This window comes from Anthonomus grandis, chromosome 1 (assembly GCF_022605725.1).
Source record: "Anthonomus grandis grandis chromosome 1, icAntGran1.3, whole genome shotgun sequence".
Taxonomy (NCBI): Eukaryota; Metazoa; Arthropoda; class Insecta; order Coleoptera; family Curculionidae; genus Anthonomus; species Anthonomus grandis.
This window is the reverse complement of record NC_065546.1, coordinates 8,142,816-8,678,390: the sequence shown is the minus strand read 5'-3', so window position 1 is coordinate 8,678,390 and position 535,575 is coordinate 8,142,816. Positions and strand designations below refer to the sequence as shown.

The 535,575-nt window shown below is 32.2% G+C and overlaps 13 protein-coding genes, 2 long non-coding RNA genes and 1 other non-coding gene across 32 annotated transcripts in view; 6 read left to right on the top strand and 10 right to left on the bottom strand.

Moving 5' to 3' along the window:
• Positions 1-13,676: 13,676 nt before the first annotated feature.
• Positions 13,677-201,766, top strand: LOC126750358 (uncharacterized). Of its 7 annotated transcripts, XM_050459986.1 has the most exons (17): positions 13,677-13,911; positions 62,599-62,716; positions 91,500-91,519; positions 125,286-125,322; positions 132,494-132,583; positions 195,559-195,668; positions 195,755-196,265; positions 196,325-196,617; positions 196,671-196,896; positions 196,958-197,167; positions 197,221-198,733; positions 198,794-198,996; positions 199,049-199,573; positions 199,627-199,926; positions 199,980-200,191; positions 200,248-200,481; positions 201,267-201,766. In XM_050459986.1, exons 6-17 carry the CDS (start codon positions 195,588-195,590, stop codon positions 201,396-201,398), a joined length of 4,440 nt encoding a protein of 1,479 aa, XP_050315943.1. In that variant the 5' UTR covers positions 13,677-13,911; positions 62,599-62,716; positions 91,500-91,519; positions 125,286-125,322; positions 132,494-132,583; positions 195,559-195,587; the 3' UTR covers positions 201,399-201,766. The 7 variants fall into 7 exon arrangements, with proteins under 7 accessions (XP_050315943.1, XP_050315926.1, XP_050315908.1 ...); XM_050459969.1 differs by lacking the exon at positions 62,599-62,716; XM_050459951.1 differs by lacking the exon at positions 132,494-132,583.
• On the bottom strand, positions 30,474-31,990 carry LOC126750391 (uncharacterized). The gene is made up of 2 exons (XM_050460012.1): positions 31,453-31,990; positions 30,474-31,393 (listed from the first exon to the last, which is right to left on the bottom strand). The coding sequence occupies exons 1-2, from the start codon at positions 31,627-31,629 to the stop codon at positions 31,163-31,165; spliced, it is 408 nt and encodes a 135-aa protein (XP_050315969.1). The 5' UTR covers positions 31,630-31,990; the 3' UTR covers positions 30,474-31,162.
• On the bottom strand, positions 81,235-81,308 carry Trnat-agu (transfer RNA threonine (anticodon AGU)). The gene has a single exon. It is a non-coding gene; the product is annotated as a tRNA-Thr (tRNA).
• Positions 88,017-107,624, top strand: LOC126742284 (uncharacterized). Its single transcript, XM_050448915.1, has 4 exons — positions 88,017-88,063; positions 91,500-91,519; positions 102,271-106,524; positions 106,642-107,624. Exons 1-4 carry the CDS (start codon positions 88,017-88,019, stop codon positions 107,622-107,624), a joined length of 5,304 nt encoding a protein of 1,767 aa, XP_050304872.1.
• On the bottom strand, positions 124,048-129,943 carry LOC126750400 (uncharacterized). Of its 2 annotated transcripts, none has more exons than XR_007665717.1 (4): positions 129,450-129,943; positions 124,650-124,966; positions 124,470-124,588; positions 124,048-124,394 (listed from the first exon to the last, which is right to left on the bottom strand). It is a non-coding gene; the product is annotated as an uncharacterized LOC126750400 (long non-coding RNA). The 2 variants fall into 2 exon arrangements; XR_007665715.1 differs by having other exon boundaries at positions 124,650-124,782.
• LOC126742264 (tigger transposable element-derived protein 4-like) lies at positions 143,227-151,592 on the bottom strand. The gene is made up of 2 exons (XM_050448894.1): positions 151,502-151,592; positions 143,227-144,521 (listed from the first exon to the last, which is right to left on the bottom strand). Exons 1-2 carry the CDS (start codon positions 151,590-151,592, stop codon positions 143,227-143,229), a joined length of 1,386 nt encoding a protein of 461 aa, XP_050304851.1.
• LOC126750386 (odorant receptor 67c-like) lies at positions 188,627-191,152 on the bottom strand. The gene is made up of 7 exons (XM_050460006.1): positions 190,966-191,152; positions 190,688-190,906; positions 190,281-190,632; positions 190,125-190,224; positions 189,067-189,156; positions 188,852-189,010; positions 188,627-188,801 (listed from the first exon to the last, which is right to left on the bottom strand). Exons 1-7 carry the CDS (start codon positions 191,150-191,152, stop codon positions 188,751-188,753), a joined length of 1,158 nt encoding a protein of 385 aa, XP_050315963.1. The 3' UTR covers positions 188,627-188,750.
• A 10,835-nt stretch (positions 201,767-212,601) lies between the features above and the next one.
• On the top strand, positions 212,602-316,286 carry LOC126745866 (uncharacterized). The gene is made up of 11 exons (XM_050453930.1): positions 212,602-213,846; positions 253,580-253,806; positions 273,781-273,982; positions 285,797-285,986; positions 286,040-286,352; positions 288,620-288,910; positions 290,633-290,864; positions 294,615-294,778; positions 303,456-303,653; positions 311,966-312,138; positions 312,199-316,286. Exons 1-11 carry the CDS (start codon positions 212,863-212,865, stop codon positions 312,300-312,302), a joined length of 3,078 nt encoding a protein of 1,025 aa, XP_050309887.1. The 5' UTR covers positions 212,602-212,862; the 3' UTR covers positions 312,303-316,286.
• On the bottom strand, positions 263,663-266,963 carry LOC126745937 (uncharacterized). Its single transcript, XR_007663758.1, has 2 exons — positions 266,239-266,963; positions 263,663-264,467 (listed from the first exon to the last, which is right to left on the bottom strand). It is a non-coding gene; the product is annotated as an uncharacterized LOC126745937 (long non-coding RNA).
• A 13,145-nt stretch (positions 316,287-329,431) lies between the features above and the next one.
• LOC126742320 (uncharacterized) lies at positions 329,432-378,468 on the bottom strand. The gene is made up of 10 exons (XM_050448968.1): positions 378,301-378,468; positions 374,213-374,418; positions 371,649-371,918; positions 360,500-360,717; positions 359,983-360,410; positions 359,688-359,926; positions 344,271-344,449; positions 340,812-341,065; positions 330,316-330,374; positions 329,432-329,690 (listed from the first exon to the last, which is right to left on the bottom strand). Coding segments are annotated over exons 1-10 (1,866 nt in total). The 5' UTR covers positions 378,303-378,468; the 3' UTR covers positions 329,432-329,679.
• On the bottom strand, positions 348,459-415,816 carry LOC126742333 (ATP-dependent RNA helicase p62-like). Of its 3 annotated transcripts, XM_050448977.1 has the most exons (7): positions 415,610-415,810; positions 409,123-409,607; positions 403,027-403,582; positions 402,591-402,829; positions 396,220-396,398; positions 390,416-390,581; positions 389,846-390,228 (listed from the first exon to the last, which is right to left on the bottom strand). In XM_050448977.1, exons 1-7 carry the CDS (start codon positions 415,714-415,716, stop codon positions 390,221-390,223), a joined length of 1,740 nt encoding a protein of 579 aa, XP_050304934.1. In that variant the 5' UTR covers positions 415,717-415,810; the 3' UTR covers positions 389,846-390,220. The 3 variants fall into 3 exon arrangements, 2 of the variants coding, with proteins under 2 accessions (XP_050304943.1, XP_050304934.1); XR_007662538.1 differs by lacking the exons at positions 389,846-390,228; positions 390,416-390,581 and adding an exon at positions 396,924-397,419 and having other exon boundaries at positions 396,251-396,398; positions 415,610-415,815; XM_050448986.1 differs by lacking the exons at positions 389,846-390,228; positions 390,416-390,581; positions 396,220-396,398 and adding an exon at positions 348,459-348,538 and having other exon boundaries at positions 415,610-415,816.
• Positions 415,817-416,337: 521 nt separating this feature from the next.
• Positions 416,338-450,541, top strand: LOC126742769 (uncharacterized). Of its 5 annotated transcripts, none has more exons than XM_050449746.1 (10): positions 416,338-416,402; positions 416,576-416,672; positions 425,100-425,337; positions 427,167-427,419; positions 427,532-427,655; positions 428,206-428,572; positions 433,499-433,889; positions 436,553-436,782; positions 437,343-437,649; positions 447,259-450,541. In XM_050449746.1, exons 2-10 carry the CDS (start codon positions 416,638-416,640, stop codon positions 447,591-447,593), a joined length of 2,280 nt encoding a protein of 759 aa, XP_050305703.1. In that variant the 5' UTR covers positions 416,338-416,402; positions 416,576-416,637; the 3' UTR covers positions 447,594-450,541. The 5 variants fall into 5 exon arrangements, with proteins under 5 accessions (XP_050305703.1, XP_050305616.1, XP_050305861.1 ...); XM_050449659.1 differs by having other exon boundaries at positions 416,349-416,402; positions 425,094-425,337; XM_050449904.1 differs by lacking the exon at positions 416,338-416,402 and having other exon boundaries at positions 416,430-416,672; positions 425,094-425,337; positions 436,553-436,743.
• Positions 450,542-461,336: 10,795 nt separating this feature from the next.
• Positions 461,337-463,500, bottom strand: LOC126740294 (HIV Tat-specific factor 1 homolog). The gene is made up of 2 exons (XM_050446256.1): positions 463,058-463,500; positions 461,337-463,000 (listed from the first exon to the last, which is right to left on the bottom strand). The coding sequence occupies exon 2, from the start codon at positions 462,996-462,998 to the stop codon at positions 461,667-461,669; it is 1,332 nt and encodes a 443-aa protein (XP_050302213.1). The 5' UTR covers positions 462,999-463,000; positions 463,058-463,500; the 3' UTR covers positions 461,337-461,666.
• A 10,101-nt stretch (positions 463,501-473,601) lies between these two features.
• On the top strand, positions 473,602-486,300 carry LOC126741356 (zinc finger protein OZF-like). The gene is made up of 6 exons (XM_050447751.1): positions 473,602-473,869; positions 484,189-484,638; positions 484,742-484,956; positions 485,008-485,227; positions 485,302-485,493; positions 485,714-486,300. The coding sequence occupies exons 1-6, from the start codon at positions 473,747-473,749 to the stop codon at positions 485,921-485,923; spliced, it is 1,410 nt and encodes a 469-aa protein (XP_050303708.1). The 5' UTR covers positions 473,602-473,746; the 3' UTR covers positions 485,924-486,300.
• A 7,998-nt stretch (positions 486,301-494,298) lies between these two features.
• LOC126741722 (zinc finger protein 260-like) lies at positions 494,299-505,580 on the bottom strand. The gene is made up of 8 exons (XM_050448268.1): positions 505,362-505,580; positions 504,727-505,308; positions 502,295-502,402; positions 495,226-495,401; positions 495,040-495,170; positions 494,872-494,960; positions 494,634-494,820; positions 494,299-494,519 (listed from the first exon to the last, which is right to left on the bottom strand). The coding sequence occupies exons 1-8, from the start codon at positions 505,488-505,490 to the stop codon at positions 494,473-494,475; spliced, it is 1,449 nt and encodes a 482-aa protein (XP_050304225.1). The 5' UTR covers positions 505,491-505,580; the 3' UTR covers positions 494,299-494,472.
• Positions 505,581-513,903: 8,323 nt separating this feature from the next.
• LOC126734492 (transmembrane protein 184B) overlaps positions 513,904-535,575 on the top strand; it is a 43,033-nt gene continuing 21,361 nt past the window's right edge. The window contains exons 1-4 of one of the 4 annotated variants that reach the window (XM_050438149.1): positions 513,904-514,140; positions 518,064-518,274; positions 525,303-525,468; positions 532,916-533,174. In XM_050438149.1, coding sequence (XP_050294106.1) covers positions 518,068-518,274; positions 525,303-525,468; positions 532,916-533,174 — 632 coding nt within the window. In that variant the 5' untranslated portion in view covers positions 513,904-514,140; positions 518,064-518,067. The remainder of the gene's footprint in view (positions 514,141-518,063; positions 518,275-525,302; positions 525,469-532,915; positions 533,175-535,575) is intronic. The other 3 variants (XM_050438161.1, XM_050438154.1, XM_050438169.1) reach the window with 3 other exon arrangements.

Below are 535,575 nucleotides of genomic sequence, written 5' to 3'. Positions count from 1 at the left end.
TCGGGAAGAATTGAAAGAACTGATATCATTGTCAGGCACCGGCTTAAGGCCGGACCAAGGAAAGAAGCTGAGGAATTTCTTACACAACTCGAAGACTACTAGTGGTCCGTAGAGAAGAGGTTGATAAGATTGTTGAAAGTATGATCAAGGAAGGCGTGATAGAGAGCCCTATAAATCTAACAGTTGGTACACATGGGCTTTACCCCGACCAGATTCTGCGTAAATTACCGGCAGCCTAATAACGTGACTAAAAAAGGACAGCTATCCTCTTCCTCGCAATGATAACACTATGGGTTTTTACCTATGAGGTCATCTCAAAACCTTGGTGTATTCAACTCCTGTCGGTATTCCGGAGGAAATTTCACAGAGAATCGGGATTCATAGTGATGTGATAAGGAACAACAGGGTTGTTGTGGCGAGTACATTAGTCCACAATTCGTCGAACCCGCAAGTGTATCAGACGTCACGAAGCTTACGTTGAACATACTTAATTAATTGTTTCGAATTATTAGCTTCTCTATTGATTACATTCTTTTTTCAGGTTGTTTTTGCGTTTCAAGAAAAATATGTGTTTAGATATGCCTTTTCATCAGTTTAAGGTTCAAGCTATCCATATTTATTAATTCAGAGTCTTTATCATACAGGGTGTTTGTTATGTAAATTTAAGCATTATAATGTACAAGTCCGCCCCTAGTAAAATAAACAAGATAAATGTGTTTTAAGGGCTGCGTTTTAAGAGTTCCTTAGTAATTATACCAAGTACTTCAAAAGTTATGTAAGAAAAATCGATTTCTAGCGGCGTCTTTAAATGGCCGTATCTTCGTAGGAAGGGCCTAAAGGACATTTTTTTATAAAAAAGTTCCACATTATTTTTATATTTTTTATATGAATCCGAGAAATTTCCCACATTTTCCGGGACAACCTGTATATAACAATAATCAACGGTCTGAGAATAGGACCTTGCGGACCCTTAAGATTACATCAGGTAAACTGTTATCAAGTCTAACAATCTTTCGGATAAATAACTTGCAAAAAATTTCAGGGACTCTAAAATCTGAGAAACCGTAAAATTTTAGTTGCTTATTATAAGCCTATGATCAACGGTGTCGAAAGCCTTACTGTAATCAAGTAGTACAAGTTCTGTAATTTCACCGTTATCTGCGCATCCTACAATATCATCCAGTATACTCTTAATAAAACGGAAGCTGTACTAAAACCTTTTCGAAAACCTGATTGAGGTGGGCTAAGTAACTATTTTTCATTAAAGTATTTTACCAACTTTTGTGAATTATTTTTTCCAGCATCTTAGAGAGAACATAAAGAAGACTAATAGATCTCAAATCAGATAGACTCTGTACATGAGGAAAAAAGTCCCTGATCAATACCAGCATTAAAGATATGCTGTATAAAAAAAATAACTGTAGGCCAACATAGCTTAATCATGACAATGGAAAGCCCATCCGAAGCGAAGTCATTAGATTTCATTTCAGATAACCCATTCACATTCCCTATAACCTCTGCCTCAGAAATGTTATCAAAAACAAAGGTTCATCGGTCATTTATACTGGAACAAATTTGATTAACTGAATCAATAAAAAAATTATTTATTAGGTGGGCGTTTTTTAGCTGTTGGGGAAGATTGATTTGGTTTTTTGAATTATTATAAATATTAGTTTACTAAGCAGAGAGCACACCATATGTATCTTTTGAATTTCTATTACTTGCAACATCATTAGAAAAGAAGTTTCGCTTGGTATTGTAAGCCTGCTTATTGTTATAAGTCTTGGTTTTTTTATATTTAGATTATAGTTTTTTCGTTGTCTTTTCATTATTTTGAGGTCTTATAAACAAGCGCCTAACAAGCAACAAACTAATTAAACATTTAAATTCATTGAAAATGATTCGGCGGCAGGAAAGGACAAAATTACGACAGTTTTGATAAAAAAAATTATAAACGCATTTAGAAACATTTATATTATATTTAATTAATCTATCCTTTAACAGCTCTATTGTTCCATTGGAGTGGAAAACACGAATTGTTACACCTGTATATAAATTTGGTAATAAAAAAGATATAAATAATTATAGGCCAAAATCTGAATTTTGTGAAAATCTTTGAAAATGCTTAGAAGAAGAAATTATCAAATTTTTCGCTTTCAAGAATTTACTTAACTCTAAGCATTTTGGGTTTATTGAAAGCAAAAATACTGAGGTTGCCATTTTCGAATTTGTAAATAATATGAATTTAAATTTACAAAACAAAATGAAAAATTTGGCTGTGTTTATGGACTTAACAAAGGCTTTCGATACAGTTTCCTATATAAAATACTTTTTAAGAAATTTGAAGATATGGGCATTAGAGAAAGCCCCTTACATCCTTGGAGTCATCTGTCCAAAATGAGTTCAACGCGTCAAAATAAATGATACTTTTAGTGGAGCACAATATACGGGTATGTCCAAGGTTCTGTCACAGATTTACAGAATATAAATATATTCTGTAAATCTGTGGTACTGTGCTGGGACCAAATCTCTTCCTAATATATAATATCAATAATTTTGAAAATAGTTTTCAGGAGGGCAGTGAAATACCATATGCCGATAATATTGCTGTTTTGTTTTCTGGAGATTCCTGGGATGAGGTATGTCAATGGGCGAAGATTGGTCTCAGTGGAGTGTTGGTAACAGTTCTAAATCCTAGTAAAACTATATTTATGACTTTTAGTCCATCATTTTGCATATTGACTTTTAGTGACCAAGTCAAAATTATTTTAAAATTTATAATTTTAACTGCCACACTTTAAAGTGTAAATAATACTCAAAGTAATTATTCAAAAAATTAACAAAAATAAATATCTGGTAGCTTTTTTAGAACAAAATCTTAAGTGGGATAATCATATAACCTTCTTAAATAAAAAAAAAAATATATTTTACAAATTTTATCAACTAAGATGAAGCGAAATTTTATTTAGCAACTAAGAAAAAGCATATTAAGAATGTTCTTAATATGCCAACTTCAATGTGTCAAAGATATATAACTTTTATAGACCTACACTAAACTTTCAGTAAATATTAAAGCGTTATCAGCGAAGAGTAAAATTAAATTCTATTGCTTCTATTTGGTCTGGTGATTATAGTGACACACAAGGTCCGATTTATCAGATCTTAGGTTTATTGCACGCTTAGGATAATTATGATTTGGGTTTGTCAATTAGTATTAATAATTCCTTACTAACAGGTATTATTTTGTCGTAGGCTAACTATAATTACAGAAATGACTTTGTATACAACATTTTTGAAATAAAAGTAATGAGTAATGAAAGTAATCAGCCTGCAAACCAAGGCGATTTTGTCTGCTTACAAGAGCCTTGCGCAAAGGAGCATGCCTGTCAAACAAAAATAATATGTTGTTCGTAAGAAAATCAAATTGATCCTTAATACAATGACAGTTAAAGATTTCATTCCCCAATTGACATTAAGTAAATCTGAATTCTTAAAATTTCTAAAATAACCAAACTCTACCTTCGTTTAGGTAGTTTCGACGAAAGTTTAAGACTTCTTTGTTTTTTTTTTCATATAAATAAGAATATCTCCGTTATTCTTACCACCACATAAAATTTAGATATACCATATGAAAGAGAATTAAATTTTCTATAAGATGGGTATATTTAAGTTTTTGAGTAATTTTTTTATACCGGGTGTTATGAGAAGTTAAATGTAACGTTTGGGAAATGTGCAAAATTAGTGGTATCTTCTTCGTTGTCGTGTTTCTGAAATTTGGTAAAAATAAAAATGTTTTTTTTTCAGCAAAAACTACTGCATTTAATATGATTTCCAATGATATATACTTACTTTTGTAAATATTATAGCTATTTGTTTTCACAGCAATATCATGGGCAAAAGAAAGAAAACCACAAAAATTGAAAATTTTCAAATTTTATGTTTCTTGATTGACCAAAATTAAAAAATCAAAATTTCATTAAACAAACCTAAAATTATAACAATTGTTCAAAATGTCTTCCCTCTTGTTCAATACATTTGATGCATCTTCTTCTGACACTATCAACGTTTGTTCTTTTTCTGACCGTTCAAGTTTAACGCGTTTTTGTCGCATTTCATTGCAACACACTCATTCGATAATGTTACTACTATAAACATTAAATTTAAATGTGCCTCAGACATAAAAGTCAACGGGCGTAAGGTCAGGGCTTCTGGGCGGCCATCTTACTGGACCGTATCTTTTAAACCATTTCTCCCCAAAGCATTGATTCATGGAATTTTGCACAATTCTGCCATTATGGAATGGGCATCCGTCCATTCCTGGAAACCAAAGTTCCTGTCTAGCGGCTAAGGGGATTTCTTCCAGAAAGTCAACAAGGTCATTATTTAATAAATTTGAAAACTCATTGGAATTGAGCCGATCAGGAAGTATTACAGGCCCGAAAAGGCGACCTCTCATTAATCCTATCTATACGTTGACCCTTATCTCATGCTGAAAATGTGAAACAACAGTCGCATGAGGGTTTTCTGTATGCCATATATGGTTATTTCTTAAATTCATTATGTAAATGTTGCTTCATCTGTCCAAAATATTTGATCTGTTCCCCACTCTTAAAACTTATTCAAGTACCACCTACAGAATTGAAGCCTGACCTCACCATCCACTGGCAATAAATCCTGGACTTTTTTCAAATGAAACGGATGCAAATTATTTTTTTTTAAGAACTCTATGTACAGTGGAATGGTGAATCCTTAATGCAGCACCAATGCGGCGAGTATTTCTAGATCTATCTTCTGTAACAGCTCTCATAATCGCAGGTTCTTGTCTCCAGCGTTGACCATTTTGACCACCTTCTCTAATCCGTAAACCTCGAAAGGAACCAGTTTCCCTACAACGTCTGAACACTTCTGCAAATATACTTCTGTGGGGTTGCCGTCTATTAGGAAAACGAAGCGCATACTTCCTTGCTGCTTCCCGCGAGTTTCCATTTGCGACACCGTAAATAAATAAGATGTCCCGATATTCAATGTTTGTGAAACTAGGCATTACTTTTTTAAGCACGTTTAAATCAAATTACTTATTTAACTACTTTAAGTCGAAGTGAAAACTTAATGACAGTTCTTGTCAAATTGTAAATATCTATGCTTTTGTTTTAAAATCAAGTAATACATGGTTTGTGAATTTCCTTCTTTTGCGGATTTATTGCCATTTACAAAAGAAAGAAAACCTGCCTTTTTTCTTAAAGAATGAATATCTAGATATGTTGTTTGTTTACGGCTTCTCTAATGGAAATTTGTGGAGTTGTTGTGTTAGGGAAGATAGATCTACAAGTACTCACCGCATTGGTGCTCAAAAGATCAAGAAATATAAAATTTGAAAATTTTCAAGGTTTTCTTTCTTTTGCCCATGATATTGCTGTGAGAACAAATAGCTATTACAAAAGTAAGTATATCATTGGAAAGCATATAAGCATAAATGCAGTAGTTTTTGCTGAAAAAAAACATGTCCCTATTTACCAAATTTTAGAAAAACGACAACAAAGAAGATACCACTAATTTTGCACATTTCCCAAATGTTACGTTTACCTCCTGATAACACCCGGTATAAAAATTACTCAAAAACTTAAATATACCCATCTTATAGCAAATTTAATTTTCTTTCAGACGGTATATCTAAATTTTATGTGCTGCTAAGAATAACGGAGATATTCTTGTTTATATGAAAAAAAAAACAAAGAAATTTGATAAAATCAAAAAATGTTAAATACCAGAACTAACAATTTTTCGAAAAAATGTTATACGACTTTTTTGTTGCCAATGACTTGTGTAATCACCTCTTAGTGCCGCCAGGTTTGGCGGTTTTTATAGTAGACACGCTGTATAGTCTTAATTATAAATAAATATAGTCTTAAGTGATCAAGTTTAGTGAATGCGTAAAAAATAAATTGACTATTTTTGTGCATCAAAACCTCGATGTATTTGATGAATTCATGTCTACATTACGAACGAGTATGCTACATAATGAACTAAAGTAGTTTCACTAAAATCTCATTTGTTATGACCCAAAAACTCGAAAACTTACGAGTGCCGATAGTCACGGGACCCGACCCGAAACAATGAAAAATTGCATTGCATCGGCCCTCTTAAACGTAGTACATCGACAGAGGATGTCCGGTCGACGGACTCGCATATATTCGTGTCTTCTTCTTGCGGGCGCTTCTTCGCCGGCTCGTCTTCTTGCAGAAGAGGATCACGAATCACGATTGAAGAGGGGCCTCGCGGTGGGGTCACGTGACCCGCGAGGTGGTCGGCGCGTTGCCAAACCCAAAAGTTTTTATTCTCTTTCTTCGTCCGGCGGGTCGAGCGCTCTCTAGAGATGGGCGCTGTGACTTGTATAATTGTCGATAATGCCTATTTTATCATTAACCTAATATCTATAGAATGGCAATTTCTGTTTCTACAGAAAGAATATACAAACGCACAATACAGGAAAAGAAATAGGAAGAAATATAAAGACAGCAAGATAAGATTCGGTTAGGTTTGTTGGGAGTTGGGTCCCTTCACTGCGACCCTAGGTTTATCGTGGCTCACTCCTAGTTATTTATACTTCCCTACTCAGATCTGCCTTCTTTAGGAGTTCAATAATTTAGGATCCGATTTCATTAGGAAAAGTATTTTTAACGTTTTCTATCTGAAGTAAGGCATTTCCAAAGATGGCCTGCCTGGTTCTCTCTAGAGCCGGACATCTGCATAGAATGTGTTCTACAGTCTCGTTTTCCTCCCTGCATAGTCTGCATTCGGCGATTTCCGCTAAACCAATCCTATTCATGTAGTGACGTAGTCTGCAGTAGCCGATATCGCTACCTTCCAACAAGACCGTCACAACTCGAAAATTGCTACTTTTCAGTAGAGGCGTTTAAAAATATCCAATATTTATTTCATAGCGCTACCCTGCTTTTTGAAAAATATGTTTAAATTTTTTTTTTGGTATTATTAAAGACCCTTGTGGAGAATATTTTTTGATGATAATTTTTTTAGTCTGTGTCAACAAACAAAAAATAGAGTTAAATGTGACAGTCTTTGCTGAAAAAAAAATTAGGTTTTTTTATTTCAATTTGAGTTAATGAAAGTACTAAGTTGAATTCATGTAAACGAAACTTGTTTATTATCTACTATAGTGTATTCCAACGCGTTCAAAACCGTCACCGAACAATTACTGTCATTACCGTCGAATTTTAATTACTGCGCATGAGCGTAATCGTTTGATGACGGTTTTCTAACGCGTTGGATTGGAACAAACCTTATGAAAAATAAACCTAAATTAAATTTTTGGTAACATATTTTAAAAAATTATAATATTGAAGTTTTATAATACTAGGTTACACTTACATCAGTACAAACGTATTAAAGAAAAAGAAACGTATTTTTAAAACGTATTAAAAGAAAACTTAACTCATATACCTAGTTATTTTCTTCTTAACTCTTAAGTAAAAACATCTAACAAAACAGTCAAAATCTATAATCTACTTAAATAAATTTTGGTAAAAACCATGATAAAAGTCGGGTATTATGTTTTTCTCTAGTAACTGCATAATTCCCTTTTTTTTTGGTTTCAGGAATTTCATTTTTATCTTCCTCCTTTAGCTGCTTCTACACATAATTCTGCTACCACGACCTGTTCTTCTGGGTTGGGTTGGGATTTTTCGATTTTGGGGCAAGATTTTTCGACTAAAAAAAATAGGAAACATAAAAAGTAAAAGGTAAGGTAAAATAAAAAGTAAAAGGTAACCAAACAAAATACCTACGTGTGGTATGTTTTCTTGAATTAAAACTAGCAGAAGGACTTAAACTTCTGGAGGAACTAGGCTTGGTATTTTCTTTCTCTGCAAAAGAAAAAAAAGTAAAGAAACTGATTTAAATAATAAAAATTTAAAATACAAACCTTCAGTCTCCAAACTCGATATCGGACTGAAAGTGTGAAAAAAATGTCAAAAAAAGTAATAAGCAACAGACAACTTTTGGCAAATTTTATTTAACTTGTTTTATAAATAAAACTGTTATACTTACGCCTTAACATTTAATACAAACAAAAACGAATTTTTATTCAAGAAAGAACGTCATAACTCAAGATGAGACATGTTCAGGTCTTTAAAAGTACAGAAATTTTCATAAAAAAACGTCTCAAATGAACAAATTTCAACACAAAGTAAAAAAATTATTTATTTTTACAAGGAAGAGCGCACTAATTCTAAATATGACGTTTTTTTTCCGAAAAAAACTATATTTTATTTACCACATTTTCCATAAAAAATGCACCAACATACAATATGACGATATTTATCGAAAAATATACAAAAAAAGAACTGACCTTTTCACAGAAAATCGACCTAAACTTATATAGGATGGTCTTTCCCACAAATATTTAAAAAAACACTTGTCACTTTTATGTTGTGACGCTCTTAACTGAATAAACACAGGTCACGACTGCAACTGACCAGGCATAACTGAATTGATACGCTCTTGCTTGTTAAAACAGGAAAGGTTCTCACTTAGTACACTGACCACATGCGCCGCCAAGCGGCTATTCGCCGAAATTAGCTTGATGCGATATTTTTTGTAATAGAAGCAACTTCTGCTGAATCAATTTTCGTGGAAAACCGAAAAATGGATTTTTCGGACTTGTGACGGTCTTTCTGGAAGGTAGCGATATATGGATGAAGCTTGTATAGTTCAGTTCAGAGATCTATTAGAATCTTTGATGTGCCGCAAATAGTCCGTGTGCCGGTGTTGCTTGTATTGTCACATGACATGCATGTTTAAATCGCAAAATTTTATGTGGAAAGAGTCATAAAGTAATATTCTAAGCGATATTTAATCATTTCATTAAATAAATAAATGTTTTAAGAATTTTTTTAAGAATTTATACATATGATTCGTAAAATTTTACTATAGGCGCCCACGTACTATTTTGTTAGACGCCTGACCTCAGTCACAGCCACTCAAGCGTGATAAGTTGCACAAGTCCGGCCTTATTTATTTGTATTTAAAACTTTATTATTCGGGATTTTTGGGTTTGGTTTTATTAAATTAGAAATTTAGGATAGTTGATAGCAAGATAATATTTAATTTAAATATAAGATTTAAGTACGTAAAATGAGTTTAACCATAATTTTTTATTTAAGTTTAGTTTTTAGCGCCATTAGTGGGGTGTTTATAACAAGTGATGAGAGAATAGGTGGTACGAATTACTCAGGCCCATTTATTCTGTGGATTAAGGCATTAAATATTTACTTTTTGACACAAAAGTGTAAAATGTTTTGGTTTGTCTTCAAATTTTATATATTTCCTTTTTTTGGGTATTGAGATTTATTTTTACTTGGTGGTGATTATTAATGGGGATTTTGGCTGCCATATTCAATGTCCTTTATTATTGTTTTTTTTTTTAAATTAATACATGTTATGATCTATTATTATAATAATATACTCATGCAAACCCCCCATCTCTATATTTAGTACCAACTTCTTTTGATAAAAGTAGTCAGTATTTATGTAGTCAGAAAAGTGGAAGTATATTTTTTTAAATAAACTTTTACATTAAAAATCATCTAACTGTCTATTTTTTATGCGTTTAAAAGACACAAGTTTTACTTATAAAAAAACACACTTTACATCCTGAATGTAATATTTATTAATTTGTTTGCCTCATATTTAGTTATTATGCATTTTAGGAAAGATTAGATAAAAATTAACAAAAATAAATGCTTATACTAAAAACTAAAAATCTTATACAAAACACTACATTTTAAGTATACTGCATCCTAAAACTACAGTGAGGATACTAAATACTTTTATAAATTTAACCACTCTTTTGAATCTGGCCCAAAAAGTTAATACAATTTTCTAAATTCTGTTTTTTTCCCATTGTTCTTTAGCAGTTTCTTCCATTAAGGAAGGAAACAGTTTCTCTGTTGCCGCCATGGATTCCAACTTCAGCATATGGATACTTTATTGTGTCGCTGAAAGACAAACAGGGGCAGTACGCTGAAAAAAACAAAACTTTAAACTTGCTTAATTAATAAAAATATGGTTTTCTTACTATGGCAAAAAAGGGACTTTTTCCCAGAGAATGGTGGAAAAAGCAGTCTTTATTGTGTCACTGAAGGACAAACAGGGACAGTAAGCTGTAAAAAACAAAATTTTAAACTTGTTTAATTAATAAAAATATGGTTTTCTTACTATGGCAAAAAAGGGACTCTTTCCCAGAGAATGGAAATCATACATCAATCATAAATGTATCATACCATGTTTCGGCTAAATAATATATGGATCTTTCCTCCTCCCAACATTTTTTAATTTTCCTGAAATATTCTATACACCACCTGACAATTCCATTACAGCAGCTCTTTTGTTAACCATCTTAAGCTTAAATCCAAGTTTTATCAGGTATCTCCGCAAGGTTGAGACTGAGAAATGTTTGTCCCTTGCCGATAAGGTGTCTCTATGGTCAGAACATCATTGTTTTTATTTTTAGAATAGACACCTTTCCTTAGCAATTTGGCAATATCCGTGTTAAGTCCCTTTGATTGTCTTGCATCTTTCCTTTTTATTCTGCCTTTAATCCTTTTTTTTACAGGCATATTGTACTATAGGGAACCCCTGTTAAAAACGCTGTTTTTTGCAAAGCACTACAATCATTTGTGAACTGAGGATCATTCCTTAGATGGTTTTAAAACTGCTTGAGTTTCTTCTGTAGCTTCTACTTCCCTTGCTTCTTTTTGCTTCCTCAACACTAGATAATGAACTATCAGAACTATGTAAGTCTAAATCACTGTTTCGATCACTCTTATTGTTTTCATCATAAATGTTATATTGTTTTTCTTGTACACCCACGGCCTCCATAAGCCCGCACAAACACTTTCCTCTTCATTTGCTAAATTTTCCTGCCTATTTTCTCAGGGTTGAAACATTTTAAGGTCTTTAGGTATAACTCCAAAACAAATCCACAAACACAAATAAAAAAACTTACTTCCTCATAGTAAAAACTGCAAAAAATTTAGACGAATACAGGCCAAATTCTAAATTCTTTACTTTCATAAACGTGTAAAAAGGATAAACGGTAAAAAAAAAAAATAATCTCACATGACCCCCCTCCCAACTATTAAAGGTGATAAACCCATCCAACAACTATTTTAAAGGCGATAGACCCATCCTTAAAGATCTCTTTAAAAACACGTCGAAAGTAATACCAAAGTTTACAGAATAGAATACTTGTATTCTGGACATATCAATTTGAATTTTGCTCCTTTTTTACAAGTAATTTTTTCCCTCTCCCCAAGCAGTATGAACACGTTTTTGGAGCTCTAAATGTACAGGACTCTAGTGCTTTTAGAGCTGCTTGCCCAGATTCCCTGAAATTTTAGAGAATAGGAGGCTGAAATGAGGGCATGATGGTACAACTGTCCTTGATATTCTTACTGTAGTCTTATGATATGCTATTGCTAATGTTCTTATAAATTTGATTAACTTGTCCTTTGAAACGGGAGTGCTTTCAGCTGAGTTAGAAACTGATAAAGTATGTCCGATGCATAAATCTAGATCTAAAGTACGAAAGAATAATTACCGACAATTTGGATTCGGGAACTAAACACGGACATCGTTAGTAAAACAAGTATCGAGAATAACATGAAAAATATTTTTTTAGTGATTAAACCGTTTAAGGATCTGAGTGTCACATCAAATGTTCAGAATTTCTTATAGGTATTCATTAAACACTAATATAAACTGCCTACGTCTGGAGTAACCGATATGTAAATGATTTCAGACCTGTTTAACTGATTATGATTACTAGAATTACTGGTATTCCGAAAATTATTGAGAAAATTCTTAAAAATAGAATTGTAAACTTTCATATCTTAAAGATTATAAAGATTTTCGTTATAGAAAGATATAATATCTTATCACCAAATCAATTTCGCATTCGCTAAAAAAGTCGACTAAAGGAGCCATTATTCAACTTACATCCGATCTATATGAAGAAAGAGATCAAAATAGGCTAGTATAGTTGTGGACCTGACAAAAGCGTTCGATACAGTAAACCATTCAATTCTTTAAAAAAAAATAAACCAATGCAGTGCAAGGAGGTAGAGTGAATAAACTTTTAAAAAGTTATCTTACTGATAGGAAATAAATGGTTAGAATATCGAAGAAACATGGTGAACGAAGAGAAATAACATGCGGTATTCCATAAGCCAGGACCTCTTCTATTTATTATTTCCATAAATATTCCTCTTAACATAGAAAAAAAGGAAAAATAGTAAATTTTGTCGATGATAGTGTGGTCATGTATACTTGGCAAACATGGCAGGGCCTAAAACAAATTGTTGAAATGATTTTAATACAATCGCTAATGGTCTATTCCTGCCTCTTCATCAGCAAAATATTTGGCTATTTCTGTTGACCAACACCTTAAATGGGATTTGCATCTCAGGGAATATAAAAAATAAAATAAGGCCTTTAATTTCAACATTTAAAAAATATCTTAACTTCAAGGACCTATATCATTATAATTCTCATGGTTCAATCTCATTTAAATTATGGATTTGTGGGATAAAGAGGAGCTCGCGATTGCTATTTTGACAATGAATATGGTACAAAAACGGTCAATTCAAATAGTTGTCGAAAAATGTAGTCTTTTTATGAGGAATCCAAAATAGATATGAGGAAGGCTTGTGGCTTGAATTGAGATTTCAAATATTTAGCACCAAAATTATATAATATTATACCAGGATCCATATAAGATAAATTATATTTTAAATCTTTTAAACGCTATATTAAACAGTGGATTCAGCAGAGAGATGCGTTGGCGTTGCATGATTTATAAATAACATTTAACGCAGGAGCAAAGGAAATAATTTTACATTTTTATTTTGTTTTTCTATGTCTTGATCTAAGTCTTTTTTAAGCCTTAAACCATAATTACTTTATGTATTTCGTTACGTTATTGAGTGTTTTGTTACTGTGAAACGTATTATTGTTAAGGAAATGTAAATTTAAACTATAGTTATGTTATCTATCCCGGACTGAACAAAAATACTGGATGAAACTAAAACAAGAAAAAAAGAATTTTTGTAGCTAGAAATAAAAGAGAATTATTAAACACTTCTTAAGTTTGAACGCAAAATAAAAAATATTTAACAATTATGTTTTATCAATTCTCATCTCCTAGTGTGGGGTTTCTGTGCCACTACAAATTTTGTGAAGATGTAAAGAAAAATCAGAGAAAAATACTAAAAAGTTTATTTAATTTAGAATGTCAAACATTAAATGTAGCAATGATTTTCAAATATTAAAAATTGAACAGTGTAAATTACTCTATAAAATCATAAACCTTCTACCAAAAACTAGCAGCAATTTAATGTTTTGAAACGAAATATACTAGGACAGTCTTAGAAACTGTGACGATACCTTTATATCTTGAAAATGTAAGAATAGAGCTTTAAGCTAAGTTTAAGTAAGACACATTTTATTGGATAATTTTAACAGTTTATAAATAAATTAAAAACATCATATAATTCTTTTACTAAAATATCGATTAAGTCAACCACCTCCCTACCACGCAAGTGAGAGAGTACCATTCGCTGGTTTTCGCCGTTTTCGCGACCATAGTAGTACCTTCGGTCGACTATCTTCTGTACGTACCAGAGGTACTGTTACTCGTATGTGAATTATACGCTCGTATACTGAGCGTTTAACGTTGGCGCGGCCGATCGGCGGTGACGTTTTGCGTTTAAAGGACTGTGACCTAAAATCGACTGCGGTTGTTTTATTTTTGTGGATTTTTGGTGACTTTTGTGGCATGTAGGGGTACCTAGAGGATTTCTGGATAATTCATTTTGGATATTGATTTATAAAAAGGTTAGTTTTTGTAGAGTATATATACGGTTGGGAGAAAAATGTAAACCTGGGTCAGACAAGCCTTGTGGGTCAATTTATTCAGATTTTTGGATAAATTCTAATTTTTTAGTATGTATTAAAACTCTCGAAATTAACAATTAAATGACAAATTTTGGAAAACTCTTTTCTTTATAGGCTAGAATTTGCTCTTAAGAATACCTGGTACATATAACAACTATAATATTAGCGAAATTCGATAATGCTATAAAACATGACTATTAATTAAATGGGTTTTTAAAAGACCCACCTTCATAAAGGGAAAAAAGTTTACATTTTATCTCTTTTATCCATAAATATGAATTTTATATCTTTCTTCTCTTTTTCTCTTTTAGGCAGTTTTATGAGCAAATACGCGTAATACACTCCTTTTGAAATTAAGTGTTCTTTGTTATATAATAACTCATTTGCAATATTGAGAAACAATTTGTAAGATAAACCAGTATAAAAGACTATAGTAAAGTAATCTATATAATTGCTCTAAAAGATAAGGTAAATATAAATTTTAAAAAATGGTATTTTGAGGACATATAAAGAGTTATTTAAATATTCTATGTATTTATGTTTAACTTATTGAAATGTTGGAAATTTTTTGTTAAAAAAGATAAAAGAGCTAATATAACGCTATTACAATTATAATTTAATTTTAAATGTGTCAAGAAAATTAGTCCTAAAAATAAAATCATCTATTGTTTAGAGTATATTTCTAAAACCTATTCTTTGGCCAAAAATACTCAAATTTATTTTCTCAGGACGTAAATAGATAAAATACGTACATATATGGAAAATTCTAGAAACATTTGATTATTATCTGCTTTAATAATATGATTTTATTAAACTAGACGGTTTTTTTAATTTATGTTAAAAAAATAAACTGCCTGGTTTTTGGTTATTTCTTTTTTTTGGCATGCGGGTTCAATGGTATAAACTGACTTAATAGATCAGATAGATCAAGAATGAAATGGAACTGCCTGGAGAAAAAAAAACTATTTGCTTTAAATGATTTCAAGTAATTGACTAAAAAAAAATTCTTTTACTTAAGCCTGGTATGTTTTTAAATTTCTCTCACTTAGTTGAATTCTACTTGAATAAATAAAAATAATTTCAGCTGCCTAGAAGTTCCAATGATAAAGATACAACATATCAGTTTAATCTTAGGATGATTATCAATTTGATCATATTGACGTTCTTCTATAACCACTTGATTGATACCTTAACTATCGGGGGTTATTCTGGAAATGATATAAGTTAATAGACATTAGGAATGTTTATATTAATAACACATGCTATTTGATATCACGCTCTAAGTTATCATAACTCTGGCGTTCTTTAACTTGCGGCTCCACTTATGTAGGTGAAGAGTGGCTATGACTTTGCGTCAAGCAGGGTGAGTTGTTATTGCTAAATTAGCAATATATTTGTAAATAGAACCATCTCCATTACCTTCCCGGGAAGAAGTTAGAATACTAAATTTCGTCCTATTCCATTCCAGATTTCTTAAGTTATAACGAAATAAACAAACAGATTTTCACATTTATATATGAGATACGTGTTATAAATGATAAGGTTGTAACGTCATTATGACTCTCATTGGTTATAACGTCCAAGAAATACCAAAAAGCCTTTTCTTACAGCAGTCATTTTGACTAAAAATATTACCTAAATATGGATCGATCCATTTAAAATGAAATTACGTGAGCAAAATTAAAATGTCTACAGTTCAAATGTAAATTTATATTGTTGCATAATGTATAAATATTGTTATTTATGTTTTTTTTTAACTATAAAAAGGTCAGCGCTGTGAAGTAATATGTAATGAGCATTCATTATTCGCAACCGTTATAAATGAATAAATTTAATGCAATTGATGTACATATAAATTTATTATTATTTAAGTTAATGACATTTTTTCTTTTTTGCGTGTTTATGATATATTTAATAAACATTATATAAATTCTGTAAACTGGAATAGGTATCGATGCCTATATAAAATAACATAAAATGGCAAAAGTGCACCACCTTATTCAGAGAGAGATGCCTTGACATTTCAAAGAATTAGAAAAGTTGCGACTCCTGAGGAATGCGAGCCAATCGTGGCTAAAAACGAAGAAACTAATTACTGTATTTAATAGTGTTTGTATTTGGTACGAGACACGAACACCGTTAGGAGGTGATTATTACCAAGTCACTCCGAATGGTGATGAGCAGATGATATTCTGATATCCTAATTAAATTTTATACGGTAATTAATTATTTTTTAAAGGTATTGATAACAACTAAATTATAACTAAACTATAGAAAGTCACATAAAGGAGATGAAATTCTGATAACATATGATCTAGTAATAACCATGAAAAGCTTGCGAATAGGGAGATAAGTCCAATTGAGCAAATCCTTATATAAGAGAGTTCAGTTATTTCAGAAATCATGATTTTATGTACTTGGTAACGAACATTCAAATCAAATCAAAAAATGCTTTATTGTCAGCAAATTTACATTTTATCGACAAAGCTAAAGGAAAAAAAATATAAATATAAACAAATAAACATAAAAAAAATACTCAGACAAAATACACACACAGTAAATAGGTACATTAAGGTACAGGAAAACAAAAATACTGTACAAATTATCAAATTGTACAGTTTGGTCGAAATACAAAATAAAATAATTTTTATATACAAATATACACACAATTATATGTATAAAATTGTCAAAAACCTTAGTCTCAAAAAAAACATACAAAAAAATAAAACATACAATAAAAAGCAGGCAAACATTTTGCAAATAATAGGTAGCTAATAACGCCAGTGTGTGTGCTTTAAAAGGAAATATTAAAAAAGTCTTCTACTGTATATAGGGCTTTTTGCAGTAGTAAAGATTTTAGGGCATTGCGAAAACAACTAAAAGTAGTCATCGATTTTATTACGGAAGGCAGATGGTTGTGCATTTTTATTGCTGCATAAAGTATAGAGTTCTTTACTAATTCCGACCGTAGAATTGACAGATGAAGATGATGATCAACGTTCCTTAGTGAATAGCTGTGGGATGGTCTTTCTGGAAAATGCGGTACATGTTTGCGGATAAAGCAGATAGATTCAAATATAAATAACGAGGAAAGAGTAAGGATCTTATATTTTATAAAATTTACTTGGCAGTGAGCTCTACTATCAAGTCTTAATAAGTAGCGAAGCGCTCTCTTTTGAAGTTTAAATATACGCTCAAATTGGGTCTTGCAGCATGTACCCCAGAATGGAAGGGCGTTACGAAGATGTGACTCAAAAAGAGCATAATAAACTGTTTTGGCCGTGAAAAAGCCTAATTCTCTTGAGATTGATCTTATGGCAAAACATGCCGAGCTTAGTTTTTTAGATAACGTATCTATGTGCAAATCCCATTTCAAAGAGCCGTCCACAACAAGACCCAAGAACTTGACAGACTCAACAACTTCCAAATTGGTATTGTTTAGAATAAATGGAGGAATGGTCGTTTTATATGATAAGACTTTAGTTTTTGAGAGATTTAGGCATAAAACATTGAGATCGCACCACGATTTAATGAAGACCAAGTCGTTGGAAATTGTTGTATGTAGTGCCATTGCATTCGGATTGCTCCAAGTGAAGCTAGTATCATCAACAAAAAGACAGATTTTTCCGCTTATGTTCAGGCTGGCCAGCTCATTTATAAACAGCAGAAAGAGCATAGGACCCAAAACGGAACCTTGAGGTACCCCACATTCAATTGATTTACAAGAAGATCTTGACGTATCGACCTTTACAAGTTGACTTCTGTTGCACAAATATGACTTAAACCATTGAAGGGATATATTCGATAATTCAAACGAAAAAATATGGATTTCTAGATTACAATTAACAAGTAAGTGGTGGTATTTCCTTCTTGAAATTAGTTTATTTGCTGTTTAAGGACTATATACTATATATATCTTTGATCATAGATAAATATTCTGTTATTCAGCAAATCCTTAAAAGTTAATACTTTGGTTAAAAAAATGTAATACTCTACCCACCAAACAAATGAACATTATCAATTTTGTAATGTTTATTAATAAAGTAATAAGTTATAAACAATGATTAAAATCAATAAATAGAATTAAAAGAAAAAAGAAAAGAAATTGGCTGTGTTTTGGCCATGATATTTTACTGAAAGAAACATTTCTTGCTAGACTAAAATATTTTGGCTTTAAAATATGGCTTCAACTGTGCAGACACTTTAGAAATATTGAGATTTACAATTTGATATGAACTTCAACAGCTGCTCCAAGTTTGTCTATCCTTTTCTAGTTAATAATAGTAATAATATTTATGTGTTAACTTTATGTTTTCCTTGTTTTCTTCCAGGAAGTAATACTCAATTCCTTTTTTTTCTGAAATAGCCTAGAAAATATTTAATAAAAATTTAAATGCTTGGAAATAATTATTTTTCTATAATATATAGTAATATACAGTGTGAGTCTGTAACTTGGAATTAATTCAGTAGTTCATATTGTTTGTTTCTCAAAAAAACCTTTAGACCTGTCGATTAGTATTTTTAGTTGCGCTCTTTTTTATTGAATACAAAGTTATAAAGTGTAAGATAAGACGATTCAAACCAGCGATTTTTTTAAGAAGTAACCATAATTTTATATTGTGTATTTTTAAAGAGCCTATCGAATTAATATAACTGCAAGTTTATATATATTTAATTTCAAGTTTATGTGGTTAACCGATTTAAAGATACTTAAAATAATTTGTTTTTAATTAATACAAATTATAAAATGTGTTTTACTAAAAGATGTCTTAACAAATGTTTAAAATTAAGTTCATTTACCATTTAATATTATCCTAAACGTACCTGAAAATCGTTCTGAGCATTTTTAACGATTTATGTAGAAATTAATATACAGTGTGTCAAAAAATTGAAATACATATTATAATGTCATAGATGTTTTTTTTCAAAAATAGCGTTTATTATGCTTATTTCTAAAGAGCATATCGAAGATATAAAAATTATTATTTAAAAATTCCAAATCACTTCGTTTTCACTGAATAATACTGTGAAATATATTATTGTGAATAGGTTTTAGAACAACATATGGTTTTTTTGTGAATATTTTTTTTTGCTAAGCATTTTAATAACTTTGGAAAAAAGTTGGTATTCCATATTGGTTAAAACAGTAAAAGTACTAAATTTTGTCTAAAGCCTTGTCTTTAGTGTAAAGTCTTTTATCAATATTTTTGATTAAATATTCAGATTTAAGTACTTTTTTTTTAAAATTTAAACGTACTGCCCTATTTAATTGAAAAGCACAAGATTGAAATCTTAATGATGATTGGATCCGGAGATAGAACAAGAATCCAAAAGGCGATTATGGGTGACTTGTTCAGAAGCATGTATCCTGATTTACCACCGATATCGCAAGGTAGTGTATGGAAAATTGAAAATCAGTTTCGGGGAAAATGGCCTCGTTAGAAGAACACCTATTTCTCTTAAATCTGCGCTTAATGAAAATCCAAAATTGTTGTGTTATTAACCGTTCAAGAAAATTCTATTAACATTTCCACTAGACAAGTAGCGCCCGAATGGGAAGTGAGTCAGTCAGTTTTCAGTAGTAAGGGTTCTGAACGCAAAGAAATTTCATCCCTTTAAACTAGCAATTCTCCAGGAACTCCATGAAGAGGATGCAGATAGAAGAGTCGAATTTTACGAATAATTTATGGAACTACTACAGAATAATACTGTTTAAACATTAAAAAATTTTTTTCTGACGAGTCAACGTTTATTTATGATGAACGGAGAAGTAAACCACCTAATAAAAGAAATAAAAGGCCCAATTTTCTTTGAAGAAAATCTAAATGAAGCAAAATTACAAGAAGAACTAATTCGAAATTCTGTTCGAAACTATCTGGATATTATATTTCCAGGCAGATATTATATTCCAGGAAGAGAATTGGTAGAAGAGGATCTTTTGAATGGTCTCCAAAATTTCCCGATCTCGCTCCTTTAGATTCTTTTTCTATAAGGATATTTGAAATGCAAAGTCTATATGTCGAAACCCGCAAACATTGAGGAGTTGAAAACTAGAATACGGCATAAATGTAGATCAATTTCTCCAGAAGTTATAAGGAACGTTCAAAACGAATTTCAAGTATGTTTAGGGTATTGCCGAATAGTAATTGGGCTGCAATTTGAACACTTATAAAAGGAAAAAATGAGGAAATTTTTGTTTTTCTAAAAAACAGCGTGTTTTACTTAAATCATAAAAAACCTGAAATTTAGTATGCTCTTTAGAAATAAGCAAAAAAACCCATTTTTCAAAAAAACCATCGATGAAGTCATATGTTATTTTTGGGACACACTGTATATTAATTTTTATTATAATAGTAAATTGACTACATTTTAAACATTTGTAAAAGAACTTTTTAAGTAAAACAGATTTTATAATTTATATTAAATTAAAAAAATATTTTAATTATCTTGAAAACGGTTATTCGTTGCTATTTAAAAAAATCATTGATGACGTTATATCTTATATCTTATATCTTATTTATTCACACTGCATAACTTTATTTTCAACAAAAAAAAGCGTCACTAAAAATACTAATCGATGTATCTAAGGATTTTGTTTGAGAAAAAAAAAGTATATGGACTACGGAATGTATTTAAAGCTACAGGCTCACACTGTATGATATAAATAATATCACTTTTTTTCTAGTTAAAAAATGAATAAGAAACATCTAGAAATAAAACAAAAATTGTCTTTATTTCTGTGAGACAAAAAAAGACAAAATATAAATTCTGAATTTCTATTATAAATTTATTTAAAATTCTAAATTAATATTTGGTATTTATAAAATTGTGGATTAATACATTTTCTTTGACTGCACGAAAATGAAGATCTTGCTTCTGAAGATTCTAAAAATGGTTTTACGTTTTGATCAAAGTAACAGAGAGAGGGAAAATTAATAACCTTTTTAAAAAAATACTTAGGAAATATTAAATTTTTGAAAGAATTATTGTTCTTCTTTGAAAATAAAATGAAATACCCAGACTTTCCTTAATTATAATCTAGTGCTAGCAACTAGTCATCCGAAGTCTATTAGTTTAATTTTAAACACCGACTAAGTGTTTGCTATATATCAGTGTAATCTCAATGCTATACCATCCGCATCGACTCTTCGATCAATCGATTGACCTCGACAAATGAAAATCGAAAGTAATTGTTACACATTGCACCTTAACTTGGGCGATAAAATTTTCGTGGTGCTTATGTCCATTTTTTGCAATCCCTAAAATGGCGATATCTATACCGCACCTTGACGGTTAAATTGCCTGACCAGGTACACTTTCACTGAATTAAATGCTCGTTTTTTTGTGCCTCGGATTGTTATAATTTATATAGGATACCTACCCACCTAGACCATTGATTATCTGAACGATATCTTTACTTGGCAGAATTTCATATAAATCATTGTTATTAGTGGACAGGAAAATCTTTTCTCCTAGTGAGTATCTCAAGACCATTTATGTTTAATAACTATTTTTGTATCAAGAATTTTCCCACCGTCTCATCCAGTTGACAAGTGATTTCTCATTAGTTTCAACAATTTAAACACAAAACATCTTCTAATGATACCTCATAAGAAAAACAATAACATGTTTGTCAATTTAATGCTTTCTGATTCACTAACTTTCTTCGTGATTATGGATGTCGTCGTTTACCAAAAATTATACGCGCGGCACGATAATTGTCGACAAATCACCGTTAACTAAACAAAAAAAAAAGATTTTAACAAATAGCGGAACCAACCGGGCCCATGAACTTTAAAATGGGGTTTAAGAGAAATTCTTTTGTTTATTTAGAGGTGAACTGTCGATATGTCGATATAGTTATTTTTATATTTTAAATACTTATATTTTAAATAGTTATCACCACTATTGTCAAAAAATACAATTTCTACTGCTTCGCTCTTGTTGAGCCAGAAGCTAGAAGTCTAAGAAAAACATTATCAATCCCATAAAAAGAATTTTACACAAAATTAATTGAAATACCTGGAAGACATAAAAATGAGGCTCTGGAATTAAATGAAAAATCACATCATCGTCATATCAGCGGGTACAAGTATTACAACCTGAAGATCATACTGGAATAGTTGTATTTTGCCAGTGGTTTATAGAGAAGTTCGGCAGAAATGAAGAATAACGAAATTAGTTTTGTGTAGAGATGAGGGCACATAAAACGTTGAAAGAGCTGTATATCATGATGGAGCAGTAAAAAAAATTAACAATAAAATGTAATACATTATATAGATAAATTGTGCTTCCATTGCAATTCCAAAGAACAATCGGTGGTTTTAATTGTGTTTCATAACAAGGTCGGCACGTGTTGGTGGTTCAAGCAAACCAACACGTGCCGATCGGGTTTTTATGATGACTTGAACAAACAGGATATCTCGGTTACTTTTCCTGGGAGACAGGTCCGTCCCGGTAGTTCCAATGGACAAACACCGCCTCCCGGTGGTCTAGAAATACCCCGTTAAGGAGTCGGCCCACGACCTAACTATGGAAGCAAGTCTAATAATTGAATAAAATACAAAATTTACAATTAAAAAAAAATACAATAAAGAGAAGAAAAAAGAAAAACAATAAGTTAATAATAGACCCTAAAATTTAATTAATATATGCGCTCTCAAGAGCCTGTACATCATTTGGTTATTTATTGAATTACCTTGCGCTAGTTCAGTTCTAAATGTCACCGATAATATCATGCGAGCTCTTGACAAAAAGATTTTAGCCATTATGATAGCTCTTGATTTCTCGAAAGCATTTGATGTCATCGATCATCATTTGCTTGTAGAGAAACTGAAATATTATAGCTGTAATGATGTTGTTTTGTCCATTTTTAAAACTTACTTGTGGCGTAGAACCCAAAAAATGAGGGTGAATAATCAATATTCTACTTCGAAAAATATTATTTCTGGTGTCCCACAAGGGTCGATTCTATTATTATTTCTTATATATACTTCAGATTTACCCGGTCTTGTTGAAGATTCTGAAAGACATCAGTATGCTGATGATACTCAATACATACATTATTTTGACTCTGCTAATTTTGATAACGTGGTTGATACTATTAACGCTGATTTGAACGTAATAAATCAATTTTCAAAAGAACATAACCTTGTCATTAATCCTAATAAAACAAAAATGGTTTTGTTTTCAAATCGAGGATCACATAAAAATATAATGGAAACTGTTCACATTCAATTGCATAACGAAACTATTTTGTTATTTGATACAGTGAAGGTTCTGTAACTTAAAATAGACAATTCTTTAAAGTTTAAGGAACATGCTAATACTCTTCTGCAGAGGTGTTATTTATACATGCGTATGCTTTATGCCAATAAACACATTTTAAATTTTAAAACTAGGAAAATGCTCGTAGTCGCTCTTGTTTTTTTCTATTTTAAATTACTGCCTTATAGTTTATTATCCTTGCTTAGACCAAATAAATCGTTACCGTCTGCAACGCGTACATAATACTTGCTGTAGATTTATTTTTAGCCTCGGAAAGTTTCATCATGTTGTATCAGACTCTATATTTTAGTTGAGGTGGTTAACGCTACCTTATCTATTCAACTTCTTCACTTCTACTTTTCTTTATCGATTATATGTTAGTCAAAGTCCTAAATATCTTTTTGAAAAGTTAATACCAAGAAACCAGGTTCACGCTCGAAATATTAGATACAATATCTTGACCATGCCTCATCATTCCACGGCTCTGTGCGAGGGATCTTTTACTTATAATGCCGTTAAGTTCTTTAATACCCAATATTTAATACTTCGTTAAATGTGTATAGAAAATATATCAGACTGTTTTTAAATTAATCCAAAGTATAGTATTATTATTATTATTATTATTATTATTATTATTATTATTATTATTATTATTATTATTATTATTATTATTATTATTATTATTATTTTTAATATTATTATAACTTAGTCCTCTATATAAAACATGATTATGCGTTTGACTGGTACTACATCTATTAACCAAAATAAAATTGTTAATTTAGCACAGATATATTTATGTAAAATGCCTCTTTTTCATTCGAATATAAATAAGTTAACATTAAAAAGAATTATTTGCTGGACGGAGAACAAACTTAAAACATCTAACATAGTCTTGATAGGTGTGTAGCCGTTACACTTTAGGATCGTTCTCATTGCTCTATTTTGAATTTTCTTGAGTTGCTGAATTTTATACTGTGATAAGTTAAAGTAGTGTCGAACAAAACTGCATACAGGAAGTGCACGGGCACTGTATAGTGAAAGCTTGGTATGCATTGATAGCTTTGACCTATTCTGTTAATAAACCCGACTTTTTTAGAAAACTTTCTCATAATTTAATCAGCGTGTGCATGAAAATTTCAATTAGAGTCCAAAATTGTACTCAAGTACTTAATATTCTCGTCATACATCAATTTTTCTCCATTTATTGTGATACCTATATTATTTATATCTACTGAACTCATTTTAGATTTTTTGGTAAATTTTGCAAAATTTAGTTTTTTTGTATTTAGGCTAAGTTTATTGCTGCAGAGCCCCCAAAATAAGCTATTAATCATAAAAAAATGTAATTAAATAAACTATTTTCAATCTATTTTTCTATTTTAAGTCATGGACACCAGGGTTTATTTTCGAAGATTAAAAAAAGAAGTTAAGAGTTTGTAAAGAGTCGTGGATTCGAGAAAGATTGTATGTTAATCGAACAAATGAGGGCAATTTTCAACAATTATCTATAAAATGATTCCCCCTTATCTTAATAAAGATTTTTTTGGAAATTTTCAATAACGTGAAGTAACTCTCTTACTATGCAACTTTAATATAGGTGGTTTTTGGTACATTAACTTCTTTTGATGAGTTCTACGAGGTCTTAAAATAAACGGTTTAACTTTAAAAATATATATTGGAAGTATACAGTTAAACTCCATAACTTTTTTACACTTTGTATAATGTAATGTTTTATTATAAATTTCTATTCTGCAAGTGTTTTTCCTTAAAAAAGCTATACCTTAAAAATGTGGCTAGGATTTACTGTTCTCGAGATATTTGGACTTAAAACTTGCAATGCGCTCAAGAAAAAATTGATATTTTTCTACTTTAAGTTGAAAAAAAAATTAAGTAGGTTGTGTCTAACAAAAAAATGAAAACAAACAAAGTCACTGTCACTGTCACGATTTATGTTTTTTTAGTTACTGTGGCGCGTTATAGCTCACACGATTAGTTACTTTATTATACCTTTTATTGCGTTATTTTTGTTAGTTATTAATTGTTACTTTTTGCCTTAGTGTTAGTGCCAGTAGTCTCTATTTATCACTTTAAGTTAAGATGCCTAGACATCAATATTTTTCTAATTCGGAAATGCGAGATATGGCTTGTGTTTATGCCCAAGCAAATTACAGCGGTCTAAGAGCTTGTCGACGTTATGCGCAATTGCATCCAAATAGGAGGCAGCCAGATTTTAAACTCTTTAAAAACGTTTACCAGAAACTTGGGGAAACGGGTTGATTTAGGCTAAAGAGAGATGTTCGGCGTCCAAATAGACATAATGTGGACCAAGAAGAAGTTTTAGTCTAGGTTGCTGAAGATCCAAAAATAAGCGTAAGGCGTATGACGGCAAGAACTGGAATTAGTAAGTCCTCAGCTTTAACAATTTTTCATAGTGAGCGTCTTTATCCATACCATTTTACGCCAGTACAAAATCTTTTGAAGACAGATCTTTCAGCGACATTAGATTTCGCCCGCTATATCCAGGAACAACAAAATCAAGATCCTCTATTTATTAATAAAATTATGTTTACGGATGAAGCGACTTTTACCCGACGGGGAATTTTTCATTTTAGAAACAAACATTCATGGGATATTGCAAATCCAAACCTCATTACTGAAAGACACATTCAACACGAATTTAAAGGTACTATTTGGTGTGGTGTTATAGACAATTTTTTTAGGACCTTACGAGTTACCTCCAAATCTAAACGGAGAATTATATTTAAACTTTTTAGAAACAAAACTCATTGTTTATTCAGAAGAGTTGCCTTTAAATCTGCGCCAAGATATGATTTTTATGCAAGATGGCGCTCTTGCGCATTTTGCTAGACCCATGAAAGAATATCTTAATGCTAATTTCAACTGGAAAGTCAAAGACCTTGGCCAGTACGAAGTCCTGATATTAATCCATTGGATTTTTGCGTATGGGGATACATGAAATCAATTGTTTACGAAAATCAAATAAACACAAGGGAACAATTATTAGAACAAATTCAAGCCGCTGCTGAGTCATTTCGAAATGAGCAATTATTCTTTAAGATTCGGCGGTCTTTTAATAAAAGAATTTTGAAATGTCTTGAGACAAATAGGGGCCATGTGGAACATTTGCTGGCAAATATTGATAATTTTTATTTTAAAATAATTATTTAGGTTTTATATTTTTATTTATCAATCATTTAAAGTTTAATATAGCAATTTAAATAGTTTAAAATATGGTTTTCATGGATGTCTTTAAAATCTTTAAATGTAAATATCTAGAAAAAGAGTAATCCTAGAGACATTTTTAAGGTATACCTTTTGTAAGCAAAAATGCTTGCAAAATGCATATTTAAAATAAAAAATAAAATTATACAGGGCGTAAAAAAGCTATGGAGTTTAAAAAACCACTAAAATGTGGCTGAGGGCGCCCTTTATGAAATATTTAAAAAGCTAACAAAATTAGATTTGGCATATAAAAAAACCTCTAAATGTCAAATTTAGTTACAAACAAAAAACAACTGCTAAAGTTATAGACAAAATTCAAAAAAAATTACTTAATGTTTATCACCCTGTATCTTGGTTGCATTTCATTTTCGGACTAGGAAAATTTAACCTAACCTCATTATTTTTATTAGAGGAATCTGCTGTTAAAATATTTACTATTATTAATGGGACACCCTGTATAAAGGATTAAAAGTAAACAACTGATAGAGTAGAAAACATAATAACAATTTGCTTTGTTATTCTAAACCAAACTATTAATTACCAACTTTTTTCTATCGATTAGTGAAATATTTTAATTAAAACCGAATAAATTATCAGCAACGCAATACCGATTGATCATTTTCACTTAAACCGCATGATTTCTATTTGTCCTGCGTTACAAGTCATTCGATCTGATTGATACCTCTTTAACACGTTTCTATTTGTCACTTTCTTCAAAGAACAAATAGCGACCTGATAAGGTTTATGAGTAAATAAGTGCGATTAGATATTTATAGTAGTTAATTATGGTAAAATAATTTCTATTGGGGATATTATTTTTACAAATTGTATGGTGAATATATGAAGCGGTAAGAAAAATAACTCTTTGACAATCAAATTTTTATTGCTAATGGCGTTAAATACCTGGACTAAAACTTGTCTGAAATAATATTTAAAATATTCTAAATATGTAAAACATTATTTTCAATCTCTGGAGACATATTAATGAAAATCAAATCCGTGGAATAAAATTATTTTTTGTTTTTCGAAATTGCTAAGGCAGTAATTAACTAAATTCATAACTTAATGTTTCCGTTTTTTATTATAATTTGTTTTCTTTAGCCATCAAAAACTTAATCCTCCAAGAGTTCTTTTATTAAGAATAACTAAGAAATCTACAATCACTTGTAAGGTCACCAATAACTTGATAAATGAAAATATCTATTATAAATTTATTTAAATGGCAAATTAGCATAAACGTATGGAATATAACCGTTCATTTTGACTAATGACGAATTCAATATAGGAATGAAAAATAAATGAAGAATCGAGTTTTTAAATAATGCAGTAGCTTTCGCTCAAGGGTCTACGTTTCTTTAACTCGTTCTGTTGCATCATGCATATTTTTAGCGATAATTAGTTTACAGCAGACAGACGAAATTTTGTTTTTTTTTAAATATTTTTCTTTGAGATTGGCATCTCGTTTCTGAGAATGATTTACAGATATTACTTTTAAAATTGTTGTTCTGGCTTTGTATAGAATATAGAAGAATCGAGAAAATAATAATACTTCATTAGTGGGAAAATCCATCTTCGTTTGCAGTCTGCAAAAATCAAGGTAAGATAGAAATTGATGAATTGAAATATCTTGGTTTATAATTTATCATTTGGCAACAAAAGATGATATATTTTCTAAAGGAAATCAAGATTATTAAAAAGATTTGTAAATTGGATAAAAAGAGTAGAGCTATATCAATATTTCGACACGATCCAACTTACGATAAATAAAAATCTAGTGGAAGGTGAAAAAGATGTAATATGTGTTTTATATTTTAATTAAATTTTATTCCTAAAATCAAAAAAAAAGTATTTTCTTCTTTTAAGTCTTCAACGTTCATAACTTGAAAGCTACTTTTATTGAAACTGTTACTTTTTTAATATTGATTAAATTCCAAAGAATTACCTTCATTTTACAAGATTTTTAAATTATTATATATTTTTAGCATTTAAATTGACCTAATTTCATAGCATAGTACAATGTAATCTACAGTGCTTTCATTTTAAGCAAAGGTTATTGGGTTAAATTATTATTAAAAATATTGGTAAGTGTAGGTATAAATTCTAATAGTAGGTGGTACCGCCTTAGTAGATGAAAACGTTTTATTACCCAAGCGACCGTTTTTGGTAATTTTCTAAAAAGCTACTATAGTTAATTAAAAACTTTTTTATTTAGTTTATTCGCATTCCTGTCTGTATTACACAAATAAAACTGTTTTTGCGAGGTTATTTACACTGGAATTAATTGGTATGGTAATTATTTGTGCTATTAAGTATCATGGTTGTAAAGAGTTTCAATTTTTTAATCTGTGCATGTGTTGCTTTTAATGATGGTATTTTGTAATAAAAGTTTGATTATTGTGTATAATTATATAATATAATTATTTATTTATTTTGTGCAATTGCTAAAAAAAGTCCTTTAATAATCTTAGAGGCATCTAGTTCATTTATAATATTTTGCTTTATTAGAGATCATTTGACTATTCTTAGAGATATTGTTAATCTACATATATCTGTTTGATTTCAATAGCATATTATGGTATTGATGGTACACTAGTAACAAGGATATGAAACTATTCATACACAGAATGATCATGCAATCAACACGGTTTATAATAATCTTGATGATTGCTTTAGTTTCTGCTGGAATTGTAGATCAGACAAATTGTTAAACTCAATAGTGATTTTGGATGATGATAATTAAAGTACAGAGCCGGCTCTACACTACGTAACTTTGTATGAGCTTTATTTTTAGAAAAGGATTCAAATTTCAATTGCCGCCAGTCACTCTGCGCACCCTTTGTGCACCTGCGCCCTCCAACACACAGGTTCTGCTATAGTAAAACCAAGTTCCGTATTAAAAACGCATCAAGATGAGACGTATCGTACAACTTGGAACCATACGTGTCATAATGTCCACTTCACAAAAGTTACAACACATTTACGGTTTTACGAACAGCTTATATAAAGTTACAATCTTCGTTTCATGTGGAAGATAAGGAAAAATCTAATTTCTAATATTAAGAGGACCGATATAAATTTATCAAATTCATCATCACCAACTCAAGAACAATCAAAGAATGGCAACCAGATGACTTCAAAATTTCAGACCTTTTTTTTCAATATGAAACAGTTCATCTTAATGCAAAGTTGGAACATCCAGGTTTGCAAACAAATTATATCAGCAAAAGACAGAAAATTTTCTTCTATTCATTACAAGAGCGAACAAAATGATTCGTTTATTTCGTTCGCATTCATCTCGCCAGTTTTCAAAACTAGGAGGAGCTCAAAATAAGATTAAAAAATCTTTTATTATTAATCAGAAAAGTCTCAATTTGATACAAAAATAGGAAGAATATTGGAAATCAATTTTACAGAAACTTGTTTGCTTTAATAAGAGTATTAGGAGCTCAAATGTTTGCTTTAAGTGGAACAAATAGATACTTTTTACATGCCACTGTACTGGCATTTTTCTCGAATTGGAAATTAATTTTTATCTTGCTTTCTTAAGTTCAAATGAAAATGAAGACCTTAAAAAAATTAAGAGTAAAGGACTTCATGTCCATTATTTAAGAAAAAGATTGAAAATTAAATATTTAACGTTTTTGGTTTTGCGATAAAGAATAAGAATATTACCTTTGCTAAAGCTGCAAAATATTTTTTATCATTCTTGAGTAGATTTCTTTAGCCAGATATTAGTCATGAAGAACAGATAACACTTGCAATCATATTTGTGATATTACATTCGAAATAATATTTATGTTTTACCTATCTATTATTGATTTATACCTTAGAAACGGAATATGTTATGGTAGAAATAATACCTGTTATCACACCTAGGGCATTATAAGCGGGTATTATGATAATGCCCGGAAATTGTATTGCTTATCCAATTTTATTTCTCTCATAATAAAGAATAAACATCCATTTTATACAAAAAATAATGTTTCTTTAAATACTAAAAATTAAACTTTATTTCCAAAATAAAAATTAAATTTTGAAATGTCCCGGAAAATATAGCTGATCCCACTATAGAATGGTCGGTGTTTTTTGTGATGGGAGAGGTGGCAGCACTAACGCTATTTTGTATAATTTGTAAATTGTCCATTAAAGAATTTTCAATAGTCGATACGGTATTAACCTCGGAATTAACTGAATTGGCAATCATTTTGGCTACTTTATTTTTGGATGAAATACTTTCTTCTATATATCCTTCAGCTACTGAAGAACTTTTCCATTTCCCATGTTGTTTTAGCATTTCAAACGAAGCACCTGCCTCAACAAGTAAAGTTGACGATGTGCGACGCAAACAGTGGCCAGTATAAGCTTCTGCATTATCCAGTTTTAAAAATTTTGCGATCAATGTTGGGACGCTTCCTATAGTATTTTTTCCAACAGGTTGTACTGTACAGCAACTCTTTCTATAGGTAAGAAAGAATCTTTGCTCCTTTATTCCAGCTGGTCTTAATGCTGCGTACTTTTTTATTAAATTTAAAGCGCCTAAATCTTCTTCAATGATAGTAAAACTTTTTGAAGTTGAAGTTTTAGTTTCTGGTACCTTTATAACCAAGACCGTTCCTCTATCTTCAATATCATCAATGGTCATTTTGACCAACTCATCTCGTCTTAAACCTCCAAGAACACCCTATATGACTTTGTGTACCAAGTAGATATCATCAGGAGCCTTCTTAATAAATTTTATTATTTGTTCTCCTTCCAAAACTTTAGACTTCTTCGGGACATATCCTTTCGACTTAACTTTTAAAAAAGATATGAGACGATGGTATTGCGAGATGTCTATATTTTTATAGACCATTAACGTAGACCTTAGAGTCGAATACTTGGTCCAGAGAGAGTTCGGACTGTATTTTTCCGACTAAAAATATTAAAATTTGTTAAACATATGTACCTATTAAAATAAAATCAATAACTTACCAGTTCCTGAAAATATGCCATTCGAACGGTTTCGGTTATTTGAACAATTGCGTTAGCATCTTTCCAAATACTAAATATGCCATACTCCCGATCATACTGTTGCCTTGATTTAACTGGCAAAAGATTTTCGGTCGCTTTTATGGCCTTTTCTCTTATATTTTGTGGAATTTCTTCCATTTTAAGCAAATATTTAAACAAAAAATGCCAACTGACTAACTGACAGAAACATCAAAGTCAAACTTAAATAATCACTGCAAGTTACTTGATACATTTCTGTAGGTAGGTATGTACGTATACCTACCTGTACAGGTAGACCCTATTTTTTAATTAATATTAAAATTATTTTTGTTCATAAAAATCAATTTTTAGGTAAAACCTAGAGCATTGTATGCACCACGGGTATTGTTAGACTCTAATGCCCATCAGGCGGAAACCTAAACCCTACTATTGCCACCTTCCGGGCATTATCGTCCTTACAATGCCCTTGATACATAAATAGCTATAAAGGCAAAAATAAACGTATGCAACGCAAAATATTAGATGTCAACCCGAGAGCTTTTTTTGTGCCATGTAGTTCGCATTTAATCTTGCATTCACGATGCGTCTGATTGCTGTTTGGAGCTAAATCATTTTTTATGGATATACAAGCTCCATATAATTTTTTTTCTGCATCGTTGGTCAATTGTCACGCCACGTACGACGTATGACTTTGAATTCTCTTAGCTCTATACAGTGGAAAAGGCGTATAGATAGTTTAATTGAAGCGGCTGACGATATACTAATCTAAAAGGTTTAACTGGTAATGAATAGAAAGTGAAGTACTCATGACAAAAATTATTAGCAGTAAACTTCTTCTGTCGAAAGATCTAAACTTAAAGTGAGTCAGTACCCACTTGCAGTTTAACTGCTCAATAGCAGCTTTCTGTCAGTAACACTTTTTTAGAAAAATGCGATCTGATATCGGTTTTGAACAAATCATAATTGATGCCAAAACTGTTGCTTAATATCTCGTTAATTTTCAGTCGTAAAACATAAATTGATAGATTTTATGCCTAATTTAAATGTTGAGATGCAAATTTTACTAATAATATCAATTTCGATTGCTAGTGCCGACCATTGGTTTTTCTTTTTAGAGAGAATAAACGGATACGGATCTGTATTTTCAGTAGCAGTATTCTGTGATAGAGGTAATCAAATGCTTTTGGGAAATCATAAGAAACATATCTTAAATTATTTATACAATTTTCCATATAATCTTATACAATCTTAATAAATTATTAGCATAATGTGATTATGCTAATCATTTGATCAGAAATTATATTTCTCATTGCTCTAATTGCTTTTAAGAATGTAAATCTGAAAAATTGTTAGCTCATTTGTGTATTAAGTGAGGACCATTAGTAGTACCTACTGTATTTTTTTAGTTTTTGCATTATTAGAGATCAATTAAACATTTTTAAGTCATAAGAAAACGTTTTCTCAATCCACAGAATCACACAGACAGATTACAGAAAACTACTGCTGAAGATAACGCAGATTTACGCGAATGAAACAGGAGTTTTGAAGTGAAAGACAGTTCAAATTCTTAAAAGGTTAATTCTTTGATTTATGTGATCAAGTGCGTCTGATAAATCTCTAATATCTAAGAACAATGATAGACAAGTAGGTTTATTACAAACTTACAGTGATGCTAAAAGTTTAATTAAGGTTTACTCAAAAGTTCGTATAATTACTAAAATTTCATATAATGCGTAATCTTTAATAAGGCGTTCCATTGCATTAAGAAGGACTGAAAAGCCTCAAATCCGTCAATAGCTTACAGTAGAGAGAATTCTCAAGAATAGTTGAATAGAAGTCCATATTTTGTAGGAGAATGCGTATATAAAGACAACAAATAGGGGAAGTCTTCATCTCCAAGAAAAATGCATGTGGGACACTTAGGTAAATGTATTATGCATTTCGGCTGTGTAAACAGCCATCATCAGATACAGAACACCAAAAAAAATATTTTTTTTTGGTGAACGTATATGTTTTTTGTAATGTTCTGTATCTGATGATGGCTGTTTACACAGCCGAAATGCATAATACATTTACCTAAGTGTCCCACATGCATTTTTCTTGGAGATAAAGACTTCCCCTATTTGTTATCTTTAATTCTCAAGAAGTTTCATTACAATTATTTTTTAAGTCATCATTTCTAATTTTAACAAATTTATCTAGGAGTGTTGGGATTTTAGGATAAAGCCGAAAGCTTGGAATTGAATGGATTTTCAGGCAGTTTTTGCGAAAGAAAAGTCATAACGGTCAGTTATATTTGAGTCTCTCATCTTAATAAATTTAACTGGAATTGTTGGTATGGAAGAAATCAGATATGACATTTGCATTTTTATGAACTATGGAGCAGGTGGAATTATTGAGATTATTGGAATCTAATACGATTTCTTGTCGACTCAGCTTAGTTCAGCATAATAATACATTATTCATAATAAAATCTTGCATTGCTGTAACTAAAAAAACCACAGTTGATTATTTCAGCTTATGTCATTCAATTAGATAAAATAAATTTAACTTCGGTTCAAAATATTCTATAATGACTGTCAGAGTGAGGATTTTAAGTCTACGATTTACGGGAAACCCAATAATTATTTCTAGGCGATCTAGTGATAGAAATTCTTACAAATCAACATAAATCTCTTAGTTTATCAGGCATTTTTATCGTTTTCTGCCTGCCTAAGCAAAAATTGAACGTCTTTAACGTCAGATTTGTCCCTATATTTTCCAGTTTATTTCCTCTGATTTAGTTAAAAATGTTCGTAATTATTAAACTTCGCTTACAAGTATTTTTAACATGATATTTGTTGCAAATGAATCAAATAAGCTTTGATATTGTAGATTTACTTAGATATATGTTGTGGATTTCATTTAATAGCCAAAAACAGATGAAATTAAATATCTTGTAGTTGATAGAATTAGGTTACAATAGTATTAAAACACCGAAATCATATTCTTTAAAGAAAATCATCGTCAGGAAATTCAGGAGCCATGCATAGCAAAAAACATTAATTTAGGCGTTTTAAATTATCGGTAGCATCTAAATTATTAAAACTTAATTTAAAAACATTAAAAACTGATTGTGCCTTAAGAAATTTTTTCTATATTCATAATATTATTCTGATTCAATTAAGATCTCAACAAATTGTTTTAATATCTACTTTACGACAGTTATTTGAAGAAAAAATCAGGTCTCAAATACATACTGAATGCCAAAACTGTTAACGTTTCAGGCCAGTGTTACCAAAAGATTAAAAATTTTCAATATCACCAATAAAGCTTGAACCCACATTCGCCTACATAAGCAAAGGTTAAAAGTATCTTTCTTGCAAGAACCGCAGGTTTGTTTCACACTGGTTTGCTGTAAATTTTTCTTATTTAGTGAACGATCCCAAAAGTCAAGGTTCTTAACGAAAGGTTCAGCGAAATATCGATATAGCATAATGCTTTGTGTGGAATTTTAAAGTGATTTTGAAATTATTATTTCAATGATGGGATGGAATATTTTTAAATGTAATTGTAATTATTTCAAAAGTGGTAAAAAATTGTTTTATGTAACATAAAAAATTTTTGTTAGTGATTTACAATATTACTTCGAATAAACTGAAACCGTTATATTAACAAAAAAGAACATTTTTAAAAAGAATGTAGCAATTTCCAATCTAACAAAAACTTTGTTGACCTGAAAAGTTGACCTGATTAAAGAACCAAATAATATAGAACTGAAAATAAAAAACTAGTAAAAAACAACATTTATGGTCTTAAATAAAACAAGAACTGAAATATATAATTTATGGACAACGGAAATGTTAAACAATAAATTTGTTATTACAAATGAAATTAATAACTTTTATAACGAAGTAGATAAAAATTAAACAAAAACCAGACTATTAGAAATATGAATGCTCCGTTTAGAAAACTCGGTGGTTCTAACCCTCGTTTCAATTTTAGAAATTACTAGAACCATAATAAATTTAAAAATAATTAGTCTCCGCGTTGGGATAATATCAGAGATTTACCATTAAAACAAATATGGACAGAAATTTCTTTCTCGTTAATAAAATTTTTTAATACAGGTTGTTTTATAGATTGCCTTAATATCGGTATTATAAAACTGTTACATAACAGTGGTAATAGGAGGATAGTATCAAATTATAAGCTTTTTGATCTTTTGTTAAAAGAATGGTAAGCCAGTTTTTTGCCAAAAACAATATTTTGTCGAATTTTCAATTAGGGACTTAGAGAAGGAAGATCTACGCAGGATGCAATTGGAAAATATTTTTAGATTTCCAAGATGGTCGCCAGGGGGCGTAACCGCCATCTTAAACTTTTTAAATGATTTTTCACTGAAATCTACCCAGTAAATGTTACGAAAAAATATATGCAATGTAAAGATCAGCTCTACTCGAGTAATTTTTGTTTAACACTTTGTGACGTATCTATTAAAATAAAGTGGTGGGGAGTAATTCAATGTTTTTTTTAAATAAACAGCTGTAACTCCGAAACGACTAACGACTAACGGCGGTTACGCCCCGTGGCGACCATCTCAGAAATCTGAAAATATTTTTCACGGTATTCTTTCATCCACTTTAGTCATAAAATTTTTTACCGCAAGTCTCTACGACGAATAGTTTCCAAAATACAGCACTTTACATTCTTATCTGGCCACCCTGTACATACAGTGCGGCTCTTAATTGTCCTCCCCTCTTATCTTTTGAATGCGTTTATATAAAAATTTGAAATTTGGCACACATCATTAGTAACCTAAATACTACTTTTTGGTTCCTAGCTCATTTTGCAAAAATTCAAACAATAAAATTAAACAGAAAGGGAAGTCATGCAATACATGGACTAGGACAAAATGGTCCTAGAATATTAGGTCATTACTTCTACCCATAGCAAAATGGAAGCCTTTCAAAATGCAATTTTTCGTATTTTTATTTCCATTTAAAATAATTAAACTTTAGGTAACACAAAAATTTAACTATTTCGCTACAAAATATGTTGAAAATGTGCAGCAATAACTTCAAGTCAGTAAAATAATTTATTGGAGAACTCTTCACGAACATTTTGGAAAGTGGCAACATCAATATTGCGACATGCATTAATTATTCTTTGACGTAGTTCGAAGATAGATGCTGGCTGGGTGACGTGTAGACTTTTTGTTTAAAGTAGCCTCATAAAAAAAGTCCAGAGGTGTAAGATCGGGTGACCTGGCTGGCCACTGGGTAGGTCCCTTGCCAAATTTTGGTATAAATAGAGAGGCCCCACAATGTGATTTCCTAATATGCTAGCCCACACATTTATTTTTTCTGGGTATTGTGTGTGTGTTTCACGAAATATGTGGGGATTTACATCGCTTCAATAACGGACATTTTGTCTAAGAACATTACCATTCAAAAAAAATACATTCATCACTGTCATCACTGAAACAAATGTTCTTCACATAAGAAGACAGGGCATCCTATTTTCTGGGTCATTACTTTGCAGAATCACATACGTCGTCATGTTCTGTCAATTGATGAACCATTTGAATTTTATACGGATGAAATTTGTTGAAAAAATGTTTTTTAAGTACCCTTTTCACAGTAGCAGAAGATACAGCACACATGTCACTAACTGTGGAAGTAGACTGTTGTGGATCTTTTATTATAGCTGCTATAGTATTCACCTGTTTTTCCTCTGGACAGTTGGGACGCCCTGGATTCTTCCTACTGGCAACACCTGTTACCATTTACCCGTCTCGGTAAATTTCTGAATTAGCTCGCGAATATACTTTAAATATTCTCTCCTTTCGGTATTATTCGTTTTTAAAGGTATTGGTAAACCAAATAAGTTTTTGCGTGAAACCGTAACTCTTATGATAATAATGTGACATTGACAAAAAATACAAACTCTACAAACAACAGTACACCTACAAACAAATTACACTTGAACAGGTGTAGTAAAGGTATAGGTGTAGTAAGTATGTAAAATGATCGTTTTTTCATCGCATAAGTCGCATGACAATTCCCATGAATAAAAAAAAAAGGGGATTTTACACAAGTGTAACATACAACATTATTTCTACAACCGAAGAAATCATAGAAAAAAATCAAAAATATCAAATTACTTTACGCACTTGCGAAAAAAAATGTCAGAGATTTTTTTGACAAATTATAAATTAAATGTCAAATAAACGTCAAATTACTTTTTATACACTAGTGCGTCAAAAGACTTTTTTAGGCAGTAGAGCGTAAAAACTGAAACTCTATACACCCTGGAGAGTGTGCAAAGCGAGTATTTTCTTTTTCTGAATTTCATTGGTCTGAAATATAACAGAGAGTTAATACTTTGTATCTTTGTTAAGTGTTATTAATTAAAATTATTAAACTACTCGGCTTTATTTATATCTACCCGCTTTAATATTAGCACCTGACACAACCATTATGAAACCAAAATCACAAACAAGGGCTAATTATTAATAATATTATTATGATAAGATGTACAAGTTATAATATTCGATAAGCAATTATAGAATGAAAAATAAATATAGTTGATATAGATAAAGCAAATAATAAATTGAGTAAGTTCTCTAATCAATTGAACTTAGCTTAAAAGTCGCTAGCATGATCAAAACGAAAACAGATACATTTAGCTAAGGAGAGGCTAGTAATGTATATAAAATTAAATAGGAATATTTAAAGCCAAACGTCATAAGCCGCCAGGAAACATAACAAAAATTTGACTGAAAAAGCCAGAACTAAAACAGGAAGTAGAAATTTAGCAATTAACGTACTTTAAGCTATTTGCTACTTCAAATAATCCACAAAAGCTATATACAAATTTTAACATATCATATGTATTCTTAAAATATTAGCAGTATCCCAGAAGCTCTCTAACATTTCAAATTTTTTCAACAGATTTTCCAAACAAATATACGATATCTGAATCTAACAAAAAAGCAAATATTTCAAAAGTGTTTACAAAATCAAACCTATTTATGCTACCATATTACATAACGGTCCTATCTTTGGATCAAATTAATGTGTAAGAAACCTTAAACCACTTTACAAAACATACAAGGAAGTTACGGCTATACGTACTTTTACCATTGTTGAGCTAATTCTAAGAAAGCTAAATAATAGTCTATAAATTTTCAGCGATGTTTCGTTCTTGTTAAACATCACTATTTGAGGAAGCAACGTGCTATTACCATGGAACATCGGTTTTTGTTCGGGTTATTCTGAATTGCATGGAAGATGGTATTTTTGTTTAAAATAAGTATAGCGTTTAAAAAGAAGAGATCTTTATTTATTAGTATTTCTAAATTATATATAATTTGTTATAAATATAACTCTCTAAGTTCTTCTTTGATTCTGGATTATATATTTAAAATATATATTCTTTTTGCTTTAATTTTTTTATAATCATCGTATATAGAAATATCAAAAAGAAAACATTTTGTTGGGTCGGATAAGCTAAAACATACAACACATATATAATTTTTTTTTGGTTAAGTTTTCTTATTATTTTTCTTAAAAAACAAAAAATGTTAAGAATGAAGATTTGACTCTGATTACTTGCTTACTCTATTTTAGTCTTTTGAACTCTGGATTCGTTTTCTATATTTAGTCTTTTATCAGTAGTCTTAGATCTATTTTCCTGAGAACTGACTAACAATAAAGCAGTTATTAAATAGATTTTTGAAGTAATGTTCTATTTACTTATTTACTCATTTCAACTGATTTGTTTACAAAAATACAGCTGAGATAAGACAGAAATTACAAACTATGTAACGGAGTATTTAATGCTACCGACCTAAAAAAAACTCTCCGCCTCATTGAAACAATAGCATTAACATCTACCGGGTGAAGCAAATCAAGTTTTCAAACGCCTTTCAAAGGTCTTACATCATAACCCACTAACTGTTTCCCAAGTGATTTATCAATTAATTGTCTTCGATTGTTTTTCTATTTACTGTTATATAAAACAATTAAACGTGCGATAAAACATAAGACTCATCCGCATATAGATGTAGAGTAAGATATGGATGACAGAGAATTAGTTATGATGTGTTTATGAGCAGAATCATTATGGCAAGTATATAATAAGTAATTTAGGAAATTAGTTTATTGTTGTAATTGGGTATTCAGTTATACAATCTATGTTATTGGTGTATAAAGTCTAAAAGTAGGTTTTTATTATAGTTTGTAAATAAAGAGCCGTATAAATATAATATATACAGTGTGGTGACTTTAACTGGAATAAATTCAGTTAAACCTAATCAAAATTTATCTTGCAAAATTCCTAAGACCCGTCGATTTTTGTTTATTTTTTTTCACATTTCAAGTTCAACAAGGATAGTTTTTGTATTTTTTCACCTGCAGGGGGGTCCAAATTAACCCCAACTTTTTTTTTCAAATAGAAAGCCACTTTTTTTAAACTCTCATTGAAAAGAGCCCTTTTTCTTGATTAAATTGCCCTATTTACTTTTGTGATTATCTAAAGGAAAAATACGAAAAAAAAATTATTTTTTTTTAGGCTTTCCATTTGAAAAAAAAAGTTTGGGTTGGGTTGGGTTGGGCCCTCCCTGTAGGTGAAAAAATACAAAAACTATCTTGAAATGTGAAAAAAAATAAACAAAAATCGACGGGTCTCAGGAATTTTGCGAGATAAAATTTGATTAGTTTTAACTGAATTTATTCCATTTAAAGTCACCACACTGTATGTATAAGTTGTACGGCTCCAACCAAAACAAAGCAAAAACGGTATTAGTGCATTTATAGGATGTAAGGTAATGTTTTTCACTACCTTAAAACGTAGTAAAAGACGTTGTGGAACCAATAATTAACAGAATTCTCCGCATTCAGCGGTGAAGGCGGCGTAATCGTGAGAACGAGAAGATTTACAGTCATTTACTGTTACATTTTGCTATAGCAGCATCCTTTAGGTCACAGTATAGATTCTTTACTTTGAACGCTATGAATTTTTTTCTTTATTGCACATTTATTTGTATAATTACATATAGGTATATTTTGACTTCAAGGCAGCAATAATATCTTCAAATCATTGTTCTCTGCAATTTGGATTAGGGATTTTCCATATTTCCCCACTGTACAGAGTGTCTCATTTTGGGTACTTTTGCGAGATACCTCCGTTATTTTTAGAGATAGAGAGTTGCGGTTTTCGCGACACTGTGCTACTTATTCATAAAACTAAAGATGCCGTCAACAACATTTTCATAGCCCTTTTGGTTTTTAGGATACAGGACATTATGTATTTAGAGATCTCCATCATATCTCCGTTATCTAAAGTTTTTGTAAAAGTAAAAACTCATTCTTATAGATCTTTTTCCATAGAATCTAGTGGTGCAGATATATATATTTTTTCGTCAATAGTTTTTGAGTTATAACCCAAACTTATGTTTTTTTAAGCAGAACACCCTGTATATTTATAGTTCATAATATTGGCCTTTTTTTACCTTTTCGAAAATATATAACAGTGTGGACTTATTTTTAAAAATACGCAAATAAATAACAATTTTTTAAATTTAAATAAATAAATGTCAACTATCTTCGGGTTTTGATTGACATTTCTCTGTTTTTGATTGTGTTTATGCTCCAAAACCCATTTATTTTCGTTATTTATGAATTTTGTTAAAAAAATGGCAGCATTTGAAAATTATGAAAAATTTGATATGCTTGTATGTTTTATACAAAGCAATGAAAACGCTGAAGAAGTTTCGAAACTATATTTCCATAGGTAAGTTAAAAGCCAAAATCATTATATTTTCTTAATTTTGGTTGTGTTCAAACCGTAAAAAACATCATTTGGCTATCTTGAATATGGGAAATAGTAAATTTAAATTCTATTCGAATAATAGATAACAGTAATAGAGTGAGATATAATTATATGCTTGGTAGATATCCAGCGAGAAGGCAACCGTTTTTTGGTATATTTGCTTGTTTAAAGGATAATTTACTTGAGCACGGATCTTTTGTTTAGCAGCGTCCTAAAGTATTCGATAAAGAAAATAGGAAAAAAAAAGAAATAAATGTTTTAGGTTATATAGAAGCGACACCCTCGAGCTCACGCAGAAAATCGAAAAAAAAATTGGAGTGCCATAAACTGACGCACAACTAGATGGCACCTAGACATACTTGAGGAAGCTATTACAGAACTTCTGGAAAATATCCCTCTAGCCCAATATAACACTATCTACCTACAAAAAAATGGTGCCCCAAGTCATACTCTGGGCTAGTAAGGGCATTTCTTGAAAATAACTGTGCTCAAAGATGAATAGGTACCAACGGACCTGTTAGATGGTCTCCACGGTCCCCCGATCTCTGGATTTTAGATTTTTTTTATGGGGGTATATACAAGATCAAGTGTATAAAAGACAATGCAATAATCTAATAGAACTTCAAGACGCAATTCATCGAGAAGGAGACAAATTATTATTTTGAATGCTATTCAAAGGGTTACAAAGATATGCCAATTTTGCATCAGAGAGGATGGTGGTCATTTTGAAAATGCTGTTTTGTTACATTGTTATTTTGCTATATGGTTATTTTCTTATAGTGTTTACTAAATTTATATACTTGTTTAATATGTTCTTTTATTACAAAAAAAATAAGAATGATGCAATTCGTCGTTATTAACTTGTAACTTTTTATTTGTCTATTATTGTTATTTATGGCCTACTATTAAATTATGCATGCAATTTAGAAAATTGTTAGTTATTTGCGTATATTTAAAAATAAGTTCATACTATTATATATTTTTGATAAGGTAAAAAAAAGGCCAATATTATGAACTATAAATATTCAGGGTGTTCTATTTAAAAAAACATAAGTTTGGGTTATAACTCACAAAAAAAATATATCTCCAATGAATTCTACGGAAAAAAATCTATAAGAATGAGTTTTAACTTTTACAAAAACTTTAAAAATAACGGAGATACGAGGGGGTCCCAAAATGCAAAAATTTCAAAAATGCCCTGTATCTTAAAAAATAAAAGGGCTATGAAAATTTTGTTAACAGCATCTTTAGTCTTCCGAAAAAGTAGCACAGTGTCGCGAAAACCGCAACACTCTATCTCTAAAAATAACGGAGATATCCCGCAAAAGTACCCAAAATGGGACACTATAAATAATATCAAAATTTCTGTTTCCAGGTATAGGTCTCAGTTTTCTAAAATCACTTTCATCAACCATATTTCTCTCTTTTAGTTCTAGTTTTAATCATATCAAATGCCTTTGAGGAATCCCTCTAATGGTTCTCGAAGACCCTCAATAGATATTTCAGATATACAACCAAGTTGGAAGTTGTTAATTTTCTGTCATAAAAGTTGTTAGTCCTGAAAGATTCCAATGTCCGGAGTGTAATGATAGGATATTTTCAGATAAATACTCTCTTCAGTGTTAAGGGAATACCATATAGACCAATCATAAGTGATATTCAAACTAACAGTGAAGACATTATCAATGTTTTCACCAATACTTATCTTGAGTAAGTTTATTTCAATACTAACTTCTTTTAATATTCACATAAAAGTCATCAATATAGTTTATCTTTACTTATGTTTAGGAAACATATTTTTTAAATATCTCATATTTCTCTTAAGATGTGTGTGTATATGCCAAGTAAATACTGCTTCACCGCATCCTCTATAGTTTTATTATTTAAAAAACTCAAGAATAATAAACTAAAGACTCCTAAGAAATTATATTCTCTATAGATGAAATAATTATTTAATTTACGAATGTTCTTCCCTTTTTATAATTAATACCATTTACATAATTGCAAATATATACAAATTCCAAATCACTGCGGAAATCGGTGTAAACTGTATAAATTTAAAATGTAAATTGAAAAGGTTAATAGCGTATACCGAGTAGTATTTTAATTGCCAGCTACATTTCCATGAATTACCATTGTTTGTTAAATTAATTACATATTTAGATAAATCTTAGGGCTTTAGAGAAAGCCTTGCATGAAGAAAAAAACCGAATCACTTCTCGTTATTAATTAAGCGTTATTTAAGCACAAAAATTCTTGCAAAATCAAAATGGATATTGCAAATATTTACAGATGATGGCACTGTTTTTTTTTTTGGTTCAAATGGTTAGCACTGAATAACTATAATAAGACTAAATGTAGTAAAACGGTAAATTATTATTACTTTAATAAATAGCTATGTAAATCCACTTAAGATGATTGATAATGATGAGAATAAATAGTGAAGATTAATTATAGATGTGACCTGAGATACTAGTTTAATCATTTTAAAAAATACCATAAGCACTTTATGGCTTATAAGAAAATAAAAGGTTAAGTGCCTTTACACCCACCATAAAAAGTCGTAACATGTACTAAATTTTGATAAAAGTCTGGTTTCTTAAGCCATATAACACAGATAAGGAGTGTAGTTCTGAAAACAGGGACAATTTGTCTAGATAAGGGTTATGTTAAGAGTATATAATTATGCTTTTATTAGTGGTAGAATGGTTAAAATCATTTGTCAAGTTTAAATACCTTAGCTTTACTCGGAATACCTTAAACTTTTTTATTTGTATGAAATTTATGGATTCACAGGAAATCGTTACAATGAATGGGTAACCAAAAATACTTCGGTCATCCTCCACTAAATTTATTTAAAAAATTATTAATCCGATATCTTTCGGACATATTACATGTCCAGGGATAACAAATTAAGGAGTTTCGTCAATACATCTTATAGATATAGTGCCTCCGACAAGGTCAAAAGGTTAAAACGACTAAAAATGAACAGAAATGGCATATTAAGATACATGAGAATGGGTCTCAATCCTACGACAGAAAATAAGTCGTTTTTAATTTTAATTCTTTTATTTATTGTTGTTTTTATTCCCAATAACGGGTAGTTTTTTTGAGTTTTATTTGTTGAACGTATATGTTTTTTGTGATGTTCTGAATCTGATTATGGCAGTTTACACAGCCGAAATGCATAATACATTTAACTAAATGACCTACCTGCATTTTTCTTGGAGATAAATACTTCCCCATTTTGTAATCTTTATATGTATACACAATCCCCTACAAAATATGGACTTCTCTTCGACTAGAAAATAAGTGTTTTTTCTTATATAATACAAGAAACCAAAACTATGGACTTGCAGTCATTATCTACCTACCAGACTACTTATTTATTATTTTACAACATTTTTATGACCAACTTTCCTTGAAATGTCTTATATCCAAGAATTGAATGTGCAGAAAAAAAATAATATTAATGAAATATTCATGGCCCTAGAAACAAATAAAGTACAAACTGTTTTAAGCGCGAACGTTAACAACTGGTGATTTACTGTTATGTTAGCCCATAGCGTTAGGTAAGAATTCCGAAACAAAAAAATAATGTTCCACGCTTCAGGAAGTTCACGAGTAGAGACCCTCATTGCTTATTACGGTTTTTAAATGAGAAAAAAGCCGAAAGTTTTTATTATAGCTGTTTTTATTATCGCTAAGTTTATTACATGGTTTTTTGGATGTATATTATATCTTGACAAATAAGTGCAAGTTGCTGACTTAGTTGCCTGTTAATTTCGTTTCAAATTTAGTTAAGTTGGTATGGGTACGAAATTGGTAGGAATAATAAAATAATGCACCAAAATAAGAATTATAATAATATATAGATTAATTTTTTTGCAGCTCTATTATTGGGATTTTTGAACCTCCAAAGTTTTTGCAAGAAAACTGAGAATCAAAGATTATGTTTTTTTTAAACTCTGAAAATTATATTTTTGTAAAAGTTTTATTATTATGGAATTAAAGTTATATATTATTAGAAGTGGTATTTTGTGAAAGTATTGGTCAATTGTTCAAGAAAACTATTTGTTTCTAGCCAACGTTTCGAGTTATATTTACTTCATTTTCAGGGCTCTAAAATAGATAGAAAGAAATGGTGTTTAAAATTTTTTCCTTCTATAATCCTCTATAAATATTTGTTCAAAAACTATATAAAATAAAAGTTAACATACAATGACAGTATCTATTTCATAGAGTTTCAAGAAGGGAGGGAAAAGAAAAACTTAGAAAAACACTTACCGAAGTTGTAGTTCTGTCTCGTCAAATTAAAAAAAAAACATCGATCAATTCATGAATTTATTCATTCAATAGCCGTCGAGGACCTGTGGAATGGCCAGCTCGCTTGCCAGATTTGACACCTATAGACTTTTTTTTATGTGGCTATTTGAAGTAAAAGGTGTACGAATTTGAACCTGCTTCAGTACTGGATTTACGACAGACAATAAAGAATATTTGTAGAAATATCGATGATAGTGTATTTGAAAATGTTCGGTGTAAAATTTCGGACCGACTGTTCTTATGTCAAGATGTTCAAGGCAACCATTTCCAGCATCTTCTCAATTGAACTCAATATTTATGAATATATCATTTTCAATATGTACCACCATTTTGTAGTAGGTCAAGATATTGAATTTATATTTTAGGGTTATAAAGTACTCGCCAGGAGCTTCAAAATGATGTACGACAAAACCATCCTTTCTATTTAATTTTTTTCCCAAGATGGCGCTCAGCAGCCATCTTGAAATTTTCATTTGTCAATTGTGTTTTAAAACATAGTATTCATTCATCATTTGCATTACCTCAAGTTTCAATATTTTGAATTGATCTTTTTAAAAAATAAAGAGGGGGGGCATTAAAGAAAAGCACTGTATATATGTTAAAAAAAATATAATAGATATGGTTTAATATTTTAGGAATAGAGTGTTGTTGCTTGATTCCGGTACTTAAGTAGGTAATTTATAAATTAAATTTGAGTACGCAGATCTTAGGTTTCCAGTGTCGTGTCTAAAGTTGACAGTATTATGTTTTTTAATATGTAGCATTTCACTTATGTTGCGTTTAATTAAGAATTTTTGTTCGTCCAGAATATGTATGATACTAAAATAGAAAGAATGATCCAGTTCCCTAACATGTTCAACTAGTTGTTACGTTTTTCGTCAAGACAGTTGTTACATATTTAGGAGGAATTTTGTATTTATATATACTGACAAATTTATAGGAGTTTCACTTTTTTTGCGCTAAATAATCTGCATCCTATAGTGTTGATATTACTGAAAGTGATTTTAATTTATTCGCATGAGCTAACGGTTTCGATAAAGCTTTGATATACGGAATCTTAAAGTACGCTTGGTTTGTGGCTTTGGTGATGGTTGATGGATGTGTAGTAGGGTCACTATATAGTATCTTTCTAATAAATGAAACTGGGTAATTATTTTGAAATAAAAATTGCTGAATGAGATTTATACTTTTGTCATGAAATTGTTGACTTGAGAGAGATATTCGAGGTTGTTAATGGTTGTGAAAATAGTTTATGAATCTCTCTGAAAATGTGGGTTTGTGATACAAACCTACGAGGAGTCTATTGCTGTTACTTATGACATTAGTGTCCAAGAATGATATAGAGTGAGTGTCTTCAAGTTCTATAGTAAACTGTAGTCTTGGGTGAAACGAATTAAAAACTTAAATAATCCCGCCCTCACACCCTGTAGGTACGAAGGTCAGAATATCATCGACATATCTCTTAAAAAACGCCACAGAAAAAGATAGTTTACTGAGGCAATTTAAATGAGTATTTTGTAATTCTGACATCACTATATCTGAGCAAATCGGTGTCATATAATTACCCATACCAAGTCCAAAAGTTTGTTCATAGAAATTTCCATTGAATTTGAAATAGCTACTCTCGATCTAAAAATCAAACAAGCTCAAAAGTCACTCAAGGATAGTGTGGTATTTTTTTGAAATTACTGACCATCGTTGGACTGGATGAAATTGGAAAATTCAAAAGAGTTGCACGCAAATTATTAGTCTCTTTAAAAAGCATATCAACATATCATAATTATAGATATATAATTTGTTGGTTCCACTTATGTTCAAGAACCAGAAAGACCAATTTTTCTAATTAAAAAAATATTCGGTTTACTACATTTTTGTATGTCTGTACACTTAATGGTTATGGACAATAAGTTTTAATTTTTTATCGCCCTAAGAATTTCCTAAAACTTAAGCTTTATTTCTATATTTGACCTCACATTTAATTGACTTAGTAATTTAAGCGTGGATATTAATACTTTTTCCATCAGAATGATTTAACATGTGTTGAAGTGCACTTATATCGAAATAAAGTCAAATAAAATTTCAATTTCCACTCGGTTTCTTCGGCTAATTTTGTGTGTTAAGTCTAGATTTGCATCTGTATTTCATTCTATTCTTTTCAATTTCGCAAAAGATGAAATACCGTAACTTTTAACACTAGTGTTTAAAAGTACAAAATGAAAAACTCGCGATAAGGATAAGAAACTGGATGATTTAGGCAAATTAAATGCAAGAAAATTTAAGAAACTATATAAGAAGAAAAAAAAAAGTCTTTTGTTATATTTTGCCACTAAATTACGTATAAATATAAAAACCATTTAAATTACGAAAGTAAATGTTATTAAACCAATTGCTTTCTTTGTCAAATCATAAATCACATAGTACTCTTTATGTAGCTAACACGTAACCCTCTGTAAATAACAACTTTACTCATACAGAATCCCTTTCAGCATCGCGTAGACCAATAAATAATCCACTCATAAGTAAAAGTAAAATCCTAGTACAAGTTGGAGAATTTTTTCGTTAAGAAGATGCAACATAATCGTGCATCGTACTATTGCATTCCCTCGATAGTATTGAGTGGTTTATGGAGTAGCCTGTCGTGCAGAACCGGCTCTAAATTATTTCTGTTTATTTCGCTTAGGATATTTACGAGCGTCGTATATCATATTTATTAGGTATATCGCATCGAAATCCAAGATTTTCTTCTTCGTCTTCGCCTTGCGCTATTGGAATCCACGTCACATTTTCTATCTTATGGCAATTAAAAGCATTTATTTTTTTATTTAGTTATAGAATATTGCTTATAGCAAAATTTTTAGAGGGAAGAATGAAACTGAAAGAATGCTAGTAAAGTTACCTAAATCTCCTTAAGTTTTCTCTGTTTTATAATTTTTGCATATCACTTAATGAGTCTAATATTTTTTGCTTAAAAATAGTTTAACCAATGATCATGATTGAAATTCAAGAAAAAAAAAACCAAGCAAACCAATAGTACTACTAGAAATATCAAATTTAAAGAAACGTTTGAATGAAGTAAATTTAACACAAGGTAATGTGGTAATATAACGTGAAATACAACTATATTATATCTAAAATACATTTGCAATTGCTATTTCCTTTAAAATATCCATTATATTTGCAATTTGCAGATTCTATTTTTCAAAAAAATATTTTGATATATAAGGTTTATTTAATTTTTTTAGTCTATCCAAGCAAAAACTAAACTATAATTAATCATAAAATAACTATAAACCAATCCTTTTTAAAAAAAAATAAAATAGGCATGCCACACCTACATATTTATGTAATAAACAAAAAATAATTTACATGGTCCGGTAAATAAAACCATACCAGGTTTTAACCGGAATACAATTCGGTATACCATACAAGGCAAGACCCCGGGTCGTGCCTTGGTTTTACTTACCAAATTTATTTACTTTGATAACGAAATGTCAGATTATAGTATTACCAAACAATCGTTGTTTGTGTAAGACAAGACTGAAACAAACCAAGAAATATCGTTTTAGTTAATATAACTATATACAGTATTCAGCGTTTTATTTAAAATTCAGGTATTTTTTTCTTCTTTTATCTTTTAGACACATCGATTAGTAGAGTCACTTGCGCGTTTTTTGAAATAAAGAAACTATGTCGTCAACAGTCATTTTTTAAAATAGACCCTGAATATGATGGTATTTTACAATTATATGATATATTCTAAATACTTTTTCTATAGCAAAGCATATGCCTAAAGTCAATGGCTGATCAAATATGACGTAAGAGACTAACAAAACGGAGTAAATTAAGACAAAAACTTATTCCAGATTTAGAGCAACTCATGTTTAATTTCTTGTCCATTTGATTCAATGCGCCCTTTACAATGAAAATTTTGGTTACAGGATGTCTGAAGTAGAAACTATGACTGATTTCTTAGAAAGTAAGTAGAAATTATTTTCGCACAGTTTTTAAATTTCAGAACCTACTTGATAATGGTTTCTCATGTATCTGTCTGAAGATGCTACGCTGAATGTGAGAATAATCCCCGCTTTACGATTAGTACGATATCTAGGAATTGGAATTTATCAGTAGCAAAAATACTTCATGTAAATAAATATAATCCTTATAAAGTACAACTGATACATGAATTGTTAGGTTACAATTTTGACCGCCGGGTGCAGATTCTTGAGCCTAATAATTATAATGGAAATTTAATTCGAAATATTATTTTTTCTAATGTGACCACCCTTACAGCAAATGGACATGTTATCAGGCAAAATTGCAGATATTGGGGTCAAAAAATTAATATGTAAGGGCAGGTATTGTGAAAAATTGAATGCTTGGACCCTTTTTTTAAAAAACAATTAACGGAGAGCGCTACTTGGAATTTCTACGGTTTGAACTTAATCCACAAGAGGCGTGATAACAAGATATGGTTTCAATAAGATGAGGCATCTTTGAACTTTGCCATCACCATACGATAATTTCTTAACGCAACTTTTTCGAACAGATGGATTGGACGAAGAGGACCGATTGAGTGGCTACCAATGTATCATCCATCCACAAGTGATGTGGAGTATAGAAATAATAAAAATACCCTGTATAGAAAATTTTAATTGCAAAAAACGCGCAAGGACAAAAAAGTGACAAGCACACTCTGACAATTATGCTGATCTAGTTTGTGTATTGTAAAAAATTAAACCTTTGTGCTAGTTCAGGTTCCTTATTGCGTGTTTGTTTTTGGTGATTTAATTTTAAGTGATCGAGTCTTTACTTTAATAGATTTAGTTTGGGTTTCTTTAGCCTTATGATTTGTCAATAGCCTTATAGTTGCTTAATTAGTGATTTCTTCACTGTTTTCTGAGACTCAACTTTTTAGGTCTGGATTTCATCTCGACTTCTTTACTGCCTTGTTTGGTATGCTCGAATCCACTGTTAGGGATTCATATTAAAACAATATTGTTTGAGTCATCTGCTCCCATCACTGCTGCAAAGCCGTAGATGATAATTTATATACTAGACATGCTTTTTAAACTTAAGTTTATCATTAATAGTTATTCTCAAAAATCCAAGGTTTCTCCAAAATTTCTAAGGTTTTTAGGAATTATACTCCCAATGCATAAAACGCAAATGAATCTACAATAGTTGTAAGCTTTAAAGAACTGAGACCATTATATAAAATAAGAACAGAATCTTTGACGAACTTGACTCTTTAAGACCTTACTGACTGATAGGTACACAAATAAAGATTTTAGTTTTTGATAAAGATCAAAATACCAGAACAGTCTATGTAGGATTTTAAGAAATATACACACTCATTATTAATTATTAATGAAATATTCTGGTTTTAATTGATGTGTGGTGGACGATAGTGGTTCATAATACATGATTATTAATAAAACAAAAGGTCTCTGCTGATAAGACGAGTATCTAATTAAGTGACATTAATATGACATTAAGTCTTATATACAGGGTGTCACAAAATTCGGTGCAAATATTTTAAAAGTGTATTGTTGGAGTTGATATATACCTATACCCCTATTTAGGATTATAATACGAGAGTTGGACATAGCATCGATTCTAGATATGGTCCTATTTTCTCTCTCATATTCCATTAAATGTATTTTATCTAAATCTCATTGACAATATGTATTTTAGTTCTAATAATATTTCCTTATTTTGTAAAAAAAATATAGTAGTCATATTTACAATGCATAGACTTTTTCAAGTTTATCAAACTTTTGAAATTTATTTTTATTATATGTCTGTATCTTTTTATACTCGATTCACAATATTTTTTTAGAAAATATTTTAAAGTAATTTTAGATATAATTTTAAACTTAAGAATAACAAAGATCGGGTTATTTAGTCAAATAATGTAAAATATTTACCATCATAGGTAGTTACATAGAGATTTTTTAATTAGACATTCTTAATCAGAAGCTGACTTTATTTCCATTATATTAAATTTGTAGTATAAACAAGTTTTTTAATATACATTTTTAAAGAATACAGGTAAAATTTTTAAAAATTGCATTTTTAAATAGGAATGTATTTAGTAATTAAAAAAATATTGAATATCGAAATAGACCTAAGAAATCAATATGTGCCTAAATATATTGTATTATTTTATTTATCTACCATTCTCTATGGTTAATTTAAGTAAAAGCAGTTTCTTCTTCGTTTCATCTTATTTAAAATCATCGTCTCAGCTCGAGTTGATTTTGATGTAAACCGATATAAAGGGAAAACGTTTAGTGGGACCCTTCTAACTTCACGTTCCAAATGGAAATTTCCACATAATATGAATTTAAACTTTCTTTATATTTTTTTTACAATTAAATAATAGTTTACAAACTATTTACTAAAAGCGTTAAGATCATAGCAGATGCATATCGAACACGTTAAAATTTATTTTAATAAAAATACTAAATTGATGTGATGAGAGAAAATAGGTTTATAAAATGAAACAAAATAGATGTAATGTGATTGCTTCAGAAATATGTTTTAGTGTTTCAGAATTAATTAAATTATACGTTTTTTTCTATGAGCGTGTGTCCTAAAAGGCACGTCCTTAAAGTTACAGTCCGCGCGATTTGCTTGAAGAAGATCGAATATTTAGTACAGTGACTACAGTTATGCGTCCAAAATTTGCAAGTCCGCATGCTTTCTAGTTCTCTTGAAATTTTCCATCCCAAAAATGCTCTAAAGCCAATTTTAGGGAAGGATTGATGGGAGCTTACTCTTTTGATCGCCCATATCTTTCAAGCGATTTTCTCGAAAACACTTAATTATGCCGAAAAAATGCAACAGACAAATTTTTTTTATTTTTTCATGGTTAACTAGACTGTGTTGCTAGATTTTTAAATTTCTTATAGGAAATCGAAGATACGCGCCATCAGAAGGGTAAGCTCTGCTGAATCTTCCCCTAAAATCAGATTTACAGCATTTTTGGGATGGAAAATAAAAAATCACCCAAAAAACCAAGACATTAAATTTTCGGAAGAATTGATGCATAATTGTAGTTACGGTTCCAAATAATCGATTTTCTTTAAGCAATTCGCGGGCTGTAGCTCTGAGGGGGCGCATTTTAGGACAGATGTTAATACGAAAAAAAATTCTTATTTTCCTAAAATATTTGCACCGAATTTAGGAGCACCATGTATTAAGTCCATTACTTCGACTGATTATAAAAACATAACCAAGTTTGGCCATACCTTTTAAATTTTGTCTCTACTTAAAATGTTTTTCAATAAATATTGAAACTAGGAGTGTTTGTCAAAGAAACCCTTCCGTTTTCATGCACTTAATGCGAGTGAAAGAATAATAAAAGTACTAACGGTAACTGTTGTTCCGCCTAATTTATAATTCACATCAATACCATTTTCTTAGTCGATATTGACATTATATTAACACGTTCTTCAAACACAGACGTTTAAAATTCTATAGGCGAAGCTTTAAAATGAACATCAGGCTAGAATTATTAATGAGACCCACACGGCGTGCGATGTGTTGCATTGTTTTGTTGCTTGTCAGAACTGTCACTTTTAGTATTTTATTTTTGTCTTTTATGGTGTGACATATATTTTTAAAAGGACCATTAATTATTCACTCAGTCAGTTGCTTAATTGATTTGATTCGAAAAGTTCATCAGAATTTAACATTTAACAAAATTACTTAATAGAGTATTAAATCTAAACAAACTTAATGCATGTTAATCTTCAATTTAACTTTTTTTGGAAGAATAAAGTTTTCAATGCGGTTTTTTATTATTTTAGGAATTAAGCCGTTTAAATTCATCAAAATAGCTCGTTTTATTATAATCGAGAAAATAATGAGACCGTGTCTCATCCTTTGACACAAAGAGGTTTGACCACAAATCAACCATGGTTCAGTAACCTTTGTGCCATCAGTAACATCAGTTTATCGTGGTATATAAGCAGGTGGTACACCGCACATTTTGCCGTTAAAAAACACCAGCTGAAGAGTTTAAATTTATCATTTATCTACATACATAGGCGGCTAAGTAACTCTACCAGTTTATTTATACTTAATATGGGTTTGAAATATATAAATTGCATTTTCAACAATAGTATTCTAAGACCAAATTAATACTAACTTCCTTAAAAATGTGTTTAAGGCAAAATCCATACTACCATTGGTACTCCAGTTTTTTCCGTTTACCAGTAAATTTTAGAAAAAAGTGACAAATGGCATTTATCTAGATTTGTTAATAGCATATGGTACTAACAATCATAGTTTGCTGATTAAAAAATTAAATCTTTATCTAAAAGAAGTAAATAGTTTGAACTGGCTTGAGTCTCATAACTCTAAGGTTTACAAGAAAATAATTAAAAAAACAGGACTTAGTATTATCTTTATCTAGGCAATTTAATTATTGATGAAAACTTTTGCACTTTAAGTCTATGATTACATTCGTTAAAGTCAATTGTTAAGCATATTTTACAGGTCATTACAAACTAATTTCTCGCCTTAATGGTTTTAATGGTTTAGGCTTTTAATGTTAATTAACGGAAGCAATTATTTATTTTTTACGATCTGCAATTTCTTTTATATTTCTCTGTTAATTTTCTTTGGGTGCCTATACAAAAACCGCAATTGTATAAAAACACTGAGACACTTTTCCCATAAAAGGTTCTAATTTAAAAAAATGTTAATTCGTAGGAAAATCTTACAATTAGCCGTGAATAATCAGTTACAGTACAGTAAGCATAACCATCGAGCATCACTGCCCAATTTGAATAGAAGTATCAAAAAAAGAAAAATCAACTAACTTTCATTTTATTGGAAATTTTTATCATGCATAATATTTCTAAAAATAACTACATTCTCAGAGTAGTTATGCACTCAGAGTTTTTTTGCACCAGTTTTCTTTAGGAATTTCCCAATATGGCCCATAAAACGTTATATACTTTCTGGAAGTATTTTTCAGTTTCACAAGGGGTATTTGAATGTGACTAGGAGATACATGCTATTTTTATTTAAAATTACTCTTCCATCAACCAGCACCTTAGTCTTAAAATCCTTAATATTGCTAATTTAATTGCAGTTTTTATATTTACATTCATAATTCTATCTAGGCATCAGTTTATATTTAAAAGCACTGAGTGGCATTTGGAAATCCTTTTCAGAATAGCTTTATTAACTCTATAATAAATAATAATAATATAATAATAATAATAATAATAATGTATATTCCTGCTGATCCTTTACAACTTATCCATCTGTATATACAGATTTAGATTACATAATATATTTACTGATATTTATTAAATTAAATTAAGGTTATTGAGTTTGGTCATCCATTTAAGTCCATAGTTAAAGCAAGGAAATACTTGATTTGCTTCGGAGGGTGTCGTGTTTAGGTTGAGGTTTTTCATTGCCGGAGGTATATAATTTCTTTGGACCTGAGGTTAGTAGATTATTCTCCCCATCTCAATGTTAGACATTGATATTGTGATCTGTCCGCTTTCTTCAAATCCTCTGATCATAGGCCTAACAATATTGAGCCTTAATACAAAATGGGATGTAAAAATTGTCTTATGTGTTTCCTTCGGCTGCTCACCAGGCCATCTGTACACCTACCAAATCGATACAATTTCTCATTCAAAAGTTCTTTAACTTTTGTAATGACCCTCTTGGCTCTAGCTCAATTATTTGAGAAGATATAAGTGATTTACCATAAGTCCTTCTTGAGAAAATCGTTTTTTTTCCTTAGTTGGAAAGATTTAGGGATGATTTGTTCTAAAGTGGTCATTTTTGATCTAATAAGGCTCATAGTTCACAACATACCTTAGGAATTTATAATAGAATAATTAGGAGCCTGTGAGCATTATCCTAATATAATTAATAACGGCAAAAATAAATAGGAATTCATGGAAAAATGGAATGGAAAGAGGTTCGTAGTCTATTGACTGCAAGGAGTTTTTTCTTAATAAGGAATTTTTTAGTACTCAAGCAATTATTTCTTTATATCAAACACTTGACATCATTTTCAATAATTTTTTGCTTTATTCCAGGCACTTCATAAATTATTGTAAAATGAATTCATTTTTCAGGCATTTGAAATTGAATGCAATTTTTTTAGCATATGAGGCAATTTTTGAAATTATTCCAGGCACTTGAAATATAATGATGAAATTTTTTAATAATCTCCAGGCATTAAGGATACTTTCTTACGTCATTTGGGCGTTTAATGATTTTTTAAGAATCTTTAATATATTTTAAATTATTTTTATTTTTGTTTCAGGTATATAATTTTTTTCTGTCTTTTAGGCATCTGTAGTAATTTTCCATGTTTTTTGGGTAATTTATTATTTTACTTTAGGCATTTCACGTCACGTGGTATCCAGGTATTGCAATTAATTTTTCACACCCTTTAGGCATTTTAAATATGCAAAATTTTATATGAATTTACAATAATTTATGAAGTGCCTGGAATAATGTAAACAAACAATTATTTCAAATAAATAAATAAAAATGAATGATGGAATGAATGAAAAATGAAAATAAATAAATTCAAATGCCTGGAATTAAATAAATAAATATTTATTATTAAATAAATATTTAAAATTGCCTAAAAGAGATTAAAATTAATAAAGGCAAGTTCTTGAAATTAAAAAAAAAATACAGAAAAGAAAGAGAGAAAATATACGGTCTTGTTTTATAGTCCAGGCACTAGTGATATAATTTTGCATGGATTTTTATTAATTTATTAAAAGCAATTAATTTACAAAAAACGCCTGGACTATTAAATTCTGGCTTTAAAAAATATTAAATGTATTGGAGCGAGAAAGCAACATTGCGCAAGGATGACACAGACAAAGACAACACTGTTAAGTGACAGTACGTTAGAGCAAAAGGTCTTGTTTTATAGTCCAGGCACCAACGATATAATTTTGCATTTATATTATTGCATATATTATCAAAATTACATGAAAGATATAGAGAATAATATCAAGTGCCTGGAATATAAAAGTTATTAAAAAAAACGAATAACAAAATAAAAACACCAGTTTCTGGTTAATTTAACTCTAGATCAACTCCCAGGGAAGATATGAGTTATTTACTTGCAATCTTGTCTAAAAAAGAGTTATTTATAGTAGAAATCAAAAAATCTCTAGTTGTTTATTCAATACTTTATTACCAATTTAATGAAGTTTACTTTATGATTCTAGCTTTAGTAGATCAGAAGTTATCCATCGAAAACTTGAAGCTTGAAGGGCAGCAAGGTTCTGCTAATGTACATCAAAATTCAAATGGATACATCTCATGTATTCTTCATATAATAAAAATGAGAGTAACAGTTATTTTCTATTTTCTTTTATTTTTTCGCAAAAGTGTATTTAAAAAAAAACTGTACCACGCAAGATTTAATGCGACTTTTATTATATGGAAAGTCGGCCTGCAAATCTAGGAAATAGTTGTTTGTTTGACCTACAGTCATTGCAGACGATAACAGTATGTTTTTCTATCACACTAACAACGTCCTACGACAATGGGCGTTTCTAATAAACCATTAACTATTATTATATTTGTCCATGGCGCCATATATTTTCTCAACTAATAACTGACCTGGTTAAGAGTTCTTTCTGCTCAAGTACTACCCACTACTAAATTCTTTTTTTTCCAAGTTATTTTAATCAATTCTATTGTAAATAGTGAATTAAGTACGTAAGCAAGCATTATTATTCATAAAATATATTTACATCATCAGCCTCTTTAGGTATTCATATTGTCAAATGGTCATTTCCTTCTTCCTGCAAGGTAATTCCATAGCATAACATTAGCAACTATTGTCTAACAAAAGTAATATTATTTCAAATGATGGATAGAAGTATTGTAGAAGGCACATTTTGGAAGCCTACCTAAAAGCATTATATATTTTATTTCATTCTTGTTTTAAAGTCATAAACAATAAAGCCCGTAGGTAAAAGGTGCATATTCCTGTTCACCGGGTCGTAACTGATTTGTGTGTCATCGCAAGTCTGCGAATACAGTAGGTAACGACGCGACATGATAATAATGCAGTGGACGCGAACAAGAGTCGTAGGTTTTGGTTTTAAAGAATTAACTATGTATGCATTTCAAATTAATGAGAGGTAAATAAATACTAATAGATTATTAAATATTTTTAAAAGAAATTTGATCTCTTTCTGTTTGACCAAGAAAAATCTGACCAATCTTTTGTGGAATTTGTTTATTATATTCCAGACGTGTTTGATAGAGTTTGATAGTTCGAGTTAATAGCGAAAGTGTGACTATAGAAAAATATATTGAGACTGTCATCTTGAAGGAATTGTAAGATGAATCCAGCAGTATATGTAACATTTGCCTTTGAAATATATACATATCTATGTTTTAAATTAATATAACTGGCAATATCCGTTTACTCATCATTTATTTTTATTTTTAACTACTTCTTTGACTGCCAGAGGATTAGTACTTGAGAATTTTTTGTCATACTTTAATAATATTTATTTCTAGATATAAAGCTATATTATTATAGGCAGGGTTAAACGTGTAATATTTGTATTTTGCTTTTTTTTTAATACTTACCATTATTTTCTATTTTAAGGATATCTGTCGTAGTTAAGTAGGTATAAGTTATGTTATAATTATTATGGGCGCGTTTCAAGAGCATTTGAGCATCAAGAGCAATGGATTCTTTGGTTTTTGTTTGTATAGTTTTGTTTCCAGATAGTATGGGTTCTGAGCATTGGCTAAGGGGCGACTGAGTTTAGGGCGTGTGGATTCCTATTCTACTTAACTATGGCTAACTTTGAGCCCTAAATTCAGGATTTGACAGATGAATGAAATTTGTTTACGATTTTAACATTTATGTTTTAGCGTTATCGGAAAGATGGCTCTCTTCTAAGTATTGTTCGAGTACGTATAGAATTAATGGCTATACATTTCTTAGAAGGAGAACGTAGGGGAGGCAAGGCGATGTTCGATTTTTTGTAAAATCTAACCTACAAGTCCAGATTGTGGACACTGAATTCATTTGTGGTAGAATAAGAATTCATAAGCAGAACATTTTATTATTATGTCTGTATCGATTTATTTTAAAATTTTTTTGAAATTTTTTTAACTATGACTCTTTCAATGATTATTCTTGTTGGGGATTTCAACATTGATTTTTGAAGTAGCTCTACACATCTAACATAATTTTTAAGGCTTCTTCATACATTTAGTTTGTCTCAACGGATGAATAAACCGACTCGGTGTCTTATATAATAATACTTAATTACTTCCTTCTAGATTTAATTATTACATGGTGTCAAAAAAATTGCTTCTCTACCTATTTCAGATACAATCTCAGATTATTGTTTAATTTATTCCATTTTCAATATGATATTACCTAAAGAAAAATGAAATATGAAAAGTATTATAATATTATCAGCAATACTCTTTATAAACAAGAAGCTTCTCAATTACCATGGGAAATGTTCCATCACACAAATAATATTAATGTTAAAATAGATATTTTTATTTAATAAATATGCACCATTGCAGTTTAAAAGATTACCGGATAGGCTTTATACTACATTGGTCACCAGCAACAATAAATTAAGGGATAAAGCTGATAAAAGATTTTTAAAGGATAAAACGGAAAATTTTATGAATTGCTAATTTAAGAAATTTTACTGAACATTATCCGTGAAAAAATGCTTACTATAAAAGTTTGCTAGAAACATGGAATAAATGATTTTGGAATAAAAATGTAAAAAAAATTAAATAATAAATATAGTACATAGCACTGATTCTATAATTCCTCCTAATTTAAATAATGCTAATATACTTATTTTGCTCATTATAGTAATTTAAGGCTAAATTGCGTGAAGAATCAAGCCACAACCAAAAAAAATGGCTTAAACCACTAAAAGGAACAACCAACCAACAAGATTATCCCTTAAAAATAATTCATAAGATCTTTTATTACTGGGGTAGCTCCAGAAATGAGAAAAATATTATAAATTTCCATAAGTTGTCTTATCTGGAATATGGTTGTAAATGTGACAAAATAGAAACCAATAGGGAGAAATACTTTGCTTCAATTAAATTGACTGTACCTTTTGAAGATCATGCCAAACATTTGTGTGCTGATACATGGCCTGATGCATTTTCTGAACCTACAGATCCAAGGGAAGGTGCCATTGAATTCCAGTTGAGATGAATTAGATCTCTCAGAAACAAGGTTCCTATATTTAAAGCATTTTTTAGTTAATAAGGATTGTGAAATACTGTATCCGAGTTAAGACTGGCTGGTCACTGATGACCAGCTCACTCTCCTATAGTTTTCATCTAGACAACAATTTACTGGCGATAGTACAGTTATTTTCCTGAAAAACTGCTATTGTTCAGTTTAAAAAAAAGTCGCAAGTAGTAAATGTCACAAATTTAGAAAAATGTTTGAACGTTATATTTATCCTAATGATTTATTTTTATATATTCCAGCATTCTAGAGATCATCCTCGTGAAATTCTGTAATATTTTCAAGGGAATTTAGAGGATTTAAAAAAAATCAGTTATATTATAGGGGATTACTTTAATTTGTACTTGGATAATATTTTTGTTGATATTCCTGAAAGCACATTTCCATCCTTTTTTAAAAGAGCTATAGTTATCCCAATTCATCAAAAGGGAGAAGTGTCATCAGTTCATCATATTTTTTGAAATTGAAAATCCCCTTTCTGAGTGCCTATTTGGCTTTAGAAGGGAGAGAAACTCTCCGGTATCATGGATGGTTATACCAGCCTTGAATGAAGCTCAGCCGTGTTATGTGACTTAAGCAAGGCATTTGATTGCATGTATTACGCCATACTGCTAAATAAACTAAGATAATATATATGAAAGAGCCTTGTATTGAACTTCTGGCATCTTATTTGAGGGACCGAGTCCAGTGCATCAGAGTAGGTGGTGCGCTATCAGCAAGCAGTGCCCGCAAGCATCGGTGCTCAGTCCATTGTTGTTTTTAGTTTATATCAACGATCTACCTCTGATACGTCCAGGGAGTAAATACACTCTACTACACAAAAAAAGTTTGCTGATAACATAACAATCATGGTCTGTGAGAGCTCATTGGATTTGTCTTTGATGTGATCCCAGTTGGCTGGCGAGATGACTGGGGAGTGGTTTTCAGGTAACAGGCTACTGTTGAATACAGGGAAGATAAATAAATACTGGCAGGCTCAAATACAGGCACTTCACTAAAATTTCTGGGTATCCAGCTGGAACCAGTAGTCCTGTGAAATCAGCATATAAATAGTCTGGCCGGTTGACTCGCAAGAAATTTCCTTATTGCTCAACTTGAGAATTTACATTTCACAAAGTGCACTTCGCACAGTCTATTTTTCAGTATTCCGTTCTCCTATGTGTTTATGCTATCCTGGTATGGAGACAAGCTCCTCAAGTATTTCGCATTTGTGATTAACAAAGAAAAACAAAGCCTTGCACTCAGTGGTAGGGCTGAGCTGTAGGCAAGACTACCGGGAAGCATTTGGTATACTGAAAACTTTGAGGTTGTCATCATTATTTATCTACATGAAAAGGAATTATCTAGGCATTGACACACGTCAAGATATACATTTTTATCCTACAAGGCACAGGTTGGATGCTGCACTTCCTTAGAACAGACTAAAGAGAAAACATAATTTTGCTTAATAAATTCAGTCCTAAAAAGAGATATTAAAGATCATTACTAAAGATATATTAAACATCAGAAATTAAATAGAAATATTAATTAAGGAGCATAAAAAATTAAAAAAAACTATCTTTTTGTTAAAAATTTATGATTTCCGCATGCATTTGACTCATAAAAGCGAATTTTCCATTTTCTTGATATTTTCAGATCTTAACTAATTATTACTCGTCACAAAAGAGCAATTAGTAAAACTTATTACGCTTTCTCTTCGAAACCCCCCAAGTTCGTTTGTGAACGCTAATACGTTACCGCTTGAATAATTTATTATTATAAAATTTCGATGGTAATTTTTTTGTATTCTCTTTCGTTCATTTAATAATACTTGTTTTTTATTGTTATGATGGCGAGCTTTATAATTATTACCGAAAGTAAGAGTGGTAAAAGTAAAAAGATGACTTTACAAAAACATCGTGTAATTTAAATTTATCGATTACGACACTTTAACAGGCAGAGGCAACTTAATAGAATAAGTTTTAACGTCATATTTATTATTAGGATCGCATTTATGAAAAATTATACTTTTTTATAAAAAACTTTAATAAGATTCAATAGTTGTCTCCAATTCTAATATTGCAGAAACGTTTCAGCTCATTTTATTTCTTGGAAATTTAATTCTAAAAATATCTGAATTGGCTCGGAGGCTAATACCTATACGTCTTTTAATGAAATGATAATTCAATTCCTAAATCTGAATTCCAAATTGGCATTGAAAACATTTTTAATAGGTTTCTGCACTTCAAAGAACTTAGGTAAATTCATTTTTCGTTTCGAGCAAGTACTTGAATTCTACATTGGTCATTATTTTTTCATTAACTTCTTCAAGCAGGTGAATCAAGGAATCAAAAATACTTCTACTTTAACTGCTGCTGTATAAATACTATTAAATTTAATTAGAATATTTAAAAAATTTTCAATTGTCTGGATGATGTAGTTTTTTTCCTGGCAGTTTAACATAAGTATCAAGGCGGCTAAGAAGAAATTAAAAGTGACTTGTTTTGAATCAAACAAATATATATATATTTTTTTTTTGAAGAAACAACAAAGTTTATTTGCCAGTTGAAGAAGAAACTAAAAATAAGCTCTTCAATATTCATCCAAATAAGGAGTAACATTTTTTGCCCTTATTTTTGCCATCCAGACAAAATACATGAAAAAATAGTAATACATAATAATATGGAAATATTATTGACATGATTATTATTAATTTTCTGTTTTTATTTCAGGTACTGCAACTTTAGTATAAGGAACGAACATGTAACCTGATGCTAAATTATTTCGGAGCAAATCATATATACTTCTTTAGTATGCAAATACAAGAACTGGTTCGGCCTCAAACTTCTCGTAAGTGGCTAATTAATCCATTATAATAAATATATCATCATACTTCTATTTTATCAGTTTTTTACTTCTTACTTTTTGCAGCTTTTTTTAATAGAAAGTGGATTTTTATTTCGGTTCTCATCATCAGATTGTCACTATTTAAAATGAGTTAAGGGTTATAACGATTTTATTCTGCTACCCTCTAACTAATTTACAAGACTAAAAATTAAAAATCCAAACAATTATTAGCGGCAGATTAAGAAATCTTAATTTTATCTTTGTATATGATCTAAAAAATGATGAAAATAAATTCAGGAAAAATCAATGATAACCAATAGTGCTAGTTTCTCACGGTTTTTAAATGAAACTTTCCTAAAGAAGCAATCTGCATTCTAAGATCTACTAGATCAAAGCAAGTTAGTACATAATAGACTCAGGTGTCATCACATCAGAGCTTACCTTAGATCAAATTAAAAAATAAAATCAATTCAAAAGAAATTTGTGAGTGAAAAGTCCAAAAATAAATTTTACTGTATTATAACCAATTTAGTTGACTTCTTTTTTAAAACGGAAAAATCTGTTTTTAGAAAACGATGAATATTTTGTATAAGTTTTTTGCTTTTGATAATATCAGTTTCGGTGACTTTGAAATCTGACCTTTTTTTCATAATATACGCTTAAGATTTAAATGATTTACGTATACTTCGTTAATAATTTTAGCATTTTCAGCAGAATATTATAGGAAGAGCTTTAATGTAGATTGAATTCAAGAATAGCTTGAAGATATGAAGAAGTAACGTAATAATTATTGAAGCACTTATAAAGGAAAATAGATAATTTTGGTGTAGAGCTTTTTTAATGTGTAAAGTTTTTCACTAAAGGTTTAAGTTTAATAATTGAAAGAAACTATGCAGGGTGTTCATAATTAAAAAAATCAAATTAAACAATGCACTGCCTAATTTGTAAAATTTATTTCTCTTTCACAGTGTTCTTAAATACGTATTAGCAAGTTTGAAATAAGGCTAGTTCATAGCGCCAATATGTTGGAGTATTTTTCAAGATTAGCCTTTATTGATTACTTAAAGATAAATTAAGTAAAAGTACTACTTGTAATAGGCTATGACATTCATATTATTAACCAGGTTTATTTTCTCTTGTGTTCCTTCTGGTGTTATTTTCGGACTCATTAACATTTCAGCGGCCACAAAAAAATATGATAATTAACCTTGCCTGAAAGCGGAGGCGCCAAGATCTTAAATCCGATCTTGCTTTTTGTCTCTGTATATTTCCAAGGTTACTAAGATCAATAGTAGCCGTTATGAAGTCCATTTTTTAAAAGAGCACTGGTTTTCGATGGGAAATGTAAGGTCAGCTAGATTTAGTATTAAGAGTTTTAAACGAAAGGTTGATATTTTTGTTTACCTGCTTTCAAAGGTCAGTATTCTTGTAAAATGTATAAATATTATAATAATAAGCAACATTTTATTTGATCTGTGTAGATACTACCAAGTTCAGTTAGTTAGTTACTTATTTGTTTACTGATACTCTTACAAATATAATACAACATTATAACTAAAAGAACAACATAAAAAAAAACATAAGTACTTCATATTTGAGAATGAAAAAAACAAATCCAGCTTTGGAAATATTTTCGTCAAATAACTTTATGTTGCATGCGTCAACTAATTTCTAAATATCTAAATGGATACAAATCAGTTATTTTAATATAAAAAAAACTATTTTAGATTCCCTACGGAAATTAATCTTAGGGACTTAAAATAGTATATTGCTTATTATAGTGAAATCATTTTAAAATCCTTGATCTTGCTTATAATCTAAAAAATATCCTAAGTAACCCAAGCATATAGAGAAAGCTAAAAAAATTTTTTTTCAACTTTTCTATTATTTGTACCTATTCTACTTATGGTGACAACGCAACATAAGCGTACTCTAGAATGGGTCACACAAGTGCATTTAACAGGTTAATAATATAGAGTATAGACAGTATGTTAAAATATTTGGTATTTCTCATGAGGTAAATCCTTTATACAGTGCGGCTCTTAATTGTTCCCTCCTCCCTTAACTTTTGAATGCGTTCATATAAAAATTTGGCACACATCATTAGCAACCAAATACTACTTTTGGTCATTTTGTAAAAAATAAATACAAATGCGAAAAATAAGATTTTGAATGCCTGCCAATTTGGTATGGATAGAAGTAATGACTTAATATTCTAGGACCATGAAGCATTCAGTGGGAACTTTCAAACGATGTATCGCATGGCCTCTTTTTCTATTTTATTTTATTTTTCAAAATGGCGTCCTACCGCCATTTTGAAGTTTTGGTTGCTAATGCTGTGTGCCAAATTTTTAATTTTTATATAAAACGCATTCAAAATACAAGAGGTGGGGCACAATTAAGAGCCGTACTGTATAATCGTTATCCACAATAAATTCATAATAAGTATGATAAGTTGAATCCAAAGCCACAAAAACAAAAACAAAGTGAAGTACTGTGCAAAAGTATCAGCTTAACTTTTAGGATCAGATTCGGTAGGATCGTTATAGATAAACATAGTTTGGGGAATACCACTCTGTTTACTTTTGCAGCAATGAAAAACCAAAAACAGTTTCGGTTAATGCGATGTTGATTCTGACTGGCGACCTTAATGTAAATTTTTTAGACAAATCTAATGGATCAAATCGAATGCTTTTTAATCTGTTAAACTCATTTAATTTTAAGATGCACGTGGATCAGCCAACCCGGATTTCAGCATTTTCTTCCTCACTGATAGATTACTTCTGTACGAATTTTAACCAACACGAAAATCAGTGTACAACAATCAATGCCGGTTTGTCTGACCATGAGCCAATAGTGGGATTAGTAAAGCTTAATAGTGCAGCTAATGAGAATAAGTTTGGACGCTATAGACTTTATACTAGAGCTAATTTCCGCTAATTCTCTTTGTTTTGCAATATGTCAAGTTGGATAATGTATTGACTACTGTTAACCCACTGCATAGCTTTCATCAAATAGTATTAAACAATTTTAACACTGCTTTTCCTGTTGTCAATATTAAAAAACGAAATAGAAAACCTTGGTATACTAAGGGTTTACGAGTATCTGGGAAAAATATGAAAAATAGCCGTTCTCCCTATAGTGGAACGGCTCGTTAAGGTGAGGATGGTTTCATTTTTAAATAGGTTTGGCCTATTGAGTCTTTAGCAGTTTGGCTTTCGTGAGTCTGTGAGTACAAATGATGCTTTCTAGAACACTTTAGCTTTCTAGAGCACCTGTACAACCGACTGAATGTTGGTAAAGTTGCAGCTGCGGTATTCTGTGACTTGTCCAAGGCATTTGACTGCGTGAGTCACCGAGTGCTGCTGATGAAACTGGAGCTCTATGGTTTCAGAGGAACTGCCCTTGAGTGGTTTCGTTCCTACTTATCAAATCGTGTCCAGGCTGTCAAATTTAATGGTGGTATCTCTAAGGAACTTAATATAAATGTGGGTGTTCCGCAAGGATCAGTACTTGGTCCTTTACTTTTTCTCATTTATGTGAACGATCTGCCACAACTGCAGGTAACTGGCAAATTTACATTGTTTGCCGATGATACCACCATTCTCTGGCACGACTCTGAGGTTTCTCAAATGGAGGCCAATATACGTGCAGATTTGTTAAAAATAAAAGACTGGTGTGATGCAAATTTTTTGACATTTATAGATTTGTAGACGAAAATATTTCTTGCTAGTAAGGCGTACTATACTTTAGGTGAAATTTTTCATGATTAGCATTTAAGTATTTTTCAAAATTTTATATAACTTTATTTTATTTTAAATTAGTTTCTCGTTTTTATTCCCTTAATGTACAATCTATTGGCTATATCTACAACTCTATGTTTATATTGACAATAAAGCATTTTTGAGTTTGAGTTTGAGTTTTGATCCTCATTTGCATTTTGCTCCACAGCCCTTTGAAAACTCAGATATTTGATTTTAGTTTGCCTTTTAATATCCTGTTGAATAAGTGGCATTATTTAAATTAATTATTGGTCTCTTAGTTTGCAGATATATATTATAGTAATTTTTTTTAATTTAATTTTTAAACACTGATCAGAAATACTCAAATTTCCATAAAATTTAAGAGAAAAAACGATCGCAAAAATAAATTATATTCCAATTATATTCTGAGCATATTCCATTTAAACCAATCGTTACAAAATAGTCTAGTTCAAAGTACATTCTGTTTTTGTATTGCGCTATTATGTTTGTCACTGGCTCAAATTGATGACTTGAATTATTTAAAATATTTACAGATATTTCGGAACATTAATAGAATTTGTTAAATACATTTTCAGTTGGAATTTGTCGTTTATAAAGACCAAATTATGTGTAGGACTACGAAAGGGTGGGTATTCATTCATTAAGTGGGACAAACTGGTTAAATTCTATAACTAAACAAAACAAAAAACATTCCTATAGGTGTTTACTTTCAATTATCAAGCCTTTTATACGACAACGGTACCATTAATTTACTTTTCCTATAGCCAGTACTAACAAAGTCTTTTTAAGGAACGAGTTTTTTTTGAACACGTCATTATGCAATTTATGCTGTCTAGGAAATACCGCTCAAATTACACCGCCGTGGTTCACATACCTTTCGCTCTTCGAGTAAAATACTTTAATTGGGTACTACCCAAAAAACACACGCTGGGCGTTTTACTAAATGCGATCGAAAGCTGTTATTATTTAATTTTAGAAAATCTGAACGTATAGTACGGTATAATTATTCATTTGAACATGTGGCATTCAATAATCAGAAGTTTTAAATACACTCATTCTGAAAACAGTTTATCTGCAATTTCTGTATAAAAGTAATAGGAATCGATTTAGTGATGTTAAAGATTTTGTCCTTTTTATTTCTCCCTTGAATTATTTTAATTATTTGCTGAGATCTAATTTGTACATTTAAGTCGTAATAAAATTGTACAATTCTCGGTAAACCAGTCTACAAAATTAATTAACTATTTTGTAACGAGGCAGGTTATATAGTCAGTAATTAGCCAAGTCGGATTAATTTACCTCATCAGAAAAATCAGGTTCATTACAATACTCAAGGACAGAAACATAACGTGGAAAAAAAATCAGTTAATTGGTATAGTTTTAATTTTAATTAGACTTTAAGCTAAAGAGTTTAGTGACAAATTGTGATATATTTTAATCAAATATAATTTTTGTTTGAACCACATTACTTGAATTCTTTTAGTCACTTTATTCCTTCTACGGTTGTCTCTATTTTTTTTGCGTAATCAGCTCTTAACTCCAAACAGTATAATTCTCCACTTGCTTCTATAGAGATGTCTTAAAATTTTTTGTATTCGTTTATTTCTTAAAAAAGTCTAAACTGAAATCTGTCGATTATATGTAAATTGTAATATATAAACATAATACATATTGAAATATATAAATATAAATAAATTATTTTGGGTGAAGTAAGGTGAGACATGAAGTGAGTAGAAAGCAAGGCACTCAGAATATCTTATTATTTCATTTAGAACCAAAACATTAAAAGCATTATACTCCCTTCTCATTCCAAAAAGTAGCCAATTTTTCTGAAAGACACCTCTTACTAATATTTGAGAGGGTGAAGGGACACGAAGTTAAGTTAGCCTGAGTTAGTCAGTTACACTAAGACCGTTGACTTCACCCTCTAAAATAATCCCTTTTACTTTTTAAGGGATTTAGCGATAGATACGACATGGTCTAATCAGTAGAGAGAGAAATATACCTGATCTCAAATAGATAAATTTCATAAACTTGACAAACTTGTGCTGAACATTTTCAATCCTATTGAGTTTTATCTGATAGTTCAAGATTTGATCTGATCAGAAATATATATAAAGATTTAAATTCAGGAATATTACTGAAACCTCGAAAAAGACAAAGAGAAGAATCTGTGGAAGTTATCCAAAGAAGAAATATCATATTTCCTGAAAACTGTAATTGGTTTTATTTTATTTTATAGATGTTATTTTTGTAGCAAGGATTCTAAGAAGATGATCTACATTTTAGTATTAGTCTGATAAGATTGTAATATAGCAAACGTAATAAAGTGTGCAATAGACAGAAATCTATCATCTGTCGAGGAGGTATAAACAAAGCGTTGGATAGTACTAAAACAATATAGTTGGGGGAGTGAGAAAGATATATTTATGATGCCAATATTGCCTATTTTTGCAAATAAAGCAAGAAAATCTATAATAAATTCAATAACTTTTACGATCATCCTTCGCTTTGTGACTCCGCTCTGCTACTGTCTCAATGCAATGGTGCACAATTATTTTAAAATGAAAAAACAAAGTACATCTTCAAATCGTCTGTAAAAACTATAAACATTTTTTTTAATGAAGAATCTCATCACGTCCTGGAACTCCCAAGCTTTGTAATGAGGGAAAAATATGGCTTCAAATACAATTTTTGGTAGAGAGCCTCTAAGCTGTTTTTAATTTTCTTGGATTCAAATAATTTGATTCTCATAATCTGAATTTTCAGATGAGAGAAAAACCTGAAAAAATAAAGCAAACTGCTGAACTCATTTTAAGTTGTAATAAGAAGCAGATGTGACTCCAAATTTGATCTATAGGAAGGCCCTTAGAGCTTCCTGATGCAAAACCTAATCATCAGAGTCTAAGTTCTTTCAGGAGAAAAACTAGAAAATAATAAAAATCTCCTGAAGCCTCCCGTCATTCCAAGTTTTACATAAGTCCAAGATTTTCTTGCAAATGAGATCTTTGGACAAAACAACAAATTTAGATATGCAACTGAGCGCCTTATCAGTTATATTAGTCAACAGAGCTGTCAGATGGGCAATAATTATAATATAAAAAAGTTTGTACATAAGATTGGTAGAGGCAATGATTGTTTTTGTACTGGGCAATACTCCTGTAGACAAAAAGAAGGCATTCTTAAATATGGAAACCAAGACGGCACCATCAGCACCCCAAACTCAGCAAAATCCCTCCTAGCATCCTTTATTCTATAATTGCAATAATACGAAGACCACGTCTTTGGATAGTGAAAACATAAGCCAATTGGCTGCAAAATCCACATGCAAGAATGCCATATATGCTAACTGATGGGTAGATGTCATGAAAGGCCTGGAACAAGGCAGTAAAAAGAAGAACCTTAACAGGCTACGTAAAAAAAATATATATGTCGTAAGCCTAGCTGACATGTAGTTATCATGTTTTTCAAACCGCAGCGCAGGTTCCAGGCACACCCCAAGAATTTTGTCGCGTCTTGTTTACCCTCTGAAATAGGTGTTAGTCCAAGAGCCATAGTATTCTATTTTGATTTACGGGCAACCTATTTGACTAGCCGAGCAAACAGCCAAAGATCAAATGCAAAAGAGGTCTATTTAACGTTGTTAATGTAAGTTAAAAACAAGTCCTCAGTATCAATTTACACCAACAATATCTGATGTTCTTGTTGTGTACTGTCTGCTGTCTGCGGCTCGTGACGTAGCTCTGTTTCAAATTAAAGCTAACTAAAGAGTTAGTCCACCAGGATCCAATGGAATACATAGTAAAATGCCACCGTATAATATTCTTCCTCAAAGGCACCAACCAGGTGCTCCAACACATCCACCAAGGCAAGATCAAACGGCCCGAGATCAAACCTTAATTTCTTCGTAAAAATATGCGCAATTTTGGAAACCTTTAGACAAGATGAAAGTGTACTGTGGATATACTTAATTTTTATATATTTTTTTTATAGGATAAATAAGTTGATTTTTAAGCTTTTTCATAATTTATATAAGTTTTTAATAGCTTACTTTAATAACTTAATTTAACACAATCTGGAATATTCTGCGTCAGAAACTGCCACCGCAAGCAAATCTGCCAGAATCTGGTCGGCCACTTAGGCAAAGAAGGTATATGCACTTGACTGGTATTAACAGCTTAATTATGAGTCGAGTTCGAATTACGAAAAGAATCGGTCTCTCATATGTATACACTTCATAAAACTAATTGGCACAACTCTAATATCCATCTGCATGTTTCTTAACAGCTGGAAAAGTGGGTGCCATCTCTTCAATATTCTTTGGTTAGATGTGACCATTCAACAGAGTCCGATTACGACCTTAGCGTATTAAAAATAGTCTTATTTTTAATAATCTAATATCTTGCGTGTTCATAATGTTGAGTATGAACGTATGCATAAGTACCATAAGGACGTATAACATGGTGTCTCCAATTATGTAGGAATAACGTCAAACTTTTCAATAAGTAGTAATCAGTATAAAAATACATTAAATACAATGGTGTAATCTAAAATGGCAAATATCAAAGACAATTTGACAAAAAAAAACGGAATTTTTTAAGCAAAAAAAAAAATTGTCAGTATTACGTAAAGGTATAAGTAATAATATCTCTGAAAAATAATATGCAAAGTTAATTGAATTATTATGATAAAATGGAAAAAATCTCTCGTTCTCTGGTCAGGCCAAAGAAATTCTAATATTAGGATCAATTATTAACATCAATCCAGACGGTGAAAAGACAATAGATACATTAAAGCAAGATCTTTATGACATTGAATTTGATCGTAAGTCAGTTATCGTATATCTAGTTTATTACTCATAAACCAGGAAGTACTTCAGGACACTAATAGCATTAAGCAATTTTTCTTCTCAAGTTATCAAACTAAAAAGATGTGACGGGAAGACTGCACATCACATCGTACTGAAAGCAAGCCAAGCATATTATCCTTTACTGTTCGCTTATTTGCCTGTGTGTATAATACCCTAATGAAATTAATAAAAGCTATTACCATGAAAACGGCATCGCCAAGATGACTGCCTTCATCCAATTATTAATCTATGGCGGCTTATTAATCACTTTCCGCATGGTTTGCTATACATTAGAGTACATTAGACACGATCTCGGGAAGATTTACTAACATTAAAGTATACTTTATTAAATTACATATCGAATAAACAAAGACAAAAAGAGTTGCGAGAGGCGTGATTTTGTCTTCGGGCCAGCATTAGAGGCAACTTAGCGTTGTAATAATGCTTATGCTCGGATTAATGAAAGTTGTATTTGTACACAGATATTTTTGGTAGCAGTAACTTTTTTAAATATATGTTATTATTGCACTACCTATATATTTAATCATCCGTATCACTGTTTTAAATTGTCAACAGAAATCGATTTTACAATAAGTTTTGGCATAATTCGGCTATAATTTCAATTATTATGATCGATTATAAATTGAAAGGCGAATTACCGAAATAAAAACACAATACTGTCAGGTACCACATTGTAAACTGTCGCAATGTGGTTTCAAACAGTTTTAAGCGGTGTGAAATGATAAGGTATTTAGGCCAAATTTACCGAAAGATTTCGTTAAAAAAGCGGTTTTTGTATAATTGTTGTTTTGATAATTTGCAAAGTAGTTTATCACTTAATCTCAGCAGATCAGATCTTTCTAAAAGTTTGAACTGCCTATGGCTGCTAGAAATGCTACGTTAATATTTTCCACTCAAAGTGGGGCCATTTCAACAATTATCTTTCAGCCTTAAGAATCTCATAAGAATTTCATCTTCAAACGTAAAAGAGAGTCTATGAAAAATGAGCCACACATGTCTTGAGAGTTTATGAAGTAAAAGGAATGAAAATGTCTCTATGAGCAGAAAACCAAAAAACTCATGAATTAAAGAAGAATAGACCTACCAAAGAATAGAATAGAAGATAAAGTTAAAAGATACCAAGATCATTTTTTCTAAAAATAACTGTTATCGAAATTAAAGCATCTGTTTCCACTTCATTCTTCAGAATATTCAAATATGAAAAAATCTAACCATATAAGAACTGAACTTTGGTTCTGAACCATATAAGAAAGAAGATAGAGATAGAAACTTCCATGAAGAAGAAAAGCACTTTGTTTCAAAAATTGTAATGCAATGGTAAAACATTTGATTTTACTTAATTCCTTAGAATATAGTTCATGTTATGTTCATGCAAAAAAATCTGTTCCAAAAACTGTAATTATTACTCTTGGGCTTCTTTACTTTGAGCATTGGCAGTTCCCGTTTACCTTTTTCCTTCTGGTAAATGATGAATGGCCAGTAGATCTTCTACCACCAGTAATGATAGGTGGCAAATTTGCTTGCTTGGTGAGAAAACTAGATAGAAAAGGTCGTATGCAAAAGACGTGTGACGTGAAAAAAAGTGTAGAGACATACCTAAAAGATATACTTGTCGGTTGAGTTTACAATGACCTGTTCGGACTCCACTTAAGTCCGCTATCGTTCTCCTGTTCGAGAAAGCAGTGAGACTGTCTTCGCTTTCGTTGAGGTTAATAACAGTTCCGCTTCCCTACATTGCACTGTATCCTGGAACTCAACTTAGTCGAATTGACTTCCTTTTACTTAACTTGTTCAGCCCATCCTTGTACTTTTGCATCAGCTTGGAATTGTACTGTGTGCTTGGATAGCCTTCAAGGCAACCTGACGGTCCAAGTAAATAATGCCCTTTTCAGATTCTCTTTTAACTTCCTCTCTTATAGCTACCTCTATTATCGCAAACACTTCGCACACGCCGCTTGGAAGACCATTGTGTTACTTCCCAGTAAAAAGACCTCTCCTAGATGGGTGTTATATCAGTACAGTTCGGCTCCTGTGTCGCCGTGTGAGCCATTCCGGAGCATGTGTGCCAATATATTTGCCAAATCCTTACGAGGTTTACCAAATATGCTTGGCTAATCTTCTTTTTTTATGATAAGAACTACTATGTTGTTTGGCATTGTAGTCCGAGTGGCAAAATAGGCTATATCCTTTCCACTAATTTAGTATTAAACGTATTCCCTGCTTCTCATGTCCAAAATTCCCATGGAACGCTGTCTCTCATTTTTACATAGGATACCAAAGCCTCTCTTTAAATCCACAGTAAGGTTTGACAGTCCTATGATAACGTTAACCGAGTTTCTTGGAGAAGTCCTTATTGAACATGTTATGCCAAGACGGGGCACCAATCTTTTGCGGTTTCACTAGTTTTTGCTTATCATGCATCTTTTTAATCGCCGTTCATCAGACCATCCATTTATACTGTAGATCTATTTATAGCGGTGTAAAGCTTAGAGTGTAGGACGTTAGGCCTTATACCTCACTTCCTGTCGACTATCCTTGAGAGTTAATATAAGGGGACAAATACCTTGTTTACTACCTCATTAATGTATGTAGTTGTTCCACAATTGCTTGTCGATTTAGACCTTTAAGTATTTGCTTTATTTCCAAGAATATCTGGTACATCAATAGAGGTCTCCGCAGAATTCCTTATTTTAGTAAAACGTATGAACTTTTGTGTATGAATGAATGTTTTATTAGGTTTTACAGAGCCCTGTTTACACGGACCACTTGGACCATTTGGATGATCCTACATACGATTTACATACGTTTAAATATTATTCTAAAAAAATATTGCTTACATTTGTCGTTTTTTCTTAAATCCTCATGCAATGTAATCAAAAAATAATGATTTAGAGACCCGCTTTAAAATAATTCATTTAAAGTAACGCAATCGCATAAGTAACCAAATTTCCAAAAAGACAAGAATTACCCATTTTGTCGAGAATAGATGCAGCGAATTAGAATCGAGGTCGAATTCACAAGAGCCATAACAAGCAAAAGTTTTTATTTGACTGTGCAAAGGTGACTCGATTTACTTACTTTTGCATTTCGACGAAAGCGTCGAGAGTTTTACTACCAATTTCGGGTTCATTCGATAATGAAGTTGCGAAATTAGGAGCGGACTTTAACTGCAAACAAAGTTGTGAATCAAAGTGTGACGTGTGTATGACTTCGAGAATGTTTGCCTTATTGTCCTAAATCATTTGACTTTGGTCCATCTATCGTTAAAGTTATTAACCTTCTCTTTTAAAATAAGCCTTAACTCAATAAGAATCATTAACCGCCACGAATATTATAATGTCACAGAATGAATTAAGAGAAGGGCAACAGCACAAGTTCCATTACGAAGAAAAATATGATTCTCAACTCATCTTATAAAACCAATCGACATAATTTACTACTAACTAACCGTCTGGTTGGTCTCTTAAAAATGTGTGATAATAGCCGGCCTCAAAGCGCAGAACAGCGGCGAAGTTTATCTTCGCGGCTCCCTTGCAGCTTTATTGACAGCCGCGCATCCGTTACACACTACGGTTTATTGCGCCATTTGCAGTTTTACTTAAGAACCGAATTCCTTCGGGTTTCATTGTGACTTAAGAGATAAGTATCCCTTATAATTATTTTGATGGATATTATTATACATTAAGCGAGTGAGCTAGCCATCGTTTCTTTACCGCCATATCATGGTGTAAATAAGTAATTATGGTCTGTAAAGCAAACTTTAGCCCGCAATTTAGGAGACAAAGTGCACAATGTAGAGTCATTTGATAAATTATTCTAGTAATTAGACTATCAGCAAGTGATGGAACAGGTTTTCGTAAAGAGTCTTGGATGGGGTATTTTTTACCCATTTGACCCTGAAACTATATTTTTCCGAATTTGTATTTTTTTTTTCTTAAAAACAGTCAATAGAAAGTCCCATGAGTCGAGAAAAAATCATGATTTTTTTTTTCAATTTCCAGTTTTGGAAAAAAGGACGTTAGGATAAAGGGCTACTATTAGAAAAATAAGTAAAGACTTAAAAATATGTTTATATATCTTACAAAATGCTTAGGAAAATACTTAAAACTTAAACTTAAAAACTAATTTGTATGATAGTCCACAAAACAGTTTTTTGGGTGAAGACCAACTTCACATTTTTGGCACACAAAATTTGCTTTTTTGTGGCACACAGCACATTTCCGCTGACTCTCGTGATATGTAACTAAATGATCTAGTCTATCGTAACGTGTGAATTGGAATGCAGTTTTCGGCAATTTCGAAGGGCCTCTCTTAGTTGTTTTCATGTACGTTTCGAGCAGCTGTGTCCCTAGGTCCCTTCTAAACTGAAGTTGGTCAAGAGTACCACCATTATTCCTATGGAGTTGCCACGAGTTTTGTGAGGCTATGTCTACACAGTGGGAAAATAACGGAAAATACCACTTTTTACCCCGTATTGAAACTCTATATTGGCTTATGTTTTGGTCACTACGGTCTACACCTCCCATATTTTCGTTGTATGCCTTGATCAATTGAGGCTGATCTATATAAACATGCTTTTTTTCAGCCTGTGAAAATTGTTTGACCTTATTTACTGGAAAAACTGAACATGCATTGGTGGCTAAAGTAACAATGCTGTTGTCATTTCATTTGCATAATGCGATTTCATTATCGGCAACACTCCATTCAAATGTACCTCGTGTCTTTTTCTTCAAAACTGCCGCATTGCTAAATGGAGATTGTGGGATCCGGTTTTCACGTATAGTACCGGTTGCCTTGATGTTCCTCAATTTTAGCTCCTTTAGAAGTGACAAAGATGTGAAAAAATTGTCAAAAAATATGTGAAAGGGCTGGTAAGGCATTTTCTGTAAAACATCTGCATATTGGAGAACAACTGACGCTCCCAAACCCAGGTGTTTATATTTGTCCGGAATTATGAATTGAAATCTATCTCTGGAAATAGCGGCTAATATAAGTTTATTCTGGGTATCGTTGCAATTTTGCCAATACATATGTCGCCTTGGAACAGTTGTATATCCACTGACACAAAGTAACACCCCTGTGAAGCAGTACATCTCGTCTGCAGTAACGTTAGCGGGGCGGTTTTTTTGCTGTGCATAAATATGGGTAAAATTGACAATTTCTCCTACCAAGTTCTCATCAAAGAACAGCTTGAAAATATTTCCAGGGGAACGATTGCTTTATGCAGTTTGAACTGATTGCCATTGTATAAACGTAGACTCTAAATCTTTATTGAGAGTATAGTCAAACGTCTTTATGTGTTTAGGTCGCCTTTCAACAAAAGTGGACAGTGGTAGATCGTCATCACTGTCCCAGTCGTCTTCACGTTCTACGTCAAATTCAATGTCCGCCGGGGCCCTTAGTTGCATTCCGGGTAAATTATTTGGTACTACATCGTCTTCAGCCCCAGAATTTTCATCGGTATCGCAGTTTTCGTTGGCATTTTCGGGTGGAAAAATTGCAATGCCTGTAGGAATATCCGACGTAGAGTCATTATCCAATTCCTCTAAGAGTTCTGCCATGGTTAGTGGCTTTTTCCAATACCTGTAAAAAACCACATAGTATATAATCCTACCGTCCTTTTAAAAGAACTCGTTTAATTGAACGCTCCTGGATTGATCAAGAAGTGTGAAACATAACCACAAATATATAAAAAGGTCAGTATGTTATTTGTTAAAAACAATCAAAACAAGAACGAAAAAATAAACGAGTTTTAACATACCTTACCTTGAGTCGCTCATTGCAAAATCACTGGAAACACAGCGTGTTTTATTCGTCACTATCGATCCAAAAATTAACAAAATCCTAACGATCGCGATTGACCATGTTTAAGATGTTAACTAAATATAATGTGACACTGGCGACATCTTCAAACCGTCAGCTGAATCAGAAAAATACAGGTTTCTTTTTGAAATCCTTTTAAAAGGACGGTAGGCGTAAATGGGTTAATAGAGGTTCAAATAGGTTTATGGAATATATCCATTTGAATATGTATATTCAAAAATTTGAAGAAACCTTAATTTTACCTTAGAAATCTCTATCCTATTCCAGAAAATTGTAAATTAAATATATTTAAGAACAGTCTCAACTTTAGCCCAATCCAGATAACTAAGAAAGAGAATATCATCACGTATTTCAAAAAACCCCAACTATACAAATTGCAGTCAAGAACTTCTTCATTTCACTTATATCAGGCAATTGAGAAACAAAATATCAACTGCTTGGAAAAACCCTAATAATACAAATTACAGGATAGAAATCCCTAATTTCACTTTATATACCCCAGGTAGCCTTAAGAAATCTTATTTAAATATTCTAGGTCCCCAAAATCTGATTTTTTTATTCTAGAAGAACAAAATACTTAATTTTTAAAGTTAAAAGCCAATCTCACTTTACTTATTTTAGGCGGTTAAAGAATATAATATCATCAACAGCCTTATAATATTTTTACAAATTCTGAAAATCATCCATTTGACTTATTTCAGGAAGTTGAGTAACCAAAGACAGACACCTGGAAAAACATCTTATTTTACATAATTCTAGCGGCAAAAACTGAATTTTCCTATTCTAATATATAATTAAGAACCAAATATATCTCCAATAACCTCAATTGTAGTCAGATTCTAGAAAATTGAGTAAGACAATATCGTCACCGGCTTCAAAACACCCTTATTTTACAAATTGCAGGCAAGAAATCCTTCATTTCATTCCCCCCATAGCAGGCAGTTGAGGAACAAAATATTTCACTTATTCCAGGCTGTCAGGTGGTTAAATATCTTTAAAAGCCTGGGAAAATCTAATTTTATATATTCCAGATAAAAAAAAACTGATGTATTTATTCAAGAACAATAAAATATCGAATTTTAAAAATTCCAGGCGGGAAAAATCTGATTTTATTTATTTCAGTTAAAAAAACCAAATATCTTTAGTATTAACAAATTATCAACAATTTATCTTGGCCAAGATAAATTGTTGATAAATTGTGTCATAAGCTTGTGGTAATTAGTGATAATATGAAGTGAATGCTACTAATGTAGCATTTTTAAAATCAAATTGGGATAAGATTGCTAGGATACTACAAAATTCTACAGTGTCTAGACAGAAAGACTAGGTTAGGTTTGTTGTGAGTAAGGCAGCTTGTATTCCTCCACTGCGATCCTAGGTTTATTGAGGCTCAGACATACAAGACTAACGCAGAAAGACTAAGATGAATAAAAAAAGTGACATTTAATCTACAAAAAAAGGTTTAAGGGTGAAAAGCGTAAAAAATTGGATAAAATGTCGTCTTTAAATCACATCACTTCTTAGACATTCAATAAATAACTTTAGGGGAAATTATCTCTGATTGCTTCAGTTCCATCTTCCAGCTAAGTAAAACTCACCTATTATACATAACATGGACTACAGCAGACTCATTCAAACTCTTCTAGAAAAAAGATAAAAATAAGAACCATTCTTAGATAATCACAGTTCTTCTATTTATAAAAATGAACGAACTTTATTTTCCAATAAGCGGGTTAGAGACGAAATCTTTTACAAATACTAAATAAACTCTCGTTTAGAATCTCAATCAGACCTTTTCATTTCATATAACCAAAATTACCTTCAGAGCCATCGAAGAATGTTTTGGATCCACCCTGATCCATCTGCAATAAAATATTATTTGATCAGTAAAAGAAACAATGTTTTTAAATATCTATCTTCTTAAAAAATGCCAAAACTTTCACGAAAGTATTACTACAGAAGAAAATTTATCACTTACAAATAGACATAAGTATTCAAACAATCCTCGCGATGATCGCTTAAATGTTTTTGTGAGAAAATTTAAAAGAGACATGTTATTGTAAAATAATTGTTGTGGTAACGAGAAGAAGAAAGGAAAAGTTTTTAATTGCATTGGGGTATTAAGGCGTGCTTAATGATACGATGGTGTGCGATCTTAGTTTTGATGATGGTTATTTCCTATTTGGATTATAATGCTATATTTTCACATGAACCATTAATTTTCTATCTAAATCTCATCATTTTTTTAGATGGTTAAACAGTGTGAGTAGAGATAGTTGTCATTCTCAGATAAAAATACTGAGGTTTCAGTAAAACTAAATTTGCAATATCTAACTGTATATCTGATCTGGAGGTAATAAATTACTGAAAGGTCTCTCTTTTCTGTGGACTATGGATATATGATATAAATAAAATAAATCAATAAATAATAATAATTAGTGATTTATTTCTAACATACAAGACCGCACATCTTTATATAACCTATTGAAAATTAGGTTAATTGCGGTCATTAACAATACGGCAACTGTCACAGCATTGGATTTATAAGATACCTAATTGAAGAACAAAAAGTTACTGACATGACAGCTTTATACTGAGGAAATATTTATGTATTAGGTTTAAATGAAAAATAGGAATTATTTTATTCTTTATTCATTATCAAAATATAGCTATGTTTTAATATTGCTTAACACTTGTTAATCGATCAAAACGGTCTATTTTCATTAATTAATGCGCAACAGTCTACTCTAATACTATAATAATTAAATTGTTGTTACTGTAATGGAATAAAACTTATTTTGTTTTTATATAATCGGAAATACTCGTATTTCTATGAAATAAAACAATCGACCTGTTCTAGTTTCTGTATAGTGCAGCTTGGCCCCAGGTGAATGAGCCATTATCATAGAAAATGCAAATGTTGCACTACTTGCACAAAATAAGTGAATGGGGCTTATAAAGTGTGAAATAAATGTTTTATAACTGTTATTTAAATCTTAGAAGGTGCTCAGCTATAAATTATCTTATATGATTTCTAAATGGTACCCATGGATGGATTTTTCTGTAATTCCTAATCTCTCTTGAGTTAAAATATTTTGGAATCTACTGAAATAATTTACTGAAAAGCTCGAAAAATGTAGTATTAACAGTGGTCTGTCTCGTCCTAGTTGTGATTAGTCGCAAACTCCTACTCTACTGTTCTATACTACTGCCATATTTATTATTATTTTTACTATCACGATCATCCGCTTGCTTTCCGTATAATTGATTTTGTAAATATAGGTGTAGAGTGCTTTGGTAATAGGATTTCCTTTACAGACTCCTATAAATGCTTGATCTAAATTCATGAAGTAGGTTTTTAGATGCTGTCTAGGTTAGGTTTGCCAGTTTTCGCTTATTGTTAAGTAACTATTGCTTATAAAGATACATACTTAAGCAGTACTATATAATATATTATAACAAACACATTTTACATGGTATGTGATAGTACATTCAATTTTTGTTCTTCAACCAGTAGCCAGCCATTCACTTCGCTTTGAGCTCTGAAAGTGTACCCGCCCACTTTGACATTATAATATAATATAAATTTATTACGATAAGCTGCTAGTGTTATCTTAGTATAAGCTGTAATTATACCGCATGCGTGCCACCCAGGCATACAGTAATTATTTATATTGTAATGTCTTTATTTTTAATATTTTTACTTACCCAAGCGATTTTAAATACTTATATTGTAATAATATTATAAATTCTTTTATTTTCCTTGAGACAAGCTTTATACCGGAAGATCCTAAATTTATGTACTCGTTCAAGTGAATAATTAGCTAATGCAATTAATTATCAATCCATGTGCTTAAAGACTTTTTTGTGATCATTGATGCGAAGAAATGGTGAAGGGAATTTCGCTATTGATGTCATAAAAGACATAAATAGCGAAATTTCCTGTCATCAGCCAATCAAATCATACAAAATAGGTTATAATAATATACTTTAAATAATAGGTTAACTTTACAACTTTAATAATAAAATATTTATTTCAAATAAATTATGAAAAAAAGTAAATTAGGCCCCGGCGAGATTCGAACTCACGATCTCCTGTTTACTAGACAGGCGCTTTAACCAACTAAGCCACGGCGCCGATGTTCCAGTAAAATTCGATGTTATTTTTACATTCTTGTATAATTAATATGAGTTTAATATTTGCATTAGAAAATTAAACAATAAAAAATAGTATTTCTGGATTGTTTCCAGTAATTAAATTAAATTTTAGTAAAATATTAATTCCTGGATGTGGCGAAAAGGTGTACAAAATATTTATGCGACGATTTAAAAGAAATCGTTGCCTAAATTTTCATAAAATAAAAGTTCTTATACAGGGTCCTGCAACAGTGCGTCGGTCTTCCATAAAGCCTAAAAAAATTAGGTTAAAATTTCCTAACCTCTTAAAAAATTTTTGGGACCTGATAGCACATATCTGGAAAATATTTTGAAGTATACAGGGTGCTTCAAAAAAGTAGGGCGATATAAGCAGCATTTTTTTTAAATGGAATGCTATTCTTTTTATTTTATTTTTAGGACCGCCTTAGGCTACCTAGTATACGCGCTAAATATGGCTGCTTTGTCATGCGCAGTTTGACTGCAATAATTTTTTTAAATTTGTTCGTAGTGGCGTAGTGACGCATTTCTGGACTTGGGTTCCTATACTCAAATGGATTCTTCTGTTGCACTGAACAACTCCCAGAAGTTTGATCCCATAGTTCTGAAACACCCTGTATATGAAGAAATCTATAGAAGAAAAATTAAATGATGTTTTATCAATGTTTTTAAGATGTAAAGAAATTAAAAGGTGGCATAGAAAAACTGGAAAAGTTTAATTTTTAGGAAAATAAAAAAGACAACACAGGAGATGATTTAGTTGATGTAATAATAAGCTGCTTAAAGTTATCTGATTTATTAAATTTTCATTTCGAATGATAAAAAATAATGATGGTTACATAATTCTTCCTTAATTTCAAGGTCATTACACAGGGCACATATAGAATACCCTAAAACTTTTCTTTAATCTGTAAATAAGATAACTTAACCCTTGTCTTATACAAATAATCGATTAAAAGAGTATAATCTTTTTATTATAGAAGTTTAATTATAATTTTAAAAAAACCTGAAAATATTTTATAAAACTTTTTTGTTTCTATTTTTTTTAAAGCTGAAAAAATCATCTTATAAGTAAATCCGCAATTTTTAAAAGAAAAAAGTTTATCGTATAATCTTTGACCTAGAAGGCAGAAGGAAGTCAAGTCGCCTAAATTAGGAATCCCGGTTCGAATCGAGTAAAGTAACTCGAAACTCGATATCCTTTTTGCGACGACCGATTCCGGGAAATCGCATCTATTGAGGCTAACACTAGCGGTATTCCTGATGGGTGCCCAAGGTATTCGTTACATGCGCATCGTTAATATACGTACCAGAATACCAGGCGTCTTTTATTTCCTCCTTTCTTGTTCATTGGTTTGGATACGTATGTGGGATGTCACGGTTTACTGCCTATTTGTAGCGCGATACTGATAAATCAGACTTAAAAATCCATGGGGAAAAATACCAACGGTGTCGTTAGTTATAAATATTCCAAACAACTGAAAACGAGGTCGAACTGAGGTAATAATTTTAAAGAAGTAATTGCTATGCAGTAATCTAAATAAAATATGTTGACAACTGAAGAGTTATTGATTTAAGTATGGGTTAGTTCAAATTTATTGAACATTATCCTCTTCATCTTGTAAATCTATGGTAATTGCTTATAGAAAAATCAAACTGTAATGGAGAAACGAAAAAAAATTTACTAGATTTCTCTTAGTGATTTAATAGGTCTTAAATATTAATATAATTTTTGTCTCAAAAATTCGGGCCTTTTTATGGTTTAAATATGCAAATAATATAAATTAACATTTTAAATTTATAAAAAATAGGATCATTTTACACAATTGTTATATAAATATTATGTCGAATATAAAAAGTACTTATTTTGGCTTTTTAAATATAAGAATTAAAAGTTACATTACACAATCATTTTCGTCAAGTGAAAGGAATGTGAATTTTAAGGCACCGACCAGCCAAAAGGTAGTCCTTTAGTCCTTTAGTACCTTTATGCAGTCCAGTACAAGCTTGAAGCCTCATCTTTTCGGTCGTTATAGTCTTAATGGTAGCTCTGCTATTCGATCAGATTGATACGACTGTATTGCGGTATCCGTAATTTAGGATTTCCAATCCGTATTTCAATTCAGCAAACACTTCAACCTGGTAGATAGTAGCATGTTCCCCAGTATGCCCTGCTGGTATATGGACCTTCATCACAGGAGGCAAATGGTTCTCCTGTTTAGCAATGGATGTCCAGTTAAATCCTGCCTCTACCTCCGATGCCTTGGTCATATATATATCTCCCGTATCCTATCAGAAAATTATTCAAGCCACTGAGTACAACATACTTGTAAAAACTGATTTTTTGTATATTGGAAAATATACAACTAAGAATGATATTATTTTTTTACCTACATTCAAGCGAAGTTTTTAAAATGTATATTTTCTTTACAAATGATATTTTAGAAACTTAATAGATTGAAAAAATATTCACAGTTGTTTAAGACCAACATGTACATTCTAAAATGTCTTATGATAATATTTTAAAGAAAGAATACAGTTCTTGGTACTTACGTAACCTGATTTGATGTTATACCAAATCTCTCTGGCATAATTTTGGGAAATAAAAATTTTAATTTACTAAGTTTGGTAATAAGTAATTCATGATAAAAAAATATATTTAAAATAGAAAAACTTAATTCTGATAAAAAAGTTTGAACTGGAAATTTTAAACAATATCTAAAACCTTAAGGAGATTTTCTTTGCACTTTTTAAATAAAGCCACAAACAGTTTTATTTTCTTATAAAAAACTTAGAAATAAATTTAAAAAAATGTTTAAGTCACAAATTTGGAAAAAATTTTAAAAAAATACCTTCATAAAAAAACTTTAAATTAAAGCAGAAAAAACTTAAATTCTTACAAGTTAATTAAATTAAATTTTCAGACATTTCTAAGGCAATAATAAAAGTTAAAATTAAAAATACGTGATGAAATGTTAAGAGCGAATGAAATTAAAATTCTTTAGCTAAACATTTATATAAAAATTTGTTTTAAATGAAATTTATTAAAGCATAAAAACCAATAAAGGAATACCCCAAATGTATAGATTTTATTTCGTAAAGTCAATAAGTATATATACATTTTTTAAGTATAAATAATTCCTTTCACTAAATATTGAAATTAATCTTCTACATTGAAATGAAAATGCATAGATTAAAGTTTAAATTCAATTAATTGTAGCTGGCCATCTAGGAATGTTATTATTCCTCTTAATCAAATATTGGATTTAATGACATTTTGGTTATAGGAGTTTTTTTTCTATAATATATCAGCCTCTTAAACATTTTATATTTCAAAAACTAAAACTACCGTAAAAACTAAGAAATGAATCTAATTATCTGAAAGTCCCATTTAATTAACTGACCTTAATATTCTCTATATTAAGAAACTAATAAGGCCAAGAACCAAGTATTAATTACAAAAAGACACTTAATAAGTGATTACCTCACAAGAATCCCAATATAACTTAGTTATAATTAAATTAAAGCATATTTGTTATCGATTTTATGCTTTTTATGCTTTGCGCATACTATCGATAAACAATTTGTAAGTTTATTTTAAGGTTGTGAATAAAAGTTCGGAGTTATATAGAAACCAGATATAATATGTTACTTTTTAATGTTTAAGTGATATTTTGTATTGAATTATTGCTGAATGTGTTTAATCTAGGTAAGATAAGAAGGGACTTTCTGTCCGTTTGTATATCAGTGATAGGTTATAAGCTTCTATAGAATAAATTATGTGCAATTTTATTAAATTCACAAAGTAACAGTCTCATAATTTAATAGTATGGTTAGCCATTTTCACTTAGTTTAAGATATCAGGTACACTTTTCCCTTCACCTGTCCGTTATCATTTTATTTCATGTTGAATATCAACAAATACTATAATAGCAGACATAGCATTATTTTTTCATTTTTCGTTCATAGCGTCAATAATTTTTTTTTTGATTTATAGTTCTTATTATAATAGTCTTTGACCAACTTTTTTAATGTAATACCTGGCATGTGATTACTAATTGCATATTTGAATTCTCTTAGAAAAAACTGTGATTTCTTTTGTATTTTTTTATTTGTGTTTATTAAACAACCTAACAAACAATGTAACTAGCGAATGGCAGCATAGTTGTCACAGCTAACAGCAGGAGTTAAGACAGGTATCCAAAATAACTTATATCTGGAGGCGACTATATTCATAAATAATTTTTTTATTTAATTTTATGTCCTTTTGTGTATATTTGTAACTATTATGTACGATCCACCATCTATAAACTGCTGGGCCTCTGCCATTTTCATACTGTCTTCATTCAAAATAAAGAGAGAGAAGAGGGCATATATAATGTTTAAATGGTAAAATAATTTTTTGAGCTAGGCTCGGCATCTGATTCGACTTTCCTTACGCGTGTTGTATCGCGCCCTAGTAAGCTACCCGCTTAAACGGCCACGTCGGTTCGTTCTCAAATAAGTTGATTTGCAAGAAGGGAAAATAAAACAGTTATTTTTTCTGACTAGAAGAAAACCGTTTAATGAATTGAAATAAAACTTAGAAAATTTCGACACTTAAATCTATACCGTACTCAAATTACAAATTACAAAAATCACGTTCACGTTAAAGATTAAAAATCTGACCCAATACAGTGGTTATCCCGGCGAACTCTTATTTTACTCTAATATTAATTATTCCTGGCGGCGGTCGACGATCAACCGTAACCCAAAGCTAAACAAAAAATATAAACATAAACGCCGGTATATCAGGGCGACGATTGTATTACTGATAGGCACTAAAGATACAACAATATCAAATATCAAAAGGAGATAAACTTAATAGTTGATATATATAATGCTGCGTTGTCCCATATTTTAAGCAATAATACATACATAATTACGGGAATTCCTAACAACGCGATTTAAGTTATTTATAATACGCACAGATTAAACAACTATAAAATTGTTTGAAAAAAGAAAACAATTAATATAAGGCATGGTAGATACTTCTGACATCAATAAGATATTTCACTTATAAAAATTAAAACCTGTGAGCGTCATTTAAATAATTTTATAATTTTTAATACGTTAAATAAATTCAAAATAGTCCAAAATAATCAAAATAAATCATAAAAATAGAATTAACACCTTGTAAAACAACTGGGCGCTTGGGCGACTCCAAAGTAGAGATGGTGACGTGTAGACCTGAAATAATAAAAGTAACCTGAGCACACTTATTCCCGTAAAATTAATTAATTAAAAAGATGTTAAGCAAAACTCATTAATATGAAAAATATGAATTAATATGTTTTAAACTTGCTCAGAGATTTTACTTTTACGATAGCCATTTAATTCATGTTCACCAACATTTAACCACTTTACTTTAATATCCCAAAATTCATTATTCACCAATTTGTTACTTTTATCCAATTGAATGTCCCAGTAACGACAACGTACTGATATTGAATGGTATACAATCGTTCAATATGCCAAAACGTGAGCACTACATTACTCACAAGCCGTAGCCAAAATGCTACCAAAAACATTATCATAAAACATGAGATTGAGACAGCAATCTCCAATCTAGACCACCTGACGATAACACACTTTGTACTAAGGGGTGCAATGGACACCAAAACGCGAGGATCGTCTCCAGATACAAAGCCTTGTTAAATACAACGTGCTGTGCAATGGTCCCAGACCAGCTCAGTATCTTAACAAGAAACAATAAACAATCGTCACAACAACACAAGCAAGACAAGCAACAATCGGTCATTAAAATATTTCATTAATCACATTTTTAATTAAAAAGGCAAAATAGCGGTCTAATCAATAAAATAGAAATAAGCATACTCTGTGATAACTTAACTCATCCTTTCTTGTAGTAAAACACTACACCAAACCAACACAGCTTATTTCACGTCGCAGCACCCTTTATTGTTTTTATTAAATAACTTACATTTTTCAGTAACCAAAACTCAAATTAATTTTATAAACCAAATATTTATCAATAAACCAAATATATATTTAGACTCTTTTATCGAAACCCATAAAAATAATTCCCGAGGGGAAACGCTAAGTGTAAACCGTATTCGGTTACTTACGGTACCGCTGAGCTAGCTTTAGTTTTGTAAATATCCTGGACCTCTTTTCGGTCAGACCGATAAATTTCATCTTAATGACTAAGAAAAATATTTCAATTTTTTAGAAAATAAACAGGGTCTATAAATAGTGTGTATATTAGATATTTCTATTTTCCGAGATTACTTGTTTCTATTTTCCCTATTTTCCGTATTACAAAACTTAGCAAGGAAAAATTAGCAATGGCATTTTTTATTATATATTTACCAATTACAAAATTGATTCACCGATGATTGACATTATCAGACCGATGTAACCATCAACTTAAAAAAAGCGGATAATATTTCTTCATCTTTTACTACTTTTTTGACTTTTTGAAATCCGCGTAATTAAAATTAACTTATCGAGCCCTCTTCCGTGTTAATATTGTATATCTTCAACTAGATGTAAGGCTCTGCTTTGGTATATACTAAAATTTAATTGCCAGGTAAAGTCTCGGGTTCTTTACGTGTACGTGGAAAGCCATTACGACTAGTTTATCGCGTCATCTAAATTAAGCTGGTTTATGACGAAAAAAAGGCAAATAATGACGCAATACGGGAATGCGCATCGTCCCGGCTGGAATGCGGTTCGGTCAGTTTTTTTTGTAATTATCGTTGTGAGTGATGGGCAAAAAGGAGCCCTGCTAAGTTTCCTTATGGGCATTTTAAATTAGGGTCGTTATTGTACAAAAATTCTTGTAAAGTAATTTAACTAAAAATACGCATATAATTTAAAATTTTTTAAAGAGTATCAGAGAAAAAAGGAAATTCACTATAGGAGAAATTTAGAATAGGAAAATATTATTTAAGAAGGCTAAGGAGTATTAAATCTTCCATTGATGGCCAGAAACTTAAGAGAAAAAGTGCTGAGCACGCATATATTATGAGATGGACCTTGGGTCATACTTATACTTAGACTATCACACTTTTATTATCAAATAAGAGTAAGGCCATGATTCCGAAAATTGATACAACCAATTGCGAACCGGTTTTTTTAAACTCGAAAGCTACAAAATGAAAAATTTTCAGGGAAGCATTTTTTGAATTTAAGATCTACAATAATGCTTTATTTTATTGAAGGATAATTGAATGTGAAATTAGTGCTAAATGGGAGTAGATAAGTAAGGACAATTTTTATGATATAAACTTTATTATAAGGTTATAAAAATAAGTCCTAAGCTGAAAATAATCATACTTTAGACATCGACTTCAGAATCATTAAGCAGATTCATTTCCTCAGCATTATCATTGGAACTAAGAGCAGATTCAGCAAAAACTTTATTATAGAAAGAAGAAACTTCATCGGTAACATCAACCAAGGTCAAGAGCTTTTTGATGTCGATTTTTTAAAGGTCGCTAACGCGGTTAACTGCTAGAAGCTGTTTTGCTGTCGATATTTGACTGGCATTTTTGACTCCTTTTTTGAAAATTACTACTTCTATGTCAGGTTCTGTATTAAGTGGTACGAACTTTACAGATGATTACGTAATTTGTATATTTTCTAGTACGTTAGAATAGGAACTTTTTGATTACGTAATTTGTATATTTTCTAGTACGTTGAATAGGAACTTTTTTCTTTAATATATTGTGCGATATCGACTTATAATCAAATGTATTCCAGTATTTTCCCCAAACATTCACAATTCAATATTTCATAATATTCCCTTTATACTATAATCTCTTCTTGTTTCCGATATTGTTTTTCAACTCTCCCAAAAACCCTATCGGTGGCTAAAAAACTATGACCCCTTATAGAGACAAAATTACGAATTTCATTAAACACCTTAGACCTGTCCAAAAAGGTAATAAGAACTGCTGTCCTTGTTCTGGGAGTTGCAAGAGTCTGAAAATAACTTCAGGGTTATCTGACTTTTTCCTTTATCAAATAATCTACTTTCTATGTTGCTAATATAATGTAACAGCCAAGCTATTTGGTTACATCCATGACCTGCCTGCATCTCCAATCAAACGTAGAAGCCGATATTCTCTTTTCTTTACTTTTCACCCTGATGATGCACAAGGCCCAACTTATAAAGCCAAACTGGTCATGAATAAAAAACAACTTTGCCTTCAGACATTTTTGTCAAAAACTGGTTTTGTTGGAAATACAAACAACGTTTAAAGGTGCTTTCCTTAAAAGAATTCAATTGTTTAAACAATGCTTTTGCTCTCATCTTATGAAGTCTGCCTATGTCCTTCTTTACAAGTTTGATAATACCTTGATCGATTTGTTTTGTATACGACACCTTTCTCAACCAATCTTTACTTGCACCTAAAACATAAGTCAACTTCTAGAATAAATAATAAATGAATAAAGGACGAAGAATAACTTTTTGACCTACCAGTTATTTACACGTAAAAACAAAAGCACGTGGCCACGATAAACGCCGATCTGTAATTTATTTCAAACTGTACCAAAATAACAAACTGATTTTTACTATACTACCGATACATTATTACTATATTTATTGATTACTATATTACTGATTATTTTCTATACTATAACTTTTGCATATATCTAGTTATCGTGTATCTGATGCCAGCAGTTAATCGGGCATTGAATTTCCATCCGGAATCGATATATAACTCATTTTCGGTCCTCAATTATACAAGCAACTCAGTCATCAAGAATAAAAACGAATAGTGCATTACGCACAGGATCTTATGGACTAACGCTCAGGTTCATTTCTTTTCATTTAAGATAGACCTAATCAAAAATTGAGAAGAGGCTACTCAAATAGAGAGTTCACTAATTTCCTCGCATTAAGTAATCACAAGTGCCCTTAAGTAACCACGACAAATGTATCTAAAAGAGCAGAGCAAAAAAATATCATACCTACAAGAATCAAATACCAGACAAAAGCATGTTGGACTCCTCTGAATATCAAGCATTTAAAAATTTTAAAACTCTTAATTAAAAAAAAACATATAATAATAGTGGCACAATATTATCATCAAGTTATAAGGGCAAAAATTTATCATCTTTAACACATAGCCTGCAAGTAACTAGGTGCGATATAGTCAGCCTATCTATATTATCTTGAAAGAGCTTTTTGGAAAAAGACAACTCAGAGGAAGCTAATCCATGTCAAAATCTAATATGGGAAATCAATAAAGCAGTGGAAGTAAGCTATTAGTTGAAGCATCAGGGAGAGCAAAGACTTTTTCCTGTAATAGTATTTAACCTGAGGACGAATGGGTGTGACCGTGCTAGTCGTAGGTAATGAAAGCGTAGTCAGACTACTGTATTCGATTAAACTATTTTAATTTTTATTGGCAAAGCCCTGCAGATCCTCAATGCTTCTTCTATCAAGATCCCAAAGACATAGAGACATGAACAAGCTGATTTAAATTAAATATTAAAACTTTTACTAAGACAAGACTACACATTCAAAAATCTAAGCGAGATATTGAAGCTTATGTCTCTTTTGATATTTATTTCTGATATTCATGCATTAACAAGCTTTTCCAGGATTGAAAAAAAAAGATGTTAGTAGAGATTTGTGTGAACTATCTGCCTCTTATAGATAATCTTTTGAAACTCGAATAATCTTAAACCTCGCTATCAATATAGAGAGTGCTGTAAACTCTATTTGTACCATTGCCAATACCTCACTCTTCTGTTTCTCTTTTTCCTAAATTGAACTTCTTCATTAGAGAGTTAGGAAAATGAGGTTAATGGTATTGATTTAAAAAAAAAAATTGTTGGTAAAGGCATATTACAATATTACTTTGCTTACCCTACTATATCCTCTCATGTTTATCATAGAATTCTAATTTTATTTAAAACACTAAAAAACCTTTAAAATTGCTAATAGTTTCATAATGTTTGTTAAAAAATACAATTACTACTCCTTTTAAAATTTACATTCTTAATTTTCTCTTTAAAAAATTTTAAATAAATGCATAGAAATAATTAAATATAATCTAAATGTTGTTAGTGGTAGAAGTATACATCATGAGGCAACTTATTTTTAAAAATAATAACCAATATACCTTATATTAATTGCTTTTTTTTTAAATTTTAGATACGCGGGCCAGTGTTTAGGTAAGTGTATGCAGCACCACTAGAAACTTGTATGCTAATCTGTACTCATTAAATCATTTAATTTAAAATGAGAAAAAAATTATTTAAAATCAAATTATTATAATATAAATTTTTATTAAAAAGAGGTGATGGCAAAATTAAATTATAATATGTTTAATAATTCTTGATAATTCTTATGCAACTAATATAATAACAAACCTTCACTGCTTTCACACACCGGAAATATTTTAACTTACCAAAAAAAAATGATTATTTATAGTTTCAATTATTTCTTCCCACTATACTATCGGGTATGTTGGAGTAAGTTATTTTACGACCGGTGTGTAAACGGTAATACATGATCTTGTTTACTTTAGTTACCCGATAAATATTTGTCAGCGTCACGGAATAGCTAGTGCGATTGCTGCCACTAAATTAACCAGACAAGATAGCTCGATGGTTACCTGTTTTGGTATTTCTTCGGGTTATGTAAGAAGTCGTTGGGACACCCACGCTTAGGAGAAAAAGTAAAATAACTCCATCAGGTTTATTCACTATTCAACTATTATTTCAGAAATCAAACTAAAGATGAACTCCAGTTACATTGTAATCAATTCTTCTTAACATGTTTGACATTATGATCTGATCGTTTTCATTATAATTTTTTTCTAGTTTATTTATCTCCTTGAGTTAATCGTTTGTGGGTGTCTAAGTCAAGGGCAATGATTTGCCGTTTCTATTCCGAATAATATTCAGCTGACATAATTCTGTTCACGTCCTAGAATTAATTAGAAAAAAAAATCGTTTATATCGTCGAAGTGATAGAGGAGCGGCTTACGACTTGTATTTATATCATGATACCTCTGGAATTCCGGATTTAATTTTCTTTACTATACAGGGTGTTTCAGAACTATGGGATCAAACTTCTGGGGGTTGTTCAGTGCAACAGAAGAATCCATTTAAGTATAGGAACCCATGTCTGGAAATGCGTCACTACGCCACTATGGCCCTAAGACGCGTTAAAATTTATAAAAAACAATAATTACCTAAATAGGATCTGCTGCATTTATTTTTACCTTTTGTACATGATACTATAACAACAATTGTTTAAAATCAACGTTTATCAATGTCAATTCTCAAAGTCATGTTTAAAAATTTCATAGTTTACAATTTTTAAACATTTATTGCTAAAGGAAAACTTTACCAATCAAGAATTGGCGGATAGAATTAGTAAACAACAACTTTCTTTGAGTTCAAAATATGCACAGGGGCAAGAGGGGTATTTTGTTTACAAACATATTTATCGATTCTCTGTTGCCAAGTTTACACGCATTTTCAAAAGAGGAAATTTTCAGCTATATATCAACACATATAATACGAGTAATATTAATTTTACTTATAGGTGTAAGATTTTGGATTAAAAATATTTAGTAGAAATAGATATATGTTCAAAGCAAAAAAAAATTAACATTCTTATTCCTAAAACCGCTTCTAAAAGATTTCAAATGGCAACACCGCAGGCAAAAGCTAATATCATCTTGCGATATGTCATCTTGACAAACGGCTTTGTGTTTACATTCGTCATTTGTTCTGTGTTAAAGTTCTTGTTTAGTTTTTGGTTAAAAAAGGGTGAATCATTTCAGTGTTTTTATGAACTGTTACGATAGTAAAAACTTGTTCCGTTTGTACCGCACAATGGGATAAAAAGGCGATTTAAGCCGATCTTTTTAAAAGTAAATACCGATATTGTCATAACATCATATCAAGGCACAACCGTTGTCATAAACGTAGAATAATAAAAACTTAGAAATTAAAAAATCTCTAATAATTATAAAATATTTAATTTCCATAAAAATACTTTTTATTAGAGACCTTTACTCTATTGTTGATAATTTAAAGCGTAATCTATTAATAATAAATATTTAACATGTAAATATTTTTTGACGGCGTCACTGCTAAAGATTGCCTATGTCTGTGGAATCAACAATGTGATGGAGCGGCGTTGCGATATTGTTGCCTTTTTATTTAATATACGTGATGATCATTCATTTAACTTTGAATGTTGACTTCTTTGTAGAGTATTATATCATATTTTATGAAAAAAAAATGCTTCATATTTTATTAAAAAGGAATAGTATTTTATAAAGAGTAATAATAAAGAGAAATAGTACAAACTACCCATAGTTGCACGGCAATGCCAATTCTAGCCTTTCAATGTTCTAAGGTCTCAATGTCTCAACTCAGAATTTAAAATTACATTTAATTTCTTAAGGTTTTTTAAGGTTAAGGTCAATCGTCTATTAAGGTTTATTCGAATTTTAAAAAATCCTAAATTACGGCAAGTAAAGAAAATATAGGTAGACTGACAAGAAAACTAGTGTTCTGCGCACTGCCTAATCCTTGATAACAATGAAAGAGATCCTGATAACTTTAAAAAGAAAATGGTTAAAGTATGATAATCTCATCATTAAGTCTCAGCAAGTAGGTCTCAAAATGAAAATAAAAGTTCTGTGAAAAGAAATGAAAAAAATGATCTGTAAAAAATGGTCACTGGTAGTTTTGGTGATTTTGACGCTCTTTAACTTTGTTCTCTCGGAGCTTTTGCAGCTAGTTCTAGTCTTGTTACACAAGACCAATTTTAGTCTTGCTACACAAAACCAAAATTGTGGAAAATTTAATTTTCTTCATTTTTTGCTCTATAAAGTTTTCTGTTATACTCCACCCCTTTAGCCAGAGAATTAAATAAAAAAACTTTTTGGCGTTTCTCAATAGGAGGGGGACTATTATACATCCGTAAAATTAAGTAACTTTTAAAGTTTGAGACCGGGGGAACAATTTCTTTCCCATAAATTAAGACACTTTTTTATGCTATACTATACTAAGATACTATACGTGATGACTAGCGATGACTATACTAAGATATGAAAAGTCAAAAAAGTAGAGTGACGCAAAATATGGTTATGTGGCAGTATAACAATAAGTTAGACAGTCAATGATATACTCAGTAAGTGAGGGCAACATTTTCGAACATTTAATAAATTAGAATTTGTTTCAATTCTTTTGGTTTAGGAAAAATTCTTATAAAGCAGCATCTATTCATTAAATTATGCTTATTTGTATTATACCAATCCGATAAGTAATTTAAATAACCCTAAAGAGGTTCTTGATTAGAGAGACAAGAGCAAATTTTAAACAATGGCATATCAAAACCCAATTAATAATAACATTAACAAGTATGCTACATAGAACCATGTTTACTAGGAACGTTGTTTGTACACTTATAACCTATTTTTTGAAAGTTTGATTCGATCTCTCCAAAAGTTTTTACCATGAGACAAATCCAGGGTTAAAGCTAATTAAAAGCAATTTATTAACCAAAATCAAAGGCTTTTGGAAGCTTCCTTTATTCCATAATATGAAGAATATCTACTTAATCAGATGTTCAATCTGAGACAGCTGATTTGTTGCTGCTTATAAATAATTTATTTAAATAGTAGATTTTGTTTATTCACAATACAATTAAATAGTTTTGATACAGTATATTATATGCAGAACCTCACATAGATTTAAGTATAGGCATAATATTGCTTGCCATTCCAGATATAAGGCTAAATTATTAAAATAAATAAATCGGAAGCACAATTATACAAATGTAATTTTTTAACAAATAGTTTGGAATACACTCTGCACCAGATGTGAGTTTCTTAGAAAGAAAATCAATTTTCTGTGTATGTATAACTAAATGATATTTCATTATCAATAACGGAACATATAAAAACTAAATATAATCTGTTGTACTGTGAAATAATTATGATAATAAAATTTGCAAATCAATTTTCAAAATTTGAAACTTAAATCCAGTTTTATTTAGGAAGATCCCGTTAAATGATGAAGCAATAATTTATTTACATGGTATAGTAAAAAGATGAAATTTTTATATAGTATAATTTTTATATAAGTATGAGAATACAAATAGAATCTCTGTTGATCGTAAAGTTCTTTTTTTCCCTTTCTAAGTGTTGGTAAATTATTATTTGAAATTCCTCTATTTAAATTGGTAAACTGTAACCAATTTGTTTTAAATACATATAATAATAATCAAACGAAAATGCAATATTACCAAAAAATCTCAGTAAGAAAAATCTTTTTACAGCAATCTGAGTCAATTGCAGTCTGCATCTGAAAGGTTTAATATCTTTTATGACTCCAAAAACACTATGAAGAAGTAACTATAACGCACCTTCGCTATTTCAATAAACAAAACACCATAACATGTATATTTCTAAATAATACCAGCAAATACAGCAGTGCGTAACAGTAAGCATAATTTTTCACTTTCGTAAGGGGTTACTTACTAGAGCATGAAACTCGTCAATTTGCATTTATATTTCCTTATTTTTTCAAAATTTATTATTCAGGAAACTAAGCAACTTACGCAAAACCGAAGAGGTTTGGTAACGAGGAAACCTGATTCATAAAACCCGAGTGTATCTCCGAAGAAAACTAAAAAGTGAAATTCATTTTTCAGTGCTTTTAATTCGCGTGAATGTGGCAAGTTTTGTATCAACTTAGATTTAGAGATTAATAAGGAAAATTGAAAGTAGGTTGATCTAAGTCATCGATAAAATTGGTAATTGCAATGGCAAAAAGCATTCATTAGAGAAATCCTTTTATAGTTATTTGTAAGTATTTTTATAGTAACAATGTTAATTGATCTCAATTATGTTTGGCAAATATATCTTGTTTACGTATGAGTTGTCAGTGAACTTCAAAATAATTTTGAAAAAATTCAAGTTCCTTGTTTAATACATTTCTTATACACATGAAATTGTAATCACGTGAGCAAAAGCTCAACTATTCATTCAAAATTTACAAAAGAAATTCTAGTTAAAATAGTTCAAATTTTCTTGGAAATTAATAATGTTATGTTGGCTGGTAGTGAATTTTAAGCTTTTACTTATATCGGAGCCAAACTTGGGGCATTTTCTGTAAGTTTTATACTCTGCTGCTCCTTTACTAAGTTTTCTTTAAAGCTCGTATTAAAAACATGATTATTATAGCTTCTTAAATTGTCTACCCTGTTTACAAGTTTTTTCATATGGATTAAATGTCATTCTTATCAATATTTTATATATATATATATAAGATAATAGGAAAGGGCAATTGAGGTTTCTTTGAAGATTGCTAAGAAGAAGAAGAAGCTCTATCTATTTTTTGATCTTGTTGGATCGAAGACAAGTAGGTGAGAGATTGATATAAGTCCCCACAAGATTCGGTCCTAGTGAAATGGCATTATTAGATTCACTTTCTTTGCTAATGTCACAACCATATCCCTGTAGACCTCATACTTTAAAAGCCACTCTATCTTATAGCATTTTGGTGTGGGCAAGTGCAGACAGATGAGTTATAGTAGGCTTAAGATATAGGCAGGCTTGTAGACATGTTCTTAAAACGCAGTTGTTGTATGTTAAATATGCCGGCATCCATAATTATGACACCAAGCAGAGATAATTTTGTAGTTCCATTTCATAAATTGCATTGATATACATGTGGCTTAAAATGTATGGGTATTGAAGAAAAATAAAGTAGCTCAGTGTGTAATAATTATAACCCTCAAAGCAAGCTTTCAATTTCCATTGGAATGCGATGTTCTAATTCTCCACGCCATTACACAGACTATTATTCAAAATGAGCAAACGACATCGCACAAGAATTTGCATTCTTCGGGTTCATCTTGGCGGCGGGTATGCATTCCGCCGTTTGATACGCGTATTTTGCATAGACAAGCTTATAAAATGTGGCATTTGTCATTTGAAATGCCTCGGTCGGTATCGAATCAGAGTGAATAAATTGTGAACTTTAAATCACCGATCACGGTGATTGCTTGTAACTGATTTTATTAGACTTGAAATTGATTGATGAAAAGAAAAATGTTTAAACCAAGCTGTGCTAAAAAAGCTTTTTTTAAAGAAAGGTAAAGGGGCAAATAATATTATTAGAGTGATATAATAAATTTTATAAGTTGTATGTCTTTGCCAAATAAATACTTAGCTGGAATGGATGAAATTCGCTTTTTTTTTATTATAGCATATTGCACGCTATATTTGTATCACACTAGAATCAATAATAAATAATTGCTTTTCAGTTAGAATTTTTCCAGATCTTTCTCAATTGCTAACCTTATATCAGTTTTTAAAAAAGAGGAACTCTCGACTATATCTTTAGCAACATCTTGATATAAAATCAATTTGAATATGTACCAGACACATCTACACCAGTTAGTAAGACCAGTTTATCAAGTATAATATAAACTTTTCTTTAAATTTAATAAAAATGAAAAGATGTCTTGAATTTATTTGGATTTCTCATAGGCCCGTGAAACTATTAATCATAATTTGCTAGTTCTGAAACTTAAGAAATGACTTCTGAAAGATGGATCCCACACTAACCATAAATAAGGTTTAAGAGTCGGTTTGACAGTATGCTGATGATACATCAGTCATATTGGTAGATTCTTCTATTTCAGGGTTGTTCAGAGTGGTGTAAAACAAAAAATTATAATACTAATTGGATAGTAAAACGAATCATCCATCTTTTCTGAACATTATCAAATAACATAAATATAATTATAACATACCATAACTATAATTTTTTCATGTATAAATTTAAAATAAATGTATTAGAAACCAAAGAAAAAATTAACAGGTTTAACATTTTCTTCAAAATTCAACCTTTTTTTGTGAATGTGGTCTTATATTCCAAAAATGTACTAAAAAACGATTAAAATGATATCATCACATACATTTAATATTCCGATCATATAGTTATAAAGATCTTGAATAACAGGCAGTACGTGAGAGGCATTACACAGAATTATGAAAGAAATTCTCACATATAAAAGAGATAAGATTAGACACTATGATACATATCAAAATAGACAAATTTAAACGTTAAAACATATACCACTGTATAGATTTTTAAGTTACAACCCGATGACGTTAATACTTACATAAAATCACCATAAATTAGAATTTTCTTATTAAAACGTGTATATTTCATAAAACATTTTAGTCACAAGCGCGATTATTTCATGTTTATGTGTCATTTTGCAAGAACTGACCTTGTTTTAAATTCTCTTTATTTAGAAGTTTTCGTAATTTTATACTTTGCACACGCCTTTATATAAATAGTTAGACACAAATAGTAATTTATTTCAATTAAACCATTGTTTATAGTATTTTTTGCTAACAATGAAATTACTTGACCTAAAACGGACTTCCAAAAAGTAAAAAATTAATGGCTCTTATTATGACATAACTTTTTTGAATGTTCCCAAAATAAAAATCAACTTATTTGGCACAATTATTCTCTAAAAAGACGTTTCAATCTTACCCACATTATAATATAACGACCGAAAAGTAATCAACCCGATCTCCACTTTCTCTATATAACATCCGGTTAACCTCTTTCCTCGTAAATCAACAAAGAATTTTTTTTTAAAGTTCACAAAAATACTCGAATTTCACGTTTATCATCCCACTCAAACTCCGAAGGAGCTGCTCACATATTATTTGGTTTATTCTTGGTGTTCACCTCCCACTGTGTAAATAATTCATATACATGCCAAGAATGCAACCAGATAGATTAAAATAATTAGAGGTAGCTTCTACCTTTGAGACTAATGTCTTCTTTGGAAGTGGTATTATTTGTCTTGGGCGTGCGATAATTGACAGCAAAATGATGTGAATATGCGACAATATTTGCATATTACTATTTTTTTATTAAGATGTTAGTGACGTAATGTAAAAAATTTTACCACTAACCAGATTTTTTTATTTTTAATCATCTTCTTCTGAATATGGTAAAATCGATAGCGAAACACGTGTCAAGAATAAAATAAAGATGTTTGGTTAGTGGTAAAACTGTTTTGGGATTTGAGTGTCACACCAAAGGTTCCAACTAAAAAAATATTTGACGTACCTACTTATATTATTCAATATATTTTTGGCTTGAAAAAGTAATACATATAAACTAATTATAAGTTCAGTCTTTAACATTCTTTAATGAGAGCATTGCTCTATAACTCTGGTAAAGCGGCTAGAGTAGTACTGTGCGATATCCTAAAAGACTTTAAAGAAAGTTGAAAAGATTTGGCTTAAGGTGCTGCTTTATTTGATAATTATAACAGGTATCAATTCAGGTCTAATTAAAATTTACGTGCGATGCAAACTTTTAATGACCTAAATAACATCGAACGGAAAATCACCTGATATGTTACAGTTATATGTTATTTTTAACAATTATGACAAGTGACAAAGATTTATTTTGTATAAAATAACTTGCATTTGACTTGAATTGTTATAAAATATAGTAAAAAATATTGTGTAATAGCCTTCTTTCATTTTAATTTGTGCGATTTCCTTTATGGACTGTGTTTAAGTGTAAGTATGACTTACACTTAAAGCACCACCATTTAAATTTTATTCAAAAGCAGTAATCTTCATGCCTTTCAAATCTTAACCTCCCACAGCGTTGTTATGCGTTGTCTTAAGTCCTTTGAATTTTCAGGTTTAGTAAGAAATACTCTATTTTTCAACGGGCCCCAAAAAAGTAATCTAAAGGGGAAATGTCTAGGGATCTAACTGATCATTCTATGATACTATCCTGCCTATCCGTCTATTTGGAAAAGTAAAATTTAAATAATCACGCATGACTAGAATGCGGAGGAGCTCCATCCAACTTGTCTGTACTTTGAATCGGTCAAACGTCTAAACTTCAGGGACTATGCGGTTTTGAAGCATTTCTAAATATTTTACGGAAGTGAGGTTTCCCTCAATAAAGTACGGGCCAATTATGTGGATTCTAAATATCGCAGCCCACACGTTAACTTTTTGGGGACTGTATACATACCCGGTACGTACACAACGTGGATTTTCAGTATCTGCAATTTTGGCGGTTTAAAATGCCTTGTGTAGTACCTTCATCCGAAAATGCAATATTATTTAATAGGTTCTGATTTTGGTCTAGTTTTGCTATGATTGTTTCACAAATCAAACCCTCCTGTCAAAATCCTCTTTCAAAAGTTCTTGCACCAAGTGAATTTTATTAGGATGGAATTTATTTTATTTTAAAATTATTTCAACCATGCCAATTTCTTGAGCAGTTTTTCGCAACGAACTGTGGGGATTTTCAATGATACATTGTAAAACTTCCAAACTTCTTTCATCATTTGTTGAGGATTTTGGCCGACTATAATATAGATCTATATAGATCTAGTCCTTTCTTTAATGCTGCCAGTGTCCCCTTAACCTTATTAAGGTAATTTTTTCTCTTTCATTTATGTTAAAAGTTAATTTTAACAATTTATTTTATTTTATGATTTTTTGGAATCGAAGTTTATGGTTGTCAAACGAATAATACCTTTTTTCTCAAGTAAATAATTTTTGCCTGAACTTTCTCCCAAATCCCAACATGTGTTTTTACCTACTTTTTAAGAAATGCCTTTGTTACCAGTTTAGCTTAAGTGCACTTAAAAATCCATTTTTCTCCTCAAGTTCACTTAAGTGTTGGCCCCATGACACACGTGCATCCCACATTTTTACCCAACATTTCACCCCGAGTCCCACGAGAAAAAATCAGTATTCACTCCGTCGCCGCAAAAAGAAGTACCTACTCTCGCGCCCTCGCAACACAAGGTTTCTTTCACCAGTGAAGTAATTCACAAAGCTTAAAGTACCGAGAAAATAAGTTAGTCAAGAGCAAGTTGGCGCAAGCAATTTCTCTCTCTCTCACTCTCTTCCGTTTAAGTATTTGTCTAAAGTTCATATATGTATACCTAATTGTTACGATAAAGTAGTTTAAGTTATGTAAAAAGGTCTATAGTGAATAAGTGTGCGTAAAGGTGGAAAATTGAACTGAAAGTGAGTGCAACGTTGTGAGTGCAACAGTGGTTGTCAATAGCTGCACAAACCAAGGTGACGTTAGTGCTAATGCCGTTCCTGGTTCCTGCTAAGTTCCTGCTATTGGTCTTGTGATTCTGGAAGGCTGGTAACGTCAACTAATATTGTAAACCCTGTTAAATAACTAACTTCAACATTGTAAATCGTTCATTAGTCTATACCTGTAAATTATTACTAACCAAAAGGTACAATAAACCCTTATGTAATCGTAAATCACAACTGTGTAATTTATTGAACTGGACCTATGTCATCGAAGGGCTCGTCAATGCAGTAGCCGTTGCTCGAGCAGGTATAGGTAGGTTTTTAAGAAACCCTAATCTATATTCATGGTCCTTCGAGCCGGATCTTCCCAAGTTGTGATTTTACGATTCATCTAAGCAAAAACAAAACATACTTCTTGTGTAAAAAGTATATAATTGGTTCCGACATATGTGTCGGTGGTCCTTCGAGTAAACAGTATTTTAGTTAATTACTTACTAACAAACCTTTTAGTTATTTGTCCCTTGTTATTTTGTTATTTTTACTTGTTATAATTGTTATTTGGAAATAAGTAGCAACTCACTTTTTACTTTTTCTTTTAAATTGTTTCTTGGTAATTAGTTTATTTTCTCTTAACAATTATTGTTTAAATTTAAAGAAAATCTATTCCCAAAAAATAAGCATCTGGTTGTCTCGTCATTTTTTGTGTTTATTCTGTAAGCCTAAAACAAAAAAATTAAATGGCTGAAGGAATAGAAATATCAGTAGAAGCGTTGGTTAAAAATCGCGGATATTTAAAGGCTAAAGTAACACGAATTGTTAATTGGTTTTTAGAAAATAATGATAGTATACATGACTTTTTAGAAATTCAGGTACGTGAAAGTATGTTAACCCACGCTTTTAAAGATTTTGAAGAGGTAGAAAAACAAATTGTAGTTTTAGATATAAGTAAAGTAGACAAGGATGATGTAGAAGACAAATACTTAACGTGTGTTGCTAAAATGCAACGTAAAATTTTAGAACTTTCCCCGCAAGCGCCAACTCAAGTAAGACATATAGTTCCCCAATACTCTCATTCCCCAAATGTTAGTTTGCCCCAAATTAGCATACCTCCATTTAACGGAGACATCACTAAATGGAATGCCTTTTTTCAACTTTTCTCTACCCTTATTCTAGATAATCAATCTCTCTCTGATATTCAAAGATTAATTTATTTAAAATCTTATTTAAGAGATGAACCCCTAAATTTGGTCGATAATTTACAATTGACCACTGACAACCTCCAAATTGCCCTAAATACCCTTAGACAAAGATATGATAATCAATTATCAATTATTTTTGCCCATATTAAAAATTTAGTTGACATTCCTATCCTAAATAAGGTATCCTCACACACACTTAGGGAATTTATAGTTTGCATAAAACAGAACTTTGATTCACTGAAAAATCAAAACATTCCAGTAGACCACTGGGATTTAATTTTAATTTATATTTTTTCTCAAAAATTAGACTTTGGCACAAGAAAGGCATATATATCCGAGAGAGGTTCTCAAATGCGCTCTTCCTCACATGTGGTCCCTAAGCTTGAAGAATTTCTAAGCTTTTTAGAAAAGCGTTGTTCGGTGTTAGAAGATCTCTCTGAAAGCCCTTCAACTAGAAATTATTCCCATGGACGTTCTTCTCAACACAACACTCCCTTTGTTAAAAAAATTTCACACTATGCTCATGGTGGGCAACGCCAAGGCAACCAAGTCATACCTCAAAACTCTCCTCAAAACTCTCGCTCACATTTTGTTGCAGGACAAAAGTGTCCTTTTTGTGAGCACCCTGAACACAAAATTTATACTTGTCTTAAATTTAAAGATCTTAGTTTAAAACAGAAACAGGATTTTGTTAATCATAATAATCTATGTTTTAATTGTCTCGGTTCAAGGCATCAAGTAAAAAACTGTACATCTCAGAGGTGCCAGATTTGTCATATGAAACACCATTCTCTTTTGCATCCAATGGATGATGCAGCACAGCCCTTGCAAAGCAGAAATTCACATTGGAGGCCAAATCCTCAAACCCAAAATGAACGATCTCAAAATTTTAACAGAAATTCGCTTCTCATAAATAGCTCCCATTCTCGGAATCAAGGTTCAAGCCAAAGCTCCTCTCAGACTCAAGAACCACAAATCCCAAGCACAAGCAATGAAATGAACTCGAATCGCCCTCACGCTAATAAACCTGTGACTTTGTCAGTTTTCGCCACTGAAGATAATGAAGTTTTATTAGGTACTTCATTGATTCAAATACCCGACAAGAATGGTCATTTTATTATTGCAAAGGCAATATTAGATCCCGGGAGTACTATATCAATAGTAACCCAATCGCTGGTTCAAAGACTTGATCTCTCTCCTAAGACGCAGCCAATACAAATCTCTGGGATTGGCGGCAAAATTAAGCACTCTAATCACGCAATTTCCCTGAGAATTCATTCCTGTCACAATCACGATTACTTCCTGAATGTTAACTGCTGTGTATTAGACAAAATCACAGAAAAATCCCCTCACTTTAAAGTCAACAAATTTATGTTGAACCTTCCCAATAATACACCGCTTGCAGACCCCTACTTTGATACGCCTTCTACAATAGATTTATTGTTGGGAGCAGATGTATACTACCACATTCTTTCAGGCGAATACACCAAGGTTAACAAAGACTCTTTAACGTTGGTAGGTACCTACTTTGGCCACATTCTTTCAGGATTAATCCCCTCCCAAGCTCTCGTTCACAAAACCCCTTTGGCAAATTCTAAGAATTGCTTTTTAGTGCAATCATTAAATTCAGATTGCTCACTGGACTCATTAATTGAGAAATTTTGGTTACTAGAAAATGTTTCGCCCACTCACGAAAAACCCCTATCCCCTGAAGATTCTATGGTTGAACAGAATTTTCAAAATACCACGGTATTTAAAGATGGTCATTTTCAAGTCGACTTACCCCTTAAAAGGCCCCAAGAGTCACATCCGCTAGGAGAGTCATATTCATTAGCCAAGAAAAGGTTTCACCACTTAGAACAGCGTTTTCAAAAATCTCCTGACCTTTTTCTTGAATACAAAAAATTTATCGGTGAATATATCTCACTCAATCATGCACGAATTATTCCCCTTTCCCTTAAAACTGAAAATAACAAAAATCGATACTTTCTGCCTCACCACTGTGTAATTCGTGAGGACAGTACAAGCACTAAACTTCGTGTAGTGTTTGACGGATCTATGAAAACGTCTTCTGGGCTATCACTCAATGACGTAATGCATAAAGGATATACAGTTCAACCTGAACTGTTTGATATTTTACTTAGGTTTCGAAGTTTTAAATTCGCTCTCACTTCTGATATCGAAAAAATGTATAGACAGGTGCGCGTTAACCCAAATCAAACTTACCTGCAAAATATTTTATGGCGCGACCATCCCTCTCAGCCAATGCAATGCATTGAATTACTCACCGTCACTTATGGCACGAACTGTGCCCCCTATTTGGCTACACGCACCCTGAATGAACTTGCCATTATTCATAAAGACGATTATCCTCTTGCGTCTCAAGCTATTTTATCTCAATGTTACGTGGACGATGTTCTCTGTGGGCAAGATACCTATGAAAATTTGGTAGAATTACATAGGCAGCTATTGGAACTTTGCAAGATTGGAAATTTTCACTTACATAAATGGTGTTCAAATAGCAATTTATTTTTGTCTAAAACTTGTGATAATGGGTCCCAAGAAAGTTTCACCATAGAAACCGAGGGAATTTCAAATAAAGTCCTTGGTGTAGGCTGGAATCCCGACTCAGATGAGTTTTTTATCTCTTTACCTGACACTAGGTCCGAAAGCATAATTACTAAACGTATAGTTTTATCTAAAATTGCGCAAATGTACGACCCCTTAGGATTCATAGCTCCCATTGTTGTAAATGCTAAATTAATTATGCAAAACATTTGGAAAGAAAAAATTAATTGGGATGAACCCCTGAAAGAACCCATTTTAACCCAATGGACCACCTTTATTAAAGATCTTCCCCAACTAATGTGTTTAAAAATTCCACGTTTTTTCCTAGCTAATAATAATCCCAGTTCACTTCAAATTCATGGATTTTCAGATGCCAGCAGGAAGGCATATGGTGCGTGTGTGTATATAAGAGCCCTTTATCCTAACAAAAATGTCTCTTGTCAACTTATTACTGCCAAAAGTAGAGTAGCCCCGATAAGAGAAATTACAATTCCCCGCATGGAACTCTGTGGAGCACTTTTACTTTCCAATTTAGTCACTCGTGTGTGTTCCATATTAAAAGAAAGATTTTCAGTTGACAACATTAATCTTTGGACTGACTCTGAGATTGTACTTGCTTGGTTAAATGCCCACCCTTCTCGTTTCAATGTGTTTGTAGCAAACCGCATTTCTCAAATTCAGGTTTTATCCCAAGACTGCAAATGGCGTCATATTCCAACTGCGGATAATCCAGCTGATCATCTTTCTCGCGGATTTACCGCAGACCAGATTCTCACCTCTACGCTTTGGTGGAACGGCCCAAAGTTCTTACTGGACCCGAATTTAAATTTAAAAATGTATGAAAAGGGACCTTGCTCCACTGAAGAAGAAGCAAGAAAAGCAAAAACGGTCTTGCTTGTTAACTCCGAAGATTTCTGGATAACACTTTTTAATCGGTTTTCTAACTTCTCGCGATTGCAACGAACTATTGCATTTATACATAGATTTGTAAATAATTGTAAAGGTAATGGTAAAAAATTTTATGGTGCTTTAGCTGTAACTGAATTAAAGGCTGCAGAAATTTTTATAGTAAAGCAAGTTCAACACCAAACGTTTTCAAAGGAAATCAGTGAACTAAAGTCAGAAGAAAGAAAAATTTCAAACAAGCAAGTCCTTAGGTTAAACCCCTTTATCGATACCTCCAATCTCATAAGGGTTGGAGGCAGATTATCCCAAGCACCCATATCATTTGATCAAAAATTTCCAATTTTATTGCCCTCAAAAAACCATGTTGTTGGACTCTTGCTAAAAAAAGAACACATTAGGTTAGGACATGCTGGTCCTCAAACGATATTGTCAAATATTCGTCTTAAATACTGGCCGCTAAATGGATTAAGAGAAATAAAAAAGATCTCTATAAACTGTTTACAATGCTATAAATTTAAGCTTAAAACAGGAGAACAAATTATGGCAGATCTCCCTAAATCCAGAGTTGTCCCTTCTAGACCGTTTTTAACAACAGGTGTCGATTTTGGAGGACCATTTATTATTAAATCGTCATCTCTTCGACGCGCCAAAATTGAAAAGGCGTATATCGCTTTATTTGTATGCATGGTCACTAAAGCTGTTCATTTGGAGCTAGTATCAAGTCTCTCTTCACAAGCATTTTTAGCATGCTTTAAACGTTTTATTTCAAGACGTGGATGCCCGGCAACAATTTTTAGTGACAATGGTACAAATTTCTCTGGTGCCAGCAATCAAATTAAAGAAGTTTATGACACGCTTAAGTCACAACAGACACAAGAGCAATTGACTGCATTTTTCTCATGCCATGAAATACAGTGGCAATTTATACCTCCTTTCTCTCCTCACTGGGGTGGTCTTTGGGAGGCAGCTATAAAAAGTACTAAACATCACTTACGAAGATTAATTGGAAACCAGAATTTAACCTTTGAAGATTTTTCCACTATTTTAGCACAAATTGAGGCTATTTTAAACTCCAGGCCACTTCTTCCCCTATCAGCTGATCCACTGGACTTAACTTGTCTTACCCCTGGACATTTTTTAGTTGGAAGTCCTCTCGTTTCGTACCCTGAGCCCAATGTCTCGTCAATTCCTGAAAACCGCTTAGATCGTTGGCAAAGGTTAAGTCAGATTCAACAATTCTTTTGGACTAGATGGACCAAAGAGTATCTCAACAATCTTCAGAATAGGCCTAAATGGATGTCCCCAGTCCCCAATATTGAAACAAATGACCTTGTTCTTCTTAAAGATGAGAACACCAAACCTCTTGATTGGCCGTTGGCCAGAGTAGTAGACACTTTACCTAATAAAGATGGTAAAATACGCTTGGTAAAAATTAGGACTAAAAATGGAATATTTACTAGAAATATAACCAAATTATGCCCGTTGCCCAAATCTGATAGTAACTTAGTTTAACCATAGTATTTCTTGATAAGTTTTGTCTATAAGTTATAATGTATAATGTTTGTTGAAGGCAAAGCCTTCAAAAGGGGGGAGTATGTTAAAAGTTAATTTTAACAATTTATTTTATTTTATGATTTTATGGAATCGAAGTTTATGGTTGTCAAACGAATAATACCTTTTTTCTCAAGTAAATAATTTTTGCCTGAACTTTCTCCCAAATCCCAACATGTGTTTTTACCTACTTTTTAAGAAATGCCTTTGTTACCAGTTTAGCTTAAGTGCACTTAAAAATCCATTTTTCTCCTCAAGTTCACTTAAGTGTTGGCCCCATGACACACGTGCATCCCACATTTTTACCCAACATTTCACCCCGAGTCCCACGAGAAAAAATCAGTATTCACTCCGTCGCCGCAAAAAGAAGTACCTACTCTCGCGCCCTCGCAACACAAGGTTTCTTTCACCAGTGAAGTAATTCACAAAGCTTAAAGTACCGAGAAAATAAGTTAGTCAAGAGCAAGTTGGCGCAAGCAATTTCTCTCTCTCTCACTCTCTTCCGTTTAAGTATTTGTCTAAAGTTCATATATGTATACCTAATTGTTACGATAAAGTAGTTTAAGTTATGTAAAAAGGTCTATAGTGAATAAGTGTGCGTAAAGGTGGAAAATTGAACTGAAAGTGAGTGCAACGTTGTGAGTGCAACAGTGGTTGTCAATAGCTGCACAAACCAAGGTGACGTTAGTGCTAATGCCGTTCCTGGTTTCTGCTAAGTTCCTGCTATTGGTCTTGTGATTCTGGAAAGCTGGTAACGTCAACTAATATTGTAAACCCTGTTAAATAACTAACTTCAACATTGTAAATCGTTCATTAGTCTATACCTGTAAATTATTACTAACCAAAAGGTACAATAAACCCTTATGTAATCGTAAATCACAACTGTGTAATTTATTGAACTGGACCTATGTCATCGAAGGGCTCGTCAATGCAGTAGCCGTTGCTCGAGCAGGTATAGGTAGGTTTTTAAGAAACCCTAATCTATATTCAATTTAATTAACCCATTTCGGACAATATCCAACTTAGCAAAGATGTCAAATACCACTTGTGATACAAAAAAGTACCGAGAGTTAAATAATTTAGATTTTAAAGCCTGGTAAATATTTAAAAGTTTTAATTTTCAATGGTTGATATTTCAAAAACAGTTCAAGATTGATATAGGGTATTATACTTAAAGTGTACTTAGAATTTATTAAAGAATCCAAAACTCCATTCATTAATGGAGTGTTCTATTTAATAAAGTTAACAGTTGCCCAATATTCATGACACCCTGTGTATAATTTTTTAGAAATCTGAAAATATACAAAAAAATAAAAGAGAATTGATCCATCCGAGCTTTTTTCAATCAGGTAATTCGTTTACCTATGAAAGGTATTTTCCAGACTTTTTGGATACACTGTGTACAATTCGATCAACATATCGAACCCTTTACCAAACAATTTAAAAGGAGTAAAATTATTATCATTATCATTATTATATTTATTTAAAAACGTACCAAAAGTCCAAGATAAGAAGGGAATATTTTTCGAACATTTGCGATACATCTGATAGTCCTGACACTCATGACAGTATTTATGAGAAGAGGTTTTTTATTTATTATATTTTAGTGTTTTCTGTTAATTAACAATATTATATTTGGATATGTTAATAAGTCTTGAAATTCGAATTCTAAAGGAAATGGAGTTATATCCTCTCCATTCCCAAAAAAATGTGATAAGAATTAAAATCTCAAGGATATTTTATTATCTCAGATCTTTAAAATAAATTAAAAGAAAATTCACATTGCAATTTATTCTAAAAATAATAATCTCCAATATAATATTGTAGATTATTAGATAATTTTTATAATTTAATTAAATGTATTCGAAATGCCTGTTTTAATAAGATCAACTACAACAAATTGAATTCTGTGGCACAGATTAAAGAAAGAACATCGATTGACTATATAATACAATACAATACAATAAAAACTAGATAATTTCCTAATCGATAGGGTTAAATAACAATATTTCAACAATAACATGCCGAAGCATAATATCCAGGAATTAGATACGTTCAAGAAAGGAACAACATAATTTTTATTTTGATTAAAGGTAATGTAAACATTCATACAAATTTATGTTTTTTAAAAACATTCTATACAGGGTGTTCATTTGAAAACTTCCCACCACAGATTTATCGAAAACCACTGTTTAAAAAAAAAAACGCCGAAATACGTCAAAAGGTTTGTCAAGGGGGGCAACTTTCTAACCTAAAATTACTTCACCCCCTTTTACCCTCTGCCCCCCAGGGTCATCCCCTTAAAAATTTTAAATGACAAGGGGTATCGAGTAATAGCTTTTTTAAAAGGCCTTTCGAAGTCTTTTATTTTGACGTTTGAATTTTTTTAAATCGGTCGATTCGTTTGTGAGAAAATTAGAAACATCTTTGTTTATCTTAATTTGTTCAGATGGAAAACAAAAACATGATAATATCATTTTTTATTTCAATAAGTGTTCAAAATATTGCCCGTTTTTGGCCAAACAATGATATAGGCGATGTTCAAATTCCTGATGGACATTTTCAAAAACATGTTGTGGGATATCATGGCAGCTGTCGATGATGCGTTAACGAAGTTCATCCAAACTTTCTGGTTGGGGAGTAAACACAATAGATTTCAAATGACACCATAGAAAAAAGTCTAACGGCGTTATATCATGAGATCTAGCAGGCCATTTTATAGTCCCTCTTCGCCCTATCCAATTTATCTGGAAACTCGTCGTTTAGCCATTGCCGAACGGGAAGAACATAGTGAGGAGGAGCGCCGTCTTGCTTGAAATATATTTCAGCCTCATCAAGTATAGGGTTTCCATCATCATCGATTTGGTTTTCAATGGATTCAGTGATAAGCGGATTGATGGTATTTTCCAACATATCCAAATAAATGTCTCCATTTAAATTTCCGTTAATAAATAATGGCCCAATCACTTTATTTCCTAAAATGCCTGCCCATACATTAATTTTTTGAGGGTACTGGGTATGCCCTTCTACAAATGCATGAGGATTTTCATTGCTCCAATATCTACAGTTATGCTTATTAACAAATCCATTTAGATAAAATATGCATTCATCGCTGAAGCAGATATTCTTTACATAAATAGTATTATCATTAATCGCTTCAGTTATTTTTTTACAAAACTCAACTCGCCTATCGAAATCGTCTTCGGTTAACTCTTGCAATATTTTCATTTTGAATGGATGAAATTTATGAAGTTTGGTGTGAACAGAGCGTAATGAAATACCAGTGGCAGCAATAATTTTGCGTAATGAAGTATTAGGATTTATTCCAAAATGACCCAAAACTTCAACTTGAGCGGCTTTATCCAAAATTCGCCGATGATCACGTTTTTTATTTGCAACAGATCCAGTTTCAGTAAACTTAGTAACAAGGTCCAAAACATACCTATGCGAAGTTATCTTCTCCGGATGTCTGGCGTTAAACGTGACGGCAGTTTGCCGAGCACATTGATTTTGGGCACCATAAATTAGAATAATTTCCACTCTTTCGGCTAGTGTGTAAACCATTTTGGAAGTAAAATCTTCAATTCAACAAATAAATTTTCACTATTCCAAGACTGTCACAAATGTAACTGACGGCAAAATAAATTCTTTATTTTCCTTAGCAACTATAAATAACTAAGCAGGTATAACAATAAATACAGTTCGCCCAGGATATTGCCAGTTGATGAAAAGAATGCGGAAAAAAATGCCGGTTGTTCGTTTTAAATTATAAATGAATTGTAGATTTGGCAAACCCTAACGGGTAACATTTTGAACACTTATTGAAATAAAAACTGATATTTTCATGATTTTGTTTTCTATCTGAACAAATTAAGATAAACAAAGATTTTTCTAATTTTCTCGAAAACGAATCGACCGATTTAAAAAAAATCAAACGTCAAAATAAAAGACTTCGAAAGACCTTTTAAATAAGCTATCACTCGATACCCCTTGCCTTGTAAAATTTTTAATGACCCTGGGGGGTAATGGGTGAAAGAAGGTGAAGTAATTTTAGATTAGAAAGTTGTCCCCCTTGATAAACCTTTTGCATATTTCGGAGTTTTTTTTTTAAACAGTGGTTTTCGATAAATCCGTGGTGCGAACTTTTCAAATGAACACCCTGTATAAAACATGTTAAATTAGAACTAACCTACTTAAGCACAATTTGCGATCTGTCCTACCAAAAACAAACAACAATCAAGGATATATATCTGTCGACCGCAGAACTAGGAAGTCTGCGACCAGTCCAATGCCCAAGATATTGTTATCTTACAATAAATCAGTGGCAATGACAATATCACTCTTGTACCACATTTAGACAAAGGTGATTATTTTCAGTTGTTTGGTACTTATATGGGCGTGGGTGGAACCGGTCAGTTATGGGGTTATTGTGTGCACTTAATTTGGAGGTTCTTGAACATTAGACATGGCCTAAGTAGGAATATTGACTTTTTAAAAAGAATAAAATTCCAATTTGGAGTTTAAAATATAGGGTTTAAGAAATTTTGATTGTCTATTTAGAGTTTAGAAGAGAATTCATAACGATCTCAGCAATTGAGATTTCTATTAGCTTTGACAATTAGTAATGTGTTTTTCATTAACTATTAATAAATCAATTAAAAAAAATATAAATTTATTTTAAATTTTTTTTTAATTATATTCATTTTCTTTTTCTTTTCTAACTGGACCTTATCGTTGTGTGGAATAATTTTTATCAAGTAGTTTAGATTGTGTGATATCTCATAAGAAAATCTAAAATGTGTATTTAATTGGTTGATGTTAAACATAACATATAACTAGGTTATTATGGGTATAACATCCCGAAAAAGATATTTTTGTAGAAAAAAAATTCTCTAAAATTCTGTGAAAAAACCTTTAAAGAACGTTAAGCAATATATTTAGGGCAAACTAGGCTTTAAACTGAAAACTATTCGTTCAGAGACTTGTTTCTATGAATAATTAGACTTGACAGTTTTTCCATCCCTGTGGAAACTCAGTTTTATTACGCTTATATTTAAATTGGTGCTGCTAATGAATTGATCAATTACAGAAGTGTTTCCGTATAGTCTGCCATTCCAAACCATCTGGACAGTGTTATTTATGACCAGATTAATTTTTATTGTAAAGAACTTCTGTTAAGTGAACAGCATGGCTTCAGTCGTGGCAAGTACGCTATTACAAACTTGTTGTTGTAACAGGGTGCTCTGTTAAATGCTTTGGAGAGGGGTGAACAAGTGGATGTAATATATACAGACTTTTCCAAGGCATTTGACAGTGTCAACCATAGCTTATTACTAGAAAAATTTAGCTTTTCAGAAATTTTTGGTGGCCTGGTTTGCGAGTTTTCTTTCTGATAGATTTCAGCAGGTACAAATTGGTGATGCTAGGTCACACCTTATCAGTGTGACCTCTGGGGTTACACAGAATGGTCATTGTTCTCCCCTGTTGTTCAATATTTTCATTAATGATATTTTGGTTTGCTTTGAAAATAGTTTATTTGCCGATGATTTAAAACTTTATAGGGTGATCAGTTCATAACAAGACACGGTTCTCTTGCAAGATGATCTAAATAGATTGTGTGAATGGTGTGTTGGTAATAGTTTGGCTTTGAATGTGGATAAATGTAGTTATATATATTTGGTCTCCTCTTTACATGAATAATTGTATGGCACTGGAGAGAGTTCAAAATAAATTTCTACGATTCTGCCTTTATAAACTTCACATTTCAGTTTCTAATAACCATTGTTATAATGAAGCAATGAACTTGCTGAATATGCGAAGTTTACTTAAGAGACGCACAGACGCACTGAGAATGATTTAATGTTTATTTATAAACTTTCGAATAGCCTTGTGATTTGTCCCGAACTACTTAATAAAATTTTATTTAATATTCCACACTGTAATCTGAGGGTAAATCGATTGTTTTCTTTGCCTCATCATCGTACCAACTATGCTATGCACTCGTCTGTCAAAAGAACCTTGAGGCTAGTAAGCTCTACTGGAATTGAAGTTTTAGGAATTTCCTTATTGCATTTTTAGGAGTCTTATTAAGAGTTTGTAGGATTTTGTTTTTTGAAATAATTTTACTCCATGATTCATAATTTGAAGTACATTTGCCATTGATGATAATTATTTTGTTTTTTCTTAGCTAATTTTGCATTGTCAGTTGTTCAGATTCTGAGAGATTATTATTCCTACTTGTAAAACAGTTTAACTATCCTTGGTATTAAGATTAAGTCTGATAATTATTGTTAATTAATAATTAGTAGTTATGTAGTCTAGCTTTTATTTCTTTTTCAGAAGTATATATATTTTTTGTAATGGAGTTGATCCCGTTTATTGATTGATAATAAAAAAATTTGTTTGATCATTTGGGAATTGCTTTTATCATAAAAAGTAATAATATGATAGAAAATAAAAAGAAATGTAACTTGGACACTATTATCAAAGGCGTGTAGATATTGAGAAATGTTTACTAGATTATTGTTGATAAACAATGAATAAATCTTATTAAATAATTACTTGGCAAATTGACGTTAAATCTATTTCTATGAAAATCAAAATTTTCATTTTCATCAATATAGGCTTCCTACGATTTTTCATGACTTAAGTTATATATTTTTGCTTGTACATAATAATTTATAATATAGTTTCTAATAATTTATTTTTTATTTTAAATTGTTTTATTATTTTTTCTTTACACAATTCCTTTTCTAAGAGCTAATTTAAAGAAAATGGTATACTATTTGAATTACGCTCACGCTCTCTTTTAAATAAATGAAAATTTATAAATACTTTATTTAAGAATGTTTATGTATCCTTTTTCTCAATCCAATTTTTATATTTTCTAATGAGGAATTTAATGTTTTTTTTTTGGATTAACGGCTACTCTTCACATGAAAAATAAAAACACAATTAATATTCAGGTAAAACCATATGGACCATGACTTTGGATGAGATACTCTGTATATATACATATAATTCTATTTACAGGAAAAAAATCAAAACATTACTATTAATTACAAAAACTCTACCTAAAACGTACATGCCGCGAACAATAATTTTTCTGTTAATTAATTAGGCAGACAAGCGGTCACTTAGTTGGTAATCTAGACATACAGAGAATAGCGGTTTTCTTTGACATCGAGGTTAATAAGTACTGATGTTTGGGCTGTATTTAAAGTGTGTGTTGTGCGATGAGTCTGACATTTGCTAACACGTGAGGCTATTTGATTTACTACGCTATGTAGGTTAATATTTTACTTTTGCCTTTATTTAGCATGCATCGTGAATATTAAATGCCCAAAAGTGGGCATGAAGTTAAATATATAATTAAATTTTTCTTAGCAATTAACACATATTTAATTTAAATGAAGATACTTAATGTTTTTATACAGACTCAAAATTAGGGGCGATCCATAAAAAAATGCATAATAATAATCACAAATTAATATAACTTTAGTGTTCAAGGAAATCACTTTACTACTTTTAAGTCATTATTATGCATGACTTAAGTATAATTGAAGGTAACCCTCTACAGAGGATGGCCGCTAATTTGTACAAAAATAATTATTTCTTAATTTACTAAATAAATGGGCTTTTCCTCTATTGCAATTGCAATTTGTTCAGTAGGTACTCATTATAGAAAATTATTTATATAGCCTCTTATTTAAATCGCAATTACACCCGGGTAAGAACTATAATATAATAAAAACTCGCTTTAAAGGGTCTAGGTCATCTGTCAATAGTTGCTGTCGACAGATGCTGAAAAGTTTTTAACCTAAATTGAAAAATACATATATATAGGGAGATCGAGGTCTTTTTGTGAGCCTTTTTAGTCTTTTTGTGATGTATAAGGTAATTTCATTGCACTAGTGTAAAGTAGTACTAGGGGAATAGTTACCTGGAAGTACTTCTGAATCCAACAAAACCATTATAAGTTAGTACTTTGTTAATATATAGGGATTTAGCCCCTGGTGGTAAGATAAAAGAAATTTAAAGATATTTATTTTAAAATCATTGTGAATAGTAGATTTATACTTAGATCTTATTATAACTCGGTGCTTTTCTGAACTATAGTAAAGTAGAGGCCAATTTTTTGGTATGATCAAAAAACTTTTGAAGATCTTGAAACCAGATCTGACGAGATCTGATCCTTAATAATTCAATTTTTTTAAACTAATTTTGACCTTTTGAATCCAATGAGACATCAAAAAGATCGTACGTTATATAGTTAGCTTTAACGGTTTTAATCTTATCCCGAAGATGCTAACTTCGTGGGCGGAACATGTGTCGAAAGTAAAAATAAAGAGTTTTGATTAGTGGTAGTTTTAGAAAATTTAAAAATACTTATATCCCTGAGTTATCACAAAACTTACTTTTAGAATTATTTTCCGTAAACATGATTTATCACTTCGTTCATAATATACATGTAAATATTTAACTTGTCTGCATTGTATTGGAAGTACTAAATAAATAGTGTGTGTTAACATAATTGGAAAAAGTGTGGGCCAAAGTATATTACAATATAAAAAAAACTAAATTTTCATTTCCTAAGTTCACAGAATTTCCATCTTTTACGTGGGAATCGTCTAATGTTGTCTTAATAATAACTAGTATTTGGTTTAACATGTGCAAATGTTTGAATGGTGTCATTTTTAAAAGGTTTGAATATTGTATTGAGTAGTTACTGAAAGTTTCTTGGCTAAAATTTTATGGCTACTAAGTACAGTCCTAGTGAAAAATATATAGAAATGTATAGAAGCATATCAGTTAAAAGAGAATGTCGTTCTTCCTAAGCGTAGAATCTTTCACTTAAAAACAGTAATTATAGCGACAGACATTAAACATGCAATATGAACAGCTCTATTAAGTGTTAAACCAAAGCCTACCGATATTTGTTATTATCTCTACTTTTCTTAAATGTCCTAGTCAGGAACATCTGTTAACGCATCTTGATAACGCCTGTTTAGAGAAACCGATATATTGTGAGTAATACTCCTCCTGGGACAAAAGTACACCATTAAGACTGTAGCCATCATTCGTCATAACGAGGAAGACCTAAGGATTAAAATAAAGTTTTTAAGAAGAAAAATGGTTACCCATAAGAAAGAGGATATAAAAATCAAGATGAACCAACCAAGTAGAATAGCCGACAAGGTTACCTCATTACGATTCGATATATAAAGGGTACTTTAGAAAAATAAAGCTTTAATCCATCTTACAAAATACAGCAGACTCCCAAATCTATTATTTAGTGATCCTCAGGATTATCTATAGCAATAGTGAGAAATCGATAAATTAGGGCAATTTTCTAGAAAAACATTTTGAGTTGTCCAAAAGATACTGAGGAATTCAATAATAATAATAATAATAATAATAATAATAATAATAATAATAATAATAATAATAATAATAATAATAATAATAATAATAATAATAATAATAATAATAATAATAATAATAATAATAATAATAATAATAATAATAATAATAATAATAATAATAATAATAATAATAATAATAATAATAATAATAATAATAATAATAATGAAACGTCGAACTACTGGTTGACTCGTGGAGATCTATTTCCTGAAACTGAAGGCTATACAAGACCAAGTGATTGCTACAAGAAATTACCTTAAGTACATTACTAAAGATGAGAAAGTAACCGACGATCGATGTAGAAAATGCCTGCGCGTACCGGAGACAATTCAACATATAACATCAGGATGCACATCTCTATCAGCTGCCGAGTATCTGCACCGATATAACTGTGTGGCAAAAATTATTCATCAAGAACTGGCAAAACTTTATCATCTAATTGGCGAAACTTGCCCCTATTACCAGTATAAGCCAGAAACTGTACTTGAAAATGACGACTTTCGCGTCTACTGGGACAGAACTGTTTTGACCGATAGGATGCTGACTTCAAACAGACCAGATATAATCTTAATAAATAAAGCCCAAAAGAAAACCTTTCTAATTGGCATACCAGTGCCAAATACCAATAATGTCCTAGAAATGACACACACTAAACTTGCTAAATACGCAGATCTAGCTCACGAGATAAAACAACAATCGAGGCAAGATAATGTATATATACTCCCTCTAGTTATTTCATCCACTGGAATTGTCCCTTTAACACTTTCCAAAAACCTTAACGCATTGGGTCTTTCCTCCTGGACGATTGTCACTATACAGAAATCTGTTATACTAAATACATGCAACATTGTAGAAAAAAAATAAAACATGCAATATCAACGCAAGCTGAGTTACTGAAGAGAAACAAAACAGTAATAAATATAGCCAGATGGAACATTGACCATTCACTATCGAGGAAGTCAACCAGATTATCCAAAAACTCCATAATTGGAAATCACCTGGCCCAGATGGAGTTCATAACTTTTGGCTAAAGAAACTACGGAGTATCCATCCTAAACTCTCAGAATTAATTAACCACGTTATTCTTAACCCACAGGAAATGCCAGCGTTCCTAACGCAAGGAGTAACCTATCTACTGCCTAAAGACCATAACAACACACAAGATCCGTCTAAGTACCGACCGGTAACGTGCCTACCTACTTTGTATAAAATTATCACTTCATGTATAACACAGTGCATTTATCAACACTGTAAGGAAAACAACATAATAGCCGCACAACAAAAAGGATGCGCTAAAGGTTCTATGGGCTGTAAAGAACAACTTATTATCGACTCTGTCATCAACAACCAGGCATATCACAACAAGAGAAATATTTTTACTGCCTACGTCGACTATAAGAAAGCCTTCGACTCAGTACCACACGAATGGCTTATAAACATTTTAAAAGTATATAAAGTTGATGGTAATACTTTGTCTTTTCTGGAGAGCGCTATGACAAGTTGGAGAACAACGATCCAGCTCGAAGTACAAGGTAAAAGCGCAGTAAGTACAAACAACATTCCAATTCGAACAGGAATCTTCCAAGGGGACTCACTGAGCCCATTATGGTTCTGCCTTGCTATGAACCCTCTTTTGAACCGTCTTAACTCTACCAACTATGGGTTTAGCATCCGAGATAATAACACCGAGATTGCAAAGTTAAATCACTTACTGTATATGGATGATTTAAAAATAATGGCTGCAACTAGGAACCAGCTAAACCAAATGCTGCATATAGTAGAAGAGTTCTCCAACGACATCGGCATGCAATTTGGACTAGATAAATGCCGTACTCTCAATATAAACGGAGGAAAAATTCAGCCAGGAGAATATCAGATGCAGAATTTCCAGACGAAATGGGCGAACACGAAATTTACAAATACTTGGGGATGAAACAATCACAAACGATTGAACAACAAACAATGAAATGCGAACTGACTAACGAGTTTGTGAAAAGGGTAAGACAAGTTTTGAGTACCAATCTCAACAGCAAAAATATGTTTAAGGCACTTAACTCTTACGCATGTTCAGCTCTTAGTTATTCTTTTGGGGTAATTAATTAGAGTAGGACAGACATAGAAAGGCTACAAAGAAAAGTGAGGACCCTACTTACTAAAACGCACAACCATCACCCTCGAAGTGCCACTGAAAGAACAATGCTTCCCCGCCACCTTGAAGGAAAAGGATTAACAGATCTGGGTAAACAACTTGAAAAACAAATCACTAACTTAAGATCCTATTTTTACAGGCAAGGAGAAAATTCCACGCTGCATCGCGTAATAAATCAAATAGACGATTCCACTCCTCTACAACTTAAGAGCGAGGAAGCGCGCAGCTACCATCATACGGACCAGGAAAAACTCCGCATCTGGATGGAGAACCCTTTCATGGGCGGCATCCTAATGAGATCAGCCAAAATCACTGCTTCGTCGAACTATTGGTTGGTATCAGCCAAGATGTTTCCAGAAACCGAGGGCTTTCTACTCGCCATCTAAGATCAGGTTATACCAACAAGAAATTATCTCAAGCACATCGTCAGAGATCCGTCCGTACAAAACGACAAATGCCGGTATGGATGCCAAACATCAGAGACAATCTAACATATAACAGGAGGATGTCAGGCCTTTGCAGCGACAGAATACAAAGAACGGCACGACTCAGCTGGGAAAATTTTACATCAAGAGCTGGCAATGAAGTTAGAACTTATTACAACAGAGAAGGGTCCGTATTATTAATATACTCCAGAACCCGTAGTGGAAAATGACCGATATAAGTTATATTGGGACCGCAGTGTACTTACCGATCAACATGTAAGGCATAATAGACCAGATCTTATTTTAATAGATAAAATTTCCAGGAAAACAACTCTAATTAATGTAGGCATACCGAACAACAATAATCTGCAAGAGAAACACACTGAGAAAATCGCCAAATACAGAGATCTAGAAATTCAAATCGGAAGGCAATGGAGAATGGATAATGTTCAGACCATCGCAATTGTTATATCGACAACGGGTGTAATACCAAAGAGTCTACTGGAACACCTTGAACCACTAGGAACTGGCGAACATCTATATAAGCACATGCAAAAGGTAGTACTACTGGCAACTGCTTGCAGCACCAGAAAATTCCTAGGAGATAGCTCTACATTTCAGGTCACTTAAGGGCACCGAAAAGGCCCCCACAGACCACAGAGCTTAATCCTTTTGATATCGGAGGTATCTGGGATAAGTAAATGATCCCACCCCCCTTTAGAGGGAGTGCGAGCCTTAACTGGCTGTAAAAAATAATAATAATAACCAGCACGTAACAGGAGGTTGCCAAATATTTGCGTCGAAGGAATACAAACCGAGACACGATGCGGTAGCAAAATATGTACATCAAGAACTCGCTCTAAAACTGAAACTTCTGCAGAATGAAAAGCATCCTTATTATAACTGTGAGTAGTAACAGACCTTACTTAGTTTTACTAGATAAGCAACATAAGATAACATCTCTTATCGAAGTGGCTATTGCCAATACTAACAATTTAGTTCAAAAGCACGCAGAAAAAAGTTCAAAGTACCGATACCTAAAAGTACGGCTACAGAGACAATGGCAAATAAATATTGTTGGAACAATACGAATTATAATGTCGATTACGGGAGTCATACCAAAGAACCTGGACAGAAGCATTGAAGAACAAGGTCTCAATCAACATATATACAGAGAACTACAGAAAGTAGTGCTAATAAATACAGCCCGAATTTTAAGGAAATTTCTGGAAACCAACACCATTGATCGTCACCACGGGCCCGATAATCTGAGTATCTGGGATAAGTGAATGTTCCCCTCTGAGGGAGTGCGAGCCATTTTAGCTGAAAAAAAAAATTGACAGTTTATATTTTTTATATTTTCTAAGATATTACATTACTCATACATATAAACAACTTTACAATATAAATATAAATAAAATAAAGTTCATGGTTCAGCTACCCTCAGAAGAAGAAGCTGCGAGGACCTTGGGCATTTAATTTATAATTTAGAATATATCATTTGCTTTATCTTTTTGGTGAATTACTAATGGTTCTCCTGATTTAGACATAGAAATATGGTAAACTTTCTGATAAGAAAATTAATTTGTGCGATCATTGGATTCTTTCTTCATCCGTTACCAACTTTAATTAATTATTCCAACTTAAGTCATCACTTGATTTTCTAGAATTACATCTTCAATCTTACATCTCGGCCGCCATCCATGATTACAGTGTTTTCCGCATACTTCACCAACGCTAGTTTATAATAATTGAATCTCAATGGGAAATTGTAAGTACCTAAATGTCAGGCGTAGGTGAAGGCACCACACCTTTGGCGGAAATCTATGAGGTGGCCAAATGCCCTACTGACATGCGGATTATATAACTGGACTTAATGGCATCTATAGAGCCAGTGATTTAGGGTACGGTAAATCATTATTACCAGAAGATTTTTCTGCAATAAAGTGATTTAGTGGGGAAGTTAAAAATGTATTTATAAATTTGAAATTTCCAACAAGAATGTTCCAATAAAAAAATCTCTTTTTTAATAACATAGTCAATTAATAATCCGATAAACCAATTGCTGTAATTATAGCCTGCAAACTGTTTTAGCAGACTGCAATAAAGCAAAGTACATTTAAGTATATATAAAGTGTAATGATCTAATACGCTATATTTAGCAATCGTTGAATACTAATTAGATACGTAATTGCTTTGCGAAAATCAATTTGTTATTGTAGTTTAGCGGTTTATTAAATAATAAACCGCGGAATAAAAGTTATTTTTGTTTCTTATACAATATTTAAAAAGCTTCAATAGGTATCATTTAAGTAAAAATCAAGCACTTAAAGATAGAAACTGCCTGGTTCATAAAAAAAAACCATTAACCTAATCAACACAAAATGCCCCATTCATCAACAAAAGCAATTTTGTAACCGGATAGATGGTATCAAAAGCACGTATCCATTTCAGAATTGCATAAAAAACGTTTAAAAATGTACTAAATGAGAAATCTTTTATTAGGTTAGGCCTCGTTCTTGCTAAGTGAACGTATTTTTGCAGGAAATCGCAAGGTTCAAGTTTTAATAAAAGGTGTCTAAACGAATATCTGCCAAGGATATTAATGTTATTAACTTTTTTTCTGAATAAGGTTATTTTAAAAGATATTATTATTATTATTAGATGAACTTCTTGAGAAAAGATAATAAAATAATAAATTGAGAGAAAAAATATCTACACTTTGCATATAATTTATTACAATTTGCAATACATGTATTCATGCTATAAGTTTTGCTTTCAAGTTGGTTAAAACATGTTAAAATTACATAGTAATAATATCCAGGCAACATATTTTGCGGAGAAATGTATATATATATTCTATTGAGCAATATGATGTTAAGATCATTAATATGCTTGGTTCCAAGGCTTATTTTTTAAATGTTGTAGAACCCTGGATGTTTTCAATTTTTTTATATTTACCAAAATAGTTTAAAAAAGAGATAATTATAAGATCCTAATAAATGTTAATTTAATTGGACCCTTATTAGGTAAAATGCTTTTTGGCAAAAAATTGTATAGAAAAGTAATTCTAAGAAAGAGTTGAAGTTAAAATAATTAGAATTTTCTAAAAATAGGAAACCCGATAATGATTTACCAAAGAAGTACAACTTTTCTTTTCACATTCTATCCGGCTATCTGTTTTATTATCATTTTTCTTATCTATTCAAATTACTGGTCGTTGGTGATCACATGGTAACGATTCATAAAGTTATATCTGGTATAATCATCTCTCAGAAGAGTTTCTTTCGTTCTTCGTTTTTTCACCATTAGCCCACTGAGCCTAGCTTTCAATCAAGATTTAGAAACAAATATAAGCTTACAAATTAATCAAACCAGATGTATTCAGAGAAATTTTATTTTAAAATCTTAACAGAGCGCTTTCGGCGTATGAGCCATCATCAGTGCTAACTGAAATGAGTTTGGTGTTATATGCGTAAAAAACATCATAGTTAAAGGTGAACGAACGGAATGTGCTTACTTGTCAGTTAAGCCCAGAAGTTTACCATAGTGGGAACACATTTGATATTATTAAAATTATACATAAATTTAGACACACTTAAGACTATACAGAACACTAAACAGGACGAACAGTATTTAAAAAGGGGAGAACGTTGGTCTTCTTTGTGTTTTGTTTACATTTTATTGTGGTTAGATGGCGGGAAATACTATGTCAAATTAGGTTAGCCTACAGTTAACTTAACTTTAAAATTAATATTTATATTATGCGAACCTATCAGAGTGGTAGAAGCAAGAGATTTTTTTTTTTTTTTTTTTTTTTGTGGACTTTCCTAACATAAGGTCTGTTAAGGTTCACTTTTATATTTAAGCAAGAGGGATTTTTTATGAGCTCGTTGGTGATATAAATGTCCTCAAGAAAATCTAGTTGGTTATAGTTTTTAGAGGTAGACTTTGGTCTGAAATTATGGTTATTACATTTTATATATTCACCAAATGCAGAAGAGGGTCTACTTAAGTGCTCGGCTATGCTGTTTTTCAGGGTCTACAAGTTCGTCCCACATATGAACAATCACAAGAATCACACTGCAATCTATAAATACCACTCTTTGATAATGTGTCAAGTTTATCCTTGGTATTGATCAAAATCGAACCCAAGTTGTTTTTAGTTTTATAAGAAATTTGTAATTCTGATTGGTGTTTAATGAAGCTATTGTTGATTTTCTTATTTAGATGAGAATTAATGATCTGTTTTTAAATTTCAATAATAAATATGACTTCAAATTAATTAATATTTTAATCAGAAAAATAAAATTAGCTAAAATTACAGACGTAGAGACAAATATTTGACAATACAATTCAAATTCAGAAGTGCTTTATTAGGCGAAAAATTTTAAAAATGTTTGCTTTACAAAGCAAGATTGGTATTTAGGTGAACAGAAATTATTAAATATAATACCACAAAAATTAAATAAAACAATTCAAATATCTTACATATTCTTAAATTAACAGACAAATATCACAATAAAAGTAAAATGCAAATTTTAATATAGATGTCGAAAGGTCCTTAACGAGTTTAATTTTATTCGTTCTATTTATAATAGAATTAGATTTGTTGCTAAATAGTTGAATACGTTCCTGCTTTCATTTACAAGTGATATTTTAACAAGTGCAGATCTTGGAATAAGTCATAAGTCTGATCCATTTGATGTTCCTAGAACCTTGAAATCTGACTGCCTAAAGTAGTGAAAGATGCATTATAACCACTAAAAATATACAAATAATACGACAGCAAAATAATGCTAAACTCACCATCAGAATAGTGACAAAACCAAGTTGATTGCTGCAGACTAAAGTAATACTGTGTATGTGATAACGACAAGTCAGGCTTACAGATGATTTTTTAATACTTTTTATAGGGTTAATCCTTCCTGAAAAAGAAAATATATTAGAAGTTGATAATTTTGCCCATATTGCGAAAAAGTGGCAAACCGATGATGTTCCGATTCCAGGTAGCTAATATTGGTTCCATCGTTGACATTGGCCGCTTTATGTTAGTTTATTTATGCAAAAAATTATCTTCCTATATGCTTCTGAGTAAAGAGTAGTTTCTACTACTTTGTTTCTATAACATGAAAATTTTATGTAGTAGCTCTCGAAGTAGGACAGCCATTTGTCTTATACTTCTTATCCTTTTCCATCCATATTAAAATTTTTATTTTAAAAAGTGAAAATTTAAGTTAATACATATTAAGTTACATAGTAAAATTGTCATTCAGAAAATAATTTTCTTTCACTTTCAAGAGCATCTAAAATATAAGAAAAGAAAAACTAATAAATAAAACGTTGTAAAATAACACAATCCTCGCTTGTGTACGCCGTTAAAAGGAAATTTCACTTCTAACGGTAGCCAATCATAGAATTATGATAAGGCAAGTCATTTGTTCATTGTTAAGCAAAAAACATTTAGGTTATTGACGACGACAAGGTATTTGGATTGGAAAATTATATCCTTTAAGATTAATGTGCCAAAACCAAAATGTGAATTAAATGATGTGTTTAATTCACATTGCTTGACTTATTGCTTGACATAATTCTAAATTCTAAATAACTTTTACTTTTTTTCAGAAACTTACTGGACAAGAAAAAGCAGTATTTATTACAGGTAAGAAGTTATTTCAGTTACACCCTAAAACAAATTTTTCCTTTAATATATCATCTGCATAAAATTCTATGCAAAATCAGCAAAATAACCTGATTTAAATTTTAAATATCCACAGGAGTGCTTCGCTCAAGATTCGACACGTATCTTATTCTATTATTCTTCCATCTGAAATGCAACAAAGAATGAGGTCATATTATGCATCTTTTACGCTTTTAAATTGCCAGTTGTACCATATGGGTTGGCGAATGTATTTCCTCCGTTATTATTAAAAAGGATAAAAACCGAGATTAAAAAAAGGATCGGGGGCTTGGGCAGGATGGTATGAAATAGCGACGACCTTAGACATTTCTTGATCAAGGCTAAAATGAATAAGTGGGTTCGTTACAGTTACATTCACTGCTCCACCCATGGATCTCTGATGATGGTTGGCAAATAAATTGCACAGATGGTGGTAAAAATATGTTGGATGCATATTATAGGTGACAAAAGATTTTGTGTCATGGTTTTTTTACTCATTTTAAACTGATTGGATGACATAAATGCAAAAAGCAATCAACACAATGCTGGAATGATTTATATTTTTTTTAAGGAAAACCTTTTTTTACTTTATGTTATTATTCACGTTAAATATTTCCTTTTTAGAAATTCCTGTTGAAATGGCAATAAAAATTTGAAGTCGCCATAGAAAGCTTAAATTTAAAATATGTTTTTGTGATAAATATTTATCTACAGTATCATATGCTGAACCAATTAACATCCAATCTATGGGATGCCTTTGCTGTCTTTACGTATTACGTACTATATTAACCTTATTTTCACTGACTTTTGTCTCTTGGCAGATAACTTTACTCACTTTTTAATAACTAGTAACAATGAGTTAAGTACTTTAACTTATTGCATCAGTACACGACAACCGAACTCATAACTTATTATAGAGACACTTATATTTATAAAGGTGGGTTTAACTGCGTTCAGAATATAAGAGCATTTACGGACCGTCATTAGGTCACTAAGAGTGGGAAGATAGAGACCCGTTTTTGGGTTATTAGGGATTGCGGACGTAAGCTGGTCTAGTCTAGAAAGAGACCTATTTTTGGGTTTAATGCGAATTAAGTTGTAAACAACTGCAACCGCGACCACGACTCACGACTTGGCTCTTCTGCAACTTTTGGACCTGTAATTGGTCACCAAGAGTCTAGAAAGACCCATATTAGGGTATAAGGAGTAATGAAGACTAGGGGTAGTTATCCCTATTTACTAGTTTGTTTCTATTTACTAGTTCGTGAGCAACTTCGACCGCGATAACGACTCGCAATGACGACTCATCTCAGAGACAGAGCCTAAGATCGATTGTGTGAACTAATCTTTGATTCTGTGACTTTTTACCAGTTTATTTATTGAGTGGCTTTAGAAGTACTCATTAAGTGCATATTTGATAAAAAATCTATTTCGCCCAAGAACTAAGAGACTGACAATTTTTTTAGGAACCTATAAATTATACTAATTTTATTAGTGTTTAACAGTTACTAATTGAAATTAATTGCCTTATTATCTCTGAAAATTTTTAGAAATGGAACATAAATCTTTTGTTTTTTTTTATTGCTTGCTTAATCTTAATTTTTTAAAATAAATACTAGTACTCTGTGTACTTTCAGGCTGGGCTAAATCAGTTTTGGCTTGGAACGTCTCAGTCTTAGTAAGTATGGAATGTTATGAACTAATAAATGCTATGTACTAGAATTTGAAATAAGGAAAACCAGCTAATGGATTCAAGTGGTTACTTGTGCCCCAGGGGCAAAAAAAAGTTAATATTGGAATGTCGATACCTTGATTTCTTTAAAAAATCATACAATTGAATGAGTGCGAGTCAAAAGATAAGATCTGCACTTAGAGATCACTTTATGTTGCTTCTTATATTAATATACTATCTGATACATAAGGCCCCATACATACATGTTTCCATTATATAATTTTACTTCTTATATATTCCGCCAACCATATATTTTCTATTAAAAAAATCTGCTCTCTAAGTGGTACGCCATATGCTTCTGTAAACACAGCTATTATGGTAATAACACTCACTATATAGATATCGCGTTTTAAATATTTTTCTGTATAATAATTGTGATATAGCAGACTTAAAAACTGCCGCAAACATATGGTTTCTAGAAACGTTTGCATTATAACCATTTGATTATGAGAGAGAATAGTTTCATTGATAACCATAAATTTTCTTAGATTTTTTTTATATATTAAAATAGAAAATTTTAAAAAGAATTCGTTTGCAGAATTTGAAGAAAATTAAAAAAGAGAAGCTTTTTGGTCATCATCTACGAGTGAAGAAATGAGGATTAAAAAATATGTATAGAGTTTCAACAACGATAACCGTAATATATATATATTTATAATAAGTATTTTCCAAGCAATGATTTAGTGTTTCTAATAAAAAATCAGCATTCATAATTTTCTGACTACACAACCTATAAATAAATAATAAAATAACTTTAATTAATACTACTTTTCCATAAGTAAATGAAATACAATATCTTGTATGTGGTGTATATGTCGTAGCCAGATTATAAAAGCTGTCGTTTTATAAAACGATCATGACAACTCTGTCAGAATGTCAAACGGTAATGTTTTCACCGTTTAACATTCTTGCGAGTATTTCAGTCGGTTTGTAAAATACGAATTTTATATAAAAGTATTTAATAAAATATAAATTATTAATATCAACATACATATTTGGCAGCACTAAGCAGATAAAAAATTGTCCTTGTAGCTATAAGACAGTTAGATGAATATGTTAATACGCTTTATTTTATGAACAAAACAAATGAATAAAAATTTATTATTTATTAATAAAAAACACTAAAAATACAAAACTAAATAAACATTTAATATTCTTATTATGTATTATGTATACATAAGTATACTTAAATAAAATAAGCGGTCATGAAAAAATGTTCATTTATTGGAACATGGACCACTAAAATGGCACCTACTCGTACATTTTCCGCGAACCTTAAAACAAAGGCATCTCTTAGTGCAGCATTGCAGTTTACTAGGTTTGCACTGACATTTCTTAAAACCTTGTCCTCAAATCAAATTTTGGAACTTCCACAGATATATGCTACCCCCACTTGCAAATCCTTGAATTTTATTTTAGTTATTTGGGCCATTTGGTCAGCTGCACGTTTTTGGCCAATTGTACATTGTGTTCTTTGTGTTTTTATTAATTCTTCCTTTTCACAAAGATTGCATATCGCTTCGCTTTCATCACAGGATAAGCACAGTTTTCGTTTTGCCCCATTTTCTTTATTAAAAACATTTTAATTTTCGGTTATACAGTTAATAGTCGACCCAAAAGTTAACCTATTGCCCAAAAAACTTTATTCAACCTGATTTATTTCATGCGTTGTCTGTAAAATAATATTACCATCCATAAAATTATTCTCTTCGCCATTGTCCTGATCCATTACTACCACTTCGGAAATACTTTGATGCCCATTACAAGGACCTTCTTCTCTCACAACAATATCCTGCAAGACAACTAGTATATCATTAATGTTAAAGATCTCTGAATTTGGTTCTGTCTCATTTGGAATATTTTTTACGATATTGTCGCTTTCCTCGAAGCTGTTTACATACACCTTCAACCAACAGCATCAACTTTTAGTCGCCTCTTTTATGTAGTGAAAAATAAATATTGTTTCAAATATTATTGTTACATAAAAAATTGAATTATTAAGATACACATAACAGATAAATCTCAAATCCAAATTACTTTGATCGTGGTTCAAAAAACAGCAAATATACGTCCAAAAATGTATCCATCCGTGCAGCAACGAAAATATTCCTACACCGACGTCCGTGCAACTAGAAAATATTGGTACACGGACGTCTGTGCAGCACTGCCAACATAAAAACACTACAACTTTGAGGTTAAGGTCTCATTACTTATTACTTGCAACTTACAAGGACGCGTTACGTTAAATGCAGGATGATGAACAGATGAACATCGATTGGACGAAATAATAATTATTTATGAAATTTTCATAAATAATTATTAATTAAACTATACTATTATAATTATTATTAATGTGTTATTGTATCATGTTACATACCCTTATAAAAACTACGTTAGAAGTTTTTATCTACTCCCGCCGCTGCTACTTTAACAGGATCCATATTTTTAGAGTACTAAACAAACCAAGAAGAGTTGTAACTAAACGAACTAAGCAAAATTGAAATTATGGATCAAATTTGCATCAAAATGCATCACTCGTCAAAATGTCATAATATCAAACGATTAAATGTCTTTTTAGCGTTTAATAATCTGGCCAAGCAGTCACCGTACTTTTATAAAACGACTAGGTGTTTTATAAAACTACGCTAGCCAGATAGCAAAATAATGAGTTGACAATTAATATTTGACAATCTGGCTGCTGTTTATAAAACGACTAGGCGTTTTATAAAACAACGGGTTTTATATTTCGACTATGACATATATAATAAAAAAAGTCTGGAAATTTTAAAATCTGTCACTGTCAAGAAACTATCGATAATTTATTCGATTGTTGCTGAATAATGGCTCAATATTTTATGGTATTAACTACTAACTACTAAACTATTTGTAAGGTTGAACTACTAGTATCTACTACTGGTTCTGTATAGAAAATACAGAGCTCTGAGGTTTTAGTCACAAATGTTTACGCCTTACGCCGATTCAAGCAGCACTTGTAGAGACTAATCGTCCAGCCTTAGATATAAGACGGAAAATTTTAACAGAAAAACTTTTAAATAAGAACGGATATTATTGGAATAATCCTCTAATAGATAAAATTCGTCAACAGTTCTCCATTGCCTAAAGCTTAGACCAACAGATAAAATCTTCATCTAATAATTCATGAATCAATTATACTGGCGATGTATTCATTGCCTTATGAGGTCGCACCTGTCGATTTTTATTTCGAAGAGGAAAATTGTGTGCATTAGTTTTGCAATTTTAACCTCCTCGAGGAGGCAAGTAATGTTTTACTTTGTTAAATAATTAAATTCTCCTTTCAATTAATTTTTTTTTCAATTCTGTGCAGCCATTCTTGAGCAAATAGGATACAAATATTAATTAAAAAACGATTTTTTTTATAACACGATTTATTGCTCCTTGAAAAATGTCAAAACGTCAAGAAGTCTTTTGTGTTAAATTTTCGACTTCGTCACTAAACTCACGCAGGGGTGAACTTCATCTCTTAAATGAAAATAGGGTTAAACTTCATGTGATACCTCAACTAAATGGTCATCAATTCTCTTTTCAACGTACAAGTATTTAACATCAGCTAATGTTTTCTGGATTTATCACGTTAAACATATATTCTAATTTTATAATTTACATAAAAAAGTAATAGGTACTAATTTTTTTGCTGTGAAATCGTGTTTGTGTTTATAAACGTGTTTATAAACATGTATTGAAATAACGTAATATGCGCTAATGTTGCAGCTCAGATATTAAATTAAATGAATCCAGATTAACACCAAAAATACATAATTGAGTTGGGGGTAAACTTGCCGAAAATCTAATTGCAAGACCTTATAGGTAAGTACTTTAAGAATGGCTGTAAATTTAATGTTCATGAACATATTGTAAATAAAGCTTATCAGTTCCTTGGTTTTGTTGTTAGAATCACAAAATTCTTTAGGGAAATTATAGTATTATAAAATTGTATAATGTTCTCGTAAGTCGAGTATGCTTCCGTTGTATGGTTGTATGGTTTCGTTGTAAGAAGCAGAAACCACCATAATATAAAAGATACAAAAAAGATATCTTAGATGAATATACATCAAAAAGCTTAAAATTTATCCATATATGATTTCATATTTTAATGTTGTGTCTTTGAAAAGCAGAGTATCATTACCAAGTGTTTTTATATGCTTTATTATCAATAACTGAAAATACAAGGATCTAGTAATAAATTTTTTTAAAATATTAGTTCCTAAAATACGTTTACGAATGCTGGAGAGCAAGGTATTTTTCTTTGATTTTATTGACCGCTCTCCATTTAAAAAAATGATGTAGCAATGTATTTCTGAATGTGGTGGTGGTGTTAGTATTTAGTCTTAATATTACGTTTGTTATGCATACAAACTTGTCTTAATTTTTTGTTTTTTTATTAATTTGAATTTTTGTTTTTGTTAGTGCCTCTTACGTATTATTACAATTTATAATTGTATTTATTTGAGAAATTAATAATCAAAATAAAATAAAATACTAGAAAAGGCAATAAAAGCTAGAAGAAGAGGATCAGTGGCAAACCGAAAACTAATCGCTTCAAATAGATGGATACTTGGAAATTGCTGTTTTGGGTCATGTCAATATGAACCCTACATTAAGCACGAAGCAATTACTTTTAGTATGTGGCATATCACGTACGAGCATTCGCAGAATTTTAAAGAGACATTAATTTCACTCTATCAGAATTTATGTTGTACAGCAATTGAACGAAAATGATTTTGACAGGCGTTTAGTTTTTTTCGCGATTATGACCAAATAAATAATGCAAATTGTTTGTTTCAATGCAAGTTCTTTTTTTTACACGGAACTGTAAACCTGTAGATTGTTTTTTATGCATGAAAATCTCAATGGAAGACTGCATCTACAACTATAAGAAGACATCACAAACTACAAATATAAGATCGGTCCTGCATTGACAGAAACATTAAAAAATAAAAATAATTAGGACATATTTACCGAAGAGTTAAGATTTCAGCAAGACGGTGACTTCCCCACTATACTCTTGCAGTTCGAAAATCATTAAATCGGGCATATCCTGGTAGATGGATCGGCCGAGGAGAACCAATAAACTGGCCCGCAAGATCACCTGACTTGACCCATTTACATTTTTTTTATAGGGTCACTGAAATAGCAAAATTTATAAAACAGCAAGAGTCAATAAATAAATTGCGCCAGCGCATCATTCATGAATGTCGCGCACTTACAGCAGAAATGCTTCATAATGTACAAGGCCGTTTTGAACAAAATCTTTATTATTGTAAGGATGGCCAACACTTTGAGCCCTTATTACCATAAACAAAATTTACGTTTTTTAACTTTTTTTCCATCTTCGGTGATAAATGTAATGAGGTAGAAAATATTTCTTTATTTTGATTTTAGGTCTACCGAAAGGAGAATTTGATGACTTGAGGTATCACATAAGGTTTAACGCCATTTTCACTTAAGGGATGGAGCTCAACCCTGCGTGAGGTTAGTGACCAATTTATTGTAAAAACTAAGCACAAAAGACTTACTCCATAAAAAAATTTACAGGTTTTAACACTTTGCCAAAAAGCAATAAGTCGTTTAATAAAGAGAAATCGTTTTTTATTTTTTTTTCCTAAGAAAAGATAACATAATTACCTTTAAAATAGGATATCACTTGACCCCTAATCAAATTTAAGATTTTGGGGTTGGAGCTCACATACGCGAGGGGTTGGAATTGCAAAACTATATGCACAAAAAATTCTCTATATCCCAAATTTTATTTGAATATAATCATAATTTTGGCAGTAATGCTTTTGCATAATGAATTAAAACAGCTTAGCTTGCTTCCGATGTGTCATATCTTATGGCACATCACTATTTAGTTATGTAAAGTGATAAAATGGAGTCTATTTTTTTAAGAATTTTGAAATATGACTTGTAATTCAAATAATTTCAGGTACTTGGTGATTCTTTCGTTATTTCCTTATTTTTTACCTAACTAGAACCCCTGTGGATTATGTTTAACAAATTATGCTCCATTGGCTCCAGGATAAAAAGCGCGTAATGTAAGTTCTCTCGTATTAATTAGTCTTCTGCAATGTTTCCCTTTTATTATCTTTTTTGAAAGTTAGATAGGGTACTCAATACATTGTTATTGTTGTGCACAATATTATAATTGATTCAATGATCTATTATAATTGATTTTATATAATTAATTCAATTCAATAATATTAGTGATTAGGTTACATAGTAGTTTTTTTCTTGTAAAAATTTTAGCTTTTGAAATTTTTTACATTACGGTACTAATCGGATTTTTTTTTGAAAATTACTATAATATGGTTATGAAAATATAAATACGGTAAATATTTGCATAGTTCTTATATTGGATTAGTTAAATTTATTTAGGATTCTACTTTTTATTTAGTTTATTTTTTTTCCTATAGTGTATAATTTTTAAAAGTTCATCTTGTTTAATATAAGTATATATAAAGTAGTATTTTATTGTAAATCCTAGTATATAATTTTAGTAAACATTTTCTAGAATTTGTGTACTTGTTTGCTCTCTCTTGAAATAATCTCTATCGGTTCTACAACTTCTACGCGGTTCTATGGCGTTTTTAAAGGGACAGCCTTCCCTGACATCTTAATCATTTTGTTATGCACTGTAGAAACAATTAAACTATAGTAAATACGAGTCAGATGGAAGTTTTAACGTTGTCAATAAAAACAATGTGTTTCAGATATAATCTATCTAATTAGCTCAAACAGATCAGAAAATAGTCAAAACATAAAATTTCTCCTAAAATTAATGGAGATTTTAAAAACAATTTTCCCTTATAATGTGTTTAATATATTATTAATGATGAGTTTATTATACAGTTTAAATACTTGTAATATATGCATAAAACTACTAATTAACCTCGCAATAATACCACATTATTTTCATCCTTATACGGGTAAAAAGGCCTCAAGTCTTTAGATCCCCCAAGACAGAAAAATAATTATAATGACAAAATTATAATTACAAACCGCGACGAATTTGCACGTCACAGGCGTTTCATTTTTTCATGTTTAGCGCACGTTTGGTCCGCTATATGTAATCTATATAATGAATTTAATGACGTATTTGCTGTATAACATTAAAATCGAGTCATAAATTCATTAGATGGCCATATATTGTTTTATGGAGTATTAGAAACCTGCTATCGGGAAGATGCGGGTATAATAATATAGTGTTTGGATTAGGTATACACTCAAGGTAATAAATAGTTCAGTATGGAAAAAGCTTATTGCAAAACATTAGTTTATTATATAAATCCCCATTTGGATATTGGCACTTATTTAGAAGAAATAGGAAATAACATAAGTATGGTATAAGATAAAAAAATCATAAAAACCCAAACTCATGGACCAAGTTGAGATATAGAGAGAAAAAAGCATGGAGTCTGGAAAACATCCGGAATCAAACGAAAGGCAAAACAGATAATGTAGGGAACACACAGAATTTACCATTATTACATATTATTACAAGTAAAACATTATTATTATTATATAATAATGATAATAATTTTTAAATACTGCAAGAATGTGAATCAAATTGTAATTGTTGTGTCTTTACTTGCATATTTAATATTTATGAATCAATCGTAATAGCATAACAATATAAAACGGTATTTTATATACATAAAATTACTATTATGTTTGGTTTATGGGCTGAGTACCGTACAAGAAAATTGTAAATTTCAGTCAAGGTAAAACTAGTGCAAAATTGTTAATTTCAAAAAATGATTACATAAAGCTATTAGTAGTTATTGTTATTATTATATCAGAGAAATAAAATATCTTTTTCGCTTAGATTTTTTTTATTAAAGATCTACAAATAACCCATTATCTGATCTGTGGAGGTAATATGTCAATAGGTAACTAAAAATAATTCGGTCAGCGTCCACTAAATTTATTTAAAAATTATTAACCCTACATGTTTCGGACATATAACATGTCCATCATCAGAGATACAAATTGAGGGTTTTCGTTAATACATATTAAAGCTATAGTGCCTTCGGCAAGGTCAAAAGGTTAAAACAACTAACAATGAATAAAAATGGAATATTAAGATGCATAAGAAAGGGACTAAAACTGGATCTATACAAACATTAAAATCACGTGATTACAACACTACGATAATTGTTATGACATAAACAAATATTGCCAAATAAAAATTGTTACCCATAAACAAATATTGCTATTCTTCCAGATCACCAAGATATACAAAACATATTTTTCACAAATGAAACACGGAATGGTCTTTTCTCACAATTCTTATATTACACTGAAAAAAAAAATCCTTGGTCTAAAAAAATTTGGAGTTATTTTAAAGAAATATTTGTTCCATAATCGCCAAACAAACATTTATTTGATTTTTTTTTAAATGTATTTGAATCGTTTTTACTTAAATTGTTTGTATCAAATAAATATGTATTTGATTTGAACAAATGTCTTTAAATACTAAAATACTACAGGTGTTGTTTAAGTGAAATGTACATTTATTCGGTTTAAATATTAATTTTTTTACTAAAAATGTATAATTTATTTGATTCAATAAAATAATGTATTTTATATTACCTTAAAAATAGTTAGTTTGAGAGACGAAATATTTGCAATAAGTAATGGATGATTTAATTTAAATAACTTTTGTTATTTGGATGAAACATTTAAGTGCACATTTTTTTAAAATTTATTTGAACCCAGATTTTCATTATTTAATATAAGTAAATGAGTTATTTGGTTGCATATCTAAAATTTAATTCCTGTAGGGTTCTACTAAAAGTTACCGTACCTATATTTTTTAAATCCGGTATCCGGTGTGGATAACAATTTTGATGCTAAAACATACATATGTATAATTACCATAAAATATGGGTTATAAAAAGAATAAATAGTACTAAATGAAAGTACCCAAAAATAATAATTTACAAACCTTGAACTATAAGGAAAGGTAATTATATAGGAAAAATACTAATAAATAATGTTAATAATACTTCTTTATTATTAAACTGAAATATTTTTAAACTGCAAAATAGTCTACTTAACATTAAATTTGCAAGATTCAAAAACCATAAGAAAATAAAACATAAAAATTTTTAATCCTTATAATATAGAAAAATATAATAACAAGGAGTCGACACTTTTATCAACTCCTATAACTAATTACTCTATGTTACAAATCTAACAAAAAATTAGGATTCAAAATACCACACTATGAGGTAAAATAAATACACTTTTGTACCAACGATGGTAACACGGTTAGCTGCATCGTTTGTACATAAAAACTTAAAAAATACAGACAATACAACAAAACAAAAAACATTAAATAGTTTTTAGCGACCTCATCACATCTTAATTTTTTTATGGTTGGTTGTTGGATTAAGGTCAATAAAATACAAACTTAAACAATTCTTACATATATTTTGTCGACGATACGACCTCTATGAGGTCATCCTCAGGACTCTAAACATAAGATTTAAAGAAATAAAATAATAAGTACTGGTTTACCTTTTTTACTATGATTTGTGTTTTAAACTTTATATATGTTATATAAAATTCACAATCCACAAGTTATGCACACATCCACACGTTATATACAAACAAACATTAAATGAATCGTAAAGAGCGAATAAATAATGGTGAATTTGGTGAAAAACTGCGATTTGACAAAAATCTATGGGTGACTTTTTTCCCAGTATCAAGCAAACAACGAACTGCCCAGGCCGGTCCGCACCCGCAATTGCGCTTCGGGTGGGGGATTCCTGTTGTAGTTCTAATGATTGAGTGTTGAAAAAGTACCTATTGAGTTATTTGTATTTAAACTTATTTGTTTGTGTTAATAAATATATTTAAATTAAAAAAACGATTATTTGATAAAATGAACTGAGTAACTCCTCTTATTTTTTAATTTATTTTAAATAAATAATTATTTGTCATAAATAAAAACATTAAGAATATATTTAAACAAATGACTAAAAATATTCAAATACATACATTTATTTGACACAAGCAAGAATTAGTTTATTGAAACAAATTGTATTCAGTGGAAATAAAAAACATTTAAATAAATATTTATTAAGGTAATTTTTTCGTTTTTTTTTCAGTGTAGGTTTATGTATTTCATTTGTGAAAAAACTTTATAATTATTTTATATATCATTTTGAAAAGTATACATTTCTTTAAGATGTTTTGACGGCATCTGCATAATTTGTTGTTTAATTACTATGTAATTGAAAATTGACTTAAGATATCCTGCATCCTGCGAAGTATACTTGTATTCCATTCAAGGACTTTTAATTATATTCTTGGCATATATTAATTAGTTCTTATTTTAATTTTCAACCAACAAATAATCAATTTGTTATAATTTCAATAGTCAACCATTTTGTTGTTACATCTTTACTTTTTAAGTCGCCTTGTCATACAGTTTGGTTTTTAATTTGACAGTATTTCATTATCATCATAACAATGCTATTGTTAACATATGTTGACGGATGCAAATTTCATCGGTCAAAATTCAAACAAATATATTCAAGTATAAAATGTGAAAATAAATAAAAATTGTAATTGTGTCCTGATAACACAAATTTCTTCATAACACTTCCTTGTAAAATAATGCGGCGTTGCCAGAGAATAAAACTTTGATCATTTGCAGAAGATGTTAAGTGAGAAAAATGCTAGGTGATCGATTGTGTAAAAGAGATAGAAACTCACTTGCCTTGAAGAGGAAATCTATACTGGTTCTTGCTCTTGCAGAAGAAGGAAAGAGAGAAAGAGAATCAATTACATGAATCTTGTAATAGAGACAAAAGATAAAGACAGAAGAAGACAAAATTACTTTCTTTATGTATTCCATAGACTTGTTACTATTTCTTTGTAATGTTTGTAAGCAGGGATAGCTAGCCAATTACTATAATTCTTAACGAAAAAAACCAATTAAATAAATCACCTTCCTTAAGCATTTATCAATAAAATCAGTGTTTCAACCAAAAAGTATATTTTTCTTTAAAAAAATAATTTAGGAGAAATCTACAATAATTCAGTAAATATAGTCATGAGGTCTGGGTCAAAAAACCATCAAAAAGTTTACAATATCCCTAAATCCTCCTCAAAAAAATTAAATAGTCAAGGTTCTGTAATGAAAGTGGATGCATAATAGAACTTATTTATTTAGCGTAATTTATAAAAATATTTACATTTATATATTTATTTATTATAATATTGACAATAGTAAAGTAAACAAATAAAATAAAATATTTTACTATTGTCCACACTGAAATAATATAAAAATAGGGTTCTACTATAAATATATAGGTTAGTAGAACCCTATTTATATATAAAAAGTTTGACCTGGTCGATTAAATATTAATTTTTAATTATTAATTTTAATTTAGTTTTTTGTTATTAAAGATTTCAAAAATATACATTTTTATAACATCGGGAATTCATGGGCGGATTATATTGGATACATATATTGGATATATAGTAATACCACCATTTAAAATCATATTTAAGAAGGTACGAGCTTTACCTTCTTTAGTAAAATTACGATTTTATTATAATAATTGAGGTACATAGTATTCCTAGATATATAATTTTAGCTTCAACAAGTATAGAACTTCTAGTAGATCTTTGGATTTAGTGCTCGAAAGTGTAAAATCAATAAAAAAATACAAAAATGTTTGCTTTACCAGAAAACAAAGTAGTGCCAACCATTGCGGATATTTACAGTAGGATAAAAACTAACCAATCATGCTGGTGGAGAAAATATTGGTAAAAAATTAGGGTAGTGAAACTTTAAGAAAAAATGGGTGTCAATATTGTGCACAAAAAAAATCAAAAAGTAAAGGAAAACTCTGGAAGGATCTGTCTAATGAAGATATCTGTGCCGAATCAACGAAAGAAGGAAGGATCACCTTTAATTAAGTTTCAAGATGCCAAATTAGTTCGGATCCATAAAAAAATCGGTTTTCCATTCGAGAAATGTTTTATTTAGTTTACAGATTATATACAGTACCAGTGTTTAGATTATTTGTTTCCTGCAAATCCCGATATTTGCATCTAAGTATTTACTCGTATTAAAAATACTTATTACTATATTTTTTGGATTTTTTCTTTTTTATGGACTTAAAAAAAATATAATATCTCTAATCTAATTGATATGATGGCTTAAAAAAATTAGGAAAAAGTATTTCCTATCCCTAAATAGGTATATCAATACTTGATATCGCAAAAACCATATTACCAAGTCATATTAATTTTCTATTCTAACCCATTCCTAAGTAAAAAGAAACCTGATATCTTCGACAATGATCATTATTTCTGCTACGTTTCTTTTACATAAAGACATCAAAAGCTAAACATAATACCTCTGAGACCCAGTATATGTAATACAGTAGCAAACGTGATATTTATTACATAATAATAATGGTTTAATAATGCAAGAATGCGAGCAAAATTGTAATTTTTGTATCTTTACTTGCATACTTAATAATATTTATGAATCATGCCAGTATATTTATAACTGGTTCTTTAACCATATATTTTTAAGTTGATTTCCGTAAAAGAACAACGTAAATTGTAGTCAAGGTAAGGCTAATGGAAAATTGACTATGTTTTTCAGAATTTTAGTACAGTGATTTCTAGATTTTATTATTATAATAACAACTATTAGTTACAGATAATATTAAAAACCTGATAGGTCTTACCCATTCCCTGTTGTTACAATGATAATAAGTATATTAGAGAAATTGGTAGAAGAATATCCACAAGTACCACAAAGGTGTCCCATTTGGGTCCCCTATTATTTAATGTCTTTATTAATGACACTCCTTTTTGTGTTTCCTTTACTTAAGATTTCTTTGTTTTGCTGATAACCTCAACTGCTTTATGTCTGTGTCATCCATTGATGACTGCCGCCGACTGCAGGCTGATTTGGAAAGGCTGGAGTTGTGGTGTTAATGCAGTGGCTTGAAATTGAATACACAAGTGCCATTTTCTCTGTTTCTCAAAGAAGAAAAACAATTTGATTTTTGAGTATAAAATCAACAACTCCTCATTGAGTAAAGTGCCCTTTATTGTGGACTTGGGAGTTACTATTGCTCGCTCGCTATCTTTTGTAAAACACATTGATAAAATGATATCCAAGGCTCTAAAAATGTTAGGATTTGTGAAGAGTGTACTATTGATTTTGAGACAAATATATTGTTTCTTAATTAGATCTATTATCACAAAATTAAATAGGTACAAAGAGAGTTTTTACGTTTTATGGCTTTTATGTTCGATATCATGCCTCTGGAGGGTTTTTATTATGACTATGGCACTCTTCATGAGCGCTTTTCTCTGCCCACTCTGAAGGCTAGAAGGAATGAAGCAGTTTTAAAAATGTTTTTTAAACTTACAAACTCTCTAGTAAATAGTCCCCTACTGTTGGCTTCCATAAGACTTACTGATTCAAAAAAATAAACGAATATATGTTCAAATGATTAATCAACTCAATAAACTCATTCATTTCAAGATCCTCTAAATTAACGATTTCTCTTCCTACAGCTATTGACCTCTTCCAGATGCCTTAAAGTCATTTGTGAATTTGATTAGTAGTGTTCCTTAAAAATATTAATTTAGTTGATATTCAGTTTTGGTAAATATAATGTATTGTGAGTATACTGGTAGGCATATGATAAAGATTATTTTTGTCTTTTATAGATTATGTTTTAATATTCTGTAATATTATTAGTGTAGGAAGTTACTTTCTCTGGTGCTTACTCCAAATTTGTAATTTGCTTTGTTTTAGTAATTTAATGGGCAAGTCCCGTGAGTAAATAAATAAATAACTTTAATACAATGATGGAAATTGTCAGATGTAAAGCTTCATAAAAAGATCATTGAAATAGCCCAATTTGGTTTTTGTAACAAGTTCTATTTAAAAAAAAAAAGACATTTTTTTCACATTATCATGTTTGATTTAAAAATTGACTTATTAAATTTGTATAATACGGCTTTAACTTAAAAAAATCAATAAATGACAACTATACGAGGCAGCAGCTCTACAGTTTTACTTGTGTGATCAAGATTATATCATTTTTAATATCACCTTCAATTATCTAGTCAAGTTATAATATTTACAATAATCGTTAGAATTTTAAAAAACGAAAAACTTAACGAGACCATTTTAATTAAATTAAACTTAATCCTCGTTATAGGTGGCCGCGCCCATCCTCTTGAAAGACACTTCCTAGTTGACATAGCATTCCTTTGGTCGTATCAACACAAAGGCTTTATAGAAAAGGCTGGTTGTGATTCTTGCATTTCATTGCAGGCAATAGTTATAGGCGTAGATCGCGAGGTCACGAGGTAGTAAAAATGAAAGTACCTCGTTAAATTTTTTTGTCGCGTGATGACAATGAACCAGAAGATGATAAAGCAATTAAAAACATATTTTATAACTTTTTTTTATGAAAATAATGTTCGATTTATGGATTAATAAATGCTTTCAAATTTAAGCAATATTTTTAAAAAGACCACTGTTGTTCATCAAAAGAGAATTAACACAGTCTTACAAAACTTATTTTCTTATTCATTATTTATTTAGCAGAAACAAACTTACTTTCTCAATTCACTTTCTTTCTTTTAGCGATGAGCCCGAGATACGTCAAGGGTAAAGAGTATATTTGCATTTTTTATTACATTATAATTACGCTGTTGTCGATGATGGAAGTAATAAAGTGCTAAAATTTTAATTTTTAATTAATCTTGCATCGGACAGGTTGAACCATCTGCAAGATCTTCAGCCGCGGTTTTTTAAGGTCAACAGCATAACTTTTAGATGTGATGTAATGATTAGTTATTAAGTTAAAATTCTCTCTTTTTTATTTCAAGGTTTTTCAAGAATTGGTAAGATCTTGTTTGATCTTCAAAATAATAATTTGATGTTTCAGAACATCGTGACTATCTTTTATTTATTTAATTAGTAGTCACAATGTGGTTAACATTTTATAACAAGTTAACAGGTAATCAGTGTATATGGTATCTAAAGTCAATTTGTATTTTTGTTTTGTTTTTACTTTATAATTCAAGATGTCAATGATTTTATTTTTGCGCTTTTTTACTCACAAATTTCAATATTATTATATAGTTAAAAAAACTATATAATAATATTAAAATAACAATAATAACAATAATAATACTTATATTCATACAATAATACAAAAGATAGCTGATTTTTGAAATTAAGTTTTAATTTAAGGTATTTTGGCTTTGACTATGGATTGTTACATGTCTTTGGTACAAAACTTAAAACCTCTTTGCGGATCTTAAGGTAAATTTTAAAAAAGACTGAAAAAGAATATTTAAAAGTAGAAACTTTAAGCATTCTGAATTAAAAACATGTTGACATTTAAAAAATATAAATCATTCACAAAATAACGATAATAAGAAATTAATTTAATATTCAAAGAACTTAAAGTTGAATATTTAATTAAAATATGTATAACATAAAATATGGATGTTGAGATTTGTAATTTTTAGTCATAAATATTTTAATTTTTTTTACAATTTTAGTGATTTTAATAATAATTTTAAAAATATTTTTAAAAAAACATATACTAACTGGTTATATTTTGGTATGGAATGAATATTTAAGATGTTAGTTAAAATTCCAAGAAGGTCTAGTTTGATGTGAAACGTTGATATTTTTAATTTTTTGGCCATATTTTTAAATGTGCCTGTAAAATCTCTTTTGGTCATATTAGAGATAGATATTAAAACAAACATAATTTAATATTTTTATTCTGGTTTTAAAACTTACACTTTTTTTGTTCTTAAAGTATTTTTTGAGTATCTTTGATTATGCCTTGTTTTTTGAGGCTATATTTAAAAAAAGATTTAATATACTTTAAGTATAATCCGTTAGATGTTTTGAATACAGTGAACTCCGGTTATAACGTACCCTCTAGGGTGAATAAAATTAGTACTTTATAACCGGAGGTATGCTATAAAAGAAACCCATAAAAATAAATATGTAAAGATTTATTTGTTTTAATTAAAGGACTAAATTAACAAAAAATACATTCTAAATATTAAATACAAAAAAAGATATAATATTAATATGTAACATATAACATTGAAATCGGATACATATACATATTCTCGATGTGCTTCTCAACTTTTAACGAGGCTTCTAAAATTGTATCATCAGATCCGTAATCAGTATATTGTAAAAAATTCGTAACAGTTTTAATTGCACAAAGTGCTTCACAATAACTTGGAATGGGTTCGTTCACTGGTCCATCATCATCGCCGCTTTCGTTATCGGAACTTAAATCATTCGTTGAACAGTTTGATTCTATAACTTTGGCAATAATGTCGCAATCCGTTAAGGTCTCCGTTGCTACCAGATTATCGTCGATGGTCGTAAAATTATCTAGTTCAGGAAGATATTTTTCTACAGTAGTTACGTCTTGGCAGTGATTTTGCAACCAATAACTTAGCGGAATATTCCAGTCATCATCATCATCAACACTTTTATATTTCTCGTACCACTGATTCAGAGGCAAGTCATCATCTGAATCAAACTCCTCGATCGATTTCACTAGACCAGCATGTCGAAAGCAGTTTTGAATCGTTTCTTGTGAAACCTCATTCCAAGATTTCGCAATTATTTTTATCGAGTCTAGAATTGTTAGATTGAACGTTTCCTCACTATCCAATGCTTGAATTAGGCGATACATAAAATATCTACGGTAATAGGTTTTTAGGCATTTTATTATGCCTTGATCCATTGGTTGTGTGACAGAAGTGCAATTGGGAGGCAAAAATTCTAATCTAATATTTGTCAGATCTACATTCTTTGGATGAGCTGCACAGTTGTCCACTAGAAGCAATATTTTTCTTTTTTGACGTCTTAGTTTTTCATCCCACTCTTTCAAATAATTAATAAAAATGTCTGAAGTCATCCATGCGCATCTATTCGATTTATAAATAACAGGCAGGTTTTTAATATTTTTCATGCACCTCGGTCGTTCGTATTTACCAATTACAAAAAGTTTACATTTTTCACTACCTGTCATATTTGCACAAACCCAAACGGTGTATCTTAGCTTTGATTGTTTGCCTCCCACACACTTTTCTCCTCTAAATTTCAGTGTACAGTCTGGAGTCATCTTGTAAAATAGTCCGGTCTCATCCCCATTAAAAATATCTTCACAGCTGTAATTTTGTGCAATATCTGGCCATTTCTCGGTTAACCAGTTCACCACAGCTTCCCTGCTAACATCTCCTGCTTCACCGGACACTTTGCCGACATTGATATTGTGACGAACTTTAAAACGCTCAAGCCAATTCGTAGAGCACTTAAAATCTCCACCGTCTAATCCCTTAGATAAATTTTCCGCTTTTGCTTTTAAAAGTGGTCCACTTATAGGAATATTTTCGGTTCTTCTCACCTCAAACCATCGAATAAGAGCTTAATCCACATCTGGGCGTACGGGATTCCTAATTTTCTTAATTCTTTGCGATTTATTTTCACTTGCTTGCTTGATTTTTTCATGATTGCTCCAAATTGTAGAAACTGTTGTTTTTGCCATATTTTTCCTTTTCGCAATTTCCGATTTGTTAATGCCACTTTCAATACTTTTAATGATGTCTATTTTGAAAACCATTATGTATTTGCTACTATTAAATTATCTTATTTGTTTAGTGATTTTGAGGAAAATTTGCTATTTTCAACATTTTCTTTTGAAAATGTTTTATATACTATGTTTTCATGAAATATTCAAGTAAATTTAAAGAATATTATTAAATCATTTTAACTTGTTATGGTGGTTGATGATTGTGATCACATGTCTATGATAAAAGTTATTCAATCTTATCAAGACTTGTAAGAAATTCTACTCCAGATTCAATCTGTATATTCTGTAAAAATTTAAAGAAAATAATATATTATAGTATTACTCTGACGTATCAACAAAAATATTTTGTTATTATTATTCTTTATGATACCTCCGATTGAAATGACGATATACGAATGAATATTGATATGCACTTGAGTGCAAGAGATTCACATAGTTCTTTTATTAACTTAACCTTTAATATATGCCTATTATTGTTAATGGTCTTAAGCGCCAAAAAAATTTGTGTAAAATCTTCTTTAAATCTTAATTGATCATCTAAAATGATTCCCAAACTTTTAACAGACTCTATATACAGATCGTGTTTTCGTTCGTTACTTATAGGAAACCCCATAGAGGCGAAATTTAGCAACATCGCGCGTGTACGAGTGCCTGCGACAGAGCACCGCCCTGGCCGGCCCGAGGACGGGATTAGTCAACATCTGACTTTCTTGTGAGCTCCGTCGTTTGGCGACAAAGTGTCCCAAAATATTACGCGAAAATCCAGGCATTTTTAAAATATTTATTCTAATGCGGGTTTTACAGACATGACAATGTGTAAAACCCGCATAGAATTGTAATCTTAAAATGTTTAATATGCTGTCTTTGCATAATGAAAATTAAAGCGTTATTCTAGTAAAAAATAAAATATTAACTCTGATAAAAATATAATTAAAAAAACTGAAATAAAACTCTAATAAACAAACTTAACAACATATCATTTTTTAAATAAAAGGCTCAAATAAACCACCTTCTTTCGCTAAACAAAAACTTAACCTATCGTAAAAGCTATTTCGCACCTCCAAAAGAGTTTCAGGTAAAATGGAATTGGCACCTTCGACAATTTTATTTCGTAACTCCTCTAAATTTGTTGGCCTACTAAATTCATGCTTGTAAATGGTCTGCTTAAGGTAACCCCACAGATAAAAGCCATTTGGAGACAAATCTGGAGATCTAGGAGGCCATTTAATATTGCCAGTCCCACTAATAAGGCGGTTAGGAAAAGTATTTGTTAAAAATTCTTTTACCCTAGCCGCGTTAGGAGCAGGACAGCCATCTTGCTGAAAATAAACCGATCCCTGATCTACATCAGGTAGAATTTAAATGGCAGGAAGAACTTGGTTTTGCAGCAACTCAAGGTACTTTTGGGCGATTAAAGTGCCATCAATAAAAAATGGCCCTATAACTTTGTCGCCCAAAATACCTGCCCAAACATTCAATTTCTGAGAATACTGAGTACGAAACTGAAAACTTCTGTGCTCGTTTTCCTGAGACCAATAACGAACAATGGAAGGATTGTGTTTGCCATCTAATGGAAAAGAAGATTCATCAGAAAAAATATTTTTTAAAAAATATTCGTTTTCATTTCCCTTTTCTATCATGGTTTCACAAAATTCCATTCTTCGCCACTGGTCTTCAGGAAATATTTCCTGAGTTTTTGAATACTTGACACATTTGTACCCATATTTTTTCCAGATACGAGCAACAGTTTTATTGGTCATTCCCAGTTCCTCTCCAACACTTCTAGTGGACCGTGTCGAATCAAGTTCTAGGGTACTGCAAACCATTTCTTCCCGCCGTTCTATATCCTGGACCACTTCAACAGGTGGTTCTTGACGTTTTGTGTGGTATTTTTTACAATCTTGAAGACAAAAAGATGTCTCAAAATTTGTAACCACATTTAAAACCGTTTTTGCACAAGGAATCGGTCTATTCTCAAATGTCACTGAAAACAAATCTCTACATTGTACTGCCGAATTACCTCCATAAAACCATTTAATTAGTTGAACTCTTTCGGAAGGGGTATAAACAGCCATAGTGAAAAAAACACGAAAATAACGCTCAAAAATTATTAATGTAACGTGCAGTAACACAGCAAAGTGAGGTCTGCTGACTCCCGGTTAAAAAAATAAAAACGAAAAAGTCCACCGCCTTCAAGCCGCAACCAAGCGGTGTTGCCATTATTTTGGGTAATACGTAGCTCACGATAACACGATCTGTATATGCCAATATATGCTAATTTTATACCTATATATGCCAATTTTATACCATCAATATTAGATTTTAGAAATTCTTTTTGATTTTTATTTCCAAAGATGTTTGTTGTTGGGTTGGCATTTAATTTTAAATTATGGTATTTTGATAAAATAGTTAGCGTTTTTAAATCTTGATTGATGTTGATCCTTCCTGTAACTATTTGCCTCAAAGCTAAATCTTAATATATCAGATATATAAATCATAAAAATCAAAGGGAATATTGTACCTAAAGTAAGTAATATTTATTTAATCTAAATAATTATTATCTGAGAATATATAACGCTGACTTCTGTTGGTTAAATATGAATGCACAAGAACAAAAGAATCATTATTAAATCAGTAATATTTAAGTTTAGCCAGTAACAAATTATGATTTGTGGTATCAAACACCTTAGAAAAATCTAATAATACCAGTATATATTTCTATCCCAAACTCTAATTATGTCATATATAACATTAGGCAATGCGATTGAAGCATTAAAATTTTTCGCTCTTTTTCATAGGAATTAAATCGTGCAACGTCCAAAATTTACATAAATGTGATTGTAAAGTATTCGGTTAAAAATCTTAGAAATTGCAGGTAAAATACTTATTATACGCAGATCGTTAAATGTGAATAGAGTGTTGGTTTTAAAAAGAGGCTTACCAATTGATATTTTCCATTGGTAAGCATCTATTCTCCTCCTTCCTTTTGCCATTTATAAATTCTTTTTATATAATACTGATTATATGTATGAAGGGAGTTTAAAACCATGTAATAAATAAACATCAGATTAAAGTAAATTTTAGTGCAAATGCCTGCATTTTACAATATATCAATGATCTTAATATATTAGATATATAAATCATAAAAATGGACGGGAATATTGAACCTAAAGTAAGTAATATTTGTTTGATCCGAATAACTAGTATCTAAGAATATACGCTGACTTCTGTTGGTTAAATATGAATGCACAAGAACAAAAGAATGATTGTTAAATCAGTAATATTTAAGTTTAGCCAGTAACAAATTATGATTTGTGGTATCGAACACTTTAGAAAAATCTAATAATCAAGAATACTACTTATATTTCTATCCCAAACTCTAATTATGTTATATGTAACATTAGGCAATGCGATTGAAGCATTAAAATTTTTCCTAAAGCCGCTCTATTTGATAGGAATTAAATCATGCAACCTCCAAAATTTACATATATTTGATTGTAAATTATTCGGTTAGAAACCTTAAAAATTGTAGGTAAAATGCTTATTATACACAGATGGTTAAATGTGGATGGAGTGTTGGTTTTATAAGAGGCTTACCAAATGATATTTTCCATTGGTAAGCCTCTATTCTCCTCCTACCTTTTGCCATTTATAAATTCTTTTTATATAATACTGATTATATATATGAAGGGAGTTTAAAACCATGTAATAAATAAACATCAGATAACGTTGAAATATATTAGATTTTTCAATTTTTACCTATACGTAAAAATACTTATTTCCTTGTAATAAACCATTGTCTATCACTCGGCAAGTTCTTGATTAACAGTAGTAAAATTTATTATTTATAGATGGTAATAAAATGTTCACTTTGATCAATGACCATTTCTTCCAAGTAAAGTTCTTCACTTAACCTACAACTTTTAAATGAATGAAACGTGTTTTCTGATATTTCCTGCTGGGCTACAATACCATTGATTCGACTCTGCGAGTCTTAAGACTTAAGAAGACAAGAAGCCCATTTACGGTGCCATCGCCCCACGTGACTTGGGTCAAAAGATTCGCTGCCGTAACCACTTCCGAATGCAAATATATGGTGCACCGTTAGCGTGGTAGACGGTTAAGGAGATACACGGATCTCTTTTTAACCGGTAATAAGGAGATCTATGCGAGTATGGAGATGCCTGAAATAGGTGTGACATCATTAGGACCGATTTGCCCCGTAGTTATGGGAGTAAAGAAACTATTAAGCTATTTTCGTTTACATGGTGGGAAGGGAAAAAAGACTGCTACTTATTTAGCAATGCTAATACCTAGACTTGTGAGATGTATACATAAAAACTGTGTTCTAGTCATGACCGATATAGCATGTATATAGAAGGTGTTCATGTGTACCTTTAAGTACTGTATATTTAATATGTTCCTATTGATATTTTTTATAAAACATAATACAATAAACAGCTATATTAAATAATAATGTTCATTCAATTTTATGCTTCTACAATATGACAAAAGATTTATCTCCTTTACACCAAGACGATTATTTCTTAATTTATTTATTTATTTACTTATTTATTTATAAACGGGCAAAGCCCAATCACAGTAAATTTATGTTACACTTTTAAATTCACAATCGTAATTCAAATTTAAATAGCATACATCATATACAAAATCGCAGAAAAAGAATAATAAAGGTAATAATAATTAATAAGGTCTAACTAATGTTTACTAAAACTTGACTAAGGAATTTGCTATAAGATTCAAAGAGGTCAATCTTAGTTTGCTAGTCTTGTTCTAGTAAGGAAATTATTAAAACCATAGTACGGTGAATTGCATGGTGACTATTAGTAGCTCTTGTTGTTCTTGGTGAAGCATGAGCATTGATTTTTTTGATTTATTTTAAAAATGTATGTTCAGTTAGTTGAAGATATGTACCTCATAGAAAGGAGACTATACAGAGGAAGAATGTGAAGTCTTGAGTATACCTCCCAACAAAATCATCAATCCCAATGCTATTTACTTATTCGATACTCTTACTTGTACACTTACTCCCAATATTATTTAATTGTTGAAAAATCATCTCTTCTCCAAAGCATCCAACCAGAAATCCACCTGAGTAAGGAGTTCACTTCGCGGATTTGGATAATCCAAAGCCAAACTACTGATTAATTAGCAAAGGTTTAAGAAATTATTGCAGTTTATTGATGTCACATACAAAGCATTTAAGTATTTTGAGAATTGCACTGAGTATACTGATTGAGGTTTTAGGAAACTTTCTTTCCAATCGTCCAGGAAAACTACAGTTTAAAAAAAGAGATTGAATATATGGTACAAGGGTCTGGAGAGACTAAAGCTACATTTTTTTAGAAATAGACCCTTCTTAATATCGAAGGATGAGAGTTTAGTAAATATACTGAATATTTTAATGTTAAGGTGAGGGATGTCGGTATCGGATGCGCACAATTCATGAGCGGCGATGTTAACATTATGGTGTATGTATACAGTAGAAAATCAGCAAACATGTTACTAATCTCCTCTGCAGCATAAGTCTAAATATCTTAGTTTATTTGGAAAGAGCTATTTTAATTTTTATGGTTAACAAATTATCAAAATTTCCAGGTTAAAGCCAATAGCTGCTTCATTGAAGTGATCATATTGTGTTTAGCATTCCTATCGGATCCTTGCATAACTGTCTCAAGTTAGAAAACTCCTGATAGTCGCTAACTGATCATCTTAGTTTATATTTTTTGTGCATTTTTTTCCTTTTTGATATTAGAATTTTCAAGCTAAATTGAAAACCATACTGGGATTATAATAAAATAATTGTATTTAGATGTTTTGATCGGCATTTTTAAAATTAACTAGAAATAAGCTGTACTTGGCAAAAAATTACGCGCCACAAGACAATTTCTTTTCGTCACACTTCATGTTTGAAAATTGACCTTCTTTGAAAAAAATTAATGGCAAATTAAAAAGGAATTCACAAAATGCTTTTTCACCACGCATATACAGGTTGGGGAATTGAAGATTATGCATTGTTGAAAATAATTGCACGCTGCACTGTAGATTTATTACAGTACTATAATTTTTTTCTTCCTTATTATGGTTGTTTATACTCCTTCCGAACAAATTTAAATTATTAAACGGTTTTATGCAGGGATTTTATGAGTAGTACAATGGTGCAATTTAGCAGTACAATGAAAAAATAATTTTAAACGTGGTATCGACTTTTGAGACATCCTTTTGTGTTCAAGATTGTTATAAATGCCACACCAAAGTGCAAGAACCTCATATCGAGAAGGTCCAGAAGTCAGAACAACTGGAAGAAATGCTTTGTAGTGCTCTAAAACTTAATTCAACACGTTTAAGTAGAAGTGTTTGATAGGAACTGGGTATGGGCCATTTTTTAGTCAGAGTGCTTTAAACGCCCATAAATATATTGAGTTTCCGCAAAACCAAGTTCTTACTGCCATTCAAATTCTCGCTGATTTAGACTTGGTATCAGCTTATTTTCAACTGACGAAAAAACAAAGAAAAACACAAAGTCACGGTCTCACAACATGTTGTGTTTTTCTTTGTTTTTTTGTCAATTTTGTATGTTGGTCTCTTAGAGAATAATGGATGAGATTTTTGTATTATTTTCAACTGGTTGTCCTGCTTATAATGCGGTTAACTTATTGTTTAGCCAAAGAAGGATTTGGAATGGAAAGTGTTTAGTCGTTGCATAAATAATAATCCTTAAGCGTACGATCTCCTTTAATATAAGCGCTCAGCGCGCCCTTTTTACTAATGTAGAACCCCTCTCTGTCACATTCATTCAGTATTAAGATTTCAGCCATCATCAATGGCAAACACATCACTTCCATTCAATAATTCGGCTAGAATTATTTATATATTAAACATAATTTCATGTAAACCAGTAGTTACTCTCTTTAAGTGTACCTTAATTGCAAAATAGTGTTTTTTATTGAAAACCGAACCAAAATATGTGTGTGAACCCACATACACAACAGGAAGGGAAACCTGTTTTAGCCTTTTATTTAAATAATTAATTTTTGTGAAGTTTATTTTTAAGTTTTTATCACAATAATATTTTATTTTTATTAGAATTTTAGTTTAATTTTCAATATGCAATACACAGCATAATAAACATTTTGAGATTACGATTCTCTATACAGTGACCGCCTAAAGTTCTGCATAAATTCGATAAAAATTAGAGACCTGATTTTTTGAGAAAACTCTCGGACTCGTCGATTTTTATTTACGTCATCGGTCATTTTTTTAAATGAAATGTTAAATTTTTTATTGCATTTATTAAATATAGGCGAAATTCCAAGCAAGTTTCGTATAACACACCTTATCTCAAAACTCAACTGTTTCAGAAATATTTACATTTAATTAACAAGAAAGCAAGTAAGTACAAATTAAGATAAAATGGAGGATAAAATGTTATAAACTGTGAACACTCTTATTAATGTATCAAGTGTTCCAACTGATCCCCATTTACTTCTTGGCAGAAAGCAGGACGGTTTACGAACTCATGTAAAACACTATCAATTATTTCGGGTGATATACGTCTAATATTCATATCTAATTCTATTTTTCAAATCTTCTACGTTGTTTGGCTTCTCAATATAAACTTTACTTTTCAGGTACCCTCATAGAAAATAGTTGCACGGATTTAGGTCTGGTGACCTGGCTGGCCACTCTATTGGCCCTCTTCTTCCTATCCATCTTCCTGGGAACGGCGGTGCACCGTCTTGCTGAAACCACAAATTATCTGTCGGGACAGCAGGGCCTTTGTCTGGGTACAGGACAGCCAAAGCAGGGATAAGATCTTTTTGAAGAAAATTCAAATAGCGTTGTTCTGTAAAGTTTTCTTCGAAAAAGTAAGGCCCTATTACTTTATGTTCCACGATACCAGCCCAAACATTAATAGATTTACGGTACTGTGTATGAAACTCAGTTGCCCAGTGTGGGATTTGACACTGACCAGTACCGACAATTTTGCCGATTTACGATACTGTTTAAAAAAAATTGCTTCATCCGAAAACAAAACTCGTAACACAAACTGACGGTTATTATTGCAAATGTTTATCATTTACTCGCAAAATTGGTTTCTTCGATCAGGATCGTCCTCATTAATTTCGTGTATTAGTCTAATTTTACAAGGGTGATATTCTTATGTCTTACTTACGTTCCGGCTATATTATTACCAACTGAAATTTGTGAAGTTGCATTGTTTGGATTTTCTTTGACGGAGAGCAAAACGTTTAATTTTGTTTCTTCAGAAATTTTTTGGACGACCTTATCTTGGCAAATCCCTAATATGACCTGAAGTTATGAATTTGTGCTCTATTCAACTGTTGACTGAGAAATAGGATGGTTTGGGTATTTGGCATTAAACAGTTCACTTACTTCTTTTTGCGTGCGCACTCGATCCCCGTACTCTAGCATCATCAAAATTTCAATTCGATGGGTTTCCTTTAAATTAGCCATAATTTATTCTGATAAAAACTATTAATTTTCGAACTGACAGTGACATTCGAAAATGCAGATTCTTTACAAGTGCAACCATGGAAATAGAAACAATTGGTAGTGTTTGTAACATTATTTTTATCCTCGATTTTAACTTAATTTGTAAATAGACGTACTTATTTGTTTTCGTGTTATTTTAATGTAAATATTTCGGAAACAGTTGAGTTTTGAGATAAGGTGTGTTACAAGAAACTTGCTTGGAATTTCGCCTATATTTCGTAAATGCAATAAAAAATATAACATTCCATTTAAAAAAATGACCGATGACATCATATCTTTTTTTTTGTTCCACCCTGTATACAAAGATTTATGTGAAATAGTCCGCAACTTAAAATAAAAATCGACGGGTCCGAGCGTTTTCTCAAAAAATCAGGTCTCTAATTTTTATCGAATTTATGCGGAACTTTAGGCGGTCACTGTATACTAATGTATGTAAAGCCTGCATCAATAAACTATTTTAGAAATGCCTAAATTTGCGTAATATTTTGCAAAATTTTAGTGCAAGTAATACACTTACACCCATCAAACTCTTAGCTTAATAATGTTAGTATAACTTATAACTCTTAGCTTTATGCAACTCTCTGCGGTTAATGATCAATTTTCCAAGGAACAAATATGTCGCGTTTATGTTTACTGAAAGAAATCATCCAGAAAAGATGTTGTGCGCCAATATACCACTTCTAAAGAGATTTTAAAGTGCAGTGAATGTAAATTTTGATTATTTTTTAGGATAAGAATATTTACCCAACCATTATAAAAAATTCAACAATATTTTAATTACAAAAATATTAAGCTCATGAAAGGCAACATAGGGAAAAACTGGCCCCATTTGAAAAAACACATCAAATATGAATAAGGAATAACATAATAATCAGAATGTAAACTCTTTCGATAGAAAAGAAGGGATTCATCAAGTAACATGTACACGGAACTACAACATAAAATAACACAAGTCGAACAATATATTCTAGTACAGCGTTACTCAAAGTGTGCTCCGCGGAGCTCCGGTGCTCCGCCAGCAGTCATAATAAATGAATGCATGTATTAAAGTAGACCCTATAAGAATAAAGTTACCTAAGATAAAAATAAGCAACCAAAACGAAACGCCTACTTATAGGTGTTACTGGTACATATACGAAAATTTAATATATGTATTATTAAGTAAATGCCCGACCTATTACATCAAAATGTTACAGCGTTACTCATAAGCCACCATTCGCCCCCGGACTATAAGCAATCGAATGACCTCGGTTCGTCGCGCTGTGTCTCGTGCTCGTGCGTCCACGCGTACTTCGGAGAAAATCGTCTGGCTCTCCGAAGTTTCTGAGGAATTCGAGATGATTCGATGGTTGTGGTATAATATAAAGGAGGATTGTTTGGCGTGGAGAATTTATTAATCAAGCAACGTACGTAGTTGTAAAATCTTGTATTTCGTGCGTCAAGAGATACTATTTGTCATAAAATTGACCAAATCAAATTAATGTTAAAGAAGAATGGAACGCTGTCTTAAAAGTGTTGCAAAAAATGTGGTTTGCTTGGATGATGCGTCAAATTCAAATCAAGGTGATATGACGACGTCAAGTTCTAGTTTTATGGTTTCAAGTTCAAATAGTAAAACATCTAATGACACACCGAAGGTGAAAAAACGAAAGTATGACGAATCATACATTAATCTGGGATTTGTTAATTCCAACGGCTCACCTCTTTGTATGTTGTGCAGCAAACTCCTTCCTAATAGTTCGATGGTAGCTGCTAAGATGCGCTGACATTTAGAAACTGTACATTCCGACTTCAAAAACAAAAGTAAAGAATTTTTTCTACGTAAAAAAGAACAATTATTAAGAAGCCAAAAAACTATGACGCATGCGACTCAGATTGCCCAAGCCGGAGAAGCGCACACTATCGCTGAAAAGCTAATAATCAGCCATGTGTGGTAGACATAACAAAATGTATGCTCGACGAAAAATCTGTAAAGCATCTTTCTACAATGCCGCTTTCCAACGATACAGTTACGCGCCGAATTAACATGTTTTTTGAAGAAAACCAACTCGATTGGAATGATTGCATTGATATTTGTACCGATGGAGCCAAGACAATGACAGGTAGAACAGCAGGAGCAACATCACGAATAAAAATGAAAGCGCCAAATTGTAGTTCCAGCCACTGCATTCTGCATAGACAATCACTCGCGGTTAAGAAAATGCCACCAAATCTAAATTTGGTTCTTGATGAGTCAGTAAAAATAATTAATTTTATCAAGTCACGTCCACTACAATCCCGATTGTTCTCAATATTATGTGAATATTATGGTAGCGATCATAAAATACTATTGCTCCATACTGAAGTGAGATGGTTGCCTCGGGGTAAAAGTTTGACAAGGCTTTTTAAACTAAGAACAGAATTAGAAGCTTGTCTTATAGATGCTTCTTTTAATTTAAAAGACCGTTTGTCCGATAAAAGCTGGTTATTTAGACTAGCATTTTTAGCAGACATGTTTGGAAAACTTAACGAATTAAACCTGTCACTACAAGGAAAACAGACAACAGACTGCCTGCCAACAAAATAACTGCCTTTAAAAGAAAATTAGATTTTTGGATTACTTGTTTTGGTAAGAGAGAAATCGAATGCTTTTCATTGCTAAGTAAGTTCCTTAGTCACCATAGTTTTAGTGATACAGAAATATTTGAAAATGAAATATTTGTTGAATTGGTGCAATATCTCAATGATCTCCAAGGGACTTTTGAATCTTACTTTCCTGAAGAACAGAATACAAAACTGAAAATAAACTCATGGAATCAAAACCCTTTTTCATCTAAATTGCAGAAGCCTGAAAATATATGTCAAATCAGATCTATGAATTATTTCTGGAAATGACATCGGATTCAAGCATGGAATCATTGTTCAAAACAATTTCACTAAATGATTTTTGGTGCAGGGTTCGTGATGAATATCCACAACTTGGCACCGAAGCTTTGAATGTTCTTCTGCCGTTCCCAATAACGTATTTGTGTGAAACGGGATTTTCAGCATATACAGCTACAAAAACAAAATACCGCAATAGACTGGATGCCGAACCAGACATGAGAATTCAACTTTCTTCTATCACGCCTGACATTACCCAGTTGATGAGGAATAAAAAACAATTACATGCCTCGCATTAAATAAGCTTAGTGTTATCATTTGCTTACTAACTCACTACTTACTGTATCTATCTTTTTTTGTATGATTATTAATAAACAATTCACATATAACTGCTTTTGCTTTTAGTTTAGAGTGTAGGGTGTCGTTAAAAATTTAGTTTTTTAAATTTTAAAAGTGTTCCGTCACGAAAAAAGTTTGAGTAATACTGTTCTAGTAGAATATTTCTATCTATTAACACGAGACCATAAAACAGATATGATTATGTCGGTAATGTGCTATACCCAACTAGCGACTATTTGGAAGACAATAACACCTACGAGGACGAAGCCATAATATCATATAGACATACGTGTTTTTAAAGATTTTCCTCTTAAGAGTTTCCTCTCAAATATAAGAAAATAAAACTTCTAAGGACGTCTACGCAAATTCCTTGACCAAAATGTCAGTGAACGTTCATTCTTCTAGGTAAAAGACGGATACCTACTTGCATCTCTTTATGTGTGTTCGGAATGCATATTTTTATTGTTGCATTTATTAATATTTATATGTACTATTTGCATGGGAATGGGCTGCTAGATTGATAAGGAAGTTATTCAAATATCAGGGATTTCATAAAGTCAAGGAATAACTAAAATCATATAATAATATTTTATGTGCATAAGTTATTTACTTGCTAATCTTTGATCTTAGGTTTAAACCCGTAATTGCCGAAAGAAACGATATACCCAATATATCATGATTGTTTTATAAAATTGTTCAGATTTGCTGCTGGCTGGTTCTCAGATTTATGGATCATTAGCTTGTAAAATGTATAGTCTAGATTTGTGACCAACGTCTTGCTCTAGTTGCCTGCATTGGCAATTAAACTAATTTTTTTTTCTTAAGCCGCTCGATGAAGTGAATTGTATCTGTGATAATGATAATTATGGTATTATGACTCTTGTTTTTGCGGAGAACCGTTTGGTCTGCTTTGGTTCTTGTGAGAATTATTATAGTAACATGTGTGGCAATAGATATGACATCAGGCATTTCATTACCATTTATAATTAATGAAATGATGTAAAATAATTTTTAAATATGAATTATAATTTTAAACTAAAAAGTAAAATAAAAAGTTGAAAGTACAAAAAAGACTTTTTTAGAACATGAAAACTTTTTTTTCCAAATATATCATTAATATGTCCATCAATTAAAAATAAAACAAATTGATATTTTGAAAATGTATATACCAGGAGCTCAAATAAAATAATGAGAAGAGAATGTGGGTGTTTTTTAAAATTGTATAAAAAGTTGAAAAAGGAAACTTAGTTACAATTTTGTTTTCAAAAATCGTAGCACGCAGGACATAAAATAATATAATTTTTTTTTCAAAATCTTACGAAATTGAAAAAACTTTATTATTGTTAGCATGTTATAGGTTTATCTTTAGACTTATTTATGTATTTTATAGACTGCTTTTGTCAAATACTCCATGTATTAGTTGTTCAACTTAAAAAGCTCAAAAAACATATTTATGCTATTTGCAATGTAAGTACAAAAAAAACTTAAAGCCAGATATTTTAAATGCCGAGAATACAATAATATTTCTAATAATCGAGCCGTCTTTAATGATGCTGCGAGCTTCCTTACCATGGGATGAAATTTATTCCCGTAATATTGACGATCAGTTAAGCGTTTTTAATCCAAATATTAAATATTTAATTGCCACATTTGCGCCTATAAAACTTAAAAGTAATCTTGCATAAATACGATATAACAATAAATTACTAATAAAAGTAAAAGACACAGAGCACATAAAAACTATTTGAAAACTAAAAGTGGTAGTGAATTCCAGCATTATCAAAATTAAAATAATTTTACTAAACAAACGTAACGTAAAAATGATTATTTTCACAACTTATCCAAAAAAATCTGAAAAACCCTTTTAGGAGCGGGTCAAAAAGGTAAATATTGTACAGACAAATATAAAGCTGTTGTACTCAATGACCTCTTTGATAGCCCTAATAATTTTAATGACACTACATTTAAAGAAAAAATATATTTTTATGAAAATAACAAAATGATATCTGAATGTCAATTAGTTAAGTTACTATTAGTTTAATTTTATACCAGATCACTTGCTTGCCTTACTGAGATCCTACGTCGCTAGTTTTCTTTTATTTTTAGAATCCATTGAAAATTAGAAAAAACTTTTTTATTAATTAAATTAGAAAGAACATTTTGTGTTTAAGACAGATAATACAATAGTACCTGTGATTAAAGGAAAGAACTTCAAATCTGAAGCAAAGAACTCAAAAAGTGCAAAATTCCTGTATGCCATTTTATTTTATTGTTTGCTACATTTCATCATCCCTTAATAATCATTTTACTTTCAATGACAAATAGACGAAAAAACACATGTACTCTTTCATATACAAAATTTTCAAAGTGGGAACCCACCATATTTAATAAAACTCTATATCATGTGCATGTAATACTATACATACAATACTAGACATTTCAATAATTTTCTCAACATACAGCATCAGCTTTTAAAAAATCATTTAGTTAGGTTGCAGTTCATTTGACAAATGCATTTCTATTTGCTAATTTCACTTACATCATACCTTTTACAATGGTAAATAAAGTTTTTAATTTGAAATATAAGCCACAACGTAAATGGGATTCCATTGATATAAAATCTTCTTGGAGCAATATAATTTTATGTTGTTCGTTTGGCATGACTTGATGAAAGTATATTCCTTTTCAAAGGAAACGTTGTCAAAGATTCGTTTTCGAAGGTCAATGATAACTCAGTCGTAAGTCGTCGAAAATATTATCTCAATGAAGTTTATTCTTTTTTCTTTAATTTACCTAGGATCTCCTTCAAACTTATCAGTCGAAAAAAAGCATCCTGACCAATACAATTTTTTTATGAAATTTAAGTGTAAAAGTTATTCAGAATGTCAGCCTTTAAATTAATATAAGCCCATTCCTTTTTGCAACCACTCAGCTAATATATTCATAAGACAAAAACTAATAAAGTTAGAATTTTTTAAATATTTCAATTAATCAATCAATCATATGCTTTATTGTCAAAAAATTATAAAGACTCACACAGTTTTTCCTTACCTTAAAATTAATATAAGGCATCAATATGCAAGTACCAAGAACTTCACAGATTGAACGACGTCCAAACTGGTGTTAATAAGTTCAAAGGGTTAAATAGTAGTTTTATATGATAAGACTTTAGTTTTTGAGACATTTAGGCACAGAAGATTAGAATCGCACCACGATTTAATGGTAATTAAGTCATTAGAAATAGTAGCATGTAGTGCCCTAGCATCCGGATTGCTCCATGTAAAGCTAGTATCGTCAGCAAAAAGACAGATTTTGCCACATTTGTCAATTAAGATGTTATGGTTTACACAATCAAAAGCCTTGGAGAAATCACAAAAAATTGTTGATGTTGATTGATTATTATTTATACTGGTGTAAACACTATTAAAGAGAGAAAACATAGCATCATTTGTGCACTTGTTACTCAAGAATCCAAATTGGTGAGGAGTAAGAATTTTATATTTAAACAGAAACGATAAGAGCCTTTTTTTAACCAATCGTTCAATGATCTTTGATAAAGTGGGAAGGCGTGCGATTGGGCGATAGTTTGAAGCTTGTTGTTTATCTCCTCCCTTACACAAAGGAATAATTATTGCAGTCTTAAGGCAGGTAGGAAAGACTCCATTTTGGAATGACTTGTTAATTCCATCTGTACCAGATGATTTGTTTTTTATTTCATTTATTATAGTTTGAAGCTCTGTTGATACAATGGGGGTAAAAAAGAAGCTGTGTAAATTTTCATTTGGGAGATATGAACGAGGATCATGAGAAGGTGTTATGGTAGCCATTAGATTTTTAGCTACATTAACAAAATAGTGATTAAGGTCCTCAGGTGAAGTAGGGATAGTGCTAGATGAAGAAGTCTTATTTCTTAATTCATTTACAATAGACCATGTTTCTTTGGCAACATTACTTGATTCGATCATACTTTTATTATAATAAATATCTTTTGCAGCTTTTATAGTCTTATGGTACATTTTTCTATAAAGCTTGACATAGTTATGAAAAAATACGCTTTCTGTAAATTTTTTGCAGAAACACGTAAGCCTTTAGTGGTCTATGGCTTATGATGTTTAATTTTGATAGGTCTAAGAAGAAACGACTTATCTGCAATACTTGATAAAGACTTTATAAAACTAGAAAATTATCTGTATCGTCAAAAAGAAAATCCCAATCAGCCGTCTGGCACAAGTTCTTGAATTGTAAGAAATTATTTTTGCCAAAAACACGGCCTAATTTACGTAACGTGTTTTTGCCTTTAGAATTTATGGAAAATTTAGTTAATACAGCTTCATGATCAGAAAATCCGGAATTAAAAACCGTACAATCGACGAATTCAGGAACAAAAGATGACACAACATAGTCGATGGTACCAGAACTATTTCTAGTTATCCGGGTAGGAAAGTTAATATGCATTACTATACCCATTGAGATGAAAATAGAGTGAAGAGATTCTTGAGCAGCACACACACTGGAAAATTAAATTATTAAAAATCAATATTAAGGTCGCCACACGAAATTAATTTAACTTTTAAAGGCAAGGATTCTAGCAAGCTTAGTAGTTTTTGAAGGAAAGTCTGTAAGTCAGCGTCAGGTGTTCTATATACACAAATAATATAGAGGTCGTATGTATTATGGTTAACTATGAAAAATTCAAATACTTTTTCTGATAAAAAGTTATCAAACTTAGTTACCGGTGAAAAATCGCTGTTTATAGACATAATAGTGCCCCCATGAAATAAAATTAGTTCTATTAAATCTTGCTATTGTAGTGTAATTTTGAACAAAAACAGGTTCATCAATATTTAGCCAGTGTTCGGTTATAGCAACTATTTCTGGAAAATTTAGCTCTTCTAATAAAAGAAATAATTCATTAGTTTTATGTCTTAAGGACTGAATGAATGACATATTTCCAAGTCAAACAAACAACAAGAAATAAGTAGATATTAAAAAATTGCCTTTTAAAAAGTTAGAACACAAGATCTGGATTTCACGTCACCTTTCACCCAGTAGCCAACATCTGGTTAATCTTTGTCTTTTTTTTTCTTTCCAAATTCGTTTCCAGACCTTTTCCCACCCCTAGCCGGTTGTTAGCTGATTCTATTCAGTCGTAAAATTGTGCGTAAAAACTGAGAACCGTAGCTCATTACAAAGTGGGAAAGAGGTAACAAAAATTGAAATATAATCCTTTGCTCAGAATATATGTGCTAAAGACGAGGACGTAAAAAGTAGGTTAAGTATAGCAGCTTAGATCATAATTATGTCCTCAGGGAACTCGAGGGAAAGAGATGAATAAAACACATTTTTAAAAATCTCAACAATATGTTCATAAATTCAAAAGAAGAGCCAAAAAAGGATGATTTTTGAAAAATTATATGCTTGTAAATGTATATAGTATAATAAGATGATTTTTTAAATAATTTACATAGTTGAGAAAACAAATTTCAAAAAGGGAAATAAGGTAAATACTTTCGAAAATCTGACCAAATGTCGTTTAATCATCGTACGTTGGTTCAACTACTTTTATGGTTTTTTTAAAAATTGACAAGAACTTATTTTAGAATTTTACAAGAAATATTTTAGAATCATATTTTTTTTCTAAAAATTCTAAACAATATATTTACTAGTCAAAAAAAAAGAAAAGTAAAATTAAAAATCTAAGAAAAATAGCTTTTTGAATATTTGTATGCCAGATGCTCAAGAAAAGATGCTCAGATAGAAAAATTGTTTGTCATTAATCATATTAAATTATAAGAAGATGACCAATTCTTAAATTCTAATACCTATTCCAACTATGACATCAATACAAAAACCGTATACCTTTAAAAAAAAACAGTTTTTGTCATGCAAATGTCAAAGAATATTTTATTTTTGAACAAGCAAAAAAAAGTCATAGAGAAAAGTAAACCCAATTGCAATTTTGTAATTTTCGGTTCTACAATAAATATGAATACCACATTGTATATGTTAAATTTATAGTATTTACGGTATTTAGATAAAATATATGTAAAAAATATATTGCTAGTAATAATGTTTTAATGTTACGTAAAAACTAACGTAATATATGCGAAAATAGAAACATAAACTAGTGGCACTTGCTTATTAACTAAAATTTATGTATTTTATATTTTACTTTCGAATAGTTCACCTATTTACCAACAGGTTACTTTAATTCAGTAGATTTAAATATCTATTTCGTATATATTTTCAACAACGTTAACAAATTTATTCAATTTAATAAAATTTCAGGTGAGATTGAGATCAACGTTTATTACTAGTTTCGTAAACAAATTTCTTATATAACTGAATTTCATAATTAATATTATAGTAAAATTTATTAGAATGATCTTTTTTAGTGGTAAGTCTTAGTAAACTGTGTTGTAAATATCTAGTTCTAGAACAAATAAAATTAAGGTTATTTAGGAAAACATTCCAATATACAAGCTTTACTTGGTTACTATAACTGTTGTTTCATTACGAGTTCTTGAAGATATAGTGGAAGTCAAAAGGATAGGATCAGAAGCTAAAATTTGAAAAAAAACTTCACTACAAAAAAAGATCTATCTAGATAGGAAAAAAATATATTGAATCAATTTCATATTACAAAACGGAAATTATTAATGCAGTTCCTAAGGCTGAGTGGAAGTGAAATGGTGGCCGCTCCTTTACGGCAGACGCTATTAAAATTAAAAGTATAAACATTCACGTGAAGGCAAACTTGACCTAGAGAAAGTGATCTATAGGCAACGATATATAACTTTTTTATTGAAAAAAAATGAGTTTAAATCTAGATTGATTGAATTATTTATATTTTAGTGGTGTCATTAGTCACTTTTTACATAAAATGTTTATAGTAATAGGTGCATTAATGCAATTTATATGCCGTACATAGCATAAAAGCGGCTAGTTGAATCCGAGAAAATTAGGTTTTATTATTTAATTTTGTAATAATTCTCTCATGCATACTAAAGTTTGCATCGGTTATCAACATTAACAAATAATACTTGTTTTTTTAACAGAAAAACAATAGTGATATATAGGAGTCCTTAACGAATCTATTGATGTAAAAAACTCAATTTTGACAATAATGTCAGTTAACCACTTTTATGCTTTGGACGGTTATTTGCTACATTTTACGAAATTATTAGGAATTTCGTAAAGAATATTAAATACTAAAACGTAAATGACATTTGACAACATAAAACTCAAGTAGTTTCAATTTTTACTACTTTTATAACTATTATATTTGGAAAAAAAATTTAATTATTTTATTTTGGTATTTTTAATTGGAGAAAAGTGCACAAAACCATTTTGTATCTGCAGCTCTATTAAAGCTGTTTTTTACTACAGCTAGTTTGACGAACGTTTAAAATTATTACCAAGAAAAATATTTGCTCGTTTTAAATCAAAAAGAGAACAAAACAACTTTTTTTTAATTACCACATCGATAAACCTTTAAAGTCATTGATTGTTATTATTTTAAAATTCAAATAATTTAAATTTATTTATATATATACATATATACTTGGCTGATAGGGAATGGTTTTTTTTATTTTAGTTTACTTTATAATTTTTTTTTACTATTAATATTATTTCCTATCTTCGCATCAAAAAATCTTTTAACATGTTCCATCATTGTCGCCTATATATGACCACCATGAGCAGTTGGTGGAATCTGTGCAAAGAAGATTTTTTAAATATTTAATCATTAAAGTCTATTTATTTCAACTAAAACTAAAACTCAGTTGAAATATATAGACTTTAATTTAATCTTTAGGTGGAAGGTGTTTAATTTGAGCATAGTACTAACTATAAGATTATGCTTACCCGATTTAATAAAGTTCCTTTAACTCTACGTCGGCTTCGGAACTTTCAGTTTGTAATGTTTCTATACAAACTTCTACAGGTTAAAATTAATTTTCCTTGTTTATTATTCTTATGGTTGAAACCTTTCGAGTGACATCCAAAAATCTCATCCATTCTTCTCTAAGAGACCAACATACAAAATTGACGAAAAACAAATAAAAACACAAAGTCACGGTCTTACAACATGTAATTCAACGGGCTACACGTGTTTCGCTCTAGTTAGAGCATCATCAGGCCTAAAATAAAAATACTACTTAAAAAAAAAAAAACCTTTAGAAGCCATCTACACACTTCACAGTACATAAATAAATGTACAATAATAAATATATATATATATATATATATATAACCTTACAATTATTGTTTATTTATGTACTGTGAAGTGTGTTCTAAAGGTGTTTTATTGTTTTATGTAAGTTTTTAGTTTTGTTTAAGTAGTATTTTTATTTTAGGCCTGATGATGCTCTAACTAGAGCGAAACACGTGTAGCCCGTTGAATTACATGTTGTGAGACCGTGACTTTGTGTTTTTATTTGTTTTTCGTCAACTTTAGAGTGACACTCAAATCATGAGTTCTGCCACTTACCAAAACTGTTTATTTTACTCTCGACGCGTGTTTCGCTAACGATGTTAACATCTTCCGGAGATGAAATAAAGAGATTTGGTTAATGGTAAAACTGTCTCGTGATTTCCTATATGCAACAGAGATCAACGTACCGCTTCTCTTACTCGTGGGAGATCAAATGTGCCTAGCCAAAATCCCATTCACAAAAATGCTAGAATTTCAATAAAATTTCCTCACTTCGCGATATCAATTGTGATCCCCTCCCATAATTTTTTGAAAACTCCAAAGTTTTGGTATTTTCTAAAAATAAATATATTTTTTTTGGCTTGATAAACCTTAAGTAAAACCTATATTGTGACGAATTCGAAATTAGTTACTACTACTTATTTTCTAGCGTATTTCATCACTATTTCAGTAAATATCAACTTAAAAAATACCCATACGCTCAATTTTTCAATTTTGTGGCTGATTTCAGGGTAATAAGCCATTAAAATAGCTCCAAGGTGATTGAGTCATATTTTTTAATTGCAAGGGTGTAAAGGAAAAACGTTTTTTATTACGCCATTATCATTCATGAGATAATTCATTTATAGTTTTGTTCACTTACTGACTATTTATCTAAGAGATGAGAAAAAGATCCAGTGTACTATGAATTATACAGTGACCGCCTAAAGTTTCGCATAAATTCGATAAAAATTAGAGACATGATTTTTTGAGAAAACGCTCGGATCCGTCGATTTTTATTTTAAGTTGCGCATTATTTCACATAAATTTTTGTATAAAGGGTGGAACAAAAAAAAAAGATATGACATCATCGGTCATTTTTTTAAAATGGAATGCTATATTTTTTATTGCATTTATGAAATATGGGCGAAATTCCAAGCAAGTTTCGTATAACACACCTTATCTCAAAACTCAACTGTTTCCGAAATATTTACATTTAAATAACAAAAAAAACAAATAGGTACGTCTATTTACAAATTAAGGTAAAATCGAGGATAAAAATAATGTTATAAACACTGCCAATTGTTTCTATTTCCATGGTTGCACTAGTAAAGAATCTCCATTTTCGAATGTCACTGTCAGTTCGAAAATTAATGGTTTTTATCAGAATAAATTATGGCTAATTTAACCGAAACCCAACGAATTGAAATTTTGATGATGCTAGAGTACGGAGATCGAATGCGCACGCAAAAAAAAGTAAGTGAACTGTTTAATGCCAAATACCCGAACCATCCTATTTCTCAGTCAACATTTAGTAGAATAGAGCACAAATTCATAACTTCAGGTCATGTTAGGGATTTGCCAAGAATCAGGTAGTCCAAACATTTCTGAAGAAACAAAATTATACGTTCTGCTCTTCGTCGAAGAAAATCCAAATAATGCAACTTCACAAATTTCAGTTAATAATAATAAAGCCGGAACGTAAGTAAGACGCATCTTAAAAGCAAATGAATACCACTTATAAAATTAGACACGAATTAAATGAGGACGATACTGATCGAAGAAACCAATTTTGCGAGCAAATGATGAACATTTGCAATCATAACCATCATTTTGTGTTATGAGTTTTGTTTCCAGATGAAGCAACTTTTTGTTTAAACGGTGTCGTAAATCGGCAAAATTGTCGGTACTGGTCAGTGTCAAATCCACACTGGGCCACTGAGGCTCATACACAGTACCGTAAATCTATTAATGTTTGGGCTGGTATCGTGGAAAATAAAGTAATAGGGCCATACTTTTTCGAAGAAAACTTAACAGGACAACGCTATTTGAATTTTTTTCAAGAAGATCTTATCCCTGCTTTGGTTGCCCTATAGCCAGACGAACAAGACCAGACAGTGTTCCCAGGAAGATGGATAGGACGAAGAGGGCCAATAGAGTGGCCGGCCATGTCACCAGACCTAAATCCCTGCGATTTTTTTCTATGGGGGTACCTGAAAACAATAAAATTTATATTGAGAAGCCAAACAACGCTGAAGATTTGAAAAATAGAATTAGATATGAATTTACACGTATATCACCCGAAATAATTGATAGTGTTTTACACGAGTTTGTAAACCGTCTTGCTTTCTGCCAAGAAGTAAATAGGGATCAGTTTGAACACTTGATACATTAATAAGAGTTTTCACAGTTTATAACATTTTATCCTCCATTTTATCTTAATTTGTAAATAGACGTACTTACTTGCTTTTCTGAAACAGTTGAGTTTTAAGATAAGGTGTGTTATACCGTTGATTGAATAATAGTTATTATTCAATCAACGGTTATACGAAAGTTGCTTGGAATTTCGCCTATATTTCATAAATGCAATAAAAACTATAGCATTCCATTCAAAAAAATGACCGATGACGTCATATCTTTTTTTTTGTTCCACCCTGTATACAAAAATTTATGTGAAATAATGCGCAACTTAAAATAAAAATCAACGGGTCCGAGCGTTTTCTCAAAAAATCATGTCTCTAATTTTTATCACATTTATGCGGAAATTTAGGCGGTCACTGTATAAATTATTGCCAAGGTAAATATTTTCTTATTTCTTAATTTACCCCTGAGACAAATTGATTTTTTTTAAGTTTGTTTAAATTTTCTATTAACAAACCTATAAAATAACAGCTGAGATAAATGCTTTGTTGTTTTTGTAGTCTTTGCACGGTGGTAAACGATGACATTTTTTAGAGAGATTTTTACTGAGATTTTGCTTTATTTCTAAACTGATAAGGATAAACCTGTATTTTTTTCTGATTTTCAGTTCATCGAACAATATAACCAGTATAAGTATTTTATTAGTTACGAGCTGATAGAGACCATAAGATCGTCCAAAGTCAAAACACCAGTCAAATCATTGTCGATATAAATATTTTACCAACCAATAAAGGAAGAAGCTATATGATGACACAATAATGTGATATTAAATTTATCATTACCAATGTCTTTTCATACTTATTGTCTTTCTACGTTGATTTGAATTTTATAAATCTCTAGCGAGCTAAATGTTTTCCAAACTCTTAAAATCCCTTCTGAAATAAATATTTTGTCAAGTCCACTCTGATAAGAACTGCAAGAAATCTATTCACCTCATATAACAACTATTATTACTACAGTATGTAAATACTATTAAATGTCTATACTAATGCTAAAATAATATTTTTTTCAATAAATATTCATTGATTAAAACTCCTCTACAAAGTTCAATTTGACAATAAAACTACATTTTAAATAATTATTAAATTTATCTAAAACTATTTAACGTTAAAAAATTCCTTTTGTTTCATACATTAATACAAAGTTTCTTAGCAAAAGCACTGTAAAATGGTACAAAATTCTTAAAGCGTTTTGAAATTAATTCCTAAATTCAAAACTTTGCTTACATCAAAGCAACCTATTGTCTTTTAAAGGCTATTCATTAAATGTCTGCCATTGTAGTATAAACTACTACAAGTATGATTTGAGATACACATCATATAATACATTATTTCATTAGACAATGGGATGCCATCGCAAACCGTTTTTCTTAACTCAAAATACACGGGTATTGTATTCACAGAAGAACAGAAAGTAAAGAGTAAGGTTCTTATAGTATCGCAGGCCGATCTCCGAATTTCTAGGACGACTTGTATAATAAACCTTTAATGAAAGTGAAATGCTTAATTACGCGAGCCATAAAATATTATAACTGTGTAATCGCATTATTTTTTTTATTCACTATACAATAGCAGTGGTGAATTGGAAGTGATAATATGTCATAAACGTGAAGATTTGATATTTATTTAACAATCTTTATTCATAATTTTAAGGCTGTTTTATATTTTATTATTTTTTTTTTATTTTGAAACTCACATTTTATTATATTGGATTAGAATTGGTCTAATCTTGTATAGCTGTTTTTAATCATATGTTACTTTATACAGGGTGTTTCATAACTACGGGATCAAACTTCTGGGGGTTGTTCAGTGCAACAGAAGAATGCATTTGAGTATAGGAACCCATGTACGGAAATGCGTCACTACGCCACTACGGCCCTAAGACGCGTTAAAATTTATAAAAAACATTAATTACCTAAATAGGATCTGCTGCATTTATTTTCACCTTTTGTACATGATACCATAACAACAATTGTTTAAAATCAACGCTTATCAATGTCAATTCTCAATGTCATGTTTAAAAATTTTATAGCTTACAATTTTTAAACATTTATTGCTAATGGAAAACTTTACCAATCAAGAATTGGCGGATATGCATTTGACATACGGAGCAACAAACTGCAATGCACGAGCAGCATCGCGGTTGTATCATGAACGTTATCCCGAACGACAGCATCCTGGATACAAAAAGTTTATTGCGGTTCATCGGCGGCTCGCTGAGACAGGCATGTTTAAGACCAAGATGCATGATACTGGTGTTGCTCGAACCGTAAGAACGGTCGAATTTGAAGAAGAGGTGCTTCAGCGAGTTGCCGATGAACCATCAAATAGCACACGTGACGTCGCTAAGAATATGAATACTAGTAACGCTTCTGTCTGGCGGGCACTACACGAGCAACAACTCCATCCTTACCACTTACAGAAAGTTCAAGGTATGACTGCAGCCGATTATCATCCTAGAGTTCAATTTTGTCGATGGCTTCTGGATCACATCATTGCAGAACCAAATTTTTTACGACATGTTTTGTGGACCGATGAAGCCTCTTTCACAAGAGACGGTATTTTTAATAGTGGGAATAGCCATGTTTGGGACGAAGAAAATCCTTATGCAATTTTTCCAAGAAAACATCAGAATCGTTGTTCTGTCAACGTATGGGCAGGCATTGTTGATGATTATTTAATTGGGCCATACCTTTTACCGGAACGGTTAACAGGACCTATTTATCTGCATTTCTTGGAGTAAGGTCTCCCAGAACTCCTTGAAAATGTTCCACTAAACTTTAGACAGCAAATGTGGTTTCAGCATGATGAAGCGCCGGCTCACTTTGCTGTACAAGTACGCGACTATTTGGCTCAGCGGTTTGGGCACCGTTGGATTGCCAGAGGTGGAGCAGTTTCTTGGCCTCCTAGGTCACCCGATTTAACGTCGCTCGATTTTTTCTTGTGGGGACATGTAAAGTCTTTAGTCTACGAAACTCCAGTAGAATCAGAGCTAGACTTAATTGGACGAATAACAGCAGCATTTAAAATCATTCAAAATGAGGATCAAATTTTTAGTGTAGTCCGCCGAAATCATGTGCGGCGTTTAAATCGGTGTATTGAAGTTGGAGGAAGACATTTTGAACAATTGTTGTGATGGTATCATATACAAAAGGTAAAAATAAATGCATCAGATCCTATTTAGGTAATTAATATTTTTTCTAAATTTAAACGCTTCTTAGGGCCGTAGTGGCGTAGTGACACATTTCCGGACATGGGTTCCTATATTAAAATGGATTCTACTGTTGCACTGAACAACCCCTAGAAGTTTGATCCCATAGTTCTGAAACACCCTGTATAACTGTCCAAGTTCTACAAGTTTTACAAGTTGCTGAGTTGTACAAGTTTAGAAGTTGATTTCGTAATCACCAAAACTTTTATTACTATCACTAAAATATTTGAAGTCTTGGAGGGCTTAAATGCAACTGTAAGCTGTAAGCCATGAGCTATTTCTCACAGAGCACACGTAATTAAAATAAAATATAGGTATTTAATTCCTTTACAATTTTTTAGGACAATATCATTATTTCTTTTAGTGCTATAATATCTAACTTGGAAGCAAAGCCATTGTAAATAAATCCATGTTGATATGAGCTTTTTATCTTAATAAGAATCTCACACGATTAAAAATCAAAATTCTATTCAGACAACAGATTAATTAATTCCAGGACATAATGGAATTGAGAATAACTAGTACTCAGATGAACTGGTAAGATTCTAGTAACAGGTAAGACTCTATAAGTACTCTCGTTCTCAGGTTTAGAACTATGTCTTGGTCTCAGCAAAAAGCAAATATTCAGATCTGATGCAAAATTAAAAAATTGAAAGATCTCATATAGAGAAGCCAAGGAAATATTAGACCGCGATGGCTCTAAAGCAACGATTATATATTATACAAATAATTAAGAAGAAATCACCGAAATAAGAATGGACGTCTACCTTGCGAACGCAAGGAGTCTACTATTTTGTCTAAATTGCAGAACATAGGAGAAGGAATTGCGTGTCTCATTCTATATATACATAGCCTATATGGAATGCCTAATTTTATATTAACTTAAATTGACTTAATGTTTCATATTTCTTAAGCATTCACAAGTAATATGTATAACCATAACTAATATAGTCTCTTAGGACCTTTTAATGGTTCGTAAGTTTAAACTCAAACAAAAAAGGATGGAACTTCAGACCTTGGCTCTCGAAGAGCTGGTATAAATATTAAATTGACAGCTCTTCCAAGGTCCAAGTGATCAAACCATTCAAAGTGATTAATTTTTTAGTGTTAAAAAATGCATAACTTAAATGGCCATGCTATGCCTTTTTTTAAATAAAAATTTATAAAAATAGCAAAATGGTCTGTAAAAGTATAGAATCCTAAAAAAATGCCCCTAGAATCTAAAAAATATTCAATTAAAAAGATGAAGCACGATAAAACTGCAGTTTTATAAAAGGATCGTATATTCCTATGTTTTCTAAGACGGTTCCGGTGTTTTATTTCGTCTCTTATATCGTCTAGAATGATTTTTATTGAAATTCTTTCAAGATTTTCTGGGTCAGCGTGTTTATAGCCTCGTCCAGGGCTGAAGGTCATTTATTGAAAGGAATGGGGAGGCAAGATTGTATATTCCTGTATGCCGCCCAGTTTATATAAGCTCTTGGACGGGAAGGAGTGCGGTTATTTATGTGGTAACCAAATTCCATTTAAATGAAAAAGTGGTCTGAGGAAAGTTTATGCAGTACACGGAATTATTGTCCGCATAGGGGTATTTTTGAAGAAAAACAAGAATCACGCGTTGCAATATGAGTTAGTTCTTGAAAGGGTTATAATTTAAATGAATGGCTTCTGCCATTTCTTGTAGGAGGAGACCTCTTGGGTAATGGACCAAGATGGTGTATCAGGGGAAAATAAATCTGTTTTTTATCTGGACTACTTAGGTTTACTTCTTTAGAGAACGTAGCAGAATAGAGCTACTGCTAATTTGAACTATGACGAAGGTGGATTCAAGAGTAATATAAGAGGCTTAGGAAATAAAAGTAAGCGACCGAATTTTTGAATTCTAATTAAGTCCCACAACCTCTTCCTCAGAGCCTCAGCCTTCCTCAGCCTGTCAGATTTATTAATATTATACTTGACCAGCGAGAAGTGGTGTTGAGGCTTCCAGAACGTTTCTTGAATTAGGAGAACATTGAGATTGTAGCCTTCCAAGAATCTTTGAAATTGACATCATACCATTATTGGAGATAAGCGCGGATTTTGGCGAGAGAATATTTACAGCTACGTTAGTATTATTCTACTCTCTTTGAGGTAGGTGAGGCTGCTTTTGCTACTCGTGCTTTGATGATTTACTTAGTATTTTTAGGACATCTCTGATAGCGTTAAAATAAAGTAAATTATATCTTTTGATGGTGAAATATATAAGCGAAAATAATAGTTTCACAAGCTACTTCTTTCATAAAAAGCTTTCACAGCACACCATTTGTCGCACAGAGACGCTACTTGTTAACATTACAGGTTTTTGTAAATCTTCAATTCTAGGGGTTTGCCACAACAAAGTAATGCACCACTTCAATTTTAAATGTCTGTAAACACCTAACGTATATATTCCAACTTTAAAGATGCTAGATGGTAACATGGGTCAAAAATCACTGCAAATACTATTTAAGAGTAAAGCATTTTGACAGAAATCTCACTATTATGATTACATAAATATTAATTGATATTATGATATACATATAAAAGGTGTTCATTTAATATCGCGGTGTTCGATAGCTGGATGTTGAAATGGAAAAAATCTTTAATAGGGGGAATGTTAATTGAGTTATAGGCGCTACTTTTTAAAATTAGTTTAGTTGATTCAGGGTGTCCCAAAAAAAATATCGCGTAATTTAATTTTTTTTTAATTTTTTTAATGGAACCACTATTTAACTGTAAAACTGTTTTGCCCTAAAATGCGACGTTACCTAGCTATTAACAATTTAAAGACACCTTCACGAAAATCAATGTACCACTTAAATTTTAATATTTACCACCGACGCTTTTTATCTTTTTGAAAAATATTTATAGAATTCTTGGCTTTAAAGTTCATTTTTTCTTTCGAAATTCTAACATTTTTTTATCCGGGGTGATCAAAATTGTTACTCAAGTAATGGTATTTTCAATTCAATTCTGAGCTATTTCTTGTAAATAGAACAACCTCTATCAGGTAACGTGTTTTGATAGAGCATTCTTTTATCTTTAATTTGATACCAACAAGTTTGCCTTTATCTAACTGTTTTCTCAAAATTTGTTATTAACGGAAGAATGACACATTTTTTCATAGGCATTACAACGTTTATTTTTAGTTGGGAATGATAAGAGTATACTGGAAGCATAAAGTACAAAAAGCAAACTAGAACAAAAACAGTTTTAGATGAAGAAATCAAATTGGCATCCACCAAGTCGGTTATAGCAAATCCGAAAATTAGAGTAAGACAAATAAGTAAGACTTAAACAATACTGAAATCATCCATAGGAAAAAGGTACTAAAAGAAAAATCAATATCATTTTCATCAAGTTCAGTTACATTTCAGTCACAAATTCATCAAGAACATTATAGCAATATTAGTTAAAAACATTATAAAAAAAGATCTGTCACAAAAATTGCTCAAAATGTCTACCTTTTTGCTTCAAACACAAATCAACCCTAAATAACTTTTAACGGCACGAAGCGTAGCAGGCGTAATACGTCTATAAAAGACTCTTGTATGAGCTCCACCATATCTTTTATCTATCTGGTTGCGGGTCCAATACTACATCTTCGCATTTAACTCTCCCCACAAGAAGAAATCCAGAGGCGGTAAATCCGGTGATCTAGGAGGCGATTCAGTGGGACCTATCCAATATAAAGTTTAATAAGTATGTATATAAAAGTTAATTTTAATAACTAACCTAGCCTTCTAATCTGTTGCCAATTTTTAATGTGTTTGCTTCATTTAAAACTGTTTGCTTTTGGTACTCTACGCTTCGACTATGCTCAAATCGTTCTTTTAATTTCTTTAACATTCTATCATCAGGATGTCGGTTATTAAGAAAATTTTCCGCATAAACTCTTAAAGCCAAAAAACAGTTACCAAGGCATTCACCGATAACGTAAATCATATTTACTAATTTTCTCTGAGAGTAAATTTTGACACAAATTTTAACACAACATGAATGATACGTAAACATTATAATTGAGGGGGTCAGAAGCCAAGGAGTCAAAGTAACAAATTAAGAGTTTTGAGAATGTTTGATTTAAAGTTTTAGGTCATTAAAAAATATTCGGTGATATGTTATATTTCTGTTTTTATTAAATATTGTAATTTTAATGTTTCAAAATGCATATCATAAATTCTAGACATAATTTTTTATGATTTATGTAAGGCTTTTTTGCGAGTTAAAACTCATAGGCCAGTCACTTAAACCTCTTTCCCTTAAAAATAAAATATATAACAATTTCCCAAAATAAAGAAATTTTTATTCTAATAGAGAAATTAACATGAACTCAATATAAAGAAAAACATATTAATCATCATCGGATTCAAAATTTCTGTGTCCAAATTTCGGATTCAAAGTGTCTGTATCCTCTTCTTGGGTGAGATTAATTTGTTGTTGTTGAAGCCTTGAGGTTTTTCCTTCATATAACAGATCCTTGAAAAATTTTTGATGGACAGGCGGAACAAAAGGTAGTAGCTGCAAGAGATTCTGATACTTGGCCAGTTTGATTTTTGGTGGGGTAACATGCAAATTTGGCAATGCTACAGTGGTTGGCTGATTCCTTGGGCGTCCGGTAATATTTTTTTGTTTTAGGTTCATTATATTAAATGCGATTTCTTGGTTGTAGACTTTTTTATAAAACATCTTGTAAGGTTCGGCTTTTTCAAAATGCAACCATTGCAAGGCCTACAATGTTTGGTTTCATGTAGCCATCCATTGAAGATATTGACTTAAAGTGTTTGTAAACTTCCTTTTTGATTTTTCTATAAGGGCAAAATCCTGGTCGCACTCCATGAACGAATGGCCCGAGACAAGAAATTGATGATCTACGCTTTTAATGTGGATATGTTGCACAATATAGGTCCAGAATTTCACTATATTTTTATTTTTATTTTGTCCGCCGCAGTTGTCACTGAAAGCGTCTATATGGGTAATAGTTGGTGGCAGACATTCAATATATTTGATTAGACATGATAAAATCTCCTGAGACCCTTTCGCTGCCATTCCCTCATGCCACATACACATGTTGTTAGTACCAGTAGCTAGATCATGTATTCCAAGGTTGTATGTGCAAAGTTGACGTAAATAGTACACCTTGCTGCATGTAACAAATGGAGTGGGTAGAGTTTTTTGCATATGGCACTACGAGTTTGGGGGGATTCTTTAGCTAAGGTAGTGGCCTGATTCTTCAAGGATTTAACAGAAGACACTTTCCTTAAATGAATCTCGTGGTGGCGGAGTAAGGCTCTCTTTTCTTTAGAAACTGGATCTAGGGCATCCATTTTGATTTTTAAAATATCGCAGGTTGAGCAAGTGTCGGTGTAAGGCCGGTGAAAACTAAGGTTGAACTGAGTTGGTTGAGTTGTGATCAAAAGTCTTTATACAAACTGTACATTTTTGAAATATTTAATTCTGGAGATCGATATTTACGGTTTGGGTTATCCTTTCTTGTATAATGGCTAATAAACTTAGGAAAGAAATTTATATGCTCTTTCACTAAATTGATAGTGTCCTCGCTTAGTTTATTTCCAGGAGTATGACGACCTTTTTGATCTGTATGGGCGATTCCTGTTTCTTTATGTTTACTGACAGCGTTATAGAACCTCTTCTGAGAAATATCCAACGTACACAAAAAAAACTGCTTACAAACGCAATAATTTTTCAACGTTATGATTGTGCTGACGTTTTTTTTTGAGAAACTGCAAGTCGATTGGGTCGTTTAGGAATATGCTTAGAAACACATAAAACAATGAATGAAGTTTGCAAGTCCCAACCATTTTGTTTCTTTCCGAGATCCCAGAATTCTAAAAATATAGACATGCGCACTTCTTCGGTGAAATGTTCATTACATTTGTATCTACAAATGTGATTGTACGGTTTAACTGATTTTGCTTCATGAACTTCACCCCACCGTCCAACGTACCTTTGGCCAAAGTTACGCTTTAGTTTTGATTTGGGACGTCCATATCAACATCGGAATTATCACTAAACGGATCTAAATTTTTTTTTAAAATAACGTCAAGGAAAACATATTTCAACAAATTATATAGCACTTTGAGAACTTACCATTTTGGTCTTCATCAGAAGTAACCATTTTGATTAAAAAAAAACTTCAAAACAACTTAAAAAATGTAAAAACTTGCAAAACTTAACCTCTTCCACTTCGCGCGTAATCTACTAAATGACTGATGCTTGAGTGGCAAAGGGGTTCAAGCGCACTTAGTTCCCTATGCCAATTAACAATACGGGCAAATCTGCTGATTTTTTCAACAGTTCATAGAGAGCAGCACTAGTATTGAAACGCACTTAGTTCTCTTTGCCATGATATAAAATAATGTTTCACCATTCAGTTTTTACACTTAGATCGATTTTTGAAAAAATGTCACTTGGACCCCTTGGCTTCTGACCCCCTCAATTGACATACATTACACAACAAAGAATAAATGAATCATGGACAACTTTTTACTTGTAAGAAAAATATTCTTATTTTTAAATGAGATAAGCATCAGGGATTAATATTACTTGTCTTTACTACTATTATTTTATTAAGGTTGTAATACCTATTGATTTTTTTCTTACTAAAAAGTATTCGAAATAGAATTGAACAAAGTGAAAAAATGCTCGTCACTCTGATTCCATAAAATAGGTATAAATTGTTTTTCGTCTGTGTGTCTTAATCTCTATGGAAAAATGTGTTCGTCCTTTAACCCTTATGTGACTGGAAAGGTACCCGGGTACCTTTTCAGTTTTCAGATATGAATATCTTTTTAACTCACCTTCGATGAAGCTTGTCCTTTTGTGACATTTCTTAATTTGGTTTTTTTAAGTTATTGTTAAAATTTGAAATTATTTTTTTTATTTTCAAAGTAAATAAGGTGTAAAAAATTTTTACCCATAGTTGACTGGATGGTTACCCGGGTACCTATACTATGTTTATAATACTAATAAAATTTTTAAGAGTTAAATTAATATGTTTTATTATATATACAGTAATAAGAAGTCATAGAAAATTACAGTGAGGTACAAATTAACGCAACATAGCAAACAAATACTTAAAAACACTAAAAAACATTACTTATGAATTACAGTTTCGACAAATAGTTTGAGCCACTGAATTCTCATTGCAAACTGGTTTGGAGCACGATTTACAGGCTTTACGAGTTTTTCTCCGTTTATGGGTTCGCTCTCAGCATATTTGGCAACTACCAATCACCTTTACACGTCCAGATGCATCTCGTTCACAAACTGCTTGTTTTCTAACTGGATTATCTAAAGGAACAGGCATTCGTCGGTGAAGTACCATTTCTATAGCCTGACGAGTAAAATGATTACCAGCAACTTTTGGAATTTGGGATCTTATTTGGATATACTTGACAAACACAGCTCATTACCAAGATCTTTTAAAAATCGCCGACGTTGATCAGTAGCTTTGAAAGAAGGATTAGGTTCCTTGCATATACAATAATAAGCTAAACTAGCAACGTCAATTATGCTGAAAAAAAATGCTAATGGCCAGCGATTTCTACGTTTGACAGTATATTCACATAGCATTTGGTCAATAGTGTCAACACCGCCTTTAGTTTTGTTTTAATATCTGTTAATTTCAGGCTTTGCAACAGAAGTATTGTCTACTTCGCCTGTTGTGTGCATAGTTGAGAAAAAAATCACTGCCTTGTTTTTTTTTGGAACATAAGAGCACAATGTAGCATCTTTGTTGAATGCAAAAATGGTTGAATTTATGGCTCTATCTTTTTGTGCTTGCATATTGGAAGGTAAAAACGTTTAATTTTTCTAACTGTTCCTACTAAAGTCATATTCCATGAATTTAAAGTACGAGCAAGTTGCAAACTTAGTAAAAAAATTGTCTGTTGTGATATTTCTTCCTGATCCCTTATAATGTGCAACTAAGTCCAATACTATCCTCTCACCAATATTTGCCTGACGTTCACCACCTGGTGGTTTTCCGGTATATAGCTGACCCTTTAGAGGATATTTATCGCATCACAAGCCCAAAAAACCTTTATTCCATATTTCGCTGGTTTCGAGGGAATGTACTGGGTAAACTTAGTGTGTCCTCTATATGGAAATAATTGTTCATCTACTGTAATACACTCTGTTGGCCGATAATTTTTTGCCAAATTTGAATTCAGCATAATCCAGATATCTCGAATTGGAGCTGCTTTATCTGTCTTTGCACGTTCTATACGCGCATTCTAATCATCAAACCGAATAAATCTTAGAAACATTTTGAAGCGATCACGAGGCATAGCTGCGCGAAACAAAGGGAGCGAATCCATCTTCCACATTTCAGAAATATGTTCTTTATTGAACCTATGTAAACCAGCAGTAATTAGAATTCCGAAAAATGCATCTAGTTCTACATCAGTAAACGGAATAAATACTTTTGGAGAAAATGTTTTCGGCGGCTTAGTTATTGCCAATAACCTTTGGTTATATTCCTCCGTAACTCTATTCCCTTTTTTATTGCTATATTTTAAAATCAGGGTACACATTTCTGGGGATATAATAGTTTTGAAAATGTCTTTGGGCGTATATAAACGACTTAAGGCTGGTGCACCACTTTTTTCACGCAAAATATTTCGACCTACCGTTTGTCGTTGTGGTGTAGGTGAGTCATTCCACTGAGTGCCATCTTTACTAGTCCAATGGAATTGTGAAGCTAAATCTGGATGAACGTCATCATCATCATTATCAGACTCCGAATCTTCTAGCTCTACAACAGGATCGTTTTCAACATCAGAATCCTCGCCCTCTCCATCTGACAGTTGTGGAATATACTCCTCTTCATCAGAAGCAATAAATGGCTCTTCTTCTTCATCACTTAGGTGTTCTAAGGCTTCTTCTAATTCCGAATAGGTCAACCTATTATAATATTCCTATTATTATTTAATTTACCTCCGTTTGTACTCTGTATTAACTTACTAACCCATACAGATGTGCATGTTTATAGTTAAGGGTAGAAATTCAGAGAAAAAGCCACGGCTCTATATAAAAATATAAAATACATAGTAGGTACCCGGGTACCCACGCCGTCCTGAGAAGGTGTTTTTTTTCCCAGTCACATAAGGGTTAAGAACAAATTTTGCAAAAAAGGGCAACTTGTTAGTATCAAATTGAAGATAAAAGAATGCTCTATCAAAACCAGTTACTAGATACAGGATGTTCCGTTAAAAAAAAAACGTATAATTTAATTGAAAATATCATTGTTTGAGTAACGATTGATTTTGATCACCCCGTATAAACAAAAATTAATTTTGGAATTATAGATAAAATGAACTTAGTCAAAGACTCTACACAGATTTTTCAAAAAAATAAAAAACGTCGGTGGTAAATATTAAAATGTAAGTGATACGTTGATTTTCGTATAATAACTAGGCAATGTCGCATTTAAGGATAAAGTAGTTTTAGGGTTAAAGAGAATCAAATAAGAGTCCATTTCGAAGAAAAAATATAGGTGGTTCCATTTTAAAAAAAATCAAATTGATACACAATCATGATCAATCAATCAAATTGATACACATTAATTAATACACACACCCTGCATCAACCAAACTAACTTTAAAAAGTAGCTCCTCCAAATAACACGGCAATTAACATTCGCCATATTAAATATTTTTCCCTTTTTAGAAGATTTAGCCGCAATTGAGCACCGAGATATTAAGTAGACAGTATAAAATCAAATCTATAAGATTATTTATGTAAATTTCAAATGAAATATAATTAATTTGTATTGCATAATAACAATTACATATTACCTCCTCTCTAAGCGTTATCAAATTTATAAACTTATAGGAAAGTATGTCAAGAGAAATAAAGAGAGATTGCACGGCATCTTCAAGTGTTGATTATAAACAGCTGTATGGATACATTGCACCTGCTCAAAATCAGATTGCACTTGCATTTTCTTTCGTTATTTAAAACTAATTTAAAATAAATATTTTAAGTTATGTTATCAAAAGTCATGTTAGAGTATATTTGTTTAATGTTTCCTTCCTAACAAAATCACCTTTTTCTTGGAAAAAGACAATAACATTTAGTACCGAGCAGTAAAGTACCATAAAACTAAATACAACACTTTCAGGGTTGTATGATGCGGTTTTATTTATTAGGCTGTTATGAGCTGCCTCTCCAACATGTTTTAAGTGAAATGTCTTAATGTCAAGGCGAAGGCGTCCAAGAGCTGCAAATTACTGACGTGAGTCACCATCTTAATGGCAGACCGGTATATATGTATATTAACATATGTTTTTTAGGTAAATATTTTAAGACCTTAACTTATGTTACTTAGAAGTGAATTGAGCTAAAATGTTGCACTCTCATCTCAAAATTGATTGACTAGAGCTTTTGTATCATAAGAATGTTGTTTTAAATATAGAAAAAAAAATTGCTACAAAGAACTGTTTAAGGTAGTTTAGAAAAAAAAAAGATATTATAATGCGGATTTTGGCTTGCTGCCCTAAGTAGCAAGCAATTGGAAAAGAGAATAAGATGAAAAGCAAGAAGAGAAAAGGTGAATAAAAGATGACTTATGACCAAAGCGCGGATTTATAGAAATAATGCTATACGTAATTTCTGATGGCTAAGCTAATTTGAACATACATACATATGAATTACAAGAAATAAAGCCCTTTGGTAATTTTCGTGCCATTTTGCCTTTTTTTAGTTTTTATGCATATTTTTTATTTGTGCTTATTTTCATGCATATTTTGCACTTTATGCGCCAATATATTTTTTTTTTTTGATAAATAATCTGATATCTTATTTTATTAACAGGGAAATATTAAGCAACAAATCCCCATCACAAAGCTTATTTTCCTTCCTTAATAAATGCCCAACGCACGCAAATATCTAGTAGAGCTTGCTATCCTTCTGCGGCCATTACGTCGCATCGTATCGCGCGTTCTGTTTTGGATCAGTTCGGGATCAGTTCGGGAATCCCTGAAGGAGAGAAAAGGAGAGAAATTCGTAGTTTATATTTTGTTAGTCAGGTCAGTGCGTGTAAATATTGTTTATCGTGTAGGAGTTTCGTTCGTATTGCGAATTTACTTGTCGACGTAAGATATTAAATTGCAGAATTAGCTTTTAAAGTGAGTTATTACTTAACATTTAACAAAAATAATGCCAAAAGTAAAACCAACTGTGAAGGAATGGATAAGAGGCCATTCAGAATTAAAGTATGAAAACAATAAATTGTTTCGCAGGGCTTGTATAAAACGGTAAGTTTTTTATTTATTTTGTGTAAGATAAATCAACTCAACAACAAACTTTATTGGAATCAATGTCCAGCTCATCTACACAGGATGAGCCAAAACAATTTTATTTTGATTTGTGTAAAGTTCTAGTTTCCTGCAATATTCCACTTTCTGCAGAAATACACTGGTAGACATATTCCAGCCGAATCAACTTTGCGCAAAAACTATATTGATCTAGTTTACAATAATATAATACAAGAAATTAAAACAAAAATAGGATGCAACTACATAGTTTAGGTTTTGCGTAGATGAAACGACGGATTCATGTGGTCGATACATGGCTCATTTAATGATTGGAATATTGAGCGAAGATAGCTCAAGTCGTGCTTTTTTAATTAGCTCAAAGCAGCTGGACAAAACAAATAATAATACCATTACTAGATTTGTTCATGATGAGCTAACAACATTCTTTTTGCCAGACCCTGTTCCTAGTGAAAAAAATATTACTAATGCTCTCTGATGCAGCTGCATACATGGTAAAGGCATATTCTAATTTAACAGTTTTGTATCAACATCTAGTCCATTGTACATGTCTAGCACATGGATTGAATCGGGTAGCTGAAACTATTCGTGCCTAGTTCCCATTGGTAAATAGTTTGGTAAATATAGGAAAAAAGATTTTTGTAAAAGCACCATTAAGAGCTCAATTATTTCGAGAAAGGATGCCAGGTGTACCACTACCCCCTGAACCCATTATTACAAGGTGGGGTACTTGGCTGGACGCTGCTTACTATTATGCTAACCATTTTGAATCTTTCAAGCAAATCAATACAATACAATACAATACAAAATCGTTTATTTGTCAAAATAAGAAAAAAAAAGAATACATTTTATGAAAAAAAAGTATGACAAAAAGGACAGTTCATCGATTATAAAAAAACCGCTTCACATGCTCCTTATAAAGGAAAACATATGTGAACTATCCTATGTGCAATGTGAACTAAATCATATTAGATCTTTCTGAATCCTCCTCCGAATCAATTTTAAAGTGCCAAAGGATAGTCAAAAATGAAGAACTTAAGCAGAATTTGGCGTTTATTAACACAAACTATAACTTTGTAAGCAAGGCCATCACGCAACTTGAAGAAAAGGGTCTTGCTCTAGTCGAATCATATTTTATCGAAAAGTTTATCATATCGCTAACACCCTTTATCGGTGGAATTTCAAAAAATTCGTTCATATCCGGAGCCTACATTATAAAAAAACATTGTTGCAGTTCATTTTTTTTTCTTAAGTTGATGCCTGCGACTCGTTGGCGCGGGCAGTCTCCGTTCAAACTCCGAAGCCACGCCCCCTTAGTTTTTGAGGTCACGCGTAACAATTTTCCCATTTTTCACCCCTTATCAGTGGAATTTCGAAAAATGCGTTCGTATCCAGTGCCTACATTATAAAAGGAACCCGTTGGCAAAATTTCACGTTTCTAGCTATTGTAGTTTGGGCTCTGCGATGATGAGTTGGTCAGTCAGGACAAACTATTTATATATATAGATTAAAAATTTTAAAAATGATTGCCTAAAAGTACATGGTAGACCTGGAAAAATAATTTATAATAAGCTTAATGAAGTTTTAAACAAAAATACAGGGTATGAAATTTTAAAACAAATTTCAAATGTAATTAAAGGATATTTTGTTTAAGACCTTGCCATAACTGATGCTGCTTTAATTCCGAAATTTAAGTATGCTCCAATTACCAGCGTAGATGTTGAAAGAAGTTTCTCCCATTTAAAACTTGTTTTGAGTAATAGAAGAATGGGATTTTCAGTGGATAATTTAGAAAAACATTTAATTATTGCATCATTCAAGCATGAATAATATGAGCTGATATTTCTTTTGTAAAAAAGATGATTATTAATGATCCGTTAGTTTATATTATCAAAGTTAAATAAGAACTACCGAAAATTTTTATTGTCTTATTTTTTGCCTAGTACATATTTCAGTTTTAGAAAAAATTCATATTGTATTCCTATAATCCATTTTTTAGTTTTTATGCAATTTTTTATGCTTATAAGTCCGCGCTTTACTTATGACTACTTGCTTACTTCGTTTCTAAATACGTCTGTAACGAAGTGTCAAGAAAATAAAACGAAGAAATGTATTATTACTAAAACAATGATTAAAAACCTGTGAAGGTATGTAAAAGGAGAAAACGAAGAAGAATAGAAACATACAGTGTGTCCCAGAATGAGCGAATTTATACGTAAAAATGACAAAAAATTTCGTAGTTGAAATTTGACCGTTTGGCATCCAGCCCTGCTTGGTTAAAAAATAAAATTTAGCATATTTTTATTTTTTTTAGCATTTTTTAAATTTTATGAGTAGGTAAAGTAGTATTTCTAGGCAAGATATAAAAATAGTTTTTAAAAAAAAGTTGCTAGACTGCAAAATTATCCCCGAATACCAAATTTCATAACCATATGATTTTTACGTTTAAATTATTTATTAATTAACAAAAACCAAATAAATAAAAATATTTTACTTTTTACGATCGAACTTTTTATTTTACTTTTTTGTCGAACTTTTTAAAATGTAAACATTCTCAATAAAATGTGGCAGCTACTATAAAACATTGTCACTGTCAAAGTTATGCACCAAAAACGTACATACAGTATTGTGCATAAATATAGCAACAAGCGATGTTTTCAAAAATATTATTTGCTCCTTTATTTATTCCATATTATTTCTTTACTTTTAAGTACACGCCTCTGTATTATTTATAAATATACCGAGATATCATAAAAACGCCAATGCAGAATAAGGAACTTCATGTTTGTTTATTTAGACAATGTTCATAAATATAGCAACATTCTTGTTTCGCGTTTATTTTATCAGTTAAATATCGATTTACCTGCTGTAAAGTTGTTATTTTTGAATCTCAGAATTAACTTTAAATGGGTCGCTCAAAAACCGTTTGTGGAGCATTACGAAAATGGTGTTAGGCAGAGTGACATTGCAAGAAGCTTACGGCTTCACAGGTCAATCGTATCCAGAGTTTGCAAAAAATGCGCCTTACTGGAACAGCTGCTTCTGGTATTATTCTGGTATTTATTCTTCGGCCTTAGATATTCCTGGTAGACCCAGAAAAACAAATTTGAGGATGGATAGGCAGCTGCTACGAATTTTCCAAAGAAAATCCTTTTTTGTCTTCTTCCCAAATTTTGGCAAAATTAAAAGAGCTGGAGTAAACCTCAGTTCCAGTACCGTAAGAAGAAGATTACTTGATGCCAACTTACCTGCTCGTCGACCCGCCAAAAAACCGTTACTCTCAAAGAAAAACGTCAAGGCTCGTTTTCACTTTGCCCAATCTCATGTCCACTGGTCTGTAGTTGATTGGAAGAAAGTTGTATTTAGTGATGAATCTGAATATAATTTATTCAGGACTGATGGAGTGATGTACGTCAGATGCCCCAGTGAACAAAGATTAAACAAAAAGTACATTTGCCCCACAGTTAAATATGGAGGGGGAAATATTCTTGTATGGGGATGTTTCTCGGCTCGTAGCATGGGACCCATAGTAAGAATAGTGGGCAAAATGGATCGTTTCATGTACAAAGACATTCTGCAAACACATTTAGTGCCATATATGGATGAAGTCATGCCAGTAACAGCCATATTTCAGCATGACAACGATCCAAAACATGCTTCTCAATTTGTTAAGAGGTGGCTATTCGATGAAAAAATAAATGTAATGGTCTGGCCATCTCAATCGCCAGACCTAAACCCTATAGAGAATTTATGGCATTACATTGACACCAAAATCAGGCACCTAACATGCTCTAATACAAATATTCTCTTTGAAAGGCTTGGAAAGAAGTGAACAATGACTAACTAACTATATTATGAAATTAATTGAGTCCATGCCAAGACGATGTGCAGATGTTATAGAGGAGAAGGGGTACTACACGAAATATTGAATTGATTTTAATTTAGTTGGGTTATATTTTTTTTTAGAATCAAAACTATTTTTTGCAAATTTAAAGCATAAAACAAATTGGTGTTTTATTTATTATGATACAAAAAATATGATAATATGAAAATATAAACAAGCTCTAACTATTCTTGTAAATAACCTTACTTATGAAATAGATACTAAAAGATATATAACAGGAAAGTTTAATGTTGTTATCTTTTTGCACAATACTGTATGTCATTATCTTATTGTAAAGTTTATAAAAGTTATTAATAATATTATCAGAATTTAGAGAAAAATGTTAAATTTGGAGCAGAAAATTTTCATTGTGCAATCGTATGGTAGTGGAAATAGTATATCGTTAAAGTGCGTTTTGAATCTTTTTCGTGAAAAATATCCGCAAGTCGAAGTAACAATATCTTCTGCGAGACGACTAATTAAACTTTTTGAGGCCACGGGTAGTTTTAAGATTAAAAAAAAGCAGAAAAAGAGATACGATGACAACGATGCTGCTACAATCCTTGCTTTGGAGTCAATTTATTATTTTCTGCTTGGTTAGGCGATAAAGTTTTAGAGAACAGGGATTTTCATAAAGAAATAATATTCTCGGACGAATCTTCTTTCACGACAAATGGTGTAATTTCATCTCAAAATTATCGGTTTTGGTCCAATGAAACGCCAAACTTTGTAATCCATGGCAAGAGGCAACATTTTCAAAAAGTCAACGTATGGTGCGCCATATCATACCATTTAGGTATTATTGGACCATACTTTATTGAAGGATCTCTTAATCAGGAAACGTATCTTCAAATTTTGGAAATATTTTTTCAAGAATACTTAGAACCTTTAGCAGTTGATCAAAGAATAAATCTTTATTTTCAACACGACGGCTGTTCAGCGCACTCCAGTATTCCAGTAGCAGAATGGTTGAATAGAACTTTTCCGAATCAATGGATTGGAAGACGCGGCCCAATTGAGTGGCCGCCAAGGTCACCTGATTTAACAATTTTTGATTTCTATTTATGGGGCCGGCTCAAGCAAATTGTTTATTCCGAGCCATTAGCAAATGACAGGGAATTACTAAAACAAAAAATTAGAGATGCTTGTAATTTAATTTGCATTGAAAAAATTAGAAATTCTTTTAAAATGTTTAGGAAAGATATTGAAAAATGTTTCGATAATGAAGGTAGCTACATTGAATAAATTTAAAATAAGTAAATAAAATAAATTTTCTTGTTAAATTTGACGTACTATGTACATTCTATTACAAACATATTTTTAAGGATGGTTTGTAACTCTTAGATCAGTAATTTATCTATTAGATAAATAAATTAGTTAGTTTTTCTCTAATAATTAAATATGAATAAAAAAAATTAATAAAAATATGCTAAATTTTATTTTTTAATCAAGCTGGTCAAACGGTCAAATTTCAACTAGAAAATTTTTTGTCATTTCTACGTATAAATGCGCTCATCCTGGGACACACTGTATAATAGTGAAACCCTAATAACTACTAAACAATATTAAATCTAATAATGAAAAAGTTCAAACAAATAGTCCACAAATGATAAATATATATTTTACTTTCATCGAAGAGATCTTCAGCGAAAGTGAAACCGTGCTGCATTACCAAGATCATCTCCTCGACCACCAAACCTTAATTTATTTTTAGTTGAATTAGCCTCTGGGAAAATAAAGATTAGGTAAATTTCTCGTTCGTATGGCTCACTTTTATTCTTTCTGCGAGGGTCAATGGCAATATCGTGTGATGTCGTTGGTTAAGTGATGACAAAGATTTATTGTATAAAAAATTACCAAAAATTAACAAATATTAATATGATTATACCGATTTGTTAGGTAAAAGCTTACGTGTAGTAGCTCGAGGTATACCAACTATAATTGTCCGCCTTTCCCTAAACGTTAATCGAATTATCTGTAATCCGACAGCTCAGCAGCATTAAATCAACCTACGATATCATTAAACCATTTATCTAACTGTCCGGCACAATTGGTATAAAAGATTTACTAGAATAAGAAGGAAAGTGTGTTTTTTCAAGAGAAGGCGGTGTTTCATTTTAATTGAGTGTTATAAATACACCAATATCTATGGTATCTTTAATACAAAATAAAAAGTTTTAGTTTTAAAAAAAGTTTTAATGATAAATAAAGCAGGAAAAAGTAGACAGTGGATTTTTAAAGCTTTAACCGTATGTGATCTTTCTATTTCCAACTTCGCGATGTTCAGAAAATTGTAATTGATGTGTCAATTTGTTAACAATTAAGAAATTTAGGAAAAAAATCTTAGTAAAAAGCATTTTATCCAACACCAAGTAGATCAATTATGTGGCGAATCTCTCAATTTAAGACAGGTTCAACACTTTTGGCGACGATAACATTACACTTCTAAATGTTATCTTCGAGTATTAGTAAGTGTTCGATAAGAAAAAGCTCCTTATCGTCCAAATTACAGAGGCGTACTCTTAGAAAAACATTAGTTTATGAGTTTAAATAACATCAAGAATCCTCACCTATTCACTAAAAAACGCGCTTCAGTGGAAAAAACATCTTACTAGTAGATACAATGAAAACAATTATTGCATATGCAGCAAATAAGCAAATTGTTCATATTTTCGTTCCATTCATCATAATTTATTTACATCCACTATACATTAACTTCACTGATATCTTCCTTCCTTCCTTTTTTTATTTTTTAATTAAATTCGTGGCAATATTCTGATGTTAAAAACCAACGACAAAAACGATGACTTTCTCGGGCCATATCAAGATAGGACGTTGACATTACGTGAAAGCCTTTCTCGATTCATTGCCAATGCCATTCAACGCTAACCGTATATTATTTCGGAAGAGTGTTTGGCTTAAGTCTCAATGATGAATGTATTGAATAAGGTTTTTAAAGAAACGAATTGAAATAGTGGAGGTGGTCATACTTCTTTATATTCCTGATAGCCGTTCAAATATCTTTAATACATCTTTTCTAATTGATATTGATGAAGTGCTCATGGTTGAAAATCTAAAGAGGTCTAACCCCTTAGATCCAGTATTCCCTGCAATGCCGTATTTATTTGTTGTGTCTGGTAAACTATTTCCTATTCTTGATATGAAATAAATATAGAAAATCCAATGTCAGTTACAAATTTGTTAGATTTCTGATCAAAGCCGCCATTTTAATATATTATACCATTTGATTCAGTAATGTTAAGTATGAATATGACGTTTTTATCATCTAAAAATCCAAAATAACTATTATAAAAAATACTAAATAAAAGTACTTACAATGCAAAACAGAACGTATCCAGCGCTTCCCATATAAGCTGATGCTGCTAAGCACATCGCTTTTTGGCATCTGGTTAAAACAAAAACTAACTCTTTTCTTAACTTTGGAGACACCTCATACCACCTTGAGTCATACACAAAATTGGCCAAGTTTAAGCTCTATATAAATTGAAATAATTATAGTTAAAGCCAGTAGTATTGAAATTGGAAATTACCTCATCAATTAGTCTTTGACCAGCATGGCAGACGAAAAAGGTTGCACTTATATAGCCCATGACAAAACTGATTGCCTTTGGTGTTGATTCCTAAGATATATCACAATAAGTTTGGGTTTTGATGACTAACTCCTAGATGAAACTTTTGATGAAATTAAATTGGAATGTTGGTGCACTTGCCATGGGATCAGAAAATCAATTTCTGAAATCAGCATTATGATGTTTTTTATTGAAATAGGTTAGAGGTTGAGCTAATGATTAAAACCAATAAAATCACTGTCAAAATAAATACGTTTTACGGAAAGAAAGTAGTTTTCAACCAGCTGATTAAAACAAAAAAGTGTCACTTATTGTCTCGCGAAAAAGGAGAATAGTATTACAATCACTGAAGGAATAAAAAAATATATATATCACGTCGTACAAAAGAATGAACAAGAAACTGTTCACAACATCTTATAAAAGAAGAATAGTGCTTAACTAACCTTGGGTTGTTCTAAGTATGTTCAAGTGACGTTTTCTTCCACTTTTTATCTATCAATTTTTCAAAATAAAAATTACTTCTACAATAACTGCAGTTAGGAAAACAGGCTTTCAATAGTAATCACTGATATAGCTCTTTCGAAATTGTAAAATCCAGGAAAAATTACTTTCTTAATTTCATATTCTGATGGTAACTCATACAATAACCCAACTTCCTTCTAGAATGTTTTAAATTAAAAAAACTCAAATGCTTTTTAAATAATGAATTCTTAAAACAATAATTTCAGCAGCTTTTCAGCAATCATGCGAATAGCAAATATCGATTAAGATATTGATGATACAGATTAGCCCTTCAATTATGAAGCCAGAGTAAAAGAGTCGGTGCACAAAAATTATGCACAAAATAGTTATTCTGATGATAGAATTAAGGTTGAAAATTATTCTTAAAACAACAAAAAAAATTAAATTCGCTTCTGGGATTAATTCAATCTTGAGTAAATAATAAAAATTCATACAGTTGCAGATAAATGACGTGAGGTTATATGGATATGGTGCATTTGGGCGTAAATAACACTTACTCTCAACAACTGACTGCCTAAAGAACCAATCACAATAGCCGCAGTTAAAAAAGTGCTTCCAATAGTAATCCTTACTAGCTCACTTAACTCTTTAGACATTCTAAAACCCATTTATAAATAACGTTTTTACACATCTATAAAATATTTATATCCTACGTTAAAATATCCTGATGATAACTGATACAATAACCCAGCTTCTTCCTAGAATATTCTATATCATCAGATTCAAAAGCTTCTTTAAAAATGCCCTTTAAATGATTAATCCTTGCTACAATAACCTCAACAGCTTCCCATGGGATGATGCAAATAGCAAATGCGGAAGGAAGATACACGAAAATCCCGATTACTTGAAAGAGATAGCAGACTATGAAAGAGGTGCCACTCACATCCTTTATGGGGAGCCAAGTTGGATTTACCATGCCACATGGCTCATTTAGATGTTTTTGGACATTTAGCTCCTTACATTCCGGTACTTGCATATAGGATACAAAGCAATACCATAGCATTCCTATAACAATAAATATGTTTTGACCAAAAACTTACGATTTATTCGATATGCTAACCGGGTATTGTGTAAAGCAAACATATCAAAGAAATAAAATTTCCCCTTTTGACAATCTTTCCATAGTCTGGAGGAGTTCCAAAGTGCTTAAAGTCCAGTATATTATTAAAAAGATGAGACCATCTTGAATGATGAAAAAGAAATGTTAAACAGACAACCATGCATCCAACAAAGCCTGTAAGGTCACCTATATCTTCACTTATTTCAATATCGATATTATCTACAAAGTCGGTAATATTTATTGAACCACTAAATCATATAAGAATAAGCTGTTACTACTTTTTATAATCATAACAAGATGCATAAGCGTTCCTAATCCAGATAATATAGATATACATCGTAATAGCCCAGACAAAGTAAAAAAGACTGTGATGTACTGAGAAGATTCATTTAAAGGATACCAAAGGAATATATTTAGTAAAGTTAAGGTACAATAAAACGGTTTATCTTTCCGGAGCTCGTACATATTGAAATGTGGATGTTATGTCAAATTTACATTTTTATAGCAGAGATTAATCGTGTAGCGAATGTATTATTCAAGGACTTATGGGGAAATTATAAGCTTACATGCATAACGTTTATGTGCAAAAAGCTCTTTTATGACTGGAAAAAAAATTCGTCTGCTCTTGTAATCTACAAAGTGTAGGTAGGTACTTTGTGATTCAAAAAGTGATTAAAGGTAATAAAATAAATACGTGCTATAGCGGCTTTTAATAACAAAAAATCGCTTTTGCATATAGCTGTCCGCCAGCTGCAAGGTAATCATTTTCCCATCGTACGAAAGTAGAATATTATGTTACTAGACTAACTGAAGAAATAATTTTTGGTTTTTTTGAATAAATCCGTTTAGATATAAATTATTGACTAAACTAATATTAGCACATAGTTAGAATGTATGTAGTAAAATAGTTTTATGATTTTTAAATGAATAATTTTAAAGTGACAATCTCTTTAATGCTACTAAATATGCCCTACCGTGACGCTACCAACATACAGTGAGGACGTCCAAGTTGGAACAAATTCATTTAAAATTTAGGGGTTTGTTCGAAAAAAAACGCTCCGACACGTCGATTTTTATTTTTTGTCGCGATTTTTTTTAAGATGAATTCATGTATACATGGTGAACCAAAAATAAGCAACGACCATCAACTTCAATTTTTTAAATGCAAACACCTATTTTTTAATCTATTTTTGAATTCTGCATAGAATTTTAAGTGTATTTTATATACCAAATATTGAAACGTGTTTTTTAACAGTTATATTTGATTGTTGAGACCTTGTCACCATTTAATCGAATGGAAACAGTATGTATTACGTTACGTAAATGTCAGTAAGTGTCAAGTGCAGTTGCAAAGTTTTTAAAAGTATGGCTCGTTTATTTGAAAATCAAAGCATTGAAATTTTGATGATGAAAAGATATGGCGACAAGACTCGACGAGGCCGCAGTTTGCGATCTGTTTAACAATAAGTACCCGGAGAGGCCTATTACACGTTTGGTAGTAAGCAAAATTGAAAAAGATTTTGGTCATGTTAGAGACAAATGTGACCTGGACCGTCCTACGAAACAGACAATTTTGCTCGATTTACAAGAAAATCCACATAAATCAACTCGACAAGTTGCTGCAGATCAGTCGGTTAGTAAATCTTGTCTAAAATATTTGCATAGGAATAAATGGCGTCCATATAAAATTCATTTAATTCAGGAGCTTATTAAAAATGATCACATCCGCAGAATAGAGTTTTGCGAAATAATGATGAATAAATGTAAAGTGAATAAATATAAAATTTTTGAGATTGTTTTTGTCGACGAAGCAAGTTTTTTTTTAACGGTTTTGTAAATAGGCAAAATTTTCGTTATCGGGCACCAGAAAATCCACACTGGAGTATGGAAAGTCACACACAATTTCGCAAGAAGTTAAATGTATGGGCAGGAATTGTAGGCACGTCAATTGTTGGTCCCTATTTTATTGAGGATGAAAAATATTTAGAGTTGCTTTAAAATCAGATAGTACGTTTAATAGCATGGTTTAATAGCACTTTATCCAAATGGTGAAAACCCATTTATATCGGCAGATTTGATATGGTTCCAACAGGATAGCGCCCTCCCACACTATTCGCGATCAGTACGAGATTACCTTAACAAAATTTTCCCCAAATAGATGGATTGGAAGGTGGAGCTTTATTGAATGGCTAGCAAGGTCACCAGATTTAACCCCATTGGATTTTTATGTATGGGGTTATCTAAAATCTAACGTTTATTTTGATAAACCTGAAAGCTTAGAAAAATTAAAAAATAGAATTAGAGCCGAAATACAACAAATTCGGCCTTAAACAATAAGTAATTACAAGAATTTGAATATCGACTTGGTTACTGTCAGGAAGTTAATGGTCAACAATTTGAACATTTATTTTATTTTTTTTTATAAACTGTTTTAAAAGTGCATGGTTGTTTATAAAAAAATTAATCGCAAATTTCTTAATAAATATTGGGGTTAGGTATAAAATAAAAATCAACGGATCCGAGCGTTTTCTCAAAAAATCATGTCTCTAATTTTTATCGATTTTATGCGGAACTTTAGGCGGTCACTGTATATGATATTTATCGCATTATAAAAAGTCCTATTTTATTAAAGGAAAGTTAATTTTTATTTTTTGAAATTGGTTTCATAGATAATAATTTTTAAATACTGATTCATATCATTAAGGATATGGCATATAAACACTTTCGCATTTATATTGTTAGGTTTTCTAGGCATTGCTAGTATGTTGATTAGGGTTGTAATTGTAAAATTGGCTTTACAATGTAGAAACTTTATTTTTCGTTAAAATTATTTTTAGATATAGATTACGCATATAGATAATTATACCTTTTTTATTAGTTCTAGATTATACAGAACGTTTTTAAAGTTGAATCATTTATTTTAACACGGTAAAGAAGAAATGGTTAAAGAAATTAATAGACCAAAAATTACCTATATAATATATTCCCGAATTATTCGATTAACACACAATCTTGCCCAGCGAATACACGACTCTTTGCAAGCTTCGAAAATTAAATCAACGAATGAAATAACAAGAATTTGAATGCGCTCTTAAAGTTTTTCCGGAGTATTTACTGCTCCACAGGCAAACATCGCAAGACGTTAACTCTTAGTAGGTCAAGAAATGGGTCAATTGTGCCCTATCCATCTATTTGAAAACTCGTTATTTAGATGTGGTAGTAACATGTGGTAGGAACCACATATTTAGTCTTACATTTAGAAAAACATCATCTAATAATTGTGACAGATTGCGTCGAAAGAAAATCTAAATAAATTTCACCGGTGAGTCGAGGAGGAGAAAAGAGTAGGGTCCAATAAGAATGACATTTACCACGCCAACCCAAACATCTACAGGGGTCGGCATAAGTCAGTTAACGCTGTCCTGCGCTTATTCAAAAATAGTGCGAACGCGGCAACGGTGCTTGCCTTACCGAATTTGTGCGATTAGAGGTGGGGAGTATGGTACTTGTCACTACTTGTTGTTAGTTTACGATTGTGGGTCACCGTATTTCGCTATTTTCAATAAGACGGCGGTCCGCCGCACTTCGGACTTAAAGTTCGCGAATACCTGAATGCCGAGATTGGTATGTGGATAGGAAGAAGAGGAAGAATTGAGTGGCCAGCACGGTCACCCGACCTAACGCCATGTGATTTTTCTCTGTGGGGAGTACTCAAAAACAAAGTGTTCGCCACCCCATTACGTGACATTGAACACTTGAAAATGAGAATTCAAGAGGAATTTGATGCGCTTCGCAACAACCCAGAATTCTTTGATAAAACCTGCAAAAGCGTAAATAAGCGGTGTCATATCTGCATTGAGGAAGGCGGTCTGCAATTTGAATACAAAATGTAATTTTTAAATCATAATTACTTTTGTATAAAAATACTCAAAGCAATAAACTATTTTTCTGTATAGTTTTTTTTCTTTTTGTTTGGTATGCAAATTGGTTAACTGACTTATGCCGACCTCTGTATATAAAAATTAGATCTTTTTTTCAGCGTGCGAATATCCTACTGTCCTAGCATGATTGTTGTGAAAATTGTGCGCTCGTGTAAATGTGACCTCCTCTGTACACAAAATTAGTTTCCTAAAATCCTTATTTCTACCAAACTGTTCTAAAAGCCACTGTGGAAGTATAATACTTGTAGGATGATCTTTAGGTTATCACGCTTGTACTCGTTGACAATGATAAGGATAATACTATTCTTGTCGTATTGTCTTCCATACTATGAGAAACTTTACCTTGAGAAGCTATAGCACTAATTGTTGGGTCGTCTTCGACCATTTCTAAAAGTCTTCCTCAATTTGTAACATTTTAAGTTGGGCAGCTCTTTCAGCAGAGCCTCTCCATTGTTATTTTAAATGATGTCACGAAGTCTAATAACTAAATATACGAGAATATCAAAAACTTGTTATTTATTTACATTTTTATGTTTTCAAATTTGGAATGTTCTACTATCTCTTTTATAATGCCACTCTTATATGGGTGATTTTTGGTTTATCAACCTCTTTTGACGAGTCCTACAACCAGTTAAAATAATTGACTGTGCAGCATACTTTTATATATTTTTTTATTAGAATAAAACCGATGTATCGTACTATTTTCTTGAAGAATGAGGAATTTTCTCTATGCCCCTGTAAATCCTCAACTCTATTATGAACATCCATGGACAGAAAATGGTATTTGACATCCTAATTTTTCAATAAAACAATGCAATTATTATTCCAAATTTAAGATAATAATAAATAGTATTTTTCTTGTGATGTAGTTTTTGTCTTTAATATTTTAAATCTATAATGTATAAGCTAACTATAAATTTATTGTTTCAGTGAGATGCTAACATCGAACTCCCACCCTTATGGCTGCTTTGGTTAGCCATGCGATGCATCGGTTTCCAACGTCACCTCCGGACGCCGTATACTCCTCTTACGGCTTAAGGGTAAGATATACAAAACTCCAATTTCATAACTTAAATCTCTCCACTTTTTAACTCTCAATTTTTTTAATGACAATATTTTATTCTAGAGTGAAAGCACTAACCGGCACCCTGGTGACGTCTCCAATACCTCAAGTCCCTCAGGTACCACCGGTGCTCTATCACGTTCCATGAGGTACGCAGATCCGTGGCTTTACGGTAGCGTCAGAGCTTCAGGCGGACTGCTACTCGCCCCTGCTCTAGTTCTCTGCCAGTGTCCCGAATACTTGACCGGAAGTCGCAGGTCAAGCTCAAAAAAATCCCCACACGCGTGCAAAAAGTGCAAAGGAACTAGATTCCCCATATCCCCTGTCGATTCCAAGTTCGGAACGGTACGATGTTATCCCACGTCTCAGCAGATCAGTCCGAGTACTCCCTTGCGGGCAGGTACAGTACGGGTAACATCCTCCTCGAGACCATCGATCCTCCCGACCGCTGATCCTTATGATCTTATGAGAAGATCGCGTCTATCAGTTCCTGAGACCAGTTTGAATACCTCTCCGTTTAGAGACTTGCCTGCACCAGTCAATAAAGATTGTCAAAAGAATAGTTCTGGCAAAAGTAAGCTTTTTGCCTTCATAAGTCATCAGTTTCAGTTTATTATTAAATGTTCTATTTAGGTACCAAGCAAGAATCTTCATATAATTCAACCTATGGCCGTCGTTCTATTTTAGAATGCAATGTCAATCCATACGATTTAATGACAGGTGAAAAATTAGCTGAATCCAAACATTCTAAAGAAGTGAAGCCCAAAAATGTTACTTCAGTTAACGGACAACGAATCCGGGTTCGGCCTGTTTTAGATACTCACCAAAATCGTGAAGAAGTTCCTAAACACTCTAATGCTAAAGTTCTTCAGTCGCAAGTTACACAAGGAAAATTAATACAAAAAAAACAAACATCAGTAAAATTGGTAAGGTTTAATTTTTGACTAAAAGCACTTATATATTTAAAAAAAATGTTTAGATCCCACCTGTGCAGTCACCAGTCTCTCCAGTAGATAAAGATCCCGAACATCAAAATCGTTTTAAATCGATATTAAAGAAGCCGAATTATAACGGAGATTCTTCTGCTTACTCAGATCTTGAAGATGCTGTAAGTCCAACTTCTCCAAGGAAATCAGGTTCCAAATTTTACCTCCCTGTACCTCTACCGGTAACTCCCAGAAAAAAGGTGCAATTCCTGGATGCAGGTAAGTGGCAATATATTTTATCTCATATTTTATTAAACGAATGGTTCATTTCCTTCTGAAGCTAAATCCGATACTAGTGAAGATGAAGATAGATTTATCTCAGATAAAAGCAATAATGAGAATCTTCTGGGGTATTATGAAGATCCAATAAGTATTAAAGAAGACCGTAAAATGAAAACAATCGAAATTCAAAACGAAGACGAAGATGAGGAAGTATTTGAAGATGCACTAGAAAATCCCGAACCTGAAAATGAACCAAATAAGACAGAAGGTAACCAAGAAATATTATTATTATACTTTTTATATCACATTTCTTATTTTTAGCTTCGTTAATAAAACGCCCATGTAAAGTAAACCGCAGTAATAGCGATCGAAGAAACAAAAAAGAAAGTTATGTCAATTTCTTTGATACTACAGCTTTAAGAACTCGTAAACGAAACGATTGCAGAATTGTATTTACTGAGCAGGATTTGGAGAAATTAGATGGTTTAACTGCGAGGATCAGGAAGATTAGCCCTAGACCTACAAGTCCACCTCCACCTCCACCAACTGTGGATCCTCCTAAGGAAAAGGAGATAGACTTTTTGACAGATAAAAAAGAAGATAAGCCTTTGCATGCAACTCATGTAAATGATGGACATATTACGAATGAAACAAGTGCAAAACATACTTCTGAAGGTAAAAAGGAAGAGCACAAGCACAAAATATCAATATCAAGTACTTCTTCCGATGAAGCAACTAATTTATTAAGTACTCCACCATCGGCACCACCAAGGAAACGAAGCAATAATAAGCAACCAATAGTCAACATAGTTACTCATAGTATTTCAACTTCTACAGTCAAAATTGAGTCTCCTATTGTAGAAAGTCCTAGCAATAAAACAGTGGTTCAAATAAGCTCGCCTCTAAGTGATATACATAAAATCCAAATTAAAAATGAGCCTTCTGAATATTCGCCAATCATTATTGGCCAATCGAGCGTGTCAATATTCGAAAATGCTCAAAGAAAAACATCAATTTTGATCAACGGAGATGACTGTTATTCCACAGTAAACGTAAATGATGACGTCCCATTATACCACTCCTCAGTAGTCGTCAATGACGAAGTCACCCCACTTATAAAGAATGCAAGAAATAACAGCAGCAAAATTTATATAACAGGAGAAATTAGTACAAATACCGATACAGAGAAAGTGCTGAAACAAGTGTCTGAACAACTCAGCACTCTAACTACAGATAAAGACACTGAACCACCACCTATACCAGAACCAAAAGCAGAATTACTAGCTTCTCAATCTGAGCTTCTTAAAGAACTTCTCCGAGACCCAGTAGAAGCTGTTCGCCATAATCTAGTCCCCCATGTCTGTGGAAAGTCAGATATGGTCAGGAGACAACGAGATACCAAGTTCCCAAGGCACCGATCGCCACTGAGCAAACCGCAAACTCTTTTAGAGTCTCCTTTAGAAGAGAAGAATCTGTCTTCCTCTGTAGAAGACTCCATCTTGAGACTTCGGGATTATGAGCAAATTCCCGATGATGCCTGCTCTAATTCCAGCCAATATGAGCTTATGGACCAGGGTTCGGAATGCTATACAGATCATAGTAACAGAAGCTCTGTTACTGAAGAGGAACTGGAAAACAGAAATAAGTTTTATGAACTTTTAGCTGAACGGGTTAACATTGAAGTGTCTGAAACGGATGATCATCACTATGAAAGCATTAAGGCCAATAATGACCCAATTTATGAAGAAATCGATGTTCCGCCACCGTTACCTTCAAATCCTCCTCCTACCACTATTTTGGATGATCTTCATTTAGATAAAGAATATACCACCAGGTTAGTTAAAATTTAAATACTTAAGTTGCTGATGATTATTTATACTTTTGAATATTTTAGATCAATCTTTGAAGGAGCATCTAAATACGATATTCTAAGCTACTTAGTAGACGCAAAGGAACGGGGTGTAGTACAAGAAGATGGGTATACTTACGCTTATCCTCCAAACACCAGTCACGACGATGATACCAAAGAATTCAATAGAGCATCTCACCTGAGCACCGTGAGTGATTCCAGTGAAGACAACTCGTTGATAATATCAGGTAATTCTTACTTACGTACTTTTTTTCTTAATATTTTCTACTAAATTTTCAGGAGCATTGATAGATGAGAAAGCAACCTTTCAAAAACCTGCAGAAGTTGAACGGCATGACTCTGGAGTTGGATCGGAAACAAGCAAATCTAGCCTAAGCAAATACCGTACTAAGCCGGAAATATTTATTACTTGTGAAGACTGTGATACTGTGTTGGACAGCAAAACAGAAAACGAACCATTGCTTTGTCGAAAATGTGTTAAGAAGCGATCGGAACGAAAAGAAATAATAACAGAGATTGTGGAGACTGAAGAGAAATACAGTAGAGACCTGCAGATAATTTTGGAGGAGTTTTATCAGCCGATGTTAGTAGCAGGTCTTCTTACGCCGGATCAGCTTTCAGCGATATTCCTTAATGTGGAGGAACTGCTGGAAAATAGCCAAGCTCTAGCCGAAAGGCTAAGAGATGCGGTAGAAATTGCTTTGGAGCAAGGAGACGATGATCTTTTAACTGTAAATATCGGTAAACTGTTCCTAGAAGCTGCTCCTATGCTTCATGCTTTTGAAACTTATTGTATTCGCCAAGGTAAATTCGTTTTCTCGTAATTATATTGCATTTATACTTCTCATTATTTCCAGGCACTGCCAGCCTATTATTAGCCAGCCTAGAAAAAGAAAAAGAATTATTGCGAATATTCTTAAGAGTATCTCAAATGGAGAACACGATGCTTAGAAGAATGAACCTAAATTCTTTTCTAATGGTACCCGTGCAAAGGGTTACAAAGTATCCATTACTTTTGGCGAGGTTGTTTAAGGTGACCCCTACCCACCATGATACGAAGGAGCTATTAAAAGAAGCTCAACATAAAATTGAGCTACACTTAAATCATATGAATTCGGAGACCAAGGATGTTCCTAGCAAATTATGGCGAAGAATAGGTATATGTTAAGCAGTCAATCTCTGCTTCAAATATATTTTTTTTTATTCGTAGGGAGTTCAGGAAGGCGACCAAGTACAGAAATGGATCTGGTCAATATAAAACTAAGGAAAATTGCTGTGGATGTTCTGGAATGGAACCACGAAGAAGCAAGATTTATTTTAGAAGGTAAACTGCTATTCACACAACCAACGGACAACAATTGGAGAAAAGGCCGAACTATCAAGTTAATTCCTGTTAATGCTATGTTGGTTATAAATGGAAAGGTAAGGTTATAATAGCTCTTAAAATCACTATACTAAACCAATCATGATTTTTCTAGACTCCCTCAGTAAAAGCACCAACAGATAAGCTTGATGAAAGTGGCCTAGTATTTTCTATGAAAAACGTGGGTGTAAGAGAGGCGGCATTATTATTAGTAAGAGACAAAAACGGACGTTATTCACTACTAAGGGAACCGCTGTACTTGGATCGATGCGTTATTGCTGCAGATCCAGCCTGGCAAAGCTACTTTGAAGTTCAAGAACTACTTAGCAAGGATACGTTTATTTTTAAGGTACTTAATATTTGTTTTTATATTCTAAACATACTTTATGTATGAATTTCCTATAACGGTGACGCGGTAAAGAGACGAATATTAATAGTTCACTTGGAGTTTTTCAGTTGGTTCAGATATACTCAAGAAATGGAAAAATTTCATCTAACTGAACTGAATTATTTCAGACGGCACTAGTTTTTTAACTACTTAATTTTACAGGTTACAAGTTAAGTTTTTTTCCAATCTTTTACAGTTAATTCATACTTATTCCAAACAAGTAAAATTATTCTTTTTTTATTCCACTGAGTTACACAGGCGGTTTAAACCAGGAAAACTTCACTACAAAACCTTCAAATGCTTTTGACCTATCATTAAAGGCTTTAAAACAAAAGGTTCTTTTGAATATTGTTGTTTTATCTATTTCAAACGTAGATTAACAACTATCTAGAATCTTTTAGAAGATTACAAAAGAAACATACTTGTAATTCAGGAATAAAATTTAGGCCAATGTTTCCATACTTCCAAAAACGACGCCTTTTCAAAGAATGGGCAGCATGATTCTTTACTTTTTTCGCCTAGTGTGGCCTAGTGGATTTGGTTTTCACTAAGGGATTGATTTTTTTCTATTTTTCTTCCTCTTGGCTTCCGGTCGAAAGAAGCACTGTCATCAGTAATTCAGATTCATAGTGGTATAATTTGCATTGTAATATTAGTTAAATGTATGACTTTTACATTATGCTTTAATAGTTAGGAAGAAATCACTTTTATACATATAATTAAGATTTTCTTATGATATTCTTTAGGCCGAGGATGAAGATCAAACCCATGTATGGTACCGGAAGCTGCAATACCACGCCCAAGGAATGGGCGCTTGGAGGAAAAGAAGAAATGCGTTAGCAAACATTATGATTAACGGGATGGGACTTCGTTCGTAGCGAGAGAAGTTTCTTTATGATAAAAAATTAAATAATTATCGAAATAGCTACGGGAAAAACTCCGCAAATTCCTCAGTAATTTTACACGTCCTGTAAACTGTATTTATTAAGTGCAGCTTTAACTTTTATTTGTAAGAATGTGTCCTTATTGTTTTGTTTTTTTGAACAACGAGTTAAGTTAATTAATTATTAGTAATTATATTGTAACTAATATATCTGCAGCTAGATTAATGCTTATTAGGACCTAATTGCTGTTTAGAGTTTAGTTGTATATTTATTGTAAAATATGTTAATGTTTTAAAAGTATTTTACATTATTCTATTATAAAATATAATAACTCCCTATATAGAAATAAATTCTTAAAACAACTTTTAATTTATTATAGAAGCGCCTATCGAAAATTAGAGATGATAATAATGTTCTAAAATAATAAATAAATAATTATTACCTGTGATATTTTGGTTTCTGGTTACGGATTTTATGAACTTAATCTATAATCTAACAAGTAAATATGAAAGGCACTGCAAGCAATTCTAGAACTGGTAGTTTTATTTTAACTCTGGTTCTCTCAGTATAAAAATTTGTTAAGTTAAACTTATAAAAACTATAACATATGTGTATATTTAACGCAATAAAATTTAATCAAAAAATATTGTTTTTTTTTATTCATTTAATGTCTGTATTATACATTGTACAGCTTTGAGTCTGTGCAGCTATTAATCTTATACAGTAATTCTTATTTGTATTGAATTTATAAGGATATCGTCCAGGAATATACACAGGGTATTTTAGTTATTACAAACATCCTAAAAGGGTCCATGGGTATTGGGAAAAGTTTTTTATCTAACTTATAAGAATTTTGTAAATATTTTTAGAAGATCCCAATATTTTTTATGGTGATTTCCGATCTATCACTGGCCATTACACACATAAGTCTGCGATCTATTTTTATTATGAAACATTTTGTTCAGCGTTTGATCTTATACAGCCAATCCTTGGTATTCCAGCGAAGGACTTTAGAATGTTTTTTAAGTGATTATATTGCATTAAAATTATTGACCAAAAAATACTGTCAAATCGCAAAAAACTATTGTTCAATGATGATTTTTATTTCCATTATAGAATATCTCAGGATATAGAATGCTTTAAGACATCTCAGGATTATGTACACAGGAAATGTCAGATATATTAAAACTTATAAGACTCCGTGGGTTCTGTGACAAGTTTTTTTTTGAGCGCAGGTATAATTTCACTTTCGTGTGTAAATATGCTTACAGTAACGAAAACCAATTTATGATAAGTAGAATAACGAAATAACTGAATAAAACAGTTCCTAAACCACTCAGAGGTATGCTCTGGGTGCTGTCTTATTTAACATGTATTTGCGATATTCGTATTGCCAAACTCATTTTGAGCCGGTAGTGTCAACATAAATATATATTGCTGATACCGCCATTACGACGCCACTGGTTCAGACCTACTGGAGCAAAGTTATCAGCTTACTTTCAAATAATTAATAAATTACGGAGAATCAGGTGTTATTCAATTATTATGTTAGTTAATGTAATTGGTGCAAGTTTTAACACTGCTTTCTAGAAAGTACTTATTAATTGCTGACAATAAAAAACCATTTTTTTTTAAAGAAGATCGGTTTAGATTAGTATAGGGGAACATGGGGAAAGACGGGGACGCTAAGTATTTATATCAATAAAAATGTTACATGACAATAAAAAAATAACGTTTAGTCTAAAATCTCTTTCAATAACATCCATAACTGTCTTGGCATAAAAACAATTAACTTATCTTACGCCAAAAAAACAAATAAAATACAATTTTCTTCACAAAGGAAAAATCCCATCTTACCCCGGGCACGGGGCAAGATGGGACAGCCCTCGGGGTGAGATGGGGGTAACGAGTTTATTTACAAACATCACATATATGGCAGATATCTAAACAGTCATCTTCTTCTACTCCGGCGCAAGAATTGTGGGACCACTTTTGACATATTTGACAAGCTATCCATCCTTCAGTGGACCCCACATACCTATCACCACAGTATAAACATTCGGTGTCGTCTTCGGCTGTATTCTCTGAGCCACCATTTGTTCCTTTAGTTTTCTTTTTAACCACTTTTTGCTTTGTTTTTCCTTCGGAACTAGAAGTTTTTAGATCTTCAAGTTCTCTTTTATACGGCGTTGACGTAAGGATGGCCGTCTTGCCTCGACGGCAATTATTTTTTCTGGCTTTTATTTCTACAGTAGGAACAGGCATTATCTGAGCTGGAGTACAGGTTCAAAGGTGTAAGTCACGGCAAACATTTTCTGTAAAATTCGAGCAAACTCTTTTAGGTGGTGACCCACTTGCCTCTGGGGTTTTATGTAATGGACTATGAGATGATGTGGCAAGCTTACTGAAAGAGCAATTATCTTCATCATCTGAGCTTTGGTAGTCGGGAGATGTGAGATGATGATCTGTATGAGCCTGATAGCTGGTAGATGGCTGAACATCATCACTAGAACCTATGTTTGAGTGATTACTAGGAATAGCAACCGGAATTACATTCTTAGTTAAGTTGGGCTGATTTTTTTCAGGGATTATAGAGGGAAGACCATCTTTATTTGCATTTGCTTGTGATTGAGGAACTTGCTCATCCTCCGTTAGGCTTAAGTTTGTTGTTTCTGCAGCAAGAAAATCGGCATCTGTAAAGTTCTCAGAGTTGAATGGATATGCCGCATTTCCGAAATCCGTTAATCGCTGTAGACATAGTGGCAGCTTGTATGAAAGCTTTACCAAAAATTTCGCTAATTTGGAATATACTAATAACTCTACCTGGATTAGATAGAAACAGCCAATAACAGATGAGTGCAGTGAGGTGGGAAGCAGATTATAATCACACCGTTTTCTCTAGCAACGTCTATAAGTTCGATGTTCTTTATGTGGGAAGAGTGGGCGTCGAGTAAAAGTAGCACCGGGTTGTCTTTAGTTGCTCCACTGAATTGGACGAAAGCTTTGAACCATGAGACAAATATGTCTGTTGTCATCCATCCACTGGCATTGCAATGAAAAGTTGTTCCTGGTACCGAGTTATTTCATTAATTCATTCCGAGGAAAGATTAGCATCGGGGGCATGCTGCTGCGCTAACAAAAATCTTGACCGTAACTGTTTATCCTCGTTCAGCTGAGGATAGCGAAATAACTTGCTTCCTACCCTTGCGTGAAATTATCTTTGACTTTGTTTTTGAAACTGAAGAGACTCCCGTTTCATCACAGTTATAAATCCTATCTTGTCCTAGTTTATAGTTATCTTAAACATCACCCAAAAGCTTATAAAATATTGCGACGGAAATTTTATTAAAGCCCATAGCCCTAGCAGCTGAGGCTGCCTCAGGCTTTCTTATAGATAAATCACTGTGACGCTTTAAAAATCCTTGAACCCAGTCAACACCAGGACTCAGTTCCATTATGCTAAGTCCAAATAATCTTGCTTCCATTTCTTTCAAATATCCGACCAATTCATTTTCTTCCTTTTCAGTGAAAACAGTTGTAATTGGCCCTAAAGGTAGATCCAATTAAGTAGTAGCGTTGACATGTCTCTCCAACCTTGTTTGTGGCACAGAGTATTGCGACGCAGCTTTACGATAACCCATTTCTTTGGTCAAAACTTTTTCAATCGCTTGTTTCATGCTTTCCTTGGACCACTCTCCTCTCGTTGTTTTCTTTTTATAATTGCGAACCATTCTGCTGCAAATAAAATAATATTTTTTTATTGACCAATATTTAACTAATCAATTTTTCCGTTGAATTTTTCATGAAAAAATATATTGGGGCAAGATGAGGTACTTGGTACATCTTGCCTCAAATAGGGTATCCCATCTTGCCCCAAAGCACGTGTTTTTCAAAAGGTATTTTCTTACCTTTTATAGGCGAATATAACCAACAAATTTTTTTGTGAAAAGATGCTTCTATACAGGTACACTGCAGTAGGAATAATAAGTTTCACTTTAACTTATCGCAAGCGATATAATATGGCATAAAATAAGATCAACGAAGGTCAAATTGGTAAATTGGCTGTAACTCGAGCAGGCGCGCACCGAACGAATGTCTCGGATGCACTGAGCGCGGGTATCACAGAACACAAATATAGGCGGGTATTGTCCGGACATGTGACTTTAGGCAATAAAGGTGGTCACACACTTTTAGGTTTTGATGTAATCGGGGTACCCCATCTTACCTCATGATCCCGTCTTGTCCCTAGTTCCCAATTTAAATCACTTTATAGTAGAATGGTTTAATGAAACAAATGATATGGCACAATAAAAGCTGCAATATCTGCTCCACAACGCAGCGATTTTATTATACTACGGCGTACTAATAAGGCCTTCGATTGTGTTTCACATAAAATCTTTCTGGATAAGTTGCAGCCCTACCAATATGGATAGTCTTAAAAATTGTTTGCATCTTGCTTTAAATATACTTGTAACTTACTTTAATATATTTGTGTCGACAATAATGTATCTAGTTAATTAAACACGCAGTGCCTCAGTATTCAGTACTTAGTCCTTTGTTAAAAATATGTTAGGTTTTTGGGAAGTTATTTGGAATTCAAAATTAAGATCAAGTACATAAGAAGAAAAAGAAACAAATCACAAAATTGTTTTAAGATATCGACTTACCTCGCTCGGAATCTTTCCCACTCTATTGACAGTATATCATGGCCTTTTCGTGTCTCTCTAAGGACTTTAAGTTCTTTATTCGTGATACTTTAGACTTGCAGTGGAAAGAGAACTGTTAACCAACATTTCTAATGATTTTTAAATTGACTGATTAGTGGAAAGATTTTTAGGTGGAACTCTTTTTAGATTCGTTTGTCATAATAACAAATATTAGTCTTTTTATTGCCAAAACTCTGACATGAAAATTTGCCAAGTAGTTAAATTAAACTCAAAAAGCGTGTTACACCTAGAGCTTCCTCTAAACAGTAAATTATTGAAAAGAACACAATAGACATTATCAGTTCGAGAGTAGCAACTCCAAGTATTTTCTTGCATTTGATCTTTTTTGTCAACTGCTTATCTATGCTTATCTATCATCGTAATGATGCTTCTATCAAACTTTGCGTAGCGTGCTAGTGATCTGATAAAGAATCAGATCATCAGCTTAAATGTAGAATTTAAAAGAGAAGAACTTTTAGAACATGCAATTAAGACTGGAGGTATTAGACCTAACTCAAAAAAGATTCATGCTCCTTTCCCTAAAACTCATTAAAAAGCCAAGCTTTATAGGGATTTAGGTTTTTATGGAAGGTTGATTAATAATCTAGCAAAATTGAAAAATCTCCTAACTGTTTATCTAAGAAAAGAAAGGAAAGCAGAACATACTCAAGAATTTATTTACTGACGCAAGCAAATATGCAATAGGAAGTGTGCTTAGACAAAATGGGAACCTGTATCTTATGCCAGTAGAACACTAAATCCTAATGAAATGAATTATTCGGTAGCCGAGAAAGTACTATTTGCTAATATTAATATGGTCAGTAAAATATGTTCAGATGCATGCTAAGTTAAATCCTTCTTTTCCATCCGATGTCATTTCTAGAAATGATTCATAGATCTGATTTGACATATTTTCAGGCTTCTGCAATTTAGATGAAAATGGGTTTTGAATCCATGAGTTTATTTTCAGTTTTGTAGTCTGTGCTTCAGGAAAGTAAGATTCAAAAGTCCCATGCATCATTGTGATATTGCACCAATTCAACAAATATTTTGAAATATTTCATTTTTATTCTTCAGATGAGAAACTAAGCTCTCCAATGATTTAATCTTCTTCAACAGCCTTCTATGTTTTTGTTGGAGATCTCGAATTTGTTCTTTTTGTTTAAAGATTTTTCTTTTGGCTAATTTAAAGCATTTTTGCATTTGCCTGTCTTGGAGAAGCAAAATTTGGAGTTCCAACCTCACTAACATATCTTGGCTCAGCATATCTGGGTCTTTTTGGAGTTGACACAGTTTTTGGCACTAAAATTGACAAAAAAAAAACAAAATGAACTATAGTCAAATAGGTAGGTTAAAGAAGTTGAAATAAAGTTACCTTTTTTTAATATTATAAAAATAGAAAATTTAAACTTTAAAGATTTAAAATAAAACGGCCATAATCCAACATAAACTGCTGCATGTTCAGGTTACCATAATCCTGTTTTGGTGTATGCTCACCAAAATATGCCTATTGTTATATTAAATTAAACATCAGTATAATATATAGGATTAAAGTATGCACTTACATGTTGCAAGTTCTGTCTCGATCTCAAATATAATTGGCATTTCGTGAGAATCACTGGTATAAAAGGGTAATTATACTTGCGGATGTGGTGACAGATTGTACTGAGGATTGTGGTTTGAAAATTGATGGGACACTTCCTCTTTTTAAAATCATCTTCTGTCCTGGCACTTTTTTTTCATCTCCTATATAATCATTTACAGTAAAATGTTCTGAACATATAGGCAGAGTTGAAACATTATCCACAGTTTCGTCTAGCTTACAAAAGGAAATCCAAGCTGTCCTGGTAATAGGATCTTTGGGAAATCTAGAAATAAATAATAGAATCTGTCAAATCTATTTTATGCCTTTAATCATATATTTATAAACTTGGATGTTATAGGTATATTCCTCTAATCATTAAGATTGTAATGAAAATTACAGAAATTCAAAGCTATGAAAGCCCACTCCGGTCCTTTTATTTTGTTGCACAAAAAACAACGCTGACGGCTGGACATATCGGGATATATTCTTTTAAAACGGTTCAAAAATAGTTCATAAACAATAACAACGCTACACAGATAACTGGAAGTTTCCAAAGAAGTCAAAACAATAAATTGAATAGTTACTCTAAAGAAAAACCAAACAGCACAAACAAAAAAAACAATAATGGCTAAATCTCCAGAGCTAGACTGGTTTGCGTTTGTCAACAAGACAAGCAAGAACGAAGAACCGCATCGATCGATAAACGTGATGAGCTGCCCAATAAGATTTAAGCCATATTTTAGCGACTAAGCGTCTTACTGGGTCGCCTTACAATGTCTTAAGCGTTACGTCATTATATGGTTGCGCTCGAATGACGTCATGTCTAATAGCTGTCAGTCTAAATATTAGTAAATATTAGCTATACCTTTCATCGGTATTGCATTCGCTTTGGAGACTGACCTAAACCATGAAAACACCCATTTTACTAAGTTTTCAGAACGTTTTTAGTCTAAATACTACACTAACTAAATCCGATCTCATACATTTTAAGGATCAGATCAAGAGGAAATACAATAAACAAAAAAGTTACTGGCTTAAACATAACCTCACTCATATTTTTTTTCACACAGAAATAAACCCAAACTAATCAAAAATCAATTTAAAAAAAATACCCGCAACCTCACCTTTACGTTCTTCACTGTATTTTTTTGCAAATCCATTCGCTCTTTTGATTATTTATTATTTTCTGCATTTTTATTTGGTTTGGATGTCTTAACTGTTAATATATATGAGACATTAATATAAAATATATAAAACTAATACTAAGAAATATAATGCTTCTACTCTAAAAAAATATCAAAAAATTGATATAAATATTTATTGTTTATTATTGTTTGTATAGCTTCCCTTTGACTTTGACATATCGAGTTTATTAGCGGTCTTGGGAGACCGTCATATGTTGAATTGGATAATAGCATGCTGGTAGAGGTCCTCGATGAAGTTTGTCCCCTCGACGCAGCTTTGAAAGAGGATGTGATAATTTTGGAAAACACCAATGAAATTATAAATAGTTTGGGACCAAGCCCAAAAGTTATTGTGGAAAAAAATGCCAGTGCGGAAACTAGTTATCAAATTCCTTCTGAAATGATATTTCATAACGAGTTAGATATCTTGGACTTTCCATTAGACTTTCTTACTGTTGATAAAAGTTTAAGTGGCACTATACCTAGTATAAACAGTTTAAGCAATATTAATGCCACAACCAGTGCCAGAATTGAGACTGATTTTACTACAGATTCTGATGAAGACTATGAAATTGAGGAAAATACGAGCAGTTCCGAAAATGAAGAAGAAGACTTTGAAAAACCTAATAAGAAAAGAAGAGTCCAATATTTTCCAGACGAAAATGATAAAGAAAATAGCAGTGACTTTCAGAAAGAAATAAATGAAAGAAATAAATAAAAATAGCTGCAAAAATGATTGTAATTTATTTTCTGAAGAAGAAAGAAAATCTATATTTGATTTTTTTGGGGCTTGGAAAGTAGTGACAAGCAGAAACGATTTATTAGTGATTGTACTTCGGTTTGTTCAATTAAGAGGCGGCGTAAATCAAAAAATTTAAAAAATAGAAAAATGACTGTGGAATATAGTATACTAAAAAATGGTATAGCAACACGCGTTCGCAGTTTTTACTTGCAATATTATCTGTGACCGTGCGATTATTGAGAACTGTTTTAAATAATAAGGAGTATGAAAAATGTCCACAGCCTGATTAGCGAGGAATCCATGTACCGTCTAACAAGACTAAAACCGAACTTGTTCAACACTTTAAGGAATTTGTTAATTCTTTGCCAGCGATGCCCTCGCATTATTGCCGAAGTTCATCTTCAAAAACATATCTTCCTGCTGATATAAAAAGCTATAATAACCTTTACAAAATGTATGTTTTTACTGAACAAAAAAATAATCACCAGTTTTTAAAAAAGTCCCAAAAAAAGATAAATGCCTAAAATGCGAGAGATTTAAGAATCTAAGCGAGTAGTTAAAGACTGAAGCAGAGACCAAAAATTATAAGGAGCATATCGAGGAAAAGGATACAATTAATCAAACTTTCCTAGAGGAACAAAAAATGTCAGGAGAAGAAAACTCATATTTAGTAGTAAGTTTTGATCTCCAGAAGGTATTAGCTACTCCTCATGGGGATAATATGCTATTAGGTTTTTCCCGAAAATTTGCAGTTTATAACTTGTCTGTTTATGAATCGACTACAAAAAAAGGCTATTGTTACTTATAGGAAGAAAAAGATGCAAAAAGGGGTAGTAACGAACTTTGCTCAAACATGTTACACTATTTAAAATACGTAGATAGCACTGCTAAATATAAAAAAATATCAATGTACTGCAACAATTGCTATATTGATTAGATATTTTTTAAATCATTCTATTACCGTCGAAGAAGTGTCTGTTACTTATTTAATTGCAGGCCACACCTACATGCCTGTAGATTCAATACATGCAGTCATTGAAAAGAATATAAAAAATAAAATAGTACAAGCGCCATCTGAATGGCCCACTATTATTCGTAATGCCAGAAATAATCCAGAACCTTATATAATTATCAAGCAAAAATTCTCAGATTTTCCGGACTTTAAAAGCATTAATTTTGAAAAAGCAAGTAAACTAAAAATATCGGAAATTAAAAAAGCAGTTTTTTCTAAAAATGATTATAATGCTAGGGTTTTTCACTCTTTTAAAGAAAACAAAGAAGAACTAGTCGTTTTGAAAGTATTCTTAAGGCAGCCTATAAGGAGGAAATACCAATTAATTTAAAAAAATGTAATGATTTAAAAAAACTCTGCACTGAGTTAGTTATAAGGCCTGAGTATCACTCAGAGTATTTAACCTTAAAATGTTCTGGATCAGTACCTGATGTACTTAATGAGACTAACATTGATGATGAATAAGATTAAATATTCATCGTATTCATCATCAATGTCATCTATTTATTTATTATTAACGTACATAATATCTAATAGCTATCTAATTAATTTTTCTACTTAATGTATAGGAAAAAAAAATTGTTTTTATATTTTAAGAATCTGTTTATTTTTTTTAACTAGTCAATTAGATTTTACGTGCATTACAAAATACGAGTATTATTATTATTAAACTATGTATGTATATAAACCAAATTATTTTCTAAAAAACTGTTTTTTTTTAATTTTTTTAAGAAATACTTGTAATTATGTTACAATTTTTTAAAATAAATATGTATTTTATGATACAACAATGTTCTTTTATAAATTATATTCAAAAGTAATTTGTATTTTTAATTGGCATAAAAACCAAAAAAAAAATATTTGTGCTAAAAAAGTGATTTGGCACATCTCCAGATAAGCGCTAATTTACATACCCATTAACCCATTAAAATTTATAAAAAAAATTATGAACAAAAAAAACCTTTTTTTAGTAACAACCATAATGCTTTAAAAAAATAAATACGAATGTTACACGGTTTTTTGTGTCTCCTGAAAAATTTGTAATTTGGCATTTGTGTCGTTCTGCCTTAAACACGTCGATATATGGAGCATATGCATTAGCCATATATGTATAAATACCATAGTCCATATCAGTAGAGTAGCTGTCTTAGCTAGACTGCGCCCTGCTTCTCGGGTACTTAATTATAGAATATTATTATTGTACTACATCTGTAAATTTTGAATAAAAGACATTTATTATTATTATTATATTATTATATATATGTAATTTATACATATATGGCATTAGCAGTCTAGGTATATTTAATAAGAATATTCTAGCAAAGTTAAAAGTTAACTTTTTACAATCACTTGCGCCACCTGCAATCAATTTAGCAGAGCTACGAGAGAAATGTACTTACTTACTGTCTTCATGCGTCTTGTCTCTTATTAATCACAGTAGATGGCTCTAGCAGTATAATAATTATAATAAATTTAAAAAAATATATATAATTCTAGTTTCACAGAAAATATTATTTTATAATATTAGTGGGCATTGACTGAATTACATATTTAAACAAAATAAATGAGAGTTAGTATATTAGCCGTCATAAAACATTCAGTTTATTTTAAAAATAGAAAGGTTTGGCATGTAAATAGAGCGTTTTTATGGAAACTTGCGACTAAAAACAGATAAGTAAGTTAAATTATGATTTATCTTTATCCTACTAAATGAAAAGTTTTAGCTTCAACCATGCCACTGAGAAATATAAACTGCAAAATGCATACATGTAAAATCAATAAACAGTTAACCATTTTAAAAAATCGGAAAAAATTTTAAACAACTTAGCAACATCGCGTCATCATTTATACCACTCTGCGCAATGTCTATTTCACTCCTTCTCTGTCACGAGCACGTGGAGTCCTATTCCCCTCTCTTAATTATTTTAGCGCAAATGTGTGCACGGCTCGCACTTGCTGCCAGTTCATTCATTTTTTGACACTGACAGAAAGCGAGTTGTTTAGTGTGAAAATTTAAAATCAATTTGTTTTGCTCGATCTCCGTAGGTGTATAAGGATAATTCAATGAAATTTAACAATGTAGCCTGAATACAATATAAAAAATGTTGTGGTATACCGGTACGCGGTATCTTGTTTCGTGTTAATAATGTAATTAAACTCCTGCTGTGGTCATGTAATTTTTTTCAAAATATAGTGCAAGTGGCTTAATATCAGAATAACTATTGCAAAATGAATAGAAAATACGTGAATAGTGACATGGACTCCGGTTTGGGAAGTGACGAGGACCGTAGAGGCTCACGAACCAAAGAAGAGAAACAACTGCATAATCAACAACTCCTCAGTGGATGCTTCATTGATGCTGCATCCCTTTCAGACGAAGCAGAAATGGTAGACCAGCGGAGAAACGATGAAAGGCGTCAAGGTGCTTTGGTATTCCAGTCCTCTATACCTCAGTTTTCAATGCTCCAAATGTCTGACTCAACAGAAAGAACAGTTGAGTTTCCTTCTAGTAGTTGTGCGGGAATCTTTCCAGACACTTCAACCCCTTTTAATTCAATAGTGCAGCTAAACAACACAGAGGAACAAGAACAAGCAAGAAATAAGTCCCCTTTAGGGTTTTATGTGGATTTAAGTCAAGTGCTGGATACTCCTAAAACACCACCTTCAGCCACCACCAAAAAAAACATTTTTTCAATGGTGATTGATTTTGAAGGACCCAAGAAAGATAAACCAGTTAAACTAAGCTCTTCATTTGTCTCTCACAAGAAATCAAAGCCAAAACCGAACCTTTTAAGCAAGTGTAATGGTAGTGGTAGTCTCTCTTCAAGTGTCAGCTCAGTAAATTCAATGTGTATGGCCAGCACAAGTAGGCAAAGTGAGGAGCAAGACCCAAGACCTAATATCTCAAGCATAACAGTCCTCAGTGCCTCTCTAGTTAAAAATCTCTCTATATCCTCTAAATCATCAAGTGATGAATCAAGTGATAGAAATGTTATTGAAAAAAGTGAAGATGAACCTCTTGGAGAGTCACTTTTATTACAAGACTGTGAGGATGAAGGATGTGTGTCTACAAATGAATTAAATATTAAAACTGCAGATGAAAATAATTTTAAGGACAATGTTAGATATGAAACCACGGAAAAGAGTCATAGTCAAGAAGGTGACAGAGGCCAAGTGCATGTAGATGATTCAAAGTGCGAGGAGCAAATTCAGGTAAGTCGCTATGAAAACTGAATATTAAAATAAAGAAATTAATATTGAAAAAGTTCTCTTATAAAAAGGAATATATATTTTCCTAACAGGTGTATCGGGATATTATTGCATCTTTGATGGAAAAAAAATTGCTTCAACAGATAATTTCACTATACTGTAGAAAATTTCTCAAAATCTGGCTTAAAGGAATGTGGGCGCATTAGTCCAGTTGAATCTTTATTATTACAAAATTTTCTTTTAGAGGTTGGTGAATTGCATGATACAGTTAAAATAAAATTTAATAAAAATATGCAGAATTCGGGTTTCTTATGGAAACATTGATGTTTGGAAATGGACACCAAGGTCTGTCTTACCTTGCCAAATCTTGTCTTACCTTGAGACTTTCATTGCTGTATGTTGCATGTTCAGGGTTGCATTAGACATTTAAAATAAAGTTGAATAAAAATATAAAGTATTCTGGTTTGTTGTGGAAATTCAATATATATTACTCCCAAGCCTCTCTTACCTTGCCAAATTTTGTCATACCTACTTTTCCTAGGTATATAATTTTGCATGGGTTTTGTGAGAGCTAATTTAGAATAAAATATATATACATTCTCAAATTTTAATAGCAAACATGTTTTTAATAGAGTAGGCTTAAATTAACCTAATTCTTCTTTTGATAAAACTTCATTGCTTAATACTCAAAAAATAATGAATACTTAAATAAGTACTCCCCTAATTCTTTTTTAAGTATTTGTTAATATTTGCCTGTAAATATGTATACCTATATCAATTATTCAGAATATATAATTATTACCAGATTACTCCAAGATTATATATAATTTATTTCTATGTTAAAATATATATACATGGAAATATTAATTTATAATCATCATGGTAGGTGGTAAAAAAGGTATAAATGCTTTATTAGTTTAACAAATTTGAAAGGTGAGTATTTAAGTTGGTAAATAAATAATAATAAACAATAAACATATTGTTAGTTACAAAAAATAAACATTATCTTATTATTATATGTCCTTTAAAAATGTATAAATACTAAAAAAATTTTTAAATTAGGTGCATTCTTTATTATTTCTGGAAGGGCATTAAAGATGTGAACTCCCTTACAAAATAAAGATTTTTGTAAGGCTGTCGTTTTAACTGACTGTATGTTATAGTTTTGCCTCAAATGAATATTATTAGTCATGAAGACCTGATCTTTTTTTTAGAAAATTGTTAAAATATCTTGGTGATTGTTCATGCTCTATTTTATATCTTAAAACCAAGTTCGTCTTTTTAATGCCCTGCCCGACAGACAACCAGTTTAATGCCTGTAACATGCGTACTATTGGGGTATATTTATTACAATTAAGGATAATGCGCATTATCTTATTTGGCTGCATTTGCAGTCTATTGTGTTTTTGTCCATTGTGACAAATATTTTGAAATGCGACGAAAAAACCCAATTTTTTTACTGAGTTTCTTACATAGATAATCTACCTGATTAGAAAAACTAAGCTGGGGATCCAAGAAAATACCTAAATATTTTATTTCAGAAACAAAATCAATTTTAGAGCCATTTATATTGAGGACTAATCCCAACTCGGCATATTTTTTACAATTTGTCTTTGAACTTATTACCATGCATTTTGTTTTTGATGTGGTCAGTTTTAATTTATTTTAGCAAAGCCAGTCATACATGATTTTCAACTCATTGTTTTTTTTTTTTTTTGATTTGATGATTTTGTTTTTTATTTGATATTTCCCTAAAATTATTGCCTGCTTCACAAATAAGGGTATCATCTGCAAATAAATTTTTTAATGCTACATAAATGTCATTAAGATAAGCAATAAAGAGTAGAGGACCCAGCACACACCCTCCCTTGCGGGACACCCCATTCGTTTTCCCTTTTACTTGAAAGCTTTTCGCCCACTTTGGTCATTTGATACCTGTCACTTAGGTAATCCTTTATCCAATCCAATGCACTGCTACTTACATAACTTACACCATACAATTCTAATTTTCTTATATGGATACCACAATCAATTGTTTCAAAGGCACCCTGCAAGTCGACAAACACGCTAAGTACCACTTTATCCTCATTTTTCTCCTTATGTTACATTGCACACACATATTGTAGAGCCAATTCACAAGAATGTTTACTCCTAAATCCAGACTGTCCCACAAATAATAGTTGATTACTCTCAAAATAATCTCTTAGTTGTTGGCATACAATAGTTTAAATAATTTTATCAACAACAGGTAGTAAATTAATTGGCCTAAATTCGGCTTAAGTCTTAGGGGTTTGGAAACCTTAGGTATGAGAACTATAACACTGGTTTTTAATTCAAACGTTAACTTTCCTGTTTTTAAAGAAGTATTTACAATATAAAGAACAGGACAGCCTAAAAGTGGTTCTTTACTAATTTGATATTTAGCAATTCATCACTAGTATTTTTATTCTTAAAACCATACACAGTCTTTTTAATTTCCAAGAAACTAATAGGTTTAAAGTTACCAAAGCTTTAAGCACAATTTTTTTCTATATTCCAGTCAATTTTGTCTATACTATTTAAAATTTCACTTACACTATCAACATAAAAATTATTAAAATTTTCTTCCATTGGTCCATCATATTTTTCGCAGGCTATATCAGTGAAATCTATTTATCCACTGTTATTTCCCACTATGTCTTTTAGTGTTCTCCACATCTTTTTTCCATCTCCTTTACACTTGTCAATGTTTTGATCATAATATTTTGTTGTTTCAGTGTGTAATCATGAAGTAACTCCATTACGTTGAGTTTGGTATTCTCTCCAATCTTCATTATTTCTTTTCAATATAAATTTTGTATATGCTCTGTATCTATTACTTGGTGCCTCTGTGACTGCTCTTGTAATCCACAGATATTTTGTTGAGGTTGAGATGTCTGTACGGGAGCTATTTTATTTACTGCCTTTTAAATGATATTTATAAAATCCAAGTATATGGTGTTTATATTAGTAGAGGTGTAATTCCAGTTTGCTCCTATTAATACGCTAGAGATGGCATCACCAACTTCTCTTGTAAATAAATTCATTTTTAACAGGGGTGTTCACTAATTCTAATTTAATACCAATTATTTCTTGGTCACTTAATAATGGAAAATCTCTTGGAACTTCGCTGGCATTAAAATCATAAGTATATTATAAATTGTGTGGACGACTTATTAGTAATTCTTGTTTCTTTTTTTACAATTTGTGTAAGTCCAGCTGCTTCTATAATTTTTATTAATTTTTTTGTGTCACTGTCGTTTTTTATGAGGTCTATATTCAAATCTCCCAAAATCACAGTCTTTATGTTATGAAAAATGTCATCATTAAGTTTTATGTCTTAAGTAAGTTCCCTTTTTATATGCAACCTTGTAAACAGTGCCCAATAGCTGTAATCAACTGCCTCATTGCAAGCTATTCTAAAGTTTAGGCCATTTTTTATGTAAATAAGGGTACCACCAGTGTGTCTGCTGTTTGAGTAGCAAATCACTATACATGATAACCAGGTACAGATACTTCTATACTATCTATATACTTCTGTATCAGCAATTTCTGGGGTAATATGGGTTTCACTTACACAATCAATGGGTTTCGACTCTGCAACAATTGTTTCACCTCTAAAATGTGAGCCCTTGGATGTTTATCTGTAGAATCAGATTCAGTATATATTACGGTAATTAACCAATTTACAAAATAAATATAGTATATAAAATATTGAACAAAATAAGATTTTATATTGCAATAAAGCACTTGAAGTATTAGTACTATCATTAAATATCTAGCATAAATAACAGGTAACAGGTAACATCAATAAAATTAAATAAAATATAAGGACAACAATGGTTTAAAACAGAGTAACTGCATTAGAAAAGAAGACACACTTTAAGCAAAGTCAAGATATAAAATTATATTGCACTTAAGCAGATTCTAAAACTCGTTAAAGTGAACTCAGAGAACAATGAAACAAATCTATACTGACACTATTTGAGTTAATCATCACTATCATTCTACCTATTGCACAGTTTTCACCATACAGTGTACGATGTTGTTCAAGGTAGAATAATCTAGTCTGTCTGAACACTGTAAGGAGGAACATTTAAATTAAGCTGACACAACAACTCAGGAGACTGTATTACATTGTTAAGAATCTTGTATGTTGTGACAATATCGCAGTTTTTACGTCGAGTCTCCAACTTTTCAATGTTCAGCAATCTATACATTTCACTGTAATTAATATCAATACAAGGAATATTAAGCTTGTAAGCAATGTATCTTATGAATTTACGTTGAACTTTTTCTAGACACATTATATATTTAGCATAATAAGGTGACCATATACATGAATTCAACTCAAGTTGACTGCGAACCAATGAAAAATACAGAAGTTTGATGGAATCAATACTGCTGAAATCATGAGTGTGCCTCTTAATAAAACCCAACATTTTGTAAGCCTTATTACGCATCAACACACTATCTATTGACAAAGAAGCTTTGGGCGTGTTCTTTAGTGGCTATATGTACTGAGTTTTAGATTTAGCTTTTTCCTGTGCCCGTTGATAACACACGCAGTCCCTATCAAAAACAGTGTGCCCAAACTCTATGTTTGGGATCTTCAAAATCTGATCTGCCGTTCTAAGTTTGCCATTCTTTTTTCAATGTTTAGTCTAGGATCAACCAATATAACACATTCATTACAATACCAAAATGAATTGGCACACTCATTAATTGTTTTATACAAATGGTCTTTCAACTGCACGCATTGAAAATGGTAATTCTGACTACAAAATTTGCAAGTAACTAACTTTGAATTCACGATAAAATTATCGGCGCAACGAGCACTGTGCACTCGCTGACATCGCGAAAACGACGTACACATTTTAATTGAAAAATTTATCACGAAAAAACTAATTAAAAAATCATTCTAAAAATAATTTTATTTGAAAAGGTACATTTTTCTATTGAAATTACTTTCCTAAACATTGGACATGATATTCCATGTATCCTTCAACCCATTTTTACTTATTTAATAAAAGAAATAAAAATAATTGGAAAAAATAAAACCAATATACTAATAATAGAGAAAATAATTTTCTAAAAATAATATAAATCAATTGCATATTACTTCTTCTAAAAAGATTGCTTGAAACCAGACTTAAAGGAATCTGGTTACAAGCCTAGAAGAATCTTTTTAATTATTTTAAATTAAAATAAAATCAAATGCAAAGCATGCAGTAATCTGCACATTATGAAAAAGTCTGAAAGAAAGCACACTCAAAGGATTTGCTCTTATTCTTGCATAAAAGTTGATATTATTGTGTTGGATTCATGGTATACTATATCTTTTTAAGTAAAGTTATTATATATGTTGAAATTAAACCTGCGTTCCTTTCTCTTATAACCTAAAAATTCTATTTTTCTTTAAAAACCCAAAAAACAAACTTAGTGACACCCCTCTAGGATGCCAAGAAATAAAAAGAGGTAAATTTAAAGAAAAAAACGTAAGGCACTTAATTAATAGACATAAATTACACGCTTCAAAGGCCAAACAAGGTCGGTTGTATTTTAAGATAAATGTTGCATTGTTATTTTTTCATCGATTTTTTGAAACTAAAACTGATTGAAAAAACAATTAAATTGGCGAGGTTACGCAATTAACTTTACAAGGAAACACACAAGTTAAGCTCTAGACGTGTACAAATTAGCCCTGTAATTCCACTATGACATCACATTACCCTATTTGGTAACTGTACAAAACTAGACGGCGGCTCTTGTTGCCGGCTGTTTTACATTACATGGATATTTTTTTAATCTATAAGGTTTCGGTTTTTTTGTAACAGCCGTGACCCTCATGATATATCGACTACAACAATAAGGTTTTACGGATTAATTAACTTAATGCAAAATATCAAGTGTGGGATGAGGTATGGTAATTTGTTCTCGAGGTTAATAGTACGCTATAACCTATCCTTTTTTTAAATATTTTAGTTAACTTGTTAAAGTAAACATAATCTAATCTTAAAAATCAATTTTGTCAAACAACATTGACTATGCAAGGTTGATTTTTAATTATTTTTAAATCATATAGTTAAATAATTATAATCAAATAATTAAGTGCATGTTTAAGCGTTAACCCTATTGCAGTTTTGAAAATAAGTTACGACGGTAATAAGTTGAGATAATTTCTGTCATAAAAAATTTTTTATTGGCAATTTATTGTATGGTTTAACCAAGACTTCACCCTATGCAAAGTATTATTTTTCATGAAAATAATATTTTTTAAGAACCATATTTCTTAAATTCTCCAAATTTCTCAGAATTTATTTTATATTTAAATCATGCCGTGTAGTATTTTTAAGCTCAAATCTATTTGTGATCTTTTAGCTTGTAGGTATTTATAATGTTCTGGTTTTTTAAGAAATTTCCTTCACACTCTCAATTGATTACTTTTTTTTTAATTTTGGAGATTATATAACACTATTGAAAGCGCTAATGGGTAATGGATCATAATCTATAACATCAGTATTAAATCTGATTGTAAGAGAAAAAAATTTCTGTTCTCTGCCAAGCGTAAGCTTGAATGAAAGCATAATCAATCCTTACTGAGTCAAACAGTGCTATTTTCGAGTTTCATTGCTCCTTACTTAAGATTCACTAAACAATGAATTATGTCTGTATTAATTCAGGTATTGTAATAAGTCTAAGAAATTCAACAGTGTTGATCCATGAAATGTATATTTAAAATGTAGTTGTGTAAAGTTGATTGTTTATGTCTTAGGTAACAGGTAACACATTATCCTAAGAAATCTAAACTACTCTAGATTCTGAATTGAAGTATATAGGTACTGTCAAATTAATAATTAATAGATGGGGCAACTTTTTCATGCATAGAAAGAAACATTGTAGCTATGCGTAAATACCCACGTATTTTTAAAATAATCACAAAAACTAAAATGAATGCACTTTCTTTAAAGCAGTTGTGACTAAATGTTTGTCTTTAAAATTCAAAAATGTCATGATTCCCTAACAAGACTTATGGTTTGTCAACCACTAACTTAATTGCCTGTGTGAATGATTGTCTAGTAGACTGGATTTACACTGATCTTTTCCAAAGCATTTGACAAAGTCAACCATAATTTTTAACTGAGATTACAGGCTTATGGTGCTTGATCTCCTGGGCCCTGTAGCACAACCACTACAAGTTATACAATTGTAAAAATATTTTCTACACTTGTAATTTTTCCGTAACAGGACAATCTTGTAATCACCTGTGCGGTTCTAGTAATCACGGAAGATTTTTTACATATGTAGACGTATTCTGTAACACAACTTCAGCACTTGTATATTTGTATTAAATTATTTCCCACAATTGTAAATAATGTTCTACCGATTTATATCAGTGGGTAAATTCGGTAAACGCAGTATTTTAATATCAACTTTCTCACTGTGAACATTAGTTTTCGTTCTCGGTAGGTGGTCAAGTGACTCGGAAAGTGACAATGAAGGTGCCCCCCACAGGGAATACCGATTCAACATAAGAACAGACTTTAATTTTCTTAGCGATGGCGAGTTCAAGGAAAGGTTCCGTCTTAGACAGCAATGTTAAAGGCTTGTTCGGGATATTGAAACCGCGCTAAATAATAACACAATTCGGTGGTATGGATTGACTCCACAGCAGAAGATATTAATTGCTCTACATTGGCTAGGAAATGGAGGTCAGTAGCATGGCGTTTGCGATATGCATGGAGTTTCAAAAATGACTGTGTGCCAATGCGTACATGACACTGTTAATGCGGTAAATGATATAAAATTTGACGAAATCGTGTCATGGCCACATAATACATTGGATATTATTCAAATACTTCATGGCATAGCCGGTTTTCCCGAAGTATGTGGTGCTGTCGATGGAACACTGATAAATATAGATGCCCCGACTATAGACGAGCCAGCCTTTGTAGATCGCCATGGTAAACATTCAATTAATTGCATGGCTGTTTGTGGTCCTGACCTAAACTTTTATTATGTTAGTGCTAACTGGCCCGGTAGCGTTCATGACGCAAGAGTACTTCGTAACAGTCATTTATTTCGAAGAATGGAAAATGGTTGGAGACCCCATCCTAATTCGGTGGTTCTGGGACACTCAGCTTATCCGCTAAAACAATGGTTGATTCTACCAACATATGAAAATCCACTAAATCAAGCCCAACAGGATTTCAACAGAGCTCACAAACGAAGAAGAAGAGTAATAGAAAATGCGTTTGGGATTTTAAAAGAAAAATTTGTTTGAACTACCTACGCGTGAGCCCTGTTTTTGCTGCAAATGTTTTCAAATGCTGTGCCACTTTATGCAACATCTCAAAAGGTGATGGAGACGCGGATGATTTCATGGTAGACGATGGTGAAGAGTTATCAGACAATGAAGAAAATTATGAACATCTCGATGACAATCACCTGTTGGAGCGCAAGCTAGATTAGGCGAACTGATTAATTATTTTAACAGAAACAACAGACTAGTAGTAAAATATGTATATAGGGTGCTCTAAAATTTATTAAAAACGTGTTTCATTTCTGTACTAAAGTTCAAAAATATACATCTACAAAATAAAGATGAAAATATTTATTTCATTTATTAACAACTTTTATTAACGAAGGATGTTCAATTTGTAGTTTCAGCATTTCATTTTTATCGTCACTTTCACCCGTGCTTTCGACAACTTTTCTCTTTCCTACAATTGAAAAGTGGAAATTAGAAATGGATAGATGGATGGATTGGAAATGGATTTGTTATAAAATTTTGCATTTTGCTGTACTTTTTATTTCAAAAGACACATAAAACCCATATACTAGTCTATACGAGTTGATAATAACGAATGACTTACTGGCTTTCCTTGAAGTAGATGGTCCACATTCATGTCCGCTTGGGTGGACAGTCCCATTTGGTACAGGCGTTTCTGTTGACTGAGTCTTTTTGATGATTGACTTGGAGATTCCTTTCCAACAATATCCAAAATCATCTTATCTATTTCCGTTAACATGCCTTTCCCACCAGTCCCTGTTTTTTTCGAGTTGTCTATTTTAAGCTAAAATGTGAAATAGTATATTATGTCATGGTGTATATTTTATCTATAATGGGTTTAGTACCTAATGTCAAAATTACTTGTAAATAAATTATGTTGATTGCTCAATAACGAAAGACTCACCATTGCAGATTTTTTCAAATTCTGCCAGACAGTATCTCTTACGTAGGTCCAATCCTTCTCTACTGAAACTAAGCATATACTTTGGGCTACTTGGGCTATTTCCTACCATATCTCGACTTTGTCTTGCTTTTTAAGTCTATCTGAGAAAGCACCAAATAGAATTTCCTTGTTTTCTTTAATTTTTGTCAAAAACTGCATTTTTCTTTCGAAAATAATTTGTTTAGACGACATTTTTACTAACCGAAATCAGCCTTCTCACTGTATCGCTTATACGAACGAACAAACTAACAAACAACCCATAACTTTTAATTCTAAACAGCTTAAACTCGTTTTAACAAGTCTGTTATACATATGTACGCGTAGTCCTACAATTGTAAAAAAATTACAATAGTAGTTGTTTCTGATGTGTTACTGAATTCATCACGACTTGTAGGTACGGTAAATTAATTGTAACTTGTAAACTTGTAACAATTGTAGTGTTTGTGTTATAGGGCCCTGGTACCATTACATAACTGATTAGCTTATCCATACGTCAGTTGGATAAGCTAATCAGTTTATTGATGTTGATGTCAGCTCTGGGTAATTACCTTGCATCTCTTCTTTTCACTGTTTTTTATCCATCATATAATAACCAAGTTGTCAATTTCTCCTGTATACCAATAATTTGAAAGTTTATAAATCCATTATTACAGCTAATTCTAACAGTGAGGAGCAATACACTGTATTTAAATAATATATGTCGATTACATCACTTATTGACAACTAAACCAAGAACCCTGATAAATTATGTAAATATTTATAGATATTAGTAAGAAATTACAATAACAAATGGCAACTTTTAGGTTTTAAATCAAAATAAAACACACCATTGTTTTAGCTGTTAGTATATTAAATGAATTCTCTCAGATAGTGTCTCGGTACATTAAAACCGTTGAATAAAATATTTCGCGTTTGTTTAAACAATAGGAATGCAATAAGAAGTAATAATTCTTCATATATAGTGCGTATAAATGCGTCGAGAATATTAATTAATTATTTAATGGTTCGTACCACTTTTTTGCGCCTTGTTGCAGTCTGAAAGTGGATATTATGTGTTGATGATTTACTGCTTCATTTTATTTGTTTAATAAAATGGAATTTTAGTGAGTTATTAGTTTAAGTTCTTTTTTTTTTGGTTTTCGTGTCTGCATGGTAAGCCGCTGTATTTTTAACGAAGTATAATTTGATAACCAGAGTGGACTTAATTTAATTAGGGTTGAGTAGAAGGCGTGTCTTTATGAGCTTCATAATAGGTGGTAATTGATACAATTCGTAGTAGGAAATATGTGCTTAGGGCTTTATAGAACTGATTGGTATGAGATTTTGACAGCTTGACCTTATTTTATTAGATTATGTTTACTCTTTTTAAATTGCTTCAATCAGAATGACACCAAGAAAAATATTAAAAGTTTTACATCAGTGATTAGTCATTCATTCGTATTTATTTATGTTTTTATCGTTTAAAAAATATTAAACTGTGTTAAAAATCATTATATTATATTTATTGATTTTTGTTGGTTCAAGTTAATGCATTTACTTAATTTAATACTTCGAACTTCAAATTAATGCACAATATAGGTTAAAAAGTGTTAAGATGCAGGGTATTTAAATTAATTGTTTATTTTGAACCTGTCAAATATTCCTCATTTCATATTTGAATGTATTTCACTGTATATCTCTGTATTTATAGGCCATATATATATTATGTATTGTTTTATTGTTGGACATTATTCATTTCTATAATTCAATATACCTTACTCAGATATGCAGAAATTTACATACATGAAGAATTGAATTTTGAAGCTATATTTTGAGAGTGGTTGGTTCTGTTCAGTGTGTTCTGGTTTTCATATTTAGGTATAAAACATTTATTGTTTCCTGATATCCTGTTTTGAATATGGAGGATCTAAAAGCATTTATTCAAAAAAAAAAAACAAAGAATTATAATCAATTGGAATTAAAATATTAAATGAGACGAAAACTGTTCAAAAGTGTCAGAGAAATGTCAGAAAATGTCAGTTTTGCATATGTTTTATTATGAATATTTTAAATATCTTTTTCTACCACTGTGCTGCTCTTATATAAAATACTTGCTTTGCACACTTCCCAGGGTTTGTAAAATTTCAGTTACGCAGTAGTGCATAAAAAGACTTTTTCAGACACTAGTGCGTAAAAAGTGTATTGACGTTTGACATTCAATATATAATTTGTCAATTTTTTTTTACGTTTTTTTTATGCATTAGTGCGTGAAGTAATTTGATATTTTAGATTTTTTAAAAAATATTTTCATGGATTATAGAAAAAACGTCTTTTTTTATTCATGGGAATGAAAATTTCCCATTCACAAAAAAGAACCATTTTACACACTTTACATAAATAACTATTTTCTAATTAAGTATTTTTTAATTTTGTATTTTTGGCCACAGTCTACCCGTAACTAACATATTCCAAAATAACTTCTACCCCACCTTTTGCAAGGTAAAAAGCCCTACTGCCTGAACTATAAAGGCGTACATAGACAATTGGCTTTTATAATACACGTCGTTAGTGGCAATTTTAGGAATTGAAATATGTTTTGCAAAATCAATGCAGATGGCTTCCTTTTTGTTGCTTTTTTTGCAGCTTTTTTGGCTTGCCTTTTCCTTGAATAAAATGCCTCAGCCTTTCTTTTATGCAACTCGTTCATAACGGTTAATTCTCTAATTTCATCAGTATCAAACTTTTAAGCTTAATTTGAAATTCATCACACGTTGCGCATGTGTCACTTCTAGGGTATCCAAAAGCATTATTGAATTTTTTATTAAAGATTGTTCTGTGCGTTTCATACGAGACTTTAGCATTTAGATACTTTTCCTTAAAGAGGTTAAACATCTTTTTGATTGTAAGTTCTTCTGGTAAAGAGGTCTTTTTTGTATCTTTTAGACTATAGTGGCTCTGACGACCCTTAAAACTTTTGATGTGGTCACATACCAAACCTTTTGTTAAGTCGTCCAGCTTCCTATGAGTTGCACTATGCTTTCCACGTCTGTCCTTAGGAGCTGCACCACTTCGTTTAAGGCTTTCCTTTATATAATTTATTTTATTTTTTGTAATCCCATGAATGGAACAAAAAGCTTTGGCACACACCGGAATATCACCATCGCGAACTCGAACTCGATACGCATAACTTGCATCATGGAAACTGGTAGTATTCTCGTTTTGATGAGGTCTTCTTTGCTGGACAGGTAAGACTGTAATTAAACCAGCTAAATAATAATTTTGCTCAACGTGAGAGCTCAGAGCATTAAAATATCTCAATATTTCTGCTCTTTGCGCCTCATTAAGTACCTCAAAGCACTTTAATCTTGAGCAATTACAAGGCTTTCCAGCTTCATGAGTGGATAACTTCAACATTTTCAAGACCTTTGACATCCGACCGGTTCTCTTTCTTTTTTTTTGAAGGCATAATTTTGTTCTCAACGGATCCCTCCGAATTACTATTAGCCATAATGGTTTATTATTAATCGTACAGACAAACAAGAAGTCACACTTTTGCGGTTACAATAATACTGGCACGTTTTCTAAAAATGAATCAGCCGGTTTGTTTACATGACATCGCTGGTTTTTTCCCTGGACGTTTGGACTAAGCTGGTTTTTATTCGGTACGCTATATTTTAGATACTAATTTACGCAAGACTACGGTGGTTGTTTCCCGATTTTAGTACTCTAAAATAAGCGTCTTCATTCGAAGAATTCAATGGCGCCTCTACCGAGATTTTCAATAAAAAGTGACATATCTGGTTTTTTCCCTGTACCCTTCATTTAGCTTCTTGATACATTAAAATTATATATAAAAAAATTATGTTCTGTTATACATTTTTGAAAAAATACATTTTTTTACATTACAACAGGCTTGCTAGTGAAATATTTAGGTACTTTTTATGTTGTGCAAGGGATAGGATAATAGTTTTTACTCGAAAATAAAACATAATATAAGAAGAAATGAAAAAAAGTCCTATTTTTAGTTGCTTTATGCACAGATGAATATAAAAGTTTAGAAAAGTCTTGCGTACATTTAATAAGATCTCTTCCCAGTGTGCCCCTGTACTTTTCTTAATAATTTATATTTAATCGATGTTTTCATTTCTACAAGATCATCCTCAGGATTCTACAATTTACGTAATTAACAAATTAAAATATAGAAATTTTGTTAAAAATACTATTTAATATTCTTCTTCTAGTTCAAAATCGATCAAATGTAAACTGTGATGAAGACCCATCAACAAACGGAACCAAATTGCAAATTAAATTGCAGAAATATTAAACTTAAACATTCCCAGTATATTTAAGAAAAACTACCTGCGCAATATAAAATTGATTAAAAAAGCCTTTTTGCTATTTGCTTTATAAGACAATTCGTCGTCAATATCACGAAGTTGCGTAACTCGAAAAAACGCGAAATTGAGTTAAGCCCGTTTTTACATACCACATTACATGGCGCACAATATCACGAAGTCGCGTAACTCGATCCTTTCTACGTTCTGACTTACAGCATATTAACTGACAGGCGTATCTAGATTTATTATAAGGTACAATTTTACAAACAGACTTAACTTAAGTTACGCCTCTTTGTAAAATTTAGAATTCTCCATATCACTAGTCATTCTAAGGCGTATCTCAGTTAAGCGCCACTTTGTGAAATTGATTAAATGTCGGTGTCGACTTACACTATTCGGCTTATCTCAGAATTTTCTTGCCAATACTTGCATATTTTTGTTTTCCTAGGAGTGATCGAAATTTGGAATGGAATTTGGCAAACGTGAATTTATTGTTCGCCATATTGAAGTTCTGGAAACGGCTACCAAAACTACCAAGAAAGAGCAGTCTCGAAGACAAAAAAGTCACAAATATTTTTTGACATTGAATCACAAAAAATACTTGGTGTGTAAAACATTCTTTTTGCATACGTTGGGGATATCCGAAAAAACAATGAGAACTTTGCTGACAAAGGTAACTTCAGGTGGGGTACTAGAAGGGGAAAGAAGAGGTGGTAGACAGGCAGTCAGGGTAATTGAACGTGATAATATCCTTCGAACTGCAATTTTAAATCACATCCAAAGATTTCCCAAGGTAGAAGCTCACTATGTTCGTGCTAGTTCTAGCAGGGAATATCTCCACCCCGAATTAACGGTATCAAAGATGTACAATATGCTTCTTAAAGAATTAAGTCCAAATGAAGAAAAACCTTCAATTGATTTGTATCGTAAGGTGTTTAGATCTTTAAATTTGTCTTTCCACCGGCCAAAAAAGGACCACTGCTCGTTATGTTTGTCCTACAGAAAAGGACATCCAGCTTTAAAAGAGAAGATAATGGATAAGTTCAATAGACATGTTGCAGAAAAGACTAAAGTAAGGGAACTTAAAAAGATTATTAAAGAGAAGGTGTTAGCTGGAGATAGCACTATTATATACTTCAGCAGGTAATTTAATTTCCACAGTCAAAAGAAAGTGCTCTATTTTATAAACGACGTTTAGCAAACTATAACTTTACTTTTTACGATATCGCTTCAAAGGAATGTCATTGTTTCATTTGGAGTGAGCTAAGTCAACACCACCGAAATAAAGAATCTTTATTTCGGTGGTGTTGGCTAAGTAGCCAAAGAGGTGCGTCGGAAATCAGTTCATGTGTGTTCTACAAAATACGACTCTAAAAAAACTATTAAGTCAGTAGCCTTGTTTTCAGATGAATGCAGTGGGCAAAATAAAAATTCTGTCGTTGCTGCAATGCTTTTGTATGCAGTTGCTAATATATAATTTCTTAACATAAAAAAACATTATAAACCTGAGTTTATAATGTTTTTTTATGTTATGTTTGTATTTAGATCTAAAAATTACTTTTTCTCATTTATTTTTATAATAATACCTTTATTAAACATTTTGGTTTAGTTTCTTTAAGCACAATGTTTACTTATTTTGTCGCTTTTTATGTTTTCATATAAATTGATTAATAAAATAAAGTATATTTGTCATTTTAATTATGCGGTGTCTCTTTTATCTATGGTAACGTACCTAGATGTTCAGAGGCGTAACTCAAGTTTTGTCTTATCAAATTATATTTATCAATTTCACAAACTGGCGTATCTATTTTTTTGCTAAATAACTTAAAGTATAAAATCTAATATGCGTTTTGGTTATCATGAATAAATGAAAAGTACTTATACATATATAACTACTGTCCAAAACGAAACACCGTGGCTGTAATGAATTTTCGTTAGCATTGAAGCAAAGATCGTGAAAAACTTTAAAAGCATCTCCTGAAAAATGACAAAAAATTAGTTACGCCACTTCGTGATATTGACGACGAATTGCTTTAAAATACAAAAAAAAAGAGAACAAACTCTATTTTCTCGATGTACTAAATCGATTTTTAAAAATTTCAGTCATCCTTTCAAATCAAGTCGATGAGAGATCCTCGCCGAATAGCCTGTTGAGTTTCGCTAATTTTATCGCATGTTTACCTTCATCTCACGTTTTAACATTGCACCTTTCATGTCTAGGCCCTGTCTTTCGTCGTTCAACCGTTTCGTATTTTTTCCAGCAGACTTACCGATCTTGAACAGTTTAAATTTAGAATCTTGTTTTTGATTAAAATTGCGTAATTACGTTGAATTTTAATTTTTTTTAAATATATAAAGAGAATAAGAAATTGTACGGATTGCAAGAAATTGTAGTCGGATTTCTGTCAAGCTATTTCAGTGATATTTATTATTTTCATTTATCGAAGTCCCTGCTCGTTAGGTCCGAGTGTGCCAAAATAATAATAATACGCCTTTATTTCCAACAGGCAACTTGCCCAATAACATCAGGAAACAGTTCCAAAATAATTAAAAATATATAGTTTAAAGAAACATGAACCTACGCCAGGGCAGTTAGCAAAAATAGGAGAAGTTTTTGCAATCAAGCTGAATTTTTTACAGATGCTAGTACTCATCAAGAGTACTTTGTAAAAAAAAGTTACACCGTCTCGGAGGCTTGCTTTTTCCGCCATGTTAAATTAAAGATGGCGGCTAGTGCTATTCTTAAAAAATCGTAACTTTCTTATTTATTACCAGATTTTCGTCAAGTAAAAAACATTATCTTTATTTTTAACTAGAGAATAAGACAAAAATATAAAACTACTTTGACAGGTCATATTTCTGCTAAAATAAGGAAATAAAAAAATCGAAAAGCTTTTCTTCAACTTTTAGCCAACCGTACTCTTTAAACCAAAAAAAGTTAAAATATGTGGAGTCTTTTATGCGTTTTTGTTTTAATTTTAAAACAGTCGCCAAATTTATGATAGGTACTTTAGGAGATAGAGTTTAAAAGCGCTTACAAAATACCAAAAATAAAATAATAAAACTTATGCAGGATGTAACTTTACTTTTTGTTTGATTTATGTACCAAAATATTTTGTAACAAATACACTAAAAACAAAAATATGTTTATAACAAAAACAGTTTGGTTTTAACATATAAAAGAAATATAAACATTAAAAAAAAAATTAAAAAAAAACATTGTTATTCTTATAATAAGGAATAATAAGGAACATTATATATTGGTAGATATTCTTTTTTGTGTCAAGAAATTACAAACGAAGCTTTTAATAGCTTTCACGATAATATATAACTATTTATCGTTAAAAGTTATAACGACTTATTTGGTTACATTTTACTTAAACTTCATCATCTCTTTCCACTTCATCCAAATCAATTCTGGGTGCATTCATGCAAGCTAAATTGAATTTTTTTCATAAAATGCCGCATTTTCGATTATACGAAGCACAAATACAGTTTGCTGTGCATAGATCTTTGCATTTGCAAAAAAAAGTAGTCATTAGGTGTTCGGGCCCCGGGGGTTTTGTGTATGTTACTGGGAAAAGCTCATTGCCATTGGAAAACCACCCCCACTCAAGTGAGTCCAACTCGTTTCCTCTCCAGCTTTGTAACTGTAAATACACTCTAAATACATGTTGCTTACAGAAGTCTTCTGTGGGAGGAAGATTTGCCAAATCAAAATTAGATCCTAAACCTTGTGTAGAGGTGATTTGTTTATAGCAATGAAGTCTTGACTGATTAAGATTTTCACAGTTTTGGACGGGAAAAAATTTTAATATAAGTTTTTGTCCAACTTCACTTAGGACAGCCTTATTCCTATAAGGGGCATTAAAACTTTTGGTAAAATCATACATTTCAGGATTATTTTTTAATACGTCAAATATTCTTTTTTTGCCCATTTTATATGGATACGAGGTAGTATCACATCCTGTAAATGCATGAATGAATAAAAGATTTTCACGGATCTGTTCTGAGAGCAAAGTTTGAATTTTACAAATATTTAGAAATTTATCAAGAGCTTTACTCGTGCTGGTTGTCCAAACATATAGCTGGGGGTTAGACTTATTTGCTAAGGAAATTAAAATTACTATTAGATCTGTATCATTACCAAAGACTACTACATCTTGCGATTGAAATTCTGTTATTGCGGTTAAGGCAACAACTCTGTCACAATCAGATTTCGTATGTGTGACTTTTATACCCTTCTCTTTCAACTTCTCGGCTAGGCAAGAAATAAACCTTTCTTTGTTCGAAGAATTTGATAGGAAGTCTGCTTGCGAGAAGACCAGCGATGTGTTTTCCTGAAACTCAACCCTAGGTGTAATTTTTGATTGACGTCTACGATGTTCCTCGTCCTTGGTGGACTTTTCACTATAACCATCAAAAACTACCCAAGAGTTGAAACCAAAATTTTCAATAACATAATGGCAATAGATTTTAAATATATCGCCAAATGTTACTAATTTGGGCCAGACAATTTTATGTAGTAAGCAACCACCATCAATGACTGAAAGTGGATTTTTTAGTGTGTCGGGTTTCTCAAATTCAAAATTATCTTTACAAAGATGGGAAATCAGAACAGACTTATTCCCTTTGCGGAGTTTTCCTTGGCTAAAGAAATACGGAGGATAGGTACTTAGTTCATGTTCGAAAAACGTCTTCAAATCATTTTCGTTTCTCATAGTGAGCAAAACTCTATTAAAGAACTGTTGGGGATTTACGTCAACTGGATTTTTTTACTTTGTATTTTGCTGTAGTTTTTTGCCACCTAAATTTTTGGAGAAAAATTTAGAGCCTGTAAAATAAGATGATAAAAGAAAAGTGTAATTTTTTTAAAACTTTTTTTGACAGAAATATAACCTGTCAAAATAGTTTTATATTTCTATTTCATTCTTTAGTGAGAAGCAAATATAATGTTTTTTACTTGACAAAAATCCGTTAATAAATAAGAAAGTTACAATATTTTAAAAAATAGTACCATCCGCCATCTTTAATTCAACATGGCGGAAAAAGCAAGCCTTCTAGAAGGTGTAACTTTTTTTTACAAAGTACTAGTGATGGGTACTACCATCTGTGAAAAATTCAGCTTGATTGCAAAAAGTTCTCCTAAAGGCCATTTTTTGAGCTAACTGCCCTGGCATAACCGGGGAGAAATTTATATCACACATGTGACAGATCCGATTAAATATAGCGCATATTGCATATAGTAGCGATTTCAATAGGATATTAGTATGAGGCCTTGACAGAACGAAAGTTAGGGGATGTCTAGCTAGCATTAAGCCTAGGCACCATGAAACGTACACCAGAAAGAAATACAGGACTATCAATTAATCCATTCAGTAACCCATGCAGGAATTTTACAGAGAAGATCATTCTTCTGAGATGTAATGAATGTAGATTGAACAATCCAAAAGTTGCCGATGACCAAACCCTCTAACTGGATATATTCCATCCTTTGCAAATACTTTATTTGCAAATTCTTAGCAAATCTACAATGAATTCAAGGAAAAGAAGAAATCTACAATGAATTCAAGGAAACCAAAGTGGTTCTGTAGATTCCAAAGTAAAACTCTAAGAATTTATAATTATGACCCCAAGCCTTCTCAGAGCTGACTTGACTATGTTGTTGAAGTGTGGCACGAATGTAAATTCAGAAAATGTGAAAGGTGATACCAAAATCAGTAGTTTGCTCTAATCTACTCAAAATAGTATCATTAATGAAGTAATTAAAATTTAAGGGTGTTTTTGATCTAGAGTAACTGTCCACACTATATTTAGCCGCATTCAAGCCTAACCAATGTATTTAGGTAGCTTTGAAGAAGAAGACAATCCTCCAAACCATATACATTCAAATATAGCTCAAATCATCGGCAAAAGCCAGCCTATGACAAGTGAGTGACCCAATCAAGTCATTTATAAAAAAACTAAACAGGAGCAGACCCAGGTTCGAGCCCTGTGGCATACCCGACATTGCGTTAAAAAGTTTCGATTTAAACTCTATTCGACATATTGAGATCTACCAATCAAGGTATGAAATAAATTAAATAATCTCCCTGAAAAACCATACAGACCTAATTTATGCAGCAAAATATAGTCTATCCGATCAAAGGCTTTTTAGAAATCGATATAAATAACATCGACTTGAGTATTAACATCAAGTGATTCACAGATTGCTAGGCAGACAGGACAAGTTAGTAACACAAGATCGCCCGCTAAAAAATCCATGCTGATCTACAGAGATGGCCTCTTTTGCGTGACTAAATAGCGACCGATTTAGGATAATTTTAAAAATTTTTGAGAAGTTACAAAGTAATGAGATTGTCCTGTTGTTCACGATTTGACAGTTTAAGTTGAAAATGTAGGTCAGCGGATCAGCCAGGACACCAAACACATACCGTCTACACCAGATGTTCACTTATTTTCAGTTCTTTACTAGCCAAAATAATCTGGGAGCATCAACATTGGAAATGTCAAAGTGGGGTACATTACCAGGCATCGACGAATGTTTAATGAAATTTGTATAAATGTCTCACCAAAGAACAATGCATCATGCATGTCTTGTGGGTCTTTAGTTACTACGTCATTGGGCAGCTTCATACCAGAAATCGTGGTCCCACCCTTCTTAGAACCAATAAAATTCTAAAAGATGGATCCGCAGAAATATTTTTTTCAGTGTTTGATATATATAATTTATATTCATTGCGTATTTGTAGTTTAATAAGGCGTCTAAAAGAATGAAATTTATTTCGAAAGAATGAAGAATTGTACATTTTAAATTCCTTGAGGGCCTTTTCCTTCCTATAAATATTACTTATCAATTCTCGAGAATAATAATTTGGAAATCTTCTTTTACGTTGCTGCTTAAGAGGAATGTATGCGCCAAGTATGCCATTTAATATATCATATAGGGCTTCACATGCATCAATAACGTTAGAGGACAAATACGCAGTAGACCAGTCAGCTTCAAAGATCGAGTCGTAATGGAGATGGAAGTTAGCCTTTCTAAAGTTAAAAGAATGAGATAAGTTCTTATTAAGCTGAAAATGATCGACACGTTGGCATGAGACAGTAAAATCAATTTCCAGTGTAGGGTGATGCAAATCCTCCCGGACAAAAGGCACGTCACTACGAGAAACAGTACAGGTGAAGTTAAATAAAACTATTTTATCTTTCCAATAGTATGTTATTATAGTTTGAGATGTTGTTGTTTGATTACATTGAACATTAGACTTTTGACTGCAATGATTACTTGTAGGTCAGTTAATAAAGAAATCAGTTAAAATCGCCCACTATTATTACATTATGGTTAAGCTTTCATATTAAAAGTGTAAACTGATCCAGAAATTGCTCCAAAATTTCATATGTGATAGATGGTGGGATATACAAAACAATCATTTAAAATATCTGTAACTTATTAGTAAAATTACGGCCAACAACATCAATAGAGGGCGCAATAATGTTGCAAAAATCAAACAAACTAATAAAACAAATAACAATTATATATTCTTTGAAGTATAAAAGAAAGTGTTTTGCTGCTGCACCTTGCTTCTATAGAATTAATCATAACATATCCCTAATCCGTATTATTACACATGTTGGCAATAGTTCAATCAAAAGTGTTGATTCCAGAGAATCTCAGAAATAAATCCAAATTAAAAATTTTATTTGTAAGTAGTTGATCGAGTTGCTTAAATGTGATAATGAGCAAACCAGCTTTCACCGAAAACTTTACCGCTTTTTTTAACAAAGTTTCTTGAGAAAGTTTTTTTTAGTTTACATTAGTAAATGATTACCGTTCTACGTGAACCATCCTATATATTATTATATCTAAATTCACTTTTATTTAATACAGTTCTACATGTTCTTGTTGATTGCCCATATATCTTAGTTTCATTAAACTCCCTTATTTAATTCCCTTTCTTTTCAATCTATTACTTACCCTTAGTCGGATATTACTTAGCCTAGACATAAATTGGTTTAAAACTTATATGGGTTGTAAATTTTTAAATGGGTCGAGTATATTGAAAGTACAAATGTAAATTATGGATTTTCTACGTGCATTGCTAGGGCATGAATTGTTTGCTAAAATATTTTCAGCTTTATGAGAATATACTATTTATTTATAGTCTCCTGTTCTAAATACCCTTAACACAGTAGAAACAAATTAGGAGAAATAATGTTATTTTTATCCAGGTAAAGAAATTCTTCAGTTTAAATGAACAATAAGAACTTAAAATCCTAAAATCTTCAATCCGATATAAACTCACTTTCATAGGAAAAATCGAAAGTTTATTTATTTTGCACGTACTATGGCGACTTACATATATTTTCCATTTGATGCAAAAAAAAATTAAGCGGCCATATTTGCAGAAGTGTGCCCGCGTTTATGGCTATAAATGGTAACGTTTACTTTTTGCCACATATATTCCATTAAAATGTCGATTAATTCGTTTAATTTCACTTCACCGTTTTTGGTTTTATAATTGCTCACTTTATTGGATGGCAACACTGAAATGTCTGCTCGATCAATTAAAAGTATTTTTATTATTAAGTCAATATTAGTTTGAAGTAATTGCGGTTCACACTCTGAAAGCGTAATTTGTTCAAGATCGTTGGTTTTTTTATAACTTGTTGATAATTAATGTAATAATAAAGACGTTTTCGCACCAGGAAATTTGAGCTTTCGAGGTTTATATAAAGTAATTTGATCTTGGGAAGAAGAAATTATCTACTATTAATCTGTATATAAGTAGTATCTCATAATAGAAAAATGGGTAGGTAATTCTTAAACCTTACTTTATTAATTCATGGTTTAAAAATTAAACATAGTATGCACGAGAAAATAATCGTTGCCTTACGTTCAGCTACTCTTAATCCAGTTATTAAAAAAAAGCAATAATTTTTTTTCTTTTTTATTTACCCAATCTATATACTATTTTTTTTTACGGATGCGTTTTTTTTCGTTTCGAATATCGGCGCAAAGAATTTATTCGAGTTTTATTAATTTCACTTCCCTCAAATATTATTAATTAATTAAGCAAAACTTGAGCCACTACTGATTTGTTTATTTATTCTTCCTGTCATGTCAATACATAAAATGTTTACTTACTATTATTATAGTATTTAAACTGTGCTGCGATCCTCCAAGGACTCAGTAATGTGTAATATGCAAATAGGTCGCGTACTATACTTTTAAAATTCTAAAAATCAAGAGCCCCGACCAACCTGGGTAACTTATGAAAAAACTTCAAAAAGAAACCCCGACCATTCTCTCACTTATTCAGTATACAATGAAACCTGAGGATTTCCAGGGCGCGGAATCCGTAGTCATCGTCCTCTATAGTCAGCCCTGTAACAAACAATACCAGCAAGATTTCTTAATGCATATACGGGTTGGCGAATCGATCATTCACAAGCATAAATAAGCATAATGCATTTCGTCGATCTGCGACGGTGTTGATTTTGAGTACGACCTTAGTAAGGGCCTGAGTTTGATGGGGGTAAATACAGGGTGTAACGTAAGTGATGATTTTAAGGGGGGATTCCTTGTAATTTTTTAAGTAAAAGTTCATATAAACGTATGTCCGGAGACGCATTATTCTCGCGATAGAGGATGTTAAATTTTTTTTTATCGACTTTTGTATTAATATGTGAAAAACGTTTTTTAATGTTTAATTGCTTAGTTTAATACAAATATCAAACGCAGAAAAAATGGTGGCGTACTCACAAAACAAATACATTTGAATCAGATAACCATTTGCGACGCTATTGCAATTATTATTTAAAATTGAAACACCAAAAGTAGCATCTTATTAATTAGTTTATGAAAAGTTTTTTCGGTTTTTAAAAGGTTATTTTTCAGGTAGTTTTGAGGCATTTTATTTTTTTATGGAGGTGAGATACGTGCTGAGATATTAATGAAATGATATGACAACAAAGAACAAGACACGTATAAAAATCAAGCGAGAAAAAGTGGATTTTTAGTTGTTTTATTTGAAGAAATAACATTCATTAACAAAAAGATTTTCGGCTTAATTTAGGCAGTGAGAATTTACAAAAATCCACGAGATACCTTAAAAAAATAATTAATAAACTGTAAAAATTTCAACGAATTCGGTAAACGCGTTTTTTAGAAATAAATCAAAAATCGATTTTAAAAAAGTTTAACAACCCTGTATTTTGAAAACGAAGCGTGTCCGGATATCCGTTTATATGAACTTTTTTACTTAAAAAATTGCAAGGAATCTCACTTATGATACACCCTGTATCCTACTTGAAATAAAATTTTGCAAAATATTACTCGAATTCAGGCATTTCTCAAATATTTTTTTTGATGCAGGCTTTACATGCAGCAGTGTACAACCTACATAGAATCCTAATCTCAACATGTTTATGATTATGCCGTATATTGCATAAAGAAAATTAAGGCGTTTTTCTAATATAAATAAAATATAGACTGTGATAAAACTGGAAAAAATGTAAAAGCTATTCAAAAATAAAAATAAACGTAAAATAAAATTCTTTAAATAAAAGCTCAAACGCACCTCGTATTTCGTACTTCCAAAAGAGTTTCTGTTAAAAGGAAATTGCCTTATTCAATTTTCTCTAGAAACTCCTCTACATTTTTTGACCTATTAAATTCGTGTTTCTAAATGGTCTCTTTAAGATAACAAAAAAAAAGCAATTTGGGGCGATCCAGGAGGCCATTTACTATCGGCTGTCCCACTAATAAGACGGTTAGGAAAAGTATTTATTAAAAATTATTTTATTTATTAAAAATTAATTTACCATTTAGCGCATTCTGAACAGGACAGCCGTCTTCTTGAAGATAGACCCATCCCAAGTCTAAATTAGGGAGGATGTGAATGGCAGGAAGAACTTGGTTTTGCAACACCTTAAAGTATTTTTTGGGCGTTTAAAGTGTTATTAATAAAAAATGGCCCTGGTGGCCAAATTAAATTTTTCGGAGACCAATACCGAACAACAGAAGGAATGTGTTTCCCATGTAATGGAAGATGCATCTGAATTATTTCATAAAAAATTTTCATATTCACTTGCTTTTGAACTCTTCGCAACTGGTTTTCGGGAAATACCTCCCGAGTTTTGAAATTTCTAAAACATTTTTACCGATGTTGTTTCCATATACGGGTAAAAGTTGTGTTGCCTTGATTAGTTGTGAAGTTGATCGTATTCAATCCACCTCTAGCACACTATAAACTACTTCTTCCAGTCATTCCTTCTTTCGATAGAAGTTTCTTGCACTTTTTTAAGGCATTTATGATAACCTCAAAATTTGAAACCACATTTAAATTTTTTTTCGCAAGGAATCGGTTATTTTCAAATATAATTGAAAACAAATCCCTACATTTTATTGCCTCCATAAAACCATTTGACAATTTGAACTCTTTCGGAAAAAGAATAAACAGCCATAATAAGACTCCGCACAACAGGTCCATAGTCTCTCCAAAAGTGTTGCCGCTCTTGGACACAGAGATGTTATCAGCAAGTAATATACAGGGTGGCGCATCGAAAACGAAACAGAGGTATTGACAGGTATTTTTACCTGCTTTCGAGAGGGGCACAAGTTTGGTGAAAAATCACGTTAACACGTGCAACTTCCTGGGCGGGGGTGACACCACCCCTAGAATCTTAAATGAAAACGGGGGTGGAGAGATACCTTATTTTAAAAATGTTTCAATTCCCTTTATTTATGTATTTCCCTTTAATTATGTAAAATTCATTGATTTAAAGCTTAAATAAAAGTAATATATCATCATTAGCGGAGATCAATACATTTGGCTGGAAAGTAATTTAAGATGAAGCATGAAATAACCCGTCAGGCAAGTAAATGTTTGAGAATGACCACCATGACTCTTCATGCAGTAATAAAGATTTCGATCAAAACATTGCCGCACATTTTGCAATATTTGAGAAGTAATTTAAAGACTTATTAAGATTTGAATTATTTTATTAGATTTTGCTTTTTAAGTGACCCTTCAAAAAGAAATCCAAAGCTGATAAATGTGGCGGTCTTGGGGGTCATTCAATGGCGCCTCTTTTACCAGTGTTGTTTGTCGAACACTTAATGCATAATGTGGAGAGGCACCATCCTGTTGGAACATCAACGTATTCGCAAGGTACCCTCGGTCATTTTGGTTTTCAATTATGGCAGTTAATGCAGGATCTATGACGTCTTCCAGTAATTCTAAATACATTTCACCGGTCAAATTTCAAGGTAAGAGAAAGAGACCACCTAAATGATCGCCAAAAATACCAGCCCAAACATTTAATTATTGTAGCTGTTGTCCGTGTACCACATATAAATATTGGGATTAGAATCAAACCAATATCGGCAGCTTTGACGATTTACTGCGCCATTTAAGAAAAGGAATATTCGTCGAAAAAGCAAGTGTTAAATAGAAAATGTTCATCGTTTATAATTTGTTTATTCATATCTATTGTAATCGTCGATGAAAATCGTCCGCATTAAGTTATTGTACAAGGTGAATTTATATGGATAAAAACTATGGGCCTCTGGAATCCGTCGGATACTACGTCGACTAACACCACACACAGTATCTAATTCGAGGATACTTAAAACCTTCACTTCTATTGCTTCGTTGCTTATAGGATTTTATAGGAGAATGTTGCGTTTTTTATTGGCGACTGATCCAGCTTCCTGAATTTTAGCTACAAATTCTAGAATATGTTTTCGGTGCACGTTACTGTTTTCATGTCGTTCAATAAATATTTGTGCTGTTCTATTAGCGCACTGATCATTTCCGCAAAATATTTGGATTATTTCAGCCCTTTCTCTCATGGTAAGCGTGTAAAGCGTTGAAGGGTATTTTAGCAACAAAGTTTGGTCGAATCAATCAACTACGTACTAAATTCCCATTCTTCAATAAACCACTTTTTTTTGCCACAAAAAACGTTCCAATCGCTATTTTCAACAACAAAATTATAAACAAATCATGGGCGTAGTGAAGAAAAGCACTTAAGTAAATGCTTTTATTAACAATTTTTCCGATTTTTTTTACTAGCACAAAGCAATCTGATTTACCTATCATAAAGTCTACTTTAAGCTTTAAACCAATAAATCTCCAAAACTTTTCAAAATTGAATTTTACATCATTATCATCATATAATTGAAAGACCTTTAAAATAAGGTATCCCTCCACCCTCCTTTTCATTTAAGATTTTAGGGGTGATGTCATTGCCGCCCAGAGTGTTGCACGTGTTACCGTGATTTTTCACCAAACTTGTGCCCCCCTCGAACACAAAATCGATGAAGTCTGAGCATTTTTCTTCAAACAAACCTGAACTATCAGTAAATGCCTCTGTTTTTTTTTTCGATGCGCCACTCTGTATATTTAGCTACTCTATTAATATATGGCAGAACATTCACATGAATAAGAAATAGCAGTCACCTTGGGATGGAGCTCTGGCGCACACCATATGTGACAGGTTTTTCAGAGGGCAACCGACTCTTGAAAGCCACTGCGAGCTACCTTTCAAGGAAAACCGTATGATTTCAATAGCATTGGCACTAAATTAATAGTATTTAAGTTTATGAGTTAGCAGATCATGCGACACACAGTCAAAGCCATTAGTCAAATCACAAAAGGTGGTGATAACATGCCACTTCCGCTCACAGGTATTAGAAATATAAGATAGATCCATTACATCTGTCGAAGTCCTGCCTTGAAACCAAATTGCTGATAATTCTTATTCAAATTTATTAGTATACAATACATCTTGTTTACAAATTGAAGGTTAAATCACTACCTAAAACTCGTTTATACAATATACTAACAGTATTTACCAACACAATGGATTTTAAAAATCTGTGCGTGGTGGTTATCTACCTATTCTAGTTAATTTCTTCTTATATTTAAAGTTACATCTTATCTTATAAATAATATTTGTACTTTTGTTTTGAACATGTAAATATTATAAATTAGGAATCAAAACATACCCAGAAGAAAACAGTCGTAAATGAATTTTCTAATCTTTTTTGTGACATGTGTTTTCCAGTTAAAATTTTCAACTTTGTCAGAACAGGCACAATGCATTACATCTAAACAGCTAGAGGGCTGTAAATCCTAAGAGTCTGCACACTAGGAAGAGTTCTTGCAGCTAACCCAAATGTGATGAACTTTGTCTTTTCGATGTTAAGTGACAATAGGCTGTGATCTAACCAAGACTTAATTTTTATAATAGCAGCTTCTGTATTCCTCACTACAGCTTTCCAGGACTCACCCTGCACTATTATTGTAGTATCGTCAACAAAACAAAACACTATACCCTCATTGTTGCTAAGAATAGACAAATTATCATTTATGCAGATATTGAATAAGAGTGGACCCAGCACTGTCCTCTGTGGAACGCCACAAACCACCGCTAGAGACTCACTTACAGTATCTCTAATCTTAACGCGTTGTTTGTCTATCATTTAAGTAGCTTTCTATTAATTTATATGCAATACCTCTAATACCTATTTTATACAGTCTCTGCAGTAGTATGTGATGCGCCACAGTGTCGAATGGTTTCTTTAGATCCAGGAAAATAGCCAAAACTCTTTTTCCATCATCCAAGCCCCTTAGGATCAACTCTGTGACTAATACTTTAGATACTAAATATTCCAGAGATTCCTAAAAATGCACCTTTCAAAATCTTTGAGAAACCTGGTAACAGTGAAATAGCCCGATAATTTATTCAACATATTGTTCTCGTCTCTTTTATTAAATATGGGAATGTCCAGGGCCTTTTTCTAGATATGTGGAAAAGTGCATTCCTGAAGGCATTTATTTATTCATTTTGTGAGGCATGAGAAGCACTTTCATAACCACTTTTAAAAGATTCACAGAGTCCAAAACAATATTTACTATTTTTATTTCCCGAAATATATCCCTTATTTATAAGAAAAATCTTCAATTTCGAAAGGCACATTTGAAGCATTATCCAAGGGAACAGGTATAAAAGATATAGTGCTGCGATTATTTGATAATAGATTTGGAACATTTACAAAAAAAACCATTAAACCTATCAGCTGTACAGTTAGGTGCTTCTGGTTACTCGTTTATTCATTGGCAAACTGTCTTACTTCATTTTTTCGTAATTTAAAAGTAAAGTAATTTTCCAATTCCAACTTTTATTCCTTCTTCAAATTTAATATCTTCAAAATAAATTTAATTATTTCTAATAAACTAGCAAAAATTGAATATGGCCTTGTTAATACATAATCCGATGGAACGTTGGTTCAAATTAGATTTTTATTTCGTATTTAATAAATAGGCTTGTCATTTTCTTCAATTCCCATGAAAAATAAAAGAAGATAATCGTGACAGGTTTTTTGAGATTATGGCATGTATTGAACAAAAATCATGCTACTCATAATTGCTCATATTTGCTTTAGCGACGAAAGTATCTTGACCCTCGCAAGTCTTTTCAAAGATGCCCATCTATTTTGTAAATAATCTACTCAATTGTTAATAAATTAAATGTTTCGAAGGACATTTTGAATGCCCAGGTAGCTCAACTAACTTGACAACTTATAATTTCTTCTGCGGGTTCTCAAGTCTAAAATTATTTCAAAGATTCTGTAAGTGAATTCTTCAATGATCTTTTTTCAAGAGGTCGCTTGTCGTTAATGGCAAGCCAGACATCAAAGGGTATTAATACTAAAAAGTGAAGGCCTTTGCAAAAAAAAACAGACAATATTGTTTACCCCGAAAAAAAATTGGATTACCATTACCCACCATCAATCAACTGAATACAGATAATAAACCTACTGTACCGAAGATAATGTTGGGAAAGTCATACGTAAATCGCCATAAATTACCTACACTTACATTGTTTATTTTTAGCCATTGTTCTGTATATGGGTATATAATAATAATCAAATAATGATATATTGTAGCCTTCGGGTTGTCTGTTAAAAATAACAAAATCAATGGCTAAGACTTTCTTTGAGAAGAATCACGTTCGCCCAAATTAAATTCATTGAATGAAATTTCAAAAGAATTTTGATTGCATGCCTTCGAAATTCTATACCACAAATCGAATATCCACACTTTAAAAATAAGCGGAGAAGACCTTGCAGTGTTCTATTTTAAATTCGGTAAGTTTTCTGGAAATTTCAAGTATGTAATGCACGTATAGAGGTATTACCACGGAAATTATTGGCGTTTCTTCCTTTTTCCTCGCTATAATTTTGCCAATAAAGTGCGAAAATGTTTATAATTCCTTAAACCTTTCGGCTTGCGGTTTAATGAAATTTATTGCCACTTAGTCGCTTACTTTATGGATGCTTGAAATAGAAGATGATACATTATAGAAGCATTTATTTAAACACATCTTTGAATTAAGAAAAAATGTTTTTTTTTGCTGATCTGTACTATATTCAATTATCGTAAACTGTAGAAATAGTAGCTCATTAATGTGACTTTTCCATGTTAATTTAAAATTCAACAGTACACCTAAGAATCAATTTCTGTCTCTCTCAGTGAAAATGTAACCGATAATTACATTTATAAACTCCGATGATCAAAATATACCCATACTATAAGATATATTGTAAATAGCAATTGAATTTAAAGTAGTATACAGCTATTCTGTAAATATTTACATTAGGTAAAAAATATAATTTTCTTAAAAATCTATTTTTAGTCATAAAAATCCCATGGGATTAAAAATATTTAATGAAAAAAATATATAATTATATAAATAATTTTTATCTGGCTGCCCAATTATATATAGTGCTTCATAACTGTTTAAAAAGCAATTAAAGGATTTAGATAGGGAATAACTTATTTGCAATAAAATTATTTGCAATCATTCAATCTAAATTCTTAAATTCAACCTAAGTACAAACATTTTTGGCTTGATGCTAATTAACATTATGGTCATGGATAAAAATTAGGAATTTACATATAGAAGCTATTTAAGACGAGACAATATGTTAATAAGAATAAATATGCACGGGGTCTTATATATAAATATTTAAAACGGCTTCTATATAATTGACATTTGTATGCAAAATGAGTGAACACTAGGCGTAAAGTACATCGTATACGCACGTCAATCAACAAAATAAACTAAGAAAAGGAGGGTTCAAGCATCTGTCGAAAATAATATATCGATTTTGATGTATTTTTAAGTTGTTACGGGATGATAAAATAAATTATAAATTCCATTTTGAAATTTGAAAAAAAAAATTATTCCGAAATTGAATTAAAAAAATTCACTATGTAGATTATAATAAGTAACAATTTATTTTATTTTAAATACGGCTTCTTTGAAAATTGAATTTTCTTTTTTTTTACCTCCAAATATGTACCTCCATAATACGTAGCATGGGGCAGTCGTTAAAACAATTTGGGGATTTATGGAAACCACAATTAAAATAATTTTATGCTCATCTTCGTCTGGCCCATTATATTGGCTATAGGTTTGTTGTTAATTTATTAGATAGTATAAATAATAAATTAATTATTCAAAAAAATATTTTTTTTTAAGTTTAATTGAGGAACAATTTGTATCACGTTTTCTTCCTCATCATGAGTTTAACTCACTCAGCTCGGAAAATAGATTTAGGAGACTTAAAGACAGCATATTATTATTTCGATTAAAATTTCGACCACAGAATAAAAATCAAGAACCGTATTTCAAAAGGTTGATGCAGGACCGCCAAGAGAAAAACCGGGCCCAATTCTAAAAATTCACGGACCTTCTCAAGTGAATGAAACTAACGATGAAATATATGTGATAATGCAACAGCATATTCTTCGCTCAAAAATATTACGATTTGACCAAATTCTTCTAGTCCGGAAAAGGATAATAACCAAGATACAGGGTGTTGAAGTTTGAATTTTATTTTCATTATTTGGTAATAAGTCCTTCAAAAAGTATATCACCACAAAATTTAGCGGTTGGGGGTTTTTAGGGGTGAGAAATTCGAATTCAATGGTAATTTTTTGGACATCCTAGAGAACGCTGTCAGCGACATTCCGCGAGATGACAAAAACGTGTACAACTTTTTTATGCCTCAGTGTATAAGAGTTTCTTATAAAAATCTCAGCTTTTCAGTAAATATTACTCTAAAAAGTTATACCTTAGAGCGACCGTTTTCGAGATAATTGAGTCTTTACGATTTGTATTTTTTTGTAGGAAAATACAGCTTTTCGTTCAGCGAGGGATAAATTATTCAAAACTACATACAGAGCTAAGCAGTACTTATCGGAACTAACCCATATAAAAAAATTAAGGAAGCGCCACATTACACCCTGCATTATTGAAACCGTGACTTTTGGATACATTTAAATTTTTCAATATTTTTGTAGCAGTCTTTGATAAAAACAAATTAATGTAGGGACCTCGATATGGTTAGATCAGATATTATTTCTGTCAAAAGTTTGGTGCTTGATTAGAACCATTACAGCTCTTAAAAAATGTTCTAAGCAAAAATTTCTTTTGAAAGTCAATAAGGCCACGATACGACGTTTTTTTCTAACTTCCAAATGCAGAACATGATATACGTATATGCCCAAGAAAATTTGAAGGCACAAAGAGCGCGCCGGCGATGTGTGGATATGTTTCCAAATAGAAGGCATCCTAATATCAAAACTTTCAAAAACTTTTACGACAGACTTGGAGAAAGCGGTTCTATTTGTCCTTCAGCAATTTCTCGAATATTAAATAAATAAATAAATAAATAAATAATGTCTTTATTAAGAATAATAACACTGTTACATTATGAAATTTTAAAGGGCGAATTCTAGCTTGTTTAGTCACTAAACCGCTACTCTTAAATTAATCCTTAAATTATACAAGCATTTATTAAATGTCTATAAAAAAAATATATATAAATACTAATACGTCCTCCTATACATATAATTATTACTACAATCCACTAAAAGTTGAACAATGAATTTTGTAATATGCAATGTAAAACTGTAATCTTAGTCCAACTGGAAAAAAGCTAACTACACATTTTGATGAAACAACAACACATTCCTTATATTTTTTCGGAAAATTAAGATAGAATTAAAAGTATGAGAAAAAATTATAAAAATTATTATATAATAACACAGCTATGAACGAAAAACTTCTCTGAAATAATGCAGTAGTATGTTGTGGCATAATTAACTTGTTTCTAACTCTCAAAGAGCGCTGATGGGTCTCAGCCCTAAATATTAATTTAGATCTTAAATATAAAGGCAAGTTTGTATCTAAAATTTTATAAATAAACATTAAAAGAAGATACTTAAACAAATTCTCGACATTCAGCAAATTCAACTATTGTATCTTTAATGAAATGTGGTCAAATTTCTTGAGTCCATAAATAAATCGACAGCAGTTATTTTGCATCCTTTGTAGCCTCATTTTTTCAACCTGAGTTAAACCGTAAGTCAATTTTGATAAAGCATATGTTTCATATAATTTTTTACGCACTTTAAAGTTCATATAATATTTGCTTACGTATAAAACTTTTAAATTTACATGTGTCCTTTTACTCAGTGTTGAAATATGATCCTCAAACCTAAGCCTTGTCTCATATACAATTCCCAAGTTTTTAGCTGTGTTCGAGTAGACAAGCTGCTGATCCTCCATCTCAAGATGAATGTGTCCCCTGAGAAACTCTGAGTTGTGGCTTGATGTAAAGAGCAAGACCTTGGTTTTATCAGTATTTAACCTCAGTCCATGCTTTCTACTATACTAGACAAATGTTGAATAAGTCACTGTTTATTTCGGTTTCTGCATCATTATAATGTTTAGGATTAAAGGTGTATAACCCTTGTGTGTCATCGGCATAAGACTGTATTTGGGAGTATCTAGTTGTTTTATTCATATCAAAGGTGTATAATAGAAATAACAAAGGTCCCAAAATGGACCCCTGTGGGACTCCAGATCTTACAGTGCCCATCGCCGATATTCCCACCTGTGTACGTATAACCTGCTGCCTACCACATAAATACGATTTAAAAAAGCAAACCACTCTATCCGAAAATCCAAAATACTTTAGCACACATAAGATTATGATCAACACAATCGAGCCGTCTTTTGAATAATCGAGTAAGACTAGTATAGTAGCAAGCTTTTTATACATGGCTGAAATTATTGAATCATTTAAATTCATTAAAGTGCTTGTCGTACTAAAACCGGGACGAAAACCTGACTGAGAGGAAGGCAGCAAACCGGCACTATCAACAAAAGAAAACATTTGTCTGTACACCACTTTCTCAAGAAGCTTACTCAAAACAGGCAAGAGACTCACAGGTCTTAAATCGGTAATTCGAGGTGGTAAAGTTATTTTAGATAAAGGAAAGATAATAGCAGTCTTCCAAGTTGAGGCAAAACATCCCTCCTCAAGGCATACATTATATGTATGCCTACATTATATGAGTAAAATGATCCAATAGAATAGGGATGCTAACCTTTACCATAAAAAGTATCATGTCATCAATACCCGGCGCAGTTGACTTTAACTCGTCAATGTCTTTGCGTATCTCTGCCTGAGTAGGTAACGAAAAGTCAAAAGCAGAGGAATCACGTCTATTTGGATCAAAAAAATCTATGAGATCCGGATCAGCTCTATTTTGTTTAAATATTGATAGAAAATGGTCATTTATCTTGTCAGGATCTTGCAGCTCTATATATAGGCAATTCCGGCTTTGAGCCTGTCATGACTCCAGCTATCTTGAAAGGTTTCCATATAGTTCTGGTATCCCGATTAGAGGCGTATTTCAGGTGAGCAGCTTTTTCTCACCTTACGGATGCTAGGGCAAAGTTCCGAAGCTCTTTAGAGCTATTGCAATTAGTCGTGGTTTTGTTTCGTTTCAATTTATTAAAAGCAATATCAGGCTGTTTTAAAATTTTCAAAGTTTCAAAATACCCGTAAGCCAAGGAGCTGGCGGTCTGCTGAGTCTTTCAGTTCGTACAGGCGCGTGAAAATTAAAAATATTGATTAAGTTTTCAGTTAAAAAGGTAATTTTATTATTAATGTCCTGATTCTGATATATGTTGTTTCAATCTACGTTTGCATATCTGTACAAAAAATATGTGTTAGATTGTTTAAAACATCTAAAAGTGTAAAGAGTTTGTACCCACCCAACAGCCACCCCAAGTTAAAATTATGTCTGTATTATATTCTTTAAAGAAAAACTGCAGCTTTACCATTTCCGTCCTGTTCAAAATGTACCCCCTCCCCTCCACTCCAACTTACAGAAGAGACTTGAATTCGCTCGTTTTTGTCACAACCAGCAAACTTCCGACTCAGTTTTCTTCAATAAGATTTTGTTCAGTGACGAAGCCACTTTTCCTAGAAGAGGAATTTTTAATTTTAAAAATAAACGCTTGGGATATTGAAAACCCTTATTTGAAAATAGAACGTCGCTTAGAGCATAAATTTAAAATACATTTTTGATGGTATGCTATTAATGGTAATTACTTTCCGAGACCAACAGAGTTACCACCGAATTTAAACGACGAACTCTATTTAGATTTTTTAACGAAATAAGCTTTTCCTGCTTTTAGAACATCTCCGAATGCAATTACGGAGACGAATGATTTTCATGTCAGGGAATATCTCGATCAAGTTTATCATAATCGCTGGATCGGTCATGAGACCCAATTACAAAGCTTACTTAGCCGCCCCGAAGCCCTGATTTTAACCCCCTCGACTTTCCTATATATTGGCATACATGAAATCAGTTATTTATCAAGATAGAATCAAAACTTGGGAAGAGATATGGGGAAAAAACCAGAATGCAGCAGAATTATTTCGATAACGGGTAGCTAAGTGTGCCAGACTTAACGGAGACCACTTTTAGCATTTGTTTTAAGATAAAAAAAATTCCATTGCTGTTGATATTACTGTTTTGTTCTTATATATATTTTTCTATATAATCATATTATAATTTTAACATATTTAACAATTAAATAAAGTATCATGCCTTTACAAAACGTATGACTAAAACTATGACACCTTATTTCCATACTATTCATTAATTGAACAAAATAAAAAATTGAAACATTCATAATTCAATAATCTCAAACAGTTGCTTTTAGCAACTCGACAAAGGGATACCTTTCTTAAGTAATATCGATTGAAATTTTAAGATTTCTATGAAAAATCCATATACACTGAGGCACAAAAAAGTTGCAGACGTTTTTATCTAATCGGAATGAGGGCGCTCTCCCCTCTCAAAAAACTCTCTATTACCAAATTTTGTGCTGATGTTTCTTTTTGTCAGGTCAAATCGTAATATTTTCAACCAGACTATGCTGTTACTTTATGCCTACTAAGGTACTAGGTAAGTTATGGGACATCCTGAATTTAATGATGTGGAATATTATATTTCAATAAATTCTTATAGTCGATAATTATTAGTCCGGGAACAATGAAAACTGAATGAATCAAACCGAGTAAGTTTTTAAGTGTATAAACTAGGAAATCCAAAAGTCATTTATATGTATCTTGCAGATACAGGGTCTCTCCCTATATATTGACCCTCGCCCCAACAGGGGTAATGCGAAAAGTTAACCCGTACCGTGCTACCGTACAGTGATGAAGAAAAATTTGACATCGTCCATATATTTTAGCAGAACTGGGCCAATTCGTTGGCCACCAAACAGTCTAGACCTGACACCTCTTGATTCATTTCTGTGGGGTTACCTGCAAAATAAAGTTTACGAACAGAGAACTGAAAATGTCGAGGAGTTCCGCAGAAAAATTATTACCGCAATAGATGATATCAATCAAAATCATAGACAATTTATAAGGAATACACTACACAAAATTGAGCAGGATTATATAAGCTGTATTTATAATGGTAATGGTCATATAGAGCAGTTATAGTTATAATTACGTGTAAATTAAAGTTTAACAATTGTTAAAATAATGTATCCTTGTCAACAAAAAGATGCTAAATATCACCTTAGTAATAATAAATCTTCTGTTTTTATTATTTCTACTCAATTCATTTATCTTAAAAAAAACGCCAAACAATAACAATGCAGCGCTTACCAAGATCTTCAATATATTATTTTTTAAAGTTTGGAGCCCGATATTTCCGAAACGGTTTAGTAAAACATAGTTAAACTCTCGGTTAAACTATATATATTTGAAATCAGAAAATTCGGCTCTTTTTAACTATGAAGTCATATATATATAGGGTGTTCCATAAGAAAAAACTGATCATCTGTCAAAATTTGACGTTTCTAAACGAAAAAAAAATTTTGACATCGGATTCAAAAATTTTAAGTAAAATTCAAAAGTTTTGTATGAATTTTTTTTTTCTTTTTGCATTACCCCTGTAGGGGGGGTCAATATATGGGGAATGAACCTTAGGTTATACATTTAAGGGTGAAACAGATGCGGACTACCAGGCAAAAAGTGTAAAAGGTAACTCACAAATTGGTATATCCACAACCTCTTTAAACGTAGTTTTTCTTTTTCTCAATTTTTACTTTCCATCGTCTACATTGACCAATTTTCGTATGAGCTTCAAGGCCTGTACTAGTGTTCTTCTTTTCAATTACAATTTTCTCGCCAAATTAACTATAAATGCAATACATGGGGCATAATGATTATGACATTCTTGGTAAATAGTATCCCAAGCATTTAAAGCGGAAGTTTCAGTTTATAAAAAAAAATATATAAAAAACTTTTGTCACTTCTTGTTTATTCTGTTAAGAAAATATTATTGTACAAACAAAAATTATTGTTCAATAATGATCTATCTCCACTTCCTTCCTCTTTTCTTTATTGTCCTTTAAGCGGATCAATCGAGTGTACTGGCAAAAGTCCAATGGAAATGCGGCTGTATATCCAGTACCATCCCTTCAGACTTAATTCATAGCATAATACAAAGTTTAATTTATTAACTTGTTTTAGAATTATGAGTGTCCTGCCCACAGCTCTGATTTTACAATAGTGAGTTATCAACGAAATTTCTTGATTCATTAAAAGTTTTCCTCACTATGTACGAGTATTACCAGAAGTATAACTTCTTCCATATGTTTATTTTGACAGGTATTCTAGTGCCTTGTTCGATATTCCTAATTTTAAAGAATTGACTTATCCACGCAGGTTTTTAAATAAACGTTTCTACCATTAAAAGGAGTTGCCTTATTTCATTTATATATAATAACATATATTTTAAAAAGGCCGAAATATATGAAAATGATTTATGTTTAGAAATGCTGAAAAATAAAACTGAAAAGGAAAATGAAAGAACCTTCTCTGAATAACATTTTGGAGGTTTGTAAATGCCTCGAAATTATCAATTGTGATCATCAGAAATTATCCTACTAATTTTCAGTAAATTCGCCGCCAAAAATGCTAGTTATCTTGTATGTACTTAACATCATTACTGGGAACTGATTCCTGGTTGCTGTTTATTTAAAAATATTTACACATTTAATTTACTTAAATAATTATCAGAAAAGTTGCAAGGAGAATTTTCAGACATCACGTCTCACCGGATTGGTTTTTTTTTATTTCGTAATCATACTGTTAAATTACTGTAAATATTGATTTTCGAAAACAGATAACCAGAATCGTTGCTTAATAGAAACGAACGATGGATAAATTGTTTTATGTGGTAATTAAATTACTTTCTACACAAGACGAAAACGAAAGTGTGCTTCTTTTTATTTGGCTAGCCCGGGGAAATTATGAATAATAACCATTAGATTAAATAATATCTTTGTCAAAATATTACAGAAATACTCTCCAAAAGAACAACAAAATATTGACTGGTTAATTAAGATAACATAACACAGATCTCATTAAGATTTGTTACTTACAAAAAAAATATTTATAAAATTTGTGGTTAAGCTAATTAGCGCTAAATTAGTTTGTTTAATTTAAAAAACAACTTGTTTGACATACTATAGATAATTAAATCACTAGTCATACAACTGCATTAAGCTAAGCTAATGGTCAGAATAGCCTAAATGGACAGGACATTAAGTTTGAAACATTGGACGTTAAATTCGAGATTGCCGTATAGTTTCTATTTATTACTAATTAAATTTCATGAATCAATATTAATACTAATAGTATTAATTTATTTTATTTAAATATTAGAGATGTTTTGCAATGAGTATATAAAACCAAAAAACCCCTCTCTGAAAACTGTTTTTTCTTCATCTGTTTCTTGTTAACGTCCTTATATTTCTTTCATTATTTTTGTTCTCGCCGTATTTTTCTATTATTTTTTTATCGGTTTTATTTTTCTTCACTGTAGTACTCCCTTCCTATGGTTGTAGACGCCTTTCTTTGTCACTGTTTTTAGGAAATTTTTCCCTTAATAATTTTCGTTGATTTTTTTGATCCAACTATGGATTACCAATCCCTTTACAATGGCTTTTAATCTTTACTGATATGAGTGCACATATTTACTTACATTTATTTTATTAGCATTTTCTGATAAGGTTAGTTTTTATTAGCTTTAAATATTTCAAAACAATAGATCAAGAATATTGATCTGATGTATTGAATTTTCACAAATCACAGGTTACAATTTTGGTTGTCACTTTTGGAGCCCCTGATAAGCATTAAAACAGAAAGCAGTTTTTTTTAGTGAAATTAATCATTATTTAAGTAATTCTTGCGAAGCACAAAAATAGAAATAAGCTTTTTTTGCGGTCAAACTAAATTCACAGGTGGCACCTCACCAAGATGACTCATAACCCAACTATATATAGGTTTCTATAGATCACATAGATTTACTATACCTGGACACTCATTATAAGAGATAAATTGGCAAGATACCAGTTCACGAAAAAAAAATCATGACTTTCATCACAACTCGCCTACGTGCTATTTTTTTTCCGAACAAACGTTTATAATTAATAAGTTGAACCTTTCAATAGCCAAAATAACGATTTCGCAGAAGTTCGGGTCATGGACCTACACAGTAGTTATTATAGTTAGATATGGATAGGTACGGGTGATTGACATACAAAAGTAGAACAATGTGCTTTCGATTTTTAATTTTTTTATTTTAGTTTCGCTGTTTGACTTTTTCTAACAGTGTTATTATATTGACATTAAGAGCTTCTGTATCTTCTTCTCAGGGATAAATTTACTATAACATGAAACTAATTTTCTTACAGGCTGGTCCCCATTTCGTGAAACTCTCGGACCTAGAATGCCAGAAACCAAAAGTGGACATCAATTTCACCCCCCGGATGAGCCGCTCTATTCCGGAGAGCCACTGGGTGGAAAGTCCGTTTCTTATGTCAAGATCTGCCTGCTACAGAAGCGCTCCACATCCTATAGAACCAGAACCATCTATTCCAGAGATTAATTCGGATAGCGACAGTGTTGTTACTAACTCGTGGTAAGTCTTGTAGTCGTTTTGGAAACATCACTTGGTTGGTGAAAACAATGGCAGTTCCCGCTATGTGATGGTCTCTTTTCTCTGTGTATGCTCTAGACAAATATGTAAATCGAGTAGAGCAATTTAAAAAAAGTTAAAATGACCATAACCAAGAAATAATCGGTACAATACAACGTTGAAGCCAGCAAAATAGAAAATAATAACTAAAACTGAAAAGCCATAACCATATACTTAATTGAATTTAAAATAATTATTCTGCTAGTTTTTGAACCATTTTAGGAATGATAACGTCAGAACCAGCTGAAGTGCAGATCTGAGTAAGTCTCCAGCCTTAGTTTTATCCCCATACCATTCCGCAATCTTTATGACTCTTTTTAAAAGCTGGGGACTCTGATCAAATCGTGAACTACAGGCCAATCTCTTACTCTGTAACTTCTCAAAAATTTTCGAAATTATCCTGAATAGGTCGCTATTTAGTCACGCAAAAGAACTCATCTCTGTAGACCAGCATGGATTTTTTAGCGGGCGATCTTGTGTTACTATCCTGTCTGTCTAGCCACATCTGTGAATCACTTGATGTTAATACTCAAGTCGATGTTATTCATGCCGACTTCCAAAAAGCCTTTGATCGGATAGATCACTATATTTTGCTGCATTAATTAACTAGTATGGTTTTTCAGGGAGATTATTTAATTTATTTCATCCCTACTTGATTGGTAGATATCAATATGTCGAATATGAGGGCTTTAAATCGAAACTTTTTAACGAACCTGGGTCCGCTCCTGTTTAGTTTTTTCATAAATGACTTGATTGAGTCACTCACTTGTCATAGGCTGGCTTTTGCCGATGATTTAAAGATATATTTAAATATATATGGTTTGGAGGATTGTGTTTTTCTTCAGAACTGCCTGAATACATTAGAGGTATGGAGCGCTGTTAACAGGTTAGGCTTGAATGCGGCTAAATGTAGGGTGGTCAGTTACTCCAGATCAAAAACACCCTTAAGTTTTGATTACTTTATTAACGATACTATTTTCAGTAGATTAGAGCAAATTACTGATCTTGGTATCACCTTTGACTCTGAATATACATTCGTTCTACACTTCAACAACATAGTCAAGTCAGCCCTGAGAAGGCTTGGGTTCATAATTAGAAGTTCTCAGGGTGTTACTTGGAATCTACATTAAGACTGCTTTTCTGTTGCTTTGTGAGATCAAAACTGGAGTTCGGCTGCATTATATGGAACCCGCTCTATCGGAATCGTGTTGGTCTCCTTGAATCTGTTCAGCGTAGATTTGCTAAGTTTTTGGCCTTCAGGCAGGATGGCATATATCCAGTTAGAGGGTTTGATCATCGGCAACTATTGGAACGCTTCAATCTACATCCATTACATCTCAGAAGAAAGATCTTCTCTGTAAAATTCCTGCATGGATTCATTGATAGTCCTGTACTTCTTTCTGGTGTACGTTTCATGGTGCCTAGGCTTAATGCTAGACATCCCCTAACATTCTTTCTGCCAAGGCCTCATACTAACATCCTGTTGAAATCGCCACTATATACAATATGCCCTATATTTAATCGGATCTGTCACATGTGTGATATAAATTTCTCTCCGGTTCATGTGATTGTCGATATGTTGGTGGATCATTACTCTTAGGATTAAGACCCATGTGTTTAAGTTATAGTTAGTAGGTACAGGGTGCGGCATAATTGTCTCCCTGTTTTTAAGGCTTAATAAAAGAAATGTTATTTGAAATACAAATATTTTATTTTTTTATTTTAAAAGTACAACTAAAACATTTTTGTCCTATGTGGTTTTGAAGAGAATATCTGGCAAGTGCCGTCCACCATTATCGAAGCACTGGTGCAAGCGACTTCTGAAGTTTCGCATAACTCTTGCAAGCATTTCTTGGGGTATTCTGCGAGTTGCCAGGCGAATTGCATCCTTTAGTTGTCTAATAGTCGTTGGACGATGTTTGAAGACTTCAGCTTTTAGGTAACCCCACAGAAAGAAGTCGCAGGGCGTTAAGTCGGGCGAGCGTGCAGGCCAAAAAATATCGCCTCTCAGGGAGAACAAACGTCCGGGGAACATTTCTCTCAATACTTGCATTGAAGCTCGAGATGTGTGAGCTGTTGCTCCATCTTGCTGAAACCAGGCATCTTGCACATTGAGTCCTGCAAAGGCTGGGGCGAAAAAATTGTGAATCATCGCTATATAGCGTTCCGAATTGACAGTAACAGCGTGATTTTCTTCTTCAAAGAAGTAAGGGCCGATTATCCCCATTTAAGACACGGCGCACCAAACTGTCACTTTCTCACTATGTAGAAGCGGATGTGTATATATGCTCACTATGTATCTCTCGGATTATCAGCGGCCCAATACCGAAAGTTTTGCTTGTTTACCCAGCCAGACAAGTAAAAATGTGCCTCGTCACTAAAAAAAACTTCGCCCTGAGGTAAATTTTGAAGCATAATTTCACATGCAGCACGTCGATTATTCCAATCACGCTCTGATAATTCCTGTGCCAGAACCATCTTGTATGGATGAAAACGAAGATCCTTGTGAAGAATTCTTCGCACAGTGCGGTCAGATAAACGAAGGGCAGCTGCGTGTCTCTGTGCAGAACGTCTAGGTGACCGTAAAAATGAGCGTCTCACAGTCTCGATGTTTTCGGGTGTCCGAGCTGTCCGTGGCCGTCCACTTCCTTTTTTTGATAACAGATCCAGTTTCTCTGAAGTTCTTGACCCACAACACAATTGATTTTCGGTCCGGGACTCCTTCATTTCGCGGAGGTACACTTCCACGGCAAATGCGCGGCTCTTAGGGGCGGTACCCCCACTATTCTGCGACGCCGCACGGCATTACGAAGGAAGGTTAGAAATAGGGAGACAGTTATGCCGCACCCTGTATATTGCAGTTAATTTAATTTAATTTTGTTGAATATGTGATTATCTTGTTAAACTTTTATAATTGGGTTTTTATATCATATTAATAGTTATTTGTTCTAATTTTTTGGATAACTTTTTAGATTGTGACTTTACTTTTTTTCTTTTCTTTTCATTCTTTTAGGTTTGTTTTGTGTTTTTTTTTCTTTGAACTATATTTTTCATTGTTTTGCAACTGTTTCCTGTTATTGGGCAAGTTGCCTGTTGGAAATAAAGGCTTATTATATGTCCACACCTTACAACATTGAAACGCTAGAGTAAACAACAACTTTGTTTCAGTTCATATGCACAGGGGCAAGAGGGATGTTTTATATAAAAACATATTCATCGATTCTATGTTGTCAAGTTTACACGCATTTTTAAAAGAGAACATTTTCAGCTATATATCAACTCATCTATAATGTTAATTTAACTTATTGATGTTAGATTTTAGATTAAAAATAAAAATTAGAAATAGATGTATGTTATTCCAAGCGCAAAAATAACTTCAAAGCAAGAAAAAATTATTATCATTCTTATTCCTAAAACCGCTTCTAAAAAATTTGAAATGGCAACATTGCAGGCAAATGCTGACGTCATCTTGACAAATGGCTTTGTGTTTACATTCGATATTTGTGAAGTTCTGTGTTTTTCCTTTAGTTTTTGGGTGAAAAGGGAAAAAGGTTGATATTGTCATAACATTAATCAAGGGACCGTCGCCATAAACGTAGAATAATAAAAACTTATTAAGAAATCTATAATAATTATAAAATATTCAATTTCCATAAAAATGCTTTTTATTAGATAAGTACCTTTATTCGAATAAAGTACATACATTAAAAAAACGCATAGAGTTCATAAACGGTAATATTGTTGATAATTTAAAGCATAACCTAATAATAATAAATATTTATCATGTAAATATTTTTTGACGAAGTCACTGGTAAAGATTACTTATGTCCATAGAATCAGCAATGAAGTCGAGCGGCGTTGCGATGTTGTTGCCTTTTTCTCTAATATAGGGACGTTTCTTCATTTAGTTAACTTTGAATTTTGACTCCCTTATAGAGTATCTTATCATATTTTATGAAAAAAAAAATGCTTTATATTTTATTAAAGATGAATAGTATAATTAAATAAGATAAATTTTTATGATATTATAAAGTATCTTTTTTTGCCATTTCTACATAATCATTTGGAATCATTACATCAGAGATATTGCAAACAAACAAACAAACTGCCCATGGTTCCACGGCAATGCTAATTTTAGCCTTTAATGTTCTAAGGTCCACACCATCTGTCTCTTTTCCTTTGTGTGTCTTTTCCTGTAAGACCACTCCAGTTATTATATTATGAAGTTTTCGTTATTAGCAAAAGTATTCTCGATTGTAGCATATCCTAGATATTCTCTGGGTCCGGTAAAGTTAAAGGGACGTCTAAAAACCTATTTTTTTTTGAAAATTTTTACATAGAATCTTGAGTTTGAACATTTTATTGATAAAAAAGTGAGGATGAAGTTAAAAAATGCAAAATTATAAAGGAATTTTTTCTACTTATGTATAATTCACAATTACACCCGGCTTAACTATACTCTATTTGCGATTAGCCATCACATTGATCATTATGCAGTGTGTCCAAGATAAGGATGTCTATCATGGAGATCTCGGCAGCTATAGGAGATACGAGGTTGATTAAATTAGAGAAAAGTTGCGCATTTTAGTGCTTAACAATACGCCGTATAGAAAGTTTTAAAATTTTGAGTAGATCCGGAGACATTCGAGAAAAACCGAAATTTGCTGATTTCGTTTTTAATTTTTTCTAGCGTTATTAAAAATCTCGCAATGTTATTTTTTAGAGCTTATAAAGTAGCCATGAGAAAGTGGCTTTTGTTTTTCCATATCTCTTTAAATAACGCCAGAAAAAAATCAAACAAAATCGGCTTCGGACTCAAAATTTCGGTTTTTCTCGAATATCTCCGGAACTACTTAAAATTTTAAAACTTTCTAAACGGCGTATTGTTAGGCTCTAAAATGCGCAACTTTTCTCTAATTTAAACAACCTCGTATCTCCTATAATAGCTGCCGAGATCCCCATGATAGACATCCTTATCTTGAACACACTGTATATGCTATTAATTTCAATTTAAAGCCTTAAGTAACCAAATTCTGTGACTTAGAAGGATTTGCATCACTTCTTTAGGTCATAAACACAAATTTCCATACGCAAACCAGGAATATCAAATGTGTAAATACGGATTAATTCATAAATAAAAAAGACTGTCAAATGTCATTTACGTCAACAAATATTATTTAATTATTTATTGGGAGTGGCTACTGTACTAATAGGATTATCGTAATTTTCTGTCCTGTCTCATTATAATAGGTAAGTATTTGTTTATTCATGTACCTATTCATAATATATGGGGCGGTGTGCATATATTATATTGCAACCTTGGGTTGGCGATAAATAGTGAGTTACTTTAGTCGTTTAAGCCCTATTTAGGGAATGGGATAATAGTTAGGAAATGGGAATTATAGGCACAAACAGGTAGTACCTCTTGGGCCTATGTACACACATCCACACGTTCTTATGGTTGCGCTTAGTTATTTATATCAATGTTTTATTAATAAAGATATACAGTGGTGGCCAAAAGTATGGAAACTTTAAACTTTTTCAAAAAATGCAGAAAATATCGCAATGCGAAAACTCTCAAAAATATAAATAAACAGCTTATCAGCAAATAAAGAAATTCCAATGGAGGTAAAGCAAAAGAATGTTGTTTATTAGTTTTGATGAAAGAGGAGTTATTTCTCTGTGGCCAAATGTATGGAAACCTTTAATAAAATCATAATAATTGTTTACTACAAGCTGATGTTTGAAACTATACCAGAAGGGTTATAAACAAATTAAAATAAGTAAAAATTTAAACATTTTAAAAGACACTGTTTCAAAAATAATTAAAAAATTTGAAGAGAGAGGAAATGTTTTGTTAGCCTACAAGCAAGGAACACCAAGAAAGTTGTCCAAAAGGGCTATGAAGGTAATGAAAAGAATATCGATGAACGACCCAAAGAAAACTTCTAGAGATATTTCTATGAGTGAAATGGGGATTTCTGTGTCTGCTCGCACGGTGAGAAGAAGGCTAAATGAAGTGGGGCTTTTTGGAACAGTTGCTGTAAAGAAACCACTAATATCAAAGAAAAATAGAAAAGACCGCTTGTAATTTGCACGAGATCATCTTACCTGGTCTCACCAAAATTGGAATACTGTATTGTTTAGTGACGAAAGTAAGTTTCAGTTATTTGGGAGTGACGGGAGACGTTATGTCCGGCGACCAAAACGTATAAGGTACAGCCACAAATACCAAATGCCTACGGTAAAACATGGTGGTGGAAGCGTAATGGTGTGGGCTTGTTTCTCCCGATCAGATGTTGGCCCCCTGGTTAAAATTGATGGAATAATGGACCGTTTTCTATACAAAGACATATTGGAGAACAACATGTTGCCTTATGCTGAGGAGGAAATGCCATTGAGATTATTGTTTCAGCAAGACAACGACCCTAAACACAAGTCCCAATTTGTGAAAAACTGGTTAAATGAACAGAGCATTGCTTTAATGGATTGGCCTTCACAGTCCCTAGATCTGAATCCCATAGAGAATTTATGGGATCATTTGGACAGGAAGATTCGAAACCATTCGATTTCAAACAAGGCTCAACTGTGGGAAATACTGCAAACTGAGTGGGCTGCCATTTCCAGTGAAGACTGTGCAAGACGTCCTTGGGGTAGGCAGGTGGACTCGATGTTGATGAGCCACAACTGCTAGACGCGTCCTTCTTGCCGGAACAGCCTGGGTGGAATCAGGCCTGCCAGCTCAGAGGAGCACTTACCGTGATAATAACGGTAGAATAAACAGAGATCAGCCACCTTTCTCCTGTGCTCCAGACTATCCAGACTCTTTGTCAGTTCTGGTTTGTCGATAAGTCGAATAGCTCTCTTCTGTATAGAATCCAGCAGGTTTAAACTATGCTTGGGTTTAGAGCTCCAGACATGCGAGCAATACTCGAGGGAAGGGCGTATTTGAGCCTTATAAAGAGTCAGCAGCTGTTCTGGTGTATACAGTTTTTTCGTTTTGAAAAGCACTCCGAGTTTTTTGGAAGCCGCTCTGGCGACCTCGGCAACGTGGTCATGCCAGGACACACTGTTGGTGACCTCGACTCCTAGAAGATGCAAAGATGATTTCATTGGCAATGTTTTTCCTGCCATAACCAGCTCCGGGCCACCAAGGTTAGTCTTCATCGTAAATACTGCAGCCTGCATTTTTTTACCGTTAAAATTGACCAAATTGTTATCGCCCCACTCCAAGATTGCTCTAATATCGTTGTTGGTTGAAGCTACTTGTTGCTGCCTAGGATTCTGAGAACTTGCGGCTGTCGTTGGTTTGGCGGACTTAAATGTGGAAATAAGTGTGCTATCGTCCGCAAAGCTGTAGATTGGATTGACAGTAGTTCCTAGCAAATCGTTGATATATACCAAGAAAAAGGTGGGGGGTAGAATGCATCCTTGAGGGACTCCAGCGTTAATGTTAAATTTGTCGGAGAGGTATCCATCGACGGCTACTTGGATTGTTCGTTGTTCAAGAAAACTTTTGATCCAATTCAATAATGAGTTTTGTATGCCGATTGAGGAGAGCTTGGTTAGTAGTCCCTCATGCCACACTCTGGCAAATGCCTTGGAAATGTCAAGAGCGACATGAGCGGGACTCGCCGTGCTTCTCCATGGCCTCCGTCCACAAGTGTGTGACGTAGGCCAGAATATCGCCGGTGGATCTAAGCTTCCGGAAGCCGTATTGATGATCGCTGATTAGTCCAGATGATTCCAGATATCTTAACAGTTGTTGGTTGACTGCTTTCTCCATAATCTTTGATATAACTAGTGCAATCGGGCGGTAATTGGAGGGCATCGCCTTCTTACCCTTTTTGGGTACAGCTTGCACTCGAGCAGTTTTCCAGCTTGTTGGAAATTGGCCCTGCTTATACGATGCCGTGAACAGTCTACATAAGGGAGGAGTCAATTCGTCTGCACAACGTTTTAGTATTAGGGCTGGAATTCCATCGGGTCCAGAAGCTTTGTTGGTGTCTACGCTTTTAAGAATTTTATTTATAATTCGTTGGGGAAACTTGACGACTTTTCCATACTTTTGACCACCACTGTATATTGTTTTGACTATAAGTTAATTTACATTAAACCTTATCGGTATTATTTACCTATTAATAATTAAATATCTTAAATTATGTTTTTTTTCAACATTAAAAATTACATAAAATATGAAATAATAATTTAAATAAATAATACCTATTTTTTAACACCTGATAAATGTGTTTTGTTCATGTAATGTAAAATCTAACTATATTATGCCTTTATTATCTAAAATTGAGTCCGCAGTCAACCCATCCAACTAAAAAGTGTTCCAGACATATACTACTGGGGACATAGCGAAGCCACTCCCATTTTTACCATTAAGGTTGTTTTATTTTTCGTGTGTGTAAATTACAAAATATGTAATTATAGGGGTACAAAGCGATAAAAAAATCCTATAAATGTACAATTTTAGCCCCCAAAAAGTTCCAAAATTGCCCCAATATATATATATATTTTTTAATTATAGCAAAATCAAGTATTTAACTTATGTAGAGTCCGTAACGTATGTATCATCCTCACTTTTTTATCAATATTTTGACACTCTATAGAAACATTTTCAAAAAAAAATCGGTTTTTAGACGTCCCTTTGACTTTACCGGACCCCTCTCAAGATCATGATAGGTTTTTCATATTTTTTAGTCGCCACGTCTTCTCATAATTCCTTCATCCTTAAAAAAGTCATTAGTACGACAGTGCTAGGATTTGAAATGTCTTTTCATACTAAATTTATATCTTTTCATACCAGAGTGACAAACCCATATACAAAGCTTATTAAATGTAAGTTAATTACAGTACATTATCAGAAAATGATTAAAAGACAACCTGCTGACTAATCCATCCTATCTCCAACCCAACCCAACAATTTTTATCCTTATTTATCGCCGCTACTTTCACAAACTGTCAAACCATCATCAAGGTTCACGTTTCTCTGATTAATTGTTTATTTAGGCGAATTATACAGGTAGCAATTAGAAGATTTACAGGCTTGTTGTTAAAACACCTCATTAAACCATTTAGTACGTTCTGCATTGACAAGTACTTAATCTTATTTACCAGAACTGTTGGCGCTGGGATTTTTAGATTTAAATGCTCATAAATTATATCGTTACTTTGGTTATATATTTAATAAACCTACTAAACTGATTAATTTGCTTAAAAAAGCCTCAATTTTTTCAAAATGAAGCGCACAGTTGAATTCTAATATTTACCGTCCGTCTATAGACATACTAACACACATCTCTATAAGGTACTTCCGCTGATGATGACTTGGTTATGTAAGGTCGTGACACACAACTTGAAACTTGTTTGACACGACTCATTCGAATAAAAAAGCTACGAGGATGCGTCTAGTTGATAAACTTGCGCAGGTAGATTTTTTGCCTGGTTTAACGTTTTAGAGACGTGAAGTGATGTAACATAGATCGAATCATTATATGAATAGTTATCTTGTATAATATTTGACATCTGATTTTCCACCTGCTGTATATAATATGTTATCGGACAGTTTAAATAAAACAACTAATTTCAGTAAAACTACTTTTATTACTGAAATGCGTAAAAAGCAAATTAAAACCGTATAAAAATATTGCCCGAAGCGAATTCAACAACCGACTGACTATCATAATCTTTTCTTAAAAAGCTCCAGCCACAGTTGTTTATTTAACACATAAACCTTCAAAAGTGCCCATCTAGATACAAATATGTATTTTAATTATTAAATAAAATAAAGATTATAACTGGCTTTTATTATAAGGATAAACAGCACATACAGTTTTTATAACACATATACAATATGTACATAGCTACTAAGTCATAATCTACGTGTCTGTAACTACTTAGTATATGTAGTGAGAAATCTTGGTTTGTATAAGTCTGTTTGAAAAACTTGTTATCCCTCTGGGGTAGAAAAACTATTCCAGACTTCTTCTGGAACTCCACGTGATTGCAAGACAGTGCGTATTTCCGTCATTTTCTGCGTCATTTCTCTAGTTGATGGAATATTTATTTCAACATCCTCATTAGGTTCCTGATCGTTTTCGTCATCTTCACTTCCGACTTCTACATTTACTGCTAAAAAAAATAAAAGACAAAAGGTTAGTTTTATTTAGTTTTATAGTACCTTTTGAAACTGACTGGATAATCTGCTCCTCTGTTATAGATTCGGTTGAAATAACATGGTCATCAATAGAAATGAATTTTTGCAAGTCAAAGTCATTTATTCTTTTTATCATTTCCTCTTCAACGGATCTTTGAATGTCAGTATTTTCTTGATTACTATGTTTTTTTAACCATTCATTTAGGGGCAAGTCATCGTCTGAATCAGATTCATCTTCCACCTCAAAAATCCTGCATGCTTAAAACAGGTTGCAATGGTTTTTGCACTTACTTCCTGCCAAGCTAGATGTATGAAGTTTACAGCATCTAAAAGACTCACTGAAAAATCTTGTCCATTATCAGTTGCTCGAACGAATTACTCCTTGATCCATAGGAACCTTTGAACTGGTATTCTGCCCTCCATAAGCTAATGGGCGTATCTGCAAAAAACAGTGTTTTGAGATAATGAAGGTTTTGTATTTTTTAACGTGCCACCTATTACGATAAACTTCACTAAAATGAAAGGTATGGAGTTTATAGTAATTTTTTCTTAAAAAATCAGTGGCATTAATAAAAATTGCAACTTCTTTTTAGATTTTGAGTTATGGCAGATATGCCTATTTTCCTTAGTATCGTTTTACCATTTGCTGATTAAATTAAAAGATGTCTGAACTATGAAATTTAATACATATAGAATAAAATTTGAATATTTTTATCAACTTATAAAAAGTGATTAAGTAATAAAAATACATTCGTTAAAATACAGTTTTATTGGCTCAAATTCAAAAAAATCTTACAAGATTCCAAATGATTCAACAAAAAAACTCATATGTCTTCTTCTACCATTTCAGATTCTTCAGAAAGAACCGGTAATTTTTCCCAAAACGCAAGCCTATTTCTCTGGAAATCCTTTTTTTTTTGCACTGGCATTTAGAAAATTTAACTCGACAAAATCGTCACAAAAGCTATATTTGTAACTCAAAGTAAACTCCCCTCCGCCCCTCGTGAAAACTGGATGTGCACCATTTTATTTAGGTATGGTCGACTTGGTTTAATATTTTTAATTTTATATTGAGAGCTGTGGTCTAACCAATTGTAGAAATTATTATGTTGCATATTTATTACCAAAACTTTACCACTGTTGAATGAATAAAATGTGCTAATGATATCATTTTTTGAGCGTCCGGCCACACCTTCATGCCAAATAACTGCTATGGGCTTCCTGTTCTGTTGTTTAGTCCCCACTGGTACAAAAGATTCATTAAATGCTATGATTCTCCCCGTAAATATTACTTCCTTCAAGGATTCATATCTTGGAAGAACCAACTCAATTAACGCCACCAAAATGATTTGACTGTGACAGACGTATACAAGAGCCTTACTGACAGCCGTTAATAGTAACACATTTAATAGTTTATAGTATCAGAGGCGGAGCATTTATGCCACATTTAAAGTATTTGCATTTTCGTAACTACAAATGGGTTGCTAAATGCTACGCTAAAAGGGCGAATGTGACAAAATGCATGTAGAGATGCCCTTTTAGCGTAAAAATTGTTGGATACGACCATTTGGCATAGTAGTATGTGTATGTATTGCAGATAGCTAATATTTTATTAGGATTTTTAAGTTAGATGGACAGCAGATACGCCTTTTAGCATTACAAATAAGGTGATATATATTATGAGCTATCCAACAAGCCTTTAACCCAATTTTCGATAAAATGTCAGATACGCCCTTTGCGTTAAGCAGGGCAGTATTAGGAGGCATAAAGACCAATTTAATTTGGTTTAGAGGAACTTCGGGATTTGCTGGACAATTATCGACTAAAATTAATATTTTCCTCTTGTTCTTCTGTAACTCTGCATCCCACTGGAGCAACTGTTCAGTAAACAAATTAGATATCATTCATGCCTTACTGTTTGCTCTGTATTTAACTGGCAGGATTGGCGGATTTACCGATAACAAGCAACTTTCTTTTTTCTGTTCCAGACATGTTTGCAGCGACTAGCACTGTTATTCTAACTTTAGAAAGTTTTCCACCAGCACAGGTTTATCCAACAAATTTTAACGTTTTATCTGGAGTTAGTTTATAGAAAAGTCCGGTCTCGTCAGCATTAAAAATGTCATTACTGCTGTAATTCTTCCGCAGATCGGGCCAAACAGTACTAAACCAGTTATTAACAACATCCATGTCAACTGATGCAGACTCACCAATAATTTTCCCTCCAGTGTCTCTTCTTAAAACGTTCAATCCAGCTTCCAGAACATTCAAAAGTTTTTCCTTCAATTTTACTACCCATTTCACTAGCTTTTTCTTGAAGAATAGGACCATTTAATGGAACGTTTTCCTTTTTTTGTTGTGTAAACCACTGTAAAAGTGCTCTATCAACCCCTTCATGAGCCGATTTTCTAAGTCTTTTACACTTTGCATTAACTTTACCATATGCTGATAAAATCTCTTCCCTCTTTTTCCAAACTATGCAAACGGTTGATTTTGGCAAATTTAATTCACGACAAATATCACTCTGTTTAACACCACTGAATAATGTCATATTTTTCTTTTAATGTTAAAGCTTTACGCTTTTGCTTCTCCATTTTGACTATCCAAGACTTAGCACCCAGCACAAAACAGCAAAACACTCATATAAATAACTCACAGTAAGTAACGCGTGAAGTGAAATGCCACTGAAAACAAAACAACGGCGAAAAAATTACATTGTTCTTATGGTAGTTTTTTTGGGTATTTGAATGGGCGTTTACTATAACCGAATGTTCACTTTAAACGGGTTTGTTATATCCGAAGTCCACTGTATTTACAAAATAAAGACACTATAACTTAACCTTATCAATCGTCGACGACGATAACATTATCGAGGCGGCGAACGTGAAACTCATTTCTTAAAAATAATAATAAGCAATAAATTATACAAGTCGGACCTTTAAATATGGTCTTAGTACTATGAAATCTATTTTATTCTAACATATATGATGCATTTATGATTTTAAAGCGTTTAAACGTCAAAATTCATCATTGCATTAAGGAATACTGCAGAAACATACCAATAGTGTCATTAGAGACTCATGATTATCACATTACATCATTTTCAATATTTTTTTATATTGATTTAATTATAATAAATGGACTCTTTGTTTTTGGCTTCCAGCATTATAGGTTAGAAGGTTATACCAGCTAAGCAACAGCCTAAGATTTATATGACACTGAGGAAGAACATCAACGATTCTTGGATGATGATGATCAATACCTCAGGACATTCGGAATTGTATTAAATGCAGTTTTTTATTACCGGGATAATAAGATCGATCCATACATCCTCATACCAGGCAATGTTTTTTTCAATTTCTTTACTAAGTCGTGAAATACACTTTTTAAAACTCATCTTAATAGTAGCCTAAATGGTGTTAAGCAATAGAAAAACACGAGGCAATATAATTTTTTTCCTAATAACATTTAGAAGATTTAAATACAATAATTCTGGATCCAGAATGAAATAAAGATGCAAATGCATTATCAGTTTTTAAATTATACTGATCTAAAACATATATATATATATATACAGAATACACTTCTAAAACACTCTAGAATATGCCTACGTCACCTCTGTGTTTGACATCCAGAATGAAAGAATCACGGAGAACCAGAATCAGAGAGCTTTAAATACTTGGTTTACTACACTACTTATTAGATATTAATGAAATTTGTGGTCTGGGGTAAAAGAAGATATATTTTATGAGGCTTCCGCAGCTGTAATTAAAATCACAATTTTCATTTTAGATTTAATATGATGAAAGATAGGATTAAAGTGCTTTAGTCCTATTCAAACTGAAACAGTACTTTCAGATCTAGGATGGTGTAATAAGTAGTCATCAATTATGTTACTAAAGTTTTAATAAATCCAGGGACATATAATATCTGAATTAGATCATTTTCACAAATACCTGAAGCAAGAGTGTGTATTATTTTTTAGTTCAGCTTCTTAGTCAATTCTGGCTTAACATAAATGTATGAACCCTACAAATCTTTTAATTAAATTAAGTGTTGAAATTTGCAAAACATTTCAAAGTGACAATAATACCCAATTATTATGTATTTTATTAGTAAATCTAGGCCAATGACTAGAACAACACTAAGTCCCACATATCAGGACGCACATCCGTGATCGTTTATCTATTTATCAAAACTGAAAATCAGAAAAACCGGATGGAAAGGAGCGAACAAAAGGTCTACCCAACAGCAGTGAAAACATTTTGTTAGATAATGCCATAATTTATTACGGTACCTGGTTGTAGCTTTAGATACAATATTTTAATAACCCATTTGAAAATTTATTTTCTTCCGCTCTTTTAAGATTTCAGTCATATATAGTGTGTTTCAAAATTCACTACATATATTTTAAGGGCGTATTCCTGAGGTCAAAATAAGACTTTTTTTTTCCTTTAAACATGGACCCTAAAATGCACCCCCTTCAAGCTACAGCCATCGCAAGAAGTGTAAAAAAAATTGATTTTTTAAAACTGCGTCTACAGTATTGCATCAAATTTAACGAAATTTGGAATACCCCCGTTATTTTAGGCGGTCTATTTACTTTTTATCTTAGAAAAGGCGTAAAACTAATTTTAAGGGGTAAACTGAGGGGGTGCACACTTTTGACGGCCAAAATTTTATGTACATTTTAAAAAAAATTAAGCAGCCCTAGAATATGGGCCATACAAAAATCTAAATTTTGTCTCTTGCATTTTTTTGATAATGCGAATAGTTTTTGAGAAAATCACCGATTAATAAAAGGCTACCAATAACGTAACAATTAAAATTTAAACAGATAATATTAAGTAGTAGGCTGTGACTATTTGTTTTAGGACATTTTTTAAACGGCACGACATTTAACAATAAATAGGTAGACTGGTTTTGCTATTGTTGAAACTTTGTTATTGAGGTTTTTTCAATAAATTGATGAACAATTATTTACATTAAAGAATTACGGTTTATAAAAATACAAAAATTGGTTAAAAAATTATTTAACATTTATTAACATAATAATTAATTATTTTTTAATAAACAATAAACTTCTGAGAAACAAATATTTTTTTTAAAAAAAGTGCTCGAAATGCGCACCCCCTGCTGCAATACAAGCCTCCATTCGTCTTCTCATAGATTGTCTTACTCGCTCTAAAATTCCGGGAGTATTTCTTAGTGTTTCAAAGGCATCAATAATTCTTTGCCTTAGGACCTCGAGCGATGGATTATAGACGAGGCTTTTTACATATCCCCAGAAAAAAAAATCCAGAGGATTGCAGTCCAGGGAGCGTGAAGGCCATGGTATTGGGCCTGCTCTACCAATCCATCTCTCAGGAAACACAAAGTTCAAATAGTCACGCACTGTTATACGGAAATAGGGAGGGTACCGTCATGCATAAACCACATGTTCGCTCACACATTTAAAGATACATTGTCTAGTAAACCATTTAAATGGTGCTGTAGAAAGTCTAAATAAGTGTCGCCAACTAAAATTCTAGGAAAAAAGAAAGGACCAATTAACTCATCTCCCACTAAACCTGCCCATACATTAAGGATAAAGTGCTCCTGGTGGTGAGATTGCCTAATTTCGTGCGGATTCTCTGCTGCCCAAACATGCACATTGTGAAAATTCACCACCCCTTCCCGCAAAAAATGAGCTTCGTCTGTGAATATGTAGAATACTTGATAAAAAATTATTATCTCTCGCGCATCTCTGAAGTAACCACCTTGCAAACTGTAAGCGCCTTGGGAAATCTTGAGGTAGCAAAGCTTGAACTCTTTGAATATGGTATGGATACAAGCTATTTTCGTGCAAAACCCGCCAGACAGTTGCATGAGAAACATCCAAATTCCGAGCTATTTGTCGGGTGCTTAGGCCAGGATCGTCGTCGATGGCATTCAAAATTTGCTCCTCTGTCACTGGGTTTCGTGCTTGTTGCGGTCTGCCTGCATTGTTCCTGGGAGTCCGAAAACTACCGTATTCCCTAAGATGCCGATGTGACTCTGAAAATGTTCGTACATTCGGGAGTCGGCGATTAGGAAACCTTAACTGATACAATCTTTGAGCTTCATACGCGTTACCATCAGCAAGACCATAAACAAAATGGATGTCTGCAAGATGTTCGAATGAATAACGTTCATTTTCCATTTTAGCAATGTTAGCGTTTAGAAATCAAAGATGGGAATAAAAACTACACTTCACCAATCTAAAACGGGAAGTAAACTACTGGAATTAAACAAAGTCAACAATGACAGTAAATTTATTTTACAACAAATGTCAAGCAAGTTAAAAAATGTCTAAAACAAATACTCACAGCCTACTACTAAAACCTCAAAAATAAAAATGTCAACAATTGCGAAACACAGCCTAAATCGTAAATTTTTTCTTTGATTTTTAATTTACGATATTGCTATCCTTTTATTCACCGGCGATTTCCTCAAAAACTAATAGTCGTATGAAAAAAATGCAAGAGACCAAAAATTTAAATTTTTGTATAGTCTATTTTTTGGTGTAGCTTAATTTAAAAAAAAATGTATGTACACATAAAAATTTGGCCGTCAAAGTGTGCACCCCCTCAGTTTACCCCTTAAGATTAGTTTTACGCCTTTTCTAAGATAAAGAGTAAATATACCGCCTATAATAACGGGGGTATTCCAAATTTTGTTAAATTTGATGCAAAACTGTAGACACAGTTTTAAAAAATCGATTTTTTTTTCACTTCTTGCGATGGCTGTAGCTTGAAGGGGGTGCATTTTAGGACCCATGTTTATAGGAAAAAAGTCTTATTTTGACCTCAGGAATACGCCCTTAAATTATATGTAGTGAATTTTGAAACACCCTGTATTTTTATACAGGGTGTCCCAAAATTAGTGGACGAAACGCGAACCCTGTATTCTTTGGTCAAAAATAACCTCATTTTTTCCTATAAACATATATCGGCAAACGTCCCCCAAGGGAGCTACGCCCCTTTTGAAGGGGGCACCTGAAGATGGTTTTTTCCACTTATTTTCGAAACGGGTAGATATAAAAATTTTAAATTTTGGTATTCTCCCAATTTTGATATGCTGAATTTAGTTGTCATTTCATAATTTTCATTATTTAGTCAGGTGCGTATCATTTAGGGGGTGAGCCTAAAAAAATACCTAAAAAAAAATTGTGTGCAAAGTTTTTGTTTTTTTTTCTTTAAATTTTAAAAATTTGAAGCTTTTTACGTAAAAAAGTACCTCTCGGTCAATAGCTCTACGAGTTACCATTTTCGAGAAAAACGCATTTAAAAATAACGCTGCATAGTATTACTTTCACTACCAATTTTTATGAAAACTTAGTAGCAGGCTTTGGAAAAAATTGACACACTGCATAATGACATTAACATTTGTTGTAATTGATTAGTTGTCATTTTGCATTCAAATTGTTCTTCAATCTTTTTAACTATGGAAGACTTTTCGACCCGTGAAAAAGTAGAAATTCATTTTATGTATGGGTTTTGCAATGGAAACGCACATGCCGCTGCACCAGAGTATCGGCGGAGGTTTCCTGCAAGAAGGCTTCCACATTGGAAAGTTTTTTTTAGAATTCATAGAAATTTACTTGAATATGGATCCTCGAACGTGCTCGAGGGCAAGGAAGACCAATTGCAAATGATGGTTATAAGGAAGTACTGAATTTAATTGAAGAAAACCCTCAAATATCATTGAGAACCTTAAAAGAGATTACCAATATCCCAAAGTCAAATGTAAGAAAAATTAAATATGATAAATAAATAATTAAGTACCTAATTTGGTATCCAAAAAATTAAATTTAAAGTACATATAACTGAAAATTGAGATTGGTATAAATAGTGTTGTTATTAATTATTATCGTCGAATCGCATTAAATTCATTTCAAAATACTCTAATTACTATTATTATTATTATTTACTTTATTTACTTGAATAAGTCTTATCACAAACATCAAACACCCCAAAACAAATCCTTTTGACGACTAACTGGAATGTTTAGTGGCTTACTAAGGTTTAGGCTTATTTCCTATGCAATTTAAAATATTTAAAAATAATTTCAGATTGGAAGAATGACTAAGATGTTAGGATACCATCCTTTCCATTATAAAAGGGTTCAGGAGTTAGAAGAAGAAGATTTTCCAGCTCGAGTAGACTTTTGTCATTGGATTTTAAATCACCCAAATCTTCGTCAAAAAATTTTGTGGTCAGATAGGGCAACTTTTTCTAGGAGTAAGGGCTTTAACAGCCGTAATACTCAGTTTTGGAGCATCGAGAATCCGAGAGTAGTTCCACGAACTATCTTTCAGCATAGATTTTCCTTTAAAGTATGGGCGGGTTTAATAGGAGATAAATTGATATCCCCAATTATTTTGCCACACAGGTTAACTGGTCGTCATTATTTAAATTTTCTTCAAAACAATCTCAGAGATTAACTGGACGATGTTCCCATAGAAACTCGGCTGGAAATGATTTTTCAGCACGATGGGGCACTAGCTCACTACAGCCGACAGGTGAGAAACTGGCTGGACAATAATTTTACGGGCAGATAGATAGGCCGAGGTGGTCCAATAAACTGGCCTGCACGATCGCCCGACCTTAATCCTCTGGATTATTATCTTTGGGGTAATATGTGCAATATTATTTATGCCACCGAAATTGATACTCCAGAAGACCTTTAGAGGCGAATTCTCGCAGCTACAGGCCAAATAAAAGAAAACCGATTTGAAATTCTTAGATCGACCCAAAAAATTCAAATAAGATCCAGGTTATGCATTCAGGAAAACGGAAACTTGTTTGAACATTTGCCTCAAATAAATTAGTACTTTTATCTGTTTGCAATTTTATTTGTCAATTTACTTTTGAAGCGTGCTATTGAGTTTTAATAAAAATTGTTATTAATAAGACTATGCAGCGTTATATTTAAATGCGTTTTTCTCGAAAATGGTAATTCCTAGCTTTATTGACCAAGAGGTACTTTTTTACGTAAAATGCTTTAGATTTTTAAAATTTAAGGAAAAAAAAAACAAAAACTTTGCAAACAATATTTTTTTAAGTATTTTTTTAGGCTCACCCCCTAAATGATACGCACCTGACTAAATAATGAAAATTATGAAACGACAACTAAATCTAACATATCAAAATTGGGAGAATACCAAAATTTAAAATTTTTATATTTACCCGTTTCGAAAATAAGTAGAAAAAACCATCTTCAGGTGCCCCCTTTAAAAGGGGCGTAGCTCCCTTGGGGGGCGTTTGCCGATATATGTTTATAGGAAAAAGTGAGGTTATTTTTGACCAAAGAATACAGGGTTCGCGTTTCGTCCACTAATTTTGGGACACCCTGTATAATTAAAGCTCCATAAATTTTAATTCTATTCAGCAAAGACGGCGAATGCGCTCTTGAAAAGTGCATAAAACACTATTTCTTCTTTTTTATACTTTACGATACTACTTGCAAAGAATGTCAAATAAACACTAAATTATTGTCTTGCATCTCAACAAACCGGTTCTTTATATGCTTTATATTTATTTCCCTTGTTATCTGGCTTGCTTTATGTTGTTCTTTGACGTACTTGTAGGCAGTATAAAACATGAATGGTTCATATACGAGCACTTTAAAATCCATTACGGACATATTTCTTATATCGTTACCAAGGGCAACAAGATAAAAGTTTTTTTTTTTCGAAAATTTTTACATCGAGTATTTTTTTTAATGTTTAGTCAACCGAAAAAAGCAGTACGCAGACTCGGCACTGACTTATTACGCATGTTTTTGGAAGAAATTGGTCCGGACGTGGTCGTGGAGGTGGATGGTCATAAACTGAAAGCACACAAATGCATTTTAGCTTCGAGGTGCCAATATTTTGCTGCCTTACTCAGTGGAAACTGGCTGGAAAAGTCTGGAAATGTTATTTCTTTACAGGTAGGTAATTAGTAGTATTGCCATAGGGAAATATTATATTAGAGAAATCTTATGTTATTATTAAAACTGTAGTACACTTACTAAAAGGTAAATATATTTGTTACCATTGCATTGATTCTTGTTATACCAATTCACTTTAAATCAATATTTGGGCGCTTTAAACGGGAGATTTAAGTTTTAGTTATCCCTTCCTGATTTGCTATAGAAAAAATAAAACAAACTTAAAATTAAATCGATAGCCTGAGAAGATTAAATAATTTTTCATTTTTAAATGGGACTGAATAATATGAGTGTTATAAACGGGTATTCTTCAAATCAAAAATAATGAATGTGTTCTAGAAAAGAAAATCACATTTTTAAGTATTTTCTGCGAATATTTCAGGTTTGGCTTAAAGGTTGGGAAGCTATCCAAAAAACTTCTAGATATTAAAAATCTTTAATTAAGAAGAATTAAAATTCATTATTTCAGCTGTGTATTCGTTAACATTTAGCTAGTTTAAATTTAAATATTTCTTCCATTTAGCAACTTCTTTGTTTTTGCAGGATGGCAAATCCTGAAAATGTTTAACAGGCATATATCACAAAGACAGTCATATCAGGATGACAAAAATTAAAGAAATTGGCCATAAGTTAGTTTACTCCTAGCAGATAAATTTTTATTTTATAATCTTTTTGAGAATTTGAAAGTGGCTGGCAAAAAATATTTTAAATAGTAAATAAAAAGACTAAATATCTTTTAGAAGATCAAAACAACAGTTTATGTAGGTACATACCAATAGCATGTACATACATAGTATATTTCAAAGTTAATTGTTGATCTTGTATGTATTGTGCGTAAATATTCCGAGCGTAAAAAACATTTAGAATTTTACTGTTCCTGTAAATTAATCAAGGTTGATGTCAGGTGAAAAAAAAAAGATCTCTTAGGCCTTCAGTCGCAATACATGTAAAACTTTCCGTAATAAACTACATTAAGTCGTAAACTTATTAATAAGACATTGTAAGCATAAATGTAATAAAGATAAATCGAAACATACCAAGTCAATAAATTTATTCAATTTAATTGCCTGAACAGCGCAATAGATGCAGCATTAAATTATTGAAATGTTTTAAATGGATTGAAATTACAGCAGATTTTAGCTTATATACAAGGGCAAGCAGGAGCAAAATTATTTAAAAAAAATCCAATCCTAAGCAAGTGAAAACTTGGACTCAATTTTGTAGGTTCAAATGTTTAAAGCTTGGCCAGAACTAAGGCTCGTTCCACACTGATATTTTTCAAGCGGCTTAAGGATTCGGACTGAAATTATAGCAGGCGTTAGCCAACATACAGAGGCAGGCAGGGGCAAAATTATTCTAAAAAATTCAAACCCTAAGCTAGTAGAAACTTGGGCTCAATTTCTTAGATCCCAATGTTTAAAGATTGGCTGGGACTATGAGTCGTTCCATCTTAATATTTTTCAAACGGCTTGAGGAATCGGATTGAATTTACAGCAGACTTTGGCTAACATACAGGGGCGAGCAAGGGCAAAATTATTTAAAAAAGTTCAAACCCTAAGCTAGTGAAAACCTGGGTTTAATTTCGTTGACCCAAATGTTTAAAGATGGGTCAGGACTATGGCTCGTTTGATCTTAATAGTTTTCAAACGACTTGAGGAATCGGATTAAAATTACAGCAGACTTTAGCCAACATACAGGGGTAAGCAAGGGCAAAATTATTAAAAAAAAAAATCTAAGCTAGTGAAAACTTGGACTTAATTTTGTAGGTTCAAATGTTTAAATATTGGCCAGAACTAAGGCTCGTTCCACATTGATATTTGTCAAGCGGCGTAAGGATTCGGACTGAAATTATAGCAAGAGTTAGCTAAAATACAGGGACAAGCAGGAGCAAAATTATCTACAAAAATTCAAACTCTAAGCTATAAGCTATTATAGTGAAAACTTAGGCTTAATTTCGTAGATTTCAATGTTTAAAGATGGGCAGGACTATGGCTCGTTTGATCTTAATATATTTCAAACGGCTTGAGGACTCGGATTAAAATTACAGCAGACTTTAGCCAACATACAGGGGCAAGCAAGGGCAAAATTATTAAAAAAAAATCAAACCCTAAGCTAACGAAAAATTGGGCTCAATTTCGCAGAGCTAAATGTTCAAAGACTGGACAGGATACGGCACGTTTGAAATTCATATTTTTCAAGCGGCTTAAGGATTAGGATTGAAATTATAGCAGATGTTAGCTAATATACAGGGGCAAGCAAGGGCAAAATTATTTAAAAAAATTCTAGTTCTAAGCTAGTGAAAACTTGGACTCATTTTCGTATGGTCAAATGTTTAAAGACTGGCCAGGAATACGGCACGTTTAACATTGATAATTTTCAAGCGACTCGAAGAATCAATTTGACATTACAGCAAATTTTAGCTAACATACAGGGGCAACATTATTTAAAAAAATTCCAACTTTAAGCTACTGAAAACTTGGACAAAACTCCTTGGGCTTGAGGAACTGCTTACTCACCTGATGTTTTCTCACTTGGTGCACATGCAAGTACTTCTCGTAAGTAAAAGCCTTCTCGCATACAATGCATACGTAAGGCTTTTTCCCAATATGCAAGTTCTGATGCTCCATATAAGTCTTATAGTGCTTAAATCCCTTCCCACACTCCTTACAATAAAAAGGAAACCTCTTGAGATGCACATAATTAATATGTGCCTTAAAACTGTACAAGTTCGAGGACGCGTAGGTGCAACGTGGGCACCCAAACTTCCCCTCCTGATTGTGTATTTGCTTGTTATGAACTCCCAAGTCAAAATACTCTTTAAACTCTATATTGCACGCGATACATTTGATTATCTGTTTATGGGTGAGAATATGTTCCTTGGCCGCGTCTTCCTCTCCGCGGAACAAACGGAGCAAATATAGAGGTCCTAGATATGGTCGAGTTTATAAAAAGGCTGCTCCTCCTCGCACATCCCCTCGGGCTTATGCACCTTCTTGTGCTCCTTCAGTAATTTTAACGTTTTAAAAATCTCCTGGCAGTACTTGCAAGCGTGGATACGATTCGAGTGAGGCTTCATCCGCTTGACGGCGTGAGGAGGAGACGGAAGAGGTCGGAAGCTACAGTCCTCGCTCCATTTATACCTCTGCCATTCCGCGGAGGTGTCGAAGGTTGGTTGGCAGCGGGGACACCTCCGCTGCTTACCTTTGAGTTTTTTTGAGGGTTTTCCGCGAGGTTTTTGAGTCTGCTTAGCAGGGGGAGCTCGTCGTCGTTCTCTTCCCATTTGAAATATTTGTTTTTGTTGGTCGATCTGGTTTTTCGACGTGGAGGCGTATCGGGAGGTTCGATTTTTATCCTAAAAATTGGGGTGGCATTACTGTGAGCCCTCAAAGAAAATGTAATAAGGAGGGTAGGGGAAGGTTCTGACAAAGAGTTTTTTTTTTAGATAAAACAATAAATTTTATATATTTGGTATGCTTATATAAACAGGGTCCAAGAACAAAATTGCATAATGAACGTAAATCAACCAGTGCACCACTTTTACCTCGAATTACCAATTACCAAGGGTCGCCAGACCGTATAAACGACACGTCATAATGGACGAACATAAACTTTTATCGCTCCATAAGTCCACAAAATATTATGCCAAAAGTAAAAAAAAAATCACTGTTGGAGATAGTTTTATATTACCCACGTTCTTATTTTTCGATAATTAACGAATGGAATAACAATCATAAAAGTAAGCGTTGTGCAAACGAGTGTGTGCCTTTTCGCGTTATTTAAGACCCGCGGGGAATAATTTAATATTGTTTTTGTTGCGAAAAAATGTATGTCAAACATAAACAAGAAAGCAAAAGTTGGCCATCGTCAGATGGAATTGTGGCGATAGTAAAATAAAGTACCGTACGGTACTGTTATTTGGAGAGTCGCATAAGGGAAAACAAATAATTAACTGCAGGTATATAGCAATTGTTAAAAAGGAACGGTTGTATCAGCTCTTCTAATCTTATAGAAACAAATCGTAATCTACACCTACAGGAGTGGCTAGTGGTGTTAGAGAAGAATAGTTTTACTCCTACACATTTGTAATCGCAGTTTATGACACTTATTTGTTTTTTATTTATATATTTGTTTTATCTAATTTATTTTCTGATGTTATAGAAACAGAAATAAATTTTAGTCACATCTATAGTGTAAGAGAGAGTAGTGTTAGAGAGGAAAAAGACAGTTTTGCAATAAGAAACGATAACATTAAACTATCAGACTTAAAAATATACAGTGGCAACTTAATATAACAATTATATTTGGCTGCATTATCTTCTAGGTTCAATATCTCAACTTCACACAGCTAGCACCTATCACGTATTCCAACTTTGAAACCTCTAATCACATCCTGAAAGTATACAATCTAACAAATTTCTGTTGGAGTCCATAATAAGTCGATGACATTAGTAATTGGGGGATCATATAACGAAAAAATAGTCCAAACTGAATCCTTATGTCATCGGCGCCAAGTTCTTAAAGAACACATTATAATAGACCATTTTAATAAAATATGTAAATCCAATTAAGAGACTAATCCTGAAGGGATAGAACGGCTGTAAAAAAAATTAAGATCTGCAAATGAAAGATGAACAGATTGTATAGTAGAGCTGTAAATCAAAGAAATAGAAAGGGTCAGTGGTACGAACTTGAAGTACTACCAAAGTCACTTTAATCTCATGTTGTAAAAATCTTAGCATCCTTGCGAGAAGAGATTTGCCATAAAAAAAACGAACTTCATAAGTTTAAGCTTTTTAAGTAGAATTTTATGGTTATTTGGCCATTTAATTAAGAATCTAATATATTATTTTTAGTTGTATTTGTCTGAGGATCCCCTCCGTACTGACAGACTGAATACAAATTTAATAACTCAATGTTAACCCTTGCACCGGACTTATGAATAGGTTGTATACAGGGTGGCCATTTGAAAACGAAACAGAGCCTATTTTGGGTCCCTCAGAACATTTGCGAACAAATCCTCGGACCCGTCAATTTTTTATTCAAGGGGGAACCATTTTTTTGCTAGTTTCGCCCCCCTGAGGGCAAAGCCCTAGCGGGGGTCACAAGGGCCCCCAAAATTTTAAATGGAACGGGGGGTCGAGTATTTTAAAGGTATTTTTAAGTGGATTATAACCCTAAAGTTTTAAATCGTTACTATTTGCCTAGTCGATACAGGGGCTAATAAAAGTTACAAAAAAATGTTAAAAGTATAATTTTAAATAAAGGGCTTAAAGATAAAATCAATCAAGTAAATGTGCAAAATGTTGGCCTTCGACTTCCATATAATAATACAGGTTTTGTTCAAACATTTCCCGTACATTTTGCAAAATTTCTGGGGTGATTTGACGACATTCATCAATTATTCTTTGTCGCAAATGGTCTAGCGATGTTGGCTGACTAGCATAAATTTTAGTTTTTAAATGGCCCCATTAAAAAAAAATCTAACGGGCTTAAGTCCGGGGAACGAGGAGGCCATTCAATAGCTCCTCTTCCAATCCATTGTCCTGGAAACGTTTGGTCCAAATATTGACGAACCCTTGCAGCATAGTGGGGTGGCGCCCCATCTTGCTGAAATACTAGATGATTTTCCAAGTACTCGTTGTTATTTTCTAGTATCATTTCATCCACTAATGCTGGATGAATTGTATTTTCTAATAACTCCAGGTACATCTCTCCTGTTAAATTGTCAGGTAAAAAAAAGGGGCCTACGATATGTTTACCAAAAATGCCAGCCCAAACATTTAATTTTTCAGGATGTTGTGTATGCACCTCACGAAATATTCTGGGATTTGAATCAGCCCAATAGCGACAGTTGTGACGATTCACAGTACCGTTTAGGAAAAAGAAGCATTTGTCAGAAAAACATACATTAAATAGTGTGAAAGTGTGGATCATTGGCGGCTTGTTCAGATATAGTTTCACAAAATTGTACTCGCCTATCAAAATCGTCTTCGTTTAGTTCTTGTACGAGATGCATTTTGTACGGATGAAACTTGCTTTTTTTTTAATATCTTCTGAATGCTGCTTCTCTTAATACCAGACACGGTTGATAACTTCCTTGTGCTCAGTGTAGGATCTAGCTACTTCTGAGGCTTCATTCACCACTGGATTAATCATTTCGCGCTTTTTATTAGCCACAGACCCAGTTTCCCTAAATTTTTGAACCAATCCCAAAATGTACTTGCGATGGACCTGTCGATTAGGGTGTTGTAGTGTGTTAAAGAGCTGGGCTGTTCTATTAGCATGTTCATTGTTCGCAAAGAAAAGAGAAATTATTTCAACTCTTTCAGCAAGTGAATAAACCATTATCACACTCAATGTTGTAACTAACTAACTTTAAAGAGCTATTTGTTTGACACACTATGATCTGACAGCAGTAATTGACAACCACTATTAAACTTCAAAATGTTGCTGTAATAAGTCTCAACAATAACCAAGAGTTCCCTTGCAGAATTGGCATAGATACCTACGGGTATTAAAAAAAAAACAACAGAAAGTACGGTTCACAATGTAGGAGAACAAAATTTTTTGTATTTATTTAACTGCTAAATTTACAAGCATTTTTTGTCATAAAAAATGTTGACATGTTTTTGTAACTTTTATTAGCCCCTGTATTGACTAGGCAAATAGTAACAATTTAAAACTTTAGGGTTATAATCCACATAAAAATACCTTCAAAATAAGGTATCACTCGACCCCCTGTTCCATTTAATGTTTTTAAAACCATATGCAGTCGAATGCTTTGGATAAGTTATTAAACACTCTCACAACAGTCCCACCCTGATATACATAAAAATCATGCAATAAGAAGCTAATATCTTTCTTCTCTTTTAATTTTTCAATAGTTTAAGAGTCAGAGATGGTGTTAGCATTGGTATCTATTAGATGATTCCACCATTTGGCACAAAACCGTAACTGGTACCACAAGACAGATAGAACTAACTAAAGATCAGACAGTTGTAGAAAAAAGAGAAACTCAAACTAATTTTCATAAAATCACGAAACAGCTTAACCACTAACCAAAAACTACTCTTTTATTTTACTCTGGACATGTGTATCATATAATATATCAGATAATATATTTCCTGTATAATATACCTATAGACTGGCAAGAAAAAAAATTATAAAGCTAAAAACGGCATAAAATAATATCTTATTTATGCTGCAAAGAAAATTATCGAATAGATCCGTTAAATGCAGCAAAAAACATCAAAGAATGGCTCGCCGTTACCCGCTACGTTAACCGATAACCTCCTTTAAATTTTTATCTATGCCGATTAGGCCTCCTCGTGTGAATATCTCTTTACAGAAAAAAAAAATATGGAAAAGTTTATTTATTTAACTAATGCTAATAATTAAATAATTATATAGCTTAAAAAAATCTTTTAATATTAATGGTTCTTTTATTGGGCTTATTAAGTGAAAGTTGAGTCATTGCCATATAATTTATTGATTCGCTTGTTATCTGATTAAAAGGTTAAGCTAAAAATATTAAATAATTATTTATAATAAGATAATCAGTAGAGATAGTAAATGAGTGTAATTTATTCGCCAATAGTTTCGCTATTAAATTAATAGGGATGTTTATAACTAAGTTATGCATAACTTTCTTATCTTGTTTAGTTAATGTAATGTTTTATAAGTAACTAATGTAGATCAAATCAGTGTTAAGAAAATACTATAGCTATTGTTCTGATTTGATTTTAATTTAATTTTTGGAGTTTATTTGATATATCCTAAATGATTTTTGAAATTTTTTAATGTACTGTGTTTCAAAAAAATACAAATATCAAACTCTATAACGGTTACCTATTATTTAAATGTAATTTAACCTTAGTACTAAGAGCTTACATAGGACTACTAGTTTTGGGTTTGGAACACAATCAGTGTTAAGAAATCACGTATATATACAGGATGTGCCAACAAGGTGTACGGCTCAGATAGCGCTTTAACTATACGAGGTAGAGCAAACATTTCTACAGCAAAATTGTAGGGTTGACAAAAATCTACAAACTAAAAATATTTGTATGTATACTGGGTGTGTCACAAAAAAGTTACTATAAAATATGATTTTTTTTTAAATGGTACGCCTTGTATATTATGGTACTAAAATGTGAGGCATAAGGAGTACTTTACTTTGGTATAACGTTTTTAAAATTTCCATGCGGCGTTGCAACGTAATTAATTTTTTTATGTTATTTTTTGCCTTTTAGAGGCTTCGTTTAAAATTTTTTCTGCGCCCATGAAACTTGTACCACAATTAGTCTAGGGTACCTCCTCTAGGCTGACTATGATAATACGCAATATCTCAAATTTTTCAAATGGAACACCCTGTATATTTTTATCTAATTAAGTTTGTCTCTCAAATACCTTAATTTTTTATTTAATATGTCCTATAGCTAAACCAAGTACTTTTTGAGATATTTTAACTTTTCTGTAAAATACTATGCATAAAACGGGTATTCTTTAAGTTTTGATGAAGATTGCTTAAAAAAAAATATTGAAGAATTAGAATTATTACTTTTCCTACAATTATTATTATTATTATTATTATTACATACTTGAAAAATTAACCAACACAATTATTCATTTAAACTGCTAAAAAAAACAGCAAAATTAAATTACATACTAGGTAGGTACTAACGTATTTTTGCATAAATGTACATCGTTACACTAATTTTAAATTTTAAAGATCAATTACAATTATTATAAATTGTTTTCAATATGACCTCCTAAATTTTGTACGCAAGCGTTTACCCTTTTTGAGAATGAGTCATTCATTAACCTTTTCCAACATAATTGGCGTGACTGTTTGAAAAATCTCCCGAATTTTATTTTTCATATTTTCACTTGTAGTAGGAGTTGTTTGATAGACTTTTTCCTTCACATATCCCCACAAGAAAAAATCCAGTTTGGTCAAATCTGGGGACCTTGCGGGCCAAGGGACCGGCCCACCTCTCCCTATCCACCGGTCATCAAAATGCTCATTTAAAAAATTTCTAACAGCATGGCTATAATGAGCCGGAGCGCCCTCATGCTGAAACCAAATCCTATCTCGAACATGGTCAGGCAACGTTTGTAGAAGGACATTAAAATTGTTTTGTAAAAAGTTTAAATACATTTTACCTGTAAGATGTACAATAAAAAAGTGCGGTCCAATAACGAAATGTCCTATAATTCCTGCCCAAACATTAAGCGACCATCTATGTTGATGATGAATTTCTCGGGTGAAGAATGGATTGCTGGGGTCGTAATGATGAAAATTATGTTTATTAACACTGCCATTATTATGGAATGTAGCTTCATCCGAAAAAAGCACAAAATTAAAAAATTCAGGCTGACGAATCTTATTTTGCGCCCACTGACAGAAAGCCATTCTTCTTTCATAATCCTGCGGAAGTAAGTCCTGCAACAATTGAATATGGTAAGGATGGAAGAAGCATGCGAGATATTGATGTTGCACTAAAGGGTAATTCTTTAGCAAGCTGCCTAACGCTTTTATGAGGATCTTCAACCACACTTAAAGCTACTGTCATCCTGTTTTCCTTATTTGTAACTGGCTTCACCCGTTCATGTTTTTCATAAATTACACTTCCTGTTCTCTCAAATCTTTCTTTGAGTTTTGAAACACTTGTGCTTGGGGACGGCTCCTTTCAGGATAAAGTTGCGCATAAATTCTAGATGCCAAAAGGCTTTCAGCAGCTCCAAGGGCATATATCATATCAACAAATTCCTCACGAGGAAAATTCATATTGATTACAAAATGAACAATAAAAATTAAAAATCGATTAACTAACTCACTAATAATAATTTTTAAAATGGTTTTTGAAGAGAAAACATTAATCTTGTCTACTGCTGTTATCAAACTAATAATCTGACAATTATTATTTGACGTTTAAACCAATGTTTCTAAGCAATCTTGATCAAAACTTAAAGAATACCCGTTTTATGCGTAGTATTTTACAGAAAAGTTAAAATATCTCTAATGGTTTAGCTATAGGACATATTAAATAAAAAATGAAGGTATTTGAGGGGCAAACTTAAATAAATAAAAATATACAGGGTGTTCCATTTAAAAAATTTGAGATATTGCGTATTTAATTTCAGCAAGTTTGAAAGTTCTTTAAAAACACCTTATATTAAAAAATTACAAATTATCATAGTCAGCCTAGAGGAGGTACCCTAGACTAACTGTGGTACAAGTTTCATAGGCGCAGAATAAATTTTAAGTTAATTATGATTTTTTAAACGAACCCTCTAAAAGGCAAAAAATAACATAAAGAAATTAATTACGTTGTAACGCCGCTCAGAAATTTTAAAAGCGTTATACCAAAGTAAAGTACTCTTTTTGCCTCACATTTTAGTACCATAATATACAAGGCGTACCATTTAAAAAAAATCATATTTTATAGTAACTTTTTTGTGACACACCCAGTATACATAAAAATATTTTTAGTTCGTAGGTTTTTGTCAACCCTACAACTTTGCTGTAGAACTTTTTGCTCTACCTCGTATAGTTAAAGCGCTATCTGAGCCGTACACTTATATTTATATGTATATTTATATATAGATATATTATTATACAGATATATTTTATATATACATTTTATATATAAAGTATATATATAAGTATATATATAAAGTTGCTTTGGGATATTAACGCAGTAGGCTAAACCACTGGAGGATTAATAATGACCTAAATATTCATCAGTCTATAATGTCTATTCTTTTCAAAAGTCCTTTATTTGCGAAAATATTTTTTTTATTTCCTAATTTAAATGGAATCAAAAAAACCCTTAGGTAACAATAAAAAAAATAAGTTTAAAAAAATTAATGTGACCTAACATGATTATTTACGTAATGTTTAGAATGGGCCAGAATGCTTTCTTCAGATTCCTAGAAAGAATTATTTCTTTTAGTTGGGCTTTTGTATAAAAGTTATATATTATAATGTTGTATATGTTTATATATCTTTTTGTAATGTGTAATCTCTTTTGATTTTCCACTTTACACTAATGAATCTGATGGATTTGAATTTGTCTGAACCCATATAAACTGTAACTTCTAAGCTCTAGTGATGCACATCGCTATGTTTGAAATATGTGTGCCTGTAAAGGGAGACATAAGTATTTTATTTATCCTATTTATTTATGTTTGTGTCAGATGGTATGTGGTGTCAATTTCTTACTTATTTCAATGACGTTAGTATCGTTATCTTGTTAATACAGAAAGAAATAAAATGAAATAAACGTCCATCGTATTGTAATATAAAATTATAGGAATTTTCAATGCCAGTAAGCTTTTAAATAACAATTATGAACAATAGTATATTTTTTATATTAAATATTATCAGTTTGCCAATAAATTTTCATTATAGCAAGTTATGGTTCATGTTTTTTTCTTTAATTTAAGTCAAACTTTTTAATTTAAATTGGTAATATACATATCATTCACATGGCTTTTTATTCCATTCTGCCGTTCCAGTAAAAAATTGACAAATCGTTAAATATGTTTATGCAAGAATCGAGAATATTCTTATTTTTTAATATAAAGCATTATTTTAATTGAAACATACAATACCGATGAAAAAAATGCTTCTGGTTTTCTGCAAAACCTAAAAATTAATGCCAAAATGCGCTTTCGGCTGTTTCTAATTGGTTTTTTGCAGAAAATCTTTGGATTTTTCGAAATAGTTTAAGTATTTCTCTAAACTGTTTTAGAACAATAAACATACATATTATTATTGTTATTATTAATTATTTAAAACGTTTCCAGGGCTTCTCGTATGAATCAGTATACTTCTCCCTTTGCCACATCTATAGCGGAGCCGCCCATGTCCCAGACTCCATCAGTCTGGTGGAACTGGCATCTTTATCTGACATGTTAGGTCTCGAAGGTCTTAAAGAAGTAGTTGAGCATGCCCTAAAACAACGTCATTGTCACAATTTTCATAAACCGTGTGCAGGTAAGACTAACCTAGCCATCTAGAGCACGCATTAACAGTTTTTATACCTTAAGGTTGTTGTACTGGTGTACTAGAAGTTCTTCCTCTATCTGCCGCTTACGGACTAGACGACTTGTACCAGAAATGTCTACAATGGGTCACGCAGAATTTTGTCAAAGTGTGGCCGAGCAGGGCGTTCGCGAGCATGCCGAGGGAACTTCGGGAGAAGTGCTACCAACAGCACGTGGTAAACATGTCTCCTGATAAAGTGTTGGAAACCACAGCGGCTTGTGAAAAAATTTTGGCAACATTACCTTCTATGAGATGGGCGGAGCCGGTTAGTCAATTGGTGCTACAGCTGTCAGACGCTTGTCATTTGTATCACAGGTAAACTTATTCAGTGTTTACATTTTAAAACCAGCAACATGGCTTTGTTATTGAAGTAAAATCTTACTTCTTATATGTGAAAGTTGAATCGCAATGTTTCTCGGTGGGCACCTCAATTTATAGAACTTAGGAATCTGAAAAACTTCAATTAAAATTAATTCAGGCCTCTATCCTAAGAATTTGGCTTAAATTTTTGATGCCACCACAAAATTTCAAGAATTTAATATGTTAAATAGTAATAGTAATTCTCTTTTGGAATATCACACTCTTACGAGAATGGGATTTGTAACATTACTTAAAGCCAGCCACCCTGTTACAATTTTAACTATCTTGTATACTGAAAAAGCAAATACGCGTACAGTTCAATCTCTACTTTTTATTTTACAATTAGCAGCGGAACACTCTAACGAGATTAGAGACAAGAAAGACGATAGAAAATTTCTTTCTATGTGCGATTAGCACTCCCTAACCTTTTCTCTATGGCATTCGGGATCGTTCGGTTTTAGACATTCTTATACTACTTAATCTACAAGCCGGAAACGTCATTGGACTTCGATTAGCAGTCCTCAACAGAGCACAGGAAGTCATCATTTATAAAAGATTCCTAAAAATCTGTGGCCTTTTAGTTGCTTGACTATATTTATTTACTTTGACTTTTTTTACTTATATATTTGTAATTTTTTTGGCTTAACTAATACACTCATTATTATTATTAATTTCTTCAATTTTGCCTTAGAAATGGAAGAACAAGCGCTTAAATTAAGAACAGAAAGAAGACGATTATACAGGATGCCTGACTTAAGATGGATACAAGCCAATATCTTGGTTGAGCTAGTTGTTTTTAGTTGTTTTTTATCTAGTGGCGTCGTAAGTATGTACTTAAAAAAAAATTTATAAAAATAAAAATGTCTTATTTTAAGGACACACCCTCTATCAATACTGATCAAAATTAGAACTTAAGTATCTTAGGTAAGGAGGATTGAATATAATTTAACAGATTTGAAATAAATAGTGTCCTAAAGGTAGTTTCTTCTTGAATCGAAAAATATCAAACCCAATTAAAACCTACGTCCATGAGGTATCGCATTTCTTACTCTGGGCAAAATATGCGAAATATGCTACCAAAAATGAAAAAAATCGCTCAATAAACAACCAAGATATTGGCTTGTATCCATCTTAAGTGGGACAACCTGTATATAGAGTATTTCGAAAATTTGTACCAAGTAATAAAACCCATTTTATGCCCTTTAGTGGAATCATTGGGAATTTTCCAATTTCGGGGCGTCCATAGATGTGAATAAACTATATAACCTATAATAAACTTAATGATAAAATTATCCATTAGGTATTTTATTGTTTTAATAAGTTTGAAATACGATGTACTTAAATTATCTGTGTCTTGCTTTTTATTAATACTTTTATTGTGTTTATCAATATAAGATCGTTTCTGAAATTGTTTTTTTTTTGTATGATTTGATTGTTTATCTCAGATTTTTACATCTTGGAAATTAAATTGGTGTACTTTTGTATATGGCATGTTCTGCAAGACCCATTTTATTATTTTAAGTTAAAGGATTTTCTGTTCTGACACTTCTTTTATGGTCTGTAATTCTTAATAAGTGTGTTATACCCGTTTATGTACGTCTATTAAGTTTTATTTTATAATTTAACAAAAAACACTAACTATTTTATAATTTAAATAAACACCAATTACATCCATTGAAACACCTTGGATGGCTAATATAGGCCTATCCCTAATTGCCAGTTACAAGTTATTGTTACAAGTGGATCATTTATTAATGTTGCATACAAATAACTATTTATTACAGTTGTTAGACTAAAAAATCTATATATTTTACTTAATTATTACTTAATCTCTGAAGTTTCCAACTGCCCGAATACTTATACGATGTGCACTTTAAGAGAGTTTAAGCAAAATTACAATAAATCCATTTTGTTTAAATATCTGAGATGCCATTAACAGTCTCAAAGATTTTATCGAAATCCAGAAACACCCAAGGGATTTTCTTTCATCTCTGTCAATTAAGAAACATAATATTTGGCCTTAAATTGTCCAAATCTCTTCCTGTAGATTCAAAGCGTCTTGCTAAAAATTTAAACTCAATAAATTCACCGATTGTAATTTTAGAACCTTTTCAAAAAATTACTTATCGTACTCTAGTACTAAAGAGATTATAAACATCAGATGTACCAGATTATATTTATCACTTTCCTAATGGATTTTATAAATTAATGATTACTTGTAGGCAACACTTCGCAGCAGTTCTTGGATCGCCGTCCTTCCATGCCTTAGACGCCGGGTTAGGTTTCGGCGTCTGCGAAGTAGAAGATCAAATGTTAGCAGCGGCGAAAAACTTAGGCGTTGATCAAGCATGCAGAAGTTACTCGCGGTGTTGCAAAATGGTCGACGCTCATTGGACCAGACCGTTTGCCGATTTACTAAACAAGATTAAAATACAACTAGAACAATGTTTGGTGAATCAGGCTGACAGATTGATCAGGAGCAATGCCTGGTTGAGATTGGATACAGTTTTAAGGTTAGTGTAAAATTGCATAAATTATAAAAAATCTATATTGTTATATACAGTGGTGGCCAACTAATTAGAATTTAGAGTGAATAAATTAATAAAATTCATAAATCTTTTGTAAATAAAATTGTTTATTCTTAAATTTCTCGCCCATTGTCGTAACTAACATTTACCTTTAATATTACCATAAATTTAGTGGATTTGTGTTCACATATATACTTTTAAAAAAAAGTAAGTTTTTTATACAAATATTGAATTGGACCACTAATTAGAAACCAAAGAATTATCAATTTAAAAAAACAAAATAAGAACTCTAAACCCTAAATAAATCAATATTTTGTAGCAAATCCCTTATTTTCAATGACAGCTCTACATCTCCTAGGCATTGACTCCACCAGATGTTGACATCTCGCTAGTGGTATCAATTTCCACGCCTGCTCTGCTTCTTCCGCCAGATCTTTAAGGTTTTTAATATTTTTATGTTCTAAAAGTTTTTTCAGGTCTCTCCAAAGATTCTCAATGGGATTGAGATCCGGACTACATGAGGGCCAATCAAGTACATCAACATGGTTATCGTCAAACCATTTTTTTACAGACTTAGCCGTGTGCTTGGGATCATTGTCTTGTTGCAAAACCCAAGACACCGGCAAATTATTACTTCGGATAATAAAGTATACTTCGGATTATTTTCCGCACCCCTTGGTCTTCTAACAAATATTCTACCATCACTACCAATGCGATTTATTTTTATCTCATCAGACCATAATTTTTTTTTCCACTCTTTTATGGTCCAATTAATATGGTCCTTAGCGAATTTTAATCTAGCCTGGCGATTTTTCTTCTTTAGCAGTGGTTTCTTGCGGGATACTCGTCCAAATAGGTTGGCCTCATTAAGTCGTCGTCTTATAGTTCGTGATGATATCGTGGTAGCTGGAGAAAGTTCTTCTTTAATCTGGTTGGAGGTTAAAAATGGATTCATTTTAGCCATTCGAACAATAGTTTCATCAGTTCGTTGGCTGGTTTTTTTAGATCTTTTCTTGCGTGGAATATTTTCGTACGTTTTATGTTCTTTTATGTGTTTGAGTGCATAGAAAACCATTTTTTTTTTACATTTTAGGTGGTCAGCTATTTTACTCCAACCTCTTTCCCAACCAAGTCCAACCTCTTTCCCTTAGCGTAAAAATTATTTTACGCATTGACGGGTCACAATTTTTTTTCTACCCATTTTAAACTGTGGAAGACAAGGCTTGTAGATACAAAAAACACAAATTGTTACCAGTATAAAGGTTTGAAATGAACTATACGCCCGTTTATTTTCGTCGTTTCTAAGTAGATGGCCAACTGTGTTATCTATAAATTTTGTTTATATTCCGCATTCCTTACAAATTTCTTAGTGGAATGTCTATAAATAAATTATATATTGCTGTTGTGATGAACAATCAAAATTTTAAGATGGTTTTAATTTATTTTAAAGAACTGAAACATTGAATAAAGTATTTTTTTTTTAAATCGTTTCTTGTTTTAGTTGGCCACCACTGTATTTTTAGAAAATCTATATAAAATTATAAGTTGTCACAAGTTCGTGTTAACTTATAATTTTATTAAATTAATATTACGATAATATAGGTAATTATTTCAGTCGTATTCACGTGTTTATGTTGTTTACTGGTTCTTAAAAAGTTCTAGTTCTATTATGCCATTATCTTTAATGTTTTAAACTCTTATTTTTAGGAGCCGCATTAAAGAATTATCTCCATCAATAGAACCACAAAGCCGACTTCCTCGTGCTGCACCGATAAGGAATAAAAAATCTCCGGTCTTATCGAAAAGTTCGATTCAAACTACACTTTTGTCTTCTTCGGACTCATCGAGGAACTCCAGTCCTGGAATAAATCAGGCGAGGTTACCCGGAGGAAGTCCGTCTTTAAGGAGGAGTCTTTTGTTGGCCGCCAAAGCGCCTCAGGTGAAAGGATATAATTATTATTTGTTAAAAAGTTCTAAATACAAAATTATAACTATAATCATTACAAATATCATCAGTTTCGTAACCATTACAGGTATTCAAATTGGGATAATTTTTTAAATTATAAATATATTTACTCATCTTTTTATATCTATACAGGGTGTCCGGAAAGTCAACGATAATACTGAAGGAGCAACTCATAAGCACCCAGAAAAACATAAAATGACCTTAGTAAAAAATCGATGGTTTTCGAGATATTGGCACTTTGGTGGATGTCACCAAAATCCTACTCTTGGATCAGTTTTTTTACCTTTGCAACACTGAATGCTATTTTGCTTATCAAAGACAAACACTAAAGTAAACAGCAAAACATTTAATAAGACATCTATTCTAAAATGAAGTATTTTTATTTTTAATACCTCAATTTTGACCCGTCATACTAAACCAAAAAATTGTACGGCAACTTGACTAATACTTTATAAAGTTGGCTCATTTAATCTACTTTTAAAATAACCCAATATGCTTTAAAAAATGGTTTACTGTTATTGTGATAGAGATTATTGATTATATAAACCTCAACAAATTTTTTAGAACCGGTTTTAGGAATAAGAATGTTATTAATTTTTTTTGATTTGAAGTTATTTTTGCGCTTAGAACAACATACATATATCTCTACTTTTTATTTTGAATCCAAAATCTAACATCAATAAGTAAATTAACATTATTATATGAGTTGATATATAGCTGAAAATTTCCTCTTTCGAAAATGTGTGTAAACTTGACAACAGAGAATCGATGAATATGCTTGTAAACAAAACACCTCCCTTGCCCCTGTGCACATGCTGAACTCAAACAAAGTTGTTGTTTACTAATTCTAGCCTTTCAATGTTCCAAGACAAACATTTTTTGAATTTAGTTTGTTTACAGTATTTCGTGAACTAACTGCTTATTTGCTTGTATCCTAATGGTTCTGTTACCCTTTGCTTTGGATTTGTTTTTGAGTTCATTTTCCTGTGAATCGTATATTTTGAGCTGTTTTTTTAATTGGTGAATCATTTATTATCCCTTATTTATTATATATAGATGTGATGCTAATCGAAGTTCTTGTAATCTGCCTCGTACTAACACTCAGGTTCTCTTCAGCCATATCCAGAACATTTTCTACATTTAATCCGCCTCTCGTTCAGAATTAATTCTTACGCTTGGAAACATTTCTGTTTCCTGAGCATTTGCAAAAACTGTCTGAAAAACTTTTCGATTAGGAATTCTTCGATTTGAAAAACCACGTCGGTATTCATCAACAGCACGTAATGCGCTACCATTACAGAAACCATACACGAATATCAAGTCAGCATACTCCCCGTCGGTGAATGTATGAGGCATTACGTAATGGAACCGTTTGCAACGAGGTTTCAGGCTAATCACGCACAACTGGGATATACACCAAACTAGTTTTAAACCATTCCAAATATCGTGCTAGAACAAACCTAATGATTATATTGTACTACAAAAATATGTTTCATTCTTCTGCTTTGTCTTTAAGTGGTATTCCTTTTGGATAAAGTGGATCAACTAATTCCGGTAAAAGGTAATGTTCATAAAAATATTTTAGTTTGGGCAACATTTTAACTCTCCAAAATTCTTCATTACGAGGAATCTGCAAGAAAAACGACTATTAAAAATTATAAGGCATAGCTATAATGAATAATGGTGATGCTTCATATTTAAAAAATCATAATACATTTTTCAAAAAAGAAATACATTATGTAGTTAAAGTAAGAGTTAAATTTATACCTTTATCGCAATATTATTGATCTCATAACATTTTTTTTTAATGTTCTTAACGAAAGTTAAATTTTAATACTGGTAAAATTACGGTTTATCGGTTGAATGAGAACTTATTAATACAATGATTTACCTTCTCTACAATTAATCCAAGAGGGCTCCATACTACAAAGAAATAGAATTTTCTTTTTGTAACTTGCAACTGTCCCTGGATTTGATAGTAATAGTTGTGGTTCCTTTTTAGATGTAAGGAACCATTTTCAATGGTAGCAAATCTAAGTTTTTTTTTCCAATTCCCATTTCACGACTAATTTTTGAAATTACAAATGGGCATTTAATTTCAATAATTTACACGGAGACTCGTACTTACATTTCTTACGAAATGAACTTGGGGGTCTTTTAGAAGATATCCCATTTAATGTTAAGCAGAACATGTATTTTATGTAAGATACATGTTCGCGCATTTTTCTCGACAGGTACGCAATTATCCTGACGAACAATATCCCGAACGTTGGATTGGCCGTGGAGGACCTTTGCCCCATGGACTTCTGTATTTGGGGATATTTGAAATCAATTGTTTATGATAGTCCTATAAATAATCTAAATAAACTAAATGTAAAAATTGTAAAATCTGTAAATATGTTAAAAAATAATAAGGATCTTCTTTTTAAAATACGGCAGATATAAGAATTAACAAAAGTCGTAATATTTTTTTAAAAATAATCTTAGATTTTTATTTTATTTAGGATTGCATTGCTAAAAAGCTAGTAAATTTAAGTCATTCACATATTATGAAAACCTAAAAGTGTGATTATGTTCTAAAAAAGTAAAAACTAACGCAACGAGCGCCCTCTACCAAAAACACGAAAACTGTATAAAATTCCAAGTCACCAGTCTCAAATAACTTTAAAATTTCATAATAAATAAAATCGGTTACATATTTTGCTCTTATTATGAGCATCTCTAGACCATAAACAAATTAACAATATGGAAAATTAAAGAAAAGAAACTGACAGTGATACAAAAAGATGCTCGTAAAAGAGTGAAACGGGTTTTCTTGTAGGTAAATGTAAACCATAATTTTAACATTTCCCTACTATAAAATTTTAATTAAATATTGAGACTGCTACCTTGGAGTTTTATTTAAACTTATAAAAGATTGCTTTGTACTTTGTTTTAAAACCCCAATTTTTGTCCAACTTCACCTGTTATGTATCAGTTCGACGATTCCCGAATTCTCCAATGTTGGCCCATAAATTTGGGACACCTTGTACACTTATTAATTACAAAAAAAGCATTATACTTACCAGACGTTTTTTGAAACACGTTTTTTACTTTCGGAATTTTTTATCGAAACCGTTTCGACCAATGAAAGCTGACCGGCAAGTATTGCGCGTCCTAAGAAACAAGAACGGCGTTGCCAGATCTGCCTAAATATCCTATGGAGACCTAATTTTTAGCCAAAATTATTATTATTTTTGGGTTAGATTTTAAAAGAAACCAAAAATGTTTACAACATATATATTTCGTTTGTTATGTTTTATTAGATTTAAGGAACAGGGGATGACCAATTTTACATTGTTTTAATAAAAAATAAAAATTTTCAACATTTTTTTTTTTATTTTTAATATTTTAAATAGCATCCCGCCTAGATAATCCAATAAACAATCCCTACACAAAATTTGAGCTTTCTAACTTTTTTTGTCTTCGTACAGGAGCTAACCCCGTTTTACGCAGGTAGACCGCCCTCTTAAGAGTAAAATTTTAGTGACTTCCACTAAAGTGCCAATATCTCCAAGACCATCGATTTTTTACTAAGGTCATTTTATGTTTTTCTGGGTGCTTATGAATTGCTCCATCAGCCCCTTCAGTATTTTCGTTGACTTTCCGGACACCCTGTATATGAATATTTTAAAAAGTTACGTTTTCCAATTTCAAGGCTTATAATGAATTTCTTGTTTTAAGGTTCCACCCAGTCCATCCACAAACCGTCGAAGTACATTAACTCAGCCGACTGCGGCAAGTCAAGCGAGATCAGCGGCGGCCGCCCAATTACGCCAATCCAAAAATGCCGTGCCCATCATTTCAAACAGACCACCGCCTAGAACTGCTGCAAACGCCAATATTAGGTACAATTAAGTTTAAAGTAGCTTATATTACTCAAGACACCTTTATTGTCGTTCAAAAATACAGCAAAGTTAAAATATACCATAGGTCCACAAAAGATTTTCTGAATTTGGAAAGCCTTATTGCTTTATATAATAGCTTGATAAAATCTAAATTGCTTTATGCTGCAATGGAAGTATCTAAGCTTCAAAGCTGATGGTTTTCACCCTCCAAGAGGCTGTGATCATAGCTTGCTTCTTCAGAGATTTAACTTTTTATCCCTTAAACATTGTGTCATACTAAGCAGCCAACTTTTTCTATTTAAACTCTGCTGCAATAAAATTGATGCACCAGACCTTTTGGATGAATTAAATTTTTTTGTACCTCCGATACACAAGAAGCCCAGTTCAATTTTATCTTGAGAATATCCGTACCAACTTAAGCAGAAATGCTCCTTTATGCCGAGCCTGTTCATGGTTTAACACACTAAATAGTGAGAATAACATTGACCTTTTTAATGGGTCTACAATTGCTTTGAAAAAAAAAGTGATACAAGTATTATCTTCTGCAGCATAAATTATTGGTTCTCAATTGATTACAGTTAATTCATTAAAATTCTTGATTCGATCAAGAAGAGATTTAGGTGGGCTGGAGGTGTTTTGGGTGCTTTGGGTCAGTTTTTTCGTTCTATTGTACTACTCATAATTGCTTTTGGGTGGGTTTACTCTTGTTATATGCATAATTTGTTAGCTGAGCTGTATTTTTTTTATTACCATATTTTTTATAACTGTCTTTTGTATTGGGATTTTCCTGACAATAAATGAATAAATGTGTCGCAGCCAGATTATAGAATGCTTAGCCAGATTATAAACAGCTTCCAGATTATCAAATTTCCATTCAACAATACATTATTTTGATATCTGGCTAACCATTTTATAAAACAACTTGGCGTTTTATAGAACAGCCGTGACTACTCAGTCAGATTGTCAAACGGTTAAGTTTTTATCCTTTAACATTCTTGCGGGTGTAGTACCTTATTAGGTTTGTAAAATACGAAATGTATTTAAAAGTATTTCATTGAATATATTGATACCATGCATACATATTTAACAGCATTAAGCAGGTTTTTACAAAAAAAAAATTTGTAACTTTAAGAGAGTTAAAGGAATGCTAATCCTCTAAGTGTTCTCGCCATCATCAGACTCTAAAATATATTTCAAACAGTTCAAAAACATATACGAACATTTTTTTCTTGACAGGTGACATAAAAAATACAGATAAAATTATGAAATTGTAAAATACTTACTGGGTTACTTAACACTTACACAAATTCTAAACAATAACAAACAATACTTGAATAGTACATTGCACGACATCTAGTGAACAGTTAAAATTATAATAAAATTGAACAATATGTGATTAGCAGTTTTCTACTGAGAACTGGGAGTGAGTGAGAGAGAACCACCGGACTGTAGTGTTATAGTCACTGTGTTAATAAGTCAGATCAAATCAAATCTCAGTGTTATTGTTAGGACCCAAGGAATTAAAGAAAGTGTTGCTCTTAAATTGAGTTTGCTCATTAACACAAGTGTAAACCGGTGATTTGATGGCTTTATTTATTTCCAGGATTTCCAAAAGATCCAACCTTAAGCCCTTCTGACAAACATGGAGCACCTCAGTATCCGCCCCAGGCTCGAACCCATGTCCGGTCTCAATAATATGATTGGCGAAAGGAGAAGAGGTATTGGTTATAAATCGGTTTCTATTCTTTTCAATGAGTTTATTATGTTCTTTGACTCTCGTTTCGATTCTCCTTCCGCTTTGTCCGATGTAGCACACATTGCAGTCAGGATGAGAACATTTTAGTCTGTAAACACCAGATCGGTGTGTGACGGGAATTTTATCTTTGGTGTTGACTAGAGATTTAGATAAATTATTCGAAGTTCTAAAACAAACACGCAACCGCTCATCGGAGTCCCTCTACAAACTCTTGGCAACCTGATGGGATATGTTTCCAAAATATGATATGCTTCTGTACATGTCATCGGTTTTGTATATATGTGGCTTATTTAAATGTTTGTAAAGATGTTTAAAATAAAGAGAATTTATAATCTTGTCAGGATAACCATTGTTCCGAGCAATTTGAAAAATTATATTGAGTTCCTTTTTAAAATGTTTTTGAGAAAGAGGGACGGTGGAGAAGTGAGTTAAAAGCGGAAAGCTTTGTTTTGGTTTAAAAAAAGGGTATAACGTTATCCGTAGCAGTTGGTTTTCTATAAATTTCAAATTCGAGTTTTATGTTGTTTGTTCTTTTAATTAAGAGGTCTAAAAAAGGTAGATTGCCTGATTGTTCCTGTTCGGGAGTGAAATGAACAGAAGGATTGATAGAGTTTAGAAATGCCTGAAATTCCAGTAAGTCCTCCGTGGAACCAGTGAAAACTGTAAATATGTCATCGACGTACCTATACCAACATCTTATATGTTTTTTATAAATCTCGCAATTTGAGATTTCTCTTTCAAGAAAAAACATAAACACTTCTGCCAGAAAAGGTGACAAGTTGGAACCCATTGCAAGACCAGACTTGACAATATAACTTATTATCAACTTGAAAGAAGTTTTGCTTCAGTACACTGTCGATAAGAGAACAAATTTCTAATATGCTATGAGTAGGTAGATTGCTTTGTGAAAAGAGAAGTTCTCGAGTGTATAATAAACAATCTTCTGGTGGGATGCTTGGAAATAGGTTAGAAACATCGAAGGAAACAAGAAATGAGTTAAAGGGTATTTCTGTTTTTATTAAATTTTTGGTAAGTTCATATGAGTTTTTTTATTGAGAGTGGGTTGGAGAAATTGGTGAGTTGAGGGAGGATAGACGTTAACCAGGAGGAAAGTTTTGAGGCGGGAGAATCGATATAGGAAACTACGGGTCTCACAGGATAGTTTTGTTTATGTATTTTAGGTAGACAATAAAGAAGTTGAGTAACCGGACTCATTGGGAGGAGTTGAGTAACCGGATTCAGAGGGTGAAATAGAAAAATGATCGAAGGTAGCTGTACAGCTTTTAAATAATTGTTTGAGGTGAAGAATAAATCTAGAAGTAGGATTGTAAGGCAGCATCTCAAAATCATCACTGTTAAGAAAGTCACTGACTTTTTTGTAATATCCAGTTCTGGGTTTACTGAGTTTACTGATGATGGCAAGAACTCCTGAAATTAGAGGATTAGCGTTTTATTTGTGGAGAAAAGACTTCCCCTACTAACTTTTCAATTTTATATTGACTCCACTTCAGAATGGACTTCTTCCTAAATAGTTAAAGGAATATTTTAATACGCTTTATTTTACGAATTAAGCAAATGGACAAAAATGGACAAAAAATGTATTTTAACAAAAAATATATAAAAAGAAAAGTTAATTGATTGCACCTACTTATACATTTTCTGCCAGCTTTAAAGCAAAGGCATCTCTTAATACAGCATTGCAATTTACAAGGTTTGCATCGACATTTCTTAAATCTCTGTCCTTCAAATTGCGAAGAAGAAACTGCTTCCCTTAAAGTGATATTAACATCCGGTGTGAGAAACGGGTTAAAGTTAGAATTACTAGCTGGATTTAATTCGTCTCTCTGAAAAACCATCGATTAAGGTGACCATGTATCTCCTATCTGGTATACCCCATTTTGTATATCCAGAATGTTTTCTAGTACCTCTTTTGGGTCAAGGTGACTCACAAACTATCAAATTTTGGAACCACAGATATATGCTCCTTCACTTGCAAATCCTTGAATTTTTTTAAAAATTATTTGGACCATTTGATCAGCTGCACATTTTTGGCCAATTTTACATTTAAATTTTTATTGTTTCTTCTTTTTCACAAAGATTGCATATCCTATTCATCACTTTTATCACGGGATAAGCACAGTTTTCTTTTTGTCTCATTTTCTTTATTGAAACATTTTCTGTTGTACAGTTGACGCCGAAGTTGACCCATTATTTAAAAAACTTGGAAACTTTTCAACCTGATTTATTTCATGAATTATAATTTTCTGTTTGACATTGTCCTGATTCATTACTACCCTTTTGAAAATACTTTGATGCCCATTAATATTACCTCCAGTTCTCATAAAAATATCCTGCAAGACAACTGGTAATCAATGTTAAAGATCTCTGATTCTGACTCATTTGGAATATTAGTTACTATAATATCGCTTTCCTCGAAGTTGTGTATAGAATTTTGCGTTTGATAATCTGGCCGAGTGAAATAGGCCGAGCAAAATAATGAATCCATAATTAATATTTGACAATCTGACCGCTGTTTAAAACGACCGGTTTTAAAGTGTGGCCACGACATATGCATAAACTTGTTTCGCAGAATTTGTAAATTGCAATAACATAGGTAAGGGACAGTTTGATATTAACAGTTATACAGTATACAGTACTTGCCTATATTTTTTTTAAATATGTATCTATCATGTGCTAGAAAATAACTAATGCTATTTTGAAATTCTTTGCAAAATTTTATGCAGTATAATATTTGGCGTATTTATTTAACTTGTATGTTGTGCAGTACCTAATAGCTACAAAAATAACACTGCACTAACTCGCATTTTTAATACGTGTAAAAACCAGTTGATTGTTATCGTTAATTGGCATTCTGATGCTCAATTAAAAATTAAGAAGTGCGAATAATTTAAAATGGTGTATACGCTAGCCGAAAGAATACAAATTATTTTTTTTTATGACGCTGAAGATCGGAACGCTTTGACAGTTCTCCTCTCGTGGAATGTTTTTTGTTGTGTCTTCTTGTGGAATGTTTCACTGTTCATTAATGAACAGTTTCCAGGGATGTGGATTGGCAGGCGTGGTGCAATAGAATGGCCCGCACGGTCGCCAGACTTAACACCACTAGATTTTTTTCCTTTGGGGGTATTTAAAAATGAAAGTTAAATTTATTTATCCAAAGGTGAATCCCATTATAAATTTTTTATAAATCTAAGAATTAAAATTAAACCAAATAGACCCAACCTAACTACCAACTACATAATTTGCTTAGCTTAAGAAATAATACACTATAATAGATAATTACTACTTATCACTATAATAGATGTTTATACACCAAAAAGAAAAATATCCATATAACATATGAATAAAACAAATCTCAATATACCAGTAACATATGACAGACAGTCAGAGAGCTGTCGCCTAAATACACTCTTATTCGAAAAACAGTCAAGCTTGTCAGCATAGTAATTCGCAAGTCGAGATTTTAAGCACTTAAATAATATAAATAAAATAAATTTTGTGAACTGATTCAATTGTTTATTTTTTAAACATTTTTTTTACTGTTTATAAGTCTATAAACTTACACCTTTGGGTGGTAGATTGTATGCCCTTTAAAATTATTTATCACACTATAGGATAGCCATTTTACATACCAAAGTTGATAAAATATTTATTATTACCAGACACTTTAGGTCGCTTTTCGCTGGTACGTGGCATGTGTCACACGATGGGGGTTCCAATTTCTCATATCAAAGTGAGGTTAAATGGAGGTGAGGAGATGATTGATAGAACTTTGTCAAATATGAAATTAAATGTCCTCCTGGATATCTAAACTGATGGGTCTTTTTTTTTAAGAAGTTAATAAGGGTGGTTTAGTTGGAAATGAAAGCACTGTATTTCGTCGTTTTAAGTTTTTAAATTGTCACTCTGTGTATATATTAGTTTTAAGCTAAACATGTCACTTGACTATTAGAAGACTCGTTTTTTAAAACGTTTGACATGTCGATCTCAAAAAATAGACGTGACGTCGCACTCAGAAACCCACCTAAGCGTCCATAGAAACGTTTCAAAAGGACGGCCGAAAAATGTTTACACCATTTCTCGAACAAGCATAGCCGAAGGCTGCACATGGATACGAGACATACACTACCGCTCAAAACTATTTGCCCACCATGTATTATTTTTAATATTTTAAATTAGATACAAAAATCTTATCTTTATACCTATATTTAGATTGTATCTCTTTTGGAAATTACATATATGCTTAAACAGCATACCTATGGTTCGTTGAAAAACACTGAGTATTTAAAAATAGTCTTGCAAATAACAAACAATGTAGTGAAAATATGCACTTCTTCTAAAAAACTAATCTGTTTACAGCTCGTTTCCGATGAAATTTGAAACATTTAAAGGTGTTTAGTTTTCAAGAACTGATTTTGTGTAACATTGGTAAATAATTTCGCTTGCTTATTGACGATTGTCACCGTTTCTTTGCTGGTTTTTCAACATTCTTTAAAATGGCTAAAACAAAACAGTTATCGGTAGAAACAAAAGGTATTATCATTTGACTTCATAAGGCTGGAAAGACTAACCGTCAAATTTCGACGGATTTGGAATTCCAAGGCGGACTGTCGATTATAATGTTAGGAAATTCACCAGAGAAAGCAACAAACCTCGATCGGGAAGGCCAAAGGCAACAAGTTCAAAGGAGGATTTAAATATATAAATAATATTATAAATATTATAATATAGTCGCTGAGAACTGTACGGTGGCCTCAGTTAAACACGGTGGTGGTTCGGTGATGGTGTGGGCTTGTTTCGGAGGATCTGCAGTGGGCGATCTAATTAGAATAGAGGGAATTCTTCGAAAAGAGGGTTACAAAACAATTTTAAGTGACAGTGTACTTTCTTCTGGTACTCGAATAATTGGGGAAAACTTCATCTTTCAACATGACAATGACTCCAAGCACACGTCGAAATTGTGCAAGCAATATTTAGGTTAATTACAAAGGCAACATCTTCTGAAAGGTAGATTATGGTATGGCCCCCACAATCACCGGACCTCAATCCTATCGAGGCGGACATGTAGATGAATCCAAAATTTTGAAGAAAATCAAGATGTATTTTCCTTGCACGATAATGACCTGGGAAGTACTAATTTGGTGCAGCATCGAATTAACACTGGAGACAATGCTCCGATAAAACAAGCACCTCGAAGAATTCCGATAGCTAAACAAGGTGAAGTTTCCTTAATGCTTCAAGAATTGAGGACACAAGGAGTGATAGAACCTTCCCAGAGTCCTTGTTGTGCTAGTGAAGAAAAAGGATGGATCCACCAGATTTTGTGTAGACTGTCGGCGACTGAATGACATTACCAAGAAATACAGTTCTCCCCTACCAAGAAGCAACGACAGTAGCTTGAAGTGCTGTTCCAGAACTAGAATTGTCGATTTGGTGTACCCAGAGAGAAACATTCAGACCAAGGAAGGAACTTTGAGTCACAAATATTCCAACAAGTATGCCAGTTGCTGGGAATCAATAAGACACGTACAACCCTCCTACACCTTCAGTCAGATGGAATGGTTGATAGATTTAACCGCACATTTGAAACTTATTTGAGGATGGTGGTAAACTTTAAGCAAACCGACTGGGATACCTGTACCATTCCTATTGGCATATCGTTCTTCTATCCACAAGTCAACTGGAAAAAACCCGGCACAAGATGTCTTCGTTTACCTTTGGACATTATTACTGGGAGACCCTACAAGTTTGAAACCCTTGAGGAGTACGTCGACCATTTACAAGAGCGTTTGCAAATTGTTCACGAACAAGCACGGGATAAACTTCACCTAGAAAGTAACAGAATGAAATCACGTTATGACATAAAGGCAAATTCTACCGATTTTAATCCTAAGGTAAAGTCTGGTTATACAATCCATGGAGGACGAAGGGCAAGTCACCAAAGCTCCAGAAGGATTGGGAAGGTCCAGTCAATGTGGTCACCAGAATCAGCGACGTGGACCGTATCCAGCGACATCCGACTACGAAGATGAAAATTGTAAACGCCGTCCGGTTAGCGCCCTATCATGACTCAGGTGGTCCCATGTTTAACCCTGGAGGTGTCGATTGATGGGACGATCAAACTTGAGAGGGGAGCAGTATTATGAAAATGTAAATACGTTAATTATTCTCCTATTTTTTGTACTATTTTATTAGTATTCTGTAGTTAAAGTTGATTCGCAGTGTTTATTTAGGGTTCTACATACGTTTGGTTTAATATTTTTATCTATAGTGTCTAGTTTTTAAGTAGTTTATCTTGTTTGAAAGCCCCAATTTAGATTGTATTATTGTAAATCCCTGTATTTTTAATTTTCTAGAATTTGTGTACTTGCTTGCTTTGACTGTCAGTATTCTCATAAAATTTTCTTAAATTTAATTAATTGAAAAATGTATTGTTTATATTCATTTTGTTATAAATAAACCGTTTCATAAGAATAACTGATGGGTTTATAATTTTTAGTTATAACTTTAAAACAGTCATATGTAGGCAAATACTTTTGAGCGGTAGAGTATAGTAGTTGTAAGTGGAAGGGAGAAAAAAAAACTTTGAAATTCAATAACTGCGTCATTTTAAGTAATAAATATTTTCCGAGTGTTTAACGTTAAAAATCAGCTCACAATTGATAATAATGAATTTAAAATAAAAAATTTTGGACGGTTATGTGGATTTCTTCATGCGGCGTTACGTTTATTTTTGGAGATCGACACGTCAAACAATCTAGAAGCATTTTATTCTGAAGTCATTTTAACTTTTTCTCTGGTAATTTGCATGCTTTTGAAGCATTTTTTTAAATGCATTTTGTCTCAGATATTTTTGTATTTCGTTTTCTATTGATTATGATTTGTATGACCACTTTTTAGACCTTCTTCGAGTGGAAGTATGAGGTCATCCACTTCTACCACTACAAGCACCACAGGAAGACCGAGCTCTTCGCACTCCACTAGTAGCAATTATAGCCAGAGAACATCAGTTTCATCGAGTTCAAAACGGAGCTCCACTACTGTATCCAGAAATCCTAGCATGGGGAAGAAGGACGTTTCAAGCGTATTGAACTCTAGGTAAAAATGCACGATTTATTGAAAAAAATTTTAGGTACTAACTAAAAAATTACGTTATCTATTCTATCTTACTCTTACGCTATTAAGAAAGAATATTAGTTATATTAAGGTTATTTATATGTTAATACTTTAAATCTTATAATTGCTTAGAAAAGCGTTATCAAACCAATAAGTCTATTAGATATTAGGTTTCCGACATAAAAAGATTTTTTTTTAACATATTAAATGATAATAACATGAAAGTTAAAAGTTAATTTTTTTAAGAAAATATTAGAAAAGAATATTAAATTGATTAATTATTATAAACATATATTCATAATGATTGGGGCCAAATTATGCAAAAAATTTCCAACCTACATTCTCAATTCTTACTCAATAATAAATTACATAAGTTTTGGTCAGTATTAAATAAAAATATGGAAGTTATGTTAGGAAGTATAGGTTAATATGTCCTTAAAGAAAATAAATGCAATAGTCTATGAATACTCTCCTTCCTGAATAGATAAAGGGAACTAAGTGAACTTGAAGATTCTGAAAAATTTTAATCAACTTTCTTGCGATCTTCCAGTTTTTTTTTAATATTACTTTCAAGTTTGCCTTGATATAGGCTTTGAAGGTTTTTACAGGAGAAAGATTGCCTCTTTGTTTATCGTTAAGTAAAATATCAACTTTTTTTTGATGATCAAATTTTGTGCTTTGGTAGGCTTATGCCCAATAGCGCCCAATTACAGATTGTAGATCCATGTATATTGTACGTTTATTTTATATTATCTATTTATATTACACTATGATTCATTATAGTTAATTAAATTATTCTCTATGGTTTTAAGCATAATTTTTTTGTGAATAGAAGTGGAGAAGAGTGGCTATAATAGAGGAGGTTGGAAAGGGCGAAAAGACTTTTTTCCGTAACTGAAAAGTCTTTCCGTCCTTCTCAACCCACTATATTAAACATTCTTGTTTGATTTTTGGCCTAAATACGGTAAATAAAATATACAAGCTGATTCGTTTAGGGTACCGAGCTATTATATCTCAGTAACTTTTAGATGCTTCTAAAGCGTGTAACTGCTATGAAAAAATTTGTTATATTTTGTTTGTAATTATTTCACTACAACTCTATGTCTTTTTATTTTAATAATTTATTATGAAATTTCAAATTAGGGCAGATAAATAAATAAGATAAATATTTATAAAATGTCACATATTCCATGAGTCTCATCATAAAATAATTATAATTTTGGTTTGGCTCAACTTCTTATTCATGATTAATTTTTATTTGTCTCGTTTTCGTATATCTTCTTTCAAATCTTGTTACGGTGTATATCTTGTGTACGGTCGTATGGAATACAGGAAAATGACCAACTGGTGTATCTCGATAAACGTTGCCTTACACAAAAAGGAGCTACCCCAAGATGCAGACTACAGAGAACTAACTACTGAATACTGTCACTAATATCCAGAAAAGTCCTCTTAAAATTCTTATAACTAGACTGAAAGTTTATTTAGACCCCCAAATAGCCCGAGAACAGGAAAAAGAAATTTCCCAAATGATAAAAATGTGACTTGCTAAAGCCCTCGCCTTCTCTATTTTTTTTATATATCCTGAATCTTCGTGCTTCTGAACGTCACAAATTGACGACTTTGAAAAATGGTGCTGGAGGCGAATACCTTGGACAGCTTATCGTACTACTGATTCTACTTTAAACGAATTAAAAATGAAAACCCAATTACCATTTATCTGCCTGCAAGATATTCTTCAGTTTTTTTGGTCATATAGCCCGATGCATATCAAGCTTTTCAAGAGGCAGAGGATCGAACAAAATGGAAACAGATAGTCGAACGTATGGGAGAGAACCACGATCATTATTAATGATGGAGCTACTGGAGAGAAAAATAGGTTGGCTTTATAAATCTCACGGAAGATATAAACACAACCTATATTAATCCACTCTTTTTTCATACTATATTAAGGATTTAATCTTAGAACATTGAATGCTTAGCATAAGCCTAGCTGCAAACCATTGTGTTGTATTTTGTAACAGGTAAAAAATGTACTCTTTAAAAGTTTCGTTTATTTGCTGACTAATAATATATACTTTGAGAGTAATCAACAAATTTTTCAGAAAAAAAAGATTTTTGACAAAAAAGTTAATGAAAAAGAAAGCAACTTGGCAACGTAGAACACCTCTATGTTTACAATGCACGTATCCGAAGTTGGCACTTTGTGTTGTTTTTCTAGATATTTTTTGATATCTGTGAAGCTAGCGCCCGATTGATATCCAGTAACCAAAATATAGAACGCAGCACATGTCGTTTGCCAGCAACCTATTTATAGTCCGCGCCCGCTGTTATTTAATCGATGTAATGCCCGTATCTCCTGAAATTCCCAAGGAATTTTAATATTTTTTTGTCCAGATAATAACCCTTTCAGTCACGAATTATGAACGCTTTGTGAAAAATTTTTTTTGTGGTTTTTTAACTGTTGGTAATATTTAAAAAATTTTAAAACTATTTGCATGTTTCTATGACCTTGGATAATCAAGGTCAGAGATGTACATTACAGTGAACACCATGACCAAGCACTGACAAAGTGTATATAAAAAATACTCTATAACTTACTTTATATCAGTTTATTTAGTATGAAAACCGTGAAAACAGTTTTTTTCTCTACTAACGCAAAGAGATATATTACAGTTAGAACATTTTATTTATGTGCGGGACTTACACTTCTTTGCACCTCCTTATTTTGTCACAAAATATAGGAAAATGGCCGATATTATCAAAACGTACATCTAAGACAGGTCTAATTTGTTTATTGGTTTGAGTAGGTATCAACGGAGTGTTTTTAGGACTTGCCGCACCTGAAGAAGTCGTTGGTCTTCCTCGTTTTTTTGTAGGTATTTTTCCACATAATATAAGAGATTCAGCCAAATCTTGACGAAAATGAATTAGATCAATGACATTTTTTTAGGTACACCAAGCTTTTTAGCATTTTTCTTGTACTGTAACCATGAATTTACAACAGCCATATCTATGGCATGTGAAATAAGTCGAACCGTCCATTTTCTTGATCTAATAAAGGACCTAAGGGAGATCAGAAAATCGCACTTATCCACACCTCCCATTCCATTATTGTAAAGTGACACTACTTTTGGTCTTCGAACTTCTATATATTTTTTGTTTTTCTTGTCCCATCTTTGACACATGTCATGTGGAGAAACTCCAACAAAATTGCAACCAAGAGTAACCACACTACTGTCGACCCATTTGGTCAAGATAACACCGGAATTTTGACACATGAGATTTTCCATAAATCCTCTCTCTAATTTTTTCTTATTTTCCTGGCGGTCCGTAAATGGTGGCTTGGAAAATCGATCTTTTCGAATCGTCCCGGCTGCATAAATTTGCTTTTTAGATAGCCACTCAAAAAGCCAATACGAGCTGAAGTAGTTGTCAAAACAAAGTTTAGATTGTAATGGCATCCGTTCTGACCATTGCATAACAACAGCAGGTCCTTGGCCAAATAATTGGTATTCTGTTTTTAATTCTGTAGCGGCACCCTGATAAATGATAAAGTCATAAATTGTTCCAGACTCTCCACATAATAAAAACAACTTTATGTCCCACTTTGTTGGCTTTTTATATATTATTTTATATTTAGGGTATCCTCTTTACTTCCTCTGTAGTAAAATGCATGCTATTTCTTATCTTAAAAAATCGATTCACATGCATATTTTCAGATATTAGAGATATAGAAAATTTTGGCTTCCAGTACATGCGCACTCTTGCAGCTCAGGAACGGTTGTGGTTGGAAAGTTAGCTACAGCATTTTGTACTGCGTAAAAATTTGTTTTCTCCATACAGGACTCTAGCAGTACTAACTAATTTGTCAGTAAAATATTTGGAAAAAAAATCCAAAGGTGATGGCAAATTTCTTACCTCGGATTAAGAGGGTTGAAAAAAGTGAATTGAAGGTGACATTTCATACATTCCTTTTATCCACCTTATATCTTTTTTTGTATAGGATTTTGTGAATCAAAATACTGCTTGGCATATTTAGAGGCTGTCTGGCAAGAAGCAACTTCAGATTGTTCGGAGCTTACACTCGGGTCTGGGATGGCTTCATTGAATGAAGAATCTTCCAAGTCATTGAGACAAGGGCTAGTAGGACTCTCAAAAAGTTCATCTAAAATACAAGAATTTATTTGCAATAACTCGAAAAATAAAACTTTTTTTATGTTATTATACCTCTTGAGGATACATTATATATTTCTTTTAACCGTCGTCATCCTCTAACCTCAATTCCTCTAACTCGGAATCATCCCCATTGATGAGTTCAAACAACTCGTTGTCCCCTAATGGTTTAGTCCAATATCTGTCGGTCATGACGTACAATATAATGTACATAATTTTAATTTACCATATCTACTTATCTAATAATCTTTTTGCAAAATACTATTATTTTGTGCTTATCTGATCTAATAATTATTATAATAAAAATATCTAATGCCTTTTTGTTAAAAAAAATAGCGTAAAAAACTTTGTAAACATTAAAGAAGCACGTGTCTAATGAGAATATGCCGGGCAACTGTTCACACAAACATCAATATTATCAAACGTTCATATTTGTACTTGACGCGACATCTAGAGAATTAAAGTGACACTACAACACTTTCGTGTACAACGTTACCATTACCTATTCGAAACCAGCTACACGGATTAAATCTTATGAAAGTAGGTGTACACTGTAGTGTACACCATGACTTAAAGGGTTAACAGTCAATAACTAAATCGATTTATAGTATATATTATATATAGATATTATTATACAGGGTGCCTCCGATTAAGTCGGTACTATTGGTATCTTTCTTAATATTTAAGATACAGGGTCGGTTAAATTAGCAAACTAGCAGGATTTTTTACTGACTGTTGATTAAAATGGTGAAAACAGAAAAAAAATTGAACATCGCGTTTTCGAGAAAATGTGAAAAATGTACTTTTGTTAAATGGAATCCCCTGTATATTTTTACATAAATCAAAAGATAATAATTTACTTAATTAAAAATTTTCTTTACAATAATAGCCTAAACCTAAAAATAACAAAGTTATAGCGATATTAATAATTTTGTCAAATTTAGGCAAGTTGGCGTTGAACTTTTTGAGAGCAAAACAAATAAATCACTGTTTGAATAATAAAATGACAGTAGCCGTAGAGATTTTATTAAATAAAGAAATACTGACAGTTACATGTTAGCAAAGTTTGTGATTTTTGTAAAATCTAAATTAAAAGTAGTAAAATGCCTTTTACGCATATTTTACGAAAAATGTGATATGTTAGAACGTTACCTTGTACGTCGAAAAAATAGTGACAGAGCGCTAGAAGAGTACCGCCAGAGATTCCAGACTCGTAACTTGCCAAACCGTAGATACTTTTTAATTCTCTACAGAATTTAGAAGTAACGAAAACGTGTTTAAAAGAACTAGAAGAAGGAACCAATTTATAGTAAGCGAGGATGTTGAAATTTCTATTTTGGCATATTTTAAAGCTCATATGGAAAACTCAACTAGAGATTTAGCAAGAGCTTACGGTGTGAGCTTAGTAACAATTTGGCGGGTCAAACAAATTTGTGTCATATAAGTATCGACCAGTACAAACATTGTTGCCTGGCGATAACGAAAGAAGACTTTAAACCGTATAATTTGGAGCGACGAAGCTAATTTTTCAAACAAAGGTATGTTAAACCGTAAAAATGTACACTATTGGTTCCAAGAAAATATTTTCCTTACTGATCTCAGAAATCCTTAAAATCAATTTAGTATAAACGTTTGGTGCGGCTTAATAGGAAGCCAAGTAATAGGACCTGTGATTTATGATGGCACTTTGACTGGAAGGAGATGTGTTGAGTTGATCTTATCTGGAGCCCTGAAAGATTATTTGGATAATGTTAACTTGGAGAGACGGCAACAAATCTATTATCAACAGGATGGAGCACCTCCCCATCAACTAAATGATGTAAGAATATTACTTAAAAGACTGTTTGACGATAAATGGATTGCGACACGTGGCCCGATTCATTGGCCCCCTAGGTCACCAGACCTAACCCCTCTAGATTTTTATTTTTGGGGTTACATAAAAAATGAAGTGTATAAAAAAAACAGAACCGTTGATGAATTTCAAACACATATTAGGCAAATAATTGGATCAATAGATAGAAGATCAATCTTAAAAGCTACAAGAAGTGTGCTCAGAAATGTATTGAACAAGATGGCGATGTTTTTGCTCATTTATTGTTAATTAGTAGTTTTACTTGATGTTATTTATTTCAAAGCCAACTTGCCTAAATTTGACGAAATTATTAATATCGCTATAACTTTGTTATTTTTAGGTTTAGGCTATTAGTGTAAAGAAACTTTTTTATTAAGAAAATTATTATCTTTTGATTTATGTAAAAATATACAGGGGATTCCATTTAATAAAAGTACATTTTTCACATTTTTTCGAAAACGCGATGTTCAATTTTTTTTTCTTTTTTCACCATTTTAATCAACAGAAAAAATCCTACTAGTTTGCTAATTTAACCGACCCTGTATTTTAAATATTAACAAAGATACCAATAGTGCCGACTTAATCGGAGGCACCCTGTATATTACGGAAGAAAGTTTAATTCAAATCCTTTGGAAGTTAACCTTTTAATTAATTTTTACAAAAAAACCTTTTTATACCCACTATAAACCGATTTAGTTATCGATTGTTAATATCTAGACAAAATAATATTAAAACAACTTTGAAATTCCAGGAGATACGGGCATTATATTGATTAAATAATAATGGGCGCCGACTATATGTTGCTGGCAAACCACATATGCTGCGTTCTCAATTTTGGTTGCTGGATATTGACCAAATACTTTAATTTTTGCATAAATTAATTTTGCGGCATTTTGGGTTCGAATAAGCAATAAATTTGCTAGATTATATTAATATATTTAATCACACATTTTTATTAATATTTTGGTATCCTATACTCAATAGATACTTCACAAATATGCCGTCATTCATATTATAACCTAAAAGGATCACACCATTGACACCTAACTCGCCTGTGAAAGAAGCGAAGTGAATTTCCTTTTTTTCCAATATATGTGACCTACTTATCATTTTATATATTATTAGACTTTTTTATCATTTTTCAGCAAAAAGTGAGTTTTAAGTCTTAATACTAATTTAAAAAAAGCACTGAAACCACTCAAAACAACCATTTAATATTATTATAAAAATGTAAATACGTTAATTATTCTCCTAGTTTTTGTACAATTTTTTTAGTGTTCTGTAGTTAAAGTTGATTCATAGGGTTTCTTTAGGGTTCTACTTACGTTTAGTTTATTATTTTTATCTATAGTGTTTAGTTTTTAAGTAGTTCATCTTGTTCGAGAGCCCCATTTTGGCCCCAGTTTAGGTTATATTATTGTAAATCCCTGTAGTTCAAATTTTCTAGAATTTGTATACTTGCTTGCTTTGACTGTCAGTATTCTCCTAAAATTATTGGTTTCTTTGGGCAAAAACAATGAAGATAATTCTTAATATTTCGAAACTGTTCCATCGGGTTTTAAAAAGGACGCGCTTCGTGACAATTCATTCAGTTTTAATTGTTTAGTCAGTTTTTACCTTGGAAACAATTAAACGACAGTCAAAGCGAGTTAGGTTAGTGTTTTCGACGTTGACAATAAAAGTGTGTTCCCGAATTTCGTTACAATATTAATACTGTACGAAAGGTGCACCATCCAAAAGTAAACAACGAGCGCAGTCGCCAAATACCTCTATTGCGAGAATATTTCTGGGAAAAACCTACAGCATTGCCGCTGTGTGTGGAAATTTAAAGATTCTAAATTAAAAATATTAATTATTATTAGTGTTTAGTCTAAACATAGTACAAAATAGTTTCGGTTATTAAACGAGTTTCGCTCTTTCTTTTGCTTTATCAAAAAGAATGCAATGCAACTCGGTATCGGCTAATTATAATAATTTATTATATCACTTCATTTTCTTCTGTTAAAATTGAGTAATCACTAGCAACATGGAATACTAAGCATGTTTATCAAGAAAATATCCTCTCTGCCCCCTGTGTAGATGTTGCGCTCAATCCAAAGCAGCCAATGTTTATTCTAGTGTATTCAATGTTCTAAGGATTTAATATTAATTTGTGTATCATATTAGAAAATTGTATTTAATATATTTTGAGACAAGGCATTTATTTATTTATATTCAATGTTAAATATCCGTTTCTTTTTATTTAACATTTGTTGGGATATTTTAGGAGACCCGATAGCAGAAGTAGTTCCCCACTAAAAAGTGACAGTAGGACGAGTTCTCCAAGAAAATTTGACAGCAGAGTGACATCACCAATTAAAGTGAACATTCGAAGTTCCTCGCCAGTGAAAACGGCTGACATAAAACCGCAATCTCCGAGAAAACTCAGAAACAATGAAGGTAACATGACAAATCATTAACAAAAAAACGAGACATTAATTTGAATAATTTATTTAATAGTTTTAAAGCCAGTTCCCAAACCAGTAGTAACACAACAGCCAGTAATGCAAAGGTCAGGGACTTTTTTGAAAGAGGAACCGACGGTTTTGACGAAGGTAACGTAAGAACATCCTCCCTCGTTCCTGCAGAATTTTCTGCATATACCCCGTAACCTCCCTAGTCCATCAAACATTCCACAAGACTTTTTTTAGGTTTAGGTTTTTTATTCGCTTATGTTTTAGGCCTGATTTACTTTGTAAAGCTGCGCTGCATAAAGTGGTCATTTAAAGAAATTTCCTAGCTAAACATTTTTTTTTGTTGTGATATACTAAATTTATGATTCACTAGAATAAAAGGAGGATCATTTATAATAGTTTAAAATTAAGTACATAATATCAAACTAGCTGTTTTACTTTAACAACTAAACTTCAGGAAAAAAGTACGTACATTTGAAAGAAGAATTAATTTTAAGACAAAAAGATGTATTAAATATGGATACTCAACGACTTAAAAAAAACACAAATTTTACATTATCCCGAAAAAGATATTGCTAGCGGCAATAGAACTTTTAATATTTAGAAGTTATAAACAATTTTTATTCATCCATAAGTAATTACAAATTATCAATTTAAAGAGGAAATAAAGCATTATTGGTAGAGAACCAAATGCCTATTCTTCCTAAATATCCTATGAAGCAATTTTATCTAATCTAAAGATTTTGAACTAAATATACTACCATAAAATGGGGTTACTTGGGACAAATTCACTTTAATTTTTTCAATAATGTGGTAATTTATCAGAGTTTATAGGGAGGAAAAGCGATCATCCCTTCGTAAAAAATTTCTTTCATATGAACTTAAACTATATAGCACCATAAATGACTCCTAATGTAAGAATATTTGTCAAAAAATATATTTATATTTACTGTCCCAAGTAACCCCCCGCATTGGGGTTAAATGGGACTCTACCCGTTTTACGCCGAAAACGCAATAAACTACTCAGTGGTTACTTGGGACAGCAGAAATATGAACATAATAGACATACACAGACAACACATCTTGTGTTGAATTTTTTGCTTTTATAATTATTTAGAGGAAAGAAAACCCTGAGTTGATACGAATTTCATAAATTCATTTATTTATTTATTACAAAAATGCATATCTAGACACTTAATAATGGTAGGTACTTGTAACATAGCTCTACGATTTGTATCGTAATTAGGAAAAAGGAACTAAAAAAATAAATTCAAAATCACAGCCTTTCGATTTGTATCGCAAGGAACAATAGAAACTAAAAAAATGTTCTCCAAACACAAAAAAATATCACAAGAACAAAAAAACTTTCTGTAAACCGAGAAAAATGGATCATTATTTGAGTTCTCCTTATTGTAACCAATCTGTATTTTCTAATTCATTAAATGTATGGCGGCCTCTAGTAATGCTCACGTTCGTTGCTTTGAGCAATCTTACAATTTTATCCTCTGGGACATGAAACTCATCGGCTAAATGTGGGAACACAAAATGTTTGTTATTTTTTGAAGATTTTCTCATAAAACTGCAAAAATATGATTTATGTCCGTCTTTAGTGTGGATTGATTTGACAAGTCTAATATAATATTTGTCGAGTTTCTTTTTTGTTCAAGCTGAAAAGGTAAATTTGGCAATAACAAAATCGTCGATTGAAATTCCTACCTTTCTAATTTCCTTATCAATGATTTGTTTTTGTCCATTTTGTTGGCTATTATTTCTTTCCTGGTTAATCTTATCTCGTAGTTCAACTAATGTCATGTTTTCCTCTATATCACTTTGGTCAAAATCTTCTCGGTTTTCGTTTATATCCACATTGTCAAAATCTTCCCAATTTTCCTCCATATCGACATCGTCAAAGTCTCTCTGGCCAACTAAGGATTCGGAATCGTGCAATGAAAACTGTTCGTCGTTCCCACTGCTCTCATCTCCGCTAGAACTGCTATTGCTAGAGCAAGCTACACTTAGTCCTGGTTGAACTTTTAATTTCGTTTTTCGTTTATTTTCTGGGATTTGGTTTATCCTTCTTTGCGATACCATATCAGCAAAAGTTTCTGACCATAAAGTGATTGTACTACCATCAGCACTTGGTTCTTTTCGAGGGATACGTTTCAATATGCTGCTCATCATCAAGAGGAAAAATGCCTGTTATCCTAAATCCACTTATTAAATTTTCCTCGATCGTTATGTTAAGCTTCTCTAGTGTCTCTGCTAATAGACTGGGAAACGTATCTTTTGGAATACACCCTCTATGAGACATTTTCCATTTATTAATCACTTGCCTTCAATAAGTCTTCAATGGTCGAAGCACAGCAACATCTAGGGGTTGACAAATATGTGTACTGTTTGGTGGGAGTAACACAAAACGAATATTAAATGCTTTGCAGAGGTTTATCACATTTATAGATAAATGTGAAGCTAAGTTGTCCCCGATTAACATTTTTGGAACATCCCTGTCATATTTTTGAAAGTATTTTAGAGCAATCTTGCTGAACCAATCTTCAAAAATCACCTCGTCAAACCAACCACTCTTCGATCGGTTATACCTGGTTCCTCTTGGACCTCCTTTCCGCTAAGTGTACAAATGTTCAGCTTTGTAAGCGACATAGCATGGTTAGAGCTTTCCGGATGCGGTCCCTGCAAACATTACGGAGGTGCTGCTTTTGCCAGAGTCCAATACTCTTTCGGGACGTTTACAGCCTCGCCTAACTATGGCCTTCTGTTTCCCAGGGTCATCGGTCAGATTAGTCTCATCATAGTTTATTATTAGATACGGTAAATTTGAAAATATTTCCTTAATACGTTTTCATCCACTTCTGCCCTAGATGATTTGATATTTTCACATAATCTTGTGGATAGCTCACCTCTGTGTTGACGCAAAAATGATAAAATCCAATCGGGCCCAGGGAAATTTTCTTTAAATCGTTTTTCTATGACACCCTTAATATCCAGATATCGTTTCACCATGCACCTTATTTCAAAGTGAAATAAGGGTAATTCCCATTCAGCTGTTGTGTGTAGTCTTCTGCCGCTTTTTTCAAAACTGTAGGTCTTCCCTAAATTCTGCTTTGTACATCTTCTCTGTAAAGTTGATTTGGTTACCTTCCATTTTTCAGAAGCTCTTCTATAGGACATTCCAGATTGCACGTCTATATTTTTTCCTTCAGTCATGATATTTTTTAGAGCCTACTTTGCGAATATATTTTCTTGGCATGTTGATTCCTGAAAACAACCCAGATTAAAGGTTTGTTCCAACCCATCAAAAAACCGCCCTGAAACTGCGCATGCGTGTGAAAACACTTTTGGGACCGTCTCGGGAGGTTTTTTGATGGATTGGAACAAACCTTAAATAGTATGGGGTAACTTGAGACACGGGCTAACATGGGACAATGGTTGTCCCAAGTTACCCAAAATCATGACCTTATAGAAAAATTTAGTTTAAAAACAAGGTCTAAAAGCAGGTAACAATATTGGCAATATTTATAAAACATACGAAACTAAATAAAGAAAATAATTGGACTTACCTGTTTACCTTTCGACTACCTTTTCCAGATAAAGTTTTAAACACTTATTTTTGCCGTATTTCTGACCACCACTTATGTTTTTTTTTATACTTCTGAAATGTCATCAATTTAGAAAGAATTAATGTAATTTATTCATTAACCTGTTGCTCTTCAACTACCGAAAACATTAAATTGAGGTTATGTTTATATTTGCGTTGTTGCCACTAGCAAAATTAGAACATGAGATGTTGCCTCCCAAATAACCCCGACGCGACGTCCCAAATGACCCCATTTTACGGTATAACAAAATAAAATGAAAATATTACTTTAATATACAAGTTTAAATATATGTTCTCAGAAAATTCTTTTTTGAATACTAAATGAAGCTTTCACTTAAATTGTAAATATCAGTTTGGAAGGTGAGTCTATTGCAAAGATACTCTAATAGTTTTTTTAGCTAGTTTAAAGAAGAGCATTTATTTTGTAAAATATATTTTTTGCTAATATTTCACTATCCACTAATTTATAAGAAATGGAGTTAAGATCTGACATAATTACATGTAAATATTTTTTCATTTCAAAATAAAGTTGATAAATAAATAGTTTTGAGAAGTATATTCTTTATTAATATAAGCTTTAAGTCTTAATTATATTAAGCTTATTAATAAAAAATTTGCAGGTTTTTTAAATTTTTATAGAAAATTGTTTGTTTCTTATAAAAAAATTAATTTTTTTATGATCTGTCTGATCAAAACTTAATATGTTAAAAATTAATTTTTTTTTTATATTTCATTTTTTTAACTATATGGTATTTTGGACAAATGACGTGTTATTAAAAAAAAGAGGCCATTATTTGCAAAACTTGCTTTTTGCTCGTAAGCCTTTTTTTGGAAAATCGAAAAAAAACTATTAAAGGCCCTGTAGTATTTTTCTCGCAATTGAAAGGTTTTTATAATTGTTGCTTATGACTTTTAGAAATGTAGTTTAGGAGGTTTCAGCCTAACATAATTGCAAAGTTTTTAAAAAACAGGGTTTTTTATTGCAAATAACCAGTTTTGAAAATACATAGGTACCTTAAATTAAAAAAAAATAGTAATTAGTTCAATAAAGTAAGTTATTTTGTCATACAAATAAAACATTGAAATTCGCATTTCTAATGATACTTATTTAAAAAAACATATAAAGAAAAAAACAGAAAAAAATCCTAACCATCGACGGTTTCTTCTGGTGAGGCAGAATCTTTTTTTAAGTGTTTTTTATAAAACGTTAGTTCCGGAAGGCTTCTCCAATTTTCTCCGTAGTGTTTGGAAAGGAGACCATTAATAATTCCTTTATCCCCCTTAAGTTCTTTTCCCAGTGGTAATTTCAGAGGAGCCATTGAAGAAAGGCTAAATTTTTTTTTACAAACACTTTTAGCTTTTCCAATTGCATTGTTGTAATTGGGCTTACCTCGGATCAGAACATTTTTATCTTTTTTTACAAAAATAAACCGCTTTGCCTTATTAAATTCAAAGTGCCATGAACTAGGCAGCTTAATAACACGTTTTGCTTGTGTTCTCCAATCAGAGACATCCCAATCGATACCGATTTTCCGTATAGTGGAATGCTTTCTAAGTAAATCATCGTAGTCACTAATTTTGACGATAACAGGCATTTTTTTAATATCTTTTTCTATAAGGCCGAAGATGCGATCAGGCGATAAAGGAATGACCGACGATCGGAAAAATCAGTTCAGTTTGTTTAATATGTTTCGGCGCTTCTTCTAGAAGCCAATAAGCCAACATTGCCATCATATTCGTGTTTTTGTTTTGTCCGCCGCAACCATCAGCGAACAAACGAACTGATTCTATACTGGGATCAAAATCAAAATTATTTAGAGCATGTTGCAAAGCTGATGCAATTGTATTAGAATCTTTGCGGGAATCAATTTCTGTCCACAAGTAAGAAAACACATTGCTTGGCCTTTTTATCTTTAGAAGTTCCAGCGACAATGGTAAAATTATTATAGTTGATTTGCTGGCTAAAATATGCTGCTTGATCAGGTAGTCTTGGCAGTACCAAGTTTTTCTGGCAGTCGAATGAAAAGTAAGTTGTGTTGGGTTCAGGATTTTTAAGCAGTTTGAAGCCTTTGCCTTTGCGATATGAACATGATGCTGAGTGACATCTAAAGAAGTTGCTACTTTTAGCTTCTCCTTTGTTCTTAAGCAAGTAGAACAACAGTCAGTTAGCGGGGTTCCAAGCGATATTGTACTTAGCATTTACATACTTTTGAAAATAAGAAATCTTTACATGCATAGGCTGTGGAACTTTCTGACGATAATGGTTGAAAAGTTTCTTAAAATTTAAGTCACATGGCAAGTAAATCCTCACACTCGTCTTGTTTCTACAGTAATGAGATCGGTACATGTAATGGATTCTATAAATTGTTTGATGCAGTTTCGTTTTTCGTCATTTTTTGGACCCACTCTATCACCACCCCTACGTTCCCTTGGTATCTCTCCTGTTACAACAAAATTTCTTACAATTCTTTGTATGCGGTCCTTGCTTAAATTTGTAATTCCTAGAAATGACTCTAATCATCTCTCCTTTACTCAGACGAACGTGGTATTTTATTGACACTGCAGCATGATTAGATTTCCCCCTTTTTGGTTTTTCTCCCTGACAACACGCTAATATCAAAAGATCTTGGCTAATTTTATTTTTTGTCTGGTAAAAATAGAATGAAAATCTTTAATTTGCTTCATTGTGAGTGTGGAACAATAATATGGTAATCCGGGTCGTCCATTATGTCCACAAATTGGAAAAGCCGAAAGAGCTTTTGGTGTATTTCTGTAACAATATAAATTGACAAAAATTACACAATAGCTGCATACATAAAACATAATATCGATACAACTCATGACTCACGGCTAGTAAACTTTTTGTTAGCCCTACTCGACTTTAAAAAAAAAGACAAAGAAATTAAAAAAAAAACAACTGACACTGCAATAAAACTCAAACGATTACCGCACAAGTTCAAATTCATAAGTTTAAGATGAAGTACTTACCTAGCAAGTTTAGCAACATTCCTTTTATGCGTTTCTGGCTGAAGAAGTTTTTTGCGTCCTTTTCCCTGTGGACTAGGTTTAACAGACATAACATTTTCACCAACTAACTCCATATTAATAAAAAAAACTTTTTCTTATTCGCCAAGAAAACACCTGTGTAGTTGCTTGAATTAAAAATACTTAAATGCCGTTCCGAAAAAAGTTTTTGTAAACAACCCTACAACAGCTGCTACCGCGTGTTAATCACGTGATTTAACAAGTAAATTTCATTGGTGTCAGAACAAGGAGCGAGTTTTGCAAGCAAAACGTCAAAGCAAAGAGCTAGTTCTGCATATAACTGTAATTTTCTTCTCAGTATTTACATGCTAAAAAGAGACTTTTGAAAAATTCTGATTTTATCATTTGATTCCCCTTCAAAATTTAAATGAACTTAGCAAAAAAAAAGAAATTCCATGATTTTGTCGATTGGCAAGTTTTGCAAATAATGACCTCAATATATAACATGTTATTTAATTTTGCTAATACTAATTCTTTATAATTTGTTATATCTGATGCTCGCAATTCTGAATTAGAGTGAGTAGGCCTTTTTAGAGAAAAAATTGATAATAAATGACGAGAAAATAATACGAGGTTCACTAAATAATATTATCGTGAAGCTACCACTAAAATTGTAAAAATTAAATTACATTTTTTTTTATAGAAATTTAATTTTTCCAGCCAACTCAAGCCAGTAGTAAAAAGTGGGTATCATTAGATTTACTTAAAAATATAGCTTTTTGCCTTAAAGTTTACGAAGGAATCGCTCCTTTAATATACTCACGCAATTCATTAAGACACTGTATGTCCGGTAATTAATACTACATCGCAAAAGTTCATATTAACTAAATTACAGTGTGGTAAAGTTTAACATTTTTTTTTTTTTTTTTAATATTCTTACTAAGAAAATCAACCATTTTTAACAAAAATTATATATTTGGATACTTTTTAATTTGGATTTACATATTTATTAAATAATATACATCCGGTCTATATTCGGAGATATTTAGAGCGGAAAATTGATTATTTGATTATTGTTAGATCTTGATTATAGGAGGCTCTGTCTATGTAATTTTTCATAATTATCTCTATAATCCACATCAAAACCTAACAAAAAATCGGTTTTCAGCTCTAAAAATCCCCCAAACACCAAATTTTTGGTTTTTTCGAAGATGTGAAAAAAATGTAACTTATCGTAGTTAATATCAACTTTTGCCATGTAATATTAATTAGCGGACATCCTGTATATAGTTCCTTATCATTTATTAAACATTATTAATAACTTATTTAAAATAAATTAAAAAACGTGTTTTATTTTCCTTTACAAATATTCATTTTTTTCAACTTTATGTACTTATTTTTAAATATGACCGTGTATAACGTTTTAAAAACCTTAAACTCCCTCTACATGGTAGTGCTTTCCCAGCAAAAGAATTATTATATTTTTTAAATTATCACAAATATGCAGCGTTAGAAATACATCACTCTCAATAAATGTAATTCTTTATAGTCTTACGTAGTTATTTTTTGATAAATAGTATTGTGCTTAGTATTAAAAGAAGGTTGTCCCTTTGACCTGTTTTGGAAATTTTAGATGTGATAGAGCCATTGCTTAATATTGAATTATCAACCCTATACAGGCAATAAACAACTTTCATAATTGTGTTGCAATAATGCATTCTATTATAGCAGTTTATTAAAAATCAAAATATTTTAAATGTGTAACTGGAGAATGTAAAAATGTTACCTAGTCATAATAGTTTTGTTTTAAGTTTTGATCTCTTTAAAATGTATTTATTCATATATCTATTTATTTTTAGTTGATTTTTTTTGTTTATTTGGTTGCCATAAGTTTGTAAAATCGTTTAATTTTAAAATTTTGGGCAAAGTTATACTAATGCTTCCCTACTCAGATGAGATTTGTAAATGTAGTAAATTGTATGCTATACTATTGCAAAAAAATTGTAAATTATTATATTAACTGTTATAAATTGCTTCTAGTAAGGCGTCTAGTAATATTTTTGGTAGTAATTGTAAGCATGCATTATAAGTCTATACTGAGAGAAAATGGAATCTGTATAAATTAATTCCTTGAAGTTTGTTTATTACATTAAAAATTAACGTTTGCCTCAACAAGGCCGCAAATACAACTCTAAACACCTAAGTCTTAATAAAATATAATAAATAATTTAAATAAAGTATTTGTATGAGGTTGCATTTTAAAACACATACCTAACTAGTATTATATTTTTAATTATTATAAATTTCAATGCTATGTAGACCCTTTAATATTCCTTAGTTAGGAATATTAACGTTCTTAAACCGATTTTTTTGTCTCACGGTATATTTTAAAATGCATGCTTTATTGTGTAACTTTAAGCAGAGATATGAATAGGAATTGATTTGTCTGATTAAATTAATTGAGGTAAAATAATTACGCGTAATTTTATCAAATTAATTGTATTTAATAACGGTTCCCATTTTTGAAACTATTTGATGTTGATACATATACAGGTAATATAGATAATTTTACGATGATGTTAATGCAATATCTGAGTTATTGTTAATTTAATCCCATAAATCGACGAAATTGGTTTCATAACAGGCGCATTGAAAGTTTGGCTGCGGTTATACCGAAGCTAAATTTCCAGTGTTTTTATTACGTGGAAAGTTAGGGCTCGTCGGAAATCAGCGTCTTTCTGTCCTTGGTATGTAAATTATTTTGTAAATTTTATGAGAGGAAAGATACTTTTATCAGTCGCGTTTGAGTGTAAGCTGATAATTTATTTGCATACCTGTATATGATCGCACATATTCAATAATTTATTACTTAATACATTATGTAGTGATAAAAAAAGGGAAAATGCAGGAATTTAAAATAATAATAATTATAGCATTCAAGAATATTCAGAATTTTGCAATATAAAGATCAAAAAATTTTTTTTACAATCTAAGCTTTTTACTAAAACAATTATAGTGTTTAAACGTATTATTTAATCCATTATTGGCCAACTCAAGTTAAAAACATTTTCAAATATATATTTATTAAATTATATTAAAAACAAGTAAACCCAGATATTTTTTTAGAAGAAAAAATAATTTCATAAATTTGGAAAAATCTACACGGGGGCGTATTTGCCCGCAAATAGTTAACGATATAAGTAAAATAAAACGTTTATATGAAAGGCTTCAAAGCAATCAGGATGCAGATGCGCATTACATTTTTTGCACATATAATTGGTATTACTTTTGCAAAATGGGAATTTCTTTCTTGCAGTGTTAGCTTCCCTAATTATGATATGCCCGATATTGTCAAACCTTATGTCGCCTGGTAAAGCAGATTAAGGGGGCTACCTTACGACGAGTTGGATTTTACTGAATTTGAAACTTTATTACTGTCTACTACTGACATCATGCTAATGTTAATCGGAATTCAAGTTGACCAATATTGGTTTCATGCGCGATGTTTTTTTTTCAACTGTTCACCACCATACTATGAATAAGATTTGTAAACAATGGCACACAAAACACCACCACTTTTTGCCTTTTATACAGAGTATGTAGAGGTCTACCCCACTCATATGTGAATTGTATTGTTGAATGACATTTGGTTGATTGATTAGCACTTCTTTACGCTTCTTGTGGTTGTAACGTTTAGCATGTGTAAGTGGGGTAAAATATTCCAAAAAGTTGTTATTAGAGTGACAACAGAATTCTCATTTCATCGAGTGACAAGGATATTCAATATTGTTTAAGTCAAAAGCAGATGTGAAGTCCTCTAGCTCCTTTTGACATGGTTTTGTTGTCTTCAATTGGACATTTCGTAGTCCGGTTGTCTATTAACGTAACAGTCGCAAAGAACCTTCTTTTTACCACAGACAGAAGGTCCAATACAACTCGTGATCCTAATGTGCTTAATCCTAAGTTTTTTTTTCGCTGTCTTTCCACCAGATCGAATAAAGTGCGTATCGAGAAAGTGCAATAGGTAGCCCGTATCAGAGTAAAGGTACCATACCAATACCTGAATACAACAGTGAGATAAATCCTAATTAACTGTTTTGAGATAATGGCAATCTGATTCTGTATGGTGGTAATTAATATTTGTGAAGTGAATTTTTCTTTAACCACGTGATTTTACGTAGAGAAAAACAATAAATTTTTATTAAACATGACTAAAATTGTTTAGGATACTTATTTTTGAAGATACTAAAGAAAAAATGAGTTATCTCAGTATTGCTTTTAAGTCCTTTTCATTTTATAATTGCATAATATGGGATACCTTACAGTTGTATTAAATACTATTGTTTAATTTTAGGTTATCCCATTAAAAAAAGCATTAAATAATAATGTAAGACCATACTTAAAGGGGAAATGATTTATTTTTTTTTTATTAACAAAAAACATCATAACAAAATATCAAAATGAGAAAAGTGCTAGATTATTTTAACATTTTTATTCTAAGGTGCCATCTTCGTTGTCTTCTGTCACCTTGGAGTTTTCATGTCCCTTTAGATTTAGAAAAAATTGGTGATGTCTTTGAGGAATAGCTTCACTTTCACACAAAGAAAGTAGGTCTCTTAATTTATTCGCAGGTATTGGGGGTGGTTCGTTATACGCAGGTGTTAATTGTAAGGCCTCGCAGGCTCTTCTGCGACCTCTCATCCGGAATATGACATTAACTGATTTTGTAAACTCTTGTTCTACATAGGACATCTTATATTTAATGAGGTCTGGCTCACTAACATTTACTTGAATCATCTTCACATGCTGCTATATACATTTATCTCCGTCATTATTTATATTAAAATTTTTACCCGTTTCGTCGCATAACTTTTTCCAATCTATAAAGTCCTTCGTCTCCATTTCTTTTACAATATACATAGGAGCATTTTTTTTGCACATCGTATTATCATGGCTAACTCTGATGGAACAAAAATAGGTCCTTGCTTTAAAACTCTCTTTTTTTCTCGTTCAATGCAAGCATGAACACAGTCACCTTCGTTTTCAGTGTGACCAACAATAAGATATTTATGTGTAATTGTTTGTATATTTAATGATTTTAAAGCATGTAAATACATACAAAACAAAAACTTATTTTTGTTTTGAGCAATACAATTATCGCTATAAAAAATCACTTCTTTTTTACCCTGGCAATATTCTTTTAAAAAGTTATAGACTCCAGTTGCTATTTCAATCGCTCGTCTTTTGGCCACACTTTCATTCCATAAATAGCAAATACCCTCTTTACTTTTAATATTAAAAACAGTAAAATTATATGCGTTTAATTTACTTTTATAAAAAAACGTTAAAATATTTCTCACACATTTGGAACTGGCATTACTGCTTGTAAATCGAAGGTAGCCAAAACTATATCATTTTCAAGCTTAAATAGGTTTTTATCTTTTTCTTCTTCCAATCGCGAGTTACGCACATTTTCTTTGTGTAAATCATATTCATTCTGCTTCAGCGCCCTTTCAGTTTCTGAACTGTACTTTTCAAATATTACACAAAATGAGCATTGATCCTTGGTTGGATTTTTTGGTTGGAAAAATGAAATATTAAATTTGGTGTTAAATACCTTCCTATACACTGGTTCTTGCACATAAGGTTTCTGATCTTGTTCACATCTTTCTTTATAAAATTTGTACATTGAAGAGATAGTGAAACATCTATGTACTCTTTTTCAGTTCTAGCTCGGCAATATTGGGATTCCACTCTAGGCAAGCTATTAATGTGGTCCTTAACATCGTTAATTAGGTTAATGGGAGTTTTATTACAACTTTCTCTGGTTCCTCTCATATCATTTTCTAAACACCCATTTGGTGCCTTTTTTATCGCAGTACTAATGGTATTATTAGAAATATCTAATGTTGTCATAAAAAAACATTTACAGACTCTTACATTTTTGCAATTGACCGCTTTTGCTATTTGTTTGCTACCTTCTTTGGCGTAATTGTTTTCATACACTTTAATAGGTATTCACGCTGTCTTGCTTCATCAGCTAGCTTATAAAATTGTTGAAAAATAGATATTCTATTTTCTTTAGAAACGTGTGTAGCACAATTTTCATTACAGGGTGGCTTAATTCTTTTTGGTCTATGCACCTTACCAAGTCGCGACGTATATTCCTGACCAAAGTTTATTTTTTGTTTTTTAACATTTCTTGCCCACAAATTGTTGTTTGATAAATGAATGTTTTCTTTTATTGACCTTTGATTAAGACTCTTTCGCACCGCCTTCTCTTCATCTTTTGAACAGTACATGTCAGTTTGCGGCAGTTTATGATAGCCAGACAGTCCCATAATATGGGGGGGAAGGTGACCAATAGGGCGAACTTGACCAAATTATTGAAAAAAAAAATTATTATGTTGATTTATTGTGTTAGTAAGAGTGGTCAATCTTTTATTAATAAAGTGAAATCTATTTAACTGTTTTATCATATCTCCATGGCATAAAGGTAAACAAAAAATTAAAAAATATTGCTCCTTTTTAGTTATACATTTTTTTTGTAAACTACGCGTTATTTTCTTTAATTTGGGGTCTAGTTGACCCGGGTGGATGAACTTACCAAATGGAGTAAAATATTAACCGAATTAAATTCTATCAGATTCTGAAAACTTATTGGAAAAACAATCAAGCGATCATTCTTTAGACTCTAAAGGTTCACCGTTGCCTTAGTTAGTGAGTACAATGTCTGATGACGAAGAGGCCTTTTTACCAACTGAGGTTGGTGCTGTCGAAACAACTAGACAAAATATCAAAATTGATTTTTGGGTGCTCGTATAATATTTAACTAAAATGTCTGTTAAACCTTATATAAGAAAAGTTATATCCACTAGTAGCCATAATGAAGTAAAATTTAAAAAAATATATATAAAAGCAATTTTTATAGTCCGAAAAAGAAGACGTTGCGATATACAGAAGTGAATTTTATTTCACAAATGACTTTCATTAATTTAACTTAAACCTAAATATTTCTACGTTCTTTATAAACCTAAATGATTTTTTCGTTGTATTCTTTCATATATGCAGAAGTTTTGTTAATTTTTTTTATAGATCTGCCTACTTTAAGCCTGCATTAGTAAAAAAAGGGTGGTCAACTTCGCCTATCGACATAATGAAAGTGAAATACCATGCAGTATCAATAGCCGGTCAAGTTCAAGCCAACGAAGTTGACCATTACAGTTTTTGTTTTTTTAATACCTTAAAACCTAAAAAAAAATAATGCATATTTCTTTAAGTATTATTAATATTCGTAAAGACCAATAATATAGGCTATATATTCGTTATTTTTTAAAATATACTACTAAAGATAATTCCTTTCAAAGTTCAAAATTGGTCATGTTCACCCCGTTTTACGGTAATAGTATTTCTTTAGGTCTACTTCCGTGAGCTCAAACTCGTCGCATGCATAAGTATCAAAAAATTTTAAAATATTGTCAATAATTTAAAATTTTTAAATAAGATGATAAAAACTTATTTTTCAGTTCTGAAAAAAAATCTTATTAAAAGGGTACATACCTTGGCCAGTAATAGGTTAATATTTTTCCCATTATCATTGCATAAGGTTTTACGAGGTTGTTTGCTTTTACGAAGATGGCTTCCCTGCTATTATTTTGTCATCGGAAGAGATAATATTTCAAAAGCAATCTGCTAACATTAGTTTCATTGTTACGGCAGTATTTTTTCAGTCTAAGGGCGCATTTATAATCAATTCTGCTTTTCATTTAAGGATTCAGATACAAACTTTATTCTGCGATAAGCAAAAACAAATTGACGACTCCTACGTAAATTGATTGTAAATGCATACCTATCATAAGATTTATATCCGAGGCTCGTAAATCATATTAACGATAAAATGTTAGTTAATTGCTAAGTTAACCGTCTTTGACCGTTTAGAATTATTATTGGTCGTTGCCAGAAATCATATACAGGGTGTCCCAAAAAAGAGTGTCAAGCGAGCGCCCAGAGATAGAGCAACCCTAGGGGAATCCGAATCACCCCCATGTATTTGATCCGATTTTTTTTAGTTTAGGAGTTATTACATTTTTTGTTATTTTTTAGTATTATTCGACTTTTATGCTTATTTCTGCTATATTCATAGTAAATAGGTAAGGCGAATGCCTGATTTTTATTTTATTATTTAGATAAAAGTTGACTCTGACAAGAACAAAGATAATTTGATCCAGAAATTAAAATATTGCTTACAAAAATAAATAAATTGTGACATAAAAAACAAAAGTAAAAAAAGTTTAACAAAGTTAAAGGCGTTTTAAAAATTAAAACATTTTTTTTTAAACCCAAGTATTAAAAAAACTTTATCAGTTTATCAGCCTTTTACCGCGATTATTTTATCTAGTTCAATTTATTGCATCATACCTAAAAATAAGTTCAAATATTGTCAAGCCTAAAATCCTAAAATTAATATCTTGTTTTAAAAGAAGTTGTCCGTATTGATTTGAGTAACTGAAAATGTAATTGCCAAAACAAGTTTTTGCTTAATTTTGAAATTTAGTATTCTAAACCAGATACCAACAAATAATAAACCACTGGCCCGTTACTATTTTCACATGCAGTACCTAGTAGTGTACAGTAGCGATTTCACGTACATTAGCGATTTTTGATAAATACGTCTTAACGAACTGGTTTTTTTTACATTTGTGTGCACATTGATCTGAATTAGTTTTTTTATTTTCTTTTTTTACGTGGAATTTCAAGTTTAAGTTTATTTATTTTGTAAGTGGTAAAGCCGATTTTTTTCTGTACTGTATTTTGTGAATATGGCTAAACGCGCGGCCCCTTTTACAAGCGAAGACTTTGAACAAATGCATTACTTTTACGGATATGCGAGAGGGAATGCTTTGGAAGCAGCTAGATTATACCGGAGGCAAGTAGAACGCAGAGGTGATCCAATACCAGAGAGATGGCCTGATCATCGCATGATACTAAGAGTTCGCGATGCTTATAGGGAATTGCGAGTACCGGGGACTATTCCTGGACGACCGTTAGGGATGAGAGACCCAGATTTGTTAGATGCAGTGGTCGAAGAAGTTAAAGCAAATCCAAATGTAAGCCTTAGAGCAATTGAATACCGTATCGGAATACCGAAATCGAAGGCCCATAGAATACTCCATGAGATGGGTTATCATCCATGTCATATTCAAAGGGTGCAACAACTAAAACCCGAAGATTATCCGAGAAGAGTAATATTCTGTGAAGAAATGTTGCAACGTTAAGCGGCAAATGAAATTTTTTTTAATTCAATTTTATGGACCGACGAATCGAATTTCAACCAGACTGGCATTTTTAATATTCATAATTATCATTCCTGGAGTATTGAAAATCCTCAACTTACACGACAATCGAATTTTCAAGAGCAATTCGGTGTAAACCTCTGGTCTGGGATAGTAAATTAAAAACTAATTGGTCCCTTTGAATTACCCGACCGATTGAATGGAGAATCCTATTTAAATTTTTTAACAGAAAATCTCCATGAGCTGTTAGAAGATGTTGATTTGGAGACAAGGAGAGACATGTTTTTTCAGAACGATGGGGCTCCTTGCCATTATGCGATAAATGTTCGAGAATATCTGAATAGCCGATTTAGACACAAGTGGATCGGTCGAGGTGGACCAATTCAGTGGCCCCCCACGTCACCGGACTTAAACCCAATTGATTTTTTTTGTTTGGGGTTACTACAAGGAGGTCGTGTACGCTCAAGAGTCAAGAAACTTATAAGAACTAAGAATAAAAATTAATGAAGCAAAACAAACCGTAAAAAATAACAGATTAGCATTTAGACAGTTAAAAGATAATTTTTTTCGCCGATGCCGTATTTGTATTGAACAACAAGGTCGTCATTTTGAAAACTTTATGTAATAATTAAAGATAAATTGATTAAAACACTTTTTGGTTTATTTCATTTATTAGTAAATCTTTTTTTGTTTTCCTTTTAACTGTTATCTAGATAAGATGCGATAAGGGTAGCCCAATGAATTTTTTATAGTGAAAAACTGATAGACCGATAAGGTTTCTTAAATAATTATGTTTTGAAAACAAAATGCTGTAATTTTTAAAACGCCTTTAACTTTGTTGAACTTTGTTTACTTTTGTTTTTTATATCACAATTTATTTATTTTTGTAAGCAATATTTTAATTTCTGGATCAAATTATCTTTGTTCTTGTCAGAGTCAACTTTTATCTAAATAATGAAATAAAAATCAGACATTCGCCTTACCTATTTACTATGAATATAGCAGAAATAAGCATAAAAGTCGAATAACACTAAAAAATCACAAAAAATTTAATAACTCCCTAAACTAAAAAAAATCGGATCATATACATGGGGGTGATTCGGATTCCCCTAGGGTTGCTCTATCTCTGGGCGCTCGCTTGACACTCTTTTTTGGGACACCCTGTATATATAACATTAAATACATTTTCTGTGTTATTTTGTAACTTTTTGTTTTGATTTTTCAAAATGTTTCTTACTATATATTTGTTTCATTGTAATTTCAGTTATATTGACGTTGCAGTGTTGATTTTTTTATTGTACAGTAATATAAAATAAAAGCATAGGTATTTTTATTCAAGAATTTTCTTTATTGATGCTTTAACGGAAGGGTGTTATATAAATAAAAAATCTGGTAATGAATTTTTATTATCCTAAAACTTAGAAGTAAAAATTCCAATCACAGGAATTATTCCTATAAACACAAAAGAACTAAAAGCTAGATTCACATTGGTTTCAAAAGATGAGAATACAATAGACAGTAACATGTCTACAAATAGGATTATTTTAATATGGAATAATTTCTTCTAAAATACTGCTTACAAAGCTTGATAATATTCCTTAATCGCCTCTTCAGAAGGAGTGCATCTTCCTTGGTATCAATTACCAACTAAAATGAAAAAAAAAATTTAATGCAAGCACAAATTCAACATTTACATCAACTTCCTTAAAGGACGTTTTAAGAGGATATTTTATATAACTAGAACTGGTCTTGACTGAACAAACTTGTTTTACTAAAAAATGTATGCATTGTTGCAATGTTCTTCAACTATTTTTTAACTTAAAGGAAATACAGCAAAAATGCAATATTATTTACCAAAGATTTCATTTCACAAAATCAACTGTATTGATAGTGTGTACTCAACACTTTGGATACATCACCAGAAAAAAGTAGTAATTTTTTAGTAAGATACAATTTTTCCAAATCCCTTATATTATTTTAATAGGGAGAATGGAAGAGTGAAATATTGGTTTGAATTTTAAAACATCTTAAACTTAGTTATTCCTCTTCTGCAATTGTGTTTTCTTTTAAAAATTTAAATAATTATATAAGAAATGTTAATTTTCAATCATGTTCCCACATTTTGATGGTTGAAGTCTGCAGTATTCTCAAACTGAACAAATATTTCCCTCCATATTGGACAAATCCTCAATTGTATTTTTAAGTATTAACAACTTGGTGTATTTTTAAAAAACATTTATATGACAAGGAAAACTACATAATTAATACTTACATCCACTGCCTCCACTGAACCTTGAGACCCCGCTGCTTCTAAATGTTCCACCTCCGCGGCTGTAAAATACAACCACAATTAGCGCTTAAGACTTACAATGAAAATAAAAACAGTATTCTTGGTAAAATTTGTAGTACTTTTTTGATGTGTCAACGAGGTTGATTGCAAAGCAACCTCAACACACAACAAAAAATTACGTTGATATTCCAAAGTTTTAATTTCGCAAAACCAACAGATTTTTGGTAATGTGTACTCAACGCTTTGGATGACCAAAAAAGTATGAAAAAATATCGTCCTTAATATATGATCAAAGATCACTATCGATTGATAAATCTGCATTAATCGACCTAAATTCACGACACAATAGAGGCTTTCTGGACTCTTGTAATGTTATAAATTTCAAAATAATAATGCGTCAATAGCATTGTTATACACGTTCGGCGGTTGAAAAATTTCGAATATGATTTTTGCGTAATGTGTAAGAAGGAGACGGAGTAGAGCGAGAACAAACTTGGCTCCACCCTGGGCGGCTATCGCGTCGTCGTTGCGCTTATCGGTCCGGTTAAGTTTCGGTTGCAATTCCTCGCATACCTATGTACGTGTTAGCCGATCATGTTTACAATTTATTTCAACCTTTGGTACGAAGACGGATACAGTAATAAAATAAAAATGGTTTTCACTGTTGATCAAAAGATTAATATCATTAAATGGTATTGTCATGCGGATAGTGCAGAAAAAGTTGTCGGCCGTTTTATATTTGCATATCCTGATCAGCAAGTCCATACTGCTAAAACAATTTATATCTGGCATAAGTTTGAGTAGTCGGGATGTGTAAATCGGTGTGCAAAATGTTCTCTTGGCGATCAGGCACCTCGTCGAACACCTGACGCTAGGATTGAAAAGGAGGTCAAGGTGTGTGCTTTTGTCGAAGTAAGTGAACCTTGTTCTAGCTCCCAAATTTCTGAAGAACTTGATATTCCAAGTCGTACAGTGCGTGACATTTTTAAAAGAAATAAGTACAAAGCCTATAAAATTAAAAACACTCAAGAAATTTTTCCAGAAGATCAAATAAAACGCTTGGAGTTTTGTGAAACCTTAAGAGAAAAAATTGATCAAAATTGACTTACACCACAAGTAGTATTTTATTTACAGACGAGTCATCTTTTTGTCTTCTAGGTCGACATAATTCTTCAGTCGTAAGATAATGGTCTCGGGAAAATCTACATTTGAGTGTACCATTACGAACTCAATACCCGCAAAAGGTAAATGTTTGGGCTGGTATTTTAGCCATTCACATTGTAGGGCCTTTTTTATTAATGGTACCTTAAACTCTGAGAGATATTTATTTTTATTGCAACAAAATATTATACCCGCTGTACGAAACTTGGATGTTCATTTTGAGGAAATTTGGTTTCAACAAGACGGATGTCCCGCTCACAACGCTAGACAAGTGCAGGACTATTTAACAAACACTTTTCCTGAACGGCTTATTTCCACAAGAGGTACCATACCATGGTTTCCGCGATCTCCAGATCTGACGCCTTGCGACTACTTCTTATGGGGCTATTTGACGGAAATTCTTTAGCAACACCGACATGAAAGAGCCGTTAAGGGGGCGTAGTCGGCAGCCATATTAGACTTCGAACTTTAAAATTTTCCGACAGATGACGCAAGTAACATGTTATTTATAAATCGTTAGTTTCGTAAAAGTTCACCGTTGGCTGTAGCGCCACTGTAAGCTGGGGGAAGAGGGGAGGCGGCGGCGGGTGACCAGACGGAAATAAAATTCTGGGAACTATATTTATTTCATTATTTGCCTTTATTTTTGGTTTGTACAGAACCGTGTTGTTTTGAAGGGTATAAATAGACTATAAGCTGTTTGAAAAATTAAAATATTTTTGTTTTTGTATTAGTAGTCAATAAGAAAAATATTTGAATATTGATTTGTTGAACCCAAAAATTGTGAAAGGTTTATATGTTCTATACAGGGTGGAATCAGGACAGATATGATTAAATTGCGAATACTTTCTAAAATTAGGAATATTTTGGTGTTTTCCATTCATAAAAGGAGCACATTTATTTGTCTTTGCTCATCTTATGTTAAGCTTATTTTTGGTGACAGAAATCAGGAAATCAGTACAACAGCGATAACAATTTTATTTAATAAAAGTAATATATTTTTTACTATTTTTATTTAACAAAATTGAGCCAAAAAAGTTTCTCTTTTTTATATGTTTTTTTCATTCGCTTTTTTCTGATATTATTTAAAGCCGTAGAACAAAATAATTAAACACACAATAAATTACACACCTATTCATGGGGATTATTTGACCCTACGAAGTTTCATTTATTTTCCGACTTATCAGCATAAAATAACACAACCTTGTTATAGTTTTATTTGAATGGCTGTTATTTTATTGGAGTCGCTGCGATAATTTTACTACAAAATGTTTTTGAAGAAAATATTCGTATAGTGCTGTGATTTTAAGACTCAAAAGTTAGAGGTTCAGTTAGGTCATATCAAAGTTGCGTCATTTGATGCTTATCAAAATAAAATTTAAAGATTTTAATTTAATTTTCGAATATTTACGGAAAAATTCATAATTTTTTTAAATACTTTACTTTTACTTTCTACAGGTTAAAAAAAAATGATTTTAAAATACTACGCCTTTTAAAAGAAAGTCACACGTTTTCATGGTCGCTTTTTTTTAATCTACATGATAATCGTGCTTAGCTTCGTAGGTACCTTTCCTACATAATTTAATTTGAGATCGCTTCAACAGTAATACAAAAAAAAATTCTTGAATATTACAAATAAGCACCTAATAATAAACTAGTAAATTTATCGTGTTGCAAAAAATATACCATATCATATAAAAAACAATGCGGTCTTTTTGCAAGCCATTGCTTTTTTTGTAAATGTACCTATGACATGGTCTGCATGCAATTAAACAATGTTATAATTTGTCATATAGCTTTGGCCATTGGCTATTTACCTTTTCCAAGAAAATTGTCTTAATTTATTTTTAAAATAAAGCACAAAAGACTTCTCTGATAAAAAAAATTAACGAGTTTTAATATCTTTTCAAGAAGCAATGAATCGTTTAATAAAGAGAAATCGTTTTTTAATTATTCTTTTTTTCCTTTTTTTTTAAATTAATGCATACAATTAAAAAAAACATGCGTTAAAAGAGAATTCAATTACCTTTAAAATAAGGTATCACATTTAAGATTTTAGAAAATAATTCTGAAAAAAAATAATGACTCCGACATATATATATATATATATTTATTTATCATATGTATATATGATTTTTTTTTATATAAAAACCTTACCATTGAAAAATTCATAATTGGAATTAAACCATAAATCACAACGAAAAATTAGAAATTACTTGTGGAAATTTAAAACTGAAATATTTTTATCAATTCTCAATCTTTTCAGGGTTTATTTTAAATCCAACATCGTTTTACTCCCAAAAAAATTAAAATTGTTTTTCTTATAATTTATTTTTTTTAACTTTTTTTTCTATATAAGACTTTTTTGTAAAGCTTAAATTGATTTCAAACAAATAAAGAATAGAAGTTGGCTTCCTAGTTAATAAAACATTTATTTATTGGTAATTTTTTATTAAAAGTTTTAATTTTGTTTATGATTGACTGAATTAAATATGATTACATTTTTGTTTGATTATTTTGAAATATGATTAATTAGATTTAAAATATTTAAACAGGAAAAAAGTTGCAAAAAAAAGAGTTAAAAAAACAGCTTCTGACATGAAATTTTAAGTCTTCATTCTGCTTTTTAGAAATCATTAAAATTAAAAATAAATAAGTCATCATTGCATAAAAGGTACTCTATAAGAGTATCACAAATAATAAGAAAATATAGAGGAATTTCCTTGTTACTGACTAAATTATTTTCTTTCTGTGTTCTTCTGTCCATTTAAGATATTTTTAAATGATTAAAAAAAAAGGAATTGTTCCTATAAGGGTATCATTTGAAAAAAATAATTAAACTCCAAAAATACAGCTGTTACAATTAAATATATGTATGTTTAAAAATGGGCATTTAGATAAGAAATCTCCATACCTAATATCATTTGTTTGGCTAAAGCAATGTAGGTATTAATAAGTGTTGCCTTTATTCCTTTCATATCTTTTAATGTCATAATAACTAATGTGCGCATACACATATTTTATACAAGTATTTCAAATGTAATATAAGAAAAATTGAGGGAAACTATTATTACTAAAATTATGAAAAAACCACATTTTGACAAATAACATTTATTTATTTATTTAATATTTATTTATTTATTTAATATTTAAACAGAAATATAAAGTAATTTACATCGAATTTTAACAAAATAGAAAAGCTATATAAATATTAGTACCTAGGTATGCAGTACCTGTATGCGCTTGAAAAATAATGCTTCGAATGTTAATTTCATGCTAATAGAGTATATTTTGAGAACCAAAAGGTTAAAACAAGGCAAGACCAAAGTAAAACTAATTTTAAAATTTTAATTATAAAAGAGAATAATTGGCCAATATATAGAGGTGCATGTCCACAGTGTAATTAAAAGTACCTTAATTGTAATGGCACTAAATTTTTAAAAAATATTTGGCAATTACTAGCTTTACCAATAACTATTTATTATCTTTTGATATAGTGTTTTTGTTCTTTGGCTACTCGAGCTTAGTTTCTAATCTTAATGAGAAAAGGAATATGAATCTCAAAAAAAATTATATTTGATTATCAAAAATATGAACTAAGCTATTTAAAAGTTCTAATTTATGTGTCTAACTAATTTGATAGTTACATTTTTTTGCTTAATACTAACATATACATGTATGTAATGAACCCTTGCTTTTTAAAAATGGGCATGTAATTGTAAATTAAGTAGTGATTAAAAGAACAAGGGTATTAAATAATGTCTATTTACCAATTTTCAAAATTATTTCACATTATATAACCCTCCTAATTAATTACAAATAAACAAGTTACTGAGAAGAATAAGCAACTTAGGCTTGTAATACTAATTAGTAATACTAATATTAAAGAAATATACAGCTTATTATTAATTTACTCATACACATGTTTTACACTTACTTATACTACACTACATTTTCATAATAATACTCTCAGAGATTAACCTATCTGAACTTGCTCAAGTCAAAATTTTGCTTGGTATGGCATGAAGAAGACACTATCAATAACATCATTAAAGTTCACACATATTTGTTTTGTATTTTTCTCCAGATACTTTGATTCTTGCACCAGTTTCTCACAAATAACAAATTTCGAAATTTTCTAAATAAACAAGCGTTAATCTATATTTTCCATGAAAATTCACAATTAGTGTTGCAACCCACAATTTTTGCCTAATTGGATAGGTTTTATAATAAAATAACATTGACATTTTAGCAAAGTTTAGAAATTGCAATTGGATAAGATCCAAAATAAAACAAAGCAAACTAACCTGACTTTGTTCGGATCTGCATGTGGCGCCATCCTTTAAAAACTGCTTGAACGTTTTAAATACAGTTTTATTCGAAAAATCAATAAAGCAAGGAAATCGGAAAAAAGTACAATTTAAAAGAATTTTTTTATCAGATTTGCCTGAAATTCGGCACACAGATTCTCGCATATATTCGGCACAGATCCACTATTTTGTTTTGTGATATTCGATCTGGTTATCTTAAAATTTAATAAACTGTAAATAAAATACCATCGGTAAAACTGGCAACGACGTGAACGCCCGACCAAGATTCAAGCCAGCCTGAACAGCTGACGAGGGAAGCCAATAATAGCAAATCACAAAATGTAAATTATAACGGATCGCCAAACAAAATAGTGGATCTGAGCGGAATCGAATAAGAAACACTTTGACCAATTTTCAACTCATTCTGATGTGAGGTTTTTTTTTTAAGTACTTTTCTAAGATGCAAAAAGTGACCAATCACGAGAGCGGATTAGACGTCGGAGAAGCGGCAAATAAGCAAAAAAAAGGTCCCCTTAATTTAGACGAATTGCGACTTAGAATTATTAATATTTCTAGGTCCATTACACGTGAAATGTTAGCCAATGTACGTAGAGAATTTGACGACAGGTTGGGATACTGTGAAGCCCAACAAGGAGGTGTATTTGAACACCTTATTAAATAATCCATTTAATTAGAATTATTATTTTGTTTAAGAGTTATTTTTCATTTTATTTTAGAATATAGTATTTAGTTTTCACCAAAGGTTTTTAAGATTTGAGCATATTAAAGTTGTTTTTTTGACTTGCGATTGTTAGCTCGTTAAAAAACAACAGAAATTTGTATCTTTCGTGTGCGCGTAAAATTCCAATACTTGATTCGAGGCTAACCTATCTCCAAGCGCTTACTAAACATCACTGCGAGCAAGCCGAAATTAAATTCACATTGCGAGCGGTACGGAGAATCGGTGTCGCTATCGGTGGGAGGTTACCGATGCAGTCGTTCTCTGTCTACTCTCTATCTATTAGGTCTAATACATTAAAACTCAATCCGTAAGATTCAACTCGCCAAACGTGTATATTTTATCAGAAAAGAATTTATTGAAATTAAAGGCAAACACTTTTTGAGTTTATTTAATCATATTTTGAACTGTGATGAATTATACAAGCCAAAAGCTATGAAATTTTATGTATAAGACTTAAAACACGGAGCTGAGAACACAAACAGGTAATGTATAAACAACGGGTCTTTTAAGATAATTTCTGTTACCCAAATACAGTGTATAAGATTTTTTAGTGTAAAATTATTTCATCGTTTAGTGAAACAATTGAAATTTTTAAGAATTCACGATTTTTGAAAATCTATGAAAATCGGGAAAAACAATAATATGGACATCTTTTGCATTAAAAGTATTTCTCTAACGGATATCCTAAATCCGTACTTTGATAGAATGAAACATGTGCGGCGAAAAATTAATATCAGGTTTAACTCTAAATAAGTAACACCAACAGTTGTTTCTCGTCGAATGCTGCTCATATTTGATTAATGACACCGTGGATCGACTTATCTTTAGGGATATATAGCAAAACATTATGCTCCTTTATGTAGAGTAAATGCTAGTGCATTTTATTTTACGACAGGATAACGGTGCCCTAATTCTCTGGAAGAAGTAGGATATTGTAATCTCATACAAATCATCGGAACAAACAATCTTTTAATGATAAAAGTTTTAATAATCAAATTTGCATTTTAGAAAACTTTACTTAATTATTAACTGCCTCAATTTCGTGACGCCAGCGAGTAATAAAGATTGATGACTCTTCTATTCTATTAACTTAATTCAATATTTTTAGTTATTAATAATATCATTTAAGTTTTTGTTCTAGGACGCAAAATAAGTTGTTGCTTTACTTTTGCGGTTCTAATTTTCATCCTAAAACTAAAGTTTTTAAGGAAAGTTTATTACAATATGAAATATTGCTTTAATTTTGGCGATACTCTTGATTGCACCAAATAAACTTAGCTAAAAATTGCTTCGATTTTGTTTTCATTCCAGCGAAAAAAAAAACGAACTTTGCTGTTCTGGCTTTGTCCGATTGTATAAAAACTCCTTTTTTACAGTAGCTGACCTTGCGAACTTCATTCCGATTTAGAGATAATAAATAAGCAGATTTTTTATTTTATTAAGTTAATTTTACTTTTTATTAATCGAGTATTTCAATGATTCTTCAATAGTCAGGCTCTTCAGCACCTTCAGGCACGGCATTTCTTGTTCTTTCGAGCCGTGAACATGCTACATATGGAAAACATTATGCGAAAAACATTCGATTTTCCAGATTCAATACACTTTCAACATTCAAGGATTGGCCTTGGCGAGTTTTGTTAATGGTCATGGCGAATGCAAAACGGATCGGAAATTGAAGTTTTTTAAAATTCAAACCACATATCAGTTGGAATCATCGGGATTCGGAATAAGAACTTCCTCACCTTCGAATTTTCCTTTGAGTATTGTCGCGTATATTACATTGTTCATCAATTTACTTACCACCAAACGCGTACCGTTGCAAAGTTTTGGTGGGTTTATGTTTCGAAGCATGATTACTACGGATCTAACCTTTAGGCGTTAATTGTGCGGTGGTAACCCAGGCACAGGCGTTTAACAATTTAATTAGATAGTTGGTGGGCTCATCTTCATTTGTTACATAGTCTATGGACTTAAATGAATGGCATTATTGTTCAAATGATATATTTCTGAATTCTGTACTTTAGGTGACCTACATCTTTATTCTTAGCCGCTAAAATTGCTTGCTCACTCAACCATTCATTATTTTTGTAGGTAGTAATGATGTTTGGGAATACTTTGTTAATAAGTTCGTATTTCGATGAGACAAAATTACAAGAATTCTGAGAAAATTAAATCAATCCGCTCGACACGTCAGACTTGACCATTACCGATAGTCAGAAATTGCTCAGAGAAATCTTCAGCAGACGTATCATTAAGCAATGCAACTCTCATATTTTTTGTCAGCTGAAGTTTCTTCTCATAGCGCGATAGATTCGATGATTTAAGGCAGGCGTCTATTTCGTCGACAGCCGTTGATCTTGGAATTAGTTGCAGTAAAATCATTGCGCCTCAAAGACATCTCGAGTCATTGCATATCTTTCAACGTTCGGTCCAGTGCTTCTAATGCACGTTTATGCGACATTGTGTATTCGTCCCAGATGATGATTTTTGATGCTGATACAACTTTGGCCATATCTGAGTTTTTTTAAATATTACATGTTGGTTCTTCTATATTTTAAAGATTTAAAGGCCATTTTAATGCTGAAAGAGCCGTACGGCATCCTTCGTTGGATCTCGCACGTGGCAGTGGCTAAAATTAATACATGAGGAATGTTACCAGTTTCAGCAGGGACATCCAGGAAATATAAACCACCATTTCCATGATCAATTGCCTTCATTAATATATTATACACTTCCTTTTGTTGGGGATTCAACAGTATTACATTCGTTTGAAATCCTCCAAATCCTGTTCCAATTCCCGATTAAATGCGTCACTAACTTCACGAAAAAAGTACATCAGTGAGAACCAGAAAAGAATGTTTAGCAAGAAAAGAGTAAAAAAGTTCGTAACCTCGTACCTGTAGTTTAATTCAGGCAGGTGTTATAACCAAAAAAGATGATCAGGTGACCCCAACGTTATGATGATTAAAAACCATACCAGAACATACCTTTAAAAACCAGTCTGAGTCTCCTAGGAGTTACCGCCGAGACTAATCTATCATGACATACCCATGTGTCAGATACTGCGAAACGTGCTTCTCAGAAATTAAGCGTTCTTTTTAGGACGAAGCACCTACATTCGGTCTCAGATTCGGCCGACCATGGAATATTGCTCGCACATTTGGAGCGCTGCTTCCAATAACGTTTTAAAACTTCTGGACAGCATATCGAAACGCGCTCTACGACTTGTCAACAACCCTGAATATACCTGTTAACTTGACAGTTTGGAACACCGAAGAACCGTGGGAGTTTTATCTCTTTTTTATAGATACTTCAATGAAAAGTGTTCCCAAGAAATAGCACAGATTATTCCACCACTTTTGACTTCCACTGCCCGAGGATCACGACAGACAGTGAGAAATCATGGATTTGTAGTCGACCTGGAACCTTCTAGAACCGCTCTCGATCAGAATGCTTTTATCTGCAGGACAGCGGCACTCTGGAACGGACTTCCCGCAGACGTGTTTCCCGAGGGCTACAATCTACAGGGATTTAAGACGAATATCCACCGACACTTCCGCGGACTTACCGCATACATTCGTTTGAACTACTAAATCTTATTTCTGGTGATCATATTCACGTTCCCCTTCCAATTGTCGATTGTCGAATCATTAATTCCACGATTTGGTGGTGGCATTCCTATACTGCCTAATAAACTACATAAGGTAAGACATGTCTTCGATCAAGAGTAAAGACCGATTATGATCTCCTCATTCATCTCAAGATCGTAATTTTTGGGACATGAATTTGGTGTAAAATGTCTTCTGACATATTATCCTTGTATTTAAGCCACAGGTTAGATGGGTTCGATTGAACGCATGTCAAATTGTTGATAGCAAATAGTAATGGCTTCAACGATTGTCGTATCACAATGATATCATGTTATAGTAAATTGTGTTCTTCACGTCCAGTATGATATGTTGGGAATGACTTTATGAAGTGACTTAAAAGACGATGAACCTCGCACATTTACCAGCAACAATCGCAAATAGAAGCATTCATCATTCATTGGATAAACTGTATACATATGACCAAGAGCATCGTAGAACGCACATTCGGATAACATTAAAAATTCGTTTAAAATTACGTTTTTAAAATGTCCGTCTGCTGGGTCTAAGCTAACTCCATCAAATCGATTCAGTCGTTCTTTCTATTGTATTTCATTTCTACATTTCATAATTATTCAATAGATTCAAACCAAAAAAATCTTTAAACTCTCAACTCACCCATATCCACCTCTATCTCCTCCTGGTGCGCCACGGTCACCTCCACCTCCGAAACGGCCTCCGCCGCCTCTCCCACCGCCAGGGCCGCTTCTAAGGCCACCTCCACGACCGCCTCCAAAACCTCCACTTCTGCCGCCGTCTCTTGGCGGACCTCCACGGCCATTCCTGTCTCCACCGCCACCGTACCGGCTACTACCACCCTTTCCGCCAAAAGAAGAACGGTTGGCAATGTCTGCCAACTTTGGATTAATTACCTAAAAATAATATCACCCATAATATAATCCTTGTTTGGGTTTCACTTAAGAAATAATGTATTTTAATTTTGGGTTTGTCTCATCCTATATAAGAGCCGCCACCTAGCCGACAGGCAATAAATGTGGCAACAAGGCTAAGAGGAATTTTCCGCGAACAGGCCGAATTGCGTGCAGTTTTATTTCTTTGTTTTTTTTACCGGCGCACTCATTAAATAAGAATAATGTTTCTGGCTTGATGCTTAATTTTATCAAAAAATTAGCAATTTAAGAAAAAAAACTGGGCGGCCGTTTACAAAGACGCGGCCTCAAAGATAAGAAGGAGGAAAGAAGAATTCACACTACCGTTATTTGGACTGTTTAAAAGGGATATAATACATGTATGGTCTGCTGATACACGAATTTTATGTTTCCAGGCACTTTGGACTACTTCTATTCTTCTACTACTATTTAAAAATTCGTAGAAAGAAGAAGGATTTTAATATTACCTTCTCACAGACAATGTGTTCAATCACGGTATGACCTGGTTAAATCTTAGAAACTTGTTTTGAACGTTGTCAATTAAATCAATATGGATTTGATTTTAAGAAATATATTTTTAAAGCAAATACATGCTTAAAATCGCTTACATTATAGGCCATTCACTATTTGGCAACGTACATGAAATTCGTTTTAAACGTTAAGTGAGTTTCTTATAACTTTTGGAGAAATGTATGCCTCATGCCTTATCATCTTGAAAATGGGTAGAAAATTGAATGAATTTTACATCATATTTGTTTTTAAGGTGATAGCTTAACTATTATAAACGTTCTACATAATAACCCTTTATAGGTTTCTGGTACATATATGTACCACTTGATGTTTCAACAAAATAATAATAGATGGAGGTGTATGGTGCTTCTTAAAATGTAGGCATAATATCTACTAGCGAGCAGTGGTCTATTTGTATACCACATTTACTCTCAGCTCCATCTAGTACAAAATAAAAGTAGAATAATAGCAGTATAAATAATACAAATAATATAATTAGGGATGTATTTATATGAAGGAGCTGAAAAAGAAGGGACAGTTATCACAGTTTTTTGAAGGGGTCGGATATTGTCTTTTCTTTGACAACTTTTTTTCATCAATACCGCTGGCAAGAAAGCTTTTGGAAAAAAAATTCTTTTCATGTTCCACCATTCGACAAACTAGAAAATTGTTTCCAAAGACTATGCTAAAAGATGATAAAAATATGAGTATTGGAGAAATAGATGGGCTCCTACAAGGGAATTTGGGAATATCTAACTGGAAAGATAGGGGTAAGAAGTCTGTATGTATTATAAGTACTATGCATAATCCCCTCAAAGAAACTGAGGTTCTGCGAACGCAAAAACAGGAGAAAGAGCCAATGTCAAATGTCCTGAAGGAATTGCTAACTATAATCACTATATGGGTGGAGTTGATCATTTCGACCAACTGCTTTCAGCTTATAGTATTTCATGGAAAAGTAGAAGATGGTGGATGAGAATTTTCTATTACCTTTTAGACTCATGTATTGTAAATAGCTATATAATCTATCAAACAACTCAAGCAATCGAACAGCAAGGATAAGCCCATGACTCATTTGCAATTCCGATCAAAATTAGCGACAGAGCTAATAGGTTCATTCCGTGGACGACTAAAGGCCGGGCCAATTTCACAATTTGGACGTGCAAGAAAAAGAAATCATTCGGATGGTAGACCTACTGTTTTTAATTCTGTACGACTTAATAATGTTGGAACTCACTTACCTATAAAAGGTACAAGACGCAGGTGTGCTCATTGTAACACAAAAAAATTACAATAAAGATCAAACATTATCTGCAAAAAATTCGAAGTTGCTCTTTGTCTGGAATGTTTCCTTCCTTATCATCAGTCATCATAAAACAATAATATTGTTTTATGATAACTACCTAATGATAAGGGCTTATTTGTTATGATATGGATGGAGATTGATTTTATGTATTATTAGAATATAACCTGATATGAAAAAAGTCTGATGATATACCAAATAATATGTATTTCTTTAAGAATTAACTTTTTTATTTACTGTTTTAACTTAATATTTTTCAAAATTGTCTGTATTAAGTAACCCCCAGAGTTCTGCCCTATAAAGGGATAATTTAGGTTTTTATAACCAGAATTGCTTAATGTCAAATGTGTTTGTAAAAAACATTTATATAAGTATGAAAAATATAATTCTCATTGCGCCAAGATGAAGTGTTGAGAATAAGACTCAAAAATGAGAAATAATATCTACAAATTGCCAAATATCTTAATGACGTAAAGTACTAGTTTACATATTCTCATACTTTTCATAGGCATATTTTTTGGTTATATTATCTGCGGCGCTACAAAAGGAATTTGGACAAAAACTTTCGACTTCGTCGAAAGCTTAATTGCAAGAGGGCAATTGAGAAGTAATTTCTATTTTAAAATTCAATGTTGTACTATTATAAAATATGTAGAAATAATTTATTGAGAAACATTATTAAAGATAATGTAGTTATTTTTATATATAAGAACTATGATAACAAACTACTCAATATTAAGGTTACTAGGCACTTTGCCAAATATCCACATCGGTTAAACTGGCAATACCTAATTAGTTGCTATGGGAAAATTCTACTCAGGATTAGAGAGCGATCCCGTGCTCTCATTGCATTTGGTTGTGTCTAAAAGTATTAACTAATAATAAAGTATTCAGTGGCGGAGTTTTTCCGCGTTGCTCAGTGTTCTTTTACATTTATATGGTTAATGTTTTCTAATTAATTATATAAAATTACACGCCCCCGGGTATTTCATGCAGTCAGCCATGCTTAATTTACGATTGAGGAACCCAGTGCCATGGCAGTAAAGACCGTAATCGCAGTTAAGTTCGCCAGACAATAGAGTTATTATAAATCTAAATGCGTTAAAAAATTATAGAAATTTGCGTCTCAAAGAAAGTTAACTAATACTATCTCCTTTCCATCCTGTAGCTGTTTAGATAAAAACTAAAGAAATCAAAAATTAAAAACAAAATGTATAAACCAAATAAACTCCCAACACTATTAACAAAAATGTAGAGCATTAAAATGGTTTAATTTTCTATACCACCTGTTACGATCCCAATTTGATATTAAATTGCTCAAATTAGGCCCTAATAGATGGATTTTCTTGATAAAAAACGCAAAAAACAACTAACCTGATTCGCTTCCTTTAGTACGGCTACCAAATCCCTAGCTTGTCGTGAGTTGCTAGGAGTGAAGAAAGCGTAAGAAGTACCGGTAGTATCCGATCTGCCAGTTCTTCCGATCCTATGAATGTAATCTTCGGATGAGTTCGGATAATCGTAGTTTATCACGTATTTTATACCGTCGACATCTAAATTTTAGAGATAATTATTACTTTTCGATTTAAAAATATACAATAAATGAAAAAATAAACTTTGATAATAAAACTTTGAAATAAGGTTTGGCTTGGTTAACTTATATACCTAATTTATTATGTAAAAATTTCATTAACACTTTGGTTAGCTGAGGTTCTAAAAATGGTTATTTATTATCACTTAGGGCACTAGTGTACTAGCATAATGCAACACTTTATAGTGCATAAAAGGACAATAACAATCTTGAAACCTTTGGTGATAAATAGCCATAAAAACCAAATAGCAAAAAAAGTTGGAGGTAAGTGAAAAAGCACGTAAAACTGGAATATAAATGAAAATTATATTAAAAAAATGTTTAGGTCAAATCTTGGGTCATATATTGTGAAATTTCTTGGATCCAGTTTTTTTTTAATGATCTGGAAAAATTATAGTAATAAGATGTTGCTTTAGTCCAGGAGATGGACGAAGAAAACGAAAGTTAAATGAAAACAGCAGGTCTTGCTGAATGTATCCAGACCTGTCATAAATCCTTGCAAAAATTTAAAAATATCAAATCAAAGATCAATTTGTTTCTAGTTGAATATTGTAACAATTAAATCTAGTACTGTTTAGCTTTTGTCAACATAAGTTTTTCAACATCTTATGTCAGCAAATGCACGACGTCATGATGAGTTTGTAAAAATTTGACATGAAAACTTCTTTTTTGTTCTTGAAAACAAATTTCTGATAAAATCTTTTTTGGTAAGAATTTAGAAAAAAAAAATCTTCAGATAATTTAAATCTCAACTTAAAAATTAATTAATTATTTAACATCTTTTTAAAGGGGTAATACCACTCTAGAATTAGAAAATGCTCTATCTTTGATAACTTAATCTATCTTGAGAATACGACTAAAGATAAAGTAGCTACGTTTCTGCTTTCAAGATTCAGTTAAACAGACGTTGATATGTAAAAAAATATACAGGTAGATATTTAATATTTCAACGAAGGAGACTGAAGGAAAAGAGACTGATCTCCATGCTTTCCAAATAAGGTGACGCAAAATTGAATGATAAATGGGCTCGCAAAGTAGACACCTCGGCGCTGTTGGTCAGAGGTGTACCTCGCTCTGATTGGCTACTCTGCACGTAGCGGTATTCTATCAGAACACTATCAACTGTCAAAAAGGTGGGTAGATTTAATAGGAGTGAAGTACGGTTCTGACCAACAGCGCCCATGTGGCTACTTTCTGAAACTAGTTATCATTCAGCGAGCGAACTCTCTAACTCGATAGAAAGAAAATTTCTTTCTATTATAGAAAAAAAGTCTAAACCCTACTCTCAATCTCAACTGGCTTCGATCGGGTAGAGTTCGTGTTGCCGTCGGCAACCTTCGGAATAGAAATATAGAAAGAGGTTGCATGGTCTTGCTATTACTTTCGTCTCTTTTTAGTACATTGAAAAAAAGATGTATTTATCTTTGTTGTGGGAATGTTTTTGTAGCAGATTTAAAAATCAACGAATTTTCATATTTTTCATATTAGACCATTAAGCCCCATTGTGCAAGGACCAACGTTTTTAAGAAGTGATAAAGGGTATAGGGTCGGCTTGAAAGTGATTCTAAATGAAACTTACTAATTAAATAAAACATAGTATTTTATCAGAAAATGTTAAACGATTCCACAAGTCCACAAAACGAAGTCCACAAAAAAATAACTTTCTTAAATCACTTGGTTACAACAGATAATTAGGGTTTTATTGCGGTCAAAAGATCAACGGTATATCTTTGAGTGAACTATAATTCGTTAACTACTTTTTTCAGGTTTAAAACGATCATTAAGTTTATAAGGTCATATAGTTTATCCACGTTTATTTACGCCCCGAAATTGGGAAATTCCCAGTGAGTCCACAGAAGGGAATAAAATGGGTTTTATTACTCTTTGTAATTTTTAAAACTCTAAATATATAAATATATATATAATCATTTTATCCTTAATTCAATTGTTTGTTCTTTCTCTTCCATTTGTAAGGCAAAATTAATAATATTATTATCTTAAATCTATATTTTAAGACAAATGTTATTTTTATTAAATATAAATTTAATAGTAAATATATTTAAATAAAAAAAAGTAAATAATGGGTCTACCAATAGAAGTGATAGAAGTTTAGTGGGCCATGTACGCAAAATGGTATCTGTCAAAACGCGGATCAAGCGTCAGTTATGTTAAGTATACTTTGACATTTCATCATGAATCGTTTAAGTCAAGAGCAACTCTGCGCAATCGGTTAGAGCCTGTTATCGTGCTCCTAGAGAAGATTTTGGCCATCGTGGACGGCCTTCTGAGCTTGCTTCTGCCGCCGTTGCCGAGGTGGACATCTTAATGATATTTTGTTTAAAACATAATGTTACATAATAAACTACAACATGAAACATCAATCATAGAAATTAACCAATTCGTTTTTATTTTTTAGCAATTTAAACTTATATCATTCTTATTGGTAGACCCTATATATTAAGCTATTATAAATACACACTAGGAAAGAGATAAGATAAAATTAGGAGGATCCATCACAAAATTCGCAATCTTATTGATACCTAAAATTACTTCAAAAATCTATAAGAAAACTTTTCCCTTATCGGCATCCCTTATGGATATAGGATGAAAACACAAACAATAACAAAGCATACTTATTACTTAAAAGATCGATAATGTCGAATGACATTTCAGCAATTGACATTGTGGGCTGTGAAAAATGCCATTAGCTATAAAAATAGGCTAATATTTGTACATTGGGTAGTATAAGAATGTCTAAAGCCGAACGATGCCGAGTGACGTAGAGAAAAGGTTAGCGAGTGCTACTCGCGCATAGAAAGATATTTTCTTTCTATATTTTTTCTTGTCTATTTCTGTTTATCGAATTAAAAGAGTACCGTTGCAATTTTGCGTACGCACGTTTAACATACAGATCAGTTTCCTCGTAATCTCCTTGGTTTTTAGAGAATCCTACAGTGATGTTACCCCTTAAAATTGTAACTCTGTCGTCAAATAATCCAGACATGAAAAATCAAAAAAGTTTGTAATAAGATTTTTCACTGATTTTTAATTTTTCTAGTCCCAGCAACAACAATTAATTTTATTCATTAATTTTTGTAACTGGTTAGTAATATATGCTCGTAATTTCAATATCCAAGATAGACCTGATAAACGAATAGTTGAAAAATAGAGGAATCTTTATATTTCAAATTCATAAACATATTAAGAACAAAGTCTTACTAAGCTTTGCTTTGCTAAACTAAAACACAATAATACAAAAAATAAATAAAACTCTGGAATACTAACCCATCAAATATTCAGATACTATGCTGAAAAGTCTCCCATCAATCAATATAAGTATTCATTGTGCTCTGGCCAAGAGCTGTTTTAACTAAGCTATAGTAGCAATTTAGTGTAAAGATGCTGCTGCAGTGGTGTCTCGCTCATTACAGTAAAGCGAGAACTGGTGTCAAAATTGTCAATATACGTAACTTGTTCATTTTTATTTTGCGTTTTCCGGGACAAATCGGGCACACTCCCACTGCAGGACCGACAGGTTGACATACTTCTGGTAATTCTTGTTTTTTTTTGTTTTTTAAATCAGCTCGGCAATCTTGCTTTTTTTTCTTGCGATTCTTCGGTGTTGATTTGTATTTAGGCGGCTATAACACCCTTGTTGGTAGTAGTTGAACGTTTTAATTTCAAGTTTGACGGCCGAGCTGGTACTTGATTGAAGGAAAGTGATATTTTTTTGGGGATGCATGCTTTGCCGAACTGAATAGGGATTTTAGAGGGGTGGGAAACACGTGTTTAAAATTAAATATACGCCATAATATGCCAAATAATTTGATGCGGCCAACATCAAACTCTCCCATCGGTCTCCTTCCCGCTATTGGGGTTAGACAGCCAGCAGCAGAGACACTGAGCAAGACTATTTGTCAATTGTATCCTATTTATAAGAACACAACAATATGGCGTATTCTTGGCATACATTTTTTTAAATCAATTTAGGTACTCATCACAGTGCATCTGTTAGTTGCAATGCCGAATACGCCGAAGCCTGCTTGTGCCTCTGAAAAAGAAAAGGATAGCCAGACTGATTAATGAGTTCTGTTTTATAATTTTTTTATTAACTTAAACTATCTTTTTTTTTTTTTATTAATATGTGTAAATGTGAGTTTAAATACTGTGCATATGTTCGATCGAATGTTCGTTTTGAACAATATGAAGTCCCTCCCTCAATATCTTTCACTTTTGAAAGAAATTCCCAGATACATGGAAAAGGCAAAGCCAGCTGATTTGAGATGATGACTGGTATTGGTTTGTTTTTATTTCAATTTTTCTAGTTTCGTCTTTGATCCATTTTTTTGCTGAGCATTTTGAATTTTTTTAAATGGAGGCATGTACCGAAAGCCATATGGCCTATGAAAAAAAATTTTACCAAAGAGGTCAAGAAAAATTGCTGGAAATTGTTTTCAATTTCTTGGAACCAGCTAAAGAGCGCAACTTCAATATTGGACAAGGAATTTAGATTTTTACAAAATTTTGCCTGTGTAAGAAATTTTTACAAACCACGGTCCAATAATCTTTAGAAAATTTTCTCTCTTCTTTTAACCATTTTGTCTGATCTAAAGTAAATTGAAAACTGCAGATGGGGTAATCGGAATTTCGTTTCTTATTATACCGGGCGACACAGGAAAAAGGGAATAGTTAATAAGTATTTTACTGTTCAAGATAAACAAACGAAATTTGGAGAACAATCATAAGAGCATCTTTTGACATATTCTTTTATTTTTTGTTACTTCCGGTTTAACAGGAAGTGACACTTTCTTATTTTAAATGAGACACTTGGTACATTATTATGCATTTTAATAGAAAAGTTTATTCTGAGAACAATGATATTGCATTTCCTACTTTTTGTTTTATAGGGTAATTCGAGAATACATGGCGCAGAAGGTGAGATGGCGCAATGGTTTTACAGCGCCGCCGCTAACGTTAAAGGAGAGCGGCTGTGCTCTGAGGTACTTCAATTCTCACAGTAGGCGCCGTTTCATTCATTATTCATTCATTCATTGAGCACGTCAGACAGTTAAGTACATCTTGAAATACACAGCGTAGAACACCAAACTCACTCAACAACAACCAGAGAAGACCAAAAAGCAAGAACGGCGAAGAAAAACGTCGACTCGCCCCCCATCGTCAGTGGGGGGCACAACCAACGCCGAAAAAAAGAGGAAAAGAAATCAATGGACATGTCTGATGGTTATTCTACGGACAGATCAACGAAAACCGAAGCTTACAAAAGAAGGAAAAGCAAACATGAGAGAGAGAGAGGGGTAAGACTTCGGACGACTCCTCTAAGTTCCTAAAACCCCAATATAAATCCCGTGATCCTAGACTATCCAAAACATTAAAAACCACACCAAACCTCGACCTGGGAGTTGGCAAGGCGCCACCCCAGAGTGCGGAGATTGGGAAAAGCGAGGAAGAAGTAAGAAAACTCGAGGAAGCAGTTCGGGAACGAGATTTGCAAATCGAGAGGAGTAATAGTGAGTTGCATGAGATTAGGCTTAAAAACTCTCAGATTATCGAAAAAATGCAACTATTCGAACAGAAGATGAATAAGTTAATCTCAGAGAATCATTCTCTCAATGGGCAGATCTCGGACCTGAAACGCAAACTCGGGGAGGTGCTGAACCATAATGAAACCCTTATCAGCAAAAATTCCACAATGAATGAGAAACTGACAGAACTGGGGGATCTAGTTAGTGATAAAAATCAAAAGAAACAACTTAAAAATAAAAGAACCAGGGAGGAAGCGGGCCTGTCTCCGACTTCACAAGACGGAGACGAGCCGGCCTCGGAACCGGTTTACCCTGAGATAACCACAAACAGGGAGTCAGTCCCCTCAACATCGTCAGTCTCAGATCTCACCAAAACCGTAAATCCTACTCCTAAATTAACAAAAAACCCACTCTACATGCCCTGGAATAACCTCTCCTTAGCGGGCAAGGGGAGGAGCACTGATCCCGTCAAAAATATTAAGAAAATCCCAAAAGTGGTCTTAAGGAACACAAAGAACTGGGCCGCAAAATACAAGCTATTCTGCGAAAACAAAATAAACATTGTAAAAGTCCAAAAAGATAGACTGGGATTAGCGCTCTTCCCCAAAACCTCAAACGATCACCGTGCACTAACGGGACTACTCAAGGAGGAGGGAATGGAATTCCATTCCTTCTTCCTTGAGGAGGACAGGAAGCTGAACGTAATACTGAGAGGACTTGACCAAAACTTCAAGTCAGGTCGAGGAGGAGTTGAGGGCAATGGGATTCGACCCGGAGAAACTGGGTTGGTTTAAAACCGGCCCAGGCCGACGGAGACCCACGAACCTCATCAGATTCCTCGTCCCGAAGGAACAGGCGAAGCCGCGTTGCCACAAATGCAAGGGCGAACACTTCTACTCAGAATGTGTTAAAAACAGAACAACCCCGGCTGAGTGTGCAATTGTGGCGGTGACCACCCGGCGAGCTATTGGCGCTGCCCAAAAAACCCAAACATTAAAAATGTAAACAACCAAAAAAAAAAAGCTTCGCTGAGACCTTGAGGAAGACCGACGCGGACTCTGAAAACAGGAGGGCGGAGCCAAAGGAGGGCAACTCTTCATCGCACAAGAAACGTCCCGAGCTCTCGATCAAAAACACAAATCTCCTGAACCTTCTAAGCTTGCCCGACGGGATCTTAGAAAAGAAAATAGACAACCTAATGGCAAAATTAGAAGAATTAAATTCAAACCCGGCTATCAAGCTACTGCTGGGAGTCGAGGTCTAGTCTTTCGCGGTGTACGTTCGCTTCCTTCCCAACGTGCTCAAATCCCATTCCTATCCTTACTAATCACTTAAAAATAAACCGCATATAAAACCCAATCCAACCGTCAAAATCCTAAAACCCCACCGGGGTTTTACGTTTTACCAAGGACCGGTTACGTTCACACCTCCGCCCGACCTTCTCTCGCTAACCAAAGTTCCGCAATCTGAGGGAGCGTGGTCTGCTTCACAGGCTCGCGTCCAATAACATCACACCCAGACCTCATAAATACATGCGACCAAACCTATCCCGACCAGTAGGTTCCTATTCTCCGAGCAAGTCAAAAGTCCAAGCACCTAGATGCGACCCAGAATTATAAAAAGATGGCGCCTAATCTCGACAAGGATCTATCAAAAGCCGTTGTTGCTAGCCCGGAATAGTCAGTGCGTAGATGATGATGAGGTACTTCAGTTCATATCAGGCATGCCACCGCACCGCAACCGCCGTTCATTGGTTAAATGTCTACTTAAATATCAATTTATACGTGATCCGTATAGTGCAAAAATATTTGTCGGAATTCCTTCTTTGTGCCAGTGAGCTTTAAATTTAACAATAATTTGATTCACAATATCGTGTCAGGTAAGTAAAAACATTTAAGTTTTGTTATATAACCTCAAAATAGCGCATATTTCAAAACGTGTTTAGTTTTTGAGGTGGGCCAACTCTCCTCTCACAACGAGGATAGATGGTTCACTTATTTTTGAGGTGAGATGGCTCATTAATATTAATTTTTCTTTTCAGTATGCCCACCAAATACAAGCGTACTGGAAGTTGTTCCAGGGCTAGTTGGACCGAACAACAGTTAGCCGACGCCATTCAAGCCGTTAATGAAAATAGAATGGGAGTTAATGAGGCTGCTCGTAATATTGGGGTACTGGCAACCACTCTACGAAGAAGAAAATTGGGAGACAATATAAAGAAAGGTCCTCTTGGACCCTCCTCCACGTTAGGCGAAGCTGCTGAAAAAAAGTTGGCCACACATATCCTAAAACTTCAAAAAAATGGATTTTCTCCTACTCGAACTGATGTGCGAAGTATGGCTTTTAGATTGGCCGAACAGCTGGGTATTAAACATAATTTTAATAAGGAATTGAGATTAGCTAGTTATCCGTGGCTGCAGTTATTTCTGCAGAGAAACCCAAGGCTGTCAGTGAGAAAAGCAGAAGGGGTCTCCATTAATCGATCCTTGGGTATGAACAAAAAAGATGTTGAGACTTACTTTCAGCTGCTAGAAAATACTATGACCGAGAATCATCTTATGAATAAACCTGGACACATCTACAATATGGATGAGACGGATTTACAACTTAATAATAGGCCGGGGCATGTTATTGTCAAGAAAGGATCTAAAAACATCGCAAGTATCAGCTCCGGTGAAAAGAAACCATTACGGTTATAGCCTGTTGTAATGCGGAAGGCGTTTTTTTTCCCCCAACCTGCGTCATGAAAGGAAAAAATAAAAAGCAAGAGTTTGAGGATGGGATGCCTCCGGGATCCTTGGTTTATATGTCAGAAAGATCGGCTTATGTCAACAGTGACATATTTTTTCAGTGGTTCAAAGATCTGTTCGTTCCGAAAAAGCCGACAGCGACAGTTTTGTTACTGCTTGATGGTCATGCTTCACACTGCAATAACGTTGAGATGCTAGAATACTGTATTGAACACAACATCATACTGCTTTGCTTGCCAATTCATACGAATCAATTTTTACAACCACTAGATAGATGTTTTTTTAAATCGTTAAAATTACTACAACTACTATTACAACTACTACAACTACTACTATTACAACTACTACTCAGCTTGCAGTTTATATATTAAAAATAATCCAGGACGAAAGCTCACTAGATTACAATTTGGAAAGTTACTTGCTGAAGGATGGAACAAGTCTGCAACTGTAAATATTGGAACTTCGGCATTCAAGGCTACGGGAATTATGCGTATATAGGAATTATCGTACTTGAGGCTCCCGATGTAGGTGAAAATAAAATTCCAGATGGTAGTTCTCAAAGTTTTACCAAAGCTTTATCTGATGATAATCAACAACCTTGCTGCAGTTGGCAGACTGAAGATGATTCTGTACCAGAAAAACAAAATGAATCGGTTACAGAAACTAATGCAAATACTCCCGTCAAAAGTACCCCTGGAAAAATGCTAAATATAATCTCACCCGTTCCAGTTGTTTCCGCTAACATTAATTCGGTTCGCAAAAGGAGCAAGCAGCTGGCGGAAATTTTAACTACAGAGACAAGAATTGGCGAAAAAAAGAACAAAGCGTCTAAAAAAACACAGAAAGAAATAAAGACCAGTAAATTAAAACCAGTTTTGAAGAAGCCAAAAGTGACTAAAAAGAAAATTGAGAAAGCTGCCAAAAGCGAATCATCCTCAGACGAAAATCTAGAGCCACCGACATTGGATGACTCTTTAGATGATATGGACGACGATGACCAAGCTTGCACCGGTTGTGGCCAAATATATTCCCAAACCACAAAATCTGACGACTGGGTTAATTGCTTACGTTGCTCCAAATGGTTTCACGATTCCTGCTCCAAGTTTGTTAACTTTTGCCACGACTGTGGTGTGGTTGTATGCAAAACAAAGTGACATTTTGGCCAAAACACCTTTTTTTTTTCGTTGCGCCATCTCACCTCAGCACCTTGGGGGAGATGGTTTTTGTAAACTATTTTTTTTTTTTTTTGAATTATAAGTTTTATTTTTTAACGCATTTAATTGCTTAATACATTTTTCTAAACTCAATAAAGATTCGTTAAAAAAATTAACAGTAATTCTAATTCAACATATAGAAATGTTACCATGACATTTTAAAACCTGGGCCATCTATCCTCGAATTCCCCTACTTATAAAAGAAGTCAATTCTTTAAATTTTAAAAGATGGTGCCACGAATGCTTTGATTTGCAAGTTTTAATTAAGTAATCACGTCAAAAATAGTTTTCATTGCATTTTGTGACTCAAATCTTTTACACGTTTATTTAAAATGTCCAAACCAGTAATTTTGGATTTTACTTTATTTTTTTAAATAGCACATTATAGGGGACAGCTACTTTTGAAATAAGGTTAATAGCAATAGTATAGAAGGCTTTGATTTCTTGATTAGGAGGCTGCGTTTTGACGCGTTTTTGATTTATTTTTCAATTGACCTAATACATGAGACCTTGTCAAGTGCAACTATTATTTGTCATTCAAATAAATTTGCAGCAGTTTTTTGAAGAATTCTTGTGTTTACTGATATTTCAAATGTTTACTGACCGTATTTCTGAAAAACTGATTTAAGTAATAAAACACAATGAATATTGTTTTTCCGTGATTACTTGATTAAAAATTTAAATTTTTAATGCCTTAATTATGACACCTTATTTCAAAATTTAAAAAATGATTGATTTTTTCTATCAGCATAAAACAAAAAAATAACAAATACGGTATCATTATTCTCAGAATATTATTTTCTATCAAAATTTGTAATAATATACCAATTGTCCCATAAAAAAAACTTAGTGCCACTTCCTATTAAACCGGAAGCAACAAAGAATAACAAAATATGTTAAAGAAGCTCTTTTTCCAACTTGTTTACCTGTGTCACATGGTATAATTCAATTTATGAGAAATAACAACATGCATTTCATAGTACACGTTAGGCGGCGCTGTCTAACAACTTGTAATTTTGGCTAGTTATAAAAAAACTAAAAAGCTTAAAAAATCAGTGAACACCCCATTTTAATATCTTTCATCAAACTAAAGATATTGCAAAAATAGTAATAATTACAAAAAAAAGCCTTATTACCTCACTATCTCACACTACCTCATTACCAACCTACCTATAAGTTGCAGTGCTCTTGATCATGACGATTCTGATAAAATATGAAAAAAAAAAAATTTACTTTTATATGGACAATTATTTAGAACAGAATAAGTAATATAATTAAGATGCCTTATATTTTATGGTGATCACAGATATTAAATAATTGACGCTGTTTTAAAACAGACCTAGGTCGTTTAGCTAAATGTAATTTTTAACTGAAAACAGAGCTAAACTTCCCTCATCAGCACGTACGCCAAATTATGTGCGTAGTATAATACCTCTTACCTATGCAATATTTCGTAAAAATCTCATTTTCTTACTATAGAAGTTGTCCTCTCTAGCGGCGGTTGTTCTCTTTGACAATTTTTTTTTGCCGTATTCTTACTGCGACACCCGGGACATTAAAATAATTCTTATTGCTATAACAATATTGTTATTATAGCTAGTGCATCATATTAAGAAATTGGGACTTAAGATGTGACTTTTATTGCAAGCTCTGGATTAAAAATTAAATATATTATTTGCTTCACAAGGAAAAATATTGGCCAATATTTGCACTATTCACTTTGGCCCATATTTTTGTTCTGAAAAGCTGTTCAAATTTCGTGTCTCCTCATATCAGACAGCTAATTGTAAACATATTGCATCTGCATAAAAACGACCACTTTTTTTTTATCTTGCTGTCGAAAAAAATCACCATTAAAACTTGTTTGGAGAATTTAACGCATAAAGCGTGTTGCACATTCAGCAACAAGTTTTTGGTTAAAACACTTCATTACAACATCTGCGACTATTGTTTGTGTACCTAACAGCTTTTTAACTCTCAGGTTGTTCTTACATACATCAGTGTAATAAATACTTAAATTATTAAAATATTGACTGCTTTAAGAAAGCCTGAGAAGTTTATCTAAGCATTTTTTTTATGAAAGTAATATTGCATTAGAATTATACAGGGTGTCTGCTAATTAATGGTACATGGAAAAACCACAGACTCCTGATGTAAAAATATTACGATTTAACTATATTTCCCTATATCCAAAAGTTGATATTAACTGAGATACAGGGTGTTAAACTTAAAACTTTTTTTTTGTTTTTCCCCAATAACTTTAACAAAAGTTAGCAGCTACTTTTTTTCCCAAAAATTTGTAGTTAGGGGTTTTTTAGGTCGAGAAATTCATTTTTTTAACAAATTGAGTGTACAATGTAGGGGGCGCTGTCTGCGACATCTTTTTCTCTTTCATAAGGTCATAACTTTTTTGTGCTTAACTGTATTGTAAGTTTTTATTGAAAATAATACTTTTTTCATATTTTTTACGTAAAAAAAGTATACTAAGTTGAAGTCGCTCAGAGTTACCGTTTTCGAGATATCTGCCTTCAAATTATTTAGTACAGCAGCTCAAGCAAGCAATAATGTCTTGTTACTCTTTACCAATCATTTTTTACATCATAAATAATGTTTTAGTATAAGTCATTGAGAATAATGCAGACAAAAATTGGATTATCATTTAATTAACTTTATTTAAAATAACTATGACACTAGAAAATCTATTGAAAGAAAATAACATTAACGAACACAAACTTAACTATGCGACTGATAACTTTTCCATTTTGAAACTGTGACTAGATTTAGTAAAAAAATAGATCTGCTTTTGACAAAAACTGTTCAAAATGTCTACCATTCACTTCAATACATTTAACAGTTCTTTTGCTGAAAGATCTCCTAATTTTAAAAAATAATTGTTCGTTTCGTAGGTTTTGTGCAGCATATAAAATTCTCTGCCATAGTTCTTCTCTGGAATTCGCTATTTCTTTGTAAACGAGTGACTTCATATAGCCCCATACACAAAAACCCAGCGGGTTAAAATCGGGACTTCGCGCCGGCCATGGCCTCTGGCTCCCACGACCTATCCAGCGATTAGGAAAACGGTTGTTCAGGTCACAGTATACTATAACAACCAGTAGGTTATCTCTCCCCGTTTCCATTCATAAATCGACGACGGTCTCAAAAACCTTGAATATCGCACCGACAGCAAATAGACGGTAATTTTACGTAAAACCATGGGCGGCGTGTATCGTGCAATAATAAAATTTAGATTAATTTTTTAGATTATGGTTTTTCGGCAACTGGCAAATTTTGTTTACCAATATTATTACTTATTATAAATTGTTTATAAATAAGAATAAAATTAATATAAACATTATTATGGAAAGCCATGTTAATAGGAAAATTTAAAATTGGCATGCAAAATAAATTTCTTAATAATAGCACTGGATAAATAGCTAGCTATTTGTTCTGTAATAGTGGGTAAACTTTCAAAAAAAAAATTGTTGTAAAAAAAAGTCTGCCAAATCTGTGAAACTTTTCATTACAATTGTACGATTTATTTTTACATTCTCGTACGGCACAAACAGTTCTCCCTTTAAATTTGTTACGTCTTTCCATTTTCAATAATACAAAAACAAAATTATAAAACTCACGCAATCTTTTTTCTTTGTGGAACGGGCTTCCACCTGACATATTTCCCGACGCATACAACCTACAGCGATTCAAGATAAATGCCCACAAATATCTTCGCGTAAGCACCACTCCAAGAGTGACATAGGACTTTTCTCTTGTGCTTGTGTTTACCATAAAAAAAAAATCAAATATAAATGCTTCTCACAACAAATAACATACAAAAATAAAAGACGGCAAACGTATCTCTCCGCTGCTAACGACGTCACTGATCATAGGCAAGAGCCGACGGGTGAAATATTTCGGATGAAGCGCGTTGGAGGTCAACGAAATTTCGGCGCGTGGAGCATCGAGATAACCTACTGGTTGTTATAGTATACTGTGTTCTCTCTCTGACAGCTCTAGAGAAGTGTGCTGGTGCTCCGTCTTGCATGAAATACATATGTTGCCTTATGTCCAGCGGAATATCATCGAGAAAATCTGGTAAATGTGTTTCTAGGAACTCAAGGTAGAGTTCCCCGTTTAAATTGGGCGGTAGTTCGAAAGGGCCCAATAAATGATTATCGATTATACCACACCATACATTAATTTTAAATTCATGTTGGAAATGACGTTCGTGTACTGAATGTGGATTTTGTAATGCCCATGTGTGTTTATTTCTAAAATTGAAAATGCCTCTACGTGTAAACGTTGCTTCATCAGTAAATAGTATCTTATTCAGAAACATGGGGTCGGCATTTATTTGGGCACGGCAAAAACGGGCAAATTCTATCCTGGGCGCAAAATCATTGTCTAATAAATTTTGCACAGGAGTGAAATGATACGGATAAAGACCCTCTTCGTGAAATATTTTACAAATGGATGACTTGCCTACTCCAGTTGCCGCAGCAGCATGTCTTGCACTTATTTCCGGATTTTTAGCCACGCGGACCTTCGGGCGCCCTGCGGAATTCCGTTTAGGACGAAATGTACCTGTTTCTCCTAATCGATCGTAAAGATTTTTGAAGATCTTGAAATCAGGTTGTCTTCGATTTGGATAGAGTTCTGAATATCGTCTATAGGCTTCGCGTCCATTAAAATTTGCCTGCGCATATACACACAACATATCCCTCATGTCGGCATTTGAAAAAAGATTGTGCCTCGGCATTGTTTCTCAACTTACGAAAAATTTAAAAATTCAACAAAACAGTAAACTGGATGCAAAATCACAGAAAACACTAATTAAATATTTTCTGACAACTTTAAACTAATCAACAACAAACAACAACAACATGGCGGTTTCCTAACAACTGCGTCTCTAAAGTTCATTTGCTTTCTTATAGCTTACTTTAAAAAAGCGAATTTTTTCCCGATTATATTAATTATTCAGCTGGGGTCGAGTGCATGGTGCACTAAATAATTTAAATACAAATATCTCCAAAACGGTAACTCTGAGCGACTTCAACTTAGTATACCTTTTTTACGTAAAAAATATGAAAAAAGTATTATTTTCAATAAAAACTTAAATACAGTTAAGCACAAAAAAGTTATGACCTTATGAAAGAGAAAAAGATGTCGCAGACAGTGCCCCCTACATTGTACACTCAATTTGTTAAAAAAATGAATTTCTCGACCTAAAAAACCCCTAACTACAAATTTTTGTGAAAAAAAGTTAACTTTTGTTAAAGTTATTGGGGAAAAACAAAAAAAAAGTTTTAAGTTTAACACCCTGTATCTCAGTTAATATCAACTTTTATATATAGGTAAATATAGTTAAATCGTAATATTTTTACATCAGGAGTCTGTGGTTTTTCCATGTACCATTAATTAGCGGACACTATTTTTTGGGATTTAGAAGTTGGAAATTGATAATGATCAATGTATTATAAATACATCTCATGTGTGTTATATTGCAATTTTACAATTTATTACTTTAATGGCAATTCCTATTATAAACAATACATGGTTTGCATTTTTGGTTTAAAAAACCAGTCTGGTTATTCCTATCGTGCTACTATATACTATTTCCCACCCCATTTATAAAAAGAAATTACCAAAAAAATTACTTTTTTTTAAGAAGGTAAACATATTAAAAATTAACTTACCAAGTCCTCTAGCAGCTACATCAGTGGCGACCAAAATAGTAGATTTACCCATGCGAAAATCTCTTAATACATAGTCTCTTTCTTGCTGGCTTTTGTCGCCGTGCATACAGAGTGCTGGCCAGCCATACCGTTTAATAGTTCTGGTAATTTGTTCAACTTTCTTTTTAGTTTCTACGAAAATGATTATCTTGCAGCCCGGCTCTGAGCTGTTGGATATCTCTTGAAGCAGTTGGTTTAGCCTATGAAGTTCAATAATAAAAATCTTGGTACGTTTATGAATCACTTAACATCTTACTTATATTCTTTTTCATGTTCCTGACAGATATCAATGATTTGAAGAATGTTGTGGTTGGCAGAGAGCTGAAGTGACCCAATGTTGATAGTAATGTAGTCTTGCATGAAATCAGCAGCCAATTTTTTAACTTCTTTAGGCCAAGTTGCGGACCACATAAGGGTTTGTCTATCAGGTCTGATCTGCTCGATAATTTTACGTATTTGCGGCTCGAATCCCATGTCCAACATTCTGTCGGCCTCGTCCAGAACCAGGTAAGTGCATCTTGCCAAGTTGGTAGAACCTTTTTCAAGAAAATCAATGAGCCTACCGGGAGTTGCTATGCAAATTTCGACTCCCCGTTCCAAGTCTCTCGCTTGTGGACCTTTGGGGGCGCCACCAAAAACACACGTATTGCGGATGTATGACAAACGACCGAAATCAGTAGCAACCTAAAAACGACACCCAACAGTTTTAAGAATTCCGGAGAAAAAAATAAAAAACGCATAATATAAATAGATAATTAAGTTAGAAAACTTACTTGTTGAATTTGTTGAGCTAACTCTCTAGTAGGAGCAAGAACCAATACAATAGGTCCATCGCCAGGATTCAAACGCGGTTGGTGATTTATGTGAACTATAGCAGGCAAAATGTAAGCAAGTGTTTTTCCTGAACCAGTTTGGGCAATGCCCACCATATCTTTACCGCTAAGAGCAATTGGCCAACCCTGGGCTTGGATGGGCGTTGGGAAGTCATAACCTGCGTTTAAAATAAATTTATTTATTTTACTAAATGTGATTTTTGATAATTTTTTTTTCAATTTTGACAAGATTAAAACAAATTTCAAAATTTTGTTACACAAGTTGTCATTTTTTCTAAATTTTTTTTTAAAGATTTAACTTTAGATTACTTACTTTATTCATTCATAAAAATAATACATCTCAAACCAAATATATATTATACACAACGGAGCATAGCTCTGTGTGTGTATAAGGGTATCTAATTACTTTAATATACAGGGTGTCCCGGTTCATGTGGGAAATCTCTCGGATCAGGTAGAACATCGAAAAATAATACCGAACGTTCCTATAAAAAAATTCCTACAGGCCTTCTTTACGAAGATACGGCCTCCTAAAGGACGTTGCTGGACATTGGTTTTTCATAAATTACTTTTAAACTACCCGGTAGAATTTAATAAAAATTTTAGGTGATGAACACTATTAGGGACCTCTTAAAATGACATCCTTAAAATACATTTACCTTGTTTACTTTACCAGGGGCGGGCTAGGTTGTACACTTTAATGCGGATATTTTTAACACCCTGTATGTTAAAGTCTAAAAACCTTGAACCTAGGGGTTTCAATCCCGGGAATCGGGATTTCGGGATCCCGCAACATAATATGAGATCAAAATCCCGGGATCCCGAAAATTTTCTTTACATTAAAGAAGTTCAAAATCTTTATAAAAATGCCATGTAAACGTTGCCGCTTACGTCACGCAACGACCCACAGTCAGACAGGGTCGAGAGGGGGGTGTTTTAGGTGGCGACACGATTCCGATGTGGCACTTACACTTAGTGTTGCTTTAATTCGTGCCGCAGGCTGAACCATTCGCCAGGTGTTTAGAAAATTCTTTAAAAACTAGAATAGAAGAACGACGAACTTTAATGTCCGGAGTAATGAACTATCTACAGAACGCCAACAAAGAAAGATATAAAATCTTAATTATCCAGAAAATTCCTATCTATTGGCAACCAGTTTCGTGACTTCCACATGTCACATCATCAGGCCAAAGACTAAAGTAAAAAGAAGACATTACAACTTTAAAATATAATAGAAAATACAACGTTTTTTCTGGCGATACAAATTATGTTAGGTACTTACAATTATAAAACGGGATTTGTCAACATCATAAAATTAAAACACATAGAAACACAATGGACATTTATATTAGTGTGCATGGACAACACAAATATAATAAGAACTTTTTAAAAAAATTACGTCCACATTAATATAAACAAATAAAACCCAAGATCAACACGTGTAGGTGTATATAATTTTCAATGTTAAAATCTAAAAGATCTTGATAGTTTTTTGTCAAACATAAACAACATACACAATAATATTAAATTTACACTAGAAATTTAAGCTAATAATAAAATTAATTTCTTAGACCTAACTATAACCAACTTTAACAATAGGCATGATTTTGAGATTTATAGGAAACCGAGCCATACTGGGGTAATAATACATAACGAATCTTTTCACCCCACTAGTCATAAAATTGCTGCATTAAACAGTTACGTAAATAGAGCCATAGATATCCCAATGACATCGGAACATAGAGAAAAGGAGTTGAATATTACTAAGCAAATTGCCACAAAACATGGTTTTTCCTCAACAGTTATCGATAAAATTAAAAATAAAAAACTATTACGTAACTCAACTCATAATGTATATTTAAACACGTTTCAGAAGAATGATGACCGGGATCAAAACCCTATAAAATTCGTTACTCTTACATTTAATGGCCCTGTTTCCTATAAAATACAAAAACTTTTAACTTCACACAATATCAAAGTTGCTTTTAAATCTCAGAAGACATTGTGTAATCTCTTTTTAAATAATAAAGATAAAGATGATATTTTAGCGTGCAAGGGTGTATATAAACTTTCCTGTGATTGTGGACATTATTACATCGGAAGAACAAAACGAATTTTTAAGAGCAGATTTGCAGAGCATAATAGATGTATCAGACAACACAATTCGGAATCTCTTTTTGCTAAACATATAATTAAAACTGGACATTGTACAGATTTTAATCGTAATTTAAAAATAATTCATCGTTTACAGGATAATCGCCTTTTGAACAACTTAGAGTACTTAGTAATTCAAAGATCACTTAAGAAAGACCATCACAATTCCTTAAATATACAAGTTCACATGGGAGAAATAACCTAATTAAAACTTTATTTGACTATTAATTATTTATAAACGATCTACAGCCGTAGAGCTATCTATCGCGCGCCTAGGCAATTTATATCTATGAGATATATAGTACTGTAAGTAACCTATATACACGAATTGATGATTGGTTTGTAAATAGATAGATGTCGTTAATGATATTGTTTGTTTGAATAAATTAATGTGGCGTCCGTTTTTTTACGATTTTAACATTGAAAATTATATACACCTACATACACGTATAGTACAGTGTTGATCTTGGGTTTTATTTGTTTATATTAATGTGGACGTAATTTTTTTTAAAAGTTTTTATTATATTTGTGTTTTCCACGTACACTAATATAAATGTCCATTGTGTTTCTATGTGTTTTAATTTTATGATGTTGACAAATCTCGTTTTATAATTGTAAGTACCTAACATAATTTGTATCGCCAGAAAAAACGTTGTATTTTCTATTATATTTTAAAGTTGTAATGTCTTCTTTTTTACTTTAGTCTTTGGCCTGATGATGTGACATGTGGAAGTCACGAAACTGGTAGCCAATAAATAGGAAACTTCTGGATAAATAAGACTTTTTTTGACCTCTTCTTGTGCCCTAAAGAACTTCCAGAATATGGACAGGATTCTCCTTAATAAAGATATAAAAATTGCTTTTTCAAACCTCCAGATTATAATATCACAGCAGCTCAGTTTATTACAAAGATGACGAAGAATTTGAAAAAAAAAATTCCATCTACCATAAATATTGATAGCGATAACGATGACGACAGCGAAAAAGAAGATAATGTGCCACTATCAAATTTTGTTAAAACAGATCCAAATCCAAAAAAATCTTTAAAAGAGGCACTAGAAGAGTCGATCCTCCAATCGAAAATATCTCCGCCTAAAAAAGGAAGCGCAAATACTTTGTTAGACACGGTAAAGCAGGAAATGTACCTATTTGAAAGTGGAGGGCTTCGTGGGCTACATTTGCAAGCATGCTATGAAAGCATGTTGAGTATTCCACCAACAAGCATTGAAGCAAAAAGATCCTTTTCATCAGCAGGAGCTTTTGCGACTAAGCTAAGGTCTACATTGGCCGATTCTAGTTTAGATGCCTTGGTGGTGCTACGATCATATTTTGAAAGTAATAAAGGACATTAGACTAACTTTATTAATAAGAATAAGTCTTAAAAAACAGTAGGTTAATAGTTTTTGTTTTGTTAATTTCTGATAAGATGTGTCTTTTTTTAGTTATAAGTTGAATAATTTAATTTTGTTTTTGTTTTGAATTTATATTTTTTTGTTCATGTTTTTCTAGACGTCAGATAAAAATTAGTTTTAGGTTGTGTTACGATCATATTATATTAATTAATGAATTGTTTTTTTGTTAATTTTTGCTATGATAAGTCATTTATAAGATGTTATTTTTTTAAGAAAGTTTATTAAAATTTTTGGAAATCATTTATATTTGTTTTGAGTTTCGTACGTTAAATAAAAAAATGTTTTTCATGTTTTGCATTTAAATTTTTATTTTTTGTCATCAAATCTGGCCCCAAACCTAATTTGGTTAGCAGATTCATTCATATTTTGAATTTTCGGAAAATGAAGTAAGGTTCGGGATTTTTTTCGGGATTTCGGGATAATCCGATTTAGACCAGAAAATTTCGATGTAAGTCATTTAATTTTAAAAAAATACATGTTCCTAAAAATACAGTGGTGTCGTAAAAAATACTTTTACAAAATATTTCTTATTTATTATACGTTTATTTCTTTTTTGTTATTCTTAAGATAAAAACTAAACATAAAAAAAAACTAAAAAAATAATGTAAACCAATTGTATTGTACCTAACTTATTTATCGGAATTTTTGCATTTTTGAACGCATTATTGTTACAAACGTTGCTATACTCCAAATTTAGCAAATACCTATCATTTAAACCTAATCTTTGTCAACATATTCATCCTTTATTTGATATTTTTTTTAATTTTTGTATTTTTTGGAAACTTTTAATTTAAATTACGTCAAAATATGGAGTTTACTTTTATTGAGTATGCAGATATGCATCTTATGTATGGTCTGGCGTCTTGCAATGCATTGGAAGCAAAAAGATTGTACGAAGAAAGATTTCCCAATCGCATTATTCCGGATCAGAAAACATTTCAACGTGTTGATCAACGTCTAAGGGAAACTGGTAGGTTTCTGTTTTCCACTTAATGAGGTAATACTATTAAATTTCCTTAAGGCAATTTTAGGATGTTTTGAAAAAAAAAAGAATAATGGTTGTCGGAGGAGAACAGCACGTACAGTGCAATTGGAAGAAAATATGGTAATTCTGCAGTTTAGCGGCTTTTGTCAAAACTAACGAAAAATGGTCGGGTTTTTTGCAAAGTAGGTAGATTTCGATATATATTTTTCACTAAGAGTGGCGGCAAGCCAATCACATTTTTTTATTTGTTATTTATTAATTTTTTTTATTTTTTATTTTATCACGAAGAGGGTGTTATCACGCACTAAATCACTCACTATAGGACGCGATTAATCATTAGATTAACCTTGTATACCATTAGTTTTGTCAACAAATAGGTGACAACTGAGTTGAGGTTAGGTGTGGTGTTGCCAGTTTTGTTGCGTTTTGTCACTCTGCAGCTAAAGCCTTGTCTCCAGTCTGGCTTTCTCTAAAGTGGAGAATTCACTCTGTATTTGAATCCCATCCCATTCCATCAACACCCAACGGGGAGGGTAAGCTCCCCGTTGTGAGGTTGGTTTGGCTTGGGTTGAGTTGGGTTGGGTTGGGTTGGTTTGGTTTGGATTGGGTTGGGTTGGTTTGGGTTGCGTTGAGCTGGGTTGGGTTGGATTGAGTTGGGTTGGGTATATCTATGGTCTGTGCGCAGCGCCTTATGTTCCCCTCGCGGTGATAGAGAAACGGAACAAACCAAAACACTGCACACATACTCCCAGAGTCGACAACCCACCAAGAAAAGGTAAAAACAGTTTTTGTGAATTTATTTTACGCATAATACCTAACATTTCACGTGACTAAAAAATATAGAGTGAATTCGCCACTTTAGAGTAGGCACTCATGAGTCAGCCACACAGGGGACAAGGCTGAAGCTGCAGAGTGACAAAACGCAGTAGACGACAGAACTGGCAACACCACACCTAACCTCACCTTAGTTGTAACCTATTTGTTGTCAAAACTAATCGAATACAGGGTTATTCTAATGACGTTATTCTATTCATGTCGCATAGTGAGTGATTTAGTGACGTTACGCGATAACACCCTCTTCGTGATAAAATTTGGCTTCCCGCCACTCTTAGTGAAAAATATATATCCAAATCCACCCATTTTGCAAAAAACCCGACCATTTTTCGTTAGTTTTAACAAAAGCCGCTAAACTGCAGAATTACCGAAAATATTTTAGACGCTGTAGCTGACACTCCTACAACGAGTACTCGAAAATTAGCCGCTCAGCTTCATTCGACCAAAACAATTGTACATATGGTACTTCAAGAACAACTGTTGTACACATATCACTTACAAAAAGTGCATGAACTACTGCCCAGAGACTTTGCTCCTAGAATACACTTCGCAAACTGGCTGTTAGATCAGCAGCGAAATAACTCTAACTTTATCAGCACGATTCTTTTACGGATAAAGCAGAGTTTACCAAAAATGGAATTGAAAACTTACATAACTCGCATGTATGGGCTGATGAAAATCCCCGTGATACTATTATTTCTCATCATCAACATCAATTCCAATCAATAAATATCTGGGCAGGAATTATTGGCAATTTTTTGATTGGGCCATTTGAACTGCCACCACGTTTAAACGGAGAACTTTATTTGGAGTTCCTCCAGAAGAATCTTCCAGATTTATAAGAAGATTTGCCCCTTGCAACCCGCCGAGATATGTATTTTATGCATGATGGAGCCCCACCCCATTTTAGCCTTGCTGTAAGACACCACTTAAATAATACTTTTGAAAACCGTTGTATAGGTAGAGGAGGACCTGTTGCTTGGCCTCCTCGGTCTCCCGATCTAACGCCATTTGATTTTTATCTATGGGGTCACCTCAAAACCTTGGTGTATTCCACCCCAGTCGATACTCGGGAAGAACTGCTCCAAAGAATTACATTTCATTGTGATAATATAAAAAACAATCTTGTGGCGAGTGCCGCAGTCCTCGATTCGTCGTGCCCGCGAATGTGTTAGAGTTCACGGAGCCCACGTCGAACCTACTTATGAAGTTTTTAATAATTAATTGTTTATTGCTCGTATTGAAGAATTTAACTTTTGTTTACATATTTGGTTTTTGGAATTTTTTTGTAAGTTGTTTTTTCTAATTTAAAAGCATACACTCATCATAGGTTTTTTTTAAATTATTTTATAAAAGTATTTTTAGGACACCACTGTATTTTTAGGAACATGTATTATTCTAAATTAAATGACTTACAACGGAATTTCTCTGTTCTTTAAATAACTAGCGTACTTACAGTAGCGGCCAAATGTAGAGAAACTTTTAATTTTTTAAAAAATTAATTAATAGGTTAAATAAAAAGTTTTAATTTCATCACTAAATCATTGGGTACCTTAAGTTACTTATAATGATATAAAAATAAACATTCTTTAACACATGACGAAAATACCAAAATATTTTTCATTTTTTTGCGGCCATAAGTAGAGAAACTTTTTTTCCGATCATTCCTAAACAAACAGTTTTTGAATAAAGAGAATAATATTTTAGTCGTGTGTTAGTATTAGTCGAGTAAGATGCCACGAGGTATTCATTTGTCAGTTCAGTTAAAAGAACTAATTATAAAAAAATATCAAGATGGATTGAAACAAAATCAAATTGCAATTGATTTAAAGCTTAATAAAAGTGTTATATCTAAACAAATCAAGATGTACAAAGAACGTGGAGGTTCTTTAATTAAACCTAAGACCGGAAGGCCGCGAAAGACTACTCCTTCAGATGATAAAGTAATAAGAAGATGTTCCCAAAAAAATCCTTTCTTTACTGCCGTGGATATTAAGAAAGGAAACCCTTCCATTTCACTATCCATCCGTTCCATAAGAAGACGCTTAGGCGAAGGAAACCTCCAAGCCAGACGACCGGCAAAGAAACCATTCATTTCCAAGAAAAATCGGCATGCTCGTTTAAAATTTGCTAGAGAACATTCCACTTGGACTTATAACCAATGGAAAAACATACTTTGGTCCGATGAAAGTAAATTTAATTTATTTGGGTCGGATGGAATAAAGTATGTAAGGCGTCCCCCACATCAAAGATTCAATCCTAAATACACTAGGCCAACCATAAAACATGGTGGAGGTAATGTCATGGTATGGGGTTCTTTTTCTGGGCATGGACTAGGTCCGCTAATAAAAGTTGAGGGTATTATGGACAGATATCAATATTTACAGATCCTCAAGAATCATATGATACCTTACGCCGAAGAAAACCTTCCACTAATTTGGAAATTTCAACAGGATAATGATCCTAAACATACAGCTAAAATTGTTAAAGATTTTTTTGCGGAGGAACAGCTCAACGTTTTAGCCTGGCCTCCACAAAGCCCCGACTTAAATCCCATTGAAAACCTATGGGAACAATTGGAGTTAGATGTTAGGCGTAAATATCCCGAAAAATTTAAAAACAAAGAAGAACTGTTTTGCGCATTATCGCAGGCCTGGCAGGAAATACCAGAAGAAAAAATTGTAAAATTGTTGGAGTCGATGCCCAGAAGATGTGCAGAAGTTATTAAAAACAAAGGTTTTGCTACCAAATATTAGGTTTATTTTAAGTATTTGTAATATTTTGCTTAAGTTTCTCTACTTTTGACCGCTTAAAAAATAAAAAAAAAATTTTTGTGGGTTTATAAATAATTTTCTTATACACTAGTTATTTATTTTTTATGTTGTATTTGTGTTCCACCTAAAACAATAAAATATATTTTTAAAAAGTAATCTATCAATATTTTTTTTTAAATAATCAAAAGTTTCTCTACTTTTGGCCGCTACTGTATCTAATTTAAAAAAAAAATAAAAAAAAGCATTGGCTCGTTTATTTTTTTTTTTTCTCCAAAACGGTTCATTTTATCGATAATGAACAAGAGTACCTTTTTTTTAGCCTAGGGTTCAAGGTATCCAAATTTATTTTTTTTAGACTTTAACATACAGGGAGTTAAAAATATACGGATTAAAGTGTACAACCTAGTCCGCCCCTGGTAAAGTAAACAAGGTAAATGTATTTTAAGGATGTCATTTTAAGAGGTCCCTAACAGTGTTCACATTACCTAAAATTTTTATTAAATTCTACCGGGTAGTTTAAAAGTAATTTATGAAAAACCAATTTCCAGCAGCGTCCTTTAGGAGGCTGTATCTTCGTAAAGAAGGCCTCTAGGAATTTTTTTATAGGAACGTTCGGTATTATTTTTCGATGTTCTACCTGAATCCGAGAGATTTCCCACATGAACTCGGACACCCTGTATATCTATTTTTTACAATATTATAAAAAAATTTTATAACCTATATGCTACATATAATTTTTTTACAAAATGTATCACTTTGATGATTATAATACAATAGAACCATCAACAAATATGTTTATACATTAAATACAATATTATTAACAATCAACCAATTGTTTAATTTATTTTACATATTTTTACAAGGAGCAATTTTTAATTCATTTGGTAATATATTAAAAATCTGCGGCACTGTATTTAAAAGGTTTCTTTGACATTTTGTAAGTCTTGCATTAGGGACTACTGCCATGTTTACCTGCCGTGTTAGGAGTCCATGATTAAGTTTAGATGTTTTTTTGTTTTTGAGATAACTATAGACTTCATAACAATCTGGTTTACTGTTAACACTTCTGCATCTTTAAATAATTGGATTGAAGAGTACATCATATTTTTATTATGAATCATCTTTAGTAAGTATTTTTGAGTAATAATAAATGGCTCTAACACATATTGACAAGAAGCGCCCCATGCCAAGATGCAGTAGTTAAGTATAGACAGAACAGTAGCAGAATACACCATTTTTAAGAGTTTTTAACTTCATAAACTTGCGCAACTGACTAAACTTGTAAATTAATATCCTGATTAATTGTTTGATACATACTGAACATGTGCCTGCCATTTAAGGTTACAGTCCAGTATGACTCCAAGGTACTTGTATTCATCAACAGAAATAATTATTTCAAGCATTGGTACTGAGCAATATCTTGGCATTCGTACTGATAAACTTATAATTTTGTGACTTGGGATGAACTTATCTTGCCAACTGAAAAGTTCAGGAAAACTGACTTTCTGGCATTCAGTGTTAAACTATGCTGATCAAACCAGGCTTTTATATGTTTAAGTGCAGTTTTGGTATTTATTTTTGCTTCTAGCCAAGTCTTCCCTGTTACATAAGTGCTGTGTGATCAGCAAAACATATTAACTATACCTGCTCCTTTTTAATTATCCCAAATAATCCATTTACATAAATTGTAAATAGTACAGGGCCGAGCACTGTCCTCTCTGGCACACCATATTCAACCAACTTGTATGTGCCATTGAATTGTTGATTTTAATACTTCGAGTTTTATTTCCTAGGTAAGACTGAAAAAGTTTCACTACCATTCCATGTACACCAATTTGCTCTAATTTGTCAAACACTTTTCCTAGATCAAGAAAAGCTCCAATACATTTACTCCGCCGAACAAAACTTTGGTCTATATAATTTGTTAAACAGGCAACTGTATCCTCAGTGGTAAAGTTCTGTTTAAACCCAAATTGTTGCTCTGATATTATTTTATTTACATTTAGATATTCATTCAGCCTAAGTTTAATGCACTTCTCTATTACTTTTGAGAGGTTGCTAGTTAGTACTATAGGTCAATGGTTATTTAAGGCCTCTTTGGTTCCTGACTTATGTATAGGAGTATTAATGCCATATTTAAAAATTTGTGAAAAATAACTACATTTAAATATTAAATTTATTAAATGTAAAATTAGCTCAATGATATAGATATGATACCTAATTTTTTATGATTTCAACAGATATACCATCATTACCCGGAGCTTATTAGCCTATTTTATAGTGATTTTATCTAAAGTATAAGTTCATTTTTGTTGATAGGTTTTAGGTACATAGATTTTTCAATATTGTTTTTGTCTGTTTTAAATTTAATTTGTTTTGTATTTTTTATTTCTTTGGCCATATTTTTACCTACATTACTAAAATAATAATTATTAGCATCTGCCACCTCTCTATCATTATCTATAGTTCTGCCCTCATTATCAATCACCTTGTAGCTATTTTGAAGGCTTTTTTCCTTTTCATTTGTTGCCTCTTTTATAATTTTCCATGTTTGTCTAATGTTTTGTCTTGATAATTCAGTTTTTACAGCATAATAATTATTTTTTGTTAGTTTTATTAGGTTACTAAGCCGATCTCTGTATATTTTGAATTGTACTTATTCTCTTTAGTTTAACATATTGCCTAATAGTCAAAAAGTCCCTGTGTTATCCATGGTTTTAATTTTATTTCTTTACTCTTAATATATTTTTCTTCTGTCATAAACTCAATGTTCTTTTCAATTGATGATCTTTTAATATGCATATACTCATAATTCCCACTCATGTTGTTGATGCAATAAATAAATGATATAATAGTAAATCAAATCGGTTTGTTCCATTGACATCATAAGAATGTATAGGAATTATAAAAACAAAGCTAAATTTTCTTACCTTGGTTTCTGATTTCTGCTAAAACATAATCGGGAAAATTTGCTTCTTCAAAATTTTGAATAGGGTTGGGAGCTACACAATCAACAGTAATTTCTTTTGCGCGACGATACGCGTCGACTTCATAGTTCGACCTGCTTGCCACAGCAGGATGGGGAACATAAAAGTCTTTTTTAAAGGGTCGAAGATTCTGCATATCCCAGTGCGGCCTACGTAGACCTCTTCCGGGACCGCTGTTATCGAACCGATCGCCGAATCTACTTCCACCCCTGTCTATAAAAAAAAAAAACTAGATAGTTGAAAATATTTTTAATATGTATAACATCTAAGTAAAGTAAAGGAAAAAGATATTGACTCTCCCTTAAATTTTTATTCTTGAAACTGCTTGCTTAATGTATAAGAAATATTACTCTGTATTTAACTCTGTTAACTTAAATAATACCAGGTCATCTTTTAACATAAATTTACCAATACCTACTTCTAGCTTGACACAAAATTCAATTTTTTACAAGAGCAAAAAAATATTTAATCATCTTCCCCTGTCATTACAGAAGATTCAAACATATAAAAGTTTTCGACAGCAGGTCAAAACAATCCCGCTTCATAAGGCATTTTTTAGGTTGGAGGAATACTTCACAGAGCATCTTTGAACTTGGTTATGTTTTAATATACACTATGTGATGTCTATTGTTTGAGTTTGTAATGTAAGTACTGTTCAAGCAATAATAATAGAAATATTTTAGGTTTTGATTTTTTACTTGTATATTTGTGTTGTGCTATTTATTATTTATTTATTTTGATGTTTCACTGATATGTTATAGATTAATGATTGATTGTCTCTGTTGTTGATTGTTTTCAAAAAGAAATATATACACTACTGGCCAAAAGTAAAGAAACATTTACAAATTTAACAATAACATCTTAACATACAAGATATTATTTTACATTTTTAGTAGAAAATATTTAGCTCTATTATTGCAGCATAAAAACACATCCTTCGTGTTTGTATTTACCTTATCAATTGATAAAAAAATTATTTATGCTATTTTATGCGGACAAAAGTGAATAAACATTCCAAACAAATCTTATTTGGTATTTAAAGTGATTATTTATCATTAGTTTGATCTTAATGTTGAGTGTTAAACTGTTATATACGATTTGTGCAAAATGCCTCGCGGAATAGATCTGAGTATTGATCTCTGAAAATTAATTGTTTCAAAATTTCAAGCTGGTGTAAAACAAAGTGAAATTGCTAGGCAAATTAATCGTAATAGATCCGTAGTTTCAAAAACTATTGCTGCTTTTAAAAAATATAATGGTGTGACTACCCGTCCAAGGTATGGAAGGCCAAGGAAAACGAATAAAGTTATTGAGAGAAAAATAAAAATGTTGGCAACAGAACATCCCTTTATGCTCACCTCAGAAATTTATAACGAAATACCTGGGGTTTCGGTATCTGTGCGTACTATTCATCGTCGGTTGACTGAATTTGGACTTTATAGCCGTCTTCCAGCCAAAAAACCATTCATTTCTAAAAAGAATAGATTGGCTAGACTCCAATGTGCAACATCTTGATTGGACAACCCAAAAGTGGAAAAATGTTCTATTTTCTGATGAAAGTAAGTTCTGCCTATTCGGATTTGATGAAATGAAATGGGTTCGTGGTCCTGCCAATACTAGACTTAATTCAAAGTACACCAGGGCAACTGTGAAACATGGAGGAGGCAATATCATGGTTTGGGGTTGCTTTTCCAGATCAGGAGTAGGACCATTAAGAAAAGTTGAAGGAAAAATGGACAGATTTCAATTTTTAAGAATTCTTCAGGATCATATACTTCCATACGCAGAAGAAAATATGCCACTTCGATGGTCATTTCAGCAGGATAAGGATCCGAAGCATACCGCAAAAGTAGTAAAGAAATGGTTTGAAGACAACAATGTGCCCCTTATGAAATGGCCTGCACAAAGTCCGGATCTAAACCCGATAGAAAACCTATGGGACCATTTAGATCGAAAAATCAGACAAAAAAATAAAGATAAATTTAGAAACCAGGATGATTTGTTCACAGCTCTTCAAGAAGAGTGGAATTCCATTTCAGCAGATTATATTGACAGCCTAATGAACTCTATGCGAAGTTGGTGTGCTGAAGTTATAAAAAATAAGGGTTTTGCTACACATTATTAGTCTTTGTATGTACAACTAACTAATCCATTGTGTATAAAAAATAAATAAAAATAGTGTTTCTCCACTTTTGTCCCCTGTAAAAACAAGAAAAAAATATATTAGTTGTCACTTGGATTTTTTTTAATTTTTTTATTGAGGTACTGAAGACTAGAAACAAAATTATATTTAAAAAAAAATAAAAAATGAATGATCAAATACACTAATATAAAAATAAATACAAAAGACACTTTTTCACACATGTTTCTTCACTTTTGTCCGGTAGTGTATATGTATTTTTTTTACCAAAGCTTTGTTAACAACACTTTGGTGTTTTAGACAAATAAAGCTTTATTTGATTTGATTTTCTAAATTTATTAATAGATAATTTTTCCAAGCCAAATACCTCCACCTCTAAATCCACCCCCACTTCTTGGGCCGCCACTTCCTCCCCTTCCTCCTCCGCCTCCACGTCCACTGCCGCCGCTCCTAAAACCTCCATTCCCTCCTCCTCCTCCACGGCTCGATCCATAACCCCTGCCACCTCCTCCTCCTCCTGAACCAAAATTATCTCGACCACTGCTGTAAGAACCTCTGCCTGGATGGAATGACCTGTTTCAAAAATAAATAATATAAATGTCTTTTTATTTAAAAAAACTACATTGAGTGACAAACTTGAACAGGTCAAAAGCTACCATAGCCACTCCATCTAACCTTCTAAACTAAAAATATTTTCATAAAATATATATTTAAATTAGAAATATAATAAATTATATTTCTAATTTAAAATAAACAATGAACTAATAATAAAAAATAGTACAAGGGGAAAATAAAATAAACATTGCAAAAAATTGAGACAAGTAAAATAAGTAAGTGAAGACAATATCCAGAACTATAGCCATATACAGTGGTGGCCAAAAGTATGGAAACTTTTTCAAAAAATGCAGACTTTATCCCATTGAGAAAACTCTCAAAAATATAAATAAACAGCTTATCAGCAAATAAAGAAATTCCAATGGAGATAAAGCAAAAGAAGGTTGTTTATTAGTTTTGATAAAAGAGGAGTTATTTCTCTGTGGCCAAATGTATGGAAACCTTTAATAAAATCATAATAATTGTTTACTACAAGCTGTTTAAGGGTACAATTTTGTTTGAGTGAAGACAGGCATCATGCCTAATTGTAAATACTTATCTAGTGATTTAAAAAGTAAAATAGTTGAACTATACCAGAAGGGTTATAGACAAATTGAAATAAGTAAAAATTTAAACATTTTAAAAGGCACTGTTTCAAAAATAATTAAAAAATTTGAAGAGAGAGGAAATGTTTCGGTAGCCCTCAAGCAAGGAAGACCAAGAAAGTTGTCCAAAAGGGCTATGAAGGTAATGAAAAAAATATCGATGAACGACCCAAAGAAAACTTCTATAGATATTTCTGGAGAAATGAGTGAAATGGGGATTTCTGGGTCTGCTCGCACGGTGAGAAGAAGGCTAAATGAAGTGGGGCTTTTTGGAAGGATCTCTTGAAATTTGCACGAGATCATCTTACCTGGTCTCAACAAAATTGGAATACTGCATTGTTTATAGTGACAAAAGTAAGTTTCAATGATTTGGGAGTGACGGGAGACGTTATGTTCGGCGACCGAAAAGTACAAGGTACAGCCACAAATACCAAATGCCTACGGTAAAACATGGTGGTGGAAGCGTAATGATGTAGGGTTGTTTCTCCCTATCACGTGTTGGCCCCCTGGTTAAAATTGATGAAATAATGGACCGTTTTCTATACAAAGACATATTGAAGAACAACATGTTGCTTTATGGTGAGGAGGAAATGCCATTGAGATGGTTGTTTCAGCAAGACAACGACCCTAAACACAAGTCCCAATTTGTGAAAAACTGGTTAAATGAACAGAGCATTGCTTTAATGGATTGGCCTTCACAGTCCCCAGATCTGAAACCCATAGAGAATTTATGGGATCATTTGGACAGGAAGATTCGAAACCATTCGATTTCAAACAAGGCTCAACTGTGGGAAATACTGCAAACTGAGTGGGCTGCCATTTCCAGTGAAGACTGTGCAAGACTTGTCGATTCTATGCCACAAAGATGTAGAGAAGTAATAAATTCTGAGGGATATGACACAAAATTTTAGCAGATTTTGATTTAGATGTAATTGTTTCCAAACTTTTGGCCAAGAAAATATTAATTTTATTTCATTTTCTTTTTATAATACGTTTAATTTCAAATTAATATGTTAAGTTAGGTAATATATTATATATACTTTATCACAATATGAGTAACTTTATTATATTCCTGGTTTCTTAAAAAAAATACAAATTAAAAAAGTTTCCATACTTTTGGCCACCACTGTATATATAGCCATAATAATAATAATATCCTTTATTTGCCAACAAAATCGTATACAGGACGACAAAGCAACGTCATACAAAGGAGGATCTAGCTCCCATAGGATACATTAATTTTTCTTATCTAGAATTCATAGAGGCAATATACTTATATAAACAAAATAACAAAATTTAAAATAAATATTCTAAATATCTAACATAAGTTAAAATTATTATCCAAAAGTAAAATTATAAAAACATTTAATCTGCAACCAGTGGTAAACAGCTTTTTTAAATTGGACTGTAGATTCAATGCTTCTAATATCAGCAGGTAGCATTCTATAAGCCCTGATGGCCCTATAATGAGAACCTCTTTCATAGTAAGCTGAATTATGCAATGGAATGTGGAGATCGCTTCTATGTCGTGTAATCATAGTCACATCCTCAGCGTACATTTCCCTATTCTCAACAAACAAATGATTGTGTCTCTTCACAAATAACACCAAGGAAGAAAGTATAAGGAGGGAAGGGTGAGTATTTTTAGTTTGCAGAAGTAAGGTCTACAGGAAGTTCTGTAGGTCATGCCCAATAAACAACGAATGATAAGCTTTTGCATTCTAAATATATCTAGAGCTCCTCTTGCAGATCCCCAGAAACAGATACCATATTGTAAGATCGATTGTACCTGTCCGAAATAAAATAGGCGAAGAGATACCTCAGACACTACATCCCTTAATCTTCTAATCAATCCGCACAAGCTAGCTAATCTGGAATAAAGGTTTTTAATATGTTTCTCCCAATTTAAATTGGGGTCAATGTGTATTCCTAAGAATTTAATACTATTGGCTACAGGGATTGACTGCCCACCAGACCACACAAGTAGAGATTCTGAGACAATATTGGCCTTCGAAAAATGAATCAACCCCGTTTTACCAGAGTTCAAAGACAGCTTACTGTCCAGACACCAGGTCCTCATGCGCTCCACTGCGGATGAGCAGCCCCGTGAAAGATCTGCCACTGTCTTTCTGGCAACTATAACTGATGTGTCGTCGGCGAATTGACAAATCATATCAGAAGGGAACAGCTCAGGCAAGCCATTGACATATAATAGGAAGAGCACAGGTCCCAGCCAACTATAGCCTTTAAAAACACTTTGTAAGAATAGATGGAATGCCTTTGAATGCCATGCCAATTATAGAATATGAAAAGAACTACATCCTTTTTTTCAAATTAGAGGAAATTTATTCAGCCAGTAAATTTTTGTCATCTGACCTAAATCATTATTACAATAAAAAAAATATATTTACCTCTCTAACATATACCAATAATTAATTTAATCAAAAAAGATAAATTATAAATTTTTTGAAGCCATTCACAGAATCCAGCCAACAACTCAAACATCTGCACCCAAAAGTACACCCAATTTGTTATATTTCTTGCACCTTATATTTAAGGTGCAGCTTTCATCACAGAAGTATGGAAAGTTCCATAGTTATATTTAATATATAACTAGAACTTCTTTTAGATAATTTAATAATATTTTAAGAACTATTCAAACAATACTCGAGACACCTTAGTCAAACCAAATATGCACACTTTTTGAAATTTATATTAAATAAATTTCAAAATAAATCGTTTTAAAAAACGTTAAATCATCAAAGGATACTCCATAGGAAGCAGAAGAGACAGAACTACTATAGTAAGTGCCAACAAGTGTGTCTGCTTTTTGGCTTCTTCAAGGCAAGACAGCTAGAAAACCAAATGAGAGAGAGGATAAAAAAGATATAATGAATCTTAACCAGGAGCATACAGCTAATTTGTGTTATCAGCTCTTTAACCTTGAGTTTTGGAAAAAGAATATTAGAATACAGCATCTACACAAAGCAAGCCTGTGTGATACAGGTCTAACTCCTGGTTGCCACTTCAAGACAGAAACTATGGTTCAGAAAGACTCAAAGTTAAATATTAAAACTAGTAATTACTTTAAAAAAAACTTAAAAAATATACAATTTTAATACACATCCAACTTAAAGGGCTTGAGATAAGTAATTTTATAGGAATGGTGTGGCCCAGTGCTGCAGGCAGCCATCTTGTTTTTATCAAGCATTACAGGATTTGCCTCAAGCATTTCTATTATGTTCTGAAAACTTACATTTTATAACTCCTAGGGTTTTAATTTTCAGAAATATTAATTGTTCACTAATGGCTTTTCAATTTATCACAACTTATTTGGAAAATTCAGTAAACTATCTGATGCAGCGCCCGAACAAACGAATGAATCGAAGGAAAACAGCCAAAGGCTAGAACGAACGTACGTAAGTTGCAAAATGACAGGTGACCGGACTGACACATGCCAGTTACGTCTTACGTCAGGGTTCCCAATCTAAAGCCCTATTTTAGCGAGTAAGCGCCTTACTCGGTTGCTATACGATATCTTAAGCGTAAACGTCATCATATGATTGCGCTCGAATGACGTCATGTCTAACAGCTGTCAGAGTCTAAATAATAGCTGGTATTCGATTCAACTCCGGTTTTGGCTCTGGTTGACAGCCATTTGACGCTATTAACAGAATATTTGACGTATTTGGTTACAAATAATGACGTCAACGCATAACTAATACCAAACCACCCGAATGCAATGGTTCTGCTGTTTTTTTATTGGATGGTTCTTGCTATATTTGTGCTACGTTTCAAATACACATATTGGCATGGGCTAATATTAAAACTTTACTTTTAACTGTAGCATCACGAATATATCGGCTGGTCGAAGACCTGGGAATTTATCAACACACCACCCGAAAAATGACCCGAGAACGTAGGTGAATCATCGTGGAACCGTGCCTGCTCAAGTAAAAACGATGGCATGCAGTCGTTGCGATTTTGGGGGGTAAACAAGTCGGCTCTTGACTCGATGTAGCTATTTATTCACGTATTATAATATTAAAGTTTTTGATAATTATTAAGTGTTTTATGTTTAAAACCTTCGTGAGTTATTATAGTGCAGCGGTAGGATTATAACGCTCTATTCGAAGAGACTTATTGGATTACAGTGTTTGTTTGTTTTATCTTACAAGACCTCATTAGTGTTTTAAGGAATTATTTAGTGGCTTAAGTTAATAATAAGTGTTTTAAAATTGTGACATCATGGGCAAGAAAAATAAAAGGTGTCGCAGCTCTTCTTCTTCGTCCTCTACCTCAAGTTCAGGGTCAGAAAGTGCTGCTAATTATGGAAGATATAGCAGAAAAGCTCCAAGGAAGTCAAGGAAACGTTCCTTATCTCGTAAAAGCCACACACCACCAAGAAAGAACGTTGCAAGTAAGATGAATGAGTCCATTATTGCCGACCAAAATAAAAAAATTAAAAATCTGGAAAATGCCGTAAAAGAACTTTTGACTCAAAAATCTCGTCCACTTTTGCCCAATCAGAATATTCGTTCTGATTGTATTCCTGAGTTCTCCCCTGATTTAATAGGAATGAGTTCCATTAAGTGGGTCGAAAAGAAGGATCAACTAAAATCGATTAATAATTGGGACGAAAATTTAACAATTTACCATATGCAGTCGCGCTTAAAAGGTTTAGCTAAGACATGGTACAATAGTTTGGAAAATTATGACCACACCTGGACAGAATGGAAAAATTTAATTTATAATGCATTTCCGGATCACCATGATTTTCTTACAAAAGAATCCATTGTTCCAAGATGTGTGACTTCTACGTCAGATTTAAGACTTCCAATTCTGAACACGTCAGAAAATACTATTAGTATTTTGCAAGACCAAGTTGTTGCTAGAGGGATTCCATGCACTCAAAATAGTACACAGTCCCATAATCCTTGTGAAAAAGAAAAATGGTGAAACACGAATGTGTGTAGACTACCGTGCCCTAAATGCAAAAACGATAAAAGATTGTTTTCCCTTGCCACGAGTGGATGATCATCTCGAAGCACTTAAAGGCTGTAGGTATTTTACTACGCTTGATATGGCTAGTGGATATCACCAGATAAAAATAGCGGAGGACTCAATACAGAAAACAGCATTCGTTACGCCGGACGGTCAGTATGAATATGTCCGAATGCCGTTTGGCTTAGTCAACGCACCCGCAATGTTTCAAAGAACCATTAACCAGATTTTAGGTGCAATGAGATTTTCAACAGCTCTGGCATACATGGATGACATACTTGTGCCATCCCCAAGTTTTGAATCTGGATTAATAGCCCTCGCTGATGTACTTGAAACTTTTAGGGATGCAGGAGTTACTTTACGCCTGTCAAAATGCCAGTTTTTTTTTACATCATATAGATTATCTTGGTCACGAGATAAGTGCCAGTGGTATTCGACCGGGCACTATGAAAATCAAGGCCGTTGATAATTTTCCTATTCCTAAAAATGTCCACCAAATTCGTCAATTTATTGGGCTATGCAGCTATTTTAGAAAATACGTAAAAGACTTTGCTCAAATTGCACGCCCGTTGACTTCCTTAACTAAAAAGGATGTTAGTTTTGAATGGGGAGAAGCACAGAGTAATGCCTTTATTAAACTTAAACAAAAACTAATTGAGAGACCCGTTTTAGCAATCTATAATTCTTGCCTAAATACAGAGCTTCATACTGACGCCTCAAAGCTTGGTCTCGGCGGTATACTAATGCAGCAACAAGCCGACAATAGGCTAAGACCTGTAATGTATTATAGCCGACAAACTACCAAAGAAGAAACTTTGGCTGTTGTGAATTCTTTGCAGAGGTTTCGAGTTTACTTGCTGGGACTACACTTTAAAATAGTCACCGATTGTAACGCTATAAGGACGGCCATGACGAAACGTGACCTTATCCCTAGAATTGGTAGATGGTGGCTCATTACGCAAGAGTATAATTTTACTATTGAGTACCGACCAGGGACGAAAATAGCTCACGTAGACGCACTGAGTCGTAATCCTGTGGAAGAACCCAAGGAAACACAGGAAACTATTGATATCTTTCAGGTAGACGTAACAAATGATGATTGGGTTTTGGCAACTCAAATAAAAGATGAACGTTGAAAATATTTAATTGAAGTTCTCTCGTCCAAACCAAAAGATCATGAAGAACAACAGATACACAAAGATTTTAAGCTTAAGGATGGCAGATTATATAAATATATGGAAAATGGACTAAGATGGTATGTACCTAAAACAGCTCGACGAGTTGTAACCATGTTCCAACATGATAATATGGATCACTTTGCACTTGAGAGGACTCTAGTGCAAAATATAGCAAATAAGTATTGGTTTCCTAGGATGAGGAAGTATGTAAGTCGATATATCTCAGCTTGTTTACCTTGTGCATACAATAAGGTACCCAGTGGAAAGAAGGAGGGTCACTTACATCCAATCCCAAAGGCAACGATTCCAATGGATACCTTACACCTGGACCATTTAGGACCTTTTGTAACAAGTACAAAAGGAAATGCTTATTTGATAATGACAATAGATGCTTTTACAAAATTTTTATTTGTAAAGCCGGTGAAAAACACAAAGGCTGGACCAGTTAAAACTTTTTTGGAATATATTTTCCAGACATTTGGCGTACCTAGGCGAATAAGTTGTGACAGAGGCTCATGTTTTACGAGTGAGACTTTTAAAGAAGTTACCAAAAATCTTGGTATACAGGTCATTTTAAATGCCACAGCAACACCACGTGCAAATGGCCAAATAGAACGTTACAACCGGACAATATTGTCATCAATAGCAGCGTCTCATGAAGATGAGAGGAAGTGGTATAACACAATTAGTTTTATTACGTTTAGTATGAACTCTTCGACTAATAAAGCGACAGGGAAAAGTCCCTACGAGTTGCTATTTGGGTACAAGCCTAGGGGAATGCACGATTAATTTCTAAGTGGGGCTGTATCTTACGAAAAAGTGGATAACGATATCTATAACACTAGAGAAGAAGCTGGAAAACGAATTCAGGACGATCGGGATAGGCAAAAGGCTTATTTTGATAAAAAACGAAAGAAGTGTCACAAGTACCTAATAGGGGATTTAGTAGTCCTACGACGGGCAAATCTTGCAAATGACGGTAAAAGTGCAAAGTTAGTGCCCAAGTATCAGGGTCCCTTTATAGTAAAAGAGGTACTTGAAAATGACAGATACGTAGTAGAAGACCTGCCAGGCTCAAAAAAGAAATACAGAGGTATTAGTTCGGTCGACCGTATGAAGCTTTTTACGGCTGCTTGTGAAAGCAGTAGTAGTAGTGACTCAGACACGAAAGCTGAGGAAAATATTTTAGTTAATGACAAATGATTTAGATAAATAAAGGAGACTGAGGAAATTTGTGATGTTAGTGGGATGTCTAGCTAGCATCTACGTTGACTCCAACGTTCCTGTCTCCAAAGTGTAATTTGTTTGATAATATGTATGTATTTGTTTTTACAGGTAACTATGGGAAAAGTTTTCCGGGACGGAAAAGATGGTAGCACGGCCGAGTGTAGCATCACGAATATATCGGCTGGTCGAAGACCTGGGAATTTATCAACACACCACCCGAAAAATGACCCGAGAACGTAGGTGAATCATCGTGGAACCGTGCCTGCTCAAGTAAAAACGATGGGATGCAGTCGTCGCGATTTTGGGGGGTAAACAAGTCGGCTCTTGACTCGATGTGGCTATTTATTCACGTATTATAATATTAAAGTTTTTGATAATTATTAAGTTTTTTATGTTTAAAACCTTCGTGAGTTATTATATAACTTTAATGCTTCAGGACAATGTAGCTGATTCTCAACTCTTCCTATTGTTGCAACATCAAAATTTTCATAATTTATACCAAACTAGCAAAGTAGCCTGTCATTGCCACCTGTCTTAAATAGTCAAGTGTATAATCATCATCTAAGAATTAAAAACAAAATACCTACTAATTTAAAGGGCTATTAAATAAATTATTGAGTAATAAAGGCCCTGCATTTATTTCTGCAGTGTAGTAACCGAGAGTAATATGATGTATGTAGTTTTTATTTACTTTAGTAAAAAAGAAATACAAAAAAAGCTACCAGTAAGAAGTAAATGGCAAGTAGAAATATTAGCCTCTATATATATGGACTTATCGTTAATTAAAAAGTGTGCATTTTCCATTTTATCTGGTTTAATATAAATACTGCTTAATTATTACTATCCTGTGGGATCTTATTATTGTATATTCAAGTTCAAATAAAAAAATGTTATCAATAAAAACAATTTTGTCTTTTATCTCGTGTTTACAAAAATCTCGTGTTTACAAAAAAATCCAAACCAAATCAGATAACCACCTCGCCGGTCTGGTTCGAGATATGACAGACCAAAAGTAAACAATGACGTCATTAAATGTAAAACAAATACGGTTGGTATCACTTCGGTTAACCGAAATCAGAACCAGCGTTCACTCGAATATAGCTATTAGCTATAGCCACGAACTTAATAAATTGGACTGCCAATTCAAATAATTCAATGAAAAGTAAATGACTACTACTAGGGAGCCGCCATTTTAGGTGATTGTGTCCTTTCAATGTTGGCCAGTCTGACAAATTTCAGTTGTGCCAATCGTAGGGAAACAAAACATTAAAGTTTTTGAGAGGTTATGTCGCCAACTACAAAACAAAAAATTACATTTAGTTAAGAATTAAAGATAGTTGCCTTAGATCTGTGATTTTTCTTGTACTTCTTTAAGATTTTGTTAAAATCTATGAAAGAAAGTAATCCGTACCTAAAATGAGACAAAATTTCAATTAACTTGGGCTAGATGCATGTTATGCAACTTAAACTTGAATTGATGATCTTCGTTTCAATTTTTAATTGCTTAACAACTTAACAAATTCAGTTAAAAACACTTTTATTTTTTTTCTATTTTTACTGGTACGACTTTTACTTTTTTTCTATGTACAGTGTTTTTACATTAATAGTTACAACCTTCTATAAAAATCAAAATATAGATGATTTTATAAGGGTTTCTATAGTAATACAATAAATGTATAATAAAAAATAGCAAGTTTATATAGTAAAAATAAACTATTCTATATATTATTCTATGATAAACACATTTTACAACAATTCGGTTTTCAGAAACAGTGAACCAAATACGTTTAAATAAGGATAGTGATACATTATTCACCTATTAAATAAGGAGGAAGCTATATCGCCTGTTGCAGACATTCCCAAGCGTTGTTTGCAAATCGCCAAAAACTTAGCAATCCGCTAGACTCACACGTAAAATGTCAGTGTCGTCAACTTCGTTACCGGTATTTAATATATTTTTTGTTGGTGACACTGAGAATGTTCAGAGTGACCAACATCAAAAGGACACAACCACTATAAAAATGGCGGCCACCAGGCAGTGGTCATTTTTTGGGTATCGTGGCCACGAACTTATAAATATACCTGGACTGCCAATTCAATGAAAAGTAAATGACCACTACTAGGGAGTCGCCATTTTGCGTGATTGTGTCCTTTCGATGTTGGTCACTCTGACAAATTTTAGTTGTGCCAACTGTAGGAAAACAAAACAATTAAAGTTTTTGAGAGGATATGTTTACAAAAATACAAAATAGAAAGTTACATATAGGTAAGAATTTAAGGTGCAATTCACACAGAACGGGCGTATGGCGGTGGCGTGGGACTGGCATGGAATTGGAATGGAGCGGACGTGGCGCGCACAATTCACAAGGGATTCAATGTAATTATTGTCATTTATTTGTTACGTATATGACTGTGTAGGAAAGTTGCAATGCTTTCGGATGACGAAAATGATCAAGATATGTTGAACCTTGTAAATTTAGCTAACATTCAAAGGCAAATGAGTTACTGAATACATCCCTTGTGGGTAGATAAAGAAAAAACTGGTTTTTCGTTTAATAACGCTGAGGTAAGTTGAGGAAAATATATTTAAATGAATTTATTTCTGTTTAATCTAAAAAAAATAACGATAATGTTACCCTAATATTAATTATTGTAATGTATAAATTTACTCAAATGAAATCCATCCGTGTTCCTGTGCGGTACTGAATCTAGATTTCTATTTACCGAATCTTCAATCCAAGATTGAGAACTATCCATTAGGATAGTAGAGGCTTCAGGAATGGTTGAGGATAGTATTTGCTCGGCTAAATTCAAAATTCCAATTTTGAAACGCCGCTTCTGAACAGAATTCATGAAGTTAAAAACGGCAGGTCTGAGTCAGGAGGATCGATTGTGGCATTCGTTTTCGTGCTGTTTTGGGTCTCCAGCAATTGTTGCTTTTTTTCAAAGTACTGGTAATCTTGCTGGTTGACCTCATTAATAGCGGTTAAGGCTGCAAACTTCTTTTTTTTCTAAAATAATTTTCTTTTTGTAGTAGTGTTTTAGGTGCTCTCATTGCTATCGGTTGATCATTGATAGACGACACTGGAAGGTGGTACGACCAAGAGGAACGACTGGATAGAATGTTATAAGGTGAGAGTACATCAGCATTGGAGTTGACTTTAGACTCATTAGATTGTGACCTCGTTGCAGCTGCGTGGTGGCTCGATGATGCGTCGGCAGACTCTTGATCCACGTTGCCTTTACTCTTACAAGACTTCAAGAATGGATCCAAAAAGAGACGTGGGGCCAAATAATATTCTTTGACTCGTTTTGTTCCTTATCCTGATTTTGTTTTTAATTTGGCTTTATATTTTGAGTAGCGTCCTCGTATGTTTTTCCAGCGGTTACTTGTGCGTGTGTTTACAGCGGTCTTGACACTCGGTTACTGAAACAAACGTATAATTTGTAATGAAAACATGAGTTTAAACATCTTTTGTTAATAAACACGTACATACTTACCATTTTCATTGAATTTATTTGATATTCTTCCCATGCTTGATCTTGTGCACTTCTATTGCAGTAATCCGACCTTCTATAGTCGTATAGAACTGCATACTGTTGCATTTTTTCACAGAACTCGGTATTAAATAAATAATCATCCCGCATTTTAGCAAATAGACGAAAAAAAGCAATATAAACCGCTGTTTGGCATTTACCACTAGTGTAGGCCACTCGTGGCGTCGAAGTGACGTGGCGTGACTTATCACGCCTGTGCCACGCCATTTGTATCTGTATTGCCCCATAAGCGAACATGCAAGTGGCACATGCATCTGTCTACCACGCCACCCCCATACGCCCGTTCTGTGTGAATTGCGCCTAAGATAGTTGCGTTAGAGCTGTGATTTTTCTGGTACTTCTTTAAGAATTTCGTTAAAATTTATGAAATAAAGTAATCCTCACCTAAAATGAGACAAAGTTTCAATCAACTTGGAATAGATGCATGCACTTTAAAATATTTGTTTTATCATTCTGATAATCTTGAATCTTATAAATACTAATACCATGAAAATCATGATAGGTATTCGTTTAAATTTTTGCTTGTTTTTAGTTAACAAATTTAGTTAAAAACACTTATTTTCATTCTATTTTTACTATTACGAGAATTACTTTCCTTCCATGTACAGTGTTTCCACATTAATAGGTACAACCATCTATAAGAATCAAAATATAGATGATTTTATGAGGGTTTGTAATTATAAAGGGTTTATATAGTAAAAATATATTATTCTGTCAACAAATTAATATACGATTCTATTATAAACAACACAGACGGACAATTCACAATTCGGTTTTGTGAAACTGAACCAAATACCTTTAAATAAAGATGGTAATAAAGTATTCACGTATTAAATGGATCAAATCTAATCTAATGGATCAAATCGAATGCTTTTTAATCTGTTAAACTCATTTAATTTTAAAATGCACGTGGATCAGCCAACCCGGATTTCAGCATTTTCTTCATCACTGATAGATTACTTCTGTACGAATTTTAACCAACACGAAAATCAGTGTACAACAATCAATGCCAGTTTGTCTGACCATGAGGCAATAGTGGGGTTAGTAAAGCTTAATAGTGCAGCTAATGAGAATAAGTTAGTGTACGCGATAGACTTTATGCTAGAGCTAATTTCCGCAAATTCTCCTTGCTTTGCAATATGTCAAGTTGGAATAATGTATTGACTACTGTTAGCCCACTGCATAGCTTTCATCAAATAGTATTAAACAATTTTAACACTCTTTTCCTGTTGTCAATATTAAGAAACGAAATAGAATACCTTGGTATACTAAGGGTTTACGAGTATCTGGGAAAAATATGCGCTCTCTTTTTTACATTAGGAAATACGCTATGAACAATGCAACATTTTTAAATTATTATAACAGATACCGCAAGATTTACAGAAACTCAATCAAAATGGCTAAGTGGACCTACTTTCCAAAGGACGATAAATAATTCCTCCAACAGAGCAAAAGAGTCTTGGAAGATTTTAAATGAGCTAAGGGGCAAAAATAATGTCTTGGTTATTCCAAGTACCTTAGATTCCAATGTCCTCAATTCCTTCTACTGTGATATTGCTAGTAACCTTGCAGCCAATCTCTCACAAAAAATAGATTCCAGGAGCTATATCAGCAATGTGGTAGTAGCCGAATCTTTCTTTTTTGCCCCCTCAAGTGTAGAAGAGCTTAAACAGTTAGTGGTTAATATTAAGAATAAGAGTTCATCAGGTTGGGATGGGCTTTCTCTTAAAATATTTTCTGCTTTACCTCTTGTTGCTTTGCAAGTCTTGGCCGAGTCAATTAACTTTTCATTTATGTCTGGAATTTTCCCAGAGTGCTTAAAAAGAGCAATGATTGTTCCTCTTTACAAGGGTGGCGATCGCGACTGTCCTTCTAACTTTAGACCTATAGCGTTATTGCCTACTTTAGCCAAGATAGTGGAACGGCTCGTTAAGGTGAGGATGGTTTCATTTTTAAATAGGTTTGGCCTATTGAGTCTTCACCAGTTTGGCTTTCGTGAGTCTGTAAGCACAAATGATGCTATCTTTAGCTTTCTAGAGCACCTGTACAACCGACTGAATGTTGGTGAGTTGCAGCAGCGGTATTCTGTGACTTGTCCAAGGCATTTGACTGCGTGAGTCACAGAGTGCTGCTGATGAAACTGGAGCTCTATGGTTTCAGAGGAACTGCCCTTGAGTGGTTTCGTTCCTACTTATCAAATCGTGTCCAGGCTGTCAAATTTAATGGTGGTATCTTTAAGGAACTTAATATAAATGTGGGTGTTCCGCAAGGATCAGTACTTGGTCCTTTACTTTTTCTCATTTATGTGAACGATCTGCCACAACTGCAGGTAATTGGCAAATTTACATTGTTTGCCGATGATACCACCATCCTCTGGCATGACTCTGATGTTTCTCAAATGGAGGCCAATATACGTGCAGATTTGTTAAAAATAAAAGACTGGTGTGATGCAAATTTTTTGACATTTAATGTTTCCAAAACAAATATCCTTAATTTTAAATGTAATACAAATGATATATGTTTGAATAATGAAGCCATCACCATGCCACCGTTCAGTAAGTTTTTGGGTCTTTCCATAGACAAGTTCCTTAAATTTGAAGACCACATTGTGAATGTATGTAGAAAAGTCTCATCAGGCTGCTACGCCCTAAGGGTTATTGCCACCAGTCTTAATTTCTCCATCGCCAGATCTGCATACTTCGCGATTATCAAGTCGCACCTTCGATATGGAATTTGCTTTTGGGGTTCATGTTCAAATTCACTTTTTAGTTCAGTGTTTGTACTCCAGAAAAGGGCCATTAGATATCTATGTGCCAAGCCTCGTGACTCATGTCGCCCGCTTTTTGTAAGTCATAATATTTTAACCCTGTGTTGTATCTTTATTTTGGAAACAGTTTGCTTAGTTTTTAGAAAATATAAACAGGAACTCCACTTAGGAAGCCACTATAATACGCGACAAAATTATTTGTCGAGGCTACCTATTCCTCATTTTGAACTTGTCCGTAGCTCTATCATATATGGAGGTAGAAAGCTGTTTAATAAACTTCCACTAGAAATAAGACAACTTAAGACTGAAAAAAGCCTACGTACAAGGACGAAAATATTTCTTGCTAGTAAAGCGTACTATAGTTTAAGTGAATTTTTTAATGATTAGCATTTAAGTATTTTTCAAAGTTTTATATAATTTTATTTTATTTTAAATTAGTTTCTCGTTTTTATTCATTTAATGTACAGTCTATTGGCTTTGTCTACAACTTCTATGTTTATATTGACAATAAAGCATTTTTGAGTTTGAAATAAGGAGAAAGATACATCGCCTGTTCCAGACGATATACCCAAGCGTCGTTTACAAATCGCCAAAAACTAGGCAATCCGCTATACTCACACGTCAAACGTCAGCGTCGTCAACTTCATTACCGTTATTTAATATATTTTTTGTTGGCAACATTAAAAATTTTCAGAGTGACCAACATCGAAAGGACACAACCACTATAAAAATGGCGGCCATCATGCAGTGGTCATTTTCGGATATCATGGCCATATGCGTTAGCATTCCACGTATATTTATTAAGTTCGTGGCTATACTTTTCAACGGTATTGGATTCGTTTGGAAGACTGATCTAAACCATTAAAACACCCATTCGTCTAAGTTTTCAAATCTAAAACAGATCAGAAAAAGGGTTGTCACGAAAAAAGTTCGAGTAACACTGCTATAGACTAATTCGTCAGTCGTTTACTACTTCGCGTAGGGAAGTAACAATACTCGAAGAATTTTACAAAATGTCATCATTCAACCAAACATAATTTTTCAGAAATAAAATGACACAAAATAAGAAACATCAATTCTTTTTATTCTTTTACATTCACATTCGAAAGTGCATTTTGCTTACTCCTTGCAAGTTTCCTTCCACATTTTCATGAAAAACTTAAATTCTAAATTAAGAAGAAAATCTATTTCTATCACAGTCATAAAACAACTCTTTATAATTATGACAAATTTAGAGTATCCAAAACGACACATGCTAGGTAAGTTTAATGGAAAAAATATTTAACTAAAGATGCTGACAACACAGCCAGCAAAATTCTGCCTTACATAGAATAAATAAAAAATTCTCCTAATATAGGTTTGATGTGGGATCCACAATGCGGAATACTGAAGATTCAAAATAAGGGAAGCTCATCTCCCTTGCTTTGGTTTTAAGGAATTGATTAGTAATCTGAAAAAAAAAGAAACACATTAATAAAGTCGTTATTTTCTTTCTACATAACAGATATTAAATGTTGGAATATTGTAAAATAAAGATTAAAAAACAAAGTCTTTAAAATTCCCAATTTTATAAGATTAATTGTGACAAGGTAAAAGGTAGTTTTTTAATCTTTAATCCTAAAATCTAAAATACATACTTTTTCCATATCCACCTCCACTGCCAAACCTAACGTGCTGTTTTGGTCCGGTGTTTTCGCGACCTTTGTTAAAGCCACCTCCGTAGCCCCATCTACCTCTATTTCCACCTCCGTAGCTGCTTCCGCCACCTCGGCTGGCCATTTCTTGCAGTTTCGGACAAATAATCTGGAATAACGACAATCCAATTAATACTACTAATACAGCATATTACAACTAATAGTGATTAAATAATTTGTATATGTAGGGAAACTTGAGGATGGGATCCAGACTACGATATGTGTGGACACCGAAGGCATATTTCCCGATTTTATCTACCTTCCAGAAGCATTCATGCTTTACCGATGTTACTGAGTAAAGGCATGCCAATTTGGAAGGCAATTTAAAATAATAACATTATAATGAAAATGAGATAAGTAAGAATGATGGTGAACTATAAATTATGAACCCACTGGTAAGCATAAGAGTCCCTTATTCCTGTTCATATTATAATTGGAGATGGATAAACATCTTAAATGAGGTACACTATCGGACAAAAGTAGAGCAACACTTCCAGAAATATTTGCATAATGTATACAAATCCACTAAGTTTTAAAACTACAAAGTGGGCTATGATTATCAATGTCAACAAAAATTTTCGCAATCAAAACAAATGATTTTATTTTGACGTTTAAGTTTAAATGCTTCATAATAATGCGTCAAAAGTAAAGCAATATTCAAATAATTTGTTCAAAAGAAGGGTTTTAGCAAAAGTAAAGGGATAAAATAATTGTGTAAGGTGATTTTTATGTTTTTTTGAACATTTCTGTGTAACATTAATCATGCCGAGAGGATTTCCAATTTCAAAAGACTTGAAGCAGAGTTGTGAATGGATTCATGGAAGGTAACAAACAAGCCGATATTTCAAGACAGTTTGAATTACCCCGGTTCACTGTGTCCTAAATAATATCATCGTATAATGAGAGGGGACATTTAGAGAAAATTCCAAAATCGGGAAGGCCAAGGAAAACATCAGTAATGACTGACAGACGCGTCAAAAGGATTTCCCAAAATGATCGAATTATTGCCGAAATTCCAGAAATTACGGTTGGTATACGAACAGTACAAAGAAGGTTAGTAGACGCAAAGTTATTTAGTAGACGTCCAGCTAAAAAGTCGTTAGTTTCAATAAGAAATAGAGCAGCAAGGTTGGCATTTGCACGCAGCCATTTAAACTGAACCGTCAATGACTGGAAAAAAGTTCTATTCAGTGATGAAATGCGCTACAAAATATTCAGTTCTGATGGAATGAGGCGTGTGAGGCCACCAATCAATACAAGGTTTAATCCTAAATACATAACACCTACAATTAAGCAGTGTATTTTTATGGGGTTGTTTTTCATGGAATAGGTTAAGCCCTATGCACTTTATTAATGATGCGATGGACCGATTTGTTTATAGGGATATCATGCAGAATGTTATGCTTCCTTATGCAGAATGGAAAATGCCATTGCGTTTTATTTTTCAACAGGACGACGATCCTAAACATTCTTCACAAGTTGTTCAACAGTGGTTTCGGGAAAATAATGTTCATGTTTTACAGTGGCCAGCACAATCCCCAGATCTTTACCTCATTGAGAATCTCTGGGAAGAAGTAGAACGTCGTATTCGTACCCAAATGTTTCCAAATAAACAATCCTTAATAAAGTTAGTGAAGTTTGGGCAAGTCTTCCCGAAAATGTAATTCAAAAGTTGATTGCTTCAATGCCGCGCCATTGTCAGCAAGTAATTAATAATAATGGATATTCTATCAATTATAAATGTATTATTTTTAATTGTTTTTGTTAAATGTGTTAAATATTTTTTGTTGAACTAAAGTCAAATATAATACTGTTAAATACAATTTGTTGCTCTACTTTTGTCGCCCCCATTCTTATCAATTTTTATAATCATTAATATTTACCGTTCTTAAAATGATCAAAAGTATACCAAAATGTACTGAAATATTACTTTCAGTGTAAGGATGGTGTGACATTAAGCTTAGCGAAAAATCACAACCCAATAATTTTTTTTAATTCAAACATGAATAAAATTGAACTTTGTTGCTCTACTTTTGTCCGATAGTGTATATCCCAATTCGTTTTTTTATCTCCATTATTCTTGTAAATAAATCTTGAAATATGCTTAAAGGTTTTAATGCTCCGAAGTTTAAAATAAAAATCTGTTAATGACAATTTGTGTAAGAAGAAATAATGAGAAAACGTTAAATTAAAAAGAACATTTCCAAACATTTGCAGTATGAAGAGACACATTAAAACCTTAAAAATTATTTAATAACTAATAGAAAGCACCGTTTATGAACAAATTAACAGGGATAGACTGACACATTTTGTGGTTGATAAAAAAACTATAAATTATGATTTTTCTTCGCTGGAAAAATTTGAATTACAATTGAGTACCTATACTAGTAGTCACAAATTAATTGAGAATATGAATTGTGATTTCAAGATAGCGGAACAATGAAAAGATTAAAAAATATAAAGAATGAACTTATAAATTTAATGTATTGGATGTTAATTATCTTAATGCGCCAATTTACGGATTGTACAGATTTTCTTTTAATTGAAAATATATATATTTTTTTAAATTCAGTCCTTTTTTCTGTATTAATTATTACTTGAATGACTAATATTTTCAAGAAAATATTGTCATCACGTCGCTTTCCAGTAACCTAAACTAACAATACCTTTTTTATGTATAAATATGAAAAGAAAAATAAGGCTATTTATCCCTTTCTACCAAGAATTGGACACCTTTGACTAAAACTTAATTTGACACTTAAATCAGATTTAGCACAAATTTTATTAGAAAAGACTAATACAGTAGACTCGCGTTATACTGAACACACTGTTTTCTTTAATGTATTCTGTCAAGTGAACAAATTGATTCTCGGAATAGTAAACCCAATAGTTTTATTAGGTAAACAAACAAGTTAAGACAAGAAAAAGATATTCGGTTTAGTTTTCTTTAGTATTTGGGTGCAGTAGGTCGCGTCACGCCGCCAGAATAATTATGGCAAAAATTAGAAAGCATTTAACCCTAAGCGATAAAGCCAAAATATTAGAATTAAAGAAAGGTGTCAGAGTGACCGTTTTGTCTAGACAATATGGTGTTGCTAAATCCACTATATGCGCGATTCGTCACAGAAGGATAAAGATTTTGAAACGAGTCAATAGTACTTTCCCAGGACCTGGAAATGCGAAAACTTTGAGACAATCAGAGTGTCCTAGAATGGAAAAAGCTTTATATAAGTGGTTCTTAAAAAGAAGGGAGAGAAATTTTCCGGTAACTGGTTTAATGATCCAAGAGAAGGTCAAGTTACTTCACAGTCAATACAAGGAATTTCCTTCTTTTAATGCGAGCAGTGGTTGGATGCAAAAGTATAAAAAACGTTTTGGAATACGCTTCCTAACGATTTCAGGAGAAAAATTATCGTCAGAACCCGAGCTTGTTGATCCTTCTAAAAGAACTTCGCGCCTAAAATAAATGATGGGAAATCAAAAAATCCCCGCTCGTTTCGAAATTTTAACTGTCCCGTCCATTATAGAAACTCCAAAACTGCTTGGATGACGTCAGCAATTTTCAAACAATGGTTTCACCGAATGTTTATTCCTGAGGTAAGTTTTGTCATAGGAAGACGTTTTAAATTTTACCATCTTTGTATCCCGAAAATTAGAAAAAATGGTTTCAGTCCTTTTGGACTACGATTTTTACAAATTTACGCCCTTTTTGTTCCTTTTAAGAATTTAAACTGCACATTATTCTAGCAATTGTTCTTGTCTTAGGTTATGGAATTCCTACAGAGCCAAAACATCCAGTTAAAGCCATGCTTTTGTTGGACAACGCAGCAAGCCATCCACCTGCAAAACAGCTAAGAAGTGATGATGATTCCATTTTCACTGTTTATATGCCACCTAACGTTACTCCGCTAATCCAGCCAATGGACCAAAACGCTATTCGTCTGACAAAACTATTTTATCGAAAAAATTTCTTATCACAAATTATTGGAACTAACCAGGATATCGGAGACGCTCTAAAACATATTTCGTTAAAGGACGCCATTCATTTGGCTTTGGCGTGGAAAGGCCTGAAGTTATAGAAAAATGCTGGCATAATTTACTTTCACCATTAGCCGACGAAGTTGACGATGAGGAAGATAACATCCCCTTAAGTGTTTTACGGAGCCGAATAAGAAGTGAAGACATTGACACAGCGAGATCAGAAATCATTACTTTGTTGCAGACTTTTAATCCAGAAGTTCATATTCAACCTATTGATGTAGACGATTGGAATAAAAAGAAACTAATGACCAAAGTGGAAGTGATGGAAACGATCAAGATGATGGAGTACAAGAAGAAATGGTAGTAAATAAGGAACGAGCGACAACAAATTCGGCAATAAAGTCCATTAACAATATCCTTCAATGGGCCGAAGAAAATGAAGATAAAGTGGAATATTCTAGTATACTCGTTTTACAAAATTTAAGGAATACGATGGTGCAAACAGGACTAAAAACAAAAAAGCAAACAAAAAATACTTCATTTAAAAAAAAAAATAGATTAGATTGCCGTTTTTTTATTTTATTTTAATTAGATATGTAATATTTTTTCTGTTTCACATTAATAAACTTAGTTTTCTAAAGACAAACGTTGCTTTAATACGTACATTAAAAAAAAATTTGATAGAGTGAACAAATCGATATAGTGCACTGGATGTGCATTAATTCAAATTCAAAAAATTCAAATTTAAATTTATTAATCATTTTGGTTATATTATAACAAATTTTTTTTTAACTTAATTATACTCAATAATAATAGTTAACAGTCATTGTTTTTAACATACACCTAGATGTTGCAACATCTGTTTGCGTATGCTGAGAAATCACAAAATTTTAGTAATAATATAAAATATAACTAACCATAATCTACAGCTAAACAAAAATTCTCCAATAAAGTTTCCCTTCCCAAAACTATTTAAAAAAAATTAAAATTTATCTATATTTGAATAAATTTTCTACAGACCTTACTAAAGTTTTTAATATTATTTATATTTTTTACGCTGTTTGGTAAGATGTTATAAAATTTCGGGGACAAGTATCCTAAAAATGTTGCCCGTTATTTTTTTTTATGTTTGGTATTTTTAGGTGTCTGTTTATATTATTTCGGGTTGTGTAGGAATGACTAACATAATTCTTGATTTTTTCTGATTTATGTGTATAAATGCATGTTGATAATATGTAAATCGAGCGTATATTAAAAATTTCTTCAGAATAAAATTGTTGTGTAGGAAATCTTTTTTGTTTTTTGTATATAACTTTTAAAATAAAGTTTTGTACTACATTAAGTTGTTTTAAACAATTCTTGTATAGTTCACTATATGGCGAGTCTACTGTATCTTATTTAAATAAATGTAAAATTTTATAAGAAATATTTTATTTAATTATTTAAATAACAACAAAAGGAACTAAAAGAACATAGTCCCAATTTCATTAGTTTGATGTAAGGATTACACTTATTTTTGAATCGCCTTGTTAATTATATAGGGTAACCTACAATGTTCATGAATATAGCGACAGATAAAACATCAAAACGATTTGGGTCCCAATCATAAACAGATTAGAGGAAGACTAAATTTGACTTTAGCACTTCATGAAAACAGTAACTATCAGGAGACTAAAAAAATGGCTTCAAATTTATCTACAATTTAAAATGACCCATTTAAACTACGGTAACTGATGACTACCAAATCATACAATAATGAACCTTACCTGATTAGCCTCTTTCAAGACAGACACCAAATCTCTAGCTTGTTTGAAGTTGTTGGGCGTAAAGAATGCATATGAAGTTCCAGTGGTGTCAGACCTTCCAGTCCTGCCAATCCTATGAATGTAATCCTCCGAAGAGTTAGGGTAGTCATAGTTGACTACATATTTGATACCATCGACATCTATTTTAATGAAAATTTAAATCAGATCATGTCAAAAGGCAATATTAATCTCATGCTGTTTAAATAGAAACAATTCCCATTTAAAATTATTTTTTTTTACTGTTTATATATATATATTAGGTTTAGTTATTTTAATAATTTTCTAAGGCCCCTATAATGAAACTAATTATTTAAAAAAAAACTGACTGGTTAGTACTAGATTTTTATATTTCCCCAGTAACCAAAATTTTTATTAAGAAAAAGTGTGAAGAAATGTAAGTTTATGGAAATAAAATTATTAATCAACCATTAATTTTTTTTTAAAGCAATACAGAGCATATTTGTGGAAACCTGTATAGAAACAATTTGAAACGCACAAACAGCATGAGACACACAGTATTTTTCAGTTTAAGCAAAACAATCATCATTAATTAAACTTCACCTACACCCTTTACATTACAAAATTAGTTCTGCCAAAGTAATTTTTGACAAAATCATGCAAAATAACTTAAAATATGAGAAAAAAATAAAAAAAGGAATACTAACCATGATCGAGTCTCTAACGAAAATCCAGGAAGTGTCAATCGTGGCTCAAGATTCAATTCACAATAGAGTAACTTTTAAGACAAATTAGTAGCATATCTGCTTCTTTTGCTTTAAGTGGACCCATACTGATATTTAGTCATCAAATGGTCTACTCAAACACTTCAGCAGATTTTTTAAATTGCTCGACCATAGGAAGATATAGTTGTTATTGGTCTGACTTTATTCCATTTGATGAATGGAATCCTTCCTCTCAGCTCTCTTCACAACTTTTAATTTTTTTTATTTTTAAATTCATAACACTGCACGGAGGCATTGGAGGAAAATACATTGTCAGAATAATATCGATTTAGGCGGCGTTAAAATCTTCCACTGGTCATATAGAGGCACCCGCAAGACAATATACTGCATCCTAAACTTTTTTTTTAGAACACAACATCTGCCATATCTTTAGCTCATTTAATTTTGGGCTAAATCAACTGTTATCCTGCTTGTGCCTCTGAAACAAATAGGACAACCAGACTGATTAATACAATGATATAATACAAGTTGATAACTTTTGTTTGTAGGGTGATATTAAACCCCTCAAAATAATTTATTGAAAAGTAAAAGCACTTTAGTATAAAAAATGAACTTCGTAATAAAGCAATGCAGGGTGGCATTTAAAATCACCCTACCCACATTGTTCTTAAAGCTAAAAGTATATGTAATATTATCTAGAATGATTTTTTGTAGTTCAATAAAAAAATGCTAAAACATAAAATAAATAGTCTTTAAAAACTACAATTTACCTATTTATTAAGTTAAATACCAGTCTGGAAAATGCCCATGGAATGCTACTAAACTCACCAGTCAGATATCCAATGCAGAACTACATTAACAACCATGTTAACATTTATTTTCATGAGAAATAACACAATCACAAGTGATAAACAAACCCTATATATACCAAAAAACATTTTAATTGGATGCATAACATTTTAAAGCAAATCATTATGTTCTATTTTTAATTTGTATTTTTTTTTTATTTTAAGTTGATTATATCCCTTCATATGTAAGTTTATTTTGGTATCAGGAATTCATTTTCTTACTAAATCAATCATACCTTTCTTAAAACCAAAATATGTCAATACAAGTAGAGCCTTGATAATCCGGACATGCGTTACTCCGGATGCTTCAGTAGTCCGAACACGAATTTTGCCGCTATTATGTACGTTATAGTCCGGATTCGCTTGTACGCGATAATCCGGATCGCGCTGTTTACTAAACATAACCCGTTACAGCACAAGACACGCTTTCCAACTCCATATAACAGATTACAGCACAATCACAATTATGCTGTAATAATAATATTGGACTCAAAAACGTGCAAACGTGCGTGACATCACATTTTATGAAGAACCTCATTTGGGCGCCAACAGCCACGCACCACGTGCTAAATCAAAACAAATACAGTTCTTATTTAATTATTGTCCACCTGTGTCTTTTTAAAAGTGTAATAATGGATAATGAAAATATTTTAATTCAAGTTCTACGTCCTATTTTCTGTTCAATTTCAATATGAGCTTACGATATCAGTTATAAACATGCACCGTCGAGTTAATAAGTGATAGCATAGAAATCCATAAGCTCATACTGAAATTCAACAGTAAACAGGATCGTCGATCGTCAACCGCTGACTATAAATTGGAGGTTATTTTTGTATTTACACTGTCGTAGATAAAGTTTTGTAAATTACACGTGCGGTAAAGCTCATTACTATTTAATTAATAACCAAGACTCGGTCTACGACGGCGACGTCTTCATGGCAATCCCCACTCGTAATAATGCTAATAACGCACTAGCACTAATAATATAAATAAATATTATTTTAGGCAAAATAAATATGGAAGTAATAATGATCCGAACACTGTTCTAAATATTCTTTACCAAAAACAAGAAAAATACCGTAAAGTAGATGTAACTATATACATTCATGAAGATCCACTTATTATTTTAATATTAACACCAATTATGAAACGAGCTCATGAACAAGCATTTTCTAGTGAAATTCGTTTTGTTGACTCTACTGGCTCCTGCGATCAGACGTCTACTGTTAAACTTTCATTATTGGTGTGCATCAAACTGGAGGAATTCCACTTGCTTGTTTTTTGCATACAGCTCAAACAGAAATTAATTATAATTTGACTTTTAGCATTTTAAAAAGTCAATATCCGAATGGTTTTGAAAGAAATGGCGCACCAAAAGTATTCATGACCAATGACAGCAATGCAGAGCGCAATGCACTAAAATCAGCATTTCCGCAAACCTCCTTAATTTTATGTTCCGTTTCACGTATGTCAAGCTGTATGGAGATGGTTGTGGGATTCAAAAAACCACATAGATATTTCAGAAAGAAAAAACTTATGTTAGAATTCTGTTACATTCTTTATGCACAAACTGAAGAAGAATCTCAGGAATTCTTTAACAGCTTATGTAAACGGTGTCAATATGAAAATTTTATTGGCTATATAAAAAGTTTGTGGAAAAGAAGAGTTGAATGGTGTCACTGCTACAGAAAATGGTTATGTACTAGAGGCCATAACACAAACAACTATGTTGAAGCATCATTTAGAGTACTAAAAGATATTATACTGGAGAGATGCAAATCATTTAATGCTGTGGCTTTATTAGATTTTATGTGACATACTAGAAATTACCATAAGAGACGCCTTATATCATTTGCAAGCAATAGGCGGAGCAAAAATAATTTTATTTAAATTATTTAAAATTAAAAAATGAAAGTGAAAATCTTGTGGCGAAGAAAGTTGATGATGACATGTTTTTAGTATTTTCATCTCAGGATAAAAATATGAATTATACCATAGTCGCAAAATGCGCTTTATGCAATTGTGCTAGTGGAAAGGGAGGGGCCTTCTGTAAAGATCTTTGTGCTGTAGAGAATACCTTAAATATTAATATTTCTACAAGTCCTCGGTTACAGGAGAATGATAGGCAAACTATTGTCTATATCGCAACTGGTGAAAGAAACAAGTCTTTCTTTAAAAATACGACAAAAAATTACGAGTCTACTATATCTGAAGAACTGAATAACCCTGTAGATGAAATGATTCAAACACAACCGGACTTGGAAATTAATTTGAATGATTATAATAATATAGTCGGCAAGGAAATAAAAAATAAAAACAGTATATTGTTTAATTTTTAAATTAATTTTAGGCAGTGAAGAACATAAAATAGCAGTGGATAATTTAAAAAAGGAGTATAACCGGATTGCAGATTTAGCAGAACATGAAACTTGTAATGTAGGATTAATTATAAATTTCGACTTTTGTATTAAGTTTTATTTAAGTAGGAATATAAAAAATATCTTTTTCAAAATTGTTGCTTATGCTTCAAAAATATAAACAAATTGATTATTTTATATTGCGCCCACATTGGCTGATCTATTTGCATGTTGAGTTGCAATCGGTTATATTTTCACTCGATGTGTTGAGTCGGGTTATACGTTGGAGTGACGTTGTTGGGGGCGTGACGGGTTATATTTAGTAAAAACGCTTCCTGGCCTCCCTACACCAATACTGGGGAATATGGCTCCAAGACGAAAGCATAAAACATTATCTTTAAAACAAAAGCTTGATTATATACTGAACAGATTAGAACGTGGCGTGGGTGGAAAAGCCTTAGCTAGTGAATACGATGTAGGTACATCCACAATTTCGGATATTAAAAAGAACAAATTGAGCATTAAAAGGTATGTGCCAAGGTTTATAAAGACGTTTTATTTTTGCTAATGTTTCGTATTTTATTTTTAGTTTTATTAGCGGTTGTGATAGCGTACCACAAGCTAGGAAAACACTAAGAAAACCTGAATATCCCAGAATGGAAAAGTGATTGTTCGAATGGTTTTGCAGGCAACGTTCCCGTATCATATGAAATTTTAGCAGCCAAAGCAAAGCAATTCTACAACGATGTTTATGAAAATGAGAATTTTGCAGCAAGTCTAGGTTGGATCGCAAATTTCAGAAAAAAGACATGGTTTGAGAGCTTTGAAAATTTGTGGTGAGAAATTATCCAATGACGAAACTGCTGTCGAGCCTTTTAAAAATATGTTGACACAGAAAATGAAAGACCTGAATTTAATTCCTACGCAGGTTTACAATACTGATGTATCAGCGTTGTACTGGAAAATGGAAAAAAACCAGGACGAAAAATAAGTAAGGAGCGGGTTACTTTCCTGGCATGTGTAAATGGAGATGGTTCTAACAAATTGAGAATTCTCGTCATTGGAAAAGCAAAAAATTCCAGAGCATTTAAAAATGTACCCATACCCGTAGAGTACAAAAATTCCTGCAATGCTTGGATGACATCTGCAATATTTAAAGAGTGGTTTCATAATTCGTTTATTAGGCAAGTAAAAGAGTATTTAAGAAGCCAAAATCTAACTGAACGTGCTCTTTTAATCATTGACAATGCCTCAAGCCATAGATTGCCAGAAGAACTGAGGAGTGAGGATGGCCATTTCCAAACAATCTTTCTTCCGCCAAATTGAACAGCATTGCTGCAACCCATGGATCAAAATGCCATAAGGTTGACTAAATTGTTTTACCGTAAGAGCCTTTTGGCGCACATTTTATCACAAAATGAAGAAAATGTTATCCAGGTATTAAAGACCTTAAATCTCAAAATTGCAACATACTTACTGAGCAATGCATGGTCAAAACTTAACGTAGAGGTTTTACAAAAATGTCGAGAAAAAGTAATTCCAAAAAAAAAACGGTTTTCGGTAGTGATTTAGAATACGAAGCCGATGATCTGATTTCGCTAAAGCAATTACAGGAAAAGCTACGAGCTTTAACGGATGTTTCGGCTATGCTCCAAACACTAAGTGAAAACGAGATAAATCCTAATGAAGTGAATAACTGGATTGAAAATGATGACAACTTGATATTAGATGAGATAGAAAGCAACGAAATGCATTATAGCAGCAGCGAAGAATGTGAAGATGATGACGAAAATCAAGGGAGAGAGAAAGGAGTCAAAAATGATGAAGCAGTGAAGGGCTTCAATTTATGCTTAAAGTGGGCTGAAGAAAATCGAGTGCCATTGCATGATATTCTTGTTCTTCAAAGACTTAAAGAAATGGCTTTTATGAAAAACCAAGAAAAAGTAAAGCAAGCAAAAATTACAGACTTTTTTAAGTACCTACTACTTAGCAAACATGTAATTTAGTTTATCCTTTTAATATGTCTGTTTTTCTCGTTTATCACATATTTGTAGACAATTTTTTAGTTATATACATATAATATTCCCTAACAAAAAACATATATGCATGTAAAAAGACATCATGTTTCAGTAATCCGAATTTTTCGTTAATCCGGATCACCGTCGTTTTTATTAGTCCGGACTATCGAGGCTTTACTGTACTATCTTTTCTTCTGCAAATCAAGTGAAAACTTAGAGTTACTTTTACTAAAACAGTGACACCCTATATATAACATCAATATTTAATGCATTAATTTGTGCAATTGATATTCCCATTAGGACTGCATTAGAAATCTGACCAAAAGTTAAAATTATCACGCAAGATACTCATTGAATCTTTAATTTCACAATTTAAAACTTGGATCTCGAAAATATCGATCAATTAATTAGTTACACAAATCTTACCTAATCCTCTGGCAGCAACATCAGTGGCAACCAATATGGTCGCTTTGCCATTCCTAAATTCTTTTAAGACATAGTCCCGCTCTTGTTGGGACTTATCTCCATGCATGCACACTGCTGGCCAACCATATCGTCTGATTGAACGGGTAATACCTTCCACTTTCTTTTTAGTTTCCACAAAGATTATGGTTTTGGCTCCTTCTTCCGCATTGTTGCCAATTTCTTGCAAGAGGTTGTTCAGTCTGAGATAAAAAAATATTTTTTAGCTAGATTGTTGGATAAGTAATAAAAATTAAGGTTTTTAATGTTCAAGTCAGTTCTTCTTAGAGGATAATGGGTGTGGTAAAAGTAATCATTGATTCTTTCATCTAAATGGCTCATCATATGAAAAAAATTTCAAGCACATAAATATTGATTTTTTTTCTCATATAATACTTACTTATTTTCTTTCTCATGTTCCTGGCAAACATCAACAATTTGCAAAATGTTATGGTTAGCAGACAACTCCAAAGATCCAACATTCAGCTGAACATAAGTGTTCAGAAAATCAGAAGCCAACTTCTTAACTTCCTTGGGCCAAGTGGCAGACCACATCAAAGTTTGCCTGTCAGGCCTGATCTGGCTGATAATTTTACGAATTTGAGGTTCAAATCCCATATCCAACATTCTGTCAGCCTCATCCAGGACCAAATATGTGCACCTTTCCAAGTTGGTGGTGCCCCTCTCCAAAAAGTCAATCAATCGTCCAGGAGTTGCGATACAGATTTCTACTCCCCTTTCCAAATCTCTGGCTTGGGGCCCCTTGGGGGCACCTCCAAAGACACAGGAGTTGCGGATATGCGACGATTTTCCAAAGTCATTGGCTACTTGTTGGATTTGTTGTGCCAGTTCTCTAGTTGGGGCCAAGATTAGAGCAATTGGACCGTCTCCTCTCTGAATTTCTGGTTGGTTGTTAATATGGACAATAGCTGGTAGAATGTATGCTAGGGTCTTTCCTGTAAGAGAATTAGAACTTCAGAACTGGAAAAGTTCATATTTTTATATAAATTTAATTATTGTTAAAATCAGTTCTTCTTAGAGGATTATGGGTGTATGATAAGTAATCATAGTTCTTCATCTAATTGGCTCATCACAAGTGTCTTTTTTGGAAAATTGCTTTATAGAGTTTGATAATCCACATATAAAATTGAATCAACCAATTTTTTTCACAAACCTTATTTTACCATTTATTCCAAGTTTTTCTGATAATATAATATAGTTTTTCTGATAAGAATTGCTAAAAAATTTAACATAAGAACTATTTTTAGATCACAAAACACATTACAATATGAGAAACTCTTATATTTATTAGTCATAAAATATTTAATCATAATCCTTTTTTGATTAGAACTATTACAGACCTTCAGAAGTTTAGGAGGGAACTAAAGAAATTAATCTGACCAAAAGCTTACTACAGTATTGAAGAGTATTTTAACGACTCATTTTAATATTTAAAATTAATTATACCGGGTGGTGCGTCGCCGAGCGGAACATAGGAAAACCCATGTAAATTTTGAGGGGGTAAAATATTGGCTTCCCTGTACATTTTATAGAAAAAATGTAAGGTAACTTTTTGAAGAGACCAATCTGGCAAACCCTTGTGCAAAGTTTCAAAAAATTTTAATAAGTGAATCTTGAATTATTTAATGAAATGTGATTGCAAAATTAGCAATTACATTTTTCAGTTCAGGTAAAACCAAACGGGCACCAGTAAAATGAATATTGTCACTGACGTGAGGAAGAGTGTCAATAAATCAGTGACAGTCGATAATTGAAAATAAGTATGAATTATTCAATCGACGAAAAAATAGCCATAATTAAGTGGCATTATGCGGGAAACAGTTTTAGAGCAGTATCTGAAATGTTTTCAGTTTATTTCCCCACCAAGTATATTCTTGTATTCGGCTGTGCGTTAGATTTGATAAAGCCTTATAACAAATTGTTTGCTGGTGGCTGGTTTTACCTGAACCAAAAATTTGGTAATTTTGCAATTACATTTAATTGAATTCAAGATTCGCTTATTAAAACTTTTTGAAACTTTGCACAAGGATTTGCCAGATTGGTCTCTTCAAAAAGTTATCTTACATTTTTTCTGTAAAATGCACAGGGAAGCCAAGTTTTTTCTTTGATTATATAAAATATGCTCCAATGTACAATCAAAATCGATTCTGTATCCTGTATAACCAAATAACTACTTGTATTATAAATTCTAGGATTAGAAAGCTTTTAGCACAAGTTTGTAAACTTAGCAAATAAAGTATATTTTGACTTTGACTATTTTATTTACTAACAAAAACTAAACCTTTCAATGAAACCGAGTTTAAGAGAAATGTAATATATAAAATTCCTTGTACTTGTAAATTTCACATAGGTGAATCCCGTAGACCATTACGAAAAAGGGTTATAGTCGACTTTAGTTATCTCCGAATTTTAACATTTTTGAATATGAAATAGTAAGCTAATCTTCTTTCGACCATTTTAAGCAAAAAAAATTGGAGGATAAATAACATTTTCTTTAATAAAATAATAAAAACAAAAAAAAATCATGACAATGTGTACCTATGTACGACATAAACTCGTTTTCGAACATTCGCCGCAAGCGCTTCACGGTTTACTGGTAATGAGAGTGAACTATGAGCCGGTCGGCCCGGGTTCAGATTTCAACTGTGCCAGTTCTACATTTTTTTAAATTTTTTTGCGACTAAGAATTTTGTAGTTTTGGAAAAATTATTTAATTTAAATGAAATTATACATAAAACATGACCAAAAAGACGAAATTGTTAATATAACATAAAAAAAAATGAATTTACCATTTCTTGTAATTAAGACCCTTTATTTTTGTGTAAAAAAACATACACGAAGACACCTATAATATATTATTTATCGTTTTGGTACTATTTACATTTCAGTCATAATTAAAAATAATATGAAATATAGGCATATGCTGTTTAAAATTAAGTCTAAAGAATATTTATTTTTCATATAAATAACAAAAAACAAAATTCCCTTCCACCTTCCTTCATTATTCTTTTTTATTGACGTTTGACATAACGCGGATAACGCCGCGAGGTGACGGCGTTGCCATACATGTTCTTTGATTAAAGAATTTTTTATTTCTTCTATATGAATGTTTTTATTGTTTTGAGCTCAGTTGAGTTGCATTGGGTAGATTTTGGGTTGTGTTAGCACACAGAAGGCATAAGCCCTCCATGTGCTCGACATTTACGAGCCCTCTATATTTTTTCATATGAATAGAATCTCAAAAGGTTAGAAAATATGGAGGCTACGAACCTTTGTATAAGGGAATGAATTTTTTGCTTGTGTACAAATGTGTGTAAAAGTGAAACCCATTCACTATTATAGTGTAAAAACACTGCTCATCATTTTGACAGATTTTTTGATATCATCATAATTTAATATTATTTTTTAGCATCCTATGTGAATAATCTGCAAATTTTTCTCTCTTACCAAAGAGAGAAATTCAGAAATCCAAAAAGAAATTAAAATCACTTTTATTATCCAGGACATATTATAGCCTTGACGATTTTTTTAATGACACCTTTTGACATGTGCTCTGACATCATTTTAGTGTTTTAGTTTGTTTCCTATTAAATATTTTAATTTACTTCCTCTAAATTCTGTTTTATTGACAGCTTTACTTATTTTTTAATCAAATTTGTCAAAAAGATGCTTTTTTTTTATTTTTTTCAATCAGTTTTGTTATAATTAATTTTGGTAATGTGTGTAAATTTTATGGTAAAATGTTTTAGATGTTATGTTCATTTGAAATTTAAAGTGAATTTGGAATTTTTTAGTTTTTAGGATGCTTGTACACAAGATTTTGTTTTGTCTTACATAATATAGCACATTTTCTTTCTTTCTTAATCTATTCTTTTCAAAGAACTCTTTATGCTCAAATTTTAAAATATTACAAAATCGGAGATACTTAAAGACAACAAGACCCCGAAAAAGAATTAATAAACATAAACCTTTCAAAAATTGGTTCTAGTCGACTTTAGGTATCTCCGAATTTTAACATTTTTGAATATGAAATAGTAAGCTAATCTTCTTTGGACTATTTTAAGCACAAAAAATTGGAGGATGAATAACATTTTCTTTAATAAAATAATAAAAACAAAAAAAATCAAGACAATGTGTACCTATGTACGATATAAACGTTTATAACATCGTTTTCGGTTTTCATTGGTTTAATGTTAATAAGAGTGAACTATGAGCCGGTCGGCCTGGGTTCAGATTTCAACTGTACCAGTTCTACTTGTTGTTTTGGAAAAATTATTTAATTTAAATAAAATTATACATAAAACATGACCAAAAAGACGAAATTGTTAATATAACATAAAAAAAATGAATTTACCTTTTCTTGTAATTAAGTCCCTTTATTTTCGTGTAAAAAAACATACCGAAGACACCCATACTGTATTATTTACTGCTTTGGCACTTTTTAGATGTCGATCTCAAATAAAAATAATATGAAACATAGGCATATTATATATTAATTAAAATTAAGTCAAAGAATATTTACTTTTCATATAAATAACAAAAACAAAATTCCCTCCCACCTTTCTTCATTATTCTTTTTTATTGACGTTTGACATAACGCCCCGAGGTGACAGCGTTGCCATACATGTTCTTTGATTAAAGATTTTTTTATTTCTTCTATATGAATGTTTTTAGTGTTTTGGGCTCGGTTGAATTGCATTGGGTTGATTTTGGGTTGCGTTAGCACACAGGGGGATGTAAGCGCGTGTATCGGGTTGGGATGGATTGGGATAAATTGTTTTAAGATAGGATGTTGAGCACATGAATTAATTGTACACAAGCAAAAAATTGGCATGAATTTTTGCTTGTGTACAAGTTTGTTTTGCTTGTAACCCATTCACTAGTATAGTGTAAAAACACTGCCTATCATTTTGGCAGATAGATTTAGATGTCTTTCATGTTTTCTCTTATATAAGATATGCTGGTAATTATGCAGTTTAGCGGCTTTTGTTAAAACTAATGAAAAATGGTCGAGTTTTTTGCAAAATGGGTGGATTTTGATATATATTTTTCACTAAGAGTGGCGGAAAGCAAAATTCTATTACGAAGAGACTTCTGCAGCTGCAGCCTTGTCCCCCGTGTGGCTGACTCATGAGTGCCTTCTCTAAAGTGGCGAATTCACCCTATATTTTTTTAGTCATGTGAAATGTATGTGTAAAATAAATTCACAAAAACTGTTTTTAACCTTTCTTGTAACTAAATCTGTTATTTTCATGCAACAAACATACCGAAGACACCCATAATGTATTAGGTTGGGTTGGTTTGGCTCGGTTCTTAAATTGCTCAAGCACCACTCATCAAATTTTGCGTATTTTTACAATTTTTTTTTAAATGGCCTCATTTTACCCAAAAAAAATTAAAAGTGGCGGAATGATACGATATAATTCGCTGCGAATATGTGAATTTTGATAAAACTTAAAAAAAAGAAATTTTAAAAATGATGTACTTCTAAAAATAAATTTTCAATTCAAACAAATTTGTGTTTATTACATGTAATTCACATTTTAAGTGATACATAATGAAACTAGTGTATAATGTTATGATTAATACACTAGTTTCATTCATCATTTTTTATGTTATGATAGTGAATGACTAAAAAAAAACAGAGTGAATTCTCCACTTTAGAGAAAGCCAGACTGAAGACAAGGCTTCAGCTGCAGAGTGACAAAACGCAACAAAGTCGACAACACCACATCTAACCTCAGTTGTCACCTATTTGTTGACAAAACTAATGATATACAAGGTTATTCTAATGATTAATCACGTCCTATAGTGAGTGATAACACCCTCTTCATGATAAAATTTGGCTTTTTGCCAAATTCCTAATTCCTTAGTAAAAAATATATATTGAAATCTACCCACTTTGCAAAAAACCTGACCATTTTTCGTTAGTTTTGACAAAAGCCGCTAAACTGCAGAATTACCAATATGCTTTTTAGATGTATTTGTTTCTTATTACTTGCATTGAGCTTTAAAGAAATAATTTTGTTTATGATTTAAAATATACACAATTTGGCAACTGTGAGATCATACGTCAAAAGTTTGACAATGTAATTATCAATAGCAATGAGTTTTGATCATCAAATAGAGTAGAGTAGACCTCTTTTTTTGATCTAATTTAAAGGAATTTAATATTATTTTTTTATGTCCTATGTGAATAATCAGCAAATTTTTTTCTATCTATTCTTTTCAAAGTTATGCTCAAATTTCCAAATATTGCAAAATCGGAGATACTTAAAGTTGACAAGACCCTATTTTGACTCTGACTATATTTATTAATGAAAATAAACCTTTCAATGAAAGTTTAATAAAAATGTAGTATATAAAATTCCTTGTATTTGTAAATTTAACATAGGTGAATCATGTGGACCATTATGAAAAAACATAAATCTTTTAAGAATTTTGTTGTTTAAAAAAACTTTTTTTCAGCACTCACCTGATCCAGTTTGTGCAATTCCAACCATATCATTTCCACTCATAGCAATAGGCCATCCCTGTGCTTGAATAGAAGTAGGCTGCTCATACCCTTGGGCAACAATAGCATCCATAACATAATCGGGGAAATTGGCTTCATGGAAATTCTGAATTGGTTTTGGTGCTTCACCTTCTACAGTGATCTGTTTGGACAATCTAAATTCATGAACTTCATGGTTTGATCTTCCCTTGATAACATCATGTTCATCATAAAAATCTTTTTTGAATGGGCGAAGTTTTTTGTTGTCCCATTCGACAGGTCTCATCTGGCCTCCGGCACCTCCGGATCGGCCTCCTCCGCCGAATCCTCCCTTGTTGCCCCACCTGTCGTTGCTTCTTTGATTGAAGCCTCCATTCCTTTGGCCCCCTCCGAATCCACCTTTGCTGCCTCCATTGTATGCACTGACTGCACGACTTTTGAAGTTGGTTGGTTCTGTTTTGTAAGTCCTGGAGAAGAAGGGAGCTATTGAGTTTGCAATTTGTGTTTTAACTTTGGTAACCATTTTATATGTTTATTTATATAATTTAAGAATGTTTATTATTTTACTAGAATAATTGTTTGCTTAGCAACAAGTGCCAGTGCCTACTTGGAGGCCACCAATATGCAGGTTAATTTAATTAAACAGGTGAACATCTCCACAACAATGAGATACACCTAACAAAAATTAAGTAACAATAATTTTTTAATATCATTAGAACCAATTTATACAGGTTCAACAATTTTTAGTTAAATTATTTATTGCACAATGAAAATTTATTTCTTTCTTCTAATTTATCAACGATGCAAGTAACATTTTATTCGCTTATTACACTTTGATTTGGAGTATTTGAATTATAATAACAGGTGGTTCAGAAAGTTGTTTTTGAACGCTTCGTATAAAATTTGGTAGGGGGGCTAGAATCGTACGCGCGTGCTCAATCGATAGCTTGGTTCAGGGAAATTTAGTCACCATGCAGCGCTATACGGGAGAGCAACGCTCGTTTTGTGTACGAGAGTATTTCCGTAACAACAATTCGGCCACCATTGTGCGCCGTACATATGGGGCACATTTTGATTTGCATGACATTAGTGCCCAAGCCCACATCTGATCGTAAAATGGGTACCTACGTAAGTTTAACGACACCGGTTCGACGTTAAATAAATGAAATTTGGATCGGCCAAGGACAACGAGAGTTCCCGAAACGGTTGCTCGGGTGAGAGCGCCTATACGCCGAGAACCGACCTTGTCTTCTCGCAAGCGCGCAGCGGCATTAAATGTCTCCAGATCGTCGGTGCTGCGAATTCTTCACAAAGATTTAAACATGCATCCTTACAAAATTCAATTAGTGCAGGAATTAAAGAAAAATGACCCTCCTGCAAGACTTTTGTTCGCCAACGAAGTAATGAATCGATTTCAGCGATTCAAAAACTTTTTTCCTCCGATGAGGCTCATTTTCACATAAATAACTGTGAACACCCAAAATTGTCGCTACTGGTGTGCAACAAACCCGCAGCAAAAACATCAAAGGCCCCTGCATAGCCCAAAGGTCACGGTTTGGGCTGCAATGTCGGGATCAGGAATGATCGGTCCCTATTTTTTCGAATGCGCTCGAGGCAACGCAATTACCGTAAATTCGCAGCGTTACATAGACATGCTTCAAACATTTTTCGCTCCCGCCCTTCAGGAGTTTGACGGATACAATCGAAACACTTGGTTTCCAGAAGGACGGTGGCCACCTGCCACACCTCCAACCTGTCTTTGCCTGTCGTTCAGGCGCTTTTTCCCAATAAATTAATCTCCCAAAGAGGGGACATATACCTTATGAGTAAGGTGTACAGCAACCGACCGACCCGCCACCCAGAATGATCTTAAGGCCAATATCCAGCAAGAAATTATAGCGATAACCCCAGAAACTTGCCAACGCGTTATTGAAAATTTTGAGGCTTGGCTTGAGGAGTGCCAGGAAAGAAATGGGGCACATTTGGACGACATAATTTTTAAGACAAATCTCCCAAGTTTTCTGTAAATTTTATAAATAAATTTGTTACAACTGATCAACGGGTTTTTTTTATTTAATTTTATAAAATTAACAACTTTCTGGACCACCCAGTATTTAGTATTAGAATTAAAATATAGTCAATTTTTAAATCCTTAAATGGAAAGTATTATATTGGGGTTAACCTTTTAATCAGCTTTTCAAAACCCAAAAGCCAAATTTAATTATAAATGGAGGAGAGAAAAACAAAGTTCATCTATTATTGAAACTCAAAATAAATTTATGTATTTATCATTAAAATAAAAAACATTAAAATGTTCGCACAGGTGCAAGATTTTAAAAATGAGAAAAACAAAGAATAGTTAGAACTACTAACTTGGCCAATATAACAACTTTTTTAGCATCATTTTTTTTTAAGAATATGCAAGTTCTAGAGGGTGGTAGGTTCAATAAACGTGCAAGGGCTGCAAAGGAAGAATGTGGCTTGTAAACAAGTTTTAGATTGGTGAGGTGATTGAGTGGATACAGCCATTTTATTGTTTTTTTTGGCACATAGTATTTATTTCAAATTAACTTAAGCATTCCATTTGTTCTTTAAGGAGACAATATTGAGTATATTTTTTAAATGCTCCTATTGGAAAGATTCATTAAAATTGAGAAGAACAAACTTCCCTAGGTAATTTATTCCAAAGGAGAGGCTAAAGCAAAAGTTTTTTAAAAATTTGGTAATAACATGTAAGGGACAATTGTTAAAATCATTAATTAAATGTAAAGGCTCTCCAGTTCTTAAATTATAAATAAATAGGTACACATATGCTATACATATGGCATTTCCTATAATTTTTCATATTCAAGGTAGGATTATTTAAATGCAGAGTAATAAAATTCCTAACTGGCATTTTGAATGTAAAAGGCATACAGAAGTTTTTGTATAGAGTCACCAGTTGTTTAGTAATCAATAGTTGAATTCAACCTTTGGAAAACTAACTAGTCCAAAGGAAAAGTTTCATGTTTATGAAATATTATTGGTTATACCTAACTTTATTAAAGAGTGGGTACCTATTCACACATATAAAAAAACTCCTGACATGAGGTATATGAGAATCATTAAGAACAAATGTCCTTATCAAAAAGATTTTGAAAGATAAGCCCCCAGTGCTTAAAATGGAGTTCCATCCAAAGGATTAGAATTTGGAAGACAATTTTCAAAGTTGATAGATTAATGTTGTAAAACACCTTAAAGCATAAATAAATCAGTTAAAAATAAGACCTCTTATAAAATAAAATACTTTGAATGAAGTGTAGAAAGTATAAATTAAATAACCTACTTAGGTAGAGTCAATATGTAAAACCGTAAAATCTCAAGACAAATGAGTATTGATACTTAAACTAAACTCAGTTTCTAACACACAATCTTCACACAAAATATTTGAAAGTAGATTTTTAATATTCCTTTTATCCTGTACCTATATTTAGGGTGAATGCGCCAGTTAGCAGACCAGTGCCTATTCTGGACCATTTATATATAAAACAATAAAAAACAAGAACCAAACTCGTTATTTATTTTCATAATCCTTATTCCCATGTTCGACCATCCGTAATAGACATTTTTTGAATTTTGATCAGATGATTTGCATGATCCTAGCGATATATTTAATGGAGACGAGAGTGGATTTTGCTATTTGTCCAAAAAGTGGAAAAGTTTTAGCTCCAAAAGGTTGGAGAAACTTATATCAAGTGAAAACAGGAAATGATAAAGAAAATTTGACAGTTTTGATTGTTTTCTCAGCCGATGGAGCAATATGCCAACCATTAGTTGTGTTTCCATATATTCGTCCTCCAAAGGCCGTTATTCAAAGCATGCCAACCGATTGGATGTTGGGGCACTCTGATAGTGGTTGGATGAAGAGTGATGTTTTCTACAAATATATAGCAAATGGTTTTTCGAAGTGGCTCGACAAGAAAGAGATACAACGTCCAGTCATATTGTTTATTGATGGTCACAAATCGCATATGACTTTGGCTTTATCTAAATATTGCGACCAAAATCAAATCGTGCTGTATGCCTTGCCACCCAATATGACACACATGTTGTAGCCTGCCGATTTAAGTGTCTTTAAGCCATTGAAGACCAAATGGAAAGACTGTTCGCAAATGGCAAGCGCGTCCAGAAAACACAAATGTGTGTTACAAAATTAAACTTCTGTCAATTATTCCAAGAAACTCCCAATAATAGCGACATGAAAGGGCAGATAATTAACGGATTTCAGAAATGCGGGTTGTATCCTTTAAATCCAGATAATGTTGATTATACCAAATGTGTAAAAAATATACAGGAACAAACCATGCATGCAATGTGATTAAAATCCATCTTTGATAATCATTTGTCATACCCCAAGCCAGTAGAATATGAGGTAAGAATAGGAATGTAAAATATAAGTTTCCCAGTGCAATTTCTTCTCAAGCTTGGAGACTAAAGTTAACAACTAAAACAAAACAAGATGAGAAGAGACAAAAAGAGGGAGATGCAAATGAAAAATAAAAACAAAATTGTGAAAAAGAAGGCAGGAAAGAAAGATAAAACTCTCTTCAACAACCAGAAGAGTTTGAAAAAGAAAATGATAATAACTTAATAATGCCTGCTAAGGGTAACAACATTGATATATTAGAATTTTTAAATTGTTTCTACCATAGCACATACAGATACTCTGGTATCTAGGTGCTTTATATTCTTAGAATTGTAATATTTTATATTGAAGTTGAATATATATTGAATATATTGAATATTGAATTTAATATAAAAACATTGTTAAAATTAAAAGTACCCAAAAAGTTGTTCAAGACTAACATTTCCTAAATTGTTTTTGTATTTTTTGTATTTTGATAAATTTCTAAAAAATGTTTTCCATTATCGATTTACCAAAAAAAAATTTTAATTCAGAAGCAAAAATAAAAAAATATATATTTGTTTAATTTAAAAAAAAAATCAAAATATTACTTTCTCAATTTTTTTAAATTTAGATGTTATAATTGTAATTAAATCTATTATTGTTTTATGTTCATTTGTAAAAGTTTCCCTAATTTAATAAGCAATTATTTAATCTAGAAGGCTCAAAAATTCATTTTTTTTCCGAATTTATTTTTTATTTAATACCTTGTTTTACACTAATTTTTTTATTTTAAAATTAATTTGTTTTAAGTTAAAAAAGAAAACCATAGTCAGTTAAAATAACAAAATAAATCATTAATAAAATCATTAAAATTGAACGAGGGCATCTGCAATATTCATCTTGCAATGAAGATTTAATAAGTGATACTGAAGAGGAAGATGAAAAAAATGTCTGATGTGATAGGTGTTCTAGGTGGTACCACATGAAATGTACAGACTTCATTGGACTATCTTATGATGACATTTCTGATAGAGAATACATTGGTTTGTTTTGTACATAACTCTTAAATTTTAGTTGTTGCGCTAATTACAATTATACTGTTCCTACTCTTTTCTTAAGTATATTTTACTCATTTTTATTCATATATGCATATGCATCTACTTAGTTTTTTAATAGCCAAAGAAGTACCAATTTTTTTTGTAAATTTATGTATATTTTTACATTATTTTATAAATACTTATAATAAATTTAGAAACAAACCTGATGATTTATTTAAAATGGTTTTTATATTATGGTCAATAAATAGACCACATAAATCCAGTTCTCTCGACCGCCGGTCGAAAACTGGGCTAAATGTGGTGGACAATATGTCACCTTTGGTCAAAAATTCGAAAAAGGTAGTTTTTTTACATTCTGCCTTGTCAATAATATTTCTTGAAACGATAAATATAATTAATATTTTGTAGCTAGTTTTAATAAATACAAATCAAATATTTTTAGAAACTAAATGTCAGCATTCTTAAATTAACTTTTTTGATCATTTATGAAAGGTGAGATTTACGTTAACTGGTCGAGAATAGGCGCATTCACCCTACCTAAAGTTCATGGCTACGTATAACAAAACGTACCATTTACGTTCAGGATTTTAACATATTTTGTATTTGAAAAAGGATCCCCGGTAAAGAGCACACATCCACTTGAATCTTTATTAGAATGTTCAAAGAAAATGGCCTTCCAAGAATTATCGATTTTTCAATTGTGACGTCATTCCATTAAAATATTGCGTAATATTATACACGAGGTTTACACGTGGAAAATGTTCTCTTAAATTTAATGAAAAGTACGAAATTTTAATTAAATATCACGAATAAATCAAACTAATTTAACATAAAATTAATTATAACAAACAGGGAACAAAGGTCGGCCATGTTTAAAATCGATTTAAGACTAGACAAGATGGAGGCGGAACTAAACGTTTACGAACCGAACAGTCATCGTTTTAGTCGATATTTATATCATTTTACACAATTTCAAACGGTTAACAATAAAATAAATATTAAAAGAACAGTAAAATATACTTACATTTTGATGATTTGTGGTAGCCGGTTTTTAACGGTTGAATTAAACTGCAAAATTTCTTTACAAGTGGACCCGTAGGAGCTCGATAATCTGAAAGCCGCACGTAACATTGTTATTTCTATTGTGTATTAGCAGTTAAAGTAAATTATTTTCAGTTTCTTTATGTAAAATGAGACTATGCCATCACGCCACACGTCGATGATGAACACTAATAAACAGCTAAACGTTTAAACCCGTTTAAAATCATTGTTTAAGAGAAAAAATCAAAATCGACTTACCTCCTAGACGTCCAAAGGAAAAGAGGCAGGCAAAGGGAAATTTCCAGGGTTATTCATGTCAAGGGTGGGAAAGAATGGAGGGGGTTCCGACGGCAACCAATCAGACAACTGCCGCAGTGCGGCAGTGGGAAAATTCGACAAGACGTTTCTGACATCATATCCGTTTTAATGGCGGGAAGTTTGAAAATCTACATTGCCAAGTTTTGTCAAACTTTTCAAATCAGTTTTATTAGATGCCAATGCTGTATAAATGTAAAATTCTATTGCATTATTACTTTTTTTTAATGAAGTAAACGGCTTATAAGGAATAATGTATATTTTTCTTGATGATTTAATATAATTTTAATATATATGGAGTCAAAATCGGAACGTAGCCCGATGCTCAACCCCACTGCTATTTCCGGAATATGCCCCACTCCCGTTTCCGTTATCGATCTGTCTATTTGGCGAATATGAACATGCGCCTTTTGAACGCATGCGTAATTATTCGTTTTGTTGGCTGGTCTGGTTGGAGCAAGGTGAGGTTCTCCATTTTTCTTCACCTTTTTAGAAATTTTGTCCGTTTATTCAACAGTATTTTTACCAAATTTCTTACGTTTGCGTTCGGAACGTCTTTGTGTATATTCCAACCTAATTTTTATATTTCTATAGGCTAAATCACCTACATTTACTTTGCCTTTCCTTTCTTTAGATAGGAACATTCGTTAGACGGACGTAGCCATTTGGGATTTATCTGCTGACAAAAGAATAAGGATGCAGTACAACAACGTTTACCACAACTCCCAAATGTGAGTATTTGTATTAGAAATATTTACAAAATTCAGAAAATCTTAATGATTAATCAATAAACGTCCAAAATGTCTCATTAAAAATTCATCATAATTGGGGGCTTAGAAATCATAAGGTTTCAATGCGCAAAATCGCCTCTCGCCTTGTATCAGCCAATCCATTAATATGTTGTAACTAATTTCTCTTCTCTAATAGGTATGTAGCAGCCCAAAAAGTCTTTATACATATATGTTTATAATCATATTTAATTAAAAATACCCCTACTTCCAGACACAACTTTTTTTTAACATAATATAATGGCTAATTGAATTTATTATTTTCATTCACTTTAAGGTATTGATTCTGTGGATCAAATGAAGTTCTTCCCTGACATTATTGATAAACAATTTAACTTATACATATATGTTTATATTCATATTTAATTAAAAATGCCTTTGTAATATTTATCCTGACCCGGATACGTAATTTTTTTTTTATTGTTAAATATATTATGGTAAATTGAACATTATTTTTTTCATTCTCTTTAAGGCATTGATTCTGTATATAATATGAAGTTGTTGGCTGACATTATGGATCAACAATTTTACTTATACATATGTGTTTATATTCATATTTAGTTAAAAATGCCTTTGTAATATTTGGCCTGACCCTGATAGATATTTTTTTTAAATATTTAAATATATTATGGTAAATTGAACATTATTTTTTCATTCTTTTTAAGGCATTGATTCTGTATATAATATAAAGGTGTTGGCTGACATTATGGATCAACAATTCAACACCTATTATTTAGAATGTTTTTCAATAATATCAACATATTTTGTGTGTATTTTCAAATATGTTTCTTTTAGCATAATCAGTTTGCAAATACAATACAATATATTAATTCAATTTTACAAAATATAAATCATTCAATAGCAAATAGACAGCAATACAATAGTCTATATTGGTACAATATCTCATTAACAAAATTACCGTAATATTATTGTAGCATCTATCACGGAATGGAACATTTCACTAGACCATTTGCTTGGCCTGTATCGAAATTTCCAATCCCTTGACCTCTGTGGCAGTTTTCTGCTATTAAGTATAAATAATTAAAATGAAACCCTATCATAACATTAAAATAATCTATATAATACATGCTAATATGCTTATTTACTTCGACTTTAGACCTTAGGCCTGTGAGCAGAAGCTTAAGAAATTTGGGAAGTAGAAACAGCATATTTCTTTGCAAGTGTGGTTTGCTGAAAAAGTGAGATTGCAAATCCTTGTTGGTTTTAGAACGAGTATAATACTGATGGTCTAGTTCCCTAAAAATATCTTTAACCTTTCTGTAGTAACAAAGACATGCACTCACAAACAATCCTCTTAAATTTAGTACATTTAGTTCCGAATAAAGGTTGATTGTAGGATATTAATTGCTTTTGCTTAGGATAATCTTAAGTATTTTATTTTGGCATACTTTTAACATTTGCATGGCATTATCATTCAGACCACCCCAAATTACTAAGCAATATCTTAAAATTGATTCTACTAGTGAAGAATATACTATTTTTAGTGTTTTCTTATCTAAAATATTAGGAAGCTGATAAGATTTATAATAAAGTTTTCTACGTTTTTTGGACGTTTCAAAAGCATGTTCATTCCAGGGTAGATACTGGTCAATGTATAAACCTAGGTATTTAATTTTACTAATTTTTTGTATGCAAGGACAAGGACAGTTATTATTTATTAAATTACAAGTTGGGTTGTGAATTTTAATATTACTTTTTTTAGGTTGATCACTAGTTGTCAAAGAGAAAGCTATAAATTTGGTCTTTGTTATATTTAGGGTGATTTTGTTTTCATTTATCCAGTTTTGAATTACATAAAGGCCTTGCTCTGCTTCCCAGTATACACCATCCCAGCTGTTGTCTGTGAATGTGACTGCAGTATCATCGGCGTAACAAATAACCGAACTATCTTGTAGTAATTTTCCCAAATTATTAATATAGATCAAGAATAAAATTGGACCCAGGACTGTCCCTTGAGGAACTCCAGTCTTTAAATAAAATAGTAAATAATTTTTTAATAGTAAATACTAGGCATTTTCTCCTCAAAAGCATATTTCAATCATTTTAAGGGCTTCGATTTTTTAAGAACTTGCCTGTTATTTCACAATTTTGTTGGGTTTCTTCCTGGTTCATTTCATGGAATGATTGAAGCATATGGCCATGTTTACAAAAAACAGTGACCTTATTTTGATTTATTGTGTTTTTTTACAGTTTACAGTGCTATGAGTTTTTTATTGTAGGTAAAATCTATATTGTTGTGACAAATTAATAATTAGCTATATATTGTTTTCTTCTTTTATTTAATAATTGAGCTTAAAATATACAGTAGACACTCAATACAGTGAACTCAAAAAAACAAAGAGTGTTCACATTATCAATTTATTCACATTAACAAAGGTTACACTTTATGTGTACTAATCATTTATAATTACGAAAAGTAACAGAAACAAAACGAAATTAACATAACATAAAGTTCATATTCTTACTTAAAAATATTATTTACTGTAAAAAAAAAAAGATACAACAAATTTCAAACTTTAAGAAATTAGTTTTTCTTAAAGAAGTCTGAAATTTTTGTTTGTTTTTTAGGTTGTTTTACTTTTAACATCACAGCTTTCTCTCTTAATTTTTTTAAGACTACAAGGTCATTGTAGTCTTAAAAGTCCTTTCTTTATTAAAATACTACGCACATGCTAATTAACTGAATGCAACGTAAAATATTCTATTAACATTTATTATTCAAAAATTAACTGTTTAAAAAAAAAAAGAAGAAAAAAGAATTTTTTCATTCCGTTTCATCCATTTTTCCCCCTACTGCTTTTTCCCCTCATAAGTATATGCCTACCTATTTGTTTTTTTTTTAGTTTGTCTATAACAATTGTTTTTTTTTCTCTAATTTCTTCTATTATAAGCCTTAACAGAATCCAGGAAGTTGTTTCCTTCTTTTCTGGAAGTCTGAATGCATGGCTTTTTAGTTGCCTTACTTGTGTTAACTAAATTCTTTATATAACCTATTGTTTTTAATATGCTCTCTTTGTTTTAATATTCTAATATTCAATTCCATGTATATAATCATATTACCTTCTGTAATTATGCTTTTTTTTTGTATTGGTGGCTAATAAATGTCTTTATTATTATTATTATTATTATTATTATTATTATTATTATTATTATTTATGTCAATTTCATTTTCCTCTGCTGCCCACAGAATCGCTATATTAAAGGCATTAATTGCCCTATCTAATGAAATTTTATTTGAGGGTTCCTGCTCAATCTCATTTAATACTTCTGCTTCATCCGATTGACATTCTTCAAGGTTGTCCTCTGCAAAATTTGTCCCACTGATTCCACTCTACAATGTCAGAATCTTCAAAAGTTCCCAAAAAAAAAATTGTAATCCAAATTAAGACTTAATATTCAAATATAAAATGACAAAATTTACCTAAGGTGTCAATGTATGTAAAAGACCAAGAGATTCAGATATGGGTTTCTGAGCAGTGCTGTCCCATTGGTGTTTTAGGAGAGAAAGAGGTACATTTTCATCATCACTGTCTACATCATGTGTATAGGGCACCACATTTAAAATGTTTTTCCAACATTTTTTGATAACTTGAGAATCAAGATGATTCCAAGCAGACATTAATTGATCACTGCATCTTTTATTGTCAGGTTTTTTAGGGCATCAATGACATTCATATTGATAGCCACTATGGATGATAGAAGACCTTTTCTGTAGTACAATTTTGTTAGCCTAATAACATTTTGATTCATAGGCTGTATGAGTGGGGTGATATTAGGTGGCAGGTACATGGTTATAATTTGTCCATCTTCACTTTTTAATTCTTCTTCATTTGGATGGGATGGTGCATTATCCAGAAGAAGTAGAGCCTTCAAAAAAATTAATATGGTTGTACTAATCATAAAACAAAACTATAGATAAGGAAAACTTATCTGTGGTACAAATGAATAATGAAACCATTTTTTAAAAATTGCGGCAGTCATCCAAGCTGATTTAGAATGTTCATAGTCAACAGGACACTCAAAATTTTTAAACGATCTTGATTTTGCCTCTTTACCAATCACCAATGGTTTAATTTTATGGAGCCCAGTAGCATTAGTGCAAGCCAAAAATGTTGTTTTTTGTTTCTCCAATTTTCTACCAGGAGCTGTTTTTTCTGTTGACAAGACAAATGTTTTTTTTTGGTAATAATTTCCAGTAAAGTCCTGTCTCATCAGCATTGTAAACTTGATCCAATGAGATTCCAAGCTCTGCTATTTTATTTTTTAGAGCCATTTTAAATGGGTCTACAAGCTCTGGTTGAGATGACAGTTTATCCCCAGAAATTTTAAAAAAATGAATTCCAAATCTTTTTTTGAATATTTGTAACCATCCATCACTAGCGGTAAATGTAATCCCTTTCATTGAGCTGTGAATAAATGAATTTTGTTTTTTTTTCTTTAATCATGTCGCCACTTACCATTAAATGTTTATTCCGTTGGTCAAGAAACCACTTGTACAGTCTTTTTTCCATTCTTGGAAACTGGGAACCCTTTAGGGTTTGTCTTTTACCTGGTCCAACATACGTGTTTCTAACAGCACTCAGAAATCATTTTTTTATTTTGCAAATTGTAGATTTTGCCACACCATACTTTTTCGCCAAATATGTAACGCCTTGTCCATTATTTAAGTCTTGAATTACAAGAGATTTTTCATAGAGGGTTAAACACTTTGTTTTTTTAAGCGACATTTATAATATAATAATTTATAAACGATCTAACACCAACACAATTTAAGTCACACTAATAAAAATCACTAAACTTTATAACCACTAAACTTCAAAACCACACTAACAGACAACATAAACAAAGGATAACAACCTGCCTTGCTTAACACACAATAGATTCACGGCGCCTATCGATTCGAAGAACGCCAAAAACAGCATATCGGGGAAGCACCGGCTGCTTTCGCCAACGTTACTGGCGAACTATCGATCCAATTACATTTTGTTTCCATTAACCGGGGATCGTTTGTTCACGGTATACGGTGGTCAATGCATAAAATAGTGCTGTTTCCGTTATGCGGGGTTTCCGCTATTCGATATTGCTGTAATAGTATTTCCTAAAAATTAACTTATATTTATTTAAATAGTGTCAGTGAAGACTTTATTTTGATAATAAGGTATTAAACATTTTGGGATTTATAAAAAGAAACACTAAGGACTTTATAATCTATTCAAGCTGAAGACAGCAGTTCTATATGGCAGTATTATAATATAGTAAGATAACATTAGCTACATTTACAACACAAAATAAAGTAAAGAAAAAATGAAGAAGACAATACAGAGGACGAGCTTAAGTCTTGAAAAAGAAATTTTTATTATCTTTAAACAATAACACTTTTAAAGATTTAGAGGTTATTTTCTATAATTCTTCATCTAAACTCACTTCAACTGACATTTTGTGCTTGTATTCAGTGATGTCTTAAATGTTATGAATCTTTAAAGATTGTGAGCTAGACAAAAAGAGGAGCAGATCTTTGTTTATAAACTTCTAAACAATTAAACTTATTCACCAGTTTGTTGGCTTCAGTGAATATTAGTGATGGTCAAAATTATTTCAATAATCAATACATCAATTATATTGGAAATCACTTGTATGTATATTGCTACATCACTAAACATTTTTTTCAGCTGATCAATTTTTGACAAATTATTAGTTTTGTATTTTTTTTTTTGTTCATTGATCATTATGCTGTTGCTATTTAAAATTTCTTAAAAAAAAGTCCTCAAATCAACTAAAAAAATTCATTATTTTATATTAACATTTATATAAAGTACAATCTTACATTTTATCTAAAGGTCTCATATCTTTGTCTTACACCCTACATAATAAATACCAAAAAAATAGTAATAGTATGATATGTTTTAATATTAAACATTGAATTTTTCACAGAAAATAAAATAAATACAAATCTATTACTATTATTTATTTATTTATTGCAAAATTAATCAAAATGACAATGCAGTAAACCTCTCTTCTGTCACTATAGTTCATACTACTATAACAAAGCTCAAGTGACCAATAAAAAAGTCCCCAAAGAAGCCCCAAATGCTGATTACTGACTTGTAAGTGATCTTGAACAAGACAAATGATAATTATATTTCATTTTTTAATTATCAGCTGTCCAAAAAATTTACTTATTGGAATGTGAAAAATTCAGAAAACTACAAACTTATATCCCTGTTATCCTCCTTCTCAAAAATCTTTGAGAGAGCTCTATAACAGAATTTTTTACTTTCTGAAGACACATCAGGTCTTGTCTGCACATGAGTATGGTTTTGTGCCTCTTAGGTCGACTGAGCTGGCAATATATGGGGCAATAGATCATTTTATTAAAGAAGTTGATAAGAACCATAAAGTTGCTGGCATATATTTTGATCTGTCAAAAGCTTCTGACATGATAAATCATGTCACCTGTTGCTCAGTAAGCTTAGCTTGGTTGGCTTGAGGGAAGCATGCCTATCACTGATAAAAAACTATCTGGCTGAAAGAAACAAGTAGTTGGTATTACTCTGGAATGCAAATGTTATTTTTCAGAACCACTGGAGGTGGAACAGAGGGTTACCCAGGAGTCAATTTTGGGGCCACTCCTCTTTGTTTTATATGTATCTCTTATATTGTCTGCTGGCTCCATGGCTGACTTGTCTGTTGCCTAATCAGGTGCAGTGAGTGAGATGAGGAGTTAATGCACAAAAAACTCCTTAAAACTCAGGAAAAACTAGTATTATACAATTTAGTCAAACAATTAACAAAAGTCAGAGCAACCAAATCACTGTATGTCAAAGGGGATAAAAAACCTATTCCAACAGCGGTAACCTTTAAGTTCCTTGGGGTGCATCTTGATGCTTTATTGAATTGGAACTGTGCATTGATGCGTAGACTTAGGGACAACTTATCAAGTTATATTATATATCCTGTGTTCAGTCTATTTTAAATTATGGCATTATATTTGGAGATCCTCACGGAATACTGTCTGTCTTTAGAGCACAGAAGCGCACCATCTGGTGCATTTTTGGTTTTTCACCGAGAACTCTTTTTTAAAGAAATGAACAACATTATAGTGAACAGATGTTAACTATTACTAGAGGTCGGGGTGACCTTTGCATACCTCTACATAACTCAACTTCAAAAGGGTCCTCAGCTTAGAGTAATTAAAGCATACGGATCTCTTCCAGTACATATTAAAGAAATAGGCAGTATCAAAGTGTTCAGGGAAGAAACAATAAAATATCTCCATAAAAATTGTTTTTATAATTTAGATGGTGGTAAATTTTTGAAACACACTTCATCAATGTTCAATAGTTTATGTATAATATTTTATGTCTATATATCTTTAGATCAATTGATTATTTTAAATGTGTTGTCATATCTAATTATTTTACTTGCAAATTTTAACTTTTCATATGTGTAGGTACATCCCTTTTGTGAAACTATTTTTTCTTTTTCTCATAAGCACCAAAATGGTGAACTGTATTTGACATTGCTTTGTGATTGTAATATCATTTTGTTGGCAATAAAAGTTATTATTATTATTCCAGTTTACTTTTTATTATGTCATCTTGATTTTCAAATATTTATGTGCTTCTTATTGTTTACCTACCTAGTTGGTCAGTTTAACTGCTGGTTGTTTGGCTGTTTATATGTTTATTTTTACGTTTTCTTGTGATAGTTTCAGTATAAGGAAACTTTTTAGTAGGCACTTTGCCCCTAAATAAATAAATTTTTTGAAAAGTCCTTAGTAATTTTTCAAAAAAAGCACTTAAAATCTAAAAGGCTTAAAATTTATGTTATTTTACAGGAAACCATATTCTGATAATTCCAGAATAGTAAATTTTCAAATGGGTTTTTTTTTCTAAATAAAAAACAAAAAGACATTTTGACATAACTCCTAAAGTTATAGGAAGAGGTTTAAAATGTGTGTAATTTGAACTTGACCCAATTATAAATGCATTGAAAAACAAACTTTTGAGAATTTGTATTAATGTAATGTACTCACTCATTATTTGAACATGACAGGAATGTTTCTGCACATCATAGTATTGAAACTACACCCTATATCCAATTACAAAAGTTGAATTGATTAAAAAAAAACTTGTTTGAAAATTTAGTACCCTGCCATCAGAATATTACTATACTTTACCTTGGTTTTATTATACATAGTGATATTGGTTATAGTTAATTGAAAGGCATTTTTAATCCTAATGAAAGTGTACAGCATTTAGAATGACTGTACAAACTTCATTATAAATAAGAGTAGCACTTCTCAGAGTATACAGGAATTCCTTTAATTGTTCTTTTGGCTAGATACAGGCCAAGACCAGATCGCAACAATCAATATGAAAAGCAATCAAATTATTGGAATGGTCCACCACATGCTATTGCCCCAGTACAGGACTTTGGAGGTCCAAATATGAGACAGTTTAACAACAGGAAGTTCAATAACAGAAATTTCACTAATAATTACCAGAATTATAATGGTCAACAACAGAAGCCCATGAATGAGAATGGTGAAGAGAAAGATGGACAGGAATGGCAGACTACTGAACTGGTAAGACAGAGATCCATTACATAAATTAAAATTCCTCTTTAGAAAATAGTGGAAAGTGTGACTGGAAATTGCTGGTCCTACTTTAGTATTTCTGTTGATAATTTAAAAAGTATATTAAGTTAAAAAAAAATTAAAACTTTTAATCAGTTTAATGTTAAAGTCTGACACAAAATCACTATAATTCCTTATTTCACATTCTAAATTTCTAAAGATCTGCACAATGTCAAGAGCTAAAATTCTGTTTTTTAAATGACTATCTATATCCCCAATAAGTTAGGGGTAATTTGATACATATATGAACACATTTTCTTTACTTCTCAAACACCATATCTGTATTACAGCATTTACCTTGATCTGGCTCATTAAAATTTTCAATAAATTCAAGAGGTATATGCTGTTTTCTAATTTTTCTACAAAATTTTACTACATGTTGTTTCCATGTTAGTCCTAGAAAAATTTCACAGAATCATTTAAAAGTTGCAGTTCCACAATTGTATTGTATATTAGGCTAAAGTTCAAGGCTTGAGATTTAAAATTTGATTATATTGTCCCTCTATAAAAACCCAAGTCATTTGATGTAAATAAAGAATAGTACATTAGCAGGTTTTTGTCATATCTATTTCAATGGGCTTGGAAAATTTAAAAAAAAATATATTTTCCCAAAAATAAATACAACATAAGTTTATAAGAACAATGACGTTTATTTCAAGTTTTTAGGGTAAGTATTTGCAAAGTTTTAAGGCTGCTAGTCTGGAGTTTTTTATACCTCTCGAGATTCCGTCCCAATTACGCGCTACGTCAGACGCCGACGCGACGGTGTATTATAGAGCGCTCGCTAGCCAGCCAGCCACAGCCTAGTGCCCAGGCGTTATTTTGACAGGGTGGTTTTGTTTGTTGACATTTTGACTTTTAACTTTTATTATTGATGTATTTTGCTTGTTGACTAATTACAATGGAGCAGGGAGTTGTTCGTGGTCAGTCAGACACCTTACCCATTATATAAACGTTAATATTTTAAAACTATAAATTCTATTCAAAAATAATTAAAAATAAACTTTTTCTTTGACACCCTGTTTTTCAAAATCTAAGCATTTTTCTTAGACAAGGGAAATGAGTGGACCTGTAATCACGCACCTGAAACGAGCTGCTTGCCACCAAATCTGCAAAAATGTCATCTGGCAATTATTTTTCCTACGAAATTTAAATCAAAACACTGAACATCCCACTTTGATGTAATATCCAAAAAGTATAGATTTAACCAAAAATTTTACTTAAAAAAAACCAAGAATCTCTTAAAATACTCTCAAAAACAAGTAAGCGTGTCACCATAATGTGAGAAAAATTCGGCTCACTTCGTTAACATTGTAAATATAGGCTAATACCGGTCCAACCATTTTCCTTGTCTAAGGCGTTTTTCGACATATGTACATATGAACTTATTAAAATACAATACAATGTTTATAACAGGTATGTGGAGCAGACATTTTGAAAACCACAAACAACAGCAAAAACGCATAATAATATTAACAAAGCAGCGTGCGCGATCGACATGTCGGTCGTCGCGTCCACTTGGGCGCCTGTGACGTATCATCCCGGCCGCGCTGGTATAAGGAAAAAATTAAACATGGCGTATTTATTCGAACTTTGAAAATTAATTGTGAAGTAACTATAAATGCTAGAGAACTTAAATAAATTGCTAAATTTAAGTTGGAGCCTGCTCTTTTTTACTAAAAAATAATCGAATTATCGTTTCCAAGCTCATTGCTTATTACTTGATTTATAGAGTTTAAAATATTGCACATTGAGTGATATTTAATTTTTATTTTTAGACCCCAATCAAAAAAGACTTCTACATTCCACACCAAAATACTAAGAATAGAACAGATGATGATATTGAGAAATATAGGCAGATCAAGGACATTATTGTACAAGGAGAGAATGTACCACAGCCAAACTTCAATTTTGAAGAGAGCAGCTTTCCTGATTACATCATGAATGTGCTTCTTGGACAGGGGTTTGATGACCCCACAGCCATCCAGGCACAAGGGTGGCCAGTAGTTTTAAGTGGAAGGGATTTAGTTGGTAAGATTTGCCTTGATTTCCTGAAACTTAATTTTGAATAGTTATTTAGAGAGTTATTATGTGTGATTCTTCTTGTCATATTCTCAGAAGCTTTACCTGACTATATTTGCAGGTATTGCCCAGACAGGTTCAGGTAAAACTTTAGCCTACATGTTACCTGCTACAGTGCATATCAATAGCCAACCAAGGCCTGAAAGGGGAGAAGGACCTATTGCATTGATTCTTGCTCCAACCAGGTAAATTTGCAATTTTTGATGTATAATTCTTACTTGTAACTGTAGATTTTTTAATGATTTTAAGACATCCAAATATCTGTTCATTATATGTATAAAAGTGGAAACCAACACCAAAAATTATTTTAAAATATAACATTATCAATATATAATATATAATATTTACATACTGTAAATATTATATATAATTGTATGTTCATGAAAGACTTCAGTCAATGGCCTTTTGGAAACCAATAAAGCTCTTTGCTGTTTAATGCTAATTTTTTTTCTTTTTAAATTATTTGGTTAAGGTTAACTTGAAAGAGTTTTTAAATATAAGTAACCCTAAAGTAACCCTCACATGTTAGAGCCCAGTTAAATTAACATAATTTTTAATTGGGTGTCGGAATTGTGGGAAATTAATTTTTAAAATGAGCTCTTTACCCTTTGTAGTTTAGTTCAGTTAAATTATGAAGCATTAGAGTTTGTACATTATATTATTTATTGAGTAAAGATAAAAATAGAATAAGGTGGAATCCAATAACAAATTTATCAACTATAAAATTTCTTTCAGGGAACTAGCCCAGCAAATTCAAAAAGTTGCTCATGAATTTGGTTTAAATACTGGAATTCGTAACACATGCATCTTTGGCGGTTCCCCCAAGGGACCCCAAGCCAGAGACCTGGAAAGGGGTGTAGAAATTGTAATTGCTACACCTGGTAGATTAATTGACTTTTTGGAAAAGGGCACCACCAATTTGGCACGGTGTACCTATTTGGTTTTGGATGAGGCTGACAGAATGTTAGATATGGGTTTCGAACCTCAAATTAGGAAGATTATCAAGCAAATCAGACCTGACAGGCAGGTGCTAATGTGGTCTGCTACATGGCCCAAACAAGTTCAGGCCTTAGCTGAGGAATTTTTAGTTGATTATGTTCAGGTAAGTCAATTTAAATTTGGAGATGGATTTTATATTAACTTATTTTATTCAAAACATTAGTTCATAAAATTACTCTATAGTTGGATAATGCCTGTGGTATAAAATTGTCTTTTATCATACAGTTGTGGTCAAAATCATAGCAGTAGTTGGATAAAATTAAATATTTGCATTCCAAATGTGTTGTTATGCACAAATTCTAAAGCCAAAACAAAATATTTGTTCAAAAAATATCAACTAAGGAAGTACAGTACCTGTATTTAAAACTAATACCTGTATCCAGTTGTAGTGAGACCTGATTTTCAGGTGGTCAAAATAATAGCAGCATTTATTTAACTATGTGCTCAGGGAAAATCATATTCCCAAATACAAGGAATAATGGAATATTCAGCTAAAATGGTAGCAAATGCTTTAATGGCAGCATTTGCTACCACAAAACTACAAATAGACAGGAAAAACTTTTAAGTTAAGCATAACAATATTCTATCAAAAAATCAATTTGCATTTACCTTTGGTATGAACACAGTGGATGCTAGTGGTCGGATACTATCGATATTTTTCGATATTCGCACAGTTACCATCGATAGTACTATCGAAACTGGATAAATGCGGTAAATTTATGGTATTCTATGTTTTTATACATAATATCATAATTTTATAAGCTTAATGGTTCAAAATAAATAAAAAATATGACTTGTATTCAAAAACACATAATATATTTTTTGAAATAAATAAGAATAAATGCAGAAACCAGAAAAAACTTAAATTATTATTTTAAGTGTATCTAATGAAACAAAATACAAAATAAAATAAGGAAAAATTCTTAAAAGAAAATAAATGTCGCATTAGATTAGTTAAAAAAAACAAACAAACAAGAACTTTTACTAGAATTTTATTTTTTTAAAATTAGAACAGATTTTTATTTTGTTGCAAAAAAATAAGCATGTCTCAATTTTTAGGTTTTAAACGGTTTCTTTTTTCACATACAATCTCCCCTGCCGTAGAAAAAACTCGTTCCGATGGAACCGAGGTAGCTGGAATGCATCCATATTTTCTTACTAAAGTTGGAAACCCTTCATAAGCCCCTTCATTTGTTTGCCGATAGCTCAGAGGATCTTTATCCATTGTTATAACAGGACGTTCCAAATATTGTCTTACGGTTATTATAGCATCAGTTCTTGGTGTAGAGCTTTCTTCTGGATTAAATCTGGATTCCAAGAAGCTCAATAATCCCGATTTTTTTAATTCCTTTGACGTGTCTACATTTTCGACAAGGTCCACTGATTTAGACGTACCTGCAGTTTCTTATTCTTGTATTTTAGTTGGTCAACTCATTGGTTAATATATTAACAGCATTTTTATAATTATCATCGAGTCTAAATGGTGCCCTTTTAAATCTAGAATCGAGAAGTGTTGCTAATCCTGTTGGCGTACGAGTTTCATAAGCGAGTAACCTTTTTATTAGCCCTGCTTGCAAATCTTTGACCAATTTATCGCCACATTCGGTTTTGCAATTAATTGATTTTAGCTCATTATGAAGTCCATGGATTATCGGTATTACTAGTAAAATTGTAAAATATGTATCCCCTGAAAATTTTTCGGTAGCCTCCAAAAATGGGGATAGTCCCGCGACCATATCCTCCATGATTGCAATTTCATCAGGCTTGAGTGGCTGGGGTGCTGTTTTGCTTGAGCTAGGGTATAAAGCCAATGTTATCTGATCGTTAATAAGAAGCAGCCTTTGCACCATTAGATATAAACTATTCCAATGAGTGGCTACTTCTTGAATCACCTTAAGGATGGGTTTATTTTGATCCTTTTGGATAAAACGCAATTTTTCATATGCTTTTGGGCTGTTTTTAAAATAATTCACAATGCTTTTGCAATTTTTAATAATTAATTTTAACTCCTCATTAGAGTTAGAATTTATAGCATAGAAGATAAAGAGCTGTGTGACTTTCAGTTAAAAGAACGGTTTGTAAAACAGCAGATATGAGCTTAAATTCGGACACAAAATGGCATGTAACAGTTAAAAACCCTTGGACATTAATAGAAGACCAACAGTCTGTAGTTAAAGCTACATATTCTACTTTTTCATCAGAAAGCATGCTTCTTAGTTCCTGTTGTGCTTGTTGATATAAACTAGGCATGAGGCTTTTACTTACTTATTTGGCACTTGGAATTTTGTATCTAGGATCTAATTCATTTATTAGCTGTAAATCCTTTATCTTCAACTACGGAAAATGGTTGGCTATCCATAGCTATAAACATAGCTAATTTCTCGTTCAGTTTTTTACACTTCGCACTGTCACACTCATAAAAGTTTTCTTTTTTAGAACCAAAATATTGTTCAATTTTTTGTCCTTTTGCTTGCTCACCGTCACCATCAGAATGCTTCAAAATTTCACTCGAATGATTTCTTTTTAAGTGGTCCATTAAATTAGATGTATTTCCGGAAGATTTATATTCTTTTAAACACAGTTTACATTTAACAATGCCACTTCCACTGGAACTTTTCAAAAAATACTCCCAAGCATATGATGACTTTCCCCTTTTACTCATTTTAAAATAAATTTAAGTCGGTCGCACTCCAAGAAAACCTTATCTTGTAGCCGTAAAAAATAAGTGTAATAACCTCAACGAAAACAAAACAGAAATTACCGAATATTGGGGATAGTGATGCGAAGAGTCCGGATTAATCGTCCGTTCAATCCGAATATCAAATTATTCCGAATCAATCCAGATATCTAAATCGTCCGGATACACGCCGCCCGTCGACCCGTTCGACCGACAATGAAATAATTGTATGAGCTTGCACGAGGGTCACGAAGTTCCACCTTAGCTAAGAGAATCCGAATTAAATCGTCCGGACAAATAACCCGGATGAAAAAACCGAATTTTCAATTCATCCGAATCAATACTGTCCGGATATTGTATTAATCCGGATTTTTACAACACTAATTGGGGAATCCCCGCAGGACGCAGGATTGGATCAATATTTTTTAACTTGTTCATTGTTACATAGATGGCAGCACCAACATTATTATTAAGGAAAGATTAAGATTTTTTTTATAAATACTTAAAATATATTAACTAAAGGTAAATGAAACAGTAATTTATTATTTTAATTTGAGTAATTGTTTTAATAAAATCTAAGCCACGCAAAACCATCAATATCGATAATTACGTCAAACTATCGATAGTTGTTGATAGCAAGACTATATCTATAATATCGATAGTGCTATCGATAGTATCCAACCACTAGTCAATGCCTTGTATGGACTTGTGGGTACTATAACTGAACATCTAGACAAAAATAGTAAGTGCCTTGTGACATTCCTGGAGTTATCAAAGGCATTTGATACAGTCTGCCATTCAATCTTATTGGAAGTTCTGGAAAAATATGGTATACGAGGAAACGTTTTGTTACTCTTAAAGAACTACCTATCAAATAGGGTACAATACACCAAAATTCAGGATACTATTAGGGAGCCAAAGATTGTAAGGACTGGGGTGCCACAGGGCACTGTGCTGGGACCCATACTATTTAATATCTTCATGAATGGTATAAATGAGATAGATTTGCGTGGAAAGATATTTTCCTACGCAGATGATACTTCTGTGGTTTTCTATAGAGACACATGGGAAGATGTTAAATCGAAATTGCAACATGGTCTGGCCTTAATAAACAAATTTTTAAACACCTTTAAACTCACTCTAAATAGCAAAAAATCAAAGTTCATTACATTGTCTATAAAGGACACCGGTAGACCAGATTTCCAAAATATTAAAGTCAACAATATAGAAAATTCTATTAAACAGGGTGATTCAATTAAATACTTGGGTGTATACATAGATAAAAACTTAAAATTATCATCATGTAATATATTTTAAAAAAAAATTGGAGCACTAATCCATAATTTTTATATTCTTAGAGAAGTTCTTTCAAGACGAATACTGATTTTGATATATAAGGCTTTAATTGAACCATTAAAAAAAAAATTAAATAAATTCCCAACTATTAGTTATTTATAACTCCTAAACTAAAGAAAACAGAATTACAAACATAGGTATTAGTGATAATAATAAAAGATCAGTTAAAAGTGCCTTTTTAAACATACTTTTAAGTGATGAAAATTGGAGAATTTTCACCATACAAACTCCTCTGACGCATCAATTTGGAGTTATTAAAATCTTTTAATGATCCAGAAGGTATATAAACATTGTGAGTGAAAATTAAAATTTTTCATTCAAATTGTTTAAGCAAAACACCCATATCTTCTTTTAAGAAGATGACAGGGAAAAAGCTTGATTGTTTGTTATAAACAAAGCACAAACTAGGCATAAACTGAATAAAACAAAAGCACAAATTTTTACAAAAAAATACAAGATTTAGAAAAAGCTGCATAGTTTAGATCTTCAATTGGTATTGTCATTTTAAAAGTTTTGTATCTAATGAACTAATTAACTTAAGTATGAAGAGTTGTACAGAGACCAATGCATGTCAGTAGAGTGTTCTAAAAATGTTTTTTAAAACATTTGATTGAATTATTATGCTAATGTTAAAAACTAAATTAACTAAACTAAAGTTACTTGGATTATGCATATGATTTTGAATTAAAATTACTTGGAAATGGCCCTATATACTAACGATTTAATTAATAGAGCGGAAAATTCAATGAAGCATGACTGAACAAAGTTTAAAAATTAAGTATACAATTGTCTATAATAAAGGATTGGAATTTTATCATATGCATCTACTTTTCGATTGGTTCTTAGTGGTTTTACTTCCAATCGTAAGACTTATAAATATTCATTGTCATAATTTTTTTTGATTTTTTGACATGATTTGATCATCTACTCATTTTAATCTTTTGTCTTAATGTTTTTCTTAATGTGTTTTATATAACAATATATCTTCTTTTCTAGGTTAATATCGGCGGTCTAGCATTGTCAGCCAACCACAACATCAAACAAGTAGTTGAAGTGTGTGAAGAACATGAAAAAGAAGAGAAGTTAAACGGTCTCTTAAAACAAATAGCTTCAGATCGTAACAATAAAATCATCGTTTTCGTCGAAACAAAGAAAAAAGTTGACGATATTACCAAAGCTGTTAAGTCTGTCGGCTTTTCCGCCATATCTATTCACGGCGATAAGTCGCAGCCTGAACGTGACTACGTTCTTAACGAATTTAGGACTGGTAAATTCTCGATTTTGGTAGCTACTGACGTCGCCGCCAGGGGGCTGGATGTTGAAGATGTTAAATATGTTATCAATTATGATTATCCCAATTCCAGTGAGGATTATGTACATAGAATTGGTAAGTTGCCTTTATTTATTAATCACATTCAAATATGCTTTATTGTTCTCAACAAAAAAATGTTATAAACAAAGCCTTATTGTGTCTAATAAAATACAGGGTGTCCATTTATAAACTGACACCTTGTAACTGCTAAGTCAAGAATGAAAAATGACAACAATGTGCGGTTTTCACAGAACTTCATCAATATTTTTAAAGTTTTTTTGAGAGTGTTGCCAAGTTTCAAAATTTACCTGAAATAGGAGGAAAAAAAATGATGATTTTCAAAGGCCGATTTTTCAAAAATTTTAAATGTTAGACCCTGCAAACCCCAATATATGCACATATATTCCTAATTCTATTCTTTTTAACATTAGCATCTCTCCACTAGTTAGCTACATGTCATTGTAAGTTCATTGTGTTGTTCATGGTGAGTGTCACTGAAATATTCAACTACCAAATAGTAGTATATAAGAATTTTTTTAATAGTAATTTAAATTGTTTAGAAGATTTTGCCTCTCTAATGCGTTTAGACAGATAGTTATAAAATTTTATAGCATGTTGGTATAGGAAGACATAAATTACCATGTTGGCGAGTAACATATCTCCGATTTTGGGTGATAAACTTGTGTTGATTTAGCAAAATCATTCCTGTATGTAGAGGCAGTAGATAGTAAGAATACTCTCTTTGATAAAGCACGGCCGACAAGACTCTGTAGGTATCCCGCATGTACAGGGTGGCCAGATAAGAATGCAAAGTGCTGTATTTTGGAAACTATTTGTCGTAGAGACTTGCGGTAAAAATTTTTATAAGTAAATTGGTAAAAATAATACTGTGGAAAATATTTTTAGATTTCCAAGATGGTCGCCAGGGGGCGTAATCGCCATCTTAAACTTTTTAAGTTATTTTTCACTGAAATCTACTCGGTAAATGTTACGAAAAAATATACGCTTTTTAAAGCTCAGCTCTTCTCAAATAATTTTTGTAACACTTTGTGACGTATCTATTAAAATAAAGTGGTGGGGGCAATTCAATGTTTTTTAAAATAAACAGCTGTAACTCCTAAACGACTGAACGCATTTTAACAAACTTGGTCTCGTTGGAAAAAACATTTATTGCTACATCAAATCCGTCTTATCTGTGATATATCTAATGCTTAGTAATGCCGCTAGAGCGCGTTTTTTGATATATTAACAGAAAATTGCAAAATTCTCTAAAAAATTAAATGCAATAATATGACTTTTTTTTCATAAAAATGTAGTAAAATGATGCGGTTTTCACTGGCCTATTTAGCTATCATTTCACGGGTCGATGGATTGGGCGAAGGGGTCAATTGGAGTGGCCTGCTAGGTCCCCCGACTTGACTCCTTTGGACTTCTTTTTGTGGGGTTATTTAAAGCATAGAGTGTATGTAAATAAACCCAACAATTTAGAAGAATTGAGAAATAATATAAGAAATGAGATTCAACGAATACCTCAAGAAATGATACGCAACGTTCTGAGAGAATTCGAATCAAGACTCGCTTACTGTCAAGAAGTTAATGGGGCTCAATTTGAACATTTAATTCGGTCTAGATTAGAATAGTTTCTTTTTGTTCAACGTTTATACAATACTTTTGATTAAATACATTAATATTTTAAATGTTTTTTTAGAAATTCAACCGTAAATTTCTTAGTACCTGTTGATGGTTTTAAAAAAGCTAAAAAACCAGATGGTTTTAAAAAAGCTTCGATAAAAAGTGCAAACCGCATCTGTCTATGTCTAACCGTTTGGATTTTATAACATGTCAAAAGTGCAAATATGCCATTCTTCAACTGTCAATAACTCAAAAACAAATGAAGATAGGTATAGAACATTAAATATGTCTAGAAATTTCTGTTCTTTAAGAATACAGAATAAAAAAATAGGTATTTCCATTTAAAAAATTGAAGAAAACCCGTAGTTAAAAATAAAAATCGACGTGTCCGAGCGTTTTTTTTTTTAACATACCCCTGAATTCTAAATGAATTTATTCCGGACTTTAGGCTCTCACTCTATATCTTGCAGCACGTTTCTGAAGCACAAAGAAAATCTGCAGAAGGTAGTTCACTAACGCTCCCCCAAAAACAGATGGCATACCTCAGATGGGATTCAACCAGGGAGAAGTATACTGAGAAGTACTACCCAATCCTAATAGCTTTATAGCATACTTTTGGGAATTACTTTAGAACTTTTTTATTATGAACTCTGTGTCTCTTTATGGTACTTATTCGATAGTTTTAACGTTTGATGAATTTATGTAATATTGGTTGGAGTGATATTTTAAATGATTTTTGAGGAATTTTTTTTTAATTGGTTGTCTTTGGCACACTTCATTAACAGCATTATTTGAGTTTGCTTATGTGAATATATTCGTGAATCCTATGCGATTAATTATTGGGAAGGGTTTATAAAAGTATTGAATAAATAAAAATAGATTAATAATAAAATCTATTATCTAAGCCACATATTAGAGCCTAATTAGATGACTTCATTCTCAATTAGGTGTCGAAATTGTGGAATATTACCTATAAATTAGCTCTTTATTTGTAGTTTCAACTTATTAAACTACGAAGCATTAGAGTTTGTACATTACTTAATTACATCCTAATAACGCTATGGTTGTTTTCTGAACTGTTGTGTAAATACCTGTTTTCTTTTTAGGACGTACAGGACGTTGTCAACAAATCGGCACAGCCTACACCTTCTTCACGTCAAACAACCAGCGACAAGCCAAAGATCTGATCTCGGTTCTCGAGGAGGCGGATCAGGTGGTCAGCCCAAAACTTCAAGAACTCTCCCAGAGTTCCAGGAATATCCAAACAGGCAGAAACAGGTGGAACCAGAGAAACAAGGTTAATAATCAATATTTTAGAGAAAATAATTACTTTAATGTAAGTAGATTTTTTATTTTAGTATCCAGATACTAACCTTACTGCAATCAGCTACAAATCTCAAATTTTTGTATTCTAACACATTGGTTTTATCACTGGGTATTGCTGTGATGCTTTTTATGCTATATCGTTTATTTCACCCACTCTTTTGTTCACATTTTATGTGTTTTTGAAATTACAGAAATTTGGCTAATAGATCTACAATCTACATGAATCAATACTTTTTCAGCATTCTATTTTCTAAGCACATATGTATATTAACTATTGACATTTCACAATCATATCTTTAAATTGACTTTGTTTTCTGCCTGCTTTATTTTATTGAAATTTTAATCTATTTATTATAATATTTTCACTTAGATGGTTGTTGGATTTGGATGTTTTAATCTCTATGAGATCCTCTGCATCCTGTTTTATTTTTGGCCTAAATCTGACATTCATTTAAGTGCAAAGTTCATCAGTTGTCCCTAGAATTATTCACTTTTATTTTATGTGTTTAACCATGATTATGATCAATCTCACATCAAATATGCATATTAAAATTAAATTTTATGTTTTAGGATAACTCATCGCCAAATTCAAACAACTCCAATAATCGTACATGGCAAAAGAAGCCCCAAACTAACTACAACAATGGAGGGGCGATGGAATTCTACAACAATAGGCAACAAAACAACGGATCTCCCAATGGAGTACAGAACAATAGGGAGAATGGTTTCCAGCCTAAACCGCGATACAATAATGGAGGTTTTAACCAGTACCAGAATCAACAGTACCAGCAGAACGGTCAGGGTTACCAACAGAGTTACAGTCCCCCATTGTATGGGCAGCAGGGCGCTATGAATGGACAACCAAGAAATAATTATGGTAAGGATTTTAGAAGATTTTTTGAATTTCTATGAAAATCAATTATAATTTTTTTTATTACCATGAATACTTTACGGACACAAGTAGAAATTTACCAGCACATATAAAATTTTGCTATTATTTGTAATTTGTCAAATTTATTAACGATATAAAATTCAGTTCACCAGTCATGCCAAACATCTTTAATCAAATGTCTAATGCCTATTTATTTTACTTAGATATATTGTGTAAAAAAAGAATATGATCAAACGCAACAAATAGCAATATATGTATGGCAAATAAAAAATCTTCAGTCTCCCTCCACTTTTGAATTTTTTTTTTGTTTTATTTTTATTTATTTATTTATTTATTTATTTATTTATTTATAACATCATATTATAGTTACACAGTTATATTAAGTTATTACAATATCAAAATTATGCAGTTATATTCCCCTAGATGCAAGCATCTGTATGGGAAGTAATAAATGAACAGTGTACAATAAACATTTTTCTTCTGTTCAACTTATTTAAAGAAAAAATATATACATTAATATGAGCTCCTAAGTATATTTATAAAATAATAACAGTGAGGTAATAAAGTACCTAAACAATTTAACAAGGGAAGGCATCTACTAATATTAGGATACAACAGACTTAAACTTATTAAGATTGTTTACAATATATTCCTTCACTATTTTTGAAAATTTTTTATCTTTGATGTTTCTAATATGTTTAGGTAATAAATTGTACAGTTTTGGTCCTATAAATTTAATGGATCTCTTTCCGAACTCACTATAGCATATAGGAAGAATTAGTTGATTATCTTCATTAGATCTAGTGTTTTGGTTATGGTTTATTGGATATCTAATATTTTCACGATTGTGTATGAAGCAACAAACAGTTATACAGAATAAAGTTCTTATGTTTATATAGGTTTCATTATAAATTTCTTTAGTAGGGTATAAGAATGGAATTCCCAAAACCTTAACATTTGATGCTTCCTGTATTTTATCTGGTAGATTTTGAATATCTAAGTGTGTGAACAATGGTCGATTTATTTTAGTCTTTAAGAATGCAATATAGTTGGTTTTTTGGACATTTAATGTTAATTTGTATATATCAAGCCATTTTTTTACAAGCATAATTCCAGTTTGAGCACATTTTTTTACTTCCTCCTACGTATCTCCGTCAAAAGCAACAACAGTATCATCTGCGTATGAAATAATTATACCGTTTATGTTTAAAGTTGTATGAGTTGATGTACAGAATAAACAACAGGGGTCCCAGAACGGTCCCCTGTGGAATCCCAATTCTCACTGTACATGGGTCACTTAAAGTGTCATCTATTTTAACGTACTGTTGCCGCTCCACAAGATAGTTCGCAAAGACCTGTAACACGGGACCCCTCACCCCGTTTTTCTCGAGGACATCAAGAAGCTGTTTGTGGGGCACCGTGTCAAAGGCCTTCGCCAGATCCAAAAATACTGCTAAGCACTTTTTGCCAAAGTCCAATTTATACCTTACATGTTCAGTGAGTTTGTGCATGGCATCGCCAGTACTCAAGCCCGAAGAAAAACCAAACTGGTTTTCAGACAAAAGTCCATTTTTATCCAAAAACCCGGCTAGTCGCTCCCTCAAACACTTTTCGTACAATTTTGCGAAATTAGAAATTGTACTGATTGGTCTGTAATTATCAATTAAACTTTTGTCTCCAGATTTAAAAATGGGGGTTATAATGGTTGTTTTAAAAGATTTAGGAATAATTCCGGTTTTAAAGATTAAGTTTATTTTATATGTCAAGGGTTCAATTAGATAAATGTGAAGTTTTTTAATTAGTTTTGCTGAAATACCATCATGTCCCGGAGCACTGTTACTTTTTAAAGAGTTTATATGTTTTATTAATTCATTGTGATCTACTGGCCTTAAGAACATTGAGTTATTTGCATTTTTTAATTGAAATATATTTGACGAGTTTGGTATTTTGTTGTACATATCGAGGCCTATCTTAGAGAAGTAATCATTACAAAAATTTGCTTTTTCTTTTAAATTGCAATTATTTTTAGCTTCCATAGGAATTTTTATAGGGATTTTATTTTGTTTTTTATATTTATTGTTATATACAGATATTTCTTATATTTTTTTTAAGTTATTTTTATTTTCATTAATTTTTGTCTTGTAGTAAAGGTTTTTTGTGTATTCAATTATTTTTTTTAATTATTACGGTATCTTTTATACTCTCTTTCTTTTTCTAATCGTTTTTTTTAATCTTCTAATTTTAACTTCTAATTCTAATTTTAATTTTAATCTTTCTTTCTAATTCGTTTTTTTTAATCTATCTCTTTTTTTTATTGATACAATAATGCCATTTGTGATCCAGGGTTTAATTTTTTTGTTAGTTTTATTGTAAAAAATTGATGTTGTTTTACATTTTAAGTAAAGTTCTAAAAATTTGTTTAAGAAAAGTGTATAGGCTTCTTCTGGATTGTTTGTTTTAGACACGTCATTCCAATTTTCATTCTCAAATAAATAATTTAGTTTTATGTAATTTATTTTATTTTTAACATCAGTTTTTACAATATTTTCTATTCTCTTAATATTTAAAGCATGTGAAAAATTTAACATTATTGGAAAATGATCCGTTATATCATAATTAATTATATACGGTTTTGTGTGAATGTTAATTATTTTATTATTGTTCTTTACATATATGATCTAAACATGTGCCTGATTCTGGCCTGGTGATTGAGTTTATATGTGATTGAAAACCATATGAACTTAATGTTGAAATGTAATTTACCACGTTTAAATCAGTATTATTTAAGAGGTTAATATTTATGTCTCCAACTAAAATTTCAACATTATTTGACTTGTTTCCTGACTTTCCTGTAAAATATACATTAAGATCCTGTACAAAATTTTCGATAGATGAGTGAGGAGATCGATAGATACAAGAGATTTCATAGAATTTTTATGTTCCAAAGTTATTCGACCCACCTTTATTTTAGTGGAATCAAGTTCATGAAATGCCACTTTAGCATTGTCTCTTACCATAATAAGAACACCATCATTTGAAATTCAATGACTGTTAATAACCGAACAAAGTTAGATCATACATATGTTTACTTTCAGAGGTGAAGAGAGCGAGATTTTGAGAAAAGAAAGTATCCAGGAATGTCCATTTAATGCATTTATATAGTTTTATTTTATTAAGTGGAAAAAAATGAACACAGAAACTCTTTGCCTTCATTAGTGCATTATTCATTTTAAAAACAGGTGGAGAAAAGAAGTTTGAGTCTTAAATCATGTATGTTGAGACTTTTGACAAAGATCCGAATTGGTACCAGAAAGTTCAAACTTCTTTTTTTTAAATTCTGAATCCGATACAATTCTCGCTTAATTGTGGTCTGATTTGCATGCAAAAGTCAAAGGTATATACAGTATTGTGCAAAAAGAAAGCAACATTGAACTTGCCTGTTATATATCTTTTAGTATCTATTTTATAAGTAAGGTTTATATATTATTTACAAGAATAGTTAGAGCCTGCTTATATTTTCACATTATCATATTTTTTGTATCATAATAAATAAAACACCAAATTGTTTTATGCAAATTTATTATTCAAAAATATAGCAACAAAAAATAATTTTGATTCAAAAAAAAAATATAACCCAGCTAAATTAAAATCAATTCAATATTTCGTGTAGTACCCCTTCTCCTTTATAACATCTGCACATCGTCTTGGCATGGACTCAATTAATTTCATAATATAGTCGTTGTTCACTTCTTTCCAAGCCTTTTCCACTATTTCAAAGAGAATATTGTATTAGAGCATGTTAGGTGCCTGATTTTGGTGTCAATGTAATGCCATAAATTCTCTATAGGGTTTAGGTCTGGCGATTGAGATGGCCAGACCATTACATTTATTTTTTCATTGGATAGCCACCTCTTAACAAATTGAGAAGCATGTTTTGGGTCGTTGTCATGCTGAAATATGGCTGTTACTGGCATGACTTCATCCATATATGGCACTAAATGTGTTTGCAGAATGTCTTTGTACATGAAACGATCCATTTTGCCCACTATTCTTACTATGGGTCCCATGCCACGAGCCGAGAAACATCCCCATACAAGAATATTTCCCCCTCCATGTTTAACTGTGGGGCAAATGTACTTTTTGTTTAATCTTTGTTCACTGGGGCGTCTGACGTACATCACTCCATCGGTCCTGAATAAATTATATTTAGATTCATCACTAAATACGACTTTCTTCCAATCAGCTACAGACCAGTGGACATGAGATTGGGCAAAGTGAAAACGAGCCTTGACGTTCTTCTTTGAGACTAACGGTTTTTTGGCGAGGGGACGAGCAGGTTATTGTTATGCGTAATGGCATCAAGTAATCTTCTCCTTACGGTACTGGAATTTTGCCAAAATTTGGGAAGAAGACAAAAAAGGATTTTCTTTGGAAATTCGTAGCAGCTGCCTATCCATCCTCAAATTTGTTTTTCTGGGTCTACCAGGAATGGGCGCCGGTGCAGCTGTTCCAGTAAGGCGAAATTTTGTGCAAACTCTGGATACGATTGACCTGTGAAGTCGTAAGCTTCTTGCAATGTCACTCTGCCTAACACGATTTTCGTAATGCTCCACAATAATTTTTCTTACATCACCAGAGACGATTTTTGAGCGAACCATTTTTAGTTTATTCTGAGATTCAAAAATAACAACCTTACAGCAGGTAAATCGATATTTAACTGATAAAATAAATGCGAAACAAGAATGTTGCTATATTTATGCACATTGTTTAAATAAACAAACATGAAGTTCCTTACTCTGCATTGGCATTCTTATGATATCTCGGTATATTTATAAATAATACAGAGGCATGTACTTAAAAGTAAAGAAATAATATGGAATAAATAAAGGAGCAAATAATATTTTTGAAAACATCGCTTGTTGCTATATTTATGCACAATACTGTACATTTAATTTTTTTAGAGTGTTGTAATTGCAAGAACAAAAAGCCAATATTGCAAAATTTACAGTGAATTGTTTACAAATGTTCATATAAATTTTTTGTTGAGATTGGCAAAGGATTAATTGGTTAAAGTTTGTCTGCATACTTTCAGGTCAAATTAAGCTTTATTATTAAAAACAAAACAAAAAATGCATAAATACATAAATACAGTTAATGTGGCACAGTTCGAGAATAATTCATATGCGGCATCGATATTAGTCAAAAAGTGCTTTATTAGTCCAAAAAACATACATATTTTTATTGTCAAAGCATAGGTAAGGCTATAAAACGAAGCCGAAAGTGAGACAAAGATTAAAAAAATATAAATGAAACAGATTAAGCTAAAACTTTACATATAATAGATACACTATAAAAAAACACAAAAAAAATCTTACACATTATCTATGTAATCCCAATATATGCTATAATAAGCCTTGTTTTGGAGTTCTCACGGCAGTCCACGAAAGTTCTTAAGGCATGAAACAGTTCTCAGAGGAGCAATGGGTAAATGATGATCCATTGAAGGATGCCCAATTAGCAATTTTTCGACGCGACAACGTTGCATTGTTACGTTGTCTTAACCGTAGAGACAACCCCGTTTTACATCAATTTGAAAGAGATTTTTTTGGGTGTCTCAACGTTACGCAGTGACTACCCGTTAAGTTTCTGAACGCTTTTGTAACGTTTTTAGAGGTACTGATTTTTGGGCAGATGGACGCCATAACGGCAGAAAAATTAATTACTTTTTTAACAATAAACTAATATAACCAGTAGGCAGCTACTCCAAAAATACAACCTTTTTAATCCATCTTTTGAACAGTCCTTAATTATATTTGTTTTGTATGTAGTTTAATATAGTGAATTATACGGGTAAGATACCCGTTTTGAAAGATTTACAAGCACTTAATTTATAAACGGAACATAGTTTATTGTGAAGATATGTTATTTTAGCCCTAAATAATACGCGTGCCCTGAATTTATAGCGGATTTCGAAAAAAAAAAGTAATTTTTTTATTGGTTACATGAGAAACTCGCTGTCGTTGTCCCTGGTTGGCCTGAAGCAAGAGGAAGAACGGATGTACCTAACGCAAAATTTTAGTATTTAAATTTCTGTTTGCAACTTTAATAAACAAAAACTTTAACTTTTACAAAAAAATTGATAAGCTCTTCGAAAAATGTAAAAGTTCTCTTTGCTGCTGCTATATAAATCCTAAAAAATAAAACTTTATAAATTTTACCATTGTTTTCAAATAGGTTAGTCTCTTGTGTAAAGAAAGGCTATAAAGTAGGATATAGGAACCATGAAGGAAACCATTTACCAAAAGTAAACGCAGTATTTTAAACTTTAAATATGTGTTTTGTAATTGTATCTTCTGCAACTTTCATTGATTCTTTATAATCCATATCAACTTTAGGTAAGCTAGTTGTAGGCATTTTTGCTTCCATTGCAAGTTTTTTTTTGCGTTTTTACATAGGTCTTTATATCTCTTCATTTTTTAAAGCAAAACGAAAATAATAAATCCCAATAATTCCAAGCAAAAAATGAATTGAATATTGTTTCTTCGTCTTATTCTCTCTACCTTTGTTTTTCATCTTGTTCCTAAAACTCTTTTAACATGTCGAAAAGCTCCGTCTACAGCGAAAAATGCTTAACACAGACGATCAGGCAATGTAATATCAATTCGCTAACGATGAGGTAACGTTGTTCTTACTGGGTTTTTGATTCGAAAAGTTGTCCACGTCTGCACGTCATTGTTTCAAGTGTAAATTACTACTGCTACCATCTATAGTAAAAAAATACATTGTAAAAACAGCAGAGTTTTACAACAGTTGCGATAAAGGTGCAGTACGTCGAAGTTTGGTCGAAAATAAACGTCGTTGCAAAACTAACTAAATCTTACACTGAAAACGACGTTGCAACTAGTGAAAATAAGAGTAATCTTAACTTAGGTGACTGGTGTAAATTGTTACTTGGCTGTGCGTTGTAAGGGTGCTGACGCAAATGTCTGTTTTAACCCATTTTTTACCAATGATGCGAAAACGCAACAGTCATATTAATTTTTTTTTATAATATAAACAAAATAAAAAATGAAATATCTAACGTTACTATAGTATTTACTAAGGTTGAATTAAAAAGATTTTTAAAACACTCAATAAATAAACCAGTGTTTTAATTTTTAAATTTTTATTCCAAATCAAGCAAAATTTTAATGTCTAAACATACTTTCAAATATTATTGTTTATTATTGGTAAGCATAATACAGGCGAGATTTGTTTAGCTGAATCGTATTGCTAACACGTGTGTATTTACCTTTTTTTACTGACAACAAAAAAATGTTACAAATTCCAAAATACTTGACTCCAAATTGTAAATGTTGCGAAAACGCATCACTGGGAAAATACCTTATCTGTATTTTGGTCGAAATAGCGCTTGAGTTGCCACCGGTATCACCTAGAGATATTGCGGTTTAGGCTTGTATGTGTGTGTTTGTGTGTAAGAAAGTTTTTAGTAATATTGAATTTTAATCGGTGCTAAGTGTATGTGTATTTTCGAAAAACATGCCTAAATTTCTTACGCAAAAAGAGCTGGAGAGTGCTTTACATGAAGTAGTAGATGAATTGGAAACAGAACATTCCGGAGATGTTGGTAAGATCTACTAAGTATTTTTGTTAGGCCTGTTATGTAGACGGAAATTATTTTAGTTGAAATTGATGCTGTTTATATTCCTCCAGAACCAGATAGCTTGACTGACGAAGAAAATATAGATGACGATGTAATTGCTGTAAACGAAAAAAACAGCTAAAATGATGTGGACATAGCGGGCACATTTGAATTACAGATAAGACAGGACAATGAATTTGACTGGGATTCGTCTGATGATGAGAGTTTGGCAGAAAAGAAACGGAAAATCGAAAGGTCTAACACCAGCCAATTTCAAAGTAGGGAACCAAAATGGAAAAAGGGTTCAATTCCTATGATGTCCCAGCCTATTTTGAATGAAGGCCCTGCGCTTGAGAAATTGGTAGATTTACATCACGGAAAGTCACCTTTAGACATTTTCTTTTTGATGACCAAGTATTAAATCTTATTGTAAGATTTTCGGAAAAATATGCAAAAGACAATAATCGACATGATTTTGAGTTGGATAAATATGAATTACTAAAGTTTATAGGACTGCTAATATTTACAGGTTATCATAAACTACCACAAACACAACTATATTGGTCAACTGATGAAGACAAGGGGATAGACATTGTGAAAAAATGTATGAGTCGAAATAAATTTTACAATATAAAAAAAAAACTCAATTTGTCAGATAACGCACAATTAGATATAAATGTCAAGTACAAAACAGCTTAGGCCATTTTTTGATCTCATAAATCAGAAAATGTTGCAGTTTGGTATATTTTCACACTGTCTGTCCATTGACGAACAAATGGTTCCTTACTTTGGCAGGTACTCCTGCAAAATGTTTATTAGGGGTAAACCCGTTAGATTTGGTTTTAAATTATGGTGTATTTGTTCGTCAGACGGTTATTTAATCAGTTCATTCCATACGCAGGAGCAAATTCAAATAAACAAAAATCTGTATTAGGTATGGTTGGGCAAGTTGTTGTTGATTTATTGTCTATAGTGAATGACCCAATGAAGCATCAGGTATTTTTTAATAATTATTTTTCTTCGTTTCAATTATTTTCATATCTTACCGATAAAGGTTATTTTGCGAGCGGAACTATAAGGGAAAACAGAACCCTCCGCTGTCCTTTAGAAGGGACCAAAGAAACACTAGACAAAAACGCGGCTACTACATTTCGGCACATGACACACTGTCAGTGAGGTCTCATTAGTTAGATGGAACGATAATTCAGTGGTCACGGTAATAAGTAACCATTACAATGACGAACCATTATACCGAGCTAAAAGGTATGACCGTAAAGCAAAAAAAGACAATCCTATTCAGCAACCTAATGTTATCAAGATGTACAACAAATTCATGGGGGGAGTAGATCTCCACGATAACGGGATAGCCAATTATAGAATAGGGATATCTGAAAAAAGTGGTGGTGGCCTTTGTTCGTTAACACTATAGATAGCACTTTAGTCAATTGTTGGAAGGTTTATAACATTGTGAGTGACAAAAAATATTAGTCAACCGATCAAACAATATTAGTTAAATCGTACATTGCTCTTCGCCTGATAAAAACTGAATCTTCCATTCCTACATCTATTACTACCCCTAGGGCAGTTCTTGAGCAAAGATATGATAATATCGGTCATATTATCACTAAATCGCTTCACTCCAGACATAGATGCAAAATATGTAGTAGTCAAACCGTATTTTTATGTAAAAAATGCAACATACTTCTCCAAACCGATTGTTTTGAGCGTTACCATAAAAAGTAAAATTACTTTTTTTGTTCATATTATTATATTTAGCCAATGATGCGAAAACGCAACATGCCCTTTTTTGAAAGTTTTTGAATGTAACTTTTTTTGTGTCATAATCTTCTTTTCTAACCTATTTTAATACATAATAAATATTGCTATTCAAAAAATTGTTTTTTCATGCCCTGGTAAAATATGGGTTAAAAGAGACCTATTGATTATTTCAGGTCAAGGTAATCAACGATCGTTTAACGCCCCCCGTTACAACCGCCAGCAACAATACCAAAACCCGATGCAATCGACGGCTTACGTACAAGCGGGCGGAAATCAGGCCTACGTGATGCAGGCTGCGGCCGCTAACCAAGGCATGCCGAACGGCCTCGAGACGATCATCAGCCACAAATTCTTTCAGAGTCGTGGGCTTACGGGGGCGGCGAATCCCTGCGCCTTTCAACAGAGCCAGGGAGGCCCCTACGGTCAATACGCGCCTGCCGCCCATGTCGGTTATCCCGCTTACGCGCCGCAATATGCCGCGCCACCTACCGCCGCAGTGCAGCAGTAGTGGTTTGTAAAATGTATGGAATGGGTGTTTGTGTGAAAAGAGTAACGGGCGGAGGAGCAATTAATGGGTAAATGCGGAAGTTTTTTTAGTAAATTTATATGCAAAAATATATAGCAGATTGGAATATCTGACTGAAAGCTGAAAGACTTTGAAAAGTTCGTTTTACAGTAATGGTTGTAATTTGCAAAAAAAAGTAAATATTTATTTTTTATCATTAGAAAATTACTTCAATATTATAAATTCTACATCTACCCATTAATCTGTTTAAATGCTCTTTCAAGCAATACTCTTGATCTGCAAATACTTGCCCACGGAAAAAGTTCGCTTCTAGATATAATTTTCAAATTTTCCAGCATTTTTATAATTTTTTTGTTGAAGGTAACTTGACGTCGATCTGAAAGCTTATAAAGTAAAGAAAAGTAATTTTTTTAAACAACAATATAATTTTGTTTAATACAAAATGTGAGATACAATCTATTTAATTTAAACTAGTCCATTTTGTGTTGAATAGCTCGTTTTCACGCTATTGCGGATGCTCGCTGCCAGCTCCCCGCTCTAGCCACCTTTCTCTCTCTCTCTCTCTCTCTCTCGAAGTATGTCAGAGACCTTTAACGATTTATTTCTCAATTTAGCGTTTTAAAATTTCGTTTCCCTCGTGTGAGTTGAAGCGAAGTTCTATCGATGTGTGAATTAGATGTTAGTTTTTAATAGCTTACCTGTATGCCGTTGAAATGCACGAAACATATAGAAGGGGAGTTTCGGCTAATTTATTAATAATAGTATTTAAATAATATTCGAAGAAGAATTAAATGAGATACATAATATTATAATATTGATGCTATGCGGTGCTAAATATCGTACCAAAATGATCCCAGTTGTTGACCGACTCAGATAATCTATAGTAGAACAAACAAGCAGTATTTTTTAATTAATATTTATATAATTCATATTAAGGAATATTATAGATCTTGTTTAGGTTATAGTTAGGTGCCAAAATTATGTGTTTTTTGTTGGTTGAAGCATGCATTGTTATAAATTCGCGTCTGGGTCTATAAAGTCATTTTACTAATTTTTTGCAGTCAAGAATCTATATTTTGTTATTAGGTATATAGTGAACATAAGTTATGCAAAAAAAATATTTTAAAATAAGTTAAAGTTTTAAACTTCAGGAAATCATTGACAATGTAGAGATGGTTCTCCAATGTCCCAAATTATTCACATTGTTTTAAAAGAGTCACAAGTATCAATAAATACAATATGAATTAATACTTTTTTTTTAGAGTAATCCTTAACTTTCAGTATAAATTCCATTTAAATTTTTACAAGTATTAATAAGTGAAATAAGAATTAATACTTTTTTTTTTATTTAAAATTCAAGAAGTAAAAGTTTTAGTCTTAAATAATTGATACTTAGTTAATTTTTTGACAAGTAAACCTTAAGTTCCTATTTTTAGATCGTTTTCACGAAAAATTGACGAAAAAAAGAAACAAAATGGGCTGTGCTTTACATAAAAATATGGATGCTGACTGCGCCGAAATTAGCCAAAGAGTGAGAGTCATAATAATTGGTTTCGATTAAAGAAACTGTAGGTTCTGTATGCAAGTAGCCACTGATTTTTCCCTATATTCGTATCATTTTGCGTATATTATAATGTTCCCCTTGATGACAATAAACTAATATTAACCTAAAATAGTATTTCAAAAAAAAATCGCTAGTTAACCATAACTATACGGTTGTTAAACTCGAATTTTACTTTGAAACCTGACTGTTTGGGTTAATATTCAAAAATATTGTAAATGGGGTATAAAAGAGGATCTTGCGGACTGCTAGTGTCATGTAAATATGTAGTATTAAGTATTTAAAATATATCTCGTTTGTCGTTCGTAGGCGTGGTGCTAATATCGCTCGTGATTCAGAGAAGTCCTGGATATTTATAAGATAAAACTGGTTTTAATGACCACACAACCCTTACCTGATAAATTTGTTCATTCAGCGTTCCCAGTAATATTCTATAAATATGCCTGAATTTCGCTAAAAATACAAAAAAGGCAAATTAGCTCACGGTGTCATCTGTGATATTCTAGAAAGTAACAAAAAAATGAAGGTAGCAAAGAATAATAACAATTAACTGTTCCGAGTAATTCAAGAGGCGCGTTAAATTTTTAACGATTTAAATATATAAAATATGTGATATTTATTCCCAAATGCAAAGACTGAAATAACTATTTTACTAGACGTATTAATTTCGTTTAGTTTCGTGTGTGTCTTATTTATTTATAAACAAACCATTATACTCTGTAGGCCAGTTTTTTACTAGTATCAACAATCAGGGTATATTTCATCAATATTTTCTGATAAATCTGTCCAAATGTAACTATAGCAAATTAGAGTTGTTCCCAGTTGGCCTACAGACGATGTTTATATAAGTTAAAAGCGTACCTCATATTCGGACTCGCTGTGCATAGAATAAAATTCGAAGCATAAATGCACAAAGTAAGGTTATTTAATTATTCTGTGATGTTATCGTTAAGCGCCATTGCATCATACGATTGACGAATCATTAATCTTTAAAAAGAAATGATATTTTATTAGTAACAAAGTACCTTAAAATAATATATCCACCACGTTTGTTTAAATTACCTAGTGATAAAAAGTGGTTTTTGGGCGGAGATGCGATCCAAAAAAAAGCATGTTTAGGTTACTTAAAGATAAAAAGTTGGTGTACGATATCCTGTCGATAAAGGTGATATCTATCAAATATACTCTTCTGTAAGTTTCAAGAGAAGTGCATTTCTTGTATGTAATACAGTATTATAATAATCTAGAGTTAAGAAATTTTGGAATCTTGTTTGTTTTTTTTTGTTTACGGTTTAAATCTTATGTTGGATGGACACAATATAATTAATACTTTTTCCATTCAGACAGAAATAAATGTTCTTATTGTGGATCTTGTGTTTTTTTTTCTACATACCTACAATTTTATACCTGTAGCTGCTGTATGATAGAAGAACGGTTTTGCACTTGCAATGGGACCGTCGACAGTCTATCGGGCCGGAGACTGGTTGGGTTGGTTAGTGGCCGTGTATTGCAGCTTTGCCCCGTTTAATTAACACACAGAGCGGCGTCGAAAATATATTTAAATTTAAATATCTTGGAAACAATTACTCGTAGTAAGTTGAAGTAAAAATTATTAGACATTGAATATTTTTAGCCATAAATTTAAAAAGTTACTTTTTATTTTTAAGCCTTACAGTAAGTAAAAAAAATATCTAAAATTTTTAACTGCTAATTATTTCAAGAAAATGAACATAATGTCTCACAATTGCCTAGGGTAAAATTATGTTAAAAACTAGATAATTATTAGACACGTTTTATTTCAAATAATATACTTTCCGGAAAAAAAATTAACACAAAATTATTTAAAGTGTTTGTACAAAAATATATAGGTAGCGAAAAAATAATTTAAAAATATACTTAATTAATATCTAAACAAAAATAATTATGTACAGGGTGGCTAAATAAGAATGCGAGGTACTGTATCTGGGAAACTATTCATCGTAGAAGCTTGCGATAAAAAATATTAGGGCCACAACTTACATTATAAAAGAAATTCGAAATAAATTATGTTGTAGTTTTTATAAATATTAAAGGATTCCCTTATAAAATTTTCTTTGGCCTAAATTTTTGGTTAGGATGAAGATATTAAGATGCGGTTTTCGCAAGCATATTTAGGCGTCATTAAGCTACTTTTTTGTATAAAAAAATTTATACCATTGAATTTAAGTTTTTTGAGAAAATTAGTCATTTGTGTCAGAAAGCCGAAAAAAGCTCTCTAGCGGCGAGATGTAAAACTAAAAAAACATGAAATATAATAATATTCGTAGCTTAATAATAGCTCTTTTCAACTAGCCCAAGTTTGATAAAATCGGCTAAGGCGTTTTTAGTATACAGGGTGTGTTTTAAGCCAACTTTTGAACACCCCCCACCACTTAATTTTTAGAGATACAGCAAAACTATTCAAATAAAAAAGGTTCGGATTAGTCTCTACTTTAATAATCAGCTATTTTTTGGTAGGTTAATTCAGCAAAATTTACAGAAACATCAGTTTTCTAGATTCAAGATTGCAGTTGCGCCCCCTAGCGGCCATTTTAGAAACTTGAAAATATTTTCCAGGTCATTCTCTTGGCCATTCTAGTAATAAATTTTTTTATCGCAAGCTTCTACGATGAATAGTTGCCCAGATACAGTACCTCGCATTCTTATTTGGCCACCCTGTACAGAAACTAAATCAAATAAAAGTTTAAATTTGTCAAGCGAAAAGGTGGGTAAATTAGTCATAAAACATAAACAAATTAAAAAGTAGCAAATTAAGTACATTTTCGAATTCTCTTTTTTTCCAATATCGGATTTTTCTGAAAACTTTTCCAACTTTCTCTTTTTTTTTAATCTTCCTATAATAAATCTTCCTTGATAATTTTATTTTTTAATTTTTATCACAAACGGCGGAGAAAAACATCTACTCGCCCCCCATCGTCAGTGGGGGGCTCAACCCACGCCGAAATAATAAAGAGGACGAGAAAAAAATGGACCTATCTGATGGATACCAGACGGACAGGTCTACGAAAAGGGAGGACTACAGGAGATCAAGAAGCAGACAAGAGAGAGAGCGAGGTAAGACTCCGGACGACTTCTAAAACCGAAAACAAAATCCCGTACTGATGTAATAGCTGGGTACTTAGGGCAAGTAAAACAAAGAAGATTCCCCATCTAAAACTGTTTATTGAATGAATTGAAAAATATTTCCATACAAAAGCAATTGAACAGCGTCACAGTTACCTAATTAGACACGAGCCGCGATATAGCTTATTTTGCAAATAGCTGCTATACTAGGTCGACTAATTATTGCAACCAACTATTAATGTTTATAATAAATAAAATGTAACCTACTTTGCTTTTAAAGAATTTGCCTAATATTATAAATAATTCCTTTACACTGACCCCCAGATTATCCAAAACAATCAAAACCACCCCAAACCCCCCCGATCTGGGAACTGGTAAAGCGCCACCCCAGAGTGCGGAACAAAGGCAAAGCGAGGAACGTGTACGCAAACTCGAGGAGAAAATTCGGAAAAGAGATTTGCTTATAGAGAGAAATGTAAAAGATATGCACGAAGTTAAACTTAAAAACTCAGTTCACCGAGAGATTACAACTATTCGAATATAAGATAAATAATTTGATCTCAGAAAACCATTCTCTTAACAAGCTGATCTCCGACTAAGAAGAGAGAGCCCTAACTAACCAAAACACCAAGCTCGAAGAGAGCCTCACGGCGCTGGGGGGGCTGGCAAGCAACAAAAATGAAAACGAACATAAAAAGAAAAGAACCAGGGCATGTCTCCGCCTGCACAAGACGGAGACAGGCCGGCCTCGGAACCGGTGAACCCTGCAAAAACAACAAACAGGGAGCCAGTCCGCTCAACATCGTCAGCCCCAAACCTAATCCCAATCCCCACTGAAAATCCCACTCTTAACACGTTAACTGCCAGCCCCAATTAGAAAAAAAAATTACCGGGTCCTACGGGCCACGTAACTTTTTTATTAAAAACAGTGTCTGTGTGCCTCAAAACGAACGCATGTGTAAAAATTTATGTAATTTTTGCTTTTTTTTGTTTAAAAAAGCTGTGTCCAAATATGGTACACATGGCACCTGATTGTACAGGTTTTATTTTTTGATGTCGTGTGCCATGTGTACCTTATCTGGACACGACCAAGGTCAATGTTGATTCGCCTGGAGACATGGCAGCAGTTGTACGGTTTTCACTAGAAGCGCCAATACCACGTGCATTTTATGTTTGTTGCCTTCTTCAGTCATTCTTTCTATAAAAATCGGTGTAAAAACATGTTTTGTGGGCTATAATTTGGAGGAGCAATGGCGGCAAGAGATGCAACAAGCAGTGGAGGCTGCAGCAGAAGAAATAGAGATTTATAGAGACCTTGACATGAGTGACGAGTTTTCAAATATCTCAGATTCTGATTTGGATCCGACATATTTGGCCGGCGAGATATCTTCAAGCAGTTCTGAAGAAGACCGCCCTAAAAAAGAAAAAAATGAAGTATGTATGTCAGTTAGGTACGTAGGAGGTTTGGCAATTCCATTTTTTATACATAGTTTATTTTCTAAAATGTTATTAGAAAAAAACAGTGTTGTAAAAAGTTTCAATATAATAACTCGCGTACGAAACTAAGTGGAATAGTTATGTATATCAAATTTAACGTCTAAAATTCATCTTTTTTTTCTTCCTAGTAATGATACTTCTTATACACTACCCTCCATTTTTTTAGATGTTTCAGAGCCTTCAACATCTGCTCAGTTAGATATAGGCATAGATTCTTCAGGCAATGATGAAAGAACGGAGTGGAGACCAGCTTCAGGAATTTTTTCGACATTCACTCTATATACCAATGAATATTGGAATTTCACTAGCCTTGCAGACCCAAATGCGCGGGCGGTAAGGATAAACTTCATTATTTTGAATTACTTGTATCCGACGATGTTATTAATAAGATCGTTGTCGAAACAAATAGATACGCGGAACAGCAAATTATTCTTGCCATAACGAATGAAAATATTGGCCAATATTCTCGCCTAAATGCATGGGTGAATACTAATTATAACGAAATACGAACATTTATTGCTATTTTAATTTGGATGGGATTGGATAAAAAACCATCACTAAAAGATTATTGGCGCAAACATCCATTATATAAAAACGAAATATCAAAATATTTGCCGCGGAATCGATTTGAGCTGCTTTTTCGTATGTTTCATTTGGCAAATAATGAAGATTGTCCTCCCAATGACCGGCTTCATAAAATTCAATGCCTTGTTGATATGCTGAACAAGCATGCTTCTTTCTGCATTATTCCAGAAGAGTCTCTTTGCATCGATGAAACCATGATACCTTTTCGAGGTAAATTATCCTTTCGACAGTATATAAAAGGAAAACGACATAAGTTCGGCATTAAAGTTTATAAAGTATGTCTAGATGGAGGATTTACTTACAGCCTGAAGGTATATTGTGGTAAAGAGAAAATAAATGGACAATCGGTCGCGGAATCTATTGTTATGGAAATGTTGTAACCATTGCTTGATAGTGGCCGGACCCTTTTTGCAGACAATTGGTACACCTCTATTCCTCTTGCGGAAAACTTGCAAAATAGATCAACTCATCTAGTTGGAACGATTCGTAAAAACAGAAGAAACCTACCAAAGTCTGTAGTTGATGCAAAATTAAAAAAAGGGGAAATTGTTGCAAAACAAAATAAAAATAAAGTTGTTGTTATGAAGTGGCATGACAAGAGGGACGTGCTCTTCTTATCCACAAAACATACAGATGAACTAAAGGAAGTACACCATAGAGAGGGTCCTAGGCTCAAACCTTCTGCAATAATCGACTATAATAAGGTCAAATCATTTGTTGATATGTCAGACCAAATGTCAGCTTATTCAAATTCTCTTAGAAGTCAATTAAATGGTACAGAAAATTGGCCTTTGAATTTATCACAGGTACCTCAGTCGTAAATGCCTTAAATCTGTACCATAAAATTAACGAGAAAAAAATTTCAATAACGACTTTCAAAGAAAATCTTGCCATGCCACTTTTGAAAACGGCAGTACCGCCAATCCCAATGAATCCCTCAAAAGAGCACAAAGTTTCCGAAAAGACAGATAACGAGAAAAAGCTAAAAAGAGGCAGGTGCAGATATTGCTACGAAAAAAACTCACAAGAACAGGGGCGTAATTATGCTGTAAAAAATACCAAAAGAGTTTCCTACCTATGTCTAGGTTGTGACGAAAATTTTTTTCTTTGTATGGACTGTTTTTTTCAAAAACATGTTTTTAAAAATATAAAATAATCTTTTCATTTTGAAGTATTTTATTTTTAAAATTAGTCTGTTTATTTTATAATTATAAATAACAATTTTACATGTTAAATTACTGCCCATTGAAAAAATAAACGTATCATTTAAAAACGTCAATATTTTGTGTCATATTATCTCGAAAAACAAAAATATTCCCGAGCCATTCTCTAACAAACTATTTCCTACGCCAGACCAATCCATACATACATTTCAATCAACGCTTAATGTGGCCGCCCCATGTATACATGGCTTGGAAGGTAAGAAGTTCTGTGTCCACTGGTGGTACACATGGCGCTGAATAAAAATTGACTGTGTCCATATATGGTACACACGGCAGTTAACGTGTTAAAAAAGACCCACTATACATACATACCCCTAAACAACCTTTCCTTAGCGGGAAAGGGGAGGAGTGCTGATCCTAATATTAACAAGTCCCCAAGGTAGTGTTAAGAGACACGAAAAACTGGGCCACAAAATATAAACTATTTTGTGAAAATAAAATTAACAGAGTTCAGAAAGATAGATTGGGATTAGCGCTCTTCCCCAAAACACCCAAAGATCATAGAGCACTCACAGAACTACTCAAGGAAGAGGGAGTGGAATTCCATTCCTTCTTCCTTGAAGAGGACAGGAAGTTGAATGTGATACTGAGAGGACTGGATCAAAACTTCAAACTGGAAGAAGTGGAGGAGGAACTTAAAATGATGGGGTTCGAGCCTGAGGAACTGGGTTGGTTTAAAACCGGCCCAGGTCGCAGAAGGCCCACGGACCTCATCAGGTTCCTCCTCCCTAAAGAGCAAGAGGCCGTGTTTGGGATTGAAAACATATTAAACATTAGGGTCCGTGTTGAGCGCTTAAGGACTCACACTGCTATAGAAAACAGGAAGCAAATTGGGCAGTGTCATCGCTGCCAAGAATACGGACACGTCATGTCATGAGCAATTGCAACGCAAAGCCGCGTTGCCACAAATGCAAGGGCGAACACTTCTACTCAGATTGTGAAAAAAACAGAGCAACACCGGCAGAATGTTGCAATTGCGGTGGCGACCATCCGGCGAGTTATTGGCGCTGCCCAAAAAACCCAAACATAAATAAACAAAAAAGCTTCGCCGAGACCTTGAGAACGACCAGCACGGACTCTAATACCAAGAGGGCGGAGCCAAAGGATGGCACCTCGAAATCGCATATGAAACGTCCCGAGTTTAGAAAATAAACAATCTAGCAACACCATCTAGTAAGCAATAAAAAAATCTAAAATTTTTTTCTCTTGCATTTTTTCGAAATAATTAAGCGTTTTACAGAAGATCCCTGATAAACGAAAGAGGAGCATTATTAACCCTATTAAATGAGAAAAAACGAAGTGGGCTATGACTGCATTAATTTTTGTCAAATTAAATTAATTTTATCTAAAAAATGGAAAAAAACTATATATTTTTAGTTTTTTTCATAGCTAATTAGATGGTGTTTGTTCTAGATTTTCAAATTTCTTTTTGGAAACATAAGATATGGGCCATCATAAGAGTAAGCCCCTTTGAATCCTTCCATAAAATTGAGGTTACACCATTTTTGGAACCGAAAATATCAAGAGGGTCCAAAATTAAGACTTGCAAATTTTTAAAAGATTTGACTCTATTATTTGATAACTATATCCAGTGTTTCAAATAATCGATTTTTTTCAAGCAATTTGCGGGGGCTGTAGCTCTGAGGGGGTGCATCATAGGACAAATGATTGATTAAATGAAATGATTATAGAAAAAAAAATCTTATTTCAGCCCCAAAAATACGCTATTAAAATGTTTGCACCGAATTTTGTAACCGTGTAAATCAACATGTAATGCTATTCTTGTCAATTATTTATTTAAAAAAGAACTCAAAATATTTAGACTGTCAATGGCAAACCACTGCACTTCGCGGAAGGCACGATTTTCTTCAAAAAGCTTAATATTTTTTGAAAATAAAAATTAATTCGCAAATCCTTTAGCACAGCTCAAAAATCAGCTATCTTTATTTTGACAAATACTATCAGCCGGACTCACTCTGTATTCTGTAGAGCCAAACTTTCGGAAAAAATATGTTTCTTCAAGAGAATCTACATCTTCGTCTAAATGTAGAAATTAATCAAATTTTATGACAAACCAATTTGTATCTTACTTTTTCACAATGTTTTTTTGGTGTGTAAGGATGTAAACATTTCAAGTATAGTGGTGAGTGTTCCAAATATATTTTCAAGTGTGACGTGTTAGTGATTTAGACCAATTTGTTTTTGATGGTTTGAACTTTTTTCTATTTCTAGAAACAATAAATAAATGATTAAAGTTGAAATTCTTTTCATTTAACTTTTTTACTATAAATTCAGTAGAAGTACACTAAAAATTGAAAATTTTCCCATATGAAGCTGGTTTTTTGGAAAGGATCAAGAGTTTCACAAGCTAAAGTCGTAACTTCCACAGGAAAAAAGATTTTTACATATCCAATTGAAAAAAATGTAAATGGGATGGAAAATTAATGATTCAAGTGAGAATTTAACTTAACTTGTACATGCCCTAAGGAGGATTTATTGAAGAGTAACATGGCCAGTATTGGTATGAAATGATTACTATCTCTAACATCATAATACAGACAGACATTTAACTTAAAAATGATTTTTCAGCAATAATAAAAAGTAGACGAAACTTTTAATCTAATAGAACAAGAAAACAGGTATTTTCAGCAGGATTCAAGTCACCATAAGGTAATGTTTTTAGAAAGGAAACCTCTGCATAAGTTCCTACCATTCATCGGTTCGGAAACATTTGTTCTGGAACATTTGACTAATAATCAAAACTAAGTTCCATAGGGAAAATAATGTTTACATATTTAATTTCAAAGAATTGTATCAAAATGAATGTTTTAGTGGTTTTTAATCTAATCTTAATTTTCACGATTGATACGGTCTTTAGATTTGGGATTCAAGGGACTATTAATTGTCGAGTAACAGTATCGTGGCATCGAGCATTAGTATAACAGATTAATATTTCTAATTTAATAAAGTAAGAAAACGTAAAACACTACTTTCTAAATATTGAGTCTTAAGTAGTTAAGGTAAAACTGGTATTAATGTCCAGACAACCCTTACTTGATAAAATATTCGTTATCAGTATTTAGTGTGCTCAACAACCATTGTGAACCATTTCTCTATATTTTAACCATTTGTTTCCGAAATTATTTTTTTAATAAAAAACATTGATTTTTTGGGTGCAGTTAATTATTTAGACCATACTAAGTACATAAATAAACTTTTTAAAAAATTTTACTTGTGGTTTAGCTTTAGAAGGGAGTGCTTGTAGTGAAACCACTAGGAAACAAACCTATCAATTTATTATTAATAAATACAGATCATTTTTTATGGTATCCGGAAAAGCAGTTTTCTTATCAGAGAGGCATAACGCGACTTCACATGAAACAAAATAGCTTTTTATTTAACAATATCACAAATTATTATACCTATATTACCTGGAACAATGCCATCTGGACTTATGGGGCTCTGCCTTCGTGCTGCAAAAGGCACATCTTCCTGGCTTTCCATGGATTGGCATGTGGGAGCATGAGTCGAATCGAATCTCATATGGCATCGTCCGCTTGAAATGATTTGTTGTTGATACTGAAGATGGACGGCCTCTTTTACAAGAGCTCAATTCAGCTCCTACCAATCCAAGTGCGACAGAAAGGCGGAATAGTTTTAGCGAGAGTTTTGCAGGAGAATCAGTTCTTTTCGTGTAGAGAATAAAGACATTTACTAGCGATACGTTGACAAAATAAAAAAAATCTCTGTGCCACCACTTCTTTGACTTTCTGTCGACTTGATAGCATGACTTCAAAATATCTAGTTTGTCTACGTATCCCATGTGGTCGTTGTATCTTTTGACTAATTCAGGACAAGAAACCTCTTGAATGGAACCATCTTTCTTTTTCCGCTGAACGGACTCAATACTGGATGGATTTAGATAATTACTCAAAAAATGTACTGGTCTACTATCCATCCATTTTGGAAAAGTTAAGCCATCCAGGCTAACCCGCCAATCCGAATCACCCCTTTTCAAACGTTTGTCTTCAACTAGGTCTTTCGGCAGATCTTTCCGTCCTTTTCTCACTGTCCCACAAGCATAAATCATTTCTTTTTGTAAACTTTTTTGCAACTCAACAGAGTTAAAAAAATTATCAAAATAAATGTGGTAACCACATCCGACTAAGTCTCTTGTCAAATCACGAACGACTCTGTTCCCGTGGTTTTTCTCAGTTATGTTGCCGACTTTACCAACATAAATCTGAAACTAGCAAACATATCCGGATTCCTCTGATCTAATCCAAACCTTGTAGCCACGCTTTACGGGTTTGTTTGGCATATATTGTTTCAATAGGCTACGACCCTTGAATTTAATCATTGACTCGTCAATGGCTTGGTTCTTGCTGGGTTTTAGGCCATTCTTGTATATGTCTCGGACAAAATATCAAGCAAGAGGCGTACTTTATAAAGTTTGTCATAATTGGGGGCATCTCTACCGGGCTGCACCGAGTTATCATTTACATGTATATTTGACAAAATCGAAGCAAATCGGTCTGTTGACATAATTGAACTTATACATGTATCCCTAAGTTGGTCCATAGACGACCAATAATCGTAATAACTTGGTAGCTTTTTTATCCCCATAATCAAATTTATGGCGATAGATGCTTTTATCTCTTTGGCATTGGTTGGCACGAAACTGTTAGGATTACCGCCTGCCTTTTGTAGAGCATATAGATTTGTTTGAAAAGATATTTGTTCAAAAAGTCGATCAGGGAAAATAGTCAGGAATACATCCGTAGGTGTTTCTACATTTTCGGTAAGGCTTGGTCCCGATATTTCTAAAAATACTTTCAAAGTTTGGAGGCAGTGAAGAGAAGATTTGGTCCAAATTGTTTTTTTCGCTAATTCTTGAGCTTTTATTACTGAAAGGGGATAGGTATTCATCTTCACTACTCCAATTATCCGATTGCTCTTCAATGTTATTTTCACGGTACGGCGATAATACTGTTCCATCCTCAAATATTATTGGCATAGATTCTACGTCAAACGCATCATTATATCTTGATTGCGAAGAATTTTCCACATCTAAATCCATCAAAATTTCATCGTCTGTAGCATCGGCTATGTGACTTGCATTACCATCAGGAATTTCATCCAAGAAATCAAAAAGATCGGTTGATTCTATACCTAATAATTTTCCATAAACGTCTCGCCTATAATCTGAAAAAAAAGTTTTCCTAAAATTCTTAGTGTCCTCAGGCTTAGCACACCACATATTATTCATCAAATTTATACATTTTTATAATTTTTTTAGCTTAGCGACAATAACAAAGTATATTGAAATGCTCTAATAATCTAATAAAGTTAAAACTTACCCGCCATCATTTAGGAAAATTAGTAAAGTAATTAAAAAAAGTGGCACTAATTCTGTAAACAAAAGCATGTACATAAAATAACCTGCAAAACTAACAACTGGCGCTGCAACGCGGAAACGGAAAATTTTGGAGTGGGGGCACCATACACACGTGTCTTTTATAGGTGTGCACACGGTTAATACTCTAGGAACATGACAAATAATTTATTTGTAAGTGTTCTGACTGTGTGCCCACTAGAAAACAAAGGGTTAAGATCAACTCACTTTTGCACCTAATTTTAAGGTTTCTTCTCTTACAGACCTTTAGGATCTAGTAAGAACTTTCTGGGCATGATCCCAGCTAATTTATACTATTTCAAACGAGTTCACCGTTTGATAAATGTAAAGATAAAATCATATAAAAAAAATATGTATATTTTTTCACATGTGTATAATATGTATATTTCTGTCAGATATATATAATGATATTATTTATCTTAATTTATGTCTGCATTCATTACATATATGGTACATTCAATGGGCTGTTAAAATGTGACCAGGTAAAATCCCTTCTCTATGTAAACCCTGCTTTCTGCAAATTTTAAACCAGAGCTATAAAAGCTTATAAAAGCCATAAAAGCTCAAGGCTACTAACTTCTACAGGAAAAAAGTTCATTAATTCAATGAAGAAAAATTCATATAATATATCTAATTATATCAAATATAATATAATTTAACATCTAAACCTGTTATATTAACTGTCCTTCACTTAAACTATTAGTTTTACTATTATCCTCATTATTCTTATTGTCTTTACTCTTTTCATCACCATCTTCCTGCTCCAAAAACTTATCCCACTTCTCCAACCTCTGGTTTATTTCAGAATCAGTTTCGGCAATCTTAAACTTGGTTTTTCCATCCCATATTTCTGCAGTAAGTTGACGTTTCATAAACCATCTGCCATTTAGTACAGTTACCACTTGCGTTGCTTCCTCTGGAGACGCCATTGTGATCTGGGCCACTCCCTCTGGATGCCTGTCATACAAAAGTACTTTACGAACTTCTCCAATTTTGCCTGCTTCCTCCCTGAGGTCCTCCTGGAATTCTAGAATGAGCCCCACATCCTTATCAAATATTGTTGGGTCAAACAGGTTCTTTATTATTACCACTCTCTCATGCTTGGATTTCTCATTTTCCTTCTTTTCTGGCCTCCAATCAAACAGTTTCTCTTGTTGTTTCTTAAGCTTTAGTTTGTCTTTCTTTTTTCTCATTTTTGGTTTGAGCTTTGGGTCATATTCACCTTTCATTTCAAATCTAGCCCTTTCCACATTTATTATTTTTCCCTTAAATTCATAGCCATCAAGTAACTTAAGGGCCAATTCCACAGATTCTACTTTAATATAAGTGCAAAGAGCATCCCCTTTAAGGTACCCTGTACCAGGTTCCCTATATAGTTTTACTTTGAAGTGTCCTGATACTGGATCTCTCATCACTAATCCACATTTTTGCATAAAATCGATAAACTCTTGTTCAGAAATATCTGTGGGCAAGTTGGAAACATAAACATTGGTATTTAGGGTTTCTTCAAGTTCAAACCATTGTGGCTCAGAGGCCTTTCTCTTTTCTCCTTTGGGAGGTTTGGTGGGCACTTCATTTTCAGCTGGAGGTTCAGGTTTTGTAGCCTTTTCACCTGGTTCTTCATTGTTAAATCCATAAGACATTTGATATTTTGCCATAAAATCATCATCGAGTTTTGGAAACCAAGCTTTCTTCTCCTTGTCCCAAAATAGCTTGGTGCCATCAGCATCTACATAAACATGTGTATCATCCTCAAAGTCATAAGTTATGTTGTTCTGCTTTGGGACCCACTCATTCTTCTCTTTGTCCCACTGGTACTGATAACCTGTCGCCTTATCAGTATAAATTGCAATATCACCTTCATAGTGAACATCTTGTGTGTCATATTGTTGATCACATGTTGGTTTTTGAATATTGCTTATTTGTGAAGCGTTTTCTGGTAAATCTAATGTGTCTTTGGGAATGTCTGAGAGAGTTTGAATTACTTTGCTAACATCTGCCATATCTAAAAAAAATGTGCTTAAAACATATCTTTTAATGTCTCCTTAGTTTCTTTATTTACCTAATTAATATACTGATATTGACTAATACTCTATGGAAAACTGAAAAATGTCTTGGGAATTTGGAAGTAAATAAACAAATACCATATAACCTCAAATAAATGTCTCAAGAATTTTGAGGTTAAGTCCAAGGCCAAATTTCTAATTTTGTTGATTTTCTTTAGTTTATTTGTTTAGTTTGTTATTTCATATGGATGTTTTTTTTTCAATTTTACATCATCACTGCCTATATAGGCATATTTTTACTTTCTGTAAATTTTATTATAAAAAAACTTTTTTGTCATTTATATTGGAGAAATAAGTGAAATTGAATAATTAGTGTATTTTCGATTTGTAGAAAAATAACTAGCTTAGCTTATACCACCCCGTGGTTCTGATTAAAATAACGATATTTTCCAGGCGATATTCAAGGAAAATCCGTTAATATCAACACTGAACAGTAAAGGCCTATAGCACAGAACCCAGATATAGTAGCAACACTAGCAACCACAGAACACAATTATAACACATTATGGTGTGTGAAGCTAGCGTCCGAACGATATCTAGCGACCAAATCGAGAACCCAGCATATATCGCCAGCATCTTATTCATAGTCCGCACTCCCTGTTATTTAATCAATATAATGGCCGTATCTCCTAAAATTCCTAAGAGATTTTAATAATTTTTTGTTCAGGTGTTAACAATAAATACCTATATCGAATTATGGCCCCAAATGCGTACAAACTAAGGTTTCGTTGTGAAAATTAATTAAAAAGTCAAATGTTAAAGAAATGAAACAGGCCTTAACTCAAGGGCGTACCCAGGATTTCAGCTAGGGGGGGCAGCTCATACCTGTTTCGAGAAGATGGTCGGTCGGCTATATTAAAACAAAAAATCCTGAAAATTTATTTTTATGAATTAGTTTAATTGACACAAAACAAAATATTATATATATAATAATTACAATATATATGTATATTAATTTAACAGTAATCTCGGATTTGCCGAAAATTGGTCTACTGCCAGTCTTTTCAATAAACCACTGCTTTCTTTTAAATAATTACGATGTATGCTCATCAGACATAAACCTGTAAGCCTTTCTTTACCCATGGTGCTTCTAAGCCCCGTTTTAACTCTTCGCAGCGTACTGAAGAACCGTTCTACGGTCGCCGTGGTGCATGCGATAGTGCTTCGTTGAACAGATCAACTATTTCTATGTTCGTTAATTGATCATCTGATAAAGCCTTATTCGCCCATAAATTATGCCAAAGGTTCAGTTCTACGGTGATATCCAGGTTATAAAATTCTTAGCTGATAAAACAGCAGCCGTAGCTGGGAAAGAACAGTTGTCAATAGGCGTGCGATTCTACGACGAAAGCAAAAGGAAAATCAGAGAAGAATATGTAGGATTCATTGAACTAATTGCACAAAATGCTTCAGCAATTGCCGAAGCAATTGACAATTTCTTGATTAGTTCTAAGCTCCCAATTCTGCGTTCTTGTGTAAGTCTGTAATGCTGGTTTTGGTCTTGGTCATATACAAGGCATGTAGCTTACTTAAACCAAACGCCGGAGTATTTTCTTGGGAGAATCGAATATTCGATGTTGAAATAAGTGAATCAATGTATGGTATTGCCAGGGAACGCCGCCTATATTCGTTACAATATTCGTTATCTTATTCTGTGTTTGCTTGTGAGCAAGACGTGGAACCGACATATCCTATGATCAAATCCATTGCAACAGCTCGCGCTTTTCATTTCATTACTTATTCTATTAGGAAACTCACGGTCAATTCTGAGAATTTCCTTGAGTGATATTTTTGATGTGTTTCCCCACCGAGATAATGTCGATCGATTTAGCTTGAAGTGCGCTAACTACTGGTTCTAAAACTGCCAAATATTTGGCTATTATTTGTAGAGCAATGAAAAACACTGTTTTTGTAACGGCTGCATGCAACTGATAATTTCCCTCTACGGATAACGTTTCTAGACCTGATTTCACAAGCTCTAGGAAATTTTAAGAAAACTTTCTGATTGATTTATATATTTCGTACCATCTCATCTCACACAATCGTGATAGGTTTGGAGCGTAATTTCGACGTGTAGTCGATTCTCCGCAAAAAGTTATAACATCCTTTACAGTGGCGACAGTATTGCTAATTTCTGACACTACGTTTGCATCATTCACAACAAGGTTGAGTTTGTGACTTAAACAATGAAAATTTAAAACGCGAGGAAATTTTTTTCTCAAAATGGCTCTTTCCTGGCCATTGTAGAGCAACCATCGAATTCAAACACTACGCAATCATCGGTTGGGAGGTTGGAACTAATCAAGAAATTGTCAATTGCTTCGGCAATTGCTGAAGCATTTTGTGGTTTTAGTTCAATAAACCCTACAAATTCTTCTCTGATTTTCCTTTTGCTTTCGTCGTAGAATCGCACGTCTATTGACAGCTGTTCTTTCCCAGCTACGTCTGCTGTTTTATCAGCTAAGACTGCATAAGCCATGGTCTTCTGAACTTTACTTAATATATTTGGCGATGTGTAAACTGCATTGCGACGGAAAAAATCACTTGTGTGCAAGTGTCCAAGTGATTTTTTAATTTGTCGTCCCCTGAATTGATTCTTAACTTCAATAAATCTACTAAAACACACTCATCTGTTTGTGTTCCCCTAAGAGACATATCATGTGTACCGCAAAATACTATACAAGAAATAATTGATGACAATATTTGTCTGTTTGCATCGATTGCTTTGTGGTGTCCACTTTGCAGTTGGATGTCTACAGGAACATTTTCAAGAAAATTTTTTGCAGCGTTTGTCGCTGTTAAGGTACACACACAAAGAAAGCAGGTTAGCCAGCGCCTAATTTCGGCGCTGAATACCGGCGCCGGTTTTCCCGCTTGTACGTTCATAAAGAGTTAAAGAAAGCTGGAATTTGGAATCTGGAATTTGGAAAACGTTTTTCTCCAAATACAAAGACGAAGGCAAGGAGTTTATTCCCTAAATAAGGAGCGAAAAGTTTATGGAGAATATCATCACCTATTTCTGACTTTGAAACAACATGAAGAACGGTTTTTTTTCGTATATGAGAATGACATTAAATACATTTAATTATGTGTTGGGAAAAACTGAGCAATGTCTATCAAAAACATGGTGCAACTGGCACAAACAGCCAATTCTCCCCGAAGAAAGACTGGTGATTACTATTAGGTGAGTAAAAATTCATTTTTTATCAAATTAAATATAATTAATTAAACAAAAGTATAATTCTGAGAAAAAGTTTTAAAAGATTTAATTAGATACCCTGTTTATCTAAAGTTCAAGCAAATCGGTCGATAATTCTTTCTCCACAGCTGTCTCATGGATTGTAGTTGTATAATTTGCATGTAGAGCAAATGGATGCGTGACTTGTGTACTATACGTGGATGAAGAAGAGCATGAACTTCCAGGATAAGGAGAAATTTGAGGAGTTGGTACAAAAGGTGATTCATGTCCATGATATGCATATTCTTAGACAATTTGTTGAACGCGCCCTCTAAATGAAGTATTTTGTTTACTAGAATTTGTCGTACATAAGAAAGCAAACTTAAAAAAAAAACAGATGTGATCATCATCCTCCTTCTCCATCATTCGTGGTCGCTTAGCCTTTTCTTGTAAATATTCCAATTTTTGTTTCTCAATTTTTATCATTTGTTCATTTCAACTTTCAGTTTCCCGTTTTCTTTTAATTGATTTTGTTTTTTTGTTTAATGCTTCTTGGCGTTCTGTTTTGTTTCCACCATTGTTTGCTTCGGCTTCATTTATTTCATTTGTTTTTGGGATAGCGTTATCTTCATTTTGCCATGTGTTTGTTTCGATATTCAAACTTTCATCTTGAACCTGGTCAATTTCTTCATTTGTGTGACTATTTGCGTTTTCGTCTTGCATACTTTCTGCAGTTTGTATACTACAATTTCCACTAGAGACTCTAGCTTTTAGTATGTCTTTCAAAAAAATGAATGAAAATATGGCAATTTTGATACGTAACTGGAAGGTGCTGCATCCCCTGACCGAGGTTTTGGAATTTTTCCTAACTCCACTGTAAACTGGTCACGCAAATACTTCCTTTTTTTAGTAACACATTTTCTGAAAAAAAAAATTGCTTAAATTTTTGTGTTGGAATTGATTAACGTTTATTATTTGTTTCAGGTATTTAGCTGCAGGGTGTTCATTTAGGTCTCTGGGATTTTCTTTTCGAATGGGAGCCTCGACTATAGGGAATATTATAGCCGAAACTGTAGTGGTAATATGGCAAGAGTTACAGCTCGAACATATGCCTATTCCATCAAAAGACACTTTCAAAAAAATCTCTAAATAGTTTTACAATATATGGAACTTTCTCCACGTAATAGGTGCTATTGATGGAAAACATGTCCGTGTTATTTGTCCAAAAAATTCTGGATCTATAAAAAATATTTCTCTGTTGTACTTCAAGGGATTTCAGACGCCAATTACAAACTGATTGCTATAGACGTAGGTGGTTATGGAAAGCAAAGTGACGGCGCACTTTCCAGTCCTCAGATTTCTATAAACTATTAACTACCAAGGAAATTAAAATACCTGAACCCTCTAATCTTCCAGGGACAAATACGAAGGCACCATATGTTTCTATAGGTGATGAAGCCTATCCACTTTTAGATTTTTTACTCAAACCTTACGGCGGAAAAAATTTGCCTCTGGATCATGAGTGCTTTAACAGCAGACTCTCCAGAGCTCGAAAAACAATCGAATGCACTTTTGGGATACTAACTGCAAAACGGCGTATCTTGTCCAAACTCATCGAAATGGATATACGTGTTAATGTATTATATTAAATGTATTTGTATTCTACATAACACGTTTCTTAATAGAGAAGGTCTTGAGAGACACCTAACTAATGTAGAAATTGCGCAAAGAAATCATGAAAATCATGGTGCTGGGATACCGCCAAATACAGCTAAAACAATTAGAGATATATTTACCCACTTTTTCTCGAATAATCCACTAAGTTATCGTAATTAAACAATGTAATCATATCCGTAATTTCTTCTTGTCAAGTTTGTGTATTTAAGTAATTATAGAGGTATCTATACTTACAGTATTGTAGTTTTTATTAAATAATGGTAATAAACAGGCTTTTATTATTAATAATAAAAACTTACCATTGATCCTCATTTCAGCTGCGCTATGTCATTCCACAAACTTTGGGTCACGCTCCTATTGCTGTGAGACTTTAGCCGTTTGTTCCACAGCGCAGGTCTTGTACAAACAGCAGATATCAAAATTTCGACATCCATTACTATAAAATAAATCAAAAACTCTACTAAAACCCCACGTCTGACTCCGATAATAAGCGACCAAGAATTAAAAATTCATTCCGGTAAAATAGTCGGTGCCGATTCACACTTGCAACAAGCTCCGGCCGGCTTTTTCTATGTGCGGGCAAATTTAAAAGTACACTTAATTATCGGTGCTTATAGGCACCGACTGCCAGTAAGCAGGAAACCTGCTTTCTTTGTGTGTGTACACTTAGGTTGGTCGTTGCATGCTTTCGGCAGTCTTCATGCATATTTTTGAACTTTATATATGGCCTGACCATAAATCATCCCAAAATGCCTCTCACAGTGGTGATGGGCGAAGGGAACAAAACACAATGCCTTACAAAGAGCACCTTTTAGTCGCTTGGAATATACTATACTATTGATGCATATTGATCCCACTAAGCATGATTAAATTTTCGTTTCAAATAGCTTGCAAATTGCTTTCTTTTCAAATTATTTTCAAAATCGTAATTTCTGGGTGGCATCCAAGGATTTTGTAACAACTCCCTCTTCTTTTCCGTCGATAGCTGGATAGCCAACCCAACATAACGACCCAGATCATTTTCATGATATCTATCGTCCACTATAATTTCAGGATCGACGTTGATGTCATAAGTTTGTTGGGACATCAATGGAGAAGAATAGTCGGCATCAGATATATTTACAGCTTGTGCTGGAGAATGTGGTGCTTGTCCAATGTAAGCATGCAATGATCTTGGCATTACATGAGTAGTTTTATCATGGTTGTCATTTTTATCGCTTCCGCTTCCACTGCTACTTTCCCGACCTTTTTTTCTTTTTTCACGTGTTGTCTCTATAAAAAATTAATACACACAATTACTCTTACGGTGTTTAGGCATAGACTGAAAATACGATAACTTTGTGGTTTGAACAAAGAAATCGAAATATCGAATATTAGGTTTTGTTTTGTTTTGACTCACCTCTTTCAAAGAATTTCCTGATATCCATTTGAAAAAGTAAAATTCCCAGTCTTCAATTGTTTCGCAGCAAACGTAAATCAAATCTCGTGTCGCCGCAACTAAACTATAAGACACTATGGCGCATGAAATATTCGCTCGTATTAAACTCCGAACTGATTGTATTCGTTGTCTCGTCGTCTCCTCGAACTGAATTATAATTTGCTCTGCCTCACGATCCCGCTTATATATTCAAATATTCCTGCTCCCGAAATACGAGCACGTGTGCGGAGCTATTTACATCTGTGTTTGTGGTATTGCTATTCAATAGAAGATGTTGATATTGACAGTATAAATTGATGCTATATTTCAGATTTCTCTTATTCTCTTTACTGGAAAAAGTACTGTCGTCCGCAACTAGATAGCGCTAGATGTTGTTTTGATGAACTCTCTTTATTTTTAGCATATGAAGATAACCCTGTCATTGTTGTTTTGACCGAACATTGGCTCCAACAGGGTGAACCTTTTTTTATAGAAAGTTATGCTCTCGCATCCATCTATTCCCGTACTCAGTATAATCATGGTGGAACTTTGATATTAATAGAGAATAAGTTTTTAGAAAGATATAACTTTGTTGATATAACCAAGTTTGAGTATCTCCTGGAAGAAAAAACTTTTGAATTTTGCATTGTTTATTCTAAAGAATTAAATTTGTACATTTTAGCCCTTTACAGGTCACCCTCGAGTAATTTTAGTAGTTTTATTGATAAATTATATAACATTTTAAGCCAAATATAGGTAAATGCATCACTAATATTGACAGGTGACATTAATGTAAATTTTTTAGACTGCAATAACTCAACAATCATTTGTCAATGTGCTATTTAAGTTTGCATGTTGACCAACCTACTCGCATCACTGCTAATTCAGCATCACTTTTAGATTATGTTTGCTCTACGCTCTGTGAAACGCAGGTTGCATGTAGAATTGTAAATGCCGGGTTGTCTGATGATGAGGCCGTATTATGTTCCTTTCTTCTAAGTGAAAAAAAGTGTACCTCAAGAAAAAAAAAAGTGCGGAAGGTTGTTCACTAGAAAAAATTTCTGTAAGTTTAAAGAATGTTGTACTTCAATAGACTGGAATGGTATCATACTTAACAACTGTGATCCTTTTGAGAGTTTCCATTCAACTTTAGTGGATGTTTTTGAGTCAACTTTCCCCATGGTGACAATTAGGGAAAAAAGGAGAAGATCCTGGTATAGCAGGGGTCTATTAGTTTCTGGTAAAAATCTTCGGTGTTTGCACTCCATAAGAAAGTTTACCCCGGACAACTCCAAATTCATATCCTACTTTAATAAATATCGCAAAATTAACCGCGATACAGTGAAATTGGCAAAAAACTTATACTACTCAAGTAAAATAAACTAATTAAGAAATGAGTCTAGAGAGTCTTGGAAAATTGTTAATGACTTACGAGGCGAACGTGGCAACCCTTCTGTTTCTAATAGCACGGTGTCGGCCGAAACACTTAATCATTTTTTCCAGGGTGTGGCTTTGGGTCTATCAATATTATTGCCTCAGTCTGTTAGAGATCCGCGCTCATACTTACACAACATTAAGGTGCCTGAAACATTTTTCTTTAGGCCAACAGATTCTAGTGAAAAAATGGAAGCTCTATCCTCAATGAAAAATAAGAACTCTTCTGGATGGGATGGGCTGTCACTAAAGGTCCTAACAGCGCTACCGCTACCAACCCTTGATTCTTTGGCTGAGGTGTTAAATGTTTCACTTTCAAGTGGGTCCTTTTCACATTTACTCAAGGATGCCTTGATTATACCATTATTTAAGGGTGGAAACCATGATGACCCATCAAATTTCAGACCCATAGCCCTGCTTCCCACGCTTGGCAAGCTTGTAGAAAGATTGGTAAAAACTAGGATGATGGAATTTCTGAAACGGCATAATGTTCTTAACCATCAGAAATTTGGATTTCGGACGAAACTGAGTATATCTGATGCTATTTTCATTTTTTTGGAGAGTCTGTACATGGGGTTGAACGCTGGGGAGAGTGCGGCGGCGGTGTTCTGTGACTTATCTAAGGCGTTTGACTGTGTAAGTCACAGAATACTGCTGCAGAACCTAACCTATGGATTCAGAGGAGTTGCTCTCGACTGGTTCCGTTCTTACCTATCTGGAAGAATACAAAGGGTATTCGTTGACAATGATATGTCATCCCGTCTGGATATGGACGCTGGTGTACCCCAGGGTTCTGTTCTTGGACCAATATTGTTCCTGGTATATGTCAATAATATCTCTCAAATTCCAATTAGGGGCAAATTTACTATCTTTGCGGATGATACAACATTACTTTGGCATGACACTGACACCAAGAGATTAAGGAATATCGTTGATGAAGATTTAATTCTTGTAAAGTGTGAAAGTGTGAATCTAATAGATTAACTTTTAATATTTCTAAAACTATCATTTTAACTTTTAAATGTAATCTTGGAACTGTCACTTTGCAAAATGAAACAATAAGTCCTTCTGAAATATGCAAATTTTTGGGCCTGACGATTGATAAGCAATTAAAATTTGAAAATCATATCTCCTCTTTATTAGGGAAGTTATCATCCAACTGTTATGCTATTAGAGTAATGACACATTCTCTGGGACTTGATGTGGCCAAAATTGCCTACCATGCTCTTATTGAGTCTCATCTGAGATACGGTATTGTGTTTTGGGGTGTGTGCTCTCAGTATTTGTTCAGCTCTCTATTTATTTTGCAAAAAAGAGCCATACGCTACATGTGTGCAGCTCCCTTTCGTAGCCCCTGTAGGCCATTATTTTTAAAACACTCTGTCCTGACATTGCCATGCCTTTTTATTTTAGAGACTGTTTGTCTTATCCACAAAAAATATCGCCATCAGCTTGGCCCCTCCTCCTCGAGTTACAATCTTTACCTCTGCCTATCCCAAAAAGTAATTAAGTCCTCTTTTGTGTACGGGGGCAGAAGGCTTTTTAACCACCTACCCCTTTATATAAGGCTAATAAATTGTGAAAAACGTTTTAGGATAAATATAAAGAAACTTTTGCTTGCTAAAGCATTTTATTCTGTAGACAAGTTTTTAAATACAATTTTTTGACAGTGAAGAGTTTTGCGCAGCGTAATGTGAATTCTTACTACCCTTACTTTGGGTGTGTTCTATATTCTATGTATGTAAGAATTGTTAAAATTTTTATATTTTTGTAAAAGATTATGTTGTCAACTATCTTTAAGTAGAAACGTATCATCCATTTTTCACTAAGAGACCAAACGAAAACAAAACAAAGTAAAAACACAAAGTCACGGTCTCTTCAAATCCATATAATTTTTTAAAGCTACACGTGTTTCGCTCCTATCGGAGCATCATCAGGCCTAGACCTACACAGATCACATTACAACTCGAGTTGTAATCTAATCCTAGATGGTTCTGATTGTCGTCGGGAGCGAAAACTACGAGATGCGACGGTTTTGCGGGAGATTTAAATTATATTGAGTATACAGCTATTTGCATTGAGCTAACAATATACTATATCGAATGTTGTAGAATATTTAATTATAGATAAAAAAATATTAAATCAAAATATCTGACTAAACGATATTTTGTTTCTAACACTTTATTTTGTGCAGAATAGATAACACGTTTTTAATTCCCACTTGCCAGGAAAATTGACTTTTATTTTATCTTCTAGGGGAGGGGAGCAGCTTCCCATACCTAGGTACGACCCTGCTTTAACTACCAAAGGATTTGGATAAAACTTTTTGCTGTTAGTAATAATAAATATCCAAGCCGATTCCAGATGATTCCAAATCTCTACAAACGAAACTTTTTTGGTAAAAAATTGTTGAATTGTTAAATGTACAAAAAATATTTAATGGGTATAACTCCCAAAGGATTTGGACTTTTTTCTATAAAAGATAATAAATATCTAAACTGATTTTAGATGGTTGCAAACTTCTACAAACGAAAGTTGTAAACGAAAACTTATTTATTATCTTTTATAGAAAAAAGTCCAAATCCTTTGGAAATTTTGGGAGTAATTTTCACAACAAAACCTCAGTTTGTAGAGGTTTGAGACCATCATAAGTCGATTTAGGTATTCATTGTTAATATCTGGACAAAAAATTATGAAAATCCCCGGGGAGTTTCAGGAGGTTGGGCATTATATTGATTAAATAACAGAGAGCGCGGACTATAAATAGGTCGCTGGCAACCGACATATGCTGCGTTCTCGATTTGGTTGCTCGATATCAATCGGACACTCATAATCTGTCACAAAACACAAATATAGTATCTATGTTTATCTGGGGAACAATAACAAATTGTTTTTAACAAAAAATAGTGAGAATTTGGGAAAAACGGGGAAAATAATATATATACCTATTTTAATTAAAAAGATAATATTTTTAAAGTAATGGATGAATATTGCCGGATTTGTTTGCAAAATTTAGTGGAAGTTAATAAAGTGCATATTTCAAACCAAATTTCTTTGGCTAAATCAGTTGTACAAGCTATTGCAGATATAGGAGCAGTTGAGGTTTGTTTGTTGCATTAGTTACGCGCATTGAAAATATAAAATAATATTTTAAAGAAATGGCATTTACCCATTCCTATATGATCACCATATTTCACCTGTGCCCTGACCCCTGACTGGGTCAAGAGAAAGACCCAACCTGTAGAATTTATATATAATATAATAATATTGTAAATATCCTTAAGTACTGTGATTGTAATTTTATTATTTATATGAAATTTAAAATGCTAGGAATTAATTTAATAATGATATATTACTGCACACCTGGATCAAAACAGTAGTAACTCAAAAAATTCCTTTTTTTAATAATGTAAAAATAATTAAGAATCTGTAAATGATTATGTGTTTACAGTTTAGACTTATAAATGAATTGTTCCGTTGGAACAGCATTTTGAATAATATTTTTTATTTATGTTTTTTAAAAATTTTTGATTTAGTGTTTTGATTTAGTACTTGAGATTTTTAATTGATTTACTTTTAGGTTGAGAAAAATATTACCAATTAATTCAGGAAAAATGTATTTTTGTAATCACTTTTACCTGCTTTAGATAAAACTACAAATTTATATTCAAAAATACCTTAAAACTATAAATATTGAAAAAAAAAATGGTTGCTAAACAAAACTTATTTTTAACAACATATTTTTCCTTAAATGGTATTATTTGAGGAGCAATCAGACAAAAACTGATAAATCCATTTAAAACAATTTTGAGATATTCACGAAAAACCGATGGTGCTAAATCCGAACTGTTTTTTTGGTAATTTAAATTTGCTTTGGCTTGGTGCTATAATAAACATTTTAAGTTTTTCAGTTTATTTATAAAAAAGTTATTGCAATTTAAAAAATGGATTTATCGGTTTTTGCTTGAATGAAACAGATTTGTCTACTTTTGCTTGCCCAGTACTAACCAAAATAAGTCTAATCAAACATAGATTTTTTATATTATCTTCTAAAAATTATTTAAAAAAAAAAGAAACACATTGCGCAGTCAAACATATTTAATGAACATGTTTTTTACCTAAAAGTTTTTCCGTAATTTTAGAAAATGTTAAATAAACAAAAATAAATGCTACTACCCTGATAAAGTTTAACAAAGAAAAATAAATGATACCCTAATACAGTCCTTTTGAATTTAACAACAAACTTTAAATCAGCATTCCGGCGTCATCATCTAGACAGTCACAATGAAATTCTCCATTATCATTTTCTTCAGCATTGATTTTGTTGGGCTTGCATAATAAGTTTAGGTACCAGGTCAGGTCTGCTTCTTCTTTCCATGCAGCACCAAACTGTTGTTCCATTAAATGAATTAAACTTTTTTTCTTCTTGTCAGGAAATGGATGACCCAGCGGAAGTTCATTTAAATTAAATGGATCTGTCTTTCGCGCTTTTAATAAAAGTTGAGGAGTTTCATTTAAAAGCACTACTTTGTAATTTTGATGGCATTGAACTTTTACAATATTCTCTGCCTTTTTTTTGGTTTTCTGTAAGTGTATCCTTTTAAAGTCGGAGATGCCTGTAACTTTTTTCCAAACTTCCCTGCAGTTCTTTAATATTATACAACTTCCAATCAATTCCTAGTTGTTTTACACTACCAAACTGGGAATATATCTCACAATATTCTTCTTTTTTCACCACCGTCGTATTTTTTCGCAGACTCTTTTTCACGCGGCCAAAGACCCTATCGGCTGGAAGGAAACTGTGACCTCTGACAGGAAATGTCATCCATATTTCTTTAAGTCTCGGGGGGGATTTAACTTTCAGCCAATAGTAAAGGGCATGAACGATGTGGGAATTCTTATTCTGCCCCCCACATCCGTCGCAGAATAATCTTAATACCTCAATATTCTCAAGGTTTAGAGTATCTAGGTGTGTCAAAAGTGCAGAACCAATTTCAACTGAACCTCGTCCAGCCTGATCTTCTGTCCAGATATAGAACGTAGGATTCTTAGAAGCCATTCCAACGCAGCAGAATACATAATAGCTAACTTGATGTGAGTAGAAGGCATCCGAAATCGGGGTCCGGGGTAAAGGTTGCACCTGCTGCATATCGAAGCAAAGGCTAAGAGAATTTTTTGGGTTTTCTTTAGCCAATTGGTAAAAAGGATTTGCTCTTTTTTTATGAATACGGCGTTCAATCATAAGGTCGGACTTTTTCTTAGAGTCCTTTTCTTTTCTGATATTATGTTTAAGGCATACACAAAGGGAACAGACATCTGCAGTGCAGCAGGCAAAGAAAATCCGATGTTAAATTCTCTAGAGAAAATTCTAGCAAACATGGATAAACTTGATTGGTACACTTCGTCATGTTTTGAGTTGTATATCTTATGTAGTTTTGCAATACTTAAATTGGATGATAAATAAATCCTTTGGGATTTCTTTCTATTGTAATGACTTTCGGTCCCCTTTAGGTTACCAATAAATTCCCTTATTTTGGTTTTCTTCTCTTCTGATTTTTGCGACACTTTATCACCACCGCGTTTTTTTTGGGTACTTCTCCCTGGTGTATAACTTTTGCGACAGTGTTAATTCGGTCTCTTGTAATACTTAGGCTCAATGTAAACATTTTTTGGCACACTCTGACTGCTTTTTGTTTTCTAGTTTTTAAATAATACGCAATATTAAGCAGACGATTTTTTGGTACATCTTTCTTAGGACGCTTTCTTGTTGCACAAGAAACAGCAAGCATATGACAAAGTTTAACGTTTTGCACCGATTTGTCCGGAATATCATAAAAATTTTTGCGAATTAATTTAATATCAATTAACTTAACACTGTTGCACTTAAAACTTGGCGTATTATGATTGCATGGCCTTTTAAACCTTAGTAATTCCGGATCTTTATCTATGTACTTCTGGCATTTCTGTAATCTTTTTTTATGGGCGTTTTTGCAACCTCGATGGGGCTACCTATATTGCCTAACAGAAAACAAAACATGTACATGCATGTGTTAAATAATATAATAATATAACCTAACAACCACCCAAGTAAGTACTTTATTAAATGCCCGCTCTATTAAACAAGCAAAGACTAAACTTATGCGACAATACTGATACCAAAATCAGTAATGTTGCTACCACAACGTTCCTTGAAATACTGACGATGTGACGAACAAACCGATCTTAGGTAAAAAAAAGTTCTTCCCGCTAAACTAGTCTTGACAACAAACCCAATGTAACCCGTGAATAATATTTATTATTCGAGCCAAGAATAGAAAACTACCTTTTAAAAATAAAAATATGCTGCACATGGATTAATCGTATTTTGCATGAAACACGGTAAATATATCTTTTTTCATGGATTTAACGTGTTTTGCTTGATTTGGTTGCCTTTGGTGCCGATTTTAAATAGGATATATCGGGATTTCGGTGAATCTGCTATGGCCAGTCGATGTATCGGACCGAATGTAATAAGATTCAATGGTAAACTCGTTTTAGCCAAAAAATGGATTTATCGGTTTTTGTCTGATTGCTCCTGATTTATAGAAACAAATAGGTAATAAGAAATATAAAACTAAAACCCATACTACATATTTAAATATGAAATAACAAGTTTAGAACATAAATGTTTATTTGTAGCAAGTATTTTTTGTGGATATATTAGAGTTATATTGGCAAATAAAAAAAACATTGAGCCTGAGATTAAGTTGCACCTCGCCAGTTATGCATGCACAAAGGTTTCTTTGAAAGATTTATCTGCATAGGATTGTTTTATAAAAAAAGCCACTGATGTTCCACCATAAGAATCCCCATAAATTTTGCCATAGTTTGATGTCATAAGTTGTGTGAGAGACCATGTATAAGATGATTATGGGTAATTGTTTTAACCCTTATGCCAGTGACTGATATTTGTAACAGATATTTATTGTTTTGCTGCCCACAGCAACCATTGGAATGAAAAACAATGTCAATATCTTTATTCTGGTCCAACAAACATTAGATCCCTACTATTATCTATTGCAGTATGCAACTGCCACTTTCCGCAGATCCCCTTGCTCTTTCATCTCAAAACTAGCAAATCACTTGTTTTGTGTCTAAGTGAATTATAATGAAATTTAGAGAGTTAATTCTAGATTTAAAGAAAAAAAAAGATATTGGTTTCTTCAATTTTTCTATTTTTATCTAACCTTGACAATATCTTTTCTCTAAGCTGATCTCTGTTTGGTATAATTTTTGTTTCTCTTCTTCATCGGCATTTTTATATCTTTCACATAGGTCAAACAAGTCCATTTTTGGAACAAAAAAAGATATACTAAATTCTGTGTTAAACATTCAGATGAAAGAGGAAGTTGTTGCAAATGAAAAATTGTTGTACTCGCAAAGTGCTTTATACTTCTGATATAAATTGGCTTTTGATTTACCACTATAAATAGGTATATGTTGTTGAAGTTTGAGACCTTAAATAATGTGACTGGATTCTGATAATAGAATGAATAGAGTTTTTAACAATAATATGGGTATATAATTTCTGGGTGAAGCTCACTGACTTGCAGTGGCAATTCGTGGTCAACCAAACTGGTGAGTCCTTTATTATAAATAAATGATGTGAAAGAAGCGCGGGAGACAAACAATTTGACGCTCCTCGTCCTTTTTTTGTAAAATTTGTCGATAAATTATAGTAATCAATTAAGTATATTTTATAAACAGGCACCTCAACTATTTAAAAAAAAATAGCAAAAATGTGGAGAAAAAAAGAATAAACATAAGATAAGATAATATAAGAGATGTTAGAGAGAGATATGAGATAATAGAATCTCAAAAACCACAAAAAGTAGTTGCCTTGATAACTGCATAACAAATTGTGCAATTAATTGTAAATGTACCCTATGGGACACTTATATGTCAGATCATATGGATATTACTAATACATATGAATCAATAAATTAAAGTACTGAAAACACCCACACAACGGTCTTAGAGTTCAGACCATATTGTGGAGAGAGATTTTCTCGCTGTGTTACTTCATTACTAAACGTTGACTGGTTGTTGGTACTTGATAATTGTAATGTTGTCAATTCTTTTGAAATATTTCTCAATGTTCTAATGTCTATTATAGACTTTCATATTCCCAAAAAAACTAAAACAATTCTTACCACAAATAAAGAAAAAAAATGGTTTAATAATGAACTGAAGAGATTGAGAGATAACTTAAACTTCTTTTCTACCTTAAATAAACATAACAGTACTTTAGATCTCTCAGAATGGCTATAAATTCGTATAAAGGAATATAAAACTAAAATAAAACAAGCGAGACACTCATATTATACAAACAAAATAGGAAATAGCCATAACAAATCCAAAACCATCTGGAACATCATTAAAGAAACAAAAAATAATGATCCTAGTAATTCGAAATGTAATGTAACTCCCGATGAGTTTAACAAATTCTTTGTGAATATAGCTGACTCAATTACAAATACACTGCAAAAATCTAATGACCCTGTACAATTTACAGCAAAATATGTACATAACAATTCAACAGTATTTCTCTCACCTGTTACCGAAATAGAGGTCATTGATCTTTTAAAAAGTTTAAGTGATAGTTCTGCTCAAGACATCTTTGGTTTGAGCAATAAAATATTGAAACAACTTGCAAATGGTTTGGCCCTACCACTATCTCTAATAATAAACAAATGTTTTTCATCTGGTCCATTTCCATAAAAGCTTAAAATAAGTAAAGTTGTTCCTATATTTAAAAAGGGTAATATGGATGATCCAGGAAATCATCTACCCATATCAATAATACCAATATTATCCAAGCCCATTGAGTTCTGTCTAAACCAACGTCTCATATCTTTTTTTGATAAACATAATTTACTTTCACCAGCACAGTTTGGCTTTCAAAAAGGAAGATCCACTGCTGATGCACTCAGGGTAATGGTAGACTTCCTGGTTGATGCATTTGAGGGGGGCAAGACAGTTGGTGCAATTTTCTGCGACCTCTCAAAAGCGTTCGACTGTGTCTCGCATAATATTTTGTTGAGCAAGTTGGATTTTTATGGTATCCGGGGTATTTTCCTGGAACTTATCCAGTCCTACCTTTGTAAGCGTCAGCAGATGGTGACTTGTGGAGGAAGAACATCCTCCATACTTCCAATAACAACAGAGGTGCCTCAGGGATCAATCTTGGGTCCTCTTTTGTTTTTACTTTATGGAAATGAATTACCCGCCCACTTCTCAGAGGTGATATCTGTACAATATGCGGATGACACAACTCTTCTCAGTCGGCATTCAGATCTGATTTCCCTACAGAATGGAACTAGTGCAACTCTTCACAAGTTAAAAGTATGGTTTGCTGATAATAATCTAAGCTTGAATCTAAATAAAACAGAGGTGGTTAATTTCTCTTTAAGCGAAAGACATCAGAGAATAGACGCGATCAAATATCTGGGTGTTTATCTAGATAATAAATTATCATGGAAGAGCCATATAATAGATCTGGCAATAAAACTCTCGTCGGTTCTTTTTCTGTTGCGCAGAATTGTTCAATTGGCGCCTCCAGTAGTATGTATAATGGCGTATATGGGACTTTTTCAATCAAAGTTGTCATATGGACTGTTATTTTGGGGTCACTTGGCTGACTGGCAGAGAGCATTTAATTTGCAAAAATCGGCACACAGAATTCTAGAAAACAAAAAACCAATAGATAGTTGTAGACCTTTATTTAAAAATTTAAAAATCATGACAATGCCTGACCTATACATTCACTAATGTCTGATGTTTGCTAGAACACACTCTTTTAGATTTAGCACAGTAAATAGTAGGCACTTATATGACACCAGGCATGAGGGAAATCTCTTACTTCCACAACACCGGCTTAGTCTGACCCATAAGGGCTATATGACTAATGCCATAAAACTTTTTAATGCAATACCCGAAACCACAAAACAACTACATTTAAATAAATTTAAGAAAGTAACGAAAAACCTGATTTTGGAGATCTGTCATACTCATTGGACGCATTCTACAATAGTCTTTAGGTTAAAGACTATTAGTTAAAAATTAGTTAAAGACTATTTAGTTAAAGTCTATCAAAATGTATCGAATATTATACTTTCATACCTGTATAACAAATGTTTCATACATACTTGTGAGCATTTCTGATGCGAACCAAAATTGTATTTTGTTTTATATTGTGAACAAAATGTAAGTTTTTTTTATTTGCTATGTTATGTAGGTAAAACTCTGATAGATTAATGTCTCCCTTTATGCACTGTATTATTGGCGTTTGACAGTCTATACTTTTTGACGATGCTAAGCTGTTGGATGTATATGAGCAAATAAAGAAGTATTATTATTATGTTGATGTGTTTTTTAAGCCTCTTTGTTTATTTATAATCTCCCACATGGCTCGAGCTTGGTTACTAGAGGAAATAATGACACTATCATGGCATCTTATCTTTTTGCAACCAATGTTTAAATTTTTCAAAAAAATTAGTTTATATAGAAATATTTTGCTATACTCCTCACATCGGGTATATTCTAATAAACCTAAGAATAATAATTTGTTAGTAAAATCTTTGTTAAAAGAATTGAATAAACTCCAAAACCAGTGATGACAACCCAGCCTCATGTCACCAATTGTCAATACTTTGATAAATCGAAACTGTTGCAACTTAAAATCCAGCAGTCATTTCCCAATTTATTAAACATATGTCCGATGGTACCTATTTTGCATGGACACCAAGAATTCCTCCTTAGTTCCTGATTTCTTTGACGCTAGTTTAAGCCAGATTAGGCTCAATCTGTTCCTGCATTAAGGAAATCCTATTCAATCTGATTTTATATATTTTTGTTGGGTTTAGTTTATTTTATAATTATTGTTCTTATTATTTTTCTTCCTTTAGATTAATGTTGGAATCCTTTATATGAAGGCCTGAAGATGGAGGATTATGAGAGAAACGTGTGTGTCAAGTTGTTAATGAAGCTCAAATAAGATAAATGGCATATTGTTTGTACCCAAGATTTCTTTTCTAGGACATATTTCAAAATATGGATTTAGATGTTTTTAATTTTTGTCAGGCTCACTTATTGCCAATCTTAGATTAGACTTAGGGTCTAGTTAGGTCTGTTTTGGTCTTAGGTGTGCTTTGTCCAACAACTATAAGAAAAACTGTATGATTGATGCAATGATGCTTTAAATTTTACACCTCTAAAGAAACTAGATAGTACACATTGATAGGGTGTGCATTTCTAGGGGCTTTGCACTTTGCACAGATAAATAATCCGAAATAAACTGTTTTTTTTTATGATGTTAATGACTGAATTTTTGCATTCAGGATTGTACTCCTATATGAAAGTGATGTGAGTTGAATGTGATTGAGATGCTTTCGAATTAAACTTATAGGTGTTCTTATTCTATTTGATATTGAGGTTTGTACAGAATTCTTGGTTTTTTCCAGAATTTGGTACTATGAGTAGCAATAAAAATCCTAATTTACATATTCCATTTCCATATATAATCTTTTCCTTGGTTGATGTCATTCTATCGAAATTCACTGAGAATTTGGTCTTCATAGAAAGGGGTTCAGAGATGTCAGATGAAATCATTTCAATCTCATCTTCATTTTGCATTCCTTTTTGATACATTATTTGATCAGGATAATGAACAGCATATTGGAGTCGGAAATGTCTGAGTAGTTTAGATCATATCTTAAAAGATAAAACAGTGGCACGCATAGATCTGTGCTAATCTAAGCCATTAACACATACCAAAAATCAATACATAGAACATTATTCAAACGTGTGAAGAAATTTCTAGAAATAGCTTTTATAGTTCTATAGAATTTTTAGACTTTAATGTAAATATAGAATTATTAAAACTATAGAACTATTAATCATTTTAACGATTTCTTCATTAATTTTAATGTGGCCTTATAAATTTTAAGAACTGAGTGTTCTATTAAATAGTATTGTATATTTTGTTAAATAAATGAACATTTTATATTATGTATTTTTGACTTGATATATAATTTATGTATAAATAAATGATTGATTGAATTACTCGTAATTATAGTATGTCATTAATTAGTATTGATTTTAATCCGCCTATTTACCAGTATTTTTAATATTTGTAAATAAGCCACTCAGCCCAGAGCTGCTAAAATTATTTCATTGAATGAGGTTAGACTAATATCAATTTTATTGATTCTTGTGAAAATGTCTGAGCTACTGGTTCTACCAACCAGTCAGGTTTCAGTCCTTGTCATAGCACGGCGACTGCTCTTGCTGGGATTACCATTGACATTTAAAATATGGATCGTTTCTATGGTTTTTCTGCTGAAGCATGTAAGTGGTTTTCTTCAGATCTATATTGACGAGGCAAATCGTAGAATTAGATGGAGAAAGGTCGAATCGTCGAATACTTCAACATAGAGTTCCTTAAGGTAGCATACTGGGACCATTACTCTTTATCATTTATTCCATACTCATAATTCAGGGTGTTGAGTGATGTTACCATCTTAAGAGAATCTCTGAGTGGTCATCTAAGCATGTGTCGTTGCTTAACTCAAAAAAAGCGTCCACCATATATTGGATCAAATTTTGTGATGTCCAAATTTCACTTTTTACTTTTACTTGCCTTCATATAAATGCGAAATAATGTCTCGAATTACGTTGGAACCTGGGTCTTGTGTTTGATATTTTGTTAAACTTTCAAGCACATATACCCTTAAAGCTTACTTTTGCTTACATACAACTGAAAACTTTATATGCATTTAAACATATACAAAGATGCTGCTGGTTGTTATTACATGTATGCGTTAAGTTTATGAGGGCCGTAAATTTGACACGTTACTCTTTTCTTTGTTTATGCATACAATTATGAATACTGATATTCCTTTATACCTGTCGCAATTCATAATTCCAAGAGTTCTTTACATACCAATTTAATGCATTTCAATTCAACTTTTCATATTCCTGCATACCTGGCTAAACAGTCTTGAGTAATGTTGACGTGAACAAATTCGAGAGCTGTTTTTCTTCTAGAGGATTTACATTTCTCAATGAATTTTACCAACTTAAAGTTGGTAAAATTCTAAAAAGTTGGTTTGAAATACTCATTTAAAACAAAATCTTGAAAAATGTTAGAACAGTATATGCTATGAACAACAATTTCTTAAGCTAGCATTAGGACAAATTTGTATGTCTCTTTCTATGTAAGAGTTTAATTTAAATGTTACGTTATAGGTTTTAACCTTCTGCGTAAGATTATATATATTTGTATTTTTTTACATACAGTCTTAAAAAGTCTTTTGGTTTTGACACTATAATATCTCTTTAGAGCTACCATATATTTCTAACTACAATTTATTATTTTTTAGGTATTACTAGATGATCCCCTGCCAAAATACCTTTGCTCAAATTGTTATCAGCAACTTTTGACTCTACATGACTTCCGTGAACTAATTATTTCTTCCGACAAACATTTAAAACAAAATTTGGATGTACTCACTAACAAAACTGTGAAGACAGAAAAATCCACCCTTCCAATTCTCATATGTAATGAAAGCAATTACTTTTGTTTAGAAAATGCTCTCAAAGAGCTTAAGCCAGAAGAAGGATCACCACAAATTATACATCTGCAAGGCAACAACGAATCGGAAGAAAACGATAGGAGCAAAGAAATTCCACAGCAAATCTCTCTACAGATAGAATTTATTTATGAAAAAGACCGAACTGATTCGGAAATCCAAGGCGCTGATATAATTGTGCATAGAACTCAAGAGATGAAGACTTCAATAGAAAAACAAAAAAAACCCAGGAAAAGAAAGGTTTAAACATCTTTTTTCCACAACTGATATTCAATATTTATGCAATTTCTATAAATTCTACATTGAAGAAATACGCCGACATTTTTAATTTATACATTTTTAGAGACACGAATTTAAGTGCGATATATGCCAAAAAGTCTTATATGGATGTTCGAATCGTTTGGAGCAGCACATTATTATGGCTCACTCTGATATTAAAAAGTTTGAATGTGAGACATGCGGTAAAAAGTTTAAAAATAGACAGCAGCTAAATAATCATAATAGAGTGCATACGGGAGAAAAACCCTACGAGTGTGATGTTTGTAAATTGAAATTTACGTAAGTATGTGGAATATAGTTGAATTACTAAGAAGTAATTTTATTTTGTAGCTCTTTACAAAATCTATTTAACCATAAAAAGAAGCACACAGATAAATATAAGATCTACAAATGTAACAGTTGTGACAAGAGCTACCCTACACCAGGAGAGCTCCAAAATCATCAGAGGGTGGTTCATACAGGGGAAAAACCATTTCTTTGTGAGATTTGCAGTAATTCTTTTGGTAGTGCTCGGAATTTGGGGTTGCATATTAGATCTGTACATGAAAAGGTTCCTATTCTTTGTCGTTATTCAAACTAAAAATCATGAATTAAATTCGGTTATAACTTAAAAGGCGTTTTTAGAATGAGAAATGTCCCAAATGTGGTCTTATGCTCAGTAGTGTGACATATAAACAGCATATGCAAAAACATCAGGATAAAGAAGATGGAATTAAGAGATATACCTGTGAAACTTGTGGGAAAAGCTTCTTTAGTCCTGACATGTTGAAAAGGCATCGTCTTGTGCATACTGGAGAAAAACCACACTCTTGTAAGGTAAGACAAGTTAATTTCTTGGCTGAGATTAGAACATTGAAAATTAGGCAAAATTGAGTAAGACAAAGAATTTGCTACAGCATAACTATTCTTCTAAATATTTATCCAAGGAATTCATCTTTTGCATCATTTGATAATCTTTTTCTAAGAACTTTAAGAAAAAACAAGTTAGTAAGCATACTTTTTATGTTCCACAATAGTTCTGTCCCATTTTTTTTAGATTTGCAACAAATCTTTTGCACAAAAATATGCAGTGGAAACCCACATGAAGACCCACAGTGATGTCAGAAGCTTTTCGTGTTCCCTATGTGCCAAGACTTTTAAATATAAACAGCATTTGCAAAAACATGTGACGAAGATTCATGGAGATTATGGGGAAAGAGTGTTGAATCAAAGTTGTACTAATAAAACGTCTACGAAAACCGAGTAAGGAGAGTATATGAATATTATAGGGTTAAGTGCAATAATTTAATGTAAACGTTGTTTAAAATAAGCAATTTCAATTTTTTAACACTATTTTTCTAATTAAGTCGAAATTTTAAAATGTAAGTCTACACGTAAGCTTTTTTTACCAATTTTTCTCATGTGCTCCTTTTTCGTTGTTTTGAAATATGTATTAAATATACATTATGATCCTTCTACACTTACCTACTATAAATACACCTTCAAATAGTAAAATTTTTGTAGGCAACATCTTTATTAATTCAATTTGGTTGTTGTTATGTTATCTATAGAGGAATTTAATTTTAATATATCAAATTTACCTGTTACCAGTATTATTTTAAAATAAATATTATAAATGTTTAAGCATGTCATTTTTACTTCTTTTTTGCGGCTTATTTATCAAATTGTATTAATTTGCTTTTGGTTTACTATAATGTTTTTTGGGGCAAATCTTGAATTTTTTTTTTTTCTTTCGTCATGTAAAACATTTTAGGTATTGAACAAAATATATTTTATGAAACAGATTGTGGAATGTTGGTTTTCATTTACAACTTGTGAAAAATAAACTCAATCAATAAAGTTTAAACTTTTATCTTGTGAAAATAAAAGAAAAATAAAAAAATACATCCTCAGTCGGTATTTTTTAATAAAGTCTTAAGTCTCAATTTTTTAATTTGAAGTCTTAATTATGAATGAAGTCCTTAGCCGTTAGGATCTTGTTTGGTCCAGTAAGTTTATCAGAGCCTGCTCCTGCATTGCATTGAGACATAAATGAAACAATGCTAGATTGTTTACCAATAATTGTCCTGGTCAATGATTTATTTAAAGCTCAGACTGTTTGACCTCCCAGTTTGAGGATTTTCCGCTTATTATTAGTGACAAGTATGGAAGATATTTAGATATTTTTTTTAGTTTTTTGTTTCGATGAGTCCAACCATCGCTTAAGAAATCATTTTGAATTTCAATTTGCAAGGATATTTTTTTCTGCTTCCAAAACCTCATTTTCAAATAGCTGACTCTTTTATTTTAAAATCTATCATTTATAAATAAAATAAAAGAAACATTTATAAATAAAAAAATATTCTCATTTATAATTGGCCCTCTGTTAACTTTAACTGTTATCTAGGTGTCTTTTTCTAATTTGTATTTTTTGCGCATAACGATTTTGTAGGTATATCTCTGAACATAGATTTTATATCCATGCAGTCTTTTAAACAACTGAAATGAAAAATTGAGTTGCAAGAAATCCTTATGTTTGCACTTGCATTTTGGAAACCCATGTAAATTTTAATGGGGTCAATTATTGGCTTCTTGTACATTTCTAGAAAAAATGTAAGATAAATTTTTGATGAGACTAATCTGGCAAACCCTTGTGCAAAGTTTCAAAAAATTTTAATAAGCGAATCTTGAATTATTTAATTAAAGGTAATTGCAAAATTAGCAAATTTTCGGTTCTGGTAAAACCAAACGGGCTCCAGTAAAATGAATATTGTCACTGATGTGAGGAAAAGTGTCAATAAATCAGTGACAGTCGATATTTGAAAACAAGTATGAATTATTCAATCGACGAAAAAATAGCGATAATTAAGTGGCATTATGCGGGAAACAGTTTTAGGGCAGTATCTGAAATGTTTTCAGTTTATTTCCCCACCAAGCCCACTCCCTCCATTTCAACTATTAAACGTATTGTCAATAAGTTTGAGTCTAAAGGTACCGTAATAAATAATTGTAAATGTTCAGCTCAGGATATCGAAAATAGAGCCGAAGAAAGAGAGAACAGAGATCTTAATATTCTACTGAGTGTATAGGAAATCAAGATGGTTAGTACGAGGGTTCTTGGGCATAAACATCATACAACGGTATTGCGCACTTTAAAAAAAACACAAATATTATTCGTATAAATTCGGAAAACATCAAGAGCTGCAGGAAGGAAATGAAGAGCGAAGATTGGCATTTTGTTTTGAAATGAGGAAAGAGCAAATAATGATAGGATTTTTTTAAGAAATATTTGTTTTACTGATGAATGTACATTTACCCTCAACAATGAACCAAATGTTCAGAAATGCCGGTATTGGACCCAAGAAAATGAACATCGCTTTGTTCATACTCAGACACAATATCCCCAAAAAACAAATGTATTCGTGGGAATTATCGGACACCATATCATTGGACCCTTTTTTATGGACTATAACCTAACAGCTAAAACCTATTTGGACTTATTTCAAAATTAAATTGCACCCGCCTTGGAAGAAGTTGTTCAGGAAGATCAAATGATCTGGTACTAAATGGATGGTTGCCCGGCCCATAATGCCCGTATGGTTAGGGAGTGCTTGGAAAATGCTTTTAACGGCTATTATTAGTCCACGGTACCGGATACTTTGGCCAGCCAGGTCACCTGATCTTTCACCGAATGACTTCTTTTTGTGGGGTCACTTAAAAAGTGTAAAATTTGAGAATCTAAACCAGTTACAAAACGCTATTTCGTTAGAATGTAATAAAATTTCCCAATATCAACTTAGTAACGTTAGAAATGAATTTTATGATCGGTTAGGATATTGTTTAGCTGTTAATGGGGGGGTTGTTTGAACATTTGATTAATTGATGTTTTTATGTAATTCTCTATTATTTTTAAAAAAGTTATTGTATTTTATTTTATTTTTCCACACTTAGTAAAATATTAAGAGTTCTGTTCTCTCTTTTGTTGGATCTATTTTCGATCTTCTCAGTCAAACATTTACAATTATTTATTGCAATGTCTTTGGACTTGAATTTACTAACAATAGGTTTAATGGTTGAAATGGACCAGATAGGCTTGATAAGAAAATATTTCAGATACTGCTATTGGTTTAATTAAATTTTAAGTATCTGAAAAATATCCACCAGATGAAAATTAGACATAAGCAGATTACCCAGTTCATCGTGCCGGAGAACAGCCTGGCCACTTTGTTAAGTAACTCTCAAAAAACTATTATACTCGATATTGTAAAATTTTAATTTTGCCAGTAGAAGATTTATATTGAGTGAATCAAAGGCTTTTGACATATCAATTGAGAAAGTGGGGCAGCAATCACCTTTATCAATAGTTTGTGTGATGTCACTTGTAATTTTAAGCAAAGCAGTAGAGCAGCAGAGAGTAAGAGGGTGTCGCGCGCTTATAACCTTACGTCAAGCAGGGTGTTTCACATTTATAGATAGATAATTTTTTTACAAAACACATTGAATACAATTGATTTTTTCCACAATTTGTGAAAAATAAACTAGTTTCTTAAAGTAGCTTTTATATTGAATATTACTAATATTAGCCCTAAATCAATATGACGCTTAATCTTCTTATTGTGTGATAATAATAAAAGAAAAATTATGAAAACGTCCAATGTTTAAACTTCACTATTATTTTTACACTTTATAATTTCACATATTAGGCTCAATAAATAACTAAATTCCGTGGTATCTCTTAGCTACTATGAGAGTATATATTTAATTTTTGTATTCATTAATAAATCATTAAGATACTGCAAGTATAAAGCTGAAATATCTTCGAGAACAATTTTTTCATAAATTTAAAAATTTAAGTTATAAAAAGTGAAATTTATTGAAGTCCTGTAAGCTACAACTATGAATTTTTATTTTACTGAAACAAAAAGAAGTGGCACAGAGTCTTTCCACATAAATTGACCGTTCTCTACAGGGGTTAGGTGAAAGGTAAAAAATAAGTAAAAATTATACAAAACTTTTGGGGTGTGATATTAAATTTTTGAATCCGATCAACATTTTTTTTTTCTTTTAGAAATTTCAAATTTTGACAGATGATAAGTTTTTTGTTATGGAACACCCTATATATATATGACCTCATAGTTATATAAAAGAGCAGAATTTTCTGATTTCAAGTATATATATTAAATCCTAAGATTTTATTGTATTTCTACCTAATTCATTAATCTTATATACAAAACAACAAAATGATAATGTGTGAACCAAGACCTTAAATATTGTAATTTAGATTTTAAGTGGTTCGCTTTTATTATCATCTCTTTACAAGAAAAAGAACTTTAGTCAACAGAAAGGTACCTAAGGTATATTTATGTAAGTTGATATGTCTAGCTATAAAAAAAAACGAGTGCCTTGTTTTTATCTTAATGGTTTGTTTATATCTTTGATGTTAGGTAATAGGGGCTTAAGTCAAAAAATATAGTTGTTCAGAAAACGAATTTGAAAATTTAAAAAATTGCTGTAAATCCGATTATTAATTTAAAGCCTGAAGTTTTTGATATTAGTCAAAGTATTTAATTCTTTTTTAGATCAAATACTATTCATTATCTACAAAAGTGTATTTTCCAAAATTTGAATGACTTAAGTCTTTATGAACAAAAAAAGTTTTTTTTAGCTTACTGATTTTTAATAAAGGACTTATGTCAGAATGGAGTAACTTTTAATAAGGCAAATAATATCAAAATACATGTTTTAAAAAACACAAACTAACTTTTTTCCCTAGGAAACTAATTGAGTAATTTAGCCTAAGTAAGTATTTAATTTTCTTCTTGTTCTACTGCTTCATCCACTAGATCTGGGTCACTTTCAACTATCAATAACTTTAGTATCGGTAGATAAATTTTGATAAAATTGGTGAAACACTGGTGGCACCAAAGAAAGAAGCGAACACAAGACTTTCTTTTTCTCCTTTGATATTGGAATTAACCCTTTAGTATACAGTTCCTTAACTACCAAATCTTTTAAGTTTTGACTTTTGCCCCGTCTCAGAAAGCTTATAATTTTAAAATCTTTAGTATCAGATATAGAACTTTTGTAACGTACCATACCGCCATTATTATATTGTAGCCATTGCACATTATGCCAATAAAACTGTTCGCCTAATATATTTTTCTTTCTGCTGACCATTACTGATTTTAATAACCCGGAAAAATCCAAGAATTCATTTTGCTCCATTTCATGGACTTTAAATTGTCTTTTTTTTCCAGTTGTTCTCACCAACTGGTACCAATCGTGTGGATGATATACTGGAACTTCCATTTTCTTTTTTCGCTTTTCTATCATGGAATGATCAACATCACATTCCATATGTGTATGCTCAGATATTAAGAACTTGTGGTTTATCGTTAAATTGGGATTTTCACTTTGAGCCTTTATAAACATAGAAGCGACATGACTGTTTCGATTTTGTCCACCACATGTGTCGGATAAAAAAGTTATATTATTTACATCATTGGGCAAATTTTTAATATGAGTGTACAAGCAGGAAGCAATTTCATTACCTCCCCGAGCAGCCAATGATTCATGCCACATGTAATGCATCGGTTCTCCATTGCTATCATGCACTGTTAAATTATACGTCCAGAGCTGACGTTTATAGACTGCTACTGAAGAAGTTATAAAGGGTGTTGGAAGGCACTGCTGGAGATCAAAACTAAAGCATTTTTTATGGGGATTTATTTTAGCTTCCATCTTATCTTTAGTTTTTGCTTCAAATGCAGCATTAGCTTGGTTGTGATGCAATTCCAGTTCCTTTTGTAAACGAATTTCATCTTCTTTATTTTCTGATTTAGAAGCAACCTGTATTTGCAGACTTAGAGTGTCGCATTTATCGCAGGTATCAACATATGGCTTTTTAAACGATAGTTTTAATTTGTGAAATTCTTTTTCATATATCGTTCTTCCCACGGGATTTTGCCTTCCTTCTTTGTACAGATCGTACATAATTCGCAGATTTAGGTGCGATGGTAGGTACCTTACTAGTACCATCATTTGTATGTCTTGTATAATGACTCTCGTGAGAAGGGAACGATTTAATATGTGTACGCACTTTATTTAATTCCTGTTCAGATTTTTTATTTACGGAAGGTGTTATACCTCTTTGATCTTCAACAGTAATGCCAGAAGTGCTTTGCATTTTGTTTTTTAAAACCACTTTTATAAACTTTTCATCCAAAGTCTTACAAAAACAATCTTTGCATACAGATATTCTTTTTTCATTTATTTCAAAAAAATATTCGTAAGTTACTTCTCTGTTTTTTGAAAAGTCGCGTTTTCTTTTACGACTTAGTTGGGTATCTTTGGAATTAATTAGATTTGCAATAAATATTACTCTTTTGCTATGGGATCCTAAGGGCCAATATTCATCAAAATTTTTTTTTCGAACGTCTTCATTTAGTGTTTGTGAGCATTTTTTTCTACAATCTTTTAAAGGCCATTTTACCGCTTATATTCACGTAACTTTGTCCAGTATGAATTTTTTCAGTTCTCTCTTTTCTTACAACTCGGGACCACTTTTTAATGTTTTATCTATATGAACTTTCGCCTTTTCTGCTGCAATTATTGTTGAGGAAGCACTAGGTCCAGCTTGATCAGTTAGGTATGTTCAATTTTTCTTGTGATTCTAAAATTTAAAAAATATAACGATCTAAAAACTTAACATACTACTTTGAATATTAGTAGAGGAAATATTAGCCTTTGAACGACTTATTGTTCTCTGAATGGACAATAAATCAATGTTGTCGTCACTGCTTTCACTTTCAGATTGTCCAGGTAAATAGTCCTTATCTGCAATAATTGTCATCTGAATTTAAGATAGCTGTCAAATCTGCCGTCAGTGAAGGGGCTGGCAATGATGTTACAGACCCTATATCTTGGATCTGATCTTCTGTTAGCGACACAACTAAACTTTTATTTATTGTATCGCCGATAACTAGAAATGTAAAATTAGCCAGTAATATACACGATAAAATTACAAGCAAAAATGGTTCTTTTACTATACCGTTTTAAAATCATTCACCTTTATTACTTGCTGTATCCAACTGTATAATATAATATATAATTTTTCACCCAAAAAATTCTTATCAAAGTCCAAAATATTTGAAAAATCCGAATTAACAGTTGGAGAAGGCATTAAAATTTTGTAACTTGGGTGATCAGTATTAGGCATTTCTTCGTGATCATTATCCGGTGAATGAGAGTGTGAAATAACTGGACTTAATAATTTATATTTTTATAAATTTATAATGAGGTTATGTTATGTCGTATTAAAATACTTTACTAATAATAAACATAAGACAATTTTAAAAATTATAACAATGATATTTACCTGTTTCTTCACATTTTCTTGCCAATTGCAAAATAAGTTTACTTCTTGCACTCAAGTTAACTCAACGATTTTCTACGATAAACAAACAACGACTACACAAACTTCTGACCACGTGTAAATTCCACATACATAAAAATGATAAATTGATACGAAAGTCTTAAGTCAGCAATGCAATTTTAAATTTAAAAATAACGTTTTGATATAAAGGACTTAAATCATTATGACACTACTTTCCTTTTACAATGTTTTGGTACGAAGGTCTTATGTAAACTTAAGACTCTATTACCAGGGGCCTAAATAAAAGCGGTACGACTTAAGTCTCTAATATCACCAGAACGAGCAAAAAATTTTGACTTAAGACCAACATTTTTCGGGATTTCGTCAAAAAGTGACTTAAGACCTTTGTACCTAACATCAAAGATATGTTAACAGAGAAAGAGGGCATCAAGGTTTTAGAGTTTTTGTTTGGTAACTTTAAGAAGTAGTTTAGTTCAGTTTTAATTCTACTTTCGTCTAATGTTATTTTTTTAAAAGTTGGGAGCCCAATTTTTCCCAAATGGTTTAATTAAAGGTAGCCAAACTAATATTTATAAAGCGATATTTAATATCTCTTTTTTGACCAAAATACATTCTTTTAATAATTGTTTAACTTAAATCCAAATAATTATACCTGCTATATGACCACCGTCCACCACCATTAATAAGAAATTTATGTTATCTTTAATTCATTGTTCAATTTTTTGTATTTGTCGATGATTTTGAGTTAATATCATTTATATTAGAAATATTTGTGTCCTAGTAAACCTCACACAATAACAATGCACCGCCTACCAAGATCTTATTTAATTTTTTTAAGTTGAGCCCAATATTTCCAAAACGGTTTAATAAAAAGTAATCAAACCTTTTCAACTACGAAGTCATAAACAAGGTGTTCCATAAGAAAAAAACTGGCCATCTATCAAAATTTGACATTTCTAAAAAAAATTGACAAAAATGTTAGGTAAAACACCAAAAGTTTTGTATACATTGTTTTTACTTTTCATCTAACCCCCGTAGAGGGATGATCAATATATGGGGAAAGCCCTGCATGTCAGGTTAAAGTTTTTTTAGTGCGATTTTCGTTGTGACTTGGGATTTTAATATTACAGATTATTGTGCAGTTCTATAATTTTCGTAGAACAGAAAACAGACGGATGTGGAAAGATATTGAAATCCCTTTTTTTAGCACCCTACTGCCCCTACTGGGCATTGTGCAAAAAAAAATACTCAATACAAAAGATTTATTGCAAAACATATAAGTAGATACCTGAAATCTATTAAAAAGTTAAACTAAATCTATATACAAAAATAAATATTTTTAAAGCTATTTTCTAAAAAGTTAATTAATACTTATTGCTACAATATAGTCAGACTTATTGAATATCATGAAAATGTTAAAATTATATGGCATCTGCGACGGGAATCCTTTCAGCTTGTTCCCCTCTCCCTAAAAATAATAAATTAGCTTTCATTTCATACAAAAATTAATTTTTTTACTAGCAGAGCTATTTTTGAAAAAATAGAAAATAATTTAATAGTAAACGTTACACTTTGTGAATACCTTTTAACATTATTCCGTGCTGCTTTAGTAAATGCCGTTTTCGTGAAGTAAAATTCATTTCAGTTCCACAGTATTCACAAGTGTACTTTTTCCGTTTAATGCCTTCTTCCCGTATTTTGTGTCTTTTTAAGTGTTTTCTTAACTCCCCGTCTGTGTACATTTTTCCACATTTAGGACATGGCTGTTTCTAAAATGCAATACTTGTTGTACAATTAACTTTTCCCAAATTTCTTATTACCTCTCCATGACTGTCTTTTCTATGTCTTAAAAGTGTTCCATTACAACTGAACGCTTTTCCACAGATTTCACATGAAAAAGGTCGTTCACCTACAAAATTGATAAAATATGTTTAAATAAATCTTAAATATTCCAATTTGGTTATGGAAGATATTATCTGAAAATTTACCTGTATGCCACTGTCTTATGTGAGTTTCAAGGTAATGTTTTTCATAGAACTGCTTGCCACAATAGTTGCAAGTACAAGTGGGAGTTTGTAGATGAACTTTTCTTCTATGAAGTATGAGACCACCAATTTGTCTAAAAATTTAAATAGTAACTATTTTCTTCATCCAAAAATTATTTTTTAACATACGTATAGGATTTATCAGGACATAGTTCACACACATATCCCTTCTCTCCTTTGTGAAATCGCTGGTGAATAATGAGATTCTTTTCCCTGTAAAATTTTCTAGGACAGTGATCACATGTAAATCTTTTCTTTACCTGGGCTTTGTCTGAATGATGATATCTTCGGTGTGCCACAAAATTCTACAATATGCATTAAAGGATACAATTTTTATAATAATTAGTATGTACTAATATATTTTTAGTAAATTACAGTTTAGATCTGTCAGCCAGTCCTGGATAAAAGAAGCAGCAAAATTGTTTTAATATATTTCTTAAATGTTTTGCACTAACAAAGCTAAATAAATGTTGAAAAACCGATAAACTGTGCGGAGAAGTTCGAAAATTAAAATAACACCTGGTATTATTATTTTTTTTTAAGAGTTTATGAGATTAGGTGTAAAGAGTGCCCCGCAGTGTACGTCGGACAGTCTGGTAGGAAGATTTCTACTAGGATTAGTGAACACAAGGCCCAATATAATAAATTTAAAAATACCGATATCACAGTCACCAGGGCCCTGTAACACAACCACTACAAGTTATACAATTGTAAAAATATTTTCTACACTTGTAATTTTTTCGTAACAGAACAATCTTGTAATTACCTGTGCGGCTCTAGTAATTACGGAAAATTTTTTACATATGTAGACCTATTCTGTAACACAACTTCAGCACTTGTATATTTGTGTTAAAGTATTTCCCACAATTGTAAATAATGTTCTACCCCTTTATATCAGTGGGTATATTCGGTAAACGCAGTATTTTAATATCAACTTTCTCACTGTGAACATTAGTTTTCGTTCTCGGTATGTGGTCAAGTGACAATGAGGGTGCCCCCCACAGGGAATACCCATTCAACATAAGAACAGACTTGAATTTTCTTAGCGATGGCGAGTTCAAGGAAAGGTTCCGTCTTAGCAGCCAGCAATGTCAAAGTCTTGTTCGGGATATTGGAGCCGCGCTAAATAATAACACAATTCGGTGGTATGGATTGACTCCACAGCATAAGATATTAATTGCTCTACATTGGCTAGGAAATGGAGGTCAGTATCATGGCGTTTGCGATAAGCATGGAGTTTCAAAAATGACTGTGTGCCGATGCGTACATGACACTGTTATTGCGGTAAATGATATAAAATTTGACGAAATCGTGTCATGGCCACATAATACATTGGATATTATTCAAAGATTTCATGGCATCGCCGGTTTTCCGGAAGCATGTGGTGCTGTCGATGGAACACTGATAAATATAGATGCCCCGACTATAGACGAGCCAGCCTTTGTAGATCGCCATGGTAAACATTCAATTAATTGCATGGCTGTTTGTGGTCCTGACCTAAAATTTTATTATGTTAGTGCTAACTGGCCCGGTAGCGTTCATGACGCAAGAATACTTCGTAAAGGTAATTTATTTCGAAGAATGGAAAATGGTTGGAGACCCCATCCTAATTCGGTGATTCTGGGAGACTCAGCTTATCCGCTAAAACAATGGTTGATTCCACCAACATATGGAAATCCACTAAATCAAGCCCAACAGGATTTCAACAGAGCTCACAAACGAACAAGAAGAGTAATAAAAAATGCGTTTGGGATTTTAAAAGAAAAATTTCCTTGTTTGAACTACCTACGCGTGAGCCCTGTTTTTGCTGCAAATGTTTTCAAATGCTGTGCCACTTTATGCAACATTTTAAAATGTGATGGGGACGCGGATGATTTTACGGTAGACGATTGTGAAGAGTTATCAGACAATGAAGAAAATTATGAATCGATGACAATCCCCCTGTTGGAGCGCAACGTTAACGAAGGATTTTAAGTATATCTAAACTATAGGTACTAGATAAATTATTATTAAGATAAATAGGTCTTGCCGTTTTCTGATTGGAAGTTATTTTGGAACTGCGAGGTAAATTCAGAAAACGGTAACCCGAGGTCCTTTTCTAATTTTAATATTTCCAGCTTGGTTTTATAGTTTTGTAAGTTTATATGTTCAATTTGTACTTTCAGGTTTTCATTTTTATCGTAACTTTCACCCGTGCTTTCGACAACTTTTCTCTTTCCTACAATTGAAAAGTGGAAATTAGAAATGGATAGATGGATGGATTGGAAATGGATTTGTTATAAAATTTTGCATTTTGCTATACTTTTTATTTCAAAAGACACATAAAATTTATGTCCGCTTGGGTGGACAGTCTCATTTGGTACAGGCGTTTCTGTTGACTGAGTCTGGGCTACCTCGAACGACTCAGAGACTCCAAGTCCACAAATAATTGGAGATTCCTTTCCAACAATATCCAAAATCATCTTAACTATTTCCGTTAACATGCCTTTCCCACCAGTCCCTGTTTTTTTCGCGTTGTCTATTTTAAGCTAAAATGCGAAATAGTATATTATGTCATTGTGTATATTTTATCTATAATGGGTTTAGTATCTAATGTCAAAATTACTTGTAAATAAATTATGTTGATTGCTCAATAACAAAAGACTCACCATAGCAGATTTCTTCAAATTCTGCCAGACAGTATCTCTTACGTAGGTCCAATCCTTCTCTACTGAAACTAAGCATATACTTTGGCTATTTCCTTCCATTTCTCGACTTTGTCTTGCTTTTTAAGTCTATCTGAGAAAGCACCAAATAGAATTTCCTTGTTTTCTTTAATTTTTGTCAAAAACTGCATTTTTCCTTCGAAAATAATTTGTTTAGACGACATTTTTACTAACCGAAATCAGCCTTCTCACCGTATCGCTTATACGAACTAACAAACAACCCATAACTTTTAATTCTAAACAGCTTAAACTCGTTTTAACAAGTCTGTTATACATATGTACGCGTAGTCCTACAATTGTAAAAAAATTACAATTGTAGTTGTTTCTGATGTGTTACTGAATTCATCACGACTTGTAGGTACGGTAAATTAATTGTAACTTGTAAACTTGTAACAATTGTAGTGTTTGTGTTATAGGGCCCTGAGCGGCTTTTGCTAATCACCTCCTCGACTCGAAACATAATTTTCCTGACAGCCAAAATATAAAAATACTTCATCAGTGCAATAAAAGTAAAAACTAGACTTGCTAGAGACATTGGAATGAGTAAAGCTTTTAAAAGCCCAGATCTGTCCTGTGTTAATGAAAGGTTTGAATTTGATGGCCACCTAGTTTTTAATAATCTTAAATAGGTCTAGACTCTCAAATGATGGTTAGATTTCTGAAATGTATAAGGTGATTTGATTGTTCAGTTGAGTTCTTTGTATATAGATAGTGCCACTTTATTGTAAGCTTTGTTTATTGTTGTTGTAAGTTTTTGTTGAATTTTCCTTTTTTCGGGTTACATGATCTTAATTATTATTTAGATCTGATGATGCTCTAGTCGAGCGAAACATGTAACCTTTGTCATTTTATTAAATGTTTCTGTGATGCTGTAGATTTTGTGTTTTTACCTTTTATAAAAGTGTATGACCAGCATCTTTGGGATAATGGATGAATTTTTCGAGACCTGGTATTCTGATTATGTTGAAAAAAAAAAAGCCCTTTTTTGAATAAGGAGGTTTGCCAATATATTAGTTGACATCTAAAAAATTGAGAATTTATTTAAGAAGAAATTTGATATGATTTCTATAAGAAATATTGAATGAAAAACACATAAAAGATTTTGGAGTTTTTTAATTGATTTTGATGTGGCAAAATAAATAATAAATTATATCTCTATAATCAAGTAAAGACAAGATTAATGAATCGCATTAGTTATATTTTGTTTTTTCTGAAAAATATGTATTGCATTTTTATAATTGAATCGTAAATTTCGAAAAGGGCTTATCTCGCAAAAACGTAGTAATTTTCTAGGAAAAGCTAAAAACTGAATTGCTTCTGACAGATTTGAACTACGAAAATATGAATTTTCCTAATATTCACAACCTTTGTTTGACATCTTAACCTTGCCAAATTTTTTTCTTTTCAAATAAGTATACATGGAGAAAATGGACTTTAGATTTTTCCGAGATAAGCCGTTTTCGAAATTTAAGCACCACTTGAGAGGTTATATAATCACAAGAACGTTAATAAAGAAACTTCAACTTTATTTTTTAAAGAAAGATACAAAAAACTAAAAAAAATCCTTAAAGATCAAATTTTTTTTTGTTAATTTATTTGGAAAATAATAACAAATAAAAAGTAACTCTGCTAAAAGTCTTGTTCGATGTCAGCTCCTGCTTCTCTGTCAGTAGTCGACCAGCTCAAAATACTATCGTGAAATTCTTCATATTCTGCAGGTATATACTGCCTCAACTTTTTCAAGTCATTTTTAAGTTATTTATTGGCAGTTTTGAGGAGTAGCATGGAAAGCCTTCAACAGTAGGAAGATGAGCACAAATACCTTTAGTGTTTGAAAGGCTAAAAGTTTCAGTATAAATTTTGCTGTCAATGAAGGGGCGGCATAAAACTTCTCCAGGCTTTTCTGGATTAAAGTCAAATTCATAAAAAGTTGAAACTTGAAAAGATACTTTGTTTTCTTTAGCAACTTTTTTCCATAGCATCTTTCTGATAACGGTTTTGCTTTAAAGTGTACTTTGCACCATGCCTTGAAATCAATGATATCGGTATAAGTTATCGCTTTTACACAAAATTTGCCTGTTTTAGTGCTACTGAGTATTAAATTCGTATACAGCTCGTGAGTAAATAAACGATCTTCTCTTCTAATCTTACGCTTTATGGTTGCAAAATCTCTATCACAGTCATTAAAGGAATGACCTCTTTGGGGAAAATAAAGAAAAACTTTTAAATTTCGAGTAAGTGACAAAGCGATAAGATATTTTATTATGGTATTATTTTTATTTTACTCAGGACATCCGTCGCAGAACAAATGTAATTCTGTAATATTTTCAGGAACATTTTTACATATAAAGTCATTTAAAAACGAAGCTACTTCGTTTGGTCCCTTCAACGCTTGGCCCTCGTGATAGGAATACAAAGTTGCCTTCCCCGTTTTCATATTATGTCCCCAAATTTGTTGCATATAATCGAAAGACAATCCGAAAATGGTACTGCCGTTCTCGTTACATTTTTCTGTAATAGCTTTGGCTTTATTAAAAAACTTCGATGCCCGACGCTTATGTATGATTAGCTCCGCACTGGCGACCCTCTTGGCATTATCGTTTAAATGGGGATTCTTCAGCTTAACGCTAATTTCTTCACATTTTGAGCACACATCAATTTGTGGCCTACCAAATGCCAAGTCAAAATTTACATTGAAATAATTTCTAAAAAACTGATAATTTACTTTGCTTTCTGGATATTTTGCCGAAAATCTCTCATGCAATATTGTCACATTCAAAACAGATGATAAGTATTTTTTTACAATGTTATTTGAATAGTGAATTTCTTTAACAGGAATTGACTCGATAAAGTTGTGAATTAAAGCACATGTTTCTGCGGGCATTACATTGCTTCTAGACCCGGCAGATTTTCCTCGCATATCGTGGGGGCTTTTATTTGCAATTTTTAGTAGTCGAATTCTCTTTATTCTCTTCTCCATGCAAGTTTATTCTTTCTTTTATTCTCTAACACCATGCAAGTTTAGAAAGGCTACTTTACATACTTCTTTTCTATTTCCATCTGCTTCGATAAAATACTTATAAGAGTAACTCTTTGGCTTACTAATTTTATCTTCTTGACGTTTAGAAGTATCGCTTCCATCAATCCTTGAATATAAATGTCCTGTTCATCTTTAGTATTAAAACCATTTATGCGATTCAATATTGCTTTTTTGGCATCATCAGAAAGATCGAAACATTTTCGAATGCACCTACAAAGATAAAACTATTTTTCACAAAACCATTTTTGTATATATTATATATTGAATATAATATCTACCTACTAGATAAATAACATTATTTATCTACCTCTATCCACATCTCCTATTATTTTTTAATTATGTAATAGAACATAGGTATACACTTACCTACAACTAGGCCCAGATTTCCTATAAGGAATATTTTTACCCACGTAGTTTGTGTGTGCAAGTCCCTTAACTTTGGCTTTTTTGATAATTACATTTTTATACATTTCACTATTTCTTACTCCTCGCTTCTTTTTCTCTACTCCTGTATCTGCCTCGTCCGAACTACTAGACTCACTCATTGTTTAGAAAAAAATTAGTAACGTTGAACAAAACAGTACCCAAAATATGTGATTGTTTACTAATTCAAATGACAAACTTGACGTACACCAAGCAACTGTCGTAAAGCGACTGAAACAAGCAAACTTTACGATGCCTATACTCCAATAAAATTCACGTCTTATAAAAATAAGAAATCCCCATTTTAGTTCGCTTCATTTACTAAACGTGTCGCAATGCATTACGAAAAGGACCCATCTCAGCGAGATGAGTCCTTTTCGAAATTTTGTTTTAAAACCACGAGTTCGTATTTGTAAGAACAAAATCAGATATGAGCCCTTTTCCTTCATAAAATGTTGGCCTACTATTGAACCTGAAAAATTTGCGGAAAGGTCAAATTTGATCAAAATCCGAGTTGAGTCCTTTTCGAAATTCACGATTCAATTGCTTTAGTCTCAAATAAGTAATATTTAATTTTTTTTATTTATATGGGAGGCAAAGATTAATTAATTGCCAAAGTCCAAATTTTATGCCTCTAAAATGGTTGAAATTTTTGGATTGCAAATTTCAATAACATTTTTTTACATTAAAATAACAGTTTTGTTACTTGGCATACTGTGTTACATTTTATGGTAAATTTTTGGAATAGATTTTGTTGCTACTAGGATTCGATTTTATCTGATATTCCTATAATGCAGTTAGGTACTATGTTTTAAGCTGAATAATTAATGTACAGTTATAAACTTGTAATATCTAGATTAATTTGTATATTCATTTAGAGTATTATAAATTTAATATAGAAATCTAAATGTTAAATAAGGAGTGTCATAATAATTTTCAAGATGGCCTTATTTTCTGTATATTTTAATATCTGTCTTTAATACCTAATTAGATTAAAATGAATGAGCCCTGAATATATCTACTTTTTTACCTGTCTTGAGCCGGTGATCACCCTGCCACAATCTGGACATAAACAACTAATTTTTTCTGGTTTATCAGGTTTGCTCCTATGAGCTGTAGTCATGTGAGAACTAAAATTCTAAAAAATTAAAATTAAAAACCTTTGTTTGCTAAAAAGTGACGATTTTAAAGATACAGGGTGTCAAATGTCATCATAATTTTAATTTACAGCTAAAATAACCTTTATCTACTATAAACCATTAAAATTTTGCTTCATACCTCATCAGTCATTATTAATTATTCTTTTTTATAAATATTAACACAAATAGAAACGTATCATCCATTTTTCTCTAAAAGACCAAACGAAAACAAAAACAAAGGTAAGGACACAAAGTCACAGTCTCATCAAATCCATATAATTAAAAAATATCTGCATACCAGAGGGTTCAAAACTAATTTCTCTCGACGTTAAGAACTTATTTCCAAGCATTCCACCTGGTGATTGCCTTGATCTAGTCAGGTCCCTTTTACTTAAGTCACCTCTTGACAGATTTATTGTTGATGATCTTTTAACACTCCTTAAGCTAGTACTTGATCAGAATTTTTTCGTTTTCAACAACAGGTTTTTTAGACAAGTTACTGGACTAGCAATGGAGTCTTGCCTCTCTCCTCTTCTCAGTGAGATTTTTATGCACCACTTGGAGAAAAAAAGATTGTCAATGGGAAGTTTGGTGCTTTTCTCACTGTATATAGGAGATACATGGATGATATTTTTGTGGTATAGAATGGAAATGATCTTGAATTGGCGGATTTCCTCATTTCTATAAACTCTCTTCACGCAAATATCTCGTTTACCATTGAAGAAGAAAGAGATGGAAAGTTACCTTTTCTTGATGTTCTTATTTCAAAAAATACCAACAAACTTGAATTTGAGATCTACCGCAAACCCACCACTACGGACAATGTCATCCAATACTCCTCAAACTCCCCTTATTCCTACAAATTTTCCTCTTTTAATTCCCTTTTCTATCGCCTTTTCAACATCCCCCTTTCTAGAGAAGCTTTTCTTGATAAACTAAATATAATTAAATATATTGCTTTTAATAATGGTTTTCCACTTGATATAATTAATTGCCTTTATTCTAAATTCTTTAATAAATACAAACTTACTTACAACTTAATCCATCTTATGAAAATAGTCAATACTTTTTAGATCAATGTAATTTTTTGGTAATATTTCTTTTCAGCTTGCAAAGTTTTTTAAGTCTACAAATCTTACAATTGCTTTTAAAACTACAAACAGTTTAAAAAGTCAGCTAGTTAGTACAATAGATAAGGCAGATTTCTTTTCAAAATCAGGGGTATATTCATTAAGATGTATTGACTGTAATGCCATTTACATAGGGCAATCAGGGAGAAAAATTTCCACCAGAATAAAGGAACATACAAGTTTGGTGGACAGGTATGGGGATACTGACATGATCGAAACTAAATCGGCGTTTGCAAATCATTTATTGGCCTCCTCACATGGTTTTTCTTTAACTCAGGGAGCGGATATTTTGCATGAGTGCTCAAAAGGCAAAAAACTGGACTTGTTAGAAAAAATGAAAATAACTAAAGCTAAGAAGAGCCCTGTCCTTGTGTGTGTGTGAACGATATTTTCACGTTTGAACCTCACCTCATTTATAACAACCTGTGTTAAAAAGTCTTTTCTTTTACGATTTTAGATATTTTTAGTTTTTATTGTTAAGATGTTTACTTATATTCACACTTAATAGTATAGTTGGGAGTGTTACCCATGTTTTATCATGTTACTTGGTGGCCTATGGGTTAGACGCGCGCCTGTGAAGCTAAAGGTTGCTGGATCGTTCCCCACTGGTGACGAGGGGAACGATCGAGGATGAGTTTTATAAGCATTCTTTTTGAAAAATATCTTAATGTATTTTTTAGGCCTGATGATGCTCCGACAGGAGCGAAACACGTGTAGCTTTTAGGCTTTTTTAAGAAATGATATGGATTTGATGAGACCGTGACTTTGTGTCCTTACCTTTGTTTTGAATAAGAGGGGAACGATCGAGGATGAGTTTTATAAGCATTCTTTTTGAAAAATATCTTAATGTATTTTTTAGGCCTGATGATGCTCCGACAGGAGCGAAACACATGTAGCTTTTAAGCTTTTTTAAGAAATTATATGGATTTGATGAGACCGTGACTTTGTGTCCTTACCTTTGTTTTTAATATTAACACAACATTCTCACAATTAATAAAACTAACCATCAACTTCACAAAGATATATCATGGATTGATCCTCAAAATTTGTATTTATGTTATTTTAAAATAGATATATAATATTAAAATAATTATTGTTTACCTATAAGCTCTATATTTTCCTTTAAACCCAGAAATGTACCAACTAAGATGTGCATCCACAAATTGAGTGTTGAGTGTCTAATATTTTCTTACCTGTCTTGATTTAAACAATTTACCACAAATTGGACATAGTCTAGGTTCATCAAAGTTCCCCTTATTTTCTCGTTTTATCCTGATTTTGGATTCAGTTTTTTTTTCTAAAGCCCTCATTTCTTTTTTTAATTCTTCCAGTGGTACATCAGAGTCACAGCTTTCCGAGGAGGTATCAGAATGTTTAACATTAGTTCTTATAGATTTTTTTGTTTTTCTTTTTCTCTTTAATTTAACAACAGCAGGTTTTATCTCCTCATCAAATGGGCTATCTTCAGAATTATTTCCATCATTGAAATCTTTCCAATCACTGCTATTTTCATCAATTTCAATTGGTTCTTTAGTATCATGATTTTGTTTGTTTTCATTGAGAAATTCCTCTACTTTTATTTCCAGTTTTTCATTTTGAGACACTAGCTCTTTAGGATTAATTGGCACCAGCAGAGGATCCTGCACTTCAAGTTGTAACCTTTTTTTTAGTTCTATGTGTGAAGTGATAATTTGCTGGCGAAAGGTTAAACACGATTCTAGGGAACGAAAACATCCTTGACAAATTTGTCTTGGGAAAGTATCAGTTTCAGATATCTACAAAATTTTTAGTTTTTTAGAAAATAATGAATAGAAGCATTGGTGGTTACCTCAATGGAAGCCACTTGCTCAATAGCCTGTAAAATCGAATTTTCTCTGTTAATTGTTGTTTCTATGTTTACGGTATCCTTATAAGCAAATTGTCCTAAGCAAGTTCTACAATCTAAAATAATACTCATTGCAAAATTTTAAATATAAACAATATTTGTTTTGTTTTTGTTGCCGCTAACTTAACCTTACTTTCTTCCTTTGACACACAAATATATAGAAGAGGTGGTTGCATATAAACTGATAGAAATTCTTCTGACAAATCTGCTAGCGTCCTCTCGCTTGGCAACGGAAACAGTTGTAAATAACTTGACAGTTTGACGTACCTAATTGGACCAATCAAAATAATGTAAAGGCGTGTCCAAATTAAAGCGGGAAAGTTGAACTTTTATTTAATAAGAAATCTCATAATTTTATTATTTAATCGCAATATCTAGAGCAGACGCCTAACCATAAAAATTACTGATAGAAAATAGGACCTTTTTGATCAGGTGTTAGCATCAGATAGTGATCAGGATAAAATAAAACTCTTTAACACTATTTTACATACATATCTAAATTAGTTAATGCACTGCAATAAACAGTTAACAATAGTGTAATATACATCACCAAATACAAAATAGAAATAAAACAATGTTTATCTTTAATACACTAACTTAATTTTTCTAAAAAATATTACTTGAATTTATACACATAATGTATTTGTTTTTGGGGATCATGTTCTCAGTATGTCTTTAAATAAGGTATTTATGTTGCAAAAGAGGGCTTAGATGTTATTTAGGGTCGGTCCTCGAGAGACTTGTCGTCCCTTATTTATTTATTTATTTAATAGATGAGATCAACCCCATTACAAAAAAGAAAATATTACAAAGTTCAATAGTTACACCTAACCATAACTTAAAATAGCTAAAATACAAACATGTTTTTAAGGCAAACCAACATAAAATCAACAGAAGAGTTTACACAATCTCTCTAATTTGATTCCTAAAACTAGACAAGCCAATGCATGCCCACAAGTTCAAAATCCTCATGGTTGATAATATTTAAGGTTCTTTCGATAGGGGAGTGAGTGGCATAGTTGGTACTGTGAAAAGGCAAAGCAAATAATCGGTTTCGTCTCAAGAGTCTTGAGGGGACATTGAAGCTAATTCTACCGACAAGGTCGGGGCATACAATCAGACCATTAAGAAGCTTAAATACAAAGGTTAAATCACCAAGAATACATCTTTCTCTCAATGTTGTCATAGCCAGCACTTCCCGTGCATCATCATAAACGTGATCGTTCGGTATTTCCAAATTTAATTTAAATAGACAAAATCTTAAAAACTTATTCTGAATCATTTCAAGGGCCAGACAGCTGTTCATGTAATAGGGGGACCATATCATTTAGCCATACTCCAATAAAGAAACCATCAAAGACATGTACACTCTCTTACATGTCTCGACTGATAGCTCTCTACAGTTACGCAGAACAAAACCCAGAACCCTGGAGCACCTAACCACTATATTATTTATGTGTATATTAAAATTTAAATGATCGTCAAAATAAATGCCAAGATCCTGTATATAGACTTGTAGCCTTGAATGTATCAGAATACTGAACAGGGCTTCCCTCTATATTGTATGATGTTACAACTTTTTTACTTCTTTTGTGAAAACTAATATAATTACATTTCTTTATGTTTAAGAATAAGATATTGTTGACACACCAATCATTTAGCCTATTCAGGTCATTCTTTAACAAAATTTGGTCTTTGGGAGTCTGGATTACTCTATAAAATGTCAGGTAATCTGCAAACAATAAAAAGGCACTATTTTCAAAACATGTAGCTATATCATTAATGAAAATGTTAAAGAGCAATGGTGAGCAGTGTCCACCCTGAGGTATACCAGAACATACATTGATATTGCTGCATCTAGCACTACCCAATCTAACCTGCTGAGTCCGGCCTGACAAGAAGCTTATGAACCAGGCAACTATATGATTGGAGAAACCAAACACTCTAAGTTTCTCCTGCAAGATTCTGTGATCGACTCTATTGTTGACCTGACACAAAATTCTTACTTTGTACTATAGTTTTATTTTGGAAACAGTCTGCCTGATTATTAAAACATAATGGTACATACTCTCGGGTTAACTAAATGTGGAGAATATGGGTTATAATACCCGGCATGCCTCTTATATCAGATTGTTAATACCCCGGTCTGAACAAGTAAAAAAATCAGTTGTGTACAATGGAAAGAAAATGTTCAATCATCTACCTTTATCCATACGCCAAAGTAACATCTTGGAATTTAGGCGCTCTACCAAAGCTTTTTTATTAAAAAAAGGCTACACAGAATATTTTTCTTAAGTATTTTAATACGAATTATTAAATAGGTTTCCTATCTTTCAAATGTAATTTTTTTATTTTTATTTTATCACCCTTCACTCTGGCGATGGTTTTACCTGTTCTTTTTTTATAACTGGCTATTTTTAGCTTGATTTTTTGTTGTATATGCTAACTGGAACAATTTTTGTAACACCTTTATTTTATTTTAGTTTTAACTGTATTTCTTAAGATTTGTTAACAACAATGCATATTTTGTTTTAACATTAAAGCATATTTTGAATTTGAATTTATTATAACAGACATTATATAAATTAGAATGAATCTAAAAATGTTTAAAAGTATTTTATTAGCACTGAACTACCCCAACCCAGACAGATTAGGAAAGATTGTGAAGACGTTTGTGCTATTTTCTTATTATATACAACTAAGGACCTTATCATTATGCTAATGATATCCTTATTTTACAAACACAGAGATAGATTCAATTGAGGATGAATTATCCTTGTCTAAAAAGTACTTGTTTCTGTTTCCTAAATTAAAATTAAACAGGTTTTAAAAACTAATTTAAAATTCTCTAATAACAGGAAACAACAATATATCTATCTCTAAATACAAGCAAAAACTTAAGTGAAGATTATCACTTTCATGTTATTAGGATTTATAAGATTCCAAATTACCAGAATAATAATACAAATATTTTGAAGTGCATGCATCTATCCCAAGTTAATTCAAACTTTGTCACATTTTAGGTGAGGATTACTTTATTTCATAAATTTTAACGAAATTCTTAAAGAACTACAAGAAAAATCATAGATCCAACGCAACTATCTTAAATTCTTAACTTAATGCAACTTTTTATTTTGTATATGAAAACATATTACATAACCTCTCAAAAACTTTAATTGTTTTGTTTCCCTACAGTTGGCACAACTGAAATTTGTCAGAGTGGCCAACATCGAAAGGACGCAATCACGCAAAATGGCGGCCCCCTAGTAGTGGTCATTTACTTTTCATTGAATTGGTAGTCCAGGTATATCTATTAAGTTCGTGGCAACCAGGCATTTTTTTAAATTTCTTGACAAAATACAGGTGCGTTTAAATCAGCAAGCTAAACTCGAAATTATACCCATTTGTAGTTACGTCATCCAGGTGAGAAAAAACGTATTGCGTAGATATTTTTGCCAATCAATATTAGGTTAGAAACTTTACCATCGCCTTCAGAAATTAATAGTCTGCTATGTATTTTTATACATTCAGAAATTAACAAATGATTTATTTTAGCAGCATATTATATTTTTTTATTTTTATATTCGTGTATATACTTTCATTCCCAAAAAATTTTAAGAAATCTTGTAGTTTTTATTGTATTATTAACAAACTTAACAATTAACACACGTTTAATTTTTTATTTAGGTATGTTTGTTACATATTTCTTATAATGTTTTATACACTTATAGAAACAAAAAAAGGTATTTTTTTCTGAAACTCCAGAAATTAGGATTTTCAGTTAAAATATGCTTTATACCTGCAACAATTCTATTTTTTACATAAAAGGTCTTATTAATACCATACTTACAGTTTGCAGTATTTAATTTAGAATATCTTGTAACTTTTTTTATGCATTTAAAAACCCTTTGTTAAATTTATTTTAATTCATCTTAAAATAAAACATTTAAAAGACAATTTAGTTTTGTTTTTTTTTTAATTTAAAATTTGCTCCCATACCTATTTATAATTGTGCCAATTTATAATTCTTGGTAAGTATCTATAGCTAAATATCTTAAATAAGCAATGTCTTGAGAATCAAATTTAATTTAAATAATATTTTAGTTGATGTGTTAATTCTTGATCTTGAAGTGATGAGGGATGTCTGAGATACAACATTTAAAATTAACGATTTTAATTAAATGTGGGTATTTCTAAACTGATAAGCATATTGTTTTTTAAAATAAATGAAAATTCTATTTACATATACCTCATCACTCGTCAGTTAACGCATCAACTTTTGTAATTCTGCAAATTACTTGAAATATTGCGCAATAGATTAGGCTTAAATTTCCCGCCACACGCCACCCAAGATGGTTGCCCCCGTCTTTGTCAATAACGTCAATAAACCTGTTAATATTCAGTATATATATGTTAGCGTTTATTTAAAAAAAACACAAAATTTAGACAAAAAAAAACTAGATTCTATTCGTTCTCTGGATTATAAAAGAAATACAGATTATGCAAGATACCGCGCGCTCTCGCAAAGAATAGGAGACTGTTGTTTTCCTTCCAGCACCCGCTTCTCTACCTATTTCCATATTTCTATATTTGTGTATTTTCTGTATATGTGTATTTCTATATTCTATATTCCTATATTTGTGTTCTGTGCCTATTCCCCACCAGCGATCGTAAATTAACCGAATGGCGACGGAGTGGTTCGACGTCGCAGTCGGCCACAAGGACGACGATCACCAAAAATAGCTGATGGTGCTGAATATTCTTTATCGCTAACATATATATATTACGGTAATTAACCAATTTACAAAATAAATATAGTATATAAAATATTCAACAAAATAAGATTTTATATCGCACTTGAAGTATTAGTACTATCATTAAATATCCAGCATAAATAACAGATAACAGGTAATATCAATAAAATTAAATTAATATAAGGACAACAATGGTTTAAAACAAAGTAACTGCAATAGAAAAGAAGACACACTTTAAGCAAAGTCAAGATATAAAATTATATTGCACTTAAGCAGATTTTAAAACTCGTTGAAGTGAACTCAGAGAACAATGAAACAAATCTATACTGACACTATTTGAGTTAATCATCATTCTACCTATCGCACAGTTTTCACCATACAGTGTACGATGTTGTTCAAGGTAGAATAATCTAGTCTGTCTGAGCACTGTAGTAGGAGGAACATTTAAATTAAGCACTCAGGAGACTGTATTACATTGTTAAGAATCTTGTATGTTGTGACAATATCGCAGTTTTTACGTCGAGTCTCCAACTTTTCAATGTTCAGCAATCTATACATTTCACTGTAATTAATATCAATACAAGGAATATTAAGCTTGTAAGCAATGTATCTTATGAATTTACGTTAAACTTTTTCTAGACACATTATATATTTAGCATAATAAGGTCACCATATACATGAATTCGACTCAAGTTGACTGCGAACCAATGAAAAATACAGAAGTTTGATGGAATCAATACTGCTGAAATCATAAGTGTGCCTCTTAATAAAACCCAACATTTTGTAAGCCTTATTACACAGGTTTTCAATATTTTTTTAAAAAGTTAGTCTGCAATCAAATAGCACCCCAAGAACACGTATCTCTGATACCTTCTCAATAAGTGAACTCATTAGATGGTACTGATGAAATGGTAGACTAAAACTCCTTGTAAATTAAATATATTTGCATTTTTTAGCATTTAGGACCATTCTATTGTTCTTGCATCATAATTCAAATTTGTGAAGATCAGAACAAAGTTCATGATGTGTCAAGTTACTGTCTATAATTCTAAAAATCTTAACATCATCAGCAAAAAGCAACACATTACAATAATCAAAGCAATGAACAACATCATTAATAAAAAAAGGGCAAGATGGGCACCCTGAGGAACCCCAGAAGTCACTGGAAAAGGACTAAAATAAAAGTAATTTATCTTTACAATCTGTGTTCTTCCAGACAGATATGACTTCAACCAGGCCAAAAGACAACCACCAATGCCATAGAGTGACAACTTTGCAACCAGGAGAGAATGATTAACCGTGTCAAAGGCCTTTGAAAAGTCAGTATATATGGAATCAACCAACATACCGCTCTCCAAGGCCCCCGACAAAGCTGTTTGGTAAAGCAACAAATTAGTGGTAATGGACCTACCCCTGACAAACCCATGCTGCTTAGTTGAGATTATGTTTTTAAATTTCTCTGATAAAAAATCTGTGACAAAACTTTCAAGAACCTTTGCAAAGTGACAAGCCAGAGAAACAGGACGATAGTTTTTCCCATCATCCCTCTGACCTGTATTCTTAAATATAGGAGTCAAATAATTTAACTTCCATGAGATTGGAAATCTACCTGTCTTGAAAGACAAATTATAAATCAGCCATAGTGGACGTGCCAAAGCAAAAACACAGTGTTTTATGAAGACAGCTGAAATACAGTCAGGCCCAGGGCCCTTATTAGCATTGACACTGGTTAACTTTTCAAAGACTTCAGATATTTGTACATGCATTTCATTAATATCAAAAGAACATGCAATATTAGGCTGCGTAAATTCCTTAACATCACATTCATCAGAAGAGTAGACTGAAGAAAAATATTGTTCAAATAAAGATGCTATTTCATGGCCATTTTCACCCACTGCATCTAAATATTTCACAGTAGATGGAATACTGTTATTTTGTGTCTTATCTCTTATATATTTGCAGAAATATTTAGGGTCACCGGAAATAGAAGATTGGGTTTGCTCAATATAGTTTGAGTAGCACTGATCGGCCTGATTTTTACAGATTGCTCTAAGATTTCATAGTCTTCAACGGCCTTAGACTGTTTATACTTTGCATGTGCCAATCTTTTTTGCAAGACATTTGATTTTAATTCTGCGCTGAACCATATTGGAAACTTGAATTTATTGTTAATTTTATGATAGGTACAAAATAGGTAAGAGCGTTGCCCAATGCGTTATACAAACAGTCCACATTAGCGTTAACATCAGATTTGAATAAACTATCCCAATGCGCATCAAGAAGGTAGCTGTTAAGACCTGCATAATCTGCATTCTTGAAGTCGTGTATTTCTTCACAATAATCAAGAGATTCAAAATTGTTTAAGTTTATAAAAATTACGAATGCAGGATGATGTCGATCACATTTAACTAAAGGATCATTTGAGCATGATAGGGTATCATTACTATTGTTACTAAAAACTAGATCTAGATATACCCCATTTGCATTTTGAATGTTATTGATCTGATACATGTTAAGGTATGGCATTGTTTCTAGTAAAGATTCTGCAGGCCCCATAACACCACTACTAAACATTCCAAGAGAGTCAATACACCAAGTCAATTTTGGTAGATTAAAATCACCGGCAATCAAAATTGAGCTGTCACCATAGTCTTCGGCCACCCTCTCGGTTGTCTCACAAAAACGTTGGTAGTCTTCGGATTTAGAATTGGGAGGTGTGTAAAAGCAACACAAAATTCGTCTCACTTTACCAAAAATAACGGAGACCCAGATGGCTTCAGATTCTTCATGAGCCATAGGCAGCAATTTAGACTCTAGAGACGAGCGAACAGCAATAAGTACTCCACCATTCCTGGTTTTACCAGTGCGTTCAAGACATCTGTCCCGTCTATAAATAGTAAAGCTATGCAGACCCAGTTCACTGTCCAAGAAGTTGCTGTTCAATGAAGTTTCACTCAACATCATCACACCATATACTGAAGTTGAAGCATTTTTGCAAACTTCAACCAACTTTGTTCTTAAGCCATTTACATTCTGATAATAAACTGTCACCTCATTAAGAGCTATCAATTGCCTTGTATGTGTACATTTGGTCTTTGAAAATTTAGATTTGAATTTCTGGGTTTATATTCATATGGACGAAATACAATTCCATCTGGCCAAAAAGATTGATCAGAAATTATGTCATAATATTTGTCACTTACACCAACTTTAAATGATTTTATGGCATTACGAGAAGATAGCTGATATACAACAACGTCTTTGTTGTCATCTATCTTCGCCTGATTTTTGACAAAATTAATAATGGTACTCACACGGACTTCTTGAAAGCCATCAGATGTGACTATTGTACGGACACCCTTCCAACATATAACCATTTCTTATGAGTCACTGGTACTCCAGATAAATGTCAACAGAATTTCTGTCTGTTCATTAGGCAACATGCATTTCTCTATATTTGTGTTCTGTGGTAAATGCCAAATATCGCTTGTACGAAGCGGTATTTACTTTTGGTTAACCCCTCGCGATATATATGTGTTCTGTGGGCTATATAATGAGAATTTTAGTAACATAATACGCCTGAGAGGAAGCAAATTTCTTTTTATAGTTCAAATCTATTTTTATGAAAATGATTAAGTACCACGGATCAACACGCCATAGCAAGAAACAAGAAGAAAAGAAGAAGTATTGTCATTGTTGACGTCTCCATTTGTCAGCGCAGAATCAAAACAATTAGCAAAAATTATTGAATAGCGAACTGGCTAACAACGTTTCGTCAGACTTTTTGTTTGCGTTTATTAAAATTTTGGCAGCTCCTAGCCAATGATGGATAACATAATTCGGAAATTATGTATTTTGTGCGGAGTTTAGTGATATTTAGTGATCAAAAGACAATATTTACGTAGTTTAAAGGATATACGTTCTTTCCAAGTGGACCCATATATCGGAAAATCAAAGTTGATTCTCAGGTAAATTTAGCACCATATGTATATTCTAAACTAAAATTCATAGGCAGAAATTTGATAATCCTTGTTGATTACTCTGATTAAGAATTAATCTTTTTTTACTTTCTTATTTCACCTGAAATTTGTTATGAGCTAGTTACTGATCAAATTAATATAGGCTCCTAGATCTATGCATGGTTAAAGAAACTAGGGCATGGAATTTTTGTGGTTCTTGACATCAAGGTTTTTGGGAATATTTCACTGTCATATGTTTTCAGTATTTCTCAAGATCATGTTAGATTAAGTGTTAGTTAAATAATCTAAACTAAGGTGTATTTAGTGGTAGGTACATTGTCAAATCACTAAAGTATATACCTACTTGAAATTGAAATAAATTGATGGTTTGGATCTCTGATCTTGTATTACCTAAATTTGTATGTTCACTATCACTAAAACTTGCTTTCATACCACTTAACTGTTGACATCACTTTTTTCACTACAAATATTGCAGGCTTCCTTCAGTTAACAGTGTATACATCATTATTAGATAGTAAGAATTTGTTTTGGTGTTGCGATGATTGTGTCAATCTGGTAAACAGGAATATAAGCATTGCCAAAAGACTTAAGTCCTTAAACAATGTCTTCTTGAAAATTATATAAGTACATCTCTACCCATAAACCAAAAGCAACAGTGGTCAACTATTGTTAAGAAAAGTGGTACATTCCCGCCATTAATAATTAAACCCAAAAACTTAAAATAAGTTAGTAAGTAAAATAACCAAAAATTTTGTGCATAAAAAATTTAATCCAGTTGATTTATCAGTTGAAGTGAAAAGATGCAAAATTGGAGGCCAAGGAACCATTGTTAAATTAAATCAAATCAAATCAAATAAAGCTTTATTCACCTAAAACACCAAGGTGTTGTTAACAAAGCTGTGGTATATATATATATATATATATATATTTCTTTTTGAAAACAATCAACAACTGAGAAAATTAATCATTAATCTAAAACATATTAGTGTAACATCAAAATAAATAGCACAAGACAAATATACAAGTAAGAAATCAAAATCTAAAATATGTCTACATCAATATTGCTATAATAGTGCTGTAGACATATTGCTATAATGCTAATAACAGTACTTATGTTACAAACTCAAACAATAGACATCACATAGTGTCTATTAAAACATAACTAAGTTCAAAGTTGCTCTGTGAAGTATTCCTCCAAGCTATAAAATGCCTTATGAAGCAGGATTGTTTTTGCCTGCTGTCGAAAATATTTATATGTTTGAATCTCCCATAATGACTGGGGAAGATAATTAAATATTTGTTTGCTCTTGTAAAAAATTGAATTTTGTATCAAATTAGAAGTAGGTATTGGTAAATTTGTGTTAAAAGTTGACCTGGTATTATTTAAGTTAATAGAGTTAAATACAGAGTAATATTTCTTATACATTAAGCAAGCTGTCTCAAGAATAAAAATTGAAGAGAGAGTCAGTATATTTTCCTTTATAAAATAAGGCCTACATGAGTCTTAATTTAATTAATTTCATAAGTCCTTAAATTAAGCCCACACAGATATCGAACTGCACACTTCTGTAAAATGAACACAGAAGTAAATAAAGAAAGAGATAAGTTCCCCAGAAGCAAACCCCATAAGCCAGGTGAGAATCAATCAAGGCAAAGTAAGCTTTTCTAGCAATACTCTTATTTAGCTCGCACTTAATTGTTCTAATCGCAAAACAGCCAGATGCCAATTTAGTGCAAAGCTTCTCAATGTGTTTATTAAACTTTAGTTTATCACCAATAAATAACCCGAAAAATGTATTACAATTTGTAACATTAACATGTTGTAGACCCAAATGCACATCATCCAAACTACACTTGAAATTTAAGATATTTGTCATAGAGACATTAAAAGACAAATGGTTAACATCACACCATGTTTTAACATTTGCCAAATCCTGGTTTATCACAATGCACACAAGTCTGTGTCTGCTGGTGTAGTTAGGCAAAAGCATACTTTGTTCAAGTAAAGAGAGTATATTCCTAATTTTTTAAGCAAAGGAGCACAATGCATTCGAAAAGTGAATCCACACATTGTCCATACAATTCAAATGTTGGCAATATGGTTACAACATCTTTAATTATAAACAGCCACATATCATTTGTCCACTCTGTAACAAGACTCACAAGAGGGAAGAGTGTAACTCAGTTGTTTACTTAGAATGTACAAACTATAAATATGCTCATAAAGTTTTAAAAATTGTAGATGTTAATTTCAATCATAGTATTTTTGATAAGAAATGTATACCAAAGAGTAGAAGAAAAACTATAAGAAATAACACAATATTGAATTGTGTTAGTACTTTACCCACGAACTCATAGAACCCCATATACAAGAAGCCTGTGATGGCCATCCCTCCCTCGGAAATTCCTTGGAAAAAATTTGGCAACATCACAAGGTTATTGAAACAAACACCAATACTTCATAGATATACTACAACCTTCCCATGTTGCCAAACAATAATATATAGAGCAATTAAAAAATACACAAAATGATAACTGATTATTTGTATCAGCGAAACACATGTTACTTCTGACATAAATGAACATGAAATAAACATACCAGGATATGATACAGTCATAAGTTTTTTGAAAAGCAGGCATACCGGTGGCACAATTATGTACATGAAGTCTTGTTTTAAATTTATTATATGAAAAAATCATCATTGGATTATTCGTTTTGGTCAATCCTCTTTAAATAAAGAGAACATTATGGTCAGAACTACCTATAGGTCTCCAAACTCAGATTGCAATATTTCCTTAGATTATTTAGGCAATCAATTAAACAAGGATCTTTGTCAACAGGAGAGTTTTGCTCTGAGGAGATTTAAACATTGATTTTCTTACAAATGAGGCCAAGGCAAAAAACTTAAAAGCAGTTATTAATGCAGTGGGATTTCGCCAAATTGTAGAAAAGGAAACAAGGGTAACCAGCATTTCTGCATCTTTAATTGACCACATTATGACAAACGACTATGATGTTATTGAGATACCTAGGAATTTGATTGTCATTAGTGATCATGAAATCATTGGGGTAGAATTATTGATGCAAGATGCTAATAATAGTAGTCAGGATAATGTTTTTTAGAGAAATTTTAATAATATATTAAAAATCACTGCTGAATTAGTAGGTGCTGAGTACTTTTGATGTAAACATTGTATATGCAGATTTAATGTATATTGTAAGAGTTGCTGTGCATAAAGTTACTCCAAAAAGGAAAAGGATTTTAACAAAATATTCATGGGTCAATAATAAGGTAAAGGACATGCAAAAGGGAAGAGATAAAGCATACAGTTTTGCATAACAAAAGAGATTTGGATTGGACCTATTATCAAATGCTATGCAATAACGTTGCTTCGTTAATATGCTGTGAAAAAACAAGTTATTTTCATCATAACAGATATGTGCAAGGGGGATAGTAAAAGAATGTGGCATACCTAGCCTAAAAGGAAAAAAAAAAAAGCAGATTTCACAGACATTGACTTTGACCGGTATAATGAAACCATTGCAGAACACTAACAGATTTTAGGCAGATAGTGTAGAAGTTATTTCAGATAATATTGATAAAAGAGAGTGCACGTTTTTTGATAGATGAACAAAATAAATTCAATAAATGTTATGTGACAAAATAAATGTCTGGTAGCAACTATATCTTGTCAGTTTTGTTGCTGACGCTATTCTAATACCACTAGGATCAATATTGTTAAATTTTCTAGGCATTTTATTTGATCTTTTAAAAGTCTCAAGATTTGCTTTAAAAAAATTAAATTAGTTTTGAACTGATTTTTACTTTATACATTAAAGCCAGTTTTTTCTTTTAACCACTCTGATATTTATTTGATTACTAAGGCTTTAGTAATTTCCTCAATTTTAGGAATATGCCACAAGATACTGTTTCTACGCTCAGCAGCACTGTCGCGGCGGTAGCAGCGGCATTCGTGGGGAATACGACGCCTGCCGCCGTCGTTGATACCGATAACCACGTCCATTCGCAGCCCTCCGAACCCATTTTTTTGCAGACCAAACTTGCTCAGGGTATTGCAGGATTTTTTGTTTGGGCTGCATTGTTTGTTACCTGCACTCAAGTAAGTTTATTTTATTTATTTATTTAGAAAATGTACAGTACGAACATGTGTATAATCCTATCTCTAGATCTGAGTTTTAGAAATTTGTTTCATGCACCAAGTTTATTATACATCACTCCTAAAATTAAATTATGACACAAGTGAAATAATGTATTCCTGTAGCCTTAATTACTAACAATATTCATTATTAATAACAAAATTCATATTTATTTATTTATTTATTTATTTATTTCAAAAACTTTACAAACACTATTAATCGGGTAATAGTAATTACATGTAAAGCCTATAACAGGAAAAAAAACAAACAAAAAACATATTAAAATAATTTCATGACAATAACACTAACCCTAACAGAAAAAAAAGATAAGAAGAAAAAAGTAAAACATGAGTCCTTAACTATGTCCCTTAACTATGTCCTGATGTTCAAGCAACCTCCTAATTTCCTTAACCCTGATATTAAATATATCTACATCTTCAAAGCCATTTAGGACATTGTTACAAATCCTTAACGTATTATTGATTGGAGATGTAGTATTAAAATTATTTATATAAAAAAGCTCTTTATTAGTTATTCTTAATCTAGTCTTTGGTATCTTAAAAGAAATGTATTCAACCTTCTGGTACAAAGCATCTGGAAGTCAAACGTTTTTAACATTGCCCTGTATGACACCATATATGGGTATTCTTTGTTCTTTCTGACATACAGAAATCTTAAAAATCTTTTCTGTACCTTCTCAATCATGTCTGAATGTGATGATGCTTCAGGTTACCAGATAGTAGAGGCATACTCCATATGTGGCCTAACAAGGGCATTATAAAGTCTAATGATAGTGCTGACTTTAAAATTTTTACTGTTTCTTATTACAAAATCCAAAGAACGGTAAGCCTTATTAATTATTTCACTATAGTGACAATAAAATTTCATATTGGTCTGAAAAGTTACTCCCAAATCTCTAAGAAAGTTTTTTCTTAGAATTTTAGTACTATCAATATAGTAGTCTTCAAGAAAATAGTTAACTTTACGAGTAAAAGTGACCACAGCACATTTTTGAACATTAAGGGACATCTTATTAATCTTGAACCAATCAACCACAGAACACAGGTCATTTTTTAATTTTACAGCATCTTCCTTGACAGCAATAGTTTAAAATCATCAGCATACATCAGACTTACAGATGAGGAGACACAATCAGGCAGGTCATTAATAAAAAGAACAAAAGTAAGGGACCAAGCTTGCTACCCTGGGGAACACCTGAGGTTGACATATCTGATAGACAATTACCAATCCTAACCATGTTATTTCTCCCAGATAAATAAGATTTCATGAAATTACCAGCTTTTTTAGAAAAACCAAAGCCAACCAATTTATTTAAAAGCACACAGTTATCTACCTTGTCAAATTCCTTCTCACAATTGGTGTATAGCACATCTAACTGCTCCTTAGACTCAATTGCCTTAGAGATTTGTTCTGAGAGGATACACAGATTTGTCACTGTGGATTTATCATTAACAAAACCATGCTGACACTTGTTAATTTTATGTTTAACATGTTCATATAAATTATCATAGAGAATATTTTCAAAAATTTTAGATAAACAATTTAAGAGGTGAATAGGCCTATAATTTGACATATCATTTTTATGAATTGCTGAGATCATTGATAACTTTAAAATATCTGGAAAGGATTCCTGTTCAATTGACATGTTGAAAAGATACACTAGGGGTTTTGTTAAAAGCTCAGTACAACCTTTATAGATATAAGAAGGAATTTCATCTGGGCCAGTAGATTTTTTAGGTTTAAGTTTCTTTCCCATATTTTGCGGACTGTCCCCACAATTGTTAGATTCTGGGACAAAAGATCTTTTGCTGAAGTGATGTAGGTGAAAAAATTATCAGTGGTTATATTTCGTCCATGTGATACCAGTGGCTTGCTAAAGTTTTAACAACTTGAGGTCCTTGATTCTTTTCTACAATTCCATTAATTTTTCCTAAATACACTTCAAAATTGCAGCAATAAAAATTTTCAGCATCACAAAGGGCCCATTATATGGTATTATTTATACCATATTTGCCCGGTTTACTTGGTATGTAAACTTTGAATGAGCAACGACCCCAGAAAGTTACCAATTGCTCATCAATAGTTCCAAAAGCTGAAGGATTGTAAGATGAAATTCTCAGCAAATATCTCAGTGATCTCACGAATCGGAACAAGATTATCCTACTTTTTTCTCTCAGCCCTTGTAGATAGATCATCGAAACGAAGGTGACGTAAAATGTCAGTGAACCTATTTCTGGACATAGTAGCCTGATAAATAGGCCTGGTGAATGCATTCTTTGTAGTCGACCATAAACTACGTACACTCTCTTGATTCTTGAAATCTACCAGTAAGAATAAAGAGAAATTCTGTAGTGCCTACCTCAATCCATGATTCCATCTTGACTTCATGACTTTCATTATAGGTGTTTATAAAGTCTTTAGCTTTTTTGTTTTGTATTTTATAATAATATCTATTAAATCATTAGAAAAGAACAGCTTAAAACAGTCAATGATAGAATTTATATCTTTGCTTTTATGTGTGAGACCTTTATTTTCTTGCAAGATATTGCATGTTCAGCCAGCACAGTATGCCAAGTGCGATTATCAACATCGTACGACTGTTTATTGCTCACTGTTTCGTCTTCTAATGGATCAGGTAAATGTATTTGTTCTTCTTCTAACTCTTGAAATGAAAGATTGCCGTCATGTATCTCAGGCTCTTCATCCAAGGTGTCCTCATCATCTGACAAATCACTAAATGCCTGTTCCAAAAGTATTTCGGTTTCGCACTCGTCATCTGAAGAATGCATCAATATTTCGTAGAATTCCTTGTCGGATAAACCCTTATTTTTAGACATTACTATTTATTATTGAAAAATAAAATAACCCTCTCACAGTAACGTTCGACCAGTGTTGCCAGGTTAAAATGACCCCAAGCGGTAGATTTATCATCAAAAAAGCGGTAGATTCAAAGATAAAACGGCAGATTTATTTTTGTATTTAAAACAACAAATAAGATTATTAGACACATCGTTTTTTTATTTTAAAACCTATTAAACACAAAAATATAGTTATGATCAATAAAAATTATAATATCAAAATAAATACCTAACAAAAGTTCGCTAAAGTCGTCACCGTCTAAGACTTTATGAGTGGTAATACTAATTTAACATTTATACTGTATATTTTCTGTGAATCAAGAAATGTTAAAAATAAATTGACATAATACATAGTTAAATGCCAAATCATAAAATCTTAGGCGGTAAAAAGTTTTCATTCCTACATATTTACAATCTGACTAAATGTCCATATTTAATTCAGTCTGAATCAAAAAGGTGATCGGATTTTTTGTACATATTATTAATTTTATTATTATTATTATTATTATTATGATATGATAACAATTCTTGATTAATGTTTTAGTTATAGCATTAACTGCCCTATATATTCCATAGATAAGATATAACTAATGTATTCTTTCTAAAGCATCAGACCAAAAATACTGTTAGTGGGTAGTTTGTTCTATTGTTTTGTTTGTAATAAATTAATTTGTGAAAATTTCCTTTCTGCATCTGCGGATAAATGAGGCAAATTATTTTTCTACAGCTTCAACTGATGAATGGCATCTATTGAAGCTGAAGATAGTTAGTGTAGTTTTTTGATAATGAAAACAAATAATCATTATCTGCTACTAACTTTGGAAAATTTGTTAATGAAGGTATATATTTTATGGATTCCCATGTGCCTTCAAAAATACATTTAGGGTTTATTAATGACACGTTTTTAAATATTATGTTATCAAAATTATATCATTGTCATCAATATGTAATAATTAAAAAATAATAATTTTTTTTTGACATTTTACGTTCCTCATTGTTAGCTCTGTTATAAACTCACTAAAAACCTTAACTACAAAACGTTAATATATATTTAAAAAGACCAACAATTTGTCTATTAAACCATTGACTATTTATCATGTGCGAAGACGTTTTTTTTAGACATGGGCAAATTACCAAAACGTAATAACTAATATTTATTAATTCTTCTCTATTTTTTGGAAAGTAATTTGAAAATTTGAGTAGAACTTTTAACGGTAGATATAAACAGCTTTGCGGTAGACCGGTAACTAAAGCATGAAAACGGTAGATCTGGCATTGCTGCGTTCGACAGTAAACTGAACAACAAAGCAATAAATTGGAAATATACGCAACTTATCTTGTTTAGATCTGTAAAAAAGGGAGTTTTAGTATATACCTATTTATCCCAAAACCGGGTCGTCGGTGACCCATCCATTTTTTGAAGAAAAAAAAATTAGTTTTCTCTTAAATTTTTACCAAATGAAGCATTGTTATGATAAAATTTGTGAATTCATGGACGCTCACTGAAAAAAAATCAGGGAAGCAAAAGATATTTCAGGTTTTTTAAGTTTCGGGTCATCGAAGACCCATATTCGGTACGGCGAGGGTTAACCAAGCAATATTATTTTCATAGAGATGCAGTTATTTTAATTTTTTAGAAAAATCATATAGATTGCAATGATAAAAAAATTTGAAATCAAAATACTGATAGAATCTTTTAATGAATAAATAAACAATGTTTTATATGGAAGCAAATAAAAATACACATGTACTAATCAACCCATATCCTATTAAGAGACTGTTGGCTAAGTCTAGGATAGCTAATTGGAATGTCTCGGGAAATAGATACATTCTCATAATATGCCTTTTATAATGCCTTAAATATACTGCAAAATATCATAATTTAAAAAAAATACTAGTATTTAGAGAATATAAATGGAAAAACAGTAAAAAAAGAATACCCAACAAGCATTATCTTGCTTCTTATACTTATTGTGATTTTTAAGAAATACATTTAACAATTAAAATTTTAAAATTTCATGAAAATGACTTGTGAAATTAGCTGAAACATAGTGCTCCTTAAAGATAAGCCAGTTTTATGCCACGCACAAAAAAACTGGTTTAATTAACAAGTGGTTTTACTGAATTGTATTGTATTTGTGTATAGTGGTTGTCCTGAATGGGGTTTTACTGTTTTTTTTTAAAGCAAGATGGCCTTAAAAATTAAATTCTGCTGAACTAAAGAAATCCTTGATTAAGTGACAGTAAACTTAAGTGATGATTCATGAAACCACCAACATTTTAATTTATTATGAAATATTTTAAAATTTATTAAATTATTTGGTAATTTCTATCTTCACAAAGATATTGTTTTTAGAAAAGACAATACATTTTTTTCTTTAACAAAAAATGTTCTGATGTCAAGGACTTTCAGAGAACATTGAATCATCATATTAGTAATACCCACCATAAATTGTATAGCACAAATTAAATCTTATTTACTCAAATAAAATACGCGGCTAAATATTCATTTAGATATTGTTTATTTAATTAGTGATAAATTGGTCTGATAATAATGGGTTTAAGATAAAATAAAATATACAGGTCCAATCATTAACTTTATTCGCTTATATTAACAAAGTTGTATGTTTATTATCATGATGTATTCCTTAAATCAATTACCAACAAAATATATTTAAACATAGCAAATTAAACTCATTTATTCTTTTTTATTGGATGTCTTTGAACTTGTACCTTAGTGTATAATGAATACCGTCCGTCCCGGTTATTTACTCCAGCGTAAAATTATAATATTTAAGTTTAATATAGCGTTAAAACATATTCAGTTTTATTCGCTATTATATTATTCGCGACATATTATAAGATCACTTTTGTTAAAACCAAAACGGATAACATAAACAAGACGATAGCTTTCACTTTCCTTGATATTTAGAATCTTTGTGAATGGTTTGAGGTCATTAGCAAATAAGGAAAAAATATTGCATTAGCATTTAAAATTAAATACTTTCCTTTGGTTTATTTTGGGTTTTACACATTTTGAAATTTTCTAATAAGAATATACAGGCACAACTTTATCTATGCAATCAATAATTGTGCACGTATCAGGCTATCACGTATTAATAGCCTCAGATTTAATTAACTTTAATTTCTCGTTTTTCGAATCGTTATCTGGGACAAGAACTAGTTTAAATTAGTTTGTATGGAATTTAAACATGGCCTAATATTGTTGCTTCTAACTAGCAATTTTTACATGTATTTAAAAACCAACATAGATAAAACTTTATCATTTAAACATTTACTTCCTTTTATACCAAGGATAAGGTTAACATTTGACCTGCATATTTAATTTTAAATACCATTCTCTTATATTCGTTAACAAGTTTTTAAAGAAACATTGTTGGGCTCAGAATACCGAAATTTTATATAAGAGCCTACAGAATTTAACATAATATCACTTCATTATTAAATTACAATTTGTTGCCTACAGGAATATACCTTACTCTATGCCTTCAATATAGAAGATTACAAAAATAGCCAGATCAGGTATTTCACCTTAAAGTAAGAAATGAAATGAACGAAGCGGTTGGGTCGGTTCAAGGCCAGTTATTTGAACTTTTTATTCCTTGTTCTTAAGAAATGTAAAATGATACTTGTTGTTTTAGCTGAATAATACAATTTCTTCCTAAGTGTACAAGTTTTTTTATTGTTCTGGGTTTAATGACATAAACTATTCGCAAGCAATCAGCTCAGATGGCATTTTATATAACAGTTATTTTCTGAAATAAAATATTTGGCTTGCCTTACATTACATTTCACATTTAAAAAGTATGTTTTAAAAATAAAAAAATATGTACACAGGCTGATAAAAAGCAAATAGAATTTTCATTTTAATCAAATTCACCCATATGGAGTTATCTGTTACATGCATTTTATTTATATGGGTATATATGCATGGAAAAACTGTTATGAATTTATGAAAGAAACCAATTACGAGATAGATGTTTTGTACTCGTACGCTTATCATAGTTATTTCCTAGTCCATTATTTTATAGTTTTTAATATTTATTATTTGTAATTCTACTCATCTATTAATTATAAACTTTTTGTTTTAGATCTACCACCACTTAAGGTGGTACACAAACCCAACAGAACAGCGTTGGATTGTTAGAATTTTATTTATAGTTCCCATTTATGCGACCTATTCTTGGATCAGTCTACTGTTTTTTAACTCAGAGAGTTATTATGTTTACTTCTTTACTGTAAGAGATTGCTATGAAGGTAGGTATATAAATTAATAGAGAGTATAGAGTAATAAAATGTAAATTCTTATGACTTTTGTGGTCATCCATGAGCATAGTATCTTGTTAATGAATATCCAACTTAGTACCTAGTTAATGAATAAAATGAGGAATGTTCTTGAATCACTGGCAGGACAAGCAGAACCTCCAAAGCCAGAGTTCTTGAGGAATGTAGTTTGAAATCAAATCAATTCGTTTATTTCCATCGACATTATAACAATGTATAAGAATTGTCAATAAAAAACTACAATGCTAATAAAAATAGTATAAAATTACAAAAATATGAAAGGAAACAAATTTAACTAAATTTAGTCAATAAATCTACAGTTAAAGAACTCTGTCAATGAGTAAAAAGGACAGTCAGCTAACATGTTCCTAAGAGATTTCTTAAAAGTTGGAAAAAACTTAGCTATCTTTATTCTACATGGGAGATAAATAAAAATTTTGAGAGATGTAATTTCCGGACCATCCTGTACCTGCGACAACCTGGTAAAAGGGATCTATAATTTATTTGCATTTCTCTAGATCTCATGTGGTTGGAAAGATTTTTATGTACTGATGACATGCGCACTCCAAGATATAGATGTTAATTGAATCGTTTATTGTTGAAAGGGGTTAATCGCCATTTTCTACTGTTTTGAGTTATTGTGAAAATCCTTCTCTCTTTCTATATTCGCGTCATTTGGTGTTGAAAAGAGGCAAGCGCTGATGCATTTCATGGATATACTTTATGCTTCGAAATTGCATTTAGTGTAGAAAGGAGGTATGCGACGTCGCTTGCCCCCTTTCAACAACTTACGAAGTAAACGTAAAACGTAAACGACCCAGGAAGACGTGTTGCCAGTGTGAGGAGCTTGGAGTTAAGAATAAAAGTCCTTCACTTGGTGATGCGGCTAAACGGACTGCTGCTGCTGCTGAGCTAATTGTCCACAAACGAAGAGCCAAAAAATTTTACACATATCTCAAGGAAGCCGAAACTCGTAGCAAAACTAATGAAAGTGTGTTAGCCTTATCGTTTGATTATATGCAGAACCTCCATCTTCCCGAAATTCCCGTACATGATCTGTTTTACCTTACACAATTGACCGTAAATGTGTTTAATATTCACAACTTTAAAACCGGTGAATGTTTCTTTTACATATACCACGAAGACAAAGGCAGTAAAGGTCCGAACGAGGTATGTTCTTTTTTGCTGCATTACATAAAACCCTATGTTCCAGATAGTATGGAGGAAGTGCTTTTATTTTGTGATAATTGCCCTGGGCAAAATAAAAACAATACAGTCATCAGAATGTGTATGAATATTGGTAGAAGCAAGATTTAAAAAAGTAGAACAGATGTATCCGATTAGAGGGCACTCGTTTTTGCCGTGCGATAGAGATTTTGGCATTGTAAAAAAACTTCTGGAGCGCTTCGACAGAATTTTTTCTGTACACAAGTTTACTCAATTGATAATTATGTCAAGTGCGAGTAGGAAATTCGGTGTAATGGAAATAGATAAAAATGACATTTTGGATTTTAAGAACCGGTGGATCAAATTTTATAAAAAGAATGTTGTTTCTCTAGAGACAAGCAAAAGAGGCATACAACGAAACGAAAAACAACATTTTTCAGTTTCACTCTTTCATCATTTTATGCATGATACCTCGAAACCTGGATATCTTAGTGCTTCCCCTTTATTAACAGCCCTTTTAGTGTTAGCACGTTTCATCTGAAATTTCCAAATGCTGGGATCGTAACATGGCCGTCAAATAAGGCATATCCGAGCAAGATTCCAGTTAAAGAAACCAAGATAAACCATATCAAGCTGGTTTTAAAATATATTCCAGAAAACCATAAACCATTTTATAGCGAGATTGTTGACTGGCCAACTAAAAAATAAACATAATTAAGTTATACCTTTCCATTTGTCTTGAGTTTTTTTCTAAATAAACATAATTTCTTGAATAAAAAGTTTTATTTTTCTATAAGTTGTTGAAAGGGGCTAAGTGACATGTACAAAAATAAAAATTATTTAAAAACAAAAAGAAAAAATTACCTTGTTTTACACTAATATTATATACTTATTAGTACTTAATTAGTTTTACTGAAAAAATACAATCAAAAATAATTCAATATAGCTTATAGAATAGTTTTTTGTATTTTTCTCAAACTTTATAAAATGTAACTTCCCTCCTTTCAACAATAAACGATTCAATTATATTTAGGATTTTTTCGTTCGTTCTCCCAATACTAGAGCAATTACCCCAAGCTAATAAGGCATACAATAAAGTGGAATGCACTGAGGCATAATAAAAGCTTTTAAAAGTGTATATGCATCCACATAGTCTGGAAGCTGCAAGATGGTTAATTGCTGCGGGACAATCTATTGCACACAGATTCCACCTGAGAATTCTACGATAGATGTCTAACAATTACAATTCCCAAGAACTTGGCGGAGTGTTGTTGGATGACGCTACTTGATGACTCCTCTCTAAGGAGTAAGTCCTGAATAGCACGAATCGGAGTGAAAACAATGAAATTGGTTTTTAAACTATTCAAACAAAGAGGATTTTTCTGGCACCACCCCGCAATATCAGCTATCACTTGGCTTTTGAGTGGATAGACTGATAGTCAGTACCCGAGAAAACGGCTGATGTATCGTCGGCAAAAAGTGTTATGTAGCTGTCATTAACCAGGAAAGGCAAGTCATTAATAAAAAGTAAAAACAAAATGGGCCGAACAACACTACCCTGTGGAACCCCAGTGACGACAGTTGCCCAATCAGATATGGTCACCTGACCAATAACTTTCAATCTAACAGCCTGGGTTCTACCTGTCAAACATGATTCAAGCGATTTATAAGTCGGACCTTGTATACCATAATGAAAGATTTTATTTAATAGTAAAGCATGATTAATGGTATAAAATGCTTTAGTAAGATAAAAAAAGATACCAACAGATTTGAACTTCAATTCAAAATTATTCAATATATTTGTATAAACAGATATTATAGCATCTGATGTAGAGAGTCCAGACCTGAATCCAACCTGATGACATGACAGTATAGCAAAAAAATCTAAAAACGCAATAAGTCTTCTTTTAACTCTTTCAGGCACAAGATTTTTCCCTGTTTCTAGTCCCATATTGCACAGATACTAAAAGTTCTGATTTTTTAAATTTTCTCAATCATAATTGAACTAATTCATAAAAATTTAAAGATTTTTTTATATTTTTTTTTTAAATGAAATGTCAGTTTGATAGATAATTGGTGGTACGAAATGTGTACCACCGTGCAACTTGAACTAACGCTAGGAGGCAATTATGAAAAATGAACAGAAAACCAGATGTATTTTACTAATTGATAATCAAAATTAACAATATCTACTTTGTTTTGTGATATTCTTGAAAACAGTCTTTAGATTTGCCTAAGCATAACGGAACTTTACACACTGTACAAGACCATTCAGTACGAACTTGGTGGATTCTGGTACTGCATCTGGCACATCTTCGTCTTGTAGTCCTTACAGGCTGATGATCTGATGACGTGAAACGCACTTCGTCTGGTACTACTCTTTTTATTTTCTTGAAAGTTCCGATTGTGTTTCATGATCTGCACTAATTTGGACGTAACGTTCTGCCAATAACCCATCAACAACTCTTGGACGAAAATCTTTTAGGGGTAACCTTTTTAGACCTTTTAGTCGATAGAGAGTGAACGAATTGACGACGCAGCAATCCATATGGAAAAAATCTCATCCACCATTTTTTACTTTTACGATCTAGCTCATAAGATGATTTCATTTGGTCGAAACGGTCCACAAAGTTCATGTTACTATTGTAGTCCACCAGTGCCATAGGACAAGGAACAGGGATTTTACTACCATCCTTTTGTTTTCGCTGCACAGAGCTTTTTACCGTTGGATCATGATAATTGGTCAAAATATGGACTGCTTTTTTGTCTTTCCATTTAATCAAACTGATCCCATCAGAACTTATTGAATAATCATATTCACGTTGCTTCAAAAGTTTATCTTTAGTCATTTTTGGAAGATGATGAAGATGAGGACTGAACTGTACCACATGCATGAATCCAGAGTTAAAGTCCAAATTTTGTAGCCTCGTTTTATAGGCGTTTTCGGCATATATTGCTTCAACGTACTTCGCCCCTTAAATTTTACCATTGATTCATCGATTGCGATGTTTTTTGTACAATCATAATATTTTTTTAAATTCTCCTTAATTTTATCTATAAAGGGCCTAACTTTATACAGTTTATCGAATCCTGCATCCCCTTTTTTTGGCATTACGCTATTGTCATTGAGGTGAACGTGGCTAAGCAACCAACCGAATCTATTTACAGCCATAAACTGGGAAATGTAATTATCGTGCGTGTCTTTGTCGATACTCCAATAGTCTCTATAACTAGGTAGTGGTTTGATTCCCATGAGAATATTAAGACCAAGGCAAACCTTCATTTCTTTTGTATTTATAGGATTATATTTTTTGTTATTTTTTTGAAATTCTTGTTCAGCATATAGGTTTGTTTCAAAAACAATGTCTTCTATAAGCTCGTCACTTATAAACAGATTTAAAAAAAAGTAAGGTGACAATAGGTGATCTTCCTTTTGTAGTAACTCAAGACATAAACCTTGATTCTCAGTCTCAGTAAACGGCTGGGCCGGGTTTATTAGATGTAAATTTTGAGTAGACCATGAAACTTTAGGTGGTTGATTATTTGATTTTTGTAAATACCTTGAACGTGGGACGTCATGCTGGAGTCATCATCACTAATGATCATAATATCATTAGGCTGTATTTCACAGAAATCATTTTCATTGTCGGACTCTTCTGAAATAATTGATTCCGGATCACTTGGAACTTTATCTATCATTTTTAATTCGTCGTAGAACTCTTTTTCAGTCATATCGACCAATTTTAAGTCTATAGGATATTTACTGCTGCCAGCGAAAGCCATAGCCTGAAAAAAGAAAATACCCTTATTGCATAGTGGTACAAATTAGGGACTCATTAAAATTATGTTTTTTTCAAACCATACTCCTTAATTTTTATTGCATTTATGTTTTTTACATAAATATATAAATCATAAAACGCAAATAAAATACAGAATAATCCGAAATGCTTACCTTATCAAAATAAAAACAACACTAAATATTTATAAACAAAAACACGTGCTTCTTGCAACATCTAATGCGTTTGACCAGTCAAGACAGGAAATATTTATGCAGTATAGTAAAAATCCGCATCCATGTTCATTAAATATATGGTAGGGATATGTGGTACAGAATATATGTCGCTGTGTCGAACAGGAAAATGAATTTGAAAGGTGGTTTATTTTTTGTACCACTATGCATCTTTTAGCTATTTATTTGTGGTACGATTTATGTACCGCACTGCCGAAAAGAGTTAAAGGATTTTTCGAAGATCTTTGAGAATACAGACAGTAGAGCAATAGGCCTATAGTTACTCATTCCTGCTGTCTCCCCCTTTTTATGAAGAGATATGACAACAGCTGTTTTTAGCTCTTTAGGAAAATATCCAAACTGAAATGATAAATTCAGAAGATTTCAGGTAAGTGGAGAGATAATATGCTCACCACATGCTAGCAATAAGTAACAAGGTACCTCGTCTACACCGGATGACTTTTTCCTGGAGGAAGATTTTATAATCTCAACTGTTTCACCTTCAGTGAGAGGGAATAGAAAAAGAGATTGGGATAAACTGTTGAAAGGCACAATCATACCCATGGGTGCCTGAAAATTATCTGTGATGTTTCGTACTATCTCTACAAAAAAATTATTAAAGGTATTAGAAAATAGGAATTAGGAACAAATTAGGAACACACTTTGTTCCGCGACTTAAGAAGTTGGTGATTGAGTTAATAATTTTCCATGAGGCTCGAGTTATATTGTAGAAGTAAGCAACTTTGTTGAACTATAGGCTTTTTTAGCATTTACGATATTTTCTCCATGTACCTTCAATCTCCTTCTATAGGAGATCAGTAACTCATGGTCATGAACTATCTTTAGTTGAGTATGAAGTAGTCTCAACTGTTTGCCCTCATTAATTAATAATGGTGTTATCCACTGATAAGACTTTCTGTGATATGGCTTCGATTTGTTTACATAAGGAAAGCTCATATTAAATAAACTGGAGAACATGTCAAAGAAATAAGAAAATTTACTTTTAAAATCCAGAGTCTCAATGACTGACAGCCAATGTTCTTTGGACAACAAGTTGTTAAAAAAGTGTTTTCCTTAGAAAAGGATCTAGAACTGATAGAAAATTTGCCTAAATCGTGACTGATTGGGTTTCCCAAGTCAAAACTCAGGATCTGAGCCCAATCACCAGAAAACGCCACTTCAAAGGTTTCAGCGGAAAACAGTGCAGCGTTAGTGACTATATTATCAGTCAAGGTACAGGATAATCCTTAAGTTCTAGAAGGTTCACAAAAAATTAGTTTAAGACCATATGAGATAAATGCGTCCACAATATGTACTGCTTCTTTATATCTGAAAATAAAATCATAATGAAAATCACCACAAAAACACATTAAAATATTAGGTTTATATAAAAGCCTTAACAATTTCTTAAAGTATTCACTAAATGTTTTAAAAAAGTTCATTCTTTTTATTTAAAAAAAAAACCAACCTTGGACAAAATTTTAATGGAGCTTGTTTAACACGATAGTATTGCTATGATTTACTTTAAAAGATATGGATTTTGCATGAGAAAAGCATAAGCAAAATGCTTGATAGAAATTGAATTTGAAGATAAAAAGACAGCCAGGTCTCTCAACGGGCAATAAAGTGCCATCGGGAAAAAGGAAAAAGCTCATAATTACACAACTTGCAGATGTTTTCGAGAATTGTTTTGGAGAAATGAAAAAAAAATTCTAGCTAAGTCGGTGGTGGTATTGGCCAACGCTAGCTACCATTCACGGCACATAGAAAAGATATTAGATCCTGGAGAAGAAATTATAGATGGCTTAACTGATAAAAATATTAAGTTTGAAAAAGACTTACTAGAAATAGCAAATATTCACAAATTTCGAAAACATAAAATAACTGTGATGCGCTTATCAACATATTATCGCGAATGAAATCCTATTAAATTAATATGGGCGCTAGTGAAAGGATTTGTTGAGATCATGAATAAATCAAAGACAACTTTATCATTTTTAATAAATTTTATAAAAACATTTCCTTCAAACAAATTAAAAATATATGAGACCTCTGGTCAAAAGATATCAAAAATGATTCCTCCTCGGATAGGAAAAATATTATACTGGAAATGTTACATTACTATGCTATAGTTTATTAAACTCATTCAAATTAAACTACTTTAATTTTTTTTTAATTTAACCATTTAAAATTTGTATACACTAGTTTAAAGAAGCACTCTAATTTTTGACATTTTATTCACAGCTTTTGTAATCTACAATTTCTTATCACTATGTTACGAATACCTGGGTGGAGAAGGTAATATTATGTCCGAGATTCGAGGGAAACCGATAAGATCCAGTTGTATGTTCGGCACCTGCTGTCTTCAAGGAAAAACTTACACAATTGGATTCCTCCGGTTCTGTAAACAGGCCACCCTTCAATTTTGCCTTGTGAAACCTCTTATGGCTTTCATCATTATTTTTCTACAAGTATTTGGACATTATCATGATGGTGATTGGAGGTAAATATACCGGCTTACACAGAAAAAAGGGAACATATAATAACTTTTTTACCTTTTAAGATAAACAATAGAAATTTGATATATCGATAGAATAGTTATAAAAGCATCTTTTGACATATTCTGCTCTCTTCCATCTCTTCCGGTTTAACAGGAAGTGACGCAAACTTTTTTATTTTAAATGGGACAATTGGTATATTATTTTGATAGAAATTAATATTCTGAGAATAATGATATTCCATTTGCTAGTTTTTGTCTAATACTCATACAAAAAATGATTTTTTTATTAGGGTGCCATAAATGCGTTGACAGTTTTCATTTTTAATCAAGTATTATTTAAAATTTTCAAACCAGTATTTTTGGCCCTTACTTTATTTCTATCGATACCACATTGTTGCAAACCCCACTTTTGAAATTCAGACTTTTCCCAACAATTTTATATAATTATTTTTTAAATTGATTCATAAATAAGTCAAAAAATAAACGAATTGAATAATTAAAGTCAATGAAAGCAGCACAGATGGCTTTGATTCAATTAATAACAGGAGGCTTTGTAATGACACGCCTGCCTATTTTTTTCAACTGACATAACATATCATATTTTGTAAAACGTCATATTACTATTTGAGAATAAAAGAATATATTAGAATGGTCACCCGTCAAAACACCAGCATTTTACTTCTCAAACAATGTAAATAGAAGGTGGATGACATTGTTTGGCAGGTGGAATGCTGGTGTTTTGACGGGTGACCATTCTAATATATCGTTGCACTGGACTTTATGCACGGGAATATACCGTAAGGCATATCAACTCTTTCTTTATTAGTAAATATTTCTCAAATATTTCCACTAAAATTAGGTGGTTGCCCTTGGTTTTTTGCCGCTTTTAAGGGAATACCATTGCTATACTTAATAAAGAGGTTATCCTCACCACGGTCCCTGCGCAGCCTTAGTTCTTCCTTGACTTTATGAAGGTGTTCCAACTGAGCTGGGGTAAGGTCAGACTCAATGTATATCTTTCTTCCTGAGAACTTACTCCTGTTCTTCAGTAGGAATCCATAGGCAGTTACGTTTTTGCCTCTCCATAATTTCCTGCAACACAACATTACTAGCCTCGGCGTTTGATTGAGTAAGTGGTGGTTGTTGAGACTTGCCATTAGAAGCCAATGGCATCTTAGATGAGGCAACCTCCACCAGTAATGCATCCAACTTTGTCCTGACCCTTTCAAGTTCATCCAGTACAACAGGCAGTTTAGATATTTCAGTCTTCAGCACATCCCTTTCAAGTACTCCTACACGATCGATCAGTCCCAGCAGCTGCTTGACGCTGCCTAAGCACTCTTTATAGTAGAAGGGCATAGATCTCTTGCTTAACACCACTGCCCTGATTTCAGTAGCACTTAAATCACTGCAGCTTTGACAGACCATGCTTCTACAATGGTCGCAAGGGTAACCAAAAACCTCCCCATTTCTTTTAGGTTCTCTGCAAGTAACTGCAGTCTTACACTTAGTGCAAGAGCCAGACATTGCTTGATCATGGGAGGAAAACTGTGTTGATATTGCAGTCTAACACTACTTAAGGTTTAATGCACAGAGAAAAATAAAAATTAAAAATTATGTGGTTAGATGCACTCTTGATAAATGATACTGGTTTGTTTATGTTATTGTTGTAGGTTATGAAAAACTGGCAAGCCATTATTATCAGTTGTTACTTGTGCTGCATTACCAGAGCCACAAACACTTCCAGGGCTTCACCAAAATATTCTCGATTCTATCACCAACTTTTCCGTTTTTTTTAATAGCAAGACGTATAAGAAACTTTAAGTTTACGATCGCGCGAGCATTTTGTATAACCTGAGTTTTCAAAACTATGTTCTATTTCGTTTTCAAATGAGCACACTTTTATTGATTAAATGCGTTTATTTATGTGACTTTTCCGTGATTTTCCGTGATTAATAATAATAATATTATTAATAATATAAATTCAAATTCATTACAAACTTCATACAAAAAAAAATAAACAAAGTACCTGAACCTGGCGCAGTCTAGCTTTATATAGCTACTCCACTGAACCAGATAAGGGTGTATTCGAAGTATATAAACCAACATTATAACAACATGTTATATGTAAAAAAAGATGCCCAATTATAATGTAACACAAAAACAGTTTTCTTCTTCTATAAAAAACAGCAAATTAGATACATACTAAACAGTAAGAGAGTTTTTTTTTTATAAAAGATAAAAACAAGAAATCTACAGCATCACAAATACATTTAATAAAATTACAAAGGTTACATGTTTCGCTCGACTAGAGCATCATCAGACCTAAACAATAATTAAAATTATGTAACCCGAAAAAAGGAAAATTCAACAAAAGTTTACCATAACATACACAAAACACCTG

What these genes read in the sequence shown, in the direction of transcription:
- LOC126742769 (XM_050449659.1), top strand. Translation starts at nt 416,638, where the DNA reads ATGCAGTACAACAACGTTTACCACAACTCCCAAAT. An exon ending in AATGGCAGACTACTGAACTG is followed by an intron (nt 425,338 to 427,166) that starts GTAAGACAGAGA and finishes TTTTATTTTTAG; the next exon opens with ACCCCAATCAAAAAAGACTT. An exon ending in GAGAAAATAATTACTTTAAT is followed by an intron (nt 436,783 to 437,342) that starts GTAAGTAGATTT and finishes TTTATGTTTTAG; the next exon opens with GATAACTCATCGCCAAATTC.
- LOC126742284 (XM_050448915.1), top strand. Translation starts at nt 88,017, where the DNA reads ATGACGCAATACGGGAATGCGCATCGTCCCGGCTGGAATGCGGTTCG. An exon ending in CCCGGCTGGAATGCGGTTCG is followed by an intron (nt 88,064 to 91,499) that starts GTCAGTTTTTTT and finishes TTTAAATTTTAG; the next exon opens with ATACGCGGGCCAGTGTTTAG. An exon ending in ATACGCGGGCCAGTGTTTAG is followed by an intron (nt 91,520 to 102,270) that starts GTAAGTGTATGC and finishes ATTGGTTTTTAG; the next exon opens with AAAATAATGATAGTATACAT.
- LOC126741722 (XM_050448268.1), bottom strand. Translation starts at nt 505,490, where the DNA reads ATGAGTATTATTTTAGATTGTAGAACTTGCTTAGGACAATTTGCTTAT. An exon ending in TGATCACCGGCTCAAGACAG is followed by an intron (nt 495,402 to 502,294) that starts GTAAAAAAGTAG and finishes TGCATATTGTAG; the next exon opens with AATTTTGTGGCACACCGAAG. An exon ending in CATAAGACAGTGGCATACAG is followed by an intron (nt 494,961 to 495,039) that starts GTAAATTTTCAG and finishes TCAATTTTGTAG; the next exon opens with GTGAACGACCTTTTTCATGT.
- LOC126750391 (XM_050460012.1), bottom strand. Translation starts at nt 31,629, where the DNA reads ATGGAAGAAATTCCACAAAATATAAGAGAAAAGGCCATAAAAGCGACC. An exon ending in TGGCATATTTTCAGGAACTG is followed by an intron (nt 31,394 to 31,452) that starts GTAAGTTATTGA and finishes TAATATTTTTAG; the next exon opens with TCGGAAAAATACAGTCCGAA.
- LOC126742333 (XM_050448977.1), bottom strand. Translation starts at nt 415,716, where the DNA reads ATGTTACGTGCGGCTTTCAGATTATCGAGCTCCTACGGGTCCACTTGT. An exon ending in CTACCACAAATCATCAAAAT is followed by an intron (nt 409,608 to 415,609) that starts GTAAGTATATTT and finishes CTTCTTCTCCAG; the next exon opens with GACTTACAAAACAGAACCAA. An exon ending in TGTTGCTGCCAGAGGATTAG is followed by an intron (nt 396,399 to 402,590) that starts GTAAGATTTGTG and finishes TCATTAAAATAG; the next exon opens with ATGTCGATGGTATCAAATAT.
- LOC126742264 (XM_050448894.1), bottom strand. Translation starts at nt 151,592, where the DNA reads ATGGCTGAAATCTTAATACTGAATGAATGTGACAGAGAGGGGTTCTAC. An exon ending in CGCTTATATTAAAGGAGATC is followed by an intron (nt 144,522 to 151,501) that starts GTACGCTTAAGG and finishes CACTTTTAAAAG; the next exon opens with CAAAAGCGGAAAATTTATCT.
- LOC126750358 (XM_050459979.1), top strand. Translation starts at nt 195,588, where the DNA reads ATGGCTGCTTTGGTTAGCCATGCGATGCATCGGTTTCCAACGTCACCT. An exon ending in TGAACCAAATAAGACAGAAG is followed by an intron (nt 197,168 to 197,220) that starts GTAACCAAGAAA and finishes TCTTATTTTTAG; the next exon opens with CTTCGTTAATAAAACGCCCA. An exon ending in AACTTATTGTATTCGCCAAG is followed by an intron (nt 199,574 to 199,626) that starts GTAAATTCGTTT and finishes CATTATTTCCAG; the next exon opens with GCACTGCCAGCCTATTATTA.
- LOC126740294 (XM_050446256.1), bottom strand. Translation starts at nt 462,998, where the DNA reads ATGGCAGATGTTAGCAAAGTAATTCAAACTCTCTCAGACATTCCCAAA.
- LOC126745866 (XM_050453930.1), top strand. Translation starts at nt 212,863, where the DNA reads ATGAATAGAAAATACGTGAATAGTGACATGGACTCCGGTTTGGGAAGT. An exon ending in AGTGTTGTTACTAACTCGTG is followed by an intron (nt 253,807 to 273,780) that starts GTAAGTCTTGTA and finishes TTTAATGTTTAG; the next exon opens with TCAACCGAAAAAAGCAGTAC. An exon ending in GAAATGTTATTTCTTTACAG is followed by an intron (nt 273,983 to 285,796) that starts GTAGGTAATTAG and finishes AAACGTTTCCAG; the next exon opens with GGCTTCTCGTATGAATCAGT.
- LOC126742320 (XM_050448968.1), bottom strand. An exon ending in GGGTGGATTTAGAGGTGGAG is followed by an intron (nt 371,919 to 374,212) that starts GTATTTGGCTTG and finishes TTTTTTTTATAG; the next exon opens with ACAGGGGTGGAAGTAGATTC. An exon ending in TACTAAAGGAAGCGAATCAG is followed by an intron (nt 341,066 to 344,270) that starts GTTAGTTGTTTT and finishes TATTATTTTTAG; the next exon opens with GTAATTAATCCAAAGTTGGC.
- LOC126741356 (XM_050447751.1), top strand. Translation starts at nt 473,747, where the DNA reads ATGGATGAATATTGCCGGATTTGTTTGCAAAATTTAGTGGAAGTTAAT. An exon ending in CAGATATAGGAGCAGTTGAG is followed by an intron (nt 473,870 to 484,188) that starts GTTTGTTTGTTG and finishes ATTATTTTTTAG; the next exon opens with GTATTACTAGATGATCCCCT. An exon ending in TTAGATCTGTACATGAAAAG is followed by an intron (nt 485,228 to 485,301) that starts GTTCCTATTCTT and finishes AGGCGTTTTTAG; the next exon opens with AATGAGAAATGTCCCAAATG.
- LOC126750386 (XM_050460006.1), bottom strand. Translation starts at nt 191,152, where the DNA reads ATGTACGAGCTCCGGAAAGATAAACCGTTTTATTGTACCTTAACTTTA. An exon ending in TTTGCTTTACACAATACCCG is followed by an intron (nt 190,633 to 190,687) that starts GTTAGCATATCG and finishes TTATTGTTATAG; the next exon opens with GAATGCTATGGTATTGCTTT. An exon ending in TATCATCAGGATATTTTAAC is followed by an intron (nt 190,225 to 190,280) that starts GTAGGATATAAA and finishes AATGGGTTTTAG; the next exon opens with AATGTCTAAAGAGTTAAGTG.